We start from the raw sequence: 456647 nt of genomic DNA, 5'->3' as shown, positions 1-456647 counted from the left end.
CTCTGCCCCTTCACACTGAGGAATTGAGGAACTGTACATGATACTACCTATAGCAGACATTTGTTCTGAATTTCATGCTGTTTAAAGTTTAGACAGTATAGTCATGTCATCTCAAAAGGAATGATGTATGTCCGTTGATTTCTTGGCTGGCTTATATAACCATTATTTGGACACAGGCTGTGTCACTGTGCTATGCAATTACTAGTGGATTGTCTTGAAAACATTCTTGCCTTTGCCACTGAAGAGTATTTGCTTTAAGTGATTTCAACATAAACCAATTATGTTTTTTCAATATAAGAGATAATGTGGCCAAAGACTATTCTAGACTTTCAAAAAACATACATAAATATATTTATATTGCATTTAAGTATTATTTGAATTATATAATCCCATGTATAGCCAAGGAACAAATGAGTTGTTCGGAGTAGGGGAGGTGCTCCTATTTCTTTGTTGTCTCTCCACCTCCTGCTGACAGTAGATTGGGGAGGATGACACACTCAATGTGTGTGATACTGAGAACCCTAGTCCACCAACCTGTCGTCGAACTTTCAGAAACTAGAGCACCAGGAATCACATTCTTTTAAAGCCTTTCTGGGCACTTTAGGTGGTGCCTGGCTTCCTTTGTAGCATGGTGACACCTGTATGAACTCCCTAAACACCAGTCTTGGCAGCCTCACAGTTCCAGCTCTTTAGGTGAAAATTATTATTTCAGATTATCCAAATCACAGCTCAGGCAGTGTGGTGATTTTCGTCATATTCCTTCCTCTAGTCTTTTCATAATGTACAAGATGTGGGTCAATGGTGATGGTAATTGAAAGGAATAGTGAAAGAAACAAAAAATGCTATCTTTGGCAGAACAGAGTATGCAGGATCCTTATGATGAGTGGTGGGGGAAAGGAGCTCTACTTATTGATGTGATATTCAAGAAACCTAAAAATTCAAATGAATGATTCCTGTAAACTCAAAATATCATTTAGAGTAACATTTTTAGTGTTGACAAGTGTCTGGAATTCTTTTTTTTTTTTTTTTTTTTTGAGATGGAGTCTCGCTCTTGTCGCCCAGGCTGGAGTGCAGTGGCACGATCTTGGCTCACTGCAAGCTCCGCCTCTCGGATTTATGCCATTCTGCCTCAGCCTCCCGAGTAGCTGGGACTACAGGCGCCCGCCGCCAGGCCCGGCTAATTTTTTGTGTTTTTAGTAGAGGCGGGATTTCACCATGTTAGCCAGGATGGTCTCAATCTCCTGACCTTGTAATTGCCTGCCTCGGCCTCCCAAAGTGCTAGGATTACAGGCATGAGCCACCATGCCTGGCCATGTCTGGAATTCTTGAGCATGGTCATCCAAGTAAAAGCCTACAGTCCCCAGAACAAAACCCAACCCATTTTTGTTAAAAAGTTTCTGTTAGTGGGCAGGATGGGTTTGTTAGGTAAATTGGTGTGGTTACGTAACACAACTTAGACCCATAGATTTTCTTTCCAGAGTGACAGCTACAGATTGGGCTTCATGGAGATTTTTAGCTATGTTAGTAAGGAGCCTACATACTGGTATACCAATTGCATAAGGCCTCAAAAAGGTGGCAGCTGTCATTTTTGCCTAAAATAAGGAAAGCCTGGGATATGATGGACTTTGGTTTTTGAGGTCTTTTAAGGCCCTGGACAGAGATAGTCATAGGGAATGTTTTCCTGTGGCTATTATGAACAAATTTTGTGAGTGTGAAATACACATTCTTGTTATTTCAAGGAAAAAATGTTCTAACATTTAACTTTTTACTAAATAGACATTTCTGAAAGTCACATTTAAGCCATTTCAAAAAAGAAGTAGTGAATGTGTTCTCTGGGATGGTGAGTTCATTTTTAACTGTTCTTAATTTATACATGCACAAAGATGAGCCAGCAAGGTAAACATGATGAACTGAGGTCAGCTGTTGCCTGTGCTTCAAGTGCACACCAACATTTCACTTTAGAGCTGGTGCATTTAATTGGAATTTCTATTAATATGCATTGAAAAATGGACATCTGCTTAATGTTGGAAGACATGAGCCATTCAAATCATCTCTCATTAAAATTGGCCTTAAAGAGCTTTTTGAGCCCCAGAATCTTAATATTTTAAAAGTTTTATATAAAACCTTTAAATTGGTATTCTAAGTGTAAAGTCTGTTGTGAACAAAGTAAAAACATTCATACACAATTTCCTTGCTAGGACTGAGGCTCTGTCCCATGTACAAGCAAGTTTCACTGGTTTAATTGATTTGTTACATTTAGTAAAATTGCTTGATTTAATTTTTTTCTTTTTTTCTTTTTTTTTTTCTTGAGCTAGTCTGACTCTGTCACCTAGGCTGGAGTGCAGTGGCGCTATCACAGCTCACTGCAGCCTTGACCTCGTGGGCTCAAGTGATCCTCCCACCTCAGCCTTTCCAAATGCTATAGTTTTCTTTGTAAATGAAGGTTAATAAAGCAGTTGTAGTCAATTACATCAAAATGATTGAATTTGATCATAGTTTTCCAAAGAAAATGAAAACATTGACAAAGAGACAGTGATTAAGGCTTTACTAATAAAGGCAAGGACTTCTTGCAAATGGGATAATTACATGATTTCAAAGAAGTTTGTCTTACCTCCTGTTTAGAGAAAACAGCTAAAATTAACTAGAACTAACCTGACATTCTCAAAGGATGATTGAAAGCTGTAAATCTGAAAGCTGAATAATATGTATTATTGCAAGAACAACTTTAAAAGGTCAGGGAAGTAGTTCAATTAAAAGAACAGAGGAATACAAAGCAAAGCAGACTCAAGCCAGCTACTGCCACTCACCTTTGCTGAGTCTCAGCACAGGGATCTCAGGTTGCAGTGCTGCTGCTATCAGGCAACTCCCCGCTCCGTGGGGTCTGCCTTGCTGCCAGCGGACTGCCATCTAAACTGCTTTCCTCTGCAGCCTCAGGTGTCACACGAAGACATGAAAATGCCCATGCAATAAGATGGACTTGGTTCCCTTACATCTTTTTTAAACCCCTTGTTATTGTGAAAATAAAGCACATACAGAAAAGTCAATAAAACACATATAGCTGAATGCATTTGTCTAAAGTGAATACCTCTCTAAAAATAAATCAGGCTGCAAAATAGAACTGCAGCTCAGTAGTCCCTCCACTGTGGCTTGGAGGGCCCTTCCTAAGCACAGTCTACCCTCCCAAGCGGAAATGATCACCATCCAGGCTTAGGCGGTAAATCTTTTTCTTGTATCTTACTACCTAGGTGTGCATTCTTAAGCATCATAGCTTCACTCTATCTTGTTTTGAAGCTTACAGAAATGGAATCATACAGTTTGCATCTGGCTTCCCTCAACATGTTCGTGAGATTTGTTTATGAAGTTGGACGTTGCTGTAGTTCATTTATTTTCACTGCTGTATAATATTATATGACTACAAAAAATGTATACATTCTAAAGTTGACAAATATGTAGGTTTCAGTTTGGTTTATTACCAATGATACTGCTGTGTTTAATCCCACATACATCTGGTGCACATTTGCAGACATTGCTCATAGGTATGCTCCTAAAAGGTGAATTGCTGGATGATCAGGCAGGTGTAACTCCAGCTGTACCACCTAACGCCAGACTCAAAAGTAACCATTCCGTTTCTTGTTGTTGGCCCCCATTAGCCGTGTATGAAAGTTCTTGTTATTCCACATTCTTGTCAATACTTGATATTTTCAAATATTTCAATTTCTGCCAGTCTGGTGTGTGTGTAGTGGAATCTCTGTGATTTTCTTTTGCATTTCTCTGATTACTAATGAAGTTGAGTACCTTTTCATATGCTTAGTGGCTATTTGAGATTCCTCATTTGTGAAGAGTGTGTTTAAGTCTTGTGCCTGGATCGTTATTGAATTGCCTTTTTCTTATTGATTTATAGGAGTACTTTATATACTTTGAATAAGAGTCTTTGGTCAGTTACTTATGTCACACGTATCTTCTGCCATTCTGGGACTTGCCCTTTCACTTTAAGGGTATCTTTTGATGAACATAAGTTTTTAGTGTGTTCCAAGTTCAGTAGTATCTTCCTTTATGGGTAGTGCTTTTTTCTGTGTGGGTTGGGAAATCTTTCCCTACTCTGAGATTATAATGGTTTTATCTGATATTCTCTAGTTTCTAACAGCTTATTTTGCTTACATTGTTAAATCTTTAAAGTATCTGAAATTGATTTTTGTTCATGGCATGAGGTAGGGACCAGTTTCATCTTTTCCCCATGTGGAGACACGGTTCTGACAGCACTATTTCTTTCTCCACTGCTCTATGTCAAGTGTCCATATACGCATCAGCCTATTTCTGGACGATTTATTCTGCTTCATTGATCTCTATGTCTATTCTGGTTTGATTACTGTAGCTACAAAATAAATCTTCATATTAAGTAAAGCAAGTCCTCCTCCTAAGTTGTTTTTCTTCTCAGAAGTGATTGACCCTTCTAGGCTTTGTGCATGTCCATATATTTTTAGAATTAACGTATTAGATTCCTAAATGATCATAATGACATTTTATTTTGATTGCATTTATTCTAAAAATCAATTTAATGAAAATTGACAACAGTATTGATTCTTCCATTCACCGAACATTATATCATTTTTTCTTTTTTTGGTCTTACGGCACTGGCTCAGTACAGTGTTGAAGTCATTAGAGCAGGCATACCCTTAATCACATGAAGGAATATCCATTCAATTCCTAGTTTCCTAAGAGTTTTTATCATAAAAGGATGTTGAATTTTATCAAACACTTTTTCTGCATTATTGGAAAGGCATGATTTTTTTCTCTCATACACACATGCATTGCATACACTTAAACACAAGACAATTTCATATCAATTAGGAAGGGATAAATGGAGTTAAAGTGCTTCAACGTCTTTCAATGTCTTGATTAATATTACTGAGAAATTAAAGATACTTTTTTTGAAAGATGCATATTTTAATTTCCAGGGTAATCACTAAAAGAACAGAAACAGTGTGTAATTCCAAAATAATACAAGGAGAAAATGGAATGATAAAATGTGAAAAATAATCTGAAAGAAGGGAACAAAGGAGAGAAAAGACACAAGTAAATAGAAAAGACATTATAAATAGACTTAAACCCAAATATATCAGTAATTAAGTGATTTGTAAATGGACTAAATATTCCATTTAAATGACACAGATTATTAGAAAAATAAAGCTTAAAAACCTTATATGCTGTTGATAAGAGAAACATCAAAAACATAAGAAAAACATAAGTTAAAAAAATAGAAAAACTATGTTAGGAAATCACTAACAAAAGAAAGCATTAGTATAGGTATATTAATATGAGACAAAATAGAATTTAAGGCAAAAAGGATTACCAAAATAAAGAGGGTTAAAAATGGTAAAAGTTTTAATTCATCAGGAAGGTATAAAAATTCTAAATTCATATGGCCTTATTAATGTGATCCTAAAATATATAAAGCAAAAATGGGCAAAACTATAATGAGAGAAAAATCATAGAGGGAGGTTTTCTTAAAAAAAATTAATGTACTTGATTTACTAGACCAGTTTTAGGTTTACAGCAAAATTGAGTAGAAAGTACAAAATGTTCCTTGTCCCCACACATGTACAGCCTCCCCGATTATTGACATCCTCCTCCACAGTGGTACATTTGTTACAATTGATCTACATTGATACATCATTATCACCCAAAGTCTGTAGTTGACATTAGAGCTCAGTCTTCGTGTTGTACATTCTGTGGCTTTCCCCAAATGTATGATGACGTGTCCACCATCATACAGAATAGTTTGACTCCCCTAAAAATTTTCTGCCTAGTCATCCCTCCCCACTATTCCTTGGCAACCCCTAATCTTATTACTGTTTTCATAGATTTGTCTTTTTCAGAATGTCATATAATTGGAATCATACAGCATGTGACCTTTCAGATTGGCTTCTTTCACTTAGTAATAATATGCATTTAAGTTTCTTCCATGTCTTTTCATAGCCTGACAGCTCATGTCTTGTTAGTGCTAAATAATATTCCATGGTCTGGATGTACCAGTTTATCCATTCATCTACAAAAGGACATCTGGTCCCTGCCAATGCTGGCTATTGTGAACAGAGCTGATAAATGTCTGTTTGCAAGTTTTTGTGTGGAGACAAGTTTTGAATTCATTTATATGAATACCAAGAAGGGCAATTGCTGGATTATATGGTAAGAGAATATTTACTTTTGTAAGAAATTACCAAACTGTCTTCTAAAGTGACTGTACTATTTTGCATTTCCACCAGCAATGAATGAGAGTTCCTGTTGCTCCACATCGTTACCAATATTTGGTGTTGTCAATGTTTTGGATTTTGGTAATTTTTTTTTTTTCACTGAGACATCACTGGATTTTGGTCATTCTAATAGGTGTGTAGTCATGTTTCATTGTTGTTTTAATTGGCATTTCCTTGATGACATATGATGTGGAGCATCTTTTCACATGCTTATTTGCCACCTGTATATCTTCCTTGGCAAAATGTCTGTTCGGGTCTTTTGCCCATTTTTATATTGGGTTGTTCATTTTCTCATCATTGACATTTTTTATTTATTTTTATTTTTATTTTATTTTATTTTAGTTATTTTTTGAGACAGAGTCTTGCTCTGTCGCCGGGCTGGAGTGCGGTGGCATGATCTCGACTCACCACAACCTCTGCCTCCCCGTTCAAGCAATTCTCCTGCCTCAGCTTCCCAAATAGTTGGGATTACAGGTACAGGTTACCATGCCCAGCTAATTTTTTATATTTTTAGTAGAGGTGGGGTTTCACCATGTTGGCCAGGCTGGTCTTGAACTCCTCACCTCAAATGATCTGCCCACTTCGGCCTCCCAAAGTGCTAGGATTAGAGGCGTGAGCCACCGCACCCAGCCACATCATTTACTCTTTTTTTTGAGACGGAATCTCGCTCTATTGCCAGGCTGGAGTGCAGTGGCACAATCTCGGCTCACCACAACCTCCACTTCCTGGATTCAAGTGATTCTCCTGCCTCAGCCTCCCAAGTAGCTGGGACTACAGGTGTGTGCCACCATGCCTGGCTAATTTTTGTATTTTTAGTAGAGACGGGGTTTCCCTATGTTGGCTAGGCTGGTCTTGAACTCTTGACCTTGTGATCCATTTGCCTCAGCCTCCCAAAGTGCTGGGATTACAGGCGTGAGCCACCGTGCCTGGCCCATCATTGACTTTTAAGAGTTCTTTATGTATTTTGGATTCCTTTATCAGATGTGTTATTTGCAAATATGTTCTCCCAGTCTGTGGCTTGTCTTCTCATTCTCTTGTGAGAATTGTCTTTTGCAGACAAAAGTTTTGAACTTTAATGAAGTCCAGCTTATCAATTATTTCTTTCATGAATTGTGCCTTCAATGTTGTATCTAAAAAGTCATTGCTATACCCAAGGTCATCTATGTTTTCTCCTGTTCTAGTAATTCCATAGTTTTGCATTTAGGTCTGTGATCCATTTCAAGTTAATTTTTGTGAACAGTATCAGGTCTGTGTCTAGATTCTTTTTTTTTTGCATGCGGATGTCCAGTTGTTCCAGCACCATTTGTTGAAAATACTATCCTTACTTCATGGTACTGCCTTTGCCCCTTTGTCAAAGATCAGTTGACTATATGTATGTAGGTCTATTTCTGGTCTCTTTATTCTGTTTCATTGATCTATTTTACTATCCTTTCACCAATATCACACTGTCTTTTTTTGAGATGGTGTCTCACTCTGTTGCCCAGGCTGGAGTGCAGTGGTGCGATCTCAGCTCACTGCAACTTTCGCCTCCTGGGCTCAAGTGATTCTCCTGCCTCAGCCTCCTGGGTAGCTGGGATTACAGGTTCCCACCACTGCACTTGGCTAATTTTTGTATTTTTAGTAGAGATGGGATTTCACCATGTTGGCCAGGCTGGTCTCAAACTCCTGACCTCAAGTGATCTGCCCACCTCGGCCTCCCAAACTGCTGGGATTACAGGCGTGAGCCACCATGCCTGGCCACACACTGTCCTTATATTGTTGCTTTATAGCAAGTCTTGAAGTCAGATGGTGTCAATCCTCCAATTTTGTTTTTCTCTTTCAATATTGGGTTGGTTATTTGGGTCTTTTGCCTGTACACTTTAGGATCAGTTTTTCAATAATCCACAAAATACCTTGCTGGGATTTTAATTGGGATTGCATTGAGTCTATAGATCAAGTTGGGAAGAACTGACATCTTGACAATATTGAGTCTTTCCTTCTATGAAATGAATATCTCTCAATTTATTTATTTCTTCTTTTTTTCATCAGCGTTTTGAAGTTTTCCTCATATGGATCTTGTACATATTTTGTTAGATTAAGAACTAAGTATTTCAGTTGGGGGGATGCTAATGTAAATAGTGATATGTTTTTAATTTTGAATTCTACTTGTTTATTGCTGGTATATTGGAAAGTACATAGTGGGAGATTTTGCTGACTCTTCTAGGTGTATGACAGAATAGCAGACAAATCAATCATGATATAAAAGAATTGAACAGGTGTAGTAAAATTGTCCTAATGGACAAATATAAAACATAACAAAATATGCAATATCTTTAAAAATTGACCATACATACAGCAATAAAACATATTTCAACAAATATGAAAAGATTGAAATCACACAGAGTAAGTCTTCTGACTATAATGTGAATGTGCTAGAAATCTATTTAAAAAGGCCAGGCGCAGTGGCTCACACATGTAATCCTAGCACTTTGGGAGGCCGAGGCGGATGGATCACCTGAGGTCAGGAGTTCAAGACCAGCCTGGCCAACATGGTGAAACCCCATCTCTACTAAAAATACAAAATTAGCCGGGCATGGTGGCACATGCCTGTAATCCCAGCTACTTGGGAGGCTGAGGCAGGAGAATCACTTGAACCTGGGAGGCAAAGGTTTCAGTGAGCTCAGATTGTGCCATTGCACTCTAGCCTGGGCAACAAGAGCGAAACTCCATCTCAAAAAAAAAAAAAAAAAAAAAAAACTGGAAAATTCCCAGATATTTAGAAATTAAGAAATGCTTTTAGATAATTAATGAGCCAAAGAAGACTAGAAATTAAAAAACATGCCTGGGCGCAGTGGCTGACACCTGTAATCCCAGCACTTTGGTAGGCTGAGGCGGGCAGAACACGAGTTCAAGAGATCAGGACCATCCTGGCCAACATGGTGAAATCCCCTCTCTACTAAAAATTAGCTGGGCGTGGTGGCACACATCTGTAGTCCCAGCTGCTTGGGAGGGTGAGGCAGGATAAGTGCTTGAACCTGGGAGGCGGAGGTTGCAGTGAGCCGAGATCGCGCCACTGCACTCCAGCCTGGCGACAGAGCAAGACTCCATCTCAAAAAAAAAAAAAAAAAAAAGAAATTAGAAAATATTTTGAGCTGAATTATTTGCAACCCGTATGAAATAATGGATCTAGGCAAAGATTATCAAATGCCACTAGCATCTCAAAAAGAAACACCTGGGATATTGTGTGCCTTTTCATACCACCTATGAAAATACCCTTGTCAGAAAACCATGCTGGTTCTAAATGTGCTTCAATTTATCAGTTTACAGAAAACACAAGGGACAGAGGCACATGGTAAACACCACCACAGGGATGGAAGCAACCACATCTAGACCATGAGAAACTTCACAGGATAAATGACAGATCAATTACAAGGAATAATAGGAGAGGAGGGCATGGAGGGTGAAGATTAAGAGATTTAAGAAATATGTGAATGAAATGCATCCTGATTCTGAGAAATTACAACTTTTATGAGGTAGCAGTTTGAACACTGAAGATTTGATGATGTTGAGGATTTTCAACTTTAAGGTGTGAAATAGTGATATTGTCTTTATTTTTTGAAAGGTCATTTTATTTACAGTTAAATCCTGAAATAAGGCTGGGCGCGCTGGCTCATGCCTGTAATCCCAGCACTTTGGGAGGCCGAGGCGGGTGGGCCACGAGGTCAGGAGATTGAGACCATTCTGGCTAACACAGTGAAACCCTGTCTCTACTAAAAATACAAAAAATTAGCGGGTGTGGTGGCACATGCCTGTAGCCCCAGCTACTTGGGAGGCTGAGGCAGCAGAATTGCTTGAACCTGGGAGGTGGAGGTTGCAGTCAGCCGAGATCACACCACTGCACTCCAGCCTGGGTGACACAGCGAGACTCCATCTCAAAACAGACAAACAAAAAAAAGCTGAAATAAGTATTGATGCAAGGATATTGTGTCTGGAATTTGCTTCAAAATAATCCAGCATTGGTCTAAAGGAAATAATATTAACAATGAGCTGATAAATGTTGAAATTGGCTAGTGAGTACATGGGGTTTCATGATACTATTCTCTCTACTTTTGAAGATATTGAAAGGCTAAAGAAGTATTTAGAGGGAAATTTATGGCCTTAATGAAAAATGTATATAGTCAAAAAAAAGAAAAAAAGAGCCAAAGATGAATGGCCACTATGCACCCACTAGATTAACATTGAAAGGATTGAAAATATAAAGTATTGGCTGGGCGTGGCGGCTCACACCTACAATCCCAGAACTTTGGGAGGTGGAGGCAGGTGGATCACTTGAGGTCAGGAGTTTGAGACAAGCCTGACCAACATGGTGAAACCTCATCTCTATTAAAAATACAAAAATTAGCCAGGCGTGGTGGCGCACGCCTGTAATCCCAGCTACTTGGGAGGCTGAGGTGGGAGAATCACCTGAACCCGGGAGGTGGACGTTGCAGTGAGCTGAGATGGCACTACTGCATTCCAGCCTAAGCAACAGAGAGAAACTCCATCTCAAAAAAAAAAAAAAAAAAAGAAAAAGGAAAAGAAAAGAAATATAAAGTATTAATAAGAACATGAAGCAACTTATAAACTACTATGGGAGTATAAATTAGTTTAACTACTTTTGAAAGCTTCTTGGCGTTATCTGGTACAGTTGAAGTTATGCATGTTCCGTCCCTCAGCAATTCCACAGTAAGTTACAAACTTAGAGAAATACAAGTCCATGTGTCTCAGGGTACATGTACAAGAATGTTCATAACAGCATACATAATTTGCAGCGGCCCAAAACAGTCCACATACCGTCACAATAGAATGGTTATTTGCAGTATGTACATGCCGAATTCTACACGCCAATGAAATTTAAAGAACTACAGTTACATGCAATGAATGAATCTGAAGTATAATGTGCAAAAGAAGCCAAAAAAAGAATACCTAGGACACCGAAAAACACAATCCATTAAAGAAAAAAAATGATAAATTGAATTCCATTAAAAAAAAAACTGCTCTTTGAAAGACACCACTAAAAAATGAAAAGTTTGGCCACAGGGTGGGAGATATACATATTTACAATATGTATATCTGACAAAGGACTGGTGTCCAGATACGTAAGGAACTCTTTCAACTTGATAGTATAAACAATCTAATTTTTAAAAATGGTTAGGAGATTTGAACAGACACTTTACCAAAGAAGATATACGGATGACCACTAATACGTGAAAAGATGTTTAGTATCATTAGTAAGGAAATACAAATTACAACTGCAGTGAGATACTGTTTCCCACAATTAGAATGGAAAAGACTAAAAAGTGGCCATATTAAGTGTTGATCAGGACATGGAGAAATGTGTACTCTCATGTATCGCTGATGGCAGTGTAAGAGAGTAAACCACATTGAAAAGCAGTGCTCTGGCCATTTCTTAAAAAGTTAAACATACACTTCCCACATCCATCCCAGCAGGTCCACTCCTGGGTATTTACCCAAGAGAAACAGAAGCATATGTTCCCCCAAAGACTTCTGCACAAATGTCTGTAGCAGCTTGAGTCACAAATGACCAACACTGGAAAGAACCCAGATGTCCATTAGCTGTTGAGTGGACACACATGGTATAGCCATACAATGGAACAGTAACTGTCCAATAAAGGACATACACAACAATATGAGTGAATCCCAAAACCCTTTGCTGAACAAAAGAAGCCAGATTTGAAAGAGTGCTTTCTATATCATTCCACTTATATAAAGCTTTAGAAAAGGCAAAACTGCTGGGCGTGCCTGTACTCCCAGCAACTTGGGAGGCTGAGGCACAAGAATCACTTGAACACGGGAGGTGGAGGTTGCAGTGAGCTAAGATCATTGCCACTGCACTCCAGCCTGGGGGACAAAGTGAGACTCTGTCTAAAAAAAAACAAAAAACAAAAAACAACGCAAAACTGACCTACGGTGACGGAGAGCAGAAGGGGTTGCTGGGGATTGGGGGAGAGATTAACTGCAAAGGGCACAGGAAATTTCCGGGGCAATGGAAACATTCTGTATCTAGTTGACACCTAGCAAACTGCACATGAAAATGGATACATTTTACTGCATATAAATTATACCTAATCAAATTTAATTTTTTAAAAAACAAGTGATATTCATACACCCCAATAGCATTATTCATAATACCCCAAAGATGGAAACAACCCAAGTGTTCATGAACAGATGAATGGATGAACAGATGTGGTCTATTCACACCACGGGATATGACTCACCCTTTAAGAGGAGGGGGATGCTGCACACCCTGCACCGTGGATGCACCTTGAGGGCACAAGGAATGAAAGGGCCAGTTACAAAGGGACAGATCCCATGTAGATGAGGCACCTCCTGAGCCCTGCCTGGTGGTCACACCATCTGTCTGCAGGCCCCTGGATGGCCCACTAAACACCTGTGCCAGCTGCTGAGTGTCAGGTGGCTCCTATGCAGTTTCACAGTGGCAGTCACTAAGTCATTGGAAACGCCTTGGCAGGGGGAGGGGATGTGTTGGGGGATTTTGAGTGGAGGAGTGTTATCGTCTGTCCTACATCTGAAGAGGGTCACTCGTGCTGTGGTGTGGAGGGCCAGGGTGGAAACGCGGGAGCAGCAAAGAGGCTACTGCGGTGACCTGGGTGAGACTTGATGGTGGCTGGGACGGGGAAGCCATGACGGAGGTGAAAGGAAGGTCAGGGCTCTGGTTATATTTTGAGTATAATACCAGCGCAATACCAAATTAAAGAGTTTGCATTCGGGTGGGTGGGTGTGGCAGAGATGGCAACTGAAGGGGAATTGCAGGTTTGGGGGGAAGATGGGGTCAAGATCTGAGACGGCCTTTGAAGCAGTGGTGAGGGTGGAGTGGAGTGAGGTGGGGCAGGAGTCTGAGACCGATACCTGGAAGAAAGCCTGGCGGTGGCCAGCAGACTAGGCCTGTTTGGGCTGAGTGACCCGGGAGAGGCACATAAAAGGGTGAGTGCATGAAGCCATGGGCTACCACCAACACCTTAGCATAAACTCGGCACTGGATCAGTCATGTGAACTTGAGGGAAATAGGCAAAGTAGATGCATTTTAATGGGTGCAGATAAGGGAGAAAGGTCTTACCTTGGGGCTCTGGGTGATAAATAGGATTATGGGGGGAGGGTGGAGGCTGAGGGGCATGGACAGCAGGAGAGACCTGGATATCTCCAAGTCAGGGAAAGGGGACAAGATGGAAGGGAAGGAAAATCTCCTACAAGCCTACACTAACAAGAGAGTGTGGTCCCAGCATAAAGACAGACATATAGACTGATGGAACAGAAGAAAGAGATCAGAAATAAACCCTCATGTGAAGACGGGCAACTGATTCTCAACAAGGATGCCAAGGTCATTCAGCAGGGAAAGGACAGTCTTTTCAACAAATAATGCTGAGAAAACTGGATATCCACATGCAGAATGAAGCCACATCTTGTTTCACACCACACACACACACACACACACGCACACGCGAAACTCAAAATGGATCACAAAACAAAATGTGAAAGCGAACTCTACAAAGCCCTTATTGGGGAAAAGTTTCATGACACTGAATTTGGCAGTGATTTCCCAGACATGACACCAAAAGCTCACACAACAAAAGAGAAAATAGACAAATTGAACTTCATCAAGATTAAAAACGTTTTGTGCATCAAAGGACACTATCAACAGAGAGAGAAGGAGACTCACACAATGGAAGAAAACATTTGCAAGTTTCATTTTGGAGAAATGATTAATATCTAGAATATACAAAGAATCTTACAACTCAATGACAAAAAACCAAACAACTCAATTAGAAATCGGGTGTGGCCAGGCGTGGTGGTTCATGCCTATAATCCCAGCACTTTGGGAGGCTGAGGTGGGTGGATCACTCGAGCCCAGGAGTTTGAGACCAGTCCGGGCAACATGGTGAAACCCTGTCTCTACAAAAAATACAAAAATTATCCAGCGGTGGTGGCGTGTGCCTATAGTCCCCGCTACTTGGGGGGCTGAGGGGGGAGGATTGCTTGAACCTGGGAGGCAGAGGTTGCAGTGAGCCTCAGTCATGCCACTGCACTCCAGCCTGGGTGACAGAGCTAGACCCTATCTCAAAAAAAAAAAAAAAAAAAAAAAGGGAAGAGAGAGAGAAATTGGATGAAGGACTTGAATAGATATTTCCCCAAATAGGATATACAAAAAACCAATAAAGACATGAAAAAAATGCTCAATATCGCTAATCTTTAGGGAAATATGAACCAAAAGCACATTGAGGTATGACCTCATACCCATTAGGCTTACTATTATCAAAAAACAGAAAACAGTAAGTATTGGCGAGGATGTAGTGTAACTGGAGCCCTTGTGCTCTGTTGGTAGGAATGCAAAATTGAATGACTGCTGTGGAAAGCAGTGGGGCAGTTTCTCAAAAAATTAAACAGAATTACCATATGATCCAACAATTCCACTTCTGGGCATATATCCAAAAGGAATGAAAGCAGGGGCTCACACAGACATTTGTCCACCCATGTTCCTAGCAGGCTACTTCACAATGGCCAAAGGCGAAATCAACACAAGTATCCACAGACAGAGGAACAGACCACAGAATATGGTCAATCCACACAATGGAATATTATTCAGCCTTAAAAAGGAAGGGTATTCTGACACATGCTGCAACAGAGATGCACCTTGGAGACATTATGCTAAGTGAAAGAAGCCAGTCACAAAAAGACAAATGTTGCACGATTCCACTTATAAGAGGTACCTGGAATAGGCAAATTCAAGAGACAGAAAGTTTGGCGCAAAAGTAATTGTGGTTTTTACATTGTTGAAATTTGCCATTTGACATTGGAATACATTCTTAAATCAATGTGGTTATGTTACACATCATTTTAATGTGCGTTTCTTACTTTTTTTTGCTAATGACATTACTGCTGTTTATTCTATATTTATTTTAGACTATGGAAATGATGTTAGACAAAAAGCAAATTTGAGTGATTTTCTTATTCAAGTTCAAAATGGGTCATAAAGCAGCAGAGACAACTCTCAACATCAACAATGCATTTGTCCCAGGAACTGCTAACAAACGTACAGTGCAATGGTGGTTCAGGAAGTTTTACAAAGGAGACGAGAGCCCTGAAGATGAGGAGTGTAGTGGCCGGCCATCGAAAGATGACAACGACCAACTGAGAGCCATCATCTAAGCTGATCCTCTTACAACCACAGGAGAGGTTGCCAAAGAACTCAACATCGACGATTCTATGGTCCTTTGGCATTTGAAGCAAATTGGAAAGGTAAAAAAGCTCGGTAAGTGGGTGCCTCATGAGCTGAGCAAAATTAAAAAAAAAACAAATTTGTCATTTTGAAGTGTCGTCTTCTCATATTCTACTCAACAACAAGGAACCATTTCGAGATTGAATTGTGACATGCCATGAAAAGTGGATTTTATACAACTGGTGATGACCAGCTAAGTGGTTGGACAAAGAAGAAGCTCCAAAGCACTTCCCAAAGCCAAACTTGCACCAAAAAAGGGTCCTGGCCACTGTTTGGCGGTCAGCTGCTGGTCTGATCCACTGCAGCTTTCTGAATCCCGGCAAAACCATTACACCTGAGAAGTATGCTTGGCAAATCTATGAGATGCACCGAAAATTGCAACGCCTGCAGCCAGCAGTGGTCCACAGAAAGGGCTCGATTCTTCTCTGACAATGCCCAACCGACTGCACATCACACAACCAATGCTTCCGAAGTAAACGAATTGGGCTGCGAAGTTTTGCCTCATCTACCACATTCACCTGACCTCTCGCCAACCAACTACCACTACTTCAAGCATCTCAACAACTTTTTGCAGGGAAAATGCTTCCACAACCAGCAGGAGGCAGAAAATGCTTTCCAAGAGTTTGTCGAATCCCAAAGCATGGATTTTTACGCTACAGGAGTAAACAAACTTATTTCTCATTGGCAAAAATGTGTTGATTGTAATGGTTCCTATTTTGATTAATAATGTGTTTGAGCCTAGTTATAATGATTTAAAATTCATGGTCCTAAACCTCAATTACTTTTGCACCAACTTAGGCACCCCTGGAGAGTGGTTACCAGGGGCTGCAGGGAGGGCGGAATGGGGAGTTACTATTTTTTTTTTTTGTTTGGAGTGCAGTGGCGCGATCTCGGCTCACCACAACCTCCACCTCCCGGGTTCAAGCGATTCTCCTGTCTCAGCCTTCTGAGTAGCTGGGACTACAGGTACATGCCACCACGCTGGGCTAATTTTTGTATTTTTAGTAGAGACGGGGTTTCACTATGTTGGCCAGGCTGGTCTCAAACTCCTGACCTCATGATCCTCCCACCTCGGCCTCCCAAAGTGCTGGGATTACAGGCATGAGCCACCGCGCCAGGCTGGGAGTTACCATTAACAGGAACAGAGCTGCAGTTTGGCAAGAGGAGAAGGTTCTGGAGGTGGATGGTTTTGATAGTTGCACAACAATGTGAATGTAGTTAATGCCCCTGAACTGTGCATCTAAAAATAGTGAAAACGGTAAATATTTGTGTTATATATAGGTTGCTATATATATTTTTTTTAAGTGAAGAAGGAGAGCCAACAAAGGAGTGCCAGGAACCAGTTTATTCATAATCATTTCTAAGAGACAGCCCTCATCGTGGGGCTGGGGGTCTAAAGGGTTCGTGGCTAGCAGGAAGGTGGGTTGGGCCCCCTGAGAGCAGGGTCAAGTGAGGGATCAGGGGAGCTTGAGAGCTCACAGCGCCTGCAGGAAGGATAAATAAGGAGCAGTGGAAAGGAAACTAGGCTCTCACTGGCAGGAGTCCTCCTCGGTGGTTCTGCCAGGAGGTAACCAAGACTCTCCAGGAGAGAGATGTCAGAGCACACAGAGCAGCCAAAGAAGAGCCTTAACATTCTGTTGTTGGGCTGGGTGCGGTGGCTCATGCCTGTAATCCCAGCACTTTGGGAGGCCAAGGTGGGTGGATCGCCTGAAGTCAGGCGTTCAAGACCAACCTGGCTAACATGGTGAAACCCCGTCTCTACTAAAAGTACAAAAATTAGCTGGGCATGGTGGCAGGCACCTGTAATCCCAGCTACCTGGCAGGCTGAGGTAGGAGAATCGCTTGAACCCAGGAGGCAGAGGTTGCAGTGAGCTGAGGTCGCGCCATTGTACTCTGATCTGGGTGACAAGAGCGAAACTCCGTCTCCAGAAAAAAAGTAAGACATTCACATGTCAGAGAATCAGAACTGCATACAGGACATACATACAATGGAAAGTTTAATTCCTCTCTCTGCCCCAACTCCTCTGTTCCCTTCCCCATGGCAGACAGTTCCCACGTGTTATCTCAGCAGAGACAGACACGGCTGTCTATGAGTACGTCCGTGCCACCTAGCTCTCCTCTTGTGTTTGAGTACACAGATGAAAGACTACTTTCTTCATCTGATTTATATCACCTATTCTATGGAATCATCTTGTTCTTTTTTTTTCTCCTTTTTGAGACAGTCTCACTCTGTCACCCAGGCTACAGTGCAGTGGTATGATCACAGCTCATTGCAACCTCCACCTCCCAGGCTCAAGCAATCCCCCCACCTCAGCCTCCTGAGTAGCTGGGACTACAGGGGTGTGCCACCATGCCCAGCTAATTTTTCTTTTCTTTTTTTTTAAGAAAAGGTCTCCCTATATTGCCCAGGCTGGTCTTGAACTCTTGGGCTCAAGCCATCCTCCTGCCTCGCCTTGGCCTCCCTAAGTACTGTGATTACAGGTGTGAGCTACAGTGCCTGCCCACCTTGTTCTCTTAAAGGCTTCATAGTACTCCATTTCAGGGATGTGTCATTATGCCTATAGGCTAATGCAAACCACTTTTCACTTTTTCCTGTAACCTCCTGGGTTTTTTCCTGTTAAGCAACTGGTGGCAGCATAGATGCTGAATTCCCCCACCCCCGACACGTTTCTGTGCACCGGGCTATGCAACAGATGTGTTCAGTCAGCACACGGATGAAGGATGGTACCTCTGCCTCTGCATGCCTGTGCCGTCTCTTAAATTCTCTGGGCCTGCACCACCTCCTTGCCCTCTGCGTGCACTTTCATTCTGCTCCTTCTCACTGAGAAATGAGGGGGCCTGGCTGTGAAGTCTTTGGAACCCCCTTCTGTGGTGTGTCTTTCCCTTTCCCTCTGTCACAGCTGGACTCGAAGGAAGCTGCGAGGGACACCCAGGGGACTGGGAGCTCAGGCGTGTGTGATGGGCACAGGGGTTTCTGTGGGCTGATCTGGGAGGAAGATTCCTCCCTCCCCTGACTTCTCCCCTTCCCTGGAGCCACCACTTGGCCGCTCGGGGCTCACACCAGCCCTTGAGGGCAAAGCTAGGAGCCCATAGCGGCAATCGGAAACTCTGGGAGGGAAAAATGAGAAGGTCAAGAAAAGCCCAAAGTATTTGTAAGCATTTTACCAAAGAAATGCCAGGACAGCTGTATCTACCTTGATGTAGTATAAATGCTCTAAATGGTATTACAGGAATTACAATTTGTAAGTCAAATCACATTTTATGAGCACAAAAGGAAAACCACCACTAAGGAAATGCACATTGAATTTTTAAAAATAAAGAAAAAAGACCTTTTAGTAAAACCATCACCCTTCCCTTTGGCCCTCTGCCTTTCGTTGATGTTTTCGGCATTTACACTTGTTATCTGTTGAGTCTTCTTAAAGCGAGGCCCATGGTTACAGAAAATTCACTGGAGGAAAAAAAAAATCTGCATTTATGCCTCTCAGGGTGTGTTTTTAAATACCAAACAGAAGGGCAGGAGGGAAGAAAACGATTTGCCTTCTGGAGCCACAAATGGTTAAGAAATGAAAAGGCTGTTTCGCAGTTGGGAGGAGGAAGAAAGTGACAGGGAGGAAGCAGCCTGCAAATGAACGAGCAAAAGCGTGGCATGAATGACCGTGATGAGTGTTTCCAAGGATGAGTCCATGTTCAGAGCTCACAGAAAAATCTTCCAGAAGAATAAAGAAAAAAATAGGAACATCAGGATGCTCCAGAGGCCTTGCAAAAACAGCTGTGGCTTTAATTTATCAAGTCAATATACATTAACTATAGATGTTAATTATGTTATATTAAGATAGTGGCTGCCTTACCAGGCTCTGTTAAAGGCACGGCGGATAAGGCAGAAAGTGAAACAGACAAGACTCCCTACCCTCCTGGGGCTCATACTGCAGCAGGGGACACAGGCCAGGAATTCTATGCATAATTAAAATGCGCAGTGTGACAGACAGACAGTGATGAGTGCTGGAGGAGCAAAACCCAAGTGGGAAGGGGAGCTGAGGCACGCCAGATGGAAGGTAATGGGGCAGGGGTAAGGGAGGCTGTTACATGCGAACTGCCCCCCCAAAAATACATGTCGAGATCCTCACCCCTACCCGTCAGAATGTGACTGTATTTGCACACAAGGCCTTTAAGGAGGTGATTCGATTAAATGGCATTATTAGGGTAGGTCCTAATGCAATAGGACTGGTGTCCTATGAGACAAGATTAGGACCTGTATGCACAGGGGAAAGGCCACGGGGAGGCACAGGGAGGAGACAGCCTCTGCAAGCCAAAGAGGGGGAGGCCTCAGGGGAAGCCAGCCCTGCTGACACCTTGATCCCAGATTTCTCACACCCAGAATTGTGAGAAAACGGACGTCTGAGGTTTCAGGCACCCGGGCTGTGGTACTTTGTTATGGAAGCCCAAGCAGACCAATAGAAAGAGCTCGCTGTGAAAGCTAACTTTTGGGGCCGGGCGCGGTGGTTCATGCCTGCAATCCCAGCACTTTGGAAGGCCGAAGCGGGCAGATCACCTGAGGTCAGGAGTTTGAGACCAGTGTGGCTAACATGGCAAAACCCAGTCTCTACTAAATATACAAACATTAGCTGGGCGTGATGGCAGGTGCTTGTAGTCCCAGCTACTCTGGAGACTGAGATAGGAGAATGGCTTGAACCCGGGAGGTGGCGGTTGCAGTGAGCCAAGATCGCGGCCTTGCAGACTGGAGTCTGGGTGACAGAGCAAGACTCCATCTCAAAAAAAAAAAAAAAAAAAAGAAAAAAGAAAACAGAAAGTTAACTTTTGGGTGATGCTCAGAGGGAAGTGAGGGAATGTGCCAGGCAGAGGGTGTGGGGCAGCAGACAGCAGGTGCAAAGGCCCTGAGGCAGGAGGTGCCCAGACAGCCAGCAGGGCAGCAGGTGGGTTAGAGAGCCAGGAGGTGGCAGGGGCAGCTTTGGCTTTTACTCTGAGATGGGCAAGTGTTGGAGGGTTTTGAACAGAGGAGTGAGACACGGTTTCATCTAATTTGAGCAGAATCACTCTGGCTGCTAATTGGAACAGGCATCATGTAGACAAGGGGGAAACAGGAATGAGTTAGTGGGTTGTCTACACTTCAAGAGAGACAGGATGGTGGTGTGAACAAGGGCAGGGCAGAGGGCTGAGTTCCGGATGCAATTGGAAGGTGGAGTTAGTGGGACTGGCTGACAGATCACATGTGGGATATGAGAGAAGAGTTAGGAGAACTGTGTTTTGCTCTGAGCAACTGGAGGCATGAAGCTGGCGTGGCCTAGGATACATGAGATAGTGGGAGGAGCCAGAGGTAAGACTCAGCTCTGGGCGTGTTAGGTCAGAGAAGTGGGTTGGAAATCCAGGTGCAGGTGTGAAGACGGTAGCTGGCCACTGAACTTCAGGGAGGGTGCGGCATGAAGATGTGCAGGTGGGAGTGGCCAGCTGATGGATGTGTCTAAACCACCAGATGGTGAGAGCATTGAGAGTAGGTGCAGGAAGGAACGGGGTGCGGGGACAGTGCCCTGGGATGCCCAGTACTCAAAGGCAGGGAGTGAGAAGGAGCAGCCGGAAAGGTCACAGGAGAACCAGCCAAGGTGGGTCTCAGGCACCAAGGGTGCGCTGTGCTGGAGATGGGGGAGCGGCCAGTGACCAGCTCTGTTGAACGCTGCTGATGGGCTGAGTCAGATAGGACTGAACATGGCCTCTGCAGCCATGGGTGGAGGCCTGATGAGGGTGAGAGAGCAGGAGGCAAGGAATCAGAGGCAGCTAAGGCTAAAAATTGGGAGAAGAAGTGAAAACAGCAAAGGTTTTTTTTGTTTTGCTTTCAATTTTTTGGAGCAATGTGGTCTTGCTATATTGTCCAGGCTGGTCTGGAACTCCTGGCCTCAAGCCATCCTCCGAATTGGCCTCCAAAGTGCTGGGATTATAGAGGTTTTAGGAGACGGGAGGGAATTGTTAAGTGAGGAGATGGACTAGGTGCATGGCTCCTTTCCCTGTCTCGCCTCTGCAGACTCTCTGTGCAGTGCACACGCACTGGTGCCTACCCTGGAGCACTGTGCTAGGTGCTCTGGGTCCTGGAGACCAAGGAGTGGAGGTGTCAGCCCCTCCCGACCCCACTCCACACCCCACTCCCTCCAGCTGGCCGCGTGACCTGGTTCTGGGGACTGAATCTGAGCCTAAGTGCCTCGGCTCCTAGGCTGACTCATCTCCCTCCTCCCGACCTGAGCTGCTGTAGTCCCCACTGGGCCCTGGGCTGGGATGGGGGTTCTGTGACTCCTGTCCATCCTGTGCACAGACAGTCCAGCAGGGCCAAGTCCCAAGGAGAGTGCTCAGGCGACATCAGGGCTGGCCGCTCAACTGTGCTCTGCAGCGTGCCTCCTGAGACCCGCTGGCTGTGGCGGTTGAGTGGGACAACAAACTCAGAGCCCAGTTGGTGCCTGGCACCTGGCAGGGGCTCCAGGAGTGATTGGTGAATGACAGGCAAGACTGAAGGGCACCGAGGGAGGGGGGCAGGCACAAGACTGACTTGCGATGGGTGTCCTCACAGAAGGGGGCATCTGCCCGATGGGTTCTGGGTTCCAGCAGGGCCATTTGGGGATGGCTCTGCAGCCCATGACCCTTGGAGGACAGGGAGACCTGCAGGGGAGGGAGGGGGTCTGAGTTGATGCATGTGGAGCTTCATACATGGCTGGGTTGGGGTCAGCAAGGCCTCTTCCCCGGCTGGCATGAGGGCATCGGGGGATGAGACTAGAAGCCAGGGAGGGGCTGAGCCAGGAGCCTCGACACCCACCCCAGGGACTCTTTACTCTATTGGCGGGGAGAGGAAGCTTGTTGCTGAAGGCTTAATTCAGGGGAGAAGAGAGCGTGAGGGGTTGAATTGTGGCCCTCCCAAAAATGCTACAGTCCCAACTCCCAGAACCTGAGACCATCACCTTGGAACCAGTCACTTAACTCGGTGTGTAACATATAATTTGGAAAAAGTGTCTTTGTTGATCAAATTGAGATGTCATTAATGTGGGCCTTCATCCAATGTGACTGGTGTCCTTTTAAGGGGACATTTGGACACAGGGACAGACGCATCAAGGGAATCTGATGGGGAGATGCAGGGAGAAGACACAGGCTTCCATCTCCAAGCCAAGGAGCACCTGAGCCATGAGGAGCAAGCAGGGAGGCCTGGGACAGATGCTCCCTTGCAGTGGTGAGGAGTGACCTTGACCTTGACTTCCAGCCTCCACGCCTGGGAGACATCTCCGTTGTCCTCCCCCCGACTCCCTGACAGGCTGCCACAGCAAGGGGTGAGGTGTGTGGGGAGGTTTAGGAGGTGAGGCGGCCGCCCTACAGTGACACACAGAGACAGGGGGTTTGGCTGATGGGGTTACCAAACAAAGGAGACTCTCAGCCCAACGTGCAAGAAGCCAGTGCTCTGACACTGGGCTTTTGAGAAAAGAAAGTTTTGATTGCTGGTGGGCTAACAAGGAGACAGGAGTCCAGCTCACATCTGTCTCCCTGTGCTGGCTTTAAGGCAGGAATTTTATTAGAAAAGGTTTAGGAGTGGATTCTGGGATTAGTAGGTGATTGGTGGAGTTTTGAAAAAGGAGGTCTGGAAAGTTCTTGCACCCGTGCAGTTGTCTCTTCATGCCTCCTCATGGGTCCCATGTGCAAATTCTGGGGAAGTTAGTGTGACATATGCAGTAGAAATTCAGGCTATGACAATTAGCAGGCGGGCTCTGTGCAGACTTAGTTGGCCATATTGGTTCCAACCAATTGCAGCCGGTTTTAAAATCTCATAAGCAGAGGGAGTTTCAGTGTTTCCGGAAGTTGTCTTTTCTTATCTGCTATCCTGAAAACTCAAGCATTTCTATTAGTCATTAGGTTTTTTTTTCTAAGCTCTGGGGCACGGTTTCAGTGGGTGACAGCCAAAGCCCAGGGGACAACAGTGGAGGGCCCGGGGGAGGGGCAGTGGCCGTGGAGCGAGAGGGGAGTGATGTCTGAGGTGAGCCGGTGGACGCCAGTGTCCATGTGCAGCACAGACACGTGGCTTGGAAGATGGGACTTAGGCACCAATGATGGCTCTATGTAAGGCCGGGCCTGCAGACTCACCCTGGTGGGGAGGGACGTCCCTCAGAAGCGACTGGAAGGAAACTGGCATGGAAAGGGAATGTGGAGGAGCTCATGGGTGGAGTGGGATTAGGAAAATACCACTGCGAAATAATAAGAAATATGTACATTGTTATCTGGCTCTGGTTTCTGACATACAGCTCCTAATACTGCTGTAGAAAGGGGTGCTGGAAGAATCTTTTGTTCTAATATTTGCCCTTTGACCCTGGTTCCTGACACAGAGCTCCTAATCCCTTGGGAGTTCCTAGGTGATCGGAGCATCTTTTGTTCTAATGAGGTGACTCTTGGTGGGCTCTGGATGGCATCAGGATGGGCTGGTTGCCAGTGTGCTAAAGGTCAAAACCAAAAAAGGTTGCCTTTTTTGGAGGGGCACTGACAGGGGAGGTAAGAGAGAGCACATGGGGAGCTGGAAATGTGGGCTTGGGCTGGGGGTGCTCACAGAGGCACGTGTGTAAATTGTATACATGGGCTGGGTATGGTGGCTCACGCATGTAATCCCAGCACTTTGGGAGCTGAGGCAGGCAGATCACCTGAGGTCAGGAGCTCAAGACCAACCTGGCCAACATGGTGAAACTCCATCTCTACTAAAAATACAAAAATTAGTCCAGTGTGATGGTGGGTACCTGTAATCCCAGCTACTGGGGAGGCTGAGGCAGAAGAATCGCTTGAACCCAGAAGGCAGAGGTTGCAGTGAGCAAAGATTGAGCCACTGCACTCCAGCCTGGGCAACAGAGCAAGACTCCATCTAAAAAAGAAATTAATTAAATTAAATTAAAATAAATAAATAGTATACACGCAGGGGAGAGGACCATGAGCCGTGGCTGCAATCTATCCATAGCAGTTGAATCAGAGTCCGAATTTTCATAAGATCCTTAGGTGATGTGAGTGCATGTGCAAATTTGAGAACTGGTTTTGAAGAAAGCCTCTGAAATCTAGTGAGTAAGAAGACTGGGGGCTGTAAAGGAGAGGAAGGGGGGCTCTCTGGGAAGCCCAGGTTTCTGCCTGGGTTAACTGGGGATTGAGGAGCCAGGAGGTGACTTCTGATGGTACACTGGGCAGACTTCTTGCCTCAGTCTTCTGAGAGAGGTCAAAGCTGGAGTTATAGATCCAGGCATGTGGGTGGTAGTGGAAGCCAAGGCTAAGATCATAGAGGAAGAAGGTATAAACTGAAAAAGAGCCCAGGCAGAAGTTTTTATTAGTGAGTCCTGTAGAAAGCATTCAGGAGCTGGGAGGAGAGCAGGGAGAGTGGGGTCTCAGGAACCGGGGAGATACACCACCAGGTCAAAAGGTCCAGGGAGTCAGATCCAAGTGCGTCCGTAGGTTCCGTGGTGGCAAGAGAATTTGGAGTGCAGTAGGGCTGCACCCGGAAGTAACAGGCTGGAGGAGCTGGTGACAGGCACACCATGGGGACGCAGTGAGAGCAGAGCTCTCTGGCAGCCCGGTTTTTCTGAGGAGGTGAGAAGGAGTGGGGTCCAAAGACGTCAACAAGGGGTGGATGCAGACACATTTCAATGGTGCAGAAGGGAGGGCACTGAGCACATGCAGCCCAGGGTTTCCATTTCCCCTCCGGAGTGGAAGGCACTGTCACCACGGAGGAGTGAGGTGGTGGCCACCTTGGGTGGGAGAGTGCAGAGGAGGGAGCAGTAGGGGCCTCACCCACACGCAGGCCTGAGGACCCAGCCAGCCAACGCTGAACTTTCAAGTCAGCGTCCCCTCCCCTCCCCTCCCCTCCCTTCCCCTCCCCTCCCCTCCCCTCCTCTCCCCTCCTCTCCCCTCCTCTCCCCTCCCCTCCTCTCCCCTCCCCTCCCCTCCTCTCCCTTCCTTCTCTCTCATTCTTTTTTTTTTTTTTTTTGAGACAGAGTCTCTGTCTGTCACCCAGGCTGGAGCGCAGTGGTACCATCTTGGATCATCGCAACCTCTGCCTCCTGGGTTCAAGCGATTCTCCTGCCTCAGCCTCCCAAGTAGCTGGGATTACAGGCATGCACCATCACACCCAGCTAATTTTTGTATTTTTTTAGTAGAGATGGGGTTTCACGATGTTAGTCAGGCTGGTCTCAAACTCCTGACCTTAGGTGATCCACCCGCCTCGGCCTCTCAAAATGCTGGGATTAGAGGCAGGAGCCACCACGCCCAGCCTTACTCCAGCATTTTCTACGAATCTGGATGTAAATCCTCTTCCTGCTTTGCTGTTTTCTCTGAACACCTTGACTTATAGGCTCTTTTATCTCTTCAAATTCCACCCTGGAAAATGCAATTATGAAAAGGACAGATTGCTGTCATCGGTAAACCTTGGACAGGAAATTAGGAATCTGTGAGCTCAATATTCACCTTTACTATGAACTCCTGACATTATCTTGGTCAAGCATAGGGAGGAGTGAAAGCTCTCCTCAAATATTTGAAGGGCTATCACACAGAAGCAGGGCTTGAATAATTTCAGTGTAGTAGCGCTGGATGGCAGAGCAGGGCTGGTGTGCACACACCCGGGGAGACGGCTTGAACCCAGTGGGAAACGGACAGCAGCTCTCCTGCGGAGTGATCTGGTCTGGGAATGTGAGAGTGAGCAGAAGAAGCCTCCCATTGGTTGGGAAATGCCAGGCAGTTCCTTCTCACTCTGCAATTCTAATTTTCCATTTGTCTTTCTGTTTTATCCTCTATATTCGTGGCTCCTGGATAACCTCTTCTGAATCAAACTTGACCTGAACACCTATAGGGTATGGCACTGGACTGGATGGCTGAGACCCCACAGCCATCTGCCCTCAGAGGAGTCAGGACTGGTAGACACTGGTTGGCTCCTTCTTTCCTAAAAGGGATTAATGGTACATGGACAGAACCTTCCAGGCCCACGCTCAATTTAGGATGTTTGTCCTAAGTAGCAGTAAAAGTACAGTCTCTAAAGATTGACTGTTTTGTTTCAAATCTGAGGTCCATGGCTTAGTAGCCATTGATCTTGATCAAGTTATTCATTCTCTCTGTGCCTCAGTTTCTTAACTGTAAAATGGTGATGACAATGGCATCTGCCTCATGGAGTTGTTCTTAGGGTTAAATACGCTTAGAAGAATGCCCAGTGCTCTCATTATGTTTTAGCTATTTATATTATTTAGTTCAAGAGGCAGCTTTTATCTTGGGAAGCTTTATTAATTATTAATAATGTTTCTTTTAAAAACACAAGTTGGTCTAGTTGCATAAATGCATACACTCAGGATGGGACTGGGAACCAGATGGAAATCTTAGGGAAGAAAGCAGCAAAGATATAAAAATGGACTCCATTCCCCTTCACTTAGCAGCTAAATAAAAAGGCCCCACTGAAATACAGAATTTCCTTGAGTAATAAGCATCCCTATATAAAAAAATGAAGAACTGGGGCTGTCTCCTGTGCTAGAGTTCGGACTCACTCCCCACACCACTTCCCTGCATGCTGAGTGACCAACTGTCCTCACCCATGGGGTAGTGACCCCCTTTGTGGGTGTGTGCCGGATTATGTGGCTCCCAAGAAATGACGAGAAGAGCCTGAGAATGAATGGTGGGAACCCAGCAGGGACACCTCAGTGAGGGGTGTGGCTGCAGTAGAGGAGGTGGCTCTCTGGGGACCACAGTGGGGCAGTCTTTTGTCTTGTCTCTTGATGCTGTGTGTGGGTCACTGTGGGTTCTGTTTCTATCACTTTGGAGGAATAGGTTGGCCCTTTGGTTGCCTGCCTGGGGATATTATTTTATGTGTCTAACTCAGGTTACTAATACTTCTACACTCAGGAGAACTGGCTGAGTCACTGTCAAAATCGGTCACCTGATGGTTCCTTTTAGGTCAGGCCTTGCATTAGGCAGCTTGGGCCTGAATTCTGACTCCGCTCCATCAGAATGTGACCTGGGGGAAGTCACTTAAACACAGACGGCCTGTCTTGGTCTGTTCATGTTGCTATAAAGGAATACCTGAGGCTGGGTCATTTATAAAGAAAAAATGTTTATTTGGCTCACAGTTCTACAGAAAGTGTGATGCCAACATCTGCATCTGGGGAAGGCCTCAGGCTGCTTCCAGTCATGGTGGGAGGGGAAGAAGAGCTGGCGTGTGAAGAGATCATACAGCGAGAGAGGAAGCAAGAGAGAGGGGAGGGGCCTGGCTCTTCCTAACAACCATTTCTAGTGGGAACTAGGAGTGAAAACTCACTCACCCGCAAGGGAGGGCATTAATTGTCCCTTCATAAGGGAGCCACCTCCGCGGCCCAAAGACCTCTCATTAGGCCTCACTTCCAGCTTTGGGGATCAAATTTCAACAGAGGTTCGGAGAAGACAAACATCCAAACTATAGCACAGCCTTGGCTTCCTCATATGGAAAACAGGGCCATCAATGCTTTTGTTATGAGAAATCAATGTTTGGTTATATGATCAGCAGTGCTTGGAGCACAGCAAAGAATCTGGTCAGTGAGTGGTGATTGTGATGCTGCTGCTGCTGATGGTGATGATGATGATGATAATGATGCTGGTGATGGTGATGCTGGTGATGATGATGGGGATGATGATGATGGGGATGATGATGATGCTAGTGATGGTGATGATGGTGATGATGGTGATGCTGGTGATGGTGATGCTGGTGATGGTGATGATGATGATGATGGGAATGATGATGATGATGGTGATGATGCTGGTGATGGTGATGATGATGAGGATGATGATGATGATGAGGATGATGATGATGGCGATGATGCTAGTGATGATAATGATGATGGTCTGTTGCAATGGGGAGTGTGGAGAAGGGTTGCATCATCTTTCCTCTGAACAGGAGTGAGGAAGCTCCTCTGGCTGCTGAGATGCTAGTGTTCCCTGGTCCCTCATTTCAGTAGGAACTCAGCTAGAGCACCCACCATTTCCTTATCACTCTCACGGTGTCCAGATCAGCCTGTTAAAGGCTTCAGACCACAGCTTCAACACTACATTCCCACTTTCTCTTTCTCAGCCTGAAATCTTCCTAATATATAATAGGATAACAGGGGAGCTACCTCACAAGTAGACCAGGGACATGAACAGGACTCTCATTGTACCCTAACTGAGATTGTTGAATATTCAGGGCCACAGCCACCACCCTAAGTGTTGATTTGAGGGGGACTCAGGCAGGACTTTCCTATCTACCAAGTGCTGTCTGCTGTTCCTTAAGGATAATATATTCCCTTTGAGTCAGAGAGATAATTTTTTTTTCTAACCTTCAAAAGGCTTCTATAAAGATTTAGATCTACAGGAGGAATCAGGGTCCTGGGGCTGAAGAGGACTTAGACACCAACTAGTCCATGAAGAAACTGACACTCTGTACAGCACTTGATGTTTTCCTGAAACATTTCACGTTCTTTCTCTCCTGGTCCTCCTGACAATCCTTCGAAGGAGGTAATATCAGATTCTTGTTTATAGATAAGGAAATAGAGTGATTTAGTATGGTGCAATGGTTAAGACTCCACAGCTAGCCCCTCAGGATTCAAGTTCTGGTTCTGCTATTTTTTATTTTATTTTATTTTATTTTATTTTATTTTATTTTATTTTATTTTATTTTATTTTATTTTTAGAGACAGGGTCTCGCTCTGTCACCCAGGATGGAGTGCAGTGGTGCAAACATAGCTCACTGCAGCCTCAAACTCCTGGGCTTAAGTGATCCTCCCACCTCAGCTTCCTGAGTAGCTGGGACAATACTCATAAGCCACCATCCCTGGCTAATTGTTTTAATTTTATTTTTTGTAGAGATAGGGTCTCACTTTGTTGCCTAAGCTGGTCTTGAACTCCTGGGCTCAAGTGATCCTCCAGCCTCAGCCTCCCAAAGCACTGGGATTACAGGCAGCTCCACTATTTACTAGCTGTGTGACCTTGAATAAGTTACTCAGCCTTTCTGTGCCTCATCTTTCCTATCTGTAAAATGGTGATAATGCTTGGTGCAATGGAAATGCTGCTATTTTTTATGATTATTCCTTAAACCAGGACACAGTAGACCTGTGGATTTCCTCAACACATGTTTATCGAGCCCCTACTATCTGTCAGGCACTATGCAAGTGCTGCAGATACAATAGTGAGCAAAACCAGACACTACCCCTTCCCTTACGGAGCTTCAAGTCTAGTGGGAGAGCTATGCATGAATCCAATCAATCACACTAATGTAAAATTACATGTGTCACGAAGGAGGCACATATGATGTTACTGCAAGAGGACAGAGCCAGTCTGGGGCCCCGGGGGAAGTGAAGACCGCAGTGAAATCTGATAAGTGAGTTGGAGTTAGCTAGACTGGGGATGGGGGTGGAGTGGACACAGGGCAGTCTGTGCAGGGGCCATCAAGGACACAGCAGCCTGGTAGAGGGACAACATGGACCTGCTCAAAGCCTGCTGAGGCTGGAGCACAGGGACCAGCACAGACCTGAGTGAGATGAGTCAGTGGGTAGGAAGGGCCTGATCATTCAGGTCCTCATAGGCGGTGTAACAGATTCTGATCTTCAGGAGCAAAAAGGAAGGATGCTAAGTGGAGAAGTGACAATAGCCACATCTGTGATGTGCAGTCCATCCTGCAGTGGAGGGTGGACAGGCGGATGGCCAGAGGGAATGGAGGCATGACTGTGAGGAGGCCCAGGGGAACAGTGGCCCTGGGGCCTGTGCTCAAGGAATAGTGCTGTGCTGGAGATTAATTATGTGTGTTGTCGGTAGGTTGATTACAGCCCCGGCCAGGGGGTGAGTTGGCCTAGGGAGACAGTCTAGAGCTGTGCTGTGTAATAGAGTTACCACTAGTCAAATGTAACTATTAAGCAATTAAAATGTGCAGGGTCTGAATTTAGATGTGATGTAAGTGTGAAATACACACTGAATGTTGAACTTAGTAAAAGAATGTAAAATGTCCTATTCATAATAAATCCATTGCATGTTGAAATATTTTGAATATATTGAATTAAAATATATTATTAAAATTAATTTTACCAGTTTTTTTTTCTAAAGATATGGCTACTTGCAAATTTAAATTCCATATGGAATTGGAATTTGTGGCTCGCACTGCGTCTAGAGTGAGACCTCAGTCAAGGACCCAGCCCTGGGAAATCGTCTTCAAAACAAGGCTTTTGCCAGAGGAGTGCAGGTGGAGAGGGGGATGGAAGGGCAAAGACAGGGTTGGGGGGGGCGGCGGGGGGAGGTCCTGTGAGGCAGCGCTTGCAGGCTGCAGGGGGTTAGAGGCAAGGCCCAGTTGCTCCCAAGTTTGCACTGCGTGGGGCCCAGCTCGCAGGCCCAGGACGTCGTTCTCTGCAGCTTGGTAGACGCCTCCTTTCTCGGCTCTAGCCTGGCTGGGTAAATGTCTACAGCAAGCCCTCAGCTTAGGGGAGGCAGAAGGAGGCAGACTATTTCATAATAACTCTTCTCCAAGTCTCAAATATTGTTTTTCACAACTCCCTCCTTAGCCGTTTGTGGAAGAAGTGCTCGTCCCACGGGATGGAGAGGGAGTGGGTGGGCGGCAGCTCCCGAGCCGGGGACCCCGGCTGGCTCCTGTGCGGCGTGACGGGGTGGTTGGCTGAGCCCTAGGCCCCCTCCGCCTGCCGCAGGCTGGGCTGGCGCTGCGGACCCAAGTGCAGCTCTTCCCCGCGGGGCACGGGCGCAGGCGGCGTCCCCAGGGAGGCGTGCGCGGGAGCGCCGGGGATGGGGGACGGGCGGGGCTGGAGCGGGGACCTACTTCCTTTTCTGTCCCAAGAGGACTCAAAGGAAAACAATTCACTTGATCCTGGATACGTTTTCATCTATAATTCGGAAATATGCAAATGAAAGGCCCACATGGTCTGAAAGGGGCAAATCAAGCTCCCAGCGTGCGGCGCGGGGAACCGGCTCTTCCCCAGGGAGCCCCGGAGGCGCGCGCCCCACGCCGAGGGCGCCCGGGGAGGAACCGCACCCCGGGCTCGGGAGTAGCGCGTCCGGGCCCTCAGCGGCCACCGCCCGGGGGCTCCCCAAGCCCGGTCCTTGCCCTCTGCCGCCCGCCCTCTAGGCCGAGCCTCCGCTCCCGCGATGTCGCCGCGCTCGCCGCCGCCAGGCGCGCTGGTCCGCCGGGTCGCCCGGGCGCGGGGCGCGCCGCCCGCCGCAGCCTCCCCTCTTCCCCCGGCTTGGCCCTGCGGCCCGCAGCGGGGTCCGGGGTAGAGCGGCCGCTTTGTTCCCGCCGCCCGACGGCGCGGGGCTCTGCAAAGGCGGAAGCTCGGCGCTCGCCATGACCCCGTGCGGACGCCCAGTGCGCCCAGCCTCGCCGCGCCGGCCGGGCCCCCGGGCCTTCCCGCGCTGAGCGCCCGAATCCGCCCCTTCCGCGGCCGCTCACCGCCCGCCGCCGCCGCAGTACGAGCCGCCTCCCCGCCCCCGCCCCCCCGCTTCGCCGCCGCCGCCGCCGCAGGAGAGGGAGGGAGGCGGAGGGAGGGAGGCGGCGGGCCCTGCCCAGAGCCCGTCCCGGGCGCCGGCAAGCGAGCTCCGGCCGCGGCGGCAGCGCCATCCCGGGCCGCGGGCAGCCGCCCCTCGCCCTCCGCGTCCGGAACTGCCTTCGCCTTCCCGCGACCCCGCAGCAGCCGGCCCTCGGGGCGCCACGAACGCTGTCCCCTCTGTGGAGCAGAGACCCCCTTCCCCTTCTTAGGGGGTGTCGCCTCGGGGATCGCTGAGCGCTAGGGGTCCAGGAGGCGGGGACGGGAGCGCCGTGACCCGCCATGGCTCAAGCGGCCAAACAGCTGAAGAAAATCAAAGACATCGAGGCGCAGGCCCTCCAGGAGCAGAAGGAGAAGGAGGAATCCAACAGGAAGCGGAGAAACCGCTCCCGTGACCGAAAGAAGAAGGTAGGAGGGGGCGGCGGTGAAAGCCCAGCGACCGCGGCACCTGCAAGTGGCTGCTGGGGGCAGGGGTCGGGCGGCCCGGGACGCGGTGGGGCGCGGCGCCCGGTGCGGCGGAGTTGGCGGCACCCGAGCGGGGAAGGCTCGGTGGGCGTAGAGGAGGGACGGAGGCTTCTGCGCGGCCGGGAAGGGGACAGGGCGGCAGGCTGGAAGGGCAGAGCGGGTGGCCGGGAGGCTGAGGGCGCGCAGAATCCTCCCGCCAGCTGCCCGCAGAGACCTTTCAGCACCTTGGACAGCACCCGGCAGGCCCGCGCTGCTCTAGGACCAACTTTCCCGGCCTTGGCTGCCGGCTGCGGGTGGTGGGCTGCCCTGCTCGGGCGCGCCGCACCCGCTGGCTTTCCAGGAGAGCTGGTTTGGGTAAACGCGGCTGCAGGCTCCGGGGAGCGGGCCGGGGGGGGGCAGCTCTGCCCGGCTTCTCCCTAGGTGACCCACTCTGACGAAGAGAGCGTCTTTCCCAGGTGTCTCTGAACGAGAGTCGGGCTCCTGCCCTTCCTTGACCCTTCTCAGGGAGCACCTTTCCTGACCCTCCGGATCTGGTAGCAGAAAAGAAGGCGCCTTCTCCTCTACCCGGGGTATTTGCAACATCTTATGCTCAGGTCACTCAAGATGAGCCATCCATGCCAGGGAGGGGAAGTTCCTTTGGAAGCCAGGCACGGGTGCTCCAGCCTGGCCCAAAGGCCTGGTCAGAGACCAGCTCTGCCCATGGGCAGACATCCCGGGTATTTCTGTGTCGGGGTGCCGAGACAAAATAGGCCCGCAAAGACCCAGACCTCCAGGGGCAACTGTTGCTGTTTTTAGCCCTTTTGGGGTCTGGGGTCCTCTTACCCCTGATCAAAGCACCTTGAGAAGCACCTTAGGTCAGAAACACCTTTGATGGTGAAAGGACGGTGACAGAAGTCAGGGCACCTTAGAGCCACGGAGGAGGCCAAGAGTACGTGGGTGTAATTCTGGGAATCGGAGATGCTGAACTCTGGATTCAGGAGAGCTATTTTCACCCGAAGAAGTCGATGTGGGGCCCAGCCTGCACGGCTCCCCAGCAAGGAGTGGGGCCCCTCAGGCTTCCAGGGAGAGGCTCTGGCCTTGGTTGAGAAGGAAACACGTTTTCTTTCCCTGAAACTGTCTCATTCCGAGAAAGAAGTTTGGAGCCTGCAGCTGACAGCAGAGTGTTGGGGAGCAGGCTGTCTGTGGGTCACACACCCCTTGACAGTTGGTCAGCAGACCAACATCCATCCTCTTCCTAGAGATGCTCTCTGATTTCAAAGGAAGTAACCAACACTCTCTAGGCTTTCCTGTACCCTTCAGAAACTGACGTCCCCACCTCCCTTGAGGGATTGCCATCTTGTGTGTAAATAGTAGTTTCACAAAGGCACCACCCCTTTAGAGGACCGAAAAGGGGCCTTTTTCAAACCGATGATGAATCAGAGTTTGGGTTGGTGCCACCGAGAGAGAATCTCCGCAGGTCCCTCTGCTGGGGTCTAAAATACCAGAGCCCGTCTTGTGAGTCAGGCAGGGGAAGTCTGGCTCTACGCTGCGATGCTCACCCACTTTCTTGGCGTGAATGTGAACTTCTTCTCGGGAAGGAGTGCTCTGTGTTTCCATTCCTGCCTCCTGCTTTGGAAGCCAAGGCGCTCCTCTCCGAGCTGCTCACTCAGTGTTCTCATCCACCTCTCTCTCGCAGCCTTCCTCCTTGACACTCCCGACACCATATATCATTTTTTGAAAATAGTCAAAAAACCCTCTCCCACCCCCTCTCCTGTGATTCTTTTCCATTCTGTGAAAATTCCCTTTAATATAACTCTGAATTCCAAATATGTATAATACACACATGTGAAAGCGGTGATTTCAATATTCTTTTTGCTTCTTTGCTCTTAATCTTTACATTTGTAGTAAACCTCATTTCTTTTTTTTTCTTTTGGTGGTAGATGATAATATTTAATATATTCCTCCCCCCAAATGGTGTTATCTTGTTTTACTAGCCGGTCGCAGCATACTGCGTCAGTAGCATTCAAAAATCTTCCATTCAGATTTTCATTATTTTATGCAGTATCCTGGGTGCTATGATTAATATAATGATAAGAAAATTTTCATTTAAAGTGATAGCAGTGACGCATACTCTTAGGACTGATTCTTTGGGTGCAGGGGAGATGGTATGGGGTGGGATGTAGGGATGCTTTGTTCGTATTTTGTAAGGGCTGTGAGTTTTCTCAGCCATTGGGATGGTCTTGAGGGTCATCTCAGAGAATAGAGTTAAAATTTATAGCAAAATTGAAAATCACAAGCAGGTGGAAAGCTCTAGAGGGAAAGGTGAGGGAGGCAGTGCAGAAAGGAGCATTTGAAGAAAGCTTACAAGGGGCCTGGTGAGGCAGAGGGCCTAGGGCTAACTCAAAGGTTCATATAAGGTGAAGTCTAACTAAGCCATTTTTCATGAAGGAGATAATTTTTCAAGGTGAAATGTATTAAAATCAGGCAGCTGAGGACTTTACAGCTGCTCACACAGACTACAGAGTGTGTGGACCCAGTTTCCGTTTCTTATACCAGCATGCAGAAGGAATTCCATACATGCAGACAAACATGTTACTCCAGGACATTGGCCTCTTGTGTGGATGGATAGCTGAGCCAAGGGCATTCTGAATTAACTCAAAGGAAAGGTGTTTGTCCCGCGGGTAACCTACTTACCAGGGACTGACTGAGCAGAACCGCATCCCTCCCGTTTGTAGAAATAACCATGGTTGTAACTTTGGCGATGGTTGCAGTTTTTACAGTTGATGATATTGTGTGGGAAGGTGCTTGCTAAGGGGTGCTGTGTGCGGGGGGTGGAGGAGGCTGGTGTTGTGACGCACTGACTGACACAGATAGAAGCCACCTCGACGCAGGGAACTGAGCTACACTCTGGAGCTCTAACAATGCCTGCTTCTCATGGGGCTTCATTCAGTGCTGTGCATGTGCAGAGCCAACCTTGTCAGCCACTTGCTGTTGTAGCTGCAGCTTAAAAAAATCCAGCGTTTATGATATTTACTGATAAGTCCCCCTGCTTTTGAAGGTTGGAATGGAAATACATTGCAAAGCATGTGTAAAGCAGGCATTTGCATGAAGGATGACAGCTTTTGAGGGCTGGGGGAGCCTGAGGCATAAGAATGTGTGTGCTTTTTATGTTTACCCAGAGCTTGAGGGTAGGAGGAGAAGAGGACAGGAAGATGGGAGGAAAAGTGAAGCAGAGGATAGAAGAGGGCAGAATTCAAGGAAGGAAGAGTGGATAGGGAGAGGAGCGCTGACGCCTTGGCCCTGAGTGACAGGTTCACACTAAGCCGGATACCTGCAACACGGTGAGACCCCAGGGTAGTGTTTACTCAGCTCTCTCCTTGTCCCTAGTTATGTTCACCTACTTCATCGTCTGATGGTGAAAGAAAAGACCATGTCCTATTCATAGCTGTGTACCTGACACCTAGCTCAGTACCTGACTCAAGCGGCAGGCAGTGGATGTTTGTGGAGTGAATGGTTGAATGAGTGAATTAATATAATATTAATCTCTGCTTGCCCAGATGTTGTCTTGGTTGCAGGCATGTGTTCCGGTGAATGATACACCCTTTGACTGACTGTCTTTTGGGGGCATCTGGAAAAAGCCTGATTTGTTTTCTCTTCTAATCATTTGCAAAGCAATAGAGATTTGTAGGGAGGCAGTGGAACCATCTAATCTTTTGGTGCAGTGGATTCCACCACTGAGCATGTAGTTAGTTCCTTGCAGGGTCTCTGCTACACTAAATGTCAAGTGATTTTAGACATTTGTAACAACAACAGTGTTTGCACAGGGTCCCAAGGAGCCAGGCACTCACAAGGAGGGATGGAGGAAGAGTGCAGGAAGAAAGAAAAGAAAGCCCAGGCCTGGAGAGTGGCCTCTGCCACTTAGCTGTGCAGGCAGCTCCGTCAGTCTTTCCAGTCTATGCAGCAGTAACCGAAGAGCCTGCAGCCTTCCTCTCTCAGCAGGAGGAGGCCCTGCTCCTGGACAGGAGAGGGGTTTTTTGTTGATCCAGTGATTGGAATCACAGGGGAGATTTGGGGTGGGGGGGCACCTGCGTGAGACTGGAGGGTTGACAAGGAGGCTTGGTGGGTCTGGAGGTGGGGAAAGTGGGATGGAGGGGGGAAAGTGGGATGGAGGGAGGAAAGTTAAGCATTAGAATCATGTTGGCCCATGACTTTCATTTGCAAAGGGCCTCAAATTTCAACTTCTGCTGTTATCTCCAAAAGGTTTTGTAAATTCAATCCAAGAGATTGCCGACAAAATTGAAAGAGAACAGTGCTCATCACACATCTTTAATCTGGGTCCTGTTGCTAAACCATTTCACTAATGTATGTTGTGGCATTAATGGATATTTATATGTAAAGCCTCAATTTGGCTTTTGATTAGCATACTTATGTTGTATTGCATGTGAATTATTAGAGCATTTGTTTCTTTGTTGCAAGACTTTAAAACATATCACAACTTTGGTATCCCTGCTTTGGCATTTCTTCTTATTGTAGTACCTCGGGAGCCTCCATAAATGAAGGTGGGCCTGCCTCTCTGGAGCTCTGGGAGGCGCCGGCAGGGGCTGAAGATGTGGGAATTTTCCCAGCCTGCCTCCTGTCCATTTTTTCAGTTCAGCTCCTCCCTCCCTGCTGCAGAGGTAGCAGTGGTGGGGGCTGTTCCCAGGATCTCTCCTCACTTCCCAGCCATAGGCTAGACCAGGAGAGCAGGGTCTTGAGGGCTGAGAAGATGTTACACTCTGAATTTTGGCTGCTGCTCCACCTCTGTGAAGGGTGACTGTGAGGAGCAAGTGATGTGCAAACCATCTAGTGCTGGACTGTCTCAGAGCAGGTGCAGCAGCAGCTGAAATTCAGAGCCTGGAGCAAGTCACCTCCCTGGGCAGGGGACACGAGCTGGCCTCCAGTGTCTCCCCGTTTCTTTTGCTCACCCCAGCAAAGGCTGCTGGCTCACCAGTTCTGCTCCTCTCCTCTCAATGTGGCAACACTTAAAAAAAAAAAACAAACTCATCTGAGGTTTCTTCCCTATTTTCACAATAAAAATGAGCACGTAGTGGCGAGTGTGTCCTATGTACAGGCGCTCTTCATCGGTGTTAGCTTGCCCCTGTGTCTGCTTTGGCAACACCTTTGAATAGGTGATCCTGTTATTGATTCCTTCCTCCTTCAATGTCAAAGCCCAACACTGTCGCCTGCAAGAAACCTTTCATATCTGTCCCCTCCTTACCCCCACCCCATTGCTCTCTCTGCACCTTCCACGCATACACACATGCACATGCAGAAGTTCTTGTTTTATCTCTTCTACTAAATTGTAAGCACTTTGAAGCCAACACTTGAGCCTTTGTACATAACCATTCACTAGATATCTATGGCTTGAATTGGTTGAAAAGCTACATTTAACTAGTACAGGTTTTTTTTCTTAGTTGTTCTTTTTGATTTTGAGAGAGTTGGCCCTAAAGAATTGGTACCAAGTAAATCTATTGTTTCCCCCACCTTGAATTCTTCTGACTGAAATAAAATCTATTGTCACTGTTTTTTTCTTCTTTTCTTTTTTTCTTTTTTCTTTTTTTTTTTTTTTTTGAGACGGAGTCTCGCTCTGTCACCCAGGCTGGAGTATAGTGCTACAACCTCAGCTCACTGCAACCTCCGCCTCCTGGGTTCAGGTGATTCTCCTGCCTCAGCCTCCAGAGTAGCTGGGACTACAGGCGCGTGTCACCATGCCTGGCTAATTTTTGTGTTTTTAGTAGAGACGGCATTTCACCATGTTGGCCAGGCTGGTCTCGAACTCCTGACCTCAAGTGATCCGCCTGCCTCGGCCTCCCAAAGTGCTGGGATTACAGGCTTGAGCCATTGTGCCCCCACCCAGCCAGTGTTTGTTTTTTTGAGAAAGGCAGATCAACTTTGCCTGGCTCTCTATCTCCATTTCTGGTTCTTGAGAAGCTCAAAACTCCACCTCCTACAGAACACTGGCATGGAGTCGGCTGCCCAGGTTCCAGTTTGAGCTCTTGCATGTATCAGCTACGTGTGCATGAACAAGCCTCTGAATTTCCTCCAGCCTCAGTTTTCTCATCTGTAAAATAGGGATGAAGATCAAATGAGATAATAAATGAGAATGTGCTTTGTAAATTTTAAAACTCCCATATATTTAATGGAGTATAGCTAATAAAATAATGATTGTTCATAAAGTTATTCTTTCTAATAAATCCTTTACCAAAGTTCATTCCTGGCCTTCCAATGGTATTGTGAAGTCTTGAGGTTTGCCGGGGAAGGCCAGCTTGTTATTCTTTCAGTACTGGGAAATGAGAAAAGGATACTTTAAATCATATCTTCATTTCATTTTCAGGAAAAAAAATGAATTTTCTATTTGGACAGGATTTTTATTGCAGACCTGCGCAGTAATCTGCATGGGTTCGTCAATAACTTCCAGGTGGGCTTAGATACTTGCAAGCTTTATTGAAGTCTTGTGTGGCACCAGTGCTGTATATCAGAGGGGAACATAAAAGGGCTTCCTAACTTTGCTGAGACTCCTATGGCTGTTAGATCCACAGGTAGTAAATCTGGGTGTGAACTGTCACAGATAATGGAATGTGTGGTGTTGTGGGGAGACCGGATTCCTCTGGCGGAGACTCTCTGGATCTTGGGTGCACAAAGCACAGCACATTCTCCAAGAAAGGAAAACTTGCATTGGAGACACTCAAAGTGAAAGCAAAGATGTAATGGCCAGCCAATTAAAAAAAGAGAGCACCATTCTTTCCTTCTCATTTGCTTCCAATGTGACTGGACTCTTCTTCTCAAAGATTTCCCTGTGTTTTTACCAAGGAAATAGTACATGTCCAATTGCTTTTGCATCCATTGGCGAGCATTGACAATGATATTTGCAAAAAAACTTCTTTCTTTATCAAGGGAGGTGCCTGCACTTATGAGGGTCTCCAGTGTTCCTCGTGCATGACATGCATTGTCACACTCTGTCGCCCAATAGGTTGATAACCCCAGAACTGGGCTCCAACCCAGATGCACCTGACTCCAAAGCTTATTAACAGCCCACAGCACTAGGCTACTTCCCCCAGGTATTGGTTGTGCCCTTAGGATATTCAAAGCTATGCTAGGCACTGAGAGAAGAGTCAAAGCTGAAGCTATCTTTCCTTCCCTGTCTGGGCACAGTGACTCATGCCAGTAATCCCACCACTTTGGGAGCCGAGATGGGAGGATCACTTAAGGCTAGGAGTTCAAGACCAACCTGGGCAACATGGTGAGACCCAGTCTCCACAAAAAATTTAAAAACTGAAGATAGTTTTCCTTCTTTGAAGTGAAGGACTTATAAATTAGTGGGAAAGCTGCCAGAGTTGGAAGTAACCTCAGGCAGAGGATGGAGAGCTTAGGGCAAAGCCTGTGGCCTCCGGTTCCAGTGGGAATGTGGGTGTCCGAGGCCCCTCAGAATGTCTTGGAGCTGAGGACTCCGTCGCCGGGCCCTGAGGTTAACACAGAGTGCAAATGAAAGAGCAGGTGAAAACGGAGTCCTGGGGTTTCTGCTTTGTTTCTGGCTAGTCTGTCTCTTAACAGGTTAACTTTCCCCTTAACTTCAGTTTGGAGATTCTCTGTTCACCACATCATCAAGTCAACATCTTCTCTATATAATCACTTCATAATGTGCAGACACTAGTCAATACAGAGGGGTGGCATTGCTGCCATGATTGTCTGTTTTTCCTGTTATCTGGGCCTTTAGCTTTTTATGTGGATGCTTCCCAGGCCTATCCCAGAAGCGCCTGCCAGGAGCCGGACACGGAGATGATACGATGAGGGTGGTGTGAATGGATGAGCCTGGCTGGCTCTTGCTCCGCAGCTCTCTCCTGGCTCTTGCATCCCCATGGTTCTGTCGCCTGCCCCTAAGAAGTCGGGTGGTCTGAGTAGTTTCCAATGTGCGGTATCACATTTGCATACAAATGTACATATGTAAGCGTGTGTATACGTGTGTACCTATGATCAGATGCCAACAGGGGCCCCTTCTTGATTTGGCATTTGGGCAGTTAGTTGATGACTTCCACTGAGCTTGGGAAAGAGGAGGGGGACGGGTTAGGAGGAAGATGGTGAGTCCTTCTTGGCATGTGGCATAGGTGGCTTCCTGGGGCTCTCACCTGATAGAGGGAGAGAGCTCATAGAAAACATCTTCGATAGCAGGGGCAGCTGCGGGGCTTGCAGTGGGAGGAGCTGGCAGTCAGCTCAAGTCTGTGCCCTCCAGCTAGGCCCTGGAACACAAAGCTTCTAAGCATTGGCTTTAAGTACGACACACACATGACCAAGCTGACAGGGTGTTAGGACAGCTAAGGATGCTGATGGTCCCACCCAGAAGCCAGCCCCACTGGCTGGAGGTGGGCTCAGGGAGCAGGACCCATCCACTCTTAAAGACAGGACTTTGGTGCCATCACCCATGTGGTGACGTATTTTACATTCACCAAAAACATGCTTAAAATGTTTTTAAGAATATTCTTTTAATTGAAAATAGGAATATGCTTCAGTTGTTGTGTTATGTTCACTTTAAATTGACACAATATACACTTGTATATATAATATACGTGGAATAGACCAGGAAGACTCAGGGCCAGAGTAGCCAAGTAACATGTCATCAGAGAAATACACACTATGTGAGCAGTGGTCATCTTTGTCATGTGTGTTTCCGGGTGATTGAATTTTCTTTTTTATCCTTTTCTGTATTTTTAATAATTGTTCAAAATAAGCTGGGCACAGTGGCTCACGCCTGTAATCCCAGCATTTTGGGAGGCCGAGGCAGGAGAATTGCTTGAGGCTAGGAGCTCAAGACCAGCCTGGGCAACACAGCAAGACCCTGTCTCTACAAAAACTAAGAAAATTTAAGAAAATTAGCCAGGTGTGGTGGCATGCCTGTAGTCCCACCTACTCAGGAGGCTGTGGCAGGAGATTCACTTGAGCCCAGGGGAGTTCAAGACTGCAGTGAGCTATGATGGTACCACAGCACTCCAGCTTGGGTGACAGAATGAGACTCTGTCTCTAAAAAAAAAAAAAAAAAAAAAAAGGAAAGGAAAGAAAAGAAGAAAGGAAAAAAATGTTAAAAATAAACAAGTTGTCGAGACACAGAAAGAAAAAGCAGAGGACGCCCCACCTGTCTAAGAGGGTAGCAGGGCTTTCTCTGACTGTGTGTCTTCTGGAGATGAAATCTGGAATGTATAGCTGATGCCACACCCTCAGTAAGGGATTCCAAGGTGCTGTGGACTAGAGCCAAGTAGGTAACGGAATGTACTGGCTCAAAGTGGAGCTGAAGCGTGGCCCCCAAGAGCCCAGGCAGTTGGGTCTTGGCATATGAAGACTTCCATTGTAAACCAACTTGAAAATGTATGTGTGTTGGGCCTAATACTCCCTTCTGCAGCCAGGGGGATCTTCCAAAAATGCAAATCAGATCCTGACACTCCCTTCTTTCAGTCCTTCAGTGGCTTCCTAATTGCCCTTAGAATGAAGTCCAGGCTGGTTAACCAGGCTTCCTCCCTTCCACCCCCTGAATCTACTCCCTAGCTGCCTCTCCTGTCTTATTGCTGTCTTTCCTGCATCCTGCACTGGGCTGTACACTGATACTTGGAAATGTGTGCCTTCACTTGCTTTTAGATCTTCCTGTGTGCCACATCCTTGGCCTCCAACATCAATGTCAAGTCCTCCGTCAGAACGCAGTTGAAACATTGCCTCCAGTGTCCTAGATGAGGTTGGGCTCCCCTGTCCCATACTATTCCAGTGTACCCTTGGGCAAGGGGGCCAGAGCATCAGCAGAGCTTTAGCATGCGTCAGGAAGCAGTAATGAAGAGCTGTGGCCTGTGGAGTGAGATGGAGTCAGATGTTTACTGGCTGGCTTTGAGCAAGTTGCTCAATAGTGCTCCCTGAGTCTCAATTTTGTCAATTGTAAGGTGGAGAGAATAATACCCACCCCACAGCCATGCAGGGCTGTTGGGAGGATTGAAGGACTTAATATATGGAAAGTACCTGGCATATAAGCACTTGGTAAATGGCAGGACAATGCCTCAGCTCCCACCCATATCCACCTTGGGGCTGCCCATAAAATCCAAGACATGAGCATTAGCAGGCTGTGGACCTAGGGGTGGGTGGCAGAGAGAAACACATGTCTGCACCTGAGCCCTGAATGGGTAAATAGATGAAGACTTAAAAAATGTGGGCCTTGGAGTTTTCCTCTTTAATCCCGAATGAGACTTAAAAGATGAACGTCCTGTCCCACCTGGCTAAATTCTCACCTTGTATTTATTAATTTAAATGCAGTGTTAGCCTTTCTGGAGATGGCCATCAGGTCAAATGCCAAGGTTGGTAGTACTCAGCTAGTATTGCTGCCAGTTTCTTAAATGAGTTAGTAAAGAATTTGGAGAAATGTGAACCTGATCTGAAACTCAGAGTGAAGAATCAGAAACAGCCCAAGTCAGGCAAACTTCAAAGTCTGAAACATCCATAGAGTTGCACTGAATTTATGGAGACACTAGATTCTCCTGCGGCATAGAGATTTGGCCAGTTCATTGTAATGCCATTTGCAAGAGCTGCTTTGGTTGCTACCATTGACCACACTCTGGAGAGGAGACTGTTTCCCTGCTGATCTGAGGTTACACAGTGCCAGTGGGCAGGGAAGGCCCTTCCACAGCTTGTTTAGCCTGTGAAGCCTTGGGAAGGGACAGGTGTGTGATGGATCCAGCCAGTAGTCTCCTCTGATTTGGGATAGCACACAATGCAAGGGACCCAGGGCCTGTCCGCCGACATGGAGCAATGTCTGGAAATCGTGGTGTTTTACCAAGTTCTTGAGCTGTTGCACTTAACTATGGTATCTGCTTTAGGCAAAGCAAACCATAGTCAAACCATTTGTCTTTTCAAAAAAATATTGTCTTCTTGCCAGTCACATGTATCACTTCATTCTTGAACAGATCTGCATTTGAAGGACACCTGGACTACAGCTGGTGTGGTTGAATGTTAGCACTTTTAACCCAGATGTCAATACTGCCCCACACAGGACTTACAAGACACAGACGGAAAAACTTTATGATTCTGTACCGAGCACCATCACCAGATTTCTCAGGAAGAACTTTTAAGGCTAACTCCAGTGAACTCACCATCCTCACTGCTGCTGGAGTCTCCATTGCATCCCTGCTTCCTCTAGTCTTGCCCTTCCAATACGGTCTTTATCTTGCAGCGAGAGCCCCTTTTTTTTTTTCAAACACAAATGTGATAGTTGTCACTTCCCTTCCGAAAACCCTTCCGTTGCTTTCCCCTGCCTTGAGGATGAAGTCAGACCCTTCCCCGACCACTGTGCCTCACCCCTCCCCAAGCCTCCCCGTGCTCCTAGGATTTGCTGGGCTCCCTTGACCCACACCTTGCGCAGGGTGCTCCCTCTCCGGAACTCAGTCTGATTCCCCCTCATCCCTTGTTTGTTTGTTTATTTATTTTGAGACAAGGTCTCACCCTGTCTCCCAGGCTGGAGTGCAGTGGCATAATCACAGTTTATTGCAGCCTTGAACTCCTGGGCTCAAACGATCCTCCCAACACAGCCTCTGAGTAGCTAGGACTACAGACACGCACCACCAAACTGGGTATTTTTTTATTTCTTGTAGAGACAGAGTCTCACTATGTTGCCCAGGCTGGTCTCCAACTCCTGGGCTCAAGTGATCCTCCTGCCTCGGACTCTGAAAGCTCTGGGATTACAGATGCGAGCCGCGGTGCTCGGCCTCTACTCATCCTTTAAGCTTCACCTCCTCCAGGAAGCTTTCCTGAGTCTGGGTCTGAGATACTATGGAAGAAGTGCCTGTCCTGAGGGACGCTGGATGCAGTGGTGACCAGATCCCTTCCCACTCTGCCACTGTATGTTAGCTGAGGCAGTTTCCCAGACCCTTTAATGCAGTGGTGCCTTTATTATTTATTCATTTATTTATTTGAGACAGATTCTCACTCTGTTGCCCAGGCTGGAGTGCAATGGCGTGTTCTTGGCTCACTGAAACCTCTGCCTCCCAGGTTCAAGTGATTCTCCTGCCTCATCCTCCCAAGTAGCTGGGATTACAGGCACATGCCACCATGCCCGGCTCATGTTTTATTTTTGTGGAGACAGGGTTTCACCATATTACCCAGGCTGGTCTTAAACTCCTGGTCTCAAGAAATCTGTCTGCCTCGGCCTCCCAAAGTGCTGGGATTAAGGTGTGAGCCACTGCGCTCAGCCGTAGTGGCACCTTTAGTGAAGTCCTAGAGCAACTCCGTGAGGAAATGGAACCAATGCATTCCCTGGCATCTCCCAGTTCCCTGGGCCGGAGAACAATCTGAGTTGTTGGAGCCTCTGCCCCTCCAGTGCCACTCCCTCTGATTTATGAACATTAACTGTGCTGCTGTGGATGAAGAGAACCTGCCCTCGACAACAGAGCTGTGCTTAGTTCCAGTCCTCTTGACTGTCCTGTGTAGCTTTGGACACAGAGGCTCTCCTGCTTCTGAGCCTCTGTATTTAGTTTAGAGGACTCTTAAGACCCTTCTGGGAAGCCAGGTGCTGTAGCTCATGCCTGTAATCCCAGCTCTTTGGGTGGCTGAGGTGGGAAGATCCCTTCAGCCCAGGAGTTCAAGACCAGCCTGGGCCACACAGGAAGACCCCATCTCTACAAAAAATTTAAAAATTAGCCAGGTGTGGTGGTGCGTGCCTGTATTCCCAGCTACTTAGGAGGTTGAGGTGGGAGGATCACTTGAACCCAGGAGGTTGAGGCTGCAGTGAACTATGATTGTGCCATGAACTTTAGCCTGGGCAACAGAATGAGACTCTGTCTCAAAACAAACAAACAAACAAACAAACAAACAAACAAACATGAGATCCTTCTCGGTACCTGTTATGCTCTGATTATGTGGGTTTACAAGGCCACAGGGCAGAATGGTTCCAGATGCCAACTGGCTTACATGGGCCTAAGGTAGCTTGAAGGGAAATCTGGATGAGTGGTGGCACCAGACTGCAAGGCATATGAGTGTGAACGGACATGCAAAAGGCCATCCACCTCATTAGTACCCCATTCCACCTGGCATCTCATTGCCCCCATGCTGACCATGTTGTGGGTTGATATGGGGAGGAATCTATGCTGATGAAGTGCCCGGGGCCACACACGCTGTGGGAGTGTGGGCTGTGCTCTTTGTTAACAGAGCTGGCCCTTTGGATATGTGTTTTTGAAGACTCTGTCTCTCGCTGAGCCTGTGTAATCAGGCAACCCTGTGACTCTATAAACCTCTGGCTGAGGCCAGGGAGGAGGTGCCCTTTCTGTTGGCCAAAAGAGTGACTTTGGGGAGGGCGGAGAGCACCTGCCTCAGGTGAACAGGGAATGCAGGGGGCAGAATGGTGTCTGTTTTCAATGTAAGGTGACTGGCTCTGTCACACAGCGCCAAGTTGCTTTCAAGGTCACGGGCACAGCCATCTTCCTCTGTGGAGCTTGTAGGAGCGTGGAGGCCCTGACTCCAGAGGGAGAGGGGGCTAAGCAGCCCTGGCTGCCTGTTTTCCTGGAAAGCAACTAAGGCAATCCCACAGCCCAGAGCACTGGCGATGTTCTGTGGGGTGCATGAAACCAGGGTCAGACAGGCCTGCTTTTTGGAGGCTTGGCTTGTAGTGGTGAATTTGATATTTTTGGTAAGTTCCAGTTTCTTCCGTTTCTGAGTTTCCAAGGACTCGGGATTCTCAGGAGAGATCAGTCTCCCGGTTCACCCTGGCTGGAGTTCCTTTTCAATTTCAGTCCCTCCCAGTGCCCATCTCCAACACCCTGGGATGCATTCCTCACTGGTTGTCATGGAAGCTCCAGGTGCTGAACACCTTTTGCATTTTTCTCTAGTGGCTGCTCAGCTGGGGCTGGGGAGAGGAGAGAGGGAACTCCCCCAGGAAGGTGATGGTCAGGTTTGGGCTGCTGTTGAGCTGGAACCCTCTACTGTGGCTGCATGTACGGGGCGATGAACCCTGGAAACTCAGGCTTCCAGGAGCCCCAGGGCGTGGGGCCTGCACCGTGTGGATGGTGTCCCGTGGTGTTACATGGAGCTCAGTGGCTCACCAGGCGCTTCCCAGGGCATTATGTCATTGATCTTCCCAGCAACCCTGTGGAGAAGCAGGTATCATGTTTCCCATTTCACATGGGAGAAAACTAAGGCTCAGGAAGATTAAGTGCATTTCACACCACTGCGCAGTGGCAGAGGCGGGGGGAAGCCTTCAACAGTCCCTCTCCAAAGTCCCGATTTATAACAAGCAGGCGGTGACAGATGTAGGGTTTGTGGTTTGAAATTCATGTCATTTTCTCGTCTATCAACTGCCCACCCAGCTACTAGCAGGAAAAGAGCCAGGCCCCGTGACCTGTGGCTGATCTTCTCTCCATGAAAGGAGACAGGGAAGGCAAGGACCATCTGTGTTGGCTATGCTCCCCACTCAAGCCCACTCGGCCCTCACAAGCCAGGCAGGTGCGTGGGAACGGTGTTTTACAGGTGAGGACCTTGGGAGGCTCAGGAAGGTGAAGTCCCTTGCTCACGTCACATGTCTAATGAGAGCCAGAGCTGGGGTTTGTCCCAGCCGCCTGATTTTAACATCCTTGGCTTACTGCTTCCAGGGTGATTGTGAGGATTAAATAAAATGAAATAAGTACCTAAGAGGAAAAAAGTGAGAGGCAGAAGGCTAAACAGAAAGAATGTTTTGAAAGCATGTAACACAGAGCCTAGAGCTTGATGGGAATGTTATATACCAGTTCCCTTGACAGTAAGATAAAATAGCATCCCCACCTTGTACTAGCATCCAAACCCCCTGAGTACAGAAGGCATGTATTCCCGAAACAGAACCAATCCCATAGATACAGATACAGACAAAGACACACATAGACATAGATATAGATATAGACATAGACATAGATCTGTACATACCACACACCAGGGTATGGGCAGTGCCTTAGAATGGGAACATTAGGAACTAAAGCTGCTGGTCTTGACTCTGCCTCTCGGAAGTGGCTGAGTGACCTTGGGGAAATAACTGTGTGTCTCTGGGCCTCTGTTTTCTCACATGTAGAACAAAGAGCTTCTAGTCCAGCTTCTAGTCTGGACTAGACTAGAAGACACAGCCTCTTGGAAGGGACCTTGTGAATCTCACACCCCATCCCCTTCATGAGGAAACTGCCATCTGGAGAAAGGAAATGGCTTGTCCAGATCACAGAGCTATTTTTAGTGGCCAAGCAAGCACTAGAACCAGATCTCCAGGCCCAACTCTCTGTACTCTGGCAAGAAATCCCAGCCCTTATGAGCAATGGCTCTTGGAGCACAATATGCTGAGAGGAACTCTGAGAAGACAAGAGGGATGCTGTTCTTTTGTTCCACTTGGAAATGGCCCTTGGCCCTACCAAGTAAGGCAGCAAAGTGCAGAGCCTGCGATAATGGGAGGTGGCCATCTGCACTGCTGGTGCAGAGTGCTAAATTATTCAGGACCCACCAGGCGCCTCTGCCGGGGGAGAAGCCTGCCAGGGAGCTTGAGTTTGGATGCAGAAGCCTGAGCCTTCTCTGGGACCTGGTGCAAGGAAATGTGTCCTGGATAGATTATTCCAAACTGCTCCTCGTCCCAGTGCCCTAATTAGTGCTCTTTGTGTGCCTCGCGCAGCTCAGGTGTTTGCGGGGTTTGGTGGATGCCCACACCAGCCCCCCTGCAAAGAACTGGCCCTGGGGGCACATGCAGTATTGCAGGACATATCGGTGGGACAGGCCCTTAGTTCAAAGACAACCTACTCATCCTGCAAATGAGGAAACTGAGACCTGGGGTGAGGGCAGCTGCTTTCCCGGGGTTCACAGCTGAGCATTAAAGTCCAGAAGAAAAAAATCACTCCTGGAATGCCTTCCCCAACTTTATTAAACAGAAATAATTGTTCCCTCTTCCGTGTTCCATTAACACTGATAATCTCACTCATGGCTTTGCTTCAGAGATTGGCAAACTTTTACTGTGCAGGACCTGGCAGTAAATATTTCAGTCTCTGTTGCAAATACTCAGCTCCGCCGGCGGAGCGTGAAAGCAACCACAGGCAATACACAAACAAACGAGCATGGCCATATTCCAATAAAACTTTATTTATGGACACTGAAATTTGAATTTCATTTAATTTTCATGCATTACAAAATGTTTTTCTTCTTTCTCCTAACCACTTAAAAATGTAAAAATCATTCTCAGCTCCCGTGCTATGCAAAAAATGGGCAGCGGGCTAGACCTGGCCCTTGAGTACAGTTTGCCACCCCCTGGGTTAAATGCTTGTTGTTCTTGCTGGACTGCACAGAGGCAGCACCTTGGTTCCCTTTGCATTCCCACGACTCGTTGGTTGAATGAATGAATCTGGTAATTTGCACTAAATGCAGACACATGGAATAATCATTATTAACACCTTAAACAATCTTTTGAGAGAGGGAGGCAGAAGAGGCATTATTCCCCCTCTCTTATGGACAGGAGAACTGAGGCCATAGGACTGGTCTGTGAGAGGAGCCCTGGGGCTTCTGATTCCCACTCCAGGGGAGTGTTGCTTTGACCAAGGTCTGAGCGGGCTGCGCTGGTTGTTGGTCCTTCTCACTCGCCGGGGGAAGCTCCAATGAACCAGGCCAGCAGGACGGCTGGATGAAAGAGAATCTGTCCAGCGGCACCTCTTTCAGTTGTGGAAATAGGAACAATCTGGTGCGTGCCTGGGTAAAAGGCCTGTGGCAGAATTGTTTGGTCTCCTTCCTACATCTCTCTGGCATTGCACTCCTTGAATGAGAGGCAGCAGTGTCTGTTCTGTTGAGAGGGAATCGTTACACATAGCTAAAATTAGATGTTTTGTTTGAATTATGTTAATTTGACTTAATTGCTGGGGAATGTCAATGTTCTCGAGAAATCCAGGTGCTCTGGCAGGTCTTGGTGAATAATAGTAATCCCTTATATTGGTGTAATGCCTCCTGACCTAGATGCCACCTTCATTATCTCATTCGATCTCTCACAACAAACGCAGGAGGGCAGCAACCCCCGAGGAGGTGATCCCTGATTTTCTGGACTGGGAAGCTGGGGTCCCCACTGATTAACTTACATTCCCCAGGTCACGGCTCTCTAGAGGCAGAGCTGGGACAGGAACACATGTCTGATTTCTCTATGGCTTCTCTTCCACTGGGCTATATTTTAAACACATTGTCCTGCATTTTTTTTAATTTTTCAATTTTTATTTTTTATTTTTGAGGCTGAGTCTCACTGTGTCACCCAGGCTGGAGTGCAGTGGCGCAATCTCGGCTCACTGCAACTTCCACCTCCCAGGTTCAAGCGATTCTCCTGCCTCAGCCTCCCTGAGTAGCTGGGATTACAGGCGTCTACCACCATGCCTGGCTAATTTTTGTGTTTTTAGTAAAGATGGGGTTTCACCATGTTGGCCAGGCTGGTCTCAAACTCCTGACCTCAAGTGATCCGCCTGCCTCGGCCTCCCAAAGTGCTGAGATTATAGGCATGAACCACCACGCCTGGCCCCTCTTTTATTTTTTTGACATGTAGGCAAGGCTGGCTTTATCGGTGGACAACCTGTCCAGTTGCATGAGGTCCTGCCCTTAAAAGGGTCCTGTGCATGTTTCAATGCTCTGTTCTGTGTTAAAATTACTCATTACTTTTTAACGAGGGGTTCCACATTTTCATTTTGTCCTGGGCCATGCAAATTAAATAGCCAGTCCTGGCTGTAAAATCGTTTTCATGGGCTAGCACTTGTATTTTTCTATCCAATTAACCTTGAGTGCGATTTGATCTTGACCATGGCTTCTGGGATGTCCAGAGGAGCTTCTTTTTATAAACAGCTCCCCCTGAACCTGTCTGAAGGTGTAATTTCCATGTGGTTTCTGGTGAGGCCAGGTCAGCCGGCTACTCCTGTTCCTTCCACCTTTGCCTCTGGACTTAGTCCCTGTGCAGGCAGGGGATGATCCATATATCAGAGGTGAGCTTGAAGATGTAGGGGTGTGATCGTCCCCTGCCCAGGGTGGGGGCACCAGGCTGGATGCAGAGTAAACCTTCGGGTACTGTCTTCCCGGTAGGGTAGCTAGGAAGAGCCACCCCAACTCTCCAGAATTGGTGCAGACTCAATTCTCTATTAGTTTTGGTTATTGTTGCCAATGACATTTGGGATTGTTTGGTAAGTCGCATAATGGGTTTGAGAAGAGTGGGTGTCTGGTACCGCTGTGGACTCTGCCGCCTTCCAGAATGTTCATGCACATGCTTTCAGTTGACTGTTTTCCAGGAATTGCAATAGCCTAGTCACTGACCTTCTGCTGGGCGCTAGGCTGTGTGCCCAGCGTTCCTGCCCAGGTCCCAACCTCCTGTCCCTGTCCTCCCTCACACGGCCACAGCCCTACTCGCCTTAGCTCTGTTCCTCAGGCACGTCTACCTGGCTTCTGTCTTCAGGCCTTTGTGCTTCAAGCTGTCCCTGTCTTCTCTGCAGCCATGAACGAAGCTAGTCTACTCCTTTTTGTTGTCCTTAGCTCAGATGTCGCTTCCTCAGAGAGGACTGCCCAGACGACTGCTCTCCAGCGACCACTTCGCCCCCGCCTGGCTCCCACCCACCTGCTCTATCGCATCATTTTGTTTCATTTTCTTCACTATCTGAAATGGTCCTATTTATTTCTGTTTTATTGTCTGTCTCTCTCTTCCTCCACTAAAAAATAAATTCTGTGAGAGCAGTGGCTTTTTCTGTCTCCTAAACTGGATTTCCAAAATCTGGAGGAGTGCTTGGCACACAGTTGGTTCTCCATAAGTGTATATCCATCAAAATAATGGATCGGCACCACAGTCTTGCAGCTGGGGCACTGTGAGTGTCACTTCCTAGATGGTGTAGTGGAGACCCTGGAGGAATTCAGCAACTCGCCCAGGGTCTCAGCTGGAAAGGAGGGCTGTTGTCTGCATCTCCAACACACATCTCCCACCATCAGCAGCCTGCTGGCCACCATGAGCCTGCTCCTTTCCCCAGCCTGGAGCATAAGACTGGTAGTTAGGAGGCCATGGTCTGGACCAGGATGTGTGCTTCTCCAGCGGGTCCCACCCTTTTCACCTGCGCTGTGGGATGGTGATTTCTTTCCCAGGTCCCTTCTATGACAGTGTGGAAGTTCCATAACACATATTTTTAATTATTATTTTTTCTAATGACTGGGTCTCACTATGTGGCCCAGTCTGGTCTTGAACTGCCAGCCTCAAGCAATCCTCCCGCCTCGGCCTCCCAAAGCACTGGGATTACAGATGTGAGCCACTGTGCTCAGCCCATAAAGTCTTATTTATTTATTTATTTATTTTGAAGATGGTCACAGAAGTTATCCTGAGTAGCAAATTTGAAAATATGAGTTTTTCCATGAAATCCCTTTTGGCTTTACATTGATCAAATGGCCTTTATTAAAACGAACAAATTCTACCAAATCCATCTGATCCCCTCACACATGGTAAGAATACATGAGATAATGTCTGCAGAACTGCTCCAAAAAGTTAAAAGTGGTGCAGCCAGATGAGGGGTTACCATTCCCCAACAAACCTTTCATCTTCATCTCCCTGTCTTAATAAACATGACACGTGCGATTAGGATCGGGTCAGGGGATTTTAGGCATTCCCTTCCTTGTGCATTTTCCAGCCTTCAGGCTGGAAACCAGAGCCCTTTAGAGGTGTGAAGGACAGCGCGTACGTTTCCGACTTGGACAAGCCTGGCTGGGGTCGGCTAGGTATCACATACTGGCTGTGCGAACCTGGGACTACTCACTTAGCCTCGGCTTTCTTATCTGTAAGACAGGTCATCAGTTCCTCCTTGACCTCTCCATGTGCCTGTGAGGTTTCAAGGTTACCTTGAATGCGCCCCAGCCCCCAGGGGGCACGATCAGTGTCAGCCCCTCTCCGGGTGGGGCCTGTTCCGGGGCGAGGCGCCGCTGCTGAGTCGCGGCCAGAGAACCTGGGTGGGGACAAGGCCCGCTGGCCGAGGGGCTGCGCGACCGGGAGAGAGACGACCGGGCGGTCGGTGCCAGGGTGCCAGGGTGCCAGGGTGCCGCGGCTGGAGCGCAGGCAGCGCCCCACGTGCTGGTGAGGCCAGACAGGGCCGTCCCCGCGCCCGCCTGGGGAGCGCCGCCTCGGGAGCCCAGCGAGGGAGGGCGGCCGCCGCTCCGAGCTCTAGGACAAGGAAGTCGGTTTCTATATTTGGGCAGGAGGCGTGAGGCGAGGGGATTGGTGGAAGCTCCTGCCCTGCCGGTTGCGGGCCGCGAACCTGCGAGGTCGCGGGACGTGCGCGCGCGGGGCCAGGCGCGGGTGTGTGCGCGCGGGCAGGTGTGCGAGTGTGCGCCCGGGCGCGCGCCGGCCCCTCTGGGGAGCCTCGGATGCAGCCGGAGAAATGAAGGCAAAGTGGGTGTGCTCAGGTTCCTTTCTCGTGCCGGCTGCTTCCCAGTCCCTGCGCCGTGTAACACTAGATCATCTACAAAACACTGCCAAGAGGAAAAAAGCAAGATGTGGCTGTCCGGGGAAAAATGGCGCCCACAGTGCAGTGGTGTTAAGTGGGAGTTTGTCCTCCCCCTGCAAAGCGTGTTCTTCTACGAGCAGCAAGGAGGCTTCCCAGCTGCTTGGGAAGAGGGACCGGCTAACCCAGATTCATTCCATCATCACTCACGCATCCCTGGCACAGGAGGAGAAACGAATGGCCATGGGAAGCAGCCACTTAATACTGCACAGATGTGCCTGTCTGCCGAGCCTTGGTATTGGAGTTGGGCTGCCCACTGGGAAGAGCCAGTAGTTTGGAGTTGGATGGATCTAGGGTCAAGCCCAGGTTCCATCAGGTATCACCTGGGAGAGTCCCTTGTAGCTCCTCTTGGCAGGCCGGTGGTGACTTTCTCAAGAACTTGTGGAGGCCCAGTGTTGGGTATACCCGCCTCCATCCATGCTGACCCATTCTTTGCACTGATCCCCTGCCTCCTCCTGCCTCCAGTTCTTCAACATGCCTGCTGCTGCCAGCCTCTAAACTGGGACCTGGTGCTGCTGGCTCCCGGTGCCAAGAAGCTGCAGAGTCTTTAGGGTCTCCTGTGGGGGACAAGAGGTGCAGGAGCCCCCGCATCTGGGTGACCAGGACTTGGAGGAACAGGACAGGAGGGCTTGGAGTTCAGGAAGAGAAAGGGCAGGAAGAGGGGAACCCGGTCATCCCGTACCCTTTCCAGCTCAGCTCTGCTCCCTCCCCTCTCCCATCCCAGCCCCATATATGGACCGAGACAGGTGGTCCTGCTGGGCCCGTCCTCTCTGGACCACCACAGACTGCCACCCAGTCTCTCCTGAGGGTGCTGCAGCGGGGACAGCACATTTTGTTCCATAGTCAGACCGTGGGGTTATATTGCAAGTGCCAGGAGGAGTTGCTCAGTGGAGGGTCAGTCGTGATGGTGGAAATGACCTTGGGTATTTTTCCAACTTTGGAATGGGAAGATCAAAAGCAGGAACTCACTGAGAGTCAAAGAATGACCATGAAGGAGAAGCAGTGGGAGACAAGGAGGCCAGAACCCAGAAAGCACAATTCTCAGTTGTCATGTTTTTTCTTAGCCAGTGCTGAAGAGCTGGGCTGCTGTGACAGAGGCAGACTAGGGCTTTCCTAGTGACAGATCAGCTAGGGCCACAAGGACTCCGGTCACCTCCTTGTTAGCACACCTTGTCTGGAGGAAGACAGCAAGATGGAATGAACTCATCTCCACCCCATGCCCTGCTCTCCGACACACTCTGAAAGAAGTGGATGCTTACCTGTCATTGCAGGGCCTGCGGGGCGGGGATGGGGTGGAGGAGGTTGGGGGCTGCGGGCAGGCGACCCGAAAGTGCAGCCAAGACTTTAAGAAAAGAGTGCTTTGCTAAATGGTTCTCACTCCCAACTCACTGCCTTTTTCCTGGGCCCAGTGCAACTTTTCAAAATTCAATTATGATGGATATGAGAAAAAAATATAAGATCTGAAATCGAGGCCTTTCAGATTAGTGGCTGTGGGCCTTGCTCTGAAGGCGGCTATAGGAGGCTCTATTTTTGTTGTAGCTGCAGTCCAACAAGGGTGTCCCTGAGACAGTTCAGGGTGCAGGCACCATACCTGGTCCATCCCTAAGTGCGGCTGCCCTACTCCCTACCTACCTGCGGGACATCCAAACATCTGAACTGTTGCCTTTCAAGGCCCCAGCCTTCCCTGTTGTGTGTCCGCAGGTCTCTTAGTACTTAGGAGCCCGTGTGTTTGTGTCTGTGTGTGCATGTGTGCTTGTGTGTGTACCTGTGTGCATGCTTGTGTGTGCCTGCATGTGTGCATTGTGTGTGCATGTGCGTTTGTGTGTGTAGGGGGAGGGTGTTGGTTTGAGCTTGGCTGGGTCTGTTTGGCTCCTGGAGTAACTTGTCCAGCCAAGGCCACAGGTTTGCCAGCCTTGGTTCAACGTATAAGGCAGTCATGCTGGTGACCAGGTTTCCCCAACAAAGGCACAAGGTGCTCAGGGTAGCGAAGCTGGGGCTGCAGCATCCAAGGTCTCTGAGGTCCAGTGCTGTGAAGCCGGCAAGGCCCAGGCTCCACTCCACAGCTGTGCAATATGGCAGGAGCCCCTGCTGACCCCTGAAAATACCAGTGAGCCTTAGCCTGACACGTGCCAGCTTACAGAGGGCTTGGCTCTGGTCTGTGCTGTTTAATTTTATCCTTATGGAGGCATCGTGATTCCAGTGAGGATTTGGACTAGCCTAGCTTGGTTGCAACTCCTGGCTCCACCACTTGTAACCACAGCCTGGTTAACCCTTTTCAGTCTCAGTTTCTTGTCTGCAAAATGGGGATAAGATTAATAATAGGGTGACTTGGAGGCTTATTGTGAGGATTAAATGAGATTGTGAATGGGATGTGCCTGTTGGAACTCATTCACCAATGCTAACATCACCATCTTCAGTGTGCAAGTGAGGAAAGTGAGGCCTGGGAAGGAGACATCCCTAAGAGAAAGCGGCACTGTCAGGATGTGATGGACCAAATATGACTTCAAAACCATTCTTATGGGGAGGTCCCCAAAACACAGAGATAATGACATCGCATGAAGGTTCGAGGCAATCGGGAAGAAAATGTAGTCACTTTATGTAGTTTCTTTATAGACTAAATCCATCAAATCTTTTAAATAGAATAGTGACTTTTTTCTTTTTTGCAAAGAAAATAAACGGTAATGGGGAGAGAGCTCAGGTGGAATGAGCAGGAGACGAGAACGGCTCGTTCAGCATGGCTGGCTTCAGCCTTCCCCTCTGCAGCGTGCCCACAGGAGAGACTTCTTTTCCGTTGAAGAGGATTGAGGATTTAATATTGTGTTTTTATAAATTATGTTAGCCATTGTTCTGCCTCAAAATCTCTGCCTTTGTCAACAGAGACCTGGACCCTACAGACTCCCCAGTGGGAAGCCAGATGTGGGGTGGCTCGCGAGGGCGGCTGTGCTCTGAGGCTTTGGGTGTGGTTGGAAGGGTCCCCAGCAGACCTCCTACAGGTCACTCCAGGGAGAGACCTGGGCAGGCCTCTGTCTTTCCAAGGTGTTACTGAGTCTTTCTGAAGGTATCTCCTCTTAGCTTGTTTTAAACCTTAAGGTGTAATCCAGGCTGAGAATTGTAAGGTGAGCACCCCCTACTCACCGATTGGGGCACATCCTAGGGAAGCTGGCAATGCATCTGCGGCTGGACGCGCTCCCCACGGCTCCAAGGCCTCTGACATGGGGCTTCTGCCCTCACTGCCACCTTCACTGGGCATGACCTTCCAGAAATGTGGCTTAGTTAGTAAGGAGAAGCTGGGGGTCTGGAATTGGGGCTAGATTCGAACCCCGGCTTCCACTGCACTGCTTCTGTGGCTCCTGGCACTCTTTGGACTCTGAAGTGAGGAAAGAGCAGCACTGGGGGATTTAATGGGATAGCTGCACAGAGGCCTCGCCTTAGGGCCCGGCAGGAAGTGGAGCACATCCAGCCCTGGGGTGGGCGGCTGGACAGAGGGTGCTGTGTACGCTCACTGGGACTCAGTCCCCTTACCTGTGGGGACGCTGCTCTTCGGCTGTAGTTAAGCTCCACTTGGGAGCTGAGGCCTACAGGGGGTCGGCTCCTCTCCTCTGCACAAGATGAGAAGTCATCTTGCAGCACCCTTTTGGAGGAAGCGTTTTGTGTGACTAAGACCACGAATCAGCTTGGGCAATGCTGGCTCGTCTGTTTCTGAAATATTAAACACTCTCTGAAGTGGGTTAGACTGAGCAAAGTGAGGACAGCAGCTAATAAATAATAAACTCATCCAGGGCTGCTGCGGCCTTGTCATCTGGAGTGTGGGTGCCTGGCCCGGACCCTCCCTTCCCCCATCCCGGGGGCTCCATTCCAGCCAAGATCCCTGGGAGGGGCTTTCAGGTCTGCTTGTGCTGGGTGGGTTCAGAGCAAGCAAGCCCTTGCCCTCTGCTCTGCAGCAGCTACCACTGCTGTGGAATTTCAAGTATTTCACACGCAGGTTTTCTATCAGAGCTGAGATGCATGGCGTCTTAGCTTGCTAGGGCTGGCATAACAAAGTCCCACAGACTGGGTGCCTTGACCAGCAGACATTTATTGTCTCCCTCTCATGGAGGCTGGAAGCCCAAGAACAAGGTGTCAGCAGGGTCGGCTCCTTTGGTGGACTGTGGGAGAGCACATGTCCAGGCCCCTCTCCTGGCTCCTGGTGGTCTGTGGGCAATCTTTTGCACTTCTTGGCTGGTGGAAACATCGCCCCCCGATCTTCTTCGTATGGTGCTCTCCCTGCATCTGCCTCTGTGTCTGCATTTCCCCTTTTTATAAAGACACCATAGGCCGGACGTGGTGGCTCACATCTGCAATCCTGGCACTTTGGAAGGCTGAGATGGGAGGATGGCTTGAACCCAGGAGTTTGACGCTGCAGTGAGCTGTGATCATGCTGCTGCCCTCCAGCCTGGGTGACACAGCGACCCTGTCTCTAAAACATAAATAAACAGCATCTACTATAGCTCCAGCAGCTGCCTCGATTCTGCGGAGGTTAGGAGGCCCATTGGTAGCCCCACCCTTCAGCAGCTTCCAGTCAGTGGGAGAGAGAAGATGCAGCCTCATAAATGCGTCAGAGAACAATGCAGGGGCGATGGGAAGGCACCCTGGACCTGTGCAGTGTTCCCTCCAGAAGCTCCTGGGGTGTGGGTCATAGTAGCAGAGGCCTCTTAGAGTCAAAGGTGTGGCCCGTGAGGGGCAGATAGACATGCTCCATGGGACCCGGAGGCTGCAGAGAGGGCCAGCCCTGAGGAAAGGGCTTGCTGGAGCATGAGTTGAGGTTGTTGAGAGAACAGGATGGGAGGTGGGCAGACAGTCCCCGTGCCCATTCGAGAGCCAGGAGGGGTGGGGAGCAGCTCATCCTTGATTCCAGAAGGAGTGTTCGCCAAGCAGAGGCTCCGACCCATGACCCCCAGCAGCACCACGTGTCCACATGCTCCTGTGCCAAGCGGAGCCCAGGTGCCATGGCCAGAGTGCCTCCAACAAGGACAAAACCTTGGTCAGCTAAAGCCAGGGACTCGGCTAACGTGTGTGCCGGGCCCACCCTTTCTGCCAGCCTCTTCCAGCTCAGCTTTGAGTGGGCTAACATTTATTTTGTTGGCCTCCCTTGGCCCATCATCCAGCAAATGTTCCCTCACGCCGGCCACACGTTCTCAGACCTCTGGCAGCTTTGCCCAGTAACCTCACATTTCTCATACAGCTCCTTCCGTGATCCATGGGGCTAGAGCTTAGAGAGTCCCCTTGATATTGTGGGGTGAAACATCCCCAGTCACAGGGGCTGAGGCTCAGGGAGTGCTTTAGGATGGAGGGACGCTCATGTCCCTGGAACCTTGCTTGGGGTGTGAGTCATGAGTAGAGCTCAGAGCATGTCGTCTGAATGAATGAACACGAGTGAATGATGGAGAAGGTGACTCGGCCTTGTTTTCAGAAGGGACTGAGGGTGGACTTGCATAAAAAGACTGTGCCCATTGAAACCTCTTTTTTTTTTTAAGCAAAAACTTAGGCTGGTCATGCTTATCCTCCTCACCTTCACATGCATAATCTCGGGCATTTGGTAAAGACTGGCGTTCTCTGCTGGATCTCTCAGCCTCCTCCTCATTTCATTTCATTCGGGGCACAGAGGTGGGGCCCTCTGTTGGTAGGGCTGTTGGTGGTGTTACTTGCAGAGGGGTCCTTGAACCGCCTGAATCCCTAAAATGGTTTTAGGCCTCTAGGGCACTGGTTAAAATGTCAGAGCCTGCCCTCTCAGCCTGCTGAATTGGATTCTCCAGGGGTAGGACTCAAGAATCTGTATCTTAGATCCTTTCTTCTTGGGATCTTCTTAGTAAGTCATCTGTGCACTAAAGTTTGAGACTTATTGCACTCAGAGTCCAACATTATTGCAAAATAATTGAGCTTTTGGATGTGTAACAATATTGAAAATATAAGCAAGCCCCAGTTACCATTTTGACTGAACATCAGCTTTTCCTATAACCTGGGTCAGCAAATTGCAGTCTGGTGTCAGCTGACGTGGCCTATGGAGCATGCGGATGTCCAGAAGCACCCCCAGGCCTCGGCAGGCACAGGCCTTTGTGAGTTCTCACAGTGTGCTTTTCCTACAAGGCAGCATTTTTCAGCACAGTCCTGGTCCTGGTCTTCCCTGGTCAGTGTTCAAGGCCCAGGTTTTCCTTTCTTTTTTTTAAATTTTAGATGGTCTCGCTCTGTCACCCAGGCTGGAATGCAGTGGTACGATCATGGCTCACTGCAGCCTCTGCCTCCCAGGCTCAAGCTGTCCTCCTGCCTCAGCCTCCCAAGTACCTGGGACAACAGGCGAGAGCCACCACGCCAGGCTAATTTTCAGGTCCCATCTTTTAAAATGCAGCCTCTGGGTTGTGCCTCAGAATGACTGAATTAAGATCTCAGAGGATGGGGTCCTCAAATCTGCATTTTTAAGCAAGATCCCTGATGATTCTTCTGTCCAGTGAAGTTCAAGGAGCACTCTCTTCCCTGCCTGAGACCCTGAGGAGGGCAACGGGCTCCTGCCAGTCCTGAGTCAGAACATCAGAGATGGAAAGGAAGGGACCATCGGGTCCAACCACGCAGTTTTAGGGATTAGGGACAATTCGTCTTCTGACACCTCCCACTCTGGATTTTGATCTTTTCCTCCTTTCTTAGCCCAGAAAGAGTCACCTAGAGAAGAAGACCATTGTTTATTGAGTTTCTCATCAGAATCAGGGCTGTGCTTTGCTTTCCTCATCCCATTTAATCTTGCCAACGAATAGGAAATGGTTTTACGTAAATATTCCCCTTTATGATCAGGACATGCTTTAGCTGGGTGCTGGAACCCTGGGTGTTCGCATTCCTTCTCCCCGTCTGAGCCTCATCTTTTTCATTCCCTTTGCTTTTGTTAAATAGGCCTTGGGTGCAGTGTCTCCCATCCGAAAGTTCGAGTGTCTGTTATAAAATTTGTTCCAGGAACTTTGCTCTCTGCACGCCCCTCTGAAAATTTCTAAGCTCTTTTAAAAAAGATTTTGAAGGGAATAGTTTTGATGCAGTGATTCCTCATCCCAGGCTTTAGTGAGCTTTGTAAATAATGTATCAGACCAGGGTCGATAGCTTATGGCACATGATTTAAGATTCCTACCAGAAGATCTGCTGGAAGAGGTTCCCGGGCACATTTCTTAATTATTCACAAGATATATAAAGTTATAAATCATTTACAAAATGAGAATAAATGCCGTGAACATTTCTGATGAGATTTCGTACATTGTCTGGAAGCTGCATTTAGGCCTTGGACTTTTAAAAGGTCTCTGAGAGGACAAACCACGCCTGAATAATTGCTCATCATCTTGGTGCAGTGGTTCTGAACTGGGAATGGTTTTGCCCTTCCCCACCGCCCCAGGGGACATTTGGCAAACTCTAGAAACATGTAAGGTATCATAATTGGGAGGAAGGGTGCAACCAGCACCTAGTAGGTAGAGGCCAGAGATACCGAACACCCTTCAATTTGCAGGATGGCCCCCTACAGCAAGGAATTATGTGGCCCCAAATGGCCCCAATAGTGCTGAGGTTGAGAAACCCTGTCTTAATACTGTTATCATGCTTTTATCATTAAAACCTGCTTCAGGCTGGGTACAATGGCTCATGCCTGTAATTCCAGCACTTCGGGAGGCCAAGGCTGGTGGATCACCTGAAGTCAGGAGTCCAAGACCAGCTTGGCCAACATGGTGAAACCCAGCCTTTACTAAAAATACAAAAATTAGCTGGGTTGGTGGCAGGCGCCTGTAATCCCAGCTACTTGGGAGGCTGAGGCACGAGAATCGCTTGAACCTGGGAGGTGGAGGTTGCAGTGAGCTGAGATTGCACCGCTGTACTCCAGCCTGGACGACAGAGAGAGAATCTGTCTCAAAACAAACAAACAAACACCTGCTTTAGAAATATTATTTAACTGTGCAAAAATATTTGCAGAGCTTTGACTGTGTGCCTTGTGCTGTGCTAGGTATTGGGGATACAGAGATGAGGAACACTGTCATTTCAGTGGGGGAGACAGCTGACAGCTTAGAGGGGTGATGGGGAAGAAACCCAAGCCATGACTTGATGGAGATGTGTGATCTGCTCAAGCAAAAAGGAGGGTATCACCTAGCCTGATGGTGTGTGTGTGGCATGGGTGCTGCCGGGTGGAAGGATGTGGTGGGCAGAGGGAATGGCATGGGAAAAGGCCTGCAGGGAACAGGGCTTGACTCTTGAGCTCTGGGAGTCATTTGCTGTGGCTGGAGTGGACATCACTTGGGGCTGTTATCAGGTCCAGGACCCTTCTGTGCAGAAGCTTCATTTCTTAGGCATTTTAAGAGATTTTGTGCATTTTAGGAGATTTGTATTATTTTGGTATTAACCAGGCACTGTGAGAAGCAGGGCATGAGCATCTTTGGCTCATGAGTGTCTTGTTTGAGAGCTGATGTTGCCTCCTTTTGCAGAACTTTGCATCCGCCTCTCAGTTTCACCCCTTCCACTCTGAAACAAGCCCATCACAAGACGAGAGGAAAAGCGGCATCATCAGAGATTGGGGTGCTGGACTGACACTCATCCTTCTTGGGGTCTTGTCCTGAGAGGACTCTTTCTAGGGCCTCCTACTGGAGTCCTAGCAACTTGCACCTTCGCTGCTTCTCCCAGCGTTGGGGTCTGTACCTCCCCACACTAAGAACCAACTGGTCAGATGGATGTAAAATTTATACTAGGGTAGATGGAACACTGTAGGGAGGTTCCTCAAAAAATTAAAAATAGAATCACCATATGATCCAGCAATTCCATTTCTGGGTATATATCCAAAGGAATTGAAAGCAGGGACCCAAACAGATATTTGTACACCCATGTTCGCTGCAGACTTATTAACAACAGCCAAAAGGTGGAAGCAATCCAAGTGTCCATTGATGGGTGAGTGGATAAAGAAAATGCAGCGTATACATACCATGGAGTGTTATTCAGCCTTAAATAGCAGGAAGGACACTGCTACACCTGCCACATGGGTGAACCTTGAGGACGATGTGCTGAGTGAAATAAGCCAGTCACAAAAGGACAAACTCTGTACGATTCCTAGAGTAGTGAAATGCACAGAGACAGAAAGTAGAACAGTGATTTCCAGTGGGAGAAAGCAATGGGAAGTTAGTGTTTAAAGGGTACAGAGTTTCACTTTGCAAGATGAAAAGAGTTCTGTGGCTGGATGGTGGTAATGGTAGCACAGCAATGTGAATGTACTTAATGTCCCTGAACCGTACACTTAAAAATGGTTAAGGCATCCAGGCACAGTGGCTCACGCCTGTCATCTCAGCACTTTGGGAGGCCAAGGCAGGAGGATTACTTGAGGCCAGGAATTCAAGACCAGCCTGGGCAACACAGTGGGACCCTGTCTCTACAAAAAATAAAAAATAAAATCAGCCAGGTTTGGTGGTGTACACCTGTGGTCTCAGCTACCCGGGAAGTCGAGATAGGAGAATCGCTTGAGCCCAGGTGATCAAGGCCGCAATGAGCTGTGATCACGCCATTGCACTTCAGCATGGGTAACAGAGTAAGACCCTGTCCCTGTAACCACCACCCACTCCAAAAAAAGAAAGAAAATTACCTTTGGGAAAGGGTGAAGGCATGATATCCTAAGAGAAAAGAGGAAGCAAGTTCTCCCTGGTGGCCCCAAGAGAAGGGAGGGCAGGCTCCATACGTCCCCACTGAAGGGTATGTGCATAGTTCCTCTAGGGTCTGGCGGAGGCCAGTGTCATGGTGGAGAGGCGAGAGTTGGACATGGAGCTCTGGGTTAGCAGGGGCACTGCAGACCCATTGAGTGTGGAATGCATTGGAGTGGCACTGTCACATTCATACCTTGGAGAGATTTTCTGAGATTACTGTGGATAGTGGCTTTGAAGACTGGTGCAGGGATAGGGGAGAGAGAGAGAGTGGTGATGAGGGGATGGAGGCGATTAGGAGGCGAGTCCTGGGGGAAAATCAGGAAAGCAGTGGGAGGAGGATGGGAAGAAGCGGACTGAACCTTCCAGAGGCCCTACCTGGGACTGCTGGGGGGAGGAGGGAGAGGGAAGAATCTAGGCTGACTCCCAGGTCCTGGTGAGGCTGGCTGAGTGCATGGTGGCATGTGCATTGTGTGGAAAGGAGGGGAGAGAATCAGAGGAGGGGAGGGAGTTAGCAGCTCCAATTCACACGTGTGCAGCTTCAGGTGCCACAGGGCCATCTGCCCTGAGCCAGTGGGACCCGTGAATTTGGAGGAGGGCTGGGCTGGAGATGCAGATCTGGGAGGCCTCGGAGCACAGAGTGGGTGTGAGGAAGCCATTCCTTCCTCACCCACACAGTATCTACTGAGCCCCAGCTGTGAGTTCAGTCCTGTGTTAGGCATGGTGGGCACCCACATGTTCATTGAGCTGTGTGTTCATCTGAGAGCTGCTGAGTCTCCTGTGGGAGCCGGACACCTTGCTAGGAACAGAAATGGGAGGAAGGCCCGGCTCAGCAAATGCAGTTCCTGAAAATGTGCTGCTTCAAGGAGACCATGAGCTTTAAACACTTGTTTCAAGTCCCTCCTCAGCCGTGTGCTCATGAATCCCAATTCGCGAGATGGGTGAGTCAGTGGGAGCTCATGGACCCCAAGCTCTTGGAGCCCTTGGGTGGCCAGGGAGGCCTCAGCTCAGAGGGTGTGTGCAGCGCCACACACTGGATGCTCGCAGACCCTACCACCTTGCGACTGGTAGGAATGGGGGTGATCCCCTTCTGGAGCCTCAAGGCTTCTGGAAGGGGTTGCCGTGTTTGTGGCTGGTCCCCTCTTGCCATGTGTGATCTGGTTGGTCAGTGCTCTGAGCCTGAGACAGACCTCCCCTGAGAGGAGAAGCTGAGTTGTTTGGGCTGTGAAATGCTTATGAAGATATGCTTTCTAAACATCCAGGTGTTTGGCTTCATGTGGACATGGCTTTGGTCAGGGAGCCGAGGGAGGGGCGATCAGTTTCTTCGGTTCTGGATGCTCCGCATACCCACTCAGCCGTGGTTCCATGAGTGACGACGGTTAGGTTGGTAAGGGGTCTGAATTATCCTTTCCCCGTCTGCCTCACCCTCTAAGCACTCATCTCTCTGCAGGGCTTAATTTCCCTCCAATTCTTCCATTTATTTTATTTATGATGCAGTAACTGGCAGAAGCAGCTGTGGTTTGCTGTTGTTTACAAGGAAGCCGAGTTTGGTTACCAGTCAGTAAATTCTGCGCTATCAGTTGAGGGGATCTCATGTGCAAGGAGGAGCCAGGGATGAGGGAGAGTGGGGAGGACTCAGCACGCGGCCAGCAGCTCTCGTGGTGGGCAGGAGGTGCACTCACAGGCTGGCTCGCCTCTGCTCAGGGGATTGTCCACATCCCACCGGCCAATCAAAAGAGTCTCCCAGGCATTTAAATAAAGAAACATTCTTATAGAGTTTTCACATATAACCCAATGGGAGAAATAATTTTCCATTTGATGTGGCCTCTTGGAGGAAATGGTACCCTTTTTTTTTTTTTTTTTTGAGACAGAGTCTCACTCTGTCACCCAGGCTGGAGTGCAGTGGCGTGATCTCGGCTCACTACAAGCTCCACCTCCCAGGTTCATGCCATTCTTCTGCCTCAGCCTCCTGAGTAGCTAGGACTACAGGCACCTGCCGCCATGCCTGGCTAATTTTTTGTATTTTTAGTAGAGACGGGGTTTCACCGTGCTAGCCAGGATGCTCTGGATCTCGATCTCCTGACCTCGTGATCCACCCGCCTCGGCCTCCCAAAGTGCTGGGATTACAGGTGTGAGCCACCATGCCCGGCCAGTGGTACCCTTGAATTAACAAAAGCGCAGAACGTGCAGCAGCCTCATTCATTGCCCCTGTTTCATAGAATAAGAACCCACAAACTGGCCCTTAGAGCATGGTAAGCCCCTGGATGCGTGGCAACTGCCTGAAAGAAACCACATTCGCTATTGTGGGAGGTAGGGGAGCCTCTGTTCCCGGCCCCAGCACAGAACCTCTTTCAACTTGTATGACATTAGTGAGACAGCTTTCTCGGCCTCAGTTTCTCCCTCTGCAAAATGGGATTCATAATACCTCACCAGCAAGGGTGATGTGCAGAAGGTTTATCCACCAACCAGCTTAGGCTTTAACCAACCCAAAGCAACAATGCTAGAGTTTATTGTATACTACTAATAAGTGAGAAAGTAAGTTACCAAGCATATGGCTTCATTTTAGCCAGAAAATATTTACATGCCAAAGATGCCTAGCAAGACAACAGCCAAGGTACACACAGTTTTGAAATTACCTTTAGCTGGTGAGATTATGGTGATTTTCCTTTTATTTTTCTCTGTTGAATGTGCCTTCTAATTTCTCTATAATGAAAATGAATTTCCTTATAATACACTTTTTTTCTTTTTTTTTAATGAGATGGAGTCTTGCTATATTGCCCAGGCTAGAGTGCAGTGGTGCGATCTCGGCTCACTGCAAACTCTGCCTCCTGGGTTCACGCCATTCTCCTGCCTCAGCCTCCCGAGTAGCTGGGACTACAGGCGCCCGCCACAACGCCCAGCTAATTTTTTTGTATTTTTAGTAGAGATGGGGTTTCACCGTGTTAGCCAGGATGGTCTCAATCTCCTGACCTCGTGATCCGCCTGCCTCCGCCTCCCAAAGTGCTGGGATTACAGGCATGAGCCACCGCGCCCGGCTATAATACTCTTTTTAATCCACTGCAAAAAAATTCTTTATGTCAAACTTTTTATTTTTTATTTTTAGAGACAGGGTCTTTCTCTGTCACCTAGGCTGGAGTGCAGTGGTGCGATCATGGCTCACTGCAGCCTGGAACTCCTGGGCTCAAGCAATCCTCCTACCTCAGCCTCCTGAATACCTGGGACTATTGGTGCATGCCACCACCCAGCCAATTTTTAAAGAATTTTTTATAGAGACAGGGGTCTTGCCATGTTGCCCAGGCTGGTCCTGAACTCCTGGCCTCAAGTGATCCTCCTGCCTCAGCCTCTCAAAGTGCTGGGATTACAGGTGTGAGCCACCGCACCTGGCCTGCAGTGGTTTTTCTTTTTTCCCCTTTTGAACTTGTTTAGTTTTTCCCTTTTTTTTTTTTTTTTTTTGTCTGAGCCTCCTCTCTCAACCCCTTCCTCTGCTCCTTTTCCTAATTTTAAGGAATTTTCACTTGAAAATAAACAAACATTTCCCCAGCCTTTTGGCTTGCAAAAATTGGGTATAAAATATTTTCATTCTTTTAAAAATGTTGAGTGTGTCCTTTCCCCCATCAAATAGGTGCTCCTCTATCTTCTCCAGTCTGACCTGGGAAGATGAATCAGCAGGTCCACCTGGGGCGCAGGCTGGGAGCATGTGGTTTCCTCCGTTTGCTCTCTCTGTTCAGGGCTGGGAGGTGCTCCCTGCCTTCCAATGCACCTGCATTTCAGCTCAGCCTCACTCCAGCCTTGAGGCATAGCTTTCCTAGACACCATTTTGTAGATAAGGAAACTAAAGCTTAGAAAGGTTAAATAACTCGTCCTCAGCCTCCCAGCTAGCAATGCCAGAGCTGAGAGCTGCACCCTGGACTAGGCAGTTCATGTATATCTGTATCTAGCTCTGTTATGCCTCAAGCAGAAATAATGTCCCTGGGAATCAGGTCCTTGGGAGGCCAGAGGGAAAGGGAAGAGGTTAAATACATTTTGCCAATTTCCCCGAAATTTTGTTCCAGTTCCAAGTCACCTAGATTCACCCCGTCTGAGCAGGGCCTGGTGCTATTTGTAAAATTTGGCATATCTGCTTCTGATCCAGAGAGGGACCTCTGGGGAAGGGAAGAAAATGGTGGCTTTAAGGCAGGAGCGTGCAAGAGGAGGCGTGCGGAGGTGGGCACTGCTGTACATGAAAGTGGCTGAGTGTGTTTTCTAAGAAGGCGTGCTCAGAAAGTTCAATGTGAGTCTCCTGTAAGATTCAGCAAGGAACGCAGGGGTGCGGGGAGAGGGAGAGGCTGAGAAACTGCCTATGCCTTGGGTCCTCCCAGATACCTGTCCATGGGTATTTCCTCGGAGGGCTTGGGTTCGCTCCTGCGCTCGTTTCTGCCGCAGTGCCTAGCGTGGGCCTGGCCATCTCTGATGGACTCAGTAGGGTCTGCTCAGTCCCAGAGCACAGAGCCCTGGAGATGAGTGAACACAGGCACCGAGTGAGCACTCACCACTGAATCAGCAGCAGAGTGGGGTCTCCCAAGCCACGGCTGCTGCTTTAGTAGCAGAGTTCTGAAGTGGTGGACCCAAAGTGTGTTCTACGGGGTTCTACCAAAAACCAAACTACAGTTCCACGCTCAAACAAGCTGTGCGTTAATTTCACGCAGGCCCTTTCGAAGCCTTTATTAGTGCAAATGTTCATCGGGGGTTCTGTCCTGCAGTGTTCCCAAACACCTTTTACTGAGGAACCCTTTCGTCATGGAGCATATGGTAGAACTCGTTTCCACAGAACACACTATGGGAAATGCTACTCTCCAGGAGTGTGCCCAAGATTGTGAAACATTGCATGCTGGAAACATGCTCATCAGCGACCCCTGAATTTGATGGAGGGCTTTATTCAGTGCCTAGTGTTGCTCTCCTTGTCCGGAGTTAATTCCACCAAAGTCTGGTATCCACAGGCCTGTCTTTTCCAAGCACGCATCGCCCAGACAGCCCTCATCCTCAGCCACACACAAACGGCCTGGCACCTGTTGATTCTTCTGTGAGGCCATAGGTTCAGGGCACCTTGCTAGCATTTTGATCACTTGGGCCAGTTTTTCTAGGGTTAAGGCATTTCCGAGGTTGTTAAAATGGCAGAGGAGTTTTCTGGAAGCAGCAGTTCTGTTCATAAACTGCTGGGGAACATTTGGCCAGCTCTTTGCAGGCTTCTGTTGGTAGCAGTGCAGCCTGGATGGTGCTCCAGGCACAGCAGGGGAGGCGCTCAGGCCCTGAGGCCCCTTGAGGTTTTTCATTTGGCCCCCACAGCAATCCTCAGAGGGTCACTTCCTGGGAAATGTTCTTATTGACTTGTAAAGTCCTTCACTTATTGCTTTCCCCCATATTTGGGACAGATGCTGATGCCAGCAACACTGCTTCTTGTTGGAAGGCAAATTCAGCTCTGCACACTTGCCTGTATTCATCCTCCCAGCACCCCATGAGTTAGGTTCTTTCCTTCCCCCATTTTTCAGATGAGGAACCTGAGGTTCAGAGAGGTTAAGTAGCCCGCTCAGGTCACACAACTGGAGCTGGCCTTCCCACCACAGCCTACAGCGTCTTAGCACCTGGATCTCTCATGAGTGCATTCACAGGGGCTCATAACTTGGCCTGGTTGTGTGTTTACCAAGGATGTTAGATCTGGCCTTGACTGTTTGACTGCTCCGCATTGTGGGCAAGGCTGATCGAGCTTCTCTTTGTAGTTTGGGGTTCTCTTGCCTGTGAATCCCAGCAGTGGAATCTGCCAAAGCCAAGGTGAAACCTCACTGCTTGCTTGGAGGCCGCATCTGGGCCAAGCAGGACTGTCCAGCGTGGGGGATAAATCTCGAGCTATTCTTAGCCTGCAGATTTTAATGACCTAGCTCCTCTGGGCTTTGGAGACTTAGCGGAATTTTTAAATGTCCATCTAGCACACAGGCTCCCCCTCCAGCCCCCACCCCAGTGGTTTCCTCTTTTATGCCATAAATATTTGAGCAGATTCAGTCTGTAGTCTGCCTTGTCTCGTTTGCTGATGGTAGGTTTTAGGAGTGCCATGTCCTTGCTCCAGTTGCTTTCTCTGACTGTGGCCACCTCCCCATTTCCCTTTCTTTAGTGAGATCAAGCCCTTGGTGGCAGAGGTCAACAGAGAACTGGCAATTTTCTAGAGAATCTGGACTGTAGACACATCAATTCTTCCAGCTGGTTGGGGCCAGAGTCATCTGTCAAGCTACCTGTTGTTGCTGCGGCCAGCCTGGAGCCCCTGCTTGGACTTTTAAAGCTCCAGTCCCTCAGAAGGGGGAAGACAGGCAGTTCATAACCCCGTGCTTAACAGGCTGCACAAATAGGTTCATTCCTGGCAACATAGCCGAGGAAGAAATCAATCAATCAATAAGTGTTTATTGAGCACAGAGTCTGTAACTGTCAAAAAAGTAGCCACTAAGGCTGGGCGCAGCCCAGATACAAAGGCCTGTAATCTCAGCACTTTGGGATGCTGAGGTGGGCAGATCACCTGACGTCCGAGACCAGCCTGGCCAACATGGCAAAACCCCATCTCTACTAAAAATACAAAAATTAGTCAGGCGTGGTTGTGTGTGCCTGTGATCCCAGCTACTCAAGACGCTGAAGCAAGAGAATCACTTGAACCCGGGAAGTGGAGGTTGCAGTGAGCCAAGATCATGTCACAGCATTCCAGCCTGGGCGACAGAGCGAGAGTGTCAAAAAACAAACAAACAAACAAACAAACAAACACAAACAAACAAAAAATAACTAAAACAATATGGATTTAAGAGACTCAACTTTTGTTGGAGGGCCAAGCCCAGGGAAATTTCCCGTAGGTGCCGTTGGCCCCATCGTCCTCCCACCTGCCGCCCAGGGGGCTTTCTCTCCTTCCGTGCTCCTGTTCCTCTCCTGTCCTAGGTTTCCTGCTGCACCATGGGGTCTCAGAGACCCCGTGGGGGGCCTGCGCTCTTTGGGCGGGAAATCCCCAGGACCCGATTCCCTTGACCCCTTTCAGCGTCCTGTTCCTGAGGCCCTGCTCTCCTGCGGCACCAAGCTGAACCTGGTGGGGTCAGCAACTAATAGTCCTGGGAGGCTGGGCGCCGCCCCTCTGCGCCTGGGTCTGGCCTCCCTCCTTGCAGCCTTCCTGAGCTGAGTCCCTCCATTCTCAGAGCCTGTCATCCACCCTCCTCTAGGGAGCCACTCCTCAGCCCCATTCCAAACACAGGTAATGAGAACAGCCTGGATTTATTAAGCTCCCTGCCAGTCACCCTGATACCAGGTGTTTTACATAAGCATGTCATTTAATCCACACAACAAACTGTGAAGCTGGTTTTATTGTTGCTGGTTTTGGTTTTGTTTTGTTTTTTCTAGACAAGGAGACTAAGATAAACTTGTCCTGGATTTTACAGGGGATCCCATAGAAGGAGCGGAATCCGGGCCTAATCTACCTGGTGCCTGAGCTAGGCTCTTGGCCACCAAGCCCTCTGTGGGCTCCCTGCGGCTGTGCTCACGTCCGAGCAGTTCCCTTGGCACTGACTGTTTGCACCCGAGGTCATCACTGTCTTCTGTGTTTCTGTTCATTTCTCCAGTGGACACCCAGCTTGGGGTACAGCCCACAGGGCCTCCCCCAGTGTTTCCCATGTAGCGAGAATTGCTCAGCAGTGCTTGGGTAGATGATTTGGGCATCACCCTCTTGGCCTAGGTGAATTTTCTTTTCTTCTTCTTTTTTTTTTTTTTTTTTGAGATGGAGTCACTCCGTCACCCAGGCTGGATTGCGGTGATGCAATCTTGGCTCACTCCAACCACTGCCTCCTGAGTGCAAGCGATTCTCCTGCCTAAGCCTGTTTTATCTTTTTAGAGACAGGGTCTTGCTGTCACCCAGGCTGGAGTGCAGTGGCACAGTCATAGCTCACTGCAGCCTCCAATTCCCGGGCTCAAGTGAGCCTCCAGCTGCAGCCTCCTGAGTAGCTGGGATTACAGGTACATGCCACCAACCTGGATAATTTTTAAAAACTATTTTGTAGAGATGGGGGGTCTTGCTATGTTGTCCAGGATGGCCTCAAACTCCTGGGCTGAAGTGATCCTCCTGCTATGGCCTCCCAAAGTGCTGGGATTACAGGCATGAGCTACTATACCTGGCCCCCTTGGTGGATATTTATTTATTTATTTATTTATTTATTTTTGAGATGGAGTCTCACTCTGTCGCCCAGGCTGGAGTTCGGTGGCATGATCTTGTCTCACTGCAACCTCCACCTTGCGGGTTCAAGTGATTCTCCTGCCTCAGCCTCTCTAGTAGCTGGGATTACAGGCATGCGCCACCATACCTGGCCAACGTTTTTTTTTTTTCTGAGATGGAGTTTTGCTCTTGTTGCCCAGGCTGGAGTGCAATGGTGTGATCTTGGCTCACGGCAACCTCAGCCTCCCGGGTTCAAGTGATTCTCCTGCCTCAGCCTCCTAAGGAGCTGGGATTACAGGCATGTGCCACCATGCCTGGCTAATTTTGTATTTTTAGTAGAGACGGACTTTCTCCATGTTGGTCAGGCTGGTCTCGAACTCCCAACCTCAGGTGATTCGCCTGCCTCGGCTTCCCAAAGTGCTGGGATTACAGGCGTGAGCCACTGCACCTGGCCTAATTTTGTAATTGTAATTTTAGTAGAGATGGGGTTTCACCATGTTGCCCAGGCTGGTCTTGAACTCCTGACCTCGGTTGATCCACCTGCCTCGGCCTCCCAAAGTGCTGGGATTATAGGCATGAGCCACCGCGCCCGGCCACTAGATGGATTTTTGACAGAGCCCATTAAAATGCCTTCACACCAAGAAACGAGTCAAAGAGGGGTTCAAAGTACTTTAGAGTAGAGAATTTCTTCAGTTCTCATGAATGGAAAGGGGAGAAAAAAAAAAAAAAGATGCCAGGAGTGGTAGCTCATGCCTGTAATCCCAGCACTTTAGGAGGCTGAGGCCAGCGAATCATTTTGAGGTCAGGAGTTTGAGACCAGCCTGACCAACATGGTGAAACCCTGTCTCTACTGAAAACACAAAATTTAGCCGGGCATGGTGGTGCGCATCTGTAATACCAGCTACTTGGGAGACTGAGGCAGGGAAGCCTGAACCCAGGATGTGGAGGTTGCAGTGAACCGAGATGGTGCCACTGCACTCCAGCCTGGGCAACAGGGTGATTCCCTGTCTCAAAAAAAAAAAAAAAAAAAAAAAAAGAGGGCTGTTAAGCACCAAGGCGAAAGACCGTTGTGGTTGATAAGGTTGAGTGTTCCTTATGCAGAATGCTTGGGACCAGAAATGTTTTGGATTTCAATTTTTTTTTTGGATTTTGGAATATTTGCATTTTATATTTACCAACTGAACATCGCTAACCCCAAGTTCCAAAATCTGAAATGCTCCAATGAACATTGTTTTTTGAGCATCATGTTGGCACTCAAAATGTTCCTAATTTTGGAGTATTTTGTGATTTCAGATTTTTGGATTAGTGTTACTCAACCTGTAGTCACTTTTCATGCATTATCTGAAAACCCTGTGAGGTAGTTTCATTCCCAGTTTTCAGATGAGAAACTGAGACTCAGAGAGTTCAAGTGGCTTTGTTAAAGAAACAGCTGTTAAATGAAGAACTGGGATTCGAATCCAGGTTTTCCTAATTATAATATCCTAGGCAGTTTCTGTCCTGCATAAAGCCTCTCCTCTCTAATTTCTAAATCATATTCGGGCAGAGAATTTAAGACAACTCCTGTTGGTGTTAACATTAGTTGAGGTGCAGTCCTCCTTAGAAGACCAGAGCAAAGGCCTAGAGTTTGCATTTCTATCAAGGATTATTAACCTAGAATTTCTGGACCTTAGGGACTCTACAAATAGCTCTCAAGAAGTTCTCTTGAAATTGAAAGCAAAATGTGCACAAGTGCATTTTCCCTGGAAGAGAGAGGAGCCATTTCTTTCATCAGTTTCTCAAACGTGTCCAGATTCAAGCAAGGTTGGGGGCTTCCACTTTAGAGGCACAAAAACCAGATTTCTCCCAAAGAGAATTTCATCCATGGACTTCTGGTGGAGGAAACTTTGTCCCGGCTTGTTGACATCAGAATTTCCCGTGCTGAGGGGATCGGGGTGGACAATCTCACCATGCCCCTTTGAAGCTCTAGATTCAGAATGTCACGGCTTTAAATCCACAGGGACTGCAGTCTCCAGGCCCGGCCTACACTAGATGATGAATTGGATGTGACAGAACTGGATGGTAGGGAGCCAGGAGCTGTAGGATTTTCCACTTGGCAAGGGCAGGTTCTGAGTGAAGTCCTACCCCCTTGGGTTAATGCATTCGGTGTTTTTGCTGATGCCGGGGAAAGGAGAAGGATGTCTCCAGCCTGCAGAGCACACTCGCAGCAGAGTCCCCACCTTCAGATCATCCAAATCTTCTCGTGTCCACTTTTATAGAAACAGAGAGCCGGCTATCTGGGGTAGGCAGTGACCTTTCTCCTGACTTTTTTCTCAGAATGATTTGATTTCCAATGTGGTTGAAAAACAGACACAACAGACAGCCCGCAGTGGCTCTGTGGGTTCCTCTATATAGAAAGCGGCTTCTTTGATTGACTTGCTCTGTGAAAAATCCTCTCTAAACATGACCCAGTGATCCAAAATGTGGATGGAGGGAGGACGATGGCCTCTGTGTGGTGCTTTGTTACGTATCTTTCTTCTCTCAAGCACCTTTTAAAAGGGAGGTCTCCTATGGGCTTTGCAGCCCACTTTCTTCACTGACAAATGAAAAATGGAAAGTGGATGAGTCTGGAGATCACCGGAATTCTAGCTGTTCATCTCCTGGTGACTTTGGTCACATAACATTTTTGTGTCCTATCTCTCAATGCATCTCATTTATTTATTCAATTGTTCCTGTACCTATCTATCTATCTACCTGTCAATCATCTGGTCAACTAACATTTCTTGAGTGGCAGCTACTTAGCTGACACTGCAGTTGGGAATACAGAGATGAATAAGACATAGTCTCTGAGCTCTGCATACTAGAGCAATGCTTATCAATGTTTATATGCACATGAATCACCTGGGAATCTTGGGAAATGCAGATTCTGAGTCATAGGTCTAGAATAGGGACCAGCGTTCTGCTTTTCTTTTTTTTTTTTTTCTTTTGAGATAGGGTTGCATTCTATCATCCAGGATGGAATGCAGTGATGCAATTATAGCTCACTGCAGCCTCCAACTCGGGCTCAAGCAATCCTCCCACCTCAGCCTCCCGAGTAGCTAGGACTACAGCTGTGCGCAACCACACCTGACTAATTTAAAAAAACAATTTTTTTCTTGTAGAGATTTGGGTCTCACTATGTTGCCCAGGCCAGTCTCAAACTCCTGGCCTGAAGTCACCCTCCTCTGTTGGCCTCCTGAAGCACTGGGATTGCAAGTGTGAACCACCACGACCAGCGCATTCTGCATTTTACAAATACTCCCATCTGGGGCCAATGCTGCTGGCTAAAACAAGAGCCAGTAACTGGAAGGCCCTCACTGCCTCCCTTGTCTCCCTTTTCACCACCACTCACCGAAGCATTATGGTGAGGGCCCAGTACAGAAAGCACGTGAAGGTGCTTTAGAAAGCAGAAGGCACATCTCAGATATGATGCTTGTGCTTGCCGTTCATCCTTTCTGGGTCTCCAGACAATCAGGTGAAATAGAGGGTTCCGCTGGAATTATTTGGCTCCTTGATTGGCTTGATGGGATTGGGGACCAAGCTGAGCTGGATGGATACCAGCAGAGTCAGGTTTTAATCTAGATTCGGAGTCACAGCAAGCAGTTACATAAGCTGAGTGCTCTCTCTCCTCTCCTTCCCATTTCCTCGTTTCATGGGAGCTGAAACGAGCTGAAATATTTTATATGAAAGATGTTCTCTCTCTCCTGGGAGTGCCCAGAGCCCTGGCACAGCCCAGCTGGAGCAGCGACCCGCTGCAGGAAGTTGTGATTTAGCCATTTAACTAATTGGCAAGATTGGAAGCCATAATAAATAGCCAAGTATCTAATCAAAGATTAATTAGTGAATAAATACTATATTAGCCTGATAAGGAGAAGCATTTCAGTCCTTCATAGGAAAATGGTCATGTTGTATATTAAGCCCAAATTGAGCGGAGTAGTTCTTCATTAGCCAATAAAATATTAACCCAGGGGGTCAAGTGCGGTGGCTCCTGCCTGTAATCCGAGTGCTTTGAGAGACTGAGGTGGGAGGATCGCTGGTGCCCAGGAGTTTGAGGCTGCAGTGAGCTATGATCGCACCACTGAACTCTAGCCTGGGTGACAGAACGAGACCCTGTTTCTAAAAATTAAATTAAATTAAATTTAAAAAATAAAATAAAATAAGTAAAATCCCAAGGGAAAGTGAGCTTGTGTCTCACCAATGCCCAGCCTCTATAGGTATCTGTTATAAGGCGGTGGGGGTAGGGACCAAGAGATTGAATTTAGAGAGGAAAAGAACCAGTTTATTCTAGTCTGGTCTTTTTGCCATCTTTAAGATGTAAAAATTAAAATAAATTTGATTTTTAAAAGGAGCAGTGCATCAAGACAGCCTACAGCAAAATCAACAATAAAATTTCAAGTTGAAAAATTACCCGTAGGAAGAAAAACATTAAGTGTTCTGACCCCAGAAGAAAGAAACATCTAAAATATATTTCATTGATCTTGTCAGAGCATTTTTAAGTTTGCTATTTTTCCCTCCTTCTTTTGCCTTTGCGATGCAGAAATTCTGAAAGTTTATTTCAACACTGCAATGAAGATACATCGTAAGCAAAGTTGCCAGACATTTTTGTAGAGTAAATCATTTTTCAGCAAACCTTGACTCTCTTTGGCATGTCAGTATCAGGAAGAAAGCCAGGAAAGAGAACTGTTTTTCTTCTCTTATAAATTGACAATAGTTGTGTTCCTGGAAAGTTGAATGTCAAATGAATTTTTGTCAATTGAGTCTTATTTCCGAATGCACTGGGGGAATCTCATAGCTGTCAAAATGAAGATGCCTTTTGGGTAAGCAAATATTTTCCGTTTCTCACTGTTTTACAGGGAAACATTGTTTCTAAGTCTGGATTTTTGTATTTTGAGTCTGCTTAAAGGAGCCACCACATATGGACAAAGAAGGAAAGGATGATTTGTCCCCATCACAGCTTGTGAGGTTCAGGCTAAACTCTGGGGGACATGTCCTCAAGCTAGGTCAAACGTGGCAGAGTCTCAGACAAACCTTCCTCAGGGAAGACTTCCAGGCCTTGGGCAAACCCAGGCACTTGATGGCCAGGGCACTCAGCGGGTTGGGGAGAGGATTGCCTTGAGGTCAGACAGACCTGGGTGAATTCCTGACTCCAACACCCACCAGTGGCGTCATCCTCGATAAATCATCGGACCGTGGTGAGCTGCAGCTCCTTGGCTCTGTGACCAGGCAAAGGATGTTTCCCTTAGAAGCTGCTTAAGGGATGAAATGAGATTGTGCCTAGTAAACAGCAGGTGCTCAATAAGTGGTAGCCATATTTAGTGAGGGGGCCGGAGGTCTTTGGGTGCAGAGCCCCTCTGCCAAACCGTGGCCACTTGGGGCCTCTCCCAGCCTCTTCCTCTGTATGTCCCCCATGTGTGTGCACTCTGTGCTGTGCTCCTCTCAGTGAGCAGCGTAGGAGGTGCCCGGGTCATCAGCAGAGCCTCTCGCAAGTGCAGGAGAGGCAAGCAGTGGCACCAAGATGTCACAGGGGCCTCCTAGTTTTCACACCCCGCTTCGGCCCGCATGTTCCCCTGAAGCTCTCAGGCAGGGGCCACGTCTTAGGGCGGGCCAGGCCCTTTATGACCCAGCATCTGCTCCATGGCTAAGGGCCCCTGAGTACTCACCCCTCCTTTCTCCCCACCAGATGCCTTCCCAAGGCATCGCCGTGACCTCCTCCTTTCCCTCCAAGGCCCAGAACCCCTAACTTTGCTCTCCTTCCCTCTACCTGAATATTCTCTCCTAGGTAGGCATCCTGGGCTCAGCCATCTACTACTAGCCGTGTGTGATCTTAACATACTACTTTTCTTCCTAAAGCCTCAGTTTCCTCAGTTATAAAATGGGCATGGTGATGTCTGAACATGCAGGATAATACAGAGAAAGCCTCTGAGGAGGGTTATGAATATGATCTTGCTTGTGCTCAGGACTGGGGGCCAATGGTAGAGGAATGTTATAGCTGAGCCAGTTAACACACTTGTGCTTAGCCAGACCTTAAAAAAAATTAATAGAGACAGGATCTGGCTCTGTCACCCAGCTGGTGTGCAGTGATACAATCATGGCTTACTGCAGCCTCAACCTCCTGGGCTCAAGTGATCCTCCCACCTCAGCCTCCTGAGGAGCTGGGACTACAGGTGCATGCCACTGCTCTGACCAATGGTTTTTTTGAAATTTCTTTGTAGAGATGAGGTCTTGCTGTGTTGCCCAGGCTGGTCTCAAACTCCTGGCCTCCAGCAATCCTCCCGTCTTAGCCTCCCAAAGCACTAGGATTACAGGTGTGAGCCACGCACCCAGCCAGCTAGGGCTTTTAATACTTAGGTGTGAAGGAGCAGCCTCCAGAGGTGGAGTCGTACTGCAGGAAGTGAGGCCCAGCAGGCAGGAAGGGCAGGAAGCAGTCAACACCACTGCTTGCCTGCCCTGTGCCTAGCACGGAGCTAGGCATTTGGCCTCATGTGAGCCCTGGGTTTAGACCTAGTAGATTCAGATCCTGTTGGGAGCAGGGTTGGGCTCTGGCTTTTCTGTGGGCCTGCAACGCCCACTGCCTCATTGCTGGAGTGTTCTCTGCCATCCTCGGGGAAGCTTCTGCCTCCTGGTGAAGCTTCAAGGGAGGAAGAGAAAGAAGAGACAGACGAAGAGAGAAGCCGCTGAGTAAGCTGATGTCCATGCTGTGCCATTAATATTGATCATGATTTGGTCGATTTCATTCTGTGAACTCTGCAGCTCCAGTATTGATCTCTAAGCACTAAAATTGAATAGGGAGGCATCTTACTGTCAAAAGTCAGCTCAGAGCTGGAGCAAGTTTTGATTGAAAAGACACAGGTAAGATTTCTGGGGAGGTGCCTTCTTTTCCAGAGACCACAGAAATCTCAACCAGTCTTCTCTTTACCAGACACCCACCTGGTGTTGACTCACCCCGCCTCCCTTAGAAAGAGGCCGGGTAGCCTATGTGATGACATGCACGTGAGCTTTGCCATGAGACTAACCTGGGCTTCGCTCCTGGCTCAGCCACTTACTAGCCGAGGCTTCAGGCATATTGCCTAAGCTTCTCATTCATTTGTTTTTCATTCAATAATTAGTTATTGTGGGCCAGGCATGGTAGCTCATGCTTGTAATCCCAGCACTTTGGGAGGCCAAGGCAGGAGGATGGCTTGAGCCCAGGAGTTTGAGACCAGCCTGGGCAACATAGTGAGATTCCCATCTCTGCAAAAATATAAAAAATTATCTGGGTGTGGTGGCTCATACCTGTAGTCCCAGCTACTCGGGAGGCTAAGGCGGGAGGATCACTTGGTCCCAGGAGGCTGAGGTTGCAGTGAGCTATGATTGCACCACTGCATTCCAGCTTGGGTGACAAAGCAAGATTCTGTCTCTAAAAGGTAAATAAATTCATAAGTACAGATTAAAAATGACTATTTATTGAACATCTGCCAGGTGCTCATAATATGCCAGTGAGTTAGTTAGACCTGCTACTGTTTTGGTCATTTTTTTTTTCTTTCTGGAAGAAACAACTTTTGATTTTAAATTTTTATTATGAAAAATGTCAACTATACTCAGGTGAAGAGTTGTCACCGTTAGCCCCACTTAAGCATTATTTAGTTTCAACAGTTATTAGGCATTCAGGCGGAACTTTTAGCCCATGGGCTAAACGACGGCTGCACTGTAACGAGAGCGAAAGGAAGTTGCCGGGACCCCCACCAAGCCTCAGTTTCTTCATCTGCAAAATGGAAAAACTCTACTTATCTTATAAAGGGTGAAGCGAGTGACTTCACGAAGCGTGCTGAGCCTGGTGCCGGCAGGAGGGTGAGGATCTCATGTGTGGGAGCGGTCGCAGGGCTGTGGGGAGGCTGCAGTGAGGGACTGTCTGAGAGCCGCTGCCAGGGCTCTGACAGCGTGATCAGAGGAAGGCCATAAAGGTTTGTGGGGATCCCTGTGGTGATACTGTCTGCTTGTAGCATGGTGCCTGGCCAATCGCAGGTGCTCCATAGATAATGGGGAAGATGAAGATGGTGCTGGAATAAGTTTTCTCAAACTTCAGCGTGGTTGGTGAAAAAGAGTTAAGAGGAAGAGAGAAAATTGTGAGTGACGTGCTGACGAAAGGAGCTGAGAGATCACGTAGAAAAGACATCGTCCTGTTAGGTGAAATAACAGAGCATTAACTATTAAAGAATGAAAACACTGAAGTGATGGAAAGCCCTGAGTGTGTGGTGGGCACCTTCCCTGCGCGGCGGTGGGATCCGAGGGGATCATTGTCATGCTCAGGATCCTGCCTTTGCCTTCAAGGGGGTTACCCTCTATTTGGGGAAATAGGACAGGAACTCCTGATAAATGACTACATTTTTTTTTTTGGGACATTGTCTCGCTCTCTCTCCCAGGCTGGAGTACAATGGTGTGATCTCAGCTCACTGCAGTCTCTGCCTCCCGGGTTCAAGCAATTCTTCTACTTCAGCCTCCCTGGTAGCTGGGATTATAGGCACTTGCCACCATGCCCGGCTAATTTTTGTATTTTTAGTAGAGACGGGGTTTCACCACAGCCCAAGGCCAAAGGCCAAGGCCAAAGAAGAGCTGCCATGGGATGAGGTTGATAAACTGGCCTATTACTTGTACAGACAGTAAGTGTGAGTTCAGAAGAGCACAGGTCCCTTCCAGTGCAGACATCAGGGCAGCCTCACCCAGAAGGTTTCCGTTAGGCCTTCGAAGATGGGCAGAGGATATGAAGTGAGCCCCTCCAAATGTGGTTCAAAGGTCCCTAAAATAATGTTGAAGCTTGGTTCCAAGTTCACACAGTTTAGTCATTTTTGAATTCTCTTTGGGTTTGATTCCAGTCCCTGGTGCCCTGTCTGGCCCTGGAGGGTGGAAACTTCAATCAATAATGCTCCAGGTGGACAGAGGCAGGTCAAGCTCCAGGTGGATGGGGGCAGGTCGCACCAGGGGCAATGGTCACAGGCCTGGAGACTGGGTCTGGCCCAGGGCCCCTGAAGCAACGTTCCCTGCAGTGGGGAATGGGCTTTGCAGTGCAGCCTGGGGCCACCTACTCCCTGCTTGGACTTGATGTATCCAGTTGTAAAATGCGGATACCAATACCAGGCTGTCTGCACAGTTATATAAGGATTGCATGAGATCACCTTAAGAGCAGTAAATTCAGCTGTCCAGACCTGGGGCTATTTTCAAGTTGATGTAGTCTGGTCTCTCTTTCAAAAAGGGTGAGATATTTTTCTTCACCTTCAAGGTGGAAGGAGAAGATCCATTTATCCCCCAACTCCCAGTGTTCTGGGCAATTTGATGAGAGACAGGGTCTCAGGGCACAGACGACAGCACCCCCAAACCAGGCCAGGGGCCCAGGGCTGGCCACTGGGGAAGGGCATCAGCAACGTCAGTCCTGGGCCTGGTCTCCCTGGGCTCGGCTCTGCAGGGACCAATGGTGCTGCACGCAGGCGTGAGTGACTGTTAATGCTTCACGCTTCCCACTTCCCCTGTGAGGTCTTCGCATTTTAGCCAAGAACCTTCTAGAGTCCAAAGGGATTACTTACTCTACGGTGGAAAGTTGGGAAGCTGTGTGATCTGATAGAAAAAAATCACTGGGTGTTTTATGCAGAGGAATGTGCTAGATATTTGTTGCATAATAATGTATATTGCACAGTTTTATTTATTTATTTATTTATTTATTTATTTATTTATTTATTTTTGAAATTGAGTCTCACTGTATTCCCCCAGGCTGGAGTGCAGTGGCATGATCTCAGCTCACTGCAACCTCCACCTTCCAGGTTCAAGTGATTCTTGTGCCTCAGCCTCCCAAGTAGCTGAGATTACAGGTGCACACCATCACACCCGGCTAAGTTTTGTATTTTGAGTAGAAACAGAGTTTTACCATGTTGGCCAGGCTGGTCTCAAACTCCTGACCTCAAGTGATCTGCCTCTCAAGTGATCTGCCCGCCTCGGCCTCCCAAAGTGCTGGGATTATAGGTGTGAGCCACTGCGCCTGGCCCACAGTTCTATTTTTTAAAGAAAATGATAAATCTATCAGATAATCATATGAGTACATGCATTTTAAATGCACATACAAACAGATTCAGGACACACATCACACTGCCAGCTCTGGTGAATTTGGGTGCGTATGTGGGGAATCTGGGATAAAAGGCACGGTGGCCAAGAATGCCGCTCTGTAATGTCTTAATTTTGCACAAGAAGACTATATTCCTACGTTAGAGCAGGAACTTAGAGTCAGGTTGCTGGATCTCTGAATCTCTGCATGTGTAAAATGAAGATGAGTAATCTTTCACGAGCTGTCTTGGGGATTGAATGAGGTGATGCTTATATAGCTCCTGTCACAATACTTGGCTTACAGAATTCCATCAATAAAAGTCAGTGTCATTATCACCTCCGTAGCAGCTCGTGGATGCTTACCTGCGTTTTCCTCTCCTGGTCCCCTGTGAAGACCGTTTTCCCCGGCCTCCTTTGCAGTCAGCAATCATGTGACTGATTCTGGCCAGTGAAATGTGTGCAGACAAGATGTGTGTTATTTCAGGCCCGGCCATAAATCCACCTGCACCGTCTTCCTCGCTTTCACCTCCCCAGGTAAACCTTAGAGCTGAAGGTGTCATCCCTAAGTGTCCACTTGGACAACAGCCGCCTGGAAAGCCAGCTGGTTCACATTAGACTGATATGAGCAAGAGGTGAACTCCTAGTGTTAAGCCACTGAGATTTTGGGGTCATTTGTTGTCAGTGCTAGATATATTAAATTACCCTACTTTATTTGCTGTCGGGGTTCTGAGTTTGTGATTCTGTTCTGCGGCCTAAATCTCAGTTTCTTCACTGGAAGGTGAGAAAGTCACATTGTTTTGCTTTTGTTTCTGGCCTCAAGGGCTGTGTGTGAAAACCCCATGAGAGGCGATGGTAATGGTACTCTGTGAACGTTGCAGGGAGTGGCAGGCCGAGGTGTTCGGGTTGTGAGCTGGAGCTGAGCTTTCTTCAGGCTCCCGGGCCATGTGGAACAGACCAGGTAGGGTGGACTGTGTGCTTGAGGCTCCTAATGAGGAGGGCCTGGCTGCAGACCATCTGCAGAGCAGGGTGGGAGGGTGTGGGAAAAAGGGGTCCAGATGAGGGCCGTAGGGTATCCTCCAGCTGTGAGAACAGCCTGTGGCCAGGGGTGGTTGCTGCAGCTTCTCTAGTTACAATAGAATCCATGGATAAGGCACGGATCAATTCCCAGGATCAATTAACTGCAGGCTGATAAGAGACTCAATGTGTTTTGGGGGATTGGCTATTGCCCAAGCCAAAGCAAAAACTTGCACTGTAAGCAGTAATTAAGAAGCAATTTCCCCTTGGCCCCTGTTCCTGGGACAAATGCCAGCCCCTGCGAGCCTTCAGAGTTGCCTGCCTTCAGGAGTCAGCTCAGATGGGGCAGGTGACACACGTCTGCACGAGCTGCAGCCCACACGGGCCTTGGCAGAGCTCTGCCATCGTAGCTCCAGGCCCGGCTCATCTGGTGCTCTGTTCTGTGGGTGAATATGGCTGGAAAGGGCCTTTAAGGGCACATAGGTGAATCTGCCCATTCAGCTAGTTGCCAGCATAATGGGCAGTGTGGGCTGCTGGAGAGAGCTCTGGGCTTTGCGGCAGGACCCTGGACTGTGCTCAGCAGTTCGTCTTAGTCTGTAATAAGCTTTGTAAATCCAGCCACACCACAGTCATACTCAGGCCTGCTTTGTCCCCCATAAAATGGCCAGAGGCGTCTTGTTTGTCCAATCATAGACCCTGGAGACACAGTGCAGTGCAGGCAGCCAGCATCCCTCAGTTTATGGAGCCTCCTGGCTGGTCCATCATTGTGCCCTGTTAGCTCAAGAATTATCAGCTTCCATGCATGCTGAACACTGAAATCTGAAACTTCTATTTTGCAGAGAAAATGGTAGAAATGAATATGGAGAGAAGGTAGGGGGAAAAAGATGGAAGAAAGCAGGACTTTTGGTGACCCTGATATATCAACATTCTGCAAATCCCTGTGTAAAACATGCACCCGCATGTACTTTCCGCATGGGAAGCTGAAAACGGTTTTGGTATGTTTATGGAAGTAGCAGGAGGGGAAGGAGAAAAACAGATGGAGAAGGGGAACAGAAAAACACATTCCCATTTGCTTTTACTCATGCTCAGATCATTTCGTGAGGAGACATAATTTATGCACGTTTATGCAAATGAGCCAGGATCCTAGAGTTAGTTAATCATTTCTCCCTTCTTCACTAACAGAGTGGGTGCAACTGCAGCAGGAAGGGAGTGAGTCACTGTTTCATGATCCAGACCCCCCCAAGCCCCAGACTCTTCTCCCCAAAGGCACGCACCACACCATGGTCAGTCCCATTGGCCTCCTTGAGGGGAGACCCCACTGTGCCCCGCGAGACCACTGCAAGCAGGAGAAATGAAAAGAGAATACAAGCAGAAATCGCCAGTCGATTGGTTCAGGAATTCACATCTTTTTTTTTTCTTTTTTTTTTTGGGATGGAGTCTTGCTCTGTCACCCAGGCTGGAGTGCAGTGGTGTGATCTTGGCAAACTACAACCTCTGCCTCCCAGGTGGGTTTAAGCAATTCCCCTGCCTCAGCCTCCCCAGTAGCTGGGTCTACAGGCACACGCCACCATGCCCGGCTAATTTTTTGTATTTTTGTAGAGACGGGGTTTCACCATGTTGGACAGGATGGTCTCGAACTCCTGAGCTCAGGCAATCCGCCTGCCTCGGCCTCCCAAAGTGCTAGGATTACAGGCGTGAGTCACTGCGCCTGGCCTGGAATTCACGTCTTTGTGTGACATGATTGGCTACCAGTTGCTTTCAGGAGTAGTGTCTCTTTCAAAACAAACAGGAACTTGGTCTATCTGCTGAGTAGAGGCAGCTTTTCCGCGTTGCAATCCTGGGGCTGGTGCAGATTCCATCTCTGACCAGTGGGTGTGCAGCAGGTCCAGAAAGCGCATCCCGGGGACAGGAGGCGGGCTCCTGCTCATCTGTCTTCCTCTCCCAGCTCTTCTTCCCTCTGGCTGTCTCTCACTCACCCCCTTCTAACTTCCTTGGACCAAGACATCACATCTTCTGGGGTCCAATGCTGAAAGGACCATTTCATTAAGAACAAAAACAGCTTACATTGATAAGCTGATTTGCAGTTTACAAAGCTCTTTAGAGACTTTTTATTCCTATTTGTTCATTACCACGTCTCTTTGGAGGCAGAGCCGTACTCAGAGCTGTGGAAGCCTAGGCTCAGGGAGATTCTGGGGCATGCCCGAGATCGTGTTAGAGACAGGTGGCAGGGCTGGGGCCCCGAGGCTTTGACCGCAGCTCCTGTGCTGCCCGCCCCCCTGTGGCAGTGTGTGTGTGGGGGGTGTGTGGTGGGTGCATCAGTTGCGGGGAGGGGTGTGTGCCTGTTGTGTATGGCTGGGTGGGGAGGCTGGGGCTCAGGCGATGGAGGTTGGGGAGGGTGTCCTCTCTACTTGTTTGTCCTGGGCCGAGAGGTACAGAGGGTCTCTGTTCCCATCTGCCCACTTTTCTGACCTGGATCTACCCATTCGCCAACACCTCCAATATAGCTTTTTCTGACTGTCCTTATTGGACCAGGTCGCACCCATGGTTCATCTATAGACTTCCCCGAGGGGATACCAAGATCTGCCAAGGTGAGGAGCTGGACCAGGGCAGGGCACAGATGCCCTCCTCTCAAAAGGCAGGGACAGGCCAGGTGAAGTGGCTCACGCTTGTAATCCCAACACTTTGGGAAGCCGAGGTGGGAGGATTGCTTGAGGCCAGGAGTTCAAGACCAGCCTGGACAACATAGTAAGACCCCATCCCTATAAAAATACAAAAGTAGCTGGGTGTGGTGATGCATGCCTATAGTCCCAGCTACTGGGGAGGCTGAAGCAGGAGGACCACTTGAGCCCAGGAGTTGGAGACTGCAGTGAGCCATGATTGCACCACTGCACTTTAGCCTGGGTGACAGAGCAAGACCTCCTTGGCTTCCCTCAGTGACAAATGTGTGATTTCATGGCATGAGATTTATGGAGACCCTTCCCGACCTGTCTCTCTCTGATTCCTGCCTGCATCATACGTATCTTGAGTTAACAAGATCCGTACATGTATAAGCTGCTGCAAATTTGTCCTAAAATCGCCTTGAAGAAGAGAGCTGCTCTCTGGCAGAGAGAGCGGAGAGATCTGGCATTGTGGGGTTTGGTGAACAAGTTAGTGTCTGCCAGTCCCTCTCATGAGATTTTTCTAGATTCCTATCACCGCTATCTGTTTGGCCTTTCCAGGAAGGCCTGAGGAGGCCTCCAGCAGCGGAATGAATCTTCTGATCGCCCCAGCTGCCCTGTCTGCACCATGGACCATGTGCCTGCTGTATGTGCTGGACCAGGGCTGAGAGCATTGCTGCAGGGCCCCCCCTTTAAACACGCATTCAGAAAGAGATAACAGAGACTGGGAGGAGTGTGGGGTGGGCGGGGAGTGGGTGGGGGGGAAATGAAGAGAAGTGGGTGAAAGGGTACAAGTGCACAGTAAGATGGAGCAGATTCAATGTCTGATCGCAGAGCAGGGTGACTATACTTCACAACAATGTATTATACTTGGGTGATGGACACAGGAATACCTTGACTTGATCACTACACATTATATACGTGTAACAAAATCTCTCACGTACCGCATGAATTTGCACAAATAAAAAATTTAAGGCAATGTAAGCATACTTTGTTAAAATATATGAACATTGGCTGGGCGCGGTGGCTCATGCCTGTAATCCCAGCACTTTGGGAAGCCGAGGCGGGCGGATCACCTGAGGTCAAGAGTTCAAGACCAGCCTGGCCAATGTGGTGAAACTCTGTCTCTATTAAAAATACAAAAATTAGCTGGGTGTGGTTTGTGCACACCTTTAATCCCAGCTACTCAGGAGGCTGAGGCAGGAGAATCGCTTGAACCTGGGAGGCTGAGGTTGCAGTGAGCGGAGATCATGCCACTGTACTCCAGCCTGGGCGACAGAAGGAGATCCGTCTCAAAACAAACAAACAAATGAACAACCCCCCAAAAATGTGTTCAGTAATTTTATCTAAATAATCTAAATAATAGATTCACACAGTTCAGTGAAAGCAGCACTCCCCAAATCCACGCCTTCCAATGCCCAGCCCCAGTCCCAAACAAAGCTGCCTTAACTGTTTCTGTGTTTAATTCCCCGGGAGGCCCCTCCACATCTGCACTAATATGCGCTTCCTGTAACCTCCACCACAATGACGCAAGGCAGGCGCTCTTAGAGTCTCCATCTCACAGATGAAGAAACTGAGGCTTACAGGGATATGTGGTTCGCCCATGGTTGCTTGTGCTAAGAAAAGGCAGAGCCAGGGCTTCATTCCAAAAATTTTTTTTTTTTTTTGAGATAGAGTCTCGCTCTGTTGCCTGGGCTGGAGGGCAGTGGCGTGATCTTGGCTCACTGCAACCTCCGCCTCCTGGGTTCAAGTGATTCTCCTGCCTCAGCCTCCCAAGTAGCTGGGATTATAGGCGCCCACCACCACGCCCAGCTAATTTTTTGTATTTTTAGTAGAGACGGGGGTTTCACTATGTTGGCCAGGCTGGTCTGGAACTCCTGACCTCATGATGTGCCCACCTTGGCCTCCCAAAGTGCTGGGATTATAGGCGTGAGCCACTGCGCCTGGCCTCATTCCAGATCTTTACTCGAAAGCCACAGCACTGGTCAGGGAGCAACGCTTTACTTCCTGCCCTGTCCACCCTGGTGCCTCCTGGGGTGCTGCCTCCCTTGGGGTGGCCTGGGTCACAGTCAGAGCAGTGCCTTCTTGCTTCCAGCCAAGGTGTCTCTACAGCCGCTCCTACCACAGAGGCTGCCCTGGCTTCTCTCATCCTTGTCCAGATAAGTGTGTGGGTTTGAACACACGATGCCACTGTCACTCCAGCAACAGGAGCAACAGCAGGATAGAGCTGCACTGGCTGGGGGAGTCCCCACGGCAGGTGACATGAGCTGCTTCTCTGCCCCAGGAGGTGCCTCAGGGTCCTGGCCACAGGTGGTTACCAGTTAGGACCATGTCTCCGGGTTTACCCTTTGAGGAGGAAATAGAGAGAGGGGCAGCCGTCTTGATGTGTGGCGGAAAGGGTCATTTTTTTCCTTTTCCTTTTTTACAGTTTTATTGATATGTAATTGATATACAAAAAAAAACCCCTGTGTGTATTGGATGTATACATTTGATGAGTTTGGACATCTGCACACACCTGTGAAACCATCATTATCATCATGGTAATAGATACATCCATCACTTCCAAAGGTGTCCTTGTATGCCACTGTTTTTTGTTTGTTTGTCTGCTTTTGTGGTAAGAACACTTAGCCGGGGAGTCATCCTCCCAACAAATGCTTCAGTGCTTGGTGCGGTATTGTTTACTGTAGGTAGCATGTTGTACAGTGGATAGCTGGAACTCATTCATCTTGCATAGTGGAAACTTACGCCCATTGAGCAGCAAATCCCCAGCTCTCCCTCACTCAGCCCCTGGCAACCACCATTCTAGTCTCTGCTTTTATGGGTTTGACTATTTTAGTTCCCCGTTTAAGTGGAATCATGCAGCACTTGTTCCTGTAGGCCTGGCTTATTTCACTAAGTGTAATGTCCTCCAAGTTCCCAGTAGGATTTCCCTCATTTTCAAGGCTGAATAATATTCTGTGGTATGGATAGACCATATTTTCTCAATCCATTCATTTACATTGGACATGTGGGCTGTTTCCATGTCTTGGCTGCGGTGAATACTGCCGCAGTGAATGTGGGGCTGCAGGTGTCTCCTGGAAATTCTGATTTTTGTTCTTTCGATGAATACTCAGAAGTGGGACTGATGATGGGTTACACGGTAGATTCGCAGTAATTGCTGAAAGACCCTCCACACTGTTCTCTGTAGCAGCGACACCATTTCTCATTCCCCATCAGTGGATAAGTCTTCAGATTTCTCCATGACCTGGCCAGCACTCCTTGTTTGTTTCAATATGGCCATCCTAACAGGCATGAGGTGAAAGGAAGGATTACCGACGTTTCAAGCGGGCCACTCTTTTCTTGGCGTTGATATACTCTTATGGAATTCAGTTGTATTATGGGTTGCGTGTTTGGGTCCCTGCTCCCAATCCATACATTGAAGCTCTAGTTCCCAGTGTGGCGGTCTTTGGAGACCCCACCTTTGGGAGGTAATTGAGCCATGAGGGTAGAGCTCCCGTGATGGGACTTCTTAGAAGACGAAGAGACACCAGAGCTTCCCCTCTCAGTAGTGTGAGGACACAGAGAGAAGCCAGCTGCCCGCAAGCCAGGGCGACAGCCCTCACCCGGAACCAAATCTGCTGGCACCTGGACCTCTGACGTCCATCCCCCTGAACTGTGAGGAATAAAGGTTTGTTGTCTAAGCCATCAGGTCTATGGTATTTTGTTATAGCAGTCAGAGCTAAGACTAACAGAAATGTGAAAAAAAGAGGTAGGTACAAAATTAAGTAGTATCATTAATGAGTATATATTTTTTATAACACATTGTATTTTTAAAGAGTGTGCCTTTAGTCCCAGTTACTTGGGAGGCTGAGGTGAGAGGATCGCTTGAGTGCAGGAGAACTGGGCTTTAGTGCGCTATGTCAATCAGATGCCCACACTAAGTTCAGCATCAATATGGTGACATCCCGGGAGTGGGGGACCAGCACGTTGCCTAAAGAGGGGTGAACCAACCTGGGTTGGAAATGGAGCAGGTCAAAACTCCTGTGCTGATCGGTAGTGGGATCGTGCTTGTGAATAGCCACTGCGCTCCAGCCTGGGCAATGTAGTGAGACCCTATCTCCTTAAAAAATAAAAATAATTTTAAAAGAAAAAAAAAACAAGTTTAAATCTATAGAAAAATTGCAAAGCTTGTACAGAGAGCTCCCATAAGCCCCATGCACAGTTTCTCTATTGGTAACATCTTCCATGAGTATGCTTCATTTGTTGTAATGAATGAACCAGTGTTGATACAGTTTTATTAACTAGACGTCCATACATTATTCGGATTTCCTTATATTTTTCCTCATGTCCTTTTGCTGTCCTAGGGTCCCATCCAGGATGCCACATGACATTTAGTTGTCATGCCTCTTTAGGTTCCTTTTGGCTGTGACGGTGTCTCAGATTTTCCTTGTCTTTGGCCACCTTGACAGATGACCCCTTGTTTTCTGGAATGTCATTTTGGCTGAGGTGGTTGTCATAAGTCATTGGTGAAGCGGATGAAGTCCCACAGTGGGTGAGGATTTGGGGCTGAATACACTTTCCTGGGCAATGTTTCTGCAAAGGAATTTTTATCCCACCGATATGTGCCTTCCAAAGATATGAAAATCATCTCTAGGGCCTCGGGGAGGCCAAGCCTGTTTCCTGCTAAACACTGTTTCACAGTTTTCTGAGGACAAAAGGGTCTGCTGTGTCTGCTTCACAATGGCCTCTGAGCCCACTGCAGCTTAGGCAGGTGTAATGAGTGGGCGGAGAGTGGGTTTATATCCCAGATCTGCCACCAACAGCCAGGGAACCTGGCTAAGTGACTGGGTTTCCTTATCTCAGATGAAGTAAGGATAACAGTTGGTCCCATCTTAGTTAATGCATGCAGAGTCCTCAGATCATGCCTGGCACAGGGTCAGTACTATCTACCTAGCTCCCATCATTATTATATAAAAGCACCAGTTTTAACTGGAAGTTACTGACACATGGAGGAGACAGGTGAATTTCTCTTTCTGCAGCATGGCTACTAACTGGTGCAGGTGGTACAGTCATTGTTGCATCTTTATTTATTTATTTATTTTTTGAGAAGGAGTCTCACTCTGTCACCCAGGCTGGAGTGCAGTGGTGCCATCTCGGCTCACTGCAACCTCCACCTTCTGGGTTCAAGTGATTCTCCTGCCTCAGCCTCCCAAGTAGCTGAGATTACAGGCATGCACCATCATGCCGTACTAATTTTTGTACTTTTAGTAGAGGCAGGGTTTCACCATGTTGGCCAGGCTGGTCTTGAACTCCTGACCTCAGGTGATCCTCCCACCTTGGCCTCCCAAAGTGTTAGGATTATGGGCATGAGCCACCGCGCCCGGCCTTTATTATTATTATTATTATTATTATTTTTGAGACGGAGTCTTGCTTTGTCCCCCAGGCTGGAGTGCAATGGTACGATCCAGGCTCACCGCAGCCTCTGCCTCCCGGGTTCAAGCGATTCTCCTGCCCAGCCTCCTGAGTAGCTGGGATTACAGGCACGCACCACCGCACCTGGCTAATTTTTGTATTTTTACTAGAGACGGGGTTTCACCATGTTGGCCAGGCTGGTCTCCAACTCCTGACCTCAGGTGATCCGCCGGCCTCGGCCTCCCAAAGTGCTGCAATTACAGACGTGAGCCACCATGCCCAGCCCATTGTTACATCTTTAACAATCACTTTAAAACATAATACAGCAGTCTGGGGCACACGGTAAGTGCTTACTATTAATAAATGTTAGCTTTACTAGTAGAGCATGTTTTACAAATACCCTGGGCTCCTGGCCATCCAGGTTATTCAGGTCCTACAGCGTGGAAACCATTAACTTCAGATGTCCTCAGATGGACTAGCCTTCAAATCCTGGCCACCCTCACACCAGCTGTGTGATCTTGGGCAATTCACCAAACCTTTCTGTGCCCCGCTTTCCCCATCTGTAAAAAAGGATAACAATAGTACCTCCAGTATCCTCAGTGTGAGGATAAAGTGAGGGGATGGGTGTCTGGAGCATGTAAAATGCTCAATAAACAGTGGCAATTTATGTTATTAACATGTCTGTGAGCACTGTCTTTGTAGGCACTGGTGAGGGGGCCAGGGAGGGACCACAAATGGCAGGAGAAGATGGGTGTGTGGAGGAGGTGATGTCTGAGGTCCAGTTACCCCTCCTCTAAAACTCAGGTGGCCAGAGCCTGCCCTGCAGCCTTGGCCATTCAGGTGAATGAGCTTACGGTGTTCACCAGGTGTCATCCCATTAAATTAACATTTTTTTTTTTGAGATGCGTCTCGCTCTGTTGCCCAGGCTGTAGTGCAATGGTGTGATCTCAGCTCACTGCAACCTCTGCCTCCTGGGTTCAAGTGATTCTCCTGCCTCAGCCTCCTGAGTAGCTGGGATTACAGGTGCCTGCCACCACACCCTGCTGATTTTTGTATTTTAGTAGACATGGGGTTTCACCATGTTGTCCACGCTGGTCTCAAACTCCTGACCTCAAGTGATCCACCCACCTCAGCCTCCCAAAGTGCTGGGATTACAGGCGTGAGCCACCATGCCTGGCCTAAATCAACACTTTTTAAGCTCTACCATGTGCATGGACTGGCTAAATGTATTCATACATATTATTTCATTTAATTTTCGCAAATATCCCATTTGACAGGTGGAGAAATGAATGTTCAAATAACCATCCTTGGATCAGGAGGTCACTAATGGTGGACTAGGAAGCCCATGTGTCAGTGTGTTTCCCCCCCAACTCCTGAGCAAAAGGACCACAGCGCAAGTAATAAAAAACACACCATCTTTCGTTATGAAAAGTAGACTGAAATGTACACCAGGGCAGGGACTGCTTCTGTCTTTGTTCACTTTTGTCCCGGAACTGAGTTTGTGAGTGGCACCTAGTAAGTGCTGGATGAAGGTGTGACTATAGAGATTATAGCTATAAAGCTCTCCTGCATTCTTTGTCTCACCTGAGACTTAAAATTACTCTGTGAGAAAGGGGTTGATGATATTATCTCCATTTTACCAGTTAAGGAAATGTACGGGAAAGACACATTTATTGAGGATCTTCTCTCAATGGACGTTTTGCTGGTTTTATCTCATTTAACCAATGCTCATTGCCCTTGGGGGGACGTCACACAACTGCTGACCACAGACCAGGACCCCAGGCCCATGCTCTGCGCAATGCCTTGGAAACCTCTTACCCTCCTTTTGTTTTTTTTTTTTTTTTCCCCAGAGATAGCTTCTTACTCTGTTGCCCAGGCTGGAGTGCAGTGGTGCAATCATAGCTCACTGCAGCCTTCCACTCCTGGGCTCAAGTGATCCTCCTGCCTCAGCCTCTTGAGTGGCTGGGATTACAGGTGTGTGCCACTATGCCTGGCTAATTAAAACAAAATTTTTTTTTTATAGAGACAGGAGTCTCACTATGTTGCCCAGGCTGGTGTTGAACTCCTGGCCCCAAGCAAAGCCTACTAAAGCACAGCAATTACAGGTGTGAGCCACTGCATCCACCTCTTACCCTCCTTTTGAGAGGCCCCTGCCCTCATGGTCCTTAGCCCGGGCTGAGTTTTCGCCGGTTGGAAGCCAGGGCACTGAAGAATGGAACTTGGTCTAGGAGCCCACCACCACCTCAGGGGAGGGGGACCGGGAGCCCGGCCACATTGCTGGGCGGTGTCAAGGAAGGGCCCAGCACGGCTGTGCTCACAGCAGGGTGCCTGCAGCCACAATGAGTTCCTCCTCTCTAGTCACATGGTCCCTGCTATTGCAGACAGGAGACAGAGCAAGAAATCTCTGGAGAATGGAAACCTTGCTCAATGAATGTATGTGACGAATGACTTCCTCTCCCCTCAAACAGCAAGCATGGAGGGGTGTTTTTTCTTTGGGTTGTGAATGAAAATACTGAGCAGTCGGCAGCATTTTGTTGCGACGGGATCTGCAGCAAGAAGGAGGCCACTCTGGCACGTCCCGTGAGATGCTGTGGGTTCTGGGGGACTTCCGGCCTAGTTGGAGTCTCCCAGAGTGGCTGAAGTGACTTGCTGGGGCCTCTGACAGCTGTGTCGTCCCTGAGAGTTCCAGGGGAAGCATCGCCACCCCGACCTGAACATCTGTGCTGGACACGGCCCAGAGAGAGGCTTGCAGACCAGCAGATCAGACCTGAGCCGTGGTCCTTCCGGCTACCCTGCCTCTCCCCCTGCCCTCTCCCCTCCCTGGTGGGGCCTATGGGAGACTCTGGGAGCTTGTGCTGGGCATGAGGGTCCTCCCAGGCGGGGCGACACTGCAGGCTTCTCCGTGACAATGTGCCTGACCCTGAACAACCATCTCAGGTGACAGATGTCTGGGCCATTGTGTAGGCTGGGAGGCAGCACACTTCTGCCAAAGACCACATAGTAAATATTTCAGACTCTGAGGACCACATGTTCTAGGTTGCATCTATTCTTCTGTCTTTGAATCCTTTTCTCAACTATTTAAAAATGTAAAAACCATTCTTGGTGCAGGCTGCACAGAAGCAGCCCTGCGGCCAGTGTGGGCTCTGCTGGCAGCAGCATCCCCTGCTCCCCGCTCCTCCCCTCGCCCCCTCAAAACCTGGATGTTTTCTGCGGAAGCCTCTGTAACAAGGTGACTGCAGCCTCGGCCCGAAGGTCTTTGCAGAATATACGCCTGCTAGCTTTTTTTTTTAATTTAATTTTTATTTTATTTTATTTTTGAGACGGAGTCTCGCTGTGTCTCCCAGGCTGGAGTGCAATAATACGATCTCAGCTCACTGCTACCTCCACCTCCCGGGTTCAAGCGATTCTCCTGCATCAGCCTCTGGAGGAGCTGGAATTACAGGCACCCGCCACCACGCCTGGCTAATTTTTGTATTTTTAGTAGAAACGGGTTTCACCATTTTGGTCAGGCTGGTCTTGAACTCCTGACCTCAGGTGATCCACCTGCCTCAGCGTCCCAAAGTGTTGGGATTACAGGCATGAGCCACCTACCCCGCTTACACCTGCTAACTTCTGCTAAGGGACCCCCGGCCCTCCAATGGCCAGAACACCGGCTTGCTTCTAGGCCTGCGCCCCTTGTAGCTGCTCTGACCTAATTCCTAAGCGCCATCTCGCTGCCTTCAAATCAGACAGTGAGTTGTAGGGAAGCCTCGTGAGGTCCTTTAGCCGTTCTGGGGCAGGATGATGTCCATTCTGGGTCAGGACCCTGCCCCTCCAGCTTCTCCCGGGCAGCGGGGATGATCCCCGCACTGAGTGTGTAATGGCAAGAGGTGAGCAGTAGGCGGCAGCACTGAGCTGTATTTGCTGAGTTCTGTCCTCAACAGGATCCAGAGCTTAGACCCAGCAGGATGTGGCCTTTGCATGCTCATCCCTGGACAGACAGCGATGCTGAGCCCCAGCATGGGACCAGGTGCTCCGGAATCCCTCCCCAGGGCCCCATCTGCTGCATGGCCTCCGCTAAGACTGGGCTATATTCCTGTACTTCTTGTGGCCTCTTCGAAGCCTTCAGGATCTCACTATGGTGACCACCTAAGGCCAGCTCCGGACCCTGAGAACCTCCCTCAGCAGGTCCAGGTCCAGCCGCACCTGTGCAACTGTGGCTGAAACGCTGCGGAGAGGCCAGGCCAGGCTGGAGACCACAGGGCAGGCTCTGTGGTGACTTGTGTCCTGGGTTTAGGGATGGGGTTTGACCGGCCGAGGCAGGTCTTCGGCATGAGCCAGGGGTTTGCAAGAACAAAACCCCAGTGCTGCCTCCGACATGGGCGCCGCGTCATTTGCCTGCTCCTAGCCAGCTTGCTGGTGTTGGGAACCTGAAGCTCATCTTCTCCTGCCTCTTCCTCACCTCCCACATCCTGTTATTCTCCCGAGTCTGCTGGCATTGCCTCCAGGTTTTCTCAATCCTACCCCTGCTTTCTGCCCCGTGGCCATGGCCTATGTGGAGGCCTCGGCAGCCAGAGCCTGGACAGCCTCCTGAACAGCCACCCTCCTCCTGCTGGAGTGACCTTTCCAAAATGCATGGAGGACCCTGTGGCTCTGACCTGCTGGGAGCCCTCCAGCTGCTTGGGACAGGGGGAAACCCCCTGCTGATCATGCTAGGCCTCCATCTGGTGCCCTCTCACCCTCTGATGTCACACCCAAGCCACACCATGTTCCCCATGTACTCCAGCGGTTTCTCACCTCCATGCCTTTATCCACGCAGGGCCCTCTGCCTGAAACCCCGTCCCTCCGCAGCCTCTTCCTGGCTGACCTCTGCTTTTCCTTTCATACTAGTGTCAGGCATGGCCTCGGGGCTCTTAGTCCAATCCTGCAGCTCCTCAGCGCTCCAGGATTCCTGTACTCTGCTGTATGCTTGCCCCGTTGTGGTGGTGGCTGTCCCCTAGAACACGACCTCCTTGAGTGCCAGGATTGTTCTGTACACATCTTAGCAGCCACAGCACCAACACAGAGCCCGGAACACAGTGGTGCCTAATAACTGCCTGTTCACTGATGAATGGATAGGGCCCTTCATCAGGCAAACTCTAGCCCATCTTTGGGACACCCAGGGACAAGGAGATGTCCTAGACTTGTACGGTGACCATTCCCATCTTCGGCTTTCTTTCTTTTCACAACTCCCTTTCCCATGTCTAAGCTAACCTAAATCCCCACGCTTCCGTTTATCCTTGTTGCATCAACCTTGCAGATGGAGACCAGCTGCTTAGCATCTGCTGGAGCTTTTAATATAAATTCTGGACAGATTTTTCCTTTGTTAATGGCAAAATAAAAAGCCCCAGAAAGGAGGCACCACCCCCTTCCCTACATTGCACAGACCCGTGGGTTTCACCACCCCCAGACACCTGCTATCACCACGGGGCACTTGGAAGGTGAAGAAATCCCTGTGGGCCACCAGGGGTGACTGGGGGAGACCTGGGAGGCTGGGCTGGGTGCAGAGTCTATCTAGGGGTCTCTAGGGGTGATCGCTGTGTCCTCTGAGAGGGTCTGATGGGTGCTGGAGGGAGGCCCGGGATGGGCCTGGGGCCTCGCTCCACACAGCCTGCTCAGAAAGAGGTGCTCAGGCTGGTGTGCCTTTCCCTCCCACGCCACCCACATCTGGCTTCTAAGCTCAGATTGTGGTAGGGGTGGGAGTTGGAGAGGGCATGCTGTTTGCCTTTTGTGCCCCTTCCTCAGCACCCCAGGTTGTTTTGGGGCAGGTGTCTTGAGAGTTTGGCTAACAGACCCAGTTCTCTAATTCCCAGGAGATGAGCCAAGAAGCAAATTATCTGGGTGTATGGATCTACAGTTACTGAGATGTAATGGATTACCTTCTGGTGTGGTGACCATAGGCATGCCCCTGTGGGTGGGGACAGAGTTGCCAGATTTAGCAAATAAAAACACATACAAATATTGCACAGGACAGACTTGTATCAGAACGTTATTTATTTTTTATCTGAAATTCAAATGTATTGGGTATCCTGTATTTCCTCTGGGAACCCTCTGGGAACCCTGGGGGATGAGAAATCTCCCTTGCAGGGAGGGGTCACTCCCAGTGTCTGCCTCACAAGAAGAGGGGGTCCTCCCCAGCTACAGGGGACTGGGCAGCTGGCCCTGGTATCAGGGTCACTCCACTTGGCTCTGCTTTCTTGGGTCTTCAGGGCTTTGGGACAGCCTGGGGGTGGGAGAGTGGCTTCTGCTTCACTGGTACTGGCCAGAAGGTGGGCAGGGCATGGAGGAGGGGGTGTTAATATCTGGTTCATTTCCACCCTGCTGGCTGTAAACCTTTAGTCAAGTGAGGGGACGCATTCTGACCTAACATCTGCTGGGCTGTGAGCTGCAAAGGGAAGGGCCTGGCCCGTGCGTGAGGCTGGTGGGAAGTGGCAGTGGGGAGGGAGGTGGGTCCCAGGGAACGTGGGTTAACTTTGGGGACACTTCTCTTTCCCCGTCTCTCCCCTTCTGGTGGGGAGCCATAATGTCTTGCAGGATCTGGGCTTGATTTTTAAAATACTGTCTAGCATTTATTTTAACAATTCACATGCAGTAAAATTCACTTCTCTTTTCATTCAGTCCTGTGAGTTCTGACAAATGCACAGTCATGTATCATCACTATGGTCAAGATACAGACAGATCCATCGCCCCGCAAAATTCTCTTGTGCTGCCCCTCAGTAGGCAAATCCTCCCCGCTTTTCCCACCCCTGCCACCACAGATCTATTCTTCACCCCTGGATTTTCCCTTTTCCCAATTGTCTCCTAAATGGGATCATATAGTCCGAAGGCCTTGCATCCGTGTAGCAGCATGCTTTTGGGATGCACCCGTGTTGCTGTGTGAATCCATATTCGCTCCTTAGTAGCACTCCACTGTACGAGGTGCTGCGGTTGGTCTATTCATTCACACGCTGAGGACGTGTGGGTTGACTCCAGTCTGGGGCGGTGATAAATAAAAATAAAGCTGCTCTGCAAATTTGGGTACAGGTACCTTCTTAATGGTCCTTCCTTCCTTCCTTCCTTTTCTTTCCTTTCATTCCTTTTTTCTTTTTCTTCTTCTTTTTTTTTTTTTTTTGACAGACTTTTGCTCTGCACTGGAGTGCAATGGCGCAATCTTGGCTCACTTGTAACCTCCAATTCCTGGGTTCAAGCAATCCTTCTGCCTCAGTTTCCCGAGTAGCTGGAACTACAGGCATGTGCCTCCACACCCCACCAATTTTTGTAGTTTTAGTAGAGATGGGGTTTCACCATGTTTTCCAGGCTGGTCTTGAACTTTTGACTTCAAGTGATCCGCCCACCTTGGCCTCCCAAAGTGCTGGGATTACATGCATGAGCCACCATGCCCGGCAAACATGGGTTTTCATTTATCAGGTAAATACCCAGGAGTGGGATTGCTGGGTCATGTGCAAAGTATGTTACTGTTAGAAGAAGAAACTCTTGGGGCTTGAGGTATGAGCGCCCGCAGCTGCCCACACTTTTCAGATGATAGCCCCAGATTGCTGAGGGGCTTTCGGTTTTACAGATGGGGAAATGGAGGCCTTGAGAGGTCAGATGACGAGTCCATAGTTTTAAGGAAGGTCGTCGTCAAGGTCCAGGCGGAGCCTCGTCTCCTGTCTCCCAGGCCGCTGTGCTTTCGTCTGTATCTCAGTTCCCTTCATCATCTGTTGCTGCAAGCTTATTCTCATGGGATCCGTTTATGGGACACATTGGGCCACCAACAATTAGCCTCTCCATGCACTGATAAGGAATGTGACCAAAAAGATTAATCCATTTGGTGAGGTGACCAAGTGATTATGTAAACAGCCGTGTTGATGAACAGAATCTATCTTCAAAGGTTATGACAGTATTATACACACAGCCCTCACGCTGGGCATTTGGCTTGATGGAGCTGTCTGCAAAATTATTCTTCAATGATTCATCTACCAAATTATTCTTCTCAGACCTTTTCAAGCAGAACCGACACAGAACTGGTGTCTGCGTTTCTTTGGCACTGGGTAGGTAGGAGCTGTTTGCTTTTCTTACTCGCTTCTGACTCCCTTTGCCTTGGGATTTGGGTCCTATCCCCGAAAGCCCTAGTCCCAGACAACCTTTTCTTTACCTGCTTCAAGCTTAGAATCAAGAGAGCAGTTCCTGACACTCCCTGGGAATCTTGGCTTTACCACAATTCTAGCTTTTGAACATTTCAATGGAGGATTAATTGTTATTCATGCTGTCATTGTTATGTAGGTCATTTTTTCTTTGGATCAAGTTGACGGGATTTTATCATCTGTGGAAAGCAGCCATATACCAGAATGAAGAATACTTTTGATTGATGATTTAGCTTAAAAATAGTTTCCTCTTTTAATAAGCCTCATTCGGGAACAAATGACCCCAGAGGGAAACTGGGTGCTTATCTAGTAGCCTATGTATTTTGCAGAGAATTTCTAGAAATGTGTGTATTTTGAAGAAAAGAAGAGGGGCTTTGGCTGTTTGGTCCTGGAGATGGGTCTAGGAGCCTGGGGTGGGGGCATCTATTGGTCTCTCCTAGCTGACCCCTGCCCAGAGAACTGCAGTGCCCCTTGCCCAAATAAAAGGTATGCCCGAGTGGCTGAGTGGGTGTTTCTAGTTGGATTACTGCAGGCTCAACATTAGATTCACCAAATCATTATTTAGTACTTGCTCTGTGCTGGGCAAAATTTCATTGATGTTATCGGAGGAATATCTAGGCAAAGAGAGGAGACCTCACTTATAAAAACTAAAGGCCTTGTCACGTCAGATTTTTTTTTTTTTTTTTTTTTTTGAGACAGAGTCTCGCTCTGTCGCCCAGGCTGGAGTGCAGTGGGGCGATCTCGGCTCACTGCAAGTTCAGCCTCCTGGGTTCAAGCCATTCTCCTGCCTCAGCCTCCCAAGTAGCTGGGACTACAGGCGCCCGCCACCACGCCCGGCTAATTTTTTGTATTTTTAGTAGAGACGGGGTTTCACCGTGTTAGCCAGGACGGTCTCGATCTCTTGACCTCGTGATCTGCCTGCCTCGGCCTCCCAAAGTGCTGGGATTACAGGCATGAACCACTGCGCCCGGCCCAGATTTCTTTTTAAAAGGCAGTTAGGGATGGCAGTCTTAGACAATGAGCTCCCCTAGTGCCCTTCCAATGGAGAAGCACAACGAGAATCTAATTTGTAAATACCAGGTCTTACACGGTGAGTGGGACTAGGAGAAGGCATCGACTGCACGCTGGGGTCAGTTGCCTGGGAGCGAATCCAGCTCCACTCCCTGCTGTGGCCTTGAGCAAGTAGCACTTAACCTCTCTGAGCCTCTTTCTGCATCTGAAAAATGGGATTGGTCATAAGGTTGCGATGGGCATGTGCCCCCTGAGAAACATCAGTAAGGTGGCAAGGGTGGCGAAGACGCTGTTCCTCGGGTTTTGTTCCAGCGACGAAAGCTAAGTTCATCAAGCCACAAGAAGAAATCTCAGATTTTTTTTCCCCCTAGGAAATGTGAAAATTGAAGGTTTCCTTTGAAGCCTTGTGGCAGAAGCTTCTGAAAGCCGAGTCACAGATCTTGCACAGTGCTGTCCCAAACGCCGCTGATGTGCAAACGGTGGCCCCCGTCCCCGTAGGGAGGCCAGAATGGGACAGCAGAGATTGCGGCAGGGTGTCCGGTGAGCAGGGGACCCTCACGGACCGGTCTAGACGCGAGACTAGGATTTATTTATTAATTCTTTCAACTGCGGCGGTGGAATCAAGATGGCCTAGAGGGCGCCAGGGGGCGCTCTGGAGAGGACGGGCGGCAGATCCGAATGGGCCCCGAGGAGGGCGGCGCCCCGGGTCACGCGCGACTTCTGCGGAACCCGCCTTTGCCGCGCAGTTTTCGGGATTCGCGGGAAGAAGGCGCAGCCTCCCAGGCCCAACTCTCTCCCCAGCACTTTCGCGTGGAAAATCTTCAGGAAAATGAAATGTAGCTCCCCGTATGCCCTCTCCCCAAAGATGTAAAGGACTCTGGAGCGGGCGCGAGGAGCAGTTCCTGTTTCATTACGAGCGCCCCCTCTCCAGCCCGGTCATTGTAGTGCGAACCAGAACAATCAAATTAACAGAGGCACTCAGGAGCCTTTTAGTGCTACTGTTCCAGGAACTGAAGAGGCCTCGGTATGGGAATCCCCACAGAGTAATAAACAGCACGTGGTTGGAGCGCCGAGGAGGAGACTCGCTCCACCTGGTGGCGGTGATGTCCTCTCGGAGGAGGTGGCAGGACACAGAGGCTGGCGGCCACAGACGGGATCTGTAATTCAGTGCCCGCCATCACGTACCTCGGCCTGGCCCTGTGCAGCTTGGAAGCTGGAGACGGAGAAGGTGGAAAATGAGAGTTCATGGAGTGTCGGGCCTAAGCTGAAGGAGGCGGCGCTGCACGCACAGACGAAGGAAGGCGGCCCAGGGCGGCTGCTTGGTGTGGAGGCCACAGCCCAGCACGGGCGGAGCGGGGCGGAGCGGGAGGATGGGCGGGAACGGCGCTGGGTGTTCCTGCTTCCTCCTCTAGCTCGCAGCCTTTCATAGGAAATTAAACATTCAGCACTGGAGGACCGACCGGGAACTCCATCATTTTGATTCCAACCTGGTGCCCAGGGTCTGGAATCAAAATCCCTGAGCGCTCGCGGCCCTGGGGCGGGGCTGAACCCTGAATGATCTTAGTCTGTTTTAATAGGAGAGTTGCAAACAGTGGGGGCTTCCTCTTTATTGCTTGGGCAAGGGTGTGTGTGTCGGGGGTTGGGGGGCGGGGGCGGTGTGTATCTGTGTATGCATGTGTGAGTGCGTGTGTGTATGTGGGTGTGTGCACGTGAGTGTGCATGTGTGGGCGTGAGCATGTGTGTGGGGTGTGTGAGTGGGTGTATGTATGCGTGTGTGCATGTGTGAGTGCGTGTGTGTATGTGGGTGTGTGCGTGAGTGTGCATGTGTGTGGGCGTGAGCATGTGTGTGGGGTGTGTGAGTGGGTGTATGTATGCGTGTGTGGATGTGTGTGAGTGTGAGTGGGTGTGCGTGTGAGTGTGTGTGAGTGTGTATATATGAGGGGATGTGTGTGGAGATGGGTAGGTATTCGAGTGTGTGTGTGTATGTGTGTGAAGAAATAGCCTTTGTAAAACCAGGTCAAAAAATACCTTTTATTACTTTAATGTTATAAAATAACTGTAGTTAACTTGCAATCCTGTCTAACCTACATTTCCTTTTAAAGGCCATTACATTTTGTTTTATTTTAAAGCTGTGAAGATAGTATGTGGAGAGTTTGCATCTCATTATTTCTTCATTTGATGCTTGACTAATTCAGGCCCTAAATTCCAACTCAGAGAGCAGTCTAAGACGCTCGCAGTCCTGTGTGGGTGCATCTTGGCCAGCTACTCTGGCGGAGGCATACATCTCATTCACACCAGCAAGGGGAAAGGCTGGATTAGGAAAACGCAAGATGTGAGTCCTGTACTTTTCTTACAAGTGTTGCTACCATTAGATGGGTATTTATTCCTGGCTCCCAGCAACCTTGTCTGAGAATTTTCACTTTTGCATAGAAACAAAAAAAGGGTAGGGGAATATGGAGCTCAAATAATGTGAAGCAATCTGAAAATCAGCAAATATTACTGAGCACTACTATGTGTAAGACAAGGTTGCTGATTATTAAGGGCTTATATTATTACCAGCAACAGAAAACCAATTCTCAAAGTCATTAGAAAAGACAATAGATCAAGCAGTGAATTATGCAATCTGTGCAGCAAAGGCTAAACATATTGACAGGAACATACATACAGACCAGAATTATTAGGCAAGGCTTTACGGGATGGAGAATTAAAGGCAGGGAAAGATTTAGATGGATGGAGGGGAGGAGAGGGGAATTTGAAAACTCACATGGAGATCCAAGGATAAGAGCAGAATGTTTATTGTTACGACAAGGCTAGAAAAAAAAATGAAGGGTACAAAATATTATGCATGGTATAATTCCAGTTCTGGGAAAACATGTATTATTCATGTGCAAAGAAAAAAGACTAAGCAAATGCATCAAAATGTAAATCATGTTTAGGATGTGATAGATTATGGGTGATTTTTAGTTTCCTCTTTTTACTTTTTGGTATTTCCTATTTTCAATGAAATGATTTATTCTTATCACTAGAAAAGAAAATGTTGTTCCTTATTTGGAGAAGGGCCGGCTGAGGTGCTGGTGGGACGGTGGGACGCTCAGCACACAGTGAGCCTGGGGTGCAGGGGAATCCAGAGGCCCAGGCAGCAGAGACAGAGGGCAGGGGATGGTGCTAAGCCAGGGAGTGGGTGGTGTAGGCTGTCTTTGAGACCTGGGCAGCAGGAGTGAGCATGGTGACCTGAGGAGGAAGGGACCAGCTCTGAGGTTACATCAAGGTGGCAGAGCTCCCACCTTTCCTACAGCCCCAGCCTGTTTTCTCTGGGGACAGTTACAGTGAGTAACTTAGACCCCATGGGGTCATAGACAATCAGCAATGGGCCAGAGTAGCCTTTTCTAGAAAAATAGGGCAATTGCACAGTCAGCAAAGGGAGGATTAGAAATCTCACAGCTGGCAGGTTGGGGGCACCAAGGACCCCTCCCCTCTATAGGATTGGATGCTAGGGGCATACATTTCCTAGTTCTGACATTCCCAAGTCATCAGGCCTCTTTGGATTAGGACTAAAGGCTTGTTAATTGCCTACAAAAAGTCACTAGTGGGCAGGACCAAGGGTGTATTAGTGTGTTCTCATGCTGCTAATAAAGACATACCCGAGACTGGGTAATTTATTAAGAAAAAGAGGTTTAATGGACTCACAGTTCCACATGGCTGGGGAGACCCCACAATCATGGCAGAAGGCAAAGGAGAGCAAAGGCACATCTTACATGGCGGCAGGCAAGAGAACATGTGCAGGGGAACTCCCCTTTATAGAACCATCAGATCTCGTAAGACTTATTTACTATCACAAGAACAGCATGGGAAAGAACCACCCCCATGATTCAATACCTCCCACCGGGTCCCTCCCACAACATGTGGGAATTATGGGAACTACAATTCAAGATGAGATTTGGGTGGGGACACAGCCAAACCATATCAAAGGGTAAGGTGAAATCCCACCACGCTGTGCAGTCTCCACCAGGAGAAAATGGACTTGTTTCAAGTGTTGAGCTCAGGCCTGGTGGTTCACTGAGAAGCTCAGCTTGGTCAACAGGACACAGTTCTCAGAGGCAGTTGCCACAAAGAGACTTGCGGAAACACTGAACTGTTGGTGGCCAAAACGACTTCTGACTGTACGGTGGACATGGGAGGCCAGAGTGTGATTAAAGTGAAAGTGTGACCCCAAGGCCAGTTCTAGGGGGGACAGAGCTGGCGAGGTTTTGCAGCTTACTAATAATTGTGATGAAAGATTAATAGAGTATTGATCATTTACATTCATAGAAGTACATTTCTTTACCTAATCCACAGAACAGTAACATCATGAGCTCAAAATCTTTTTAGCTAGAAGCCTGTGTTGTAGGAAACTAGAATGGAAGTGCATTTGGAAGAGCAAAAATGTCCTAGTCGGGCGAGCAGTGGCTGCAGCATTGACTCTGGGTCCTGAGCAGAATGCGGCCGAAGTTCCTGTTTCCACCTGGAAGTAGCCGGGCTCAGCCCCAAGGACTTCCCTCCCGTTGTGGCCTCCACGCTCAGGGGCCACTGAAGGGTCATCTTTAGGTTACTCTGTTGGTAACTTGTGAAATTTGGGCTCACTTTTTTGCCCCAGCCACTTGAGACCAGTGGAAGGCAAGAAATGGGGGCCCTTCACCCTCGAGTGGACCCCACCTCTAGAACCTTGGAAAGAGAGCCAGGCCCTACAGCCAGCCAGCCCCAGCTCTGCAGCCAGCCCTCCACACCCCCTGCCTTCACGCTCTGTGAGCTCAGGCACATCCCGGGGAGCTAGTGGGTCTTTCACCTACACTCCTGACCAGATGCCTTGAATGAGATTCAGGAGAATCCCACACTATGCTGAACTCTGCTGTCTAGAAAATAAGAGTGGCGAAGGCGGGGTCAGGGCAGAGGCTCCACCTTTCCTAGAGCCCCAGATTGCTTTCTCTGGGGACACTTATTTAGAATTCGTGACCCATCTTTATGCAGAATAGAATGCCCCCCTGTCCCTTGAATCATGGTATCTACCACCGTTTTGCTTAATCACAGAACAGTGACTTTTCTGTGGAAATAGAATTTCTGTTTCCATAGGAGTGGTGACATGAAAGCAGCGAGAATTTGCAAAGTCTTAAAATGAATTTGCAAAGGAATCATTTTTAATGTAGTTTGTGCTGACATGTTTCCAGGACTTGAAAGTGAAGAGACTTTTTGTTATGATTACTCATGGCACAACAAACATAGTAGGTGCTTTATAAACATGTGTTGCATGAGTGAGTTAATGACCCAAAGTCATAATAATAATTATAAGACTTTTTAAGTTTAAAAATACTGAAAAAGGGCTGGGCACGCTGGCTCACACTTGTAATCCCAGCACTTTGGGAGGCCGAGGCGGTTGGATCACCTGAGGTCAGGAGTTTGAGACCAGCCTGGCCAACATGGTGAAACCCCATCCCATCTCTACTAAAAATACAAAAATTAACCAGGCATGGTGGCGTGCACCTGTAATCCCAGCTACTCAGGAGGCTGAGGCAGGAGAATTGCTTGAATCTGGGAGGTGGAGGCTGCAGTGAGCCGAGGTCATGCCACTGCACTCCAGCCTGGGCAACAGAGCGAGACTCTGTCTCAAAAACAAAACAAGACAAAACAAAAAATACTCAAAAAGATACTATTTGCTACTTGGGGATACATATATATGTTGTAAAAGTATACAGAAGTGTCTTGAACGATAAATGCCAAGTTAATAATATTGGGTTAGGAAGGAGGTGGTGGAGAAGGTGCAGAGAGTGGACTTCACTGTGTGGGCAGTGTTTTATTTTTAAAAATTTTAAAATGTATTTTCAGACAGGGTCTTGCTCTGTTGCCCAGGCTGGAATACAGTGGCATAATCGTAGCTCACTGCAGCCTTGAACTCCCAGACTCAAGCAATCCTCCCACCTCAACCTCCTGAGTAGCTGGAACTACAGACTCATGCCACCATGCCCGGCTAATTTTTTTTTTTCAGTTTTTGTAGAGACGTGGTCTTGCTGTGTTGCCCAGGCTGGTCTCAAACTCCTGGACTTCAGGGATCCTCCTGCCTCAGCCTCCCAAAGTGCTATTTCTTGAGCTGAGTAGTGGATACCTGTGTTTATTTTTCTTTACTCATTTTTGTATGTCTTCAACATTGCATAATACATTTAGAAAATACAACTACATTGAAAAGTATCTCTAATATAAAGATTACTTCACTGGAGAAAAAGCGGAGGGTGGAAAGTTGAGTAAATATGTCTGTTTCTTCTCCAAGTTGGGCGGTTTTTTTCTAATGTTGTGCATTCACTCCCACTCCCTTTCTTATCTACAGCAACCACTTCTCTCCCCCTAGAGTGTTTCCAAGTAATTCTATCTTCAGCTACCCGCTAGAAGGAAAATACTCCCATGCGTCAGTACAGAGGCTCTTCATGAGATCTGAGCAACTTCATTTCTTACAGATACCACCTAATAAATAAAAAGGTCATGCGCCGTGTATGAGAGGAGACAGAGGTTTGTGGGCACCTCCTCTGCCCATATTGCAGAAGTTTACCCTTCTGCCTCCGCTCATGCTCAGAGCAGCCTGTCATGTAGGCGTTAGCTTTCCTGTTTCACAAATTGGCAAGGCAGGCTCAGCGGTGCTCAGCGACTACCCAGAACGAGGCACACACGGAGCGCCCCAGATCAGCCTGGGATAAAACAGGGCTGACATCCAAATCGCCCTCCACCGCCCCCGCTCTCGTGCTGTGCTTCCCGTACAGGGGTGCAAATCCAGCCTTACTGCTGGCTCTTGACCATGTGACCAGCGGCCCCTGTTGGTGGGATGGTAGCAGGGTCAAGGATCCAAGGCAGTAGCTCTGGAGGCCTGTGACCCTCTCTGGCCTTCGGGGGATTAGCTCATCATCCTCATTGCAAGCACAAGTCCTGCAGTCTCCTGGGTCCTTGAACCCAGCAGTGTACAGGGTACAAGGATGCAGAAAGAAGTCATTAGAGCTTCTGTGTATCCACATTTTAAAAATATCACCCTTTAAAAATTTCTATTTTGTTGTATGTTTTATATGGTACATCATGTATTGGCACATGATAATACAGGTATATGATTTAAAAATATGTTAATATGCGTATATTGAAGATACCTACTCAAAAAATATTTTTACTGATAGAAGTATGAAGTTTTAAAAGTTTAGAGATTGTACTCTGCCAAACGGATCCACCTCATTCCCAATCAGCCATCAGCACACAAGCGTGCTGTCTTCCAGTGCAAAGCTATGCCAATCCTGGGCTGAGTGAGCTTGGACGTGTATATGGTTGCAATGATGCTCTTGGGGATGTTGGTGAAATCAGGACAAATTAGAGAGGTCAACTGGAGACAGGTAGATGTCTGTCTCTTTCTTTCTTTTCTTTCTTTCCTTCTTTCTTTCTTTCTTTCTTTCTTTCTTTCTTTCTTTCTTTCTTTCTTTCTTTCTCTTTCTTTCTCTTTCTTTCTCTCTCTCTCTCTCTCTCTCTCTCTCTCTCTCTCTCTCTCTCTCTCTCTTTCTTTCTTTCTTTTGAGATGGAGTCTCACTCTGTGGCCCAGGCTGGAGTGCAATGGCACAATCTCGGCTCACTGCAACCTCTGCCTCCTGGGTTCAAGCGATTCTCTTGCCTCAGCCTCCGGCGTAGCTGGGATTACAGGAGTGCGCCACCATGCCTGGCTAATATTTTTGTATTTTTAGTAGAGATGAGGTTTCACTATGTTGGCCAGGCTGGTCTCCAACTCCTGACCTCAGGTGATCCACTCACCTTGGCCTCCTAAAATGCTGGGATTACAGGCATAAGCCACCGCGCCTGGCCAATGTCTCACTTTTCAAGACAGCAGATTTCATAAGGCCAAATTCCTGAAAAAATGTTAGAATTGATTATTAAACAGATGGTTTATCACTGGTTAGGGGAAAAGCAGTGTTCCCTGGCAGCTAGCATGGGTTCACCAGGAGGAAGTCATGGCCAACTAAACTCATTTCCTTTACGATACTCAACAATGGCTTATTGGGAGAAGTCATTCATTCGTATGGCCTTTGACGCATGCATGTGTTCAGGGTCCACTTGGCAGGTAATTACTGAGCACTTATTTTGTTTAAAGCCCTACGGTTGAATGACATCTAGTGATAAATATATTGCAATCTCTGTCCCCTAAAGAGCTTTCTTTTTAATAAAGGAGATGACCACGTACACAGATAACTATAGTACAACAAAGTACTCCCTAAGTGCCACAAAGTGATATAAACAAATAGACCATCCTTTTTAGCAAGGAAAGAAAATGTTACAACTCCTATATATATTTATTTTTTGATATCATATTTCAAGTTTTTATCTATTTTGTATATGTTGTATATTGACAAAGTCTCTCATGATTTTGTAGACTGATGGGGCTCAGGACATAGCACCCTAAAATATGACCTTAGGAGACCAGAATATGCCACCCCCAAATATACTTCTGTAGCATATTTCGAGTTGGTTATTCTGAGAAACTGCAGACACAGGAGTAGCACTGAAAAGCTGTTGCTTTGTTAAAGAAATTTGCATCTGTAAAGGAAATCTACGTTAGTAAAATTGTCTATATCAGGGAGAGAGTTGCTCCAGACAACTTTTATTGCCCAAGGGACTTTTTGTCTGCCCAGCAAGATAGCTTTTGTTCATCATACATTTCCTCCCCTCGCCCTCCCACTGGTGGTCACCACCTCTCTGCAGCCCCGGCCCCTCTTCCTTTGTGTAGCTCAGGATGCCGTATCAGCTTTAATAATGTGACCCTTCATCAAGTCTCATATTTTGTGGGACTCTCGTGTGTACATATGCAATTAAACATGGTTTTTCTCCTGTTAATCTGGTTTATGTCAATTTAATTCCTATCCCAGCCAAAGGACCTAGAAGGTGGGGAAAGCCCTGTTTTGCTTCCCTACAGTTGGTACCCAGTGTGGGTCATCACTGGCTGGGACTAGCTTGCTCTGGGACCCCTGCAGCTACAGGATCCTGGGACCCCTGAGAAAACACTGGCCACAGGTAACATTTTGTACCAAATTAGGCTCCTGGATCTGTGCCTGCCGAGTGTGGTCAAAATGAGAGTGGTGGCTGGGTGTGGGGGCTTATTCCTGTAATCCCAGTGCTTTGGGAGACCCAGGTGGGAGGATTGCTTGAGACTAGGTGTTTGCGACCAGCCTAAGCAGCATAGGGAGACCATGTCTACACACACACACACACACACACACACACACACACACACACACACACACACACATTTAGCTTGGTGTGGTGGTGGACACCTGCAATCTCAGCTACTCAGGAGGCTGAGGCAGGAGGATCACTTGAGTCCAGGAGTTTGAGGCTGCAGTAAGCAATGATTGTACCATTGCATTCCAGCCTGGGTGACAGAGTGAGACCCCATCTAAAAAAAAAAAGGTGAGATCTAAATTTAAATTAGAAAACGTGTGTGAATTAGTTCCTGTGGAGCAACTCTGATGTTTTGGGGGAGTATGAGTATTTTTATTTTCTGACTCTCTCCCTCCCAGAGATGGTCATTGTTTTCCTGCCTGTGTCTTTTGTGTCATGTGTCATAAGGAGGAGACTCCCAGGGCGGGATCAGTGGCATGGGCCCTACATAAGCCAGTGGTTTGAGCTGGCCTCACAGGCTGCTGAGTTCATGATTCTCACCATATTGGTGTCTGTTTAGACGAACTTTGCTGTGTGTCCCTGAGACAGAAGAAAATGGATGAGATTCTCCTTCCAGCTTGTTTTATGTTGTGAGATCCTGTATTTTTGATCAGTGAGAATACTCTCTGGCCTCTGCCAGGCTGGGGTGCATGTGTCAGCTTGTGTCAGGAGGCCAGTGAAGTAGGCTGGGAGCCCAAGTCGCAAGCCATAAGCAGCGTTCTCTCTGTGACTGTGCCTGCTTTCAGGGGAGTTTGTCTTCAGAGGTCCCAGTTCTTAAGGGCTTTTGTCATCCCAACCTTTGATTGCTTGGTTAGCGCTGGGAAAGTCCAATCCCAGTAGGTCCTGCCTGGCATCATAGATTGACAGGCTGGTGCCTGGAGGTTCCCCATGTGTCCAAGGGAGGCTGGAGGCACCATTTTCACAAACACTATCCCTTCCACCTGTGGCAATGAAGGTCTTAGCTTTCTTCGTCTGTCTGTGGGAATGAACTCTTCAATCATTGGGAGCTGCATCTTCTCTGCCTACTTTCTAAACCTGCAAGTTACCTCTGGGTCTTTCTTTGAAAAGACTTATTGGAGCTGAGTGGGGTGGCTCAGCCTGTAATCCTAGTGTTACAGTCTCGACAGTGCACCACAGTGTAGCAGTCTCTCATTGCCTGAGGTAGTACCTGAAGTCCTTTGTCTCCCGACCAAGAAATTTAAGAAGCGTGGACACCGAGGGTGAGGTTGGAGCAAAAGTTTAACAAATGAAAGAAGAAAGCTCTCTGCTGTGGAGAGGGGACCCAGAAGAGGGTTGCTGTTTTTACAGTTGAATGCAAAGGCTTATTTATGAGAAACCAGTGAGGTCTGGGCATCAATGAGGCTGGTAGATCTACCCTGTCCTTCTAGTGTGCATGCGGGCCCTTAGCTTGAGTTACTCCATATTGCTTTGTTACCTTTACTGTGCATATGTTAGGGAACAGAATTTTCCATTGCCGGCATGTCTGGGCAAGTTACCTGTGTAGGCTTTCTTATCTGTGCAGCTGTGGGCGTGTCTTAGGCAAGCCCCGCTGTGCACAATCCCTTATCTGTGCCTGTGGACTGTTCTTTTGTTTGAAAGAATTCAACCAAGGACACACTTTAATTGCCTGCCTGACCAGGTTTTTTCCATTCTCCTCTCTCACTAGCATTTAGGGAGGCAGAGGCAGGAGGATTGCTGAAACCCACGAGTTCAAGACCAGCCTGGGCAATATAGTGAGAAAGGAAAAAGAAGAAAGAAGGAAAGAAAGAAAGAAAGAAGAAAGAAAAAGAGAGAGAGAAAGAAAGGGAAAGAGAAGGAAAGAAAGAAAGAAAGAAAGAAAGACTTATTGGTTTGAGTCACTACCTCTGGGATAAATAAATTGGCTATATTTGAAAAAATTTTTAGAGAGCTCACATCCTAAACAACTGTATTACTGATACCTATGGTATAATCCAACTGAAAAGAAGACATAATGGATTTAATGATTAGCTTTAGGGCCCCTTTAGCAAGATTAAAAGCAGAAATCAAGTTTAGAACCAAGTTAAAATTGTTTAAATTTGGCCTAAATTCCTCTTCTGTGCTCTCTTATATCCACAACTCCCTGGTCCTGACCCTCTGGAAGAACTCTGGAGCTCTGGGCCCCTGATTTAAAACTTTACTCCTCCAAATCTCCATTTTCTCAGTAAATTCCATTAGCTCAGGCGGGAAACATTTGTAGGAATGGGTTTGAATTGAGTCTTGGTGTTGGGGTACCCATTAGTTATTAACCCTTTCCCTCCCGTGGATAGTTATTGCTTTCCTATACGTCTTCTTTTATTTTTTCTTCCCCAAGAACTTTGTTTGACTTTGCAGCCAGCGGGGGCACGTGGGTTATTGGGCCTGTATGTGCAGGTGGCCATCCAAAAGGTTGGAAATCTCCAAGAATGTGGCCGGACAGAAACATGGGTGCAGCCCATTGGCAGCTGGCACACCAACTCTTGCCACTTCTCAGGAGCATCGTCTCAGGGTTTCTCTCCGTGGCTGTCTTTGGGAGTGGCCCTGGATTGTGAAAGGGCTGCATCTTTTTTGTCTCTCTTTGGAGATGCCTCATGCATTCATGGTTCAGTGGTGAAAAGCATGTTTGTTTTGGTCTTGAGTCACTTGTTAGGTATATCTTCGGTTTAGAGCTTTGGTTTATATAAAGCATGATAGGAATTTTTTCCTTTAGCTCTTCCCTCCTAAGCTAAAATGGAACTGTGTACTCAGAAAGAAAGAAAACAGTTTATTAAAACTTTTCTAGACAAATAGCTCTAACTCTAGAACAGAGGAATATTTTGGTTTCCATCCTAGTTGGAAATCTGCTTCTTGATATAAAGGAGCAAACTGAAGATCGGATGGATGGGTCAGCACCTTGACATTCAGGCTGCAACCCAGTTCTTAGGGGAATTAAAAACAACTGTCCTCGTCTTACACATTGAGGCTTTATCACAGCAGGAATGTGCCTCTGGAAGCAATTCAAAGCCCACCTAGCCTTCTTACCAGTACCCAAACCTCACCTGTTCATCTCAAGATGTTTGCAAAAACTTCAGCAAATCAGAACACTGGAAACAAAAGTGTCTTGCATTTAAGAAAAAGAAGGAAAAGTTTTAATAGATTTATCCTAGACTTCTGATAATAGGCAAATGTGCCCCCCAAAACTCCTTCCTGTTGAAAACTTGAATTCTTTCTCTGTGCTTTTGAGATGTAAATTTTCTAACCTGTCTTATCTAAGATCTTATCAAGATCCTTCTTGAAGTGCAAACTTCAGGGAGATGATTCTCAGGTTAAAAAGAAAAAAAAAAAAGAAACTATTTGGAAACTGGCAAATGACAAGTCTTGAGTACAAAAGCATGAGCCACCTGAGCAGGGAAACTTCACTGGTCCCATTTGCCAGATCCAGCTATTCTCTTATAAGTGAGTTTTGAATTATTGTATCTGGCACATGGTTAAAATTTAGTAAGATCTGTTTCTATCTATATGGTTATGTATGTCTAAGTATGTATGTATGTCATGTAATGTGATATTTTCTATCTCTGGATAAGGTCTATTTAATTGGCTTAAAGAAAAATAAGTGTTTATAAAAATTGTTCTCTCAGAAAAAGAGAAATTAACCAAAGTGCTTTTCAACTTCATGTAACCGATAAAATTTGGTAAATAAGAATATTATTGGCCAGACCTGGTGGCTCATGCCTGTAATCCCAACACTTTGGGACGCTTAGGTGGGAGGACTGCTTGAGGTCAGAAGGGCAAGACCAGCCTGGGCAACATAGCAAGAACCCTGTGTCTACAAAAAATAAAAAATTAGCTGGGTGGGGTGGTGCATCCCAGCTACTTGGGAGGCTGAGGTGGGAGGATCCCTTGAGCCCAGAAGTTCGAGGTTGTAGTGAGCTATGATTGCACCACTGCACTCCAGCCTGGGTGACAGAGCAAGACCTTATCTCTAAATAAGAAAAAAAAGAATATTATTTGTTTAATTAAAACAGGCAAGTCTTCAGAATTGTTAGCATTAAATATAATGCAACCAAATTTTCATCTCTTAGATGTTTAAAATCGTAAGACTATGGGTTCAACCTAAGAGCAACTGTGCAAGTAAAACTGCAGTGTCCATTACTGTGTGTATATCAATCACATCAGTAAGACAAAAGTCCAATTATTTAACTTTTTATGTTCTTGCTTTTGTGACTCTCATAACATGCAGGTGCTATGAAAATAGTTAATGGAAATAGCGTGAAATGATGGCTAGCTTTATCTAATGTCTTATTTAATTTTTATGAATAATCCAAACATAATTGTTAAGAACAAGTGAATTACACAGATGTAAGAGCGATAAAGGTTTATAAATGGACTTTTAAACAGTAATAATGTTTTATAATATGTCTGTTTAAAAAGGTTTCCCAATCTCTTTGGTAAGTATACCCTTCGATATCTTCATCGAATGTCTAGTTTATTTCCAAATAAGATAAAGTACTGAAACATTAACTGGTGAACATAAATTTATTTACCTTTGGGTTCTTAAATTTTATAGAGACAAAATATACTTGGGTTAGTAAATATTTCCTGTTCCACATTGAAAAAGTATTCTATGAGGAAGCATATATTTCTAGAAATGATGAAATATGCAGTCATCAAATGTTATGTGACAGTTCAAAATTGCTTGCTTCCTAGGTTTTCACTGGAAATTAGGGTTACTAAGTCTTAAAATTCTAATAACATAATTAAAACTACTGTAAATGATAAGAAAAACAATTCTGCATAGAAAGTATACAAGGAAAGTAAGTTGTTATAAGGTATGAGGTTTTTTTTGTAGAGGGAAAATAACTTTGTCTAGTTTAGAGGTTATCAAAAGGTTGTTTCAAAATGAAAGAAGGAAAGATGGGGGAAAACTGAATGGACATGAAGTTGGGAAGAAAGAGAGCAAGAGGGATCCTATAGGGTCAAACTGACTAAAATGGAATACATTTATTATAACGGTTTTTAAAATGAGTCTTAATATCAAAAGTACACTGATGCAAAACTAGAATTTAGTCTTCTCTTCTAACAACAAGGGTGTTTTGTAGTCTTAATAAGAGATAGTGAAATTTTTTTTCCACCTTTTGAGTGATCTGCCTTAAAAAAAAGAGGATTCTGTGTTTTATCAAAATAATTTCCTGTGCTTCATGTTTTCATTATTAGGTCTTTGATTACTTAAGAAAACTGAGTCTCTCAATATTAAAAGAGTTAAGGCTTTTTATGATTATGTAAGCCTTTAATATTTGCCTTTAAGATCTCATGTCACTTTGATTTTACTTCATAATGATCTGTGATCCTATTTAATCAAATGTTTAAACCTTTTGATATTGGTACTTTCCAAAATCAAATTCAAAGTTAAATCTTTTTGATCTCGAAATAACTTCGGGATTTCTCAGATGGGCCCCTGGAAGTTTTCAAAAGCAAATTGTTCTGTCTTCTTATAAAACATACCTACTAAGCTAATTGGCCTTATTTTATGTTACATTGGCATGGAAAGCATTATCAAGTAGGAAATGATGTTTAACCTTCTTTGAGTTATGTGGATATACGTTATTACATGCAATTCCTAGAAATCTGCTAAGTTCCGATAAATCAGTCATGATTCTAGTTATTATTTTAAGATGTTGTTTGCCATGGAAATAAAATGAATAATAAAAAAAAATAAGAATCTAAAAATAAAAAATAAAAAAATAAAAATAAATAAATAGCTTGTCAGGTGCATCATTATTATAATGAAATCTCATCCGATCTTTAACCATGGCTATTTTAAGTCTTTGTCATCCATTTATTGTTTTACTTTAATTCTCTAAAAGCTTCTTTAAGGAGATTCATGGAAAACACTCTGACAAATATTTTGGAATACAGGTTTCTGATAACTTTATGATCATACCACCAGACTGCATAGTAATCTCCAGAATTCTAATAAGGAAACTGATGGATTCATGAAACTGCTAATAACATGAAGCAGAATAAGAACTAATTACATGCAAATGAATGAGCCCAGGAGGATACTTTTTTTTTTTTTTTTTGAGATGGAGTCTTGCTCTGTTGCCCAAGCTGGAGTGCAGTGGCACAATCTCAGCTCACTGCAAGCTCCGCCTCCTGGGTTCACGCCATTCTCCTGCCTCAGCCTCCTGAGTAGCTGGGACTACAGGTGCCTGCCACCACGCCCGGCTAATTTTTGTATTTTTAGTAGAGACAGGGTTTCACCATGTTGGCCAGGCTGGTCTTGAACTCCTGACCTCGTGATCCACCTGCCTCGGCCTCCCAAAGTGCTGGGATTACAGGCATGAGCCGCCACGCCCGGCCTCTATGAATTTTTTAAAATGGCAGTATAGTTATTTGCATAAGTGTAATAAGAATCTGTTCTTGTAACAGGACACAATTGAAAACACTGATTATGTTACCAATGCTTTGACTGGAATGTCACATTTTATAATATGCCAGACAACTTTAAGGAACTAAGGTTGACTTTATGGAGCCAATGAAGCCCTTGGAAAAACAAACAACTGATGTGGTACCTTGAATACATAGTTCATATTGTTACATTAAAGGTGGGTAAGGAATGTCACTTCTTGGCAGGCCCAGGAACCTCAGAATATTTTAGGGATCTTGAAAAGAGAGGAATTCACCCCAATCTACAGGTATTACAGACGAAGTTTGATGATGAGTCCTTTGCTTGGCTTCCTAACCTTAATAGGATTTTAAAAGTCCAATCTGAGATTCCCTATTAAAAGTTCTAGCAAAACAGACTTCAAAGAGCTTATATGATCAATCACCATTCTTGCTGCACTTTTGTAAATGCTCAGGCCAAGTTTCAGAAGACTAAAGTTATTTTGCAGATATATTAGTCTTACTGTAATTACCTTTGGTAAAATTGGGGGTGACTGTAAGAAAATCCATGTTTCAGTAGAAACTATAGGGTACCTGTTATTATATTCTGGCCTTCATGTTTCTTGAGATGTTTATCTACCTCTAAACTGTACTGGAACCTGAATTTTCTTAATATCTGGCTATGACTCTACAAGCTAACATTTCAGAATTTCTCCCACCTTTCTGACTTGGAATCACTAAAAACAAAAGCTGTCCTTTTCCAGAAGCCCCGCAAGCTGAAGCCAGATGACCTGATGTGAACTTTGGAGAAATCGCCACAACATGCTGTGTATGGATAACCTTTGTGCCTATTGCCCTGTGGGCCACTTAGATCGCCAGAGACATTCAAACTGCAAAATGTGCTTCGTTATAACCCACAATCTAGACATTTTCTCAACTGGCTGCCCTTCAGACTTAGAAATTTGGTTTATTCTCTGCTCCAGTTATTAACTTATATTTTTCTTTTGTTGCCATAGAAATGACGCTTTGGTGGGTTATTGGACAAACTACCAACTCAGTTTCTGGACTTAAAAACTTCTTGGGAGAGTTTCAGCCTGTCCGGGGCCTGTTAGGAACCAGGCCGCACAGCAGGAAGTGAGCAATGAGCCAGGAAGCATTGCTGCCTGAGCTCCGCCTCCTGTCAGGTCAGCGAATGCATCAGATTCTCATAGGAGTGTTAACCCCATTGTGAGCTGTGCATGAGAGGGATCTAGGTTGCGCACTCCTTATAATTTAACTAATGTCTGATGATCTGAGGTGGAACAGTTTCATCCTGAAACCATCCCACCACCTCCGGTCCGTGGAAATACTGTCTTCCACAAAACTGGTCCCTGGTGCCAAAAAGCTTGGGGACCGCTATTCTCTGGTATATTTCATGCTGGTTATTCTAAGAAACTGCAGACACAAGAGTAGCTCTAAGAAGCTGTCTTTTTGTCAAGGAAATCTACATCTATGAAAGAAACCTACAGTAATGAAAGTATCTTTATCAGGAAGAGGACTGCTCTAGACAACTTTTACTTTTTATCTGCATAGCAGGACAGCCTTTGCTGACCATGCATTTCCTCCGTTGACCTTCCATGGCTGGCCACTGCCTCCTCCTGGAGGCCCCAGGCCCTTCTTCCTTTCTACAGCTTAGGACACTCTATCAGCTTCAAACATCTGACCCTTCTTTGAGTCTCATATTTTGTGGGACTCCCATATATATAATTATGTATATAATTATGGTTTTCTCCCTGTTCATCTGTATTATGTCAACTTAATTTGTAGCACAGCCAAAGAACTTAGAACAGTGGAGAGAAGCCATTTTTGCTCCCCTGCAGACAAAGTGAAGGAAAATGAAGATATTTGGGTTGGATGATGATAACGAAGTGATTTGGAACTCATGGAACAACTATACATTAAGTGGGTTACTTGATGAATTAATATCAGCCCCAAGGGAGAGCTTTAGTGATGTGCTGCTGGGCCCCATCCCTGGCCATGTACTGATTAACATTCCAGTTTACAGTTGCCTGCAGACATAGCAAGCAGCTTCATTTAACTCTCAGGGAGCTGGATCATTAAATATTCAGATGAATGGAGGCTATAATTGCTCTTTGTCTTGTGTTAGGACATATACAGGTATGTCATCACCACCTCTGAAAGATCTTGAGAAACATGGACAAACTAAAAGTATAGTCAGAGAAATTAACAATAATAATAATAACAATAGCTACATGTACTGAGCACATACCACGTGTGGGCACTGTGTTGAACATTGCACCGGCATAACCTCACGGAGTCCTCACAGCATCCCTGTCAGGTGGACACTATTGGCAGTCCCACTGTGCAGTTGAACACACTGAGGTTTGGGAGGTTCCGTGCTCTGGTCTCTGCAGCACAAAGACTGGTGGAAGGGTCTGGCCTGTGGCCTGGAGAGGGCAGTCTGAGCCAGGGAGGGCAGTGCCATCCCTAAGAGTGGATGAAGACTGAGGGGGAAGGCGGTGGGTTTATTCCGAATGGGGCTGATGGGCAGAAGTGGAAGCGGAAGGTGGGAGTCGCGGGGCAATGGCAGCTCCTGTGTGAGGAGGGACTTCCGAGTCTTCTGAAACCGCCTTTGCAGAATTCTAAGTAATGAGAGAAAGCTAACGTGACTGACTCCATCTTGCTTCTAATCTCATAGGCTAACTTGTTTCTTGTTTTGTTTTTTGCTTATTCTGGAATGGAGGCCAAGATAACTATGAGAGGAATTTAGTTTATAATTAAACTTTGAAGCAAGAAAAACTGAAACCCCCGCTCCCTTCCTCAGAGATTGAAGCTGCATTCATGAAACAAGGTTTGAATTATGGTAGCGGCTTGAGCTTTGCTAAAGGATAGGCAGAGTTAAACAATGAGCTGCCATGCTTAGCTTGTTTTTCTATAAATTGTGTACTGCCCCAGAGTCATGTAACCAGGGCAGGCAAGATTTATAACTTCTCTGACTATCCCTAGAGATAACATCACTACTGTGAAACCTAAAGAAGGGGCCTTTGAGATATTTTTTCAGATTTAGCATTTCTGCAGACCAAGAACCGCCACCTGGTCCTGAGACCCGCACCCGCGAACTGACGCACCTGCGTGAAGACGATTTTAGGCACCTCTGTGATGCCATCCATTGTTTCAGTTTCCCAGCCTCTGCCTGCCAAAGTACCCTTAAAACACCCTGGCCTCCGAATTCCCGGGGAGACAGGTGTGGGAAGTTTCTCCTGTTCTCCTGGCTCTCCCGGCCCTGTGGTCATGAGGCCCTTACTTTGGGGCAGTGCCTGTTCTCCGCGCTTTTGGCTTTCTGGGCAGCGGGCAAGATGAACCCATCGGGCTATTACGCTTCGGCGGCACGTTGCTCTGGAAGGCCCGTCAGGGACGCCAGAAGAGAGGCTCCACTCTGGATGACTCAGAGATGCTCTGCTCCTGTGTGGCCCGATGGACCTGCAGCCACTGCTTACAGACAGTGGGTTTGCCAGCCACTAAAAAGCCTTTGCACGGCTGTAGGGCAGCCTCAGCAGAGGGGCCACAGATGGCTTCACCGTGGAAACACGTTCCTTCTGTGGAGGTCAGATCCACGGCCTGAGGGGTGCAGGAAAAAGCTGGAGTGGCCATTGCCCAAGATTTCCCTCTTTTGGGGGGAAATATAAAATAGCCTCCAATCTTTATACCTCCTGACATGAAACCGCAGATTCGCTGATTCTTCAGCTAAGTTGTGCACATTCAGCATTTGTCAGTCTGACGGACTTTCCTCCCCCAGCGCCACCTGGATTTAGGAAATGCCAAACTATGAATAATCAGGCAGACCTCGCCCAGATCTGAAAGCAGAAATGGAAAGAGTTTGGGTGTCTAAATGCCCTTCAGGTTGGAGAATGACCCTTCAGCAGGATGTTTTAATGTTTTAAACTTTATAATCAGCAGGTCAGGGGTAAAGATGGAATTTAGGGGAACCTGAAGCGAAATTCTCCTTCAGTCTCTCTCCCTGTCCCCCCTCCCCACTGCCTGCATATAACACGCCCTTCCCACATCTGTGGATCCCCGTGGCTCACGGTAACATGACGGTGGGAGACCACCAGCCGTCAGTTAACCTGAAACAACAGGACTGATTACTTTCACAAAGTAGGAGAGGCAGAGCATCTGGGGTTTAGTCAGAAGAATGGATTCCAGCCTCAGTCAGTAATTAGCTGTAGGATCATGGGCAGTGCAGTTTGATTTTCTGAGTTTCAATTCTTCCCTATTTTTATTTTGTTTTAGAGGTGGGGTCTCACTCTGTCACTCGGGTTGAAGTGTGGTGGTACGATCATAGCTCACTACAGCCTGACCTCCTGGGCTCAAGCGACCCTCCTGCCTCAGCCTCCCGAATAGCTGGGGCTACAGGCATGCACCCTCATGCCTGGCTAATTTAAAAAATTTTTTGTACAGGTGGGGTCTTGCTATGTTGCCCAGGCTGGTCTTGAACTTCTGGGCTCAAGTGATCCTCCTACCTTGGCTCTCAAAGTAGCTGGGGTGACAGGCGTGAGCCACCATGCCCAGCCCCAATTTCTCCCTTTGTAAAACAGGAATAATAACAATTTTTCATGATAATTGAAACTCCAGCATGGTTTTGAGTATCACACACCATAGTGCATGTTGACGCGTTTGCTAATTGCTCCACGTTATTTCTATGATGATTATAAGATGGAAACCTCCTGCTGGCTTGGAAGTTTTCACAGAGCTGCGCATTTGGTGTAGATGTAGTGTTTGTTTTACAGATCCTCAAAGGATTGGGATAATTAGCTAAATAAATCTTGGCTAAGCCAGCATGTGTAAGGTGGTCATGCCCTTAACTCAGTAACATGTACAAAAAAGACCCGTAAGGCATGAGATCAAAGTGGAGATTAAGAACGACTCCCCAGTTAAGGAGAGTCACCTGGGGAAGTGTGAGCCCTGGATGAACCACATTTGTGTGGTCACCTGGGTCTGGCCATCCAAAGGCAAGAACAAGACTTGCAGGGCAGTCATGCAGCTGGGTGACTAGTGGGGATGATAATCCTATAGCAAAAAGTTAAAACATAATAACAACAAATACCCTTTGCCAGCACGGTGCAGAGAAACACTCATTTTCTGGTTGGAAAATCTATAATGCCCAATAAGGCCTCAGAAATGTTCATAAGCTGTGACTTCAGGCAGTCTAGAAAATTATCTGGGAAAGATCTTAAGGAAATAGTCACATTCAAGAGCACAAAATCTTAACTGTAACGTTTAAATTAGCAAAAAAAATTTAGGAAGCATCTGTGTGCAGCAGTAGGGGGTGGGTTAAATGAAACAGCAAACATTCTTATTTTCATTTTTATTTATTATTATTATTATTTTTTTAGACAGAGTCTCGCTCTGTCACCCAAGCTGGAGTGCAGTGGGCACGATATTGACTCACTGCAACCTCCGCCTCCTGGGTTCACTTGATTCTCCTGCCTCAGACTCCCAAGTAGCTGGGATTACAGGTGGCCGCCACCACACCTGGCTAATTTTTATATTTTTAATAGAGATGGAGTTTCACTATGTTGGTCAGGCTGGTCTCGAATTCCTGACCTCAAGTGATCCACCCGCTTCGACCTCCCAAAGTGCTGGGATTACAGGCTTGAGGCACTGTGCCTTACTTACAACAGGTAAGTGGCATGTCCCAGGTTCCATGGCCTAAGTAACAAAGGCTCACCCAGGACTGAGACCATCTTACTCCAGTGCTTTTCTCTAGACAAGGAGCTGTCAGGAAAAGTTGCTCTGGAATTGAAACAACCCCATGGGAGCTTGGGTGTGATCAGAAATTGCATGGTGGGTCTGCAATGGTGGGCCAGAGCTGTCTGAGTTGGTGCAGCAGGTAGCCCCAGGGTGCTGCACTCATAGAGGAGGTGGGGTGTCCCTGGCTCTGGCATGCTCTGCAGAGAAGACCCTTTCTGGGTCTGGCCTTAGAGCAGAGGGCTGCCGACCTTGGGGCTGGCCAGGCACAGTCTCCAGAAGGAGTCCTTCTCTTCCTCTTCCTCTTTCATCATCCTCTCTTCTTCCTCCTCCTCCTCCCCTCCTCCTCTTCCCCTCCTCCTCTTCCCCTCCCTCCTCCTTCCCCCTTCTTTTGTCCCCCTTCCTCTCTTTCTCCTCTCCTCCTCCTCTTTGTAGAGAGAAACCCAGTTCTCCTTCCCACTCCCTTCTTTGGCTCCCCCTTGTAGATGCTTGGAGAGAGGGAAGTTTTGGAGACATGATCTGGCTTTCTTCAACTAGCGTCCTTTGAACACTAGTATTTTACTCTCAGATTTAAAAACGAGAGAGGAAGTCAATGCCCTAAGATTTCAAATATTATCTCAAGAGCACTTAGAGGGGATCAGAGATTTTATGTGATACCGCCCGGCCTCATCAGTGTCCTCTTCATCATGACCACTGCCACCACCAGCACCGTGTGATCCATCTAGTACACCACCCCCTCTTCAATGCCATTTCCTGTCAACTCCTAGGGATAGTCCTGCTTACAGATACAAGGTGTGATGTTGGGCCAGCTATTCACAGGAAGAAGGTGAAAGGGCCACGACAGACAGGGCAGTACGGACTCTCTGTTTCCAATGCTGGACTTGAAGGGAGTATAAATTAACATAAATAAACTATAAGTGACTCAAAGCCACGTTAGAGTCTTATCTGGGAGGCAATATAGTGTCATGGTTAAGCATGAGACTTGGATTGAAGTCTCCATTTCTCACTGGTTCTGTGACCTTGGTAAGCACCTCTCTTGCCTCGGTCATCTGATGAGTAACATGGGGGTTACCACAGTGCCTGCCCCATCAGATTGCTGGAGTCATGAGTGAATAACAATGCAAAACTCTAGACCGTGTCTGTTTTCTTTACCCATTGCATACCTAGTAGTATGACTGGCACATAATAGGTGCTTGGTAAATATTACGAGAAAGATGGATGAGTGAATAAATGAATGATGAACAAATGAATGAATGAGAACATAGTAAGTGCTTAATAAATTTTAATAAATGTTAATTATTAGCATTATTGTAAAGTATCTAATTCTTCCATCCCTCCTCTTATAAGGATAAGAAGTATAATTTTATGGATTTACTTTTTCCCCTATTTTTCTCACATCTGTGGATGGTAAAACTGTTAGCAGCAACAGCATGATCCAATGCAGGCATAACCAGGGATTTCTGAGGACAAGACATCTATAAACTGGACAATCGTCATGGAAAACCATCGAGAGTGGAGCCTGTCACAATCTGCTCTTACAACATTGTGTTGCTTTTTTCTTTTGAGACAGAGTCTAGCTCTGTTGCCAAGGCTGGAGTGCAGTGGCACCATCATAGCTCACTGTAGCCTTGAACTTCCAGGCTCAAACCATCATGGTTCACTGCAGCCTCTAACTCCCAGGCTCGAGCAATTCTCCTGTTTCCCGAATAGCTGGGATTACAGGTGCCATCACACCCAGCTAATTTTTGTATTTTTAGTAGAGACAGGGTTTCGCCATGTTGCCCAGGCTGGTCTTGAACTCCTGACCTCAAGTGATCTTCCCTCCTTGGCCTCTGAAAGTGCTGGGATTACCGACATGAACAACTGCACCTGGCCTGTGCTGCTTTTATATTATCTTTTTCCTCCTTTTTTCCCTTTATCTTGCTCCTTTTTATACACAGTAGTGGAAAGAACAGGGCATGCATGAACTCTGCTCTGGAAAGATCCTGGACAAATTGTGTTGTCTCCCTGGGCTGCCATTTTATTCTCAAAATGAGGACATGGGCCCCACCACTCACTGAGTTCTTGTCCAGTCTATCATACTCTGGTTCTGTGATTTTTAAAAATAGCTTAACGTCAAGGTATATTTGAGTGCCTAAACTTCCAGTTTCAAAGTGTAGCCTGGGGACCCAGGGAGCTCCCCAAAGACCCTTTCAAGGGGTTCTAGGGTCAAAATTCTTCATAATACAGCAATGTTATTGGACTTTTTCACTTTCCCTCTCTTGCAAGTGTAAAGGATATGAAAAGCTCATTAATATTCTTTGTGATTCCACTCTGTAACCAGCCTTTAAGAAATTACTTGTTGAGTTTTTATGTAGTATACAAAAAGAATTTCACAATTAAATGAAAAGGCTATTAAAATACTCCTCCTTTTTCCAACTACATATCCAAGCGAAGCCAGATCTTCACATACCTCAACTGACACAACCTATTCCACCACATTGATGTAGATGGCAATATGGGAACGTATCTGTTTTTTTCTTAAGCCAGATGTTAAACAGATTTGCAAAAATGGAAAGTAGTGACCCTCTTTGCACTGATTTGTTTTTGGAAAATATAGTTATTTTTCAGAAAAATATGTTGTCTGTATTAATGTGAAATTGGTTTATTATGCTATGTTCAAATGAATTAATATATACATAGTTTTAGAAACTCTCAGTTTTAATTTCTGATATAGTAAATATTGCTAGATATAAGTCACATTTAAGAAAAAGCTCTATGGGACTGAGTGGAGTGGCTCATGCTTGTAATCTTAGTACTCGGGGAAGCTGAATCAGGAGGATCGCTTGAGCCCACGAGTTCAAGACCAGCCTGGGCAACATAGTGAGATCCTGTCTCTACAAAAACTAAATTAAAAAAATTAGCTGGGTACAGTGGCACAAACCTGTAGTCCCAGCTACTTCGAGGCTGAGGTGGGAGGATTGCTTGAGCTCAGAAGTTCTAGACTGTAGCAAGCCATGATTGTAACAATGTGCCCCTACCTGGGTGACAGAGCAAGAATCAGAGAGAGAGAGAGAGAGAGAAAGAGACAAAGAGAGAGAGACAGAGAGAGAGAGAGAGACAAAAAGAGGGACAGAGAGAGAGAAAGAAAGAAAGAAAGAGAGAGAGAGAAAGAGCTCTATGAGAGAGAGAGAAAGAAAGAGAGAAAGAGCTCTATGAGAGAGAGAAACACACACACACACACGACACACACACACACACACAGAGAGAAAGAAAGAAACAGCTCTATGGGATCCTTAATATTTTTTACTGTAAAAGGGTCCCGAGATAAAAAAGTTTGAGTTCCATTCAACACTATTCTCTAAGTTTACCGGAATGAGTGGGAGTTTACCCTTGAATTTTTAAAAAATTAATTAAGCATCTGTTGTTTAACCTTTTAAAGCTTTTAGTTTCCCCACTCTTCATGCTGACTTTTTAAAATGACTGAGGTCACTTCTCTGTTTTCACCGTGTTTTGCCGGAATGTGGGAATTTCGCAGCACTCTAAGCCAGTGCCAAGCAGATGGAGATGTGTAAAGTTTAAGCGAATGAGAATCAAGTTTTCAGAATCTGGAATATGTTCTAAAAATATTGATCTCCTAAACTGGTAGCCTGAGCAAACATTTAACATGAAATAAAGTAAATCAGTAATCTCCCTCCCATAGTTACCCTCTCATTGAAAAAGACCAGATTATTTTGCGGGCAATTAATTAATCCCTCTCATAGCCAGGGAGAGAAGCCAGCCAACTCACCTTATGAGTTTAGTATGATATGATACTAAAACTGGAGACAATTTAGGAAAAGAAAATGATAGGCCATGTGGGGGTTTTAAATATGTACACATTCTTCGATATACTTCCCTTTGACAATTTCCCTGCTGTTGAGGGTGGGCTGGTTTAGTGATTTGCTTCTAGCAAATAGAATGTGGCAGAAGTGATGATATGTGATGTCTAGACTAGGCCATGACAGCCTCGTGGCTTCTGCCTTCTCTCTTGGGTCACCCTGGGAAAAGCTAGCTGCAGTGTAAGAGGATGGTTGGCAGCCCTATGGGAGGTCCATGAGGTGAGGAGCTGAGAGCTTCTGCCAGCAGCCATCTGAGGATCTTGGAAGTGAATCCCAGCCCTAGTTGGGCCTTCAGATGACTGCATCCCCAGCTGACATCTTGATGGCAACTTCCTGAGAGACACTGTGCCAGTACCACCCAGATGAGCTGCCCCTGAATTCCCAACCCACAGAAACTCTGAAATACTAAATTTACGTATTTTAATCAGCACAATTGGGGGCTACTTTGTTATGCAGCAGTAGCAAATTAAAATAACCAATATAACTTATGAATATATAGGTGCAAAAATCCTGTAGAAAATTCCACAACTCTAATTCAATGGTGCTATATTACAAGTAATTCATTACGACCAAGAAGGGTTTAACCCAAAAATGGAAGGATAGTTTAGCATTAGAAAAATCTATTAATGCAATGTACCACCTTCACAAAAAAGGAAAAGAAAAATTTGGATTTCAACATTCATTCATGATTAAAATTTTAATAAACTGAGACTAGAAGCTAACTTCCTTAACTAATAAAAAGATATTCACAAAAGTCTTACATAAACATTATACTTAATGGTAAAACTTTAAAAGCAGCTCCATTTAAGTCAGCAACTAGATAAACATGCTATCACTGTTTCCGTTCAAAAATATATTGGATATCTTACCCAATGTAATAGAGCAAGAAAAGCAAAGAAGGGGTGCAAAAACTGTAAAAGAAGAGAACAAAATGTCCTGATTTGTGAATAATAATTGTCTACAGAGAAAAATCAAAGAGAATCATGGTCAATTTTTTTGAAGGCTAGTCAAGTGAAGCAGTGGGAATGGAGAAGGAACAAATAAATCTGTAACTGAATGTGACCAATTAGTTGTAAACATCACTGCACTCAGACCAGCCAGGGACAAACTAGGAGACCTCATAATAGAGCTCAACAAGATTTCTGGCTACAGGCTCAAGATACAAAAATGTATGTATCTATAGACTGTAACAACCCAATAAAAATATCAAACAAGAGGGCAAAGGACCAAGAGAAGCTTTGATGCTTTTTTTTTCTCTCTCTCTCTCTCCCTCCCTCTCTTTTTCTCTTTTCTTTTCTTTCTTTCCTTTCTTTCCTTTCCTTTCCTTTCCTTTCCTTTCCTTTCCTTTCCTTTCCTTTCCTTCCCTTCCTTCCTTCCTTCCTTCCTTTCTCTCTTTCTTTCTTTCTCTTTCTTTCTTTCTTTCTTTCTTTCTTTCTTTCTTTCTTTCTTTCTCTCTTTCTCTCTTTCTTTTTTCATCTCTCTCTCTCTCCCCCCCCCCCTTTCTCTCTCCCTTTCTCTCTTTCTTTCTTTCTTTTAGATAGGGTCTCATTCTCATTACCCAGGCTGGAGTGCCGTGGCATGATCATCGCTCACTGCGGCCTCAATGACTTCCCAGGCTCAGGTGATCCTCCCACCTCAGCCTCCCCAGTAGCTGGGACTACAGATGCAAGCCACCACACCTGGCTACTTTTTTCTATTTTTAGTAGAGATGGGGTTTTGCCATGTTGCCCGAGTGATCGGCCTCCCAGAGTGCTGGGATGACAGGTGTAGGCCACTGTGCCCAGCTGTTATGATGCTTTTCTAGAGGAATAAAGCAAAGAGACTTCCTCAACAATACTAAGACTTATTGCGGACAATATTAAAATTTATTATAAAATGTATTATTAGTTGCAGTAGCAATGAAGACAGTATGACATCAGTACTGAGATAGACTTATAGGCCAATGGATCATAGGAGAGAGTTCTCCTCTCCAACAGACTCATGCATGTGGAGACTTAATAAACGATGAACATGACACAGTTCAGCTGGGAGAGGATGGGCTAATCAATGGTGCAGGGATATTTCATTATCCACATAGTAAAAATCAGAACTCAACTCACATCATACACAAAATAAGTCAAGTGGATTTAAAGACCTAAATATGAGAAGTAAAACTATAGGTCGGGCGTGGTGGCTCATGCCTGTAATCTCAGCACTTTGGGAGGCCAAGGTGGGCAGATCACTTGAAATCAGGAGTTTGAGACCAGCCTGACCAACGTGGTGACACCCTGTCTCTACTAAAAATACAAACATTAGCCAGGCGTGGTGGTGAGTGCCTGTAGTCCCAGCTATTCGGGAGGCCGAGGCAGGAGAATTGCTGGAACCCGGGAGGCGGAGGTTGCAGTGAGCTGAGATGGTGCCATTGCACTCTAGCCTGGGCGACAGAGCAAGACTCCATCTCAAAAACAAAAAACAAAACAAAACAAAACAAAAACCCTATAAAATAAATATAATACAGAAAAAATTGTATAAGCTCAGGGTAGAAGTGGACTCCTTAAGACAAAAGAAACACAAACCATAAAGAAAATGATCAACATATTTGACACATTAAAACCCATATTAGTTCGTTAAAAGATACCATTTTAAAAAGTGTAAAGAACTACACACTGGGAGGAGATATTTTCAATGCACATAACTGAAAAATGATTCGTATTCAGACTGCAGAGAACTCCTCCACCTCGATAAGAAAAAGACAAACAACATAACAGAAAAATGGGCAAAGGGCTTGAATAGTAATTTCATAGAAGAGGAAAAGTAAATGGCCCATAAACATGTGAAAAGATGCTCAACCTCATTAGTAATCATGGAAATGCAAATAAAAAGCACCACACCATACCATTTTATACCAACCAGATTGACAAAAATATTAAAGTCTGACAATACCAAATGTTGTTGAACTTGCAGGGCAACCACATAACCCTGCTGTTGACAGTGTAAATTGGAAGAGCCAATTTCAAAAACAAGTCAGTGTTATCTAATAAGATTGAAGATACATGTACGGTAAAACTCAGTAATTCTCCTGCTAGCATACACACTAGAAAGATCTCACACACGTGCACTGGGAAGCTTTTATAAGAATGTTCATAGCAATAATGTTTTAATAGGAAAAAGTTGAAAACAGCTCAAATTGCATTAGCAGTAAAATGGATAAATATTTGTGGCCTTAGCAACTCAGGAGGCTGAGGCAGGAGGATTGCTTGAGCCCAGGAGTTCAAGGCTGCAGTGAATCGTGATGGGGTCACTGCACTACAAGCCTGGGTGACAGAATGAGATCCCATCTGGAAAATAAATAAATATTGTGTACTATTTGCCTACAATGGGATATCACACAGCAGTGAAAAGGAATAAATGAATCCTGGCTGAATTTCAGGAACATGACGTTGCAGCAAAAATGCAAGTAGCAGAAGAATTCACACAGCATAATAATTCTACTTATTCACAGTCCAAAAACATGGCAAAACTAAACAAGACATTGTTTAAAGATACAACCATAAGGTGAAACCCCGTCTCTACTAAAAATACAAAAATTAGCTGGGCATGGTGGCGTGTGCCTGTAGTCCCAGCTACTCGGGAGGATGAGGCAGGAGGATGGCTTGAACCTGGGAGGTAGAGCCGAGATCACGCCACTGCACTCCAGCCTGGTGACAGAGCGAGATGCCGTCTCAAAAAACAAACAAACAAAAATCATACAACCATAAGTGGAAAAACTATAGAGAGAAACAAGGGATGATAAACACAAAATTCAGGATAATGTTTCCATCTCTGTTGGGGAGGGGAGCAGGGCATGAGGTCGATGGAATCCCATGAAAGACTGGGGCATTGGAACCCAGAGCCTCTTTGTTAGCTGGGTCATGGGCACATGACACTATCAGTTTATTATCTTTTTGTTGCCTTCCAGATGGGTATAGATATAGATGGGGAACGTATATTGTCTAACTGTGAACTGAATTAAAGCGTTAATCTAATGCAAAATGGCTCACATGGCCTCCAGACCCTAGATCCAAATGGCTTGGGTAGAAACCTGGCACCGTGTCTTCTTAAGTAGCTCTCTTAATCTCCCCGTGCCTCCGTTTCTTCACAATGACTGGATCTGACGAGAGTGAATTACAGTGTAATTATAAGGGTTTTATGTATGACTAAATATTTTGTCAAGTGCTTAAAGTAGTATCTGGTACCAGGAAAGCACTATATATATGTTTGTTAAACAAAGGGTGGGGGCTTGTGAAGGGGTTTGGGGGAGTGGAGAGGAGCACTGAATTTTCTAGGTGTTCTCATAATCCGGGAGCAAAACTTTAAAAGCCTGGCCCTGCATTTCCAGCGTGGGGACAGCTTTTGCGGCCCCCTTTCAGAGACTCGAGGGAAACAAGGTATTCTATGGCAGATAACTTGGGAAGCTCTTGGGGCAGTCTGTTGGTGAAGGGAGGGACAAATGTCACTCCAATTCACAGTCCATGACATGCCTGTCCTTAGTTCCTTGTCACGGGGGCAGCTGCTTCCAGGGGTGAATTTGAGGGTCTCAAGCACATCGTGAGTCCGGCTCCCTGAAACCAGGCTGCTCCCCGAAACCAGCCCAGCTCCCTTTCACCTGGGTGTTGGTTTGCCCCTGAGCATGCCTGGCCTTTTCCTCCGCTTCCTGTATCCAAGGGAGAGGAGCCTTGTGTTGCCTGGGGTGACCTAGTTCTGGGGTTAAATTCTGAAATGACCTGGCTCCCAGAGAAGCTGTGCTGGCCCGCCTCAAGCCTGAGGGACTGGGGAGGCACCATGTTGCCCACCGGAAGCACTGCACAAGGAACTAGCAGGATCCTAAGCTTTGGAATTATACTCTCTACCTACAGGATGTTTCCTACATCATGTGACACTCTGTGTTCATATGCTGGTGTTCTCTCTTCTGAGTGTGGGAACTCCAAAGAGAAAAATATTGTTCCTCCTCTTCCTTGGATGGTGAAACGGCTTCTAGCTTTCGTCACTCCTGCTGGTGACAACCACGGGTTCGTTCCAGAAGCCATTACTGAGCACTTGCTATGTTCTGAGTCAGCTAATATTTAAGCTTCATTCTTGCCCCTGAGTGGGGTGCATGCCACGCTGCCCCCTCATGAGTGAGCCTGGCCCAGTATGTGTTGCCAAGTGAGATCATCTGTCCTTCGGGGAGGCTGTCTGAAATCATGTCTAATGTGACCTGCTTCTTTTACATTTTTTAGCTTTCTGGCTCCCTCAAAACAAACAAACAACAACAACAACAACAACAAACAGCCATTGTTTTGAGTCCAAGTGCTTCAAAAGGCTCCTGCTTAAGGACTGTGCTGTGGTAGACATGGCGGTTCCTTCTAGCCCACATGTGGCCTAGAACTCTGTCAGCTCTGTCAGGCACTAGTCCCCGGGGAGATGGCCCAGCGTCCATGGGGTGCGCTCCAGCTGCTGTGGAAAACACAGACGGGTCATGAAGCTGATCTCGGTGGCATCTTTCCGCAGCAGCTGTGCCCTCATGGCAAGGCCAGTTTGGTGCTGCGGGAAAGCTCTAAAGCCAGATGGCGGCCTCGTCAGGGGACCTGGACCAGCGTGGGCCCAGCAGGAGGCCAAGCATCACGTGAGGAAGGCTGGAGAGACCCTTCTCAGGGAGGACTGCACCAGAGGCCCCCAGCGGTGACACCCACCCCTAGAGGAAACCATGGAGGGAGACAGCCCCCACCTTAATGGCACCACCCCCAGGGTCCAGGGAGGCTGCCATGCCCCTGGCCCCGCAGCTCAGCTCCTCGGGGTCACCTGTTCCCTCTGCCAGCCACCAACTGCCATTCCAGGATATGGTGTTCTCACTGATAAAGCCATTCTGGGCAGATGACATCTCATCCCGTTGTTGGACGGGCGGACGTTGCAAAAGGCGGCTTCCTAGGCCAGGCCTGCAGGAGCTTGGCCTGGGATGGTCCAGCCTGGCTGGTGGGCAGCCCCGACCTTCTGGCAGCTGCGGGACCGCCTGGGCGCCCCCCTGCCCGCGCCATCCCACGCCCTCCTAGCCGCTGTTTGCGGTGACTCACCTCGGTTCCCAGGAACGTTGTTATTTTTGGCCCTGGTGTTATTAAGATTGTGCCCAGATTCCCTGCAAATCGGCCACTAAGCAGCATGGGGCCCTAGTGAAAGCACGCGGAGAACAGAGGGGGCAGCGCGCTTCGGGAGGCTCCCCGGCCTTGGAGAGCTCCAGCCTCCCCGGGGGGCGGAGGGGCCGGCCAGAAGGACTCCTGCGCCCCACACCCGCAGCGCCGACAGGGCGTGCGCCCTGGCTCAGCGCTCCCCGACTGCTCCCAACCCAGGGGCACCCAGGGCCGAAGCTTCCTCTACAGAGCCTCCCCCTCCTTAGGAAACAAAACAAAACAAAACAAAAACCAGGAAAGGCAAATTGTGTAGATGCCACTAAAAAGAAATTCCCGCTTAGTATTGCTTCCCCTGCACCCAGCGACTTTTAGACAAGCAGAAGAGGAGATGCCCTGCCCGCGACTAAACCGGACTCCCTTTCATTTACTACCCTCTCAGCGTGTGGCCTGATGTCCAACTCTGGGCTCTGAACTCAGCTCTCCCCGGCTGCTCTCGACCCCGGGGCAACCAGGGGTCCGCGCCGGCCGAGGCCTGGGGAGCGGGGCCTCCTGGGGTTGGGGGAGGAGGTGCTCTTGTAATCTGCGGTCCCCAGGCGGGCGCCACCCCTCCGCCCGCCCGTGCCGGGAGCGCCCGGCCCGACAGCAAGCGCCTCTGGGGCCGATAAGGCCCTCGGGGGCCTGGCCCGCACGTCACAGGCCCCGCAGAGGCTGCGGTGAGTCCGCCAGCCCCAGCTGCTCCTCCTCAAGCCCCCAAGGCCCTTCGGCGGGCCCCTGCTGAAAGACCGGCATGCCCTATTCTGTGGGCTTCCGCGAAGTGAGTACTGGGCGGCTGCTCGGGTGGACGGGGAGATGTCAGGAGGGGGCCACCCAGGCCGCGCCAGTAGGCAGCACGCGAGCAAGAGCAGCTTTGCACACCCCACCCGCCTCGCCTCCCCGTGGGCTCCCTGCCTTAGCATAGCGGCACATCGACCTTGTAGCTGAAGGCAGCAGGTGGACTCTGCCCTACTCGCTGAAGCCAGTTTCATATTTTTTACATCCAGAGATTTGCTGTCAAATTGAGTTCCAACTACCTGGGTCTCTGAATTATGTCCTGTCAGCAATAGCGCTGGGGAGGGATGGTTTTTGGATTATAGTCCAAATCTATTGAGATCTTAGAGGCTTTCCTTTGAGTCTGCTAAACTGCGTTTTGTAGGTGTGTTATTACAGGCTGCGGGGTGGGCCACCCGGCTAGGGGGCTGTCACTGTCATTTGGAAGGGGACTTTGGCTTGTTTTCTCAAAGACTCACGGAGGCCGGTGGTCTCATGGTCACACCTGCTCGGTTCTTTTAATTTATGTTGTTAATTCATGGAGAGAAATATGTCTACGAAGGAAGGGAAAGAGCGGCGGCGTGGCCTGGGGAGATAGGCTCTCATGGATATTTTTCAAGTGATAATGGCGCGTTAGCAAGGCCACTCCAGCCTTCTTGTTCTCCCTGTGTAGATAGAACCCGTCCTATCTCTGCCTGGCAGCACGGCCAGCCTGTGCCATGTGTCAGTGTCCTTTGTTGGGTACGGTTCTTAGTTTAGTGATGGATTCAGAGCCCAGAGTTGGACATCAGGCCACACACACGCTGAAAGGGTAGTAAGTGAAAAGGAGTCTGGTTTAGTCGCGGGCAGGGCATTTCGTCTTCTGCTTGTCTAAAAGTCGCTGGGTGCAGAGGAAGCAATACTAAGCGGGAATTTCTTTTTAGTGGCATCTGTACAATTTGCCTTTCCTGGTTGATTTTTTTTTTTTTTCTAAGGAGAGAGAGGCTCTGTAGAGGAAGCTTGGGCCTCCCACTTTAGTTCCACCAGCGGCAAGCAATTCAGGTTAAGTTGGTAGAGTCTTTTTCCTCTTGTGGCACCACTCTAGGGCAGAGGTTCAGGGTGAGTCTTGGAGACCTGATCATAGCCAACTTTGGAAGGAGGCAGGTGACTGCAGGTGTCCCGTGCAATGTGTGAACTGTCTTCAGACTCAAACGCAAGTGTTTTGCAGGAATAAGGAATGGCCGATGGAAAAAATGGGTAAAATTAGCCTTCTTTCACAAATCAAGTTACAGCCTCAAGCCACTTTTCTCTGTGTCTCAGTTTTCTTGTCTGGGAAATGGGTCTGCTGTGAGGCTGAAGTGAGTTACTCGGTTATGAAAACATTAGCAAAGGGGACAGAGGCTTGAAGACGTTTATTGTAACCAGGATCCATAGACTCAACTCACCCTTGACTTTATGGGTCAATTATAATTAGTTTCTTCTCTGTTATTGGTATATAATAATTTACATATTTGTGGAATACATGTGAGTGTTTGTTTCATGCATAGAATGTGTACTGACCAAGACAGGGTATTTGGGGTGTCCATAGACTTGAATGTTTATCATTTTTACGTGTTGGTATCATTACAAGTCCTCTCTTCTGGTAACTTTGAAATGTACACGGTATTGTTGCTATTATAGTATAGTCACCCTAAGCTGCTATCAAACACCAGAACTTATTTCTTCTATCTAACTGTATGTTTGTACGCATAACCAATCTCTCTTCATTCTCTTGCCCCCCACCCACCCTTCCTGGTCTCTGGTATCTATTATTCTATTCTCTAGGTCCAAGAAATCAACTTTTTTAGCTCCTATGTATGACTGAGAACATTCAGTATTTGTCTTTCTGTGCCTCGCTTATTTCACTTAGCATAATGACCTCCAGTTACAACCACGTTGCTACAAATGACATGATTTCATTCTTTTTCGTGGCTCAAGCAGCTGTAATTAGTTTTTATATTTATTTATTTAATAATAATTATTATTATTTTTAAGACAGAGTCTCGCTCTGTTGCCCAGGCTGGAGTGCAGTGGTGTGATGTTGGCTCACTGCAACCTCTGCCTCCTGTATTCAAGCAATCCTCGTGCCTCAGCCTCCTGAGTAGCTGGGACTACAAGTGCGTGCCACCATGCTTGGATAATTTTTGTATTTTTAAGTCTCAGTCTCACCATGTTGGCCAGGCTGGTCTCGAACTCCTGACCTCAGGTGATCCACCCGCTTCAGCCTCCCAAAGTGCCGGCATTACAGGCGTGAGCCGCTGCGCCTGGCCTATAATAGTTTTTAAACCCAGGTTGCCACCTCTCACCCCAAAATGGTTCTGCCAGTGTCTCTGCAAAACCAGCTGACTTATTTTGAGATTAATCAAACTGCAATATATTTAGAAAAGCAGGGTTTCAGTTGTTGGTGTTGCCAAAATGAACAGAGAAAATAAGAGTGTTTTCTAAAGGTGAAGTGACTAAAAACCTTTGTCCTCCAGGTCTGTTTAACAACCTTTACGGCCAGGCACGGTGGCTCACGCCGGTAATCCCAGCACTTTGGGAGGCCAAGGCAGGTGGATCATGAGGTCAGGAGTTCGAGGCCAGCCTGGCCAATATGGTGAAACCCCGCCTCTGTTAAAAATAAAAAAAATTAGCCAGGCGTGGTGGCGTGTGCCTGTAGTCCCAGCTACTTAGGAGGCTGAGGCAGGAGAATCGCTTGAACCTGGGAGGTGGAGGTTGCAGTAAGCCGAGATGGTGCCACTGCACTCCAGCCTGGGTGACAGAGTGAGACTCTGCCTCAAAAACAAACAAACAAACAAACAAAAACCTTTAACAAGCATTTATGAAGCACCTATTGTGTATTAGGTCCTGTTGGGGCACCGGGAATATAGCAGTGAATAAAACTGACAAAAACTCTGTCCTTGCAGAGCTTATTTCCCAGCAGGGGAAGGAAACAGGCTAAAAACAAAATAAAGGAGTAAACTGCATTCTGTTGAAAGGTGAAAAGTCAGTCCTGTTATTGAGGGAGAGGGAAGCGGGCAAGGGAAATAGGATGTGTGGGGAGTTCTGCAACTGAAATAGGGTACTCTGAGACAGCCTCATTGAGGTGCCATTGGATAAAGAGGTGAAGGAAACAGCCAGGCCAAACTCCAGAGGAAACAGCACATGCAAAGGTCCTGAGGCAGGCGTGTGTCATGGGAATAACCGGGAGGCCAGTGTGGTTGAAGCAGAGTGAGGCAGGAGGAGCAGGAGGAGGTGAGGTCAGAGAGATTGGGAAAGGGGCACAGGTGCAGAAGATGCAGGGCTTTGTACATTGATGTGGGGATTTTACTTCTGCCTTGAGCGAGATGAGAAGCATTAGATAGTATTTGTATGAGGCAAATGGCACCATCTGACTTCTGCCTATACCTATGACTTCCTAATGCCTTTGAAACCAGGGATTCACGTTTTGTAGGGATGGGCTACCAAATTAAACCACCTGATATAGTGTGGCAAATGGTGTTATCATGCAATTGTAGTACAACCGTTCTCAACTTGCTTCCCTCTGGGATACATAGGGCTGGTTGTTGACATAGTTCTGCATGACATATTTCATGGCTATACCTGGGTATTAATAATCCCCCTCTCTCTTACACGTTCCTATTTAATGAGAAAATAGTGCCATAGATGCTCCCTACTTAATAATTTACCACTGGTTATATTTAAAAGGAGATGGGAGCCACTATAAAATCACAATTCATATGTAGTATATGAATTTGCAATCACAGCTGCAGAAGATCCTTCATGGTCTTCTTGGGACCTTGGCATGGATAAAGCGGAACAAGGTTCTGGAGCATGAGCTGTCAAGAAAGCTCGGGTGTAAGTGTGCAAGAGCAGAGCTGTGATAGAGGGGAACCTTGAATGTGTTCTAAGTTTTAAAAAGCAACAGTGGTCTTCTTACAGGTGGTCTCACTCCCTCTAATCCATTCTTCACACACAACCAAAGTGCTGTTTTAGAAGGGCAAATCTTACCACTTCACTTTCTTGCTTTAAATCTTCAGTGGCTTCACAGTGTTCTTAGGACAGTGTAGACTCCTTCCTGAGATGCCTCCTGTCCTGATCCTGCACTGTTGTATTTATTTTTTTTTATTGTTTGTTTGTTTGAGACAGGGTCTCACTGTATTGCCCAGGCTGGAGTGCAGTGGCACAAGCATAGCTCACTGCAGCCTCCAACTCCTGGGCTCAAGTGATCCTCCTTCCTCAGCCTCCAGATTAGCTGGGACTGCAGGTGTGTGCACCTCCACGTTCAGCTAATTTTTGTATTTTTTGTAGAGACAGGGGTCTCACTATGTTGCCCAGGCTAGTCTTGAACTCCTGGCCTCCAGTGAGCTTCCCTCCTTGGCCTCTCAAAGCACAGGGTTTACAGGCATGAGCCACCGCACTCGGCCCTGGACTACTTCTTATTCAGAACTCCCACAATAATTGCTCCAGGACACTGTCAGTTCCTTCAACAGGCTGCACTTGGACATTTTTATATAATATTCAGAAACTCTACATGGGTGGGACTCAGGCTTGCCTTGTTCACTGCTGTGTCCTTGGCACTTAGCACAGTGCCTGCCACATGGTAGATGCTCATTAAATGTTGGTTGCATTCATGAATGAACAGTAAATTATTTGCAGAACACCTCGTGGTTGATGACTGCTTAGCAGTTTGCTCACAAACCTGCGATTGAAAATTATTGCTCTAGGGTTTGCGTGGATGACTTTTTAGATACTCTGCTCTTGGGATTTTTTAAAATTCATAAAATAGTTTCTCCTTCCTCTGAACTCTCATTGCACTTCATCAGAACCTCCCTCAGGGCCCTCCTCATTTTCCACACCTCCCCGCTTATTTATATATATGTCATCTCTCCTCCACGCTGTGAGCGGGCGGGAGGCGGGCAACAGCTCCATCTGACTCATCTTTGAGTCACTTCCTCTTATTTTCCCTGGCTTCGACCAAGGTCTTGAACCTGGGGCTGAAAAATAGATTTGTTAAGTGAATTAATTGGAAACCCATGAATGAGTCTGAGCTCCTGCTTCTCCTTCGCTTGCCCAGATCGTGAGCTTTGGCTGTTAGGAAAATGTTGGGCCAATTGATGTCGGGAAGGTCTGGAAAATAAATTTGCAAGCTGGCCCCGTGCGGGAGTAGGTGGTTACAGCCTGACACCCCTGCCGGACGAGGTTTCTCAGCACAGCCCAGCCTGGACTGCAGCCCTCTCAGGGCAAGTGTGGCGTTTGTCATCATTCTCCGACAGGCAGTGACAACCAATTAGAAATCTAGTGAGAAGTGGCATTGTTTTCCCTGCTGCCTCCCGCTCACCCTTGACTGTCACCCTCCCCTCGGCTGCTGCTCTCTGAGCAGAGGCTGATTTATCTCCTGAATTTACTGTGGGGGCTCAGGAAGAAAAGCGCATTACAGGAGGAAGGCTGACTGCTGCTAATGGGCCCGGCTGAGCAGCTGCTGAAACCTATTAGCGTGTAGGGGAAGGTGGCGCAGGAATGAGACAGGGTGTGTTGCCTGTGCAGAAAACTTGTTTATAGACAGATTAGGAAAAACAAAGCAAGCAAACAACCTTCTGACCCCAGCCCTTCTCTCCTATAGGAACGCCTGGAAGGGTTTTCCTTCCTGAGAAAGCTCTGGGCCCCCCATGGTGTCTGGAAGGCAGCGGGGAGCCTCTGTGGCCCTCCCCCAGGGTGTTATTGGTCAGAACACTGTTCTGCCCTTTCCAGATGTGGGAAATGAAGCAATATTTTGGAAGAAAGGGCACCTGGTTTCAGTTTTCTTCAGAAAGTTAGTGCCTCCCCACTTTGGGAGTCCGAGGTGGGCGGATCACGAGGTCAAGAGATCAAGACCCTCCTGGTCAACGTGGTGAAACCCCATCCCTGCCTAAAAATACAAAAATCAGCTGGGCATGGTGGCGTGCGCCTGTAGTCCCAGCTACTCAGGAGGCTGAGGCAGGAGCATCACTTGAACCTGGGAGGCAGAGGTTGCAGTGAGCAGAGCTGCACTCTAGCCTGGAGACAGAGCAAGTCTCCGTTCAAAAAAAAAAAAAGAAAGAAAGAGAGAGAGAAAGTTAGTGCCTGCCAATGGATCACCTGAGGTTAGGAGCTTGAGACCAGCCTGGCCAACATGGCAAAACCCCATCTCTAAAAATACAAAAATTAGCCAGGCATGGTGGTAGGCGCCTGTAATCCCAGCTACTCGGGAGGCTGAGGCAGGAGAATCACTTGAACCCAGGAGGCGGAGGTTGCAGTGAGCTGAGAGTGAGATGCCATCTCAAAAAAAAAAAAAAAAAAAAAAAAAAACAAAGTTAGTACTGAGAAAAGCTGAAAAGAGGCTGGCACAGGTCCAGCCCTTCTCCACACCTAGGGGCGCAGCCATTGATGGAGGGTGATGATGATTTGCAAACAGTGGAGCAGATTCCAGCTACTCAGAAAACCTATTAGCGGCTTGTGCAGCCACCTGGTGCCCTCTGTCCTGCTGTCAGCCCACTCTGGCAACCTCTCCTCTGGGTGGGGGAGCTGGGCTGGGCCAGGGTGTGTACCTGTAGTTTGCTTTTTCTCCAAAGGGAGTCAATGGCTAGAGGACCCTCATCTCCCATCTGTCTAACCTCTAACATGTCTAAGTCCCGCTTGGGACTGGCTAATGTTCTGTCTACACGGCGTGATTTGAAGATGCCAGAATGTCTTCGTAGTCTTTGAATACCTCCCCCAACCCCCATTAGCCAGAAAGTCTAAAGTTCCGCCATCAGAGATTATTCCTTAAATTCTTAAAGGGGTTTTATATCTCAAAGTCTTCTATTAATTGCATGCATTTAAAGCTGTATAATAGGATCTCGAGTTGTACAGATGCAGGGAACTAGTTCTTAGTGGGATTAGTTGAGGATTAGGCAAACGCCAGGAGTGAGATTCAGGGCAGGTCATGAATTGGTGGGGTGGGGGTGGGAGGTGCAGAGGTGTTGGTGCAGTGGTTAGGAGGGAAGGGGAAGCTCGCTCCCTGAGCTCCCTGAGCTCCCTGACTTAGGATAGTGACTGGGCTCAAGATTCCTTCCCAGGCCGGGTGTGGTGGCTGATGCCTGTAATCCCAGCACTTTGGGAGGCTGAGCTGAGCGGATCACCTGAGGGCAGGAGTTCGAGACCAGCATGGCCAACATGGTGAAACCACGTCTTTACTAAAAATACAAAAATTCGCTGGGCATGGTAGTGGGTGCCTGTAATCTCAGCTACTTGGAAGGCTGAGGCGGGAGAATCGCTTGAACCCAGGAGGCAGAGGTTGCAGTGAGCCGAGATCGCACCATTGCACTCCAGCCTGGGCGACAAGAGTGAAACTCTGTCTCTGAAAAAAAAAAAAAAAAAGATTCCTTTCCAAGTGGTCAGATACCCTAGGACAGTCTGGCCTGTCACAGCATGGAGAGTGCAGTTTGGTGAGTGATGTGGGACTTACAGTGGACCTGGAGGCGGGTGACAGGAACTGCCCAGATTCTGAACACCCTCTTCACAAACGTGTCATCCAGGTGGCGACAGGTTCAGCCCAGGAATTGGCTGGACTGTGTGGCCTGAGGTCCCCGGGGTTTTATCCCTTGCCTTTCTACCAGCTTTTCAAACCTTGTGTGTGGAATTATATCATTTTACCATACAAGAAGCACAGCACTTTCTTTATATATTTCATCTTAACGTGGTATTGAAACTATCTTGGGATGTAGGTGACAGTGTCCTCGCTTTCTAGATGAGGAAACAGGGTTGAACAGTTAATTGATTGGCCTATGTTTCCCAGCGAGGTTCCCAGCTCACGTCTGTCTCCTAACTCTCTAATATAGACACTCTTCACCATACTGGTCGTGCTGAAACTGTTATTTAGATGCCTGTCTCCCCACTAGTCTTCAGTCCCAATGTCCAGATTGCCTGGTGCAGGTGAACTCGTCCACACAGGGCCTTGAGGCTGGCAGTGTGACCGCAGGGGCCCAGCAGCACAGCACATGGTCCAGCTTGTGGGCACCGCAGCCAGAGTGCCTGACCTCCAAACTGTGCTCTGCTGCTTTCTGGACTTTATCCTCCATCAGATATGTGCCCTCCCCGCATCTCCAGTCCGCACCTGGAAACCAAAGACCATCGTGGTTGCCCTGGGGTTGCTGTGAGCAACACAGGAAATCAGAGCCAGCCTTTTGGGAAAAGTCGGTGATTATAAACTTTTTTGAAATCACAGGTTCTTCTCTGGATCAATAACTCTTAACCTTCTAAGAACTCTGGAAATTTAAAGAAGATCTTCCTACCTTTAACGCACCTTTGACTCAGGCCAACAGAAAGTATGGAATAGGAAACAGTAAATCACACAGTCTCTTGTTCTCAGGAAGTGGGAAATGCTGCATTCGAACAATACCATGGAGGCTGAAACAGGGAAGAGTGAACGCTCTGGCCAGGAAAGCAAGAGAGTGTGCCAGGGAAGCTTTGCAGAGGAAGAGAACTTTGAATGGGCCTTGAAGAATCTGTAGAATTTCACAAAACAGAGAAAGCCTCATGAAAAGTGTGGCTTGTGTGTTTGGGAGAGGTGTAGGATCCAGTGTTGAGGGACAGGTGGGGTGGACAGAGTAGGAGATGAGGATGAAGAGATAGAGAGGAGCTGGTTTGAGGAGCCTTCTGAACGTCAGCCTGAGACTTTGGTCTTTAGTCCACAGGGGTTGGGGAAGCCCACAAAGCTTTCTGAGTAGGAAAGTGTTAGGGCTTCAGAAAGCCCCCATCTGGCAGGGCTGATGAAGAGGGGTCACTGGAGTGAAAATATTGCCCCTCTACCAGTAAGGTTTGATGAGGTCCTAAATCGAGGGGATTGGAAGATCATGAACATTCTTGAGTAGCGACTTTGTACCCGCCACCATGCTACGTGATTAAATATCGCAGCATATTTAATGCTTACAGTGGCCACATAAAAATTACCCATGTTACAGATGAGGAAACTGAGATTGCAGCTAGGAAGAGTGATGAAATAAAGTTGTTTATTGGGGATATTGACTGGCTGGTCGTGTAGGTGCCCTTGTGGTCTGAGATGTAGTTCTGGTAACTTGATTTTGAGACACAACCAGAGGATAGCAGGTTTGGAAACTGACTTAATGCACCTCACAGGTGTCTGGTGTTCACGTCAGTACTCCGACTTCACAATGAGAAATCTGACTCCTCCGGTCCTCTGCCATTCTGTGTTCTTGTTCACTTGTGTTCTCCGGTCAGTGAATTCTGTCCTAATAAGAAAACCTAAAAGGCAAGTCAGTCACAACCAATGTCCTGGTAAGGGCGCAATCAGAGAAACAGGAGGCGACATCGTCTTGAATCTGTCATCGAGACTGTGCTATGGCCTGATGAATCATGCACGCCCCATAGCCAAGAGCACTGTGTTTGTTACAAATTGCTGATTAAACAACATTGGAATAGAAAATGAGTCTCACTGCCTGGTGTCAACGCCAATCCGATTGATAGCAGCTGTCTGGGATGCTGTGTTGAGAGATTCTGAAGCCACTTTAAGGCTTATGGGCAAGAGTGCTGTGATAACTTAGCAACCTCTGCCAGGGGTACTGGGGGGCAGGGTGGTGTATTATGGTAGCCATTTCTAGGTCACTGGTGTTTTTCCTTCTTTCTCCTCCTCCTCCTCCCCCTCCTCTTCTCCTTCCTTCCTTCCTGCCTGCCTGCCTTCTTTCTTCTTCCTTTTGAGACAGGGTCTTACTGTGTCACCCAGGCTGGAGTGCTGTGGTCATGGCCCACTGCAGCCTCCACCTCCTGGGCTCAAGTTATCCTCCTACCTCAGCTGGGACTACAGGTGCAGGCCAGCACGCCTGGCTATTTTTTTCTTCTTTCTGTCTCCTTCTTTAGTTTAGCCTTAATCAGATGAGCCATGTTTTGACTGCTATTTACTTAAGAGACATCCTGTTTTTCAAGGATGTTTGAAGCTAGCTGGGGCTATGTCTCTGTGTTGATTGCACTGGTTTACCTCTCAGAAGGTCATATGATACCACACGTTTTCCAGTTCCTTATCTCTCCCAGCTACCCCTGTCAGGTTGGGCTGGGGGTTGGGGGGTGGGTCACCATTAAATATAGGTCAGAGAGCCAGTAAGTGGCAGGGTCTGACCTAGGACTGTGTGAATTCTAAGCCCAGCTCTTTCTACTACACAGAAGCCATAGGTAGGGGAGGCTTTTCATTACCAAATGGGTGTGAATTGCCATTTAATATCACCAGCCAGAATGGACTTTTCCCACATTTTTTATATAATCACCCACAAAGCATGACTGCTCGTCTCCACTGGCCTCCAGCCCCTCCACCACTGTTTCCCTGCCCCTGTCCAAGCCCAGCCCACCCCTCTGGGCCAGGCCAGGGCCTGCCCTCCAGTCCAGCTTCCCAGCTCCTCACCCTCTGGTCCCCTTAAGGCCATGGCCCCCATCAGGCATCCCTCTGTGCTTTGGGACGTCTCTGGCACTAAATAAATACATGTGGAGTGGAAAAATGAATGACCACTGGACACCCACTCTGACTTCAGTGTGTGGGAAACCATGAAAACATGTCAACCTTGCTGTGTTGAGTGATTCGTTGAAGGGAACTTGTTCCATCACTGCCTTTGTTCTTTTCTCTTTATGGAATCTGCCATAGAAACAGCCTTTCATTAGAACCACTGTGTTTCTCAGATTTGGTTAAAAAGCATCTGTAGGATGAACTGGCAAATCGGGAGGCTTGAATTTCCAGGCTCCATCGAGATAGTTTTCCTGCGGAGTTTTGAATATTCACTTGTTTTCAGTGTCCTCATGCCTGCATCTGAGAAACAGAGACACTAGTGTGTGGCACCGACCACCACAAAGGGGCCTGGTGGTGAGTGCTGGGCTGGGATTAGCAAATTGCTCCGAATGTCTCAGGCACAAAGTGGTACTTAAATAGCCATTCCAGGATTAGGATAACTGTTCTGAGCCCTTCTCTCGACTCCATTAGTTTGCAACGTGGCCACTGGGGGCTTGTCCCTAGCCTTTGAATAAATGGGATGGCTTCAGAGCCAGCAGTGGCTGGGGCAGCCTGAAGGTGTTGTTGAAAGATCTTTGCTTTACTTGTTTGCATCTAATTTTGTTTATTTCTTTACCAATAAAGATGCTTTCTCCTCAGGGGCATTATGACTGTGACCTGGGTGGAGCCTGTCTACAGGGTCCCCAAGGTTCTCTCAGGGCTCAGGGGCAACACCCAGGGCTGCCTGTAGACGCCCCTCCAGCCCTGACTCCTACAGGGAGCCCCCCTCTGAGATGTTCCTAATTCCTAGCCCCTGGCAAGACGCGAGCTCCTCCTCTTCTTTCAGAGTCTGTGGTGGCTGCTCTGAAAAGCATTTAAGAGCCTGGAAGGGGAGATGGGCTGTGCCTCGACCACAAACCGCGCCAAAAGGAACCTGCTACAAGATACAATGCTTTGGAAACTCGGGAGGAGGAGAGAAAACTGCATCGGAGGGAATCAAGGGACGATCTGCAGGGAGGTGCCTTTAAGTTGGCTGTAAGGGGCACTCCAGAGTACAGGGAGAAGAGACGCGGGAGGGTTCCCAGGCGGAGAGTACCGCTGATGACAACGCTGCCCGACAGTGCGGAAAGCATGAGGTCAGCTCGGACCCTCGGCTACCAAGTGGACCCAGAAGGGCCGAGCAAGGCTCCGCCAGGGTGTTTAAAGGGTCTGGAAAGCACCGAGGAGCAATGGACGGCTCTGAGCGGGAGGACCCTTGCAGTGAGTGATCTGGAAAGGAAGGAAGCCTGGAGACCGCAAGATCAATTCGGCAACTCCTGCGGGAAGGCCCAGGCCCGGAAGTGATGGAGACCCTCAGGGATGCGCAGCGAGCAGGGGCAGCAGTGGTTGGGACTGGAGTGACCACACCCACAAGAGGGGAAGGTCGGACCCCAGCCAGGCCTCATCTAAGAACCATGCAGGCAGGAGCGCATTTCATCCCCATAGTTATCCCGTGAGGTCACTACAGGCTACAGATAAGGACACTGAGGCACAGAGAGATTGATTTACTCACCTCTCCGTAGCTAGACAGCTGCGGACTAGGGCAGGAAGCCAGGCAAGCTGGCCCTAGACTCAGAGTCCTTAATCACAAACTCATTCTGCTTCATGTGTTTTTATTATCTAATTAATTGCTTTTAGAGACAGGGTCTTGCTCTGTCACCCAGGCTGGAGTGGAGTGGTGTGTTCATAGCTCACTGTAACCTTGAACTCCTGGGCTGAAGCCATCCTCCTGCCTCAGCCTTCCGAGTAGCCAGGACCATAGTCATGCACCACACCCCTGGCTAATTTTTTAAAAATTTTTTGTAGAGAAGAGGTCTTGATGTGTTGCCCAGGCTGGTCTTGAACTCCTGGACTCAAGTGATCCTCCTGCCTCAGCCTGCCAAAGTGCTGGGATTACAGGAGTGAGCCATCATGCCCAGTCTCATTCTGCTTTCATCTGAGGGGCAGAAACAGGAGACTCAAGAGGAGAAGCCGGGGCTCGAGGGCTGGCAAAGCCCAGCGTCGCTCTTCCAGGTCCTGTGCAGCATTTCAGATGGAACCCTTGGAAGCCCACTGACCACATGTGTGACCTGGGGAAGGCCCATCTTTTGGAAACTTTGTATCACCTGCTTTGCCCATTCCTTCAAGAAACGCTGATTTGTTGAAGGAACATAATTTGTTCCACTATGTACAGGGCTTTCTTCTGAACTTAGAAAACCAAAAACAAAACCACCTCAAAAACTGTGCATGCATCAAGATTCAAAGCCCAGATGCATTGCAGGATGTTTGTTTAATTTGCAAAACCTTCACCATGAGGTTTCTTTCAGTAATTAGCTCCCAAGTGCATATGAAAAATATTATAGATAAAAACGTTTGTGGAAGGCAAAAAAAAGCTTTAACTGAATAGATTTAGTTATACATGCATGATAAAAAGTGTCCAAAATGTTTCTAGTTTTCTCCTTGCCTTTCATATTTGTCAGTGAATTTAATGACAAACATCAATTACCTGAAAAATGTCCTTGCGGTAGGTGGTAGCATTGAATTGTATTACAGATCTTATTGAAGGGGTGAATACTTAATATACTAACGTTCACATTTACAAAGCCAGAAAATTAGGGAATTGATTAATTCTATCCCAAAAGGATGCTTTGCTTTAAGAAGGAATTCACTAAATACTGAGAGCTATTGCATTAAAGTTCTTTGTTTTGATGGTGTTAGTTCCTGGGCACCAGGAGGCTAGGAGTGGAGAATGGGGTAGAGAGAGTGGGGGTGAGAGAGTGGGGTAGAGAAATATAGTGAAGTGTTCAAAGCTCGGTCAGAGTGAAAATAACCATCCTTTCCCTAAGTGTGTTATGTGGGGGAAATAAAGAGTTTTAGAGTCAAATGCGATTATGGAATCTTGGCTTAAACACTGTTAATCAGTTTCTCCAAGAATGCTCACAGCTTTTTTTTTTTTTTTTGAGATAGGGTCTTGCGATGCCACCAAGTCTGCCTAGGCTGGAGTGCAGTGATGCAATCATAGCCCACTGCAGCCGCGACCTCCTGGGCTCAAGTGATTCTCCTGTAGCTGGGACTATAGGTGCATGCCACCATGCACAGCTCATTAAAAACAATATTTTTAGAGATGGAGTCTTGCTATGTTGCCCAGTCTGGTGGCAAACTCCTGGCCTCAAATGATCCTCCCACTTTGGCCTCCCAAAGTGCTGGAATTACAGGTGTGAGCCACCATACCTGGCCCTGCTCAGGGCTGTAATATGCTTCCTTGGTTTGTGACTCTGTAAGGACAAGGTTTGCATTGTCCACATTTACTTGCCCAGAGCACCCTTTGGATTGGTGTGGGTGACATTGCACAGGGCTGGTGTTCCTGGGAACACATTTTGGGAAATGCAGTGTCAGTCTCCATTAAGAGGATGGCGTTCAGATTTTCCTTTGTTGGAGAGACCTTGATCATTGGATGGACGTAGGCAGGGGTTCAATGAGGAAAAGGGTCTTTCTGCATGCCTGGGAGAAACTTTGGAGGAACAGAGGAAAAGAGAATACTGAAAAGGCTGAAAAAAAGTCCCGAATTGTCACCAGGTTGCTACCAGCAAGAGTAGAGATTCACTCCTTGGTGCTCCAGGGAAGGACCCGGGAAAGGGTGGGGTAGAAGTCACAGGAAAGCAGATTTCAACTTGAGATGAGAAAGAACTTTCCAAAAATTAGAATTCTCCAAAGAGGGAAGTATTTGATCAGAGTCTTGTGGATAATTTGGGAGGAGGGACAGTTGCATGGACCGGGAGTAGGACTTGGGAGACTTTCGAAACGATCTCCTTCAATGACTGGATTACCAGTTAGACAACTCTCAGAGGAAATAGGACTTGGTTCACAGAAACCCCATGCGCTGCATTCACTTAATTAGGTGCACTACTACTTTGCTAAGAACTGACTTATCCAAATGTCGTCTAATTTCTTCCTCCTCCTGGGCCTGCGGAGCTTTGATAGTTTGCTTGGCTGGTTTAACAGCTCTCTGTGGAAATGAGAAAATCATTCAATCAGATGAAATGGATTTGGGATGAGCAAAGGAGCTTTTTTTCAGTGTGGATATTTTAGAAACGCCTATACCATTTAGATTACAGTAGTTAGAAATCTTGGGACTTTCTGATCAGCCAGCATCTAATGATCAAGTTAATGAAATACTTGAAATTTGATAAGCTGAACAGGATGGAATTTTTTCATCTAATTTCGGATCCAGATTTACACCTTGCTTACTTAGTTTCGCATAGGTGATTAGAGAGGCTCTAACTCCAAATGCATAAGATGAAGTAAACATTAATGTATGCAATGTGATATATTTTGATTCAAATAAAATGCTTAGAATTCAATTCAGCGAGAATCTGAGACCCCCTGAGACAGTTCTCAACAGGCGGCCCCGTCCTTTCTGGGTGTCAGGAATTACCTGGGGGCACGGAGGGCTCTACAATGTTTAGGGGAAGACCTGCTGGATGCAGGGCTCACTCAGTCCGTACGCTGCTCCCTCTGGGAAATAAGATCTTATTTTGGGGAGGAAACTGGGGAGTGGAATGGTTCAGTGGCTTGCTGCTTAGTGGCAAATAGGTAAAAGGAGACGCAGAGGGTGACATTAAGGGACCTGCAGGAGAGCAGCTTTACTCTCCCTGTTTGAAATACCCACCCAAGAAATGCCAGGCAAAGCCTCCCCCAACACGGTGGGCTCCTTTGCAGCAAACCTCTGCGTTTTCTTCTTGGCCATGCATTTTGGCCTTGTGAGTTTGCATGTTTGGTTTGAAAGCTCTCTATGGAAATATTCAGTTATTTTTCCATCTGGTGGCCCCATGGCAGGGGGTGTGGCAGCAGGAACCCTTGCTAAAGGGCCCCGGGCCCAAGTGAGATGGAGCTGGTGTCAGGCACATAAGAAATGTTTCCTCTAGATGGAGGGCTCTGCACATTGTCACAAACCCCTGTTTTGTGCCTAGCCTTTAAAAATCCCAGTTATTTAAATCCCTGGGTTTACTTAGCTCCATTCCCAGTTTGGCCAGGGGTGTTTCTTGGCGCTCTGTCCCTGACTGTGACATAGACCCTTAGCTGTGAGGCAGCAGGGGAGCCGCCAGCAGCAGGGACCCCCAGCCCTCACGCAGGGTGCTCTCCACCCTCTCCTAGTACCAGCCCCTGGGATGGACCCTGAAGCTGACCTGTGCCCCCAGCCCTCTTGGCCTTGGAGACCCTCTGCCTCCCTCCTGGCCCTGGGTCACCGCCCTGAGTCGGGGGTCTGTTGGTTGCTGGTCTCTGTGCCCTCAGCTCCGTCCCTTCCCATGAAGGGCAGGGAGGAGCCATCTGTGCAGACTCCAGTGGGGTGACTGTGGAATGGTCCGTCCCAGGCCACAGGGGATGTGCTCTCTGGTGCCACCTCTGCCATGCCTCCTGCTCTTGCTGGGATGGGGACTGAGGCATGCTTATTCCTCTGCAGAAGACAACAGCAGTGTGTGTAGATGGCTGCAGAAGGGAGGGCAGGGTGGTGAAAATACAGTGAGAGGGCCTGGGAAGGTGGTCCCTGGGTGTGGTACCCACGCAGCAGGCACCGTGCACAGCTGTGCTGGGGCGAGAACAGATTCTCGTGAATTCTGCCTAAAAGGCGTCTCTCGGAATTGCCTGGCATGGTAGCCCTTCCAGTTGGGGAATGGCTGCTCAGCAGGGAGTCCTGGCTGTTGGGCTTGTGTGTGGTCCAGAGCTTGCCACGTTTTAGAGAAACTGCAGAGGGCCAGGAGATTGAGGTGGCTGGAGAGGCTTTGGGGTGCATGGGCCACAGATGGAACCCACTCCACATCACCAGCAAGACCTCCTGTTGGCTTTCAGCTCTTCTCTCCAGCCTTCCAAATGTAGTCCCCAGTGAAAGCAGAAAGTGGTGACTGTTTTCCAGAGAGGGAGACTTTCCACAAATGTAGAAGAACCAGGCAGAGACGTTTCTCTTTAGCACTTCTGGTTGAGGATTTTACAAGTTTTCTAGTGAGATGAGATTAGAAATTAAATGCCAGAACCACTCTTGATTTCTTTTTGTAGTATATTCTCTCCCCACCCCCAGCTGCATCCTCCTTGTCATCCTCTCCCCCAACCCTGTCCCCAGCCCCAGAAACTAACCCCCTGGGACCCACTCTTGGTTTCTTTGTCTGAAGTTGCCTTGATATGTGCACACACACATCTATGCATGCATGCACAGATACATACACACACACGAGAACATATATACACAAATACAAACTCATACATGCACACACTCGTGCACATGCATACACATGCACGCATGCACACACAGGCACACGTGCACACACAGGCATGCACACATGTGTACACATGTTCCCTCCGGGTGGCCCATGGAACACATGTTCCCTTGGCGGCCAGCGCTGCCAAGGCCTCAGACTCCAGGAACACCCTGACCCTCAGTGTCTGAGACACATTGGCCCATTTAGGAAGGAAGAATCTACTGAGGGAGAAGCGTCCCCTCCCCTCTGCACCCGCTGGGTGGGCAGAGGAGGACGTCTCACCCCCCAGAGAAGAGGAGAATAAGCTGAAGGCTCTCTGGTGAGTCACTCAGGTTAACTCAACAAACTCCTATGGGCATTTGAAAAATGTTAATGCTATTCATGAATTCAACTGGAGTCTAAGAGGAAATAATGGAAAGTTATTGGTCAAAAATCAAGAAGAGGCTGGGTGCAGTGTCTTGTGCCAGTAATCCTAGCTCGTTGGGTGGCTGAGGTGGTCGGATTGCTTGAACCCAGACTGGGCAACATAGCAAGACCCCATCTCTAAAAAAAATTCTAAAAGAAGTGAACCCAGGCCAACTGTCTGGTCTGATTGGCCAGTTGCATCCCAGGCCAGTTCCTAGGGAGGCCCTGGGAGGACTATGTCAGCTGTCACTGACTTCAGCATCCTTCCATTGGCCTCAGCACAGGGTAGGCACTTGGCAAATGCAAAATACTAATTAGAGTTAGTGGCCTGAACAAGGGGCTACCGTGCTCTGTAGCAAAAGCTGTCGGTGGAGAACCAAGAACCTCCCTAGGCTCTGTCTCATGGCTTTCCCAGCCAGATCCCATGTCTCTCTTAACCATTACTTCCTCAGAATTTCTGAGCTTCTTGTTGCTGCACAGGCGTCTTTGAGGCACAAAAGCAGAATGCTTGCGGTGGCCGACTTGGCTCCGGTTGCTGAGTTCAAATCCTAACTCCGCCACTTCTCTGCTATGTGACCTTGGGCAAGTTTTTTAACCTCTCTGTGCCCTGTTTTCCACTTGTAAAATAAGGATAAGTAGAACACCTGACTTATAAAGTTGCTGTGAGGGTTAAGTGGGTGAACACTTGTAAAATGCTTAGAGCAGTGCCCAGCACCTCCTAAAATGCTATTGATTCCTGTCTTTTCTTTTTTTCTTTTGTTCCTCCACCAGTGCCTCTAACTGCTTGTCCCATGGGCATCAAACTAGAGGCTGAGCACAGTGGCTCATGCCTGTAATCCCAGCAGTTTGGGAGCCCAAGGCAAGAAGATCACTTGAGGCCAGGAGTTTGAGACCATCCTAGGCAACATAGTGAGATCCTCATTTCAATAAAAAAAAAATGAAAAACATTAGCTAGGTGTGGTGGTGCTCACCTGTAGTCCCAGCTGCTTGGGAGGCTGAGGTGGAAGGCCCTCTTGAGCCCAGGAGTTCGAGGCTGCAGTGAGCTATGATTGTGCCACTGGACTCCAGCCTGGGCAACAGAGTGAGAGAAAGGGAAAAAAAAGTTGTCTAGCATCTGTAGGTGTAGAGAAGGGCATTCCAGACCAAGCAAGGGGCATGTCTCAGGGATAGGAGAGGGATGGGTTGGGGCACTAGAGTGGTCTCCCACTGCATGGAGCTTACCTGTCACAGCCTGGGCATGTCCAGGTGCTGCTGCCTTATCCCTGCCTGCATCCAGCTCCCCAAGTGTCACCTCCTCATAAAGGCCTCCGGGACTGAACACCATCGGGTACTGCACCCCACAGCCCTCTCCATCCCCACTCCACGTTTGATTTTCCTCTTAGCACTCACCACTTCCCTGTGGGATAAATAGATCTTACTGCTCCTCTATCTCTCTCTCCTCCCTCCCATAGGAATGTCAGCTCTATGAGCGCGGGCTTCCTGCCTGTGTGTTCAGTGTCGGATCCTAAACAAGGCCTGACCCCTCCACAGGCACACACATAATTTTTAAATGACTGAATAAATCTAAAAATCATCACTTTATTTTCCTCTTTGTATAAAATCTTTGTGAGGGATGGAAACTCCCTCCAACCTCACAACGGGAGACATTTAATGCTGTAAAGGCTATACGATCGTTAGCAACGAATCATTCCTTTACATAACATTCACACAGCTTCCTACAATAGACGTATTTATGTTGTTGTCTAACATACATGTTTTAATTTTCAAGCGTTTGGTTCTGGATCCACACGTTCTCTCCAGGAGGTCAGGAAGCCTGTGTTCTCTGATTATCTTTTATAATCAAGAAGATTCTGGAACACAGCGGCCTTTGAAAAAGCATTGGTGGTATTGAAATGGATCCCCACAACTTCCTAAAACCTGGCAGTCTTTGAAGATTCTGTTCAATTCTCACTGCTCCATCAAAGATGCCCCCAGTGCTGTAGCCCTCTCTGATCTCAGCCACTCCCTTGAACTCCTGGTGGTTCTTGTTGCAACCTCTCGTTTGGTATTTAATTGCACACTGTCTTGGGGCATCTCTTGAGCTATTATCTTACTGAGTATTTGACCCTTTTATTGTCCTATTTTTCATACAGCTCTATCTTTCACCTCTGTTAGTTTGCAGTCTTCCCAAGAGTAGGAACCAAACAGCCTTTACTTTTTTTGTGTCTACCACTGGGTGCTGAGATTGTACAATGCAATTCAACAGTTCACATTTGAGTGAAAGAATAAATGAATGAGGAAAAAGCCTATCTATCTAGTCCCACCGAATTTTTGCATTGAGACTTTATCTCTGTGACCCTCACCCGAAAAGCACTTGAGGCAGTAGAGGCGGGTGTGGATATTGGTAATGATTGTCCTTAGGAAATGTTGATTGGCATCTTGGTATCTTATTTCAGAAATCCTGGAAATGTCTCTCTCCGAAGGCTAAAACTCAGTCATTCCAGAAATGATGCGCTGGCTGTTTTTGTTTGATACTAGATTCACTGTGCATTTTTCATTCTTTCTCTAATGCTTGACATCCCTTTATTCAGGAGTTCAAGGTCACGAGTGCTGAGACAGGTCACTTTGAAAAGGAGATTATGAAAGTGGACTTCAGCACTGATGTTAGAGTAGAAATGAGGTCTTCACTTCACGAATTCATGGAACTGCAGAGCTGGAAAGAAAGTTGCCAACACAACCATAACATTGTTTGTTTGTTTGTTTGTTTGTTTTTATTTATTGTTGTTTTGTTTTGTTTTTTTGAGACGGAGTCTTGCTGTGTTGCCCAGGGCCCAGGCTGGAGTGCAGTGCCGTGATCTCAGCTCACTACAGCCTCTGCCTCCTGGGTTCCAGTGATTTTCTTGCCTCAGCCTCCTGGGTAGGTGGGATTATAGGTGCACGCCACCACGCCTGGCTAATTTTTGTATTTTTAGTAGAGATGGGGTTTCACCATGTTGGCCAGGCTGGTCTCGAACTCCTGACCTCAGGTGATCCACCTGCCTCAGCCTCCCAAAGTGCTGGGATTACAGGTGTGAGCCACTGCACCCAGCCATATTTCTTTAAAAAGACATGAAGCCAAGGCTTTAAGAGGGGGCCCCCTAGACACCCTTCAATATTGTGCAGATAAGAAATACCCAGATTAGAGACATACCTTAGGATTCCCCTGGGATGGGCAGAGTTTTCTGCAGATAAGCAACGTAGAAAGAAATGCAGCTGAGGGTTGACAGTTTAGAGCTTATTTCCTCACCTTTTAAATTTAAATAGTTACAAAAAGGGTGATATAAATACTGTATGAAAAGATATCTGAAAGAGCAGCCAGCCAGAATTCATAAGAGGATTAAACAGAAAGAAAATGGTTCCCTTCAATTATTAAAATAATACGATGAGCCCTGTGTGAAGTATTATGTGTGACACCTGCTCTTGTTTCCTTGGTAGTAAAGAGAAAACAGGACTAGGAAGTCGAGGGCTGACGCCAAGGTGTTTTCGAGTGGTAGCTGCTAAGCACCCCGTTGAAAGGAGCTTAAGTGCATCTTGGAGGAAGGATCCTGTCTTCCTGTTGTTAAGTTGTACAAATGGAAAAATTAAAGAGGCATAGGTAGGCCAGTTAGTAGTTTAATTGGGTTTAATTGCAATGTTTTGGCTCTGGGAAGAGAGAGGAAACCTCTGCAGTCAGCATTTAGCCAGTGGAAGCCACCCCTTATCAGCAGGGCCCCAATGAAGGCGAAGAAGTGGGTTTCACAGCAGAGGGTCCCCTGGGCTTGGTCTACCTCATTATCCTTTCTTGGAGTCTAGGATCATTGTGGGCCAGCCGGGAAGACGTAGCACCAGCTCCCTGGAGCTTCTTTCTCTTGGTTCAGAAGTGTGCAATGGAGGTTACATGACGATGTTACTGTTGTAATTCTAGAGAACTCGATTGGAGTGGACTGGGATTATTGATTCAAGGCCTCCCCATTTCTCCATGGCTCTTGGAAAGGACAGATCCCCGCTCATTAAACCCTGGAGGGCCTAGTTCATGGAAACAGATACCTCACATTTCTGCATTGAATGTGATAGTGATTGGTGGCTGGCATTTTTTCTGAATAGAGAGAATGGCCACATTATTAAAGATGCCCCGGTTGCACCTAAATTTCCAAGACTGAGCAACTCTTACTGGAGAATATTGAATTTCAGTTTTCCCCTCTACCCTAAAAATACCTTAGGTTGCAGAATGGTGCAAAGCCCAGGGCCAGCCCCTTTACTGTGTTTCATGCACCACCCCAGGCATCAGGCATCATGTTACTCCTGGAGGACTTTGGACAAATGACTTAATGTTTTTGTGCCTTAGCTGCTTCTGTCAAATGGGAATAATAATAGCTGTTAACTCGTAGGGTGGTTTTGAGGGTTAAATGTGTTAACATCTAACATGCTTTGAACAATACCTGGCTCACACATTGTAGCTATTATTATTGTTATTATTAGAAATAAGGTCTCACTCTTTTGCCCAGGCTAGAGTGCCATGGCAGGATCATAGCTCACTGCAGCCTTGAACTTCTGGCCTCAAGCGATTCTCCCACCTCAGCCTCCCGGGTAGCTGGGACTACAGGTGCGCACCACCATGTATGGCTAATTTTAATTTTTTGTGTGTATGGAGAAACAGAGATCTTGCTATGTTGCCCAGGCTGGTCTCAAATTCCTGGCCTCAAGTGATATTCTTGCCTCAACCTCCCAAAGTGCTGGGATTACAGGCATAAGCCACCATGCCCTGCTAACTGTAGCTTTATTATTATTATCTTCAAATCAGTTCCCCCTTCCTGCTCTCACTTCTGTATCTCATTGTCTCTGCGGTGAATCATCATGGGCTAGAGGGTGTGGACGGGGCCTTCCAGGCCTAGTTCCCAATGGATGGTTCAAGGCTACCTTCTCCATGTAAGGGAAGCCTTGCTCCAGAGGCTGGACAAACTCCAGGGGCACAGACCCCAAATTTCAGGGTCACAAGCCCCTCTGGAATCTTGGGCAGGTCTCTCTGGCTGGCAATGGGCCACCCATCCTGGCTCTGTCCCTTGGGGCAAATTGTTCAAATAAAGGAGGAGTCTCAGGGTACCCCCTGGTCGGCCCCGCCTGCTCCAGATGGCAGCTTATATCAGGCAAAGTTGCATTTCTAAGGAAGGGTGGGAATCTTTCTTCATTGCTGAGGAAGAGCGTGCCATGCAGGGCTGTCCAACGCCTGGGCATCCTTCAGAAACTCTGGAGCCATGGGGTTCACTGCCAGTACTTAAGCCTGTTTGGCAACTTGAAAAAAAAAAGAAGAGTCCCTATTTTCCCTATTAGCACCTTCCCAATGATTTTGATTTTGCATTTTCTCCAGTATGTGCTCCTCCTCCTCGCATACCAGCAGGCCGCAGAGGAAGGTTTCCCTAATGTTTGGAAACACTGGAGGTAGTTTAGTAAATGGGCCCATTCTGGCAGTGCCGCTCATCCACATTTTCCAAAATGTGTGTAATTCCACTCTAGTCTCGGCTCCCCAGTCCACAATATGTTCTGAAGTGTCAATTCTAAATGCAGCCCATTCCTTGCGCAGTGGGGAAATGTGGCATGCTCTGCGGCGTGGGCCAGGGTGCTTGGTGATGCGGGTGCACTTGGAATTCTATTTAGGCACCCACAAGACACCCCAATATCTTCCCACCCTCAGCAGAAAGATGTGAACTATTGAAGAGCTGTCTGCTTCGCTGCCTTGGGACTGAGGAAACAATTGCTCTCTTGGGCTTGGACTGGCAATTTAGGACTAATGGAGATTGTGGGGAAAGGATGGGCAGGGCAGGTTGGGGTGTGGAGGCTTTTTTCTGCAGCACGGCCCTGGCCCTGGGATGGGAAGCACCTGAAACTTCCCTGCCCAGAAGAGGACAGTGGTCCCCAGGCTGTTTCTACAGGGGCTATAATAGCACGTGGGGACATTGACAATTTAGTCAACTAGCCCCGAACATCTGATTCATTTAGAAATCTGAGTTGACTGGATTCCAATCCAGCTAACGTTTATGGAGCCTCTGTTGTGCGGCCAGCATTGTGCTTAAACTCATGTCTGTTGTTTTCAGCATGACTGGTGGGAGCTCCTACCTGGTTGACATGGGGCACAAAACTGCATCATGTTCTGCTCAGGAAACATGTATTGAGTGGTGCTTCTGTGCTAGGCTTGGGGATTCTGAGTTGAGCGGAGATGAGAAGAGACCTCGTCTCCTACTTCCCTGCCCAGGGGGTCCTGGGTGGTCCCAGAACTATTCAGCAGAAGCATTTGCTTAATCTCAAGGCATTTTGTTCTTTAGGAATTCTGGTTCTATTTCTTATCCAAAAAGAGACACAGATACTGAAGCTGAAATTTGTTATTGTACATAAAACATTCTGTTCGCTTCATCTGGTTATTTGATGGGAAACAGTGGCGTTTGGATGCCTGTTTATTTCTCACTATTGGGAAAATAATCCTGTCCCCCGCAGGCTTGCCACTTGGGTCCACTCCCCATCCTTCTCCAGCACCGGGACTGGGTTTCTGGGGAGCTGGGCACCGTGGCCGTGGGGAACTTAGACTTTCCTTGGATCTTCCTGTTGTAGATTCTCGGCTGTGGGCTCTGCAGTGCATGCAGGAGGGAGCGGGGGTTCCAGAACATGTGATTTGAAAGTAGGAAGAAGGGGGAGATGCCGGATATATCAAAAGCACATGGAGTTTTCACACTGGGGGTAGAGGGATTTAAAAAAATCTCAATTCTGAAAAAGAGACCCGGTGTGCAAAACCCTTTCCAACTCACGAGCTCGTTAGGAGTCGAATTCCACCAAAGCCATGCCAAAGAGTGGGCCTGTAACCCAAGAGATCCCTTTGGAAGGACAGTCAATATCTGATCCCAGGAATAAGGGGAACCCCTGTGTGTGTGAAGAGAAAATCCTAGGTTCAGCTGTGCCTCCCCCCTTCCCTCCCTCCTCCAGGGATCTCGGGTTTAATGTTGGCCCTTTTTGGAATCCACACAGCACCTTTCTCATGGGTTTAAAAATAGACTCCAGGGCTGCCAACCCTCTTAAAAAGAACATGATGGAGATTGGTGCCAACTCTGTGGGGCCTGATCCGGGCTCTGATCACCTCCCTAAATAGACCCCCGCACTTGCCATCCCTTACTCCAGCCAGGCCGGGTGCCCAGGACACCTTAATTGACCACTGGGCACTCCCTACACAAAGTTAAATAGAAAAACAACCAAGACTCCATTCCTCTCTCCCTTTCTTCTGTCACTGCCATTAAGGTTAAGAAGGAATGACCAGGTTTAGGGGGGGTCAGGCTGGATTTCTGATTGAATTCAATGTGACATTTGTGTGGAACATTCTGTAAAGTTCCTTCCTAGTTAATAACATTTCCCCAACAGCGATGCTCCTGGTGGCTGACACACTCCCCAGGGTGGTCGCTGGCTGGGTCTGAGTGGCGATAAACCAGCCTGCCTTTCTCGGTAAAGGGTGGAGTTCCTGGTACCCACCCTTATCAGTGGTGCCCAGAGTCTCTAGGAGCAGGGGCGGCTCCTTGGGTGGGTGAGGATGGAACAGATGGAAGGAGGGTCAGGAGGAGAGCCCAACGGGTCAGCTGGCCACAGCCAGCAGCAGGACACTGCAAGGGCAGCTGCGGACAGGGAGCGTGGGGGCACAACTGAGTCCACACATTGTTTCTTTGCTGCAGAGAATATGGGCATTGAAAAGGGTGCATTGTAAGCCCAAGAGGTCTGGGTGCAGGGTAGAGCTTTGAGATTTCTTGGGATCCTGATCTTGACCATGGATGTTTGACCCTGGGTAAGCAGTGATGAGGCCTTGATTTTCCAGTGTTGAAGCAAGATCAGTGACAACCCACACCTCTGGGGGAGACATTAACCTTTGACAAAAGCTTTAGTCGAGAAGAAATGGAGGGGAGGAGGAAAAAAGAGCATCAGCTGTCATTGATAGAGCACTTACCAAATGTGCCAGAAGTGGTGGTCAGCATTTTACATTATTCTCCCAATATTGGAGAGATGGGTGAAGCTATTTTCACTTTACTGATGAAGAAATCAATGCTCAGAAAAGTCATTTCCTTTATCAAAAGCTGCACAGCTCAATTGTGGGAGACCTACTGATTTAGAGCCTCTTAAGAGGCTGTCCAGAAAGCAAATAGTGTTGTTGCTATTGAGTTCTGGGTTTGAGTTGATTGCATAGGAGGGTTAAGCGCGACGGTCATTGCCACAGGGCCTGAGCTGCCAGGATGCCCTTCTCTCGAATCCTGGGGCTGCCCTGATCTCAGCTCTGATGTCCCTGTAGAGAGGAGCCACTTCATGTCTCTGACTGGCCACCATTTGAAGCAGCCCGGACCTGTTCTCCCAAATCATCCTGGGGAGGCAGAGTCGCCTGAGAATCCCACTCGCATGGGATTCTTTGCTGCAGGCTTGTGTTCTTCCAGCTCGTGAAATCCCTGCAGGAATTGACAGCAGCAGCAGCCCATCAAGTGTCCCAGAGTCCCTGTCTATACTGAGAACAGCCCACTGCATCAAGCCAGGAGCGAGCTGGGGGTTTAAGTGCTGCATAGTCTATTTCTTCCCTTTCTTCTCTCCCACATCATCCCTGCTTGGCATAGCTGCATGTGGCCCAGAGGACAGAACCCCACAGGCGAGGCCTCCAGCTTTTCATTATGCTTGTCTGCAGAGAGACCTGCAAGGAGACAGTAGGTAAAATATTTAGCAAGACGGGAAAAGCCTGAAGACTCCATGAAGCTACAGGCTAGAACAGTGGCCTGTGTCTGCCGAGAGTCTTTAGCCTTTTCTTCAGCCCATCAATTCCTTTCTGGTGGTTTGTTTTGATCTCACTAGCAAGTTCTTAGCACACTAAATGCCTACGTTAAAACGTGCAGCCTTGAAGTATGAACAAAATGCAGATGGAGAAGCAGGATGATTATTTGTGGTCTAAGGGTGTGGTTGTGATGGAAGGTTGAGGGGACAGTCAGTTATGGGGAAAAGAACAATAGTTTAGCTTTCTGAATCCCTAGGGCCCAAAGAGACCCTTCCAAGTCGTACAGCTTACCCAGTGGTCTATATGCCAGATCAAATGTTGAGGTTTTTTTTTTCTGCCATCCTGAAGGATCTCCTGCAAAGATTAAACCCTTTCTGAATAAAGAGTTCTATTAAGTCACGTATCTCTTATAGCTGGAAAGTTCTTTCTGTGGAATCTAAATCTTTTCCATAGCAATTGAACCCCAAGACTTACAGTTTCTTTATGACTCATGGAAGTGTTGGGGACATCATTCTTCTAACACCAGTCAGTAATCACTGTGTTTAGCACTGCCCGGCACTGTGCCAGTCACATAGAGGAGTAGGTGGGGAAAGCAAGGGAGAGGGACTGGGAATTTGGAACATGAGAACCAAGCTGTCTCTGCCTGGGAGACATTTAGAATTCAGTCCTGGTGGCAGGCCACCACACCTGGGACTGGGCACCATATAATTAGCTCCAATGTGGCATTCCAGGCTGCAGTGCTGGAATTTATGTTTCAAGGGCTCTCTCCCTTAGCTTTATCATCTCAGCTCCTTTAGCCTCAGGCCTCACTGAGCAACATGTTTGTAGTTGTGTTCTTTCTCCTCCTCTTGGGCCTTGCCTGACTCATCGCCTGCCTAAGTTTTTCAAAGCCTCAACCCTAAGGAGGTCATGACTAATGTCAAGAATTCTTGGCAGTTCTGAGAACTAAAGTCCTCTGATAATACTTCAGCATCTTTCCCATTACACTCAGAGTGCTGTGGGTTGTATTCAGCTTCTGGTCCACTATGACTATCACATCTTTTAATTTGTGATTGTATATAACCCACAGCGTTGTATAATATGAAGAAAGATACAGCTTAAGAATTATAAGAACCGAGTACCAAAATGCGACTGGGAATGTTTTGCTACTGAGCTTTGAATATTTTACTTGTAAGATCTGTTTATCTCACCTTTAAGACAGATATTCTGTATAGATAGAACTCTCAAAACTCAATAAGAAAACAAACATTCCAACTTAAAAATGGACAAAAGATTTGAACAGATGTATCACCAAAGAAGATATATAAGCTGGGCGCAGTGGCTCACGCCCGTAATCCCAACAACATGGGAGGCCGAGGCGGGCAGAGCACCTGAGGTCAGGAGTTCAAGACCAGCCTGACCAACATGGAGAAATCCCATCTCTACTAAAAAAATACAAAATTAGCTGGGCATGTTGGTGCATGCCTGTAATCCCAGCTACTCAGGAGTCTGAGGCAGGAGAATCGCTTGAACCTGGGAGGCGGGGGTTGCAGTGAGCCAAGATCATGCCATTGCACTCCAGCCTGGGCAACAAGAGCTAAACTCTTCCTCAAAAAAAAAAAAAAAAAAAAAGAAAAAAGAAAAAAAAAAGAAGATATATAGATGGCAGATAAGCACCTGAAAAAGGTGTTTAATATTATCAGTTATTGGGGAAATGCAACAGACCCCTTCTCTACAAAAAATTTTTTTTAATTAGCCATGTGGTGCATCTATTAGGATGTCTGAATTAAGACAGATCATACCAAGTCTTGACAAGGATGTGGACTGGCCGGCAGGAGGCAGGGAATACCAAGAGGCATGAGGAAACTTTTGGAGGTGATTATGCCCATTATCTTATGTGGCCATGGTTTCAGGGATATACATATGCCAAAACTTAGCAAATTGTACATTTTAAATGTGCAACTCGTAGTGTGTCAATTAATCCTCAAATAGTTGCTAAAAAATAGTATCTCTTTCAGTTCATTGTGCAAGTCAATTGCATTCGTGTTTTTAAAAGTATTATATATATTATTTACTCATCTGAGCGGGGAATTTTCTCTCTCTCTCTCTAAATATTAATGTTGGAACAGTGCATTAGAATCCCTTGAGATATTCCACTGGGCTGTGATCAGGGATGTTCCAGTAACCATCATTTATTAATTGGAGTTCTCTGTGTAGAGGATTCTAGCAAATCTGGAAGGTGGTTTTCAGAGGTACAAGGCGAGAGACCTGGAGGGTGAGCTGGGCTTTAGCAGCATGTGCCTGGGGAGGGAAGGGGCTGTGTGACTTACATCCAGACAGGCTGCTGCCTTCGAGAGGGTGCCCATCCTCAAGTTCAGCCCCAGTGCTGTGGAGGATCTTATGCCTGGAGAATTCTCACATTGTCATCTTCAAATACCAGTTTTTTAACCCCCATGGGGAGGAGTTGTATTATTACATTTCAGATCCCTCTTTTTGGCAACACCCTGGCCTTTTCTCTTGATCTTTGATTATCCCACTTCCTTGGGATGCCCCCTGATTGCTGCATAGCTTTGAAGCGTACCTGGCTTTGTAACACACTCTCACAGTATTTTCTTCTTTTTTAATTTTTATTTTTTTAGAGACAGGGTCTCACTCTTGTCACCTGGGCTGGAGCGCAGTGTTGCAATCATAGCTCACTGCAGCCTCCAACTCCTGGGCTCAGGTGATCCTCCTGTCACAGCCTCCTGAGTAGCCAGGACTACAGGCATGTGCCACCTTGCCTGGCTAATTAATTTTTTTTTTTTTTTTTGTGGAGACAGGGGGTCTCACTATGTTGCCCAAGCTGGTCTTGAACTCCTGGCCTCAAGCAATCCCCCCGCCTCAGCCTCCCAAAATGCTGGGATTATGATCCTTCAAGATCATCCCCCACATTATCTCTTCCTGGCGCTGAGTACACTATTGTTAGGAATCTTGCTGGTGCGGCCAGTGGCAGGGCTTTGGATCAATTTGGCTTAGAACCAGTTGGACCCACCATTTACTAGTGGTGACCTTGGTCTCCACCCATTACCTCCCTGGGCTCAGTTTCTTCATTTATCCAACTGTAGTAGTGTTGCCTACCTTATGGGTGGCTGTGAGGATTAAATGAGATAATGCAGTATGTCCATCAGCTAATAGGCGCTGAGCGTGCTAGTTCCTCACCAACGCGCAGCTGTACTGTACAATGTCAGGGGACAGCGGGAGAGGAAAAGAGCATTTGGTATTGTGTCTTGACTGTGACTTGAAGCCAGCAAGAAGCCGGCTTATGATACAAAACACCTATGATCTGAACAAGCCATATTGCCAGGGGCCCAGTTACCTGACACTGCTTTTACTTACGGTTCCCTCATCCCTCTGAATTGAGCCTACTCTTGATGATGTCACCCCTAGTCTTCTCCAAAATCCCAAACATGGGTTTTGACATCTGCCCCTGAAATGACTGCATGAAAGGGTGATAGTGGTCCCAGGACAGAACACTGGTTGCTTACTGCACGGACACAGCCTCGGGTGACGCTAGTTAACCGCCAGCGTCAGAGCAGTGCGGGAGGCAGCGGGGAGTGACAGCTCTGCCCTCCTGCAACCCAGCTGCGTCTGGCGGCTCTCAGGCAGAATCTGGAATAGGCTGATTAACTGGTATCTCACGACACGATGGAAGAGCTCAAAACATGCAAATCGGTTATGGGGCATAAATAGAGTTTGCTGAGCTCACCCCGGCCACGTCTCGGCAAGCTCCGGGGCCCATTCACCAGGGCATTCGGGGAGGCGGGAGGCAGGGAGGGAGGCCATGCAGCTTGGAGCTCCTCACCTCCACTGGACGTGTGTGCCTCCCCTCCGCAGGGGCAGGACGCCCGCCCCGAGCCCGCCGGCCGGCACCTGCAGCTGGGGCTGCACCCCCGCCCGCGCCCCCGCGCGCACCCCCTTCGCAGGGCTTGGCAGCAGGTGCCTGCTCTCCGGAGAGCGCTTCGCATTAACTTTCCCATCTGACATAATCATGGAGAGAAAATGAAGAGATCCCATTAGCGGCAGGCTGGCGGGCGGGAGAGCGCAGGGCCAGGGCCGGGCCGGGGCGAGTGGAGGGCGCCTGTATTTTTAGCCAGATGCCGCGTAACTTGCTGGCGCTCCCCGCGCCGCCCAGCAGATAACCGGGAGGGGGAGCGGGAGCCGGGCTCGGATTTCAGCGCGGGCGCCGGACGATGGCAGCGCGACAGGGCAGGTCCGGGCCAGACCCTGCGGTGAGTGCACGAGCTGTCGCGGTTGCCCGGCCGGGGCCGGGGCGCGGGGATCGGGGCCGGGGCCGGGGCCGGGGCTCTGCGTCCGTCCTGCGGGTTGTGGCTCCGCGCCCGGCTGCCCGGCGCCAACTTTCCCCGGCGGGTGCGGGTGCGCGCGCTGGGGCTGCCCTTCTGCTGCCGAGGCTTCTAGCAGGATCCAGAGGAAAATTCCTCTGGCCTGAAGGCTGCGGCCGCGGAGGGGCTGGAGCCGGGGTTGGGAGGCAGCGGGACTTGTGGCCGGCCTGGAAGAGGGGCACGGGCGGGAGCGTGGAGCCGCCGCCGGGGTGCCCCGAGGGGGGCCGGGCCCTGGCCGAGGCCAAGTCCCCTCACCCCAGGGGACAGCCTGGCCGGGTAGATTCAGCAGGGGGTGGGAGATGCACGGCCTTGGGCCGGGCGGGGACCTGGCTTGCGGCACGTCTGGCCCCTAAAACTCAGAAACGTGAGGCGCCCGGAGGCCCCCAGGTAGCAGGAAATGAATGGGGCAGAGGAAGGCAGACCTGTTGGGCGCCCTGGCAAGCCTGGAGCTCTCTGCCGCTGTCCCCTTCGATTCTCGCAGCCCCCTGGCAAGATCCCCATTTTAGCAATGGGGAAATGGAGGTTTGGGGCCTTAGATGAGCACAGCATCAAGTGGTCGAGCAGTGCATCTCAGCCAGGTCTTCCCCAGTGACGTCCCAGCCCACCCTGCCCAGCCTCCAGGGTCGGGTGCAGACAGCACAGGGAACCCCAGGGGTTTTCCCAATGTCCCGAGTTCGGGTTGAGAGATTAAGAGGGAGCCCAGCACTTCCGCTCAGGCGTCTTGTTTCCTCAGTGACACCTTTAACTTATTCATTTTATTTTTGCCAATGGTAGTCAGACTGGGGAGCCTGGAGACAGTTTGTAAAGCTGTAACAGCACACCTTTCTGGAAGGCAAAAGGAAAGAAACATAATAAAACACACACTCACTAGGGCCCAGTGTTCACCTCTGTTTCTCCATCGTCAAGGGAGTAAAGGCAGGGCTACCAGGCTATGCTGGCTGGGGACAGCTGTCTTTCCTCATACCCCAGTGCGGCTCTCAGATCCCCCAAGCACAAGCAGACAGCTCCACATCAGGGCTGCTGCCTGTCTTCTGGCTGGGCTGCAGGTCCCCCAGGAAAGGACCTGAAATCTCTTCCTGAGAGCTCTGACAGTGGCTGCGTTAAAGAAGCTGCATTTTGCTCCAACAAGACCCCTTGGGAAAGTGGCATTGCCTTATGACTGTTTACAGCAATTGATATTAGCTCAGTTTCCATTCGCCTTTCTAGATAGGAATTTTGTACTAAAAATCTTGAGGTCAGTCATGATTTGTCCTAGGGAAAACTTAGGCCACCCCAACCCCCAGAGAAGGTGTGAGGAGGCCCTGGGGTTCTCTCACCTGGGTCTGCCTGCTGGTGTTTCCCAATGTCCCCTGCTCATGGGTGACAGCATGTTGACATTCTGCAGCGTGCTTCCGGCCCCTCCCTCTCAGGATACTGGAGCCCCCTCGCACCCCATCTATTGCTATATTAGTATCTGCTCAGGAAGTGCAAGTTTAATAATAGTCTGGGTGTCTCAGGTAACCAGGATTCACCACCCTTTCAGAGCAGTCCTGATGAGAACTTAATTCCTAGGAAGAATTCTGTTCCCTTCCTTCTCTTCCATTCCCTTTCTCCTGACGTGGGCACAGCCTCCAAACCCAGGCAGAAGGCTTTCTCCAGCCAGAGCTGAACTGGAGAGGACCCTTATGAGCACTAGAAAATGATTAGGCCAGCACAGTGGCGCATGCTTGTAATCCCAGCATTTTGGGAGGTGGAGGTGGGAAGATTGCTTGAGGCCAGGAGTTCAAGACCAGCCTGGGCAACATAGGGAGACTTTATCTCTACAAAAAATAAAGAAATTAGCCAGGTGTGGTGGTGCACGCCTGTAGTTTCAGCTATTCGGGGGAAGGGGGTGTTGACGCAGGAGGATCTCTTGAGCCCAGGACTTTGAGGCTGCAGTGAGCTATAACTGCACCACTGGGGGACCACTCTGGAAGAAAGAGGGAGACTCTGTCTTGAAAGAAAGAAATGGAGAAGAGAGAGAGAGAAAAAGAAAGAAAGAGAAAAAAAGAGAAAGAAAAAGAAAGAAAGAAAGAAAGGAAAAGAAAGGAAAGGAAGGAAGAAGGAAAGAGAGAAAGAGAGAGAGAGAAAAAGAGAAGGAAGGAAGGAGGGAAGGAGGCAAAGAAGGAAGGAAGGAAAGAAGGAAGGAAGGAAGGGAAATGATTGACCCAGGAAGCGGTATAGCACAATAGTTAAGAAGTATGCTACCTAGACTCAAATCCTGGCCATGCTACATATTAGCTATGTGACTTTGGACAAGTTACTTTTCTGTGACTTGGTCACTTCATCTATAAAAAGGAGATAACAAAACACGTGCCTTGTGAGATTATTCTGAGGAGGGAGTGAATTAATTTATGTGGTGTGTTTAAAACCTAGGGAGAGCTTTGTGAAAGTAAACTTGTTTTGTTTTGAAAGGAAGTTCAGGGACATCACATTGATTAGGCAGCAGGGATGCAGGCACAGCAGAATGTCTGCTGTGTGCAGATCCCCGAACACGCACACAGGTAGAATTAGATTAAAACGAAGCTAGAGATGAGGAGGGGAAGAGACACCAGAAGACAGCTTTGGTGGGGTGCACAACAGAGGTGCCAGCACCTCACTGGTGGCCAGGGCTTGTGGACACGGTGGGGTAGTTTTCTGTATAGGATGAGCAGGCCTCCTGGCCTCCTGATCTGGGAATGGATGAGCCTTGGAGAGGGCCAGTCATTCTGCTCCGGTTTGTCATAGCCCAGAGATGGTCAGGTTTGTATTTTGTTGCTGTTGTTTTTTGGGTCAGTATGTGCTCAGGTAAATGTTTTGAATGGAACACATTGGATTCTTTGGACACGCCTCCTGCCCTGTTGCATTTGCTGGATGTACTGAGGACAGGTCATTGAATTGGAGCAGTTGGACTACACAGATGGGCAGTAGGGGCTCAGCAGAACACGATGGTAAAGATGAGTCTCATATCCCAACAAGGGCCATTTGCTCTGTAGCTGAAATATTGCCTGGCCCCTAGGAGGTTCTCAATGAATACTCATGGAATGGATCCACAGGTGCATGCAATGCACATGACCGCTTTATAACACAATTGCTTGATTATTCAGATCAAGAGAGCAAGGACCTATATTCTGAGTGATTATTCTCTCTTTGCCCTAGCAGGATATTGGTCCTGAAATAGGACCCCAGTAAATACATTGTGGAATTAAACTGAATGATGTGTAGTTGCTACTGGGAGTGGCATCATTATCTGCAGTTCACCTCCCAGATGCCCTGAGGATCCTGCAGAGTCCTGACTACTCTATGCCTGGAGAAGCCCAAAAAAAAAAAAAAAAAAAAAAAAAGAAAAAAAGAAAAAAAGAAAGAAGAAAGAAAGAAAAAGCTTTAGCAATTGCACTTCACTGCTAACTATCTAGGTGACCTTAGCCGGTCACTTTACTTCCCTGGGCCTCAATTTTATCCTCAGTGACAAGAAGGGCTGGAACTAGATGGTTCCCTTCTAGAGACCTGTCTTGGTCTGAATAGAGTGCTCAGGGACAGAGCCTGAGTGGGACCTCCTAGCATTTTTCCTCTGCCATGGATTAGCTCTTTAACGGCCGAGGCATATAGGCCTGCCCAGCCGCCAGCCTGTCAGGGCTGCCTGAACACCCTCAGGCTTGAAATGGCCAAGAACGCCCTTGGGGTCAAGGGCAGTGGAAAGGCATAGACTTCAGTGGGGTACCCCTGGATTGAATCACCCCAAGTATTTATCTGCAGAACTTGGGCAAGTTATTAACCTCTCAAAACCTCAGTTTCATCACCTCTAAAATGGGGATAATAATTATACCTACCCACAGGTTGTTATAAGAATTAAAAGATATAATGCTGGTAATACATTTGTCCCAATGGTTGGTATTATAATTTTAGTATTCTATTATGGCAACAACAGAAATGGTTTAGCTTTCCTCAATCTAGTCCATATGGAGCTTCCCTTACCCTCTATTTATGTGCTTGTCTGTCATAAATTTTTTTTTTTTTTTTGAGACAGAGTCTCTCTCTGTCGCCCAGGCTGGAGTGCAGTGCCGCAATCTCAGCTCACTGCAAACTGCCTCCCAGGTCCAAGTGATTCTTCTGCCTCACCCTCCCAAGTAACTGGGATTACAGGCATGCACCACCATGCCCGGCTACTTTTTCTATTTTTAATAGAGATGTGGTTTCACCATGTTGACCAGGCTGGTCTCTAATTCCTGGCCTCAAGTGATCCATCTGCCTTGGCCTCCCAAAGTGCTGAGATTACAGGAACCACCACGCCCTGCCAGTTTGTCATAAATATTCTTCTTTTCTTCCTGGATTCAGTGCTTTGAGCAGTCAGTGTCATTAGTGGATATTGAGTCTATTTTTATCCACCCATTCTCAGGTTTTCAGCCTGAATCCTATTATTGTGCCATAAACGGTAGTTAATTGGTGGGAGAAATGTCTCTTTAACATTCTTATTCTTGGGGAATAATATAGTGTTTTTCCTAATAACTGAATCTAGACAGACTTTCTGAATCAGTAGCATAAGTAACATTTATCTGAGAGACTAAACCTTGACTGGGTTTTCTCTGGAAACCCAGCTCATGCCTGGAGAGCCAACAGCTTGATCTTCATTTCTGAAATATTTCCTGCCCCACAGATGCCTTGCTGAGGAACCTAGGATGTGAATGCCATGTGCTTTAGGTCAAGGGAGGCCTCGCCCTAGCAGACACTTAATGCTTTGGAGGATTCAAAAGAGATAGAAGACTTGGTCCCTGCCCCAAGAAGCAAACAGTTTGGCTGGGGAGACAAGACTTGCCTGAATTCAATAGCTAGAGAAAGAGATATTTTAAGTGCATTAAAAAAAAAACAAGCTCCTGTTTTGTGGTTCCTAGATTTAAAGATGGCAAATACTGAGTGTCTAAGCATAGTGTCATTCATGCAGGAAGTAGCCACCATCAGGGCCTTGAAGGGAAGAAAGATTGGAAGTAGCAAACCAGAGGGAGATGGAGCTTCAGGGCCCAGGGAGGAGGAAGGTGCAGGCTAGGAGGTAGACAGAGCATGAGAATGTCACAGAGGACAAGGGAGGTGAGAAGGGGCTCCTGCCGCTGTGGGGACAGCGAGATGAGTGTGCCTCATGAACAGACAGCCACAGGGCTTGGACTTGAACTTGAGCTTACATCATAGGGGGCCCATGTGGGACCTGAGGTTGGGGAGGGCTGGCAGGAAGTCAGGATTTGGGGAAGACCAGTTAGGCAGGGATGGAGGAGGTTGGCTGGGTGAGGCAGGGATGGAGGAGGTTGGCTGGGAGGCAGAGCGAGGAAGCAGCATTTCTGCAGGCCTGGGGTTGTGGGTGGGGGCTGGGAGGTGGTGTGGGGCAGCACCTGAGTGTGGAGGGAGGACCCCCTGTCTGGAAGGCTGGAGAACCCTACTGCTGATGCCCTAGGGACTCCCTGTTTCAGTGGTGAAGACGTGAAGCGCTGCTTTGTGGAGGAGGATGAGAGTTCCATTTGGTCTTCGGCTGTAGATTTGGAGTCTTCTGTGTTCAAGGGTGTTCAAGGGTGGTCATCACTAGTGTGTGCATGAGTTTCCCATGGTTGCTGTAACAAATCGCCACACACTTAGTGGCTTGACACTACGGAAATGTGTTCTCTCGCTGTCTGGAGGCTGGAGATCTAAATTAAGGCCTCCACAGGGACACACTCCCTCCAGGGCTTCAGGGCCTTCTTCTATGAGCCTCCACCTCCCAGAGGTTCCTTGCTTCCTTGTGCATGGCTAAAGTCACTCCAGTCTCTGGCTCTGTCTTCACATAGTTTCACCTCTGTGTGTGTGTATACGTGTGTGTGAACATGTGTGTGTGTGTGTGTGCACACAGGTCTCTGTATGTGCATGTGTATGTGTGCAGGTGTGTGTATCTGTGCATGTGTGTGCGTGTGTGTGTATGCATCTCTTGGTGTGCATGTGTGTGCACACACGTCTGTGTATGGGTGTGTATGTGTAGATTTGTGTGCACACATCTGTGTGTGTGTGTGTGAATCTGTGTGTGTGCGCATGCATCTGTGTGTGCATGTGTGCATACACATATATGTGCATGCATGTGTGTGTGTGTGTGTGTGCATGTGTGTCTTCTCCTTTTCTGTCTTTTCTAAGGACACTTGTCATTGAATTTAGGGCCAGCCTAGGTAATCTAGGATGATCTCGTCTCAAGATCCATGACTTAATTACATCTACAAAGACTTTTTTTTCAAATAAGGTCACCTTCACAGGTTCCAGGGATAAGAGTGTGGACATATCTTTTGGGGGGCACCATTCAGCCCACTGCAGCATGTTTTTTTTAGGAGGGCATGTAGAGGAAGGAGACAAAGTGCCTGGGTGGAGAGGAAGCCACTGTGGGTCTTCTGTGGGAATGGCGTCACACGCTTCTCCCATGTGTGGCTTGTCATATGACCACTCTCACCCTTTCAACTCAGCCTTGTATGCAACTATGTGCCAAACACTGTTTATTTCTTTTAAGCATCATGAAAAGGGGACAAGAAAGGCTTTACTCTCCCCAGCTTACAAATAAGGAAATAGAAGCCAACGGTGTCTAAGTACCTGAGGGCACTCAGCTAGACCCAGTGGAGTGGCTCTGAGTCTAGGCCACGGACTCCAATGCCTGAGGACTGGGCTTTAATCATTACATTTGTCTTTGTGAGTGTATTAGTCTGTTCTCACACTGCTAATAAAGATGTACCCGAGACTGGGTAATTTATAAAGGAAAGAGGTTTAATGGACTCACAGTCCAACGTGGCTGGGGAGGCCTTACAATCATGGCAGAAGATGAAGGAAGAGCAAAGGCATGTCTTACATGGCAGCAGGCAAGAGAGTATGTGCAGGGGGGTCTCTTCTTTTTAAAACTATCAGATCTCATGAGACTTATTCACTTTCATGGGAACAGCATGGGAAAAACCAGCCCCCATGATTCAAGTACCTCCCACCAGATCCCTCCCAGGGCACGTGGGAATTATGGGAGCTACAATTCAAGATGAGATTTGGGTGGTGACACAGCCAAACCATATCAATTAGTAAACTTTATTTTATTGTCCTCAGCTCTCACCCTCTCTGGCTGTCACTCATCTTTAAAGGAAACAGATGTTCCTGGGGGCAAGGTCTGAGATGCATGGGGTGGGTGACGTAGCAGCAGCTAAGGAACAGAAGAGCTTCACTCTCATTTAAGAAATCTGTTGGGGGGCGCCTGGTGTTAAAGCTGAGACCGAGCTGGCTGCAGAGCTGGGAGGTTCGGCTCATGAATTTCTGAGCCACACTACCTGCATCTGAGTCCTGGCTGTGCCTCCTCCCTGCTGTGGGATGCTGCACAAGGCACTTCTGCTCTCTGTGCCTCAGCCCACTCATCTGTAAAATGGGACTCTGCAATCCCACTTACCTCTTGGGTATTCCAAATGAGGATAAAATGCTTATCTGTGCGTGTGCATGTGTGTGAATATATATTATAGTCATCCTTCGGTATCTGTGGGGGATTGGTTCCAGAACCCCCTGTAGATACCAAAATCCACAGATCCTCAAGTACCTCATGTAAAGTGATATAGTGTTTGCATATAACCTACCCACATCGTCATATATACTTTAAATCATCTCTAGATTACTTATAATACCTAATGTAAGTGCTTTGTAAATAATTGTTGTACAGCATTGCTTTTCTGTATTACTGGGTTTTTTTGTTTGTTTGTTTGTTTTTGAGACGGAGTCTTGCTTTGTCACCAGGCTGGAGTGGAGTGGTGCGATCTCGGCTCACTGCAACCTCCACCTCCCGGGTTCAAGCGATTCTCCTGCCTCAGCCTCCTGAGTAGCTGGGACTACAGGTGCACGTCACCAAGCCCAGCTAATTTTTGTATTTTTAGTAGAGATGGGGTTTCACCATGGTGGCCAGGATTGTCTCTGTCTCTTGACCTCGTGATCCACCTGCTTTGGCCTCCCAAAGTGCTGGGATTACAGGTTTGAGCCACCACGCCCAGCCTTCTGTTAGTATTACTTTTTATTTTAGTATTGTTATTTTTAATTTTTTTCCTGCAAATTTTCCATCCACAGTTGGTTGAATAAATGGGCTTGACTGTATATGTAAAGTGCTAATAATGGCTCTTAGCACATAGTAAGTGCTATGTGCTGTTTACTTGACAGCACATAGCTGTTTGTTTACTTAACAAAAACACAGGGCTGGGTATGGTGGCTTATGCCTGTAATCCCAGCACTTTCAGAGGCCGGGGCAGGAGGATTGCTTGAGCCCAGGAGTTCGAGACCATCCTGGGGAACATAGTGAGACCCCATCTCTAAAAAGGAAAAACAGACAAATAGAAACAAAAACACAAAACAGCTCCAAAGAGCCCACGCTTGGTTCCTTTGGTGCCTGCATTCATGATTCTTGGGGCCAGGGACCTCTGTGATATTGCAAACTCTTCAGCAAGACTGTGGAGCCCCTGAAACCTCAGAGCAGGGAGACACCAGGCTGTGCTGTGCGCTTGCCATAGGAATGGGCTCCCCCTCAAAGGCTGATTCTTCCTGAGTCCAAGCCAAGAACGTTTGCTTATAAAAATACCAAAAGGGGGCCAGGCACGGTGGCTCATGCCTGTAATCCCAACACTTTGGGAGGCCAAGGTGGAAGGATCGCTTGAGCTCAGGAGTTTGAGACCAGCCTGAGCAACATAGTGATGCCCTGTCTCTATAAAAAAAAAAAAAGTTTAAAAAAATAGTTGGGCTTGGTGGTACACACCTGTAGTCCCAGCTACTTGGGAGGATCTCTTGAGCCCAGGAATTCAAGGCTGCAGTGAACTGCGCTTGTGCCACTGCACTCCAGCAGCCTGAGTGGCAGAGCAACACTCTCTCTTAACAAAACAAAACAAAAAACAAAAAACCAAAGGAAGGGAGGCCTGGGTGTGAAGGCAGTCCAACCAGGGGCTCTCAGGCTCCTGTGCACACCTGGTGTCACTGTGGGCACCAGGGTGCCACATCAGAGGATGCAGGGGCTGCTGCGGGGGCCTGGGACTTGAACGGGGTGGAGAAGTCATTAATACACCCAGGACACTCACCGCCTGTTGTTTTTCCTCACAGGCCGATGCTGCTACCAGCTTTCTGAGAGCAGCAAGATCAGGTAACTTGGACAAAGCTTTGGATCACCTGCGGAATGGGGTAGATATTAACACCTGTAACCAGGTAAGTGGGATGGAGGCAGGCCTGTTGTCTCTGAAGAGTAGCTCTTGCCTGATGCCATTTCCTGAGAGCTTTGAAACTGCCTCTATTAACCTTTTCTCAGTGGCCTCAAAACTCCCCCAGGGCTCCTGCCTGTGGAAGGCCCTAACCTTGCTGTTTCCACTCCTGCCGTGGCCCAGGGCCCCACAGAGAAGGGCTGATGCCTGAACAGTGTGGGCGAGGCCCGCACAGATCCCCTGCGGTCTCCTCGCTTAGAAGTTGCAATTGATTCCCGCTGTTGTCTTAGAATATGTGGCCTTTGAATTGGGGCAGGAGGAAGAGCCTTTGAAAGATGCTGTGTCAGTGGGGATGTTCAGTCTCCTTTGTCCACCAGCAGTCTGTGTGGGTTCTCGGCTAGCCTGAGAAGAAAGTCGAGGAACGAGGCCCCGCTTGTGTTAGGTGCTGACAAAGGCGAGTGGGCTCGGGTTGAGGATGGTGGGGCTGGTGCAGAGGCTGGCTCTCCAGGGCTCCTGAGTGACACAGCCAAGCCTTAGCTTCAGAAGGGGCTGGCGAGGAAACAAAATGTGTTTGGGTTGGGTTGGAGGGCAGAGACTCGGGCTTGGAGCCAAAGATCCAGGAACTAACTAAATAGAGAGGCAATGACCCTCCAGGAAGGGAACAGGTGTGTGGCTTGGGCTTGTGGATTGGTGACAGGTTTTGTTTGTTTGTAGATATTTGCCTGCCAATTAAGTTGTTTAGTTACACATGCTAATTGTTTCTAATTTAGAATACAGTTATCCATTGCGACTTTTTAAAAACCATCTTAGCCATTAAAAATGTGTGTTTAATTGTGGTCAGATATGCAGCATAGAATTTCCTGTCTTAACCATTTTTCGGCGTACAGTTCAATGGGATTAAGTCCATTCATATTATCCTGTAATCATCATCCATCTCCAGAACTCTTTTCATGTTGCAAAACTGAAACTCTGTTCTCTTTAAACACTAACGCCCCATTTCCGACTACTCCCCAGCCCCTGGTGGCCACCCTTCAACTTCCAGTCTCTACGAATTTTACTACTATAGGGACCTCACAGAAACGGAATCCTGCTATATTTGTACTTTTGAGATTGGCTTCTTTTATTTAGCATAGTGTCTTCATGGTTCCTCTGTACTTTAGTGGCTTGGGTGACTTTTCCAAGCCAGCAGGGCCAGATTTTCTGAACGTAGGTTAGGTTTTCCATGGGCGACATGCCTCTGTCCTACCCCCTCATCTACTGTTTCCCTATCCATCCTGCCCCTGTTTAAAATGCAAAATACTATCCGGTGTAGTGGCTCATGCCTGTAATGCCAGCACTCCAGGAGGCTGAGGTGGGCGGATCACCTGAGCTCAGCAGTTCGAGACCAGCCTGGCCATCGTGGAGAAACCCCATCTCTATTAAAAGTACAAAAATTAGCCGGGCATGGTGGTGCATGCCTGTAATCCCAGCTACTTGGGAGGCTGAGACAGGAGAATTGCTTGAACCCAGGAGGCGGAGGTTGCAGTGAGCCGAGATCATGCCATTGCACTCCAGCCTGGGTGACAGAGCGAGACTCCATCTCAGAAATAAAATAAAATAGACCGGGCGCGGTGGCTCACACCTGTAATCCCAGCACTTTAGGAGGCCGAGGCAGGCAGATCACGAGGTCAGAAGTTCGAGACTAGCCTGGCCAATATGGTGAAGCCCTGTCTCTACTAAAAATACTAAAATTAGCCGGGCATGGTGGTGCGTGCCTATAGTCCCAGCTATTTGGGAAGCTGAGGCAGAAGAATCGCTAGAACCCAGGAGGCGGAGGTTGCAGTGAGCCGAGATCGTCGTGCCACTACACTCCAGCCTGGGCAACAGAGTGAAACTCTGTCTTAAATAAATAAATAAAATAAATAAATAAATAAATAAAATGCAAAATACTACCTGCCTCCATTCCTAGGGCTAAGACCCCATTTGGATTCAGTTGGTCTTGCAGTGGCAGAAATTCACAGCTAAAAGATCAGAAAGAATGGAGCAGTATGGTATGTGATGGGAAACAGAAGTAGGTGTGTGATAAGAAGCAAAGACCCTGGCAGTGCACTTCAGAGGGAAAGTGAGGTATGTGGACCTGACTGGAATTTGCAAACTGGATGAAGGACCAGGCCCCCCGCCCCTTTTCTCATCCCTCCACCCAGAAATGCCAACATCCACATATCCACAGCCCAGAGGACATTGTGGTGGTTCTAACAAAGCATCTGCCAGGCTGGCCTTTGCATAGCAGGTTGAAACTCAGCCCATTTTTTGATGCCAAGAGGTGGATGCAGCAAAGCCTGGAGGCAGGGTGAGAGTCTTGGTGTGAGAGTTGTTCAGGAGACAGGGTCTGGGACCTTCTTAGCACTGCACCTCCAGAAGCAGCTGCACAGGCTGCAGCTGTGTTGCCCCAGCCCCCCATAGGCAGGGTGGGTTGCTCGCTCTCTCCACCTGGGATGCATTCTTGGGCTTGCAGAGATGCACACCTGGAGGCTTTCTTTGTTCTTACTGTGGCTGGAGAATTGCAGATGTGTTTCTCCGCAGTGCAGTTCTCAGCGGAGGTGAATCACACCTTCAGAGGCCTTCCAAGGGTTAAGATTCTAGCTCTCAAAGGAATCCATTCAGCTGAAATGGGGACAACTGAACGTGTGTTAGACTTGAGCCAGGGCTCATTTTCTGTGTGAAATTGGAAGATTTTGATGCCACCAGGGAATAGCTGTGTCCTGATTGGTCTCCCGTTGGAGAGGCCTTGGGTGTAACTGCCTTGTCACTCTGCCTTCTCTCCTCAGAGCACCTCTTCGGTTCGTTTTGGGCTCAGAGAGCAGCAAGCACCGAGGTATTATTTGCACTTTATTGACACCATTTCCGATTGGCTCAGCGCCAGTGACAAGTGGCTGTCAGCCCTGCTTCAGGCTGAGGGGAGGCTCCTGCCTCAGACTCAAGACTGCAGTCCTGGCTAAGCCTGGCCTCTCTCTTAAAGAGGACACTGCCACAAGTTATGAAATGAGCGTCAGAAGGGAACGAAAGACAGGACACACCAAGTGCAAAGCCCCTTGCTGCTGGTTAATTCCCACAGCTGCCAGATGTGGCCCTGTTGGTCCCTGTTTTATGGTCTGTGGCTGAGCAGAACAGGTAGCTGCAGGTGGCTGCGCCTGGAAAGGAGCTGGTCAGGGTTCCCTGAACCTCATTCTGGTTGCACAGGGCAGTTTGGTTTTGCTGTTGCAGGGAGAGTCCTGGTGGTGGGGGAGGGACTGCAGTGGCTGAACCCATGCCTGCATGAAACCCACGAATGCACCCAGCGGGACGATCCTGCATCTGCGTAATGTGCACAGGGCCAGCCTCTTAATGCTACTAGAGCTTTCTGCTCTTTAAAACACGCATAAAAGCAAGCTCTTGTCCCGGGGTCATGGCAAGAGAATTTGCTTTCGGCTTGAATCTTCTGAGCTGATGGACTGTGGTGGCAGTAACAGGGCAAATACTTATCCTTACATAAGTAACACACTTTCAAATAGTATGTTTTTGTGGAAAGAATGCGTACTGTTTGCCATAATAGGAAGTAATTACTCTAAGTAGCGTGGAAAGAGGAACTCTTGGCTTATATAAGAGATGTCTGAATATTCAGGGCAGTTCCTTGTTGTATAGACTGTGTCTACTAATGTTCTATCATCATTATCATTACCATGTCTACAGAAAAGAAGAAATTTATATGTAAGAACACACACATGTGTGCATACAGGAACCCCCTTATGTGAATGCCAATTTTAAAATTTATTGTTTGCACTTTAGATGCCTGTGTCTAATGTACTTCCTGTGCATCTCCACGTGTATATGGAGAGCTGGGCTGAAGGGATAGAATAATTTCATTTTAAAGTCACGTTCCTTATCCGTTCTGAACTGTAGTCTATTGGCAGTGAGAGCTATTAATCAAATAATGACACAAACAGATATGCATACCAAAAACTATGTTAGGAACCATGAATGGAAGGCAGAGAGTATATGAGAGGACTGCCCTAGAGTCAGAGGTCAGAGAAGGCTACCATGAGGAAGAGACAGCTGAGGTGAGGGAGGAGCAGAGGCAAATAAGGTGAAGCAAGGGAGAACATGCCGGTCTTAGAGAGCAGCCTGTGCAAAGCCCCAGAGGCAGAGAAAGGAGCAGAGGGTTGAAGGAAGGCCAGAGTGGGTGCAGTGCAGACAGCACGAGAAGCCAGGCAAGGTGGAGCTGGGATTGTGCTGGAGCTTACAGGTAGGGGCGAGAGTCACAACACTCAGCGACAGAGACAGGGACGTAAAGATGGGAACAGGAGACACTGGGAACTATGGGTGTGGGAGGGCGGGAGGAGGGCATGGGTGGAAAAACTAACTATTGGGTACCGTGTTCACTACCTGGGTGACAGGATCATATGCCCTCCAAACCTCAGTGTCATGCAGTACATTCATGTAACAAACCTGCACAGGTACCCCCGAATCTAAACTAGAAGTTGAAATTATAAACAACTGGGACAGCGTGCCCCTGGGCCAGAGCTGTGTGTGTGCATGCATGTGTGTGCTAACCAGCTGCACCAGATGTTAACCCCGTAGTTGCTGACTGAGGGGAAGGGGTCTGGGGGAGGGGGACAGTGGCCAGAGCAGCAGGGATGGGGTACTTAAGAGCCTGCAGCAGGCCGGGCGCGATAGCTCATACCTGTAATCTCAGCACTTTGGGAGGCCGAGGTGGGCAGATCACCTGAGGTCAAGTGTTCGAGACCAGCCTGGCCTACATGATGGAACTATTTAGTCTCCACTAAAATAAAAAATTAGCCGGGCATGATGGCAGGCACCTGTAATTCCAGCTACTTGGGAAGCTGAGATGCAAGAGAATCTCTTGAACCCAAGAGGCAGAGGTTGTGGTGAGCCGAGATCGAGCCACTGCACTCCAGCTTGGGCAACAGAGCAAGACTCTGTCTCAAAAAAAAAAAAAAAAAAAAGAGCCTGCGGCAGTGGCCACTGACCTGGAGGAGTGGAGCGTTTCAGCATTTAACACCTGCACAGCTGTACTGCTGTGTCCTGGTTGAATATCCCCCCCTTGTAGAAGCCACATGAAGGATTCCAGTCTTTCTCCCGAGCATAGAGGAAAGTGAACCACAGATTCAAGCACAGGAGTGACGTGATCAGGGTTGTGCTTTAAAGGGTCTCACTGGCTACCGCATGGAAAACAGGCGGAGGGCCCAGCGGTGCAGTGGGGGGGGGCCTGTGTGTGCCCAGCAGCGCAGGAGGGACGTGTGGGCATCTTGGATGAGGGTCATGGCTGTGGAGATGGAGCAAAGCCAAGCAGGCTTGGGTGATGGATTGGATGGGGCACTGAGGGGAAGTAGACTCAAGAAAGACTTTCCGAGGGCTGGCTTCCACGGCAGGTGGGTGGTGGCACCATCCACTAAATGAGGGATGCTGGGAGCAGACCGGTGTGTGGAAACACGGGGGAGGAGTCAAGAGCAGAGCTGTTCCAGATCCTGGTAAGGAGGCTCTGAGGAATCCAAGCAGAAATATATAGTAAGCAGTTGGATATTTGAGCCTGGAACTCAGATAAGAGGTCCAGCCCAAAGATAGATATTTGGAAGTCATTCAGCCTTCGAGGAAGTCGAGTGCTGACGGGGGCTGATGAGAGCAGGGAGGAAAGGCATGTTGAATATACTCCCACTCGCCTGTGTGGGGTCATTCCACAGCACTCATTAAACACCCACTCTGTGCCAGGCCTATTCTAGGCACTGAACAAGACAGACAAAATAGTCTGCGCGCTCGTGGCCTGTGCATGCTGGTGAAGGAAATAGACAATAGCTAAGAGGATGGGCACATACATGAAGTCAGCTGATGGGAGACACTGGGGAGGAGGAAGGTCAAGGTGACTATTTCGGTGGGGTGGTTGGGAGGGCTCTCTAGGGAGACGACTTTCAAGAGGTCTGGAAGAAGTAAGGGAGAGCGCCATGTGGTTTCTGGGGAACAGTATTCTTGGGAGAGCAGGAAACACGTGCAAAGGCCCTGGGGCAGGAGTAAGAGTGGTTTGCTTGGGGGAACAGTGAGGCTGGAGTTGAGTGATGGAAGGGAAGGTGGTAGGCAGGGGGGTTGGAGGAGTGCCTGGGGTCAGATCAAAGAGGGCTTGCATTGGTGAGGGCTTAGATTTTGCCATAAGGGTGAAGTCATTTGAAGGTGTTACACAAGAGATGCTTATGCTGATGGAGGTTTCTAAACAATTGCCCTCGCTGCTGTGTGGAGGATAGACTCAGAGCACAGGGACAAGAGCGGCAAGACTGGTGAGGAGGCTGGTGCGGGGGCCAGGTGGGACCCCGGGGTGGCTTTGAATAATGGGGAGAGAGGAGAGGTGGGGAGGCCAGAGGACTTGCTGCCCAGGCTTGGAGTGTCATCACCCCAGATGTGTTGGTCTCAGCACACATTTTGCCGGGGCTCCTTACGCAGCCTGGGAATGGGTCATTCTTCCAGCTAGAGCAGCCACATAGCAATGGGTTGGTAGGTTCCATCTCAGCTCAACAGCCACTGTGAAGACAGCCTTGATCCCCATAGCTTGAAGCCATTCCTGCCTTTGTGATGTGTCAGTACCTCTCTTAAGGCTCAAGCCTAGCTGGTCCTACTATGTGGCTTGGTAACATCGAGCAGGTCTTCCCTCTCCTGGTGGGCTCCAAGCCGCAGTGAGGCAAAACCCATGATTGGGGACTCTGTTTCTCCACAGCGCCTGGCATAGGATGTGTCCTATGGTAGATACTCTGGCATTTGTCTTAATAAATGGCCACATAATTGTGCACAGACCCATATTAGCTTCACATGCTCAGTTTCCAGAATTATTGTTAGATTAATATCAAATCAAAATTTTTTCTCATGGAGACTATAGCAATACAAAAATACTTTCTGGGATGAAGTAACTGACTATACACATTGATGAGTCAACCAAATAAAATAAAACCAGAAAAGAGCAGTGCCGGCCTGTGTCCCCTGAATTCCTACAATTGTCAGATTGACATGGATGTTCCACTGGGGGCCGTGAGCTGGAATCCCGGGGGCAAAAAGCCTCACTCTTTTAGTTTTCTGTTCTATTCCGATGATGCTGACACTTGCTGGTTCATTTGGCCTTCCTGATAGCAAAGAAAGGGCTTGAGACTCCAGGAGATAATTTTCCATGAAAAGGAGAAGCTTTGTCGTCCACAACTCAGCGTAAGGCAGAGTTCAAAGTGAAGACTTCCCAGAGCAGCCCAGGCACTGTTGGTCCTCTTTGCCTGTCTCATTTTTCTCCATAGTGCTTGTTACTGCGTGCCTTCATATGCATGTATGTGTCTGCTTATTTTTGTCTTCACTAAATTGTAGGCACCTTAAGGGGAGAGGGCTTTGCTTTCCTGATTGCTCTGTGTCAGGATCCTGCTTAACCTATAGCACGTGCTCATAAACCCAGTTGACAGACTGTGTGGAAAAAAAAAAAGCAGCAATGTTGTTTGCTATAGCTATGAATGGTGAAAGCTTATATATTTTATACTTAGTCCACGTAGGAACTAGACTAAGCACCATCACTTTGTAAAAGCCTTGTGCAATCGTGCATACTTAGGATAATGAGCCTGCAATAAGCATGGCTCAGATGCTGGCGTTAGCCCCACGGGTCGAGTATTTGGCAATATTTGCTGCAGTGTCCAGAAGCTCGACCATCTGAACGATCACAAAAGCATACACGATTTCCAGTGCGAAAACCCAGCCCAGGAAAGCACGTGAAACCATGCCAGCTCCCTGGATGTGCCCTAAAGTTCCACATGTGCATTAGGAAGCCCTAATGTTTATCTTGAAGGTAAAGGGTTGCGGGCATTTGGAATAAATGGAGCGCCTATAACAATAATTTCTGCTACAGTGTAGTACTTTCTACAGCAGCCAAATTCCAAGTCTTTTGATCAGGATTTCTTGTGCTCTGGTGATGGTGATAATTACGACCTTTCCAAGCTATAGAATCTTAGGGCTTAGTGGAGCTCACGGCATTCAATTTCCATTTTATAGCTCAGGAAACTGAGGTCTAAAAGTTACTTCTGAATATCATCTTATGCTGTATGACTTTGGATTTGGGGAGTTGGGCTTAAGAAGTCCAAGATGAGGCTGGGCGTGGTGGCTCACGCCTGTAATCCCAGCACTTTGGGAAGCCGAGGCGGGCAGATCACCTGAGGTCAGGAGTTCGAGACGAGCCTGACTAACATGGAGAAACCCTGTCTCTACTGAAAATACAAAATTAGCCAAGCGTTGTGGCGCATGCCTGTAATCCCAGCTACTCAGGAGGCTGAGGCAAGAGAATCACTTGAACCTGGGAGGTGGAGGATGTGGTGAGCTGAGATCGCACCATTGCACTCCAGCCTGGGCAACAAGGGAGAAACTCCTTCTCAAAAAAAAAAAAGAAGAAGAAGTCCAAGATGAGGCCAGGCGCAGTAGCTCATGCCTGTAATTCCCAGCACTTTGGGAGGCCGAGGCGGGTGGATCACCTGAGGTCATGAGTTTGAGACCAGCCTGACCAACATGGTGAAACTCCATCTCTACTAAAAATAAAAAATTAGTCGGGCATGGTGGTGGGTGCCTACAGTCCTAGCTACTTGGTAGTCTGAGGCAGGAGAATCACTTGAACCCGGGAGGCGAAGGTTGCAGTGAGCCGAGATTGTGCCACTGCACTCCAGCCTGGGCAACAGAGCAAGACTCCATCTCAAAAAAAAAAAAAAAAAAAAGTCCAAGATGAAATTTCTCTGCTCATTCATTTATTCTGCAAACATTTATTGACCAGTTACAATGATCCATGCACCATGCTAGAGACTAGGGCTAACCAAAATGAATAAATTCGTGCCCTGTTTTCAAAGAACTCAGAGGCAGGTAAAAGGTCCAGCTTGCAGATAAAAGATTACAAATTCAGTATCGTAAGTGCCATCCTGAAGGAGTACAGGAGATGTTTTTGTCCGTGTAATCATTCATTCAACAATTTTTTTTTTTTTGAGATGGAGTCTTGCTCTGTCGCCCAGGTTGGAGGGCAGTGGCAGGATCTCTGTTCACTGCAAGCTCCGCCTCCCAGGTTCATGCCATTCTCCTGCCTCAGCCCCCCAAGTAGCTGGGACTACAGGTGCCCGCCACCACGCCCGGCTAATTTTTTGTATTTTTAGCAGAGACGGGATTTCACTGTGTTAGCTGGGATGGTCTTGATCTCCTGACCTCGTGATCTGCCCGCCTTAGCCTCCCAAAGTGCTGGGATTACAGGCGTAAGCCACCGCGCCTGGCTTCATTCAACAAATATTTTTTGAGCTGTTCTAATGTTCCAAGAGCCAGCCAGTCAAAGATGAGCAGGTCCTGGGACCTGCCCTTATGTCGTTTCTTGTCTAAGGGTAGTGGCTGGCTTGCTAATGAGTCAGAGAAAGGTTGTGAAGGAAGGATACAAGTCTCCGAGTACAGAACTGGGAAACAGGAATTGCTGTGAGAAGGAACAGACTGCAAAGGCTGGAGTGCCAAAGGGCACTGGGGCAGGGGGCAGTTCGGGGAGGTTGGGGTACATGAAATGAAAGAGGGTGAGGATGGTGGTCAATCCAGCTAAGGAGGTTAGAGCTAGATCTGTATAGATCTAGAACCTGGCACTTTTCTCTGTCATTGTCTTTTTCTTAGGAACTGTTGACAGGCATAGAAAAATGTATTAAACTACATAGTTCTCTGATCCTAGCTGCACCCCGAAAACACACAGAAAGCCTTCCTAAAATGATGGTGTTGTGGTATTAAACTTCTTTAGACTTGCTGCCTTGGTGCAGCTCTGGAATAGGGATGAGGAAGAAAGAACGTTTCATTGGAGCCCTCACCTGGGAGAAGAGTGTTCTGTGTTAAATAGTTAAACCAGATATGCAGCTAGGTGCCCCTATGCCTGGCACCTGGTACCTGCGACACCGTTAATGCTGACGTCACCCTGAGAGTTGGTTAGAGCAGGTGCTTGACCAGGGAGGCTGGGGAGACTCAGAGAGGTGAAGAGTCTCAGAGCCCAGGACTGAGACACCCAGCCCAAGCCTCTGTACTGACTCAGAGGATGGATTTGACACTGCGCAGCAAGCCTGTTATTGCTCTGGGTGATCTGCCCCAGACTGGTTTCATTTTCCCTTCCTCTGCAGCCAAGGAAGAGCTAATTGACCAGTTCAGTTACATAAAAATCTTCATTTGTAGTCACAGCAGGGACATTCCATGGAATCCTAGGGACTGGGAAAAGGGTGACTAGCACCTTCAGGAACGATCCGGAATGTAGTGCAAGGAACACACACTCTCTAAACTCCACATTATGGTTTCATTGCTCTAGGAATTTAGAATATGAAGACTAGACATGATCTTCATAGTGCTTAGAGACAAAGAAAAAAGATAGGCCTGTGTGTGGCAGGTTCCATGAAGGTGCATTGAATTCTGCAAACCTTATGCACCAGGCTCCATGCTAGGACCTGATTACCAAGGTGAGCAAAACACAGGATCTCAAAGAATTCAGGCCTTTGGGATAGACAGGCACAAGCGCAGATAAATGCAATTCTGTGTGATGAGGGTCTTGAGAGAGTTATCAAGGTCCGTGGAACATGGCCAAGAAAGCAATCCACTTTTAGGGGGCTAGAAATAAGGTACAGTGTGGCAAAGAGAGGGGACAGGTAAAGTCACAGGCAAAATGACACTCGGTCTGGGCCTTGAGGAAGATTTGCCTCTCTGCTTGTTAGAGGAAACGCTGAAAGCAGATCCCATGGTTGTGATGAGACTAGAGGAGGAATGAGAATTGGCCACGATTGTTTGCATTCGATTGACTTCTTTGGTGTAAACCCTTTCTGTCCGTTTTGACAAGCCTTGGCTCTGATTTTAACTCCCTTACGTTCTGCGAAACCACTGTTAACAGTTTATATGAATCTTGGCATATTACTTTTTCTGTACATGCAAAACACATAGCTTAACTCTTTTCTGCAAGCTGTTACGTTGTCTTATTCTTGGAATTATGGAATTCAGACGAAACTGGAAGCTCAGAGCAGTTTTGTCATTGCAAAGCAGCATAAATTGAAGCCTGGGAGGTCATAGATAAGGACAGTTTAGAAGCCCAGGGTTCCTTTCTCCTGACCCCACTGCCCTTCTTCTAAAGGTCTGGGTCTTTTTTTTTTTTTTTTAAAGAATACCAAGATCTCGGGCATAGATGCTCTTTCTAGTCCATAGGAGATATTCTTAGATGCTGAACTGCATTTCAGAGTCCCATTCTCTCATTAACTCGAGCTCACACTTCCTCCTCCACCTTCCCCAGGGCCCATCAGCCTCTGCAGTTGATTTGCTGCTGAGATGCAGGATTTCTCAGAGCACAGGGCTGCTGCGAGTTCTGTACAATCAAAATAGAAAGAAGGTGAGCTGAGGTTGATTCATTTCCTTGCAGAGCTCTAAAATCGTTGTGCATTCCTTTTTCTTAAGGTAATGAAAAGGATTAGAGTGTTTTTCCTCCTCATGAGTATCCAGCAAACTGTGAATCCTAAGCGCTACCCAGGCAGGAGGGCTAAAGTTAGATTGCAACAAAGCAAACAGAGAAAATGCTCAGAGCCGGTTGCCTCCCTTTCCATCTGCGCCACCTCTCTCTGAGTTTGTGCTGTCCTCTCAGTTTCTTCTCTTATTCTGTCTTTCCTGTCCCTAGGCAAGAGACAGATTTGCAAAGGAGATCAGGTGTGATTTTCCACTAGGGTTACGGCAGTTGCTTCAGCTCTGCCTGGCTTCTGATTCCTTAGATTCCAAGATCATATATTTTTAGCAGACCTTTCCCACCAAGCAGTCTCTGGGGAGCCATAAACTATCCGGGTTAGAAAGAGGCTGCAGGTGGTATGGCCCCGCAGAACGAGAGGCCTGCCCTCCAGAAGAGGTCTCCCCCATCAGCGGGTTTCCCTGTGGGCTGAGGGCTGTTCTCTTAGTGTGTTTGATTGCACTCTGGGGTTTCCATCCTGGAATAATATCAGAACTCCAGTAAAGGTCGTGCCTCACAGTTCCTTTACAAATAGGACAGATGCCCAGCCACTCAGAAGGCTGAGGCGGGAGGATGGCTTGAGCCCAGGAGTTCAAGACCAGCCTGAGCAACATAGTGAGACCTTGTCCTACAGAACAAATCAATAATTTAAAAATTAAACATTAAAAAACAAATTAGCCAGGCATGGCCCTGCACCTGTAGTCCCAGCTACTCAGGAGGATCGCCTGAGCCCAGGAGTTCGAGGTTTGTGGTGAGCTGTGATCTCCCCTGTGAATAGCCATAGTACTCCAGCCTGGGCAACATAGCAAGACCCCATCTCTAAAAGAAAGAAAGGAAAAACCAGAACAGATAGATGTAATTATAACTTCATACTGGCTGTGATTCCCAAAATGTGTAGAAGCCCCAGCGGGCCACCTGTCCCCTACTTAGACCCCAGAATTACCCCCACAACATCACTCCTCTCCTCCAGCAGCCTCTGCACCTCACCACCACTCCTCCTTACCTCCCATTAAAAAATTGTTTAGTAGTTCCGAATCTATAGAAAAGTTACAAGAACGTACAGAGAATTCCCGCATCTCCCGTGTCTGCATTATCTACGCCCGTTCTTCTACACTTCCTGTCCCTGTTCATCTGTCTATAATGTAGGACATGTGACCTGATTCGGCACATCCCCAGACAGTCCAGTGTACACCATCCAAAAGTAAGGACACTTTCCCACGTATCCATCCCACGTGCCTGCCAATCTGGAAATCAACACTGATGCAACACAACCATCCAATCCACAGACTCCATTAGGATTTTGCTAACTGTCCCTCCTCTGACAATTTCTCCCTCTCTCTGTGCCTCCTTCCTTCACATCTCCCCGCCCCTTCTTCTTTCTCCCTCCGCTCCCTTTCCTGCTCCCCTCCATCCTTTCCTCTCTCTGTCTCTCTGTCTCTGTCTGTTTTCTCACGCTGTCTCTGTTCCCCTCCACCTTTTTCTGTCTCTCTTTCTCTGGTTCAGAAATCTCTCCAGGAAGATATTTTGCATTTAGTTGTCATGTCTCATCAGCCTCCTTCCATCTGGAATAGGCCCTCAGCGTGCCCATTTCTCATGTGTTTGACTGTTTTCCATGCTGTAGTTTGAGCCTCAGCTGTCTGTCTGATGCTGCCTCATGGCCATATGGCCATGCTGGACAGGAATACCATAGAAATCATGCTCCCATCGGGCGCGGAGGCTCACGCCTGTAATCCCAGCACTTTGGGAGGCCGAGGTGGGCAGATCACGAGGTCAGGAGATCGAGACCATCCTGGTGAACACTGTGAAACCCCGTCTCTACTAAAAATATAAAAAAATTAGCTGGGCGTGGTGGCGGGCCTGTAGTCCCAGCTACTTGGGAGGCTGAGGCAGGAGAATGGTGTGAACCCGGGAGGCGGAGCTTGCAGTGAGCCGAGATTGCACCACTGCACTCCAGCCTGGGCAATAGAGCAAGACTCTGTCTCAAAAAAAAAAAAAAAAAAGAAAAGAAATCATGCTCCCTCCCCACTCCTGGGGATGTTAATCTTGATCACCAAGTAAAGTTGGTGCCAGCCACGTTTTTCTACTATAAGTTCACTGCTTTTCCCTTTGTAATTGATCAGTATTGTGTTGAGGGAGGGAAATATTTCAGTCTATTAATGACATTAATAGCCCATTAATGACATCTGCCTGTATCAGCTACTGCTGTGGTGGCTCCAGACAGTGATTCCTCATTTCCATCATGTCTTCTACATTTTTTAGCTGGCGTTCTACTAAAGGATAAGCTTTTTCTTTTCCCCATTAATTTATTTTTTCTTTATTTGTGTAGAGCTGTTTGGACTCATGGATTTGTCTCCTATGGATTTGTCTTCGTTTCAACCTGATACTCCCATGACTTATTTTAATGGTCAAGTCTAAGCTGGGCCAATAAAAGTCCTTCCCATCAGTTGGCTTCTTCATCCTTTGACATGTCCTCATCATTCCTTGAGCATTTTCCTACTTTCTGGCACAAGGTGCCCCAGGCTCATTTTGTACTTGCCCTGCCCCACCCCTGGCTCAGCACTTCTCCAAAGATCCCTGGTTCCTGTTAGTGGAGACAGCACTTAGACACCAGGGTCCAGCCCCCGATGAGCCCATTGCTCCGGGTTGTCATATGTCTGTGTGCATGCGTGTATGCATACATGAGTCTGCTAACTACGTCTACAGCTGTCTATGTATATATATATATATGAAGAATCAATGAGATCACACCAATATTTCTGGTTCCAGCCCAGTGCTCGGAATTCTTTCTAGCCTTTCCTCTCCCCATGTTTGTACAGTCCTTCACACAGCAGGAGGCCTGAATGCCACTGATGCCCGTCCTCCTTAACATATTCACTGACTTGTTTGCTCAGTGTGATGACAACCTCCCAACCACTCCATTAGCTGTCCTCTTTCTCAGACCCCAGACACGCTGCTGCCCATGCCCTGCAGGGCACCTCCCTGTTCACTGCCCTCTAAGGCCGACATCTCCAGCTGGGTGGGGAGGGAAGGAGAAGGATGAGAAGGGAAGATGGGAAAGCACTCCTTCAGCTTTGATTTCGTTTCTGTTTTGGTTGAAAATTTGATGTAGGCGATTTGAGGAAAGAAATCAAAACTTATATAGCTCTAGTAATTTTTTTGATGTGTCTCAGTTCATTTCCTCTTCTAGACAAACTATCATGCCGTCGCTCCTTCCCTTCCCATCATCTGCTCTGCCTCCTGTGGCTCCATGGTCTTTGCCTTGCTTTCTTCCCTGCTCTTTCTTTCATTCTCATCAGTTTCAGGATTTGGAGTAAGTATGGCAGTCACTCCAGTCCTTCTTTTCCTCTCTGTAACCCCAGTTTAGGCTCTTCTCTCCTACTCTGCTGCAGGGCTGCAGACCTGCAAACGTAATATATTCTGTTGTGGTCTCACTCCACAAACAAGGACCAATAATAGAGCAAAGCTAGAGGTCACACATGTACAAGTTGGTTGCTATTTGCGGAATTAAGCTTCTGTGACATCGAGTATAGCACTTGCTTGTTTATAATAACTCAACAGAGAATCCAAATTGAATAGGAAAGTGGGATATGAAATATATCCCACTAACCTAGGATATTAAATAGAGGAGTCCACTATGTAGACAACTTCCTCCTTATCACAGGCAAGATCTTCTGCCTGGATCTTTGCTGCCTGCATGGGTAAAGGTAAAAGCATCTAGGCATTTCTTTTCTCATCTTTCATTTTATTCACTCTGGGGTCCTCAGACTCCTTGGTGTCTCTGCCACTGCTATCGGGCCTATTCTTTCTAGGACTGCGGTGCCTTCCATCCCCATAATATCTTCCCCTGGCCAGTGCTCCCTTGCCTCTGGGCCTGGCTCGACCAATCATTGGATAATAGATATTGATTGATGCAAAGTTTGTGTTTCCCGAGTGTTATATGAACATGTTGCCTAGGTTCTCTGGAAACACAGCTCAAAGAAAGGGAGTGGGGGACTGAGCAGTGAATTTCAGGAGGTGTGGGGTGGGGAGGTCCTCAGTCACGGGATGCAGCTGAAGCTGCCTGCTCCATAGAGGCAGGGCCAGCCTTGTGCACGGGTGAAATAAACAGCTGCGTGGAAAGGAGGTGTGAGGGCTGTGTGTCCTCATGGGAATGTAGGCATTCACTTTTGAGATGTTCTTGCAGTTTTGCAGAGACACCAAGGCCTTTCTATTTCAAACCGTTCCCCTTCTCTTGACAGGAAGAGTTAAATTCCCCGTGTCTCCTGTATTCATACATTTGGAAATCAATTAGTGCAACTGGGGCAATCAGAAGAGCTAAACAGAGGAATAATTTAACGAGAACAAATGTCTGGAATTGTGTATTTTGCCAATGGAATTTCTCACAGTTGGTGCAAGAAAATACTCCACATTGAATTAATCAGGCTGAATGTGACTTTTTTCTTCTTCTTCTTAAAAATGTTAAAAGAAACATAGCCTAGCTGAGGTCTCCTTCCCCGCCCATCACACAGATCGCTTTTCAGAACAATCCTGTCAGTTGACATTCCACCTGAAAAAGAGCAAAGGCAGGTGCACAGCTCTAGGTGTGTGTGCTTGGCATGAAGATTTTTGCCAAAAAGAGCCTTAAAAGGTTATCTCCTATGTTAGGACCATGTGGAAAGAGATCATATGGGGACAGCTGGCCTTAAGGGCTCAGTACAGGGAGTATGTAGGATGCAGAAGGCTGCAGAGAGCATGGCTCCTACCCCGACAATGACAAAAAGCTCGATAATTTACAAAGTGATCATTTTTTCCTGAACCCATCTCATGCCTGCCTGAGGTAGTAAGGCAGCTGAGTAAACAGAATTTCAAACAGAGGCAAAGCCCTCTAAGAAGCGGGCCACGTAAATCGCTTCAGCTTTGGCAGAGGTCAGGAAAGAGAGGTGTTCACCATACAAGCCAAAATCTTTTTTTTTTTTTTCAGGTAAGGTCTCACTCCACCACTCAGGCTCAAGGACAGTGGTGCAATCATAGCTCACTGCAGCCTTGAACTGCTGGGCTCAAGGGATCCTCCCACCTCAGCCTCCCAAAGTGCTGGGATTAAAAACCATCACACCCAGCCACCAAAATCTTAAAAGTTCTTGAAGGCCAAGTGTGGGCCAGTGTGTCTGGAACAGGCTTTTCTCCACGGGGCCCCCATGAGAAGTATTGGGCTACGTCAGGAGCCAGAGGAGGCCCCCTCGACAGCCAGGTGTGTAGGAGGTGACCTGTGACTGTGCAGGCAGGGGTGGAGGGAGGAACGGACACAAAGCTTTCACCGCTTCTCCAGATCTTTCCCTCATGTGAAGCAAAAACAGACCCTCTCACCTTTATTTTTATTTTTGAAATTGTGGTAACATTTATTCTGAGAATAAAACAGGCCTCCCCTCCCCTACCTCCATGGGGTGCTGAGAGGAGGGAAGCCCAGTTCTGGGTGGAGTGGGTTGGAAGCCCCACCCATCTGTAAATGGGACTCCCAGGTCCCCATGGGTGCATGAGGTGAACAAGGCAATTGCTCTTCCCCACCCACCCAGCATCCTCACCTGCCCTGTCCCCCTCCTGGGGACCAGAGATCCCTGCATGGCCAGAAGCCAGCCCAGCCTACCTGTAAGAGCAGGCCTGTTAATCCAGTGCTGTCCAGGTGTGGGAGGCAGTGCCTGGCCCCAGGCTGAAGCCCACAGGTCTGCCAGTTGGGCCTGGTTTGCGCCTGTATCCCAGGGGACATGGTTGAGCAAAGACCTGTGTGTCAGCCCCAGAGGCCTGAGCTGGCTTATCCAGCACTCACTGCACCAACTCAGGAACCTTAATTTGAAGTAGACATTGAGGGGTGGTGATTACATGAATGTGTATATAGAGTGCACGCATACAGAGATACACCAATCCTTAGACCGTAGACCTAGGGGAGGAATAGAAACAAACTGCCTCAGCCAGGGGAGGGGTAGGAAACATTCCTGCCAATGACTTGCTGCTGTAGGGAAGATAGGAGCAGCCACCTTGGGACTCCTAGGGGAGGGGCTGTAGATTGTTTTGGGCCCGGGATTCTACACCAATAACAAGCAGGCAATTGGGCGTGGTGGCTCACGCCTGTAATCCCAGCACTTTGGGAGGCCGAGACGGGTAGACTACCTAAGTTCAGGAGTTCGAGACCAGCCTGGCCAACATGGTGAAACCCCGTCTACTAAAAATGCAAAAAATTAGCCAGGCGTGGTGGCAGACGCCTGTAATCCCAGCTACTTGGGAGGTTGAGGCAGGTGAATTGCTTGAACTTGGGAGGTGGAGGTTGCAGTGAGCCAAGATCATGCCACTGCACTCCAGCCTGGGCAATGAGAGTGAAACTCCATCTAAAAAAAAAAAAAAAATCAAAAACAAACACAAAAAAAACAAGCAGGGGTCGACTACTGCTGGGGGAGGAGCAAGAAACTCACCCAAGACCAGTGCAAGTGAGACAGGTTTTGCTGCCACAGAGAAGGGGGAAGGATTGCTAAACATGGAAAAGAAATCCCACCTTAGAGGGCCAGATGTACAGAGCCTGCCTAATACTGAAGCTGGAGCACGACAAAAGAGAACATGCCCATTCCTGCCAGCCTAACATGTTGTAATAAGGAAGAGCAGGCCACTGCTGGGAGAAGAGTAGGAGCATGGAGAATTACCTCATTTAAGGCCCAGGCATGCAGGATGGCTGGAAGTTGAGGGAGGTCAAGAACACTCACACAAAAAGCCCCTGGCACCCCAGCTCCAACTCAAAGTTCAAGATAACCGCAGTCTACCTTTGTAAGAATGTGAAGGCTGTGGTGCACTGAAAGTAACAACAAAACTCAAACTCAGGTCAACCCCTGAGATTGACTCAGCCTTCTCACCTCCATGCTGACAACTTCACAGAAGAAGAGGCATGTTGATTTCCAGCCGTAAATACTATTTACCTCAGTCTCTACTGCTCTTCTATGCTTGATGTCTGGCACTCAACTAAAAATTATCACACACCAAAAAAAAAAAAAAAAAAGAAAGAAAAAAACAATGAACTATTGTCGAGAGACAAAGCAATAAACAGAATCAGACCTAGAGATGACCACAATGTTGGATGTTGGAAGTATTAGATGGACTTTAAAATAACTATGATTAATATGTTAAAGTATCTAGTGGGAAAAGTAGATAACATTCATGAGTAGATGGAAATTTTCAGCAGAGAGATGAAAACTATAAGAAAAAGTTCAATGAAATGCTGAAAACAAAAGACACTTTCTCAGAAATGAAGAATTTATTCAACAGGTTCATCAGTAGACTGGACATAACTGAGGAGAGAATTAAAGAACTTGAGGATAAGTCAATAGAAATAATTCAAATTGAAAGAAAAGAGAGAAAAGAGGGGGAAAAAACAAACCAAAACAGAGTAGCCAAGAGCTATGGAACAACATCAACTGGTCTAAAACACATGTAATTGGAGCTCCAGAAGGCAGTATCTGTAGGAAAAAGACTCTAGCGAACTGGTGTTTTCCTCCAGGGAAAGCCATATGGTTAAAAAATGGCCACAAGTAGTTATTGCTTTTCTCCCCAGCTTCTAATTTAGTGAAATCATTTACTCTTATATTATTCTGCTTCCTTTTTGCTTATCTTCTACACCCTGTTATTTGAGGGAAGAAATATGTGATTTATCCACACCTCCAATCCCCTTTAACAGCCTGTCTGCCATTTGGCTTCAAGAAAAGTGGCTGTGAAGGTGAGATGGAGTCGCCGAAAAGATTCAAAGCAAGTCTCAGCAAGCTGCCTTTTACTTTTAGCAACCAAGCTAACTTAAACTTGATTTAGCTAAAGTAAAACATGATTCTCAGTTTTGAAGAGGTGGTAAATTACAGTTCATCTCTGTCCATACTTACAGCTAAGAACAAATAGCTCACATAATTTGCAGTCCTCCTCCTCCTTCTCATTTGAGCAATGAAAAATCTGCTTAAAGAAAAAGGAAGTATTAAATATGGTATTTATCCACAAAATGCTCTTTTGGATATCAGAAGTGGTCTCCTGCATAAACTAGTTATGCATTTAATAAGACAGCTGTACAAGCTCCTTTGTGTGTGTGTGCAGGAGGTTCGTTTTCAGGTGTTCAGCAACTTCCGCTGCTAGATGGTGGTGACTTGTGGCTGTCACCACCCCTTAGGTAGGTAGACGCAGCCATCTACGTACTAAGACCAATTGCTGGAGGAGAGGTGCTGCTGGGGTCTGGATGTTTGTGCATCTGTTGTATCCAAATGCTTTGGGAAAGGAAGAGGAGGGCACTTGCTGAGAGAGCTGGGAGCATATTTTAGCTTATGGGTTTAGAATCTAAACACTTCTCATCTTGCTGTTTTTAATGAACTTGCAACTCTGTCTTTGTGCAGGTGGGCACCTCTGCCTTGAAAAGTCCTCTGCGAAGCTTTCTGGGTCTTCTTGACAGAACAACTCTTTTCTCTTCTGTGCCACCTCTACCCCTTTACATGCTGTTTGGGGCTTTTTTCACATGATTTTGCATTTATTTTTTATGCATCCGTGTTCCCTACAAAACTGAGTTCTTCAAGGGAAACAGTTTGTGTTTGATTCATTTCTAGCACAGGGCCAGACACAGACGAGGTTCTCCATAAATATTTGTTGAGTTGGGTTAAGTAATTGCTCAGCGTTTGATGGCAACAGTGTCCACACCTGTGGCTGAGACAAGTGCTTCCTCAGCCCCGTCCCCATGTGTTTTTTACAGGCATTGCATTCCCGGACCATCTTGCATCTCTCTCATTAACTGTGCCCAGTGGGGTTTGATTCAGTGGCCCTGCTGAGAACAGTGGATTCAGATCCCCGCAGTAATAGACTTGGAAGTGATTTAGGGTGACTATGTTAAAGACAAATCTACAATAAAGTGAGAAAACATTTTTTAAAAATCATAAGAAGGAGATCGCTGGGCCAGGATCTGGGATGGAGGGAGAGTGCAGCTCCGCGAGAGGCAGGTCTACTCAGGCGGCCCCTTGCATGGCGAGGGTCTTACTCTCTGCCCTTTGCGAGGGAGGCATGGGACCCAGGAAGAGAAGAAAGGGGGTTTTCTGCAGATCAGAGTGATGAATAAAATCCTAGAGATCAATTGCCGAGGTCACAATCAGATCCATTCGTTAGCTCTAAGCTTCATGGAGACCAGAAAAGGGAAGATATGCTTTCATCATCTGATAAAAAGAAACACATCGTTTTGGGTTTGGTTTTGTTTTATTTTGTTGAGACAGAGTCTCTCTCTGTCACCCAGGCTGGAATTCAGTGGTGTGATCTCTGCTTGCTGCAACCTTGGCCTCCCAGGTTCAAACTGTTCTCCTACCTCAGCCTCCTGAGTAGCTGGGACTACAGACGCGTGTCACCACACCTGGCTAATTGTTGTATTTTTAGTAGAGACAGAGTTTCTCCATGCTGTCCCGGCTGGTCTCGAACTCCTGCCCTCAAGTGATCCGGCTGCTTCAGTTCCCAAAGTGCTGGGATTACAGATGTGAGCCACCGTGCCCAGCCAGTTATCACAGTAGTTTTTAGCGGGGAGAAAACCAAACCTCCTTTTTTCTGGGAAATCCAGGTTGGTCCTGTGTGTGGCTGTGCCCTGGAGACGCTGCATGGCCTCTGCCAATCGTTTGACTACTCTGGGCCTTGACTTCCTCAGCTGCAGATGAAAGGGTGGAGTTCAGGGACCTCTAATATCCCTTTCGAGTCCTGCATTCTCTGGTCAGACAGTATATCTAGAATCCCTCCGGATTGAAATCGTGACATTGGCCTCAAACAGCAGGGGCCGGCCGTCCCAGAGCATTAGCGGCAAGCATTAGCTATTTCTTTCCAGGCTTGCTGGTTTTGTGGCTTTGATGCATTCAGGACCCACAGATGCTCATCAGAGCGACTGCGCTGCCCAAGTAAGCACTAAAACCCCAGCCGTCAGCACCGAGGCAAGGCTGGCTGCCACTGCGAGTCAGCTTCCCGCAGTAAGCGGCCAGCAGCAGCTGCCGGGCTGTCACTCCAGCCATGCCGACAGCCACAAACACCAACCCAGTTCCCAAGCAATCACAGGGCATCCGCTGTCAGCACTAGGAAGCTTCTAGATAAGGCTGCCGCTGGGTTGGAAGAGCGCTTGCAGAAATGCTGTGTGCTGCCTGAAAAAGCTCGCCCTGCTCTGAGAAGGAGCAGGGACTCCTTCCTGCAGACCCATCCAGAAAAGAGTTGCAAGATGCAGAAGCAAGAGTGGCTCCAGGCTCTCAGCGCACTGGTCACTCGACAAATTGCTTTGCAGTGAATTTGTCTTGCAAATCAAGGGGAGGGGAGTTGGTTTCTGCCTGCCCAGTGCTCTCTCCCCTTCTCCTGGATTCCCATCTGGCCCTCAAGCACTTTCTCCCTCTCTATTACCCAGACTGGCTCTGACCTAGCTTTCTCTAATAAACTCATTGACACCGGGTGAGAAGAATCCACACAGCTTTGGACCCTTCACTGAATGGTGTGCAAAATCTGCAGGAGGAGGAAACCTAATGGCCAGTGGTCATTTTCAGGCGTTTGCATGAGGAAATATTTGGTGAACCACCCCCTCTCCCTACACACACACCCTGGCAAGGCTGGCTGTGCTGATAGGCAAGGGTGCAGGGCTGCCCTGACCTAAATAGGAGGTAGGTAATGTTCCCTTTGCAGCCCCCCTTCTCATTTCTCTAACATCCAAGGCATCTGTTATATTTGCTGCATCCAAGGTCCCCACATAAAAGAAGCGTTGGACCCCTTCCATTCTCCTATCATGACTTTGGGTGACTTTCCTCTGCTAGTTATGGCAAAGCAATTTGCCTAATCTGTGAATGGGCTAATGCACTCCCACTCCCAGGTAGAATACTTGTGTTTGAACAAGAACCTCCTGAAAATGATGCCCTGACACAATGGGAGAGCTGGAATTCGAGGAACGCAGGGTGGGGCTGCGGAGATATTTGGGGACGTGAGTCAGGGACCCCGCACATCAGACCTGCAGAAACCAAGCCCTCCGTCTAGGTGGTGAGGATCTGTTTCATGAACTGGAGCCTGAAGTGGCTCTGAGGCCTCCCCTGGAAAGGAACGCAATAGAACAGAATTAATCAAAACGGGAGGCCAGGAGGAGGAGGACAGGAGGGGAAAATTGCTGGCGGGGAAGGAGGAGGACAGGAACAAAATAAAAAAGCAGGAGGTGGAGTTTGCTCACTGACTAAAATCATTTTCTGTACGGAGCCAAGATCGACTCATCCGTTGGAATTGATATTTTGCTCCTTCATATTGTCAGACTTATTTGTGGCTCCGAGTAGCACTCCTTGATGTCAGCTTTTGCCGGAAAGTTTCAAGACCTTTCAGGGCAAGGATCAGAAGAGCAGGAAGCATGAGAGTGATGAATAAAACTTGAACTTGGCTGCCTTCCATAAAGCACAGTGGCAGCTTCACCAGATGCAGCTGGAACTTTAATTGGTTAAATTTTAATTGGCTCTGCTCTTGTGGGCTAAGGGTTGGGCAAGGAAAATGTGTTTTGTTTGTTTGTTTGTTTGTTTTTTGCTTTTCCTAAAGCTTAACTGTCAGGCAGCCTTCTTTGGTCACCTTTGAAATGGTGGGATGGCAAAGGGGCTATTTTATGTTTTACATTTTATTTTTATTTTTGAGACAGGGTCTGGCCCTGTCACCCAGTAGCAGGATCTCAGCTCACTGTAGCCTCAAACTCCTGGGCTCAGGTGATTCTCCCACCTCAGCCCCCTGAGTAGCTGGGACTATAGGCACACACTACCACACCTGTCTACTTCTGTGGGCTTTTTTTTTTCTTTTGTAGAGCTAGGGTTTCATCATGTTGCCCAGGCTGGTCTCAAAATCCTGGGCTCAAGCAACCAGCCTGCTTCAGCCTCCCAAAGCGCTGCGACTACAGGTGTAAGCCACTGTACTGGGCCAAAGGGGCTATTTTAATACTGATTTTTCTATTGAGGAAATCTTACAGCTGGGTGGTTGGTGGTATTCATTTCTCATATGACCTTGCTTCAGAGTTTAACATCTTACCAAACATATGTCTATTTCTACAAGTATTTAGGATGCACTGGTGTTACCACTTTGCTTTTCCTGGTCACTGTTGTGAAAATTAACCAGGGGTTGAAGCTACATCATTTTAATTAAGTGGGCTGCCTAAAGCCTGGCCTCGACATGAATTTCAAGGTCACCATGGGTGTTGTGAGAGCTTACTGCCTAATTCACATCTGGGAGTGGCGGGCTAGTTCTTGCCCTTCCTTTCCATCTCTGCTCTGTTGTGACCTGAGGCGTGAAGGGGAGGCTGGGTGGCCCTGCCCTGTGCCCCTTCCAACCTCTAGACACACTCCACTCCTTTTCTCCAGTGCTGTGAACACCTCAGGGCTGGGAAGGGGCCTGGGCCCCCACTGGGACGTGCAGAAAGCACCATTTGACTAACCATGCCCTTCCCGCCTCTCTGCTCTTTACAGAATGGGTTGAATGGCTTGCATCTGGCTTCTAAGGAAGGCCATGTGAAAATGGTGGTTGAACTTCTGCACAAAGAAATCATTCTAGAAACGACAACCAAGGTATGTCTCACAGGGAGTGGGGGAGCTTTGCATTGAAAATTCAAGTTTGTGAGTCCTTCCTTAGAAACCAGTCCTTCATGAGAGAACTCAGGCATGCATCTGAATTTCTCTTATCCTTCCAATCACTTTTTAGTTCTCTGAATCCCTGAAGCTGCCTGAAACAGACCCCATTTCCAGAAAGATTCAGTGGGCCTTTATCCTCATCACTAGGTTACGTATCTAAAAATAGAGCCCTTTCCTGATGGCTTTATACTTTCTCAGGGTCCTTGACTCGAACTCAGTGTCCAAGGGCTCTGGAAGCGCCAATCAGGTGCCTGGAGTCGAATCCCAGCAGACATACTTCACGCTCTGTGACCTGGGACGAGTTACTTGGCCACTGTGAAGCCTCAGCTTCTTTGTCTGTAAAATGGAGATAATAATACTTAGTTGCAGGGTTGGTATGAAAAGTAAGTGAGATGGCATACATCAAATGCCTGGATGTATTTATTGGATGGATGCATTTACTACTTATTGGATGCATTTATTGATTATTGGATATATTAATTGATTACTGATTCCTGTAGTAAGGAATCAATAAATACTAGTGACCATGTTGTTACTGAAGGTTGTAGAGAAGAATCCAGATTTCTTTCATTTCTCCTTCTCCAGCAAGTCTTCCTTGTTCAGCCCCAAACTGATTTCCTCTCCTCGCTAACGATCTGGAACAGCATTCTGTTTCATGAGGAGGCGTTTGGCATGGGGCGACGCCAGGCATCCACAGTAACGTATTTCACTCCATTTCAGTAGATTATAAATACCAGTGACTCAACTTCAAAATCCCAGAGTCATGAAATTGATACATCTATAGATTGCAAAATAAGTTTCATTTTTTACCTGACATGCATCTTATTTATCAAACAAGATGCAGCCAGCAATTAAAAATAAAATGAAACAGACTGGGCGCGGTGGCTCACGCCTGTAATCCCAGCACTTTGGGAGGCTGAGGCGGGAGGATCACTTGAGGTCAGGAGTTTGAGACCAGCTTGGCCAACATGGTGAAACCCCGTCTCTACTAAAAATACAAAAATTAGCCGGGCGTGGTGGCGGGCGCCTGTAATCCCAGCTACTCAGGAGACTGAGGCAGGGGAATCGCTTGAACCCTGCCTCAAGCGGAGGTGGAGGTTGCAGTGAGCCATGACTGCACCACTGCACTCTAGCCTGGGTGACAGAGTGAAACTCCATCTCAAAAATAAATAAATAAATAAATAAAACGAAACAAGGCTGGACGTGGTGGCTCATACCTCTAATCCCAGCACTTTGGGAGGCCGAGGAGGGGAGATCATCTGCGGTTAGGAGTTCGAAACCAGCCCAGCCAACATGGCGAAACCCCATCTTTACTAAACATACAAAAATCAGCCAGTCGTGGTGGCACAGGCCTGTAATCCCAGCTACTCGGGAAGCTGAGGCAGGAGAATCGCTTGAACCCAGGAGGCGGAGGTTGCGGTGAGCCGAGATCGCGCCATTGCACTCCAGCCTGGGTGACAGAGACAGACTCCCTCTCAAAAATAAATAAATAAAATGAAACAAAAAATCATCTCCATTTGCTAACTCAAGTACTGTCTCCCCAGTTACTGTTTTCTCTTCTCTTCCCTCCTCTGTTCCTTTCCCATGTTTTTCTTCTGGAGTTCTTTCCCCCTAGCCTCTTATTTTCCTTTTGGTATATATTACACGTGGTCTCACACACAACCTCAATTTCAGTTCCATGCAGCAAACAGTTTGCCGCCTCTCAAGCAGAGAACATAGAAGAACAATATGTAGAGAACAGATATAATTTATGGTTATGAAGTGAACTACCAAAATATTATGAAGGTAGAATCATCTCTTGAGGTAAAATTCTGTAATTTTCATGTCATTTCCTGAATGTGAAAAGATCTTATTGCACTTATGGGTAAAATAAACTGAGTTGCTCTTTCTGACTGGATACGGGGTATTTTTTTCCCAAATTCTATGTCAAATTCCAATTGTTCCCACCCTGCTTTTCGTGTGGATGAAGGGTGAGATTATTTTCTCTGCACACTCCCACGTACCTGGCTGTGAGCTGTGTGCCATCTGACCTGCCCCGCGTGTGCCGGAGCGGCGCCTGCCCTGGCGTGCCTTCAAGGGCTGCGGAAACACGAGGCTTCAGCGCTTCGACTGTTTCCGAATCTCCTCCCCAGGTTGTGATTTTGCAAGTGAACACTTGGTGTGTCTTTTTTATTTTTAGAAATTTTCTAAGCCAACGTGGCTTTGGAATACCATCCAGAGAGAGGGGGAAAAAAAGGTGGAACTGAAACCGTGGGCTGGGGAAGAGTCACAACAGATTGGGGACTGTGATGGGGCTCCCAGGCAGCAGAAAGATGAAAAAAAAAAAAGAAGAAAAAGAGTAAAAAGCCAAAACCAATTTAGATTCCTAAAATGTACTTAGAAATTTTAAAAGCACAAAACAAACGCATTCTCTCCCCATCCTCCTATCTCCAGCTCTTAGAGACTGGAGCTCAGCACCTAAGCTGTTAATGAATGGGGACAGCTTTCATCTCCACTGGAAAAAAGCCTGCTCTCTCACTTGGGGTCCCTCTCCCCCTTCCACTTGCATTCAATCAGCACCCATGCAACCATCCTCCCTGCTCTGAGCTCTGTGAGCCCCTGAAAATAGAGAAATTGGGTGTTTGTGGAGCAAAATATAGCTAAGTAATTTTTCCTGCTCCTTTGAGGCCATGTTCTTTCATGGTGAGGGAGGGGCAGAGAAAATAGAGGCTCACAAATCCCTTTTCCTGTGACTCCCACAACTTAGGCCAGGGGCCTTCTTGAGCCTCATAATGTGTGTGTGTAGATAGGGGAAAGGAGGTCCACTTCCAGAATTTTCCCTGTGTTCTTATTCCTCACTTATGCTACCGTTGGCTCAGCTGGCCCGAACCAAGATCCATAGCCAGGTTTCCATCACTGATGAGCTCCCCAAAACAGGGTGACCTTCCCCTCCTCGTGGGGTAAGGAAAGCTCTCATATCATTGGACTTCAGGCAGGAAGGGTCAGTTGGAAAGAAACCTTTGACGTGAGCCTCTTGATGTCTCCATGGCCTCTGTGCCTCCATGCTGGCCCAGGCCTTCTGTGCTTATGCCCAGGAAGCATGTGGCCAGTGAATGAATGCACCCAGGATGCCTCCTTCTTTTCCATGGGAGCCCAGAAGATGCCACTTGGAGCTCAGCGTCCTGGTGTCTAGAAAAGTTTCTGGTGCCAGCAGTGCTGCTCCATTTGGTACAGCAGGTGCCAAGCCTCTCAATGGAGGCTCTTTGGACTTCTATGAAAAATTATTAATGAGCTTCCAGACTTTCATATCTGGCATTTATTCTCCAATGGATACCTGAGGAAAAACCTTTTTCTTCATCAAATAGAACTTGAGGAGAAATCAAAAAGACAACTTCAGGAGGCAACAGATGGGAAGTGCCTGCCTTTAAACAAAACAAAACATAAACAGGCTTTATGCCTTTAAAAAAAAAAAAAAAAGAAAGAAAAGACAGACAGACTGGGTCTCACTGTTTCCCAGGCTGGTCTTGAACTCCTGGACTCAAGCAATCCTCCCGCCTTGGCCTCCCAAAGTGCCAGGATTACCAATGTGAGCTGCTGCACCCAGCCCCAGGCTTTATGCTTGAATTACCAGGCAGAGTACAAGAAACAGAACTGAGCTGCTTCCCAGCCCCCAGGGCGGCCTCATGGGGCTGCCTCCCTGACCCGGGGAAGCGGGGTCAGCAGCGGCTGGGGGGCCACACGGCTAGGCCCCAGGCTGCTCCCTTCCATCTCAGTGAGGAAGCTTTTCCTCCAGGTGACAGGAGCCACTGGGCAAGGTCAGAGTCCAAAGTCCCTGCTTGTCAGTTCTTAAGTTTCTTGAAATGGATTAGTTAATGATTATGTAGTTTAGTAAAAAGAACTACATACTGTCTAAACTCTAAAAATGAGGTTGTTTGAGATCTCTGCTCCTTAAGTAGTGCAGGGACAGATGGGTCCGACCATGGACCTATTTTCTCCACTCGCCCTATTTGACAGAAGCATGGAGTGGAGGCTGCCCGCCCCTGCCCCTCAACTCCCTGAATGGGGGCTCAGGTGCAGGGCACCCAGGGGAGTCCACCCCCAGAGGCAGTGCTGACATTGTGGTCCAGGACCCCCAGGGGCTGGCAGGAGCCTGGCTGGAAGGCTGTGGGTATCCCGGGAACAGATGGAGGCTGCTGGTCCTGTCTGTGAATTGTTGTTTAATATCAAAAAAGAATCCAGACAAGAAAACCGGAGAATGTTAAACTCATGTTCTCAGGCCCATGCCTGTAATACCAGAGTGCTGAGAGGCTAAGACAGGAGACCAGCCTGGACAACAAAGTGAGAGCCCATCTCTACAAAAAAATTTAAAAATTGGCTGGGCACGGTGGCACACGCCTTAGTCCCCACCTACTTGGGAGGCTGAGGTGGGAGGATCGCTTGAGCCCAGGAGTTGGAGGCTGCAGTGAGTTATGATGGTGCCACTGTGCTCCTGCCTGGGTGTTAGAGCGAGACCTCCAATTCTAAAAACAAAATAAAACAAAACAAAAACTCACTTTCTCAGAACCTGCCTTATTTCTCAGTCTCTGCTATTGGTTCTTATCTTTTACAAAGTTTAAAACAATTACGTGCCTGGTTTTCCTCCAGTGTTTATTCTCTCCAGTTTTTCTCTCCTCTTGGATTTGGTGAACCCTTACTCATTACATTTTGCTTACTAGTATGTTGCATATTCTTTGTATTTTTCTTGGCCAGATTGTATTCCATTTATTACCCCCCATTTATTTTCTGATTTTTCTTCTCTTCCCTACATACATCATAGAGTTGATCTTACCCTTTCCTTTTCTGTATAATGCTTTCCTCACTCTCCTGCCTCCCATCTCTTTGTCCGCTCCACTGCAGCTTGTGGTCTGTGGGTATCCCTGGGATGGCGTCAAAGGTATGGGCCTGAGGGACCTGCTGGCCTCCTTTCCTGGCGCTCCCAGGCCTCTCAGAGGGCTTGTTGCCTTGCAGAATTGCAGGCTGAGCGGAGCTGCAGGTCCGCGGAAGGCCAGCTCGCTGACAAGCCTTCCAGTGTGTGTCCTGAGGGACGCCAACGCGCTGTCTGCTGGGGACAGGACGCTGCACGCACACAGCAGATTAGATGTTCAGAAGTTGTGTGTTGGCGGGGGGTGTTTTTTTCTTTCAGTATTATTTTTCTTTTATAAAAATTTTTTATTTTTAATTATTATGGATACATAATAGAAAAAAAGGAGTTCCTTTGACATGGCCGCACTCTCCTTCAACCGCACATCTCAGTGTCACCTGCCCCCTTCCTGCGCCACTCCAATCACACCAGCCAGTGCTGGTGGTCTTCTTTTTAAATGTTTTTCTTTTTATAGATTGAGGGGGTATGAGTGCAGCTTTGTTCCATGGATACATTGTGTAGTGGTGAAGCCTGGGCTGTTAGTGTGGCCATCACCCGAAGAGTGGGCATCCCATCCAAAGGATAATTTCTCATTGCCCCCACCTCCCACCCTCTGAGTCTTCAGTGTCTCTCCACTCTCTGTATGTCCACGTGTGCACATTATGTAGCTCATACTTACGAGTGAGAACATGCAGTATTTGACTTTCTGCTTCTGAGTTGCTTCATGTAAGTTACTGGCCTCCAGTTCCAGCTGAGTTGCTACGGAAGACCTGATTTCCTTCTTTTTTATGGCTCTTGCAGCATTGTTTGTCATAGAGAACAGGCTGGATCTTCCTCCCTGTACTTTCAGTATGATTTCAGGATGTGCAATGGGTCAAGCACACACGTGTGTCCTTTCTACCCCTTTTGGCCATGAAGAAAGCCCCCGGGTCCCTCAAGCAGCACCTGTCCACAGACCTTTGCTGGTCCCGTAGCGGGCCCAGTGGGAAACCGCCTCTGTTCCCTTCCCCCATGTGTTTCAGAAGGGGAACACGGCCCTGCACATCGCTGCTCTAGCCGGGCAGGATGAGGTGGTCCGGGAGCTTGTCAACTATGGAGCCAACGTCAACGCCCAGTCACAGGTAATGGCTCTCTGGTCTGGACTAGAGGGTGTTGCCTTTCCACAGGTGGTTCCTCTTTGCTGCTCCCTCGTGGGTCCATTGGCAGCCGTGTTAACACACACACTACTGTGGGGCAGGGCCTAGATTTCTCAGGAGCATGTCTCTGAGCAGTGGTGAAGGTGTCCTTTATTATTTCGCATGCATAGACCGCGTGTCCTAAGCATGACGGGGTTGAATTGTTTTGGACCTAAGCCAAATAGTATGTCCAGTTGTAGCCTAGGTGGAGAGAGAAACTGAGGACTGGGGGAATGAGGTGTGCAGTGCAGCATTGATGAAATCAATGAGGAGTATGTGAGCTGAAGAGACTGACCTACGGTGGCGAGGGGAGGCACAGCCTCTGTGGCCTTTTGTAATAATCCCAGGACGCCAGTCACCATGACAATGAGTTTCCTTAGGAGGGGTCAGGTGGGAGGAAATGGAATGAAGAGAGCGCTGTCCTCCAGGTGAGAGGACGTTGTGCTGGTGTAGGCCTTTCTTAAATTGCGGGTGGATGCTAATGATGTCCTCTCTTGGTTTACAGAAAGGTTTTACACCCCTGTACATGGCAGCACAAGAGAACCACTTGGAAGTGGTTAAGTTTTTACTGGAAAATGGAGCTAACCAGAATGTAGCCACAGAAGTAAGTACCTTGGAAAAATGTCGTCACCACCAGAAGTCTCCCAGGTGTACAACCTTGCTTCAGGTGACACCTACCTGGGATGTGGCTTGGGGTGCATCCATGTCATGATGGATGACCTTCAGGTCGCTGCACTAATCCAGAGTGCTGTCAGGTTCTGCAAGGGACTAATGACAAAGTCATGGGTCTTGAAGAAGGCCCAGACACGTACCAAAGAAACGACGTCACACTTGAGGGTGTCCTTCCCGCTGTGGCCAATACTTGTGACTGGAGGGGGCAGGCGAAGCATGCATGTGTATGGTTGGCAAGTTTGCATTGGGCCTTAATGAGAAAGGCTCTTGCCACAAAACCACCATGCACCCTTGGACAAGTCTCATTAGCTATGGTCCTGAGTCTTGTCATTGGTGAAATGATGAAATTGGACTAGATAGAGCCAAGGAGTCTCTTGACTCTTAACTTTGGATGGCTCAATGACATGACTTTGTTGTCATTCCGTTTTATCAGTTCCTGCGGTCCTGTGCCCTTTAGTATGTCCACAACTGAGGGAATTAATAATAGTAGCTCATGGCCAAGCGCAGTGGCTCATGCCTATAATCCAACCGCTTTGGGAGGCTGAGGTGGGAGGATCACTTGAGGCCAGGAATTCAAGACCAGCCTGGGCAACACAGCAAGACCCCGTCTCTACAGAAAAAGAAAATTAGCTGGGTGTGGTGGTGTGTGCCTTATTCTTAGCTACTTGGGAAGCTGAAGTGGGAGGATCACTTGAGCCCAAGAGGTTAAGGCTGCAGTGAGCCATGATTGCACCACCATACTCCAACCTGAGTGACAGAGTGAGACCCTGTCTCAAAAATAAAATAATAATAATAATAATAGCTCACAATTGAATTATCAGGGCCTGGTGTGGACTCTGGCCTTTGGTCGGTGTTAGTAATGTTCTGCCTTGTCAAGGCACTATCCTGGTACCAGCAGATGGGGTGAGAAAGAGAGCCGGCAAAGAATCTGAGCAGTCAAAAGTTTCTTAAAACAAGTCAAACTGGAAGCAAATTATAAAGGAAAACTAAATTAATGCTAAAGAAAAATTCGGCAGGCTCTGTGAGATTGCAGAGAAAGGAAGTGGAGGCAGGAAGGGCTTCAGGGAGGAGATGGCATTTAGGCTAAACTTGGCGGATGAAGAGGGCTTTGGTGGAGGTAGGTCCCTCAGGCTGGGGCTGCTGGGAGCATAAGCCCGAGGGGCAAGGGTGTGTCCCGTGTGAAGGGCGGCTGGCGTCAGACGAGTCAGAGCAAAGCATTTTCCTCCTCTGGCCAGGACGGCTTCACGCCTCTGGCGGTAGCCCTGCAGCAGGGCCATGAGAACGTCGTCGCGCACCTCATCAACTACGGCACCAAGGGGAAGGTGCGCCTCCCGGCCCTGCACATCGCGGCCCGCAACGACGACACGCGCACGGCTGCGGTGCTGCTGCAGAACGACCCCAACCCGGACGTGCTTTCCAAGGTGAGGGCGAGGAGGAGGGAGGAGCCTTGGGCCGCGGACGCCCGTGGGCTCAGGGGGCACCGCGCACGCCCAGCGACTTCCCAGGCAGGAGAACCGAGCGTGCAGGGCGGGCAGTGCGCACTGAGCGCCCTCACCCCAGGACGCAGAGGGGCCCCTGGACAGCCCCGCTCTAAATCCCTGGCAGATGCCCAGAAACGTGCTCTTGGTGAGCAGCGGGGGTGGTTCCTGTTGCTCCAGGTCATCTGGAAATGTGTCCAGGCGGGCAGGGCGGGTCACCCTGGAACCCCAGGAGGCGGCCTTCCTGATGTTCCTTCATCTCTCCTCCCCGGCTGCCCCGTAGTGGAGGGAGGAGGCGTGCAGGGGCTGGGGTGTGGAGAAAGGGGGTCCGGGACCTTGCACGCCTGCGTGCACCTGGGCACGCTCTCCGGTGTTCGGAGGCACTGCTGATCTGCTGTCTGTAGGCTGAGGCTGCTGGTTTTCTTTTAGTGGAAATGGATTTACTGGAGTTATTCAAAGTCCCCTCCTGCACCCCGCCCCTCCCCTCTTCCACCGGCCCCAGATCCACCGGGTTTTGTCTGGAAAACACCTGGGTGGGGTTAGGCCTGCCTTCAGGCTCTGGAACAGAATGATGACAATGGACGGAGGTTGAGGCAGGAGGATGGTTTGAGCCCAGGAATTGGAGACCAGCCTGGACAACATAGTGAGACCCTGCCTCTAAAACATTTTTTTTAAAATTAGCTGGGCATGATGGTGTTCGCCTGTAGTCCCAGCTACTGGGGAGGCTGCGGTGGGAAGATTGCTTGAGCCCAGGAGGTCGAGGCTGAAGTGAGCTGTGATCACATCACACTGCACTCCAGCCTGGGCAACACAGTGAGACCCTGTCTAAATGGGAGGAAAAAAAGACCATAGCCCCATTACACTTTCATTCATGAATGAAAATCTCTTTGTCGGTGATCACTCTGACGAACGGGCCCACAGAGTCTGAGGTTAACATATAATTCGGGTTGCTCAGGGCAGACCCCCAGCTTTTGAATACACTGTGCCATAAAGCCTCTCTTGACCCCCTCACCAAATGTTCCCACCCATCAAAATCTCCTTTGTCTGTAAAGTCCTGTTGCCCCACCTGAGTTTCCTGCATCCCAGGGCTGATTCTGAGATAGAAGTAAATCACATATAACAAGTTTCTCCCCCTCTGTTGTGCCCCAGACGGGATTCACGCCCCTGCACATTGCGGCTCACTACGAGAACCTCAACGTGGCCCAGTTGCTCCTCAACAGAGGAGCCAGCGTCAATTTCACACCACAGGTAACCCTGGGGCACGTGCGCCCTCACTGTCCGGGGGCTTGGGGCTGGCAGTTGCTCCTGCCTCGGCACCATGGGTTTCATCCCAGTGGCAGAAGTGCCTGTGGGTTAAACAGCCCTGCTGTCTGGTCGGGCTCCTTGCTGGCAGGTTTCTGATCATCTACCCCCCAGTTTCCACCTGCTTTGTCTTGAGAAAACCCTAAACTCCATTTGCCCATCCTAAAAATGGGAAACCTGGAGGGCAGAGAGTGATTTCCATATAACTGACTTTCCTGCAGTCTGTTATGTTGACTCTGGGAGGCATGGGCTTGGGTGGTGTGGTGGGATGACCCATCCTGTTGGCAGGTCCTTTCAGGTTTTAAAATGTCTTAGGCCGGGCGCGGTGGCTCACGCCTGTAATCCCAGCACTTTGGGAGGCCGAGACGGGCGGATCACGAGGTCAGGAGATCGAGACCATCCTGGCTAACACGGTGAAACCCCGTCTCTACTAAAAATACAAAAATTAGCCGGGCATGGTGGCGCGTGCCTGTAGTCCCAGCTACACAGGAGGCTGAGGCAGGAGAATGGCGTGAACCCGGGAGGCGGAGCTTGCAGTGAGTCGAGATCGCGCCACTGCACTCCAGCCTGGGCGACAGAGCGAGACTCCGTCTCAAAAAAAAAAAAAAATAAAAAATAAAAAAAAATAAAATATCTTAGGCCAGAAATGCCCTGACAACGCTGTTGCAGGCCTGGGGACTGGGGGCTGGGGACAAGGGGAGCGGGTGCACAGCAGCTGCATTCCAGGGAAGGATGACGCGCCCTGACCGTCCTGCTTCCTCCCTTCAGAACGGCATCACGCCACTGCACATCGCCTCCCGCAGGGGCAACGTGATCATGGTGCGGCTGCTGCTGGATCGGGGAGCCCAGATAGAAACCAAGACCAAGGTGGGTGCCAGCAGGTGCTGTAGCCAGGCAGGGGGAGGGAGGTCCCCCCTCACAAGCCTCACCCAGAGCAGCGGGCCCTTGGTGACCTAGTTAGGGATGCACCACCAGCCTCCCGGAGCCGCCTGCAGCAGTATTCTGGGCAGTGCCGCGTGCAGTGGGAGGCAATAGTAAAACTGTGCTGAGGTCGAGCTGGTGCTTGAGGAAACGTCAGCACTTGCGTGGGCTGGGATGATGCCATAGGCAGTCTTCTCTCCAAATGGCCTCTGATAGCTGCCTTTTGGGCTTTCTGTTTTTGACTCTGTCTTTTAAAGGACGAATTGACACCTCTCCACTGTGCAGCTCGAAATGGGCACGTGCGAATCTCAGAGATCCTGCTGGACCACGGGGCACCAATCCAAGCCAAAACCAAGGTGTGTACTTCCTTCCTGTCAGGCGCATTTTCTAGACAGGGCTCCAGGTCCAACAGACCTGGCATCAAATCCTATTTCTGTAAAACAGAGATGCTAATACTACTAGATGAGATAGCACCTTTGACATTTATTACAAGGCCTATCACGTAGGAGACTCTCAGTGTAGCTCTAATGCCTAACTAGATCAGGGTCGGCAAACTTTTTATCTAAAGGACCAGGTATGAGACAATTTTAGGCTTTGCAGGCCGTGGTCCCTGTTGCAATGATTCAACACTGCCAACGTAGCAGAAAAGCAGCCACAGGCAATATGCAAACTAGGGCCCGTGTTCCAATAAAACGTTATTGACAAACACTGGTGGCAGGGCAGATTTGACTCACAGGTTGTGTAGTTCGCCTACTACTGCTCTAGATCAATCCCTATGTCTCTCTTCCTAGCTCCAGAAAAGACAGGCACTAAGTACTCTGAGAAGTCTTCAGAGCCTGGGCCAGACTGAAGCGAAGTTAAAAAGAAAAGAACACAGTTCTTCTCAGGTTCCATTACGGGCCAGAGAAAAGGCCCGTTACGTGGCTCTGACATAAGGACTCGAGTCTTCAAGGGGTGAAAGCTGTCAGCCACACTGCTGCCTGTGCCTGCTCTGGGCCCTCTGCCCCGTGAATTGAGCTGTGTCAGAGCAGAGCAAGGCAAAAGCCAGGCCCACTCACAGCTACCCAGGAGGTTTCCCACGAGCAGTTCTGTCATAAAATGATGGCTTAGACCATACAGTGAAAGCTGATTTATTCCCGACACATTATCATGTTCTGTTCTGTAGAGCTGTCGTTAATTTGGGTCATGATTCATAGTCCCCACACTGGTTCTTGGGTGTGTCTGTGTGTGCTGTTGCATGAGGGTGTCCTCTACTAAAGCAGTTTCTCATTTAGCCCTCCATCCTTGGCTGATTTGCCGTGTGACTATGAACGTGTGTCTTGCCCTCTCTGTGTTTCAGTTTCCTCATCTGGAGAGCCCCCACCCTCTCTCCTAGGATTATTGGGATGACCATGTGAGATAATGTCTTCAAAAGCTATCTAAAAGTAAAACTCCTCAGCTAAATGAAAGTAGAATTGCTACTATCAGTTAAATTATTAGAAAATTCCCAACATTTTTCCAGGAGTGCTGTATTTAAACATAATACATGGCCAGAAGTTAAGATTTTTTGTTTTATTATCCAGATCATTAGAATGGGGCTGAAAAGAATGCTTATGAAAATTCCTTACTGAGAATATGTGACTTTTCAATTGGGAACTATCGTACAACCTTTCTGAAATGCAAGTGTAACTAACTGAGTTAGCTCAGTCCACCTTAACAAAGAACCACATGCTGAGTGGCTTAAACAACAGAAACTTACTGTCTCACACTTCCAGAAGCTGGAGGGTCAAGATCAAGGTGTCAGCAGGGTTGGTTCTTTTTTTTTTTTTTTTTTTTTTTTTTTTTGAGATGAAGTCTCACTCAGTCACCCAGGCTGGAGTGCAGCAGTGTGATCTCTACTCACTGCAACCTCCGCCTCACAGGTTCAATCGATTCTCGTGCCTCAGCTTCCCGAGTAGCTGGGATTGCAGGCAAATGCCACCACGCCTGGCCTATTTTTGTATTTTTAGTAGAGATGGGGATTCACCATGTTAGCCAGGCTGGTCTCGAACTCCTGGCCTCAAGTGATCTGCCCACCTTTGCTTCCCAAAGTGCGGGAATTACAGGGGTGAGCTACAGTGCCTGGCAGGGTTGATTCCTTCTGAGGCTGTGAGGGAACATCTTTTCCAGGTCTCTCCCCGAGCTTCTGGTGGTTTGGGCACAATCTTTGGTTTCCTTGGCTTATAGGGCATCATGCTGACCTCTGCCTTCATCTTCATGTGACATTTTCCTGCTGTGCAGGTGCCCAAATCTCCCTGTTTCTAAGGACGCCAGTCATAGATTAGAACTCACACTAATGACCTCATTTTAGCTTATTATATCCCCGAAGATCCTGTTTCCAAACAAGGTCACATTCTGAGGTCCTGGGGGTTAAGACTGCAGCATGTGAATTTTGTGGGACCTAATTCAGCCTGTAACACTAACATCTGCTGTCATGGAACCTGATTTGCATCTTCCTTGATGAAAATCCTCTCATTTCCACTTTCTAAAAGCTGAAGTCCCAGGTCCTGAGCTCCTAGCCTTTCTTGGCGCAGCTCCAGCCTCCTCTCCAGCCTGACTCCATGCTTGGAATCACCTCACCCCGGACTGTCGAACTGCATGGAGGCCCCTGGGTTCCCCTAGGGTAGCTGCCTCTGTGATGTTGCACTTGCTGCTCCCTAGGATGTTCTTCCCCTTTGGTCCTCCTGGTGAACTTCCATTCAGCTCCTTTCAAGTCCTAGCTCAGGCCTCACCTCCTCCCTCCCAGTGCCCCTCCTTCATCAGGGACGCCATCTGTTTGTGCACAACTCTGTGCTTTGATCATCCCACTTCAGGGCGCTGAAAGACAACACCATGTCTGTCTACAAGCTTCCTTGGGTCAGGGGTTATGTCTGTTCTCTTCTGTTTCCCCAGAGCTTAACCCATACCAGGTGCACATTAATCACTTGATAGATATGTGTTGAATTAATGTCTAAGTGAATGAATGAGTCTCCTCTCTCTTTTATGTTTTTTAAACAAATTGCTGTTTGAGAAATGAGTATCCTTAACAGAATTTTCTTTAACTGAACTGCATTTGATAGGGACAAGGAACAGAGGGATTTAGATCCAAGTTCTATTTTATCATAATTCATTCATTCATTCATTCATTCAAAATCACATAATTTAGGGACCATGATGTGTGTTACATGCATGTATTTGGCACTGTGGGGCATTTAAGGAGAAATATTAGGCTAAGTCACTGATCTTAAGAGGCGTATAAATAAAGAGAAGAGATACACTCCCCTAAAAAGTTAGCTATGGATATAATTGGGCAAATATGAGAATAAGGTCTGAGCGCATGGTGCAGATAAGGAAAGCCCACAGGAGTCTAGAGTGGTCAGGGAAGGCTTTCTGGAAGAGGTGGGTCTGCTGGACATGGCTTTGAAGGTTTGGCCAGGTGGAAAGGAGAATGTCTGTGGTCAGAGACCGGCAGGAGCGTGGAGGCCAGGGTGAGCCAAGCTCCCTCCAGAGACTTGTGGAAACATTGTGTAGGGAAGAAGTAGGGAGTGACGTTGGAATCGTCCTGAATCTCCATGCTCGGTCCCCAGAAGACTTTGTGATTGCTTGTGTTTTCCTCTTTACCCAGAACGGCCTGTCCCCAATTCACATGGCGGCTCAGGGAGACCACCTCGACTGTGTCCGGCTCCTGTTGCAATACGACGCAGAGATAGACGACATCACCCTGGACCACCTGACCCCACTCCACGTGGCTGCCCACTGTGGACACCACAGGGTGGCTAAGGTCCTTCTGGATAAAGGGGCCAAACCCAACTCCAGAGCCCTGGTGAGTGGGGGTGCTGCTGGAGAAGGTGCAGAGTGGCAGGGCAGGCTGGGGGCAGGAGCAGAGAGGCATGGCTGGGCCTGTGGGAAGGGCGGCAGGTGCCCGGAGCTCCCCAGATTCGAGGCCTGAGCAGTGGGGTGTGACAGCACTGGATGGTGGGGGCCTGGTGTGCACCCCTCCTGCACCCTCCACTGCACACCCACCTGGGTATCGACCCCTGCCCCGGTGACCAGGCCGAGGTCAGGGATGAGTTTGGGCCCAGGAGACCGGACTCAGGAAGCATCCTGCATGGTAGGTATGCGGGCTTGGGGCATCTCTCCAGTGGAGCCAGGCCTGGAGCTGAGTGATTCCTTAGAGGCTGCGTGGCTTTCTGAGCTGCTTTGGGGATGAATGAGATGGCCAGAGCTGAGCATCCTTCGTCCACAGAGGGGCTTGTAGTTCTCATGGCACTCGTGTAAAGGGAAGCTCAGGCCCAGAGCAAATCCCTCCTGTGGTTCCTCTGCCTCCTTCCCAGGACAGGGGCTCCCAGGGAGTCTGGGGATCCAGCAGGGCTGTAGCTTTGCACTAAGCATGCCTGTAACCACATCTCCTCTCTGCCTCTTCCCAAGGCAGCAGAACTGAGGGGCAGGATATCCTCCAGGGATGGCAGAGGATGGCTCATTCATTCACTCATTCACTCACTCGCTCAAAAAAGCTTTCACTGAGCAGTGCCCACAGGCCACGTACTGTTATAGGGGAGTTGGGATTTCCCAGCCTCAGGACTGTTGACATTTGGGGTCGATATTTGTGGTCTTGTGTGTTGTAGGATGTTTAGCAGCGTCCCTGGCCTCTACCCACTAAGCACTCATAGCTCTCCTTCCCTAGCTGACAATAAAAAATGTCCCCAGACATTGCCACATGTTTTGGGGGTGAGGTGCAAACGATACCCCCCCACCACCACCTCCCGTGTTTGAGAACCACTGCCTTAAGTGGATAAACCACTGAAAAAAACAGACAAAAACAAATACACATTTCTGCCCTTCAGAGTTTACATTCAGAGTATATCACACTTTAAAGCAGAAATCCATTTCACTAAAAATGATCAGTGGTTTCAGGGAAGAGGGAACATGATTTGCTTCACAAAAGTACTCTTTTATTGTAAATTTACCCTTAGGGGGCTTTAAATGGCAGGATCTTTTAGTGCATCCAAAATATGAATAAATTTTTAAAAAAGGTTTATAAACAACATGTTCAGGAACATATCTAGTGCATCAAGTGAGAGCCACCTGTCTCTTACATGATTTGCATTAATTGACATTATAAGACTAATCAATTGGCATTAATTCGTTGATTGGTCTATGGGCATCTGCTGGTGGCCTGGGCAGCAGCTGCCTTTTAGAGCAGCCAGGTGGTCTTCTGGGCGTTCCTTGGGCCCGTGTGTAAGCTCCTGCTTGTCTGTCTCCCTTTGTGTGGGCTGCAGAATGGCTTTACCCCCTTACACATCGCCTGCAAAAAGAACCACGTCCGTGTCATGGAGCTGCTGCTGAAGACGGGAGCCTCGATCGACGCGGTCACCGAGGTAGGAGAGACTGCAGAGGAGCCTGGGGGCAGGCCTGTGGTCTCCCCCGACCCACCTTCTCCAAGAGTCGCTCTTTGTAGCTTTGTATGGCTGCAGGGGTGTGTGTGTCTGCAAGTCTGGACTGCTGGAAGGAATGAATCAGGGGTGACTAAGACAAGGGAACATGAGTCAAGTCTCATGGAGCCTTCCAAGATCAGACACAATTTTTGCAAGTTGTAAGAGTGGGCACGACTTGCCCACAGTAATTTTTTTCTCCAACCATTTTCTTGGAAGCAAACCCACCTCATATAGCTCCCTTTTCTTGGAAAATCATTTGTGAAAGCGTTAGATACTGTCAGGTTCTCTCTTCTTCAGGGGAGCGGAAAGACTCCCACTTATCGGACTCTGCCTTTGTCTGTTTCAGTCTGGCCTGACACCTCTCCACGTGGCCTCCTTCATGGGGCACCTTCCCATCGTGAAGAACCTCCTGCAGCGGGGGGCGTCGCCCAACGTCTCCAACGTGGTAAGCCCTCAGGCAGGCAGGGGCTTGCTCCCCTAGACCAAGAGCTCAGAGGGCAGCTTTCACCAGTGCTCCCAGTCCTACTCTCTGGGGACAGAGCTACGATTCCCAGAACAGCCAATGCTTCAGACTGGGGGAGGACATCCCTGTGTACTGACGCTTTCTGGATTAAATTTCTCACACATCCGTAAACCTTGGAGGCTTTGTTTTGGACAATAATTTTGGAACGTCTGTAAGTGTTCACTGGGAATACATTTACATTTTTGAATATTCATTAGCTCTGGGGTTTACTTTTAAGTGTACCTAGAATACACAGACACACACATAAACTCATATACACGCATGCACCTGCACGTATGTGCACACACACACATACACACATACATGCTCATGCACACATGCACACATACCAGGCTAAAGAGCTGCCTGCTGGGGCAACTCCACCTCTTGGACAAAAACCCACCAAGCCACTCCAGACTGCACTTCCTAGCTCTGTGTGTGCCGTTTTGGACAGCAGGCATGTATGAACAGTTCTATAATTTTGTTATTTTATAGAAAGTGGAGACCCCGCTACACATGGCAGCCAGAGCCGGGCACACGGAAGTGGCCAAATATTTACTCCAGAACAAAGCCAAAGTCAATGCCAAGGCCAAGGTGAGTAGTGAAGGCAGGAAGGGAAGGGTTTCAGATGTGAGCAGTTCCAGCACTGTGCAGAGAACCCATCCTCATTCCAGGCGGGGCTGCAGTGCTGTGGCCTGGGGATCACTTTTCATCCTGATCAGGTCACTCTGAGCGCCCAGATTCTGCTTTGCAGGGGGTTTGAGAAGACCAGGGGTATTTCTGCATGAGAGCCACATTTCTTTAAAATAAGGAAAGTCCAAGGTGCGTGGCTGGCCTGAGTATGTCCTGGGCTAACGATGACAGTTGCCATGTAAGGAGGGGGGCAACGTTTTAAAGAAAGCATTGCCAGCAAAAATCAGGCAAGAATTACTTGATCTAAAACTGGAGAGTTCCCCCTTGCTGTAAACACATTTTGCGGGGGTTGGAGGAGTAGACAGTGAGAAGAGCTGTGGAGTTTGCCAGTTGCTCACTCGGCCAACAGCAGGCTTCCTAACCACAGGCCACGATGGGTTCTCCTTAGAGTCAGGCCTGTGATTTGTGTTTGGGGCCCTCGAGGGAAGCCTCCAGCTGGGCCCCATGAGACCTGGCCCAGGCAGCCCGACAGCAGCATTCAGAAACAGGAAGTGGGGGGGTGTGGGTGGAAAAGTCCTCATTCTCTGTCAGCAGTTGAGACTCCCCTGACCCCAGCACAGAGAAAATCAAACTAGAGTTCAAGCAGAAAGACAAGCGCATCCACTCAGAAAGGATGTGGGAGACGGATGAGCAGCCACACTGCATTGAGTGCCTTTTATGCACCAAACGCAGAAACCATGTACATTATCAGCTTGATCCCAGCTGAGCCCTAGCAAGTAGACGTTATTATTCCCATTTTACAGATGGGAGGGCTGGGCCTTTGGGAAATAAGGTAGAAATAACAGCTCACTTGAAGAACTGTTGTAAGGATTCAGTAGGATACAGCATATTGGTTCCTGTAACTCAGAGACTTGATTCGAATCCTGACTCTTCATCTTCTTAGCTGTGTGACCTTGAGAAGGTCACTTGCCCTCTCTGGGCCCTGCCTTGCTTCTCTGTAAGATGAAAAGTTGGATTTGGTAACATTAGCGTTTCTTCTTCTTTGTTTTCCCTTCGGGGTCCAGGATGACCAGACCCCACTTCACTGTGCAGCTCGCATCGGCCACACAAACATGGTGAAGCTCCTGCTGGAAAATAACGCCAACCCCAACCTGGCCACCACCGCCGGGCACACCCCCCTGCACATTGCAGCCCGTGAGGGCCATGTGGAAACAGTCCTGGCCCTTCTGGAAAAGGAAGCATCCCAGGCCTGCATGACCAAGGTACAGCCTCCCGCCTCGTGGTCTAAGGAAGCAACAGGCTCACTCAGCCAGGCCTGGAGCTCGGAGGGGAATTCCTGCCTGGTTCTCTTTGTCACCTCAATGATGCTGCAAGCAGCTGGAAGGGTCGTCACACTCAGGGCTGGCCACCACCTGCAAGCCGATGTGTCTCCATCCTTCCCCAAAACAGGAAGTCAACCACAGCTTCTCACACACCCAGCCAGCCTTCATACATTTATCATGGCACAATTATTAGTCGAAACCTGCTTTGGGCAAGTCACAAACAGGTTCTGGGGATATGAAAAGGATTAAGACTCATACCCTGCCCTCAGCTAGCCAGCAATCAACTACCACTGTGAGGTGGTTGAGACCCTCTTGCCAGAGGAGTGTGGACCGTAAGTGCAGGGATGCCTGCCAAGTCCTGAGGTCTTCGGCCTCCCAGAGGGCTCAAAAATGGCTGTGCCTTTGCTTTCATTGGCCTCTCCATGCCAGCGGAGGTGCAGCCTCCTTTGCTGTGGGCCCTTTCTCCAGGGAGGACAGCCCTGGGGCCCCAAGGTCCTGACAGCCTGTTTCTCCTCAGAAAGGATTTACCCCTCTGCACGTGGCGGCCAAGTACGGGAAGGTGCGGGTGGCAGAGCTGCTGCTGGAGCGGGACGCACACCCGAATGCTGCCGGAAAAGTGAGTTTGAACCCTGCCCTCCCCTGCAGCTCTCAGGTTAGAGGCAAGGACAGAGGATGGACATCAGCACTTGCAGATTCCATCTCTTGCCTGTGTTGTTCATCTTTTTTTTCTTTGAGACAGGGTCTCGCTCTGTTGCCCAGGCTGGAGTGCAGTGGTGCCATCACAACTCACTACAATTTTGACTCCTGGGCTCAAGCCATCCTCGAGTGTCAGTCTCCTGAGTAGCTGGGACTACAAGCAGTTGCCACCGTGCCCGGCTAACTTAAAAAAACAATTATAGAGACAGGGTCTCACTATGTTGCCCAGGCTGGTCTCGAACTCTGGGCTCAGGTGATCTTCCCTCTTCAGCCTCCCATAGCTCTGGGATTACAGGTGTGAGCCACTGCACCCGGCCTGTTTATATTTCCATGGGTAGCCATCGAGAGAGAATGGCCTTTGGAAAGACTGGCCTTTCTGTCAAAGGCCTTATCCTTTTGGAAAGACCCGATGGCCTTCTCCGGGCAAGTGTATTGATCTCACTGCCCACGTTCCCCCCTGTTCCCACAGGGCTCTGGGTCCTGCCGATGACATTCTGTCATGACTCCAAGTTAAGACTGGCCTGGGAAAGATTTTAAACAGGATTTTACTGTATAAAATAGGTGCTCCCATGCCTAAAGGGAGTCCTGGGAGAAAGTCCGTGGGAGTGACAGCCGGCCTCTTTTGTCTTTGTCCCCTGCAGAATGGCCTGACCCCCCTGCACGTGGCCGTCCATCACAACAACCTGGACATCGTCAAGCTGCTGCTTCCCCGGGGCGGCTCCCCGCACAGCCCTGCCTGGGTAAGGCCCGCCCCTCTCCCCAGCTGCCCCTGGAGAGCAGGTCACCTGCTACCTTCCAGTCCCTCAGGGAGGGGGGTTTCCACAGCAGCCCAAGGGTTTTGCGTTCTGTTGCTATTTTTACCTCAGAAATCACGCCTCACTTTCCCACATGTTACCTGCCCTGTAATCACGCTATTCAGGGCCCAGGAGTGGGATGGGAAGTGGGTAACAATTCCCAGCCAGGGGTTACCTCGCAGAGGCGGAACTTGTTTTATACAACAAATGTGTCCCCAAGCAGTTGCACGTCAGCTGGGTTTTGTAAACTGACTGTCAGAGGTCAGTGTGGATAAAAATCCCTGGGGAGTGGTGAGCCCGTTTCTAGCATTGCTAGATTCTGACTCCGTGGGACTGTGCAGTGTGGCCTGGAAGCCTCATTTTTAACCTACTCTCTGCATGGTTCCAAGGCTGGGGCCACAGCGACCGTACTTTGAGAAATCCTCAGGGCTGCTGGCGAGCTTGCTGGAACCTGGAAACAAGAGACCTCTTTAAAATGAGAATGATCATCTCCAAATTCATTTGTCTCTGAGATCAGACTTTTAGATAGTGGCATTTTTGTAGGGAGGCTCACCTGAATGTGAGACACATTGGCCCAGCCTCACACCAGCTTCGGAGGCGAGCTGCTCAGAGCAGCAGGTTCCGTGACCCTTGAGGGAATCAGAGGAGGGAGCAGATGGGTTGCTTCTGGAAGACCCCACGGGGTTGGGTAGTACAAGGATAAAGCTGGAAGGACCATTTTTGGGAACAGGCTGCCTGCTGTGGGAAGGCGAGGCTGTGTAGGGATAGGCACCGCGGGACTGGTGGCCAGCGGGGAGAAGGGGAGAGGAGAGGGAGCGGGGCCAGGAAGACAAAAGCCACACGCAGTACCCGCACTCTATGGGGCAGCCAGGCGCACGGGAAACAGGATAATTTATGGGAGATCCGTCATGTGGCAGGCATCCAAGTGCTGCAGAGAAGGAGCCTCGGGGTGGGACCCCATGTGACTCCAGCCAACACCTGCTGGCTTAGGGCCTCCGCAGCCCAGGCAGGGAGCGTCAGTGCCAGTGCAGGGCTTCGGCGCGTTCTCCCTCCCTGGACAGACACGTGTCCCCATCTTGCAGCATCGCTCTTCTACAGACGCCGGCTCCCGACAGCTGTCTCCTCCTGTCCCTGCTGCAGTGAGTCCCACGTCGCTGTGCAGAGGGAGCACACGGCCCCGCTGCGATGTCGACTTACTCCTGCCTCTAAAAATAAAAACCTGGACTCCCCTCCTCCTCACTCCCCTACTTATATAAAAGGAACGGGAGCCAGGTTCATTATATTTAAAGATAACTAAATCCAAGCACAAACCCTGTACAGATGGGCTTTGTTTCCATGGCAAAAAATAGTTTCCAAAGTAGTCTGGCAATTTTGTAGAATTTCACATGCAAATCTCTCTGCACCCAAACCAAACCCTCCCCTTTCTAATTTTGATGCTAATGTTGTTTGAACATTTGGGCAGAGCTCCCTCCGTGTGCATTCCTTAGGATGAGCTCATTTCCTTGGGAAAGAAGAGCCTTTTGCGGGCACACATTCCTCCCTCCCCTCTCCGTGACTTTCCAGCCTAGTTGTCCTTGTCCTTGTCACCTGCAGAAGTTCATTTGTTCATTTTAGTTCTGGTTTAGGGGAAGCTCAGAGGGGCAGTCCGTGTTCTGAGAGTCACAGTGGCACTTGTATCTCAATTTTAACCAGAGGTTTACCTGGTAGCCTGAGCCATGTCCAGGGCAGGCCTACCCTTGGGCAGGACAGGGGGCTGGCCTTGCCAGTGTGGACATCGCTGCTTCCCAGGTGGCCTGGGATTCCTGAGGATACATCCATGAACACACTGCAGATTGCTCAAGTGATGGACCCTTGTACATTAAAAGATGGCCTAATAGGGCCGGGCACGGTGGCTCAAGCCTGTAATCCCAGCACTTTGGGAGGCCGAGACAGGCAGATTGCTTGAGGTCAGGAGTTCAAGACCATCCTGGCCAACATGGTGAAACCCCGTCTCTACTAAAAATACAAAAATTAGCCGGGCATGGCAGCGTGCACCTGTAATCCCAGCTACTTGGGAGGCTGAGGCAGGAGAATCGCTTGAACCCGGGAGGCAGAGATTGCGGCGAGCCAAGGTCTCACCACTGCACTCCAGCCTGGGCAAGAGAGCGAGACTCTGTCTAAAAAAAAAAAAGATGGCCTAATAATCATTGCTCTCATGTAGTTATTAATGGAAAAACCAAACTCCATAAAGTCTTTTGGAGGTTTACTCTGAGCCAACGTGATAACCATGGCCCTGGGCAACACAGCATCAAGAGGTCCTGAGAAAGTGTGTCTGAGGCGGCTTACAGTTTGGTTTTTTATATTTAGAGAGGCAGGAGTTACAGGCAAAGACGTAAATCAATACATGGAAGGTATATATTGACAAAAATACCTAGAAAGTCCCAGAGGTTATAGGCAGATTCCGAGATTCTTTAATTTGCAATTGGTTAAAGGAGTAAAGCTTTATCTAAAAGTTTGGAATCAGCAGAAAAGCATGAAGTTGAGAGAAGGGTCTGTTCACCAGGGTCCTGGGCCGAGTGACCTCCAGGGGGCATGTGACTCAGCCCTTGCCTACTGTGGCCTTGGGTCCTGTTGATAATTTGGTGTCTTGTCACAAAGAGTCCCTTTGGTTAGTCTTATGATCTCTTTTAACATGAATGCCGGTCAGTTGCGCCTAAACTCCGAAAGGGAGTGGGTATAGCAAGGCGTGTCCAACCTCCCTTCCTTCGTGGCTGGGAATTCAGTTTTTAAGGTTTTTCTGGGATCTCTTTGGCCTAGATGGGATCTGTGTGGGGCTTAGGGTTTTATTTTTCATTTACATAGTGAAAATCTTCTCTGGGCCAGCGCTGACTGGTGCTCCGTGTCTAATCGTGGGGAGGCTTAGCTCTGTTTTGAGCCGACCCTGCATCTCAGGCTGGATCTGCGGCATCGCACCCCATTCCTTTGCTCTCTTTTAATACAGTGCAAAAATCATGTTGTTTAATTAAACTTATTATAATCCAAATGCCGATCTTGTTACATGAACACAACCTACGAAGAACAATTTAATGTTTTCTCATAACATAATCAAATTAAAAAGGAAGAATACTAGAAAGGATTATCTCATGTCATTCTTCAAAGAAAATGATTTTTCAATTTAATTCAATTCCTTGGGTAAGTCTCAACTTTTCGTTTCACCACAAAAGCCACCTATGGGCCCACCTTGCTGAGCTTTCCCTGTACCCAGGGCTTTGACTGCCTTGGCCAGCCCCTTTCTTTCCCTTTCCTCTTCCTGACCAGTGATCCTGGCAGAATCAGAAATGTTGGTTTCCACAGTAAGAGAGTGGCTGGCAGGGAGAACTCAGTCCTCAGCCAGAGGAATGCTGGCCGAGGTGGGGAAATCTCGTGCCCTGAGACAGATCCCACGTTGGGCAGCCATCTGCTATGGGCCTGGGTGGGCGCATGTCCAGGACGTCCTCCAGCCTGGCATTGCCCTTAACCCTGAGTGCCCTAGGGCCTTGCTACTGAAAGTGTGATCCCTGGACTAGCATTGTCAGCATCATCTGGGGGCTTGCTAGAAATGCACAATCTCGGGCCCTCCCTAGCGCCTCTGAATCAGACACTGCATTTTAACAAGGTCCCAAGGGATTTGTGTACACATCAGAGTTTGAGAACCACTGTTCTAGCTGGAATTACCTGGGCTGTGCAATCAGAAGTTCAAGGTTGGGTTATCTGTTGTTCTGCTTACTACGTGACATTAGATAAGGTGCTTAACCTTACAGAGAATTGGCCTCTTTCTCCACACAATAGGATAATAAAAATGCCTGCCCTAGTGACCTTATGTGGTTTTAATGAAGCGCAAAAAAAATGCAGGTGAAAGTGGTTTTCGGCAGTGATGAGCAAAGGTGCCCACCTGGGAACTGTCTCTTGCCTGCAGGGAGATAAGGAGTGTGCTCCAGAATGTAAACCCATGCGCTGCTTCCTTCACTGAGACAGTCTTGCTATCAATAATAATAATAAAAACAAAAATTGGCTGAATAAACAGTGCACAGTGACATCATTGATTTACTTTTGAGGCAAGCTTCTTCATCTCATTGTGCAATTATAATGTCTTGCAAACCAGTGCACTGCAAAACCATGACACACAGGTGCATTACTTTTTAAAATTTTTATGTGTAGAGACAGGGTCTTACTCTGCTCCAGGCCATAGTGCAGTGGTACGATCAGAGCTCACTGCAGCCTCCAACTCCTTAGCTCAAGCCATCTTCCCACCTCAGCTTCCTGAGTAGCTACAGCATGCACCACCATGCCCAGTTAATTTTTCACTTTTTTTGTAGAGATAGGGTCTAGCTATGTTGCCCAGGCTGGTCTCAAACTCCTGGCCTCAAGTGATCCTCACACCTCAGCCTCCCAAAGTGTTGGGAATACAGGCATGAACACTGTGCCCTGCCAACTTTTTATATCTTAATTTTGGAACATACCTTCACGTATAGTATCACGTTTGATCCACCTAACAACTTCGAGAAATGAACAAGATAGATGCTATTATCCACTTTTCATGACTTAAAAGATACAGAAGGAAGTCTAGGTCATGGAACATCTTGCCCTGGGTCACACAGGTAGTTAACAGTGGAGTGAGGACTGTCCCACATCCTCAAGTCCCTTGCCAGGTGCATGTCCCTTAAACCACCCTGCCTAATGCCGGCAAGGCCCAGAGGGCAGCACTTGGCCCAGTTGCACTGGGAAAGAAAAGGGGCTGATGTTTCTTTTTCTTTATGAAATATTTGGGGTTTTTGGCTCTTATTGCAGGAAGCAAGAAATGAGAATCTTTCATTTCCTTACCCAGCCTTCCTGTTATTCTCTTCCTGTCCAGCAGTTTGTCAAAGCATAACAGAAAACAGATGGTGAAAAAAGATGGACATATAGAGGCTATGCAAGCCTGAGGAGCTGTCTCCAAATCAAATGGATTTTGTTTGTTTGTTTGTTTACCTAAATTGCTCCTGGGTGATGCCAGCCCTGCTCACTGGGTGTCCAGCCGGCCAAGAACCAGACTCAGCCCCTGCTTGTGTGTTGATATTGTCAGCTCAGCATTCCTGTAACCAGGCTCTGGGCGGCTTCTTCTGTTTCAGAATGGCTACACCCCTTTGCACATCGCTGCCAAGCAGAACCAGGTGGAGGTGGCCCGTAGTCTGCTGCAGTATGGGGGCTCAGCAAACGCCGAGTCGGTGCAAGGTGTGACGCCCCTTCACCTGGCCGCCCAGGAGGGCCACGCAGAGATGGTGGCTCTGCTGCTCTCGAAACAAGCCAATGGCAACCTGGGGAACAAGGTAGGCATGGTGTCTTCGGATCTGCCCTGGAGTGCTGGATAACAACGTGTGGTGTCTTCATATTGAGCATCTATGTGTGCCCAGGTTCTGAGTTAGGGGTGTGTGTGTGTAATCCTTGGAACAGCCCTGCGTACATTTCACCTTCATTTTATAAATGAATAAACAGAGTCAGAAAGGTTGCTTATTCCCAAGGTGGCAGGATTCTGAGCCTTTCTGATGCCAAAGCCTTTGCCGATCTTTCTAAACAGATTGACCTAAGGATCTGCAGAAAGATCAATATTAAAATCCATAATAAACTTTCCCAAATATAGGCCGGTGCCTACCTTCAGGAGTGCATTCTGTCATTTGGGACTAAATATTCTATGTTCCGTGGGGGAAAGATATTTTTAAAAACACTGACCTATACACTAGGAGTTCTCACTCCAGCAACAATAGGTGTGTGAGGATAAAGCCTTCTAAAATTGCGCACACATCTGGGGAGGAAGCGCGCGTGAGCAGTTTTCTGGGTGAAGCATTCATAATGTTTCTCAGCTTCTCAAAGGAATGTGTGACCCAAAAAAAAAGACTAAAAATCACTTCTTTTTTAAATAACAGTTTTATCGAAATATAATTCACCTAGAAGTCACCCTTTCAAACTCTACAATTCAATGTTTTTTAGTATTTTTACAGAATTCAGCAGCCTATGATCTAACTCTAGAACACTTTCATCACTCCGAAAGGAAACCTCGTACCCGTTAGCAGTCACTTCTCATTTCCCCCAGAGCCCCCGGTCCCTCACAACTGCAAATCTTTCAGTCTCTAGGAATTTGCCTGTTCTGGACATTTCATATACGTGGAACCATGCAATGTGAAGAACCACTTCTTTGATGATAAATTCACATAGCACACATTCAGAAAGGCAAGCATTTTCAGGGCAACTTAAGATTTCTTAAAAACCTATAGATTTTGTACAAAATCTGGCACATTTTGTACAAAATCTGGCACATTTTTTACAAATTTGAACAATTGACCCCCAATGAGCGAACCATTCTGGTAGGACCATTATATTCATTATATCTCATGGCATTCTGGGTTCCTTCACTGCCCCACTTAATGTGAGCTTTGCAAGGAGACCGTAAGGTGACTGGAAACCCACTCTGTCATCCGCACGCCGCCCTCACGAGGCAGATTATTGGTGTTAGCTCAAGAATGAGGCAGAGCGCCCGCCTGAGAGGCTGACACAGTCACTCCTCAACCGAGGGCTGTTCTCATTGGAGCCACCCCCGCCTGCCTGCAGGAGGGGCCCACCTGCTTTGGCTGCAGCAGTGTGTGGTGGGGCATCATGACTGCCCACAAGCCTCTGGGCAGCCTGCGGGGTGTGCAGAAGGCAGAGGAGGGCAAGTGGAGTCCTGTAGAGGGGACACGGTCTGTGCCTGCAGAGAAATCCGTTTTGTTGGTCCCACGCTAGCAAAGTGTATTGAGGCAAAGTCCAGGGGAGAGAAGACTTTTCTGACATTTTCATGTGGGTGCCCACATATCAAACAACATCTCTGATACCTTACTGCCTTCCTGACGAAGCTGTGATGCCACCTGCAAGAATATGGTCCGTTCAATCCTGGCGGGATGCTCTGCCCTCTTGACCGTGCCAGCACTGGCTGTGCAGTGATAACAGTATGGTACATTATTTATTTATTTATTTAAGATGGAGTCTTGCTCTGTCACCTAGGCTGAAGTGCAGTAGTGCAATCTTGGCTCACTGCAACCTCTGCCTCCCAGGTTCAAGTGATTCTCCTGCCTCAGCCACCCAAGTAGCTGGGATTACAGGCATGAGCCACCACGCCCTGCTTATTTTTGTATTTTTAGTAAAGATGGAGGTCTCACCATGTTGGCCAGGCTGGTCTCGAACTCCTGACCTCAGGTGATCCACCTGCCTCGGCCTTCCAAAGTGCTGGGATGACAGGCATGAGCCGCCGCGCCCAGCCATTTAAACAGCACTGTGTGCCTCTCAATGTGCTTCACCTGTGCTTTCTCCAGCGCTCCTCACCTTGCCCCTGAGATGGATCCATGATAACCCCTATTGTCTAGATTAGGAAACCAAGGCTACAGGGCTCTGAAATTCACCATGGAAATGGGGCATTCTTTACTGGGAAGTCCATAAAGCACCAACGATGGGAAAGTGCCATAAAGTTCATCTAGATCAGAAGTCAGCAAACTATGGGCCCGTGGGCCAAATCTGGTCCACCACTTGTTTGTGTAAATAAAGTTTTATTGAAACACAGCCATGCCCATTCATTTAAATGTTAGTCATATAGAGACATGGCCAAAAATATTGATGATCTGGCCCTTAACAGCAAAAGTTGCCAACCCCTGGTCTAGTGTAACCACCTTACTTTTTAGATAAGGACATTGGGGCCCAGAACAGGAAGAGCTTTGCCTGGAGCCAAATAACTAGTTGGTGACTGCAAAGTTAGCTTCAGCTCCCAGACCTCAGAGCTCTTTACTTGTGGCCTGGAATTCTTTACTTGATAGAAGGTGATGAACGTCTTTTTCTTTGCAGAGCGGACTCACTCCCCTCCATCTGGTAGCACAAGAAGGCCACGTTCCAGTGGCAGATGTGCTGATCAAACACGGCGTCATGGTGGACGCCACCACCCGGGTAAGGCAGGCAGCCGGAACTTCAGTCTGTGTGGACTCCTTGCTCACACTTCAGAATTGAATCTTCCACAGAGCTTTGAAACCCCAAAGACCCAGTGGGACATTCTTCTCTGCCACTTCCTAGGGCTGGCAGTGGAGTTTGAAAACACTACTCCTAATTACCTGACTTTCCCATTGGGGATTTTTTTAAAGTTTGCTAGACCTTTGAGCCTCTGCAGTGAGAAAGTGGGGCGAATGTTTAATCATGACTCTAAGACCTGTCTAACATGAGTAGTTAGCATGTCAAAATGTCAAGTTTCCCCAGATCCACACAAAAGCTTAGCTCCTTTTCTTCCAGCACTTGGTTAAATCCAGTTCAACTTTCTTTGAACTTCTGGTGTGTGCAAGGAGCTATGTGAATGGAATCTGCCGTCGAGGTGTCTGCAGTTTGGTGTGGAGGTGATTGCTAGGGACAGGAAGGAAGAGCATAATTTGATATTTACTCTTAAGAGAGGAGCTGGGAGCACAGAGTGCAGAGAGGGTGTTTTCAGTTGGTGCGAGGAGGTGGGCTTCATGGAAGAAGCCACATTTTGTTTCTTTTCCCCACAAGGGAACCATATTAAAAGGAAGGGACAGTGACAGTACCAGGAGCTCCCGCCCCCTCCAGAGTAGCACAGAAATGCCGGCAACAATGTTATGCTGAAGTCACCCTGAGAAAAGTCTGGAAATTGTGTTTTGTCTCCAACTGCCTGCAGCTTCCACAGCAATCTGCTTAAAATCCACGAATGTTCTGGATCTTTGAGGCTTCACTTGCGGGCCCCGTTTAGTCTTTTGGGGTCCTGCACAGAGAGACCCTGTCCTGTGGGTTAGAATGGCCTTGAGGATCCAAAAGCCATCCCATTATGGGGAGGATCTGTGCTTGGGTGGTCTCTGGAATCTGGCACCAGCTTCCCGGGACACTTGGGACCAAGGAGCTCAGAGGGCCTTGGCCTGTCGGCCCAAAATTCAGGAAGGCATTACCACAAAATTCAGCAGGACAGACTCCTTGAACAGCCCAGACTCACATGAGCGAATGTCCCAAGCCCTTGCATTTCAATAAGCAATGACCAGTTCTCATAAATTCCATTACACCACAGTCACTTGGACAGCCTTTTGGGGGTTTTTCAATGGGATTTCAGCTTTCTAATGGAAAAAACCTGTTGTCATTGGAGTGACCATGACTCCACATCCCCATCTGCCCTCATCTCAGCACCCTTCCCAGGCCTGAAGGCTGTTTCTTCCTTCTTGAAATAGCTCCCCTGGGATTCTGTGATGCTGGTCTCTCAAGGTTTCCCTCCTCTTTTCTGCCTCTGCCTCACTCCTTCGGCCCCACTTTTCACCCTCCACTTTATTCTGGGGGACCTCACTCACCTCCAAAGCTCTCAGATCTCCCATGCACTGACGACCCCAGCATAGCCCTCTTCTCGCGGTTCAGTGTCCATTTTCCAGTTGCCCGCTTGACGTCTCCCCTTGGGTCTCCCACAAGCATCTCAGCCTGGTGGTCTCTGCCCAGCAGCAGCCATTCAGCTTGTCAATGTCAGCCTTCAAGGGGCTCCCTGTCCGTTCTCTCTTTGAATCAGCTGCTTTGGGAAGGATTTCATGTGATGCCCAGCTCAGGACAGCTCCGGTCACTCCTTCTCATCTGCTTTTCAGATGGGCTACACTCCCCTCCATGTGGCCAGTCACTATGGAAACATCAAGCTGGTGAAGTTTCTGCTGCAGCACCAGGCAGATGTCAATGCCAAGACCAAGGTACAGGGGTGCCCCAGCCCCGACTCCTGCACTGACCCTTCTCCATGCCACATCAGGGTAAAGCCAGAGCTGCTCTGGGAGCACTAGGGTTTTGACCATGGACCCTGAAGGAAGAAAGGGGGAAAATGCATTTCATTAATGTCCCACTTCGAAGATGGGCAGGCACTATCATGTGTAGGCAGGTCTCTGTCTAGTGGCTGGCTAACCCTGCCTAAATGTCTGCTCACTTTGCAGCTAGGATACAGCCCCCTGCACCAGGCAGCCCAGCAGGGACACACAGACATCGTGACTCTGCTTCTGAAAAACGGTGCTTCCCCAAACGAGGTCAGCTCGGTGAGTACACTCTCTCTCCTGAGTTTAGAAAACTGCTCCCCATGGCAGCAGCCCTGTGTGAACTCCCCTAACCGTAGAGGTTAATGCACGTGTCTAGGGCCTGGACGGGGCCGCAGCACCCTAAAGCCACAGCTACCTTGGGTACCCTGGGGATGGGGTGCTGTGATCAGTTCCTCTTTCTGGTGAATTGATCGTTTTCCTTTTAAGCACCATTTACCCTCCTCTTTTATGTTTATTAAAACATTCTTAAGTGTGAGTGCAGTGGCTTACACCTGTAATCACAGCACTTTGGGAGGCTAAGGTGGGAGGATTGCTTGAGGGCAGGAGTTCAAGACCAGCGTGGGCAACATAGTGAGTGCCTGAATCTACAAAAAAAAATTTTTTTAATTATGTGGGTGTGGTGATACGTATTAGCTGTAGTCCCAGCTAATTGGGAGGCTGAAGTGGGAGGATAGCCTGAGTCCGGGAGGTCAAGGCTGCAGTGAGCTGTGATTGCGCCACTGCAGTTCAGTGTCCATTTTCCAGTTGCCCACTTGACATCCAGCCTGGAAGACAGAGCAAGACCTTGTGTCTTAAAAAAAAAAAAAAAATATATATATATATATATATATATATATACACACACACACACACACACACATATACATATATATATATGCACACACACACATACATACCACATATATAAATACTTGTTGAAACCCATTCTAAAATATGTGAAACTGTTTTCAGTATGGTACAACTGAACATAATTAAATGTCCTGGGTGGTTCCTGATCTTTCAGGGCTCAAGGTTATCTTTAGTGACATCAGCAATCATCGTTCGGTGTGAGCTTCTTCATCTGACCATGTGGAAGTTCTGTGAAATTATCTCCGTGTCTGCTTCTATCTCTGAAATAATGTGGACCCTTGGCTGGGTGCAGTGGCTCATGCCTGTAATCCCAGCACCTTGGGAAGCCAAGGCAGGTGGATCACTTGAGGTCAGGAGTTCGAGACCAGCCTGGCCAACACTCCAGGGCAAAACCCTGTCTCTACTAAAAATACAAAAAAAAAAATTAGCTGAGTGAGGTGACAGGCACCTGTAGTCCCAGCTACTCGGGAGGCTGAGGCACAAGAACCACTTGACTCCAGGAGGCAGAGGTTACAGTGAGCCTAGATCACGCCACTGCACTCCAGCTTGGGTGACAGAGTGAACTCTGTCTCACACACACACACAAAAGTGGACTCGATTGTAGATGGGGTTGCAGAAATTGCAACTGCAGCTGGGCTTGAATCTGAACGGAGCCCAAGGCACATCCTAGAAGTAGAGAAGTCAAAAGAAAAATCAAGCCTCAGTATCCATTTATGATCACGTAGCTCTTCCTCTTTGAATCAAAGTAGAAAATATGCCCTTGCTGTATTTCTGGTGATTTGTGATTTCCGAGTATTCTGATTAGAGTTCATTGAAGTATATGGATTAATTCAACTATTTTAATACCCCATCACTGACACCCAAGAACAGACTTTGGGAGCAGCAAGCAGCCTTCCTCTGTCCTCATCTTCCTAAAATTGCATCTGGCAACTTCCTGACCTCCTTCCCAGTGGGTTCCCACTTAGCAGAGCCTGACTTCTCCTTGGGAGATTTCCTCTGCTGGGTTGCAAGGCCCCACACTTGACGCTGCAGATCGAAAGCACCGCTGCCCTCCCTCCTCCCACACCCGTCTCTGTGGGTGCTGCTGCTAACACACATCTAGGCACACACACGTGCAGGGATCTCTTTCTGGGCCCCACGGTGACGTCTGTCCACTCAGGTCCTCCTGAACAACTAGAAGGTGAACTCGATCTGTGTCTAGGGAGCCAGCCCCGCCTCCTAGACTCCATCCCCTGTCTGACTGCACCCGGGCTGCTCTTTCCCCAGGATGGAACCACACCTCTGGCCATAGCCAAGCGCTTGGGCTACATTTCTGTCACCGACGTGCTCAAGGTCGTCACGGATGAAACCAGTTTCGTGGTATGTCTGCCTCTCCCCCGCACCCACCCCAGACACACTCAGCCTGGCGCACAGGCGTGCCTGGGGTTACTCTGGAAGTGGGGTGCGTTCTGGGGCTCCGGGACGCGGGTCGGAGGCGCCGCGCCCGACGGGTGGGAGCTTGTCCTCCTTCCAGCGGGGCTGTGCTGCCACCTAGCGGCCCGAGGACTAGGGGCGGGACCAGCTTTCCGGGCAGCAGTGGAGTGGATGGGGTTTGGGGAGATGGGAAGCCAGTTTTCCCGGGTCCCGTCCCCGTGGTTCCTGCCCGGCAGCTTCCAGGCTGAGCGCCTCCTCCGTCTGTTTTTCTTCATTTGTGGGAAACCCCACAGGCATGACCAGGGAACCGCTGGGCTGGTAAAAAATGTGTGCGGCTCTAGTTTGGGTTGAATTATCTGCTTTTTCTCGTTTTAGTTAGTCAGTGATAAGCATCGAATGAGTTTCCCTGAGACAGTTGATGAGATCCTGGATGTCTCGGAAGATGAAGGTAACGTTGGGGTAAAGAGCTCAGGCTGGTGGGGACAGAGGGGCTCCGGGCACCCTCCAAGGGGGCTTCCTGCCACCTGCCGGCTTTGTCCCCTTACAACACGCCCAAGCACTATAGATGGACACTGAAACTGGGGAGACCTGGTTTTTATAACTGTTGTCTACTATCAAAAATACTGCTCTATTAATACTTAGGTGAGGGAACATTGACTAAATTTAAAATCCCATGAAGTTTCAAAAACACATGTATGTTTGCATAGATTATGGATGTGTATGAAATCGGAGCGTGGTTCTACTGAGATCAAGTCTCCGCACCATGAGGAACTGTAATAAAATTCTGCCTGGTTCTTTCTTTGTGCTTTGAACGAATACTAAGTGGATTATTCAAAATCTGTGAGCATGCCTTTTAAGCTGCACTTCTGACCACATAGTGGGTCAATAGGTTTTGGGTTATTTCTGTGATTATGAAATTACTATAGTCTGGCTGGGTGCCTGGGTTCATGCCTGTAATCCCAGAACTTTGGGCAGCCGAGGTTGGAGGATTGCTTGAGGCTAGGAGTTCAAGACCAGCCTGGGCAATATAGGGAGACCCCCGTCTCTCCAAAAAATTAGAACTAAAAATTAGCAGGGTGTGGTGGTGCACATCTGTAGTCCCAGCTACTCCAGAGGCTGAGGTGGGAGGATTGCTTGAGTCCAGGAGCTTGAGGCTGCAGTGAGCTGTAATCACCCCACTGCACTCCAGCCAGGGTGACAGAGCAAGACCCTGTCTCTAAAAGAAAAAGAAAGAAATTACTATAGTATCAGCTTGTATGAACTACAGAATGCTTCTAGTATTTTTCCTACCCCCAGCAAACCTTATTTCATCACTAATTAGATGGGGATGTTGAGTAGTAGGATCCTCAACTCTGAGGATGTTGAATAGTGGGGTGGGCTGGATCAGCTCAGTGGTCCCTTCCATCTGGATAATTTCATGGTTGTATAACTTTGTCAACTAGAGAAGCAGAGCTTCTGGTGCTCCTTTGGATAATATATGCCTCTCGCTTTAACTGCCTTCAATGTGGTCCTTCTTTCAATTCTGCTCTCCTTTGCTTTCCAGGAACTGCTCATATAACTATAATGGGTATGAAATGCTTTCTGTTTACTGTGGTCTTTTCTCACTAGAGTGCATTTCACCCTAAGCAACCCTGATGCTCACTAATCCATTCCTGCTTTCCATCTTCCTCTGACAGCTAATAAGCTGGAGCCAGGAGCTCAGCTAAACCAGGGAATTCACACCCATGAGACCCATGCCTGGCGGGCACCTCCTGCCTGTCCATCTTTGTGTCTGTGCCCATGCCACCGTGTTTATGATCATAACCGCATGAGCTGTTGTTCTTCCATTCCATCAGCTCCAGATCACAAGCCATGGTGCTCACTCCTGGGTGGCAATGAATGACCCCTCAAGGTCGAGGGCCGGGGCTCCAGCTCCAGTTGAAGCTAGGAGAGAGAAACAAAGAGGCAGTCAGAGGTGTAGGCAGCCGATTGACCCGTAGTTTGAAACTCTTTGTGATAGGCTTTGGAAGTAATGAGGTTTTGGCTGCCATTGTTACAAAAAATTCTCCAGCCCTTTGAAATGAGTGGGTCCAGTTCCACTGTAATTTATTCTTCTGTTGGTGTGGAGTGGAAAAGAGCAGTAGCAGTTCCTTCTTTGGTGCCATTGCACAGCTAAAAGGGCTGTTTTGAATTGGAACTAAGCGAACAAAGTTCTTTCTGGCTGTGTCTTTGGCCTCCTGCAAAGCCTCAGGCATCTAAGATGTCAGGAGCTGGCTGCCCTGCTCTCTATCCCAGAGCTGGAGGACCAGGACTGGGCAAAGACATTGCTCCCAGTCTCCTTGCAGCATCAAGACCTTCCCCACTCCTCAGGAGCAAGCCCCCAGAGGCGGAGCGGGAACAGAGCTTTTTTAAAAAAAGAGGGACTCTTCTTCCTCTACCCCGTCGCTCACTTGAGCTCTTGCTGTTTCAGGGGAAGAACTCATCAGCTTCAAGGCTGAGAGGCGGGATTCCAGGGATGTTGATGAAGAGAAGGAGCTGCTGGATTTTGTGCCGAAGCTAGACCAAGTGTGAGCAGTGCTCCCGGGAGGGTCCCCGGGGGTGCCGAGATGCAACCCTGTGGCTCAGAGCAGGGATTCCAGAGGGAGGAAGGACACAGCAGGCCAGGCGCTGGGCTCGCTGCCCGCAGAGAGAGACGGTTTGCACCTTAGGATGAGCTAGCTCTGCACCCTAGCCACTAGGGCAGGCGGAGGCCTCCCTCACACCGTGCTGCCTGGACGCCTCTCTGCTCCTCTTCCAGGCTCCCCTCCTCTCCCACCCAGGCTCCCATCCTCTCCCAGGCTCCCCTCATTCACAGCCTTATATCCACACCCCCTCTCCCTCTTATCCACACTCAACTTCTCATCCAAAAGTTGAAGAAGATGGCCGGGTGCGGTGGCTCACACCTGTAATCCCAGTACTTTGGGAGACTGAGGCAGGAGGATCACCTGAGGTCAGGAGTTCGTGACCAGCCTGACCAACATGGTGAAACCCTGTCCCTACTAAAAATACAAAAAAAATAGCTGAGCGTGGCAGCACGCATCTGTAGTCCCAGCTACTCGGGAGGCTGAGGCAGGAGAATTGCTTGAACCCGGGAGGCGGAGGTTGTAGTGAGCCAAGATCGCGCCACTGCACTCCAGCCTGGGCAACAAGAGCGAAACTCCATCTCAAAAAAAAAAAATTGTTGAGGAAGATTCACATTAGAAACTATTGCCAGGCTAAGCTCGAACTCTTGACTGTATACCTCTGCCCCTGAGGTATGTTAGGTACAAGCCAGGGGAGATCCGGGTCTGCCTGCCTGGACCACATTTCTCATTTCCCCCTGTGACTGCTGTGAGTTATCTCACTGTGGGGCACAGTGTACACAGGGACATTTTGCAAAGCAATCTAATATCAACGACTTTGTAGAAACACTGAGCCCTAGGTGTTTTCTGAAAAGATGGAAGTGTCCCATGAACAAGCAGGGAGTGAAACCACTGGGCCATTTACTCCATTTGAATTTGCTGGACATCTGTTAGAAAGAAATACAGAGCTGTAACCCTGACCGTAAGCAACTTACGGACTCATTTGGTGGGATCGAAATGCACACCAAGTGGTCATGTAGCAACACAGAAAGATATATTGTTAGCCAGAGCGAGGATTCTGTCAACAGGTTCTAAAGGTAGAGAAAGGGGCGACAAGTGCAGGTTGGAGTCATTGGGGAGGACTTCATGGAGGAGGAGGCGGTCCTTCCACCAGGTTGTGAAGCGCAGTCAGGCTCTGGAGTGGAAAGCCGGAGGGAGAGGCTTGGAGGCAAGAGGAAGAGGAGCTGTGTGCACATGTGGATCAGCCCTGTGATGTTCTGGTGTTCTTGGCACGCAGGGTGGAATCTCCAGCCATCCCCAGGATTCCCTGTGCCATGCCTGAGACAGTGGTGATCAGGTCAGAAGAGCAGGAGCAGGTGAGAAGCTCCTTCTCTGTGGTTTCCCCACATGGAGGGCATGAAAACCCTGGGACAGTGATTGTTGAGGGGTGGCCTGTACGTAGCACAATAGGCACTAATAGCTCACATGCCACTCACTGTCCAACTGGCATTCCACGCTTGGACGCCTCATAATGGTGCAACATTGGTGGCGCTGGGTGGGCGGCGTCTGGAAGAGATGGTCAGATGGGGCCCTTTCCTGTGGTGGCGCAGTCCTTGGATGCAGCCCAGGACAGCAGCAGTGAGAAACCAGTGGGTCCTTGACCAGCCCACTGTCTTCAACTCTTGGCCTAGGGTAGGAACTCCAGCCAGCAGATGTTTACTGGATTCCTGCTGTGCACCCCGGACAGGCTCAGGCAGGAGGGCTGGACACCTGCCTCCTGGGAGCCGGGGCCCAACCAGAAAGAGTGGACTCGGACGCATGAACCCAGTTAGCACAGAACCAGGAGGGAGAGCGGGGGAGTGCTCCACTGTGTGGTGTGAGTGCTCACAGAGTGCAGAGCAGGGAGGCCCTAACCAGCCCCAAGGTGGCTGGGAGCATCTGTGGAGGAGGTGAGATGTGGGGAGTGGAGAGGATTAGATCAACAAGGGCGATGGACAAGGACGTTCTGGACCGGGGGAAAAGCAAATGTGAAGATCTAGAGAGCAGCAAGGCTAGGTTCAGGTGCTGCTGGCTGTGCCAGGGCAGCCTGGCATCCCTGTAGTTGCAGCGTTACCCTAAGGCAAGTTCCCGTTGCACAGGTGAGGAGGCAGGAAGCCCCACAAGGGCAGGAGTCTGTTGTGTTCACCTCATGGGCTCCAAATGTCCACAGGGCAGGTAGTCCGCCCACAGCTAACTGGCGAGGCGGTCACGGTGCTGGGATGCAGTGCCCACCCTAGAGGAAGTTGGCCTGCTGAGGGCAGGGCTCCCCATGGGCAGAGCTGGAGAGAAGGGGGGCGGGTCTGCAGCAGGTGCAGCGGGCCTGGGGCCTGGAGCCAGACTGAACAGTGAGGACTGGCTCCACCCATTCCAAGGCTCTGTCCCAGGGTCTTGAGCCAAGGAGAGGCATGGAGGTGGGAGGAAGCTCGTGCTTCCTTTTAGACCTCAGGACGGCCTTGTCTGACAGGGCGGTGGGGTCCCGTGGGAGCACTTTCTCCACGTGGCACCTGGTTTCTAGCGGCAAGGTTCTTCCAAGCCTCCACGCCCTGGCACGGCATCCAGCTGGCCCGGGAGGAGGTGGGACAGGAGGACCCTTTCTCTCTCCTCAGGCATCTAAAGAGTATGATGAGGACTCCCTCATCCCCAGCAGCCCGGCCACCGAGACCTCAGACAACATCAGCCCGGTGGCCAGCCCGGTGCATACAGGGTGAGTGGCGGGCGCAGGGCTCGGGGACTCCTGTCTCCATCTCCGAGAGGGGATGCAGAAGCCCAACGTGCATCTGCCCCACTCCTAGGTTTCTGGTGAGCTTCATGGTTGACGCCCGGGGTGGTTCCATGAGAGGAAGTCGCCACAACGGCCTGCGAGTGGTGATCCCGCCACGGACGTGCGCAGCGCCCACCCGCATCACCTGCCGCCTGGTCAAGCCCCAGAAGCTCAGCACGCCGCCCCCACTGGCCGAGGAGGAGGGCCTGGCCAGCAGGATCATAGCACTGGGGCCCACGGGGGCACAGTTCCTGAGGTGAGCTTGCGCGGGCAGCCCGTGTTCTCCCCTGTCCCTGTGCCACGGAGGCCACGCCATTTCCATCTGTCCTGATGGGGAAACAGAACTGGGTGCCCCTCCCCTTTCCCTGACTTTTCCTGACACACGAAGGTGTCCATAGCCCTGAGAGGGCTTACAACTCTCAGATCTCAGGTCGGGCACGATAGCTCACGCCTGTAATCTCAGTGCTTTGGGAGGCTGAGGTGAGAGCATCGCTTGAGGCCAGGAGTTCGAGACCAGCCTGGAAAACATAGCAAGACCCCGTCGTTGTAAAAAATAAAAAGCAAAACCAAAAAAACAACTCTTAAATATTGTGTGACACTAGAGACAAGGCCACTCTGAAGCCTGAGGGTCTGACCTTTTATGCACTGAGAGTTCCCAGTAAGACGGCCTCCCTGGCCGTTTCCCCTGAGGACGAGGGAAGTACCCGGCTCCAGAGGCCTGTGCTCCACTCCCTTGAAGCAGCCTGGGCTCCTCCTGGAGCTTTGCTGCCCCTCAGGCACCATGGGTGTGTTGTGGGGACAGGCCTGACCAGGAGGCCCTGCCTTCTACCTCTGTCCGCCCTCCTGGCCCCTCAGAGCGGTCACCACCATTTGCAAAGCAGCAAGTTTTCTCGTTGACGTTTCTTTGTCCTCAAAGTGTCCCTCTGAAGGAAATGTCATTATGGCCAGTTGATAGATGAGGTCACCCGTCTAGGGATGTCAGGTGGATTTTTGGAATCAGGTGCAAGGACAGGATCTTTAGGTCGTAGGAGCAGAGCCCGCATGAAATGAGACTGGTCCTGCCCTCACTGTCACTGCAGGCCTGGCGGGGAGCAAGCGGGGCCATGGGAAGCCCTGGGGAACCTCCCCATGGGTCTGGTCCACTTAGAGACCTGCCTGCAGGTGGGGCCTCCACGTGGCTGCGGAAGTGCCTTATCCATCTGGGTGGGAGCCGGCAGCCCCATCCCTCCCTGTGCCCTGCCTGCCTTGTATGAGCACCTCCCCACCACCACTGTGTCCTTGCCTCAGCCCTGTAATCGTGGAGATCCCGCACTTTGCCTCCCATGGCCGTGGAGACCGCGAGCTCGTGGTTCTGAGGAGCGAAAACGGCTCCGTGTGGAAGGAGCACAGGAGCCGCTATGGAGAGAGCTACCTGGATCAGATCCTCAACGGGATGGACGAAGGTAGGGGCGGGGGATCCCAGGGCTGGGTCCCCTCCTTGCGGAAGAGGGGTTTGAGTTGCACCTTAAAGGTGGTCTTTGAGGGCCACCTGAAGTTTGGGAAGCCCCAAGAGGCTGAGAATGGCCTGGTGTGGACAAGCCCTGGGTCCCCAGGATGTGTGAGAGGATGCTCAGCGGCTGCCTGCAGCCGCATCTGCTCTGCTGGGCCTCTGGGCCTGGGCACTTCTTCTGGCCACTTCTTCTGGCCACTATGCCGCCCGGCACCTGGGGAGGGTGTGTGCACTGGGTCTTGGGGACAAGGAGACTCTGGGGCCCCTGGAAGTCCTGAACCTGTGCCTGATGTGACCGGGGTGGTGGCCTGTGTGTGTGATTCCAGAGCTGGGGAGCCTGGAGGAGCTAGAGAAGAAGAGGGTGTGCCGAATCATCACCACCGACTTCCCGCTGTACTTCGTGATCATGTCACGGCTCTGCCAGGACTACGACACCATCGGTCCCGAAGGGGGCTCCCTGAAGAGCAAGCTGGTGCCCCTGGTACAGGCAACGTTCCCGGAGAATGCCGTCACCAAGAGAGTGAAGCTGGCTCTGCAGGTGACAGCCCTCCTCCCCGCCAGGTCCTGGGGGTGGACTGAACTCCAGGCCTCCGGGAAGGCCACCCTCTTCCCCAGGACATCCCCACACTTTTGTCTGGTGCTTTGAAATGCCACAGTGGAGATCTGAGTTTAAAGCTCAAAGGAGAGTTAAGTGGGAAGGGGTGAGGTGGAAGCTCCCTGATAAGTTGCAGAACCCCTGGTAACCCATCAAGCTGCACGGCCCAGTCTGTGCAGCATGCAGGAACCGCATGACCTCCGGGAGTTGACTGTGGTGCTAGCAAAGATGCACCAGCCCTGGGAGTAAGAAGCAGAGGAGAAGGGGAGAAAGGGCTCAGGAAGGCAAGCTCCACCGTGTCGGTTCTGTGGTCCAACAGCAGGGCGGGACCCCGTGCACTGACGGCCACTCTCACCAGGCATGGAGCTGCCTCCCGTCTGATTAGCCCCTCTCCTGCTTGGGCCTGAGTGTCCTGCCTCTGTCATTTCACAGGCCCAGCCTGTCCCGGATGAGCTTGTCACTAAGCTCCTGGGCAACCAGGCCACATTCAGCCCCATTGTCACCGTGGAGCCCCGGCGCCGGAAGTTCCACCGCCCCATTGGGCTTCGGATCCCACTACCTCCTTCCTGGACCGACAACCCGAGGGACAGCGGGGAGGGAGACACCACCAGCCTGCGCCTGCTTTGCAGCGTCATTGGTGAGAGGGGCCCCTGCCTCGCTTCTGTTCTCGGCTGCTGCAGTGCGTCTGGAACACAGTAGGGGGGTGACTCGAGAAGGCGAGGCCAGCAATCCCCTTAGTTTTTGTTGACTTCCCCGGGAGTGAGGTGCTCTTCCAAGAGATGGAAGGATGATGTATCTGCATAAAAGTCCATGCCCATGTGGTGACTCACGCCTGTAATCCCAGCACTTTGGGATGCCAAGGCGGGTGGATCGCCTGAGGTCAAGAGTTCGAGACATGGAGAAACCCCGTCTCTACTAAAAATACAAAACTTAGCCAGGCATGGTGGCATGCACCTGTAAGCCCAGCTACTCCAGAGGCTGAGGCAGGAGAATTGCTTGAACCTGGGAGGTGGAGGTTGCAGTGAGCCGAGATCATTCCACTACACTGCAGCCTGGGCAACAAGCATGAAACGCCATCTCAAAAAAAAAAAAAAAAAAAAAAAAAAAAAAAAAAAAAGTCCATGCCCCTGGGGAAGAACTCTCCAAGCCCTAGGAGGAGGGGCATGCAGGTTGCTAGGAGGAAGAGCAGCGGGGTGAGGGTAGGGTGCCCAGGGCTGCAGACAAAGTGAGCTTCACCCAGTCTCACCTTGCACACCACGGCCTTAGCATTTTAGTAAGCTCCATGCTTACATCCTGAAGACTGTCCCCAGCCCCATTTCTGCCGCTGTTACAGGAGGAACAGACCAAGCCCAGTGGGAAGACATAACAGGAACCACCAAACTTGTATATGCCAACGAGTGCGCCAACTTCACCACCAATGTCTCTGCCAGGTGAGACGAGGCCAGCCCAGCCCAGTATTGTGTGGGCCGTCCTCAGGCTCTATGCTGCCGTCCAGGCCTGAGGCTGAGGCTCCCTCACTGTCCCCTCCATGTGGAAGCCTCCGTGACCACAGGTGTGGCAATAGTAGCCATGGTATGGCTCACGGGCTGCTCCCGTCTGGATGGAAAGGATGCTCTCTGTTGGGCACTTGGGAACACATAACTCGCCCTACTTTTTAGGTTTTGGCTGTCGGACTGTCCTCGGACTGCTGAGGCTGTGAACTTTGCCACCCTGCTGTACAAAGAGCTCACTGCAGTGCCCTACATGGCCAAATTCGTCATCTTTGCCAAGATGAATGACCCCCGAGAGGGGCGCCTGCGCTGCTACTGCATGACAGATGATAAAGTGGACAAGACCCTGGAGCAGCATGAGAACTTCGTGGAGGTGGCCCGGAGCAGGGACATAGAGGTAACAGGGCTGGGCCCTGCACCGCCTCTGGGACAAACCGTCCTGCCGTTTTCTCCAGAACACCATTACCAGGTGCAGGCAGGCAGTCCTCCCTCTGTAGACGAGGGGCTCCACAGCTGTCTGTCTTTGAGACCCCTCTTGAGAAGCATCTTAGAGAAGCTTCAGGAAAGGAGAGAGATGCCACCATGCACATCTCAGAGGAGGCTGCAGGCTTTTGGTCCAGTGATCTATGAAAAGAGTTGGCATTTGCCGAAGGTCTTGTGCACCAGGGACTATTAAAAGTGCTGGCCATGCCGGGCGCAGTGGCTCACGCCTTTCATCTCAACACTTTGAAAGGCCAAGGCGGGCAGATCACCTGAGGTCAGGAGTTCGAGACCAGCCTGGCCAACATGGTGAAACCCTGTCTCTACTAAAAATACAAAAATTAGCCGGGCATGATGGCACGTGCCTGTAATCCCAGCTACTCGGGTGGCTGAGATAGGAGAATCACTTGAACCCGGGAGGCAGAGGTTGCAGTGAGCCGAGATCGCACTGTTGCCCTCCAGCCTGGGTGACAGAGCAAGACTCTGTTTAAAAAAAAAAAAAAAAGTGCTAGCCAGCTGAGTATGGTGGTGGGGGCAGGAAACAAAACAAAAAACAAACAAATAAAAGTGCTGGCCAGGCTCAGAGGCTCACGCCTATAATCCCAACACTTTGGAAGGCTGAGGCAGGAGGATCGCTTTGAGCCCAGGAGTTTGAGACCAGTCTGGACAACGTAGTGAGACACCATCTCTATTAAATAAATAACTAAAAGTGCTTTTCTTGCATATTCTCATTTAATTCTCATATTTATGGGTACCTTTATTATCCCTTATTTGTGTATTAAGAAACTGAGGCTGAGAGGTTAAGTAACTTGCCAATGGTCACACAGCTAAGTGAGTGGTGGAGATGGGATTTATCCAGGTCATCTCTGGCCCCAGAGTCTACATTATAACCTGCTGTGCTAGGGTTTCAGTAGCACCCAGGTGAGGAGGCAGAGGAAAGGGCTCGACAGATAATGTGAAGAGTGAAGGCATGGGGGCTAGGTCTGAACCAGTTACCGATCCTAAGAGACCCACTTGGGTTAAGATGTGTAGTAAGCCAGCAGTGATCTAATCCTCAGAATCTGCACTGAGTTTTCCTGGGGAAGGCTGAGGGCCCCAGAGAACAAGTGCAGGACTATAACCTTGGTTCTAATCCTGTCTTAGGCACTAACGAGGCAAACCGGTTTTTCTCTTTCAGCCTCAATTTTTTCAACTGTCAAATGAGTTAGTGATAACTTCTCAGTTGAAAGCTCACCCATAACAATGAGTGAGATTAAAACAGAGCAAGTGCTTTCCAGCTCTTGTCATGAACAAAGCATCTTTGGACAGACATAAAAACAGAACCTTGGTTTTATTTTTAGAAACAGGATCTCAGTCTGTTGCCCAGGCTGGAGTGCAGTTGTGACATCATAGCCCACTGCAGCCTTAAACTCCTGGCCTCCAGTGATCCTCCTGCCTCAGCATCCCAAGTAGCTGGGACTACAGGCACATGCCACCACACCTGGCTAGTTTTTTTAAAAAAATTTGTAAAGATGAGGATCTCCTATGTTGCCCAGGCTGGTCTCAAACTCCTGAACTTAAGCAATCTTCCCACTTTGGCCTTCTAAAGTGGAGGGATTACAGGCGTGAGCCACCATGCCCAGCCCAGAACCAGGGTTTGTTGTTGTTGTTGTTGTTTTCAGAAGCTATGTTATGATATTCAAGTGAAGTTTTGGAATACTTGATAGCAATTCCCATCAACATCTCAGGGATATTTGAAGATCCCTACATATTACAAAATCTGTTGAAGTCGGGAAGCATGCCTCATTGATCACAATTTTGGAAATAAAGCCTTTCCCAAAACAAACAGTGGATTTCTCAGCACACACCCGCATGCCTCTTGCTGAGGCAGGGTGTGTCTTGGAGAGGGAAGGACCGAAGGTGGAAGGAGGGACATCTGGGCCCTTCTCTCCCTGACAAGCTGTATCTGCTTTTCCTCTCCTGCAGGTGTTGGAAGGAATGTCCCTGTTTGCAGAACTCTCTGGGAACCTGGTGCCTGTGAAGAAAGCTGCCCAGCAGCGGAGCTTCCACTTCCAGTCATTTCGGGAGAACCGTCTGGCCATGCCTGTAAAGGTGCCGGCACCCTCTGGCTGAGTTCTCCTCTGGGTCTAGAAAGTTGGGGAGGCAGAATTCCCTAAACCAGACAGCCGGGTGGCCTAGAAAAGGGCCCCTGAATTCTCCTTTGTGTGATTGAGTTTAGGTGAGGGACAGCAGTCGAGAGCCGGGAGGGTCCCTGTCGTTTCTGCGCAAGGCGATGAAGTACGAGGACACCCAGCACATTCTCTGCCACCTGAACATCACCATGCCCCCCTGCGCCAAGGTGAGCTGGCACCTGCCGAGGAGCCTTGGCCCGAGACGGCTTCCCTGTAGGAGGTCCCCAAACAGACCCCAGGTCCAGCACTTCCAAGGGGCTTCTTCCTGGTGGAAGCTTAGAGTCCCCCGAGGCATGCAAAGGTGCTGAGCTCTCCTCCACATGCTCATGTTGTGGCCTGGCGGGGAGACCATGCCCTGGCCCTCTCTGCAATTTGCAGTGCAGTGCTGGTCATGGGACAGGAAGAACAAATGTTGGTATCAGATGGTGATGGGCACATTCACGCTGTGGACCCTGGGCTCCCTAGGTGTGAAAGTGACAAGGGGCCCTAAGGGCATCTGCCTCGGTGTCCCTGGCCCGAGGCCTCTGAGGTTCACACCAAGGAGAGCTGCTAAGGTCTCCCAGCCCCTGCACGGCTTCTCTCAGGCCGCTTTTTCATCTACCTGCTTATCTTCCCAGGGTGCTAGGCCCTCACAGAAGGGAAGCCTGGTGTCCTCAGCCACTGCAAACACCCAGGGTTTTGAGCTCAGCAAAGGAGTCTTGGCCACGTATGTTCATTTGTCGATACCTGTAAGAGTATCCCAGTCACCACCTCTGCTGGGGACTTTGGAGGGATCATACGTCTCCAGACCGTCTCTGTGGTTTTCGTTGCTGTTGTTTTGCTGCTGTTGTTGTTTTAATCATTAGCCTTCCATGCTAAACTAGGAAAGAAGCAAGGTTACATTCATAAGTCCATGGCTCAATCTCTCTTTTCTTTTTGGGCATGAGATGAGGGTGAACCAACTTCTTTTTCAAAAGAGGATTTTCAGGCTGGGCGCAGAGGCTCATGCCTGTAACCCCAGTGCTTTGGGAGGCTGGGGCAAGGGATTGCTTGAGCCCAGGAGTTCAAGACTAGCCTGGGCAACATAGTGAGATCCTGTCTGTACAAAAAAAAAAAAATGAAAAATTAGCTGGGCATGGTGGCATGCACCTGTAGTCCTGGCACTCGAGAGGCTGAGGCAGAAGGATCACTTGAGGCCGGGAGTTTGAGGCTGCAGTGGAGCCATGATCGTGCCATCGCACTGCACTCCAGCTTCAGAGACAGAGTGAGACCCTGGCTCTTAAAAAAAAAGAGAGAGAGAATATTTTTCTGCAGCCTTGGGCAAATGTTCGGATGCTTTTCCACAGGGCTGTGATGTTAAGGCCTTAAGGCAGTACAGAAACGGGTCTTTCAAGCAGAAAGAAATCCAAAAAGAAAAACAATCATTTTAAGTTCAACCCCAGCTCCATTGCATATTAACTGGGTGATCTTGGGCAAGGAACTTTGTCTCTCTATGCCTCAGTTTACGTATTGATGAAATGGGAGTAATACAGCACCCACCTCTTAGGTTGCCGTGAACATTAAATAGGGCCTCACAGGTGATGGGGTGACGTGGGCTTGCCGTTATTACGACTGTGATTAATAACGCATGTGCGCTTCTTCAGCTTCCCTTCACTCCCACTCCTCCCATGTGTTACTCTTTGTGTTAAGTCCCTGAAGAAACGGACTGATTGTTTACCAGGACTGGGGTCAGCCTTCCACACCCCTGCAGCATAGGAGCTCAGATCACTTTCTCTGGGAAGGTGGGGAGAGTCCAAAACCCAAAGCACCCTTTCTTCTTCTGCAGGGAAGTGGAGCCGAAGATAGGAGAAGGACCCCGACGCCCCTGGCCCTGCGATACAGCATTCTCAGTGAGTCCACACCAGGTACGGCCTCTGTGTGATGATGCATGCTTGCTCCCTTCCCAAGAAGGGTGGGCGTGAGCTCATCTCCCCGCAGCCCTGTGAGGGTTCTGCTGAGGTGCCGCTCGCTCAGCCAGTTCCAAAAGCAGCTGCAGAGCTGACTCGGGTCTTCCCCTGATCTTGCAGAGAGTCTAGACAATCACCCCAGTGCACACGGAAGCCACATCCATCACAGGCCGTGTCCTCAGGCCTGTCAACTGTGTCCTGCCCTGGCTACTAAATGAAATCTAATGCTTCTCCCCAGGTTCTCTCAGTGGGACAGAGCAGGCAGAGATGAAGATGGCTGTTATCTCAGAGCACCTCGGTCTCAGCTGGGCAGGTGAGTGGGGAATTGGGGGCAGAAAAGCACTTTGTCCATCTCACCTACCCTCTTCCCCTGTAATGAGCAATGAATGAGGCATTTCTAACCCTCCTTTTATCACCCGTGGGTTATCTGATTTGTGATTGTCTGAGCTGGGTCTGCTGCCCAAGCCACACCATTGGCTGCCCATGAAGGGGGAGCCCCCTGCCTCCATCTCTGTCTGACTTTCCTTTCTAAGAAAGACTCAGCTTTTGAGTTTACAGGAGACCTTGAAAAGGAGGGAAGGAAAGGGCAAGTCTCAACATATTTCGCTATGGTCTGTGGCTGTGGCTGGATCTCACAGAAGTCCTGCCAACCATCAGGGTAGATCTTATTTTAAGGGAGACAGGTGGGCAAATAAAGTGAAGGCTCAGAATGTGCTGTGCCCAACCACAGACCCTAGAACTGGATTCTCCCTGTGTAACCACAGCAGGTCCATTGCCCAATGTGAGTGGCAAGTCAAGACACACGGAGACACGGGGTTGCAGCGGTGAAAGAGGCTTAATCCCAGGACCACCAAACAAGGAGGGAGGAGGAAACCTCAAATCCGTCTCCCCAAGGAGGAGTTCAGGGCTCGGGCTGTTAAGGGCTTTGGAGTGGCTGGAGTGTGTAGGTGGTTGATTGGTTGGAGAGTGCAGGGTGGAGTCATGGACAGGGAGAGCAAGAAGCTACGTTCTCGTGCTGATCCCTGCCTTCAAAGTGGTTGCTGGAATTGGGAATCTGAAAACCATCTTAAGGGATCCTTAAACAGAAGCCTAATGTCAGAAACCCTGTCTTTAGGAACAATGGGGGTGCGAGTGGTCAGTATCCAGCACTGTGTGGCTTTGAGCAACAAAGAAGAGGACCCAAGCGCAGCTTGGTGAATGCTTAATTATAACCGTATTTCTGTCCAGAGCCCGGTGCTCAATTCTTGTTGACACTGAGATGGCTTCCCCTTCCCCTCCTTATTTTTTGTTAGCTTTTATATGAGTGGACTCCCTTCATTCACTTCCCCTGGAGAACACTTTAGACACACTCAGAAACCTTTTGGCAATGACTTGTGGAAAGGCCGTGTGACAAACTCAGAAGTTCAGTCACGGCTCCTTCTTTTAATCATGACTGCTGGCTGCTCAGGGGGCGTGTGTGTGCATGTGTGTATGCACGTGTATGTGTTGTGAGTGTGTGCACGTTTGTGTTGTATGTGCGTGTTCTGATTCTCACCATCACTTTCTCCCCAGTCTTCTTCATCCTTGAAATTAGACTCTAATGCTATTTTCCTTCTAAAGCAATAACAATAAAAATAATGGGGGATTTTGGCTAACAGTCTGCATTATTGCCTTGCATTTAGATGGGAACTTGTATTTTCATTTTAAATGTAAATAAAGCCTCTCCCTGAAGACGCATAAGCTCAGGAGTCCATTTCTGTTCTCATTGGTTCTTGGCAGTAGGGCATGGCGTGGCCCAGGCAGTGCTGGGGTGAGAATCGGCAGGTACGGCTGCCTCCTGGCTCAGGGACTTGCTGGCTCTGTGACCTTGCAGAAGTTGCTGACCTTGCTGAGAGTTCATGTCATCTCATATTGGAAGTTACGAAAGGAAGAAAGGACATTTGATCATTCATTCATTCAGGACCTATTTAACAAACACCCCTCCCATTCTTCCATTTTCTGGGGACATAAAGGTATAGGTGCTGGCATTTCATAAGGAATTTCTTGATAAGAAGGAAGACCAAACCCACAGGGAGGCTGCCTCAGAGCTCCCTGTGCTCCCCACTGGGTCCCCCCACGCCCCAGTGCCCACCCAGCCTGTGTGCTGGAGGCCCCCTGCTGTTGGTGAGCTGGAGGCTCACATCTGCTGTTGGTTCTTTGCTTGCAGAGTTGGCCCGGGAGCTGCAGTTCAGTGTGGAAGACATCAACAGGATCCGAGTGGAAAATCCCAACTCCCTGTTGGAGCAGAGTGTGGCCTTGCTGAACCTCTGGGTCATCCGTGAAGGCCAAAACGCAAACAGTCAGTACCGTCCCACTGAGGAAGCCTGTCCTAGGACCTCCTCCCCACCAAACTAGTTCTTCCTTCAAATTCCATTCATGACACTGGCCTCTGGAGTCAGTCTGTCTCTGTCTCTCTCACACACACTCACGCACCACTCGCATCAGGAGGTCTTCCAGGCAGTCCTGCCAGAAGGCATGACCAGAGAAGCTTGGCCTCAGCCTTTCTCACATCCTTGGAATAAGATAAAAATTGCAAGGCCTGGCACAGTGGCTCATGCCTGTAGTCCCCACACTTTGGGAGGCCAAGGTGGGAGGGTGGCTTGAGCCTAGGAGTTCGAGAACAGACTGTGTAACATAGTCCTTTCAAAATTAGCCAGGTGTGGTGGCACACACCTGTAGTCCCAACTACTCTGGAGGCTGAGGCAGGAGGATCACTTGAGCCTGGGAGGTCAAGGCTGAGTGAGCTACAGTTGCACTGCTGCACTCCAGCCTGGGCAACAAGCAAAATCCTGACTCTAAAAAAAATAACATAAAAATTGCATCAGGACTCCTAGATGACAACATCTGTGCAGGGTGTATGACTCATCTTTGAGGTCTTCCTGTTGAATTTCCCAAGCAAATGAGTATTGTCCTCTCAGGACACAGTCTGGGTGAGCTGGACCCCAGTCTGAACCAGTTCTCATTCTCCCAGGAGCTTCCTCCAACCTGGAGGGAGCTTTGCCTCATTCTCTTTTCAGCTCCTCCTCAACCAGTTTCCCAGACTCAAAAACACTAAGTGGAAATTGAGTGTTTACATTTGCATCTCAAATCATCTGGCAAGGACCAAGAATTTCAAAAGGACAGAATCTAATCATTCTCATCCTTATTTTCTTGTAGTGCTCCTCTTAGCTTACAAAATAATAATAAAAAAACAGTCTTTCTAGACTTTTAAATTGGCCACTGTGGTGGGCACGGTGGCTCATGCCTATAATCCCAGCACTTTGGGAGGCCAAGGCAGGTAGATCACTTGAAGTCAGGAGTTCGAGACCAGCCTGGCCAACATGGCAAAACCTTGTCTCTACTAAAAGTACAAAAATTAGCAGGGCGTGGTGGCATGCACCTGTAATCCCAGCTACTCGGGAGGCTGAGGAACGAGAATTGCTTGAGCCTGGGAGGTGGACAGTGAGCCGAGATTGCCCCATTGCACTCCAGCCTGGGTGACAGAGTGAGACCAATAAATAAAATAATTTATTTTTTTTTTGGTAACAGAGACCAATAAATAAAATAACTGCGCACTGTTAGCATTTGGAAAAGATCTGCTGAAGTGTAAAAAGTATTCTCCCCAGAGGAAGTTTGTTTTGACTCTAATAAAAGAGGGTGCCTCCACCTTCTGAAAAAAATTATCTCCTTTCTCCATCTTCATCCTGGCCCCATTTTCTGAGCCCATGTGATCCTCGCTCACCGGCCTGGAGTAACGTGCATCTCTCTTCTGCGCCCACAGTGGAGAATCTGTACACAGCCCTGCAGAGCATTGACCGTGGCGAGATCGTGAACATGCTGGAGGGTTCCGGCCGACAGAGCCGCAACTTGAAGCCAGACAGGCGGCACACCGACCGCGACTACTCGCTGTCACCCTCCCAGATGAATGGTGAGTGTCACCTGGACCAGATGGGGACTGAGCCGGAGCCCTGCCCTACAGGCATCAGCACCAATAACCCCTTCCCACAATACGTCATCCCTCAAAGCCCGCTCTGCCTCCCATTGGTGGGAGGTCTGGTTTGTCAGCAACAAGTTCCTCCTTTCCGGGGAAGCAGAGGCGAAGGAGAGAGAGATGGCTGCTCCTGTGCAGGTGGGCATCGCCTCCGCCTTAGCCTTTGCAGCCCTGCAGAATGGCCCCCAGGCCCTTGCCATCAGCAACTGCGTCCCCACAGGGCGTGGTGTATGAGAAAAAGCTGAGTCAGAGGCCTCTAGCTAGAGACTGCCCCTACACAGCTGCAGACTTTCCGGTAGCTCTTTGCAAGGCGTGGGCCCTCTTTGGGGTGTCAGTGTCCCCATCTGTAAAACAGTCAGTGGTTGGGAAGCAGAGGGCATGGAGATTCCTGGCCCAAGGTCTAGTGCAGTTTAACTGGACGGTGTTTTACAAATCCTGCTGTGGCCACTTCTAGGGACTGAGCAGTTTGCTCTTCCTGGAGCCGGGTCTCTCTGCTTTTTCCTCTCCCCCTTTTCTATCATCTCATCTCCTTCCCCTCATTCTTTGTTGATGTGACTCAGCATGGCAGGGATCCCCCGTGAGATCCAGCCCAAGGAGAGGATGTACAGGAGGCTGTGACCTCTGCCCCCAAGCCCCTGCCACTCCTGGGCCAGGCCCCCTCGCAACACCTTCCTCGCCCGCCCCCTCTCTGGCCAGCGGGCACATAAACAGCGAGGCCCCACTCTCCGGCCAGGAGGTCTGGGTTCTAGGCCCTTCCTTCCTGCCAACTCCCTGCATGACTGAGCCCTCTCCCCTTCTGTAAAATCAGCAAGTTGGATTGGATCCCTAAAATTCCTTACAGACCTTGAAACAAAATTTCCATGTCTGTGACGTGGCTTCCTCAGGTGGCTGACGCGTCACCCTGGATGCCTGCATGGTGATGTGTATGCTCCTCAAGCTCCTTGTCTTAGGGGCCATCCCCGCCACGCCCAGGCTGAGGGTGGGCACCTGTGACTGGGTACACAGTTTGGGGGCGCGGCTGAGGGCGAGTCCCAGGTGGGCCTGGGCACGGAGCCCCTACCAGGGGACCCTGCTCGCTGAGCCCTCCCTGTCCCCTGCTCTGCATCCTGTGTCTCCTGAAGTGTGCCATCTTGCATCCTGGGAGCAGGGCCCATCTGCTGATCACGTCCCATTGCCTCTCTTCTGCCTCTGACCTCATCTTGACCTCTGTGCACTCACGCTATCGTGCTGCCTGTCTCCACTGTCTCCACTGTCCCCATTTCGGCAGGCGCAGAGCCGGCCACGTCCACATGCATGTCATGGCCCCCAGCCCTGTCTCCCCACGCATCTCATGGCCATGTCCTGGGTGTACTTGTGTGTGTGCGTATGTGTGTGCATGTGTGCGTGCATGTGTGTGTGTGTGCACGTGTTCATGTGTGTGCGTGTGCATACATGTGTGTGTGTGTCCGTGGGTGTTGCTGTGTGGTGCTGCCTGCTGCGTGTGCCCGGCCCACTCCCCAGGTCCACCCCCTTGGGGATTCCAGCCTCCCCTCAGGGGACCTGGCCAGAGCTTTACAGGAGCTCAGTGGGCTGAGGGCGGTTGAGGGAAGCCACAAACCTGGGGAAATTCTAGTGACAAAGCTCCTCTCCCTTCCCATGTGTCGAGACTTCTTTGACACCCAGCGCATACTTTTGGTCAAGTCAGAGGGGCACGCTTTTGATTTCCTGTGCCCTGATTAAGCACCTACAGGACAATGGGCCACCAGAGCCACATGAGTGTGAATATTCACAGTTACAGACCTGGGCATCTGTGAGCATCTCCCCGGGCCACAGACCCCTAGCTCCCACCAGGCCTTGAGGCATTCTTGCCCGAGTGGTTCTCAATTCCTGTGTGGGACTGGGCCTGTGCACTCCATGTCTGCTGAAAGGGCTCTGCTTCAGGGGGTCAGCCCATTTGGCAAATATTTTTCAAGTATCAACCACATGCCAGGCACTGTGCTAGGCAGGAGAGAGATACCTGTTCTCAACCAGACAAAACAAAACAAAACTCTGCCTTTGTGGAGCTTTTCCCTCCTGTGAGGAGAGCCACGCGGGGAATTGTATCACACACCAGCAGTTAACGTGCATGGTGCAGGAGAAACAGACCGGAGTCGGGGCCAGGGGGACTCATGGTGCAAGGGAAGCGGGTGGCACTCGAGGACTTGCCAGAGATGAGGTGGGAGCCATGCGTCGGCACTGAGGTGGAAGATTTCAGAGCAGGGAGTGTGAAGGGGGCTTTCCTGATGCGTTCACAGGACGGGGCTGGAGGCGGGGGCAAAGGGACAGTGGGAGAGAGGGCAGGTGTGGGGGCTGGAGGGGTGACACGGAGCCCACCCATAGACTGTCATGAGGACATTGGGTTTGACTTGGAGTAAGCTGGAAAGCCATCAGAGGGTTCTGGCCAAAGAGTGGCATGATTGCCCTTAAGTCTTTGAGGGAGCCCTCTCCCGAGTAGTTGATTTCAGATGGTCACAGTCGAATGTTCTGTGCTTCCTGGCTGCTCTGTGCAGCCTCAGCAGTCCCTGACACCCTCTCTGGCAGGTCCCCGGTAGACCCAGCTCTGTGCCCCAGCAGACTCATGCACCGATGCCCTGCTTTGTCCAGAATCAGCTTCTTTATATTTTTCCTGCCTTCTTCCTTGCCCCAGAAAGTCTGGCCCTCATCTGGGTGCCCTTGTGTTCTGGAGAGAAGGTGGCAGGACAGTCAGAGGTCTAAGGGGGGTGGGGGGGCACTACAGGCTCTGCAGCTTCTCTGCTCTTCCCTGGGCAGGGCTCGTGATGGCCTGACCTGGTGCCCAACCAGCCCAATGCACTGATGCCCACAGTCGGACCTTGGCTCCTCTGTGCTTTTCCTGGTCCCTCTGCATGTCTGAGCCTCCTTCTGAGGCCCTGGGACTCTGGGTAGTGATAGGCAGCTCTGTGAGCACGACATAAGTGGGTGGTGTCCAGGAATTAGAAGCCTGAGGCTGTCTCTCCCTTCATAGCTCTGCTCACCACCAGTGCCTTAATTGGCCAGAGCAGAGGGGCTCAGGCCAAAAGGCCAGCGTGCTTCTCCCACATAGGAGAGGACGGCCCAGGCCCTGGGAATAAACATGAAGAAAGCATGGCCTATAGATCCAAAATAAAATAGCATGTTTCTGAAAATAAAACAGACTTCCCTTATGAGAGGAGAAATGATCATCTCACACCCGTGTGAGTTCCATTTGACCTGATAAATCAGACACAAACTAATGTCTACTTGGAAATAAAACTTGTTTTATTTCCCTCAATTCTTCACAACTGTGGCTAGTGAAGTGTGGCCTTGTCTAGGGTGAGGCTGTCTGATGACCCCTGTTGCCCATTTGCTGCTGACGTTAAGCTAGCAGGACGATTATTACCTCTGGGTCAGCACAGAACCAGGGCAGTGACCTGGAATGAGCAGGGACCACTTGACTGTATGCTGCCCCAAACCAATATGTGTGGCTGCCTTTTACCTGACTTCTCCAACATGTAGCCCCAAGAGGAGGCCTCTAGACTGAGGGAGGGGCTGGTGACCCAGGTGTGGTGGGGCTGCATGAGACTACCAGAGAGACAGACATTCTGGAACTCACCCTGGGGGATCCAGTGGATCTGCCTATGGTCTGGTCCACCCCAGACCTGTGAGATGTTCCTCATGAGGATGCACTTGTGCTTCTGCAAGTATTGCTGCAGCTTCATAGTGACTCCCACCAGCACCAGCAATACAGCTAGCTACCTGTGGCCTTGGATCTCAGCCAGCATGGCTGGGAGAGGGAGCAGCTGGGCATGTACCCTAAATGCTGTTACCAGGGAAGGACTCCCAGAGTGAAGACAAGTAGGGACTTCCTGCAGAGGTGGTACATGTGCTCTCTGTATCCATACTTTTTTTTTTTTTTTTTTTGAGATAGAGTTTCACCCTTGTTGCCCTGGCTGGAGTGCAATGGTGCGATCTCAGCTCACTGCAACCTCTCTGCCTCCCGGGTTCAAGTGATTCTCCTGCCTCAGCCTCTCGAGTAGCTGGGACTACAGGTGCCCGCCACCATACCCAGATAATTTTTATATTTTAGTAGAGACGGGGATCTCACCATGTTGGCCAGGCTGGTCTCAAACTCCTGACCTCAGGTGATCCACCTGCCTCAGCCTCCCTAAGTGCTGGGATTATAGGCATGAGCCACTGTGCCCGGCCCCTTACATCTTTATTTGGGTGAAATTCCACTAAAGCAAATGCCGTGGAAGTCTCAAGGTGGGAAACTCACAAAAGGAATCCATGAATGAGCCTCAAGTGTTCTGTGGCGCAAAGCTGCCCTCTCCCAGTTCTCAAGTCTCATCGCAATTCCAAGGAGTGATGGAATGTTCATCCAGCCAAATCCAAGGAGCTGTGTCAGGTGCGATGTGTGCCACTTCTGGCCAAGACAGGATAACAGGGACTGAATATACCCTCCTGCTTGAAACTACTGCAGACCAAAAAATGGACACACTATATGAGACAACAGTTTTCAAGACATTGGATATCAAATAACAAAGGACACTGATCCACAAAGCATGGGAAATAAATGAAGTGAGCCCTACAGCTGTCTAGTTTACCATTTTGAAAGTCCAGGAAGGCCGGGCGCGGTGGCTCACGCTTGTAATCCCAGCACTTTGGGAGGCCGAGGTGGGCGGATCACGAGGTCAGGAGATCGAGACCATCCTGGCTAACACGGTGAAACCCCGTCTCTACTAAAAATACAAAAAAAATTAGCCTGGCGTGATGGTGGGCGCCTGTAGTCCCAGCTACTCGGGAGGCTGAGGCAGGAGAATGGCGTGAACCCGGGAGGCGGAGCTTGCAGTGAGCCGAGATTGCGCCACTGCACTCCCGCCTGGGCCACAGAGTGAGACTCTGTCTCAAAAAAAAAAAAAAAAAAAAAAGAAAGTCCAGGAAGACCAAGACAGCTGGAGTTCTCAAGACAGAGCACCAGAGAGGAGACAGTTGCACAGATAGAACACTCTGGAGTCCCCCACAAGTTTCAGATGAGTATTAGCCAGCTATTCCCAATTGATCTCTCACGGCCTTTGTTCAGGGGACAAAGAAGGATCTCATCTCACAAATAGGGAAAAATTAACCCCCAAAGCTCCAGTCCTCCCTGATAAAATTTGAAAGCAAAATGCAAAAGGATCAAACTACTTCCAAGTAACTTAACTGCGTAACAGAACAAAGCTCAAGCATACACGGATACAAAAACATCCAGCACTCCACAAGGTAAAATTCGCAATGTCCAGCATCCAATTAAAAGTAATCAGACACACAAAGAGGCAGGAAAACAGGATCCATAATGCGGAGAAAAATCGATCCATTGAAACTGACCCAGAGTTGACAAAGATGTTAGAATTAGCAGACAAAGGACTGGGCATGGTGGCTCATGCCTGTAATCCCAGCATTTTGGGAGGCCGAGGTGGGCGGATCACCTGAGGTCAGGAGTTTGAGACCAGCCTGGCCAACATGGTGAAACCCTGTCTCTACTAAAAATACAAAAAAATTAGCTGGGTGAGGTGGCAGGCGCCTATAATCCCAGCTACTCAGGAGGCTGAGGCAGGACAATCACTTGAACTCAGGAGGCGGAGGTGGCAGTGAGCCGAGATAGTGTCATTGCATTCCAGCCTAGGCAACAAAAGCGAGACTCTGTCTCAAAACAAACAAACAAACAAAAAAAGAATTAGCAAAGATACTAAAACGGTGATTGTAACTGTATTTCAGGTATTCAAAAAAGCTAAGTAGAGACATGGAAGATATTTTTTAAAGGCCCAAGCCAATCTTCTAGAGATGAATGTGTAGGATCAATACACTGGATGGGATTAGACATTAGACACTGCAGAAGAAAAGATTAGTGAACTTGACAATACAGCAAGAGAAACTCCAAACATTTTTCTTTTCTTTCTGTTTTGGAGAAACACAAAGTGAGCTATGGGGCAATTTCAAGTGACCTAATATGTGAAATTACAGTTCCCAACAGAAAAGAAGGAAGAAAAAGTATTGTAAGAAATTTGGGGCTGGGCACAGTGGCTTATGTCTGTAACCCCAGCACTTTTGGAGGCCCAGGTGGGCGGATCACTTGAGGTCAGAAGTTCGAGACCAGCCTGGCCAACATAGTGAAACCCTGTCTCCACTAAAAAAATTACAAAAGTTAGCCAGGCATGCTGGTGCATGACTGTAGTCCCAGCTACTTGAGAGGCTGAGGCAGGAGAATCGCTTGAACCCAGGAGGTGGAGGTTGCAGTGGACCGAGATTACATTACTGCATTCCAGTCTGGGTGACAGAGTTCTCAACGCAAAAAAAAAGAAAAAGAAAAAAAAAGAAATATGGACAGAAACTTGCCAAATTTGATAAAAATCATGAAGACATAGATCCAACAAGTTTGATGAACTGCATGCACAGGAAACACGTGAGCAACTCTATCAGGGCACATTATTAGCAGACTGGTCAAAACCAGTGGTGAAGAGAAAAATCTTAAAAGCAATCAGAGGGAAAAAAATGTGTTATGTACAAGGGAACCAAAATAAGATTCACATCAGATTTCTTATTAGAAACAACACAAGCCAAGGCCAGGTGCAGTGGTTCACGCTTGTAATCCTGGCACTTTGGGAGGTCGAGGTGGGTGGATCACTTGAGATCAGGAGTTCGAGACCAGCCTGGGCAACAGGGTGAAACTCCATCTCTACAAAAAATACAAAAATTAGCCGTGTATGGTGGTGCGTGCCTGTACTTTTAGCTACTCAGAAGGCTGAGGCAGGAGAATCGCTTGAGCCCAGGAGGCAGAGGTTGCAGTGAACCAAGATTGCACCATTGCACTCCAGCCTGGGCAACGGGAGTGAAATCCTGTCTCAAAAAAAAAAAACAAAGAAAAAGGGAAAAAAAGAAACAACAGAAGCCAGAACATGGTGTGGCATCTTTAAAGTATGCCACATCTTTAAAGAAGAAAGAAATAACATCTCCAAAGTAACCTAGACTTCTATACCTAGCACACGTAACTTCAAAAATGAAAGCAAAATAAAGACTTTTCTACCTTAAGAAATTAGAAAAAGAAGAGTAAATTAAACCCAAAATCATAGAATAAAGGAAATAATAAAGATCAGAGTGGAAATCAGTGACACAGAAAGCAGAAAAACTTGGAGAAACTTAATGAAACCAAAAGCTGGTGATTTGAAAAGATCAATAACATTGATAAACCTCTAGCCAGACTGATTATGAAAAAAGAGAAGACCTGCAGATTACCAATATCAGGAATAAGGAATATATACTACCTATAGAATATCTACAGATTCTATAGGTAGTAAAAGGACAATAAAGGGATATTATGACAATTTTGTGCCAGTAAATTGGAAAACAGGTGAAATCAACAAATTCCTTGAAAGACACAAACTATCAAAGCTCACTTAGGAAGAAATAGATATAGCCCCATATAAATGAAAGACATTAAATGTATGGTTTGGAACATTCCTACAAAGAAAAGTCCATGCCCAGATGGCTTCACTGGTGAATTCTACCAAACATTTAAGGAAGAAACAACTTGTTTAGAAAATTGAAAATGAGAAAATACTTCTCAATTAAGTTTATGAGGCCAGCATTACCCTGATATTGGGAAGAAAGACAATTAACAAGAAAACTGCAAACCAATATCATTTATGAACATTTATGCAAAAAATCTAAACTGAAATGAACTTGGATTATTACCTTGTATACAAAAATCAACTCTAAATGGGTCATAGATTAAATGTAATATCTACAACTATAAAACTTCTAGAAGAAAACATAAGAAAAAAACCTTAAAGATCTTGGTTAAGGCAAAGATTTCTCAGATACAACACCAAAAGCACAATCCATAAAAGAACAAATTGACAAGTTGGGCTTCATCAAAATCAAAACTTCTGCTCTTCAAAATACACTGTTAAGAAAATGAAAAGACGAGCTACAGACTGGGAGAAAATATTGGCAAATAATCATCTGCTATAGTATTGGAATATACAAAGAACTCTCAAAACTTAATAATAAGAAAACAACTCAGTTTTTAGATTGAGCAATAGATTCGAACAGACTTTTCACCCAGAATATATACACATGGCAAATAAGCACATGAAAATATGCTCAACATCATTAGTGATTTGGGAAATACAAATTAAAACTATAAGGAGGTACCACCACATACCTAAAAGAATGGTTAAAATTAAAAAGGCTGGCCATATCAAGTGTTGGTGAGGATATGGGGGAACTGGAACTCTCATACACCACTGGTGGGAATGCAAAATGGTACAACCACTTGATCATTTCTGACAAAGTTAAACATATACCTACTGTACAATCAAGTCATTCCATTCCTAGCTATTTACCCAAGAGAAAAGAAAGCATTATGTCCATACAGACTAGCATCTTTACTTGTAATAGCCACAAACTGGAAGCAGCCCAAATGTCCATTGGCAGGTAAATAAATTTACAAACTGTGATATATCCTTCCAAAGGGCTATGGCTTAGCAACAGAAATAAATTATTGATACATGCATCAGCATGGATGAAACCCAAATTGACTACGTTGAGTGAAAGAAGCCAGGCTTTAAAGAAAGAGAGAGTGCATACTGTATGAATCCGTTTATGTAAAATCCTGGGAAATGCAAACTGATGTGTAGTGGCAAAAAGCAGATCGGGGTCACCTGGGAATGGTTTGGGGTTGGCAGAGGGGGAAAGGGCAGGGAGAGATTACAAAGAAGCTTGAGGAGACCTTTCTGGGGTGACAAATGTCCTTTTTCTTCTTTGAAGTGATGGCTTCATGGGGGTACACATGTGTCACAACGTATCAATTTACCCCCTTTTAAAGATACACATTTATTGAATGTCAAACATACCTCAACAAAGCTATTTTTAATAGAGATTAATGGCAAAGTCTATGGAAAAGACCAAACTTACTAGCTGTATGGCCTTCCGCAAGTTGCTAAACCTGTAGTTTCCTAATCTATAAAGTAGGAATTATATTATTTTCCTCATGTGGTTGTTGTGGCAATTAAAAACATGTTAGATATGTTTTGCACTAAAAATACGCTCAGTGGCCGGGCTCAGTGACTCAACCCTGTAATCCCAGCACTTTGGGAGGCTGAGGCAAGCGAATCACTTGAGGTCAGCAGTTCGAGACCAGCCTGGCCAACAGGGTGAAACCCCATCTCTACTAAAAATACAAAAATTGGCCAGGCGTCATGGCGCATACCTGTAATCCCAGCTACTCCCAGTGGAGAGGCTAAGGCAGGAGAATCACTTGAACCTAGAAGGCAGAGGTTACAGTGAACTGAGATTGCATTACTGCACTCCAGCCTGGGCAACAGAGCAAGACTCTGCTTTAAAAAACAACAAAATGCTCAGTAACTGATGTAAATAATATAAAATGCTCGCAAGAGTAATAAGAAAAATAATCATCAGTTGACCCCAAAATGTCCTGCTTTTGTATATGTGGAGGGTTTTCTATGAAGGGTTTGAAGGCCATGGCCCTGGTCAGCTATATAATTCCTCAAGTCACAGTTTCATGTACAGTGACTTGGAGTTCAGTTCATGGTAAGATGTGACCCACCCATTTCACCTACTCTTCCCACTCCTTCCTCCTTGTTCTTCCTAGTTTGGCCAGAGCTAAAAGGGGTTTCCCTCAGTCTCTGCCGCTGTGCAGCCCTTCTCCCAACCACCCCACCTTCACGGGCTCATCCTCCCCGCTCATTTGGGACCTGGAACCAAGTAGGCTTGCAGGGAAGAAAACTTCCCTGGGAGATTAAGAGAATGCATGCGGAGTACACAGCATGGCTCCGGGCACGTTGAACACACAGGTACATGTTAGCAATTGCAGTTCCACTGAATGTGCCTGAGGTCTTTCTGTTCCAGCTGCTGGGTCCTCTCACACACCTGGAGAGCTCTTCAGTGGTCATGGGGCTAGTGGAGGCCCAATCCTGTTGTAGGAAAGGGTGGGGCGAGGAAGGCAGGCATCAGCCCTGTCCTCATGGGTTTGCATTTCTGAGAACCGCCTTAGCGAGGGACCCTAGGACAGCCTCAGAGATGGGAGGGAGCAACAGGAGCTGAAGCTGGGAAAATGCCATGAGACAAGAAGCTGTCCCATCTGTGAGTGTGTGGGTGAGAGAGAGTGTGTGAGTGTGTGTGTGTGCATGTGTGTTTGGGGTTTGTCATCCCCATTCCCATAGCACAGTGCCTGGCATGTAATCGGACCTCTCTTATTTTGGTTGAACAGTGAGTGGATGAGAATAAATGGAGCTAGTGATGTAAAAGCAGGGGAGCAGGTGATCAGGAGCTGAGGCCCCGAGCGGAGGCTGAGGCCCCGAGCGGAGGCTGAGGGGGCAAGAAAGGAGCCCGCCTGGCTTGAATCAAAGCACAGCCCGGGGGCAGTTGCATGTGAGTAGGAGTGGGGGTAGGGGCTGAATGGCAGAATGGAGCATTTGAACTAGGTTTGAACTCTAGGCTGGGGGTGTCTGGACATCTCTCGATGGCAGGAAGGTCCCTAGAGACTGCAAGGGGCAGCCCTGCCCATTCCCAGGGTCCCCCTTCAGCTCTGTGGGCTTTCCAGCTGCTGTAAGCACGTACTTGCTTCCTGATTTCCTAGACAGGCCAAGCCCATTGGAGAATCTTGTCTTCTAGTCTCTTCTCCCACCCACAGAGGCACCTGCTCTGAAGGGGCATCAGAGTCCTCTTTTTCCTGTCAATGCACGGGTCATGCACTCAGGGCCTGAGCAAGCTGGCTCCCATCCCACCAGGTCGGTGCTGACCTGCAGCTGGGACAAGCAGCTCAGGGCTCTTGGACACAGGGTTTTGGGGCGGGCAGACCTGGTGCCTCTTGGTGCCTTCTGACCTTGCCCCTTTTGAGCCCTAAGAGCCCTCCCCTGTAGCACTTTAGATCATGCAGAGTTTCTGGAACCAATAGGCAACTTGAGGAAAGTGATGCCTGGCCACACCAGAAGGTTGTTTCCCATTTGACCACCACAGTGAGGTCTATGGGTGTTTAGTGTACCCTGATAGGCCCCTCAAGGGCAGCCTGGTTACTACCCCTGGTTCTGGGTGGCCTTTCCTTCCCTTTAAGGTACATCCCTGAGAACCTAAGAGCTAAGCTAAAGTGAAGTTTTGAGTAGAGGAGCAACGTCTACTTCTGCCCAGCCATGGAGAAGTGGAGCTTTCATGGGATCAGAGACAGATTGGAGCACAAGTCCTTTGGATAAAGGCTTCTTTATCTAGTGCTCTGAACTGGATAAGAAAGTCCAATCTCCTCTTCGCCATCCAGCAGGGCGCTCCCCCATCTCTGCCTCACACCCTGGCTGCCCCCACCCAATTCAGAGCCTTGCTTCTCTTGCCTGGATGCCCAGGCAGCAGCCACAAGGCCTGAGCATTGGGCCTGGAGCTTGGAAAGCCCCCAACCCACCCCGAATGTGCATGCATCTCTGTGGCCGCACCCGCATGTGTGTGTTCGTGCGTGTGCGTGGACCTGCACGTGAATGGGTGGGACAGGAATCACTGCTGGAGCATGTTGCCCTCTGTCTGCCCATCCAGGTTACTCCTCACTGCAGGACGAGCTGCTGTCCCCTGCCTCCCTGGGCTGTGCACTTTCCTCTCCGCTACGTGCAGACCAGTACTGGAATGAGGTGGCCGTCCTAGACGCCATCCCCTTGGCGGCCACGGAGCATGACACCATGCTGGAGATGTCTGACATGCAGGTGTGGTCTGCGGGCCTCACGCCTTCTCTGGTCACTGCTGAGGACTCCTCTCTGGAGTGTAGCAAGGCTGAGGACTCTGATGCCACAGGTCACGAGTGGAAGTTGGAGGGGGCACTCTCAGAGGAACCGCGGGGCCCCGAGTTGGGCTCTCTGGAACTTGTGGAGGACGACACAGTGGATTCAGATGCCACAAATGGCCTTATCGATTTGCTTGAACAGGAGGAAGGTCAGAGGTCAGAAGAGAAGCTGCCAGGTTCTAAGAGGCAGGATGACGCGACAGGTGCAGGGCAGGACTCAGAGAATGAAGTGTCTCTTGTTTCAGGCCATCAGAGGGGGCAAGCCCGAATCACACATTCCCCCACCGTGAGTCAGGTGACGGAGAGGAGTCAGGACAGGTAAGAGCTTGACTGTGGGAGCAGGGTCCCTTTTTGTCTTCTGGGCTCCTGGGTAAGATTATGCCTGGCAGTGAGGACAGAGGTGTCGATGCCAACCCTGACCCTGGGTTCTAATTGCACAGGAGCACATACATTCAGTCTGGCAGATGCCATATATAAGAGCATAGGTGCCATCTGCAAAAGCCAGTGCCTCCCCAAGACCCCACCAGGTATGCCCGGCAGGAGAGACCCCGAGGAGCACTGGGAGAGCACACATAGGGACATATGGGCGCCGGGAGGGCTCACTTAGGGACATTAGGGCACCGGGAGAGCTCACTTAGAGACATGAGGGCACTGGGAGGGCTCACTTAGGGACATTAGGGTGCCTGGAGTGCTCACTTAGGGACATGAGGGCACTGGGAGGGCTCACTTAGGGACATTAGGGCACTGGGAGGGCTCACTTAGGACATCGGGGCACCGGGAGGACTCAGGGACATCGGGGCGCTGGGAGGGCTCACTTAGGACATCGGGGCACCGGGAGGACTCACTTAGGGACATTAGGGTGCCTGGAGTGCTCACTTAGGGACATTAGGGCACTGGGAGGGCTCACTTAGGGACATTAGGGCACTGGGAGGGCTTACTTAGGACATCGGGGCGCCGGGAAGACTCACTTAGGGACATCGGGGCGCCGGGAGGGCTCACTTAGGGACATCGGGGTGCTGGGAGGGCTCACTTAGGGACATCGGGGTGCCGGGAGGTCTCACTTAGGGACATCGGGGTGCCGGGAGAGCTCACTTAGGGACATTAGGGTACCTGGAGTGCTCACTTAGAGCCATTAGTGCACGGGAAGGGCTCACTTAGGGACATTAGAGCACCAGGATGGCTCACTTAAAAGAGCAATCATGAGGCTGGGGAAGACCGTGGGTCAGCTGCTGCTGGAGCTGGCGTTCGGAGCTCCTCTCCCCTTGCGTGCTTCCGGTTGAAGGCCATATTTAGTTGAAGACCATATTTAGAAGCACCAGTACCCAGGGAAGTTATTTGTGTGCAGTCACACAGCCTGCATGTGACGGAGCTGATAATGGCGCCCTCCCCACTTACCCCCTTTGAAGGAGGGGCTGGTGGGCTTAACTGGGGCAGGACGGAGCTTTCAGCTGTAGAGCAGTGGGTGCTCTCTTCCCCACGCTTCCCGCACTGAGAAGCCCCCGCCCTGTGCCGCAGCAGAAAAGCAGCGTCGGCAGGTCAGGAGAAGGTGATGCATTTCCCAGACACTGCAAGTCTGCGGCCGAGGACCGGCTCACCTTGGAGCTCTCATCGTCCCATCTGGGCCAGGGCCTACACCATGCCCCTCCGCTGAGTGCAGGGAAGGATGCCAAGACAAGCCAGGCCCTTGCCATTGTAGAAAGAGATGAGACAGACATGAGATGGGGCTCACGTTGTCCTCCTGGGCTAGCACAGGAAGCGGATGACAGAGGAATCCCCTTTCCTCCAGGTCACCTTGGCTTGCTGAGTTTTCCCTAAAGTAAGGACATGGTTCTTGTGCCCCCAGGCAGCTGTTCCAGGCCCCCACCCCAAGGAGCTCAGGACTGGTCAGGTAAAGGAAAGCTGTTCTCATGTCCTTTCCCCACCTGTGTGACCCCTCAGTCCCACCTGTGTGACCCCTCAGTCCCACCCTGAGGCCCAGGCTAGTGGGGCCATTCCACAGGATCCATGCAGCCTGGCCCCAATACCCTAACAGGAAGGGAAAGGAAGTCGTTTGGAAGTTGAGACAGCAAAGATTTAATTTTTTTTCCTACACAAATCTTTGGATTCATGGGGAGGATTGAACAGATGGAGCTTAGGCTGGTTTAAAGTGAAATAGTGGCCTTCCCGGGAGAGAGACACCTTCCTGGGACGGCCATTCCTTCAACAAGCATTTATTGAGCACCTGCAGGGGCTGCATGCTGGCCCCTGCATTACCGCAGCAGTGTTGCTAACTGGGTTCATGAACGCCTGGGCTCTAGGCCTATTTTGTCACTTCCTGGTGCTGTGACCTTGGTCAGCCTTCTCATGGGGACAGATGAATTTCATCCACTTACTCAACAATATTTATTGAGTGCCTACTGTGTGCCAGGCACCAATAAAGAGTGCCTGGGTGCCAGCATTGAATGAAACAGAAAAAAGTCTCTACCTGCAAGAAGCGTGGTTCTAGCAGGGAAACTAACTAGAAACAAGATAAAGTAAATAAAATTAGAAGTCATTAAAACAGAAATTCTAGATAATACGTGCTAAAAAGAAAAATCAAGCAGAGAAGGAGGACAGGAGGTAGGCGTGTGTGTGGAAAGAAGGCTGACTGGAATTACAGATGGGTGGCCAGGGGAGGCCTGCATGAGTGCCAGCTGAGAGACTTCAAGGAATTGAGGGTGAGGGTGAGGACATCTCAGGGAGGATGCCCCACAGAAGGCCTAGCCCTTTGAAGGAGACCGTGCCTGGCACGTGCCCTAACAGAGTAACCAAGCCCATGAAGCTAGGGAGGGAATGGTGAGCAGGGTAAGCTGCACCTGCCTTGAGAGGAGGCTGGCGCAACCTGGCAGAGAAGCAGGAGGTGTGTCGGGAGGAAAGGGCCGTGGGCTTGTGGGCTGGGACGGCAGCGGTGGCCGTGCTGAGAGGTGGGCGGGTGCAGGGCATATTTCAGAAGCATCTGCTAACAAATACAATGTGGGGTAAGAGAGGAAGAGAGGGGTCAAGGAGGGCAGTGGTGTCCTCGACCTGCCCACTGCAAGGATGAAGATACCAGGGATGGCAGCAGGGATGGGGTGGGACAGGCTAGGGGAGAAGATTTTGAGTGTGGATTGGATCGCACTGTCCTGGAGATGCCAAGTAGAGATCCAAAGTAGACCTGTGAGCCAGAACCCATCTCTACAAAATTTTTTAAATAGCTGGACGTGGTGGCGTGTGCCTGCAGTCCCAGCTACTCAAGTGGCTGAGGCAGGAGGATCGCCTGAGCCCAGGAGTGCAGAGCTGCAGTGAGCTGTGATTGTACCACTGCACTGCAGCCCGGGAGACAGAATGAAGCCCTGTCTCAGAAAACAACAACAAAGTAAAGATGTGGAGGAGGCAGCGGGGTGCACACAGCTGTAGGTCTAGGAGGAGAGCCAAGCTGGAGACACACATCCAGGCACGCTGAGTGTAGAGATGGGCTTTGGAACCATGGGATGAATGAGCTTGCTTAGGAAGTGGATGTGGACAGCGGTGAGGTCTGAGAACTGCACCCCGGGGTGCTCCTATGTTCAGAAGTCAGGAAAGCTAGGAGGAACAAGCAGAGGACATGGAACAACAGCGGCCAGAGAGGAAGGGGGAGACGCCAGGCTAGCACCTTCCAGGAGCCACGGGAGAATGTGTCTTGAGGGGGAGAGAATGACCACCTTGTCAGATGAGGACTGCTGAGTGGGAAGGGCCTGGAGAGCAGAAGGAGGTGGTGGCAGAGTTTGAGGATGTGGGATGAGAGTGTGGAGGCCCCAGTGTTTGGACCATTAGGGTGAGCCAAGTGCTCTGGGAGCCCCAAGGGCAAGCTGTTCACCCACAGGGAGGGACCAGTGGCCTTTCCACCTGGACAGCATTAGATGGGCCACGTGTACCCCTCTGAACCACAGCAGTGAGGTGAGCAATGTGCTCATGCGCCCCTGACCTTTGGAGGGATGGGAGGACGGTCTGTGTCCTTGATGAGCCAGAGCTCTGGGTGGGGAGAGTGTCTAAAAGGAATGAGACTGATGGGTGACCAGGTGTCTTTTCTCTCTCCCCGGCCGGCCATCTGCTGCTTCTTCTGGACCCCAGACTGCAGGACTGGGATGCAGACGGCTCGATTGTCTCATACCTGCAAGATGCTGCACAAGGTTCCTGGCAAGAGGAGGTCACGCAAGGTCCACACTCATTCCAGGGAACAAGTACCATGACTGAAGGGCTAGAGCCCGGTGGATCTCAGGAGTACGAGAAGGTCCTGGTGTCTGTAAGTGAGCACACGTGGACAGAACAGCCCGAGGCTGAGAGCTCCCAGGCCGACAGGGACCGGAGGCAGCAAGGCCAAGAAGAGCAGGTGCAGGAGGCCAAGAACACCTTCACCCAAGTGGTGCAGGTGAGAGCCCGAGGGGAGCTGCGTGCTGCTGTTCCTTCCCAGCATCGGAAGGGGCCGGGACTCCAGGGCTGCCTCTCAGGCACTCAAGCCCTGAGCTAAGCATATCCCCTTCCTTTAACACTTGTGGTGGTGCTTCCGTTTCTCTAGAAGTCAAGGGCAAGGCCTGCCTTTCTGCCTCCTGGATCCCTGCTAAGGCGCCTGTACCTGTTGGGCAGCTGCTGATCAGAGTGGCTGAGCAACTTGCTCAAGATCACAGTTTCAGAAGTGGGCTCTAAGCTGGGTCTCGCTGACTCCAAAGTTGTGGCTTTTGTTGGTTTTCTTGTTCTGTCGCGTTTTAGAAAGGGCTAGGAACCGAGCACTGGGCGTTGGGCTTACTCTCCTCCTATGGTGACCTGGGTGACGTGCCCAAGGCGCTCTCTTCCCAGCACCTCAGGGTCCTCACTGGTAAAGGAGGGAGTGATTGGAATGTCGCCAAAGTTACTTGGCTCTGGAATTCTGTGGCTATTCACGTGGACTCTGGATGGCGGTCACCAAGTAGAAGAGGGGCCCTGGGATAGAGAGAAGTCTCCTCTCCTGCTCCTGATTTCCCAGGCCTCTCCCTCTCCTGGCCCTCCCTCCTTTCTTCCACTTCCCCGGATTCCCTTCGAGTTTGTTGAACTTTATTTTGTTCGATTCAATCCCCCTTCCCCATTCCCAGGCCCCATGATGATCTACTCGTGGCCAATCTTGTTTCATCTGCACCCCCCACTTTCTCCCACTGACTATTATTTGGAAGCATATCCTGGCCATCGTATTAATGGGTGTCTTTTCCATTTGTGTTCTTATAAAACATGCACCACTGTTCTCCACATGCGTGTGTTTAGTATGTACATGAACGACATGTTCTGTCTCTGTTTTCACGCCTCATCCAGGCATGGTGCTTCCTCCTCTCCTCTCCTTCCTCTCTTTCTTTCCTTGTCTCCCTTCTTTCCTACCTCAACCTTAGACTCCAGGACTAGGGTGGCTCTGGAAGGAAGGCCCTGAGCTGCCAGCCATAGAACTGCTAGGAATTCAGTCAGGTTTTATTTAGAATGCTCCCCTGCCAAGTATGTGCCCCGGGCAGGGCCAGCGCCTGTGTGCACTCCTCACCACAGGCGGCCCGTCCGTTTCTTCCATCAGGCCCTCCTGGGCGCCTAGTTCTCCTGCTCCCAGAGCACACATGATCTTAACTGGGTCTCTTCTCCTGAATCCCTGGGGAAAGAGAAAGACGCCTACAGCACTTTTTTCCACTGCCCCTCTGTGGTCAGCCTTTGGTGAGGGGAACTGGAAGGGCCTTCTAGATCACACATCCAACTCCCTCAATTATAAATGAGGGCACTGTGGACCAGAGGAGCCAAGGGCTTTCTCCAGGGTCACACAGTGGACCAATGTCAGGGACCAGGAGGGTCCAGATCCCTCAGTTCCCAAGCCCTACATCCTCACGTCCAGCATGCACGTGCAAGGCCAGCATGCCCAGCCTGGAACTGGAGACGCCGATCAGAGGGCCTGGCAGGCTGCTGCCGGTGCCCATCTCACAGGCCCCGAGGGCTGATAAGGATGCCCTTGAAGGTGATTGATGGTTTGCAAAGCACCCACTTATTAGTATTTCCACTGGACCTCTGAAAACAGTGATGGAGATAGAGAGATTGCATGTAACTTGGGACTTGGGAGGTGGCCTGAAATGACTGTGACCCAGCTGATTTCTCTGAGGACTTAGGAGGAAATATCTGAAGTTGGACTCTTCTTGACTGGGCCAAAACCAGATGCTTCCCCGGCTTCTTTGCACATACTTTTCCCCGTGCTTTCTTGTTGAAATAAGCAGCATTGTGGAGTGAGAGGCATTTGGAATGTGACTCCTCCGTTTACTTACTCCTCCACCTAGGCAGAATACTTTGCTTCTGTTTCCTTTGTGTAAAATGGGAAGACGATAGAACCTCCTTGGTTAGGACTGTGGTGAGGTGTCAGTGAATTAATGCGAAATCCACATAGAACCATGCACTATCACAAGCGTTTGCCATTATCATTCATAGTGTTAGCATTCATAAGCGGCATGATTGTCCCAGCAGCCTTGAGAAAGGGTGGGGAGAGCACTTTAATCCGTGCTTCACAGATGAGGAAACTGAGGCACAGAGAAGGTCCCCAGCCTTCCCAAGACCCCACAGTAGGTGAGTTGCAGGGTTAGTCTGCTGTGTCCCAGATCTGTGTTCTTTCTGCCATGCTGCATTGCCACTCAGAGAGGAACAACCTGATCTAGAAAGTGAAATTTTTTCCAGCCGCAGCTGCTGCGGCTACATTTGTGAATCAGCTCTGTAAATACAAGTTTAATACGCGTTGTTCCTGCTCAGTGGGCGTTGATAGCCCAGCCCTGGAAGAGCCTTTAAGAACAGGCCTTAAATAGACACACCAGCTCCATGCTTCAGTTTTGGGAGGCTGTACCCCATAAAGGAAGGGTGCAAGGGCCTGTGGGCTGACAGGAATTACAGACCGGCTTCCAGGTGGCCCCACCACCTGTGCTGGGCCCCTGCTGGGCTCACTTGACTGTCCCTGAGCCCATCACTCACCCTTTTGGAGCAATTTTTGAAACAGACCGCTAAGTACCCAGGGTATTAGCTGGTCTCATCCCTACCATGCCGGGGAACAGCATTTGGATCACCGCAGTAGCAGCCCAAGGAGACACACAAGTAGCTGCTTTCTCGGACTGTATTATTTTCTGAAAGTAAGAAACTTTCCCTGGGCAGAACTCTTTCTAGTTCCCATGGGGATGGGCAGGATAGGTGAGAGGCCGAGCCCCCACTTCCAGGTCTCTGGGCAGGGCGGGGTTAGGCAGCAGCGGGTGTCACTCACACAGTGACTTTCACTTGTGCTTTCAGTGCTCAGGACATGGGCACCTGCCGGCTTCCTTCTAGCCCGGTTGGACAGCTCCGGCAGCTGGTTTGGGGAGGTAAAATTATAGGAGCGTGATGTCACCCGGGCCACTCAGGGCAGAGCCTGGCTGCTGGGCAGAAGGGCACTTGGGCCGGGCTGCTTCAGCCGAGAGGGCCATTCGGTGTCCTGCCCACAGAGAGAGAAACAGTGAGAGACCAAGAGAGCAAACCAGAGAGATAGGGAGGGGGAATGCAAGGGGTCCCTGGGGGACTCAGGAGTCCCAGTGGAGAATGAGAGGCAGGCCCCCCGTGGTGGCCGGGGCCCTGGCTGCCAGAGGACCGGGCTGGTGAGGAGGCGAGGATGTGGACTTTCGTCACCCAGCTGTTGGTCACGCTGGTGCTGCTGAGCTTCTTCCTGGTCAGCTGTCAGAACGTGATGCACATTGTCAGGGGGTCCCTGTGCTTTGTGCTAAAGCACATCCACCAGGAGCTGGACAAGGAGCTGGGGGAGAGCGAGGGCCTCAGTGACGACGAGGAGACCATCTCCACCAGGGTGGTCCGGCGGCGGGTCTTCCTGAAGGTAACCGCCTGGCAGGAGGCCGGCAGGGCTGGTGGTGTGGGCGCCGGAGGCCGGGGCTGAGGGGACGCTGCTGTGGGGAGCTCCGGACCCAGAGTTGGGAGACGCCGGAGGAAAAGGACCAGGAGGCCCCCAGGGATCATGTTCCACCCTGGGAGCCAGAGTGTGTGTGCGCCCACCAGAACCTGCCCTCTGGTGCCCAGTGCATTGTGACAGTGACATTAAACACTCAGCTTTGGGTCTCGGGAGGCTGCGCTCATCCTGTTTCTTTCTTTGTTTCTTTCTTCTTTCTCTCTCTTCTCTTCTCTTTTTTCTTTTGTTTTTAGAGATGAAGTCTTGCTGTTTAGTCCAGGCTGGAGTGCAGTGGCATGCTCATGGCTCACTGTAACCTGGGCTTACTGTAAATTCCTGGGCTCAAGTGATCCTCCTGCCTCAGCCTTCTGAGTAGCTGGTACTACAGGCACACACCACCATGCCTGGCTATTTTAAAAAAATTTTTGTAGAGATGGGGGCTCGCTATGTTGCCCAAATTGGTCTTGAACTCCTGGGCTCAAGTGGTCCTCCGGCCTTGGCCTCCCAAAGTGCTGGGATAGCAGGCGTGAGCCACCATGGGATTGCACCCGGATCGTCCTGTTTCTGTCACCAACTGGCTCTGGGGTTTCAAGCAAGTCACATTCTGGGTGATGCTGCCTGTCGAAGGGCTTTTCTATACTGCAAAGTGCTGTAAAAATAGGAAACAGGTGCCTCACTTCCTCTCTCAGGGCCTCCTCCGTCAGACTTGCATAATTGCCCCCATTTTGCAGGTTCCCAGGGGGTGTTGTGAGGGCCAAGTGCACAATTGTGAGCTCGACCGTTCGTCTTCAGGCCTCCCAGACCCTCAGGGGCGCCGCCCACGCCCTGGGAGCCCTGGCATGGCTCCTGCTACATGCTGAGCCGGGTTTCCTGCTGGGGGAGTTATTGGGCCATGGCTATTGTGGCTACTGCTGTTTCATTTCCTCGTCCTCCACCCTTCCTCCCAGACTCCCACTCACCAATCTTGCATTTTCTCCCTTTCTCTAATTCCAGGGGAATGAGTTTCAGAATATTCCAGGGGAGCAGGTGACAGAGGAGCAATTCACGGATGAGCAGGGCAACATTGTCACCAAGAAGGTGGGTGCAGAGTGTTCCCCTCTGTGCTGGGGAGAGGCAGGTGGGCTAGAAGCTAAAAGGTGGTAGAAGCCAGTGGCTTCTCCCTGCTGCCCTCACAGCAGGTGAGCACAGCCAGGCTGGCTGCCCCCGTGCTCAGGAGGGATGGAGGGCCCAGGAGCTGGGAGCTTTGGTCATCTGCAGTCCAGTCATGGTGTCCTCACAACCGCTTTGTCTGAGTCAACCTGAATAGCTTCTGCTGCTCTTTTCCAGAAGGGCCAGCCCCCAGGAAACATCCCAGACCTAGTCCCATGATGCCTAACCCTGAAAACAGCTGTTAAACAAGCAGTTTGAGCATCCCTGGCCTACCATGGGCCTCCTCAAATAAAAAGAATGTGGGCCGGGTGTGCTGGCTCACACCTGTGATCCCAGCACTTTGGGAGGCCAAGGCAGGAGGATCGCTTGAGCCCAGACATTTAGACCAGCCTGGGCAATATGGCAAGACTCCATCTCTAAAAAAAATTTTAAAAAATAAATAAATACACACACACACACACACACACACACAGAGAGAGAGAGAGAGACACACACACACACAAAATTAGCCAGGCATGGTGGCGCATGCCTGTAGTCACAGCTACTCAGGAAGCTGAGGCAGAAGGATCACTTAAACCCAGCAGTTCAAGTCTGCATAAGCTATGATTGAGCCACTGCACTCCAGCCTGGGTGACAGAGTGAGACCCCATCACAATAATTAAATAATTAAAAGGAAGTGAAAATGCATTGGATTGGTAGCAGATATTAACTCAGAGACATGACCTTGCCTGTCAAGTGTGGGGCACGGTGCTAGCTATGGGTAAAATAGAGGAGGAGCTGAGGCAGGATCTCGAATGTGCTTCTGCTTAGGCGCAGCTCTCATCACCCTTGAGCAAGGCTCCTTGTGCGTCTGTCTTGCCTCCTGCACTGTGAGCTGCTTGCAGGCAGGGACAGTGTCTCACTGATGTTTCACCTCCCACTCAGAGCACACGGCAGATACAGAGTAAAGGGTTTGAAGATTTGGACAGGTGAATACGGGAATGGGTGGGTGAAAAAGAGATGCCCTCTGCCCTTAGGCTCATGGGAGTAGAATGGGGAAGAGCACAAACTCCCATCCATATCAAAAAGCAAAACAGAAGGCTGTGGGCTCGAGGGGGAGGTCACACCCAGTCACACCTTGGTCATGAAATGACACTGCCAAGGCCCCTTCAGGGCTGTCTAGCAGAGGGTTTTCCATTAAGCAATGGGGCAAAGGCTGTCCCTCTTCTTGGCCTCTCAAGGAGGGGCTCCTAGGACAAAAGCTACCTCCCCCTCGGAGCTCATTCCTGGGAACTGCTGTTCTGAAGCTCTGTCTTGAGGGCTTGACCAGCCCCCCCGCCTTTTTTTTTTTGACACAGAGTGTTGCTCTGTCAACCAGGCTGGAGTGCAGTGATGCAATCTCAGCTCACTGCAACCTCCATCCACCAGGTTCAAGTGATTCTCCTGCCACAGCCTCCTGAGTAGCTGGGATTACAGGCACCTGCCACCACACCGGGCTAATTTTTGTATTTTTAGTAGAGACAGGGTTTCACCATGTTGGCCAGGCTGGTCTCAAACTCCTGACCTCAGATGATCTGCACGTCAGCCTCCCAAAGTGCTGAGATTACAGACATGAGCCCCCGAGCCCGGCCTGACCAGCCCTTTCCTCCTTCCCTTCCTTTCCTAGATCATTCGCAAGGTGGTTCGACAGATAGACTTGTCCAGCGCCGATGCCGCCCAGGAGCACGAGGAGGTGACTGTAGAGGGGCCCCTGGAGGATCCCAGTGAGCTGGAGGTCGATATTGATTACTTTATGAAACACTCCAAGGTACTGAGGCGCCCGCGGCCCTGGGGGACCCAGCGCCATCACTGCTGCCTTGCTCTGCCGGGCCGTCTGCATGACACCTCCCTCCACTCACCTCTTTATGAGCTCTCTCTCCAGTCTCTCTTCTCCCTGGTGGGCAGTGTGTCTGCCACCTCCGTGTGGCCTCCTTTCGATCTTCTGCCTGTGTTCTGCCCGTCTTTGCGATCTGTCCTGCTTTCTGTCTCTGCTGCTGTCTGCAGGTGGAGCTGAGAGGGAGTGGCCTACAGCCGGACCTGATAGAGGGCAGGAAGGGGGCGCAGATAGTGAAGCGGGCCAGCCTGAAAAGGGGGAAACAGTGACCCCGAGCCGCTCTCCTTGGAGTAGCCTCTCGGGAGGTAACGCTGCCCTTCTCATCCCCTCTGCATGGCCTGGTCTTCAGTGGAGTGGCTGCTCCCTGTCTCACCCTATCCCCTCCCAGCCACCCCAGCATGATGTGGGACAAACAACTTGTTGTTGTGTCTCGAGGCAGAGATTCTCACTTCCCAACCCTGCTAACAGTTGGCTCTGAACCCCAGCTTCCTCATCAAGGAAACAGAGTTAATAATATCCACTTATCAGGGACCGCACGGTTTTGTAAGAATGCCTTTTGGGCCGGGCACAGTGGCTCATGTCTGTAATCCCAGCATTTTGTGAGGTCGAGGCAAAAGGATTGCTTTAGGCCAGGAGTTCAAGACCAGCCTGGGCAACAGAGCAAGACCCCATCACAAAAAAAAGAAAAAAAAAAGCCAGAAAGAAAAAAATGCTCTTTGAAAAGTAAAAGCACTCTGTAAATCTAAGTGGTAATATTATCTTGGAAACCAAGCAATGGGGATCTAGAAAGCAGTGGACAGGGCATTGAAGAGGACAGGAGAGTTGGTCTGGGCTGTGATGCTTCAACATAAGAGCTCCAAGACTGAGGACTGGACTGTCTCTTGAACCTGGAGCCCAGCTACAGTTCTCACCAGGCCAAGGCTTAGCTTCTCTTTGGTGTTTTGTGAAACACGTTGCTCCCTTGCTTTCTAGGAAAGGGCTGAGCCGACAGGCCTAAGGGGTGGACGACGTGCTTTCTGCAAGTCAGGAGACCGTCAGGGTTGGGGCCGGGGCCTGGGCTGTGGTGCATGTGTGTGAGCATGGGGCAGTGTGGCCACAGAGCAGGGGCATGCCGTGCCGTGCCGTGCCATGAGGAAGGGACATGAAGACGCTGTGCGACCATCTCCAGCAGGTGTGTGTGGTGCTGGGGGCTTCAGCGGCCGGCTCTGATCTCCATCCTCCCTGGGGCATCCTGTACTGAGCTGCCCCGAGGCCCTTCATGCTGCCCAGCTCGGGGCAGCTCAGTACAGGATACCTCGGGGTGGGAGTCAGCAGGAGGTGAGGGGGCATGGTGGCCCCAGTGCAGCACTAACCAGGCCGTTACCATTCACACCCCAGGGCCTGACTCTGGGACCGAGCAGCAAGGAGGCTCTAGCTTTCTGCATTCGGCAAAAATCAGGGCCCGCTGCCTCCTGAGCCACCAAAAGTGCTGACTCTGGGCTTCCCAATATATCTCAGCACTTGGGCAAAAAAGAGGACTGGCAGATCCAGTTATAGGATAAAATTAGACCTGACACCTCAGCAGCTTAAGGAGGTCACCGTGTTAACCCCTGCACTGCCAGGGGTCCCACTAGGCTGCTGGTTTAGAAGACTCTGAGTAGCTGCTGTTGGGTCCTGGAAAGAACCCAAAGATGCAAATAATGTTTAAAAGCAGCAAAGGGAAAGGAAAAGTACACTTTTCTGACTTATTTTTCTTATGGTAGCAGTGGCGGCTGTGGCTTTAAATTTCTCTTTGGCTCAGGCTCTATGGATGCTCCTGAGTGGGAGAGAGGCAGCCCGAAAGCCAGGCTAGGGGGAAGGAGGGAGCCTTGAATTTCATTTTAATTTGCCGTAAGTGATCTGCAATGTGGCTGAAGCCCCCCAACCTCAGGTGATTAAGGACCGGACCACACTAGCATGGGTGTCAGAAACACGGAGCAGCCTGGCTCTGGGACAGCACTTGGCCCTCTGTCAGTGACAGGCACAGGGACAAGTGTGAGGGTGGCAGGGGGGTGGGGCGGTGGGGCGAGAGCAGTGGTGAGGGAGAGGCGGAGAAAAGCTCCTGCCAAAGTCCCAGAGGGTTAGGGGACAGCATTAAATGCCCTACCCTCCCAACCAGGGCAAAGGCTACAGAGAAGACGGTTGAGGGCCCAAAGGCTTCCTAATTTACTATCCGCATCCCCGACAAGCATGTACAGTCGATCCTCATCATTCACGGATTCTGCATTTGCGAATTCGTCCACTCGCTAACATTTATCTGTAGCCCCAAAGCTGGCACTCACCGTGCTTTGGCTCATTCATGGACACACACACAAGGGCAGAAAGTTTGAGTCGCCCAACCCGTGCAATCCCAGCTGAGGATGAACAATGCCACACTCTGCCTCTGTGCCTCATACTATAAATAAGTGTCCTCCTTGCAGCTTGTGTAGTGCCACATTTTTCACATTTTTGGTTTCATTGTTTAGAATGGCCCCTGAGGGCAGTGCTGAAGTGCTGTCTGGTGCGAAGTGCAAGAAGGCTGGGATGTTCCTTAAGGAGGGAATGGACATCAGATAAGCTCTGCTCAGGGATGAGTTAGAGTGCTTGTGGTGGTGAAGTCAGTGTTAATGAGTCAACCCTATATATTACATAAGGCGTCTTGAAACAGAAACGCATTTAACACAAAGTTATGTATTCATCAGTTGACCAAAATATTGTGGCCAGAGGCTCATGGGAGCCTAACCTTGTATTTCCCTTAGGAGCAGTGGTTCAGTATTTGCTAATTCCGTGTTCACAGCGACTATTTATTTATTTATTTATTTATTTATTTATTTATTTATATTTTGAGAGGGAGTCTCGCTCTGTCGCCCAGGCTGGAGTGCAGTGGCACTATCTCGGCTCACTGCAACCTCCATCTCCCGGGTTCAAGTGATCTTCCTGCCTCAGCCTCCTGAGTAGCTGGGATTACAGGCATGTGCCACCACCCTTGGCTAATTTTTGTATTTTTAGTAGAGACGGGGTTTCACCATGTTGGTCAGGCTCGTCTCGAGCTCCTCACCTCAAGCAACCCGCCCTCCTCAGCCTCCCAAAGTGCTGGGATTACAGGCATGAGCCACTGTGCACAGCCTCAAACAGCGACTAATTTATAGAACAGAGCTATGGCAAATGGCTGTATTTGTTTCAGAGAGTGAAAGCTGGAGCTTGTGAGTCTAGAATCAAGGCCTCCTCCTGCTTCCAGGTTGTATGGCCTTAAGTCATTTAACCGCCCTAAGCTTCAGTCTCCTCAAGGGAGGATGAAAATGTCCCTTTCGAATGTGCTACACTTCAAGAAAAAGGTTTAGAAATAATAATGGTAACTGTGAGCACTGATGTGAAGAGAGTAAATAAGAACATATATGCTCTGGGACTCAAACAATTGCAGGTCTTGTTTGTAGTGTGACTCGGAGCAAGTCAAATGACTTCCCTAAGCCTCAGGTTCCTTAGCCATAAACTAGCAATAATGCCAGCATTTCCCTTGTAGGATGGTTATGATGGTTGCTGAGTTTATGTTTGTGAAAGGGCTGTCTAGGGCCGGGCATAGTGACTCATGCCTGTAATCCCAGCACTTTGGGAGGCTGAGGCAGGAGGATAATTTGAGATGAGCCTGGGCAATGTGGTAGGACCCTGTCTCTACAAAAAAAGTTTAAAAATTAGCTGGACATGGTGGCATACACCTGTAGTTCCAGTTTCTTGGGAAACTGAGGTGGGAGGATCGCTTGAGCCCAGGAGTTCAAGGCTGCAGTGAGCTATGATTATACCACTGCACGCTAGCCTGGGCAACAGGGCAAGACTCTGTCTCTAAATGAAATAAAAATAAAGAATGAAAGAGACTCTTTTCTAAGCTTTTGAAAGGTGAGGGGACCCAGGAGAAGAGGCCAGAACAATGCAGGAGTCCTGGGCAGAGTGAGGTGGCCTAGGTCCTCATCTCACCCCTGCTCTTGCCACTGTGCCTCTAGAGTCTCAGTTTACCAAGGGATGAAATGGGCAGTCATGCCAGCATGATCTCTGAGGTCTGAACTTTCTCTTCTGCTCAGTGCCTGGGCGGTAAAGTAGATGGGAGATCCTAGCCTGTCTTTCCCAGGCTGCATATTCCATGATGGTCTCTTATTTGAGGAGCACTTCTTGGGGCAGGCACCGTGGGGAGCACCAGGAGGCTGTTCTTGCCCTCAGTGTTTCTAATCTAGTCAGGGAAATATGCAGACATCAAAAAGCACAGATGGACAGAGACGGTAACATTTCTAGAGAGCCAAGTAATTGTTTGCATTCATACAATGCTAAGCACCTATGTGTCTTAGCTTTTTTAAACATCACACCTCTCTAATGGGTAGGCCCTATTACTGCCCTCATTTTACAGCAGAGAAAACTGACTCACAGAGCAGGTAAGGCACTTGACCGAGGTCAGGCAGCATGGGACTTGAACCCGGGTGGTCTGGCTCCAGAGTTCATGCTCTTACCCACTCGACTCTGCCATCTCCTGAACAGAAAAGGCAGCTTTTTTCTTTTTTGTATTTTGTATTTTTACAAAATACAAAAGGGAGAGCTTCCAGAGTGGAGAGGGGCCTGCTCCAGGAAGGATCAGGAAGGTTTTGTGGGGTGGAGGTGTTGAGGGCGGCAGGCAGAACCTCTGCAGAAAAGAGAATGGAAGGCAGCCTTGACAGAAGCGTGACCGAAGGCAGAGAACAGGAGGGTAGAGCGTGTTCAGAGGCTTAGAGGAGACAGTCAGACTTGGCCGATGTGATGGCCCAGCAGTGATGAAAGCATCTTCCCTCTACGGTGGCAGCACTGTCCACCCACTGCAGCAGCAGTTCCTGGCTTTACAGTTCTACAGCAGCCCCTGGCAAGGAACCTGGCACCACCCTCCCATCCCTGGGGAACCACCCAAGAGCTGAGTTCTCCCTACTCCCTTCCAACACTCCTCCCCAACCCCTTCACCTGGAGGACCCAAAACAGCTCTATGTCTGGGGATGGCTCCACCTCCGAATGAGCTCCTGCCTCCCTGTGTCACTTCCCACCCTGCCCAAGAGATTGTCACCTCCTCCTTATTGAAGCATCCTCCTTTCCCCAGTGGTCCCAGGGCCCCTGCAGATAGAACATGAGTGGCTGGTCTTGAAAACATGGAGTTTTCACCCCAGGTTGGAGGCTGGAGGCCCCATGGGGGCAGGAGAGGTTTCTCACTGCGAATCCCAGGCTGAAGAATGTGGGCTTAGTTCCTCCAGCAAAGCTGCTCTTTTCCAGCCTAAGACTCAATACAGGAGGAGGAGAGGAGGATGCATCTGCTTTTCAGAGATCTCTGTCCATCTGAGGGGCATGGGGAGAGCAGCCAGAGGCAGCGGTCAGGAAGTGCTGTGGGCCAGAGCTGAAGGGGAGCTGTCACCCTTGAGGCATGAGCTCCCAAGGCCAGGGAGCACATCCGCTCCATCCCTGGGTTCCCAAGGCTGGCGCATGGCGGACATCAGTGCATGTTGGCAGAGCTGAACTGAGAAAGTGAAGGCCTCACCTAGCCTCACCTAGCCCCTTCTTGGCACAAGCCCTGGCTCAAGAAAAATGGCTCTTCCTAAGTACAAGGATCTGCTGGGGGATGTCTCCCCAGGTGACCACGTAGGCACGGGGGCCTCTGCCCCTCTCCAAGGGCACAGAGCACAGTGCTCTCCTTGGCCCATACAGAGAGGCATCCTGGAACACTTGCACACTCAGAAGGAATTCATGAGGCCTGGGTGGCGGCTCTGAGGAACAGCCTCTGCATAGGGAGCAAGAGAAGGAGGGCGGCATCTCAGGAAGTCGGGCTGCAAGTGCAGCACCCTCAGCACATCGCCCTGCCTGGGGAGACTGCTTTTCCTGAGTCAGATTCGGCCTGAGCTGCCAGCACAAAACTCTGTGTGTGGGGTTTTTGCTGGACGTTGCACTTTTGCATTCTAAGTGACTCCTTCTCTCTTTGTGTCTCCCAGGATCACACCTCGACACCCAACCCCTGAACCCCACACACTCTGCCATGCACACAGGAGGAGAGCTGGACCTGAGGGCCACCGCAGCGGTGCACACATTCCTCTGGGCTGACGGCATGACCTCTGTAAGGGACTCCTGCTAGTCCCCTCTTGGCATGAATGACTGACTGTAGACGCATGACCTCCAGGCTTCAATCCTGCCTCTTGCAATGACAGCTGATCTGTCGGAACCAGGACACAAAAGCAGCAAGAAGCGGGGAGAGAGAGGGATAGAAAACAAGCGCAGGAGAGCCTGCGAACGCAAAAGTGAATGAGGGCTTTTTGTGGCTGGGGATGGGTTTTGGTTTTGGGGTTTTTTTTTTAAATTGTTTTGACTTCGTACAGGGTACTTTTTCCCAACCTCATCTGTCAGAAATCCATGTGGGCTTCCTGGAAAGAAAAAAAAAAAAAAGAAAACTAGGCATGAAATCAGTTTAACACCTTAATCTTAAGCCATGTCCTCATCTGCCCACCCTCCCCAACCCACATACCTCCATTCCACTTGTGACACCCCCTCGACTCCCTGGTGACGCTCCTCCCAGATCGCTCTACATGACATTCAGGACACACACACACACACACACACACCACTCGCCTCCACTGAATCTACACACAGATTTTACTGTGACTTCTGAAGCTGTATAGACTCTGCTGTGGATAAATTGGAATTTTTTATGTTGTCTCTCTCTCTGCCAATTTCAATACGAATCATCTTCCAATGGAAAATCATTACCTTGAAGAGTGCATTCGGGGTTCCTTGTGTTAGGGACTTAAGAATCTGAGGCGAGGACCCCCAGGCTTACCTGTAGGACTCAAAGGGAGCCAGGACCCCATCTGAAAGGGTCTCCTCTCTCAGTTGGGGGACAGGCCGGTGGCTGACCCAGGATTGCACCAGCATGTCCATAGAGAAGAGGTTTTCTATGTCTTCAAGCACTATATCATAGTCCGTGTTCAAAGTGTAAACTGTACAGTAATCAGCCTTGTGTATATGAAAAACAATAAATACTATGCAAACCAATAGAAACATTTAGCAGTACGTACAGAGCCTGACAGCGCAGCTCCTGAGGACTTCTGCGGCTGCAGGAGAAGGAGCTGTGGCCTGTCTTTCAGTGAAAGAGGAAGGAAAGGAGTAGGGCTAGTGAATGTATCTGCCAGGTCTTAGAAGTCAGGACCACCCAGGGTCTCCCAGAGTGAACTTGGTGCTCTAAGTCCAGGCAGCCTGCAGGCTGGGGACCCTGGGTGCAGGTGCCAGGCTCGAGGCTGTTCCCTGTCCTGCCTCAGTGCCTCCCCTCTGCCCAGCCCCTGTGGCCTCTTGGAGAGGCGAGCCAGGGGGCTCCCCGGACCGCATGGCCGGTGAGAGTAGAGTCGGAGGCGGAGAGCCTGGACGCCCAGAGGCCGGGGCCAGGCTCTGGGTCAAGGCAGGAAGGAGACAGACAGCTGGCAGTTCCTCGCCTCGGTGCCATCAGGGAGGAGCCTTAAGTTCCACTAGAGCCTCCGGCCCAGGGAGGCCAGAATCAGCACAATCCCGGCCCCGCCCTCGCGGCGGGCGCCCCCAGGGCCAGGAGAGAGAGACAGGGCTGGCTCCTCTCGCCCCTGGAGCCGCGGTGTGGACGGCCCGGCCCCGTCCGCCCCGCCGCTCTGCGGGAGTGTCCTCGGGACACACTTAAACCTTCCAAGTAGCACAGAAGCCCCCTCCACGTCAGAGGCCCCCTGGCCGCGGGGCCTGTGAGCGGAGAGGGGCCCTGCTTCCCACACAAATCCGCCCCGGTGCACCCCCGGCCAGGCAGGCCCCGGGGCGGCCTAGGCGCCTTGTCGGCCGGGGGTGGGGCTGCTTTTGCTTCCTTTAGAGGGGCGGGCAGGGAGAGGAAGCTCTAGCTCCGGGCCTGAGTTTCCCCGAGGCTGCGTCGGAGGAGCTGCAGGGCGAGCCCGGACGGCTGCCGTCTCCGCCAGAGGCCACCCCGGCCCGGCCTCCAGGGCGCAGAGGCGCCCCCCTCCATCCTCCCCCATCCCGGGGGCCACGGCAGGGGGGCCGCACAGCGCGGCTGGGACCGATTCGGTGACGGCCCAAGGAAGCTGGGCTCAGGGCTCGCCTCTCCCGCCTCGATCCTGCACCTTCCTCTCCCAGGTCGCTGCTGCAGCCAACCCAGTAGCCCCCTTAGCGCCCCCGCGGACCCCGCAGCTCCAGACTCCGCTTTGGCACCTCTGCTCCGGCTGGCATGGCTGCACGCTCCGGCTGCTAGTAGGAGCCGTTAGGGGAGGAGTTTGGGGTCTCCACACGATGCCTAGAGAATGCTGCAGTCTGCACATTAGACGCTTTTTAGAAGTTTTGAAATTACCTTGATTTTTTTAATTGTTATGAAAATGGATCTTTTCTTGACTCTCCCACATGCTCTGTTATGGGAGAGAATCCCCTACCCTACTCTGATGTATAGACCATTCTCCCTTCACCAGCCGAACCAATGTCAAAATTAATAAAGAAATGGACTAATGGCACAGGGCTCTATCTCTCCTTCCCGCTCGTCTTTGGGGGGTTAGGGGTGCTGAGGCCAGCGTAAAGCCTGGGTTGTGATGTGAAGGAGTCTATGGGTGGGGCTCAGGTCCCAGAGAGCCCGCCAATGCCCAGTCCTCCCAGAAGCCTGGACAACCCTTTAATCAGGACCACCCACCTGAGAGATGCCTCCAGAGAGGTGGCAGAGTAGCTTTCTGTTCCACCTGATGGCTCCCATGAGATGGGGAGAAGTTGGGGGTCTGGGGAGGGGCCACCACAACCCACCAGGGTTCTTGGCCAGGCCCCCAGCTGGCATGCACTGAGGGGGCCCCCCAGCATTCCCTAGGAAGGCATCTGGCCCCAGTACTCAATGCCATTCAAAGTTCAAGAACTTGTTCTTGCTGTAGGGAAAAAATTGCCCTATTCCTAACTAGTTGCTAACACTTCCTGCAAGGCTGGTCACCAAGCTGACCTCAGTTTCCTCATCTCTCTAATGGGAGAATGGATTAGGTGGTTGCTAAAGTCTCTTCAGTTTCTCATCCTAGGGGCGCCAGACACCAACGCCTTTGTCAGGCTTGGCATTAATTAAGAATCAAATCATTGGCTGCGGCTTTCCTGCCACATAAATTCCCATCATGAGGGGATGACGGAGTCACAATCCCAAGGCCCCTGGAGCACCCCAGCCCCACCCCACTCCCAGCCTCTCTCCTGGAATCGGACAGGCCGTTCAGGCCAGTGGGCAACCGCAGCAGGTCATCTGCAGCACCCATGGGGCTTTTAAAAATGCAGTTTCAGAATCACAGTTGCCTGGGGGGAATTGGGTGGTGACACCGGGAACCAGAACCAGGTCTACCAGATGGCTGTGGCACGCGACCTGGTGGCAAAGCCATCTCAGACGAAGACGTAGCTCTTTTCTCTTTAAACCAAATTTGTAGGGAATCATTCCACACCCTTTGTGAGATCTTTCTTGCATAACCTAAATCCCTGTGCTACAGAGGGTCAACTTCTGCATGAGAAGGAATCCTGCCCTGAGCCTTGGGTCCTCTGCTCCCCACTGAAAACCAAGACGGCCTGGAAACCCAGGAGAAGCTCAGTGAAGCAGTGCCTCTAGTCTCCCACCTACCAGGGCGGCCTCTGGGGAGTGAGAGAGCAAGCCCTGCAGAGCCCACGCCTGGTCAGGAAGGGCTCTGGGGCCACCAGGCACAGAGAGGAGCAGAAGTCCATCTGTCTGGCAGTCACAGTCTTTCCTAGCATTTTACATGTTCAGGCCAGTGGCATGCTAGTTTCCAGTTTTAGAGAAAAACTGCAGGGAAGAATCCTGCCTGGTCCAGAAATCACCCATGTACCTGGAAAGTGGGCTCCAATTCCTCTATACCTTGGTTTTCCTGTTTGTAAAATGAGAGCTTCCCCCAATAGAGCCTTGTATGTTGTAAAAATTTATTCGAGAAAAAAAAAAGCATATGCATGTTCTGTGATTCAGCCCAGTCCACTGCATCAACTACTAACTGAGCACCGACGGAGTGCCCGGCACGGGGCTCCACCACCCTCTCAGCCATCAGGGATTTCAAACCCGGGCACCACGCCAGACAGAGCATGGCCATTGCTCCAGCAGAGGCACAAATGAGGAAGAGATTCTGATAGGGAGGTCACGGAAGGCCGACCAGAGGTGGAGGCAAGAACATGCGTGCAGGGCGGCCCTCTCTTCAGCCTCCTGCAGTTGGAGGACTCACACCCCGGCACTGTCAGGGCTGCCTACGCCCCGCGCTGCCCTCTTCCCAGCAGGCTCCCACCCTAGGCTCTCAAGCCAGCCACAGGGACTTGCATCCCCCAGAAAGCAATGCCACTCAGCCTCTTACCCCATCCCCGCACTTACCCCCATCTTATGCCACTTACCCCATCCCCGCATGCGGAAGGGAAGGAAGCGGCTGCGTTCTCCTGTGGAGCTTGGACATGTGCACATAAAGGGGCCGGCGCAGCTCCGGACAGTGGCCTCTGAGTCCAGCCTCCTCTTCCCTAGGGGAGCAGCTGTAGGAACAGTGACTTCCAATTGCCTTGGGAGCCTCCAGGGGCCCCCAGACGCTCACCTTTTCCTAGATGCTAGACTTGCGGGGAGCAAATGGACCCTCCGGCGATGAGTAGGGCTTCTAGAGCTAATTCTCTGTCTCTCTCTCGCGCGCGCGCGCATACACACACACACACACGCGCGCGCGCGCGCGCGCGCGCACACACACACACACACACCCTGGCTGATTGTACAGTCAATCTTTCAAAGTGCAATTTGTCTAGGAAAAGCCAATGTGAGGCCCGTGTGCGCCCCGACCAATGGCGGCGCGGCTCCGGCGGCTCAGCCAGTCTCCGGCCTGTATTCTAATGGGCCGTATCTTTATCAGGGAAATGTTCCTTCTCTGAACTTAAAACTTCTCATGGAGGGTCCCCCGACTCAGAGGCAGAAAGGGGGTCTGAGCTGAGGCTTAGGGGGCCACCCTGTCCGGCCAGGGCAAGGAGAGAGGCCAGGAGCCCTGGGGAGGCCTCCCACCTGCCCCGAGCACCTGACTTCCGAGCAGCTGATCGGGTGCCGGTTCCTGGGCCAGGGCCTGGCCCATGCCTTAGGTGGGAGGCAGTCAGGAGCTCGGAGACGGTCCTAAGCCTCCAGGCCTGCCATGAGATTTGGGGCTAGAGAGTGGGCTCTTGGGTTTTAGGGGCCTGGAGAAGCCTTCCCTGTCCTGACTGGGAGATCATGGAGTCCAACCTGCAGGGGACGTTCCTGCTGAACAACACGCCGCTGGCTCAGTTTCCGGAGATGAAGGCCCCGGTGTGCCAGTACTCTGTGCAGAACTCCTTCTACAAGCTCAGCCCCCCAGGGCTGGGCCCCCAGCTGGCCGCCGGAACCCCCCACGGGATCACGGACATCCTGAGCAGGCCCGTGGCTGCGCCGAACAACAGCCTCCTCTCCGGCTACCCCCACGTGGCAGGCTTTGGGGGGCTCAGCTCGCAGGGGGTCTACTACAGCCCCCAGGTAGGGAATTTTTCCAAGGCTGGGAACGAGTACCCGACCCGGACCCGGAACTGCTGGGCGGACACGGGCCAAGACTGGCGAGGCGGGCGGCAGTGCAGCAACAGTGAGTACGGGTCCTCCCCAGCCACCTCCCGGCACCCGCCAGGCCCCGGGGGGCAGAGGACGAGGAGGGGCCTCCTCCCGGGCACCCTGCACCTCCGCCCTCTCCCCCAGTCGCCATTAACCCCTGGACTCGTAGCCTCAGCTCAGTGCAGGCTGAGTTCCACCCTCTCCTCCTTCCCATCCAGCAGTGCTTGGACACAGGTGTCTGAGCCACCCCCCTCACATGCCAGCCACCTCAGCTGCCCTCCTAGGGCCCCCGGCAGTTCCAGATGTAGAGAAGGCCCCACAGCCCACGCCTGCCCTGCACGAGGTCCAGTAGGCAGCCCAGCTGGCTTCTGCAGCCCAGGGCCCATGCAACCACTTCTTCACCCAAAGCAGGCAAATGCTACCCCCGTGAGGAAAATGTCCTAGCTCACCTTCCCAGAGAGCCCTGGCATCACTCAAGGGTGCAGAACGCACCCTGACCCCATCCGGGTCCAGCCTTTGAGCCAGGGGGCTGTTGCCCACCACATCCTCGGGTTTCTAGCAACAGCAGCCACACCAAGTAGCCTGTCTCGGGGAGTTGCTGCTGAGTCCAGCTGAACTTGGCCTTGGCTGTGGGGAAGCAGGGGGCCTCTTCTCAGCCGACCCATCCCTCAGCCAAGGTTTTCAGAGGGTGGGCCCGTGATGCCAGTCAGGGTTACTGGAGGAGGTGGCAGGGCAGGTGAGGCTCTGCTGGGAGGCAGGGAGGTGAGAGTTTTTGGAATCTTCTCCGTGCCACCGAAGCCCTGCCCACGTCAGGCAGGGGCCTCCATTTCTGTCTGATCTCCGGGCTCTCCTACGCCAATGGGGGCTTGGGGCCAACCTAGGGAACCCCAAAAGCACACCTGTCCCCCCATTTGCTACTCTGCCTTGCCGGTCACAGTGCCTGACAGCCACCCCTCCATGGGCTGCCACCCATCGCTGTGCCCCTGGGGGTGAAGGCCTCCTCTCTCAGATCCTGTTTTAGGCTTGGCTTCAGGGGTGCTTTAAGCCTCAGCTGACTCTCTCTTCCCTCCATCTCCCCCTCCCCTCTCCACATCCCACACACCACCTCTTCAGTCCTGAATGCAGGTACACACACAGGGACATAGCCAAGAAAGTCAGTGGCTAATGAAGGCAAAGGCAGAGAGACTTGAACATGATCTCTCAGGAGGGCTCTTCCTCTCTCTGTGCCTCAGTTTCCTCACCTGTAACTTGAGCTGTCAGACTGCACAGAACGAGGCCTGACATGTGGGAACCACTGCCCACAGCTCCTTCCCGAGCCTGCTGCCCTGGCCAGGCTGGGGGTCAGGGTCTCTGGCCTCTGTGCCAGGCTCTCCAGGGTGGTTGAAGCCACATAACTTCCAGGCCTGGTGACATGGGGAAGTGGCAGCTTGGGGCGTCAGGTTTGCCCCTCCCTGGTTTCCTGGAGACCTGGGAAGTTGAGTCTCAAGAGCAAGGAAGTTGGCGGAAGCCGGGGGTGGAGGGAATTCACAGGCCCTGGTCCCTAATTATAGGAGGAGGGTGACCTGAAGGGACATCCCTGGGACAGAGAGGGAACTCCTGTTGCCCCTCAGGGGAAGGCAACATCAGCGAGTATTGAGAACTTTAGACAGAGAGGCATGAGGCTCTGCTGCCCCTAAGTCCCATTACACTAGGGCAGCTGCCCTCTCGGAGCCCTGCCCATCCAGGCGGGGCAGAGGTCACAGTCACTGTTCCCCAATATCAAGAATGCTGCTCAGGGGAAAGGAATCTTGGTGTCCTGGAAACCTCTGCAGGAGGGAGAGGGGCAGGCATGGTGGTTGCCCTGCCAGACGTGCCTAGCCGCAGGGTCCCCACTTATTCTACTAACCCCACACTTCCTTCCTCCTGCCAGCCCCAGACCCCCTGAGTGACAGCATACACAAGAAGAAGCACACCCGGCCCACCTTCACGGGGCACCAGATCTTTGCCCTGGAGAAAACCTTTGAGCAGACCAAGTACTTGGCTGGCCCCGAGAGGGCACGGCTGGCATACTCACTGGGCATGACCGAGTCGCAGGTCAAGGTAAGTCTGTGCGGGAGATGGCACCTGCCCTGCAGGGAGGAGCCTGCCGGACAGGAGGCCACTGCGTTGGAGAGAGGTGGCCACACAACGCAGCCCCCCAGAGGGCAGCTGTCCTGGTGTCTGGGCACTGCCTGCCTGCCTAACCCTGGAGCCTGTGGTAATTAACCATAGCCGGGAAAGGCTGAGCCCCATTCTCAGAGCCTTATGTGCGGCACCTCATTTCATCCTCTCAGCAACCCGGGGGGTCGGTATCATCACCCATTTCGCAGATGAAGATCAGTGTCTCCCGGCTGGGAGAGCTGGGAGAGCTGGCAGAGCTGGGGTTCAACCCCAGATGTGGGGGACTCCAACCTGAGGCTTTCCCTCTCCCCCCGTATTTGGCCAAAAATTCCAAGCACGGTCGGCAGTCTCTGGCCCAGATTCATGCTTGATGCTCCAGTCAGCAAAAGGAGCTGACCTCAGTTTACCAATCCTTAAGATGAAGACAACGTCTCCTTCTACTAAGCAGGATCAGATGGGCTTCAGGGGCCTGGAGCCTTGTCGCCCACGCCAGGGCTAGGGAGGGTGAGCCCAGGCTCTCCCACTCCACACGCAGGGGCCCCAAATGCCCCCTAAATAGACCCGGGGAAACCGGTTTCTACCGCCTTAGAGTCTGGGGGCAACTTTCCCCACTTTGATGCTGGCTCAGTGACTCGGCGACGGGCCTAAGGATGCAGCAGGGGCAGCTGGCACCTGGGTCTAGGCTTTGCTCAGGGCCCTGGGGCCTCCCCGAGCTCCAACCCGCTGCGCCCTCCTCATCAGCCGCTCAGCTGCCCTGGGGCGAGAGCTGGGGGGAAGAAGCAGACACTCCTGCATGTCTTTCTGCTTCTGGGGTGCGTTCCTGCCCTCTTCAACTATCCCAAGCAATGGACCTACGTTACTTTTCTAACTAACTAGGGGAACAATTATTTATGAAGTAGGGTGAGGGTCTATGAAGCCCAGAGTAGGGACTGCTCATAAGCACCTTCCAATGAGCACCGGGGCTAAGCCTTCCACCCGCGCACTCCGCATCTTCCACCGAGTTCCCAGGTGGAGGAGGAGGAGGAGGAGGAGAAGGAGGAGGAGGGGGAGGGGGAGGGGGAGGGGAGGGGGAGGGGGAGGGAGAGGGGGAGGAGGCGGCGGTGGAAGAGGAAGCAAATGGTGGGGGCGGGGGGCGGAGGGGAGGGCTGCCGCGCTCACGTTTTTAAATTTTATTGTCCTTCCCCAACAGAAACGTGAATGTGACAGTCACTCCGTTGTTGAGCCATTTGTTTAGCTGTAAAAGCAGGATGGCTGTTCTCGCGTCCCGTGCGCGCTGTGCCCCTGTGCCCTTCACATTCTTTCTCATCGCAGGTGTGGTTCCAGAACCGCAGGACCAAGTGGCGGAAGAAGAGCGCCCTGGAGCCCTCGTCCTCCACGCCCCGGGCCCCGGGCGGCGCGGGTGCAGGCGCAGGCGGGGACCGCGCACCCTCGGAGAACGAGGACGACGAGTACAACAAGCCGCTGGACCCCGACTCGGACGACGAGAAGATCCGCCTGCTGCTGCGCAAGCACCGCGCCGCCTTCTCGGTGCTCAGCCTGGGAGCGCACAGCGTCTGACGCCCGCCGTCCAGGCCCGGGATCCTGGCTGCAGCCTGCGGGGGGACGCCGAGGAGCCTACCTTCCCCTCCCCTTCCCCACGCTCCTGGGGGCGCAGGGACTGAGTCTTTCTTTGGATGAGGGGCGCGTGGAGGAGGAGCAGCAGGTGCAGGGGAGGAGGAGGGGAGGCGGGGGAGGAGGAGGAAAAGGAGGGAAAGGGGACAGGCATCCTAGCTAAGGGAGGAGGAGGCCAGGAGGGAGGCACAGCACTCCTGAGACCTGGAAGCCGCTGCCCCTTGCACCTCCTCGGGCCTCGCCTGCCAGTTCTGCAGATTCACAAGTGGACAGAGGACTAAAATGACCAGGCTCTGCAGCCAAGAAACTGGCTGTGGGGTCCCAGACATGCCACTGTGATCCAGCTGTTGGGGCGGGGGGAGTGGGCAGGACTTCCCAGGGAGGGAGGCAGCTGGCTGGGGAGTCAGAAGTCCAGAGTCTTGGGCCCCAAGCCAGCTGCTGGCTGCAGAAGAAAAGACAGGTGAGTGGCCAGGTGCACTCCTCAGACCTGTGCACAGGAAGGGTCCCACTGGAGGGGCCAGAGCTGAGCACCTAACCCAGGCTGCAGGAAATCTGCCTCCAGGAGGGGAAGTGGGACATCCCAGTGGAGAAAAAATGCCCCTGACACTGCAGGATGACGGCCCCTGAGCTGCGGAAATCCCCCTGGCCTCCTTTCTCCGATTTACCCTCAGGGTCAATACCTCTGAGACCGCTGTGCCCTCCTCATCCTGACAGCCGGGGAAAAGGGGAGGGTGCAGGGAGAGGGGAGGCGGGGACGGTGTGCCCAAGGGCCACCCACCTGGGCATCATTTGGTGCTGATATAAGGACAGGCCCACCCAGAGAGAAAAAGCATCCCACCTGGGGAGGAAAGGAAGGGCTGGGAAAGACCCCAGAACGGCACCCCTCCAACAAGGCAGGAAGGGAGAAGGACAGCCCCTCCGGCTGGGTGGAGGATGCCAGGAAGGGGCTGAACCACGGCCTGCTGGGAATCACGGCCCTTCCTTTCCTCAGATCGCCTTGCGGCCTGGCACTGGAGCTGGTGCTGACAGGGACGCTGGCCAACAGGGTGGTATTTTTCACCCGGGTGATCTGAGCTGCTGGCAGGTAGGGGGTGGGCTGGGGGAGGCGGGTGAGGGCTGGTCTTAGATAGGAATGCAGCCCAGAAGGGACCAAGCACTTGCCCATCCTCACTGGCTTTCAAAAAATAAACAGTAAAAATAAAAGTCCCATGAACCTTACGGCTCCTGTGCTTCTGTGAAAGGGACCAACGGCAGGAAACTGGCTGTGAGGTCCCAGACTTGCCAGCTGTGGGGCCTTCCCCGAGGGCCGTTGTCTAGTCTCCTGGGGACATTCGTGCTCTGACAGGTTGCACAATACAAGTTATTTGAAACCTCACTGGTAGATGCCAGACACTGTCCCCAGGTGCTGAGAAACCCAAGGTGAATTTTATGGGGTCCCTGATCTCCAGGAATTTATAGCCTAGTGGGGAAGATGATCTATGTGGAGAATTGGGTATCATAAGAAAAATAAGAAGGGAGAGACTAGAAGAGCTAAGTTTAACAGAACACCTGCTAATTTCTCCCCTGTAGAATGTCTGGATTATCACTGACCCCACAAGAAAACTAGGCAGTAGGTATCATCTTCAATGCATGGAGGAGAAAACCAAAGCTCAGAAAGTTCCTAAACCAAGTCACAGAAGTGGGACGAGGCAACCTCAGAGTAGATCCCAAGGCCCTTTCAGCCACTTCCTTGGGTTGTGAAGGGCACCCTTCGAAGCCTTTTCTGTCAAATGAGAGGCTAGAACCAAAAGTAGTTTAAGGCCCTTCCAACTTCAACAATCTGTGCAACTAGCAACTAGGCTTGACCCCTTTGCTCTCCCAAGAAGTCCATCCTTGGACCCCCAGACCCCCAGGATGGGTGAACCTGGCCCTGGAACCAGCCCGAGAGGGGATGAGGGTGGAGGAAGACCCTAGCTAGGAGCATCTCAGAAAGTAGGGCACCCACCTTTCCTAAGACCCTTAGAGGACCCAGAGGACAGAGAGGAACATGACCAGAAAATGCAGAATGTGTATAAATTTCCACCCTCCATCTGTGAAGATGCCTATGCTCAGGTGTCAGTCTTTTCCCTTGAAAAGCAGAAAGGAGAAAAGAAGGGAATGGAGCACAATCTCTGTGTGCACACTGAGAAGCCGTGCTCTGTCACAAGTGTCCTGAATGGGTCCTACAGTGGCTGCAGCAGGAGAGGACCCTAGAATTCAGCACAGACTTCAAAGATAAAAAGTTTCTGTGGTTCTGGGAGGCTTGTGATTCCTGAGTGCTGCAGGCAGGAAAAGGCTATCACATAGCCCAGGTGCAAAGTCACCAAGCAGGTATGGAGGAAGATGCAAGTGACATAAAAACTGTGTTTACTTATCTTTTTCTGAAGCATGCTGTAATCTTAACTGCTCTGTTGTAGCTATAATTCCTGCATGTCTGATTCAAGTCATTTGAGGTCAGTATGAAATCAAGCCTGGGGAAAGTTTTTCCCAGGAGATATTTGCTGAGCTAAACAAAACCTCCTTTGACCTCAAAGTTCTGGGATACCTGCCACTGGAACCTTTAGCTAAAAGACTACAGCCTTCTGGGCCATTTCCTCTAATCCCACACCACCTTCCATGTGCAGACTGAACATAGGGCCAAGCACAGGAGAGGCACTGCCCCCCATTTCCCTAACAATCATGCTGAAGCATATTCAAAAGACTAGATTTGGAGTTCAAAGGAGGAGAAAACTCATATGTGGAAGACCCAGATTCCCAAGGGTCATTCAAGATAAGTCTGGCCCTCTGCAGATGCACACACATGTGAATGCATGTGCATGCCTGTGTGTGCATACATGTGTGTGTTACTTGGGAGAACACAAGGCTATCTCACTTCATCCATCATAAAGAAATCATAAGCCAGCCAGGCGTGGTGGCTCACACCTGTAATCCCAGCACTTTGGGAGGCCGAAGTGGGTGGATCACTTGAGGCCAGGAGTTCGAGACCAGCCTGGCCAACATGGTGAGAAATGGTGAAACCCTGTCTCTACTAAAAGTACAAAAATTAGCTGGGCGTGGTGGTGAGGGCTTGTAGTCCCAGATACTCAGGAGGTTGAGGTGGGAGAATTGCTTGAACCCGGGAGGTGGAGGTTGCAGTGAGCTGAGATCATGCCACTGCACTCCAGCCTGGGTGACAGAGTGAGACTGTCTCAAAAAAAAAAAAAAAAAAAAAAGAAAGAAAGAAAGAAAGAAAGAAAGAAAGAAAAAGAAAAAAAAATCATAAACTATAGGCCCCACTTTTATCCCTGCTCATAAATAGAACTTATTGTATATTCTGGGTTAAATGAACAAACATACAAAAAGCAAAAGAACTTTGGAAATGCATGCTCCCTGCAGCTCCTCTCTTACCACATCACAAACTTTTCAGAGACAAAAGGAAAGAAATTAAGTCCCACGTCCATGACAGCTGTGGTGTCTGCTCTGACAGGTGGCTCCATGGGCTCCACCAAGTAGGGACGGATTCTGCCATAGCTGTCACCTTTGTGGCTTCTGCTATTAGCAGGACCTGGGATATGTCTTCAGCAGGTCGGGGCGAGGGTGGGTGGATGTCCATGCCTTACCAGGCTCACAGTGGCCATATCCTGATGGTAACAATCAGAAAGTAGACAAAGAGGCCGGGTGTAGTGGCTCATGCCTATAATCCCAGCACTTTGGGGGGCCAAAGTGGGCGGATCAGCTGAGATCAGGAGTTGGAGCCTAGCCTGGGCAACATGGTGAAACCTCGTCTCTACTAAAAATACAAAAATTAGCTGGGCGTGATGGCAGGTGCCTGTAATCCCAGCTACTGGGGAGGCTGAGGTAGAAGAATCACTTGAACCCAGGAGGCGGAGGTTGCAGTGAGCCGAGATGACTCCACTGCACTCCAGCCTGGGCAAAAGAAAGGTGACAAAGGGCTGAAGTCCCACTTCTGGTAACCCCTCCTCATCCTCGGGCCACCCCTAGGTTTTGACCCCAGAAACCAGCTGTCCCCGCAGCATGGGTTAGGGGAAAGGAGTCAGTTAGATATGGGCTCAAACCATAGCTCCACCACTCTCTGTATCATTGGGCCAGTTACTTAACCTCTGAGCCTCGGTTTACTCATCTATAAAATAGGAATAATTCCACACACCTTGCAGGGTTTCTGTGAGATTAGAACTAATGCATGTGCCTGGCATACACAGACAGTAAACAGTAGCCCTGTATTATTCAGAGAAGGCTTTGATGTGAGTGTCAGTGTCCCCTCCAAAATTTACATGTCAAAACTTAACTCCCACGGTGACAGTATTGAGAGGTAGGGCCTTTGTGAGGTGATAAGGCCATCAGGGCTTCATCCTCATGGATCAGATTCATGCCCTTATAAAAGGGCTTGAGGGAGTGAGTTTGGCCCTTTTTGCTCTTCCATCCCTTCCACCATGTGAAGACACAGCATTCAAGTCACCAACTTGGAAGCAGAGACCAGGCTCTTGCCAGACACTGAACCTGCCAGCGCCTTGATTTTGGACTTCCCAACCTCCAGAACTGTGAGCAATAAATGTCTATCATTTATAAATTACCCAGTCTCAGATATTTTGTTAAAGTGCCACAGATGGACTAAGACGAAGGCTGGCAGTCCTGAGTTTGAATCCCCACGTCACAAAGTAGTAGCTGGGCTGCCAGGACTGGTTAGTTAAGCTCTTCAACTCCACTGTTCTCATCTGTAAAATGAAGCGGATGAACCACTTCTGCAAGACAGATGAGAAGATTCAAATGGAATCACGCACAGAGCGTAGAATACTGCAGGCACTTAAACACCGGCACACTCACACTCTCTCCTTCCTCTCAAATTCACGCCACTAGTAAGTGGTGGAGACAGTTCTAATCTGGTCTTCTCAACAATGGGACAAGCAGTTCCAAAGTTGCAGCTACCCACTCTTGTAACAGTCCTAGCAAGTCAACTGCTAGCTGGGAGGCTACAGAAGGACTCAATGAGTGACCAGATTAGTTTACCTGCAAACCTCTGAGATCTGGACTCCAGAGTAGGGGTCTGAACTAGGTGCCCCAGGCTGAATTCAGTGTGCAGATGTGTTCATTCATGGAACAGTGCTTTTATAGAAACTGTAGCTTGCCAGGTGCAGTGGCTCATGCCTATAATCCCAGCACTTTGGGAGGCCGAGGCGAGTGGATCACCTGAGATCACCTGAGGTTCGAGATCAGCTTGGCCAGCATGGTGAAACTCTGTCTCTACTAAAAATACAAAAATTAGCCAGGCGTAGTAGCACACATCTGTAATCCCAGCTACTTGGGAGGCTGAGGCAGGAGAATCGCTTGAACCTGGGAGGCAGAGGTTGCAGTGAGCCGAGGTTGCACCACTGCACTCCAGCTTGGGTGACAGAGCGAGACCCTGTCTCAAAAAAGAAAGAAAGAAACTGTAGCTTGCCTCTAGGAAGGGCGAGCCTGGCCCAGTGAGTGACCCACCACTTCCCATGTCCCACACCTGGGCTCCACAGCAACATCACCTGTCTGGCTCAGGCAGGTGTTTGAGTCTGTGCACCTGCTATAAACCTCACTATGCAAAGAAGTGGTCCGTGCACAGAAGAAGCAGCCTCCCTTGGGAAATTTTAGAAATGTGGCATTTCAGGACTTATCTCAGACCTCCTGAATCGGAATCTGCATTTCAACAAATTCCCTGCTGGTGTGAGGAGATCCAGAGCGAACATGTCTGTGTGCACAAGTGTGGACAGCACCCCTCTTCTCAGACACAGTGCCTGGATGCTATCGTTTGGATATTTGTCCCCACCATCTCCAATGTTGAGATGTGATCCCCAATGTTGGAGGTGAAACCTAATGTGAGGTGTTTGGGTCGTAGGGGTGGATGCCCTCACCAGATGCCCAGTCTCCCAGCCAGCAGAATCATGAGCCAAAGGAACCTCTTTTCTCAGCCGGGTGCAGTGGCTCACACCTGTAATCCCAGCATTTTGGGAGGCCAAGGTGGGCAGATCACCTGAGGTCAGGAGTTCGAGAACAGCCTGACCAACATGGGGAAACCCTGTCTTTACTAAAAAATACAAAAATTAGCTGGGTGTGTTGGCGGGTGCCTGTAATCCCAGCTACTCAGGAGGCTGAGGCAGGGAGAATTGCTTGAAGCCGGGAGGCGAAGGTTGCAGCAAGCTGAGATTGTGCCACTGCACATCAGCCTGGGTGACAGAGTGAGACTCCATCTCAAAAGAAAAGAAAAGAAAAGAAACCTCTTTTCTTTATAAATTACCCACCTTAAGGTATGTCTTTATAGCAACACAAATGGACTAAGACACTGGCCTAAGTTGGAGTCTCAATGAAAAAGTTGTTAAACAACTACAGATGGGTATGGGCAGATGAGCATGGGCAACACAGCTGTAACTCGACTGTGAGCAGAATAAGGAAAAGCTTCTGAGGACCAGAGGGTAGCTGCCATAGAGCCCACACAATGCTCTCCTAGGTAAGGCCAGGAGATTCAATGAGTGCAAGACTAGACTCCGAGGGTCCCATCAGTGAAGACACAGGGAAGCAAACCACTAGCAGAGGCTGAAGGAGGCAGAAGGAGAAAGCCCAGGAGGTCAGCTTCTGATAGCACTGAAAACCCAATCCAAAGTCAGAGGACATCACCAGGGCTCCTGTTTAGAATGAGGCTCCACAGTAATTGAGATTAGCTCTGTCTTTTATCTTCTGCTTCAAATGGCCAGGACAGCATAATATTCTAGAAGATTTTCATTGGAACATTACCTTGCTTAGAACAATTCATTCACCCGCTGACAATGTGCAGATAAACAAAATGGTACCAAATACGTACAAATCCTGTAATTACTATTGGATCACGTCATTTCAGCTTGGTTCTGAGATTGGGCTGGGAGTTTATGGAGGAATCTAATACAGACTTCTGCTTGAAAGGATTTCCCCTCATCCCAAGGCAGAGGTCCTGGGAATGAGGCTAAGAGGTTCCCTGAGGTCATCTCATCCCCAGGGCCTGGGAGCTCTGACAGGACCCATCTGGCATCAGACCAGGATGCCAAAGAGGTGCTTGTTTGTTCCCTACAATGCAGGAGGCCCAGGTGCAGGGGAGACTCCAGCACCTTCTAAGAAATGGGCTCGACTGGGTGCGGTGGCTCACGCCTGTAATCCCAGCACTTTGGGAGACCGAGGCAGGTGGATCACCTGAGGTCAGGAGTTTGAGAACAGCCTGGTCAATATGGCGAAACCCTGTCTCTACTAAAAATACAAAAATTAGCTGGGCGTGGTGGCGAGCACCTGTAATCCCAGCTACTGGGAAGGCCGAGGCAGGAGAATCGCTTGAACCTGGGGGGCGGAGGTTGCAGTGAGCTGAGATCATACCACTTCACTCCAGTCTGGGGGACTGAGACTCTGTCTCAAAAAAAAAAAAAAAAAAAAAGAAAGAAAACAAAAGAAGAAATGGGCTCTTTCTATTAATAAATGCCCCACATTCACACATTTATCCTCCAACAGCTGTGCGTGATTAGCACCCCCATTTTCCAGATGAAGAAGCTGAGGTAGGCAAGTTCACTGGAGTGCCCAAGGCCCATGGCTGCTCAGCGGTGATTCAGCTCCACTCCAAAGCACATGCTTTGCACCCTCACCACACTGCAACGGAACAGCCAAGCCTGCCCCACTCCTGCTGCTACTTTCTGCAGACATTTATTAAACATTCACTATGTGCTAGGCACCATTCTAGGTGCTTTACTTAGCTCATGTAATTTTCAAAAATCCATGTAAAATAGGCACTACTATTATGCCCGCTGTCTTGCCAGGACACGGCACGCAGAAGTTAAGTAACCTGCCCTAAATCACACAGCTTAATCCCGGCAGACAGACCCTGAAGCTCCCGCTCTTAACCACCATAAAAACACCATAAAAAGGGAAAGGAAAGAAGGCCTATTTGAATTAAGGCTGGGCTGTTGAACTGTTTAAAAGAAAATGAAGGTCATATGTGCTGTAAATGAAAATCTATGTAATCAACATTTGAGGTCTGCCTTTTGCCTCGCTCTGTGCTTAGAGCTGGGAATAGAGACAAGGGTGAGCTCCCTACCTTGCTGACCTCACAGTCTAGAGGAGTGCGCCAAGAAACAAAGGGAATGCGGCTGCTAGTGCTCTGAGGAATGCCTTCACTGGGGACAGAGACACCTGTGGGAGGCGGTGGTTAAGAAGCAAGAACATTAAATAATGTACACTAGCAATAATGCGACTCACAGTCGATCCACACAGCACCATTCTCACCAAAAGCATTATATCCTTTAACATATAAGGATTACTAAACATATACTTTAACATATAAGGAGTACTAAAATAAAGGTGTTTCGGTAAGAATCATCGTGTCTACATTACCTAAAATTAAGAATTCATATAATTTGAATGAGGCTGTACAGTATATGAAAAGCTGTGACCGAATTCCCATTTTTAACAATATTAATATACTCACTATCACAAGCCAAAGTTTTCTACACACTTCCTTATACATTATTATTTTTTTGAGACAAGGTCTCACTCTGTGCCCAGGTTGGAGTGCAGTTTCACAATCATGGCTCACTGCAACCTCCACCTCCTGGGCTCAAGCAATCTTCCCATCTCAGCCTCTCCAGTAGCTGGGACCACAAGTGTGTGCCACCACGCCCAGCTAATTTTTTGTATTTTTTGTAGAGACAGGGTCTCATATGTTGCCTAGAATGGTCTCGAACTCCTGGGCTTAAGTGATCCGTCTGCCTCAGCCTCCCAAAATGCTGGGATTACAGATGTGAGCCACTGTGCCTGGCTGTCTTGTACATTATTTTTTGTTTTATTAAAATGTTAATTATAAATTGACGGTTTATAATTGTGTATATCTTGGGTGTTAAAAGTGATGCTATATTTATGAATAGAATGAGGAATAATTAAATCAGGCTAATTAACAGATCCATCACCTCAAATACTTATCATTTTTTGTGATGAGAGCATAGAAATTTAGTCTCCTTGCAGTTTTTAAATGTACAATACACTATTATTAACTATATTCACTACACTGTGCAATAGAGCTCAAATAAAACCTCATTCCTGGCCGGGCGCGGTGGCTCATGCCTGTAATCCCAGCACTTTGGGAGGCTGAGGCAGGCAGATCACGAGGTCAGGAGATTGAGACCTTCCTGGCCGGGCGCGGTGGCTCATGCCTGTAATCCCAGCACTTTGGGAGGCTGAGGCAGGCAGATCACGAGGTCAGGAGATTGAGACCATCCTGGCTAACACGGTGAAACCCTGTCTCTACTGAAAATACAAAAAATTATCTGGGTGTGGTAGTGCACACCTGTAGTACCAGCTACTCAGGAGGCTGAGGCAGGAGAATCACTTGAACCTGGGAGGTGGAGGTTGCAGTGAGCTCCAGCCTGGTGACAAAAGTGAGACTCTGTCTCAAAAACAAACAAACAAACAAACTCATTTTTCTTGTCTAATTGTGTGCCCTCTGACCATCATCTCCCCACTCTCCCAACCCTTGGTCTCTGTACTTACCACTCTACTCTCTGCTTCTATGAATTCAATTGTCTGAGACGCCACATATGAGTGAGAACATGTGGTATTTGTCCTGTGATTGATTTATTTTACTTAGCATAATGTTCTTCGATTCCATCCACGATGTCGCAAATGACAGGATTTCCTTCTTTTTTAACACCGAATAATATTCCATGATGACATATACCACATTTTCCTTATCTACTCATCTATGATGGACACAAGTTGATTCCAAATCTTGGTCATTGTGAATAGTGCTGCAATAAACATGGGAGTGCAGGTATCTCTTTGATATATTGATTTCCTTTCCTAGTAGGGGACTGCTGGATCATATGGAAGCTCTGGTTTTAGTTTTAGGAATCTCCATGCTGTTTTCCACAATAGCTAATCTAATTTACATTCCTACCAAGAGCAGGCAAGGGTTTTCTTTACTTCACATCCTCAACAACACTTGCATTTTTGATAACAGTCATTCTGACAGGTGCGAGGCGATAGCTCATTGTGGTTTTAATTTGCATTCCCTAATGATTAGTGAGGTGGAGCATTGTTTTTTCATGTCTGTTGGTCATTTGTATGTCTTATTTTCAGAAATGTCTATTCACGTCCCAGGCCCATTTTTTAATTGGGTTATTTGTTTTCTTGCTATCGAAGTGTTTGATTTGTTTTGGGGGTTTTTGTTTTGTTTTGTTTCCTGAGACAGAGTCTCGTTCTGTCACCCAGGCCAGAGTGCAGTGGTGCAATCTCAGCTCACTGCAACCTCTGCCTCCCAGGCTCAAGCAATTCTCCTGCCTCAGCCTCCCGAGTAGCTGGGACTACAGGCACCCGCCACTATGCCCGTCTAATTTTTGTATTTTTAGTAGAGATGGGTTTCACCGTATTGGCCAGGCTGGTCTCAAACTCCTGACCTCAGGTGATCCACCTGCCTCAGCCTCCCAAAGTGCTGGTATTACAGGCATGAGCCACCGCGCCCGGCCTTCTGTTTGAGTTCTTTATCTATCTTGGATAGCCCTTCACTAGATGTATAATGTGCAAATTTATTTTATTTTATCTATTTATTTATTTAGAGATGAAGTCTTGCTCTGTCACACAGGCTGGAGTGCAGTGGCACCATCTCGGCTCACTGCAACCTCCACCTCCTGGGTTCAAGCGATTCTCCTGCCTCAGCCTCCCGAGTAGCTGGGACTACAGACACAAGCCACCATACCTGGCTAATTTTTGTATTTTTAGTAGAGAAGGGGTTTCACCATGTTGGCCAGACTGGTCTCAAACTCCTGACCTCAGGTGATCCACCTGCTTCGGCCTCCCGAAGTGCTGGGATTACAGGCATGAGCCACCACGCCTGGCCTATTTGCAATTTTTTTGTCCCAGTCTGTAAGTTGGATTCTTACTCTCGTCATCATTTCCTTTGCTGTGCAGAAGCTTTTTCATTTGATATGACCCCATTTGTCTACTTTTGCTTTTGTTGTCTGTGCTTTTGGGATCAAAGCCAAAATATCATTGTCCAGACCAATGTTGTGCAGTTTTTCCCTTATGTTTTCTTTTAGAAGTTTTAGAGTTTCTGGTTTTACATTTAAGCCTTTAATTCAATGTGAGTTGATTTTTGTATGTGATGAGAGATAAGAATTTCATTTCACTCTTCTGCATGTGGATATCCAGTTTTCCCAACGCTATTTTTTGGAGATAAATGCTTCCCCCATTGTGTGTTCTTGGCATCTTCATAAAAAAATCAGGCTGAGCATGATGGCTCACACCTGTAATCTCAGCACTTTGGGAGGCCAAGGTGGGCAGATCACTTGAGGTCAGGAGTTTGAGACCAGCCTGGCCAACATGGCAAAATCCTGTCTCTACTAAAAATGCAAAAATTAGCTGGACGTGGTGGTGGGTGCCTGTATTCCCAGCTACTTGGGAGGGTGAGGCAGGAGAATCACTTGAACCCAGGAGGCAGAGGTTGCAGTGAGCCAAGTTTGTGCCACTGCACTCCAGCCTGGGAGACAGAGTGAAACTGTGTCTCAAAAAAAAAAATTAGTTGCCCATAAATGTGTGGGATCATATCTGGGCTCTACTCAGTTCCATTGTTCAGTGCTTCTATTTTTATGCCAGTACCATGCTGTTTTGATTACTATAGCTTTGTAGTATGGTTTGAAGTCAGGTAATGTGATGCTTCCAGCTTTGCTCTTTTTGCTCGTGATTGCCTTGGCTATTCAGGATTTCTTGTGGTTCCATGTGAATTTTAGGATTGTTTTTTCTATTTCTATGAAAAATGACATTGAAATTTTGATAGGGATTGCATTCTTGAACATTATTTCTTGTAATTCTCCAACTGACCATCCAGTTTTATTCCCAATTTGCAGATGAGAACACTGAGGCATGCAGTGCTGAGAAGACTTGTCTGAGGCCAGAACTCTAGTAAGCGTGAGGCCTGGGGCTGACACCCTGCCTTCCAGCTTTCATCCAGATCTGTGTCCGCTCCCCAGGTGTATAAAAGCCTGAAATTCCAAGCTACAGTGGACACAAGAAGATGAGAGGACATCCTCTAACCAAAGGCACACTGATCAAATGTGTTCCAGTTCATTTTCACAGCAAGCATCATGTTTACTGGAGTGGTTCCTGCTGTTTTATAGCTAGCTGCCAGTATTCCTGGATGGAGCAGATACCCCACAGCAAGCAATGTTCATGTAGGCAGCTTCCCAACCCGCCTGATGACAGGACTGGTCAGACACGTAGACCCCAGAGCCAGCAGGGATATTCGGACCCAGTGGGAGGTGGGAGGGGAGGGGAGGGGAGGGGCAGCCAAGGAACCTGTCTGGTTAACAAGGGCCTCAGGGACTGGCGACGGAGGCATGTCAGAAACAGTGATTTTTTAAAAAAAAATTTAAGTTCTGGGACACATGTGCTGAACGTGCAGGTTTGTTACATAGGTATACATGTGCCAAGGTGGTTTGCTGCACCTATCAACCTGTCATCTAGGTTTTAAGCCCTGCATGCATTAGGTATTTGTCCTAATGCTCTCCCTCCTGGGAAAGAGTGATTTTTAAAGCCCAATTTGATTTAAATCCATATGTTTTGGTTCTCCCTGCCCTCTATGGAGTTGTCCACATATGACCTAATTGATTTCTGTGGTTTTTCCTTCTTCCCCAGATGACAAAGATACGAATGACCCAGAAAGGTGGCAAGGGTGAAAGACAGAGCAATGACAGGTCCAGGTGTCCTGCCGCGCAATGCCTGCAGAAGGTCTTATGGAAGAAAACCTCCGTAGGCTCTTGGGGTTTAAGATTGTATTTATTTATTTTCTCAAGAGACCCTGCTTTAGCAGAATTTGCTAAATTGCTGCTGCTCAGTGCTGGAAAGAAGGCAACGCTGGCCTTACAATTCTAGCATGGCTCTGCCTGAGAGCTGGTGCTTCTGTTCGGTGGAGGCCTGCTGCATCTGGCTGCTTGTGGCATGGCCTGGTCTGCCTCCCACCAGGTGAGGGGGTCCTCAGGAGATCCTAGCAGTCCCTGAATCTGGAACAGCCTGAGACTGGAACGACTCCACCCCTGCACCCGCTTTCGTGATCTGCCCCCGGCTGTTTTGCTGAGAAGAGAGGCTGTAGGACTTCTTATTCAAGCTGTGCTGAACCTACAAAGTCACAAGGCAGAAACGGCTCTGATCCAGTCTTATTGCCACATCACTCACAGGCCCAGGAGTCCCCTCCCTTAAAGTCACGGGCATCCTTCATGGAACCAATGCTCCTCTGCCAGCTGTCCCACCTCAGAAGCCCCAGCTTGTCCTCTCCGATACTATTTTTTACTCTTCAGAGCCATAAAGCAAAGACTGATCCTATATTTGACCTTGGCCTTGGGCACAAATGGAGGGAAGTTATGGTTTGCACAGGTAGGAGGAGAGCTTCTGGTGACTGGCAGGGGTAGGGGTAGGGGCAGGGGTAGGGGCGGACTGACTAGGGACCCCATTTGCAGGTCTGTTGAGAAGTTCTCCTTGTCAGAAATAACCCCAGGGGCAGGACACAAAGAGCCCACATTCTTTATCCAATAACTCCTTGATCCTGTTGCCGCTAGGGAAAGGCACCAGTGCCCAAGGAGGAGCCGTGGTGTTGGAAGCAGCATGGGGAGGCTGCTTCTCTTCCCAAGTCCAGCAGCCTGCAGCCTCCTTCCCTCCGCCAGCCCAGAAGGCATGTGTTCCAAAGCCCCTCATTAGGCCTCTCTTAGCAAGCAAACAAGTATCATTAATCTTGGTAAAGTGAGTGAAAGCACATTCACCTGTCCGAGCAAGAGAATTAATGTTGTGTCAATAGGAAATCAGTGTTTACCCCAGCCTTTCTCTCTTCCCTTTGCTACAAAAAGCCCAGGCAGGGCCGAACAGCCCCAGTGCCAGACAAGGGAAAAACAAAAACCCAACATGCAGGGGCCGGGGTGTGGTGGAGCTGGGAGGGCAGGGGCAGGAAAGCCCCTCCTGAGGGTGAGCTCTTGGGTGCAGAGGACAAAAGCCCTCAACCTCAGACAAGGCGGCGGGGGGTGGTGACCACAGGGCCTTGGGGTCAGAGGCTGTCATTGGATTGTGGGTCCCTAGGAGGACATGATACCCCCAGCCCAGCCCTACAAACAGAGGTGTCAGTGGGAGATACCGCCTTTCCAATGCACATGCCTGTGGCTCTCTCCCTCCATGCCTGCAGTTACATGGAACTGTTACAGGAAAGGGGTCCCGATCCAGACCCCAAGAGAGGGCTCTTGGATCTCTCACAAGAAAGAATTCAGGGTGAGTCCATACAGTAAAGTGAAAGCAAGTTTATCAAGAAAGTAGAGGAATCAGGCCGGCCCCGGTGGCTCACGCCTATAATCTCAGCTCTTTGTGAGGCCAAGGCAGGTGGATCACTTGAGGTCAGGAGTTCAGGACCAGCCCGGCCAACATGGTGAAACCCCGTCTCTACTAAAAATACAAAAATTAGCTGGATGTCATGGCAGGTGCCTATTGTTCCAGCTACTCAGGAGGCTGAGGCATGAGAATTGCTTGAACCTGGGAGGCAGATGGTACAGTGAGCCGAGATCGCACCACTGCACCCCAGACTGGCGACAGAGCGAGACTCTGTCTCAAAAAAAAAAAAAAAGTAGAGGAATAACAGAATGGCTACTCCATGGACAGAGCAGCCCCGACAGCTACCGGTTGCCCATTTTTATGGTTATTTTTGATGATATGCTAAACAAGGGATGGATTATTCATGCCTCCCCTTTTAGACCACATAGGGTAACTCCCTGACATTGCCATGGTATTTGTAAACTGTCATGGCACTGGTGGGAGTGTAGCAGTGAGGACAACCAAAGGTCACTCTCGTCACCATCTTGGTTTTGGTGGGTTTTGGCGGGCTTCCTTACTGCAACCTGTTTTATCAGCAAGGTCTTTATGAGCTGTATCTTGTGCTGACCTTCTAACTCATCCTGCGACTAAGAATGCCTTAACCTCCTGGGAATGCAGCCCAGCAGGTCTCAGCCTCATTTTACCCAGCTCCTATTCAAGATGGAGTTGCTCTGGTTCACAGGCCTCTGACAGAGCTGCATGGGCTGAGTGGGACCAGGCAAGTGACAAAGGAGCTGCTGTTCATTACGCCTACTAAGTGCCAGGTGCTGTATGGGGCCTGAAAGGTAATCTCCAGGAGTCCTACAGAGCAGGTATCCATTCTACCTTTCTCTCAGATAAGGAAGAGATATTACTGTGCCGAAAAACTCAAGATGCCAGCCGCGAAGACATACATGGAGGAAGCGGGTATGAACCCAGGCCCCACCCAAAGCCAGCGTTCCCCAGTGATCATCGCAGACACACACACATTCACTCCAGGAAGGATCAGCCCCAGCTCGGGAGGTCAAGAGTAAAGCAAACCCCCTGGGTCATTCCCCGCCATCCCCTTAAGCCTGGGCAGGCCTGGCTGTGGGAGGGTCCGGGAGAGGCAGGGTTGGGACTGTGCGTGCCTGAGGCAGGGTTGGGACTGTGCGTGCCTGTGTGCCCCAGGAAAAGAAACCCAGCAGGCCGATAAGATCTCTGTTTCCAGAGCAAAGCACCAATTAAACACAAGGCAGATGTGAGCAAATAAAACTGTGGCGTCCAGAGAGAAAATCAATACTAGATTATATGTCCCGGCCCAATCATATACCAATTAATACCAGAGGGTGGGGTGAGGGAGATAAGTCCATGGCCAGAACCAGGGCTGGCTGTGCCGGCCCCCGAGGCCCACGCCCTCCAACTTTCCAGAATGTGGGGTGGGGGGCCGGGGGCAGCCCTTCTCAGTAGGGACTGGGACCCCTGAGTCTCAAGGGCCTGGGCTTAGCTCTCTGCGGAGCCCCGTGAGCCGGAAGCATGGAGGAGGGGAGGAAATGTCCATCTGCACGGGGCCCACTGGGCCTGCAGACAGGGGTAGGGGAACAAGGGCTGCTGTGGGAGGGTGGTGCTCCCAGGAAGAAGCGGGTGACCCAGACCCTGCGGACAGTCTGCGGGATGGTTAAAGCACCCCAGAAGAAATAAGAGGCTTGCTCTTGGAAAGTCATAGGAAACTAGGCGAACATGGGAAAACTGGAAAACACAGTTCTCACCCCAAGAAGTGAGGTTGAAGTCTCTGGTTGTTCCATCCATATTTTATTGAATGAGAAGTACAGCCAAGTAGTTAATAAATCATTTTCCAGAGGGGTGACAAAAGACAGGCAGTGAAGGCTTGCAGCACAGGAGCCAGTGACAGTGACAGTGGGTGTGGAGTGGCGCTGCCCAGGACATTCTGTGGAAGGGCTTCAGGCCCATCACTGGGTGCCGGGGAAGAGGCAGCATGACACAACCGCTGCCCGCCAGCAGACGGAGTGTACCCAGCATAGGGGTCCCCTGCCCCAGGGAGGTGGTTTTGGCATTGTCAGAAGGACAAGTCAAAAGTGCTCATGTCCCAGGGAGGGGAAATCTGGCTGTGGGCTCAGGGGCCGGATGTTGGGAGATTTTGTGGAAATGGACAGTTGCTTTAGACCCTCTGTCCTGGCCTCACGGGGCAGTTACAGACTGTCAAGTCCCCTTCCACAAAAACTCCCAAAGTCCTTGGGGAAATCAGACCCAGGATGTGTAAGAAACAGAACAAAAGTGGAAGGAAAGGTGGCAAATCACTGATGAGCCAGGCACCTGCGTCCAGTGTTGCCCTACCAGAAGCCCCTGGCCAGAGCTCCTGCAGTGGCCTGAATACTCCCTGCACACGAGTCCCGGAGGCAGAGGCCTTTTCTGAGTGGGAGTTTCATGGGCCACGGACTGTTGCATGCCAAAGAAAAGCAAAATTTGCCAGCCGAATATTTTTTAGACATTTTGCAAGATGCACGGCCTCCCTGACAATTTTTAATGTACTAACTGCCTGGTCCAGTGAGCTGATTAATTGGTGCTGGAGAGATCAATAAAAAACAGAAAATTAAAACAATTTTAAAGTGATTAAGTAGTTTAACACCTGTCTCCCGTCACGTCAGCGCAGGAAGAAAAATAAAGCAGGTGTCGAAGGGGCCTCCTGAACCAAGAGAAAACAGCGCCTGCCTGGGAGAAATGACAAATCACAGCTGGCGGATCAATCTGCGTATGCACAGCCCTTCCCCAAGCCCACGCCGAGCAGCAGGAACCGGGACCCCGGCCCCAGGCTGGGCCCTCCCAGCCTCTCTTTCCAGCCTCTCCTGCAGAGGCTGAGCAGGGCCTCCGTGCCCCCCACCCAGCCCTGACTCCTCAGCAGGGAGGAGCAAGGTGTTTGTCTGTATTTGGAACACAGGGCAAGAGGGTGCAGAGGGAGCCTCCGAACATCTGCCTAGGACTCTGGATGAATCAGAAGGAAAGGCACCAGTTAACCTCTTGATCTCACATCCAGCCATCCAGAGCTGAGTCTGTGCATATGGAGGGGTTCAAATGCACTGAAAGTGCATTTTCGTCACCTGGGCAAGGTGTGTCACACCTGTAATCCCAGCACTTTGGGAGGCCAAGAAAGGAAGATTGCTTGAGGCCAGGAGTTCAACATCAACCTGGGCAAAATAGTGAGACCCTGCCTTTATAAAAATTTTTAAAAATTAGCTCAGTGTGGTGGTGCGCCTGTAGTCCCAGTTACTTGGGAGGCTGAGGCAGGAGGATTGCTTGAACCCAGGAGCCCAGGCTGTAGTGAGCCATGAACATGATCACACCACTGCACTCCAGCCTGGGCAACAGAGTGAGACCTTGTCTCTTAAAACAACAACTGGGCCGGGCGCGGTGGCTCATGCCTGTAATCCTGGTCAGGGGTTCAAGACCAGCCTGACCAACATGGTGAAACCCTGTCTCTACTAAAAAATACAAAAATTAGCCAGGCATGGTGGCACGTGCCCTGTAATACCAGCTACTCAGGAGGCTGAGGCAGGAGAATTGCTTGAACCTGGGAGGCAGAGGTTGCAGTGAGCTGAGATCATGCCATTGCACTCCAGCTTGGGTGACAGAGCAAGACTCTGCCTCAAAAAACAACAACAACAACAACAAAAAACCCCAAAGAAAACCCAAAAAATGCATTTTGGGACCTGTGGGTTCAAGGGAAGGGAGTGCGGTCATGGCTACTCTTGGAATTACCAGTTCTCCTTTCTTACTCTAAAGGCAGACAGAGCCTCCTGACATCCCCCTTGCTGTGGCTTCCTGCTGGTGACATCAACAGGTGGTACAGGTACCTGCCGGGTGATGGCCCAAATGCCCCTTGTCCTGCCTTTAGCCAACCTCACTCCCTGATCCCCATCAGCAGCTGTAATGGCAGCTGACAAGCAAGAGCCATTCCTTTCCCAGTTTAATGTATTTGACTCCTGCATAGGAAGTAACCTCATGGAGTACGAGAAAGCCTGAGATGGTTCTTCAGCCTCCCCAGCAAAGTGCTCCTAACAGTGCAGTGGGATGGGTGTGGGCACAGGAAGTGAGGTGTCGGGGAGCCAGCGCAGGCTAGAGGGAAGCCCCCAGTGAAGCGTTTCAGAAGTGTCCTGCTTAACCCTGAAAGTGGACTTGAAGTCTCTATGTGTAAAATGCCAGGTGCTCCTACAGTTCCCCGTGTGCTGGGAATCCACAACCATGGTGTCCTCCGGCTTCGCTGGCCAGCCTGGCACATTCCTGGGGGCGGGGCTGGAAGTCCTTGGAAGAGAAACTAGGTCCTTGACCAGCCTCCTGCACATGGGCACAGCCTGGACCACACTCCTGAAAACCACTCTACTAGCATTTGCCTGCTCTGCGGGACATTCATACCTGTTTGTTTTCTGCCGTCCAGCTTCCTAACCGCCTTCAAGGTCCCCTGAGACCAGGAGAGAGAAGGAAATCCTAACAACCCCAGAGAAGGCCTGCAGTAGGTTGGAGCGCACTAGGGCCTGCAGCCACACTTCTTACTGAGAGTCCTGCTGTCAAAAGCCCTTGTGTGTTCCTACCTGCCACACTAAGCATGAATGGGAAGTCCGCAGCAGCAGCCTGGACGAGGGAGGGTCAAGAAGAAGGTGTTCCAACTATTTGCTTTAATAAAAACGTTTACTAGAAACACTAGAAAGTGTTTTCCCCCTCCCGCTCCCCCTCTCCCTCTCCCTCTCCCTCTCCCCACGGTCTCCCTCTCCCTCTCTTTCTACGGTCTCCCTCTGATGCCGAGCCAAAGCTGGACTGTACTGCTGCCATCTCGGCTCACTGCAACCTCCCTGCCTGATTCTCCTGCCTCAGCCTGCCGAGTGCCTGCGATTGCAGGCACGCACCACCACACCTGACTGGTTTTCGTATTTTTTTGGTGGAGACGGGATTTCGCTGTGTTGGCCGGGCCGGTCTCCAGCTCCTAACCGCGAGTGATCCGCCAGCCTCGGCCTCCCGAGGTGCCGGGATTGCAGACGGAGTCTCGTTCACTCAGTGCTCAATGGTGCCCAGGCTGGAGTGCAGTGGCGTGATCTCGGCTCGCTACAACCTCCACCTCCCAGCCGCCTGCCTTGGCCTCCCAAAGTGCCGAGATTGCAGCCTCTGCCCGGCTGCCAACCCGTCTGGGAAGTGAGGAGCGTCTCTGCCTGGCTGCCCATCGTCTGGGATGTGAGGAGCCCCTCTGCCTGGCTGCCCAGTCTGGAAAGTGAGGAGCGTCTCTGCCCAGCCGCCATCCCATCTAGGAAGTGAGGAGCACCTCTTCCCGGCCGCCATCACATCTAGGAAGTGAGGAGCGTCTCTGCCCGGCCGCCCATCGTCTGAGATGTGGGGAGTGCCTCTGCCCCACCGCCCCGTCTGGGATGTGAGGAGCGCCTCTGCCCGGCCGCGACCCCGTCTGGGAGGTGAGGAGCGTCTCTGCCCGGCCGCCCCGTCTGAGAAGTGAGGAGACCCTCTGCCTGGCAACCGCCCCGTCTGAGAAGTGAGGAGCCCCTCCGCCCGGCAGCCACCCCGTCCGGGAGGGAGGTTGGGGGGGGGGTCAGCCCCCCGCCCGGCCAGCCGCCCCGTCCGGGAGGGAGGTTGGGGGGGGTCAGCCCCCCGCCCGGCCAGCCGCCCCGTCCGGGAGGGAGGTGGGGGGGTCAGCCCCCCGCCCGGCCAGCCGCCCCGTCCAGGAGGTGAGGGGCGCCTCTGCCTGGCCGCCCCTACTGGGAAGTGAGGAGCCCCTCTGCCCGGCCACCACCCCGTCTGGGAGGTGTACCCAACAGCTCATTGAGAACGGGCCAGGATGACAATGGCGGTTTTGTGGAATAGAAAGGGGGGAAAGGTGGGGAAAAGATTGAGAAATCGGATGGTTGCCGTGTCTGTGTAGAAAGAAGTAGACATGGGAGACTTTTCATTTTGTTCTGTACTAAGAAAAATTCTTCTGCCTTGGGATCCTGTTGATCTGTGACCTTACCCCCAACCCTGTGCTCCCTGAAACATGTGCTGTGTCCACTCAGGGTTAAATGGATTAAGGGCAGTGCAAGATGTGCTTTGTTAAACAGATGCTCGAAGGCAGCATGCTCATTAAGAGTCATCACCACTCCCTAATCTCAAGTACCCAGGGACACAAACACTGCGGAAGGCCGCAGGGTCCTCTGCCTAGGAAAACCAGAGACCTTCGTTCACTTGTTTATCTGCTGACCTTCCCTCCACTATTGTCCTATGACCCTGCCAAATCCCCCTCTGCAAGAAACACCCAAGAATGATCAATAAAAAAAAAAGTGTTTTCCCTTTCCTACAACTTCCCCTGGGTAAGAATTCTGGTTGTATCGTCAGTGGTTGGGTTGATCTATGTAAGACCATCTGTTTGGGGCCATATTTGTCTCGATAAAGTGCCAAACTCTTTACAGCAAACTCTATGCCAATGAAAATCTCACAAAAAGGCATTTCCAGTCTTCAGCTATTGGCCCACACTGTAAGAAATAATCCACACAGCCCGATTGCTGCAAAAGACTGTCTCCTGCCACATCTTCCTGCCACAGGTGACTCTGGTGGCGATTTGGCCAGGAAGGAAGCTAAAGGGTCCTGCCACACGAGCTTCTCTTGTTGATGACAGATGTCTGCTGACAAAGGGTGCCTGCCCCAGGGTGCATCCCCAGCTGGGAGAGGGCCGGTACGTGCCATCTCAGAACGCAGCCCAGCAGAGGCATCCAGCCCTGGCACCTGGGCACTCTTGGAGGCCAACACAAAGTTCTCAACTCGGCGCCCTCCAGCCTGCAGCTGATCCCTGCAGAGTAAGCCTCAGGCTGACGGAGATAAAGTTTGCCTGGGCCCAAGTTCCAAACTCGGCCGTTTTGTTTCTGTTAAAATGCAATTGTTTTTCTCTGGAGTGTGTGGTGACTGCTCCGCGTCAGGAAGATGTATGAAAACCTCCACTTCAATTCGGCATCCCTTTTCTCCCAGACAAACACGGTCGGATTTTAATAAATCAAAGAGCCACACTGTTTAATAAAAATTTATTGACTTACAAGTGATTATTTATCAAAAGACCATTAATAGCAGGTACTGAAATGATGTGTTACTGGGTGGTGCTGGGAGACTAATAGGAAATCAATGCAGCTGGCCGGCCAGAATGCATATGAGAAGCCCACCCCCCGGCAGCCAGCGCAATCACCCCCGCAACACACGCCAGGTGCCACCCCTGGCGCAATGAAAAGTTCCCCCTTTTTATTTATCGTTTACAAATGAAATGATCAATACTTTTAATCTAGAGCAAAATTTATTAACTTTCCCATCGGAGAGAGACATATTGACTGGGGGAGAGAGTGGGGTGTGCGTGCTGTAGAAGATGGATGGCTGCGTGGCCATATCCTAACCTGTCCGCGAGGCAGTGCACCTGCAGCTGCCCTTCCAGCCTACGGACCGGGCCACCTGGGACAAGTGCACCTGGAGAAGCCGAGTCTGGCCACCCGGGATGCACAGCAGGCAGGTGGGACCTATGACATGGGGGGATCCTTCATGCATCAGGGGACACTAGCAAGCAATAGCCCAGAAAATCAAGTTCCTGGCCAATTCCAGGAAGGAAATGGCAGGATTCAGAGACCCAGATTTCCACAGGACAACAGGGTTAGTGCCCACTGTTTGCTGTGCCGTGAAGGTCACACGATGGCACCCAAAAATGCCTGTCACTGGTCTGGGAAGGGCATTTCAGGGATCTGGAGCACTCCCCCTGACCCCTCACACATCAAGCCTCTTCTCTGAAAGGCAGCACCAGGGACGGATTCTGACACGGTGAAGCATCAAGTCCCAAGGCTGGTTCTGCTGTCAAGGGAATCCCACTAGCTTTATTAAAAAGTTCCCTCTTGGCTGGGCGCAGTGGCTCACGCCTGTAATCCCAGAACTTTGGGAGGCCAAGGAGAGTGGATCACCTGAGGTCAGGAGTTGGAGACCAGCCTGACCAACATGGTGAAACCCAGTCTCTACTAAATACAAAAAATTAGCTGGGTGTGGTGGTGCATGCCTGTAATCTCAGCTACTTGGAGGCTGAGGCAGAAGAATCACTTGAACCCGGGAGGTAGAGGTTGCAGTGGAGCTGAGATTGTGCCATTGCACTCCAGCATGGGCAACAAGAGTGAAACTCCGTGTTTAAAAAAAAAAAAAAAGTTCCCTAACTGGTGGGTGGAAAGTCTCATGTTTGAGTAAAAAAGGCTGTCTGAGAACCACAATGAAGATACTGCCCAGCCTGAGAGCAGTATGGCCCCAGCCCCATGGCTGCCTAAAGCCCTTGAGGTCACCCTCAAGTGGGTTAGTTCCACTAGCCCTGATGTTTTAGAGAAGCAATGGATTCAAAGCTGACTTCCCGTATTTCCAAACCCAGAAGACTTCAGAGATCAAAGCCAAAGTTTGAACTATGGGCTTAAAAACAGAGAATTCAGAGGTGGACGAGGTCTCTGAGGTCATCTAGCCAAGTCCCTAGTTATGACTCAGGAGACGGATGCAGAGAAGTGAAGGTGCAGCAGGCTTGGAGGGGGGTTAGCAGCTGACCAGCACTTTCCACTCATTACACCACTGGGTGTCATTCCCAGCTCAGCCCCACCCTTGCTGGGGTAACAGGAGGGAACACATTATTTTGTACTTTGCATGTTTCTAAGTGTCTTGAGTTTTTGCCCCATAAGACCAACTCGGTTACCCCAAACCAGATACTCTGACTATGGGTCACTTGGGGCTTGCAGGACCCCTAATTTAAAAGGATGGAGCAGTCGCCTGGATGATGGTAAAAGGCATACACGGAAAGGGGAGGTTACGTTTCTGCAGGCGTGAATCAGTGCTCTCCTCACTGCCCGGCCCGCACAGGACTTCCCTCCACAGCACTGACTCCACGTGACTTCACACCAGGTGCGGCCACACCTGCCGGCAGGGGCCGCAGACAGCTGTGCTGAATGTGAGACAAAAGCAAAACCTGTGTGTGTGTGTATATATAAATACCTATGCAAATCACGAAAGTAACAAACCATAAAGTTTCAGATGAACTTTTTAAAAGAGAACCTGATCTTTTAAGACCAATTACTGATCCCTCCAGTTGGTTTACAAACACTGTAAACATCACCTATAAAAGCTGAAAATCACTTTTTATTCTTAAGCATTTTGTAAAACAGTTCCTAAGAGACTTATTAGTCATAACACTGACTTTATTTTTTCAGTCTTCATTTGAGAGCAAAAAGATTTCCCCCGGGCTGGCAACAGGGCAGGTGAGGAAATGGGAGGCTCTCCCAGGGAGGTCACAGGTAGGTGCAGAGAAAAGGAGATTGCAGGGCCAACCCAGCAGGTACCACATGCAAAGTGGATCTGTCTGCAGCCCCAGGAGCACAGCTTCACTCCCACCCACTCCCTGAACTGCAGGCCAGAGGGCGACCTTGGGGACGTGACACTCAGCACCACAGGCACAAAATCCTGAGAGGCATCATGACTGTGCCACGAGGGAGCATGGGTCCCAAGTGAGGGCTGGTGGGGCATGAATGGGGAGCTGAGGAGCATGAAACTGGTGAAACCCCAGAACCCACAGGGGCTGCTTGGCCTTGGCTCTGCCTCCACTGTGACTGTACAGCAGGCACCAGTGGCCGACTCTTTTCCTGTGGTGCCTGCTCTGGCTGTGCAGAAGCTGCCATGCAGCACATGCCCTGCCCACCCTGCCCCTCTGCAGCCCTCCCCTGTCCCTCCCCTGCAGAAGCCACCATGCAGCACAGGCCCTGCCCCGCCCCGGCCCCTCTGCAGCCCTCCCCGGGCCCTTGCTCCTCCCCCACCCTGGAGTTTACTCATTGCTTCCCCTAGGCCTCACATCAGCGACCCGCACACACCCCGTCTCTGGAGAAATCCACGTCTGTGCTGGAAATTCTAAATTAACCAAAGATCTGCAAGCATCTGAGACGAGCTGTTCACCTTCTGAGCTGCAGGGTTCCTCGCTCCAGCAGTCAGTTGGCTTCTCCGCAGCCCCAGGGCCATGCTCCCAGAAGAGAACGGGAATCCTCACGAGAAGCCTGCTACTCAGGGCCACAGCCAGGGGAGAAAGTAAAGGGAGAAGTCCCCCAGTTCATTCACCAGCCAGTTTTATTTACTCACAAGAACAAATCCAAAGCCCAGTGCAGCAGCTCTGAGCTCAGGCCTGCCGTGCCCCGTTTTGTGGGCCTGTACTTGAAACACTGAACGTGATGTGTCCTTCACTCACCCGCAGCACTTTAATCCCCACAACAGCCCTGTGAGGTAGGAATCACCACCATTCCCCCCGACTCATATTACAGATGGGGAAACCGAGACACACATTCAACAAAGCGCGCATCACATGGGGAGTTCAGGGTTAGCCTGGAGTACGAACACACGTTCTCCCCATGGCCCAGTCAGCGGCCCACCTGGCCTCTTCCCCTCCCTTTAGTAACCCCATCAGCAGCAGCATAAAAATCTAACCCTTCATTTTGCTGAAAGCCCCTGCAGATGACAGTTTCCTTCCTATCATGTCTGCAGAGCTCCAAGGCTGGGGGCGATGTTGAGGCCGAAGCCAGCCACAGTGCCTCAGCTGTGCCTTTCCTGGAGAGCGGGTGGCCGCCCCCAGCACATCCCTGGCACACGGGCTTGCATAACAGACTCTTGTACCGCCATCTCTAGCACAAGACCATGGCCACATCTCCCCAACCACTCAGCCCGCACAGCGTGCAAAGGTGGGGAGTTCACTTTAATGGCATTCCTCCAACGACTTATTGTAAAAGAAACAAGGCATCTCGTCCTGGGTCGCAACACCCAGCAGCATCCGTTTAGACCACCAAGGGTAGGCTGCGCCGGGTGCACAGGGATCCCGCTGCGGCTCGGCGAAAGCCGGAGTCCTGGGATCCAGAGCAGCCCGGGGAGCCCTGGAGTCTGGAAAGGACACAGCAGTGGGGGCGGCGGCGGCAACTCCAGCTCTGAGCCCGTTGGCACCCCGCACGGTGGCCCCAGCCAGCTGGAGGCAGGCTCAGGAGCGGCTCCTGTCCTTGTGGTTCCCCACGATCATCTTGCTGTACAGCTTCTGCTGCTCCTCCTTGAACGTGTCCTTCACCTTCTCCCTCTTCAGGCCCCCATCCCTGGAGAGACAAAGGCTGGATGTAGTAACAGCCAAGAGGGCTCCCAGCCACGCTCACACCATGGGAGATGCACCATGCTGCCCAAACACCAAGAAAAACCTGCCAGAAACAGGGTACCCCGTGGCACTCTCACCAAGACAACCTCAGGGGATTTGGGGCTCCGGGATCCCAATATCCACCCTTTCTATCTCAAAAGGTCTACCCTTGCCCTTGGGTGAGAATTTACTACTCACATTCAAGGTACTTGATAACTGCTTAAACCTACCAAGGAGTTTACAATTCTTTCTACTCTAACATTCATCTTCACCTCACAAAGGAAAAGGAGGAATTCTGGCATTATGGAAGGTAGACATGCTTTAAGAAATATCGACTCATAACGTATCTGTAAAATCTATCTGTAAAATGTCATTTGTTTAATTCAGACCCAGGGATACTCTGAACTCATGCAGAGAGCTAACACAAGGGGTAACGCGTGTTCTGACTTCTTCCATGCTCAAAAAAAGAGTGCCGTCAGGAATGGAGGTTTACCTCCGGGGCTGCCTCTCAGAGTTCCAGCCTCACTGCCCCCGTGCCTCCCTGCAGCAGCCCCAAACCAACCCACCAGACTTGGGATTGTTTCATTACAGTCCCATTGCCTCTTGCCTGCTGGCCCCCTCCGTGCCTACACTCTAGAATTATCACCACCTTCAACAACTTATAAAAATCCAAGCCCGCTTTCAGTCTCTCCGCTACACCCTTTAAAATCCATAGCAAAGGCATAGATTTTAAAAGCAGCCACTCTGTCTTTGTTAAACTTCAGAGATGGGAACATGGGGCAGAAGTTAAACCTTCAAGCTCTAAAAGTCTGTGAGATGTGGGTTCAAAATCTAGCTCCAGTGCTAATGTTATGACTTTGGAAAAAAGTGATTTGAGTCTCAGTTTCTCATCTGCAAAATGGGAACACTGTTTACAGCGCTGCGGCTACTGTGAGGGCGAAAGAGACGATCACACAGGGCCCCAGCAGCTCAGTGACTGGCACACAGTGAGTGCACAATCCACACTAGCATTTTTTAAAAGGCCATCATCTGAGAGCCAATCTATTCCCTGAGACTCTACAGTTGGGTTTACAATGTGAATTTCTACCCTTTCTTTTCTCATAGATAATGCCCATCTAAGTCAAATGCTCTCCCCAGTTGACCCTTGGCTCTTAAACCTAAATGCCCCACAGAGTGGAAAACTTTCTCTGAACCAGCATTGACCCCTGTCAGTCTCCTACTGTTTGGGATAAAACTACCTCATACTCTAGTATAAGGGCTGGTCAAATGCAGCCCACGGGCCACATCCAGCTGATACCTGTTTTTGTAAATAAAGTTTTATTGGAACACAGCCATGCTCATTGGTTTATAGACTGTCTGTTTTCACACTACAATGGCAGAGATCATCAGTAGCTGCAACAGACACCATATGGCCTGCAAATCCTAAAATATTTACTGACTACAGAAAAAGTATGTCAATCCTGCTCTATTAGGTAACAAGCTGAATACACCAAACACAACCTTTACCTTTCTAAGAATGGTTCAATTTTGCCAGATACACTGGGACCTGGGAAAGTCCTCCTTCCTTCTTGAAGTTTTCAGATCAGTAGCAGGTCATGCCCACCCAGAGATGGGCACTGTCCAGGTGTCCTGGAAGACTGGTTCAAACCCCAGAAAGGTACACAGAATCAACTGCCTCAGTCCAGGCATCCCTGATCCAGGTTCCCCAAGGTCAAGGAAGCACAGGGCACTTCTGGGTTGGAATTCGGGGAGAGTCAAACTGCTCTCTCTAGAGCTGACAAGTTTAATTCTCCACACCACGGGGAATGACATGTAAGTGAAGTCAATGACACAGCATCTGCTGCAGAAACTCAGCTGAAAAGGCCTGGCTCTAAACTTACCACAGCAGGTCCACAAGTCCTCCCTGCCTGGCAATGGCAGATTTCACCCTATTCGCAAACTGGACAGCATCTTCATCTGCCTGTAAGAAAGAACAAATGAGACCACTCAGCCCCGGCTTGACGTTACACAGAGCAGGCGCAGACCTGCCTGGGGCAGGCACTCACCTCTCTAGTCATGGGAGGCAGGTACCACACGCTGCAGACAATGGCCCAGCTGGTCATCATTCGCAGCAGGTACGTCACCATCCCGTATTTGCTGCTGTTCCAGAAGGCATCGCCAAATTGAGGGTCATACTGAAAACAATGGAAAGCTGGAGGTAAGACATGAGTAGTTCTCACAACGTTTGCGAGTCCACAGTGACTGCTGTGAGTGACTCCACTGGGCCGTGCTGGTACTGGGGTGCTGCTCCCTGACCTTGCATGAGTACTGTGGAAGCCCCTCTCCATGTGGCCGGTTCTGACTGTGAGCAACACTGATCTCCCCCGAGGAACCCGGCCTCTGCTACAGATCAGTAAGGAAGGCTCCCCTGACAGCCTGCCTCAAGCAAATGTCTTCCCTCCTTGATTAGTTTCAGGTCTTACTCATAGGTATATAAAGTTTTCAAACATCTCCAAAACCAGGGAGAAAAGGATCATGCACTCCCATGTACCCATTCCCTGATTCAACCACCGCCAACGTTTCCCACTTGCTCCACCTGTCCCCTCTCAGCATCCTGTCATTCATCTAGTGTACCTCCCCCAAATAAAGATATTTTCTTACACAAACACCAACTTTTAAATATGATTTCTGGTGCCCAGACCAGGGAGGAAACTATTAGAAAGCTTCTACATTTACACTTCCAACAAAGTCAGTCGTCTGTTCAGGAGGCGGCTCTGTGCTCACGCTGACAGCCTTGGGAGGTCTCAACCACACAGGCCTGCATCTACCATGAAGCAGGTATCAGATCCTTTCATTATTTCATTGGCATTTTGCAGAAAATGTAGCTGCAGCTGTGACCCACATTCTCACCAAACAAGTAGCTGGAGGGGCAGGTGAGCAGGGTAGGTAAGCTCTAGAGGAAGTTGCGCAAGGAGCAACAGGAGGACCTGGGTGCTTGAGAATGCCTGGACAAAGTGCCTGGTGCTGCCAGCGAATGTCTGAAGGGATCCTGTACACAAGGCAGTAGGCTGACCTTGTGCAAACACCCAGGACCAGAGTGGAAAAATAAAGGAGCCAGAATTTCAAGAGTTATGCCACACGGCCATGCTGCCAACAACATCAAAAATGCCCTTTCCCTGGGAAAGCCTGAGAAGGAGCCCAGGGCAGGGTCCTGCATGTGGGATGGGCTAGGGTTGAACTCTATGATCTTATAGGCCTTTCCAGCCTAAGTTTTATGATCCACAGTATAAATACTGGACAATTTTGACAAGACTGTGGCCCTAACTACAAAAATGAAGATAACTTAGGCTTAATTATAGAAGCTAAGAAAATTAGATTTAACTACAGAAGACTTAATGTGTTATTATAATACCAACAGAAACAAGGGAAAATAATAAGTTTTTAAAACTAAGCAATGTGTATGATCAGAAAGTATTTTTTTAATTTTAATTTTATATATAATAATATACATTTTGAGACAAGAGTCTCACACTGTCGCCCAGGCTGGAGTGCTGTGGCGCTATCTCGGCTCACTGCAAGCTCCACCTCCCAGGTTCACGCCATTCTCCTGCCCCAGCCTCCCGAGTAGCTGGGGCTGTAGGCACCTGCCACTACGCCCGGCTAATTTTTTTGTATTTTTAGTAGAGACGGGGTTTCACCATATTGGCCAGGCTTGCCTCGAACTCCTGGCCTCAAGTGATCCACCGGCCTCAGCCTCCCAAAGTGCTGGGATTACAGGCGTGAACCACTGCATCTGGTCATGTCGTTGTATTTTATAAAGCCTGATATGGACAGAAATTCTGATGTCACCAGAGTGTGAGAACCCTTTGTTTCGGGCTGATTCTCTATTCCACACTGGGCAGTGTGTGTGGACAGAGAAAAAAGGCAGAAGCTCAACACAGCGACACACTCCTCACATCAGGTCATGGCTGGATTCCGGTGGAAATATAAGAAGAGCCTTGAAATCGCTAAGGTTATCCAAGTTTGATTACCAATAAAGAGTTCACAAAAACCAGTAATCTGTAGACCAGATGTTCTTAGCCATACATGGGCTCTACTCTGTGGACTAAATGGAAATGTATCTAAAATTTATAAGCATTTTACTTTGGAGAGGAGCGGAAACTCCTCAGGGTTCGTGTTCTGACAGCAGCTAAGAGCCACTGCTTCAGAACTGTGGCCGCCACAGTGTGGTCCCAACTGGCACCATCAATGCCACCCAGAACATGTTAGAATGGAAAATCAGAAGGCCCAGCGGGGTGGCTCAGGCCTATAATCCCAGCACTTTGAGAGGCCAAGGCAGGCGGATCACTTGAGTCCAGGAGTTCTAGATCAGTCTGAGCAACGCGGGGAAACTCCGTCTCTACAAAAATTAAAAAATTAGCCAGGTGTGGTGGTGTGCACCTGTAATCCCAGCTACTTGGGAGGCTGAGACACAAGAATCACCTAAATGTGGGAGGTCAAGGTTGCATGAGTCATGATTGTGCCACTGCACTCCAGCCTGGGTGACAGACTGAGACCCTGCCTCAAAAGAAAAAGAATAGGAAGTTCAGAAACCCTGGGTGTGGGGCCCAGCAATCTGCATTTAAACAATCCCTGCAGGCAATGCTGATGCAGCCTAAGTTCAAGAGCTGCTGTTCTGGAGGCAGCAGTAAGGGCTTCCATCCAGCATCACGGTCACACTGCAAAGCACCTGTCCTCGTTTTGCCAGAATGCAGGATGCAGATGCCAGTCCCCACTCCCACACCCAAGGCAGACTCTGCTAACAGACTATGTTCCTCTTTCCTGCTGTTTCCAGACACAGCATCCTCAGGCTCTGGTGAGTCCTAGCCTGTCAATCAGAGTCCCCTGCAGGCAATATTCATCTGCCATCCCTGGCCTGGTCCTCTGCCTAAATGATAAACAGTGAGTGGCTGGTGAGCATCGGCCTCACCAGGAGCAACACCTCTCCAGTGGCACTGGCAAGGTGAAAAGAAAGTCAGAACCAACTCTACAGAATGCTCTGCAGACAACCCAGTCCCCTACAAAAGAAATTCTAAGTGTGAGCCTGACTCATATCTGCTCACCATTTTATCGAGCTCTCAGGCTGCAGCCTAAATACTTTAACCACACTGAGGATGGCCTGTGTTTTGTAGGTGTCATGATGTGAGGCCTGGTGGATGTGAAGAGGGTAAGAGCGGGGAGGAACAATGTGCAGATGACTAGCTAATCACATCCTATAGCTCTGGGTGTCTGAAGGGTTAGAGGAGCAGTTCCTAAAGGGTCGACGTAGACTAGATAAACTCCCAGGGTCCATCTCATTGTTAGGAGCTGTTGTAGGTCTAAAAGATGACACAACTAAAAGCAGTGAAGCTGTTTCTCCCACTGGGCTGGAGTAATGACCCCCCCCCCAATCCTCATGGCTCCCCCAAAATGCAAAAATCCAGCTTAAAACCACACCACTGTGCCCTGCAATCAGCCAGCTTTCCATGTGGAGGGGCCTACATTCCAGCTAGGTTTATGAAGCAAGGTAATAAGTGAAGGGCTTGCCATTTCCCGAATGGTGGCGGCAGCAGCATGCAGGCGGGAATCTGGCTGTCCCCCATTCCACACTCCCCAGGCCCTTCTAAGGGGTGCTGAGCACTCACCATCCTCCTCCGGCAGCACTTGACCCACGTCAACCCAGCCCCACGCCACTCTGCTGAGGGCATCGACCACAGACTGGTGACCCCAGCTCCTTCCTCTACCTCCTCCTGCTGCACCCCACTCACAGCAGCTCCAGTAATGACAGTGTGTACCATCGGAGGTCTTATACCTTGATAGCAACAGGGTAAACTGTGGCTCCAATTTCAAAACTTCCCTTTTTGAACATCATCACCGATGTATTATTGATGCAGGTTCCTAAAATGCAGGAGACAATAAAATGCTATTTCTGTTGGCCCTTTACCCCAGATATTAGGCGTTTCTTAAAGACTAAGTATAATAGTCAAAATTCTTCTAATGGTTCCTCCAGTAAGATACATCTGTCATCTCCCTAACTTAAAAACAAACACTTAACAGAGACAGGCAAGATGGTGCCTCCGATTCTCTTTCTACAGGACCACTTTCCCTGATTCATACACACAGCCTAGATAAAGCAGAGACGCGCAGTGGCCTTAGGAGGACACCATGAGCTCTGTGAGGAGCTGAAACATTACAGAAGAAATTCCTGCATTTGGGGAGTTCACACTATGGCATTCTTAGTTCAAATTCTGAACTTACCTGAGTTTTTAGTCCTACTTCCAACCTAAAGGGGACCTAACATTATTCAGTGAAAACAGATAACCCCAACAAGGGCTGAGGGCCTTGGTTCCCAGGAAACATCAGCATCACACTCCTGCACTCCCCACAGAAGCCCTTCGTGGCAACCAACCCCTTCTTACCTTCTGGGAAGATGAGGATAGGCAGCTTGCTTTTATCTTGCACATGTTCAGTCAGTCTTTCAAAGAAGAAAATAAAATAAAGGGTCAGACAACCTTATACACATCGTCAAAATATGTTTATAAATAACCTATTTATTTGTGACACTAGTTTCGATTATAAAAAGTTAACAAGCATAACTGTATCCTTTTAAACCCATAATCTAATGCTCATCAAGAAAAAATGTATATGGATAGAGAAAAATCAGGTTACCATTTAATTCACAGAACTGTTCAATTCTGTGCGAACATCGGAGCACCAATGATGCCACTCAACCTGGGGGCCACCTGAAAGAGACACCTGCCACAAGGCCTGGGCATGGCCCCCTCAATAAACCTGTGTCACTAGACTATGTAACAGTTGTGAGGCTGGGCCCAGCCCTGCTGGCTCGATGCTCTGTCCCTGAGATGTAGCAAAGGGAGTTAGGGGAGAGTTCATCTGTCTCTATGGAAGATAATCTCAACTGTCTTTTCTTATGTGTTATTTTTTGAGACAGGGTCTCCCTGTGTTGCCCAGGCTGGAATGCGGTGGTGCAATCATAGCTCACTGAAGTCTCACCCTCCCTGGCTCAAGCGATCCTCCCACGTCAGCCTCCCAAGTAGCTGGGACTACAGAAGCGTACCACCACGCTCAGCTAATTTTTAAATTTTTTGTAGAGATGGGGGTCTTCCTATGTTGCCCAGGCTGGTCTCGAACTCCCGGGCTCTCAAAGCACTGGGATTACAGGCCTGAGCCACCATGTGTGGCTTGGTCTCAACTGTCTTGATGTCTCTGTCTGCTGCAAATCTCTTTGCATTACTTACAGCAGATTCACCTTCTTAAAGTTTGAAAACAGGGCAGTACTTTGTTCCACTGCCTTAGGTTTCTTTTTATTTGTGATAAATGAATTCATTTTGAGGTTTCAAATAGCAGTAAAAATTCGTATTTTGTTTATTATGATGGGTACAATGAATTAAAAAAAGGTTAAGAAACATTATTAACTTGGTAAATAATACTAGGGTTTCTATACTTTTTTTTTTAAGACAGAGTCTCATTCTATCGCCCAGGCTGGAATGCAATGGCGCGATCTCAGCTCACTGCAACCTCTGTCACCCTGGTTCAAACTATTCTCCTGCCTCAGTCTCCCTAGTAGCTGGGATTACAGATGCCCGTCAATAATTTTTGCATTTTTAGTATTTTGTATTTTCACCATGTTGGTCAGGCTAGTCTCAAACTCCTGACCTCAAGTGATCCGCCCACCTCGGCCTCCCAAACTGCTGGGATTACAGGCATGAGCCACCACACCCGGCCACTTTTAAAATTTCATGTTTTAGGAAAAAATTATTATGAAAGCAGTATAGGCTTATGATAGAAGGCACGTAACTGCACTGTGGAGGGATAACTACCCTGAAACCTTTTCAGCATTCTAACTGGCCAAGCAGAACAGCAGTGTTCTGTCCATTACCTCTTAGCCACCAGGTGGCGATCCTTCACTTCCGAGCGCTCAAACCAGACGTGTGGGCAGGCCTTCACCATGGCTCTCTGAATCACACCCATGAGTCCCCCGTGCACTTGACCCACCTAAGCGCAGGCACAGGACTCATTAGTAGTGAAGCCATCTTCACACGAATCTCCCCACTCTAGGAAGAACCACATCTCACAAAATAAGCAGTCCAACTTCTCACTTCTAACGCTTGCCGGCTGAAGGTTGCTCACTGCCAAGAAACCACTACCAAGACTCCCCAAATCTTAAACTTCTCCTTTTAATCAGTAATACTAGAAATAGGTAATTAAAAACATAACTGAAACCCCTAAGACAAAATACTAAAATACTAAAGTAGCGCAATTCCCTGTGTAAAACTGCCCCTCCCTGGGCAGATTCTCAGATGCCCTGGACACAGTCCTTGCCAGCAACTCCCTCTGCCCCTGCTGGTCTGCCTGACTGCCCTTGGCATCCTCTCCAGCCACACTCACCAATCACTCTGCCCAGGGTATCTCCTATCACAGTCCCACAGAGCCCCCACAGTGACAGTAAGGTGGGGGCCTGGCCCACGCATAAATGTGTTTATGTGAAGGGTCCAGGAGCCTCCTAGCCCTGACCACTCTAAAGCAGGAAGTCTTGCCTCAAGAACGCACCGGAAAGAGCTCTTACCATGGCATAATAGCCATCGCTGGCCAAGATGATCACATCGATCGGTGAGGTATGATTGGCCACACAGATGCCACCATTTCTTGGTCTGTTTTCCCTGGGTTTAAAATGTATGCAAAGCAACCAAAATTAGTGTGAAACAGTTCATGTAACACACCTCTCACCTCACATGCTTCATCTGCTCTAACTAAAAGCTCAGAAGTGTCTTCCCATTTGGCTAAGTATAGGTGGGTGGTGTTTCCTGCAGCGCCATCTCCCTTCCTATCAATACAAAGCGCTCTCACCTGTCATGGTAGGTGATGATGGCTGTCAGCGCTCGCACGCAGATCCGGTAACACATTAAGTGAACATGTTTACTCATGAACTCCTTAAACCTGCAATAACAGGACAAGGATTCTGGGTTTTATTTTACATACAGGAAGACAGAAAGAGTTACTGACTTCAACAGCTCAGCAGTCCTTTATAACAGCAAAGTGCTTGTATAGACATCAGCACCTACAGGAAAGTCCTGTGATGCATGAGCACCTTTATGTTCACACATGAGGAGAGAAAGAGGGGACAGGGAGACTCACTTACATCCACCCAAATCAGTGGGTGGAGAATTCACAGCCTAGAATCCGGCATCCGCAGACCACAGGCGGGCTGAACTCCGTTCCCCCAGTCAACATCCAGAGGCAGGTCCAAGGCCAGAGGCCAACCTCCTCACCCGCCCAGGCAGAAGAAAGGTTTCTAAACCCCAGAACTTCCCAAAGGGAGCAAAATATTCTTCACACAAACAGACAAAACCTCCCTACATTTCAAACCATTTTAAAAACTGTATTGTCTCATCACTTTATCCACACAGTCAAATGCTCAAAACTAAACAACAAGCTGTAAAATCTGTTAACATCTGAGTCTCGGACTCTACATGTCTGTGGCTCCTCCCTTTTGTCTTCAAAATGGGAAGAATGTGAGGGCTGAAGGACAAAAAGAACAGTCATAGATCAAAATTTAAAAAAAGTAAAGACTTTACTGCTGATGCCGTTGTTGCCATTGGGTTGTTATTATTATTTGAGATGGAGTCTCGCTCTGTTGCCTAGGCTGGAGTGCAGTGGTGTGATGTTGGCTCACTGCAACCTCTGCCCCCTGGATTCAAGGATTCTCCTGCCTCAGCTTCCCAAGTAGCTGGGATTACAGGCACCCGCCACCGTGCCTGGCTAACTTTTGTATTTTTAGTAGAGACAGGTTTCGCCATGCTGGCCAGGCTGGTCTCAAACTCCTGACCTCAGGTGATCCACCCACCTCAGCCTCCCAAAGTGCTGGGATTACAGGCATGAGCCACCGTGCCTGGCCACCACTGGGTTATTTAATCCATCTAAGATTCCATGGCTTTGGTTGTGTCCAAAGAAGTGTCCTTGCCTTCGATATCTGAGCACCATTCCCAGAACTAACTGTCCTTCAGGCATGGACTGCCACACTCTACTCACCTCCCATTTGGCAAGTATCCCACCACAGTTGTGCCCACCACCAGAAGGCTAATCCCTGTGAAAGCCAGTGCTATCCTGTAAGAAGAAGAAAAGTTAGAGCACAGCCAGCAAATCATTCTACCAAGTACAGAACTGAAGGTGTGAAAATCAAAGGGGGCATCACAAAAACCACCCCCAAGACCTGCTCACCTGGGACCTGGACCAGAGTTCACCTAGAAATGTAAGCAGGCCTATCAGAACCAGAGATCCTTTTGATTCCAGCTGACAGTGAGCCATGGGTCTGGCTCTCAGCTGCCTGCATCTCCTGAGGCCTCAGGCAGCTGGAAGGCTGGAAAACCCTAAGCTGGCCATTCTGCCACAGGGCTGCTCCCTGCTGCCCTCCCCTTCCCTTTGGCTGGAAACCCCGGTGGAAGCACAGCTTCCCTCTGAAGCAACAGGAGGTGGAGCTTGAAGGTATTAGCATCTGGCAAGGCACACTCAGAGCAGCACATGGTGCAGAGAAGCTGAAAGATCAATACTGCCCCTGTACCTGAGAGGCAAGCTTCAGGAAAGAATGAGCCATGTCCAGGAAGGAGTGGCAGAAAGCACACAATGTTCCCTGTCCCTGTGTTTGCTGTCATCTAGAGAAGCAAGCTGTCTTTAAGAAATCCAACTATTTCTGTCTGATATGCAGAGAATCCAAGGGCCTCTAAAGGAGAATCACCAGTGTATCCCTCCAAAGAGTCACGTGGCCTGGCTAACGACAGTCATTCCCTCCTCCTTTCTAAAACGGGAATACACAGCAGAGCAGGCAGGTGGGCTGTGCACCACGTGGGGTGGCAGCAGCGAGCCCCACTCCCGCAGGCCCTGCCTCACCTGAGCGGCAGCAGAAAGCAGTACCGAATCAGCACTCCTAACCCCCACAGGACCGTGAGCCGAAGGCTGATGTACTGGAAGTTATAATTGGTTCTGCTCAGCAGGTTCCAGGACTCCAGTTCTTCTGCTGAGAATCTCTTTGTCACCTCATCATCCATAATGGTCTCCATTCCTTTCCGGCAAAAGTAGAAAATGTCAGAGAGCTCGAACTCTGGAGTGTTGTCCAGAGCCTTACTACTACCACTTCGACGAATCTCTTTGATCTCTTCTTCTAGTGAAGTGGGATCCTTTGCAATGATTCCTGCAAAAGAATGTGTCCCTGTCAAGCAGCACGCTGGGGGAGAGCACGTGAGACATACTCAGAGCACACATCCTGCACTAATGCAGGGAAGAGCGTGTGTGGCACCAGAAGCACTGGGGAACACTGTTCAAATGGACCTCTCAGGACAAGGATCACACCCCCATCTTACCGTTGGTGTAGGGCTTGTAAAGCTGGTGGTTCTTCTCCTTGGCTCCTCGCTCCATTCTCAAGGTAGCCCACTGGGAGGGGAAGGAAGCAAGATACAAGAGCAAGAATGAGACCTGTTTTCAATCAGTGAACACCTCCATCTCTATTCTGTGAAAGCCTCAGTCCCAGTCACCTAAGACCGTAGCCAAGAAGCACATAGTCTAGAAGGAAACTCAAACCACCTCTCCCCAGAGCAGCCCCTTCCTTGACAACTGGGACCAAGAGTTAAGTCACCTATAGCAAAACACTGGGAACTTCAAGAAGCTGGGGCGAGTTCCTCAGGCCTAGTTCCTCACTGCCTACGTCTCTCTGTCTCCGGGCTGTAGGGAGCTCACTTGCTGACAGCACAGACCTCACGATTCCTCCTGCACTGCCGCACGGCAGCTACTCAAAACAGCGAAGCCAGGTATCCTGTAAACTACTGCCTGCCACCAAATTACTCCAAGAAAGCAGCAATTTTCATTTTAAAGGAGACAAAGAGCTTAAGTAATACATATGTTTGGACTGTCCAGTAACAGGAGTAACATTTTAATGGGAGAATCCCACAACTTAACACTGAAAGGCCTGGGAGTGGCTTAATAGTGTTAAAGGAAAAAAAGAACACTATTAGGAGACCGAAAAAAAAAAACCCAGATTCAATTCCCAAGTTTACATTCACTAGCTGCGTTCATTAAGCAACCCATTCCAAGTCTCTGAATCTTGGTCTCTTTATCTGCAAAACAGGATTGATACTACCTCAAACTCCTACTTCACGGGATCGCTTAGGATAAAATGAAATCATGTATGGGACAAAACTGGGGAAATGCAAAGCACTCTGTCCTGATTATTACCGAAATAACACAGATTCTGGAAAAGACCTAGGAAAAAGACGCTTTTCCTAGAATCCCTCTTCATTAAAACTGGTTTCGCTGGTATAAGACAGCCAGGGGCTGGTTCTCTCCCACTATCAAATGAGAGGTGAAAACATGGGTGCACTTATCCCCCCTTGGATATGGTATCACTAGAGAGAAAGCTATGTCATGTCCACAGTGAGTCAGAGAAACAGAACAGGCATTCAAAAGCCTCAACCTTCGGCTTCCACGGTTATGCACAGTGGGCACGAGCCCATCATCCCATGGCATGGGAAGATGCACGTGGCCCAGGGCACATGGTGCGGGTTCTGCTGGCAAAGCCCAAAGGGTCAGCAAGACTGCACCACGTGGTCCAGCAAAGCCGAATGCTGCACGCGAGTTTAATCAGTGATCTGACCTCATCTGGAAATCTCAAACCACACAGTCTAGAGAGGAAGGTGGCTCACAAAGTCACCACGCAAAGAAAGTTCAAAGGCAAGAAAACTCACATGACCCATTTTCTCTGTTTCAGATATTTGGCCATTGATGTCTTTTGGCTCTAAGCACAGACGAGCTTTCCTTTAAAAATGTTAATATAATACCTAAAATGGAGGAAGGTAAATCTCATCTGGTTTCCTGGAACTAGAGAAGAGGTGAAAAGGGGCAAGAGAGTTCACAACAATCCTGGCATGCAGAAACACAGGTCACTCAACCAGAATTTAGGGTTCTACATTTTGGCCAGGCTCTGTTTTGGCACTGCAAGAATAATCAGAAGAGAAAAACTTGGGGCCAGACGCAGTGGGGCTCATGCCTGTAATCCCAGCACTTTGGGAGGCCAAGGCAGAAAGATCGTTTGAGCCCAGGAGTTTGAGACCAGCCTGGGCAACATGGCAAAATCCCGTATCTAAAAAATACAAAAAAATTAGCTAGGCATAGTGATGTGTGCCTGTAGTCCCAGCTACTCCAGAGGCTGAGATGGGAGCCAGGGGACGTTGAGGCTGCAGTGAGCGGAGATTGCACCACTGCACTACAGCCTGGGAGATACAGCAAGACCCTGTCTCAAAAAAAAAAAAAAAAGAGAGAGAAACTTGATTCTGTACTGACAATTCTGATACTCCATGAGACTGCAATAGGCAGAGAATATATGACATAAGGCCTCTCAGATGACAATTTCAGTCTGAGGATTGTTTCAATGTGCAAAATTCAAGACGCCTGCAGGCTCTGTGATCATGGGAAAGGGATCTGCTAATTGAGATTCTACATCTCCTAGTTCTGTGGCAGTTCAGTAATAAACATCCCTTTGGCCTCCTGCTTTTTAATTTCAGGAACATGACAAAACACGTCTGTGTTTAGGAAAAAATTGCCCCAAGTCACAAGGGCAGGGGAAAAGAGGAGAGGGCTGAACAGCCTGTTAAGAAATGGCTGATCAGGTGGCTGGGTGCAGTGGCTCACACCTGTAATCCCAGCACTATGGGCAGGAGGATCATTTAAGCCCAGGAGTTTGAGAAATGGCTGATCAATGAACTGGACTCTTTCTGCCTGAAAGAAACCAAAATATTTCATCCTGAAATATACTTCTTTGACATATTTCAAGAGGACTGTTCAGAAGGACTGGAAATGCAAGAATAACGGAGAAACTGTCTTTTGTAGGAGGAATTTGCATCTGTAGAGGAGACAACGTGAAGTAAACAACAGATGCAAATAGACTTTCTCTGAAGCAACTCCCTCCTTGTCCCAATCTAGAAAGAACTGAGAGTCAGACGCCTTTAAAGGTCTGAAAGAAACACTTAGCATCTACACTTTTGAAGGGCTGCTATCTGTGAGGTTTCATCTACACAAGACTACCCGTGCTAGCCAAGCCACCTCTTCTCTCCCTCTTGTTACCTACTGCCACCTGATTTACCGCCATAGCCTGTTTTTTGGCCATGCTCGGAGCCCCCACTGTTTCTGTAACCTCAAATGCTACAAAAGCATCAACCATCTAGCTATTTCTTTGAGATCTTTGTAAAACTCCTGTGCACATTAATAAATTTGTACGTCTTTTCTTTTATTAATCTGCTTTTGAGAGTTGATTTTTCAGTGAATCTTCAGAGGGCAAAGGGGATGCTTTCCCTTGGCCCCTACAAACCCTACTGGACCAAATCAAAATGCCTCTGGGAAAACACTGCTTCTCTGCACTATACTCACACAGCACACTCCTGATACCAGATGTGTGAGGAATGCCCCCCCAAACCCAAACCAAGCAAATCTTCAGCAGGCACCAGCTGGGTGTCCTCTAATTCAATTCAATTCAATTCTGAGGCTATTGACCTGGAGTTGGTATCAGATCCCACAAGTTAAGAGTCAGTCCCACATGACTGCCCCTACTTCAGATCCAAGTTGAAAGTCTCACATGACTCGTACTTCTGACTGACCAGCTATAAATCGGGGTTCCCACAACCCTTCTTCAGGTTCAATGTGCTGGAATGACTCCCAAGATTCAGGGCAATGGTTTACTTAACATGTATAGCTTTATGATAAAGCACACACAGCTCAGGAAGCACCAGATGGAAGAGATGCATAGGGCAAGATACGGCAAGCCCTTGCCATCCTCCCAAGAGGATGCTCTCACCCAGCTGCCTCGTGGTTCATGCCCTGTCCTCTGCCCTCCCTTATTCCCTATTGAATTGCTTCCCTCTTGCTTCCCTCCGATCCACATGCTGCCAGAGTCCAGCCACGTCACTTTCTTGTTCAAAAATCTTCAATGGGCTGGGCGCAGTGGATCATGCCTGTAATCCCAGAACTTTAGGAGGCTGAGGAGGGTGGATCACTTGAGGTCAGGAGTTTGAGACCAGCCTGGCCAACATGGCAAAACCCCATCTCTACTAACACTACAAAAATAGTCAGGTGTGGTGGCACAGGCCTGTAACCCCAACTACTCGGGGCTGAGGCAGGAGAATCACTTGAACCCAGGAGGCGAAGGTTGCAGTGAGCCAAGATTGCGCCACTGCACTCCAGCCTGGGCAACAGAGGGAGACTCTGTCTCAAAAAACAAACAAACAAACAAACAAACAAACAAACAAACAAACAAAACACAACCTTCAATGATTTCTCAATGCCTGAAGTTCAGTATTGTAACCCACCTCATTCCCTCCATGCGCCGTGTTTTTGCTCTACTGAACTATGTGCCATCTCTAAACAATATTACCTTTTCACCTTTATCAACTGTGCTTCTAGAATGCTCTATCCTTCTCCCTTTTAGGATCCAGTTCAAATGTCAAATCTAAGAAATGTTACCTACTCAATTCCTGCAATCAGAATTCACCTCTGCCTGTGTATTTCAACTGGTATTTCAACTAATTCATTCTGAGTTAGTTATAGATGCATATGTCTTTCCTACTAGACTACACAAACCTCAAGAGGCGGCAGCCAGAACTTACCCCTATGTGCATTTCAGCACAGTCTGAGAGAGTGCCTTCTACTTAGTAGGCAGTCACTAATTTAATTCATCAACTCCCAATATTTTTCTCCATCAAGGTCTCCTTATGGAAAAGTAGAGCCAAAATGACAAAACCTGGAGCTATTTCCTTTCGTCTTCCCCCTTAATTCCTGTCTGCTTCAGTCTGTCCTTTAACCTACTCAAGGCTATGTTAAAATCACACTCCTCATCGGGGGTAGGATGACCTCTTTCACTACAACCATGTGAAAGGAGTATTAATACTCCCACTCTCTAAATGAAGAAACACTGGAAAGTTCAATGCCTTTTTCAGAGCCAGTAATGAAAGCCCTGGGATTCAAGGTAACAGCTGCCTGACCCAACACAAATGCCCATCGCACACAATGCCACCACCACTAGTCTCTTCAGCTTCTCCACAACTGCCACTGGTTTCTGACTCTCCACCAACAAGTTCCACCTTGGAGTTTAACACAGATCACATCATAGCTGTCTCATCTTCTCTAACGTGACCTGATCAACTCCTTTCACATCATTTGTTCTCATCTTTCTCCTTTACATCCAGGCTTTCTTCTCTCCCCTCTTCCAGGTCATTTTCAACTCAGCTGAGGGTCAACTCCTGGGAATTCTACTCCTAGTAATACCATCACCACTGTGGAGGGGGTTCATGTGAAGCACAAACATTAAGCAAACACTAAAACCCTTCCAGTCACATGCTGCTCTCTGCACACAAAGATCTTCTGTGACTCAGCATGAACAGGACCTGCACTGAGTTAGGGCTTCCAGGAAAGGGAACAGAAAAGATATTGATCCACCCATATCCTCTCCATGTTCCTCCTCCCTTGGCAGGTACACAAATACTTTCTCCTGGTTCCTTTATATAGGGAGAACTAGTCATGGGAAAGGAGCTGTAAGCCAGGGCTAGCTTAGGTCTGCCAAAAGCACAGGTGTATGTACTGCATGAACTATTAGGTATCCAGTTTTAATGATCTTTATGAAGATTATTTAGTAAAATGTGAAAATGGCTGATAAAATGCCAAAAGAAAATGTAGACACACAACAACAAGTAAACACTATTAATACAGCCATAAAATATAAATGTTTATTGCCAAAGACTGAAAGGAAGAAGGCAAAAAAAAAAAAAAAAATTAAAAGGTGTTACAAGTTGTGGGCCATGAATGAATGTTTAAAATTTTCTAATGTCTGTCTGGCTATCTTATTGCTATATTACAAGCCACCCCAAAACTACGTGAATACACCATTCATTCATTCATTCATTCATTCATTCTGTGCAGCTGAGGACTGGAATCCTCAGAAGACTCATCCCTCCAGTGTGGGGTGGCTGGTGCTGGCCTTCAGGGCCTCACTGAGCTGGGAGCTGGGCTGCCTACACCTGGTTGGCTTCCTTACAACATGGTAGCTGGGGTCCAGGGGCAAGCGGCCTGAGAGACGGGCCAGATAGAAGCCCTACTGCATTTTCTAACCTAATCTCACATATCACAGCATCCTGCCCCCCCACATCCTCTGTGTCAGGAACAGTCACTGAGGTCCATACTTGGGACATCAGAATACCCTGGGGAGCTTTTAAAAAAACGCCTACCCAGATCAGTTAAAGCAGGTTCTGGGGCCCAAAATTACTTTTTTTTTTTTTTTTTTTTTGAGACGGAGTCTTGCTTTGTCACCCAGGCTGGAGTGCAGTGGCGGGATCTCCGTACACTGCAACCTCCACCTCCTGGGTTCAAGCGATTCTTCTGCTTCAGCCTCCCGAGTAGCTGGGATTACAGATGTGCGTCACTACGCCCGGCTAATTTTGTATTTTTAGTAGAGATGGAGTTTCACAATGTTGACCAGGCTGGTCTCGAACTCCCGACCTCAGGTGATCCACCTGCCTCGGCCTCCCAAAGTGCCGGGATTACAGGCATGAGCCACTGCGCCCAGCCCCAGAAGTATTTTTTAAAATGCCTCCCCAGGCGATTTAAATGCACTGACAGGAGGGAGAACGGCAAAATGAAGACGATCTCTGAACTTTCTTCCGGCTCTAAACTTATACCCATTATTCCAATTTAGGAAGTGGTGAAGAGGCTTAAAAAGGTAAAATAAAGGTCTCTCCTTGCTAGAGAATAAATGCTTATGTCCCCTCAAAATTCATGTTGAAACCTAAGCCCCAAGGTGATGGCATTTGGAGGTGGAGCCTCTGGGAGGTGATAAGGTCATGAAGGTGAAGCAGTCATGAATAGCACTAGTAATATCCCTAAAAAAGGGACTTCAGAGGGCTCCCTCATCCCTCTGCCGCAGGAGGGCACAGAGAGAAGACAGATGTCTATGAACCAGGAAGCGGCCTCACCAGACACTGAATCTGCTGGTGCCTGGACATGGTTTTCCCAGCCTCCAGAAATGTAAAAACTAAACGTGTTTTTTAAGCCACCCAACCCATGGTAGTTCGTTATAGCAGCCTAAATAGACTAAGACACTCCTCAATTTTAAGAAAGGTACACATAAACACCCACAAGTGTTAGGTGTATTTTAGACAGATACACAGATACTGACTTCCCAAGACCTGAAGCCCACTGGGCCAAGTTCAGCTGTACCTATGTGACCACTGAGAAGGCAGCATTCAGTTCCTACCTTCCATTCAGATCGACTCAGAGCAGTAACAGAGGGTGAAAAAAGACCAGCACTCTTCCGGAGCACCCCAGGCCCCTGCAGGAATACGCCAGTCCTTTCTGGCCCACGTGACTCAGTTTACAGCCAGGCTGTAATGGTCCACAAACAGGACAGGCCCCACAGGGCATCTACAACCCTTTCGGTGGCTGGCACACACCTCTAAGGAAGGAAGGAGTGCAAATCTAGTTTCTGATATTCTAAATGTTGAGGTCACAAATATACATATGCTACTTCCATTACCGCTTCTAAATCACTGTGCCCCAGGCCAGGTGTGGTGGCTCACGCCTGTAATCCCAGCACCACTTTGGAAGACTGAGTCGGATGGATCAGTTGAGGCCAGGAGTTCAAGACCAGCCTGAGCAACATGGCGAAACCCTGTCTTTACTAAAAATACAAAAATTAGCCGGGTGTGATGGCACGCGCCTGTCATCCCAGCTACTTGGGTGGCTGAGGCAGGAGAATTGCTTGAACCCAGGACGAGGAGGCTGCAGTGGGCCAAGATCATGCCACTGCACTCCAGCCTGGGCAAAAGAGCAAGACTCTGTCTCATAAATAAATACATTTGGGCCACTGTGGCCCAAACCAGTAATTTTCAAGATGTGGCTTCAAATAGTCTCTGTTGGTTCAAGACTGCAGGTCCTATAAATTGGCCCAAAGTACACATATGATGAATTTTCCATTGTATCATAATCTACATTAAAAGTCATAGGGATGTACATTTTAAATAATAGTCACAATACAAAGGATTTGGCTATAAACTTTAAAGTATTAATTTTGGGGACATTTTCAAAATGGAGCAAGGAATATACATGGATTCTAGGCCTTCTGCCCTACCCAAAGTCATCCAAGTGAAATTTTAACTACTACAAGAGAACTCTAGGCTCATAACTCTTACTTCTACCTTTTAATAATTACAACTTCCATAGGTCCATGAATTAACCACTTGCTTACAAATGTAAATGAAAGCTAGACACTAGACACCAGACACCACTCACTGTGTCCTAAGTTTATCAGCTTTTCTACTAATTCTATCCTGATAGATGTTTTTCATGGTGGTAAAAGGGCCCAGGTGTAAGTTATACCATCCGCAGGGATCCTGTGTGCTGCTCGAGATTTTCTTGGACTAAAATATATGAAAATTACATTTCCTAATTAAAATAAATACATTAAAAAACAGCCAGTCCAAAGACTGACTAGATCACTACTCCTCAAATTTTAATATGCATCTGATTCACCTGTGCAGAGTCTAACTCAATAGGTCTGGGGTGGGTCTGCAATGGTCATTTCTAACCAGCTGCTTGGCGATGCTCATGCAGCTGCTCTCCAGATCGCTCTCTGAGTAGCAAGGACCCAGATACAGATAACCCCAAGTCCATCCTTAAGCAATGCTCTAAGATTATATTCTTAAAAAAACAGGTACTCAAACAAATGCACGTACACGCAGGTCCACAGCAGCACTATTCAAAATAGCCAGAGAAGGTAGAAACAGCCCATCCTTGTCCATCAATGGATGAAAGGATGACCAAATTATGGTAGAGACATACAGTAAAATATAATTCAGCCCCTCACCCACAAACAAGCAGAAGAGAAGTAGTGACACGTGCTACGATGCTGATGAACCTTGAAAATGTTATGCTGAGTGAAAGAAGCCAGACACAAAAGGGCATATTTGGTATGATTCCATTCACATGAAATATGCAGAATAGGTAAATTCAGAGGCAGAATGCAGACTGTGGTTGCCAGGGCTGGCGGAGGGAGGAATGGGGAGTGAATGCTTAATGAGTGTGGGGTTTCCTTTGGACTGATGAAAATGTTGTGAATTGGACAGAAAACAATGTGAATATAGTAAACGCTACTGAACTGTTCACTCTAAAATTATTAACTTTATGTTGTCAATTTCCCCTTGGTTTTCTTAAATGTAAAAAAAAAAAACACCATATGCTTATAGACATACTAAGTACCAAAAAAGAAAAAACCCAAGATTCAATGACAAACATAAAAAATATTTCACACTATAATGTAACATTTCACATAGCTCACTTAATCTGAGTCTTTTTCTTCATTGATAAAATGCAGATAAATAAAATGCAGGTTGATAAAATGCCCCATCTACCACAGAATTATAAGGAACCAAAGAAAAACGATAAAAGTTACTCTCAAAACCAGAAGATACAATATGGGCCAGGTACGGTGGCTCAGGCCTGTAATCCCAGCACTGTGGGAGGCTGAGGTGGACAGATCACTTGAGGGGTCAGGAGTTCGAGACCAGCCTGGACAACATGGTGAAACCCTATCTCTACTAAAAATACGAAAAAATAGCCGGGTGTGGTGGCATGGGCCTGTAGTCCCAGCTACTCAGGAGGCTGAAGCAGGTGAATTGCTTGAACCCGGGAGGCAGGGGTTGCAGTGAGCCGTGATTGCGCCACTGCATTCCAGCCTGGGCGACAGAGTGAGACTCTTGTCTCGAAAAAAAAAAAAAAAAAAGAAAAGAAAAAGATAAAATATGAACAATGCTGTATTATTTTTACTACTATAAGTGCACTTCTCAAATTATACATGAATCCCTAAAGATTTGGTGACTACTAAAAACAGACATTACAATGAAATCACCAAATCTGTGCAGAGGTATTTAAGTCTTGTGGGAGAGATCAACTTCCAAAAAACATCACTTCTCACCTATTTCCTTACAATGTGACCAGTTTGGTATAATTCAACAGTCAGGTAAGTTCTGACATATGTTCAGAAATGTATCCTTTGCCTCTACCTTTAATAAAACAATTCAAATGCCCTTTTCTGTCCATTCTTTTAGTCTGAAATGCAAGGACCTACTTAGAATAAATGCCTGGAAGAGAAGAGGCTCTCCCATGCTTCTCAGTGAGGGAATATGCCTGCAGCAGCTTCGAGCTATGGCATCAGTTATGCAAGAAGAGACAGAGATTGGCAGTGCTTTTCTTTAATTCTAAGCCCCATTCTCTTTGAAATAAACAGGCAACATGTGGAGTCATGGTATAGGTCCCTCGGCTCGGCATAAATCAAACACACAAGTACCTTTCAAAAGTAGACGTTTAGTTATTCTTCTTACTCAAAAAGCCACTTCCCATTCTCCCAACTTTCTCCCTATCTAATAAAGAGATAATAGGCCTGTAAGAATAACTTTTTGCTAAATGCACTTCTACCCTCCTCTGTGAAGCAACCTTTTGTAACAGCATAACTTACCGCAAAGATTTTTAACAGACTTTTCATGTAGAGTTTGCGGATACCAAAGGAGACTCCAAAAATGGCTGGCACTATGATGAAAACGAGAAGGAGGGTGAAGAGGACAGTCAGGGAGATGCCCAGAAGGTTGACAATCAGGCTATCAAAAGGCAGCAACAGGAACATGGTGGAAGATCCAGGCCAGGCCAGCACCTGCCTCCCTAAGAACAAATTGCAGCCTTCAGATGGTCCTTCCTGACAGCACCAGCCAGGGAAAGGAAGCAAGTTCCCGAAGAACAGCAAACCCCATTCCAAAGTCCACACCCTTCAACCGCCTGAATAGAAGGCCTGGGAACAGAATGACAGAAAAACACGGCCACAGGAGGCAACTGCAAACGCCAGGTCTCTCCAGAATGGATGGACTCTAAAGATGATTGAAGCTAGATGGGTCTTCAGTAAAAGCATCCGAGTCCAGATGGAGTTTCTGTGCAAGTGAGCAGTGAGGACGGGGGCTCTGCTCTGCTGTCCTGATGCTGCTTCCAGAGGTTTTACATGGTTTTCCTGCCCAAGAGCATTCAACAGATAAATCTGTCCTGCAGATCTGTCACTACCAGAAGTACGAAGAAGAATTAAACTTGGTGCCAGAAAAATCCTGATAACTCCTGTGGAGGGGTAATCACTGGCACTTCACACAGAAGGCTTTTGACTTGAATATGTGGAAATTAAATAACTGTTTTACTTAAAATTCCTTCATAAGCCGAGAACCATGTTCATGGTAGAGAGTTCATATCTGGCCCCATCCTCCTCTGGCAAGGCTCCTGGTGCTCACAGCTTCCAGGATCCTCCTACCTGGAGAGCTACAGTCTTTGCCAGAAGGAAAGAGATGCTGGCACACAATGTCTCATACTGCGAGTGCTGAGTGTAACTCCAGATGCATCTGGCATTGGTATCCTCTGGACACTCTTCTCCCGAAGGCACCCTTTCTTAGCAGTGACCTGGGTTCTTGGCAAACAGCTGCTTACATGCTGCCAAAGCTGGGGGAGGGAAACAGAAACATTGTCAGTCACACAAATCAAGAGGAAAAATGTCAATATGCTGGGGGCCAGGCGGACTGTTTTAGGGTAAGCCTAAAACTGTCAGTGTGGTCAATGACTGCTTCTCAAGTCATCAAGGTCAAAGAGACCAGGCAGACCCAACAGGTGGCAGACATGAATGTGGGAGGGAAACATAGAGGTTTCACAGTTTTCAACCCAAATGATATGATCGGTGGTCAAACTTTCTGAATATAAAATACATGTATATAAGACACATTTAAAAGATAAAAAGCGTGTGCTATGGAAAGTACATCTCCTTCCTGTCCCCCAGATACTCAGAGTGGTTCCGCACAGATGCAGCCAAAGGTTGTAACCACCTTTGTATTCTTCCCAAGACATTCTATGCTTAAACAAGGAAATCACAATGGTTCTCCGTCACCAATGGCCCCCAGGCCAGGCAACAAGGACGTATTATTCTTCACCTTGCTTTTTGTTTTTGTTTTTAGTTTAACACATCTTAGAAGAATGTCCCATCAATACACATAGAGCTCCTTCACTCTGCAGGTGCAAAGTTTTCAACTTAAGAATGTGCCACAACTTAGTTCACCAGTCTCCTAAGGCTAAACACTGATATTTTTACTTTTTTTTTTGTATAATGTTGTAACGAATAACCAGGTACATGCATGACTTAGTACACAAAATGTGCTTAGCAAATATATTTTCGGGGTAAATTCCTAGAAATGGAATTGCAGAGGAAAAGAAAATACACATTTTTAAATTTGCAAGACCTTGCCATATTTTCCACATAGAGATTAAACTCCTCCAGCCTCTCCCCACACTGGCCACTCATTGTGAAATTCCACTATTTCAAATATCTCACAAAAGTATTCCAATTTTACATCGCACATTCCAAATCCCTGAACTTGGGAGTATCCTATCAAGTCTCTCTGGCAAATATTTTGGCTTCACACTAATCACCTTCAGGCTATTCCAAACACTTAGAAGTACAAGAAATTGAACAAATGAACAAGTACTGACTTCGCCTTAAAATCTGCGCAATGTTTTAAGGGAGGAGACCACCCTTCATATTGTCTTATGCCCAATTTCTGCCTCCAAAGAAAGAAGAAATAAAATCTAAAAGGCAGAAATGGAATCCACAGGCAGATAGCCCAGCATCGTGCCATGGGCCTAGTAGTTAAAAATCAACCCCTGACCTAACTTTTTGTGTTATCTATAGATTTCAGACACTGTATGGAAAAGCATCGTGAAAACCCCTGTCCTGTTCTGTTCCATTCTGATTACCGGTGCATGCAGCTCCCAGTCACGTACTCCCTGCTTGCTCAATCGATCATGACCCTCTCATGCGGACCCCCTTGGAGTTGTAAGCCCTTAAAAGGGACAGGAATTGCTTACTCGGGGAGCTCGGTTTTTGAAGACGTGAGTCCACTGATGCTCCCAGCTGAATAAAGCCCTTTCCTTCTACAACTTGGTGTCTGAGGTGTTCTTGTCCGCGGCTAGTCCTGTTGCATTTCTTGGTTCCCTGACTGGAAACAAGGTGATTAGAGGAAGGCCAAGGCAGCCCCTTAGGTGACTTAGGCCTGCCCTGTGGAGCATCCCTGCGGGGGACTCAGACCAGCCTGAGCAATGTGGATCCAAAGAGCGCTCCTGGGTAGGCAATTGCCCCATGGGACATGTCGCCAGAGCAGCATGTGGCAGGCTCCCAGAGGATCAACGCAGTGGCTGAACACCGGGAAGGAACTGGCACTTGGGAGTCCAGACATCTGAAACTTGGTAAGACTGGTCTTTGGAACTTGCCCACTCCATTTGAGTGGAAGCGTGGCCTGATCACCCACAGCATGGCTGTACGGGTACTTTGGCTTTTGTTTTTGACTTAACTTGGATTGCTTGATACTTTGGTTTTGACCTGGCTTGGATCTCTTGATACTCTGATTTTGGTTTTGATTCTGGTTTGGTGTAAACTGTAAAAGTGTGTGTGTGCCCTTTTTACCCGTTCTTTGTTTTGTGGTGTGTGTGTGGGGTGAGCGTGGTGTTTTGTCTCAAGGAAGCATGGGTCAGGCACAAAATAAGCCCACCCCACTAGGAACTACGTTGAAAATTTTCAAGAAAGGACTGAAGGGAGATTACGGCATTACTATGATACCAGGAAAACTTAGAACTTTGTGTTCTAAGTTTGGCCAGAAATAGACTGGCCAACATTAGAGGTGGCCGTTGGCCATCAGAAAAGAAGCCTGGACAGGTCCCTTGTTTCAAAGGTACGGCACAAGGTAACCTGAAAGCCAGGGCGCCTAGACCAGTTCCTGTTCATAGACACTTGGTTACAGCTGGTTTTAGATCACACCCCCCCACCCCTGCCCCGCCACAGTGGTTGAGAGAACAGCAGCATAAGTGGCTGGCAGAGGCAAGGAAAGACCAGCAGAGAGAGACAGAGAAAAGAGACAGAGAGGAAAAGAGGAAAAGAGAGACAGGAAGAGGGGGAGAGACAAAGACGGAGTCAAGGAGGGAGAGAGGCAGAGAGAGAGGAAGAGGCAGAGGCAAAAGGAAAAGTCAAAGAGAGAGAAAGTTAAAGAGAGAAAGAAAGAGATATACAAGTAGTTAAGAAAAAAAGTGTACCCTATTCCTTTAAAAGCCAGGGTAAATTTAAAACCTATAATTGATAATTGAAGGTCTTCTCCGTGACCCTACAACACTCCAATACCACCTTGTTGTAAGTGTAAACAAGGGCTTAGCCCGAAAGCACTGAGGCCACTAACAACCTGTAGCCTTCCTATCAACCATCCTTAACCTAGTAATCTGCAGATGGCCCAAAAGCATTCAATCTGTAGTGGCAACTGCTTTGCTAACAGAAGAAAGTAGAAAAATAACTTTTAGAGGAAACCTCATTGTGAGCATACCTCACCAGTTCAGAAATATCCTAAGTAAAAAAAAAAAAAAAAAAAAAAAAAAAAGGAAGATTTAACATTAACCACTGAAAATTCCCTTAACCCAGCAGGTTTCCTAACAGGAGATCTAAATCTTAATTACCATACAAAGGTCCAACCAGACCTAGGAGGAACTCCCTTCAGGACAGGACAATAGATGGTTCCTCCCAGGTAATTAAAAAAAAAAAAAAAAAAACTATACCAATTCTAAGTTAATTTGGACTAAACAAGGTCTTATTAATAGCAAAGGATAATTAAAATCCCAAACTTACAAGGTTTTCAACAAAACTGAAGTCTGCTAAAAGTTAAAAGTGTAACATATATTATAGTAACTTCTAATCTTGTCGCCTTAGACAGTCTAGTCCACAGACATAAAGGAAGTTCACTTTGGAAAAGAATGGTTATCATCTTCAGAAAAAAAGGGGGGACAGAATTTATGTAAAAAAAAAGCTATATGGTAAATTCTTGCCCTGAAATAAAATAACTGGTCGTTTAAAAAAAAAGTTTGGGCCGGGCACGGTGGCTTACGCCTGAAATCTCAGCACTTTGGGAGGCCGAGGCGGGCAGATCACAAGGTCAGGAGATGGAGACCATCCTGGCTAACACGGTGAAACCCCGTCTCTACTAAAAATACAAAAAATTAGCCAGGTGTGGTGGCGGGCGCCTGTAGTCCCAGCTACTTGGGAGGCTGAGGCAGGAGAATGGCGTGAACCCGGGAGGCGGAGCTTGCAGTGAGCCGAGATCGGACCACTGCACTCCAGCCTGAGCGACAGAGCGAGACTCCATCTCAAAAAAAAAAAAAAAAAGTTTGTAATAAGTCAGAAAGTTGAGACATATCGAAGAATTGTCTGCGAAAGTTGTGAGAAAAAGAAGTTATTAAAAAAAGGAATTTATGCAAGAAATGTTGTATAATATAGGCCTCCTGAATGTAAAACTATTTAAAAAAACAGTTTATGTGCAAGGTATATTAGGAAAGTAAAATATACCTTTGGTAAATGGATTATAAGCAGGCATAGGAATGTAAATTTTTACCTACATTAAAAGGTTAAAAAAATTGTTTTAAAGGTTTACGCAAGTTTTAAAACGTTAATTGTAAAGAAAATTCTGTGTGTAAACATATTGGCTAAAGTTAAAGAGGTATCATCCAGTTTTTCTGTAAACTGAACATTAAAATAAAAACACAATGGGTTTTTCTTAAAGCACTAACCTGCTCTTTAACAAAAAATTATAAAAGGTTAAAAAGAGCCTATAAATATCTTACCTTATGGTCAGACATTAAAAATTGAATAAATATGTCTACAAAGTTTTATTAAAACCAAGTTTAACATTAATAACACACTAATATAAAAATGAAATATAGCTTATCTGGTATAAAAATCATCCAGGAAGCATTGTCAAATATAAAATGGTGTTTGGCTTTCTTTGTTCTAAAAACTAATAAAAATAGGTGCTAAAGGAAATTTCTCAGTAGAAAGGCACCAAGGACTATAAAGTCCACTGCTGATGTCCCCACATTTAAAACAAAAGGTGAATTTCTCAAAAATCATATACTTGGTTTATCTTCCACTAAACTAAAAGTCTTTTAGCACATGTACCACCCCCAGAATTTCCGGTAAACCAGCACCAGCCTGAGGATCACGTTCTCATCAAAGGGTGAAAAGAAGGGAAACTAGAGCCAGCCTGGGAAGGACCCTACCTTGTGCTGTTAACCACAGAGACTGCTGTTCGTACAGCAAAAAAGGGATGGACTCATCACACCCGAGTCAAGAAAGCAGCACCTCCTCCAGAGTCGTGGGCCATAGTCCCAGTCACACCTGAGGCTGAGTGGTCCACACACGGCCGAAGCATGAGGAAACTCACCGTGGGACTTATTTTCCTTAAATTTTGGACTTGTACAGTAGGGACTTCAACTGAACTTCCTCAAACTAAGGACTATTCCCAGTGTATACATCCAGTCAAAAAGTTAAAACTGTCTTTTTGTTCTATAGTTATTATAAATGTGCTGGAACTCTAAAAAGGACTTGTTTGTATAATGCCACACAGTACAAGGTATGTAGCCCAGGAAGTGACCAGCCTGATGTGTGTTATAACCCCTCTGAGCCTCCCATGTCCACAGTTTTTGAAATAAGATTAAGGACTGAAGACTGGTGGGGACTCGTAAGTGATACAAGTAAAGTATTAGCCAGAACAGAAGAAAAAGGGGTGCCCAAACGCATAATCTTGAAATTTGATGTCTGTGCTGTCATTAACAGCAATAAGTTAGGAAGAGGATGTGGCTCTTTTGATGGGGAAAAAGGCTATATGACCAAAAGTAAGTATATTTGTTATGAATTAGGACTGTGTGGAAATGAATGTGGATACTAGTCTTGTGTCATTTGGGCCACGTGGATAAAAAATGAAAAGGATCCAGTCCACCTTCAGAAAGGAAAAAGTGGCCCTTCCTGTACTAAGGGACAATGTAACTCCTTAGAGCTAGTAATAACCAATCCCCTTGATCCTCACAGGAAAAAAGGGGAGCGTGTGACCTTAGGAATCGATGGGGCTGGACTGGATCCTCAAGTAAATATCTTAGTTCAAGAAGAAGTTTACAAACACTCTCCTGAGCCAGTGTTTCAAACTTTCTATGATGAACTAAATGCGCTAGTACCAGAAATTCCAGGAAAAACATGAAATGTTTTTGCAATTAGCCGAGCATTTAGCCCAGTCTCTCAATGTCACTTCATGTTATGTATGTTGAGGAACTGTAATGGGAGATCAATGGCCATGAGAAGCCCGAGAATTAGTACCTACAGACCCAGTTCCTGATGAATTCCTGGCTCAAAAGAATCACCCTGATAATTTCTGGGTCCTAAAAGCCTCAATTTTTGGACAATATTGCATAGCTAGAGAAGGCAAAGAATTCACTCACCCCGTAGGACAACTTAGTTGTCTGGGACAGAAACTGTATATTGGTACCACAAAAACAGTCACTTGGTGGAGTTCAAATCACACAGAAAGGAATCCATTTAGTAAATTCCCAAAGTTGCAAACCACATGGACCCACCTGGAGTCCCACCGGGACTGGACAGCCCCCACTGGATTATACTGGATATGTGGGCATAGAGCTTAAGCCAAATTACCCAACCAGTGGGCAGGTAGTTGTGTTATTGGCACTATTAAACCATCTTTCTTCCTACTGCCCATAAAAACAGGTAAACTCCTGGGCTTCCCTGTCTATGCTTCCTGCAAAAAAAGAAGCATAGCTATAGGAAATTGGAAAGATGATAAATGGCCCCCTAAGAGAATCATACCATATTATGGGCCTGCTAATTGGGCACAAGATGGCTCGTAGGGATACTGGACTGCCATTTACATGCTCAACCGAATCAAACGTTTACAAGCTGTCTTAGAAATAATCACTAATAAAACTGGCAGAGCCTTGACTATTCTGGCCTGGCAAGAAACTCAGATGAGAAATGCTATCTATCAAAATAGATTGGCTCTTGACTACTTGCTAGCAGCTGAAGGAAGGGTCTGTCTGGAATTTAAACTTAGTAATTGCTGTCTACACATAGATGATCAAGGGCCAGTAGTTGAAGACACAGAGATATGACAAAACTGGCACATGTGCCAATGCAAGTGTGGCATGGATTTGATCCTGGGGCCATGTTTGGAAAATGGTTCCCAGTGCTAGGAGGATTTAAAACTCTTATAATAGGAGTTACAATAGTAATAGGAACCTGCTTACTACTCCCTTGTTTGCTACCTGTACTTCTTCAAATGATAAAAAGCTTCATCATTACCTTAGTTCACCAAAATGCTTCAGCATAAGTGTACTATATGAATCACTATCGATCTGTCTTGCAAGAAGACATGGGTAGTGAAGAAGAAAGTGAGAACTCCCACTAATGAGTGAGGTTCTCAAAGGGAGGAAATGAACAACTACTGACTTCGCCTTAAAATCTGCGCAATGTTTTAAGGGAGGAGACCACCCTTCATACTGTCTTATGCCCAATTTCTGCCTCTAAAGAAAGAAGTATAAAATCTAAAAGGCAGAAATGGAATCCACAGGCAGCCCAGCACCACACCCTGGGCCTGGTAGTTAAAAACCAACCTCTGATCTAACCTCTTGTGTTATCTATAGATTTCAGACATTATATGGAAAAGCATCGTGAAAATCCCTGTCCTGTTCTATTCCATTCTGATTACCGGTGCATGCAGCCCCCAGTCACGTACCCCCTGCTTGCCCAATCGATCACAACCCTCTCACGTGGAACCCCTTAGAGTTGTAAGCCCTTAAAAGGGACAGGAATTACTCACTCAGGGAGCTTGGTTTTTGGAGATGTGAGTCCGCCAACGCCCCCAGCTGAATAAAACCCTTTCCTTCTACAACTTGGTGTCTGAGGGGTTCTTGACTATGGCTCGTCCTGCTATAGTTTCATAGAACTCAAGGCCCTTCCCTTGTTACCTCGTTTGTTTATCCCCAGTCCATCAATCTGTATGATTTGCATTTTACACATCAGGAAGCTGAGAGAGGTAGCTGCAGACCCAGTTCCTCTGTACGGCTCCATGACATTCACACATTTCTGAAGACAAAATGCTCTAGTCTACAAGGACATGCTATTCAGTGGTGCTGGGTCATGAACCCTAGTTCCTAGTTCTGATGGCCACTTCTTACATTTCCTTCCACTTTCACACTGTCACTGCGATTGCTAACATTGACTGAGTGCTTACAACATGCCCAGCACTGCGCTAAGGAGCATTTCACATATACCACCCTCAAGTAATCCTCACGATGGCTGTACGGTGGAGTCATTGTCATCCTGATCTACAGGTGAGGACACTGAGGTTGGGAAGATTAAGGGACTCAAGTTACCCAGGGCTGCAGAGAGTTGGAAGCAGGACAAGAGCATTCGTCTCCAGGCCCCTGCTCTGTAACCCCTACTTCTTCCTGTCTCCCAAACTACATGCTTTAAAATGAAGTAGCACTGGCCGGGCACAGTGGCTCATGCCTGTAATCCCACTTTGGGAGGCTGAGGCAGGTGGATCACCTGAGGTCAGGAGTTTGAGACCAGCCGGGCCAACATGGTGAAACCCCATCTCTACTAAAAATACAAAAATTAGCCAAGCATCATGGCGCATGCCTGTAATCTCAACTACTCAGGAGGCTGAGGCAGGAGAATTGCTTGAACCTGGGAAGACTCCAGCATGGGTGACAGAATGGGACTCTTTAAAAAAAAAAAAAAGAAGTAGCAAGCCAGCCTGCTCTACAGAACTTGTGATTAGAGAAAACCATCAAGATCTGGACTCCATTATCAGAATTTGGTGGTGGTCTCAGAATCCAAGATACAGACACGCTCTTGTGTTTTGATAAACGCTCGTACATGCCAGTTTTCTAACCGTGTTCTAGAGGTAGTTCAGGAACCTGAGTTACCGAAGTTCTCAGGCCTGTCCAGGGCAACATCTCCTTTCCTCCACCATTGCTGTCTCTCCACTCCCTGTGGACAGCACTGCCATGGGAAAGAGGCAGCAAGGGCCTCTGTCCTACTGGCCAGGGTTACCCTGAGTTCCACAGACCCAAGGTGATTGACACCAGGGTCACTTTGACCCCCATGCCAGAGTGTAGATCACTCCTCTAAGGATCATAGCTAAGAATTCCCAAGGTTATTCTGGGTTCATGTCCCCAAACCAGTAAACACCTGCAGCAATAAACCAATTTCTTCACCTAGTTCAGGGGTTGGCCAGTCACAGCCCACATCTGGCTACAGTCTTTTTCACAAAGACTCATGAGTTTTTACATTCTTAGACTCTTTTAAACAGATGCAAAAAACAAAGAAGATTTGAAAAACCCTAAAATACTCACTATCTGCCCCTTACAGATACAGACCCTAAAATACTCACTATCTGCCCCTTATAGGAAGAGTCTGCACTCATGACCTTGCTAGTCTTTCCTCCGCTCAGAGGCCCCCTGCTGGCTCTCCCAGTCCCATCCCATCCCACCCCATCCCATCCCGCCACACCCCACCCCGAGTTCCTTTTGCTGAATGCCAGCCTCCAGGACAGAGAACACCAAACTGGCCTAACAAGTTATTTGGCCAACACTAAACAACACTCACACAAATTCTTAGAAGTAGAGGAAAGAGCAAGCCAACTGAGTTTATCAAATCGGTAGTGTTTGGAAACTGAAAAATCATTAAAGCCAGAGGTAACTGGTGGCTTAAGGTCCCCTTAATACAGACTTTGATGTCTAGAAATATCAAAACTGTTCACATCAGAACTCAATCAAACCACAATTTCTAGATAACCGTTCTTTTACGAGAGGCTATCACTTTGCCTCAAGTAAATATAAGCATGACCCCTTAAGAATGTGAGCTGGGGAAGCCATTCATTCAGAGGAATATTCACTTATTCCCTCAACGTCCACAGATGGGTTCCAACCAAACTCACCCAGAATCATCAGGGCCAACGTTCCCCCACAGGCCAAACATTCCAGAGAATCAGCTAGTTCTGAGTCTTTTAGGAAGGAAGCTGCCTCCATTCCAGGAAGGCAACAGAGCCCATCACTAAGCTAACCTAACTCTTCAACCCATGGAATGGCAAATCTGGGCCTTTAGGCTCCCTAATGGCCTCAGTTCTTGGAGTGACTAGTTCATTCATTCAACAAATACTCACTGGGCACACAGTGTGTGCCAGACAGTACATCAGGTGTTAGCTGTTGTTCAGCGGTGAAAAGATATGCCCATCCGGAAACAAGCACACAAAAAGTTGTAATTTCAAACTATGATGACTGTTGACAAGGAAAATACACTCTTGGAAAAGAAAACAAAACAGAAGGAAAGGAAAAGGAAAAGAAAAGAAGAGAAAAGAGAGAAGAGAGAAAAGGAAAGGGAAAAGGAAAAGGAAAAGAAAAAAGAACAGAACAGAACAGAACTTAATTTAAATCAAGGCATCTATACCAATTCTCTCCCAATCACAAGGTATTGGACTGGGACTATTATCACTCCTAAATGCAGAATCAAATACTTTTCAGTCGGCTCTCTGTGACACATCCCAACTCAGGGACCATAACTGCTAGAATATGTGCAGACAGAGGCCCTGTGCCAACTCAAAAGGTAAAAGAAAGGCCACTTTATTAATACATGCTTAGATCACAAAAGAATGCACGTATTTTTAGAGCACACCAAGCACAATGCCTGTCACATGTTAGATCTCAATGAATGGTATATATTATCATTTCATTAGAATCAGAAGAAACTCAGTCTTCAGTCCTAGGTACCAAACTTCAAAAAGGCTTAGAAAGGAAAGCATTATAACGTATGACACAAAATCCACAGGCCAAAAAACACAACTTGCCTAGCAAGCAGGAAGTGTTCAATAAAAAGGTTAGTCGTAAAATGGAGAAATTCGAATTGAAACTACAGTGAGATGGCAAAGAAATTCTGATAAACCACTGCACTGGTGAGAATGGAAAAACATCCTCAAATACTGCTGGTTGGAGTGTAAAAAGGGTTCAACCTCTACAAAGAACAATTTAGCGACTGTCATCAAAATTTTAAATGTATGTAACCTTAGATCCAGCAATTCCACTTCTAGAAATGTATCCTAAGGATAAATCGGACCAGTGGTTCCCAACCAAGGGTGATTTTTTTACCCCCTTGGGGAGCATCTGGCAATATCTACAGGGATTTTTGGCTGTCACGACTTGGGATGGGAGTGCTACTACTGGCATCTAGTGCAGTGCGCAGGGCAGAGATGATGCTGCACATCTTACAATGCACAGGACAGCTCCCACACAATGAGGAACTGTCCAGCCCCAAATGTCAGTAGTGCAGAAGTGTATAAACCCTGTATTTTAAAGCATGAGCAAAGTGATAATATGTGCTGGGATACTGACTGCGGCATTGTCTGTAATATCAAAACAAACATCAACGTCTCCCAATAGAGGATATAATGGAATACTATTCATCTAAGCCCCTGTCACTAGGAAGGAGAAGGGGAATTTGAATGTATTTCCCAAGAAGTAATGACATTATACTAATGAGGTTTTCAACTACCACTTTTGCCTAAAGGTGTTTATATGCCTCTGAAATGGCTGGAGCATGCTTTCTCATTCAGAAAGTTCACATGGCCTGACAGGGAGGCAAACATGGCCACAGCCAGTGTCTGCAGAGCATACTGGGGGCAAATGAGACTCTCCAGAAAACAGGAACATAAATGCTTAAGGCTTCAAAATGGCACTCTGTGTAAATGCATTAGTAAAAACTGAGACTCTCACAGTAATTCTGAATCAGGACAGTTGGTATCCATGCACAGATGGCAGGGGCATGAGCCACGTGGGCCCTCAGAGACCCAGCCAGAACCATCCCCTGGCCACTAAAGGCTGCACTGGTTCTCCACCCAGGATGCTTATTTGCATCTCTGGGCCTCAGCCCAGATGAAATAAATTAGAATCTCTGCAGGTACAATCTGGATTTGTTCTTAACACACTCGAGCGATTCTGATGTGGAGCCAGTTGAGACTACTGGGTTAAGGGTTCTTACCAGTTAACTGAGAAAGGACAACTGAAACTGAGAAGACAACCATCTCTGAGCACAAATTATCCATACGTAAAAGGCATCTAGTTCTCTAAAAAAAGGAGGGGGATCACATTCATAAGAGAGGTGGTGAGGCTCTAGAACGACATCCCAGGGCATGAAAGCTGGTGGAAGCCCTTCAGTACTGGAGAGCACTCAGGTCAGACCGGGCTGGCTGTCACCTAGAAAAAGCGGATTTGCTTGGGACACATGAAGCAAGGGAACTGGTGCTATGGTTGGCAGGTATGGGGTGCAAATTCTAGCTCAATACTAAGAATCCAACCCTCACACTTTGGTGGTGGGAATGTAAGACAGTGCAGCTCGGAGAATGGTTAAACAAAGTTACCATGTACCTCGCAATTCTACTCCTAAGTACATACCCAAGAGAAAGACAAACTGTCTACACCAAAAAAATTGCACATGAATGCTTACAATGGCATTATTCAGAACAGCCAAAAGACGGAAACAACCAAAATGTCCATCAACTGATGACTGGATAAACAAAATGTGGTGTATCCATACAATGGAACCTTTGGCCATAAAAATGAAGAAATGATACACGCTATAACATGGATGAATCTTCAAAACATCATACTAAGTGAATGAAACCCATTGAAAAGACCACATATTGATTCCACTTATACAAAATAGGCAAATCTACACAGACAGAAAGTAGATTGTTGGTTACTTTAGAGCTGGCGAGAGTGGGGAGATACAAGAGTGATAGCTAAAACGTTTCTTTCTGAGGTGACAAAAATGTTCTAAAACTGACTCTGTTGATGACTATACACATCTGTGAACATACTTTCATTAGGTGAATTGTATCTCAATAAAGCTATTTTTAAAAGAATCTAAGATTAAGTTGTTCAAAAAGAATAGGCTGCATAGGGAGACCTTCACCTACAACTGCATTCTGCAGAGTGGCAGATACATTATGGTGATTAGACTGGATGTCTTTTAAAAATCCTTCCTGAAACAAGTTTTTTGTCCTTACGTCTTTATTTAAAATTGCAGAATGTCAGGGAAGCAGTAAAGCATGATGGCCAAACATACAGGGAATCAGACAAGCTACATTCAAAACCAGCCTCCCCTACCTTCTGGCTGTCTGACCTCAAAAAAGTCACATTCCATGCTTCAGTTTTCTCATCTGTAAATTGGGAATAATACATATCCTGTGGTATTGTTGTCAAGACTGAACATGATGCCTATCAAGCTATCAGTGTAGTGCTTGGCACAAAATCCTCTATAAATAGAAGCTTCTACTACTAATCATCACCATAAAGCTGGAGGCAATAATAATAAAATGATGACAAACCACAACTTTAGTAGTTAATCTTTCAGAATTCTAGCCCAATGTCTTCATTTTATGGCTCAAATAACCGAGCCTCGGAAGGGTTTGATGATGGGGACAAGTTACGGAATGGCTGGTAACAGAGGCAGGACTAACACGCCCATCTGATGTCCAGTCGAGTGCACTTCTTGCTTCCCAGGCTGACTCCTCACTTGCTTTAGGGTGGATTACAATTCAGAAAAAAGCATCCATTTCTCCTAGTTTACTGTCAGAACATACATAGGCCCACCAAATGCCCCAACTGTAATGTAAACAAACACGCACACACAGGCATGAGGAAATGTGTGCTACGCTGAATTTAACGTCGAGTGTATCGGGACTGGTAGAGTGTAAGAAATTTGCTTGAATAGGAAGCTGTTGCTTAGTGGGGAAACTGCATGTTTCCAAACAGGGCAGCTCTCAGAGCGACTCAGTTGACATGAACCTGAAGTGCTAAAAACCCAGAACACACATAGCTGGCATCAATCCTGGATAAAATAAATTACCCAAGACAAAGCCAGGATCCAACTGGCCAAAGGATGATTCAACTCACAGAGAAGACAGAACATGGTCAGGTTCGGGGCCTTGGTCTTATCTAAGATCATTATGCCCTCCAGAACTTTCTTGAGTTAGAACTGGATAAGTAACACGGCACTGGTACCAAGTTCACCCCAAAGCAACGGAACCATCTCTTGAAGCTGGCAAAACAAAAAACAGAAAACAAAACCAAAAAAAAGAGGCTATTTTGATGATGACAATTTGATTTGCTGGAGCTTTAAGACCCAAGACAATTCATTATTCGACCTGAACACTGCTCTGATGGCTCAATTTCAATACCAGTTCTTGAAATCTGAGTACTGCATATGTAATTAGAAGCAACTTCCTGGCCTTTTTCTTGTTCAAAAAATCTTTTTATCCAATTTACTTCACTCAGCATAATTATACTGAGAACCATCCATGTTGCTGCATGTGTCAACAGTTTATTCCTCTTGATTGCTGAGCTGTATTCCAGTATATGGATATACCCGTTTCTTCATCCATTCCCCTACTGATGGACACTAAGGTTGTTCCAGTTTGAGGCTATTACAAATAAAACTGCTATCTACAAGTCTTTGTATGGACATATACTTCATTTCTCTTGGGTAAATACCTAGGAGTGGAATGACAAATTCCAAAATGGGTTGTACCATTTTGTATTCCCACTAGCAGCGTAGGGAAGTCTCACTTGTTCCACATCTTCACCAATACAGTCTTTTAAATTTACACACATCACTGGCCAGGCGCAGTGGCTCACACCTGTAATTTCAGCATTCTGGGAGGCCGAGGTGGGCGGATCACTTGAGGACAGGAGTTCAACAACAGCCTGGACAACAAGGAGAGACCCCATTTCTACTAAAAATACACAAATTAGCTGGGCGTGGTGGTGCATTCCTGTAATCCCAGCTATTTGGGAGGCTTAGGTGGGAGGATCACCTGAGTCCAGTCGGCTGAGGCTGCAGTGAGCCATGACAGTGCCACTGCACTCCAGCCTGAGCAACAGAGCAAGACCCTGTCTTAAAAAATGAAACCTTTTCATCACAAGCGCACAAATTCGTGACAGCAGACTTTTTTGTTCATCTCTCTGCAAATTCAAAATACTTCTAATTGTGCAAAGAAAATCACTAAAACATGAAAGAAAAAACCAATGACCACAACCACAAACTCTAACCTCAGACCTGAACATTACTAAGCAAAATAAAACATTCCTTCATCTTTATGTTCCACTGACAGTGATTCTCTGCAGTCCAACAGAGCAGCCACTAACCACGTGTGACCTTGGAGCACTTAAAATGTGTTGTGAATGTAAAATGCACACTGGAGTTCAATGACTTAGCATGAAAAAAATGCATGTAAAATATCCCATTAATAATTTTTATATTGATTATGTTTCAAAGTAATATTCTGGATAAACTAGGTTAAATAAAATATATTGTTAAAATTATTTTCACCTGTTTCTACTTTATACAATTTTTTTAAAAAAATTTAAATTGACTTTCAAATCAAAGTCAATATATAGGAGCTAAAAATGATCTCATAGACAGTAGAATATAATAGATACCAGCAGCTGGGAAGGGTGGACGTTGAGAGCTTGGTTAATGGATAGAAAAAAAAAACTTAAATGGAACGAATGAGTTCCAGTATTCAATAGCAAAGTAGGATGACTATAGTTACCAATTTCTTGTACATATATATATATTATTTTTTTTTTGAGACAGTCTCATTTTGTGGCCCAGGCTGGAGTGCAGTGGTGCGATCTCTGCTCACTGCATCCTTTGCCTCCAGGTTCAAGCAATTCTCGTGCCTCAGCCTCCCTCATACCTGGGATTACAGGCACAGGCCACCACAGCCGGCTAGTTTTTTTTGTATTTTTAGTGGAGAAGGGGTTTCATCATGTTGGCCAGGCTGATTTCAAACTCCTGACCTCAAGTGATCTACCCACTTTGGCCTCCCAAAGTGCTAGGGTTACAGGCATGAGCCACCACGTCAGGCCAATTTCTTGTATATTTTAATTTGAAATGTTAAGTAGATTTGAAATGTTCCCAACACAAAGAAATGATGTATGTTTCAGGTGCTGGATATCCTAAATACTCTGATTTTATCATTACACATTCTATCCATGTGGGCAAATATTACTGTACACTATAAATACGTAAAATTACTGTTTGTCAATTTCTTAAAAATTGATACATAATTTTACATATGTATGGAGCACAATGTGATGTTTTGAGATACACCCACACACACACACACACACACTCTCTCTCTCTCCCTCCCCTTGTGGAATGATTAAATCAACCTTATCTATTTCTTTGTGCTTTTTAAAAAAGCATTATTATAAAATTTAAAATTGTGTATATAGCATATATAATATTTCTATGGGACAGCACTGATCAAAAATTTTTAAAGGAGACTCAAAATAATGTATCTTCAACTGGCAAAGAAAGAAAGAAAGATGTGTGTGTGTGTGTGTGTGTGTGTGTGTGTGTATACTTTCCCACCCTATTTCTCCAAGGTGAAGAAAATGGTACAGCAGAAAGGGCTTAGATCTGGAACCAGGACTGCCTTTAGGTTCTAGGTGCAACTCTTACTGTCTAGTCTATGTGTCCCTGAATACATCATTCAGCTTCGGCCACGTGCAGTGTCTCACGCCTGTAATCCCAGCACTTTGGGAGGCTGAGGTGGGTGGATCACCTGAGGTCAGGAGTTCGAGACCAGCCTGGCCAACATGGTGAAATCCCATCTCTACTAAAAATACAAAAATTAACTGGGCGTGGTGGCGCATGCCTGTAATCCCAGCTACTTGGGAGATAGGGAAATCATTTGAGCTCAGGAGGTGGAGGGTTGCAGAGAGCCGAGATCTCGCCACCGCACTCAGGCCTGGGCGACAGAGGAAGACTCAGTCTCCAAAAAAAAAAAAAAAAAAAAAAAAAAAAAAAATCATTGAACTTCCCTTGATTTAAGCTTCCTGATCATTTTTTTTTTTTAATTCAAACAAGTCGGCCGGGTGCGATGGCTCACGCCTGTAATCCCAGCACTTTGGGAGGCCGAGGCGGGGGGATCACGAGGTCAGGAGATCGAGACCATCCTGGCTAACACGGTGAAACCCTGTCTCTACTAAAAAATACAAAAAAAAAATTAGCCGGGCGTGGTGGCAGGCGCCTGTAATCCCAGCTACTGAGGAGGCTAAGGCAGGAGAATGGTGTGAACCCGGGAGGCGGAGCTTGCAGTGAGCCGAGATTGCGCCACTGCACTCCAGCCTGGGCGACAGAGCAAGACTCTGTCTCAAAAAAAAAAAAAAAAAAAAAGTCAACAAAGGCCTGGCATGGTGGCTCATGTCTGTAATTCCGACCCTTTGGGAGGCTGAGGCGGGAGGACCGTTTGAGCCAGGGAGGCTGAGGGTGCAGTGAGCCTTGATCATGCCACTGCACTCCAGCCTGAGCCACAGATCAAGACCATCTCTATAAAATAAATAAATAAAAGTCAAGTGCAAATGTATTACGCTCCTGTTTTACAAAGCATTTTTCTATTATTGCAGATCTTCGGTTTACAAATTAACTGGAGGTGGGATCCAAACATACTAAGATTGTACAAGGCAAAATGAAGAGAGCCCTAGATGAGACTCTGTGTTTGTGTGGCATGTGTACGTGTCTGCATGTGTTTTAAAGGTGAAAAAGTACATTAAAGGACTCAGGGGAAACTCTAAGCACTTGGAAGACTCCTTCTAACTCTAAAATTCTATTCTCTTAAAAAGCCTTAATCATAGTGTACGCTATTACATGGTTTAGTGATACATGGAACGGATGATATTCCGTCAAGTTCTCTCCATGAGCACAATGACACAGTAGGAAGTAAAAGACACGTCATAATGAGGTTCTACTTTACCCAAACAAACAATTCTGCAGTACAGTTCATGTTTAACCAGGGCCAAATCATCTCCAGATAGCTTAGAGAGTTTTGTTTTGTTTTTAATAAAAGCTAACTTGTGGTGACAAGCACACACAAGAAAAGTGGGTTTTTCTTTAGCAGAAACCACTTAGCAAGTTAGGCTAGCCTCTGAAGAGCCTAGCCACAACACTCCTCACACCAAACACAAAATAGACACACAACAGTTGCCTCCTCCTCCCTCCTCTATCTTTAGGGGTAATGATTTACCATGACACTCAAATGCTGTTATTGCAGTGGTACTTCCATAAACTGGACATGCATAACAACTATTGTATTTAGGTCACAAACTCACAAAAGAAAAGTCCATCCTGAAAGTAAGTTGACAACTATGTCATCATATAAATAACCTAAACTTCCATGAAAACTCAAAGACCCCTAACATGAGGACTTGCTTGTTCCCAGCATTCCTTGGAGAGGCAGAATATCCCCATTTTAAGGGTAGGAAAATTGAGGAATAAGTACTGAATTTACCAGTCTTTGTTGAGATAAGGAAATGTAATAGCATAAATTTTGCTAGGAAATGCATATTATGGTTTTGTAAGAAAGTCTAACCCATGGTCCAAGAAGCCCAGATTCTTACCTATTAATGGCATGAAAGGCTTTCTGAGATGATGCTATTGTTCTCTCAGAAAAAGAAGAGTAACACTCTTAAGTCATTCTGGTTTCCCTTAGTAACTCTTTCTTAAATAGCCGTGAATGTTATCTACACCGTTTATAGCTTGTTCTTCTTCTCAAACTGGTATACCACTTCTAAGGTCAGAATTTTATCATGTTCCCTAAAAACTATTATCAGAACTTCTCGTCTGCCCCAAATTGATTTTTAAGAAATAATTTAAGGCATTTCTTAAAATTCTGAAATTTGGTGGAAAAGCTCATGTTCGCCTATCCAAATCCTTCATGAATGTAAGCGTCTTCATCCACAGCCTTCCTACACCATTTCTCTTTCCTGAAGGCAAGTAGTATGGGTCAGTGGAACCGCAGCCTCGAGGCAGAGGCGAGATTTCAGCCTCTTAAGACCTGCAGCTCTGGACAAGTCACTGAACTTCTCTGGACCTCCAAGGGCTCAGAAAAAAATGAAAACATTGAACAGGACGTTCCGAATGTTCTCATCCAGATCTGAAACACTTTTTTTCTTTTCTTTTTTTTTTTGACACGAGTCTCGCTCTGTCGCCCAGGCTGGAGTGCAGCGGCGCAATCTTGGCTCACTGCAACCTCTGCCTCCTGGGTTCAAGCGATTCTCCGGCCTCAGCCTCCCGAGTAGCTGGGAATACAAGTACTTGCCACCACGTCCGGCTAATTTTTGTATTTTTAGTATATGCAGGGTTTCACCATGTTGGCCAGGCTGGTCTTGAACTCCTGACTTTAGGTGATCCGCCCGCCTCGGCCTCCCAAAGTGCTGGGATTACCGGCGTGAGTCACCACGCCCGGCCATACTTTTTCTTTTAACCTGTTCTATCATGTTAAGATACCTTTTGCTGTGCTCTTTCTTCAACTCTACTGTGTTTCTTAGCTGAAGACCTCATGAGTAGGCTGTGTTCCAAAACAAAAAGCACCTTATGACTTGGTATGGTGGTTTTCATTATGGAACTGAAGCTACTTTTGACAGACTCATCTTGCATCAAGTTCTCCCTGAGACATACGGGAGGGGAAATGGGTGGGGTGTGTATGGCACAGGAATAGCCACAGTTAAGTGGCTGAGGAGGCCAGAACAAGTACATGCTGGTTCCCTATTCCATCTATTTCCCTGTGTCTGAAATTCTCCAAAATACAAAGTTAAAAAAGAAAAGAAAAGCACATCTCTTTCAAAGAGAGAAGTATATTTGATTGGCATTATTACAGGATTTTGTCTGGAGACTTTGGTATGGTATAACTGCTCTTCACACCATTTCCCTTGGATTGAGATAGAATCTACAAGACATGAAACTAAGGAGAGCTCCTCAAAGTTCAGCCAAAATTAAGGAAAATGAACCAAAAACAAAATTCCTCAAATGACCTCAAGGTTATCCATGAGAAGATCCATGGTAATACTTGGCAGAGGATGGAACTTATTTCCATCGTGCTACACCGTATGTCTCCTATAAGCTATTTTCTGCAACTTCTGAACAGCTAAACTTCAGCCCTCTGTGACATGGAAAGCGAGGAAATAAACAAGCCCCACTGGGAGAAGGATGCCTCAGAGGGTGCTGAAATAAAAAAGGAAAGGCAAGGGATTTCAGGAGTTAAGAAATCCTAAAGAAAAATGGGAGCATGCATTTGGAGAAGGAGAGGGTAAAGACATGCATCTTACGGCAGCCAGAGAACACAGGAAGGGGAATGACAGGGGAAGGCGCTTCCTGGTGCTCCAACGCCCAGCAGCCCTCGCCACCCACATCCCCGGACTCCCGGGGCGGGAGGGCTGCGCACACCTGGGACTTGGGGGAGGCGAGGGGCTCCGAGGAGCCGGGCTCGGAGAGCAGGCGAGCGGAGAGGCGGGCGGCCGGGGTTCGGGGCGGGCGCGGACCGTTCCATCCCGGACGGGGGGCACCCGCTCCACCCGCCGGGGATCCCCGGGGCGCGGCGATGGTGCCTCCTGACGCCGGCGCAGCGTCGCCGGGGCGTCCCAGACCGCAGGCCCCGCGCGGCCGCCCAAGCCCGGCTCCCACGTCCCGCTCTCGGCTCCCCGGAGGTCGGAGACTTTGAGGTAAGGGGCCAGCTCCCTCCTACTCACCGACCGCGAGGCTAGGCAGCTCCAAATCCCGCGGCGACCGCTCCCTCCCGCCCTTGCCGCCGCCGCGGGCCCAAGCTGCGTCAGGACGTGCGCGCGCCCGCCTTTGTCTGCGCCGCCCAACGTGACCCTGCGCCCACCGCCCCGCACGCTCCCGTCGGGCGCGCGCGGGCCGGCAGGGCGGGGGCCTAGGGAGAGGCGGGTGCCGCGTGGACCGGTCGCGGGTTGGGCGACCCGCGGAGTCGCCCTCTGGCGGACTAGGGGGCACTGCCGGGGGCGGGGCGGGGCAGGAGCAGGAGAGGCCGGGCCCTGGCTGTCCCTCCGCTGGCGCGTCCCTCTCAGAAAGCGGAGCGCTTCCCTGCGTTAGGACCCGATACTGGCTCCCTCCCCGGAGGTTCGCTTGTGTGTTCCGGAGAGGGTGAAATCAGGCTGGCACCGCGGGAAGAGGCTAGAGTCACTAAATCACCTTGTCCTCTTGAGGCTGCTGTCCGTATGCAGCGACATTCTGCCCGTTAGAGGACTCAGCTCAGGGCCTGGTACGCTCAAGATCTGTTAGCTACCAGCACCATCACCACGACCACCGTCATCACCAGCAGTATCCCTCAGCCTCGTCTACCTTGCTCGTCAAGCAGGGTGCTCCAGGAGTGGGTGTAGGCCACTTTCGCCCTGCCTGGCAGATGCAACTTTCCAACTTCCACCTCCACTTGGACCTGCTCTCTCTACTCAAGTCTAGCTGGTGGCTGCTGGAGTTTGCGTGTGTGTTTCTTACTATATCTTCTGACTTCGGACGCCTAACCCAAGCTTATTATCTCCCCTAAAATGGGACCTCCTTAAAATATATATTACCTTTCTTTTTCCTGTTCTTAAAAGACAGTTTGCCTTTAGTGCCAAGCCCTCTCCGCCGGTTTACGCTGTACACGGCTGTCAGATTGTCATTCCGTGCTAAATGCATAATCTGATAATGAAATCTTTAAAGTCCACATTCTTAGACCTCAAAATCTCTGTAAGAATAAAGGGCAGAGTATGGTAGTTCACGCCAGTAATCCCAGCGTTTTGGGAGGCCAAAGCAGGAGGATCGCTTGAGGCCAGGAGTTTGAGACTAGCCGGGGCAACGTAACGAGACCCCCACTTCTACAAAAATTTTGAAAATTAAAAAAAAATGGTGGGGGGAGCGGGGCGCGGGTAGCTCACGCCTGTAATCCCAGCACTTTGGGAGGCAGAGGCGGACAGATCACTTAAGGCCAGGAGTTTGAGACCAGCCTGGCCAACATGGTGAAACCCCGTCTCTACTAAAAATACAAAATTTAGCCGGGGGTGATGGCACGCACCTGTAATCCCAGCTACTCGGGAGGCTGAGACAGGAGAATTGCATGAACCCAGGAGGCAGATGTTGCAGTGAACTGAGATTGTGGCACTATACTCCAGCCTGTGTGACAGAGCGAGACCCAAACTCAAAAAAAAAAAAAAAAAAAAGAATAACCACTTAGCTCCAAAACACTGGACTACTTATCTCCACCAAATATAACTAAATGTTACCCATTTGGAACTGATCACGTATTTATTAACTCAATCACTTATCCATTCATTGAGCCCTTGTTACTCGCCCAGCTTTTTTGGGGATCCCAATTCAAGATTGAGTAATGCATGGCCACGTCTAATCGTCAACGACATTAAATTCCATAAGAGAAGAAACCACCGGGCGCGGTGGCTCACCCCTGTAATCCCAGCACTTTGGGAGGCTGAGGCGGGGGAATCACGAGGTCAGGCATTCGAGACCAGCCTGACCAACATGGTGAAACCCCGTCTCTCCGTCTCTACTAAAAATACAAAAATTAGCCGGGCGTGGTGGTGCGCACCTGTAATCCCAGCTATTCGGGAGGCTGAGGCAGGAGACTTGCTTGAACCCAGGAGGCGGAGGTTGCAGTGAGTTGAGATCGCACCACTACACTCCAGCCTGGGCGACAGAGGGAGACTCCATCTCAGAAAAAAAAAAAAAAAAGAAGAAGAAACCAGACATCATACATTTTTGTGTTGTGTTCTCCACAGTGCTAGGGATAGGGATTTAAAGTGGCCACCAGGATCTCAACTGCTCTTTGGAGTCCTTCGTCTGGTCTCCTTTTCTGCCCCCAGAACCAGTCTTGGAAGTAGCCCACTCATCTGCTGTACTCTCTTTGTGTTCTCATGGTTATATTTTCTCACAATTCTTACCATCTACTAGTTCTTTGTACATAATATTGAAATCTTAAAATATTTCACACATATTAGAGGCTCAAGAGAAAATGGTGTTCTTTGCCCAAGCAAATAGTAGGCTCAATTGTTGGGTATTAACACTGATACACACACACACCTTGTGAGTGTGCACATTCACTGGCACATTCTCTAAACTTCTCAAGTGCAGGAAGGCAATCAAACTTCCCTCTGAGTGGGAAGCCAACATGAACTAGGTAAATATAGTTCCTGTAGGCACCAAAACTTTTATCACATTCATTTCTAGGTACAAGGAATGTAAATGGGCAGATGAAACAAGCAAGTCATGCTTGAAATGCTTGACACAAAGCAGACTTATCTTTAGAGAAGGCCTCCTGCCCATAGCATGACCGAGCTATAGCCAACACTGAACTTCTTGTCGCTGTGAATATGGGCTGTCTTTAGATTATTGTTGGCAGTATTTTCACATTCTAGAATGAAAAAACTCATACTGCAGAAATTATAGGAGTAATTTTTAAAACCTGATGAAGGGTAGTCCTTTAGAAGAAAGAGATCACAAGATTTAGATCCTACCCCATACTAACTTTGAATTCATTCATAGTATGAGGGCATTTCCCCAAAATGTGTGCTCTGTACATGGTGCACAGTGCTGTGAGCCTGGGAAGAACCCCTTTCCCCAGGAGAGTACCATGCCTGTGCCGTACAACTTATCTTCCTTCCAAAGTCAACTTTAACATCTACAAAGAGTTTGCCATTCATTAAGAGGTGAATCCCTAACTGTCGACTGCACAACCAGCAACATCAATGCTCATTTCCAAGCACCAAAATAAAAAGCCAAAGAAAGTAAAATAAATATTATTTTTAAAAAATGTTTTCAATTGTGGTAGAATACGTAGAACCTAAAATTTATTATACCATCTTAATCAGTTCTTTTTTTTTTTTTTTTGAGATGGAGTCTCACTCTCTTGCCCAGGCTGGAGTACAGTGGCACAATCTCAGCTCACTGCAACCTCCGCCTCCAGGTCCAAGCGATCCTCTCACCTCAGTCTCCCGAGTAGCCAGGATTACAGGCATGCACCACCACATCTGGCTAATTTTTTTGGTGGAGGGGAGAGGGGACGGAGTCTCACTCTGTGGCCCAGGTTGGACTGCAGTGGTGAGATCTCGCCTCACTGCAACCACTGCCTCCCAGTTCAAGTGATTCTTCTGCCTCAGCCTCCCAGGTAGCTGGGACTACAGGTGCGCGCCATCATGCCCAGATAATTTTTGCATTTTTAGTAGAGATGGGTTTTCACCATATTGACCAGGCTGCTCTTGAACTCCTGACCTTAGGTGATCTACCCACCTTGGCCTCCCAAAGTGCTGGGATTACTGACATGACCCACTGGGCCTGGCCCATCTTAATCATTTCTAAGTGTACAGTTCAGTGGTGTTAAATATATTTTCATTATTATGAATCTTCAGAAATTTCCATCAAGGCTGGGGATGGTATCTAATGCCTGTAATTCCAGTTATTTGGGAGGCTGAGGCAAGTGGATTGCTCGAGCCCAGGAGTTTGAGACCAAGCCTGGGAAACATGGGGGAACCCAATCTCTAAAAAAAAAAAAAAAAAAAAAAAATTGACATTCTATGCCCATTAAAAAAAAATTTCATTTCTCTTCTCTCTACCCCCAGTAACAACCATTCTACCATTCTACGTTCTGCTAATGGGAGTTCAAGTAGTCTGCCTCATATAAATAGTCGGATTTTGTCTTTTTGTGACTGGCTTATTTCACTTAGCACAGTGTCCTCCAGATTCATCCATGTTGTAGCATGTGTCAGAGTTCCCTTTTTTTTAGGGCTAATATTCCATTGTATGTATGTATGTTTATTTTGAGACGGAGTTTTTGCTCTTGTTTCCCAGGCTTGAGTGCAATGGCATGATCTTGGCTCACTGCAACCTCCGCCTCCTGGGTTCAAGAGATTCTCCTGCCTCAGCCTCCCAAATAGCTGGGATTACAGGCATGCGCCACCATGCCTGGCTAATTTTTTTTTTTAATTTTATTTTTAGTAGAGATGGAGTTTCACCATGTTGGTCAGGCTGGTCTCGAACTCCTGACCTCAAGTTATCCACCCACTTCAGCCTCCCAAAGTGCCGGAATTACAGGCATGAGCCACTGCGCCTGGCCCCATTGTATTTGTATACCACATTTTCTTTATCTATTTGTCGTTGACGGACATTTGGGATTGATCCTGCTTTCAATTATTTTGTGTATCTACCCTGAAGTGGGATTGCCCAATCGTATGGTAATTCTACTCTCAATTTTTTTAAGTCTGGAGTTGGGAGGAGAGCTTCAGCTAGTGATATAAATTTGAGAGTCAGGCCGGGCATCGTGGCTTATGCCTGTAATTCCAACACTTTGGGAAGCCGAGGCAGGCAGATCGCTTGAACCCAGGAGTTCAAGACCAGCCTGAGCAATATGGTGAAACCCTCTCTCTAAAAAAAAAAAAAAAAAAATTAGCCAGCCATGGTGGCAGGAGCCTGTAGTCTCAGCTACTTGGGAGTCTGAGGTGGGAGGATCACTTGAGTCCAGGAGGTCGAGGATGCAGTGAGTGAGATTGCTTCACTGCATTCCAGCCTGGACTACTGGAGTGAAACCATGTCTCAAAAAAAAAAAAAAAAAAAAAAAAGGCCGGGCGCGGTGACTCATGCCTGTAATCCCAGCACTTTGGGAGGCCGAGGCAGGCGGATCACGAGGTCAGGAGACCAAGACCATCCTGGCTAACACGGTGAAACCCCGTCTCTACTAAAAATACAAAAAATTAGCCAGGCGTGGTAGCAGGCACCTGTAGTCCCAGCTACTCAGGAGGCTGAGGCAGGAGAATGGCGTGAACCCAGGAGGTGGAGCTTGCAGTGAGCCGAGATTGCGCCACTGCACTCCAGCCTGGGCAACAGAGCGAGACTCCGTCTCAAAAAAAAAAAAAAAAAAAGTTAAAAATAAATAAATTTGAGAGTCATCAGAATACGAATGGTACATATGTTGGATCGGATGAATACAAGAAAGCCCAGACTTAAGGAGAGACTTGGCAGTTAAGAGCAGTGAAGAAGACAGGTTGTTTCAGTCCAGATCTATACCATAGTCTTCAATTTGAAAGAAACACACTCTGCCAGGCACAGTGGCTCATGCCTGTAATCCCAGCACTTTGGGAGGCCAAGATGGGTGGATTAGCTGAGGTCAGGAGTTGAAGACCAAGGCCTGGCCAACATGGAGAAACCCCATCTCTACTAAAAATACAAAAATTAGCCAGGTGTGGTGGTGGGTGCCTGTAATGCCTGCTACTGGGGAGGGTGAGGCAGGGGAATTGCTTGAACTGGGGAGGCGGAGGTTGGAGTGAGCCAAGATGGCGCCTTTGTTCTCCAGCCTGGGCGACACACTCTATTTTGCCAATTTATTATGAATTGATTGTGACAAGTTGGTTAAGAGACTCAAACCAACAAGGGACACTGATACAAAAAGGCTTATTTATTATTTTGGGAGGATTGAAAACGCAAAATTAACTGGAATGATACAATTAGTAGGTCAGCTCATACTTTCAGCAGTAGGAAAGTCTACATACTTGGAAAATCAAATCAACATTAGTTGATTGTTTGTTTACTATAAGGTTTTTAAAAAAGAAACGAGGAAATGTGTGGCTCCCAGGGCTCTGGCAATGGGCTCTACTCGCAAAGTTCTGCTTGCATCTGCCAAGCAGTGGATAAAAGTTGGCAGAGCCGACCATCCTCTTGGATGACCATGATACACTATTTCTCTTAGCCCAGCTCCCCACTTTCTGAAATTCATGCCCACCTACCATTACCACCTCCCGTGAGACTATAGTTGCCTTCCTGGGGTTCCCATGGAAAGAAAACAGGAGCTTGTACATTATTTTAAGAATTCAAAAAGTCTAGTAGAATTCACACATTTACCTGAAATAAGGATACTTAAACAGACTAAAATGTAATTTTTTGCAGATATCCGCTCATATGACTCACTTCAAGATCAACCCCAACAGAAAGTTTTCTCTGATTCCCCCAGGAGCTCATTCTCTCTTTGGGTGCCTCTAATATTGTTTACTTTCATTATTTATTCATATGTCTGTCCCCCAACCAGACCGTAAATTTTGATTTATTCATCTTTCTATCACCAATTGGCATATATAGTAGTTGCTCAATAAATGTTTGTTGGATGAGTGAAAACTACGTGATGACTACCAGAAACTAGACAAATTATGCATACATCTGATGAATAAAATTATAAACTAAACTACTACTTAATGCACAAAGTTTGATAGACAATACTTGGGGTATGTGAGAAAATGAAGGTGTTCTTTTTGTTTTGTTTTGTTTTGAGATGAGTTCTTACTCTGTCACCCAGGCTGGAGTGTCGTGGTACAGTCTCAGCTCACTGCAACCTCTGCCTCCTGGGCTCAGGTGATCCTCCCACCTCAGCCTCCCAAACAGCTGTAACCACAGGTGTGCACCACCACACCTGGCTATTTTTTTATTTTTTTGTAGAGACAGGGTTTCTCCATGTTGCCCTGGCTGGTCTTGAACTCCTGGACTCAAGTGATCCTCCCACCTTGGCCTCTCAAAGTGCTAGAATTACAGGCGTGAGCCACCTTGAGTGGCCCAAAGGAATTCTTAACAGCAAAAATACCAGAGCTTATTGAATTTTTTTTTTTTTTTTTGAGACGGAGTCTCGCTCTGTCACCCAGGCTGGAGTGCAGTGGTGCGATCTCTGCTCACTACAAGCTCCACCTCCCAGGTTCACGACATTTTCCTGCCACAGCCTCCCAAGTAGCTGGGACTACAGGTGCCCGCCACCATGCCTGGCTAATTTTTTTGTATTTTTTACTAAAGACAGGGTTTCACTATGTTAGCCAGGATGGTCTTATCTCCTGACCTTGTGATCTGCCCGCCTCAGCCTCCTAAAGTTCTGGGATTATAGGCATGAGCCACCGTGCCCAGCCCAGCTTATTGAATTTTAACATTACCTAGATGGGAAAGGTTGTAATAAATTAGACTAGTTCATCTTCGTCTGGACCTTTCAGAGGTCAAGGGAGCCCTTGACCACTTTTTATTTTTTTGAGATTATTCCTGCATTAAAAAAAAAAAGAATTACAAGATTACAACTGTGGCATATGGTACATGTGTATATTTCCAAAATTGACAATTTTAACAGAAAAAGGGGCAGTATACACAATTGTGCTACTTACAAGATAAAGTTTTATAAAAATGTCAAATATTATTTCAAAGCGCATAGCAGGCAACATGAGATGCATCTCTAGCTAGGAGATGCAAATGTGAAATTTGGAGGTGAATGATGAGCAGCATCTTTCTTTCTTTTTTTCCTTTATTCCTTCCTTCCTTCTTTCTTTTCTCTCTTTCCCTCCCTCCCTGCCTTTCTTTCTGTCTTTCTGTCTTTCTTCCTTCCTTTCCTTTCCTTTCCTTTTCCCTCCCTCCCTCCCCCTCTCTCTCTTTCTTTCTTTCTTGACAGTCTCACTCTGTCGCCCAGGTTGGAGTGCGATGGTGACATATCGGCTCACTGCAACCTCCACCTCCTGGGTTCAAGCGATTCTCCCACCTCAGCTGCCCGAGTAGCTTGGATTACAGGCACCTGCCATCATGTCCAGCTAATTTTTGTATTTTTAGTAGAGACTGGGTTTCACCATGTTGGCCAGGCTGATCTTGAACTCCTGACCTCAGGTGATCCACCTGCCTCTGCCTCCCAAGGTGCTGGGATTACAGGCAGGAGCCACTGAGCCCAGCTGAGCAGCATCTTTTTTCAATCCTGTTAGTTCTCTCTGTAGTTGTATGTGTAACTTAATTTGGAGATAGTATCAAAAGTCTAGGTCCCAGACCCTCTCTAAATGTGACGCCTGGTCCACGTGGTCTCCCAGCACTTCCCCTTTCTAGTGCTAGGCCATGATGATGAGATGGATTTCAGAAACTCTAATGTCATTAGAAATACATTACCACACATCTTAGGAGTACGTCACTTCTACAGCTGGCTACTCATCTTTTCTGTTGATTTTTACTAGCTTGAATTTGAAAGCAACCCCCAACTCTGACAGCATGCTCTATAAGTCCACCTGCCCTATTCATGATCAACCCTTAATGGAGTCAGGCCTTCTAGAAGGCAAGGGGGAAACAGTAGCGATTGCAATAGCTCCCATTATCAGATGAGGAAGCTGCAGCTCTGTCCACACTGTTCCTGGAAGCCTGTGTGTTTGGCTGCTTCTGCCTTTACCCTGTTAACCACCTGGCAGGGCACCCTGGCTGTTTTGTTCGAGAGTCAGGTGGGGCAGGCCCTTTAGGGAAAAAAATGAAGTGGCCGGTTGGGGTGACTCATGCCTGTAATCACAGCACTTTGGAAGGCCAAGGTTGGGTGGATCACTTGAGGTCAGGAGTTCATGACCAGCCTGGCCAACATGGTGAAACCCCGTCTCTACTAAAAATACAAAAATTAGCTGGGCATGGTGGCAGGCACCTGTAATCCCTGCTACTCGGGAGGCTGAGGGAGGAGAATCGCTTACCCGTGAGGCAGAGGTTGCAGTGAGCCAGGATAGTGCCATTGCGCTCCAGCCTGGGTGACAGAGCAAGATTCTGTCTCAAAAAAAAAAAAAGAAAGAAAGAAAGAAAGAAAAAATAAAGTGAATGTTGCTTGTTCAACCTCAATACCTGCCATTGGCATAAAAAATGTAGTCCAAGAAATCAAGTATCAGAAGAGATAAAAGTGTACAAAAAGAAATCTTTTATTTAAAATTTGTCATCTATGAATAATAATCGAAGAATGAAGAGTCCCTGAAAAGAGGTTAAAGCCTTCCAACATCTAAAGCTCTCAGAACACTGTAAATTGAAGCTAGAGGCATACTTGGCACACATTCACATATATTATTCTAATCCATATGTTCTGAGCTCCAGGGGGGTGGCCAGCCTGCGGCCGGCTGTGTCCAAGGCCAACTTGTCCTCACTTTCTCCCATCCTGGGGGAGGCAAACACTTCAGTGGATGCTTTCAATACCGGACCATCAATACATAATGGGGAGCTATGGGGGCCGTGGGGGCAAAGGTCAGGTTTCTGGGTCTAGGTAAATTGCATTCAAAGAAGTAGTAGCAGCCGGGTGTGTTGGCTCACGCCTGTAATCCCAGCACTTTGGGAGGCCAAGGTGGGAGGATCACGAGGTCAGCAGTTTGAGACCAGCCTGGCCAACATGATGAAACCCCGTCTCTACTAAAGATATAAAAAATAGCAGTGCATGGTGGCAGGTGCCTATAATCGCAGCTACACAGGAGGCTGAGGCAGGAGAATAATTTGAACCCAGGAGGTGGAGATTGCAGTGAGCTGATATGGCACCATTGCACTCCAACCTGGGTGACAAGGTGAGACTCCATCTCAAAAAAAAAAAAAAAAAAAAAGTAGTACCCAGGCACCATGGCTCACACCTGTAATCCCAACACTCTGAGTGATCCTTAGGCAGGAGGACCAGTTGAACCCAGGAGTTCAAGACCAGTTTGGACAACATGAGGAGATACTGTCTAAAAAATAATAATAAAAATTAAAATTAAAAATTAAAGTGTACTAAACTACTGAAAATAAGTGTTTTTAAAAGTACCCATATTTTGAAATGAACAGAGACAGAGTCTCCCCACACTTTTATATGATGAAGAGGGAGAAAAAGTGTTTATTATATCAACTGTTGAAGATGCTTTAATGAACATTCCTTTTGGCAAAAGTGGAATAAGCCTGACTATTTCAAGTTACCAGGAAAGTAGCCCTTCCTAGATGGAGAGGAAAGTAGAAGGGCAAAGTTCTCTCTCCCATCTTTAACGTAAAGAACCCCTCCCCAACCTCTGCAATACACACACAAACATACACACATGCGCACGCACACACCACCCACGGTCCTTAGACACTCTCTGCTAAGCCCTTTCAATAATTACATATAAATACTTTATTTGCATTTCTTCGGTTTCCCGACTCCATTCCCAGAATCTTCCTAAAGCAAAACCTCATCCCTTGTAGTCAGGAAGTGAGAGAAGAATGCAAGGCATTCGAGGCCTTCTGCAGGGACTAGGAGTTGAATCAGTCCTGTTTCCCCATTATGAATTCAGGAGCAAGAAAACAGATTGAGCAAAGTTCCCCGACATGGGAAACACGCGCGTCCTGGACAAGAAATCACGCTTTGCCCAGGTGGAAAAGGCAGGCGCAGAGGCCTCAGCCTGTCTGTCTGTGCGCCCTCACAGAGCCTGGCTTCATTCTGATGAGCAGGACGGCGAACCCGGCACCCAGCTGTAGTTTTGCCTTTGATTACTGTCCCCGAAAGGCCGCTGAGCACGCTCTAAAGAGAAGCAGAACTGGACGGTGGCCCGCGGGGCCAGGGTACTCGGCGGCAACACCACCTGGAAGGCGAAGCCGACCCTCTCACCTCGGCGGGGACCCGGCATTCCAACACAGGGCTCTTGTTGGAAGGAGCCCCAGGCATCCAGGGGGTGCGCATCTGCACGGCCCGCTTGTCCCCACCTGCGCTCACGGTGCCCCGCAGGAAGCCCCTACAGGGCACACAGCTGCAGGCTCGCCCCCGAGAGTGCGGGCATCCCTGAATACCCGCTAGTCCCTCCTGGGGCGCAGCAGCCCGGGCGTGGGGGGCGGTTCTGCAGCAGGAGGAGGCCGGGCCGGGGAGGCTGCACGCGGGACACCGGCCCTCTTCAGGCTGTGCCCGCAGTGGCTTCAAACCAGTGCACCGATACCAACGACAGCCCCTTTGCGTCTGCAAACACAACTTGCTTCTTGGGTCGCTGGGGGTCAGGTGGTCGTGCCAGGCAGGGGAGGGACAGCCGAGGCCGCGGCGCCCCTCGGGGAGGCCGCTAGGGCTGCGGAAGAGGTACGCTGCAGCAGAGGTAGAGGTGCATAAGGAGGCGCGCTGAAGGCGGCACGGGGACCTTGGCAAAAAGGAAGGAAGCTCTGTTGAGGGCGCAGAAGGACCGCACATTCCCACCTGCAGCCCAACCCGCCCTTCCCTGCGCTCCCCCGGGCTCGCACACCCCACGGTGTCCCCTGAAACTGGAGAAGAAGAGAAGTGCAAGAAGAACCACGTGGCACCGTCGATTCCTGGAGGCCGGCGTGCTTACCCCACTCAACTCCAGGCGGCAGGCGTGGCAGGGGTGTCGCTGCTCCTGTCTGAGAAACAGCTTCCCAGCGGGAATTATTTATTTGCTCCCGAACCGTCGCGCTGAGGCACTACTGCCAGGAGGCAGCCAATCAGAAGAGCCTTTCATGATTAACCAGTGGGTTGGAGAAAGGAAAAGGATGTGACTACAAGTATGACTCAGTAGGTCCCAGCTACTCGGGAGGCCAAGGTGGGAGGCTCGCTTGAGCCCAGGAGTTAGGAGACCAGCCTGGGCAAGATGGTGAGATCCCGTCTCTAGGAAGAAAGAAGAAGAAGGAGGAGAAGAAGTGTGACACAGACATTTTGCCTCAGGCCACCAGCACGTCACCTGGGGCAGCATTTGGGATCACTCTGGGGTCACCAGTGATGGGGGTCTGTGATCAGGACAGGAGGGACAACAGGGACAATGTTGAAACTGGAAACCCTCTTAGCTGTGGAATAGACGGGATTTGTGTTTGTTTGTCTGTTGTAATTATTATTATTATTATTATTATTATTATTATTAGAGACTCACTCTGTCGCCCAGGCTGGAGTGCAGTGGCCTGATCTCGGCTCACTGCAACCTCCGCCTCCCGGGTTCTAGTGGGTCCTGCCTCAGCCTCCCTAGTAGCTGGGACTACAGGCGTGTGCCACCACGCCCGGCTAGTTTTTTGTATTTTAGTAGAGATGGGGTTTCACGGTGTTGCCCAGGCTGGTCTGAACTCCTGAGCTCAGGCAATCCATCCACCTCGGCCTCCCAAAGAGCTAGGATTACAGTCGTGAGCCACCGTGCCCAGCCTGTTTGTCGTATTTATTTACTTTAATTATTTTTCTTTTAATAGAGACTTGGTCTCCCTGTTGCCCAGGCTGGTCTTCAAATCCTGGGCTCAAGCGATACTCCCACATCGGCCTCCTAAAGGGCTGGGATTATAGGCATGAGCCACCGTGCCCAGTTCCACCAGTAGCCTTGAAAAGTTGCCCTTTTGGCCGGGAGCAGTGGCTCATGCCTGTAATCCCAGCACTTTGGGAGGCCGAGGCAGGTGGATCACTTGAGGTCAGGAGTTGGAGACCAGCATGACAGCACAGTGAAACCCTGTCTCTACTAAAAATACATAATTAGCCGGGTGTGGTGGCGCATGCCTGTAATCCCAGCTACTTGGGAGGCTGAGGCAGGAGAATCACTTGAATCCAGGAGACAAAGGTTGCAGTGAGCCAAGATCAGGCCATTGCACTCCAGCCTGGGGGACAAGAGCAAAACTCTCTCTCAAAAAAAAAAAAAAAAAAAAAAAAAAAAAAAAAGTTGCCCTTTTCCCATATCTTCACCATAATTAAAAACGATCAAACTAAGATATTTGTCAATATGACAGGTGTAAAAAAGCATCTCATGATTGTTTTGATTACATTTTTAAAAGAAAATGGCATGGTAGGATTTTTTTCATATATCATTGGCCATTTCCATTTCGTTCTCAGTGAATGACATATTCAAACTTTTCACCAATTTTTAAATTAAGCTATTTGTATATTTTCAATAATGTAGGTGTTAGTAGCTCTTGGTTAATTAATGATATTAATTGGTTCAAACCTGTGCACCGATGCCAACAAGAGCCCCTTTGCATCAGCAAACACAACTTGCTTCTTGGGTCACTGGGGATCAGGAGGTCGTGCCAGGCAGGGGTTAATGATATCAAGTAAGTGGATTATCTGTTTGGAAGAAAATAAGGGTAGACCCCAATCTCACAACAAAAATAATTGAAGAGCTTAACAAAAAAATAAAACTGGCTGGGTGCGGTGGCTCACACCTGTAATCCCAGCACTTTGGGAGGCCAAACCGGGCAGATCACGAGGTCAGGAGATCGAGACCATCCTGGATAACACGGTGAAACCCCATCTCTACTAAAATTAAAAAAAAAAAAAATTAGCCGGGCATTGTGGCACACACCTGTAGTCCCAGCTACTTGGGAGGCTGAGGCAGGAGAATGGCTGAGCCTGGGAGGCGGAGCTTGCAGTGAGCTGAGACCGCGCCACTGCACTCCAGCCTGGGCGATAGAGCAAGACTCCATCTCAAAATAAAATAAAATAAAAAATAAAACTGTAAATTATAAGGAAGAATTATAGGATAATATTTGCATAATTTGGGGGAAGGAGAAATTATATATGGCATGATAAACAAAATCAACAGGTAAACAAAAGACTGGGGAAATGTGTTTACAAAATACCGACCAACCAAGATGATGTTACTTCTTCTTGAGTCTGTTTTGCTTATATTTTCTGAGAGAGTCATCCATTTCCTTTAAATGTTAAACTTACTATAAAGGTAAGCACAGTGTTATTCTAGTTATTAAAAAGACTCGGCTGGGTGCAGTGCCTCACCTGTGCAATCTCAGCACTCTGGGAGGCCAAGGCCAGGGGGGATCACTTGGGCTCAGGAGTTCGAGACCAGCCTGAGCAACCTGGTGAAACCCCATCTCTACAAAAAAATACAAAAATTAGCGAGACGTGGTTGTGCGTGCCAGTTACTCCCAGCTACTCAGGAGGCTGAGGTGGAGGATCGCTTGAGCCCAGGAGGTGGAGGCTGCAGTGAGCTGTGATTGTGTCACTGCACTCCAGCCTGAGCCACAGAGCCCTTTTATTATTCCTAATATGCTTTATCAGTATTTTCTATATTTTTCATGGTCAGATTTGAAGTTTTTTTATTTGTTTTTCAGTTTCTTAGGTATATTGATTTCCCTTGTTGTCTAGTTAATTATTTTGTTTTCATTTTATGATTTCCCCTTTCATTTTTCTACTGTTTCTCCCTTCTTCAGTGGAATGCTCAGTTTCCTTTATTTTTAATCTTTTGTGTTTCCCAAGAAATGCATTTGAGATTGTATATTCTCTCAAAAAAGTAAACCTATACATTTGAAGACAGTGCTTTATTGCTAAACAGGCTCTCATTTGCATATTTGTTTTCTCTTTGACACAAGAATTATTTTCAAGAGTGCTATAAAAATTTGTAAGAGATCATATTGGGAGGAGGATATCTTTTTCATGTTGTCTTTAAGTTTTATTGACAGCCTAACCTTCTTCCTATGTAACAAATTCTTATGGATCCCTGCTTTTTGCTGAACAATGTGTTGGGTGCTGAAGCATGAAGGTAAATAAAACTGGTAAGATTGCTGACCACAGGAGACTTGCTTTCTAGCATTCAGAGAATGTTTTTTGTTTTTTTGTTTTTTTTTTTTTTTGAGGCAGAGTCTTACTCTGTTGCCCAGGCTGAAGTGCAGTGGTGTGATCTCAGCCCACTGCAACCTCCGCCTCCTGGGTTCAAGAGATTCTCCTGCCTCAGCCTCCTGAATAACTGGGATTAGCCGCCACCATGCCTGGCTAATTTTTGTATTTTTGGTAGAGATGGGATTTCACCATGTTGGCCAGACTGGTCTCGAACTCCTGACCTCAGGTGATCTGCCTGCCTTGGCCTCCCAAAGTGTTGGGATTACAGGCGTGAGCCACCACACCCAGCCGAGAGTGTGATCTTTATGACCTACATTTTGGGGGAATTTATTGAAACTTTCTTTCATGGCTATAGGTGATCCAATTTTTTAAAAAAGTATTTTCTCAGTTTGCTAAAATGTTCTCTCACTTCCTAAATCCTGAGAAAGGAGTTTTCAGGTCTCCTATGATGGTTGAGTTTTTCTCAAATTCTTGTGTTTCTGACAGTTTAGCATTTATATATTGTAACACTATGTTGTTTGGTATGTGAAGGCTCACTATTATTATATCTTCTTGGTGATTTTGTCTTATATTAATGGTTGATAAACCTCTATTCTATTTAATGATTTTGCCTTTAAGTTTATATTGATTTTTCTGACACCCCAATTTTGCTTTGTTAATATCAGTCTTTTTTTTTTTTTTTGAGATGGAGTTTTGCTCTTTTGCCCAGGCTGGAGTGCAATGGTGCATGGTGCAATCTTGGCTCACTGCAACCTCTGCCCCCGCTCACCCCCTACCCCAAATTCAAGCGATTCTCCTGCCTCAGCCTCCCGAGTAGCTGGGATTACAGGTGTGTGCCACCATGCCCGGCTAATTTTTTTGTATTTTTAGTAGAGACAGGGTTTCACTATGTTGGCCAGGCTGGTCTCGAACTCCTGACCTCAGGTGATCGACCCACCTCGGCCTCCCAAAGTGCTATGATTACAAGCATGAGCCACTGCACCTGGCCGTTAATACCAATGTTTTTAATAGATTCATTGTTATTGTTTATTTTTTATCCACTTTCTACTATTTGAGGTGTGTGATTATTTTGAAGGAAGAGAAAGTAGCTGGATTGTTTTTCCAGATTTCTTTTTCTCTTGTTCTTGGTACTTTCAATAAGCTCTAGGTTTTCAACTGACTCTCATTGCATAAGAGTTGTTTTTCTCTATTTACACTGGTTAATGCCAAGTATTTAGCTCAGCGTGATCCTGGCATTGCTATCAAAGCAAATGTAGGCTAAAAGAGCAGTTGTTTAGACAGTTATTTAGATCTCTTTTTGTCAGGATTGTGTGCATTTATCTTGCACACTGAAACCCCCCAAATCTGGCTAAACACACAACATATGTAAAAGTTTCAAAGACCCTAAAAACCTTTCACCCACAGAGACCTTGAGTTGGAAGAACATATTGGACCAAAGTTAGACCTGGAAATGATCTACCATGATCTAAGCAATTTCACTGCTCAACATAGTTGGAAACCAGGCAGCTGGGGAGGCATTGCCTCTGTAGGTGCCATGGGAAGAGGTCAAGGTCGGAACTTATTTTTGCTGGACAAACAGTGTGGGGTCAGGGAAAGCTAACTGATTTTCTGAGTCAGAAGTGCTAGATCGCAAGCTTGGCCATACTGCCTACCAGTGACTACGGAAACGCTGAAGCTTTTATATCTGAAAATGGGATAATGGTAACTGTCTATGTCAATGTATTGTAAGAAGATGAAGACAACATCTTATACATCTTATATATGTGTGATACTCTGACCTCTCAAAACCTCTTTTTTTGTTTTTGAGACAGGGTCTCACTCTGACAACCAGGCTGGCGCACAGTGGTGCCATCTCGGTTCACTGCAACCTCCGCCACCTCCTGGGTCAAGTGATTCTCCCACCTCAGCTTCCGGAGTAGCTGGGACTACAGTCAAAAACCTTTTTTTTTTTTTTTTTTTTTTTTTGAGACAGAGTCTCACTCTGTTGCCCAGGCTGGAGTGCAGTGGTGCAATCTTGGCTCACTGCAACCTCCACCCCCCATGTTCAAGCAATTCTCACGTCTCAGCCTCCCAAGTAGCTGGGACTACAGGTGTGCACCACCAGGCCTGGCTAATTTTTGTGATTTTAGTAGAGATGGGGTTTCACCATGTTGGTCAGGCTGATCTCGAACTCCTGACCTCAGGTAATCCACCTGCCTCGGCCTCCCAAAGTGCTGGGATTACAGGCGTGAGCCACTGCATTCGGCCAATTTTTTGTATTTTTAGTATAGATGGGGTTTCACCATGTTGGCCAGGCTGGTCTCAAATTCCTGAACTCAGGTGATCCGCCCACCTTGGCTTCCCAAAGTGACAGGATTACAGGGGTGAGCCACCACATCTGGCCTCAGAAACCTTTTAGTACCTTATTTTATTTTGCTTGTAAGAGACAGGGTCTGGCTCTGTTGCCCAGGCTGGAGTGCGGTGATACAATCATAGCTCACTGCAGCCTCCAACTCCTGGGCTCAAGCCATTCTCTCCCAAGCCTCCTGAGTAGCTAGGACTAAAGGTGCATGCCACAACACCAGGCTAATTTTTAAAATTTTTTGTAGAGATGGGGTCTTGGTATGTTGTCCAGGCTGATCTTGAACTCCTGGCCTCAAGCTATTCTCCCTCCTCAGCCTCCCAAAATACTGGGATTACAGGCATGAGACACTGCACCCAGCCAAAAACCTTTTAATACTTCATCTCACTTTTTCCCTATAGCAAACTTTTTATGTTGGTATTACTATTAGCTCCAGTTTACAGATAAGGAAGTAATTTCTCCACAGCTGCTGAGTTAATAAAAATGTAGATTCTGGACCTGAGCTTCATTTTCTGACTCCAAGTCACAGGATCATTTCATTGTATCCTGCTCCTTGTGAAAATATTTTGAAAAACAAAAAGTGCCTCTCAATGTGAGGAATTAGTATTAATATTCTGGAAGAGATGTGTGGAACCATGCATAAATCTACAGAAGACTGCTGCATGCAGGCAGATTGGAAACTGGAAGGAAACTCTAGAGACTTTCTGATACCGCCCTTTGCAAATGTTGGGTGAGCAGATGCTTAAACCTTTCAGGACAGAAGAATATCTATTAATTTTTCTGTCGTGTCTAAGACTATAGCTCTTACAACCTTGTTTGGTAGACCATTCCAGCGCTGGGTTTGCCTTTTCTTCCTGACGCAGCATAGGCCTTTCTATTCTTCATAAATAGCTCTAGGTTTGGCTTTGTCACTTTATTGACTCATTTGTCCTTGTATATGTTCTGGGTATTCTGACTTAGATTAGAAAAGTAGCTTGCTTTTTATAAGAATCCCAGTTTATTTTCCATTGCTTTCTTCCTATTAGTCACCCAGGCTGGAGTGCAGTGGCACAATCACAGCTCACTGCAGCCTTGACCTCTTGGGCTCAAGCAATCCTCCCACCTCAGACTCCTGAGTATCTGGGACCACAGGCTAATTTTGTGTAGACATAGGGTCTCACTGTGTTGCCCTGGCTGATCTCAAACTCCTGAGCTCAAGTGATCCTCTGGCCTCGGCCTCCCAAAGTGCAGGGATTACAGGGGTGAGCCACTGGGCCTGGCCAACTTTTTTTTTTTTTTTGAGACAGAGTCTCACTCCATCACCCAGGCTGGAGTGCAGTGGCAACATCTCCGCTCACTGCAACCTCTGCCTTCTGGGATCAAGTGATTCTCCTGCCTCAGCCTCCCAAGTAGCTGGGACTACAGGCATGCACCACCACTCCCAGCTTTTTTGTATTTTTAGTAGAGATGGGGTTTTGTCATGTTGACCAGGCTGGTCTTGACCTCCTGACCTCAAGTGATCAGCCTGCCTCGGCCTCCCAAAGTGCTGGGATTACAGGCGTGAGCCACCACGCCCAGCCTGAATTTTGGTTTTTCAACATTCATTCTAAAAACCCAACTTGATTAATTCCTTCCCTCTTCCTTTCTTACCCTTTCCTCCTGAATTTTTTTATCCCACAAAATTAATTTGTTTCTAAAAGCCAGAATGAAATTGGATCATGAGATCTTGTTTATGACCACAGGCAAACTGCTGGTCTCCTCCCAGGTCATCATGACCCACTCCTGGCTGTTCTGGTTAATCCACTAAAATTAAGCAGTTTAATTTTAAAGGTCACTGGAGTGTAGCCTAAGATGTCTTGGCTGGCTGTGAATGACAAGCAGTAAGGAAGGCCCAGGTTCCTACCCGATAGAGGATGGAGCAACTTCTTTCTTACAGTCTCTCGTCGGTGGGGGGATGGATGTCTAAATCTTTTGACTGGGCTGTCCACTGTTTTATCTTCTTCAGAGTCTCTTGCTTCGGCCACGTGCAGTGGCTCATGCCTGTAGCCCTAGCACTTTGTGAGGCTGGGGTAGGAGGATTGCCTGGGCCCAGGAGTTCAAGACCAGGCTAGGAACATGGCGAAACCCCAACTCTACAAAAAATACAAAAATATTAGCTGGGCGTGGTGGTGCGTGCTTATAGTCCCAGCTACTTGAAAGGCTGAGGTGGGAGGATTGACTGAGCCTGGGAGGTTGAGGCTTCAGTGAGCCATGATTGTGCCACTGCACTCCAACCTAGGCAACAGAGTGAGACCGTCTCAAAAAAGGAAGGAAGGAAGGAAGGAAGAAAGGAAGGGAGGAAGTCAGGAAAGAAGGAAAGAAGGAAGGAAGGAAGGGGCTTGCTTCATGTTCAGGGAACCACTTCTTTTGACGTAAGTGGTTTTATTCTTCTTTGGGCCTTTTAAAAACGAACAACTGTTTAGCATTCCTCTAAAAATTCTTCAAATTTAAAGAACAGGCCGGGCACAGTGGCTCACGCCAGTAGTCCCAGCACTTTGGGAGGCTGCCAAGGCAGGTGGATCACCTGAGGTCAGGAGTTCCAGACCAGCCGGGCCAACATGGTTGTATTATGGTTCCTTAGAAGGATAGAACTAACAGGATATATATATATATATCTTATATTAGATATATATATATCTTATATTAGATATATATATATCTTATATTAGATATATATATCTCCTATATATATCTTATATTAGATATATATATATCTCATATGAGATATATATATCTCATATATATATCTCATATGAGATCTATAGATCTCATATATATATCTCATATGAGATCTATAGATCTCATATATATATCTCATATGAGATCTATAGATCTCATATATATATCTCATATGAGATCTATAGATCTCATATATATCTTATATGAGATCTATAGATCTCATATATATCTTATATGAGATCTATAGATCTCATATATATCTTATATGAGATCTATAGATCTCATATATATCTTATATGAGATCTATAGATCTCATATATATCTTATATGAGATCTATAGATCTCATATATATCTTATATGAGATCTATAGATCTCATATATATATCTTATATGAGATATATAGATCTCATATATATATCTTAGATATATAGATCTCATATATATGAGTTTATTAAGTATTATTAACTCATATATATATATGAGTTTATTAAGTATTAATGTATATAATCACAAGGTCCCACAATAGGCCATCTGCAAGCTGAGGAGCAAGGAGAGCCAGTCTGAGTCCCAAAACTGAAGAACCTGGAGTCCAATGTTCCAGGGTAGGAAGCATCCAGCATGGAAGAAAGATGTAGGGTGGGAGGCTAGGCCAGTCTCTCCTTTTCACGTTTTTCTGCCTGCTTATATTCACTGGCAGCTGATTAGATTGTGCCAACCAGATTAAGGGTGGGTCTGCCATCCCCAGCCCACTGACTCAAATGTTCATCTCTTTTGGCAATACCCTCACAAATACACCCAGGATCAATACTTTGTATCCTTCGATCCAATCAAGTTGACACCCATTAACAATCACAATGGTGGGCCGGGCGCGGTGGCTCACGCCTGTAATCCCAGCACTTTGGGAGGCTGAGGCGGGTGGATCATGAGGTCAGGAGATCGAGACCATCCTGGCTAACAAGGTGAAACCCCGTCTCTACTAAAAATACAAAAAAATTAGCCAGGCGCGGTGGCGGGCGCCTGTAGTCCCAGCTACTCGGGAGGCTGAGGCAGGAGAATGGCGTGAACCCGGGAAGCGGAGCTTGCAGTGAGCCGAGATTGCGCCACTGCAGTCCGCAGTCCGACCTGGGCGACAGAGCGAGACTCTGTCTCAAAAAAAAAAAAAAAAAAAAAAAAACACCAATCACAATGGTGAAACCCCGTCTCTACTAAAATACAAAAAAATTAGCCTGGCATGGTGGCACCTGCCTGTAATCCCAGCCACTCAGGAGGCTGAGGCAGGAGAATCGCTTGAACCCAGGGGGTGGAGGCTGCAGTGAGCCGAGATCGGTGCCACTGCACTCCAGCCTGGGTGACAATGAGACTACATTTCCAAAAAAAAAAAAAAAAAAAAAATTAAAAAAAAATTTAAAGAACATATTTACATTTTTTTTTCTGTTCTCCCCTACTTAAGCTAAAGAAGCCTTTTCTGCACTAGGCCCATTTTCTAGACATGTTATTGTTTTGCTCAGTCATTTAACACCACCAACAAGAAGGAAGCACAAACACTAACATTTTATTGGTGGTTATTTTAGGATGGTGAAATGTTACGTGATTTTTGTTTTCTTCTCTCAGTTTTTCTAAACTATTGACAATGGCATATATATTTTAGTAATTTAAATAGTTATTTAAAGTTAAAACTAAAAGCTATAGGGCCAGGCATGGTGGCTTACACCTGTAATCCCAGCACTTTGGGAGGCCGAGGTAGGCAGATCACAAGGTCAGATCACAAGTTTGAGGCCAGCCTAGTCAATATGGTGAAACCCTTTAAAAATACAAAATTAGCCGGGCATGGTGGCGGGCACCTGTAGTCCCAGCTACTCGGGAGGCTGAGGCAGGAGAACTGCTTGAACCTGGGAGGTGGAGGTTGCGGTGAGCTGAGATCGTGCCACTGCCCTCCAGCCAGGGTGACAGAGTGAGACTCCATCTCAAAAACAAAACAAAACAAAACAAAACTAAACTAAAATCTACAGCAAATACTGTGGTTTTAGATCTAGAACAAATTAATAGACTAATGGAAATGAACAGCCAAACACACACACACACACATGATAGCATTAAAAGTCAGGAAGAAAGAATGGACTGTTCAATAAAACATACCTGAATGGGTCAGGCATGGTGGATCACACCCATAATCCCAGCACTTTGGGAGGATAAGGCAGGAGGATGGGTTGAGACCAGGAGTTTGAGACCCAGACTGGGCAACATAGTGAGAGTCTGTCTCTACAAAAAATTTAAAAATTAGCTGGACGTGGTGGTGCATGCCTGTAGTCCTAGCTATTCAGGAGGTGGAGGTGAGAGAATTGCTTGAGCCAGGAGGACAGGGCTGCACTTCTGCCTGGGCAACAGAGTGAGACCCCTGCCTTTATACACAAATGTGTATATATACACACACACATATATGTGTGTATGTGTGTGTGTGTATATATATATATACACACATATAAAATGGGAATAAAATGGGATGATTAGCTATCATATGGAGAAAAGTTCAATTCTTACATCACACCACATCCCCAAATTAATTTTAGGTGGATTAAATACCTAAATGTAAAAAAGCAAAACTAAAGTTTTGGAAGAAAATATTGGAAACTCGATTTATGTCCTTGGGATAAGACTCCTTAAGTAATATATAATAACCGAAGACCATGAAGAAAATTGACTCCATTCAGTTGACTACTTCTGTGGGATAAAAGGCACAATAAGAAGAGCTAGGCCGGACGTGGTGGCTCACACCTGTAATCCCAGCAATTTGGGAGGCCAAGGCAGGCAGATCACTTGAGCCCAGAAGTTCGAGACCAGCCTGGGCAACATGGCAAAACTCTGTCTCTACAAAAAATACAAAAAATTAGCTGGGTGTCGTGGTGTGCGTGTGTAGGTGGTGCGCATCTGTAGCCACTCAGGAGGCTGAGGTGGGAGAATCACATGCCCCTGCACTCCACCCTGGGCGACTGAGACCCTGTCTCCAAAAAAACTGAATGACACACCACAGAAAATATCTGCAGTGCATGTGACCAACAACACAGGATTAGTATGCACAATATATAAAGTATATTACAATAATTCCACTTTATCCCTAGGCATGAATGAAATGACACATATACAAGAGTATTCAATGCAGCCGTGGTTGTAGTAGCAAAAGTTTGGAAACAATCTAATCATTTCCAGGGAATTGTTTAAGTAAATTATAGTATATCCAGACAACGAGACTGCATCTAGCTTGGCTGGGCATCATGCCTGTATCCCAGCACTTTGGAAGGCTGAGGTGGGTGGATCACCTGAGGTCAGGAGTTCCAGACAAGCCTGGCCAACATAGTGAAACCCTGTCTCTATTAAAAATACAAAAAAAAAAAAAAAAAATAGCTGGGTGTGGTGGTGCATGCGTGTAATCCCAGCCACTTGGGAGGCTGACGCAGGAGAATTGCTTGAACCCGGGAGGCGAAGACTGCAGTGAGCTGAGATCATGCCACTGCACTCCAGCCTGGGTGACAGAGCAAGACTCTGTCTCAAAAAAAAAAAAAAAAAAAAAAAAAAAAAAGATTGCATGTAGCTGAAAGAGAAAGCTAGGACATCACTTTACTCCTCTTCCAACTAATAGCGTCTTCTTTTTTTATATGCCACTGCACTGATTAATGTAATTATTGTTTTCACTCAGATATCATTCTAGACTCTTCTGTCTTTAATTTCCCACCCACCTCCAATCTAAATGGTTGTCCTCTCCTCTCAGACATGCCTATTGCTAACATTTTTTTCAAATCTGCAATGTTACTTTATATTGATACTAGTTCCCTGCTGAAATTCTTGAGTTCATCTTTTATCTCCACAAGCATGGTTGTTTTCCAGACTGTCTAGTAATTCTACTGTCTGGAGTACCTGTTTGTATTATCTGTTGCTTCTATTGGTTCTCATTCATACTATCTTTTCTCCATATGTGCCTAGTTATCTTTATGCTAGACATTGTATTTGAAAAATTACTAATAGAAGTCATTTGAGGCCAGGCATCGTGGCTCATGCCTGTAATCTCAGCACTTTGGGAGGCCAAGGCGGGTGGATCACATGAGGTCAGGAGTTTGAGAGCAGCCTGGCCAACACAGGTGAAACCTCGTCTCTACTAAAAATACAAAAATTAGTGGAGTTGCTGTGAGCCAAGATCACGCCACTGCACTCCAGCCTGGGCGACAAAGTGAGATGTTATCTGTCCTCAGAGATGATTTTAGTTTACTTCTTGAAGCCACCAGCAATCTGGATAGCTTTAATTCAATTTATAATTTGGAGATTTTCAGGGCCATCTACATGATTCAAAGCTGGACTAACATCTGTGTGTGTATGAGGGGCAGTTGACTTCTAATTCACTTTTACTCCTAGTTTGTATTATACAATGTAATACTATGTATTATTTATACATTTATATAATGTAATACTATGTATTTATACACTTATACAATGTAATACTATGTATTACAATACATAGTAATTCTGCAAGGTGGTTTACCAGAACTCCCAGCATTCATAGGCACTAAACTCTAGCATTGCCCCTTTAGTCCCACTGGGTTGGTGGTGCTTCATGATTTTTGTTCCACAGACCCCGTGGGTATTCTGATGAAGCTATGACTCCTTCTCAGAACTATGTACCTATACATATACATTTTATATATGTACATTATATACATTTTATATGTACATATGTAGGTGTGTGTCAGTGTGTGTGTGTTTATTTGGAGACAGGGTCTCATTCTGTCACCCAGGCATGATCACGGCTCACTGCAGCCTCAACTTCCTGGCCTCAAGTGATCCTCCCAATTTAGTCTCCTGAATAGCTGGGATTACAGGTGCATGCCATCATGCCAAGCTAACTTTTGTAGTTTTTGTAGAGATGGGGTCTACGTTGCCTAGGCTACTCTCAAACTCCTGGGCTCAAGTGATCCTCCCACCTTGACCTCCCAAAGTGAGAACAATATTTTTTTAATGCATAAATAAAATATGTAATGTCAAAGGAAATCTATTATGTTGAAACACAGTGATCAAAACATTAAAAAACAAATTTGCAATAACAGTAGCACATGTGCTTCTTTATTAATGCATTACATAACATGTTCTGGCAGCAGGTCTAATGATGACTGAAATTTTAAAATAGGAATGTAAATGACGTTTTGAGATATCTGCAACAACTGTAAATGTGGTAGGAAGGTATCTGATTTCTGTTGGTGACAAAGTCACAAGTACTGATAATATTACTGTGGCTTATCAGTACTTGTGACTTTGTTACCAATTGATAATATTACTGTGGCTTGGCTAGGCACAGTGGCTCACACCTGTAATTTCAGCACTTTGGGAGGCCAAGACAGGCAGATCACTGAGGTCAGGAGTTCAAGACCAGCCTGGCCAATGGTTGCAGTGAGCTGAGATCGCGCCACTGCACTCCAGCCTGGGTGACACAGCGAGACTCCATCTCAAAAAATGTATATACACACACACACACACACATATATTACTGTGGCTTGTTGCCTAGATTCATAATAGAAGGGAAATCTAAGCTTCATTTAGAGGTTAGTGCAAAAAAAAATGTATTTTTTTTTCATTTTTTTCTTAGCCAAGTTCATGAATCTTCTGAATTGCATGGTCCATGAAACCCAGATTTAAAATCGCTGCTTGAGGCTGTTGGAAGCACTGCTGTCTCTCAGCTACCACTTGGCCTGGGCAAATGCTGTATTGACCCCCGCTTTTTTTTTTTTTTTTTTTTTTTTTTGAGATGGAGTCTCGCTCTGTTGCCCAGGCTGGAGTGCAGTAGTGTGATCTCAGCTCACTGCAAGCTCCACCCCTCGGGTTCATGCCATTCTCCTGCCTCAGCCTCCTGAGTAGCTGGAACTACAGGAGCCCGCCACCACGCCTGGCTAATTTTTTGTAGTTTTAGTAGAGACGGGGTTTCACAGTGTTTGCCAGAATGGTCTCAGTCTCCTGACCTCGTGATCCGCCTGCCTCGGCCTCCCAAAGTGCTGGGATTACACACGTGAGCCACCACGCCCGGCCTGTATTGACCTCTTTTGACTGTGGTCTTCTAGATCTTGGTGCAACAATTCCTCACTAGCTTGTTAGCTCCTTGATGGCTTTAGAAAAATGCTTTTTATGTTTCACCCAGTGTTTGTCTTCACTAAAAATGATCCATATGGCCTAGTCCACCACTACAGCAGCAGAAGGCCCAGTACACTGCCAGGTTACCTCTTCCTGCATGTACTACAAGACCCTCATTCCTTCTGGCTTGGATTTGCCCACACAGCCCTGGCTCCTAACCCTCCAGTGTGACCTCCATTCTCCACAGTCACCAGAGGGATTTCTCTGTGAACTGGATTTCTAAAAACGTAAAACTGGGCTGGGTGTGCTGGCTCATGACTGTAATCCCAGCACTTTGGGAGGCCAAGGCAGGCGGATCACTTGAGGTCAGGAATTCAAGACCAGCCTGGCCAACATAGACAAACCCCGTCTCTGCTAAAATACAAAAATTAGCTGGGTGTGGTGGCATGTGCCTATAGTTCCAGCTACTCCAGAGGCTGAGGCATGAGAATTGCTTGAACCTGGGAGGTGGAGGTTGCAGTGAGTCAAGATTGTGCCACTGCACTCCAGCCTGGGTGACAGAGCAAGACTGCCTCAAAAAAAAAAAAAAGGTAATAATAATAATAAATAATAAATACATAAAATAAAAATGTAAAACGGATTCTATCAGGCGGGTGCAATGGCTTATGCCATTTGGGAGGCTGAGGCAGGCGAATCACCTGAGGTCAGGAGTTTGAGACCAGCCTGACCAAAATGGTGAAACCCCATCTCTACTAAAACTACAAAACTTAGCCGGGCGTGGTGGCGCATGCCTGTAATCTCAGCTACTCGGGAGGCTGAGGCAGGAGAATCACTTGAATCTGGGAGGCGGAGGTTGCAGTGAGCCAAGATTGCGCCACTGTACTTCAGCCTGGGGAACAAGAGCAAAACTCTGTCCACCCACCACCCCCCCCTGCAAAAAACAAACAAACAAACAAAAAAACTGATTATATCAAATATTAAAATCTTTCAGAGCCTTCTAAATGTTTTCATGCAAAATTCATACATTTACATTTTAGCATGACAAATCAGACTCCTGAAGACTTTTGTCTGAAAACCTGTCTCCCATGAGACTCCTATAAGACTCCTCCAAGATGGGAAACTGCCTCTCCTCCTATCCCCGAATCTTGTCTGATGCACCTGCCATGCCCAACTCCTGGGAGTTTCCAGAGTACTGGATCCACCCTGTGGCTTCTGTGCCTTTGCATGTGACCTTTCTGCCTCCAGTAGCCATCCTCTCTTCCTTCCTCAGCCTGGCTAGCTCTCCAGTGTTTCAAGTCTTGGCTTGGGTACCACCTCTTCTGGGAAGACTTCAGGACTCTTCCAGTCTTTCGAGTTCTTCCTGTGTTTTTTCATAATACCCCCTGTTCATTCATTTTTTCTTTTCTCTTTTTCTTTTTTTTTTTTTTTTGAGGCATGGTCTAGCTCTGTTGCCCAGGCTGGAGTGCAATAGTGCCATCTTGGCTCACTGCAATGTCCTCCTGTTGGGCTCAAACAAACCATCCTCCCACCCCAGCCTCCTGAGTAGCTGGGACTACAAGCACATTCCACCACACCTGGCTTTAGTATTTTTGGTAGAGGTGAGGTTTTGCTGTATTGCCTAGGCTGATCTAGAACTCCTGGGCTCAAACAATCTTTCCATCTTGGCCCCCCAAAGTGCTGGGATTACAGAAGTGTGCCACTGTGCCCTGCCCATTCCTACCTTTATACAAGCATAGTATGCTGTGATTTGGTTTTTGTTGGTCTCCCTCGCTAGACTGTAAGCTGCTTTAAGACAGGGGCTTTCTTCTCTGAATGTGCAGCACATACCACAATGTCTAACCCCACCTTTTTTTTTTTTTTTTTGAGATGCAGTCTCACTCTGTCATCCAGGCTGGAGTGCAGTGGCATCATCTCGGCTCACCTGCAACCTTCACCTCCTGGGTTCAAGCAATTCTCCTGCCTCAGCCTCCCGAGTAGCTGGAATTACAGGCACCCGCCACCATGCCCGGCTAATTTTTTTTTTGTATTTTTAGTAGAGATGGGGGTTTCACCATGTTGGTCAGGCTGGTCTTGAACTCCTGATCTCAAGTGATCTGCCTGCCTCGGCCTCTCAAAGTGCTGGGATTACAGGCGTGAGGCACCGCACCCAGCCAGCCTACCTGTTTGTTGACTAAAGTGAATGGAGTTATACCTGGCACCTGCTGTTGTTACTAGGTCACTTACCTCACCTGGCCACTCTTTTTAAACAAGTGCTGGAGTGAGAGGACACTACACCTCCTGCCTTCATTACCACTTTTGCTTATGAATTTTCCTACTTAGGAATTCATATGCTGTCAAATGGCTTATAAATCACTCATTCCCATACATGTTTTAAAAAGTGGGAACTAATATATATCCAAGTTACTAATATGTACTTATATATCTTTTATGTAATTCTTCCCCAAATTTGGGGTAGCTTTTAAAATTAAGGCAAAATAGAAGATTGAAACTGTAGGTATCATAAGGAGATCGGAAACTATTTAAGGAAAGACACAAGGAAGCTCAGAGGGAGGCAGGGGCACACAAAGTGGCTCTGAGTTCCTGGTAGGAAGGCCGGGAAGGGGAACAGATAGGACTCATTTGTCTGATAAAATGAACCATAAAGTTTGAAAATATAAACTTTTACTTGCACTGAATTCTGAGAAAAATTTATTACAGGGATTCTTATATAGAAACAATGGATATGTAATAGATAATGCCTTCAGTTCTAATTTTCAGAAAACATGGAAATGTTTTTCACATGGCTGTCTCTTTGCTAAAAGCAAAGAACTAAAACATTCATCCAGAAATACTGACTAATGGGATCCAGTTTGATACAGAAGTAAAAGTTGGATGGCTGGGAGTGGTGGCTCATGCCTATAATCCTAGCACTTTGGGAGGCTGAGGTGGGTGGATTGCCAGAGCTCAGAAGTTCGAGATCAGTGTGGGCATCATGGTGAGACACCATCCATATCTACAAAAAATACAAAAATTAGCTGGGCGCCGTGGTATGCGCCTGTAGTCCCAGCTACTCTGGAGGCTGAGTCAGGAGAATCGCTTGGACTCCAGGAGGCAAATGTTGCCGTGAGCCAAGATCACGCCACTGCACCCTAGCCTGGGCGACAAAGTGAGACTCCGTCTCAAAAAAAAAGTTGGAGAACCAAGAGAAATGGACTGAAGAAACAGCCCTTCGGCTCTCTCGTGTTAGTTGTTAAACTGTTGACAAGAGTGTGGGCAGCAGCCTACCCATGAGCTCACTAAAGAGGACCCAAAGGGTACACGTTATGTTGTTGACTGGAGATCAGAAAGCTTCAGATGCCAGAAGATGGCAAAGTTGATGATCTTCTACACAAACAAAGGAGGCCTGCTACAGTCTCACCTGGATTGAGGACCAAATCACTTGTCCGGAGGTTGAGGGCAGCCACGTCTGCAAACAGAAGTGGGAGTGGACAGCACACGCTTTAACACGTGAAGCTGGGTGTGGGAGAGGCCATTTCTCACTGTTATTTTCATGACCTATTCTGGAAGTGAGATTGCAGGCCGACCAGAAAGCTATGTGTGCCCAAATCACTCCAGTGTTTCTCATATGAAAACTTGTACACCTTACTTAATTCCCCAAAGAATTTGGTGGGATTTTAATAAAATAGTAAAACTGTAGATATTAAAAAAGAGGTCATAAACTATTTAGGGAAAGAGGACAATTTGACCAGGAAGCTGGGGTACCGTGGTGAGCTGGCGCTTATCTCATAGGGTCCTTATGAGGATTAAATAAGATAATTCATGGAAAGCAATTTGCCTATTGTCCAAGACACAGATAAATATTAATCTCCTTTACTGTTTCCTTTTCTGTAGGCAATGAGTAACCAATGAAGCTTTTTTTTTCAGATGGAGTTTCACTCTTTTTGCCCAGGCTGGAGTGCAATGGCGAGATCTCGGCTCACTGAAACCTCCGCCTCCCGGGTTCAAGTGATTCTCCTGCCTCAGCCTCCCAAGTAGCTGGGATTACAGTCACCTGACACCATGCCTAGCTAATTTTCATATTTTTAGTAGAGATGGGGTTTTACCATATTGGCTTGGCTGGTCTTGAACTCCTGACCTCAGGTAATCCTCCGCCTCTGCCTCCCAAAGTGCTGAGATTACAGCTGTGAGCCACTGTGCCTGGCCCACTGAAGCTTTTTAAGAGGCAATGAAATGGTCAGAATTCTGTTTAAGGAAAATTAATAGGTTCAGTGATAACAGAAGCAGCAATTTGAAGTTTAAAAACATTTACATTTGAGCTGGCAACAACTTTGGGTCCCAGGTTGTTTTAAGTCACTTTAAGAGGCTTAAAACATTCATATGCAAATCTCTGAACCCAAGAAAATAACTTCCTCTTAACCCTAGGCCTGGCCGTTAGGAAAATTTTTTTTTTGAGCCAAAAAATCCCATACTTTTAGGTTTACACTTAAGACATCTTCTCAGGATTAATTGTAAATTCCTTAGAAGCAAAAATAGTCATTTACTTTTATTCTTATTTCCATAGAAACTAATAGAACTGAACAAGAAGCAAGACTTAGGTTAATTGTGTGCTGACTTTACTTCGAGTGGTTTTGTCTTAACAAGCTAGGCAGAATTTGTCAGCATTGTGTTACATAGAATATGACCTGGTTAAAACAGAAAGCTATGTTGAGAAAAATGCCACCTCCTCTAAAGCAATGTGAATGGCAGTGGTTATTCCCTCAAATGAGTCTTTTTCGAATATGAGAACTTATTCCAGTGAAGCTATTGTTGCTGAAAACATTTTTGGATCTTCTTTTCTTTTGTGGAAAGAAAGATTACAGTAAGATGAAAAGGATGGACTCAGGTGCCCTGGCCTCACTGGGGTTTGATCACATCTCTACTTAGAAGTGATGTGGCCTTCAGCAAAGGAGTCTGGTATCAAAGCTCACCAGATGCCATGGCTCATGCCTGTAATCCCAGCACTTTGGGAGCCAAGGCAGATGGATCACTTCAGGCCAGGAATTCGAGACCAGCCTGGCTAACATGGCGAACCCCCGTCTCCACTAAAAATACAAAAATTAGCCAGGTGTGGTGGCACATGCCTGTAGTCCCAGCTATTGGGGAGGCTGAGACAGGAGAATCACTAGAACCCGGGAGGCAAAGGTTGCAGTGAGCCGAGATTGCCACTGCACTCCAGCCTGGGCAACAGGGCGAGACTATGTCCCACCAAATTATAACAAAACAAAAACATCCAATCAAATGGGGGCTTGACTTATTCTCAACAGGACAAAATTCACTTATATTGCCATGGGCAGGCATCATCTGCATAGCAAGACAAGAAATATTCACATCATTATAAGTTTTCTATAAATCAACTTGTACCTCTACAGAGTTGTAAAATTTAAAGACATGGGCACACAGCACACAGGGATCAAGCATTACATTGAAAGGATAGCCAGTAATGTTTTGCCCATTCCAAAATCTCAAATTTTTCCTTGCATAGGTATGTTGTGGAGATTTACAAGTTAATCTACTTTAAAAACAGCTTGATGTGGCCAGGCATGGTAGCTCACGCCTGTAATCCCAGCACTTTGGGAGGCTGAGGCGGGCGGATCACCTGAGGTCAGGAGTTCGAGACCAGCCTGGCCAGCATGGTGAAACCCTGTCTCTACTAAAAAAAAAAAAAAAAAAAAAAAAAAAAAAAAATTAGCCAGATGTGGTGGCAGGTGCCTGTAATCCCAGCTACTCGGGAAGCTGAGGCAGGAGAATTGCTTGAACCCGGAAGGTGGAGGTTGCAATGAGCCAAGATTGTGACATTGCGCTCCAGGCTGGGCAACAGAGCAAGACTCTGTCTCAAAAACAAAAACAAAAAGAGCTTCATGCATAGTAAACTTGGTAAATTAAATATTCTCATTGCCTGCAGAATCTCCTATATATACGGCCAGGCGTGGTGGTTCACACCTGTAATCCCAGCACTTGGGAGGCCAAGGTGGGCAGATCATGAGGTCAGGAGATCAAGACCATCTTGGCTAACATGGTGAAACCCCATCTCTACTAAAAATACAAAAAATTAGCCGGGCGTGGTGGCACACACCTGTAGTCCCAGCTATTTGGGAGGCTGAGGCAGGAGAATCACTTGAACCCGGGAGACAGAGGTTGCAGTGAGCTGAGATCGTGCCACTGCACTCCAGCCTGGGTGACAGAGTGAGACTCCATCTCAAAAAAAAAAAAAAAAAAAAAAAAAAAGAATCTCATATATATATATGTATACACACATATATTTGAGACAGAGTCTTGCTCTGTCACTCAGACTGGATTGCAGTGGTGCAATCATAGCTCACTGCAGCCTCAACCTCTTGGGCTCAAGCAATCCTCCTATCTCAGCCTCTCAAACAGCTGGGACTACAGATGCACATCAGCACGCCAGGCTAATTGTTTTATTCTCTGTAGAGACAGAGTCTCACTATGTTGCCCAGGCTGGTCTGGAACTCCTGGGCTCAAGCGATCCTCCCACCTTGGCCTCCCAAAGTTGCTGGGATTACAGGTGTAAGCCACCAAGCCTGGGCCGGTACATCTCTTTGAATATACCCAGTAGTTGTTTCTTAGCCATGGAATGAATATCCGATTTTTCGGAAATAGCCAAGCTATTTGAAACCAAATCTGTTAAATAAGTACAGAATACTGATTTTGTTTTTTTAAAAAACAAAGGTTTTTTGGACAATATAATGAGAGGGCTTTCATAGCTAGTTGATTAGATACATTTGAAAAATCAGTTCTTACAGAATTCTAAATGGGATATTTGGCTTCCCAAGATAAATTAAAGAACACTATATGAAGAATTGACATATGATGTGTTTGCTTAAAAATGCACTCTGCAGCTGGGCATGGTGGCTCACACCTGTAATCCCAGCACTTTGGGAGGCCGAGGCAGGCAGATCATTTGAGGTCAGGAGTTCAAAACCAGGCTGGCCAACATGGTGAAACCCTATCTCTACTAAAAATACAAAAATTAGCTGGGTGTCATGGTGTGCACCTGTAATCCCAGCTACTTGGGAGGCTGAGGCAGGAGAATCGCTTGAACCCAGGAGGCGGAGGTTGCAGTGAGCTGAGATTGTACCACTGTACTCCAGCCAGGGCGACATGTCAAAAAAACAAAACAAAACCAAAGCACTCTGCAAGCTTCCTGGCTAACTCTTGTACATTGCAGCAGGGGAAGTTTGATGCCTCTGAGGGCGATGCCAAAGCCAGGCGGGCTGCTGGGGTGTGAGCATGGAGTAAATGCAGCAAGGTCACAGATGACGGATGATGACTGCGGTGGGAAAACCCACATAGCGGCCTGCAAGCACGTCTCAGGAAGAGCTGTCTTGCTAGGGGCAAACTTACGGTAAAGGATGACGCCATCATTTGATAAAATGTTCTGTCATGCTTTTAGTGGCGAGTTTTTAACAATAAAGCAAAACACTCACCATGAACCAAATGTTAAAATCAATGTCAACCAAGTCACATCATTTCCTGTTCCACTTGGTTTTGAAATTCAACTTCTCCTTTATTTAAAAATGACATCAAAACCAGTCTTCTCTTGAAGAGGTAATTTAGGAAATGGAGCAATTTACTGTGGTTTTAGAGGATGTAAAGTGCTCCGTGCAGTTGGACATGTACAGGGCAGCAGCTGGAGGCATGAGGACGTAGAGCCGTCATTCAATGTGGTCCCCGGGCCAGCAGCAACTGCACAACATGGGAGCTCCTTAGAAAGGCAGGATCCTGGACCTCACCCTGTTTCAGAACCTACATCTTTTTTTTTTTTAATTTGCAAAAATTTATTCATATACAAATGTGCAATATCAATAAAATGACCAAACAGGTTTGTTCTTGAAACATTTTCAATTGAATGGGAATTAAATGCTTTTGAAAAGTGACAAAATGATCATACAGTGAAGTTGTCTCTTTCTTTATATAACAAGCATAAATCAAGTACTAACTCTTGATTTTACTCTGAATTAACCATGACATACTAAATGAACTTGGGCTTCAGGCAGAACCTACATCTTAAGGCGAGCTCCAGGCGATGGGTATGCACATTAAGGCTTAGGAAGCACACTGTTCTAGGTTAACAGCTCAGGTCTCTGGGCTTAGCACTACAGGGAGAACGTGACTAGGAAGTGCAGACTTGGGTTCTGATCTCAGGCTTACCACTAAATATCTGCTGTTTCCCACAGCCCTGCCCGCTTCTCAGGACTGTGGGGGACCAAATGGGATCCTTATTAACAAGGTCCTGTAAGATCTGGGTCCAGCCTGCCTCAGACCTTATCATGTAATACTTTCTATTTTGAGTTGGGCTTTCTAACCAGGCTGACCTCAAGTAGAGTTTGTTTCTGCCTCAGGGCCTTTGCACAGGCTGTTTTCTCTGCCTGGAACACCCTCCCTTTTGACCTCTGCACTGCAGCTGCCTCCTGTTAATCAGATCTCAGCCTAAATGTTGTCTCTCCAGTGAGACCCTCCAGGGACTGCACGAGTATCAAATACCTTTGTCAAGAAATAAAACCTCCCCAGGCCGTGCGCAGTGGCTCACGCCTATAATTCCAGCACTTTGGGAGGCCGAGGTGGGTGGATCACCTGGGGTCAGGAGCTCGAGACCAGCTTGGCCAACATCATGAAACCCCATCTCTACTAAAAATACAAAAAATTAGTTGGGTGTGGTGGTGTGCACCTATAATACCAGCTACTCGGGAGGCTGGGGCAGGAGAATCTCTTGAACCCAGGAGGTGGAGGCTGCAGTGAGCCGTGTTCACACCACTGCCACTCCAGCCTGGGTAACAAGAGGGAAACTCCGTCTCAAAAAAGAAAAAAAAAAAAGACCTCCCTTGCTTTCCCCTACTGATTTCTCTTGGAAATGACAGCAATGTTACCCTGATTACTCTCGCAGCCCATACCCTGCAAATGGAAATCTGCCAACTTCAACCAGGAAGAAAAGACTGGAATGCAGGTTGCTTTTTATAGCATTTCAAGGAAAGATCATTCATTCACTGCCTATACATCCTTCCTTCCGGCATCACTGTGAGACTCTGCATGCACATTAATTTCATCCATTCCTCTTGAAAAAGTGAAGGACTTAAACCAGAAAAGCGGCCACAGGTCACAATACAAGATGGTTAACGTCACTCCGTTAACAGTGCCTTGGCCAAGGACAGCCAGATGGCCCGGAGGCTGACTTGGCAAAGCTGCTGGAGAGTTGGGGAGGGCTGCGGGTTAACAGCAGGGAGCACATACTTCATTAAACTACAAGCCGGGAGCCGTCCAGAGGTGCCTTCTGCTGCAGAATGGAAATTTAATAATGGTTTATTGGTTTAGTTGTGATTTTCAATTAAGCACGACAGAAATTGGTTTTAAGTCCAATATTAGAGGTTCTAAAATGTTAGTTTACACAGTCTAATGATGTATGACGGGAGAAGGCCACAGCTGTTTTCTTTAATCTATTTACAATCTTCGCAGCAGAAAGGCTAAATGAACTCTCCTACCATTATCAGGTCAGGGCTAAATGCAGCCCCGATCACAGGCAGTGATGCCTTCTTATGAACTACTTCTGCCTGACTTTCCTTAGCTCAGAAAATACTACAAAGGGAAAAGGCGTGCTGAGAGCCTCTGCTGCTCCGCCAAGTGTGCAGAACAAACAGTACAATGGCCCCATCTACTGACACGGGCTAAAACAGCAGACAGGACATGCAGCAACACAAGCAATCCTGCCTCGAGCTCCGCTTCACGCCCGTGACCCACAGCACTGCTGAGGAATGTCTGATGCCTAGTAAACTACTTTATTATTGTCCTCAGGCACAACGTGATACGAGGGGTTTCTAGTATTTTCTCTACGGTTCCAGGTCTTCATTCTTGTTTACGCCTAGTGTGTTTTTTTTGGAAATGGAGTCTCGCTCTGTCGCCCAGGCTAGAGTGCAATGGCACGATCTTGGCTCACTGCAAGCTCCACCTCCCGGGTTCACACCATTCTCCTGCCTCAGCCTCCTGAGTAGATGGGCCCGCCACCATGCCTGGCTAATTTTTTGTATTTTTAGTAGAGATGGGTTTAGTAGAGATGGGGTTTAGTAGCCAGGATGGTCTTGATCTCCTGACCTCATGAGTTTATGCCTAGTTTGTTTTTTTTTTGTTTTTTGTTTTTTTTTTTGAGACAAAGTCTCACTGTCACCCAGGCTGGAGTGCAATGGCACGACCTCGGCTCACTGCAACCTCCTGCTCCCAGGTTCAAGCGATTCTCCTGCCCCGGCCTCCTGAGTAGCTGGGATTACAGGTGCACACCACCAACACCCGGCTAATTATTTTGTATTTTTAGTAAAGATGGGGTTTCACCATGTTGGTCGGTTGGTCTCGAACTCCTGACCTCATGATCCGCCCGCCTCGGCCTCCCAAAGTGCTGGGATTACAGGCTTGAGTCACCATGCCTGGCTGTTTATGCCTAGTTTTAAATTAGCTGGACAGCTCCAGATGCAACCAGAGGTGCAATGGTTTTGTATCGGATCAAGTGCTGTGAGCCCTTCTCCAGGTCAATCACGTAGTCCCTGAAAAAGAGGGAAACACATTTGCCTGCAGAGCTCGGCTGGCCCTCCATCGGGAGGAATGTGCCCACTGTGAAAGATGCACGCCACTCACCTCTGCTCATCTGTGTCTGGTTCTACCAGTATGTTTTCTTGTCGTTCTCTCACTCTCAGAAACACGTAAGAATCTAGATCTGGTTTGGGAACTGCCAGGAAAACAACAATGTGATTAGGAAATCCTCGGCCAACAAAGTCAACAAAGTAAAAGTTGCTGGGAAGAATGGTATGGCACACTCAGGGTTTAGATAGGAGCCCAGCCCATTCCTACTCTTCAAAGATGCAGACAGAGTGGCTGACCAGGGAGGAAACCGGACACGCATTGGGCCTTTTGTTTTCCTCAGGCAGCCTCAGCAAAATGACCAATTCAGGGTTCCACAAGTCTGGTATGGGTCTGACTTGCTCCTGGTGTTATGGGCTACACTGTGTCCCTGCACAATTCATACGCTGAAGCCCTAACCCCCAGTATTTCAGCGTGGGATTGTATTCGGAAACAGGGCTTTTAAAGAGGCAATTAAGTGAAAGCGAGGCCAAGTAGTGTGGGCCCTAATCCAATCTGACTGGTGTCTTATAAGAAGAGAATAGGCCAGGCACAGTGGCTTATGCCTGTGATCTCAGCATTTTGAGAGGCTGAGGCTGGAGGATCAATTGAGGCCAGGAGTTTGACACCAGCCTACGCAACATGGCAAGATTCTGTCTCCACAAAAAAATTTTAAAAATAATAGCCAAGCATGGTGGCACATGCCTGTAGTTCCAGCTACTTGGGAAGCTGAGGTGGGAGGATCGCTTGAGCCCAGGAGTTCAAGGCTGCAGTGAGCTATGACAGCGTCAATCTACTCCAGCTGGGGCAACTGAGCAAGACCTTGTCTCAAAAAATAAAAAGCAAACAAAAAACAAAAATCAAAAGGTGGGGGGGAGGGAGGGGACTAGGACACACAGAGACTAGGATTAGTGATCTTATAAAAGTAGCCTGAGAGTCTGCTTGCCCCTTCCCTTCTCTGTGAGGACATATGGAAGGCGCCATCTATGAGGAACAGGCTCTTGGCAGACACTGAGTCTGTGGGGGCCTGGATCCTGGACTTCCCAGTCTCCATAACTGTGAGCAGCCCAAAGGGACTAAGACCCTGTTCCACCACCGCAGGGGTGGCTGTGTGGTCCCCAGCCCCAGCACAGGCTGGGCAGAGATGAATTTCCAGGGCTCGGGTGTACTGGAGCTCGTTTGATTTGGTATGGCAATTTTGCCTGAGGAGGTCTTGCTTGGATCTGGCGCACTGTGAAACACTGAGGAACATGGGCTTTATCCTGTAAGCCAGGGCCCCCGGTGGGTTGATCCGACGGTAAGGGCTCTGCCTATACCTCCCTTTCCTTGCTCGGCAGCCCTCAGGGGCTGGTGCGAAGAAGCCCGAGGAGGGGCTCCGGCCAAGCTCCCCTTCCCCGGCTCCCCTCCCTCCTCTCTCCACACCCTCCAACCTGCTCCCTCTTCTGAGGCCACAGGGACTCACTGGAGGTCTCCCTAGCCTCCTGTTTCAGCCCTCCCCTCCAGCTAGGCGAGCCCTGTGCATTCTGGGACCTGTGACGAAGAGATGGCCAGCCCCTCTAAGCAGGGGCAATGTTGGTGTAGGCTCTGCAGTGCTGGTACTCGGGGCTGCCAGCACCTCACAGAGGCTCAGCAGATGGCTACTGAAGGCGAACGCGGCTCCATGCCCGAGTCTACAAGCACCAGTGCAGTCATGGGGCTCAGCCCACCCCAGGGAACAAGGAAGCAATGCTCAAATGCCTACCATTGGATCTGCTTTCCGTGATTTTTTTGGTTTTTAGCTAGAATCCTTGCTCTTCTTTCTGTTTATCTACATACTTACTTTTTTGTATTTGGGTAAAAACAGTGAAGAGAGGATCCTACCCTGGGACACCTGAGGATGGGTGGGCCACCTGCAGGGAGAACGTCCTGTTTACCTGCCCGAAAGAGGTCCACCTTCTGTAAGTTAGGGGGCATGTGCTTCAAGGCGACATTTTTCAGATAGGACTCTGTGTTCGCCATGAACCTGAAAGACATGGATTCAAATCGCTGTGGTGTACACAGCTGATGGACGTCCAAGGTTAGCAGGCAGCAGCGCACAGGCCTCTAGGACAGGCCTCATGCTGAACCAGCCAGGTGCCCCACGCCAACGGCTCACTCACTCACTCTCTGGCAAAGGCCAACTCTTCCGGCGAGAGGCTGGAAGGCTCCCCCTCAGGACGTGTTTTTTCCTTCTCAAGGACATGAGGGAAAAACTTCTCTATCTGTGAGGATAAAGCAAAATCTTCATGAAAACATTGGCAAAAGTCAAAGAGAAGGATGTGGTTAACATAAAGAGGGTTTACACAACCCTCCCGAGGAAGGACATGTGGCCTGGAGGTGGGATAGGGTGGGTGGAGAGACACACCATAAGACACAGGACAACGTCTCTGAGACACCCTTGCAGGCAAGCTATGGACCTGGGGCTAGGGGACGGCTTGGATTGGGAGACTCCTAAGTGGCTGAAAAAAGAATGCTGACTCAATGGGTAGATGTCAAACTGTAGGGAAGTCTTTTGTGAAAGACCCTTGCCACAGTCCAATTAATAATCACATAAGGTTTTTTTTTTTTTTTTTTTTTTTTGAGATGGAGTCTCATTGTGTTGTCCAGGCTGGAATGCAGTGGTGTGATCTCAGCTCACTGCAACCTCCAACTCTCGGGTTCAAGTGATTCTCCGGCCTCAGCCTCCCAAGTAGCTGGGATTACAGGCACCCACCACCACACCCAGATGATTTTTGTATTTTTAGTAGAGATAGGATTTCACCATGTTGTCCAGGCTGGTCTCAAACTCCTGACCTCAGGTGATCCACCTGCCTTGGCCTCCCAAAGTGCTGGGATTATAGGCGTGAGCCTGTAACTGGTCATCACCAGCTTTGGTAAGCATGCCATCAAAAACCTTATGTGGGCCAGGCACAGTAGCTCATGCCTGTAATCCCCGCACTTTGGGAGGCCAAGGTGGGTGTGGATCACCTGAGGTCAGGAGTTCGAGATCAGCCTGGCCAACATGGTGAAACCCTGTCTCTTCTAAAAATCAGCTGGGCCTGGTGGCAGGGGCATGTAATCCCAGCTACTTGGAAGGCTGAGGCAACAGAATCACGTCAACCTGGGGGGCGAAGGTTGCAGTGAGCTGAGATCGCGCCACTGCACTCCAGCCTGAGCAACAGAGTGAGACTCTGTCAAAAAAAACAAAAAAACACAACCAAACAAATAAAAAAAGGGGGTTGATGACATAAAGTATTAAGAGACAGCTAATACATTAGGTGACAAGATCAGCATCCAGAGACAAGGGAAATGGCCCAATTTAATAAGATAAAGCTTAAGAGAGATAAGTATCAAGCCCTACACTTAAGGAGCCAAAACCTAAGCCATACAAGTAGAGGACAGTGACTGGATGGGGTAATTATCATCTTAAAAGGGGTTAGTGTCCACGTGAGTGAAGAATGAGCTCAGGCAGCGTACCTGTCAATATGCTAATGTGATAAATATGCTAATGTGATGTGGTTGGCATTACTACCAGCTTAATAACCAGAATAAGAGAAATGATCATTCTGTTTTTCACAAACTTGGTCAAACTACAACTGGGATACTGTGTTTAGTTTAAGATAGTGTAACTTAAGAAGGATAGAGACAAACAAGAACCCTTTTAGAGAAGAGACCAGGAGAGTAAATGGTTTGAATGGCTAAAATGTATGCCTGAGAGAAGACTTCGAGGAGACTGTGGGCAGTCTTCAGATAGCTGAAGCATTCTCATGTAGAAGAGATAATTTATCTTATTTGTAATAACTAAAGAGACACATAGAACCAAATGAAATGTCAAGGAAGTAAGAATTTCTCAGAGTTATAAACTAGGAATGTTTTGCAATTTCTTTTTTTTTTTTTTTTGAGGCGGAGTCTCGCTCTGTTGCCCAGGCTGGAGTGCAGTGGTACAATCTTGGCTCACTGAAACCTCCACCTCCTGGGTTCAAGCAATTCTCCTGTCTCAGCCTCCTGAGTAGCTGGGACTACAGGCGCCTGCCGCCACGCCTGGCTAATTTTTTTATTTTTAGTAGAAATGGGGTTTCACCTTGTTGGTCAGGCTGGTCTCAAACTCCTGACCTCAGGTGATCCACCCGCCTAGCCTCCCAAAGTGCTGGGATTACAGGTGTGAGCCACCACGCCTGGCCTGCAACTTCATTTTTGTAAGTTAGATAGCCACAAAGCTGTAGGTGAATGTAAGTCATCCTGGTTCATTTGACACTGACGTTGGCCATCTGACAGACAAAATAATTTTGGAAACAAGTTCTCCTCTAGTCAGCATTCACTATTGACCAATGCCAACAACTCTCCCTTTAGCACTGCCATGCTGTAACGCAAGGGGGAACCACTCACTCGGCAGGTGAACAGACTAAAAATGTGTGCGGTGTCCCCGCAGTGGGCCACACACGTTCCTCTGTGCTTCTGTGGAGCAATCTCTCGCTCTCCTTACAGTTTAGCTACATGGATATTGGGCTCTTAGCAGCATCTTCAGGTCCTGGACCCTCCTGGGCCCCAGCCCAAGTTTTCCCCAGGACATTCAGTCTGCATTACAGACTGTGCTGTCTCAATCCCTCCAGGTATCTCCACGTCAAACCTTCATGAGGCGACACCGCAAGTAGCTGCTGAGGACGTAGCGGATCCTCTCCATCTCCATTTGGTGGATGCTGACCTTCAGGTCCTCCCTTTTGGCTCTCCTGAGATTTTCTTCCTATTAAATGAGAAATTAAGGTTTATAAAAAACATGATGTTCAACCATCATCACCGGCAACGTTGAGGACCCAGACTATGTTTCAGTCCAAGGAAAACAAAAATATCATGTGAGTTTTCATTTTATCATTGTATAAAGTACAAACAATAGTCATTTACTTTTAGAAAATGACCATTTGAATAGAATCTGTTCAGCCAGAGGCTTCCAAAAGAACTCCAATCTGATTGTAAGGGAGATAGTACAGCACACAGACGAAACTTCCATTGGGTCTAAAAAGCAGTATTAAAACACCAGCTGAGAAACTGAAATATCCACATTTTACAGCTTCTCTGAAGTTGACAATGATTTATGCTCAGATCATCTAGGCCAGGGACCACAAACTCAAATGTTTGCAGGGGCCAGGTGGGGAGGCTACAAGAGAAGGGTGGGTAGTCAGGGGCTGTGGGGAGCAGGGAGTACATGGATGGACAGCTCTCATGGGACTGCTCTGGTCAACTGTTCTCATGCAGAAATGCAGGATTTTAGACTTTTCATGGGAAGCCAATATCCAGATATTTACAGGCACTCTCAAGATTGATAAACATAGATAACTAATTCAATGTTGTTTTAAAGAACTGGACTGTGAGTGGAGCCAAACAAAACAGATTTGCTACCAGACCACAAGCTCTCAGTGTGCTGACCAAATGCTTTTACCTTTCTCCTCCTTTGTCAACCCAAGACAAGCGACTCTTACCATGTGCTCCAGCTGTTCCATGACACATTCTACAATCTCAGGCTTGCTCTCCAGCAGCTCAGGGGCAAACTTTTCATTCATCCAGGCCTAAAAGACAAATGCCAGAAAAAGCAAGCATCACCCACCACAGAGCTAAACAACCCAGTGAGTCAGCCCAAGTCCAACGAAAACCAGGGATGGCGCAGGCAAGAAAACTGTCTGCCCACCAACTGGAAACATTGAAGGTGTTTTGAAGACAAACTACGTTTAGCGATTGCTTTCTCGTGTCTTGTTTTAGTTGGGAGGCTGTGTTCACAACCTTCTATTCAACTGACACTCATACAAACCCTTGCTTACTTCAGTTAGTGTGACGCTTGGTGCTGAGAGTGACACCACCTGGTGTTCAAATAGTGCCTTTGCCAGGCAGCCCGGGCACACTGTTCCCCCAGGCAGCGCCACCCCATGTCTATTTAGAGAGAAAGCAATAACCCACCAATCCACACAGCTCTTCATTCCTGAAGCTCAGAGCACTTCACAAATATTTTTCATTCATCATCATCATATCTCAGAGAAAATGGATATAGTTATCCTCATCTGATTGAAAAAATACAGATTGAGTAATTTACTAATGGCCCCAAAGTATACAGGATCATAATAGAAACAGGCGCTCATCTATTATGGAGTTTTGGAGCCAGAGGTTAAAGCTCTAATTTATGACTCAGGCCCAGCTGTTTGGTTCATTTTAGAGACTTCCAAGGCTTAGAGAACTGAAATATCCCTAAGTGACTGAGGAAAGCTACACTTATCTTTCAATTACAGGAAATGTAGTTTTAGCATAGCTCAGAATTATATGCTGACCAGGCTCAACTTATTTTTTTCTGACGTCCTTGAGTGTCTGCTTCTCCCCATGATCACCGTCAAGACACATTACCAAATGCTGGGTATGGCTACAGTCATAGGCATTTGTGCAGAGCCTGAGCATCTGTAACAGTCCTGCAGACTGAAACAAACAAACAAAAAAAACCTGCATAATGCATGGGAAAACATCATATTTTCTGGAGGGCTTATTAGGAGCAGCATTTCTTTTTGATTGATTTTTATTAAATATTGAATAATTTTTATTTATTTTTGAGGCACAGTCTCACTCTGTTGCCCAGGCTGGAAAGCAGAGGCATGATCCCAGCTCACTGCAGCCTCTGCCTCTCGGGTTCAAGTGATTCTCCTGCCTCAGCCTTCCGAGTAGCTGGAATTACAGGCATGTGCCACTATGCCCAGCTAATTTTTGTATTTTTATTAGAGACAGGGTTTCACCGTATTCGTCAGGCTGGTCTTGAACTCCTGACCTCAAGTGATCCACCTGCCTTGGCCTCTCAAAGTGCTGGGGTTAGAGGCGTGAGCCACCGAGCCCAGCCAAATACTGAATAATTTTTAAAACTACAAGAACAAGCCGGGTGCAGTGGCTCACGCCTGTAATCCCAGCACTTTGGGAGGCCGAGGCAGGCGGATCACGAGGTCAGGAGATCAAACCATCCTGGCTAACATGGTGAAACTCCGTCTCCACTAAAAATACAAAAAATTAGCCGGGCGTGGCACGCCTGTAGTCCCAGCTACTTGGGAGGCTGAGGCAGAACTGCTTGAACCTGGGAGGCAGAGGTTGCAGTGAGCCAAGATTGCACCACTGCCCTCCAGCCAGGGCAACAGAGCAAGACTCCATCTCAAAAAAAAAAAAGACCCTGTGTGTCCCTCCCTCCTCAGAGGTAATCATTAGCTTGAATTTCATGTTGAATTTTCTTTATGGTCTCACTACATTTGTTCATATCTCTGTAGAACACCTCTCAACCTGTTCATGACAGGATATTCAAAGAAAATGATAGTGCTTGTCTGGTACACTGGGGTAGTATTGGGGACCACTTCATTTACATTATGAAATTATGACAATAAAGTATAAAACATTAGGTGGAAGTTTATATTAGTATAAAACTTTCATATAAATCTTTCCAAAATTTTTACTGAGAAACTTGTATCTAAATCCAATCTTTTTTTTTTTTTTAACTCAGGTTTTATGCTTGAAATGGCTACATCTGGTTTCTGGTCACACAGTGGCATGATAATGGCTCACTGCATTCTTGACCTCCAAGGCTTAAGTGATCCTCCTGCCTCAGCCTCCAGAGTAGCTGGGACTAAAGGTACATACCACAAAGCCTGGCTAATTTTTAAATTTTTTTTAATAAAGATGGGGTTTTACCATGTTGCCTACAGTGGTCTTCGAAATCCTGGCCTCATGACATCCCCCTGCATTAGCCTCCAGAAGTGTTGGGATTACAGGCTTGAACCACTGTGCCTGGCCCCTGATCAAAATTCTAAATGCCAATCTGTTCATTATTGCTACGGGCTGAAGTGTGTCCGCCCCTCAAAAATCTACCTAACTTCCAGGACCTCAGACCGTGACTGTATTTGGAGATGGAGGTCTTTAAAGAAGTGATTAAGTTAAAATGAGGTCATTAGGATGGCCCCTAATCCAGTAAGACTGGTGCCCTGATAAGGGGTAATTTTAACACAGACACACACGAGAGGGAAGACCATGCAAGGACACAGGGAGAATATGGTCACCTACAAACCCAAGACAGAGGACTCGGAAGAAGACAACTATGCTGGCACTTTGACCTCAGCCTCTAGAATTAAGAAAATAAATTTCTATTTAAGCCACCCAGTCTTTGGGACTTCGCTCTGTGGCCCTAGCAAACTAAAACAATCACTAAAATGAGCAAATCTGCACTACAGGTAACAACTTTTAAATCACTTTTTACAGGCATTAAAGGGTATCCTATATATGCTCCTGGAGCTGTTCTCATCAGCAGCCCTGTCAGGCTGTCCCTTTGGCTGTGCCACACAGCATAAGAGACAGGATCTGGCTGTGGCAGCCGTGCAGGTGGCGGGTCACTTCCTTGGCTGCACTCAGGGCACTGCACTAGAGCATCAGGCATGAGATGTTACTGCAGCTTACCCACCAGCAAGCTGCAGCTGTGCTGTCAGAACCCCCGCCGCCCCATCCTCTAGCTGCCTTTCAAGGACCCCGATGATGCTCACTTGAAAAAGTAACCAGCCTGGGGCTCCAGCTGTCCTGGAAGGTGCAGGGGTCCACACAGAGGCATCTGTGGCATAGCAGTGTGCCACATCACCCAAGGGTGGCGGCTCTGCCTTGAACAATAATTTTGCAAGTTTGAACTTTACATAAAGTGTTTCTTTGGCAGCTCATATTTTATGGTTGTTATTGTTCTACATTAAGTTCCTGTTATTCATGCTGTTTCAGGAGTTATTTTACTCATTTTCACTGCTGTTTTATTCCCACTGTGTATGGTATATTTTCTCAATGCTATTTGTTTACGGTTGTCTAGGTTATTTTAATTTTTAACTATTGCAAGCAATGTGTGAACATACTGTGGATGTCTCCTAGAGTACATGCGGAAGTTTTCACTAGGTATGTACCTGGGGGTGGAACTACTGGGCCGCAGGTATGTGCACCTTCATCTTTACTAGACAATAACAAATTATTTTCCAAAGCGATTATACCTATTTATATCCCACGGCAGTATATAAGTGTGCAAATTGCTCTTCATTTTTTTTTTTTTTTTTTTGAGATGGAGTCTTGCTCTGTTGCCCAGGCTGGAGTGCAGTGGCATGATCTCGGCTCTCTGCAATCTCCACCTCCTGGGTTCAAGAGATTCTCCTGCCTCAACCTCCTGAGTAGCTGGGATTACAGGCATGCCAACAAGCCTGGCTAATTTTTGTATTTTTGGTAGAGACGGGGTTTCGCCATGTTGGCCAGGATGGTCTTGAACTCCTGACTTCAGGTGATCCGCCCCTCTCGGTCTCCCAAAGTGCTGGGATTACAGGTGTGAGCCACCGCACCCGGCCTGCCCTATATTCTTAATTTTCTCTTTTTGGGATAAGATCTCGCTATGATCCTCAGGATGGTCTCAAACTCCTGGGTTCAAATGAACCTCCCACTTGGGCTTCCTGAGTTGCTAGAACTACAGGCATGAGCCACTGCGCTCAGCTGCTCTACATTCTTGCCATACTTTATATTGCTCACGTTTTTCAGTTCTTCCAATCTGATAGATATGAGATGATATCTCATGATTTTCATTTTCCTGATTACTAAAAAGGTTGAACATCTTTTTCATATGCTTATTGGTCATCCTGTTTTCTTCTTCTCTGAGGTATCAGTCTGTACTGGGCAGTATGAAAGAGCTGTTTATGTACTGTGGATAATCATCTTGTGTCAGCTACATATTAGTATTTTGCAAATATCTTCTCCCAGCCTGGTGGCCTGTCTTTTCACTCTAATCCAGAAGTACAAACAGGCTGGGCACAGAGGCTCATGCCTGTAATCCCAGCACTTTGGGAGGCTAAGGCAGGCAGATCACAAGGTCAGGAGTTCAAGACCAGCCTGGCCAACACAGCGAAACCCAATATGGTGAAACCCCATCTCTACTAAAAATACAAAAAGTAGCCAGGCGTGGTGGTGCACACCTGTAGGCCCAGCTACTCAGGAGGCTGATGCAGGAGAATCGCTTGAACCTGGGAGGTGGAGGCTGCAAGTGAACCAAGATCACACCACTGCACTCCAGGAATGTATCCCTTTTTTCCTTTATGCTATGTGCCTTTTGATTTTTGTTTAATGAACCCTTTCCTAACGAACCAGGAATTCTTAATGCTGTTCCACAAACTAGGTCTGTGGGTGGATTTCAGGGGATCTCTGATCCCCTGGAAGTCATATGCAAAATTCTGCATGGGTGCATGTGTGCGTTATTGTGGGATGAAAGACCACAGTTTCTACCAGTTTCTCAAAAAGGTCTGTGATATAAAAACAGATTAAGAATCACTGCTAAATAGTAAGGATTATCATGTAAGGTATAATTTAAAAATCATTTTAGTTCCGTTTTGTCATTCGTGATATCATGTATGGCAGGGAAGAATGAAGAATACTAAAGTAGCAAACATGAGAGAGCTCTGGAAAGGGGCAGTTAGAGCAAGAGGATAAGGATACTTACTATGAACAGCTCACATCTAGTGAGTGCTTATCATGTGTCAGATAGCATGCTGAGTGCTTTACACAATTACCACATTTAATCAAAAACTCCAGGACATAGACACTATTATCATCTCAATTTTATTTTATTATTTTTTTGAGACGGAGTTTCACTCTTGTTGCCCAGGCTGGAGTGCAATGGTGGGTAGGATCTTGGCTCACCACAACCTCTGCCTCCCAGGTTCAGGTGATCCTCCGGCCTTAGCCTCCCGAGTAGCTGGGATTACAGGCATGCGCCACCACATCCGGCTAATTTTTGTTTTTTAGTAGAGACGGGATTTTACCATGTTGGTAAGGCTGGTCTCGAACTCCTGGACCTCAGGTGATCCGCCCACCTCAGCCTCCCAAAGTGCTGGCATTACAGGCTTGAGCCACCGTGCCCGGCCCTATTGTCTCAATTTTATAGGCAAGCAACGGCTTGAGACAAACTCCCTAACTTGCTCAAGATCACATAACAGAGGAGTGTCACAGACAGATTTAAATCCAGATAGTCTGAACTCCTGTTACCAGAGCATCATGAGATATAAGTGTAAAGAACACAGTTACTGGCACATGGGAAATATGCAGTAAGTCATAGCTATTACAACTTAAAGGAGAAATATTTCAGAAAGGATTTTAGATAAGCAGTGGACATATGGAGAGCAGACGACTCAAGAAAAAACATGTGAGAAAAAGGAAAAATATGACCAGTTTTCCCTTACAGGCATTTCAGCATTTTCTTGCTAAACAGGCATTCTCCAGGGAAACAGCAGATGTTCAAGGGACTAAGGTAAAGAAGTTCAGGGACCTCTACAGTCCCTGAAAATATCACGTGGATCCTTGCTCTGTGAACTGTTCACTGAATGTGCCCAAAGCTGTCCCTTACTGACCCCACTTGGGGATGCTGTGTTTGATATGATGAGGTCTCTAACAGAGGATGTCCTTCTTGCTTCCCGTTTCCATGTAGATGGTAAGATCCAGTCCCTGTTCTAAAGTAAGCCCCAAATTCCGTTTCCTCATCTTGTGATCCCTGATATTCACAGTTGAACTAAATAAAAAGGCTGACTGGAGCAAAGGGATTCGATCTGGGATGCTTACCTGCTCCAATCTTTCAATGAGCTCTGCAGGAGTTAGGACCACTTCCTCACTACCCCCATCAGAGTCCTGTCCCAGGAAATCCACTTCTTCGGTCATCTTCTCTGAAACCAGGAACCTAATGAGAGGGAAAGAACCAATACTCTGCAATGCGTTTTCTAATTATCTGCAAGAACAGACATCTATCTGGAGAAAGGAAAGGTTTATTGAGGTTTCCTGGGGTTGTAGAGGCCCTTTAGCAAGTGGTGAGAGAACGCAGGGACTCTAGTTTTCCAGTGTCTGCCTCTTCCTCCAAGGCTTAGGTCAGGTATCCGTTTCTCAAACAAGCCTCCCCCTTACTTCTGTCCACCAAGAGCTGAGCACCCATCACACCATACAATCACTATTCATTTCTTTGACTTCCCAGTAGAGGTCTTGTTCCTCAGGGACGGGGTTCGTTTTAGTTCAAATACGAATCGCGCCTCTGCTCAGTGCCTGGCACTAAGCACTGGGGACGCAATGACGTGGGAAGCCCCTGCGCTCAGCACAGCGCTTGACTCCTAGCAAGCACTTAACATTATTAGGAGCTGGCCGGGCTCACGCCTGTAATCCCAGCACTTTGGGAAGCCGAGGCAGGAAGATACCTTGAGCCCAGGAGTTCGAGACCAGCCTGGGCAACATAGGGAGATCCTGTCTCTATAAAAACAAAAATTGTTAGGAAGATTAATCAATGCTAATTTCCCAGAGCCACAAGGGCCGGCGACATTAGACCAGTCGGCGATCCCAAAGGCCTAAGGAGGTGGATGGCGGGGACAAAGAAAGTCCCTGGGGTCGCAAGGAAACTGCGAACATCCCCCTCCCCTCCTCCCTCTCAGTGCCACCCACACAGGCCTGCCCTAGCCACAGAGGTCCCATTCGACGCTCACTCGGGGACCTGGGAGACAGCGAGGCACTCCACAGCAGCCGGCGGTAAGGACGGGGCGTTCGTGGGGACGCAGTCGGGGCACCAGGAAGCGGGAAGACAGAGGAACAAACTGCTCAAGGACTTGCCGGGACCAACTCAACCCTGCAACTTCTCAGCTCCCGCGCTACTCTCGCAAAGTTTCCGCCCAGGCACGACGTCATCGCGCAAGGGCGACGCTGACCAATCAAGGCCCGGGGGGAAGAGCGGGGCGGTCTCCTTGGGCCCGCCCACCCGGCGGGCGGGGACTGTCTTCGCGGCGGCCTGCAGTCCCAGCAACCCAAGGACTTGAGGCGGCGGGAGGCTGGTCCGGGTTGGCCCCGCCCACCTGGGGGCCGGCCGCTCCGCTGTGCGGTCCGGGTTGCACTACCCAAGAGCGTCGGGAGGGGGCGCCCGCCACCGCGGCCAAGGGGAGCGGCGGTGTCCGCCCCGGGGGGTCCCACCCAGAAGTATGCTGTTGAAAGCAGGCCGCTGCAGCCTCCTGGGCCGTCTCCACCCACAGCTCTCGTGGCTCTTTGGGTTCCTCCGTCTTTGCGGGGTTTCACCTGTGGTCAGTGTGGTCATTGCCTTCAGAATCTCCAGTATATTCCTTTTCATCTTTCTTGAGACAGGGTCTCGTTCTGGTGCCCAGGCTGGAGTGCAGTGGCACCACCACAGCTCACTGCAACCTCCGCCTCCCGGGCTCCAGCGATCCTCCCACCTCAGCCTCCGGAGTAGCTGGGACCACAGGCCAGCGCCACCACGCCCAGTTATTTTTTAATTAAAAAAAAAAAAAAAAAGAACTGTGGCGGGGTTGGGGGTGGGGAGGTTCTCCCTATGATGGCCAGGCTGGTCTCGAACTCAAGGATCCAAGCAATCCTCCCACCTCGGCCTCACAAAGTGGGTACTGGTTCTTGAAGCCTGGGATCGGACGACCAGCAGAAGCATCGCCTGGGAATCCGTGAAAATGCAGGTTCTCAGGCCCCACCCTGGCCCACCGAATCAGAAACTGGGGGTATTTCACCAGACCCAGGCCCTCCCGGTGACCCTGACACAGCTGAGGTTTGAGAATCACTGCTTTGGGGCCGGGCGCGGTGGCTCACGCCTGTAATCCCAGCACTTTGGGAGGCCGAGGTGGGCGGATCACGAGGTCAGGAGATCGAGACCATCCTGGCTAACATGGTGAAACCCCGTCTCTACTAAAAATACAAAAAAATTAGCCGGGCGTGGTGGCGGGCGCCTGTAGTCCCAGCTACTCGGGAGGCTGAGGCGGGAGAATGGCGTGAACCCGGGAGGCGGAGCCTGCAGTGAGCCAAGATGGCGTCACTGCACTCCAGCCTGGGAGACAGAGCCAGACTCCATCTCAAAAAAAAGAAAAAAAAAGAAAAAAGAAAAGAGAATCACTGCTTTGGGGCAATGCTTTCAACTCACCTTCTGGAGGGGAAAAGCACAAAAACCCATGTCTGTATATGTATATATTTTTTCCATCTTTGTGTGATCCAGTTTTTCTTCTCTGAGTTGCTGATTCTTTTCTCTTTGCTGTCCTTTGTTTTCTGTGCAAAGCGTTGCTTCTGGCTTCCCTAAAAGTATCTCTTCTCCATCAATCTGAGGGCTCTTTGCAAAGCTGCCCTATGATGTCATATTGATTGACTAGTAAAATGATTGGCTAATATAGTATGATCGTACCTGCCTGATTACAATCCTGTTATGAAAATGACAATAGAATAAGCCGAGTGAGAGAGTAGGCATCTTTACAAAGCGCTGTGTAAGCTGGGGCATATCAGCACGGGATTCCCAAAAGGAAGGGACATTTGAGCTGTGTCTTATGAAATGAATTTTGTGAGTGGCAAATAGGTGGTTATTTCAAGGTCTGTTTCAACGGTTTGGTAATCCAGTGGTTTTTGGTTGTGGCAGAGTGTGTTTCCCAAACATAGCTGCTCTAATATGGATCTCACCCCACATACCCTTCTTACCATGTGACATTGACACTCCTCCATCAAGAGGTGGGGTCTATGTTCTCACCTTCTATTTATTTATTTAGAGACAGGGCCTCACTCTGTCGCGCAGCCTGGAGTGCAGTGGGGCGGTCACGGCTCATTGCACCCTTGACCTTCCTGGGCTCAGGTGATCCTCCCACTTCAGCCCCCATGAGTAGCTGGGACTACAGGTGTGTACCATGCCTGGCTAATTTTTTGTATTTTTGGTAGAGGTGGGGTTTCATCATGTTGCTCAGGCTGGTCTTGAACTCGGGCTCAAGTGATCTGCTCACCTCAGCCTCCCAAAGTGCTGGGATTACAGGTGTGAGCCACAGCGCCTGGCCCTGTTCTTGCCTTTTACATCAGGAAAGAGTTTTTTAACTGCTTTGACCAAGAGAATTTGGCAGAAGTGATGCTGCTTGGCTTCTGGGACTAAGTCATAAAAGGCAATGTGGCTTCCACTTGGCTCTTTTTTCTGGAGCCCCATCTCTTGAGAGCTGTGGGCTGACGTGGAAGAAGTCTGGCTAGCCTGCAGTCGATGTGCAAGAGAGTCGATATGAAGATGCCAGGCAGAGATGGGGAGCCTTACTGGAGGAACCCCAGAACCCCAGTTGTTCCATTCTCCAGATGTCTGGGTTGAATGAGCCTTCAGGTGATTCTAGTGCTGAGGCTTCAAACCGTCCCAGCTAAGATGAAGGGAGCAGAGATGAGCTTCTCTGCTGAGCCCTGCCCAAATCGCAGATTTGTGAGCAAAATAAGTATTGTTGTTGTTTTAGGCCCTAAGTTTTGGAGTGGTTTGTTATGTAGCATTAGCTGACTGGAACAGTGGTCTTTGAGCACAATCGCATTCTTCCATAATTCTCATTACCAAATAGCTTTTCAATGATGTTTATTAATATTCCTTAATTGTTACATATTTGAGTCCAAGCATAGATAACGTCTCTACACAAGTGCCGATTATGTAGTTTATTGATTTAAAAACTTCCCTTCTCTGGGTCCAACCACCTTCTCCAATCTCCCCCGCTCCTCCACTGGAGAGCTAGAGCCCAGCTTCTGCTTCCTTACTTAATAGAGGTGTGACCTTAAACGAGTCACTTTGGATTTCAGTTGCACCACCTTTTTTGCTGTTGTTGTTAGATGACGTTTCGCTGTTGTCCCTCAGGCTGAAGTCCAATGGTGCGATCTTGGTGCACTGCAACCTCTGCCTCCTGGGTTCAAGTGCTTCTCCTGCCTCAGCCTCCTGAGTAGCTGGGATTATAGGCATGTGCCACCGCGCTTGGCTAATTTTTGTATTTTTAGTAGAGACGGGGTTTCACCATGTTGGCCAGGCTGATCTTGAACTCTTGACCTCAAGTGATCTGCCCGCCTCGGCCTCCCAAAGTGCTAGGATTACAGGAGGGGGCCACCACACCTGGCCATCAGTCACACCACCTTTTTTTTTTTTTTTTTTTTTTTTTTTTTTTGTGAGATGGAGTCTCACTCTATCACCCAGGCTGAAGTGCAATGGTGTGATCGCAGCTCACTGCAACCTCTGCCTTCCAGGTTCAAACGATTCTCCCACCTCAGCCTCCCGAGTAGCTGGGACTACAGGTGCACGCCATCGCGCCTGGCTAATTTTTGTATTTTAGTAGAGATGGGGTTTTGCTATGGTTGCCAGGCTAGTCTCGAACTCCTGACCTCAAGTGATCCACCTGTCTCAGCCTCCCAAATTGCTGGGATTACAGGAGTGATCCAACCGCGCCTGGCTAATCACACCACCTTTTACACAAAATTAATATGTGTCTGCCTGAAGACAGAGGGACAGACCAAAAAATTGAGGGACCCGTTTCACTTCTAAGATCTTTGATTACAACTAATATTCATTAGACAAAAACACTTTTAGAGGAAATGAGTTGGCAGAAAAATATTTCTGCTGTGTAAAGAAGGGTTATTAAAAGAAATGCCAAAGCAACACACAAACTTTTGGTGTTGATCGTTTGGCACTGTAAAGTTCAGGAAGGTGGGAGAAAAGAGGTCTTCAATTACATTATATAGAATGAAGAGAAAAATCAGGAACACCTGGTTGATGTGCACCCACTGTCAAGAAGTGTTTTAGAAATAATAAGATAGCCATATAAATGGAATGCAATTCATTAAAATGATCACAGATAAAAGGTGATTACATAGATTATTATATTAGGAGGATGAAGTTTGTGGATAGAATTTGCAGGCAAGCTTAGATGATTTAAATTGCAAGATGAACATACTAACATGAATTCAGACAAGTAAAACATGAAGTTACCTCGAAAGAGAAGGAAAAAGCTACTGCCCAAAGTGGAAGAGGAAGATACAGAAAATAGGATCCTATACAACTGAAGAAAGTGACAAGCCACAGCAATATTCAGATATTCTCAGTGAAGATGTTAATGGAAATTATAGACACAGCAAATAGAAACAGCCAAAATATTTGTGGACAGCCATACGTTATTATTATTATTACTATTTTTTGAGACAGAGTCTCACTCTGTCGCCCAGGCTAGAGTACAGTGGCGTGATCTCGGTTCACTGCCAGCTCCGCCTCCTGGGTTTACGTCATTCTCCTGCCTCAGCCTCCCGAGTAGCTGGGACTACAGGCGCCTGCCACCACGCCCGATAATTTTTTGTATTTTTAGTAGAGACGGGGTTTCACCATGTTAGCCAGGATGGTCTGGATCTCCTGACCTTGTGATCCGCTCGCCTCGGCCTCCCAAAGTGCTGGGATTACAGGCGTGAGCCACTGCACCTGGCCCAGTGGTACATTATTTTTATTTTTTGAGACAGAGTCTCGCTCTGTTGCCCAGGCTGGAGTGCAGTGGCATGATCTTGGTTCACTGCAACCTCTGCCTCCCAGGTTCAAGCGATTCTCTTGCCTTGGCCTCCAGAGTAGCTGAGATTACAGGCATGTGCCTCCATGCCCGGCTAATTTTTGTGTTTTTAGTAGAGATGGGGTTTCCCCATGTTGGACAGGCTGGTCTTGAACTCCTGACCTCAGGTGATCCGCCCACCTCAGTCTTCCAAAGTGCTAGGATTATAGGCATTGCACCTGGCCAAAAAGATACATTATTAATGAGAACAAATTTAATGTTTTAATCACCAAGGAAAAACAACAGTAAATACTGTATATCTATACAGAATTGTGAGCTTTCTGGAGAAAGATGCTTTCAGAATACAAGTAATGGCATTATTATTGTTCTCATATCAGTGCCCTTGCTTGTTTGGTCAGCAGCTGTTTCTCAGGGGTCCCTTTTTCTGAATTCCATCACAATCTTGGTCTCACTGCCCTGGAAACCAAAGAATTAAGATTTGGGAGTGTTTTAGTTAAGTTGAGTTTAACTCCCGGTTTTTCTGAATGCATGAAGATTGGCACTACAGACAGCCATGTAAGAGGACAGCTTGCATTTTTTTTTTTTTTTGAGACGGAGTCTTGCTCTGTTGCCAGGCTGGAGTGCAGTGGCATGATCTCGGCTCACTGCAATCTCCGCCTCCTGGGTTCAAGCGATTCTCGTGCCTCAGCCTCCCGAGTAGCTGGGGCTACAGGGGTGTGCCACCATGCCTGGCTAATTTTTGTATTTTTAGTAGAGACAGGGTTTCACCATGTTGGCCAGGATGGTCTCGATCTCCTGACATGATGATCCACCCGCCTTGGGCTCCCAAAGAGCTTTAAGGAAGGCAGAAAAGTGTGCTTACGCTGTTTTCTCTTAGGCTCATAAGGAAAGCTATTGGCTGGTGAACTTATACGTATTTTTCTGGCCAATGATAACACCCAATGCCAGCTGCATGGCCAGGATGCTGGAGAACTCAGGAAGCCGGGCAAGGCTTGGGTCTCCCTTACAAATGGAAAATCTGGGCAATTTATGATATTCCTAATTCCTTTGCTCTCCTCAGACCCTAGGTCCTCTGAAACTCTGTAAGGAGATATAAGAACTATCTGCCCCTTTGCTTGTTGTAGAATATACAATAATCATAAAAAATTTTTAAAAATTAAATATATCTTATGAAACACTGTGGCCAACATAGCATGTAGCTGGTTGAGTAAGATTATTTTCCTAATGCTTTTCTGAATATGTCAAGCAAAGAGAAAGGTGACCTTTCCATAAAGAAATTCATGTGCCTTTATATCATGGGCATCTTTGATGAGAAGCTTATGTGCCCAAGTGTTGGGCAAGTCTTATTTATTTATTTATTTATTTGTGATGGAGCCTCACTCTGTTGCCCATGTTGGACTGCAGTGGCATGATCTCGGCTCACTGCAACCTCTGTCGCCCGGGTTCAAGTGATTCTCCTGCCTCAGCCTCCTGAGTAGCTGGGATTACAGGTGCCTGCCACTGCGCCCCGCTAACTTGTATATTTTTAGTAGAGACGGGGTTTCTTGGTCAGGCTGGACTTGAACTCCTGACCTTGTGATCCACCTGCCTCAGCCTCCTAAAGTGCTGGGATTACAGGCATGAGCCACTGTGCCCAGCCTAAGGCTTCATATTTATTAAAGTCTATATAGTTTAGCTGAGAGATCTTGAGGGACTTGTCCTAAGGTCTAAATAAAAGCCAGGCCAAATTCAATCTCTCTTTCTCTCTGGCTGGAGTGCAGTGGGACAGTCATGGCTCACTGCAGCCTCAAACTCCTGGGCTCAAGCAATCCTCCCACCTTGGCCTCCCAAGTAGCTGGGACCACAGGTGTGTACCACCGTGCCTGGCTAATTTTTTTTTTTTTTTTTGTGGAGACGGGGGTCTCACTATGTTGCCCAGGCTGGTCTTGAAGTCCTGGCCTCAAGCGATCCTCCTGCCTCAGCCTCCTAAAGTGTTTGGGGTTACAGACATGAACCTCTGCACCCGGCCCAAACTCAGTATTTCTAAATGCTTGCACCTTAGGGCAATGCGTGCTCTCTCTCTCTCTCTTTTCCTATAGTGATGGGAAAAGGTCTGATTATAGTCAAAGTAAAGGGTAAAAGGTAGCCTTGTTCAAGAATGTGCCCCGTATCAAAATTTCATTTATTGTCTTGAATTTTAATGTCTTTCTTTTCTTTGTGTTAATGAATCATAGACATGGGCACCATTTTGATAACTTTTTAAATTAATTTATTTTATTTTTCGAGATAAGGTCTTGCTCTGTCACTCAGGCTGGAGGGCAGTGGTGTGATCTTGGCTCACTGCAGCCTCCACCTCTTGGGTTCAAGCGATTCTTGTGTCTCAGCCTCCCCTATAGCTGGGATTACAGGTGTGTGCCACCATGCCTGGGTAATTTTTGTATTTTTAGTAGAGACAGAGTTTTGCCATGTTGGCCAGGTTGGTCTTGAACTCCTGACACCAAGTGATCTGCTCCCCTCAGCCTCCAAAAGTGCTGGGATTACAGGCATGAACCACTGTACCCGGCCCGTTTTGTGAAATTTAGGCTAACAGTTATTGAAATAATTGTTTTCTGTGGGAGAACTCTTAGAATAAAATTCATTCATCTATATATGTTGACCCTTGAACAACTTGGATTTGAACCGCTGGGATTCACTTATGTTGGGTTTTTTTTCAAGTAAGTTACACCAGTGTGCTTGCCTCCTTTTCCACCTCCTCCACCTCATCTGCCTCTGCCACCCATGAGACAGCAAGACCAACCCCTCCTTCCTTCTTTTTACAATTTTTATTTATTTTTTATTAGTTTTTGTACAGATGAGGTCTCCCTAGGTTGCCCACGTTGGTCTCAGACTCCTGGTCTCAAGCAATCCTCCCGCCCAGGCCCTGCAAATTGCTGGGATTACAAGCGTGAGCCACCGCGCTCGGCCCCCTCATTCCTTCTTATGAAGACCTTTATGATGCTCCACTTCCACTTCATGAATAGTAAATATATTTTCTCTACCTTAGATTCTTAGTAACATACTCATTTCTCTAGCTTACTTTATTGTAAGAATACAGTATGTAACACATATAACGTTAAAATGTGTTAATTGACTGTTTATGCTATGGGTAAGGGTTCCAGTCAACAGTAGGCTATTAGTAGTTAAGTTTTTGGGGAGTCAAAATTTGTACGTGGCTGGGTGCAGTGGCCCACACCTGTAATTCCAGCACTTTGGGAGGCTGAGGCAGGCGGATCACTTGAGGTCAGGAGTTTCAGACCAGCCTGGCCAACATGGTGAAACCCTGTCACTACTAAAAATACAAAAATTAGCTGGGTGTGGTGGCACGTACTTGTAATCCCAGCTACTCAGGAGGCTGAGGTGGGAGGATCGCTTGAACCCGGGAGGCAGAGGTCGCAATGAGTCGTGCCACTGCACTTTAACCTGGGATACAGGGGGAGACTCCACCTCAAGAAAAAGAAAAAAACAAAAGTTGTACGAAGCTGGGCATGGTGGCTCACACCTGTAATCCTGGTGCTTTGGGAGGCCAACGTAGGAGGATTGCTTGAAACCAGGAGTTCGAGACTAGCCTGTGCAACATAGTAAGACCCTGTCTCTACAAAAACGAAAAGATTGCTTGAGCCCAGAAGTTCAAGGCTACAGTGAGCTATGATTGTGCCACTGCACTCCAGCTTGGGCAACAGAGCGAGACCCTGTCTCTTAAAAAAAAATGCAGATTTTTGACTGTGCAGGAGTTCAGTGCCTCTAACATCTGAGTTGTTCAAGACTCAACTATATATAAGTCATGGTTTTCTTGAGCTGATAAAATACAGTAAGATTCATTTAAAATTATTCCTAAATTCTGGCCAGGCATGGTAGTTGATGCCTGTAATCCCAGTACTTTGGGAAGCCTAGGCGAGCAGATCAATCGAGGCCAGGAGTTTGAGACCAGCCTGGCCAACATGGTGAAACCCTATCTCTACTAAAAATACAAAAATTAGCTGAACGTGGTGGTGCACGCCTGTAGTCCCAGCTACTCGGGAGGCTGAGGCATGAAAATTGCTTGAACTTGGGAGGTGGAGGTTGCAGCGAGCTGAGATCGCACCATTGCACTCCAGCCTGGGTGACAGAGTGAGAATCTTGTCTCAAAAAAAAAAAAAAAATTAAATAAATAAAATTATTCCTAAGTTCCAAGCTTTTTAATTAGAATTACAAAGATGGAATTATAATTACCATTGTTGTCATTATTTTCCCTCTACATGTAGTGTCTATGAATTATACATCTCTTAAGATGTCAGTACTTGAAATCATAAGGAGTAAGAGGCCTAGGCTGGGTGCAGTGGCTCACGCCTGTAATCCCAGCACTTTGGGAGGCTGAGGCAGGCAGATCACCTGAAGTCAGGAGTTTGAGACCAGCCTGGCCAACATGGTGAAACCCTATCTCTACTGAAAATACAAAAATTAGCTGGTTGCGGTAGCGGGCACCTGAAGTCCCAGCTACTCGGGAGGCTGAGTCAGGAGAATTGCTTGAACCTGGGAGGTGGAGATTGCAGTGAGCCGAGATGGCACCATTGCACTCCAGTATGGGCAACAAAGCAAGACTGTCTCAAACAAAAAAAAAAAGAGGCCTAACAGGAGAAAATTGTGAAATTTTAAATTTGTGACATCTTAAAACCTTCTGGGTTACGACAGGTTTCTTTACTGAAACACTTCCAGGTTTCTCACTGGTAAAAGTTAATATCTTAGCTGAGTTCGACATTCACCCTCTATTTATCAGAAGGCTAGAGAACAGGATGATTATGTTCCATGCCACATACCATTATCTGAGTATTTTACTACTGACTTAGCTCAGAACAGATAGTGAAATAATTCCACCTTTAGAGTACCCCAAAGTGATAGAAATTATTAGATTTTTCAGTTTATTTCAGTTCAGTTATGAAAATACTTTCAACTGAAAATACTGAAGTCTGGTCATGCAATTGTGTTAATTGTTGATATTTTTTGAAATAAGAACCAGAAGCCTTGGGTCATTTGGTCTATTATTGCTGGTCTTGCTGTGAACAGCTGTGATGCTATGAGTTGCTAACTCATTGGAATCAATAAGATTTGGATGTGACCCATGGAGTTGTAAGGGCTGCTGTTACCTTTGACTTTTCTCTGTGAAGCAAGATCATGCTTTCCTAGTCATCCTCTCTGCTTTGTATTAGACATGTTTACTTCCAGTGAAAATTCAGCTTGACCCTGAACTTTACCCTTGGCTATAACCTGCTTCTAGGCTGGAAGTTTAATTCATGTATTTTAGAGTTCTACTCGTATACTTGTAAGCATGAAAAAGCCACTTTTTTCATATTTTCCACCTTTTTGGGGGGGTTATAATTAGAACTGGCAGAGCTCAGAGGCTAGTCTCTGTTGATGACCAATGGAACCAATCAGCTGAACAGGCCCGGAGGCTTTGAGGAAATTGAAGGGATCCCATGGGGTGGTGGTTATTGCATCCAAATTATCAAAACCATTCATAATACTGAAGATGTTAACTGGTGTGCCTGATATTTAGGATATGGTAATCCATATTGACAAGTACAAGTTGTTGGTTCTTTTTAGGCATTTGAAAACGTATGAATGATAAGAAGCCATATAACACGACAAACTCAATCTAAGTCTGTTGTGCTCCTGTTTCTGACCTCATTCCTGTTCCTTACTCTCTAGATGTAACCAGTATCTTCAACTTGGTGCTTATTGTTCCTATGAATAGTTTTTTGTTTTGTTTTGTTTTGTTTTTAATAGAGACAGGGTCTCGTTCTGTCACCAGGCCAGAGTGCAACCACAGCCCACTGTAGCCTCGACCTCCTGGGCTTAAGTGATCCTCCCGCTTCACTGTCCTGAGTAGCTGGGACTACAGGCTAATTTGTTTTTTTGTATTTTGGGGGGTTTTTAGAGACAGAGGCTTGCCCTGTCGCCCAGGCTGGAGTGCAATGGTGGGATCTCAGCTCACTGCAAGCTCCACCTCCCGGGTTCAAACAATTCTCCTGCCTCAGCCTCCCAAGTAGCTGGGACTACAGGCGCCCGCCACCACGCCCAGCTAATTTTTGTATTTTTAGTGGAGACGGGGTTTCGCCATGTTGGCCAGGCTGGTCTCGAACTCCTGACCTCAAGTGATCTGCCTGCCTTGGCCTCCCAAAGTGCTGGGATTACAGGCATGAGCCACTGCGCCCGGCTGCTAATTTGTTTTTTGTCTCACTATGTTGCCCAGGTTGGTCTCAAACTCCTGGCCTCACCGATCCTCCTACCTCGGCCTCCCAAGGTGCTGGGATTCCAGATGTGAGCCACTGTGCCTGGCCTGTTCCCAGAAATGTTTTTAAATTTGACCAACTGTGTACCCCAAAATAATATGGTAATATGAGCTGTGTGTGTGTGTAGTCATGGCATCAATTAGCATAACTCAGGAAATGTGCTTATAAAACAAGTTTATTTTTTCTCTACATTTATTTGTTGGGGATAGTTCTTCCCCTGTCACTGGACAAAAACTGATTACTCTTGTCACTCTGCTTAAAAAAAAAAAGAGTTCCATGATCTCCTTAAGTACCATTCAGTAATTAAAATATATAATCAAAACTCCCTCCCTCCCTCCTGGGAAACGGTGCCACACTGTGGGCTTAGCATGAGTCTCCATCGGCCAGTTGGGCTGCCAGCAGTAGCAGTGGCCAGGTCAGCCATGACGGAAGGAGGCCCATGTTGTGGAGCCCCTTGCATGCTTCATCCTTGCTGTGTCCACCTTTTCACATGGTCCCACTGAGCCAGCACCAGGAAGGCTGGGAAAGAGGCTGACTGATATCAGAGGACTTTCCACTTCCTTTCCTGCAATGAGAACCTCCCTGCAGGGATGCTATGTGGTGGGCATACACAACATATGAATTTCTTCACCTTCTATGCCCACTCCTAGGGTGCATCCACATAGGGTTTCTCTCCTCTTCCTCATCAGCCTCCAGTTGTATCTTCCAGATCCCTAAGCAGCTGTCTAAATAGTTAGCCACTTCTGTGATGCAGTGTTCCACGCTCAGGTCCCCTGCTGATCCCTCCCTTGCCTGAACCCTACCAGAAACGACAGGGCAAGGGAGCCAGGTTGTTGCAGCCTGCTCAGATTCGTCTTCTTAGAACATAAGGAGCACAGCGAAGGAAAAAAGGTATGAGAGACAAAAGGGGACGATCCAGGACACCATGCATTCTGAGGTCTGTGTGCAGGTCTCTCTTCTGTTCCATCATCCGTGAGCTATTCTTGTACCAATGAGACACATTTCAGCTACTACAACTTCATGTCTTGCTAGATACAGGGCATGTCTCTTCACTTTTCTAAAACCAGCATGTCAAGTTCCATTGAAAACCTTGTTGGGACCTTGGTTGCCAGGAAAATATATTTTTTTTAGAGATGGAGTCTCACTCTGTCGCCCAGGCTGGAGTGCAGTGGCATGATCTCGGCTCACTGCAACCTCCGCCTTCCCGGGTTCAAGCAATTCTCCTGCCTCCGCCTCTTGAGTAGCTGGGATTACAGGCGCCCGCCACCACGCCCAGCTAATTTTTTGTTTGTATTTTTAGTAGAGACGGGGTTTCACCATGTTGGCCAGTCTGGTCTCAAACTCCTGACCTTGTGATCCACCCGCCTCGGCCTCCCAAAGTGCTGGGATTACAGGCATGAGCCACCGTGCCCGGCCAAGCTTATCTGTTAAACGAAATGATCAGATTGAATTTTACCCTCTGAGCCTAAATGCTGGCTTTGGTCTCAGAGGCATTTTTACTTGCTGTCTTAACTGCTGCATGGAGTTAATATACAGCTGTGTATTACTCTGGCAGCACACATTTCCTTTATGGAAAACTTGTGGTCACTTCAAAATCTACACAGTACTTGGGAATAGAAAACAACTATTCCCTTTCTATTCCTAGGGAATAGAAAACAACTTGTCACAAGCAAATTTCCTCAGGGAGCCCCTATCAGGGATCTGATAATTTTACATTTATAGCTCTTGCTGGCAGGGGCTGGTGAAGTTTCTGTATTCAAGATGGCTGCTGTGGGGTTTCTGGTTACTTAAAAGGTGATTTTTCCTATCCTGAAATAGTCCCTCCATGTCATTAAATATTAAGGGAAGATCTTTTCTGCAATATTAAAAATCCCCCAAAACATGCTGTTTGGCCTTTCCTAATTGTGTGTGTGTGTGTTGTTGTTGTTGTTGTTTTTGAGACAGGATCTCATTCTGTCACCCAGGCTGGAGTGCAGTGGCATGATCTCAGCTCACTGCAGCCTCGACCTCTCAGGCTTAAGTGATCCTCCCACCTCAGCCCTGCAAGTAGCTGGGACCACAGGCGTGGGCCACCATGCCCAACTAATTTTTGTGTTTTTTTGTAGAGACAAGGTTTTGCTGTTGCCCAGGCTGGTCTCAACTTCTGGGCTCAAGTAATCTGCCCACCTTGGCCCCTCAAAGTGCTGGGATGATAGGTGTGAGCCCAGCCCCTACTTTTTTTTTGTTTTTGTTTTTGTTTTGAGATGGAGTCTTGCTCTGTTGCCTAGGCTGGAGTGCAGTGGCGTGATCTTGGCTCACTGCAGCCTCCGCCTCCCGGGTTCAAGTGATTCTCCTGCCTCAGCCTCCCGGGTAGCTGGGATTACAGGTGCTTGCCAACACACCCAGCTAATTTTTGTATTTTCAGTAGAGATGGGGTTTCACTATGTTGGCCAGGCTGGCCTCGAACTACTGACCTCAAATGATCCACCCACTTCGGCCTCGCAAAGTGTTGGGATTACAGGTGTGAGCCACCGTACCTGGCCTGGCCCCTAATTGTTAACTGAAGCACTCTTCATTTTAAAATTAGAAACGAGAATCACAGATGTTGATTTTCAAGCGCATAATTCTTCAAATATCTAAGAAAGTAGAAACTGGACTAAGTAAAACATTTGTAGATTTTATGAGATAAACAAAGATGTGCAAGTTGTGCACATGAATCCTTTTGTTGGGAGGAAAAGATCACATCTATGTTTCTCAGCCCTTGCACATCCCAGAATCTGAGCTAGCTATGTTGTTTGACACTCGGCTGCTCCGTGAAGAGTAATTAACAAAACATTTTGAATACAAGTTATTATCATTTCCTGGCAATAAACAGGTCTGTTAAAACATGAGGTAAGAGGATATATACATGAACAGAAACAGAAAGATCAAGAACAACAGATATGGCAGCTAATAGGTGGATTTTTAGGTCTCCTGCTTTTTTTTTTTAAAGAACTCTTTGTAGGTGAAACGAAATATTTCTTCAAAGATAGTTTATAAATCTGAAGATTAAAGATTTCACTAGCAAAGTAAAATGTGACAGCACAAAGTTAGATAAGTTACTAAGTCAATAAATCCTTTTATTGCTCAGATACTATTTTTTTAAAAACCCACAACATCCTGCTAGCATAAACTTGTTTTCACTTGACAATAACCCTTAACCAAAGATCTTTGGTAGTGCCTAACTCATAAAAACTTTTTTTTTTTTTTTTTTTTTTTTTGCAAAATGGAGGCTTAAAAATGTAAAGAGTAGGCGTTAAGTTCCCATAGGGCTTCCTGGTTGTAGGCAGAATTTCACAGAACTTCGTATCTGCAGCATTTGAGGTACATATATGGGAAGAACTTAGGATATAATTCAGAAGAGCCAAGATCTTTATTTTGGTTCTGTAATTCTGTGCCTACTCATTTTGGAGCAAAATACATGTATTGCTGTACCCCTAACAATCCTAGCACGTAGGTGGTCCACAATCCCCATTTTGACATTCCCAACAATCCACAGCAAATGGGATGTTAATCAGATGTTTGCCGTTCTCTACACATTTCCAAGTTTTGAGTACAGTACTGGAGAGTACCATCATAAAGCCATTTATTCCAGCTCTTGGGGGTGGGGTAGAATAAAATCATTCACACTGACACCCTTGCACATTAAAGCTGGTCACTGTGTAATGGTTACAGTCATCGATGTTTATCCTTCCAGCAAGCACACATGAGGACAGGGATGACTCTGGCCTGTTTCAGTTAGTGTTTGCACTACAGAGTAGTCTCTGGTGATGTTAGACTACAAGCGTGCTTGATTCATTTTATCTAATGAGTGACAAGCACCTTTTTTCATATTGTTCTTGTAACTTTGATTTTACATAGAGAAATTCAGTAGCAAGAACTCAAATGAGTACAAAGTATTGTTTGTGCTTTATTAGGTCCTTAGAGAATTTTGAAAAGTGGAAATTATCTGAAAATAAGCTTTTATCAGAAGACTAAGTTAAAAGAATTAAGGAGAAATAGACTTCTAAGTTTTGCAGTTTCAATCATAGCTGGATTTAATGTTACATAGAGAATAATACAGGACAAAGTATGAGCAGGAGGCTTATTTATTATTTACTTTACCCAACTCAGAGGTTTCGATGCAATTCCTTTCCTTTCCCTGGGAATTCCTAATCTAGAATTAAAGGGCATTGGGATCCTCAAGGGTACTTATCTCCAGGCAAAAGTCCACTCTATTGGAGCTTAAGCCACAGATATCTCCTCCCAGTTTTAGAAGACTTTACCAAGGGAGCACACAAATCACTGCCTATCAAAAGCCAGACAAACGCCGCACCAATCCAGGTGTAGCACCGTAATTCTATTCTGATGTTAATGACCTGATGGGTCAACTTACCTCTCATTCATTTATGCACTTTACAAACATGTGAGAGCTAAGTATCTGTAGCACTGTGTATGAGGATGCATGGAGTGTGAGGTGGATGCAAGGGTAAGTAGGAAACCACCTCTGCCCTCATGGAATGTACAATCTCCTTTGTTTGGAGGGGGAAAGAAGCTGGTGAAGGGGAGAGGAGGTAAGTACATAAATCAGATATGGCACCAGTACTCTGATTTCCTTTGACATTAAAACAAATAACAAAAAACAAAGCATGTTACTCCTGGGAAACTGTAGCTTTAACTTATGCTAGGAGCCAGGGCTAAGTGGAATACAGAAGAAATTTAATTGAGGTGTTATGACCTCTTTTTTGTCTCCTGGCTATATAAGTATTATTTACTATGAGTTTCACTGGATAAGGAGAGACATTGAACATTTTATATAGGAAAATAAGCTTACAAAAGAAAGTTGGACTATGGACTGTAACTTCTAAGTTGTTAATTTTCTACAAATCTACCTTATTTAAAAGAAATGGAGTCTGGGTCGGGTGCGGTGGCTCACGCCTGTAATCCCAGCACTTTGTGAGGCTGAGGCTGTTGGATCACCTGAGTTCAGGAGTTCTAGACCAGCCTGGCCAATATGGCGAAACCCTGTCTCTACTAAAAATTGCACCACTGCACTCCAGCCTGGGTGACAAGAGCGAAACTCCATCTCAAAAACAAAAACAAAAAATGGAATCTGTATTTGGATTGTTTGTAACACAGTGCTTGAGGGGGATGAGTAGCCCATTTGACATACTGTAATTATTACGCATTGCATGCCTGTATCAAAACATCTCATGTACACCGTGAATATAGACACCTATGTACCCAGAAAAAAAAATAATAAAACTACACTGAGTCATCAGGTGATCCAAGATAGTAACAATAACTGTGATGCCTTTTTCCTAATGAAACATGCCAATGTCTTATTTCTTTAAATATGTTTTTTAGGCTGGGTGTGGTGGCTCACACCTGTAATCCCAGCACTTTGGGAGGCTGAGGCAGGCAGATCACCTGAGGTCAGGAGTTTGAGACCAGCCTGGCCCACATGGTGAAACCCTGTCTCTACTAAAAATAAAAAAATTAGCTGGGCATGGTGGCGGGCGCCTGTAATCTCAGCTACTCGGGAGGCTGAGGAAGGAGAATCACTTGAATCCGGGAGGCGGAGTTTGCAGTGAGCCGAGATGGTGCCATTGCACTCCAGCCTGGGCAAAAAGCAAAACTCCATCTCAAAAAAAATATACATTTTTTAATTACCATGGACTATTCCTTGATGTTTTTTTGACCTCTGAACTTTTTATTGGCCTCTTACTCCCCACAGGGTACCCTGCTTCTGCTGGCTTAATGTCTCAGAACTTTGGTGTCACTGATCTCAGACACCACTTTGCTATCCACTATCTGGCGGGTGGTGGTCTTTTGGATGGTTTGCATGGAGTTGCTGCTGTCCAGGGCATCACCAAGATTGAGGCCCTCGCTGTCTTCCAGCAGGCGGCGGTAGGTGGCGATCTCAGCCTCCAGCTTGACCCTGATGTTCAGCAAGTCCTTGTACTCCTGGACCTTGCGCTGGCCCTCTGCCCAGTTCTGTGCCAGCTTTGACTCCAAGTACAGCAGGATTCTGTTGAGCTGCTCCATCTGCAGGGCGTAGCGGGCCTCCACCTCCCTCAGGCTGTTCTACAAGCTGGTCTTCAGATTTCTCATTGAGTCCAGGTCAATCTCCAAGCACTGGACTGTACGTCTCAGCTCCGTGTCATCTCAGCAGCTCTGACCTTGGCAGAGTGTGTGGTGACCACTGTGGTGCTCTCCTCAGTCTGCTGAGACCAGTACTTGCCTAGCTTCTCTGAGTTCTTCTGAGACAGCTCATCCTATTGGGCCCTGATGTCTGCCATGACCTTGGCGAGGACTTGAGATTTGGGGGCATCTACCTCCACGGCCAACCCAGAGTTGGCAATCTGGACTTGCAAGCCTTTTACTTCCTCTTCATGGTTCTTCTTCATGAGGAGCAGCTCCTCCTTGAGAGCGCCCATCTCTGTCTCCAGCTGCAGCAGAGTGACATTGGTGTCATCAATGACCTTGCAGAGCCCATGGATGTTGCTCTCCACAGACTGGCGCATGGCCAGCTCTTGTCTCATACTTGACTCTGAAGTCATCAGCAGCAAGACGGGCATTGTCGATCTGCAGAATGATGTGGACATTGTCCACAGTATTTGCGAAGATCTGAGCCCTCAGTTCCTTGATGGTCTTGAAGTAATGGCCCCAGTCTCTGACATGGGGTCTCTTCTCCAGATACTCCTGGATTTTGCTCTCCAGCCTCCAGTTCTCGGTCTCCAGGTTCCTCACTCTGTCCAGGTAGTCCAGGTGGTCGTTCAGGCTTTGCATGGTCTCCTTCTCATTCTGGATGCCCCCCATTTCTGCCAGACCCCCAGCCATCTCTGTGGCCAGGCCCCCAGACCCCAAGCCGCCCCAGAAACTGGTAGAACAGGACATGGAGATCTGGGATCCCAAGCCCCCCAGTGCCTGCATAGATGCTGGCTGCGCTGCTGACCGGCCAGGTGCCATAGCTGGGCGGCTGGACAGAGCCCAGGGACTGGTAGTTGGTGGAGAAGGTGGAGGGAGTGGTGAAGCTCATGCTGTCCGGGGAAGAGAGCAGGCTTTGTCAACGACTACTCCTTAATTTTTACTTATAATATACCTGCTGTTGTAAGATAAAGCAGGTAAGAAATTGAGAGGTGTGACATAGAAATGTAAGATGTTTATTTTAAAACACTAAGCTACATTGTACGGTACACTACTACAATTCTAGTATTATCTGACAAATTTAGTGTCCTATCATTTACCACTTTACCATCATTTACTACCAAATCCCACCAAATATGACACAGAGACAACTTGTTTAAGAAAAGTTTTATTAATGTGTTAATATTTCAGCAAAGTTATTGCAACAGGTTGAAAATGCAGACACACTATTACAGGCTGTAAAGTAACAAATGAGTTTTACACAATTAAAATATTAACACATACTTATGGGATTTGTTGAATGACTAACAGACCCATAAAAGAAATTAAATCTGAGACGAAATCCAGTATTAGCACCTACAATATATCTGACAGTGAAACTTTTAATGGTTTCTCTCTCCTAATGTATTTTTAAACTCTCTCCCAAATACAGCGCTCTCAAACCCCAAGGATAAACGAAAGGCATAAGCAGCCCCGATCCTAGGAACGTACAGCCAAAAGCAGAGCTACAAATATGGACTCAGACTTGAGAGTTTTACTGAGAAGTAACTTACTGTACTTGAGCCAATCATAAGATTTCTGTGCACTGAATACTGTATATGAGAAAATTCTGTGGGTCATAAGGTTTGCCTTAGGGATAGTTAAAAATTAGTAATATACAGTATTATTCCTATCAAATTTTTTTCTCATAAGTTATATTTATAACAAAACTATAATTAAAATATTTTTTATACCTGCTTATTCCATATCCAGGGACACAGCGGGAACATTTATGTGTCTGATGGTTTGGCATCCACTTTATTGTGCTTACTGATTTTTGTGATGAACAAGCAGCACGTATCATATCTTTCCAACATTCAAGGTAATGGAACAATGACATAAAATTCTCCAAAGAAATAACTGGAAATTGCATTAAATACTGCTTTAATTAGGCATAATTGCTATAATAAAACAAATAACATTATACATTTTTTTTTCAATAAGCTTCAGTTTGAGGAACTGAATAGTAGAAACAGATCTTAAGATTTGAGTCATGGTAAAACCAGTAATTCTTTGAAATCTGGGAGGTGCAAAACGACAGCCACAGCCAACCCTCACCAAAATCCTGGAGAAAAACATTTTATTAATTTAGGGGAACAAGATAGAACACTGGTGAAGATACGGCTTGTTGAGGTCTAAAGCCACCTGAGAAGCTGGCCCAAGGAATGAAGAGAACCAATGGTATGTACTGGTGGCAGATAACAAGCTTTGCACTGGGCTGACCAACTGTGTTTTATTAAATGGCTTTGAATAAAAAAAAGTGAAGTGCTTCATTGTGTTTTCTCAGAAACTAATCAAAAGATTACAGAGTCCTACACAATTTGGAGACACAAAGTGGATGCTGAGCGACTAGAGGTCACTCCAGGTGTGGAATTTTAGAAAGTGAGTCCTTGGAGTAAATGGCACCGTGGCTCTGGCAGCAGATAGAAAGGAATGATGCTCTGGAGAGGAGGTAGGGACACTCTGCGGTCGGCCAGTGGATACATGAGGGGCCCGGCTGGAAGTGGGATCTGTAATTAGAGGGAGAAGTAAAGGTTTGATAGAGATCCTGAAAATAACTTGTAAAACCATTTTTCTTCCATCAACTGATATCAGCTTATAACATGTGGTCTATGTTCTACTAACCTAGAATTTTATCTACTAAAATATCTTGGTACCATTTGTCTAAATGAGTCTACAGCTCAATAGTCTACAAATCTAAGTCCTATATATTCAGATCTCTGACCAAGCACATCACCATGGAGCCACGCTGCCTTGACTGCTGTCTACTAGCTGTTTGTCCTTGGGCCAGCAACTTAAGTTCTCTCTGCCTCGGCTTCCTCATCTGAAAAACAGGGATAACAATATCTACCTCATAGGGTTGTTGTGATGATTAAAATTAAGCATTTAGAATAGTGCTGGCACAGATGTGCCAACAAACATTAGCTGTTTTTATTATCACTAGTTGTGATGGAATAATCATGTATTCCATTTTATATAAAGATGGCAATCTTAATCCAGAGAGAAAACACCAGTGCATGTAACAATAACAATGTGATAATAAAGATATATGCAAGATATTATAAAAATTAAGCTTAAAGAAAGGCATTTTTGTTTAAAGCTCCTTTTAAAAATAAAGGCCATCCTCATGTTTGTGTAGTCTTTTGTTAAGTCACTAATTCCCACATATTGCTTCAAATTGCAGACACCTTGCAGACTGAAGAAAAATGGAAGAATTGAATAAATTATGCTTAGAGTTTCCTCCCCTTCTCTAAGATCTCAGCTCACATTGCATCCTGGACCTTGGGAACACCCAAATCCCAAAACGAAATTGTGTTGAACAAAAATATCTGCATTCATGAAAGAGGGTATCCAGAAGTTATTAATGTAAATCTTTCCCATTTCAAAATTCTAGTTATTTGAATATTGATAGATTAGCCTCTGGTGTGTAATTGCTCAAACCTCACACATCAGAAAAACACATGATTACACAATAGCTGCAAAATGAGTCATGACAAATGGGCTGTGCCAAGTCATCGCAGCTGCAACTGATATACAAACCATGGCATGGAACAAAAGCCACACAGAAGGTTGCTGGTTGTTTGAGAAGTATCAGTTTGAAAATTGTACATGAGAAAGCGTATGGACAAGTAACACTAAGTATTCCAAAACAAAGCCTTTTTAAGGAAATACAACATATGGCAGAGGATAGATATCATGATTTAGATCTTTGGCTTTCAGGAATTCAGGTGACACATTCACTAGTGCTAAAGAAGGCAGCTCTGGAATGTTGCATGGCTTACAGGATTGAATAAATCATACAGGAGCAGACAAAATGTATTCTTTTTTAAAGTATTGAAAAAGAAGAGAAGGGGATAAACCTCTAGAATTATCTGATGAACTCTTCCCTTTCTCCATGTTCCTGCTGCTGCAAGTACTGAGAGGAAGTACGGTGTAAAAGACAGGGGTTTTATGATCAATCAGACTTGGGTTCATATCCCAATACTCGTTAACTGTGTGACTGTGAGAACATCATTTAATCTATTTGTATCCAAGTTTGCTCATCTATAAAATGGGGAAATACTTTGTAGGGTTCTTGTGAGATTCAGAAGTACCATTTGTACAATACCAGGCACATAGTACGTGCCCTCAAAATGGTAGCTGTTATTGATGTTGCCCTAGGAAGACATGTGTCTGCTTTGGTACATTCTGTGTCTGTGCTGTCTATTAATTAGTGACAGATACCTATAAGCACAGTCAACTAGAAAAGCGCAGCAGCAGAACACTTTCTGTAGGAAGACCACGTAACTAAAATTGGCAGAAATAGTGAAGTGCTACTTCCTGTCACTTAGAAGGCTATGCTAAAGTACTTAGGGCTTCAACGTGACTCTGCCTAGAGATTCTTAGTAGTATTAATTTGTTTCTTACTCATTAAAGGGCAGCATCTGGATATTTAAGGACATTAATACTTTAAACAAAGGAATGAAATTTATGTTTCTACTCAGTAGGTAAGGTTTCTTCCACAGGGGTCTGAAGCCACTTAAACATAATAAATGAAATATTCAGAATCTCCCCACTCCCCTCTGAAATGTTCCTTTGCTTATTAAAGCCATTTGTCATATAGGTAGACATCTCTGAACTCATTCTTATATGCAAAACCCAAGTATTTATATGTCTAGGATAGTTTTGAAATATTAAAACAAGCCAAGTAACTGCCATCCCCCATTCCCCCACCAAAGTAACAACAAAACCAGTCTGAACACAATACAGCAGGAAAAAAAATCAGAATTAAATTCTCTATCACCAAATAGAACTTGGGCCGAATACACATTTTAAATATCAAGCTAATACAGTGACTAGCTTAAGCTAACACAGCAAATATACTGTTATTTAACTGCGTGATTTAATGATTTATTTACCATGCGGGGAAGAATATTCATGCATCCTCTAAACTTGCAAAAGCTGCATACAAGCCATATCATTTCATATTTACCTTTAATTCTTCGGTTTATCTTCCACTGCTCATGCCTCTGTCTTCATAAATGGTAATTTCAATCTAAACAGCATGGCTGTTAAGAAAACACACTACAGGACACAACACACAAAGGGGGACTTGGCAAGGTGGAGGGTGTGATCTGCAGACTTTGCTTTCAGTTTGCTTTATTTTTCAATTATTAAACATTTTTCCTACTTAAGTTTGCTTTCTCCAATTTGCTGAAAATTTTAAGAAATGTAATTATAGTAGTCCACATGTAGTTCCTTCCCAAACACTGATAACTTATGTTTTGAAAACAAAACAAATAAATTCTGAAAACGATGCTTTATTTGTTGAACTAGGGAGTTCTTAACTGAGAATCCATGGAGGTAATGAATTCAGGGATTTAAAAATACCCTGAAATTATATGAAAACTTTTTTCTTGGGAAAGGGTTCATGACCCCTGAAAGTTTAAGAACTATTGTTGCAGAGTATAACAAAACTGCTGAAATTATTATCAGCTGGAAGGCCTGGGATTATGTGACCTAGGTTTTTAAAAAAATTTATTTACCCATTACTCCAGTTATCAAGCTAAATTAGTTTTTTGCAATTTTATTTACCAAATTCACTTAGTGATTTTCAAAGCTTACTGCCTCTAAAAATATGCACAGTATGTCAAAGGTAATGAAATTACACATCTGGCAGCTGTAACTGATTTCAACTAGTCAGATAAACCCATGAAACTGCAATTCATTTGGATGACAAGTCTCACCACACATTATGAGTTTATCCATTTCAAAGGGGCTTCAGGTTCAGGGTTTCTGCAGCTGAAATGCATTACTCAAACCACCCCCATTATTACTACAAGATGCCCTCAGAACCACCAGGAAAGATGGTGACAAGAATAGTAAACAAACCACAGAGACCTGCACCATGCAATGGAAGGAGGGACATGCTTTAAAAAAAAATGTTGGAGACACGGGGTTTACAGTAGGTATGCAATTCACACAGAAACTACCTAGGGCAAATACAGGATGAGAGTTAAATTCTCTCTAGCCAATGCCAAACAATATCAACATTTTCTTGTTATAAATATTTAGACTTTCTGATCCGAACTAAAAAGATACAACTCGCAGTCCTCGCTCAATAGGGTCTGTCAGGAGGAGGCCTTGTGGAGCATAGATCTTCTCATTCTGCTCTTGAATGTATTTGGAGACTTTCTTCAGAACCTGACAGAAAGAAACACCACAGCTTCTTACAAACTTCATCAGATTTCCCTTTAAGTGTTAGTGAGATCTCAAAATAGGCAGTGGGAATTCGTTTTCAAGGCAAGTCACATGGATATTCATATGGTGGAATACAGCTGTGATTACTTGGCTCACATGAGTTGCATATGACATACAGCCAAGTGTGAGGGACTCTTCCAGTCAAAAATATCTTCGACACAATGTAAATAAATGCAAAAGCATACAATGGCACGATGAGAACCAACCCACTCCTCCCTACTTCTCAGTCACCTCAATCCTGCATATGGAGAAACACACAGATGGTTATATACACAATGGCTGCTCAAGCTTCTCTTTTCCTATTCATAAAGTGCTGTTAATGTGACATCTTCTAAAATCAAGGACAGTTCTTGGCCTTGCCTTTTACAAAACTTAAAGGACTGCTTCTCTCCTTTGTACATGTTCATCAATTTAAAGTAATGATATAAGGTGGGCTTATAACAAAAGGTAGCCCCATTATTTCAAAACTAAGAAGTTTATTTCCTTTGTAGAGCATGTGGGCATTAGCTGCCAGGGAGTTTCTGATAAATACAAGTGTCTTATGTCATTTCCATGACTGCATGTAGTGCTATTCTGCAGTTTGCTCATTTCCTAGACAGGAACCTCAATTTATAAGTTTAGTATTAAGCTTGTAAAAGTCAAAGCAAATGTAGACAAAAACCAGATAGGATACAAAGGAACTTCTGGAAATTGCCAAATCTCCAGCTTTAATAAAGGCAATTCTGAGACAGATAAGCTAGAAGAAAATAAATCTTAATAGCTACATCCCAAATCAAAGAGTTACATGTTTTATTTCAGGCTCGAAGTCATCATAACTTTTTTCTGGCTCTAATGTTCAAAAGAGGCTTTGATCCAGTTCTTTAAATTACTATATATTTCCTTAAATTCACACTATTAGCAAATGATAAAGTCACAAATGTGATCACAACTTAAAGGGAAAAAAGAAGTGTATGGAAATAAAGTTGGAAATTAAGCAATGATTTAAGTGTGGCTTATATAACATACAGACCAAACTTAACAAATTAGGATGTCACAATTTAGATGCTTTGGTATAAACTGATTTAGAATTTAAAACTCTACCTGTTTCATATAAAGAATTTTCTAATTGAAGAAAAGTAATTTAAACACTTTATTCAAATATTTTTTGGGGATAAAAAAATCTCATGTTTTATGCTTCTTCAAAAGAGCGTAAGATTATTCAAAGAGCAATCTGCATGGTTCTTACGTAATAAATTAGGAGTATTATTTCTAAATAAAAGATTTGTTTTTTTCATCTAATTACCTGAAGCAATGCATGTATCATTCTCCTATTTTCAGCATTCAAAGAATTTTAGCTGTGCTTGGTCTTTATGAGCAAAAAAACCCCCTTAGGCACTATCTTCACATCAGAGTTTGTCAATCATCCTAAAATAATGAATAGAAGGAAGTAGCCCATAAAGGTGCCCAACTAAGGCCTCTCAATCTTCTAATTTCCTTCTCAGTTCACCTGCAGAATTGGAAACTGGAGACTCAGTCTCCCTTCACTCCAGTCCAGTAATACTAGGGAAGACACTCAGAAAAATGCCTGCATGGCTGGTTTCAAAGAAAGGATTCCTTCAGAACAGCTTTCCGTCTCCTTTCTCCGAGTACAGGTTACGAGCAAAGAAACGGCAACATCATTCTTTTATCTGGTTCAAGCATAACTTTGCTGGGCAAGTTTTTTTTTTGTTTTGTTTTGTTTTTTTTTTTTTTTTATTATACTCTAAGTTTTAGGGTACATGTGCACATTGTGCAGGTTAGTTACATATGTATACATGTGCCATGCTGGTGCGCTGCACCCACTAATGTGTCATCTAGCATTAGGTATATCTCCCAATGCTATCCCTCCCCGCTCCCCCGACCCCACCACAGTCCCCAGAGTGTGATATTCCCCTTCCTGTGTCCATGTGATCTCATTGTTCAATTCCCACCTATGAGTGAGAATATGCCAAGTCAATCCTAAGCCAAAAGAACAAAGCTGGAGGCATCACACTACCTGACTTCAAACTATACTACAAGGCTACAGTAACCAAAACAGCATGGTACTGGTACCAAAACAGAGATATAGATCAATGGAACAGAACAGAGCCCTCAGAAATAATGCCGCATATCTACAACTATCTGATCTTTGACAAACCTGAGAAAAACAAGCAATGGGGAAAGGATTCCCTATTTAATAAATGGTGCTGGGAAAACTGGCTAGCCATATGTAGAAAGCTGAAACTGGATCCCTTCCTTACACCTTATACAAAAATCAATTCAAGATGGATTAAAGATTTAAACGTTAAACCTAAAACCATAAAAACCCTAGAAGAAAACCTAGGCATTACCATTCAGGACATAGGCGTGGGCAAGGACTTCATGTCCAAAACACCAAAAGCAATGGCAACAAAAGCCAAAATTGACAAATGGGATCTAATTAAACTAAAGAGCTTCTGCACAGCAAAAGAAACTACCATCAGAGTGAACAGGCAACCTACAACATGGGAGAAAATTTTCGCAACCTACTCATCTGACAAAGGGCTAATATCCAGAATCTACAATGAACTCAAACAAATTTACAAGAAAAAAACAAACAACCCCATCAAAAAGTGGGCGAAGGACATGAACAGACACTTTTTTTTTTTTTATAAACTTTAGTAACATTGATATGCACTTGGGTATCAGTTCAGAAAGAAAACAATTAGTTTTCCTTTTTGTATAAGCTCTAAATATTCTTATACTATTGTGGTGAAGGCAACACTGTCCTTAACAAGATGCTTTAAAACTTAGTCTCAAAATAAAAATAAAATAAAAATTAAAACAAACGATAAAACTCTTAAAGTCTCTTTAATAGCAGAAGAGCATTAATATGTGTAAACTCATACCACAATCTCAGAAAGGACAAAGCGCCATTCTCACCCCCAAGAAATCATATGTTGACATTTTATTCACACTTTATTATTTTTGGTAAATCAATGTCAAAGCAAACCATAATATTTAACAAAGTTATCTGCTACTTTCAAATCCTCAACAAAACTTCAATTTGTATAATATTTACAAAGTGAAACACAATCAAACCTTGGAAAAACTACTGTCCTCCCTGAGGATATTCAACTGGAGAAAGCCTTCCAGACCTTCAAGAAAAATGGCCTGATTGAGGCTAAGTAACACCACATCTTACTGTTTTCAGAACATACCCAAGTTCTCTCCTGTGTTCCTTCTAGAGATTACAGCACATAGGCAGAAGGGATGTTTTCTAGTTCATGAACAAGGCAGAGAGATACTGAAAGGGGAACCTTCCACGAGCCCATTTGTCCCCTAATTATCATGGGTAGCAACAATAGAGAAATAACACTGAAGTCTTTATCTTCATTTTAAATCAATAAATAGCACATTATAGGGAAAAATGCATGATTGTTCTAGTGAGTTTTAAAAGGCCTATTTACAATTTCAAAAAATTTAACACACATGACAAAGTATAAGCACTGTTATATTTGGCTTACTGTTTGTAGACTAGGAATTTCGGTGTTTAAAACAATAGAGACTAAATGACTCAACCTCATCCTTTTGTAAGTAGAAAATAATAGCACAAAAATTCCTCAGAGACAAACTGGGAAAGGGAGAGGGCAGCTGTGCTTACATTTTAATCATTTTATCAAAACACAAATGCACACTTCTATTAAAAGTATAGGTATATCATATCTTAACTATCATCATTCCAGTTATTAATTCTGCACAATCTAATTATCCATGTTCAGTTTCTACAAAATATCACCTATTTTTAAAATGTGGCCATGCCTTAAATTTGGTTTCTGGATTAATTTTATTTGGTCTTTATTTGCTTTGTAACATTTGCTCTATAAAAAGAAAGGGGCCTTGCTTAGACCTATAAAATAGGACCTTACACAATGTCTACAAATCCAAGCTAAAACATATACTGGGATCAACCAATTTCCATTGTATTTCTGGTATTTAGGACCATCTTCCAAGATTTAATAATTGGAAGGTTTTTAATTGAGAGCTGCTAAGTGTTTTCAGCACCCAAATAAACTAGCGGCTGGCTAAAAGATTACTTATACTTGAAAATAAAAAATCATATGTGAGTTCACAAATATCTGATTAAAACTTACATAGGTAACTTCATTTAAAATCTATCTTGGCTGGGCACAGTGGCTCATGCCTGTAGCCCTAGCACTTTGGGAGGCCGAGACGGGAGGATCGCTTGAGGCCAGGAGTGCAAGACCAGCCTAGCCAACATAGTGAGACCCCATCTCTAGTTTTTTTTAAAAAAGTAAGTAATAAAGGCTGAGTGCTGGGTGCAGTGACTCACACCTGTAATCCTAGAACTTTGGGAGGCCAATGCAGGTGGATTACTTGAGGCCAGGAGTTTGAGACCAGCCTGGTCAATATGGTGAAACTTCATCTCTACTGGCACAAGAATCACTTGAACCCAGGAGGTGGAGGTTGCAGTGAGCCGGGATCGCACCACTGCATTCCAGCCCGGGTGACAGAGCAAGACTCTGTCTCAATTAAAAAAAAAAAAAATCGACCTCAAGAAAACACTGTTTATTAAGCACTAACCACATGTAAGGAAAATTATTAATTCTAATATACATTTTATAGTTGAGAGAATTCAGAGAGATTAATTTGTCCAAGATCTCATAATTAGTATAAACTGACTAGCACCCAATTACCAATTTCTTTTTACAAATGACATCAGTACTTCTATTTCAGCAAATACACTTTGACAAATACAATTAAAATTTTATCAACAAATGTAATAACAACTCAAGCCTTTTAATACTTCACTAAGCATGAATAAAATACTCAAGAGATGTGCTTCTACCTTAAATTAGCAATATTATGGACTTCTGTAAATAGTCATTCCAGATGATAAAGTTTCTACCTATGTGAATTCAGCTTTACCCTCCCCTCCTACATTCATACCAACTATCAACATATCCCTTGGAGCTGGTCACCTCTTTGCACCTCCCCTGCTCCCTTCCTAATCCAGGCTATCTCACTCTTGCCTGGACTTCTGTGGAGCTTCCTGACTAGTTTCCCTACTTCTATTCTTATGCCTTTTTTCCACAAAGCAAAGAGATCTCTTTAAAATGAAAATCTTGCTGGGCGCAGCGGCTCAGGCCTTTAATCCCAATACTCTGAGAGGCTGAGGTGAGAGGATCGCTTGAGCCCAGGAGTTCGAGACCAGCGTGGACAACACAGTGAGACCCTGTCTCTATTACAAAAATAAATAAAATGAAAATCTCATCACATCACTCTCTTGATTAAATCCTTTGAGTAGCTTCCCACTTGCACTAAAAATAAAATCTACACTTCATTCCATGGACTAGGCACTCCATGTTACAGCTCCTGCTTACCTCTCCAAATCCACCTCCCATCATTCTCTGCCCCTCCTCTCCTGTGCATCACCTTCTCTCAGTTCCCAAGGTCCATCAAGCTCTCTGGGCCTTTGTGTATGTTCATCTTTCTGCCTTAATGCCCCAGGCTTTTCATCCTTCATGCAACAGCTTAAATGTCACCACCTCAGAGGCCTCTTCTGACCACACACCCTAGATTAGGTCCCGCTTATTATTTTCAAGCATAGGCCAGTTTGTTTCCTTCAAGGCACTTATCATAATGTGTAATTTTGCTGGCTTTGTTTCCTTGTTATTATCAGCTTTCACCACTTAATTATAAACTCCACAAGGTCAGCAACCATGTTCGCCCTGTTCCGTTATGTCCCAGCACTTTGCTTAGCACATAGTAGGCTTTCAATAGTTACTGAGCAAACAAATCCCCTGAGCCTTCACTCACTGAACGTATTATTAGAGAGGAGATACACTGAAACAGACTGAAAGCTGACATAGAGCCTTGATAACTTCTGATTTTGAAAGTTTAAACAGGAATGAAAGCTTCTCTGTGTATTGATATGGAAGGGAAGAGCACGGTCCCTTTAAATCATACAGAAGCAGGCAGGGAAGTGCTGGGTAGAGAAGGGCATGGTCCCTGGCTAGCGCTCCACCTCCAGGCCTGTGCCCAGTAGTGAAGACAGACATTTTTGTTTTCCTGCCCAAATGCTGCATTTCCACCCTGGCCTGCCACACCCCTATCCTGTGCCTATAAAAGCCCTGAGACCCCAGCAGGCAGACAAACAGGTGGCTGGATGTCAAGAGGTGCACATTAGTGGAGGAACACACAGGGTGGCTGGATGTCAAGAGGAACACACTGGCGTAGGAGCACACTGGCACACCGGTAGGCCATCAATTGGCAGAATCAGGTGGAGTTTGGCCAGGGTGGTTGGAGAAGAGTTCGGTCATCGAGCGGCCTGACTCCAGGGGAAAACTATCTCCCTTCTGGCTCCCCCATCTGCTGAGAGCTACTTCCACTCAACAAAACCTTGCACTCATTCTCCAAGCCCACATGTGATCCGATTCTTCTGGTACACCAAGGCAAGAACTCTGGGATACAGAAAGCCCTCTGCCCTTGTGATAAGGCAGGGGTCTAATTGAGCTAACACAAGCCGCCTATGGATGGCTAAACTAAAAGAGCACCCTGTAACATATGCCCACTGGGGCTTCAGGAGCTGTAAAACATTCACCCCTAGACACTGCTGTGGGGTTGGAGCCCCACAGCCTGCCCATCTGTATGCTCTCCTAGAGGTTTGAGCAGCAGGGTACTGAAGAAGCAAGCCACACCCCATCACACGCCCTGCGAGGGGGACAAGAGAACTTTTCCTGTTTCAACATGGGGAAGGATATAAATAACTATACTTAAATATACCTGTTTATATGAGATGGAACAGGATGGTAATGAAGAATACAACAGCATTTTCAGCCAACAGCTCCAAAAACTTTAGCTGCAACTATATGCACTCTCCACTACATGGAGTGTAAGACATTTCTATCAGATGGGTCATAATATATTCTTATAGCATTTCGTTTTCTAAGCACTGTCAGAATTTAGTGATATACCAGGGGCTTACCATGATTAATTTACAGTCATTTATTTAACATACATTCAATGAGTGCCTGATATACCCAAAGCATGGTGTTAGGCATGAAGAGGGATACAAAATGGTTAAGGCATTGTCCTCAAGAAAAGTACATACTTGAAAGGCAAATAAGACAAGAAAATAAACTGCTACATTCCAAAGAAGAGTGAGGCAAGTGCCAGAAAACAGATACAAATAAAATGTTGTAGGGACACAAGAGAAGAGAAAGAATTCTGACTAAAACAGAGAACAAGTTAGATGGAAGTGAGACCTAAGGGACTGGTGGGATTTGAACCTGGGAAGATAGCATTCCAGGTGGAGGAGAACCACAGTGGGTATGTTTGCTGACCAGTGAGGGATGGAGTTTGGCTGAGGGAGAAAGTGAAGGAAGGAATGGGAGGTAGCGCTGGAAAGGTAAGCTGAGGTCAACTTGAGCAGGGCCTTGAATTTTACTCAGTGGTAAAACATGGGAATCCAGGGAAGGTCTCCGACTTGGCAGAAGTAGTAGGGGAAGTAAATCTGCGCTTTATAAAAACAACAGCAGATAGTTTAGAAAAGCAAAAGGAGGGAAGAAATGAGACAAGTCAGACTATTTCAATAGTCTAGGAGAGACAGAATAAGGGCATAACCCAGGATAGTGGCAGAGGAAATCACAAAAAGTTAATGACTGGGAAAATGAAAGATACTTCAGTCTTTGAAAACAGATTAATTTTTCCCTCTTCTTCATCCCTCATGCCCAAAGATGGTACTGAAAAGACAGGGGTGCTATTGACAAAATGGGGAGGTGGGAGGTTTGACTTCTGGTCATCTTAAGTTGAGAAATCAGCAATTCGGGAGCTAGTAGGCAGCTGGAAAGAGAAAGTAAGAACTCAGGTGGGAGAAGAGAGTGAAATTTAGGGAAATAAAGTAAAAACATTCCCAGAAAGCTGAGTAGGAAGAGAACATATAGATTTTCTACATTCTTCTTAAGTGTAGGCCAGTCTGAACATTGACACATCATCTGCAAGTGGACATACCAACTGCAACCTGTTTTGAAAGACTCAGGACTATGTGCCTCTGTACACAGGAACAACACAATTTGAATGATAAATGCCCCTAAATATTTTACGGCAACTATCACCATGTAAGCATCAATGTGTAATAAACTTGCCTTCTTCATGATTTTAAGAGATTTTTGTGAAAACAAATGTAGCATTACCTTCTCATAATGAGTTTCCATGCATAGGAAGATGGTATATGCTGTTAAACAAGCCAAACAACCTTCGAGATATGACTGGCCGCCGAGCTTCTCTGCTTCTGCATAAAGGTTATTTAGAGTTCGAACTGTTTCTTCAAACTGCTGCCTATCAATCTGTAGAGAAGAAAATATTTAAAAATTAAGTTTTGGAAAAAAAAAATCAACTAATGCATGCTATCATTAATTTATCTTGTTTTCTCACCATTCTTAGTTGACAATTTTTTTGGTGACTAAATCTGGGCCTAAGTTACCAAAACTGCTTAATTTGTTTAATTTTATCCCTCTTATAAATACTGGATAGCTTCAAGGCTCAATAAGGTACTTCTTTATTCTTTCTACTAAATTTCAAGTAACTTTAGGCTCTATTCCTCTTTCCATTCATTTAGTTTCACACTTACTGAGCGCCTACTATCAGATACTATGAAAAATCTCAAGATAAAGCACTGTCTCAATCCTTAAGAGTTTAATTATGCAAGCAGAACAGGCAATGTAAACATAAAAATGCAGTAAGCTGGCCAGGTGCGGTGGCTCATGCCTGTAATCCCAGCACTTTGGGAGGCTGAGGTGGGCGGATCACGAGGTCAGGAGATGGAGACCATCCTGGCTAACATGGTGAAACCCCGTCTCTACTAAAAATACCAAAAAAAATTAGCCGGGCATGGTGGCGGGTGCCTATAGCCCCAGCTACTGGGGAGGCTGAGGCAGGAGAATGGCGTGAACCCGGGAGGTGGAGCTTGCAGTGAGCCGAGACTGCGCCACTGCACTCCAGCCTGGGTGACAGAGCGAGACTCCGTCTCAAAAAAAAAAAAAAAAAAAAAGCAATAAACTGACAGGGTACTATCATATAGGCAAATATAAAGCCTAGTGGGGACACAAAAGCAAGGAGAAATTCCCTTTATCTGGGAAGGGCAGGTAATCTTAAATTGAGTAACTAAAGACTGGAATTTACTAGGCAAAAAAAAAAAAAATGGCATTTTAGCAGAAGGATCAAAAGGCGTAGGTTCTATATTCTGTTTACTCAGCCTATCTCTTTTGAAGCAATTATCTTGTTACTAAATAAGGTAAAATTTGTTAAGGTAAAATCTCAAGCTAATAAACAATTTTTCACATTAAGTCATTCTTATTACCTCTTTCTATTTGGTGACACCATTATCTTAAATTTACACTAATACTACCACAGGTTGAGCATCCCTGATCTTAAATTCTGAAGTCAGAAAGGCTCCAAAATCTGAAACTTTTGAGCACTGACATGATACCACAAGTGGGAAATTCCAAACCCGACCTCATGTGAGGGGTCACAGTCAAAATGCAGGCGCACAACACATAGTTTATTCAGTGTCCCCAAGAGAAAAAGACCCTTCCAGCCCCCATCAGCTGCCATGTATCTTTTCCATGCACAGCCAGATTCTCCCATGCAAGCGTGCTCACAAAGGGTGATAAGATGGTTCAGTGTACACACACTTTGTCTCATAAAGTCATTTAAAATATTGTATAAAATTACCTTCAGGTTATATGTATAAGGTGGATATAAAACATAATGAATTTCGTGTTTAGACTTGGATCCCATTCCCAAGATATCTCATTAGTATAAACAAATATTTCAAAATCTAAAAAAACCCCAAAAACTGAAATACTTCTGGTTCCACATATTTCACATAAGAAAGAACCTGTACTGTCATCCATTGTTTCACTCAATCATCTGCTTTTACTTTATTCTTCCAATATTACTTTACTGTCTTCTAATAGTACTTTGTATAACAGATTTCAAATTTTGCTACTTCATCCCAGGACTTTCAAGGCCCATTAGGAGAGCAATCATCCAATACTGCCATTCTTATCTGTCTGCACTCTAGGCCTTCTCTCGCATAAGGATTCCCTTATTTCTAAAATTAATAACTACTTACGTATGAATTCTCTCTTTTATGAAGTCCTTATTTAAAAGACTTTTTTGTTTGGCTTTTTTTTTTTCTCCTTTCCTGTCTCTGTGAACCTATTAAATCTTTCTTTATAATAGAAACCGACTCAGAAAAAAAAAAATCAGGCTGGCGTGGTGGCTCATTCCTGTAATCCCAGCACTTGGGAAGTTGAGCTGGGTGGATCACTTGAGCTCAGGAGTTTGAGACCAGCCTGGGCAACATGGTGAAACTCTGTCTCTACTAAAAATGCAAAAATTAGCCAGGCGTGGTGGTGCATGCCTATAGTCCTAGCTACTCAGGAGGCTGAGGTGGGAGGATTGCTGGAGCCTGGGAAGTGGAGGTTGCAGTGAACTGAGATCTCACCACTGCACTCCAGTCTGGGTGACAGAGTGAGACCCTGTCTCAAAAAAAGAAAGAAAGAAAAAAAACCCTCAACATACAGTATGAGCCCTACTATTCACTATTCCCAAGAATGTAATCTTTTTTTTTTTTTTTTTTTTTTTTGAGACAGAGTCTCACTCTGTCACCCTGGCTGGAGTGCAGTGGCGCAATCTTGGCTCACTGTAACCTCTGGTCCCAGGATCAAGTGATTCTCGTGTCTCAGCCTCCCGAGTAGCTGGGATTACAGGCGTGCACCACCATTCCCTACTAATTTTTGTATTTTTAGTAGAGACGAGGTTTTGCCATGTTGCCAGGCTGGTCTCAGGCTCCTAGCCTCATGTGATCCACCCCCCTGGCCTCCCAAAGAGCCACCTGCACCTGGCCTCAAGAACATAATCTTTTAAAGTGTAAAACAATTCATGACCATCCTTAAGCTATGACAACTCTTTAAGTTAGAAGCAGTTGTAGTCATTGTTTTGTCCGTTGTGTGGAAAATGTGAGGAGTCAATGGGCTAGTGGCATGCATGAATTTAATGCAAACTTTAAAGTGGTGTTGGCTCTACCCATTTTTCAAAAGGAGTTACTTTAAATTTCCAGGAATATTAGAGATTTGGACAAAGGCTAGGTGGGTCAAGACGGCCTTTAAACGCAGGGGCAGTGTTTCTTCACTGAGCTACCCCTTGTAGATGTGGTGTCAAGGCTGGTCATCTGGGAAACTGTGAGTTCTCATTCACGAAAACAGACTGAGGAGAGCTCAGCAAACAAAAATGGTAAGCTGTTACGTTCACCTAATTATGCCTACGTTAATGCCTTCAGTTTGTCCACCGATAAGTCTACAAAAGTCTAAATAATTCCAATCACATTTGATGTGCCTATGTTATAAGTCATTGAATTATTTATATTTCTTTACAATACAATTCAAAACCATGGGATTCAACCCAGAAACATCTTATTTCTTTCATATCAGAATTACTGTTTATCCCGGAAACCCTAATTATTATTATTTTTTAAGTTTAGTGACAGAGTATCGCTATGTTGCCCAGACTGGTCTTGAACTCCTGGCCCCAAGGGATACTCCTACCTCAACCCCCAGAGCAGCTGGGATTACTTGGGTGCAAACCACCATGCCCAGCCAGAAACACTTAATTCTTATGCGTTATTCCGAGATTACAATGCCCTATAGGTTAGAGGTAAATCATACGTCAGTTAAACAAACAAACAAAAAAAGGTTAATAAAAAAAGAAAAAGAAAGGATAAATGGTTAAAGAAAAGTAAATGCCAACAAGTTTTTGAAAGGTTATTTTAAAAAAGGGAAATAAAGGGTAAAAATCACAGAAGGCATCAATAAAGGCAAACGACAAACTTCACAAGAAAGGGCTCAAGAGAACAAATGTTGGCATTTGTATCTTACTACCTTTAGGCTATGAATAACAGTGGCCAGTGTTCTCCCTTAGGTTCCTGGACACTGATACAGGAGCTCTATCAAAATTTAGATATATGAGAAGTCACAGCCAAATAAAATTTGGACCCACAAACATCAAAAATCAGAATGGAAAGAGAAATCAGGCTTATTTTCCCAGAATTACTGTGAACTACACAGTAGAAAGCATGGTGAAGCATGCAGTGATCACGTATCAAGGGTGGCAGGTCAAAGGTAATTACTAACCAGATGGGGAGACATATTTTTAAAGGGAAAAAATGCCTCAATTACAGTTCACTCATTCTTCTACCCAGACCAAGGGTAACTAAGATATCTGTATTTTAAGGCTAATGAGAATAAAGTTTCCTTTAAGGAATTGTTCTGGCAACAAATCGCTTAAGCATCAAAGTATTACATTCTAAAAGGCAGCAGAGAAAATGAACTTGTTAACAGACAGAACCTATCCTACTCCCAAATTAAAGGGCACAAATGTGTGTGTATTTTTAAAAAATGCTTTAAAATAATACAAAACACTTGCATATTAGTCACTTTCTCTATTATGTTGCCAAGTGTGATGTTCTCACAAAAGGAAAATCAGCTCCAATAGCAGAGCAATCAGTAAAATTTCTAGGGTAAGTAGTAGAGAAACAGAAACCTTTCAATTTTTCATCAAAGCAAGGAAAGTTTAAACCTGTAATTTAAATTTAATCTCAACACACATACACAGACAATCAAAGCTTTTCTAGTGGTTTAAAGCATAAGCTAGTGTTTTAACCCAAACATTTAAAAAGAAAAAAGAAATTCAAAGGCACAATTGAAGAGTGCCATGTAACATTCCATATAGTACTCAGTACCACAAGCAGTTCTGGGCTATACAGAGTCAAAGAGGTAAAAGGACTCCAGAATTTAGAAACATCAATTTCCTGACAAGAATCAGTGGAGCACAGTAACTACATTGTGCTTTTGCACTTAGATTACAAAATAAAGGCTCTGCCACACACAGAGTGGAAGGCTAATGTCTGATTCTGTGTATACACATTTAGCTCAAATATATGAGGTGTAAGTGTTGCTTTAAAACCTTAAAGCAAAGGAATCTTTAATGTCCAAATAATTGTGGTAAAAAAAGAATACTTTATATTCTGATTTTGAAGTACATAAATTGTATGTCATAGTTTCCGTAAGAGGCTTAAAAATAAAACATTTGATTGATTCCATGTATATCTTTTTATTTGATTTATTTTTTGAGACAAGAGTCTTGCTCTGTCGCCCAGGCTGGAGTACAATGGCATGATCTCGGCTCACTGCAACCTCCGCCTCCCAGGTTCAAGAAATTCTTCTACTTCAGCCTCCTGAGTAGCGGGGATTACAGGTGCCCGCCACCATGCCTGACTAATTTTTGTATTTTTAGTAGAGATGGGGTTTCACCATGTTGGCCAAGCTGGTCTTGAATTCCCGACCTCAAGTGATGCACCCGCCACGGCCTCCCAGAGTGCTGGGATTACAGGCGTGAGCCACCGGGCCCAGCCAGATTCCATGTCAATCTTAACATGTAAAACACATCAATTGTGATGTTAAATTATTTTAAAACAACATTCAGTAGCTCTACCCAACTGGCCACTTGCTGAATTTCTACCTCTTCAAACCACTGTAGATAGTTCCACCTATTGTCACGCTCAGTTAACTCATAACATAGTTGACAACATACTGCAGCATTTAAATGGCATTTCAGAAACAAGTCACCTCACCATCTTTTAAAGGCATATTTGATCCATTTGCAATTCAAGAAACATATTTGGGCCATGAAGCTGCCCATGGTTATGTCAAACTGAAGGAAACTATAATGGATCATTGTTGATTTCCCAACCATGGAAATCGGGCAGTGCAACCCACCTCACTGCAAACTGACTGTAAATAACTGCTACACATTTCTCTACACAGACTCATCCACACCCACTTATCCCATGACCAGCATCTCTCAGTCCCACACCCAAGGAATGCCTAATCACCTCTCAGGCCCTCGTCCTCCCTGTCACAGAGGAGAGAGCCACAAAACCTGCTTCCAGCTAACCAGAAATTGATCCCTGAACGGGAAACACAATCTACATAACATGGGTCAAGACCAAAAGAATCTTTGGTTGAATGTACATATGTGGGCACACAAAAACACAGGCAGGCACGCACACACTCCATTACCTCTACAACAAGATACAATGATTTTTTTTTTTTTTTTAAAGTTTTGCTAGGTCTGAAGGGGAAGCAAATCCCATTCTTCCATTTTTGCCTGCAATGTTGCCCAAAGGACCTATATCCTGATGACCATTTTGATATGCAAGACAAAACAGGTGGCTCCCAGTGAATGTGACAAGTTTAAGGCCTTGTTCTGAGACATTTTCCTGTCCAGGCCTATCTAACGCCCGACGTCTTTAAGGTTCCAAGAAAGCCTGAACGCACCGCCTGGCCATGCACCTAATAAACCCTTTCAGCCAAACAGTGCGGCCAGCACAGAGGCAGCAAACACCAGTCACGAGAATGATGATGATTTATCTTGCGCGGAGAGGTAGGAGGATATAGTTTACAACCTGGTGACTGAGACGACCTGGAGCCTCAGGAATTGGCTCCTCATCGCTGCCGACAATAACCCGGGGTGGGGATTTGGGGGAGTGCAGCAGGGGAACACTGCTGGATCCAGATTCCCGGCACCGGGCAACAAAGTTCCATAAGGTCGTCAACCCCGGCGATCGGCCTATATTATTCTTCCTGCTCCAAACACCTGTCTTGCTTAGTGGCTCTCTTCTTACACGTTTGGCCAAGGCCCCTTCTGTGCCTGGACCTCCCCAGAACTGCGGGACCCTCAAAGGCCCGGTTGTCGCCCACACCCTTCCCGTCCCCGGTGAGTCTCTCTCCCTCGCCAGAGCAGGCGTGGGGAGCCAGGTTGCGTACCCGGTTCTCCAGCTCCGCAGGGAACTTGGTCTGGAACTGGCAGCGTGTGCCACTGCTGTAGTCTCGCTGAATGAACACCTTTCCGGACACCGGCGCCTGCTGCGGCCTCATGGCGAGGACAGGACACCCCGCGCTGCGGGGTCGGGGGAACACCAACCGCGAGTCAGAGCCCCGGCCTGGACCCGGGACTCTGACCCGCCAGCCCCTCGCCCCCACCCGCCGCCGAAAACAGCCCAAGGCCTCCTCTGCCCCGCTCCCCTTCACCCATGCTGTCACCGCGGGCCTTAGCTGCCGCCTGGCCCAGGCCCCGCGCCCCCCACAACCCGGTTCGGCCCGGGAAACACAAACCCGCCTCCTCTGCCCTCCAGCTGCTGTCGCACCGCCTTCGCCGTCACTTACGTCCTGCCGCAAAAAGCCTCTTCCCCGCCCCTCAGCTCGGCCTCCTACCTCAGGTCTGGGACCCACCCTCTCCTCCGGCCGTAAAGCCACCCTGCCGAAGCTGCGCGCTGTGGGGCTGGGCCGAGGAAGGGAAATGATGTGGGCGGGGCCAGGGCCGACCCCGCCTTCCGCCCGCGCGGGGATTGTTTCCGGAAGGAGAGAGGCGGGGCGAGCTGTGGGGCTGCGGCCGGGGCGAGCTGTGGGGCTGCGGCCGGCGCGAGCGCGCGGGGGTGTGAGGGGCGGAGTTTCCCGGCTGTGTCACTTCCCTAGTGATTGTGGCAGGTGGTTCCCGATCACTGATTGTGAGGGGTCATTTTCGTTCTTGATTGGACGTCGCAGCTTACGTGTGGGTTATGCCACCCAACTCATACACAAAACAAAAAACAAAACATAAAGAAAAAACAACACCCCCTCCCCAAACCCTCAAACACAAACTGCTCATTGTGTTCAGAAGTAGAAAGCAGGCTCCAAGGATGGATCCATTTGGTCCCTAGACTCTTGAGAAAGGGTCAGGAAGTGAGGACGAAGAACCTGCCTGGGCCCCAGCGTTGGGCGCCCCTGCCCCGACTCTTCTTTGGGGGCGGCGTTCCTCTCACCCCCCATTTCCACCCAGCTCCCATCCACATCCCTCAGGTGACCAAGGGGACAAGTGGTTCCGCCCTCGTTGCCCACTGGCCCTTACTTGACTCAGCATTTCTTTGCAAGGCAGCCAAAGAAACCCCACCTTACCCTTGTCTCCTGCTAATACAACCTGTTAGTACCACTGTCTTTTATATATTTAATATAGTTTAAATATCCTGCCTTTTAAATATGAAAAATTCTCTTACTGTATTTTAAAAACAGCTTTTTCGAGATATAAATGGCATACAATAAACCACACATTTAAAGCAGTGGATTTGATAACTTTGGACATATGAATACACCCATAAACCACTGTCACAATCAAGATAGTAAAGCTCCATTGCCCTGAAAAGGTTCCTCCAGCTCCTGTGTAATCTCTCCCTCCTGCCTCTCCCAGACCCCATTTCCCAGGCACTGATCCACCTTCTGTCACTCAACATTAGTTTCATTTCCTTGAATTTTATATAAATTGAATCATATAGTGTGTACCCCCTTTTTTTGCCTGGCTTCTTTCACATAGACTATTTTGAAGTCCATCTGTTGTTGTGTTATCAATAATTCATTTATTTTTGATGCTGGATAGCTATTCCATTGTATGGCCATCCCACAGTTTGTTTATCCATTCATCTGTTGATGGACATTTGGATTGCTTCCAGTTTTGGGATGTTACAAATAAAGCTGCTATGGACATTCATTTGCAAGTCTTTGCATAGGTGTGTAGACCTTAATGCTTTCATTTCTCTTGGGTACATACCTAGGAGTAGAATGGCTAGATTGTACGGTAAAAACACGTTTAACTTTTTGGCAGACTGACAAACTGTTTTCCAAAGTGGTGACACCATTTTGCATTCCCACCAGAGTTCCAGTTGCTCCACATCTTTGCCAAGACTTGGGTAGTAATATCTTCTGCAGCTATAATTTTCATTTTTCCATGACTAATTATTTTGAACATATTTTCCTGTACTTATTTGCCATCCATGTATCTTCTCTGGTGAAGTGTCTATTTAAAACTTTTGCCCATTTTTTTGTTTGTATTTTATTTTCCTGTTGTTGAGGGGTTTTTTGTTTTATTTTGTTTTGATTTACATCTTTATTGGCTGGGCTTAAGGTCAGTTTTAAATTTTTAAGGCACTTTAATTCTTGGATTTTTGTATGTTTAAAGATGTTTTCCTGAGGCCTTTATACTTGCGTGAGAACTTGGCCGGGCTGTTTTTGAGTTTTGAGTTCTTTATACATTCTGGAGAAAAATCCTTTATCAGATATGTGATTTGCATGCATTTTTCACAGTCTGTGATTTGTCTTTTTACTCTCTTAACACGTTAGGGGTTTGAGGGGATTAGGGTGTGGACCTCTTGGGGAGGGCATTTCTGCCTCCCATAGGTATAGAGTGAAACTCTTCCCTCCCCCCGTATGATTATGCAGTTGTTATTCAGTTGTTTACGTACCATTTGTTGAAAAGACTCTCATTTCTTCACTGAATTGCCTTTGTATCTCTGTTGAAAATCAGTGGGGGCCGGGCGCGGTGGCTCACGCCTGTAATCCCAGCACTTTGAGAGGCCGAGGCGGGCGGATCACGAGGTCAGGAGATCGAGATCATTCTGGCTAACACGGTGAAACCCCGTGTCTACTAAAAATACAAAAAATGAGCCGGGCGCCGTGGCGGGCGCCTATAAGTCCCAGCTACTCGAGAGGCTGAGGCAGGAGAATGGGGTGAACTCGGGAGGCGGAGCTTGCAGTGAGCGGAGATAGTGCCACTGCACTCCGGCCTGGGCTAAAGAGCGAGACTCTGTCTCAAAAAAAAAAAAAAAAAAAAAAAGAAAAAGAAAATCAGTGGTGTGTGTGTGTGTGTGTGTGTCTGTCTGTCTGTCCCTCTGTCTGCCTGTTTTGGACTTTCTATTCCGTTTCATGATCTGATCCTGTTTTGAATTAAATGTCTACTAGTGTTTGTCTCCGAAGTTGATGCTTCCTTACTAACTCAGTAAGATCTCCTAGGAGCTGGTTTTCTACATATTTGTTACTAGGGGTTGAGAACACCCTTAAACAGGTAAAACAGTCTCTACCCTCAAAATTTCAGTCTAATGGAGTGAACGAAGAAAACAATTTTCATACATTGTATATTTGGAGTATTTTCCTGCAGCCCTTGGCCACTGAGACTAGGTGGTAAAACAGACTATTATTATTATTTTTTGAGATGGATCTCACTCTGTCGCCCAGGCTGGAGTTCAGTGGCACGATCTCGGCTCACCACAACCTCCGCCTCCTGGGTTCAAGCCATTCTCCTGCCTCAGCCTCCCGAGTAGCTGGAATTACAGGTGCGTGCCACCACACCCAGCTAATTTTTGTATTTTTTTGCGTAGAGACGGGGTTTCACCGTGTTGTCTAGGCTGGTCTTGAACTCCTGACCTCGTGATCCACCCGCCTCGGCCTCCCAAAGTGCTGGGATTACAGGCGTGAGCCACTGCACCCAGCAAACAGATTATTTTTGAATGAGGAAATTTGAGGGCAAATATAACCCAAGGAAAACCCTCTTCATGTTTGGGAAGAGGATCGATCCCAGGTGAAAGAGGAATCAAAGGACGATGAGCTGTATTGTTATCGTCTTCCCTCATCCCTAAACACACTCATGTGTCTAGATTCTAGTTTTGCCATTAAAAGTAAAACAGCAATTACTTTTGTACCAACCAAATAGCTTCTGGCAGTTACCAGCAATCCTTGGAATTCCTTGGCTTATGACAGCATAACTGCAATTTCTGCCTCCATCTTCCCATGGCCTTCTTCCCTGTATCTTCTCTGTGTCTTGAAATATTTCTCTCCTTATAAAGAGCACTATTCATTGGCTTTAGGGCCCACCTAATCCTGTCTGACCATCTTAACCTGATTACATCTGTAAAGACCCTATTTGCAAATAAGGATCTGGGGTTCCCGACTGACATGGATTTTGGGGGACACTATTAAATCTAGTACATCTACCTTGTAGAGGGTGTCAATGTGATATTGTATGTAAAACACTTAGAATGTGTTTGGCACATAACAAATACTGTATGGTACTCTGTTTTTTTTTTAAATTATTACATCATTAGTGACATAGTCAAATGATTTGCTAACATTAACATCATGATAGCAGCAGCTACTATTCATTGGGCTATTAGTGTTAAGGAACTAGGTTGAGCGGTTTATATGCATTACCTCATATAATCTCTACTATATCTATTAATCTAGTAACCCTGGCCAAACAATGATAATACTATATAATACAGATATGATCTATAATCTATGAGCTCACTAGCCCTACACTATTATTTTATTCCTTTCTATGTTTTCAACAATCCTCTGATATTTTAAGGAGCTGAAGTCAAGCTATTAGTCTACAGTATTGACAATTCATTCTTCCTTTTTGAATTTTGAGTCCCTTGTCTATGTTTAGCTTCTTTGAAGCCTACATATTATCTATTTTATTCCTCTGTCCATAATAGATTCTCATGAAATGCTTTGAAAATGAATTCATTCAACAAATATTTGTCGACACTCATAAGGGCTGGTGATGAAAGGATAAAAAAAGTGTGGATTATTTATGTCCTGTGGAAATTCACATTCTTATGGGTGGCCAGGAGGGTGGGAGGAGGGAGATTATAACAGGTTAAAAAACTTTGGGGAAGGGGAGGGGTTTTAACAGAAGGAGAGATAATTGGGCATTCCAGCCTCTCTGTCCAGGGAATGATAAGTATTCATACCTGAAATAAGTAGGATCTGAAGTCTGCTTGGGTGAGGGTCAGGTGGGAGTAGGGATGAGAGATCTTTAATAGAGAAGAGAGATGGTGATAAAAATCTTATATCCTTTTACACACCCCTCTATCGTTTCTTCTCCAAGGTGAATGAACCAGCTTCCTTTATCTTCGATGGTAGGATCTCTATTCCAAAGTTTCTGTCTTTTTGTATGACTCTCAGAACCTTCTGGTGTTTCAAACTAGATACTCTGATAAGAGCGTTAACCTGTGCTGAATATTATCAGTGAAATCCTTTTGTCCCTCCATTTTCAACTCTGTTTTTTTTTCTCTATTGGAACAAAGCTAGCTTTTCAATGCGGGGTCCCATTCTGTATCACCAACTCATGTTCAACTTTTGACCCATCCTGGATCATTTTCGGCCCTGCTTACAAACAGCTTCCCACGCTGCAGATGGCGTCTTCTCTTCAGCTACGATCTCTCCTGGGCTTTGTTCTATTTGTGTCCAACCACTTCCTCCCAGGTCCTTCATAAAGATCTCAATTGGATTGAAAGACGTCCTTATACTAAAGAAATTTTAAACTGTCCTCCTTGGCCATGCTCACGTTGCTCACCGAAGCCATCCCCGTTTCGTCTAACATCGTTTTTTTTGTAGTAGTTGTTTTCTTCTAAAGCTTTGAGGCATGACTGGGGTGGGGGCAGATCAAATCCATTTTCCTCGTTTTCAGTTCTAGTGTCTACCATGCACTGGTACAATGGGCAGAACTCCAAGGATCATTGTCTCTTTGTTTTCATGCATTTGCTGGTAATTTCAAGTCAGCTTCCGTTTTATAAGCTTGTATGTCTTTATTGCATTTTGAGAGAACATTATTGGCATACCTGAATTGACAGCATCTGTTCCTTCCATTTAAATTTCACCATCTAAAACAACGTGTGTCCCAGTTTCAGGAAACAGGCTGAACAGATGCCAGACAGTTGTACTGAATGCTCTCTCCATGAAAGAGCTGCTCTTGCTTACATTTTTGTTTATTTCATTGTGAGGGAGAAGAGCAGATTGAATGATGTCATTAATAAGGGTCCTTTGCCTTTATTGTTTAGGATCCTATTGAAGACCTCTCATATCTGAAGTGGCTGGTGGATAAGAGGGTTTGGAGATTTCAGACTCTTTTCACCAGCACAGTGTAGAATTGCAGAGCTGGAAGCAAGGGTGGTGTCACGGGTGTGTGACTTGTATAGTTGCATAGGGATCTGCACTGAGAAGAGCTCTCTTCTTGGCTTAATGTCCTGCTGTCATCATCTTGAAATTCGTAATACTTTCTGAACATGGGAGTCTGCACTTTAATTTTGCACTGGGCCTCAAAAATCATATAGCTAGTTGTGGATGGAAGAAATATGAGGGCATCTAGTGGGAACACACCATCATTATCTGGGATAGATGATTAACTGTCCATATCTTCTGTGGAACCTGATTTGACGGCAGTTTTGACAAAAGTAAAAAGAAAAACAGGCTGGGTGCGGTGGCTCACGCCTGTAATCCCAGCACTTTGGGGGGCCGAGGCAAGCAGATCACGAAGTCAGGAGTCGGAGACCAGCCTGGCCAACATGGTGAAACCTCGTCTCTACTAAAAATACAAAAATTAGCCCGAGGTAGTGGCATGCCCCTGTAATCCCAGCTACTCGGGAGGCTGAGGCAGGAGAATCACTTGAAACCAGAAGGTGGAAGTTGCAGTGAGCTGAGATCGCGCCACTACACTCCAGCCTGGGCAACAAGAGTGGAACTCGGTCTCAAAAAAAAAAAAAAAAAAAAAAGAAAAGAAAAGAAAAAAAAGACCTCCCTCCTTAGAATTGTACCTCCCTTGAGTTGGAGGGGCCTGGTAAACATCTGGCCCAGGTGTCCTTCTTAGAATCTGGCACTATTTCAACTATCTTTATGACCTCTAGGGATGAAAACTTCACAATTCCCCCTGTGGGCTCTTCCATGTGCACTGCATGTTATGTCTAATTTTCCCATAAAGGACAAATACTCACTAACACAAAGGATTAATTTCTACGGTTGCTTTATAGTAATATGCATTCTAGGGCATTGGAAAAATGGGAAATGAGGCTGTCTGTAAAATCCCCTCCACCCACTGTGGGATAGCATTGTTGAAAAAGGGATGCATACTTTAATCTTTCCTTTTGAGAGAGCAAAATTCCTGTCCTTTTGACATTTGTTACTGGAGATACATTTATAGAGGGAATGAGTTGGACAACTTGAGGCTAGAAAAGAATCAAGATGAGGAATGACTGGAGTAAAGGATCCCAAAAAAGACAAAAGAGAAGATGGGAGTGTAGAGGATGTTGTTTTGAGAAAGGCACATTTGTGGCTGGAGACTCAGAACCCTGCTTAGTATGTTTTAGAAGCCTCTCTGCTTTCCACACTATCCATTCACAAATGTTATTGAATCCTGCTTTGCAGAAAGCACTCCGTGTTCAACTCAACCTCTGTACCCATCACACCTTTTATGGCTGAGTGGTGCTGAACCAAGTGGTATCCATATCGTTTGTAATATGTTTTTCATTCTTTGATATGTCAACCTGAAATAATGGAAAGGATCAGAATCCAGTTTTAAAGAGCGTATTCAAGTGAAAAGTTGGGAATAGCCATCCGGGAAAACCAGACTCCAGAGAAATGGAGCGAGTGCTCTGAAGTTAAAAGTTAAGGTCTTGCTTATACCGACAGAAAACAAATAAATTTGGGAGGATCATAACATTTTCTATACAAGGCTGGTTTATAATCAAATTATAACAATTTGATTAGTTTGTTTTCTATATGGCTTGTTTTCATTTCCTCTCCAGTTTAAAAGAATATATTTAACATTCCATCTTAAGACAATATGATAAAGTCTTTGTGTGAGAGAGGTAAGAGGTAATTTATTTATTTACTTATTTTTTGACTTTTTTATTATTATACTTTAAGTTCTAGGGTACATGTGCACAATGTGCAGGTTTGTTACATATGTATACATGTGCCATGTTGGTGTGCTGCACCCATTAACTCGTCGTTTACATTAGGTATATCTCCTAATGCTATCCCTCCCCACTCCCCCCACTCCATAACAGGCCCCAGTGTGTGATGTTCCCCACCCTGTGTCTAAGTGTTCTCATTGTACAATTCCCACCTATGAGTGAGAACATGCGGTGTTTGGTTTTATGTCCTTGTGATAGTTTGCTGAGAATGATGGTTTCCAGCTTCATCTATGTCCCTACAAAGGACCTGAACTCATTCTTTTTTAGGGCTGCATAGTATTCCATGGTGTATATATGCCACATTTGCTTAATCCAATCTATCATTGCTGGACATTTGGGTTGGTTCCAAGTCTTTGCTATTGTGAATAGTGCCACAATAAACATACGTATGCATGTGTCTTTATAGCAGCATGATTTATAATCCTTTGGGTATATACCCAGTAATGGGATGGCTGGGTCAAATGGTATTTCTAGTTCTAGATCCTTGAGGAATCGCCACAATGTCTTCCACGATGATTGAACTAGTTTACAGTCCCACCAACAGTGTAAAAGTGTTCCTGTTTCTCCACATCCTTTCCAGCACCTGTTGTTTCCTGACTTTTTAATGATTGCCATTCTAAATGATGTGAGATGGTATCTCATTGTGGTTTTGATTTGCATTTCTCTGATGGCCAGTGATGATGAGCATTTTTTCATGTGTCTGTTGGCTGCATAAATGTCTTCTTTTGAGAAGTGTCTGTTCGTATCCTTTGCCCACTTTTGGATGGGGCTGTTTGATTTTTTCTTGTAAATTTGTTTAAGTTCTTTGTAGATTCTGGATATTAGCCCTTTGTCAGATGGGTAGATTGCAAAAATTTTCTCCCATTCTGTAGGTTGCCTGTTCACTCTGATGGTAGTTTCTTTTGCTGTGCAGAAGCTCTTTAGTTTACTTAGATACCATTTGTCGATTTTGGCTTTTGTTGCCATTGCTTTTGGTGTGTTAGTCATGAAGTCCTTGCCCATGCCTATGTCCCGAATGGTATTGTCTAGGTTTTCTTCTAGGGTTTTTATGGTTTTAGGTCTAACATTTAAGTCTTTAATCCATCTTGAATTAATTTTTGTATAAGGTGTAAGGAAGGGATCCAGTTTCAGCTTTCTACATATTGCTAGCCAATTTTCCCAGCACCATTTATTAAATAGGGAATCCTTTCCCCATTTCTTGTTTTTGTCAGTTTTGTCAAAGATCAGATGGTTGTAGATGTGTGGTATTATTTCTGAGGGCTCTGTTCTGTTCCATTGGTCTATATCTCTGTTTTGGTACCAGTACCATGCTGTTTTGGTTACCTTGTAACCAAACTATACTACAAGGCTGTTTTGTAGCCTTGTAGTATAGTTTGAAGTCAGGTAGTGTGATGCCTCCAGCTTTGTTATTTTTGCTTAGGATTGTCTTGGCAATGTGGGCTCTTTTTTTTGATTCCATATGAACTTTAAAGTAGTTTTTTCCAATTCTGTGAAGAAAGTCATTGGTAGCTTGATGGGGATGGCATTGAATCCATAAATTACCTTCAGCAGTATGGTCATTTTCACAATATTGATTCTTCCTATCCATGAGCATGGCCTGTTCTTCCATTTGTGTCCTCTTTTATTTTGTTGAGCAGTGGTTTGTAGTTCTCCTTGAAGAGGTCCTTCACATCTCTTGTAAGTTGGATTCCTAGGTACTTAATTCTCTTTGAAGCAATTGTGAATGGGAGTTCACTCATGATTTGGCTCTCTGTTTGTCTGTTATTGGTGTATAGGAATGCTTGTGATTTTTGCACATTGATTTTGTATCCTGAGACTTTGCTGAAGTTGCTTATCAGCTTAAGGAGATTTTGGGCTGAGACAATGGGGTTTTCTAGATATACAATCATGTCATCTGCAAACAGGGACAATTTGACTTCCTCTTTTCCTAATTGAATATCCTTTATTTCTTTCTCCTGCCTGATTTCCCTGGTCAGAACTTCCAACACTACGTTGAATAGGAGTGGTGAGAGAGCGCATCCCTGTCTTGTGCCAGTTTTCAAAGGGAATGCTTCCAGTTTTTGCCCATTCAGTATGATATTGGCTGTGGGCTTGTCATAAATAGCTCTTAGTATTTTGAGATACGTCCCATCAGTACCTAGTTTATTGAGAGTTTTTAGCATGAAGGGCTGTTGAATTTTGTTGAAGGCCTTTTCTGCATCTGTTGAGATAATCATGTGGTTTTTGTCTTTGGTTCTGTTTGTATGCTGGATTACGTTTATTGATTTGCGTATGTTGAACCAGCCTTGCATCCCAGGGCTGAAGCCAACTTGATCGTGGTGGATAAGCTTTTTGATGTGCTGCTGGATTTGGTTTGCCAGTATTTTATTAAGGATTTTTGCATCGATGTTCATCAGGGATATTGGTCTAAAATTCTCTTTTTTTGTTGTGTCTCTGCCAGGCTTTGGTATCAGGATGATGCTGGCCTCATAAAATGAGTTAGGGAGGATTCCCTCTTTTTCTATTTATTGGAATAGTTTCAGAAGGAATGGTACCATCTCCTCTTTGTACCTCTGGTAGAATTTGGCTGTGAATCCATCTGGTCCTGGACTTTTTTTGGTTGGTAGGCTATTAATTATTGCCTCAATTTCAGAGCCTGTTATTGGTCTATTCAGGGATTCAGCTTCTTCCTGGTTTAGTCTTGGGAGGGTGTATGTGTCCAGGAAGTTATCCATTTCTTCTAGATTTTCTAGTTTATTTGAGTAGAGGTGTTTATAATATTCTCTGATGGTAGTTTGTATTTCTGTGGGATTGGTGGTGATATCCCCTTTATGATTTTTTATTGCATCTATTTGATTCTTCTGTCTTTTCTTCTTTATTAGTCTTGCTAGCAGTCTATCAATTTTGCTGATCCTTTCAAAAAACCAGCTCCTGGATTCATTGATTTTTTGAAGGGTTTTTTGTGTTGGTAAGTGGTAATTTATAATGAACATCAGTGTGAAGAAATAAAGGATCTTCCCTGGTGCCCTTTAGTCATTTATAACATTTTACAAAACAACGTAGGTGAGGAAGAAGGCCAATCTATACTCAGAGAATCAAAGGTTACAGCTGCCTAGGTTACAGCTGCCTATCTTGTTACTCAGGCCTCATAGTTACATCCTTTGAAGGCTCAAAATAATTCAGTTCCAATAGCTTAGATTTTGAATTACTTATTTTCACAAATGTAAGACTTATATAATATTCTCATTAAAGTCCATATTACCCTTGAAAATCAGTCTAATTTGTTCCTTGCCTAATTTAACCAGCCGAGTTTTTACTCCATCATTTATGTCATTGATATGAAAGTAAGTAACAGGCAGGGTCACTGAGTAATAATAGAGGTTAAAAAAATCACTATGTAACTGAAGGAATGGCCCAAGATTCTCCTACTCCTAAAATACATCTGCACTATTACATTTGCTTCTTTGATCTCAAACATCTTAACCAGGAAGCCACACTTGATAAAATGTACACTTCTTACCCGAGGCATGTTTATATTCAGGAATGTGTTATCCTTGACTGACTTTTTTCCCAGAAGTCTGGAGGGCTGGTCCTCACAGGCTGTCTAAAGGCACAGGGTGCCTGGGAAAGGGTCTGAGTAGGCGGGAGTGGGTACTTATCTAGGACGTCATCACACACTCACAAACTTGGCTAATGATAATCCAGGGCAAGAAGTTAGCCCCATGTTGTGTCTAATCTGCAGAGAAGGTACATCTCTCCACTGACCCTCAGTAGCCAGTCACCAGGCAGGGCTATGGAGAACGAAAGGCCACCTGAGCCTGGACCAGGCAGAGGAAGAAGGGGCTCATCTGAAGCCCGGTGGGCTTTTGTATGATGATCTCTAATTGGTAGGTGAGGGAGAACTTGGGAAGCAAGACAGGAAGTGGGAGGACTGACCACAAACTTGTCCCATTCAGCACTTTTCCTGGCATGTTTCTGCTACAACAGAAAAGGGTCCTCTCAGAAGTGAGCAGACAGTCAAAACCAATGGCTTCAGGATTTAATGGGAATGTGGACGGGTGGCTGGGTTTGCAGTTGTGAGAACCCAGGTGTTCTGTGGTAGGTCATATATCCTGCCAGGTGAGAAGTGTCCATGTGGAAAACAGTCCTTCATTCCACGCTTCTGGGAATGAGATAAGTCCTTCCTGGTAGTCGGTCTCTAAGCTGTACTTATCCCTTGAGATGTTTCTTTCTTTTAATCTTTTCAATCCATCTAGCATGTTTTAATGGACAAAATTGCTATACGTTTAATTTCCTTGTATGAAATCAGAGGTCTCACAGTCGAGATAAGATAAGATGAGATAACCCAGGTAAAGTTCTTAACTCAGCTTCTGGTGGTGTAACTCTCAGATGTTAGTTTGCTTCTCCTTCTAGTATTTCTTTTCATTTATTCATTATTTTACCAGTATTTACTGAGTGCATACTACATATCATCACTATTATGAATTTCTTCAAATAATTATTGCCTTGAAAACAATCTAAAGTACTGGGTTGCCTATGGATTAGTTAACATTATATATCACTCATATGATCAGTTAATAATACAATTATTAATCATATAATTAATAGTACAATTGATAGTCAAAAAACTAATTAATAGCATGATTGATAATTATACTCTGGTTCTCTTTTTTTTTTTTTGAGATGGAGTTTTGCTTTTGTCGCCCAGGCTGGAGTGCAGTGGTACAATCTTGGCTCACTGCAACCTCTGCCTCCTGGGTTCAAGCAATTCTCCTACCTCAGCCTCCTGAGTAGCTGGGATTACAGGCATGCGCCACCATCCTTGGCTAATTTTTTGTATTTTTAGTGGAGATGGGGTTTTGCCATGTTGGCCAGGCTGGTCTCGAACTCCTGACCTCAGGTGATCTGCCCACCTTGGCCTCCCATAGTGCTGGGATTATAGGTGTGAGCCACTGTTCCAGCCATATACTCTGGTTCTGTAAAAGGGTAACATTTGAGGAAGAAAAGTGAAAGATATATAAGACTTTTTAAAACAACTTTTGATGTAATTATTTCAAAATGAAAAGTTGAAAATTAAAAAATTTACTAGGGCTGGACTTGGTAGCTCACATCTACCTTGGTAGCCCACTTTGAGAGGCCAAGGTGGGAGGATCCTTGAGACCAGGAATTGGAGACCAGCCTAGGCAACATAGCAAGACCCTCTTCTCTACAAAAAATTAAAATATTAGCCAGGTGTGGTGGTGCGAGCGTGTAGCCCAGCTACTTGGGAGGCTGAGTTAAGAAATAACTTGAGCCCAGGAGTTACAGACTGCAGTGAGCTAGGATTGAACCACTACGGCACTCCAGCCTGGGCAACAGAGTGAGACTCTGTCTCTTAAAAAAAATTACTAGGATCTCTTTGCTATGTAGCAATCCACATGTATTTATCTCTTTGTCAATAGATGATGCTGAATGAGGGCACTGTAAATTATCTTGGATTTCATATAGGGTAGAGATTCAGGGAGACAGATACTGGGGTGAAAGACCTCAAAGTCTGCAGTCCCAAACTTCAGCTAATTCTCTTTTTCCTTTGTCTGCCCTCCTTTCTGTATTTCCTAAATTAGTACCTGGCACCCAGTCTAATTAGTCATCATCAGTTAGTCATTGGAGCCTTGTCTATATATCTCTGTACTATCTCTGAAACTCTGCTCTCTCTCCATTCCCGCTGCCATGTTCACATTTGAGGCTTGCCACCTCCCACCCTGACCCACTTTGGCTTCCTTCCTCAGGCCTGCATGGCGTGCTTCTGTTCTACCTTTCACATTTCTGCTAGACTGTTCTCTCCAAAAGGCAAATTTGATTGTGTCACATTCTTGTTTAAAGGGCCTATCTGGCTAGGCATGGCTCACGCCTATAATCCCAGCAGTTTGGGAGGCCAAGGTGGGCTGATTACTTGGGGTCAGGAGTTTGAGACCAGCCTGGCCATCATGAATGTATGAATGTATTGTCTCATGGTTCTGGAGGCTACCAGTTCAAGATCAAGGCATCAGCAGGGCCACACTCCCTCTGAAGGGAGCATCTCTACTAAAAATACAAAAATTAGCCAGGTGTGGTGGCGGGCGCCTGTCATCCCAGCTACTTGGGAGGCTGAGGCAGGAGAATCACTTGAACCCAAGAGGCAGAGGTTGCAGTGACCTGAGAACACGCCACGGCACTCAAGCCTGGGCGACAGAGTGAGACTCTGTCTCAGAAAAAAAAAAAAGGGGCCTATTTGCCTACAGGATAAGTTTCAAAGTTCCTAGATGAGTGTTATGTGTTAAATTGGGACTCCCCAAAATGGTATGTGAGAGTCCTATCTTCCAGGACCTCAGAACATGACTTTTTTTGGAGATAGGGTGTTTACAGAGGTAATCAAGGTAAAATGAGGTCATTAGGGTGGGCCCTAAACCAGTGGGACTGATGTGCTTATAAAAACGAGAAATTTGGACACAGAGGTGCATACATAGAAGAAAGGCATGTGAAACCTGGAGTTCTGCTGCTACGAGCCGAGGCGCTACCAGTGGCCAGGAGAGAGGCCTGGAACAGACCCTTCCCTCCCACCTTCAGAGGGAGCGCGGCCCTGCTGATGCCTTGATCTCGGACTGGTAGCCTCCAGAACCATGAGACAATACATTTCTATAGTTTCAGCCTCCTAATTTGTGGTGCGTTGTTTCAGCAGTCATAGCAAACTAATACAATGAGTCTCTGCCACATCTTTCAGTACTTTCTTCATTTATTCATGTAGCAAGTATTTGTTGAGAGCTGATAATATTTCAGATACTGTGTTAGACTTTGAGATATAGCTGGAGACAAGACAGGTGGCTCTAGGGAGGGCTGCAACAAGTACCCAGGCCAGGCCATCAGAATGTAGCAAGAAGTCTTTCATTAGTATGGTCCAGAGTACACAAAAACAGGGCACAAAATCAGTACTTGAAGGCTGGGAAGCCTTCCTGGAAGAAGTGACATTTCAGCTTAGAAATAATAAGAACTCTCTCTCTTGTACAAGATGTTTCAGATGAACTATTAAAAGAATGGGAAGAAGGAGAGGCAAGCTATGGCAAATGATGCTGATCATCCCAGTCATCCCCGAGACTTTTACATACTTTCTCAAATGAGTGTTCCAGTGTTGTGTGAGAAATCTGTTTTAGTACTTTACCAGATCTTGGGTATGTATACTAGGACGTGTAGCAAGATAGAACTGTGCTAAGCACCACCCTCCTTTTCTCTCCCAACTGGCCACCCTTCCATTATGTTCCCTTCAGGGGGCACGCTTTGTGATTTATTTTTTCTTTCAAGGTTGACCTTATTCATTTTAACCAGATGTTGACTATTTTTGAAACATGGCCAAGAGAATGAGAAGGCAAGCCACAAACTGGGGGAAAATATTTGCAAAAGACACACCTAAAAAAGAAGGTTATCCAAAATATACAAAGAACTCTTAAAACTCAACAATAAGAAAATGAGCAACCCAATTAAAAATGGGAAAAGACTTGAATAGACACCTCGCTAAAGCAGATACACAAATGGCAAATAAGCATATGAAAAGATGTGTAACATCGTGTCAGTTGGGAGCTGCAAATTAAAGCAGCAGTGAAATATCACTGCACCTATTAGAATGATCAAAATCTAGCATACTGACAACACCAAATGCTGGCAGTGATGTTGAATAACAAGGACTCTCATTCATTGCTGGTGAAATGCAAAATGGCGCAGCCACTTGGGAAGACAATTTGGCCATTTCTTACTAACCTAAACATACTCTTGGCATACAATTTGGCAATCACACTTCTTGGTATTTACTCAAATGAACTGAAAATGTATGCCCTCCAAAAAAAAAAAAAAAAACAAAAAAACCTGCACACAGATGTTTACAGCAGCTTTATTAATAATTGCCAAAAGTAGTGGTAATCAAGAGGTCCTTCAGTAGGTGAATCAATAAATAAACTGTAGTACATCCAGACAATAAAATATTATTCAGTGCTGAAAAGAAATGAGTTATCAAGGCATGAAAAGACACACAGAGGAAACTTAAATGCTTATTACTAAGTGAAAGAAGCTAATCTGAAAAGGCTGTTTTATGACTCCAACTATATGACAATCTGGAAAAGGCAAAACTATGGAGACAGAAAAAAGATCAATGGTTTCCAGTGATGAGGGAGAGGGAAGGATAAACATGTGGTGCCCAGATAATTTTTAGGGTAGTGAAACTATTCAGCATGATACTGGGATGGTGGATGCATATCATTATACCTTTGTCCAAACCCATGAAGTGTACATCACCAAGAGTGAGCCCAAATGCAAAGCATGGGCTTTGAGTGATAATGCGGCAACACAGGCTCATCAGTATCAACAAATGTACCATTCTGGTGTGGGATGTCCCCATTGGAGGAGGTTGCATGTGTGTGGGGACACGGGATATACAGCATCTCTGTACCTCCTGCTTGATTTTGCTGTGAACTTAAAACTGCTCTAAAAAATAAATTCAATGATTAAAAACAAAAACATGATTGTATGTAGGGTTGTGGGTGAGACTGGTCATCTGCTTCAGGTTCTGTGCCTCTTCCTTCCAATCCACAACCCCACGGGTGACGTTCTCAGCCATTTCTCCTGTTCCACCTCTGGCTTCTGTTTTCGTATTTTCCCTACTTTGTCAGAGTCCTCGGAATGCCAGTTTCCTATTACAATGATGTTCCCACTAGCATCCAATTTCCATTGAAAAGATTCTCTTCCTTTTCTGGTGCCCAATAAGCTTTAACTCCCTTCTCAGGTCTTTCAGACCATAGGCTCCCTGGTCCTTACCAGTCACTCGTTTAATTCTATGCAATTGAGTCTGTCCTTTATACACTGCCATATGGCTTCAATATGTATGTTTTCAGTATCTCCTAATATGTGATCTCGAGACCCAGAGCATTTACAAAGATGCTGCAAATGGAATTTAATTAAAAACAGATGGATCCTCTTTGAAATGCTCCCTTATCAATTAACAATACCCAGCTGTCTTACTAATGCAATCCCAGAGAAGACAGAGACCATTTAATCTCACTCCTTCCTTTTGCAGATGAGGAAACTGAGTCAGAGATGTTAGTGTGACTTCCCAAAGGTCATGCAGCGAGATAGTGACAACTCTGTGCTTGGAGTCAGAAGACCTGAGTTGTAGTCCCAGCTCTGTTTCTACTAGCCTAGGCTCCTCTCCAACTGTGATGTGAGTCTGAGGGAGCCCCTGTGAGGTGCTCCCTTGTAGGGTGCTCTAGGTACCTCTGTGGCAGCAATGCTTGCATAGAGCAAAGTTTATTACTTGCTGCTATCCTCCTCGTTCTCCTTTTCCTTCTCTCAGCCAGAGAAGGCGTATATATATATATATATATATATATATATATATATATATATATATATTTTTTTTTTTTTAAGATCTCATATTTTGTCCTTTTAAAGAATAAGAATAAAAAGGTCATTGCAAAGACTTAAGGGGTCACTGATCTTACCTTGCAGGCTTATGGGGAAAGAGGCTCAGAGGGTTATATTCATTTGCCCCAAATCATACAGAGGGTGGTAAATCTGAAATTAGAACCTAACTTTGCAGACCTCTAATGGGATAATCCCTCCACCCCGCCCTTGCTCCTCCCAGTATCGTGGCATAGCCTGATCTTGTGCAACCATTTCATTTAGCAAATGGGGTGGAAGTAGGGTTGGAGCAACCGAGAGGAGAGCACTTAGAAAAGATTTGAAAATACACTGCTCATTAATTTTGTGTGAAGGGGTTCCAATGCTTCTAAAAACATGTCCCTGGGTCAGAGATAACACTGTTGCCCTGGGCTGCTCAGAGGATGAAAAGCAGACGTTTATATTGGCACAGTCTTCTTCAGCTCACAAAAAAGGAAAAAAAGTCCTTTTTTTGTGCAAAGGTGGCATGGATTGTCAAATTCATTGTGTTTTTGTAGGAATTTGAGACAGTGAGAACATATTGGCCTTTATGTGCATATTATTTCTCAGTTTATTTTGCTGATAAACGTATTATCATTTAGAGACCAACTAACCTTTGACCTCCAGCATCCTGCCTTCACAAGCACAAGCAAGGTCAAAGGTTACTTTGTTTAATGAAAGATCAGGATGGTTGTTACTCCAGCTCAGCCGCTTTCTTCCCTTTTTATATGTAGTGCTTTCTTCCCTTTTTATATCTATTTTTAGAGGGTTCCTTTTTAAAATAAAATTTATCGGTGTTTTATAAAAAGAGGCAATGTTAATTATTTGTGAATTAGAGCACTCTGTGCTAATAAATTTGAAATAGGGATTTTAAGCCATTAGGCTCAAAAACAGCATTTCTTAAAAACTTCCCTGTATTAGTAACTCAGAGACATTTTGGACCTTTTAAATGCTTCACTAATATTTGAGTTGAAAGCTCTATTTCTATTTCCTAATCGCCTCGATTTTCATCTAAATCAAATAGCAATTTCAGCACCTTCAAGTAGGGATAGTGTTAAGAGCTGACTTGTGTCCCCTCTAAAATTTAGTCTTAACTCCCAGGACCTCAGAATGTGACTGTATTTGGAGACTGGATCTTTAAGGAGGCGATTAATTAGCGGGGTTTGGTGGTGCGTGTCCCAGCTGCTTGGGAGGCTGAGGCGGGAGGCTCACTTGAGCTCAAGAGTTTGAGGTTGCAGTGAGCCATGATCTCACCTCTACAAAGAGGGTGCTTAGAGAGCCCAAAAAGTCCTTTTCTTTTCTTTTCTCTCTCTCTTTCTTTCGAGAGAGAGTCTTGTTCTGTCGCCCAGGCTAGAGTGCAGTAGCGCAATCTTGGCTCACTGCAACCTCTGCCTCCTGGGTTCAAGTGATTCTCCTGCCTCAGACTCCGGATTACAGGTGCATGTAATTGGGATTACATGCATGCCACCATGTAATCTGGGATTACAGGTAACTGGGATTACAGGTGCATGCCACTACTCCCGGCTAATTTTTGTATTTTCATTAGAGATGGTGTTTCACCATGTTGGCCGGGCTGATCTCCAACTCCT

At 47.6% G+C, this 456647-nt stretch overlaps 5 protein-coding genes, 3 long non-coding RNA genes, 2 other non-coding genes and 2 pseudogenes across 36 annotated transcripts, besides 64 other annotated features; 5 read left to right on the top strand and 7 right to left on the bottom strand.

Annotated features, from left to right (window-relative positions):
- Window positions 26902–27088: a silencer, noted in NCBI's record as "fragment chr8:41759247-41759433 (GRCh37/hg19 assembly coordinates)". NCBI's record gives its function as "represses an EF-1alpha promoter that drives an FKBP-Casp9 reporter gene in an ReSE screen in K562 erythroleukemia cells {active_cell/tissue: K562}" and the evidence as "EXISTENCE:reporter gene assay evidence [ECO:0000049][PMID:32094911]".
- ANK1 (ankyrin 1) lies at window positions 32076–275592 on the top strand. Of its 8 annotated transcripts, none has more exons than NM_001142446.2 (43): window positions 32076–32462; window positions 170680–170781; window positions 194748–194846; window positions 200811–200909; window positions 201469–201567; window positions 202871–203056; window positions 204263–204361; window positions 205184–205282; window positions 205594–205692; window positions 208959–209156; window positions 210613–210711; window positions 211115–211213; window positions 211766–211864; window positions 212968–213165; window positions 213743–213841; window positions 214563–214661; window positions 219842–220039; window positions 222576–222674; window positions 224345–224443; window positions 224678–224776; window positions 226673–226765; window positions 227195–227267; window positions 228363–228386; window positions 229269–229365; window positions 230696–230774; window positions 232044–232141; window positions 232230–232454; window positions 233486–233640; window positions 234014–234225; window positions 234715–234919; window positions 235616–235712; window positions 235941–236169; window positions 238218–238343; window positions 238471–238590; window positions 240228–240306; window positions 240587–240661; window positions 242534–242665; window positions 244127–244273; window positions 255905–256463; window positions 260253–260550; window positions 265075–265158; window positions 266876–266941; window positions 273064–275592. In NM_001142446.2, the coding sequence occupies exons 1-43, from the start codon at window positions 32337–32339 to the stop codon at window positions 273088–273090; spliced, it is 5694 nt and encodes a 1897-aa protein (NP_001135918.1). In that variant the 5' UTR covers window positions 32076–32336; the 3' UTR covers window positions 273091–275592. The 8 variants fall into 8 exon arrangements, with proteins under 8 accessions (NP_001135918.1, NP_000028.3, NP_065210.2 ...); NM_000037.4 differs by lacking the exons at window positions 32076–32462; window positions 228363–228386 and adding exons at window positions 131195–131305; window positions 267253–267387; NM_020477.3 differs by lacking the exons at window positions 32076–32462; window positions 228363–228386 and adding an exon at window positions 131195–131305 and having other exon boundaries at window positions 256391–256463; window positions 266876–267016.
- Window positions 52092–52304: a silencer, noted in NCBI's record as "fragment chr8:41734031-41734243 (GRCh37/hg19 assembly coordinates)". NCBI's record gives its function as "represses an EF-1alpha promoter that drives an FKBP-Casp9 reporter gene in an ReSE screen in HepG2 liver carcinoma cells {active_cell/tissue: HepG2}" and the evidence as "EXISTENCE:reporter gene assay evidence [ECO:0000049][PMID:32094911]".
- Window positions 86221–86720: an enhancer, noted in NCBI's record as "H3K27ac hESC enhancer chr8:41699615-41700114 (GRCh37/hg19 assembly coordinates)". NCBI's record gives its function as "activates a minimal SCP1, AML or CMV promoter by ChIP-STARR-seq in primed H9 embryonic stem cells {active_cell/tissue: H9 hESC(primed)}" and the evidence as "EXISTENCE:reporter gene assay evidence [ECO:0000049][PMID:30033119]".
- Window positions 86721–87222: an enhancer, noted in NCBI's record as "H3K27ac hESC enhancer chr8:41699113-41699614 (GRCh37/hg19 assembly coordinates)". NCBI's record gives its function as "activates a minimal SCP1, AML or CMV promoter by ChIP-STARR-seq in primed H9 embryonic stem cells {active_cell/tissue: H9 hESC(primed)}" and the evidence as "EXISTENCE:reporter gene assay evidence [ECO:0000049][PMID:30033119]".
- On the top strand, window positions 88478–88758 carry RN7SL149P (RNA, 7SL, cytoplasmic 149, pseudogene; annotated as a pseudogene).
- Window positions 93536–94265: an enhancer, noted in NCBI's record as "H3K4me1 hESC enhancer chr8:41692070-41692799 (GRCh37/hg19 assembly coordinates)". NCBI's record gives its function as "activates a minimal SCP1, AML or CMV promoter by ChIP-STARR-seq in naive H9 embryonic stem cells {active_cell/tissue: H9 hESC(naive)}" and the evidence as "EXISTENCE:reporter gene assay evidence [ECO:0000049][PMID:30033119]".
- Window positions 94266–94996: an enhancer, noted in NCBI's record as "H3K4me1 hESC enhancer chr8:41691339-41692069 (GRCh37/hg19 assembly coordinates)". NCBI's record gives its function as "activates a minimal SCP1, AML or CMV promoter by ChIP-STARR-seq in naive H9 embryonic stem cells {active_cell/tissue: H9 hESC(naive)}" and the evidence as "EXISTENCE:reporter gene assay evidence [ECO:0000049][PMID:30033119]".
- Window positions 99932–100591: an enhancer, noted in NCBI's record as "active region_27295". NCBI's record gives its function as "activates an Ori minimal core promoter by ATAC-STARR-seq in GM12878 lymphoblastoid cells {active_cell/tissue: GM12878}" and the evidence as "EXISTENCE:reporter gene assay evidence [ECO:0000049][PMID:35858748]".
- Window positions 99932–100835: a biological region, named in NCBI's record as "H3K27ac-H3K4me1 hESC enhancer GRCh37_chr8:41685500-41686057".
- Window positions 100278–100835: an enhancer, noted in NCBI's record as "H3K27ac-H3K4me1 hESC enhancer chr8:41685500-41686057 (GRCh37/hg19 assembly coordinates)". NCBI's record gives its function as "activates a minimal SCP1, AML or CMV promoter by ChIP-STARR-seq in primed H9 embryonic stem cells {active_cell/tissue: H9 hESC(primed)}" and the evidence as "EXISTENCE:reporter gene assay evidence [ECO:0000049][PMID:30033119]".
- Window positions 100432–100726: an enhancer, noted in NCBI's record as "tiled region #9883; K562 Activating DNase unmatched - State 1:Tss". NCBI's record gives its function as "activates a minimal TATA promoter and a strong SV40 promoter by Sharpr-MPRA in K562 cells {active_cell/tissue: K562}" and the evidence as "EXISTENCE:reporter gene assay evidence [ECO:0000049][PMID:27701403]".
- Window positions 109246–110445: an enhancer, noted in NCBI's record as "MED14-independent group 3 enhancer chr8:41675890-41677089 (GRCh37/hg19 assembly coordinates)". NCBI's record gives its function as "activates an origin of replication core promoter dependent on BRD2, BRD4, P300/CBP and CDK7 cofactors, and independent of MED14, by STARR-seq in HCT116 cells {active_cell/tissue: HCT116}" and the evidence as "EXISTENCE:reporter gene assay evidence [ECO:0000049][PMID:35650434]".
- Window positions 109373–110139: an enhancer, noted in NCBI's record as "NANOG-H3K27ac-H3K4me1 hESC enhancer chr8:41676196-41676962 (GRCh37/hg19 assembly coordinates)". NCBI's record gives its function as "activates a minimal SCP1, AML or CMV promoter by ChIP-STARR-seq in naive H9 embryonic stem cells {active_cell/tissue: H9 hESC(naive)}" and the evidence as "EXISTENCE:reporter gene assay evidence [ECO:0000049][PMID:30033119]".
- Window positions 115772–116066: an enhancer, noted in NCBI's record as "tiled region #6451; HepG2 Activating DNase unmatched - State 5:Enh, and K562 Activating DNase unmatched - State 1:Tss". NCBI's record gives its function as "activates a minimal TATA promoter and a strong SV40 promoter by Sharpr-MPRA in HepG2 and K562 cells {active_cell/tissue: HepG2 | K562}" and the evidence as "EXISTENCE:reporter gene assay evidence [ECO:0000049][PMID:27701403]".
- Window positions 118581–119533: an enhancer, noted in NCBI's record as "H3K4me1 hESC enhancer chr8:41666802-41667754 (GRCh37/hg19 assembly coordinates)". NCBI's record gives its function as "activates a minimal SCP1, AML or CMV promoter by ChIP-STARR-seq in primed H9 embryonic stem cells {active_cell/tissue: H9 hESC(primed)}" and the evidence as "EXISTENCE:reporter gene assay evidence [ECO:0000049][PMID:30033119]".
- LOC105379392 (uncharacterized) lies at window positions 127476–131039 on the bottom strand. 5 transcript variants are annotated; one of them, XR_949708.3, is made up of 3 exons: window positions 130438–131039; window positions 128389–129823; window positions 127476–127686 (listed from the first exon to the last, which is right to left on the bottom strand). It is a non-coding gene; the product is annotated as an uncharacterized LOC105379392 (long non-coding RNA). The 5 variants fall into 5 exon arrangements; XR_949707.3 differs by having other exon boundaries at window positions 127476–128498; window positions 129242–129823; XR_007060899.1 differs by having other exon boundaries at window positions 127476–129820; window positions 130438–130530; window positions 130923–131039.
- Window positions 128923–130122: an enhancer, noted in NCBI's record as "BRD4-independent group 4 enhancer chr8:41656213-41657412 (GRCh37/hg19 assembly coordinates)". NCBI's record gives its function as "activates an origin of replication core promoter dependent on BRD2, P300/CBP, MED14 and CDK7 cofactors, and independent of BRD4, by STARR-seq in HCT116 cells {active_cell/tissue: HCT116}" and the evidence as "EXISTENCE:reporter gene assay evidence [ECO:0000049][PMID:35650434]".
- Window positions 135561–136760: an enhancer, noted in NCBI's record as "P300/CBP strongly-dependent group 1 enhancer chr8:41649575-41650774 (GRCh37/hg19 assembly coordinates)". NCBI's record gives its function as "activates an origin of replication core promoter dependent on BRD2, BRD4, P300/CBP, MED14 and CDK7 cofactors, with strong dependence on P300/CBP, by STARR-seq in HCT116 cells {active_cell/tissue: HCT116}" and the evidence as "EXISTENCE:reporter gene assay evidence [ECO:0000049][PMID:35650434]".
- Window positions 136192–136486: an enhancer, noted in NCBI's record as "tiled region #14104; HepG2 Activating DNase unmatched - State 1:Tss, and K562 Activating non-DNase unmatched - State 1:Tss". NCBI's record gives its function as "activates a minimal TATA promoter and a strong SV40 promoter by Sharpr-MPRA in HepG2 and K562 cells {active_cell/tissue: HepG2 | K562}" and the evidence as "EXISTENCE:reporter gene assay evidence [ECO:0000049][PMID:27701403]".
- Window positions 136412–136706: an enhancer, noted in NCBI's record as "tiled region #1042; K562 Activating DNase unmatched - State 1:Tss". NCBI's record gives its function as "weakly activates a minimal TATA promoter and a strong SV40 promoter by Sharpr-MPRA in K562 cells {active_cell/tissue: K562}" and the evidence as "EXISTENCE:reporter gene assay evidence [ECO:0000049][PMID:27701403]".
- Window positions 172543–173212: an enhancer, noted in NCBI's record as "H3K27ac-H3K4me1 hESC enhancer chr8:41613123-41613792 (GRCh37/hg19 assembly coordinates)". NCBI's record gives its function as "activates a minimal SCP1, AML or CMV promoter by ChIP-STARR-seq in naive H9 embryonic stem cells {active_cell/tissue: H9 hESC(naive)}" and the evidence as "EXISTENCE:reporter gene assay evidence [ECO:0000049][PMID:30033119]".
- Window positions 172543–173426: a biological region, named in NCBI's record as "Sharpr-MPRA regulatory region 338".
- Window positions 173132–173426: a silencer, noted in NCBI's record as "tiled region #338; HepG2 Repressive non-DNase unmatched - State 22:ReprW". NCBI's record gives its function as "represses a minimal TATA promoter and a strong SV40 promoter by Sharpr-MPRA in HepG2 cells {active_cell/tissue: HepG2}" and the evidence as "EXISTENCE:reporter gene assay evidence [ECO:0000049][PMID:27701403]".
- Window positions 191673–192649: an enhancer, noted in NCBI's record as "H3K27ac-H3K4me1 hESC enhancer chr8:41593686-41594662 (GRCh37/hg19 assembly coordinates)". NCBI's record gives its function as "activates a minimal SCP1, AML or CMV promoter by ChIP-STARR-seq in naive H9 embryonic stem cells {active_cell/tissue: H9 hESC(naive)}" and the evidence as "EXISTENCE:reporter gene assay evidence [ECO:0000049][PMID:30033119]".
- Window positions 192859–194058: an enhancer, noted in NCBI's record as "CDK7 strongly-dependent group 2 enhancer chr8:41592277-41593476 (GRCh37/hg19 assembly coordinates)". NCBI's record gives its function as "activates an origin of replication core promoter dependent on BRD2, BRD4, P300/CBP, MED14 and CDK7 cofactors, with strong dependence on CDK7, by STARR-seq in HCT116 cells {active_cell/tissue: HCT116}" and the evidence as "EXISTENCE:reporter gene assay evidence [ECO:0000049][PMID:35650434]".
- Window positions 194036–194578: an enhancer, noted in NCBI's record as "H3K27ac-H3K4me1 hESC enhancer chr8:41591757-41592299 (GRCh37/hg19 assembly coordinates)". NCBI's record gives its function as "activates a minimal SCP1, AML or CMV promoter by ChIP-STARR-seq in primed H9 embryonic stem cells {active_cell/tissue: H9 hESC(primed)}" and the evidence as "EXISTENCE:reporter gene assay evidence [ECO:0000049][PMID:30033119]".
- Window positions 202523–203122: an enhancer, noted in NCBI's record as "H3K27ac-H3K4me1 hESC enhancer chr8:41583213-41583812 (GRCh37/hg19 assembly coordinates)". NCBI's record gives its function as "activates a minimal SCP1, AML or CMV promoter by ChIP-STARR-seq in primed H9 embryonic stem cells {active_cell/tissue: H9 hESC(primed)}" and the evidence as "EXISTENCE:reporter gene assay evidence [ECO:0000049][PMID:30033119]".
- Window positions 202523–203166: a biological region, named in NCBI's record as "Sharpr-MPRA regulatory region 1462".
- Window positions 202872–203166: a silencer, noted in NCBI's record as "tiled region #1462; K562 Repressive non-DNase unmatched - State 17:Gen3'". NCBI's record gives its function as "represses a minimal TATA promoter and a strong SV40 promoter by Sharpr-MPRA in K562 cells {active_cell/tissue: K562}" and the evidence as "EXISTENCE:reporter gene assay evidence [ECO:0000049][PMID:27701403]".
- Window positions 211045–211897: an enhancer, noted in NCBI's record as "H3K27ac-H3K4me1 hESC enhancer chr8:41574438-41575290 (GRCh37/hg19 assembly coordinates)". NCBI's record gives its function as "activates a minimal SCP1, AML or CMV promoter by ChIP-STARR-seq in naive H9 embryonic stem cells {active_cell/tissue: H9 hESC(naive)}" and the evidence as "EXISTENCE:reporter gene assay evidence [ECO:0000049][PMID:30033119]".
- Window positions 213387–213446: an enhancer, noted in NCBI's record as "active region_27294". NCBI's record gives its function as "activates an Ori minimal core promoter by ATAC-STARR-seq in GM12878 lymphoblastoid cells {active_cell/tissue: GM12878}" and the evidence as "EXISTENCE:reporter gene assay evidence [ECO:0000049][PMID:35858748]".
- Window positions 214402–215601: an enhancer, noted in NCBI's record as "BRD4-independent group 4 enhancer chr8:41570734-41571933 (GRCh37/hg19 assembly coordinates)". NCBI's record gives its function as "activates an origin of replication core promoter dependent on BRD2, P300/CBP, MED14 and CDK7 cofactors, and independent of BRD4, by STARR-seq in HCT116 cells {active_cell/tissue: HCT116}" and the evidence as "EXISTENCE:reporter gene assay evidence [ECO:0000049][PMID:35650434]".
- Window positions 226683–226762: an enhancer, noted in NCBI's record as "active region_27293". NCBI's record gives its function as "activates an Ori minimal core promoter by ATAC-STARR-seq in GM12878 lymphoblastoid cells {active_cell/tissue: GM12878}" and the evidence as "EXISTENCE:reporter gene assay evidence [ECO:0000049][PMID:35858748]".
- Window positions 226773–226922: an enhancer, noted in NCBI's record as "active region_27292". NCBI's record gives its function as "activates an Ori minimal core promoter by ATAC-STARR-seq in GM12878 lymphoblastoid cells {active_cell/tissue: GM12878}" and the evidence as "EXISTENCE:reporter gene assay evidence [ECO:0000049][PMID:35858748]".
- Window positions 241987–242486: an enhancer, noted in NCBI's record as "H3K4me1 hESC enhancer chr8:41543849-41544348 (GRCh37/hg19 assembly coordinates)". NCBI's record gives its function as "activates a minimal SCP1, AML or CMV promoter by ChIP-STARR-seq in naive H9 embryonic stem cells {active_cell/tissue: H9 hESC(naive)}" and the evidence as "EXISTENCE:reporter gene assay evidence [ECO:0000049][PMID:30033119]".
- Window positions 242487–242988: an enhancer, noted in NCBI's record as "H3K4me1 hESC enhancer chr8:41543347-41543848 (GRCh37/hg19 assembly coordinates)". NCBI's record gives its function as "activates a minimal SCP1, AML or CMV promoter by ChIP-STARR-seq in naive H9 embryonic stem cells {active_cell/tissue: H9 hESC(naive)}" and the evidence as "EXISTENCE:reporter gene assay evidence [ECO:0000049][PMID:30033119]".
- Window positions 244062–244622: an enhancer, noted in NCBI's record as "H3K4me1 hESC enhancer chr8:41541713-41542273 (GRCh37/hg19 assembly coordinates)". NCBI's record gives its function as "activates a minimal SCP1, AML or CMV promoter by ChIP-STARR-seq in naive H9 embryonic stem cells {active_cell/tissue: H9 hESC(naive)}" and the evidence as "EXISTENCE:reporter gene assay evidence [ECO:0000049][PMID:30033119]".
- Window positions 244062–245286: a biological region, named in NCBI's record as "BRD4-independent group 4 enhancer GRCh37_chr8:41541049-41542248".
- Window positions 244087–245286: an enhancer, noted in NCBI's record as "BRD4-independent group 4 enhancer chr8:41541049-41542248 (GRCh37/hg19 assembly coordinates)". NCBI's record gives its function as "activates an origin of replication core promoter dependent on BRD2, P300/CBP, MED14 and CDK7 cofactors, and independent of BRD4, by STARR-seq in HCT116 cells {active_cell/tissue: HCT116}" and the evidence as "EXISTENCE:reporter gene assay evidence [ECO:0000049][PMID:35650434]".
- Window positions 244623–245184: an enhancer, noted in NCBI's record as "H3K4me1 hESC enhancer chr8:41541151-41541712 (GRCh37/hg19 assembly coordinates)". NCBI's record gives its function as "activates a minimal SCP1, AML or CMV promoter by ChIP-STARR-seq in naive H9 embryonic stem cells {active_cell/tissue: H9 hESC(naive)}" and the evidence as "EXISTENCE:reporter gene assay evidence [ECO:0000049][PMID:30033119]".
- On the top strand, window positions 268309–268376 carry MIR486-1 (microRNA 486-1). The gene has a single exon (NR_030161.1). It is a non-coding gene; the product is annotated as a microRNA 486-1 (primary transcript).
- On the bottom strand, window positions 268310–268373 carry MIR486-2 (microRNA 486-2). The gene has a single exon (NR_106984.1). It is a non-coding gene; the product is annotated as a microRNA 486-2 (primary transcript).
- Window positions 272330–272863: an enhancer, noted in NCBI's record as "H3K4me1 hESC enhancer chr8:41513473-41514006 (GRCh37/hg19 assembly coordinates)". NCBI's record gives its function as "activates a minimal SCP1, AML or CMV promoter by ChIP-STARR-seq in naive H9 embryonic stem cells {active_cell/tissue: H9 hESC(naive)}" and the evidence as "EXISTENCE:reporter gene assay evidence [ECO:0000049][PMID:30033119]".
- Window positions 274663–275002: a silencer, noted in NCBI's record as "silent region_19149". NCBI's record gives its function as "represses an Ori minimal core promoter by ATAC-STARR-seq in GM12878 lymphoblastoid cells {active_cell/tissue: GM12878}" and the evidence as "EXISTENCE:reporter gene assay evidence [ECO:0000049][PMID:35858748]".
- Window positions 274663–275483: a biological region, named in NCBI's record as "H3K27ac-H3K4me1 hESC enhancer GRCh37_chr8:41510853-41511646".
- Window positions 274690–275483: an enhancer, noted in NCBI's record as "H3K27ac-H3K4me1 hESC enhancer chr8:41510853-41511646 (GRCh37/hg19 assembly coordinates)". NCBI's record gives its function as "activates a minimal SCP1, AML or CMV promoter by ChIP-STARR-seq in naive H9 embryonic stem cells {active_cell/tissue: H9 hESC(naive)}" and the evidence as "EXISTENCE:reporter gene assay evidence [ECO:0000049][PMID:30033119]".
- Window positions 275023–275092: a silencer, noted in NCBI's record as "silent region_19148". NCBI's record gives its function as "represses an Ori minimal core promoter by ATAC-STARR-seq in GM12878 lymphoblastoid cells {active_cell/tissue: GM12878}" and the evidence as "EXISTENCE:reporter gene assay evidence [ECO:0000049][PMID:35858748]".
- Window positions 275113–275162: a silencer, noted in NCBI's record as "silent region_19147". NCBI's record gives its function as "represses an Ori minimal core promoter by ATAC-STARR-seq in GM12878 lymphoblastoid cells {active_cell/tissue: GM12878}" and the evidence as "EXISTENCE:reporter gene assay evidence [ECO:0000049][PMID:35858748]".
- Window positions 278000–283640, top strand: NKX6-3 (NK6 homeobox 3). Of its 2 annotated transcripts, NM_001364841.2 has the most exons (3): window positions 278000–278706; window positions 280582–280751; window positions 282123–283640. In NM_001364841.2, the coding sequence occupies exons 1-3, from the start codon at window positions 278325–278327 to the stop codon at window positions 282366–282368; spliced, it is 798 nt and encodes a 265-aa protein (NP_001351770.1). In that variant the 5' UTR covers window positions 278000–278324; the 3' UTR covers window positions 282369–283640. The 2 variants fall into 2 exon arrangements, with proteins under 2 accessions (NP_001351770.1, NP_689781.1); NM_152568.3 differs by lacking the exons at window positions 278000–278706; window positions 280582–280751 and adding an exon at window positions 281458–281623 and having other exon boundaries at window positions 282123–283639.
- Window positions 282028–282257: a silencer, noted in NCBI's record as "silent region_19146". NCBI's record gives its function as "represses an Ori minimal core promoter by ATAC-STARR-seq in GM12878 lymphoblastoid cells {active_cell/tissue: GM12878}" and the evidence as "EXISTENCE:reporter gene assay evidence [ECO:0000049][PMID:35858748]".
- Window positions 283572–283631: an enhancer, noted in NCBI's record as "active region_27291". NCBI's record gives its function as "activates an Ori minimal core promoter by ATAC-STARR-seq in GM12878 lymphoblastoid cells {active_cell/tissue: GM12878}" and the evidence as "EXISTENCE:reporter gene assay evidence [ECO:0000049][PMID:35858748]".
- GPAT4 (glycerol-3-phosphate acyltransferase 4) lies at window positions 303816–350617 on the bottom strand. Of its 7 annotated transcripts, none has more exons than XM_047421370.1 (14): window positions 350539–350617; window positions 331939–332069; window positions 329513–330525; window positions 319332–319401; window positions 318862–319162; window positions 318007–318081; window positions 316825–316914; window positions 316544–316637; window positions 315857–315972; window positions 314376–314431; window positions 313769–313854; window positions 310005–310133; window positions 309840–309919; window positions 303816–307924 (listed from the first exon to the last, which is right to left on the bottom strand). In XM_047421370.1, exons 3-14 carry the CDS (start codon window positions 329675–329677, stop codon window positions 307816–307818), a joined length of 1371 nt encoding a protein of 456 aa, XP_047277326.1. In that variant the 5' UTR covers window positions 329678–330525; window positions 331939–332069; window positions 350539–350617; the 3' UTR covers window positions 303816–307815. The 7 variants fall into 7 exon arrangements, with proteins under 7 accessions (XP_047277326.1, NP_001350127.1, XP_047277328.1 ...); NM_001363198.2 differs by lacking the exon at window positions 331939–332069 and adding an exon at window positions 318196–318218; XM_047421372.1 differs by lacking the exon at window positions 350539–350617 and adding an exon at window positions 350237–350301.
- Window positions 305717–305816: an enhancer, noted in NCBI's record as "active region_27290". NCBI's record gives its function as "activates an Ori minimal core promoter by ATAC-STARR-seq in GM12878 lymphoblastoid cells {active_cell/tissue: GM12878}" and the evidence as "EXISTENCE:reporter gene assay evidence [ECO:0000049][PMID:35858748]".
- Window positions 319029–320228: an enhancer, noted in NCBI's record as "CDK7 strongly-dependent group 2 enhancer chr8:41466108-41467307 (GRCh37/hg19 assembly coordinates)". NCBI's record gives its function as "activates an origin of replication core promoter dependent on BRD2, BRD4, P300/CBP, MED14 and CDK7 cofactors, with strong dependence on CDK7, by STARR-seq in HCT116 cells {active_cell/tissue: HCT116}" and the evidence as "EXISTENCE:reporter gene assay evidence [ECO:0000049][PMID:35650434]".
- Window positions 331671–332171: an enhancer, noted in NCBI's record as "H3K4me1 hESC enhancer chr8:41454165-41454665 (GRCh37/hg19 assembly coordinates)". NCBI's record gives its function as "activates a minimal SCP1, AML or CMV promoter by ChIP-STARR-seq in naive H9 embryonic stem cells {active_cell/tissue: H9 hESC(naive)}" and the evidence as "EXISTENCE:reporter gene assay evidence [ECO:0000049][PMID:30033119]".
- Window positions 334102–334603: an enhancer, noted in NCBI's record as "H3K4me1 hESC enhancer chr8:41451733-41452234 (GRCh37/hg19 assembly coordinates)". NCBI's record gives its function as "activates a minimal SCP1, AML or CMV promoter by ChIP-STARR-seq in naive H9 embryonic stem cells {active_cell/tissue: H9 hESC(naive)}" and the evidence as "EXISTENCE:reporter gene assay evidence [ECO:0000049][PMID:30033119]".
- Window positions 341656–341755: an enhancer, noted in NCBI's record as "active region_27289". NCBI's record gives its function as "activates an Ori minimal core promoter by ATAC-STARR-seq in GM12878 lymphoblastoid cells {active_cell/tissue: GM12878}" and the evidence as "EXISTENCE:reporter gene assay evidence [ECO:0000049][PMID:35858748]".
- Window positions 341866–342005: an enhancer, noted in NCBI's record as "active region_27288". NCBI's record gives its function as "activates an Ori minimal core promoter by ATAC-STARR-seq in GM12878 lymphoblastoid cells {active_cell/tissue: GM12878}" and the evidence as "EXISTENCE:reporter gene assay evidence [ECO:0000049][PMID:35858748]".
- Window positions 350111–350250: a silencer, noted in NCBI's record as "silent region_19145". NCBI's record gives its function as "represses an Ori minimal core promoter by ATAC-STARR-seq in GM12878 lymphoblastoid cells {active_cell/tissue: GM12878}" and the evidence as "EXISTENCE:reporter gene assay evidence [ECO:0000049][PMID:35858748]".
- Window positions 350271–350890: a silencer, noted in NCBI's record as "silent region_19144". NCBI's record gives its function as "represses an Ori minimal core promoter by ATAC-STARR-seq in GM12878 lymphoblastoid cells {active_cell/tissue: GM12878}" and the evidence as "EXISTENCE:reporter gene assay evidence [ECO:0000049][PMID:35858748]".
- On the top strand, window positions 350449–394512 carry GPAT4-AS1 (GPAT4 and GINS4 antisense RNA 1). The gene is made up of 3 exons (NR_125824.1): window positions 350449–350511; window positions 391507–391746; window positions 394407–394512. It is a non-coding gene; the product is annotated as a GPAT4 and GINS4 antisense RNA 1 (long non-coding RNA).
- Window positions 355441–355647: a silencer, noted in NCBI's record as "fragment chr8:41430689-41430895 (GRCh37/hg19 assembly coordinates)". NCBI's record gives its function as "represses an EF-1alpha promoter that drives an FKBP-Casp9 reporter gene in an ReSE screen in HepG2 liver carcinoma cells {active_cell/tissue: HepG2}" and the evidence as "EXISTENCE:reporter gene assay evidence [ECO:0000049][PMID:32094911]".
- Window positions 359500–365759, bottom strand: LOC124901939 (uncharacterized). The gene is made up of 3 exons (XR_007060898.1): window positions 363493–365759; window positions 361894–362186; window positions 359500–361704 (listed from the first exon to the last, which is right to left on the bottom strand). It is a non-coding gene; the product is annotated as an uncharacterized LOC124901939 (long non-coding RNA).
- Window positions 360597–361359: an enhancer, noted in NCBI's record as "H3K27ac-H3K4me1 hESC enhancer chr8:41424977-41425739 (GRCh37/hg19 assembly coordinates)". NCBI's record gives its function as "activates a minimal SCP1, AML or CMV promoter by ChIP-STARR-seq in naive and primed H9 embryonic stem cells {active_cell/tissue: H9 hESC(naive and primed)}" and the evidence as "EXISTENCE:reporter gene assay evidence [ECO:0000049][PMID:30033119]".
- Window positions 383377–383466: an enhancer, noted in NCBI's record as "active region_27287". NCBI's record gives its function as "activates an Ori minimal core promoter by ATAC-STARR-seq in GM12878 lymphoblastoid cells {active_cell/tissue: GM12878}" and the evidence as "EXISTENCE:reporter gene assay evidence [ECO:0000049][PMID:35858748]".
- Window positions 383527–383676: an enhancer, noted in NCBI's record as "active region_27286". NCBI's record gives its function as "activates an Ori minimal core promoter by ATAC-STARR-seq in GM12878 lymphoblastoid cells {active_cell/tissue: GM12878}" and the evidence as "EXISTENCE:reporter gene assay evidence [ECO:0000049][PMID:35858748]".
- On the bottom strand, window positions 383787–399556 carry GINS4 (GINS complex subunit 4). Of its 2 annotated transcripts, none has more exons than NM_032336.3 (8): window positions 399421–399556; window positions 398519–398633; window positions 392371–392457; window positions 391524–391637; window positions 389042–389139; window positions 388813–388901; window positions 386918–387008; window positions 383787–386826 (listed from the first exon to the last, which is right to left on the bottom strand). In NM_032336.3, the coding sequence occupies exons 2-8, from the start codon at window positions 398612–398614 to the stop codon at window positions 386730–386732; spliced, it is 672 nt and encodes a 223-aa protein (NP_115712.1). In that variant the 5' UTR covers window positions 398615–398633; window positions 399421–399556; the 3' UTR covers window positions 383787–386729. The 2 variants fall into 2 exon arrangements, with proteins under 2 accessions (NP_115712.1, XP_005273716.1); XM_005273659.5 differs by having other exon boundaries at window positions 399429–399556.
- Window positions 385641–385870: an enhancer, noted in NCBI's record as "active region_27285". NCBI's record gives its function as "activates an Ori minimal core promoter by ATAC-STARR-seq in GM12878 lymphoblastoid cells {active_cell/tissue: GM12878}" and the evidence as "EXISTENCE:reporter gene assay evidence [ECO:0000049][PMID:35858748]".
- Window positions 399581–400010: a silencer, noted in NCBI's record as "silent region_19143". NCBI's record gives its function as "represses an Ori minimal core promoter by ATAC-STARR-seq in GM12878 lymphoblastoid cells {active_cell/tissue: GM12878}" and the evidence as "EXISTENCE:reporter gene assay evidence [ECO:0000049][PMID:35858748]".
- KRT18P37 (keratin 18 pseudogene 37) lies at window positions 416233–417594 on the bottom strand (annotated as a pseudogene).
- On the bottom strand, window positions 417837–438421 carry GOLGA7 (golgin A7). Of its 8 annotated transcripts, none has more exons than NR_156425.2 (6): window positions 438128–438235; window positions 437852–437947; window positions 431156–431308; window positions 422805–422906; window positions 421696–421758; window positions 417837–419233 (listed from the first exon to the last, which is right to left on the bottom strand). NR_156425.2 is itself a non-coding variant. In NM_001362979.1 (6 exons), the coding sequence occupies exons 2-5, from the start codon at window positions 437960–437962 to the stop codon at window positions 421711–421713; spliced, it is 414 nt and encodes a 137-aa protein (NP_001349908.1). In that variant the 5' UTR covers window positions 437963–437984; window positions 438251–438421; the 3' UTR covers window positions 417837–419233; window positions 421696–421710. The 8 variants fall into 8 exon arrangements, 5 of the variants coding, with proteins under 5 accessions (NP_001349908.1, NP_001349909.1, NP_001167595.1 ...); NR_156426.2 differs by having other exon boundaries at window positions 438200–438235; NM_001362979.1 differs by lacking the exon at window positions 438128–438235 and adding an exon at window positions 438251–438421 and having other exon boundaries at window positions 437852–437984.
- Window positions 437605–437714: an enhancer, noted in NCBI's record as "active region_27284". NCBI's record gives its function as "activates an Ori minimal core promoter by ATAC-STARR-seq in GM12878 lymphoblastoid cells {active_cell/tissue: GM12878}" and the evidence as "EXISTENCE:reporter gene assay evidence [ECO:0000049][PMID:35858748]".
- Window positions 437765–437874: an enhancer, noted in NCBI's record as "active region_27283". NCBI's record gives its function as "activates an Ori minimal core promoter by ATAC-STARR-seq in GM12878 lymphoblastoid cells {active_cell/tissue: GM12878}" and the evidence as "EXISTENCE:reporter gene assay evidence [ECO:0000049][PMID:35858748]".
- Window positions 438165–438294: an enhancer, noted in NCBI's record as "active region_27282". NCBI's record gives its function as "activates an Ori minimal core promoter by ATAC-STARR-seq in GM12878 lymphoblastoid cells {active_cell/tissue: GM12878}" and the evidence as "EXISTENCE:reporter gene assay evidence [ECO:0000049][PMID:35858748]".
- Window positions 438345–438604: a silencer, noted in NCBI's record as "silent region_19142". NCBI's record gives its function as "represses an Ori minimal core promoter by ATAC-STARR-seq in GM12878 lymphoblastoid cells {active_cell/tissue: GM12878}" and the evidence as "EXISTENCE:reporter gene assay evidence [ECO:0000049][PMID:35858748]".

This window comes from Homo sapiens, chromosome 8 (genome assembly GCF_000001405.40).
Source record: "Homo sapiens chromosome 8, GRCh38.p14 Primary Assembly".
Classification (NCBI taxonomy): domain Eukaryota; kingdom Metazoa; phylum Chordata; class Mammalia; order Primates; family Hominidae; genus Homo; species Homo sapiens.
The sequence above is the reverse complement of the archived record's forward strand: the minus strand, read 5'-3'. Positions and strand labels throughout refer to the sequence as shown.

Excerpts from the sequence above, each read along its gene's own strand:
- ANK1 (NM_001142446.2), top strand. The coding sequence starts at position 32,337 with ATGGCTCAAGCGGCCAAACAGCTGAAGAAAATCAAAGACATCGAGGCG. Across the intron at positions 205,693-208,958 it reads CAATCCAAGCCAAAACCAAG|AACGGCCTGTCCCCAATTCA; the intron begins GTGTGTACTTCC and ends CTCTTTACCCAG. Across the intron at positions 238,591-240,227 it reads CCATGCCCCCCTGCGCCAAG|GGAAGTGGAGCCGAAGATAG; the intron begins GTGAGCTGGCAC and ends CTTCTTCTGCAG.
- NKX6-3 (NM_001364841.2), top strand. The coding sequence starts at position 278,325 with ATGGAGTCCAACCTGCAGGGGACGTTCCTGCTGAACAACACGCCGCTG. Across the intron at positions 278,707-280,581 it reads CGGGCGGCAGTGCAGCAACA|CCCCAGACCCCCTGAGTGAC; the intron begins GTGAGTACGGGT and ends TCCTCCTGCCAG. Across the intron at positions 280,752-282,122 it reads TGACCGAGTCGCAGGTCAAG|GTGTGGTTCCAGAACCGCAG; the intron begins GTAAGTCTGTGC and ends TTCTCATCGCAG.
- GPAT4 (XM_047421370.1), bottom strand. The coding sequence starts at position 329,677 with ATGTTCCTGTTGCTGCCTTTTGATAGCCTGATTGTCAACCTTCTGGGC. Across the intron at positions 318,082-318,861 it reads TGCTTTCTGCTGCCGCTCAG|GATAGCACTGGCTTTCACAG; the intron begins GTGAGGCAGGGC and ends TTCTTCTTACAG. Across the intron at positions 313,855-314,375 it reads TATCCTCATCTTCCCAGAAG|GAACCTGCATCAATAATACA; the intron begins GTAAGAAGGGGT and ends CCTGCATTTTAG.
- GINS4 (NM_032336.3), bottom strand. The coding sequence starts at position 398,614 with ATGACCGAAGAAGTGGATTTCCTGGGACAGGACTCTGATGGGGGTAGT. Across the intron at positions 389,140-391,523 it reads TGCGGTGTCGCCTCATGAAG|ATAGAGAAGTTTTTCCCTCA; the intron begins GTTTGACGTGGA and ends TTATCCTCACAG. Across the intron at positions 387,009-388,812 it reads GGTGGACCTCTTTCGGGCAG|TTCCCAAACCAGATCTAGAT; the intron begins GTAAACAGGACG and ends TTTTCCTGGCAG.
- GOLGA7 (NM_001362979.1), bottom strand. The coding sequence starts at position 437,962 with ATGAGGCCGCAGCAGGCGCCGGTGTCCGGAAAGGTGTTCATTCAGCGA. Across the intron at positions 431,309-437,851 it reads CTGCGGAGCTGGAGAACCGG|ATTGATAGGCAGCAGTTTGA; the intron begins GTACGCAACCTG and ends TCTTCTCTACAG. Across the intron at positions 422,907-431,155 it reads TGGAAACTCATTATGAGAAG|GTTCTGAAGAAAGTCTCCAA; the intron begins GTAATGCTACAT and ends TCTTTCTGTCAG.